At 48.1% G+C, this 576716-nt stretch overlaps 1 protein-coding gene across 1 annotated transcript; it reads left to right on the plus strand.

Annotated features, from left to right (window-relative positions):
• The first annotated feature begins 72937 nt into the window (after positions 1-72937).
• On the plus strand, positions 72938-464928 carry NXF1 (nuclear RNA export factor 1). The gene is made up of 21 exons (XM_085625971.1): positions 72938-73147; positions 98469-98667; positions 212393-212552; positions 213040-213123; positions 213213-213317; positions 224758-224847; positions 224995-225064; positions 275054-275142; positions 301225-301332; positions 301438-301547; positions 304927-304963; positions 305131-305199; positions 308431-308486; positions 309199-309303; positions 363267-363331; positions 402997-403112; positions 403571-403613; positions 403700-403772; positions 438569-438751; positions 439201-439261; positions 460657-464928. The coding sequence occupies exons 1-21, from the start codon at positions 73069-73071 to the stop codon at positions 460693-460695; spliced, it is 1941 nt and encodes a 646-aa protein (XP_085482097.1). The 5' UTR covers positions 72938-73068; the 3' UTR covers positions 460696-464928.
• The last annotated feature ends 111788 nt before the right edge of the window (positions 464929-576716 follow it).

Genomic DNA, 576716 nt, shown 5'->3' on the forward strand with positions numbered 1-576716 from the left:
CAAGTGACACAGGAACGACAAAACTCCTTGGTGTCCTCAGACATGTGTGGCCAATGGAAATGAGGGACAAGCCTTTCCCAGGTCTTGTATTGGCCCAAGTGTCCTGCCAATGGGATGTCATGTACTAGGGTCAAGAGGAACCCCCTAAACTTCTGAGGTATTACCAACCTCCTGGTGGCTCCAGGGGTAGGATCTCTAGCCTCAGAATATAGGAGTCCCTCATCCCAATAAACTTTATGGGACCCACTAGCACTCCCAGCAGCGTCAGCAGCAGCTTGCTGTCTGAGGGGTTCAAGAGAGGGGCAGCACTGTTGCTCCTTACTCAGAACTTCCCTGGAAGGTCCCCCTGCCCCCAAGAACTCAACCTGATCAGGCTCAAGTCCCTCTAGGGCAGTTCCTTCTTCAGGATCTGCTTCTCCTCCCTCAGGAGGGGAATCTGAGATCTGAGACAGAGGGGAAGGCACAGCCTTAACCCTACTGCTCCTCCTCTTGGGTAGCATCTGGTCCATAGTTTCAGGATCCAGAGCTGGTTCACCCTTATGCATTTTGGCTTGGGACCTGGTCACAGCAAATACCTCTGCAGGTATGCCCAACATCTCAGCATGAGTCCATAATTCTACTTCAGACCAGGCGGAAGTCTGCAGATCATTGCCCAACAAACATTCGACAGGGAGGTCTGCACTGACTACTACCTTTTTGAGGCCAGTTACCCCTCCCCAGGAGAAATTCACAACTGCCACACTATGGTTGGTCCAGACATTGCTTGCATTGGTCACCTGGTACATTTCACCCAGGATGATCTGTGCAGGGTCCACTAGATCCTCTGCCACCATGGTGACACTAGCACCTGTGTCCCTGAATGCCAAATCCTGTTTGCCATTAATGATAGGCTGCTGTTTGTACTTGCCCAGATTACTGGGGCTCACTAGGAAGGACATATCAAGGTCTCCCTCACAAACTAGCAATGTCTGTGTTGGTACTCTGACTAGGCCAAAGTCCACAGCAAAACCCAGGGTCAACCCTACTACACCCTTATTCTGGTTACCACCTCCACCAATGACTGCACTAGGGGGAACAGCTGCCTTAGGGGCTGGAGTGGTGGTGGTTTGGTCTTTGGACTTGGTACAATCAGAAGTCCAGTGCCCTTTCTGTTTACAGAACTTGCACTAGGGCTTCTTTTGGCCTTTTCCCTTTGTAGACTGTGAATCCCCACCAGATGCAGATTTTTGGGGCCCTTGTGAAGACTTCTGGTCTTTTGCCTTATCCCCACCTTTATCTGAGCCTTTAGGATCCTGCTTCTTAGTGTCACCCCCTTGGTTCTGGGTTTTCTGCCTCACCCTGGTTCTCACCCATTTGTCTGCCTTCTTTCCCAATTCTTGGGGAGAGGTCAGATCAGAGTCCACCAAGTATTGATGCAACAACTGGTTTTGGCAATTATTAAGGATCTGTTCTCTCATTATAAGATTATACAATCCCTTAAAATCAGTAACTCTACTACCAACCAGCCAACCGTCTAGAGCCTTGGTTGCACAATCAACAAAGTCCGTCCAATCCTGAGTCTGTGCTTTCTGGGTATCTCTGAACTTCAACCTGTACTGTTCAGAGGTTAAGCCAAACCCATCTATTAATGCACTCTTCAGGGCTTCATAGTCATCAGCATCCTCTTCTCTAACAGTGAGGAGCTTATCTCTACCTTTATCTGAAAAGGAAAGCCACAAGATTGCTGCCCACTGTTTCTGGGGGACCTGTTGAACTTTACAGGCCCTCTCCAAAGCAGTTATCCATTTGTGGATATCATCCCCACTCTGGGAGGGAGGAACAACCTTGGACAGGTTCCTATGGTCTGGAATATATTCTCTACCTCTAGGGACACTGTTGCTGCCACCAGGGGTATCTAACCCCTCTTTTCTAGAATCTCTCTGGAGCTCAAAGGCTTCTCTATCTAAGGCCAATTGCTTGGTTCTGAGGGCAAGCCTAGCTTCCTCATACTGGAGCATCTTGTACCTTCTTTCAGAGGAGGTCTCTGTATGTAAGTATGAGTTCCTCTGATTGACAGATTCTCTGTTAGAGTGATATGAATGGTCAGATTCCCTTGAAGGGGACCTAGGCCTCTCTTCCACTCTATCAGCCCTCTTAGGGAGGATTCCTCTGTCCTGTTCAGACCTTTCTGGGTCTGGTCCTTCAATCACAGACTCCAGGTCATCTTGATTTTCATCATCAGACCCAGAGACTATGGCTGACCCACCCCCTGATCCAGATCCACCAGCTTCAAGAGCCAGTCTAAGATCATCTGCTACTAGTAGATTTATCAGGTGTTGTGTGGAGGGACTCTGTCCTTGCTTCAGGTGTCTTTCAACACACATGGCCTTCAAGTCAAAGTAGGTCATGTCCTTGTACTGAGGCTGGGTGGACCCACTGGCTCCATCCCTTGAGGACATTCTAGTGTTATGCAGTGTTGCACTACCTACACTAGTTTGTGGCCTACTGAACCTAGCTTGAGCTGTAGAAAGGGTGTGCTATCCCTTCACAAACAGCTCTAAGTTCAGTAGAACTTATTGATACTAAGCTTGACTTTATATGTACCTTGAGTACCTTTAGTGGTTTTCAGTTAGTAATTCAAATAGAGATTTTCTGGTAAAACAATGGTAAGCTGGAATCCCACACGCTGCCCACCAATGTGAGAAGTTGGCCTGGCATATGCTGGTCACTAGTTATAGTGGCCACCTTGCACCAGTCCATTTCGACTCTTATGGTAAATAGGTTTAAGACAACCTTTTGAAGAAAGCTATCCTAGTGGTAGCTGTGGAGAGCAGCCTTCAGGCTAAGTCTCAGAGGAATGTAAAGCAGCTTGTTTTACCTTATAATCTCTTGATTTACCAAATGAAAGGACACCATACAGGTATAGATATCAAATATATATGTAATTATTACTAGACACACTCTACTAATCTCTTTATGAGATTAGAAGCCAGATACACATTCAAATGTCAATGTTTCACAATAAATTAAGTACAAATATGGCTGGAACCCTAGGGGCGTACCAGACCATATACTAAAAAAATGGTATAAGGATGTCGACTTGCAAAATGACAAGGCCTAGGGCCTGGGGAATCGCTGGGGCTTCACTACTGCAGTGTTAGCAGGTAAGTAACAGGCCCACGGGAGACAGGTGCAGTGTGTGAACAAGCAAGCCACTTACAAGGTAAGTACTTCGAGGGCCAACACACACTAGGGCACCGGAGTGCACGAGTTACCTCACCCAGGGAAGCCGGGTGCATAGGTGTCTTTTGGTGTCGGGTCGCGTCGTTGTTTTCTATGGAGACCAAAGAAGACTTGCTGCTTGCGTCGACTGAAGAAGTGTCCGGTGGAATCCAAAGGTGGATTCAAGATGGAGTCGACCTGAAAATTGAAGGGACAGTGTTCAAAGTCACTTGCCATTGACCGGTGGCCAGGAAGATGGCTGACCACGGATGTCGGGTGATTTCTGGTCGTCGATGTTGTTTTGACTCTTCGCTCACGAGGTCCAGGAGAGTTTGACGATAACCAGCAGCTGGATTCAAAGTGTCCTACAACGTCTGCGGCTGATGGCGGTGTTGGCAACCGGATTGGAGCCAACAAGCCTTGGCAACTGCAAGTCTTGTGTAGACTGAAGAAAGTCGATGGTGCAGACCAGCAAGGTCTGAAGGACTCACCCAGCAAGGGTGAGTGAGGGCAGGCCTGGAGCAACCAGGGGAGCCATTTTAGTTGATAAGAAAGTCTTCGGGGGACCCACTAGTCAATGGGTAAGTGATCGCGAAGATGCCTCTTCAGCAAATGCTTCACAGGAGCCCACGGTCACTCGGGACGGGGTAGGCCTCTGATTTTCACTGCAAAACCTGCTGGAGGCTTGGGCCACAAATGGTCCAATGCACAAGTCTGTAGAACGTCGTGAAGGCTTTGCACTTGACAATAGTGCATGGTCCCCAGGTATTGCTGTTCCTCGTCACTCGTGGAATCCACTCGCCACAGCTTTGCTGGGGACTCACAATGGCCATTGAGAAGTCAGGAAATCCACTTCTGGGGCAGCAGGGACTTCGAACTCCGGCGGGAGCAGGAAAGTTTGCAACCATTGATTAAGGTTTTTGGTGCCTGCCAAGCATGTGAGTCACTCCTTGACTCCAAGGGAGATTCTTCTGTCTTCTAAAGGTAGTGGAACATCGAAGGACCAGGATTCTTCTTTGAAGAGCATCGTCCAGGGTTATCTGTTATCTGGCAAGGTTTGCTATCTTATAGTGAAGATAGGGGAGGGACTAGCTCTATGACCACTCCTCTAGAAGGGTCAGGGGAGGGGGTGGTTACACCCACTTCCCTTTGTCCAGTTTCGCGCCAGAGCAGGGGCAGGTAGCCCCTGAACCGGTTTGAGCTGGCATATGCACAGAGGAGCCTACTGCTCCACCAGTGCAGGACTTCAAAGCACTCTAGGAGTGCACCCACCCAGCCCCAATACACTAAATCCTGTCTGGGAAGTGGTGACACCTCCCAGTGACAGGATGCCTTTTGTTGGGCTTCCTCCACTGCGAGTTTCAGTCAGCAGCAGGCGGGCAGCCCAGTGTTTGTGCTGGTGGCATCCATTTTGTGATGCCAGGGCTCTATAGGATTTCTATCGTTTTACATGTCGTCCCCTCTAGAAGGGTGGGATCATGCTCCCACATCATGGACTGATGTGGGGGTATGATTCCAAGTTGTTTGACACCAAACACGACATATTTTGATGTAGTCATTCCAAAGTTCGCATTTTAATGCACTTAAGAGTATATGGTTTAACCGCATCCACAAACAGCCATAGAGAATAGACTCTGGTAGCTGCAGAGGGGCCCTGCTCACGCAGAGGCACCCCCTCACATTGTAAACCACGCACCCTGCCCTCAGGATTGATAGGGCCTGCCATAGGGGTGGCTGATAGGTTTATATGTGTGTCTATGGTGAGATATAGAAACCTATATCTCAGTGAGGAGTGCTAACACTACCTCACACAGGCTGCAGTAGCAGGCCTGTGGTGTCAGATTGAGAATGCTTCCCGGGGTGGCATAAAACATGCTTCAGCCCCTGGTAGGCCTGTGAAGTACCTATGCGCTAGGTAACTAAGGTACCATATACTAGGGGCTCATAAGGTACCACAGTATCCAATCACTAGTGCGTCTAATATGCACACCAAGTCGTTTAGAGAGAACAGAGAGACTGGGGCCCTGATTAGCAGGGACCCAGCCTGACTATAGCCAGAAACCAGTGTATACATCAGAAACAAAGTGGGCGCAACATAAGTGCAGATCCTACTCTCCTACACACTGCTACCGGCGGAACAGAATTATACCACTGGGGAAAGAGAGCTCTTAGCGATAAAATTCGCCTTTCAAGAATGGAGGCATTACCTTTTGGGATCCCCTCATACCGTTACTATCTATACAGATCATCGGAACCTACAGTTCTTTAAAACAGCTAAAGCCTTAACCCCACGACAGATGAGAGGGGTCCTGTTTTTTAGTGAGTTTGATTTTATCATTACCTATCGACCAGGAACTCAGCAAGGAAAAGCAGATGCGCTGTCCAGACTAGGATCAGAAAGAAGAAACAACTGAATGAGCACCTCCCTGTTATACCTTGTCATAAGATCATAGGAGCAGGAGAAGTGGATCCTGAACCACTTCCCTTTTTAGAAGACTTGATGAAGGTTTGTTCTACCATTCAACCCCTTGAATGGACTAAAGAACCCCTGAATACTATAGTTAACAGGTTATATTATCACAACAACAGATTATACGTGCCGTCAGTAGAACTGCAGCAGCAGATTATTAGATGGTGTCACAATTCCGCTTTGGCTAGACATGCCGGTGGAGAAAAAACAGTACAAACATGTGCTCGGTGGTTCTGGTGGGAAGGCATGAACAAAGATGTTCTGAACTATGTTTCTTCCTGTCCAGTTTGTGCTAGACAAAAGTCCTTACACATCGCTCCGGCTGGCTTGTTACAACCTACCGCTGTCCCCTCGATTCCTTGGCATTCCATCAGCATGGACTTTATCACAGATCTCCCTCGATCTCAAGGTTGCACAATCATATTGGTAATCGTAGACATGTTTACTAAAATGTCCCACTTTGTCCCATTAAAGAAGCTACCTTCTGCTAGTTCGGAGATTTCATGCTCTGTACCCTACAAAACCCCGTCCTGTGGCTAGACCTTTGGGGGAAGAACTGTTAGATCTCATGCTTCCTGCACCCTTAGCTGGAGTACTTAAGCCTTTATATGCCTGTTCTGTAGAAGGCAAGACACTTTTTAGAGGATCCCTTACTTGCTGGGAAAGGCGGAGTTTGCTCACGCTCCCTGGGTTTAAATTCAGATCAACCCAGGGAACCGGTGCTTGGCTTTCGGTATATGAACCTGACACCACGCCCCTTCGCTTTCCTAGTCCCTGAAATCTCTCCTTCCTCGCCTGCTTCCTGTTTCCCAGACTCTAGCTGTGTTGTGTGCTTTGGATGAGACTCCTGACACTCTCGGTGGGAGTGTATTTTCATAGAAGTCTCTGCCGCATCCTGTCTTTTGCTCGAGTAGGCGGTGGTAAGACTCCTCTTTGTTCCTGGAGTCCTTGTCTTTTGTATTCGCGCATTGCGCGTCTAACTGGCCATTGATTTACACGCGCGAGGCGCTTTTCTCTTAAGTTTATTTGCTATACGTGAGACACGCGTTTGACTAATTTTCAGTTGCTTGATACTTTGTGTCCTTGTACGCGCGGAGTGCATTTAGTTGTAATGACTTGCTGGATACTCTATTGACTTACGCGTGGTGCGCGTTGATGGACTGTTCGTTTTTTACTTCTGAATACATGGTATCCTTTGCGCGCTGAGCGCACTTCCTGACCTATCTAGTACAATACAAGCTAGAGACGCTTTTTTCCTTTCTCCTAATCAGACTGGGACATACAGTGAAACAAAGAGACTCTCAGGCAAGCCTTTATTTTGTTGGGGATTCTTTTATTCACTTTCCACTGACTCCTAACTGAATTCCCCCTGTCGTGACTCCTGACTGATTTCCCCCGTTTTGACATATATTCATGTACTGTGTTCATGGCCAGTTGAAGGGCAGTCGTTTTCTTGACCAATCAGCAGAGTTACGAATTTACAAAGCCCCTGGAGATGTCCAGCTGGTAAGGGATTGTCTTACTTTTATAGAACAGGCATTGTATTAGGTGAGGTGAGAGGGGACTTATTTCATAGCTGTTTTCCTTTCTCTTTCCACAGGTTACCGCCACTCCCGCTTTCTGTCCTATCCTGAGTACTGAGATAACCAGCTGGGGGATTGAGAGTAGTCACACCTGAGTCTCTCTCCCCACATCTCCTGGAGTCAGCTTCTTGGTATAAAGGGGATTAGTGCTTTGTCCAAGTGCTGGCTTGGGGGGTGTGGGGAGCTTCTCATCGCTTCCGTGGTCTGGGCCTTGCATCGTGTTCAGGTTAGTGGCATCGGCAACATCGCCGATAAAGTAGCACTTCCCTCTACCTTATCCTTCTAACAAGCAAAAAGGCTAACCGTTTCTCTGGGGATAAAACACATGTGGAGACTACACTGCTCCTGAGAATTAAGGCCAGAGTTTCACGAGATAACCTGTTGCTATTGCACTCACGCACATTCACACAGAATATGTCCCTGACGATAACACACAACAATGTTACCAATTCGAACCCAGACAATGCGTTGTGCGACTCCATTCGCCACACGTTTTCCCCATGTACCTACAGGGCAACAAGACAATACACCGTGCGACTTCACTTGCCACACATTTTCCCCGTGTACTTACAGGGCATCCAACTTCCTACATCCCGGAAGTCTTCAAAAACAACATAGAACGCAACGCGGCTCAACATAGACTGTTAGTACATACATCACTAATCATCCAAACATCCGCTATCAATAATCAATAATCAGAAATCAAAAAAATCAATAAGGAATAATCACCAAACCAATGCAATAAAACCATCCTCTGCTACCAGGAAAACTGCTCCAGCGCGAAGGGTAAATTTACATATCCTCCCTGCGTCACAGACCCGTCATCACACTAATTAATTCATGCACGCATTCATCAGTGGGGCCCATAACACCAATACTCATACGTCTCACTCGAATCTGCACACAGGAGGAAGAGGAGCGCGGGACATGTGGGGGGGTACCTTATTACCTATAGGAGAAAATATTTATATTACATACATTATGTACATCAGTATCTGCAGAATCCTAACTTTAACATCAAGGCACTCCACCACTTGGTCGATGGACCAATTAGTTGGACTGGTTGATGGTGATTTAGAACCAGCTAAACACATTTAAAGTCTCAAAATCTTTTAAAGAACCACAAACTTGCTCTTTGTTAATAATTGTTTAGTTTATCTAATTAAATTCACCTTCATTGGCATAATCATCATCAATTCAGAACTTTGATCACATTAGCATAATTCGGCATGACATTTATGTTGACCTAATCTTTATTTTCGCGACCATTAACACTGCATAAATCAAAAGCTCTTCCGATATAACCCTCCAATCGAATGCAGGCTACGACCCAATCAGTCCGGAGAAAAGTTCTTTGACCCGCACGACACGGTCCCAAAGATCTCCGGGGACCTGACCCTCGTGCAAGCAAATCAATCAACAAGACTCGGATCACAATCCTGGAACGCAGCACTCCAACACCCATCTATTAAACCCCCTTTTATAATGAATTTGGATAATCCTACTACATTTGCTACTTTGTATATGGCTCCGATTGGTCGAGACATCAAATTTGCGAATTCCGATGACTCTTCGAAAAGTTCCTTGGTTCCCATACTCTACTGAAGATGTCATCCTATGGCTGGGACAGTTCTGATGCGAAAGATTCCGAAGTATCCATATCACGGTTATTTGGAATAGGTGTCCTTTGGTTTTCCTTTCAGTTATACTGGTTGAACTTTGGCAGTCCTCCACGTTCCTATCCTTGACAAGAAAAAAACGTGACTTGGTCAAAAGGACGCCTGGAGATCTTCGGTGCATCGACTCTGCGCAGTAGACATCGCGCTCACACGACGGTGGCCTCTTCCGAACTCCATTTTGGATATTGCGGCCTAGTAGGCCCAAATGCCAACTTAAGCGAAACAAACATAAAGAATAATTAATATACGGAATAGATTTCTTATGTTTAAACCCACACTAATCCCTTTATATATTAATATTTTCCTAGCTTATACCAACAGTTAGAGCAATATTACTCACCATTTCGTCCAAACAGGAATGCAAAACATCACAAAAAGCAATATAACCATGCAATTTTCTATATCAACACAATCTACCGTTAATATGCGTACCACAGTTATTCATTAGGGTTATTTGCCATGCAATTTGCATTTAGTCCCACGTGTAATTTGTGTTTAATAATGTATAAGGTTGGTTAATTTAACCACGGCACACAATTAATTCACTTTAGTAATTAGAAAGTTATATACTTAGTATTTTCATGCAAAATAGAGAAGGTATACAAAAAGTTTGTTTTACCTGCTCCACCACCGTCATCAGGATCGGTAGCCGCTGGGCCGTGACCGGGTCCAGCAGAGTATCGATATCCGTAGGCATGACTGATGGGAATGTTAGAAAGATGTCTAGCAAGCGTTCTTCACCGCAGAGCAGGCAGCGTAGAACAGGTAAGATGCAATCTTGCCAGATTGGTCTGAATGACAGAAACAATGTGGTATTTAATTCTCGTAGACGAGGTAAACCCAAAATTTGAACGATGCGCTCACAACACTTCATCTCCAATAAAGCTATCTCAATGGTGCCTGGATTGATGCTGGTGATGTGGCTTGCCATATTGTAGCAGTAGGAGCAAAAATAGGATCCCTGCAACGAGTGCTAAAAGGAGTGGCAGTCCGTCAAACACAGAGTGCACAAAGGTTGGAAATATGCTGAGGACTGCTTGAAAAGGTGCTAACAGTCCTGCACATACGGTCTTAAACACATGTATAACACCGCTCGTATCAGACATGTTTAAGATACAACCTAACATATCTGAGAAATGTACAGGGCAGTTTGTATACAAAAGGGTATGTATCTCGGCAGAAGTCCTTGCAACTTGGAGATCATAGGTTTCTCTGGCCGAGGTCAGTGGCACTGTTTTTTGTAAAAGAATGGCTTTCATTCTGCTTAGAGTATCAATTTGTATAGAAGAGATGTTCAGTGAAGGCCATAAAGGCGACTCCCTGACTGTGTCTATTTGGGGAAACAAAACTTGCATACAGCAAGTGACCCTGGATGTAACCGTAACTAGATATGGAATACCTGACAACATGTCACAGCAGCTGTGATCATTCAACATAATGTAACTCCCATTAGAAAGTTGGCCAAAAATTGGATTAATCACTGCAGCCAGTAAACCTTGCAGGTGACAGGATAAGTTTGTAGTGGAACCATCACAGGCCCCGTGTAAGTTAATACCCTGACAAAGGAGAGAACCGCTTAGTGAGTTTTCACAGTTTTCACCGCTAAGAAACACTTCACGTTCCCCACTCCAACATCTATGTGTGCAAGGTAAATCCCATGATGTCTTGATGTATTCTTTACCCAACCTTTCATATTTGCCTACTGGTATATGTTTTAGGCAATACTAAAAGTGGAAAGTTGTAACAGGCAGAGTAATTTTACCATGTATGATCCACTCAGTAGCTGTTTTTTCTGTCACTGTGAATGGTAATTTTCCAGTTTTCAATGCTCAACATAGTGTAGTCTGCTCCCCTTTGTGCCAGTCTGATCTGTTTATCAGTGAGATTGAATTCTGAAAACAGTTACGTAGTGTTGATTAAACGCCAAGGCACATAGCCTGCACGCAAGTTTTGTCGCATCTAGCCCAATAGCATGATAGAACGTAGCTGAGACTGACCATGTTGCAACATGACCAAGTCTTGTTTCATGATGTCTATGACAGAAGACACAATGCTGTCCAATGAATATATTCTGGACGACAGAGTCGTTAATCCATTGTCTACTACAGAGAGAGTTTTCTCTAAATTTCAATTTCTTGTATTCGTTCTGCTGTCTCTGCTTGGGTAACCTTCCATGCTTCATTATAACCAGCGTAGATACCGGCATATATGAAACGTTTTTGACGCGGTTTTCTTGGTCCTAGCAAGAATTCCCTAAGGTCTGCGCCTTCTTGAAGTAAAGTTAAGTATTGTTTTACATCCTTCAGTGTAGCTTTCTGTAGCCAATCAAGGCAAGGTTTCCCTACACTGTATGTTGTTACTACCACCGGATGCTGTCTTTGAACATAGCGTGGGTCTGGCCTATTGGTAGTGAAACCCTGTGTTTTGTTCAGGAATCGATCTTGACAGTTGTTTATGTCTGTGGGCCAGAGCAACCATTTTTTCCATTCTGGATCTAATCTGTTGTGATGCAAAATATTATGTACGTCGACCTCCACCCGTGTAGTGCTCTTACTTGCAGGGATAGGTATGGTCGGTGTGTTCATGTCTTTGATCTTGGCTATTCCAAAGCAAAACGTTTGTTGGACAGTGTCATTCAAAAACATAATTTGCTCAGGGATGATACAGGCTCTAAACAAAGCTTCTACCCCCTGCACTTGCCAATCTTTTGTACCCCAGACAGATTTTGACTAAATGTTGTCTTTCTAAAAGTCGAAACCCTGTCTAGACAGTTGGGCAATAAAGGCTGCAGAATAAATCTGTTTCGTATTGGTTAACATATTTTTCATTCCATCTTGTTCACATTTTTGAAGTAAAACATTTCTGGATTGGACAAATTGTAGCCCGAAAAATATGGAAACTTAATTGCAAAAGTTTTCAAACTACCCTTTGGAGGTGTAGGACAATGTTCCCATTGGTTATACATAAATACATTTCTAGGTGTTGCAGATTTATGCAAGAAATGATGACCATAGTGGTTATAACAATACATTTGTTCATAGTCTGATGAACCCTCAAAGTCCCAATCATCAGAAAAGGTACTAGAGGTAATAAAGTCACTTAATAACATTTTAAATAATCTGTTCTGTCCCAAACTATACCCTCTGGTATAGGAACGGCTGTGATGTTCACTGCTGACAAGTCTCTCGCTTCACGATGGGATGATTTGTGTGGCTGGAGAAGTAAGTTCACTCTTTTACTTGCTGTGTCCATTTGAATATATCTGCCATTTATCAGCATACCCAGAGTTATTACCAGAGCTAACCATAGTAGAAAGAAGAATATTTCCAAAACAATCCATAGTTCAATCCATGTTGAAACCAGATAAGTCTTTTTCAGGAGATGGAAAAAGTCTGTTGCTTGTTCTTTGAAAGTTCTTTGTGCTGGCGTCGTTTCCGGTTCGCTGGGATCCTCAGAAAACGTATTAAAGTTCATGAGATAGCCAGAGGCAGTTCTGTCAATGGTTTGAATAGCATCAGGATTTGTTGAATTCACTGGAACCAGTTGATCACTTGTTACTTCGTTGTAGACATGTGTATCAGGACGAACTGTTATTTGGGTTTCAAGAGGGACAAGTTCCATAGCTTTGTTGCTTAGTCCTTTATTTCTCACTGCAGAATCTTCAAATGTGATTAGTCTCTCAGTTTGAACCTCTTGGATTGTAGCTAGAGGTGTGCGTCTGCTAAATTGGGGGAGTCCACTTAGCCTACTACTTAGTATTGGCCACATAGTGTGGTTTGATCAGGTCGATAGACACAAATCTTTTCTCCTTTTTATCAGCAATGGACGGCAAAAGTACTGTTCTTGATTCGTGGATTGCTAGGACAGGTACTGGTTGTCTGTAAGAAGGCCCAAATTCCTTATCATCTGTGGTCTTTCCTCCGACTAGTCCACCAAGCTTTGGGATCCAGACAGGCCTTGCTGGGACGGCCGGTTTTTCCCCAGTGATGGCTGGCTTCAGGAGCACGTTTCTTTGTTTCATTCTTAGTTCATTTAAGTTCTGTAAAACAGCCAAACGATCTTTGATATCAAACTTTTTATTTTCCATCACTGTGCCTTGCATATCAAGGTCCGGTACCAACATTCTAGTTCCAAATAGAACTTCATATAGAGTGACACCCCCTAGAGAACTTCTTGGCAAGTTGTTAAGTGCACGCTGGACCCCATAAAGGTGTTTGACCCACCCATCACCTGAACCTAATACCCTAGCTGTTATAGACTGCTTTATGTCCCAGTTTTTTCTTTCCACAACAGAATTTCCCTCAGGATGGAATGGCGAAGAATACTGTAATGCTACGTCCAAACTGGCCATGGCTTCTTTGTAAGCTCGAGAGCTAAATGCAGGACCCTGGTCAGAATGTAGTGTGCCAATTGCGCATGTGCCGATAAAGACTCGCAAATCTTTTATAATAGTTCGAGTATCAGCCGGGAGCTGAGGCCACATCCATAGGAACCTAGATTTAGTGTTTGTGGGACTGCATTTTTTCAAGAGGACGCCTGCACGTAGATAGTCTAATGCTGTCTAATAATGGTGTCTGAACTGGGCTGGCTATGTTGTAGTCAGGTATCTGGTGGCGTTCTGTACTGCGAGCTCTATTGCAGTCTATGCAGTTATTGATGAAGATATGAATCAGTGTATTCATTCCTGGCCACCAGTACATCTCTTTTAGTTCTAGAATTATTTTAGAGATCCCCTGATGTGTCAGACCCGCTCCCAGATGTGCTTCGTAAATCAAAGCTGCTCTTCGTTCCATGTTTGGTATTACCCTATCCCCCACTCCAGGGATTCGAGCAAACGGAACGCTGTTTGCATCAATTATATATGAGTGGAAACTTTTTAGGTAACGCTGCACCGCGGCCTTTGCTTGAAGCATTGACAGCCAGCATTCTTTCACTGTCTATTTTCGTTTTTGAACGAGTGATTGCAGCTACGGACGCTGTTTGCACAGCCCATTTCGCGACTTCATCAGCCAATGAATTCCCTTCAACGTGAACGCCATTACGTTGATTTCTCAGCGTGTGTATCACATGAGTGTTTTGTAGTCCGTTTCGCAACTGAACTACTTCTTCCCAAAGAGTTTTATGCTTGATTGTGCCACCTTTTGCATCTTTGAAACCGTTTTGTAGCCAATTCTGTAAATATTCATTGTAAGACTGAACACAATAAAAAGAATCGCACACTATGAGTGTGGGGAATTTGCGATCCGTGTTTTCAAGTGCCATCTTGAATGCTTGTAGTTCAGCTCGCTGAGCTGTACAATCTCCAAGGTGACCATTGGTCTGAATTTGCCATTGCGCATACGACCTATAACGATCGTGCATGCTGCACTGTAAGCTTGTTTACTCTCCATAGCGGGTTGTGCAAATCCGTCAGTATAAATTATAAATTCATACTGATCAAGGGGGAGAATTTCAGTAGGCAGAGGACATTCGTGTTCGTATTGCAGGAATGCTTGTGTTTTCAAATAAGGATCAAAAACATATTCAACATCAGTTGCAGCAAGAGAATTAACCCATTGTATCCATCTCGGATGTAAAGCTTTTGCATTCGGAATGCTAGCTTTAGTAACTGCCTCTAAGGCTGGTACAGGGGTTACGACCATAATGCGTTTCCCCTGTGATAGGGCTCTTTCTTTTGCTACAGCGGTTTGAACTGATGTCACAATCTTCTCTGTAGAAGTGAATTTTATTTCTGCTGGTGTATACAAGTGTGACTTTTATGCAACTGGTACTTTTTCACATTTGTTAAAAGTTAGGTAGGTAAATCCGCATTGACCCGGAATGATTCGGATCACTAAGTTGCGTATATTTACGCGTGTTTGCAAGTGTTTTGTTGCTAACATGTCTGTTTGAAGTGCACACAGAATTTCTGTGTGTTCCTGTGTCCAAGTTGTGGCTTTGAAATCAGGTTTGATGAATTCGTAGAGAGGTTTAACCCTCTCTGCGTAGTTTAGAATGTATGTGTTGGAAGGTGGGTTATTGGTAGGGGCAAATGTAGGTCTGACACTGGCAATAAGGCCACTAACACATGATAGGACCCAGCATAGGTCTTAGAAAATTATTCCTATTAACTTCAAAGTCAGGTATGTAAAGCATTTAAAAACACCATTTCAGTAAATAACACAACACAAAATAAAAATCCAGCACCAATTTATAAAAATATGTAATATTTTTATCTTTTAAATGACACCAAAACGAAAAAAAATCCACTGTAGGGAACCAGAGATATGAATTTTTAAAGATTAGTCACTTTCTAGGGCTTAGAAACCAACAGTGTCCCTTTTAGTCATTTTTTTTCTCTGTCAGGGACACACCTTTAGAAACGGTTCTGGAGAATATCTCACCACTGTGTAGCCTTCTCCAGCAGGCTAGGTCCAGTTAGCACTCCTTCCTGAAGTTCTGCTTGCGGGTCCCAAAGTATCCAACACGCAGTCCAAGGTTCTGGAATCTCCAAGAGGGTCCTTGAAAGTGTGAAACTTCAATTCCTTAATCCACTTGAACAAAACCCTTTCAAATCCACCGGTTCTCCAGGCTGGGGATTCTTTGTGGGGATGTCCAGGTGAGCTTTGTTAACCTGTAGCTTGCAGGGAGTCTACTTCTTAGTCCTTTTGTAGCACGGTAATCCACAGGGCTGCAGTGTTCAGATGGTGCAGTTTTCAGAGGTCAGGCCTTAGAAGTCTTTGCACAGCAGAACTTCGCAGCCGGGCACGTCTTGCTTCAGTAAGTTTCAAGCAGCATATCTGGAGGGCTCTGCCCCTCTCAGATACCTATTCAAAATTCTCTGGGTCAAGCCACAGGTCACTTCTGAACAATGAAAGCAGGGTAACTCCTCATAGTTATGACCACATTCCGGTAGAGTGTGGCATTATGTTGTCCCAGAGTACATCATTCTTCCAAATCCATAATGGCTGATTTTCCAGCAAGGAGGTAAGAGCTGGCTAAATACACCCCCTGGGATGGCTTATTTCCATGGACTCTCCCCCTACAATCTGCACATAACTTCCTTAAGCCTAGCCCTGACTCTGGGTCAAGAGTGTCAAAGTGAAACTGAAACCCAGGCCTCCCCTCTGCCTTTGAAGAGCATAGTTTACGACTCCACCTCCTGGCCTGGCATACCTATAGACCAGCACACTGCCCTCCCAGCAGAGTGGTTATTAATCACCTCTTCAAAGCAGCCTGGCTAACCCACTTAACTCTGACCAATCAGGGCAGACCACTGGAAGGCTGAATTTGGACTACAAACAAGAAAGTCTTATAACTTCTTGTATGTATACGTTAGGAGAAATTCAACAATATAATATTGTTGGATTTACTACTACCATTCTGGGAAGTCTTTGAATGGTCCGGCTAGTCCTCTCTTGTCAATATTTATTAATCATTAACTTCCTACCATGTTAACCTATGGGCCATGGGGTTTGCAATGGGGAAAATGACTTGGGCCAGTCTTCTAGCACCAGGGGGCTTATACAAACATATTTTATAAGTATTTCCCTAATTTCTACAGGACCCCCCACCCCCTGTGCAACTAGGGGAGACTTTAGGGGTTCTGAATCTGTAGAAATATTGCAGATTCTCCTTTTACTGTGTTTCTAGTATCAAAGTCGAATTTGACCAGCAATTTACTGTTTCAAAGCAGTCCTGGCACCCAGTGCTGCTTTTAAACTGACCTCAGGCTTCAGCACTGCACACATGCTAGTGCAGAAAAAGCTGCTGGACTCTAAACTGCCATCCGGGGTACTGGGGACTTCTAGGTAGTTTAAATCCCCTGCCCTATTATATACTAGGAGCTTATGGGGTAGGTCATGCCATTTACAGGGGTACCCCACCATACCATAGTGTACTCTAGTGTATGTTGGGTGTTTTAACTGTATTCTAATGTGTTCCTTTCAGCTTGTCACTGGCCCTGGGCCTGGTTAGGCAGAGCCCTGGTCAGTCAGAGTCAGTTACCACCAGTTCCAGTCAGCAAAAAGTTGGGGGGTGCCCAGGGCACAGGATGACTTTGCAACATAGCCCCCCCCCCCCAAACGAAAGGTGATGGGTTACTAACCTACACCCTGGCAGTCCTCATTAGCTAAGTGGAAAAACCTGGAAAGTCCATCTGCATTTACATGGGCAACCCCAGGTCTGTATTCCACTGTAAAGTCCATTCCCTGTAAGGAAATGGACCATCTTAACAGCTTGGGATTCTCCCCTCTCATCTGCATGAGCCACCTGAGAGGTCTGTGGTCAGTTTGAACACGAAAGTGAGTCCCAAACAAATAGGGTCTGAACTTTTTCAGTGACCACACCACGGCAAAAGCCTCTCTCTCAATGGCACTCCACCTCTGCTCTCTGGGAAGAAGCCTCCTACTAATAAAGGCAACTGGCTGATCAAGGCCCCCTTCATTTAGCTGTGACAACACTGCCCCAATGCCTTGCTCTGAAGCATCTGTCTGAACTACAAATTCTTTTGTATAGTCAGGGGCCAGTAACACTGGTGCTGAACACATAGCAGCTTTCAGAGTGTCAAAAGCCTTCTGACACTCTGGGGTCCAAATCACCTTTTTGGGCCTCTTTTTAGAAGTCATTTCTGTTAGGGGCCCCGCAATGATCCCATAATTTTGAACAAACATTCTATAGTACCCTGTCAGTCCAAGGAATGCCCTGATCTAAGTCTGGGTAACAGGAGCTGTCCAATCCAAAATAGTTTGGATTTTAGCTTGGAGAGGCTGTACATGGCCCCCACCTACCAGTTGGCCCAGGTACACCACAGAACTCTGCCCTATTTGGCACTTGCTTGCCTTAATAGTCCGGCCTGCTTGCTGCATGGCCTGAAGCACTTCCCTTAGGTGGTTTAAGTGATCCCCCAGGTAGAACTCTATACAGCTATATCATCCAGGTAAGCTGCACTGAACTGTTCCAACCCAGACAAGACCCTGTTCACCAACCTTTGGAAGGTGGCAGGTGCATTCTTTAATCCAAAAGGCATTACCTTGAACTGATAATGTCCCTCTGGTGTGGAGAATGCCGACCTCTCCTTTGCTCCATCGGTGAGGGCAATCTGCCAGTAACCAGAAGTAAAATCAAACGTACTCAGGTACTTAGCAGCCCCTAACCTATCAATGAGCTCATCAGCTCTAGGTATAGGGTGAGCGTCAGTCTTTGTGACTGCATTCAGACCTCTGTAGTCCACACAGAACCTTAACTCCTTGGGTCCCCCCTGAGGATTAGGTTTAGGTACCAGCACCACTGGACTGGCCCATGGACTCTCAGACGGTTCAATTATCCCCAGTTCCAGCATCTTAGCAACCTCAGCTTTAATACTGGCTCTGACATGGTCAGACAACCTGTACAGTTTATTTTTGACAGGTAGGCTGTTACCAGTGTCAATGTGGTGAACACACCATTCAGTGATGCCTGGGGTCAAAGAGAACAGGCCAGCAAACTGCTCCAGCACCTGCTTACAGTCTCTGTGCTGCTGGTCTGTCAATTTGGGAGAGAGTACAACTCCCTCCACTGACCCATCTTGCACATTAGTGGAGAGGAGGTTGGGCACAGGCTCAGTTTCCTCCTCCACACCCTCATCAGTGACCAGTAACATGGTAATGTCTGCCCTGTCATGGTGGGTTTTCAATCTATTCACATGCAGGACCCTGTGAGGGTTCCTGGGGGTGCCAAGGTCAACCAAATAAGTAACCTCACCCTTCTTTTCTAAGATTGGATAGGGCCCACTCCACTTGTCATGGAGGGCCCTGGGAGCCACAGGCTCCAACACCCACACCAACTGTCCTGGAGTATACTCAGGCATAGTAGCCTTTTGATCATACCAGTGCTTCGTGAGCTCCTGGCTGGCCTCCAGTTTCCTGTTTGCCTTGTACATGTACTCTGCCATTCTAGATCTCAGGCCTAGCACATAATCAAGCACATTGTCCTTTGCTTCCTTAAGAGGCTTCTCTAAAGACTCTCTTAGCAGGCTCAATGGCCCCCTCACAGGGTGTCCAAACACCAACTCAAAGGGACTGAAACCAACCCCTTTCTGTGGCACCTCCCTGTAGGCAAACAGTAAGCATGGGAGGAGAACATCCCATCTCCTCCTGAGTTTCTCTGACAACCCATTTATCATGCCCTTCAGGGTTTTGTTGAATCTCTCAACAAGACCATTTCCTTGTGGGTGATAGGGGGTGGTAAACTTGTAGTTGACACCACACTCATCCCACATAGCAGTCAGATAGCTGGAAAGGAAGTTTGTGTCCCTATCTGACACCACCTCTTTTGGAAAACCCATTCTGGTGAACACACCAAGCAGTGCTCTAGCCACAGCAGGAGCATCAATGATTCTAAGAGGTATGGCTTCAGGGTATCTAGTGGCGTGGTCAACTACCACTAAGATATACCTATTCCCTTATGCAGTAGGTGGGTCCAGGGGACCAACAATGTCCATCCCCACCCTTTCAAAAGGAACCCCAACCACTGGCAGTGGTATTAGGGGAGCCTTTGTCTTGCCCCCTGCCTTGCCACTGGCCTGACAGGTGACACAGGAGCTGCAAAACTCCTTTACCTTTTCAGGCATATTAGGCCAGTAGAAATGGTTTACCAACCGGTTTCATGTCTTTGTCTGTCCCAAATGTCCTGCCAAGGGGATATCATGACTCAAAGTCAGGATGAACTCTCTGTACTTCTGGGGCACCACCAACCTCCTGGTGGCCCCCTCCTTGAGGTTTCTGGCCTCGGTATAAAGCAGTCCATCTTCCCAGTAGAGTTTGTGAAACCCAGTGTCATCCCCCTCCTCTTGCTTAGAAGCAATCCGCCTCAAGCTCTCAAGGGTGGGACAGTCACGCTGTCCCTGACTAAACTCCTCTCTGGAGGGTCCACCTGCTCCAGTCAGTTCTGCCAAATCTGACAGCTCTGGCAGGGATGGAGTCCCTCCCTCAGAGGCTAGATCCACCCCATCAGGGTTAGATTCTTCCTGCACCTCTGGAGTTCCCTGGGCTGGCTCACCAGGCCCAGTGCCCTTGTCCTTGGATGCTTGGCCCTTTGTTCCAGGGTCCAAGTGTCCAGCCCCTCCCCTCTGGCTAGTCTGTGACTTAGTCACAGCACAAACCCACTCAGGGAGCTCCAATATTTTCATATGGAGTCCTCTCTCCACCTCTGACCACACAGAGGCTTCAAGATCATTGCCCAGTAAACACTGGACTGGGAGCACCTTTGACACAGCTACCTTCATAGGGCCTGTCACACCTCCCCATTCCAAATCCACCACAGCCATAGGATGGAGTTTGGTAGTGCTGTCTGCATATGTCACCTGGTGAAACTCACCAGGTAGCAACCTCTCTGGAGGCACCAGTTCATCCAGGACCATAGTTACACTAGCCCCAGTGTCTCGGATAGCCTCAACCTCAGTCCCATTCACTTTAGGCCTCTGCCTGTACCTGTCCATGTTTGGAGGTAAGGCAGGAAGGGTTGCAATATTCACCCCACCCAGGGACACTAAGGTTGCTTCCAGCACCTGACTACCCCTCTCTGGGGCACCACTCTCCACCCCTACACTGACACTGGCAATCCCTGTGGATGGCCCCTTAGGGGAGAGCTTCTTGGCGCAGACAGCATCTCCCTGTTTGTGCCCTGGCTGGTTACAGTCAAAGCACTTACCCACCTTTGAGGGATCAAAGAACCTACCATTCTTTCCCTGATACCCCCTCCCTTTGAATTTGGGTTGGCTCGGCCCCCCCCTCCTTGTGCAGGTTTTTGTGGGTCTTTGGAGGACTCTTGGTTTTGACCTTCCTTACCCTGGGCTTTCCCCTGGGGAGGGACCTGTCCTCCTTTCTTCCGGTCACCCCCCTGGTGCTGAATGGAAACCCGGGTTCTCACACACTCATCAGCTGCTTCTCCCAGCTCTCTGGGGTCTGTCAGCTTAGAGTCCACTATATACTGGCGTAACTTCTTTTCTGCGCAATGAGTCAAAATATGTTCTTTCAAAAACAAATTATACAATCCCTCATATGAGCCAACTGTGTTACCAACAATCCAGCCTTCCAGTGCTTTCACTGAAATGTCCACAAAGTCTACCCAAGACTTTGAACTCAATTTCTGGGTGCCTCTAAACTTCACCCTGTACTGCTCTGGAGTCAGACCAAATCTCTTGACTAAGCATGCCTTCATCTGCTGGTATGATTCTGCATCCTCTCCCTTCAGGGTCAGGAGCCTATCCCTCCCAGCTACTGGAATCAACTCCCACAGGAGTGCACCCCAATACCTAGAGTGGACCCTACTCATTTTAAGGGCCCTCTCAAAAGCTGCTAGCCACTTGTCAATGTCATCCCCCTCAGTGTACTTGGGTACAATGCCCTTGGGAAGTTTAGGTTCAAATCTAACACCCCTGGACTTCTCAACATCCTCTTCATTTTCGCTGCCACCATTCCTCTTCTCCTCCTCCCTCTCCCATCATCTCTTAGCCAGTTCGAATTTCTCCTTCTCCAAAGCAATCAACTCAAATTGAGCCTGAAGCTGTCTCTCTGCAAGGGACAGTAGTGGTACCTGAGTAAGGGACCCTTCCCCACTCCCACCACCACCTTGATTCACCTGGCTAACACTAGTCACAATGGGAGAGGTCTCATCCTCACCCCTCTCTTGGGTGAGGTTGGGGGGAACATCCTCCCACCCCTCTTGCGTCTCCTCAGCTACCCCAGCCCAGGCCATTAGGGACTTAAGCAACGCTGTCTTCTTAATCTTGTTGGAAGCAGGCAGCCCCCTAAGCCTACACTGTACCCTAAGATCACCCACTGCGAACTGGGACAGTTTAGTCAGGTCCAGCTCCATGATTCCCTAGTTTTGGGTCACAAAAAAATAGGCACAACAGACTTAAAACAATTTGGAAAAATCAAAACAATGGATTAAAAATAGTTTAGTCCAAATTCCAAAAATCAAACTCAAAAGTTTTGTTCTAAGGCAATTTAGAAGATTTTTAAATCCAAGTCCACATCCACACCGCTGAGCACCAAATGTTGGAAGGTGGGTTATTGGTAGGGGCAAATATAGGTCTGCCACTGGCAATAAGGCCACTAACACATGATAGGACCCAGCATAGGTCTTAGAAAATTATTCCTATGCTCAACCCTTGGTAACGTGGCTGCGAGCAGACAGGATTAACTTCAAAGACAGGTATGTAAAGCATTTAAAAACACCATTTCAGTAAATAATTAAGAAACAGCACGAAATTAAAATCCAACACCAATTTATAAAAATATGTAATATTTTTATCTTTTAAATGACACCAAAACGAAAAAAATCCACTGTAGGGAACCAGAGATATGAATTTTTAAAGATTAGTCACTTTCTAGGGCTTAGAAACCAACAGTGTCCCTTTTAGTCATTTTGTTTCCTCTGACAGGGACACACCTTTAGAAACGGTTCCGGACAATATCTCACCACTGTGTAGCCTTCTCCAGCAGGCTAGGTCCAGTTAGCACTCCTTCCTGAAGTTCTGCTTGCGGGTCCCAAAGTATCCAACACGCAGTCCAAGGTTCTGGAATCTCCAAGAGGGTCCTTGAAAGTGTGAAACTTCAATTCCGCAATCCACTTGAACAAAACCCTTTCAAATCCACCGGTTCTCCAGGCTGGGGATTCTTTGTGGGGATGTCCAGGTGAGCTCTGTTAACCTGTAGCTTGCAGGGAGTCTACTTCTTAGTCCTTTTGTAGCAAGGTAATCCACAGGGCTGCAGTGTTCAGATGGTGCAGTTTTCAGAGGTCAGGCCTTAGAAGTCTTTGCACAGCAGAACTTCGCAGCCGGGCACGTCTTGCTTCAGTAAGTTTCAAGCAGCAGATCTGGAGGGCTCTGCCCCTCTCAGATGCTTATTCAAAATTCTCTGGGTCAAGCCACCGGTCACTTCTGAACAATGAAAGCAGGGTAACTCCTCATAGTCATGACCACATCCGGTAGAGTGTGGCATTATGTTGTCCCAGAGTACATCATTCTTCCAAATCCATAATGGCTGATTTTCCAGCAAGGAGGTAAGAGCTGGCTAAACACACCCCCTGGGATGGCTTATTTCCATGGACTCTCTCCCTACCATCTGCACATACCTTCCTTAAGCCTAGCCCTGACTCTGGGTCAAGAGTGTCAAAGTGAAACTGAAACCCAGGCCTCCCCTCGTCGTTTGAAGAGCATAGTTTACGACTCCACCTCCTGGCCTGGCATACCTATAGACCAGCACACTGCCCTCCCAGCAGAGTGGTTCTTTATCACCTCTTCAAAGCAGTCTGGCCAACCCACTTAACTCTGACCAATCAGGGCAGACCACTGGAAGGCTGAATTTGGACAACAAACAAGAAAGTCTCATAACTTCTTGTATTTACACGTTAGGGAGAAATTCAACAATATAATATTGTTGGATTTACTATTACCATTCTGGGAAGTCTTTGAATGGTCCGGCTAGTCCTCTCCTATCAATATTTATTCATCATTAACTTCCTACCATGTTAACCTATGGGCCATGGGGTTTGCAATGGGGAAAATGACTTGGGCCAGTCTTCTAGCACCAGGGCTTATAAAAACATATTTTATGAGTATTTCCCTAATTTCTACAGGACCCCCACCCCCTGTGCAACTAGGGGAGACTTTAGGGGTTCTGAGTCTGTAGAAATATTACAGAATCTCCTTTTACTGTGTTTCTAGTATCAAAGTCGAATTTGACCAGCAATTTACTGTTTCAAAGCAGTCCTGGCACCCAGTGCTGCTTTTAAACTGACCTCAGGCTTCTGCACTGCACACATGCTAGTGCAGAAAAAGCTGCTGGCCTCTAAACTGCCATACCCCAGGGTACTGGGGACTTCTAGGTAGTTTCAATCCCCTGCCCTATTATATACTAGGGGCTTATGGGGTAGGTCATGCCAATTACAGGTGTACCCACCATACCATAGTGTACCCTAGTGTATGTTGGGTGTTTTAACTGTATTCTAATGTGTTCCTTTCAGCTTGGCACTGGCCCTGGGCCTGGTTAGGCAGAGCCCAGGGTCAGTCAGAGTCAGTTACCACCAGTTCCAGTCAGCAAAAAGTTGGGGGGTGCCCAGGGCACAGGATGACTTTGCAACAGTATGTTCTTCCAAAATTCAGGAAACCTAGAATTGACTGTAAGTTCTTCAGCGTTTTTGGAGGTTGGAGCAGCGCACACTTTTCTAAAAAGTTGGCTGCCAGGCTTTTGCTTTCACTTGAAAGTTCATATCCAAGGAAAAGGACGTTGAGATGCGCAATTCTGGACTTTTTAAAGTTGAATTTGTAACCCTCAGAGGCGAAGCCCAATATAATGGTGTTCACCCTGTTCAAGTGTTTGTCCAGGTCATCGTCTGTCAGATATATATCATCGACATATGACAATTCCGCGTCATCATAAATTTGTAGTAACTCTGTTTCTCTTGCTGAGAATAACCCCGGGCTGTTCTTAAACCCCTGTAGGAGTCGACAAAATTGACTCTGTGTCCCCATTATTGAGAAAGCTGTCAAATATATACTTTCAGGTGCAATATTTTGACAAAAGAAACCATTCGAAATATCTAATGTGGTTTTGTATTTTTTACGCACAATGTTATTCATTAATGCTGTACTGTGTGCATTTTGCACTGCAAATGTTTTACAACATGAGTTTAGGTGTCTGTAATCCAAAACTAGACCATATGCATTATCTGGTTTGGAAAAAGGAAACAAAAGATTGTTCATTCATGAGGTGCAGGTTTCAATCACCCCCTGGTATTCAAGTTGATCTAAGATCTCCCTGACTTGTTTTTTAGCTTCTTGCTTAACTGGGTACTGCCTTTGTGCAGTTGGTTTATTTTTTAACTGAATTTTGTGGTGAGGTGAGCCCTCATCCCATCCTACATGATTTTTGTATAATGCTGGGGCCTGGGCCACTGCCCATTTCCTGGCATAAGTATATTTTAAATGTACTGGAACGTGGTTAGAGAAGGCTGGCATAATGATGTCTTCGCCATGTGGGCACTCCCTGACAAATTCTGGTGGCCAGTCTTGTTCTGCTAGAAGTATATCATAACCCTTTGAAAGTCGCTCCCAAAAGAGTGCTTTCACTTTTCTTGGTATGTCTCCCTCCATCCGGAGTGTTATTTCATATAACCTATGCGGAGAACTAACCCTGGTGTCTGCAATTTCAACTCGAATGTCCTCATTCAAATCCACTGTCTCCAGAAGCCCCTTCAGGTTCTGGCGAGCTATTGAAACTTCTGCTGCGCTGTCCAACATTGTCTGAGCCCATTCTCCGTTCTTTAGTTGTGTTCTCAGAATCCTCGGCATGTCTGACCTTCAGACCTTCTACCTTGTTTTTGGAGAATTGAGGTTTTGGTTTGTTTTCTGAACGTGTCTTTGGACTTCATGCATTCTTCTTTGTTCTCTGACCATCCTCTTCTTTCGGATGTCTGTGATGATATCTGAAAGGTACGAGAGGAAAGTGTATCAGTATCTTGATATCTGTCAGGTTTTCTCAAATTATCCCTATTACTGAGGTTATACCTCCTTTCAAAGGGCTCCTTTTGAAGAGACCTACCTCGGGATTGAGAATATTTTTCTTTTGAATGTTGTTCATTATTTTCCCACTTCTTTTTAGAAGAGGTATGATTGTTTTAGGTAAAGGCCTTTTCAGGACTTTCAGACAGCTGTGGTTTAACTTGTTTCCCTCCCAAACTGTCTCTGCCTAATTCTTCATACGATTTTTCAATTATTCTGGCTAGTTCTTGTGGTTGTTCTGTTACATCAAATTCCCTTAATTTCTGGTGGATTGCCACTGATGCTGCTTCCCTTTTAATATTAGATAATATTATTGTTGAGACCTGGTCAAAATGTTTAAGTAACTTCATACCTAAATTCAGAGCAGGCTCTGCCACATATTTGTTTTGAATTTGTTTCAGGACATCAGGTATTACCGCCATGGACGGACCACCATGTGTTTTAGTGTAGATAGTAGCAAAGACTATGCCCCAAGTGGTGCAGACTTCCAGATGTGGTGTGATCCCCATTGGTAAACAGATTGTTAGAATTCTGTGTTTCTCATAAGGGTGAGTATTAGGAAATACTGCTTCGATTTAAGTAATTTTTTTAGCTATCCAGAATGGAATTTGTTCACGTTTTGTGGGCATTTTACCCATGACTGCGTGTAGAGTCTGTGGAGTAATTTTTAGTGTATTCCCCTAATGAGGGGCTGGATTTTGAATGGTTAATGGCGGTTGGACTGTGAAAGTCCGCAGTAATCCTACGTCTGACATTTTTTCAATGTCAGGATGAGGTGTGTAGCCAGCTAAAATTGGCCATGTTGCTCCTGGTCTACCTAGTGGACCGAGCCTGGTAATGTGATTGTAATGTTTTAGGGCGCCTTTAAACCAGAGATCATGCTCCTGGTATGTGAGTGGAATTTCAATATCCTCGAATACTATCCATGAATAGAATACCTCTGTCTGGTGAGATTCATGTGCCTCTATCACAAAAACTGCTCTACCACCTCTTGGTGTTAGGCCATGTTTTATAAGTTTTAGAGTGATGGCTCTCCATAAATTTGGAGGGCTGATTATAGCATCCTCGTTGGTTTCTTGAAAACCTGTACGATTAAAAGCTGCTGCGACTTGGTCGGCCACAGCCCCACCGGTCACGGTGTTTGTGTCGTTTTCGGACATGTTGAAATTAAAAATGCAGAGCATGTTTCAAGGGAACAAAGATAAGGTGCACAATATTTTGGAACACTGTATCCTTCAATTTTGAACAAACCAAACAGCTAATACATAGGATTTTTGTCCTACTCAGCTATGGCAGATATTATCCCTACCCACTCCAGACGTCTTATGGAGTATTATGAGCAGGCGTCTCTGAGAAAAGCACGACTGAGTTACTTCAGTATCTAGCGTCAAATTAGTGCATTACCAAACAGTTGGGTGCCATGTAGTGTAGTTCCTATATCCCTGATAGGCTCTGCGCATTGGAATAATATACACTATAGTTTTGAAATAGGATTGAGGTCAGTATGTCTCTATCGAGTACATTAAACTTAATTACTTGTGTGTGCCAGCTAACTCAGAGGTCACTACAAACTTCTCGAATAGACAAGAAGGGATTAGTTTCTGACAACCGCATAAACATGACAACTTTGTTTCCCTTAGATTCGGAACAATCTCAGAACCGTGGAAACAATAGATAACAGTTTCACTCAGTCAATCGTGCATGCTTCGTTTCTACAGAAATAGAGAGACGGGCGTTTCAATAAAAAGGGGTATATTGAACAGTCTTATTTCTCATGCAAGAGATATGAACTGCTACAATCCTAAAACAAGATGCGAACTACAATACGTACAGAATTAGCAGTAGGATAAAATAATACTGCAATAGCATGGTTTGTAGCTATGAAAAATATTCATAAAATACATACATAAATAACACAGGCTAAAATGTGGATACTCATCTGATGCTTCTAAATAGATCTACCCCAGTGTACCTAACCTAAGTGTAGTACGAGGTAAGAAGTGGGTTCTGTTTTCTAAAGTATAGCTAGCTATAGTTTTAGTTTTGCCAAGAGTTGCCAAAAGTTTCTCTAAGTTCTAGTCGGCTCCATACCTTAGAATGTGTGAGGTTGGAATCTCTTTCCGGGACTCGATATCTAACACCCCGCAAGGGGAGTCAGAAACACTGGAGATGGAATCTCTGCGAGGAGGATGACAGCGTCTGGTCAGTGCATCAGGCGGGAACTCGATCTCCTTCCGAACTTGCTGTGGCGAACCGCAAGTAGGCAGTCGAACTGGACCGTACTGGAACCGTGGTTTGCCAAGGCAAGTGCAGGCATATTTATACCTTGAAGGTGTTTTGGAATGCCTGTATTGAAGTAAAAGTCGGGCATCGGAACGTCATGAATGAACCCCTAATAGCTGTTCATGTATACTAAATGAGTTCTTGGAGAAATCAATATCCAAGCAAGGGAAATTCCTAAAGGCTTAAGAGTCTGGTTTTCCAAGAACTGAAGTGATGTGGATTGATGGATGTAGGAGACCATGCCTGTATTTGGATAGCATGGACAATGCCTAAATAAGGGCTGTATTTTCTTTGCCTAAATAAGGGCAATATGAATTGTACCTATATAAGGGCATAAATCGGGAAACCTATATACGAAATCTAAATCTAAACACAATAAGAGGGAAGCCAAATTCTTACAGCCCCAAACAGCTGAGGTAGGGCGTAGGTTAGGAGCAATGAGCTGAACTTCGATACCTTAGCTTCTTTCCTCCGGTCTTAGAAGGGGTGTTGAGACCCTAAGCCTGGGAAGCAGCTAAAAGTTTCCCAAAATTATTTTAAAAAACATCAGGTTGTGATTAGAACAGGAATGTAGAGAAAGTTGTCTGATTCATGAAAATATATAATTGGCCTGGTACCGCATTCAAATTAACTGAGGAACACCCTGTTATCCAAGCCCGGGTAAGACATCACCAGCTCGATGAAGGGGAGGCTGACGCATGCACTTTTGCGTGTGGGTTCCCGAGGCACGTGTAGGCAGCCAGATAGGGCTGCATACACGACCTCGCTCTAGGGTGGGGCCACTCCTGAAGGAACAGCGCAGTACGCGTCTGCCCCAGCCCGGCTGCTCGGATTACGGTCGGGGGCAGCAGAAAACTGAAAAGCTAATGGGGAAGTGGCGCAACAAGCGCCGATGTCAGGGCAAGAACGCAACCGCGGGAAAGCGGATTCTAGCAAGGGAAGGCAGAGCACTGCAAAGGCTGAAAGAATGAACTACTCGTGGAACAGCCTTACTGGGAGCACTCATAGATATAAACAGTATGTAACTTTCAGTGACAACCAAATATATGCAAATACATATATAAACATGCAAAATACAAGGGAATATCAGCAATACTGCCTAACCAATGTATACAAAATAACGAAGCACTTATCTTAACTGCGGAGCAGCAAAGAAAGAGGGAGTGAGATGGTGCCTCGTTATTTTGTAGACATTGAACTAATCTGATTGGTGTTTGAAGGAAGCGTGGTTCAAAGCCACATGGGATTTGTAGTGTTTTTTTACATTACTGTTTTTTCATTGTCTGCTGGTTAATGGTGCAGTAAAAATTGAGAAGCATAATCTGAGCCACAGGTCCTGCCATAGAATGAAAAACTTCCTAGCTAACGAGAAGGAAAGTTTCAATTCTATTAAGGACTAGGAGGTGAGGCTTATGCATGTCTTTCTTCACTTTATTTGCATAGCAGTTTTAAAGATCATTAAACAAAAAAACAGTAAAAACATTAGAGACTACACATCCCATGAACCATAGGGGAGCAGTCTACATGGTAACCATAGTCCAATCTTATAACAATCCATAACATATAATCGTGTGACAGCACTTCCGCTTCCTCTTCTTCACTGGAGGATGTTAAGCTGGGATTGCTGCTTTATTCAAACATTTGGTAATTCCCTGCAATACAGAGGGAGTCCCGTTATCAAATTCCTCAATATACTGGGATCTTCACAATATTCATGAAAAGGAATAACCATTCAGAATGCAAACTTTCAACTGTATAAAATTTCAATGACATTAAAATGTTATCAAAGACATCATCATGGAAGCAAATTACTTACGGATAATAAATCATCCTGGGTAGGTTGAGATCGAAAATCATCTCAGGGTGGGATAATCCTTGCCTCCTAGTCCTTTATAGAATTGAAACTTTCTGTCTCATTAGCTAGGAAATTTTTCATTCTATGTCAGGACGGAGGCGAGGATTATGCATGTTCAAAGCTTACTTACGACCAGAGATGCCGCTTCCGAAATGGGCTTGAAGTAAAACCTCATCAAGGTAGAATCAGATGACTAAACAGCCGCATTCATAATATCTTCCAGCCTACTGGCTTTTGATGCCATAGCTCCTCTTGTGGAATGTGCACCAAATTTACTCAAATCCACACCTGCCTCTGACATGATCCATTGTACCCACCGGGCAATGGAAGGGGAGGAAACCGCCTTGAAAGGTTTCTGTATGGCGATAAGTAATTGCCTTTCCTGGGGGTAGCGAAGCTCCGAGGTCATCTCCTCATATGCCTTAATGCACCTCACCACACACAACTTAGGATGCTCTGGAAAGGAAGGATAAGATATCGACCTGGTATTGGTCTTTGTCCTTCTTGACATGGGAAAGGTGACCCCTTCCGGGGTAAAAACTCTTGCTGTGATGTCCCGAGCTCTGACATCCGAAACTCACTTACATGAGATGAGACATAGCAGGATAGCTTGTTTAGCCGACAGCTCCTTACGAGACAGATATTGATTATCCTGACAGCCAAGAAGAAGTCTCAGCACTAGATTAATGTTCCACAGGTCCGAATATCTAGGCTCTGGAGACCTAGCCAGCCGGATGCCTCGCATTAGCTTACAAACCCAGGGGTGTTCCCCTGCCGGTTTGCCATCAATCTCACAGTGCCCTGCTGAGATGGCCGAACGAAAGGAATTAATTGTTCGATAAGCCAGGCCAGCTTGGGACAATTCCGATAGAAAATTTAGAATGTGACTAACCCTTGCCTCCATGGGATCCACGTGTCTCTCCAGACACCGACGGTGCCATCGTCTCCAAGCCAAGCGATACCTCTTGACTGTACCTGATGCCCATGCCTGCTGGATGAGGTTTGCAGCGTCTGATGAAAGTTGTTTGTCTTTCCAACGTCCCCTGAAATCCTCCAAGCCATGAGTTGCAAAAGACCCTGAAGCACCAACGGATGAAGGCCCCCCTGGGGGTCCTTGAGAATTGAAGGGAATGAGGGCGGCTGTATCGGGCAATCCCACGACAGCTCCATCAACGTTGGGAACCGGGCTTGTGATCTCCAAATTGGCATGAGCAATACTATGGACGCTGCCTGCCACCGAACTTGAGCCGCTACTCTGGGTATCATCATGAAAGGGGGAAACACATGAGGGTACGTCATCACCCAGTCTTGGAGAAAGGCGTCCACTGCAGTGGCTTCCGGGTCCGGTCTTCAGCTCACAAATCGTGGGAGTTAGTGGTTCAATCATGAGGCAAAAAGGTCTAGATTGCAGGGTCCCCATCTAGCCATCAAAGCCAGGAAGACCGCACGATCTAGTTACCAATCAAAGTAGTCGGAGAAGATCCTGAAGTTCCAATTCGCTACCGTATTTTGCAGGCCGGGAAGGTATTCCGCTGTCACTGAGATCTGTTTCTGGAGTCAATAGTGGCAAAAGTCCTTTGCCAGGTTGGATAAGACCTGCGATCGCGGGCGCCGCCCAGGCAGTTGATGTATTGGACCGCAGAGATGTTGTCCATCCTCAACAGGATGCAACAAGAGACTCTGTCCTTGGTGAGGGATTTCACCACAAAGGATCCCACCAGCAAATCTAGACAGCTGATGTGCAACTGTAACTTCTCCTCCTAGACCATCTGCCTCCCATCGAGACTCCTCCACATCGGGCTCCCCAGCACTTCTGCTGGCTTCCCGCTCTATCACCATATCTGGGGTCGATCCAAAGATCGCCCGCCCATTCAAGGCTACCATGTGGTCGATCCACCACTGGAGTTCCGTCCTGGCTTCCTCCATCAGGGAGATGATTTCCTAATAGGTAAGACCCCTCCGTAGATGCTGAGGTTTCAGTCTCTGAAGGGCCCTGTAGTGTAATGGGCCCGGGAATATTGCCTGGATCGAAGGGGAGAGAAGGCCCACTATCCTGGCCAGCTGGCGTAGTGAGATTCTGTCCCTCCGGAGGACTTGCGAGAGTGACTTCCATATCTTGTTCACCTTTGACGCTGGCAAGCTCAGGCACGTTGAGACGGAATGTATGAGAAATCCCAGGAAGACCACCTGTTGCGCCGGGCGCAGTCCCGACTTTTGTTGGTTGATGACAAAAACCCAGGTCCTGGAGTAATGCAATAGTCATGTTCATGTTGCGGGTAAGATGCACGAAAGACTGATCCATAATAAGGATATCGTCCAGGTAGATGACCATTCTCACCCGCCTCTCACGGAGCATTTCCCCACTGGGCGCAACAGCTTTGTGAAGCACCACAGGGCAGAAGAGAGGCCGAAAATCATAAATGTGGTCCTTCCAAGTGTACTGGGTAAATCTCCTGTGAGGAGGGAAAATGGGGACTGTTAGGTAAGCGTCCTTCAGGTCTAATCTGACTATCCAATCCCCTGACAGGAGGATGTCCTGTAGTAAGTGTATCCCCTCCACCTTGAAGTGGCGATAGACCAGCCACTCATGGAACTCTTTTAAATTGATAACAGTTCTGAAGCCCCTGTCCTTCTTCTGTACTAGGAAGAGGTTGCTGAGAAACCAGTTTGGGTGGAGTACTGACCTGCAAATAGCTCTTTTCTTTAGGAGCTCCAAAATTTCAGATTCAATCAGACACTCTTCTTCTGCTGAAAAAGTTAAGGGTCTGGGGCATACCACCTGAGTGGGGGCACCATAGAACTCTATGTGGAAGCCCCTTACAATCTGAAATACCCACAGGTCTGTTGTGATCCTTCCCCAATTGTGTGAGAAGTATAGGAGCCTCTTCCCTAGATCTTGAGGGGAAGAAAGGCTAATTCTTACCAGGGGGTCCCCCTGGAGTGTTGGCGCCTCCTCTGTTGTTCCGTCCTTTCCCTCTTCCGAAACCTCTGCTGGGATAGAAGGTTCCCTGGCGGCCATCGTTCCAGCCATTATTTCTTAGTTGCTGACCTCTGTTGGAGGGACCTTGCTGATGGATGCGGTCGGAGGAGCGACCCCTCCCTCTTCCGGCCCCGGCAAAAACTTGCCGCGGAAAAATATTTTTTATGGAGGCCTGAGCCTTATCCAGGGCGGAAAAGGTGGTAACGAACTTGTTAAGTTCCTTAAAAAAGGCTCGCCAAAGAACTTACCCTGACCTATGAGGCCCGCATCAGAGGTAGCTAGGTCCCCTAATTTGGGGGCAATCTTTATAAGGAGAGACTTTCTTCGTTCAGCTGCCAGGGCACAATTTGCGTTGCCGAGGAGGCATATCACTTTTTGCGCCCAACCAGTAACTATGTCTGTAATCAAAGGGGATCCAGACGCTTTCGAACATTCCGCCAGTTGTATAATTTGGGTCAAGGGGCCTACCTCATCCAGGAGCTTGTCTTGGCAATTTCTCCAGGATCTATCTATTCCTTTTTTGGGATCCCTCATGTATTTTGAAAAAAATGTGCATAGTTTATCATCTATCTCTGGTGTGATTGCCACTTTTCCTTTATGCGAGGGCCTGGGGCATTCTCCCCTCATTTTAGTTCTGACTACCTTCTCTAAAGGCTGATGGAGTTTCCCCACCAAATAATCCCCACTTTGGCGTCAGGGACCCACTCTGCCAACCTAGGGTGGTAAATCTGAGTAGGGTCGAACATAACTGGACGCCAGGGGCAACCCGAATCCTTATCCTCCAATACACCCTCCCCCTCAAAGGCAAGACCACTATCGGGGTCAGAATTTCGGACGACCGTGTTGCAATTTTCTCCAGGTCCATCTTCCTCCCGGCAGGGTGCGTGTTTTAGCGTTTGCACACTTTTAAGGAAGGTTTCCCCGAGTTTGTCAAACCCTTCCAAGTGCCCCGCATTACGCTTTATGGCCCTTCTATTCCCCACCTGGGAGTCACTGGAACCCGCCTCCACGAGATCGGGATCGCTGCATACCCCTGGGATGCTTTTTGCCAGCCTATCTTCCTGATCCCTAAGGGGTGCCAGGGCCCTAGAAATAGCCTGCTAGAGGGCCTGATCTACTGCAGGTTGAAGGCGTTGGGGGAGGAATTCCTCCTCAACCTCCTGGAATGAGGAATAAAAATGGTCATCAGATGAAGACATTTCAGTTTGAGGGTGTGAGCACAAGAAACGCCCTTTAGATGTATTGGGCAGCCCCCTCGTCGGTGCTCCAACGGCTGGGCTGAAAACTGCTGCCAGAGCTGCCAAATTGCACACAAATCAATAAAACAGTCACCACCAGGTGGCGTTGCAGTCACCAACTCGTGACTGTGTAGGGGAGAATACAAAATTTTCCAGCTATCGCGACAAGAATTTTAGATTCTATTAAGGACACGGAGGCGAGGATTATGCTTTCTCAATTTCTTTACTGAACTCAGCAGCCAATGAAATATAAACTACTTAAGTAAAAAACATCACATCCCATGAGGCTTTGAACCACGCCAATGACCAATGGCGATCAGTCAAAGTATACAAAACAGAGAGACACTTCCTTGTCTTCCTCTTTCTTTGCGAAAACCAGTCTATAAGTCCGAACGAAACATCACAGCAACTTCAACTCTCAACGGAGAGAAAAACAGATTCTTTAGAATTCTCAACTGAGAATATAGTCACCCAGTCCAAAGAACAACATCTTCTCACAAGGGAGATCCACCTCCAACTGGAGTAGTACTTCAATTCTTGTTATAGTCCTTTCTCAGTCCTGAGATCAACAGCTTCTCACACGGGACAAGTCATCTCCAGCCGGAGCATTACTTCAGTTCTTGTTAGAGTCATTTCCTGAAAATAGAAACAAGGTTGAAACAAGCATTGGCATAGCCAATAGGTCTGGCTTTTGGGACTGTAACTCCCTGAACGTCTCAGGATCGTTTAACAGACACGATAATGAGGACGCAACCACTTGTGAAGGGTTAGTTATTTTAATGAAGGCAAAAATAATACAAAGAATAAACAAAAGTTATAGTCACTGGAATCCTCCAGGCTAAGTACGTTACCAGCCCACAGCACGGATGGTCCTAACCGTCCTCTGCATATACGCCGATCCCGGCGTATGCCAACAGAGGGCAGAAATGAAATGGCCGACAATGCCAATCGGTAGGCTGTGAGGGGCACGAAGAGTGTTGGGGAGAATCGAGGAGTCAGGGAAACACCCAGCCGGGGTCTCTACCTGAAGGGAGCAGCCGCTCAACCTCTTCCTCAGACTGCACCGGGACGCGGAGTCACCTCCTGGTGATGCGTCACCGATACCCCAATCAAAAGCAAGAAGACTGAACCGAGAGCAGCCGCTCGATCGATCCTGTGGACTTCCGAGTCTGTAACGCGGCAAACACCTCCTGGTGTGCGTTACAGCTGGCAGTCCCTGTATCTCTGGTCGGGCTGGGAGTTACGACTCCAACCAGCAAAAGCGCCACTGCGCTTTGACTCAGCCGAGTCAAAAAGCGAAGCTCAATGGTTGACCGGTAGAGCTTCCGGGTCCTTCACAGGTGACGATGGGGCAAGACACGGCCCAGGGAGTAACGACTCGACCTACCTCCGTTCTTGCCTTACTGGAGCACCACTCCGGAACACTGCTCTTCACGAAGCAGGTACGTCGGTGTAAACACAATATCCGACAGCGTTGTACCTCCCGGTTCCTCCCTTTATAGGGCGTGTTTTTCCTTGAGTTATGTAACAGCTCTCCTGTTTACATAACCTCTCAACCGCTAAGCATCCTGGGAGATGTAGTCCGTTTTCGCTGGTTACCGTTTTCCTCCCCTCGCATGACAGGAATTCTTGACAGTACATCCTCCCTCTCAGCGGCTCCCCACGGGTCCAGCGCTGGCAGGAAAACGCCGATGGAACAAGGAGACCAAGCGCGGAGCATGAACCCCTTCAGCCGGTTCCCATGATTGCTCCTCCGGGCCATAGCCTTTCCACGCAACCAGGTACCACAGCTTCCCCCTGCGCCATTTGGACGCCCGTATGCCCGACACTTCATACTCCACCTCCGACTCCACGCATACCGGCCTAGGTGTCCCAGACGGCTTGGAGGGTGCTGGTTTGAGCAATGATACATGAAAGACAGGGTGTATCCGCAATGACTGGGGCAAGCACACCTTCACGTTCACGGGACCCATACACTTGGTAATTCGATAGGGGCCCATGTACTTGGGATGGAACACACTGTTCTTTCGAAACCTCATGTGTCTTGTGGATATCCAGACGTAGTCTCCAGTGCGGTACAGTGGCCCGGGCCTTCTCTTCCTGTCTGCCGCAGCCTTGTATCTTCTCTTGGCCTCTATTAGGACAGCCCTTGAGCGCATCAACGTGTCTTTTATGTGTGCCACCCTGTCCGCTGTGGCGGGAATCCTGTCCTCTCTGAACGGATGTAGAAATGGCAAGAACCTGGGATGTTGGCCATAGTTGCTATAGAACGGAGATGACTGTGTGGAGCTGTGAGTGGCGTTGTTATAGGCTATCTCTGCAACCCATAGCAAGTCGACCCATTCTTCCCTGCCCTGGTCCACAAAACATCGCAGATACTGTTTGAGCGTTTGGTTCAGGCGCTCGGTTTGGCCGTCCGTTTGAGGGTGGTAGCTGGTGGACAGGGCGGTCTTAACATACAGCGCAGTGCACCAAGTCTTCCAGAATTGCGCAGTAAACTGCGACCCCCGGTCCGACACGATCACCCCAGGTAATCCATGCAGTCGTACCACATGCTTTAGGAGTAGTGACGCCAATTCCCCGGCCGTAGGGACTCTCTTGCAGGGGATGAAGTGCCCCATTTTCGTCAAGTAATCCACCACCACCAGTATTGCCGTCATCCCCTGGTCTACCGGTAGGCCCACCACGAAGTCCAGTGATATGCTATCCCATGGTCTATCCGGGGTCGGAAGTGGATGTAAGAGCCCTTGGGTTCGGCCATGGTCGGCCTTCATGGTAGCACACGTAGGACACTCCTGTCCCCACCTCCTGACATCCACTCTCATGGTTGGCCACCAGAAATGCCGTCCCATGCTAGCCACCGTTTTTTCAAAGCCCAAATGACCTGCGCATGGAGAGTCATGGCACCAGATGAATGCTTGTTTCCTTAGCCTAGGCGTGGGTATCAATAGGCACCTGCCCTTCAGGGGTATCCCGTCCTTCAGCTGCCATTCTCTGTGACTGAGGAGCCACCTCCGCCATGCGAATGACCTGATCCCTCTCTTTATTCCCCTCAGGAAAGTATCCGGTTGGATAACCCCCAATACCATCCTCGGGGAAATGATGGAACGCTCGGTCGCAGGCAATGGTTCCTTAACTGCAGATTGACGGGACAGGGCGTCCGCCTTCCGGTTTTCCGGCCCCGGCCGATATGTGATGCGGAAGTTGAACCCCGCAAAGAAGATCATCCACCGCAGCTGCCTGGGAGAAAGGTGTCTTGTGGCCGTCATGAACTGTAGGTTCCGATGGTCCGTGTACACCGATACCACATGTCTTGCCCCCATCAACCAATGTCTCCATTCGGTGAAGGCGTCCTTGATTGCGAGAAGCTCCTTCTCCGCAATATGGTAGTTGCGTTCGGCGTCGTTGAGTTTGCGGGACATGTACGCAACGGGATGAAGCACCCCTGTGTCGTGGTTGCGTTGGGACAAGATAGCCCCCAGCGCCACATCCGATGCGTCCGCTTCCACCACGTAGGGGAGATCCGGATCGGGGTGAGCCAACACCGGCGCCTTACCAAAGGCGCTTTTCAGGGCCTCAAAGGCTTTGTTCGCTTCAGGGGACCAGACAAACTCCTTGGACTTCCTCAGTAGCTGTGTGATTGGGGCCACCAATCCTGAAAATCCATCTATAAACCGCCTGTAAAAGTTGGCGAAGCCAATGAAACTTTGGACGTCCTTCACGCTTTGGGGCACCGGCCATTCTTTCACCGCCTTGATCTTTCGTTCTGCCATCTCCTGTCCCTCTGGACTCAGCATCACTCCGAGGAATTCCACGGATGTGACGTGGAAGTCACACTTGCTGAGTTTACAAAACAGCATGTTTTCCCTCAGCTTTTGGAGCACAGCTTTGACGTGGTGTACGTGCTCCTCCACACTGGACGAATAGATGAGGATGTCGTCGATATATACGACCACGTAGATATCCAACTCCTCTCTGAATACCTCATTCAGAAAGTACTGAAAGGCTGCCGGGGCGTTGCACAGACCGAACGGCATGACGAGGTACTCAAAAAGGCCGAACCTGGTCTTAAAGGCGGTCTTCCACTCGTCTCCGTCCCTCATGCGCACCAGATGGTATGCCCCTTTCAAATCCAACTTGGTGTAGATACGAGCTTTCTTGACCTGTTCCAGAAGTACACTGATGAGAGGCAAGGGGTACCGATTTTTTATGGTTATCGCATTCAATGCCCTAAAGTCCACACAGGCTCTCAGCTCCCCATTAGCCTTCGGGATGAAGAAGAGTGGCGAGGCGGCCGGAGACTTGGACGGGCGGATGAATCCTAGCTTGAGGAGTTTATCCAGGTACCCCCGGAGATGCACGTTTTCAGGCTCCGTCAGGGCATACAGCCTGCCGCTGGGAACGCTGGCCCCTGGCACCAGGTCGATCTGGCAGTCAAACTGTCTATGTGGTGGTAGCACTTCCGCCTTCACCTCATCAAATACATCCTCAAAACTGTGATAAGCCTGGGGGAGAGCCACATCTTTTTCTGCCGCTGTAGCCACCGTCTGACTCCCGCTCTCATCTGCGTCAAGGGATTCCGTTCTTATTCCACAATGCAGGATGCAATACGGTGACGTCATTTCGATGCGATGTGTTGGCCAATCCACAGAGGGGTTGTGTTTCTGTAGCCACGGCAATCCCAATATGACGCCATATTGGGGCGCTCGGATGATGTTAAAATCGATTTGTTCCAAATGGTTCCTCCCATATCTCATCGGAAGGACCCCCGTGTGCTGCCCGATGGGCCCCGTCACCAATCGCCTTCCGTCTACAGCATAGACGTCTTCGGGTACAGCTTTGGGAAGAAGCACTAGCCCTAGCCTGCATGCCTCGTTGTGGTCCATAAACATGCCAGTGGCCCCTGAATCCACCATGGCCACAACGGGTATCCACTGGTCATGCACTCCCACGTGCACCGTGAGAAACAGGTGTCGTTGTCCCTTAGTGACCGAGTTGGAAAGTGAAGGGATGGATGAGTGACTCCGAGATGCCCCTTCTTTGGTCTGGGAGTCCTCTAGTTTTCCACCGGTATGTCCACCACGGCTGTTACCGACCGGTTTGCCCGATAACGTGACGTCTTCGGTTTGGCAGGGCATTCACGTACGTAGTGGCCTTTTTTGCCACAATTTAGGCACAATCCTTGTTTACGGCGTGACTCTTTCTCCGTGGCTGTGAGGCTCGCTCGTATTGCGCCGATGTCCATGGGTTCTCCCTTGGATGCGGTGGAAGTTTCAGGACTTCCCACCGTCACATAGGATGGAAGGGATTTTCCTTTTCTCCCATGATCCCCCTTTCTTTCACTTAGCCTATGTACCAGCCGTAATACCAGGTTGATAAGGCCCTCACATGTCTTGGGTTGAGGGTCAATATGAGCCACGGCGTCCTTGAGCTCATCGCACAGCCCTTGATGGAAGAGCGCCGTCTGTTTAGCAACAGGCCACTTGGTTTCCGCAACCAGCCTTCGGAACGCGTTGAGATACTGCACCAGGTCGTTGGATCCCTGTCTCAACTCAAGCATTTCACGGTCCGCCGTGTACGAGTCAGCCCTTCTGTCGAATACCTTCAGGAATTCCTCGCGAAAAGCACCCCAATCACATAAGATGGGGTCGTCCCTGCTCACCAGAGGTACGGCCCATTGTGCCGCGTTTCCAGACAAATAGGAAATAAGGAAAGCCACACGAGCCTGACTCGTGGGGAACGCCTTTGGTTTGCACGATAAATGTAGCGCCACTTGTTTGAGGAATACCTGCACTGTGTTAGGATCCCCACTGTACCTCTCTGGTGTTGCCAAGGGGATGGCTACCGGCATTTCCACTACTACCGCAGGGGTCTGGTTCGTGAGGGAGGTGCTGGGCGTGAGCGGGTCCAATTGGATAGCATCCAGTCTGGCTTTTACATCGGCTGTTTCTTGCCTAGAGGCAGCCACTTCAACTTGCACGGTCGCTAAAGCAGCCAGCACATCATCAAGTGTTGCCATGTCTGTTATCGACCGGGAGACAGTTAGTGTTATTAAGGTCGGATATTTTGTAACGCCCTGAACGTCTCAGGATCGTTTAACAGACACGATAATGAGGACGCAACCACTTGTGAAGGGTTAGTTATTTTAATGAAGGCAAAAATAATACAAAGAATAAACAAAAGTTATAGTCACTGAAATCCTCCAGGCTAAGTACGTTACCAGCCCACAGCACGGATGGTCCTAACCGTCCTCTGCATATACGCCGATCCCGGCGTATGCCAACAGAGGGCAGAAATGAAATGGCCGACAATGCCAATCGGTAGGCTGTGAGGGGCACGAAGAGTGTTGGGGAGAATCGAGGAGTCAGGGAAACACCCAGCCGGGGTCTCTACCTGAAGGGAGCAGCCGCTCAACCTCTTCCTCAGACTGCACCGGGACGCGGAGTCACCTCCTGGTGATGCGTCACCGATACCCCAATCAAAAGCAAGAAGACTGAACCGAGAGCAGCCGCTCGATCGATCCTGTGGACTTCCGAGTCTGTAACGCGGCAAACACCTCCTGGTGTGCGTTACAGCTGGCAGTCTCTGTATCTCTGGTCGGGCTGGGAGTTACGACTCCAACCAGCAAAAGCGCCACTGCGCTTTGACTCAGCCGAATCAAAAAGCGAAGCTCAATGGTTGACCGGTAGAGCTTCCGGGTCCTTCACAGGTGACGATGGGGCAAGACACGGCCCAGGGAGTAACCTCCCGGTTCCTCCCTTTATAGGGCGTGTTTTTCCTTGAGTTATGTAACAGCTCTCCTGTTTACATAACCTCTCAACCGCTAAGCATCCTGGGAGATGTAGTCTGTTTTCGCTGGTTACCGTTTTCCTCCCCTCGCATGACAGGAATTCTTGACAGGGACCTTATAAATATTTAGTTATGCAACTGTTGCATGGCTAAACACTTATAAGGTCCCAAAAGCGAGACCTATTGGCTATGCCAATGCTTGTTTTTAGCTGTTTCACAAAACAAAAAGTGTCATCACTTTTGGGAATGGTATCCTCCTTTTTGAGAATGAGTTTTAACATATTAAACTTTTTGGACAGGGTGGTTGGAATATAGAAGAAGAATGACAGGGACGCTAATTGAACAACGCGGCCGTGCGTACGGTGCTATGCAAAGTGCCCCAATACCTTCGGGTCGAGTTCACGCTATATAAATATGCAACAACAAAGCAGAGTAACAGCCATGGGGAGTGAAAAGAATATGCCTGAATGTGTAATGTAAATACAGTGCTAGTGCTCCAATACCTTTGGGTCGAGTTTGCGCTATATAAATATGCAACAACAAAGCAGAGTAACAGCCATGGGGAGTGAAAAGCATATGCCTGAATGTGTAATGTAAATACGGTGCTATGTAAAGCGCTCCAATACCTTTGGGTCGATTTCGCGCTATATAAATATGAAACAACAAAGCAGAGTAACAGCCATGGGGAGTGAAAAGCATGAGGAAAAGTGGTAGGAGAGAGTGCAGGACACAGTGACAGGGGCGCTAATTGAAACACGCGGCCATACGGATGCGAAAGTGATCGCGATCAAACATCAAAGCGGCCGTGTGGCCGTCAAAGTGAAAGTAATCGCGTCAAGCGCGCGCGCCCGCGCACATGCACTGTATCGCTAGGCTGGCCTGGTAGCACTTTTTGGAGCCCTCTCAATAAGTCTCGCAGAGCATCGCTTACGCGATAGCTCTGCGAGACCTAAAAAGGGGAACCCACAAACCTGATTCCTTAAGGGTGGCAATAATCTGTTATGAATATAACAATAATACAACTTAACAGTTGATACTACTGTCCTAACGGGTTGGATAATCCTCGCCTCCGTGTCCTTAATAGAATCTAAAATTCTTGTCGCGATAGCTGTAAAATTTTGTATTCTATGTCAGTACCGAAGGCTTCTGATTATGCTGGTTCAATGCTCCTCAATAACAACAGAAGAAACATGCGATATAGGCTTATAAGAAAACATTTTGAACATAGAATCCGTAGATCAGTCAGCCGCTTTCAGTATATCCTCTAAACGAGATCCCAACATATACGCTTTAGAGGCCATAGCTCCTCTAGTGGAATGAGCACCATAGATGGAGACATCAATGCCAGCCTCTGACATCACCCACCGGACCCACCTGGCCAAGGTGGCAGCTGATACTGGTCTGTAAGGTTTTTGAACTGCAATCAACAATTGCCCCAAAGGATCAGTCCTATAGACAAGTGTGTGTTCCTCATAACTTTTCAAGCAATGTAAAACACATAATTTATTATTGTGAGGAAAAGCAGGATACTCTACCGAACGTGACATAGTTTTTGTCCGCCTCGTGATGATAAAAGAGACACCCTGTGGAGAAAACATTCTACTTGCCAAATCCAGAGCTCGCACATCCGAGACTCTACGACAGGAGATCAGACATAACAGCATAGTGAGTTTGGCCGACAATTGTTTTAAGGAAAGCTCCGGATTATCCGGCCGCCACTCTCGGGATCAAGGCAAATGGAGGGAAGGCATAATTCCTCTGTGGGCCCCAATGCTGAAGGAAAGCGTCCGTTCCCATCGCCATCGGGTCTGGTCTCCAACTGAAGAACAAAGGGATCTGAGCGTTGAGGCGAGAGGCAAAAAGGTCTATCCTGCAGGGGCCTCGCATATTCATGATCTCCGTGAACAGTGTGGGGTGAAGCTTCCAATCACTGTAATCTCTCAGGAACCTGGAGTTCCAATCCGCTACTTGATTGAGCTTGCCCGGGAGATGTTCCGCTATGACTGTGATTTTGTGATTTAGACAGAAATGCCAGAACTCCTTCACAATGTTGACTAACATTTGGGACCTCGTCCCTCCAAACCGATTGATATATCTCACCGCCGACACATTGTCCATCCTGAGAAGGATGCAACAATTGCTCTTCAGGGGAGATATTGATCGTATCGCTAATGAGCCTGCTAACAACTCGAGGCAGTTGATGTGCAACCTTAACTCGTCGGCAGACCATCGTCCGCCTGTGGCAAAGTCTCCACATCGAGCGCCCCAGCCCCAGCGACTGGCGTCGGATTCGATAATTAAATCCGGAGAGGCGCCGAAAATCGCCCGTCCGTTCCAGGCCGACATGTGTTACAGCCACCACAGAAGCTGCTTTTGAGCGTCTGGAGATAAAGGAATGAGGTGGTCGTAATGAAACTTCTTCTGGATGTAGTGTATTTTGAGCCGCTGAAGGACTCGATTATGTAAGGGACCCGGGAAGATGGCCTGAATGGAGGAGGCCAGTAGGCCAACGATCCTCGCCAATACTCTCAAGGAAATCATCTGCTTGGACAATGTGGATTTGATTTCTCGCTTGATAGACCTGATCTGGGGCAGAGGGAGGAGAAGTTGGGCAGAGACTGAATTTATTTGGAAACCCAAGAATTCTATCTGTTGGTTCGGAATCATCATTGACTTTTTGAGATTGATGACGAACCCCAGATCCTGTAATAGGGACATCGTCCACTCCAAGTGAGTGAGCAACAGATTCCGATCCTTGGCCAGGAACAACAAGTCTTCGAGATAGACAATCATGAGCACCCCCATTTCTCTCAGGTAAGACCTGAAACCGGGAGACCACCGGTTTCAGGAGTTTTGTGAAAACCCATGGGGCTGACGATAGACCTAAGGGAAGGGTACGATACCGGTACCATTGTCCTTTCCATTGAAATTGAAGGAATTTCTGATGAGAGGGACAAATTGGGACCGTAAGGTAGGCATCTTTCAAGTCCAACCGGACCATCCAGTCCTTATCCAGCAGTAGATCTCTTAGAAGATGGATGCCCTCCATCTTGAAGTGCCTGTAGACGACAAAGGGGTTGAAATCTCTGTGGTTCAACACTAGTCTCTTACCTCCTCCTTTCTTTTGCACCAAAAAGACATTGCTGCAAAACCCTCCGGGAATGAAAGGTCCTACGGCAATAGCCTGTTTGTCCAAAAGCTCTTGAAGTTCGGAGTCTATAAAATTCTGTTCGAGAAGGGAAAAAAGGAGAGGTCGAGGAGGAGTCAGCTGACCTGGGGGGTCCAGAAGTTCTATCTGGTAGCCCTGAACTGTCTGCAAGATCCAAACATCTGTGGTGAGGCGAGCCCAGTTTACAACAAAATGCATCACTCTGCCCCCCAGGGGAATCATAGGGTACACAGGACCAATGTTCCCCCTATTTTTTTTTCTCTGTGTGCGGCAGTGTAAGGTCTCTGTATACCGCAGCCCAGGCTATGTGCGCCGGGAATCAGACCGCGTGTGTGGGTGCAGCGCCAATTATCACTCCAAATTTTTGCTTTAAAAAGTGAAAGGACAGTGCATTTCCAAACCAGTAGCACCACATGAAGGGTCTAAAGGCAGGTGTTCAATTTAGATACACACGCAATGACATGAATTGGTTACACAGGCAAGTACACTTCGGGTTTAGAAAAGCATAGGACTCCAACAGTGGTACCATGATAAGATTTTACTAAAGATCCTCAACTTGAGCACTGTTCATAGGGTAGGAAAATGTTGGGAGCCTATACCACATCACATATATACAATGCACATGGATATGGCACTGGATGAATCTGGCTGTGGGCGGCTTGGAGAAGCCTTTAAATACACAAAGTGCAAGCACTGGGTCTAGCCTCACAATGACCCCGGAGCCTTATCTTATTTTCCGGCTCCTGAAACTACTGAGCTTAAACACGGAGTTGCATAAAACCGTGTTCCAATACTGCCCCACGCATTGGCTTGCAATGCCAAAGGAGTGTGTAATAATTACAAGGAGACTGATCCAGCATCACCCAGCTTGTCATTGAGGTGCCTTACACAGTGTTTGGTTAATAGTTAGAACACTCTTTCAAGCAATAATACAGTAAATTACCTTTGACACAATTCTGTCCCGAGTCACTATCTGGAAAGTGTATTTGTTGCGCTTGATCCCATTAAAATGGAAAAGGTTGAAAGAGTGGCGGACTTCAGAAAGGAAAGAGTCTTTTGTGCTTTAATGTCGTTCTCTGCTCATATTAGTTTGTTTTGCTTAATTTTGATTCTTCTTGAATCTATACATTTGTGAGCGATAAAAGGTTCCCACCTTTAAATTGCTGCTAGTACCAGTGATCACTCATGTTCAAGTGTTAGTAGTTGAACAGTGGATATTGAAGGTAGATGTAAAGATGTCTTTTTCAAAGAAAATCCAGCAACACCTTGTATTGCAAAGGAATTGGTCACTATTCGGTATGTTTGAAGTGTTATGTAGATTTTTTTTTTATTTCAGAACAATTTTATATGTAAAGAGGAAACATCATGAAATCCAATACAAGCTTTGTAAAGTATACAAAGGGAACACACACTAAAATCAGATGTGAAATCACAAGTTCTACAGTTTCAGGTGCAGTGCGAATCGGGATTGAAGACAAACAGGCACATGCATCAACGTAGGCTTTTGCGATTCCTTAATTGCGATTATTAAGGAATCGCAATTAAGGAATTGCAAAAGCCTATGCATGTAGGAATCGCTAAAGAAATAGCGATTCCTACACATTCCTTAATTGCGACTCGCAAATTGCGATTTGCAATTAAGGAATGCCGTCCCATTCATTCCTATGGGCCTCTAGGCCCATAGGAATGAATTGGAGATTGCATGAGCAATTTGCGAGTACCAGTAGGTACTCGCAAATTGCTCATGCAATTTCAAGGGTGCAAGGGTGTCAAAATGACACCCTATTGCACCCCTGAAATTGATCTGTGCACATATGTTGCACACACACATGCCCTAAGGGCATCTGTGTGCGCACCATGAAACTTTGAAAAATGCACAAAAGTGCATTTTTCAAAGTTTTTGCAAACTACCATGAAGTCCAACTTCATGGTAATTTGCTCCCCTTATTAGCGAAATCACAATTTTTTTTACTTTAATGCATTGCATTTAAGGAATCTCAATTTGGGATTCCTTAAATGCAATCGCAATTAAGTAATCGCAATTTAGAGATTCCTTAAATTGCGATTTTTGCATTTGGGTTGATGCATCCCAAATGCAAAAATACCGGTCGCAGAGGGGCAGATTCTGAGAATCTGCCCGTTTGCGACCGGTTTTTCCTTTGATGCATGTGCCTGGAAGTTAAGTAATTCACTGTTATATTGGTTATGGATCAAAATTTTGTTGGGAAGCAAAATATTGAGACGCATCAGACATAAGAATAGAAATGTCACACAAACACAAGGAAAATATGGAAATGTCACATAAGGAAAATGAAACTTGCCAGCTATCTGTTGCTGGAAAGAAAGCGTCACTCATAGCTGTAAAAATTTCACTAAAAATTACACTGAAATCATGAAAAGGTCACACAGAGCAATGTGAAACATTGACAGCTATGCATGTAATTTCTATATACGTTTCACTCCTCTTTATGGCTTTAGTTTTCTGGCGAGAAAGTGTTACTCACAGCCCTGCCAGGGACCACGCATCAGGTGTTACACTAAAGCATTTCAGTGTGGTGGTCCGCACTGAAATGCAAATTCACGCACAATAGGCATAGCACCTGCCTTGGCTGTCAAGCCATAACTCCGCTATGCTGAAACTGGAGTGGCAGCAGGCCTGTGCGAGAGCGCTGCTCCCTGTAGGCTTTGCGGGCTGCTGGCTACAATGTACTAGTTAAAATAGGAAGTAATCTTCATGGCTGCGTGCAGCATTACGCAGGACGTGGCAATGCCAGGGCAGTGCTTACACCGTAGCACGGTAATATAAGCATAATCATGAATGATCCCTGCCACCGCCAAGACCCAATCCCACGGACCCGTGGCGGCTTCTGGAGTCTAGAGCACGCACTGTGCAACTGCTGAGTCTGAATGCGGTCCGGGTGGCACGTTTGCCGATGGAGTCATTCGTTGTGGCCAGGAGGACTCTGGTTTCTATGATTCGAGAGAGGGCAAAGCTCTGGTAAAATAGGCGCGTCGGTGCTTGTTAGTAAGTGTGCTCGCTTTTAAAATGCATGCTTTTAATGAATATGCATACTTAAGCTCATGGTATTTAGAGAAAAAAACATGCCTTGGAGTTGAAAACATTCCCGACTTCAGTCTAATCTATATCTAATCACCAGTGTATGATTTTTATTGATCCAGCTAGCTGTTTAGTGGGGCAATCAGTGCCCCAGTTGTACGCCGACGGAGTCAGAGGACAGGACCGCCAGTCACTGACTCTGTGCCTCCTCCCGTGGAGAGCGAACAAAGACTTTAACATGTGAGGGGTGCTCCCTGTGACCTTTTGCAGTAACATTCCTATACCTGAAGCGGAGACAACATTTAACAGTGTTTAACATTATTCCTGCACCGGTGTATATTGTATTGTCTTTCTATATCTCAAATCTTGCTCCCCACAGCCCACTTTTTCCACGAGTGGCGCCAGCCCAACCCCACAGGCACCCTCTCCTCTTATGCTGCAGTCTGGCTGTTTTCGGCTGCCTCCAATGCCGCCTCATTGCAAACACGTCCCCCGGCTGGCAATTACCAGAACCCTTCGGGGGGATCTAGGCAGGCACTTGTCTTATGACCGATCGCCTGTTTTGACCGCTGTGTAGCCGGTTCTCGCTCGATTTGTCGCATATATGTGTAGGCAGGCCTGCTTCAGGGCCCTCCTTTATCTCTTCTTAGTCTTACAAGGCCCAGTAAAACGCACTCTTTTACAAATCTCTTTCTAAATATTATCACTCTCAAAAAGTGTTTTTTTCTATGTAATGTTCCTTTGATGGGAAGAGGAGGTTTCTGAGGTGGGAGTGTCAGGCAAATGACACTACTCAGGCTCCCTCTGGGAGAATCCCCCTTCATTACTTCCTCCACCTGACCCCGGACTTTACAACGCACTCCCTAACAGGCTCCCTCTGTGCAAGCCTTCAGGGAGAATCCCTCTTCATACCTACCTCCACCTGACCCCAGACTCTGCAACGCACTCCCTTATAGGCTTGATTATCCACTACTCCTGTCCAGTGCACCTTATCTCACAGCTGACCTTGGGCCCCAGCCACACATCAGGCACCATCGGGCTCCACTTTCATTTTTCCCGGTAAAAACATTAGTAAAATCACCTTCAAACTTAAAACATTGAATATAGCGGTAAGTATAATTAGCACGCAACTTTAAAGTATGTTGCACAGTAGCCCTTATGACCCGACTGCTAATTAAATAAACAAAAACAGAAAGGCCATGACAGGGCCTGCTTCAGCGCTGATGCGAAAGTCTTTTTTGGCACCGCACCAATAACCTCTTTCTCCGTAAATAACCTTTACTACCACCTTCCAACAGTGCCCATCATCCTTCCATGACCCCCCTATTGACCTCCTCCTTGGATTCCATCACTGCCACCCTCCACTAGTGCCCATCATCTCCCCATAGCCCCTCCCCCTCATGACCTCCTCCTCGGATTCCCTCACTGCCACCCTCCACCAGTGCCCCTCATCTCTCTGTAGCCCATCCCCTCATGACCTCCTCCTCAGACTCCCTCACTGCCACCCTCCAGCAGTGCCCTCATCTCTCCCTAGCTCCCCACTCCACCCCATGACCTCTTCCTCGGATTCCCTCACTGCCACCCTCCAACAGTGCCCGTCATCTTTACGTAGCCCCTCTCTCATATGCATTTCATTTGTTGTACAGCGCTACTCATATCAGTGTAGTGTGTGTCAGTACTTTACACCAAGCACACATTATAGAGACAATGACTCATACAAGTGTGTAAATCAGTCTACAGGGAATGTCACATAAGCCAATGAGGATTACAAGGTGTAGGAATCACATGTCATACATACTGGTGTGCCGCATATTTTAAGAGGGTTTGGTCTGGCGAAACACAACCTCAGGATTTAAAGAGTATTCCATGGGGGTCAGCTTTACTGATAAAAATGTATATCTGCCCAAACATACTAATTTTAGCAACATTAGAATAATGAAAGACTGGGGAAGTTCTAACTACAGCACAAAAAAAGAAAGCAAGTTGTAACTATACCATTTATGTTTGTATGCATCTCTTTGATGACAGTTCATTGGTCACTGTCCTATGTTAGGATTGTAACTTCTGAACTACAAGTAGCACAAGGAACTCTGTGACAAAGGCAGTAACCCACTGAGCTTCCCCATACAAAATACAGTTCATCTGCATTTAAAAACTGCTAACAGACAAATGATTGCTCTCCAGCAGGATCATTTATCACCAGCGTTATCTGGGCATTTTGTATTGTCTTATTGTTGTCCTGCAGTGGCCATGATAATGATAAAAACTGTTTAAATGAAGTGCACACGAAGTATGTGTCCTGCTGGGCCTGTGCATATTTTAAAAAGAAAAACAAATAGTAACACATTCTCTTACCTTCTCCATGAGTCAAACTTAGTGTCACAGCCTGATTTGATAAGCAGCTGCAGGGGTCAGGAAAGGTGAATAGGAATAAACAAACGTATTTTCTCCGGGCGCTGCATAGAAAAAGAAATATCCACAAAGAAATATCCACGCAGCAGAACATTGTGACCTTTGCCATGTGGAGCAGAACATTGTCCCCTTTGCCATGTGGAGGTGAAAGGGTGAAAAAATAAACAAAGCCTCGTTAACAAGTAAATGGTCTTTTAAAGACCTGTGAAGTACTCGGGTTCAGCTGTGATAATCTCTAAAACTGTCTCTGTGTTCGCCCGGGAAGCTGCCTCAGCCCGGGCGCACACACAGGACAGGATTGGGCAATGAAGCACTTTGAGCCCCATGGCGTTGCACGCCTGCCTTCAAGCCCTCACTGCGAGGGCCAAGGCTCCTGTTTGGGTGGGCCAGGCTCATGTTTGGGTGGGCCTGGCCCACCCGCTAGAACCGGTGCCTGCTTTGAGATAGTATTCTTGTTAATTGTACCGCCCGTGTGCACTGCAATTAGCATGGAAACTATTTCAAAGGCCCACATTCAGCCCCGCAGATGCCAACTATTAGGTAAAGAACTGCAGGGTCAAATACGACGTGCGTTTTCAGACGATTCTGAAAGCACGCGTTGTGTTTGACTCTGCATTCCTTTTGATGATAGTGCGGGGCTGAATGTCGGCCTTTGAGATAGCATTCTTGTTAATTGTAGCGCCCGTGTGCACTGCAATTAGCATGGAAACTATTTCAAAGGCCCACATTCAGCCCCGCAGATGCCAACTATTAGCAAAGGAATGTGGTAATCTAAAGCGCGATGTGTTCTTCCAGAATCAAGAACACGTCGCGCTTTAGATGACCACATTCCTTTTCCTAATAGTGCACGCCAGCGGGGCAGTTTGTGGGCCTTTGTGAAAGTTTTCATGTTAATTGCAGCGCATGACGGCGCTGCAATTAACAAGAATACTTTCACAAAGGCCCACAAACTGCCCAGCTGGCGTGCACTATTAGGAAAAAAATGCAGCAAGTGTAGGCGCTTTAAAATTGGCGGCGCGAACGGGCTGTGTTGTGTGTGTGTGTGCGCCACAATTGGAACACTGCGCGCTCGGGGATACTTTAGTGCGCGCACACCTGCGCACGTTCTAGGGAACAGTGCACAGGACTTACCAGAAGACTGGGACTCAAAGATTTTGTAGCCTCGGTTGACACCTCGGTTGAAACGGCCCCTGTATCCACGCGATCGGGAGGGATAGAAACTAGCCTGTTCTGGTTCTTGGAAATAACCCCGGCGTCTGGGCGCAAAACCTCTTTGGCGACTGGGGTTGGAGTAGCGGCCGGTCGAGCGTCCTCTGCCACGCCCGGCCCTACCAGAGACCTGATGAAACACTCTCTTCAAGGAGGATTGAGACTTGTCGAGTGAGGCAAACGTGTTCACAAATTTAGCAATGTCCTTTACGAATTTGTCACCAAAGAGCTGACCTTCCGCAAGTGGGCCCGGTTCTGCCGTGGCCAATTCAACCAGTTGTGGATCAATCCTAAGAAGGACAGACTTGCGCCGCTCCGACGCCAAGGCGCAGTTGGCATTACCCAGCATACATATTGCTCGTTGAGCCCATCCCGCCAACACCTCAGGGTGAATGGCCGCCCCGGTTTCTTGCGCCTGTAGGGCTAACTCGAGAATTTTTGCTAGGGGGCCCGCAAGGTCAGGAACCTTATCTTGACACGCCCCAAGGGCGCGGTCGATCCCTTTCTTGGGATCCTTTTTGTATTTTTTAAGAAAAGTGATCATGGAGGAATCTATGTCAGGAGTAATGGCTACTTTATGGGGTAGATCGGGACGCGGGCATTCAGGTTTTAGGCGGGCTCTTACCTCCTTATCAAAGCTCTTTCGTAGGTGTGTCTGCATGTACTCAGCCACTGCTGACGGTGGGACCTAGTCTGCAGAGCGAGGATGGACAATATCCGAAGGGTCAAACAGGAAGGGGGAGGGTTGGACGGGGGACGAAGAGTGTTTGCGCTTCTTCACACGTTTACAGGGTTTTGACTCCAGAGAAGAGTCTGTGTCAGTATCAGGACCTGAAGTGGTGTCCACTACCGGAATAGGAGAGAAAGGCTTGGGCAGGGGAGCTGGGGTGTCCGCGTGGGCATGTTTGTTAGATTTATAAAGTTTAGAGTAAGAGTGTGCATGTGGCCAAGGGGTACCGAGGGACTCAGAAGGAGGAAGGGGAGTCGGGGCAGGACCAGAGCCAGAGGGAGAAGGGTTCGGGGTAACCAGACGATCTAATTTTTGAGCAATAGGTAATAAGGCGGAGGAGAGGGCCTTATCTAGCTTAGCATCCAATTTTCTATCGATTAAATCCTCCATGGAATCGTCATAATAATAATCATCATCACCTTGGTCCTCACACGCAGTCACCTCCTCTTGGTAGAACTCGCAGTCTGCCATAACTCAGGTGAATAACTAGTGTTCAATCAATAAATCCCCAGAGGGAAGCTCAAATAACCAACCCCAACTTCAACAAGCTAGGGTGTCAGCTGGGAGCAATGCCGGGACAAAAAGAGAGTACATAAAATCCCCACAGGGATTGCGATAGAAACCTGCACAACCCAGGACTAAAGGGGGAGAAATTACACCCAACAGCTTGGGTGAGCAAGAGTTCCCAAATATTAATATAAGGCCACCAGGACCTTTAATGAAGGGGTTACTGCTCAACCAACAGCAAAAACCCCAAGCGCTGCTCTAATTAGGATCACAGGCCCGTACTCAGCTCAAGTTTGTCGCTGCGTTAATCCCCAATTCAGCCCGGGGCAGGGCGTCTATTCTGGCAATCATAGGGAGTCGCGCGTGCCTGCGTGCCTGCGCGCGTGCGTGCTCCCGAGGTGCACGCCGGAAGCCGCTCTAGCCTCAGCGTGCGACTCGCTCCCTGGAGGGGGGTCAAACCCCTCCAATTGCAGACCGCGATCAAAGACGGCCGGCGGCGCCGGCAGCAGCGCAGGAACAATGGGGGCAAGACACGGGACAAAACTTCAATCAGCCCACACGTGCTCGAAAACGAAAGACACCGGTAACACTAACGCGCCTAGGACGCAGCGCGCGACTGAGGCGGCAGACAGGCACCGCGCTGAGCAAGCGAGCAACCACAAAGCGTAGTGGTACGGCGTAGGTGAAAACACAGGCAAGAAATCCTTAACCATAAGCAAAATGACTCGTTATTATTCCGTTTCAGATTCAAGGCATACAAAAGAGAGAGACACTTATCTTGACTGCGGAGCAGCAAAGAAAGAGGAAGACAAGGGAGTGTCTCTCTGTTTTTTATACTTGGACTGATCGCCATTGGTCATTGTGAGGAGGCGTGGTTCAAAGCCTCATGGGATGTGATGTTTTTTACTTATGTAGTTTATATTTCATTGGCTGCTGAGTTCAGTAAAGAAATTGAGAAAGCATAATCAGAAGCCTCTGGTCCTGACATAGAATGAAAAATTTCCTAGCTTACGAGAAGGAAAGTTTCAATTCTATTAAGGACTAGGAGGCGAGGATTATGCATATCTCCCTCCACTTTATTATGCACAGCAGGTTTAACCTCTTCAGTGCCCATGACGAGATAGTCTCGTCATGGAGCACGGTTGCGCTGTGCCCATGACGAGACTATCTCGTCATGGACCCCACCCACTAATGCAACGCCCGGCACAGGAGGGGGAAAGGGCGTGGCACTGAAGGGGTTAAAGAAAACATTAAAATAACACAATAAACATTAAAGACTACACATCCCATGAACCAGAGGAGTAGTCTCTATGGTAACAACAGTCCACTTCCATGACAGTCCACTACATATAATGCCATGACGTCCCTTCCACTTCCTCTTCTTCACTGGAGGATGTTAAGCTGGAATCACCACCTCATTCGAATTTTTGATCATTCCCTGAAACAAAGAAACAATCTTGTTATCCGGTTCCGGAAAAAGGGAACGATCGTCACGGTCTCATAAGAAAACCAAGTGAAAACAGAGAACAGCATAGAAAAACAATGCATTCAAGGACATAAGGCCAAATCAACAGTAATGCATGTCAATTCCTGATCAGCAATAATAAGAAAGAACTTACTTACTCCCAACGAATAAACTCCAGGGTGGGGAGATAATGAAATAATCACAGGGAGGGATAATCCTCGCCTCCTATTCCTTAATAGAATTGAAACTTTCCTTCTCGTAAGCTAGGAAAATGTTCATTCTATGGCAGGACGGAGGCGAGGATTATGCAAGTTCAAAGCTTACTTACGACCAGGGACGCCGCCTCTGAGATAGGCTTAAAGTAGAACCTCTTAAAGGTAGACTCAGATGACCAATCGGCCGCATTCATAATATTCTCCAATCTACCACCTACCTGAACGGCCTTCGACGCCATGGCCCCTCTTGTGGAGTGAGCACCAAACCTACTCACATCCATTCCTGCCTCAGACATAATCCAGCGTACCCACCTGGCTATGGAGGGAGAAGAAACCGCCTTGAACGGTTTCTGCAAAGCGATAAGCAATTGCCGCTCACCAGGGGGCCTAAGCTTCAAGGTCACTTCCTCATATACCTTAATGCATCTCACCACACACAACTTAGGATGATCCGGAAATGAAGGATAAGATACTGACCTGGTATTGGTTTTCGTTCTCCGAAAAATGGTAAAGGTAACTCCATCCGGAGTAAAAACCCTAGCAGTGATGTCTAGAGCCCTGACGTCTGACACCCTTTTACATGAGACTAAACATAGGAGAATAGCCAGCTTGGCGGACAGTTCTTTGCGGGACAAAAATTGATTATCCTGCCAACCCGACAGGAAATTCAGCACCTGGTTGACATCCCAAAGGCCTGCATATCTAGGTTCCGGCGGCTTAGACAACCGGATGCCCCGCATCAATTTACAAACTCAAGGGTGTTGCCCCGCCGGTCTGCCCTCAATCTCACAATGTCCAGCAGAAATGGCAGAACGAAAGGAATTAACCGTCCGGTATGCCAAGCCGCTTCGGGACAACTCTGCCAAAAAATTCAAGATATGAGTAACTGATGCCCCCACGGAATCCAAGTGTCTCTCCAGACACCAACCGTGCCACAGTCGCCAAGCCGAGCGATAACGCTTGACCGTTCCTGATGCCCAGGCTTGCTGGATGAGGTGCTCAGTGTCCGAAGAAAGTTGGTCGTCTTTCCAACGTCCCCTGAAATCCTCCACGCCATGAGAGGTAAATGGCCCTGAAGCACCAGAGGGTGAAGATTCCCCTGAGGATCCTGAAAGATTGAAGGGAATGAGGGCAGAAGAATCGGACAGTCCCACGACAATTCCATTAGCGTCGGAAACCAGGCCTGCGCCCTCCAAACCGGTGTAATCAGCATCATGGACGCCACCTGACGACGAACCTGGGCTGCCACCCTGGGTATCATCATGAAAGGGGGAAAGGCGTAAGGGAACTCCCTCGACCAGTCCTGCAGAAAGGTATCCGCCGCTATGGCTTCCGGATCTGGTCTCCAGCTGACGAAGCGCGGAAGCTGGTGATTCAGTCGAGAGGCAAAAAGATCCAGGGTACAAGGACCCCATCTGGCCATCAAAGCCAGGAAGACTGCCCGATCGGGCTGCCAGTCGCTGGAATCCAAGAAATTTCTGGATTGCCAATCCGCTTCCGAGTTCTGCAAGTTGGGAAGGTACTCCGCCGTCACTGAAATCTGCTTCTGAAAGCAATAGTGCCAAAAGTCCCTCGCCAGGTTGGACAAGGCCCGCCCAGTCGATTGATGTACTGCACCGCTGAGATGTTGTCGATCCTCAGAAGGATGCAACAAGAGATCCTGTCCTTGGTCATGGACTTCACTGCAAAGGATCCCGCCAGCAGTTCCAGACAATTGATATGTAACCGGAGTTCCTCTTCCGACCATCTGCACCCCATCGGTGTTGCCACACCGGGCTCCCCAGCCGAGTCAACTGGCATCCGATTCGATCACCAAGTCCGGGGCCGACACAAAGATCGCCCGACCATTCCAGGCCGACATGTGGTCTACCCACCACCGAAGTTCGATCCGGGCTTCTTCCGATAGGGAGATTAGCTCCGAGTAGGTCAGACCTCGCCTTAGATGCTGAGCCTTCAACCTCTGAAGAGCCCTGTAATGAAACGGGCCCGGAAATATGGCCTGAATCGAAGAGGAAAGCAGACCCACGATCCTGGCCAGTTTGCGCAGTGAAATAGGGTCTTTCCGTAGCACCTGAGACAGTTCTTTCCGTATCTTGTTCACCCTAGATTCCGGGAGGCTCAAGGAAGCCGAGACAGAGTCTATGAGAAACCCAAGGAAGACCATCTGCTGAGCTGGCCGCAGTTCCGATTTCTGAGCGTTGATGACAAAGCCGAGATCTTGCAGTAAAGCAAGTCATGGTCACGTTCTGGGAAAGATGAAGCAGAGACTGATCCAAAATCAGGATGTCGTCCAGGTAGATAATCATTCGTACCCCCCTGCGGCGGAGAGTCTCCACCACGGGGCGCAACAGCTTCGTGAAGCACCACGGAGCGGAAGAAAGACCGAAGGGCAACGCTCGAAACTCGAAGACTTGACCTTTCCAGGCAAACTGGAGAAAACGCCTGTGAGGGGGACAAATGGGAACCGTCAGATACGCATCCTTCAAGTCGATGCGGACCATCCAATTGCCTTGAAGGAGGAGATCCCGAAGTAGATGTATCCCCTCCATCTTGAAGTGGCGGTAAACCAGCCACTCGTTGAACTCTCGTAAGTTGATTACCGGTCTGAACCCCTTGTCTTTTTTCTCTACCAGGAAAAGGTTGCTGAGAAAACCTTTCGGATGAAGTACCGACCTGCAGACAGCCCCTTTCTTTAGAAGCTCCGAGATCTCGGTCTCTATCAACTCTACCTCCTCTGCCGAGAAATGCAAGGGTCTGAGACGTACCGTCTGAACAGGGGAACCTCTATATGATAACCCCTTACCGTCTGCAAAACCCACGGGTCTGAAGTGATCTTTCCCCAATTGTGAGCGAAGAGAAGGAGCCTCCCCCCCAGGTCTTGAGGGGAAGAAGGGGTAATCCTTACCAGAGGGGCCTCCGGGGGCATTCGCACCACCCCTGTTGTTCCAACCTTTCCCTCTTCCGGAACCTCTACTGGGGTAGAAGGTTCCCTGACGACTGTCAGTCCAGCCGTTGTTCCGACGCTGCTGACCTCGACCTGAGGGTCCTTGTGGTTGTGAACGGCCGGAGGAGCGACCCCTGCCTCTTCCGGCCCCGGCAAAAACACGTCCTGGAAAGATCTTCTTTATAGAGGCCTGAGCCTTGTCCAGGGCGGAAAAGGTGGTGACAAACTTGTTTAGCTCCTTCACAAACGGGTCCCCGAACAGCTTTCCCTGAGCCACGGGCCAAGTCAAGTCACCAAGCTTCGGGTCCACCTTTATCAGGAGCGATCTTCTCCTCTCCGCTGCCAGGGCACAGTTCGCATTGCCCAGAAGGCAAATCGCCCGCTGCGCCCACCGCGCGACTATGTCAGTCGGCAAAGGGTCTCCAGATTCCCTCGACCGCTCTGCCAACTGGATAATCTGGGTCAAGGGACCTACCACGTCAAGGAGTTTATCCTGACAATTTCTCCAGGACCTATCGATACCCTTCTTGGGATCACGCATATACTTAGAGAAAAAGGTACAAAGCTTATCATCAATCTCCGGAGTAAGTGCAACCTTTCCTTTAAGCGAAGGCCGAGGACATTCGCCCATCATACGCGTGCGCACCTCCCTCTCCAGAGGCTGGCGAATTTTTGCCGCCACGTAGTCCGCCACCTTGGCGTCAGGGAACCATTCGGACGACCTGGGATGATAAATGTGCGTGGGCTCAAACATGTCCGAATGCCCCCGTCCCCGTCTTGGCACCCAGAGGAACGGGAACCCGGGCGCCAAGGCAGACCCGAATCCGTATCCTCGGAGGAGACATCCCCGTCCGACACACCCGCCCCTTCAAGGGAAGGACCGCCATCGGGGTCCAACTTTGGGGCGACAGAGTCGCAGTTTTCTCCGGGTTCCTCTTCCTCCCGGCAGGGTGCATGTTTAAGCGTTCGTGCTCTTTTAAGGAAGGTGTCCCTCAATCTGTCAAACCTCTCCAAGTGCCCCGCGTGACACTTAATGGCCTTCCTCCCCTCCCCTTGCGCACTACTGGGACCTGCGTTTGACGAATTAGAGCCCCCAAACATCCCTGGGATACACCTAGCCAACTGATCTACCCTATTTTGCAGGGGAGCCAGCGCCCTCGAAATGGCATGTGAGAGGGCTAGGTCTACCGCAGGAGGGAGGCATTGGGGAGGCCATTTCTCTTCCGCCTCCTGAATGGAGGAATAGAAGTGGTCTTCAGAAGAAGACATAGTTATGAGGGTGAGAGCACACCACAACGCCTGAAAGATAAAGCAGGCAGCCAGTGTTGCCAGATTTTTAGACCCGTCCCAAGCCCAAAGCCGCTCAAATATAAGCCCAAAATAAGACCAATCAGACCAGTTCCAGCCCAAAAACCAGCCCAAATTAGCAAGTCTCCAATTATGCACAAATTGTCATCAGAAACAATTTTAAAGACAAATATACATTCTATTCAATATACAGATGGTGGGAGGGTGTTAACTGGGCACCTGCCTTAATGCTATTAATTTTTAAGACCAGTTCTCACTGCGACTTCTAAGAGCCCCTGCAGCTCCACTCTGCCTATTGCTTAAAGATTCAGCCCCCCCCCCCAAATCAGCTCCAGTTCGAGCGGCAAACAGTGTGCGCCTTGGCATCAGCAACGTGGTGAAGCACGGAGTGTCAGATCCATGCCAGGACAGTGGTAAACAGACGCACGCGGTGCTGCCAGCAGGTGCGTGCGAGGTTGGGTGGCCCCTGCACGACCGTTTTCGAAGCTGGGCTGGCCTACGAACAACCGATGTGGTCAGTTTTGGTTTGGGTGTTAAAACACTCTCTTTACCTACGTCAACTTCCTGGCATCTATCAATATTCATCACTTCCTACAAATAGGGTGACCAACTGGCATGGGTGCAAATTCAGGATGGTGAGTGTAAAAAGTCAAGACAAAGGGTCAAAATTCAGGACAAAAATTCAGGACGGGAGGTCAAAATTTAGGACAAAACTTCGGGACAAAAGGTACATTTTACAGACACATCAAAGGTGGTCGCGTAATAGTGTATAAGTAATTCCATCTATATCCAAACATTCATCCACTTGAAAACGTACGTATCTTTCCATCCATCATTTCACTCATCCATCCCTCCATCCACACTTTCACTCATCCATTCATCCACCCTTTCACCCTATCCATCTGTACACTCATCCATCCACTCTTCCACCCAACCATCTACTCATCCATCCAGCCATTTATCCACTCACCCATCCAGCCATCTTTCACTTACTCATCCATCCACCCAGTTACTCATCCTACCACCCAGTCCCCTTTTCAGTCATCCATTCATCCTCCCTTTCTCTCTTCTTTGACCCTTTCACTTAGCCATCCTTCCTTTCTTAGATCCACCCATACTTCAACTCATCCACTCATGAATCCATCCATTGACCCTATCACTCATCCATCCACCCATTCACTCACCGATCAGCCACCCTTTCACTTATCCATCCATCCTTTCGCTCATTATCCATCTATTCACCCTTTCATTCATCCATTCACCCTTTCACTAATCCATCCAGCCATCCCTTCACCTACTCACTCGCCCACCTTTTCCTCTTAATTATGAGCTGAGCCTTTGTCTGCAGAGTTGCAGACAGAAGAGGCCCATCAAGAATTTCGCCCTTGCTGTCTTCCTAAAGCAAGGGGTGGGGTGGGGGAGGGTTCACTATGCACCTGCACATAGGCAATCTGAAAAAGTGGAAGTCATGAGTAATGCTTGATGCACAGTGCCAGGCCATGAGGTGATTGTGACATGGTGTTTCCAGGGCTTTAAGCGGGATGAAAAAACTGGGGGTCTCTCCAAGGGGCGTGTCTGATGTAATTAATGGTGTTGCTTAAAACAACTAAGCTAAAAATCTGTGCTTAGCATTGTGTGTCACCGGACTGGTATTTTGCCTCTTCTGTCATTGCATCCAGATATATATCACAACAAGTAACGTTACACCTACAACAAGCCAGAACCATTTGCTTTGTTAATGGTTGTTAGTTTCATAAAATAAAAATGCAGCAACCATGGCTTAATTGAATATAATATTGAAACTGCACTTTTCTAAAATGATGAGACGGAAAGAATTCCCTGCCCCAATCTCCACTCTGTCTATTGCTTAAAGACTCAGCACCCCCCCAAAAAATTTTCTTACACCCCCCCGCCCGAAATTTGGCTCTAGTTGCGCCTCTGACTCACTCACCTGAGGTCGGGGCGGGCGTCGAAGTCCGGACTCAGCAACTGGCCTGGGTGACCACCAGTGGACCACAGTGGGCGGCAGCAGCAGGGACGCCACGTGCGTCCGACTCCAGTCCGACTCCTCATGATGATGATCGATGAGATGATGCGTCCTGGCGTCCACCGTTGAGCCGAGCTGAAAGTAAGAGCTCCGTCAGGCTGAGGTCACGCACCGTGACGCACGCACGCAGGGGCTGGCCAAAAAATTATTCCCAGGGCCGTCATTGGTAGCGTTTTCGCGCGCTACTGGATTGATGGCCCTGGGGGACCCCCACATTGGCCTGCGCACTCACACGATGGACTCCTCGTGGTCGGCGCCCGCCCAGGCCACAAAATTGCGCACAACATTCCAAAACTAGCCCAAAAAGTAGCCCCCCGCCAGGCATGGTTTTTTCCCGCACAACTGGGAAAAAAGTCGCCCAATTGTGCGGGAAATAGCCCAATCTGGCAACATTGCAGGCAGCCCCCTCTTCAGTGCTCAAATCAGCCAGGAAAAAATTCCAGCCGTTGGAGTCTCTCAGAACGAGAGATGAAAACCGCCCAGCAGGTGGCGCTGCGAGCACGCTATGGGGAAAAGCACTGCAAGCGGTGTCTAAGGAGAGGGTTGGACGAGCAACGGGCGGGCCACCAGCTCAGCGCCCGCGCACTCGATCGCGCCTCACCGCCGCAGAAGCGCTCGTCAGAGCTGCCCCCCCCCCGGCAATGACCCCTCTGGTTCATGGGATGTGTAGTCTTTAATGTTTATTGTGTTATTTTAATGTTTTCTTTAACTCCTTCGCCGCGGCACGAATTCCGCCGCGGCGCTGGGGGGGTTTGGGTGCAGTGCGGCGCCGCCATGCTCGTGACGGAACCACTCCGTCATGAGTCACGGGCGAGCTGTGCTCATGACGGAGTGGTTCTGTCACGACTCCGCCCACTGCGCTATTCGCCCGCACAGGCGGGGAATTAGCGCTGCGTGGGCGGAGCGGCCGCCAACGGCCGTAGCATGACGGAACCACTCCGTCATGAGCACACGGCACCCGTGGCTCATGACGGAGTGGTTCCGTCATGAGCAGGGAACGGGTTAAACCTGCTGTGCATAATAAAGTGGAGGAAGAAATGCATAATCCTCGCCTCCGTCCTGCCATAGAATCACCGCATTGTGGTGTCAGGGCAGCCAGAGTTGGTTAGGGATAGGACCGGCCAGAGGCTCAGCGTCCTAATTCCTAAACTTGTGCAAAGTGCTGGGAGCGCTTGACTAAGCTGCTTCGCTCAGACTATGAACGTCTAACAGATTCTATTACAAGACCGGAGGCTTCAAATTATGCTTCTCTTTCATTTACTGCAAACAAACAGCAGCCAATGAGAATCATCATAACATGTAACATAACATTCCCAGAATGTTTAATGTAACAAAAACAATAACCATAGAGACTAGCCCTATATAACAGTCCACAACCAGAACACTTCCTCTTTCTTTGCTGCTCCTACACAGAGATAAGTGCTCGATTTGCATATCTTGCTCTGTCTCGTGTGTTGTGTATCAGTAATGTTTGCAGCCTTGAATATTGTGTATTTAATGTCTTTCGCATCTCTCTGCTTGTGCATTGTTTGAATTTTGCGCGCTTGGTCGTGTCTGGACAGCGCATCGCGCTCACGCATCTTAGCGGCCGATCGGAAGGTGGCGGTTCTGCTTTTTGAAGCGCTCCTCACCTTCCGATCGCCGTTTTTCCCCTGTGCCTGGTATCTTTCGCCTCGTTAGCATGGCGGGCGGTGCTCCCCCTCGTTTGAGCCCGCAATCCTGGAGCCTCGCGTTGTGTAGCCCAATTGGGCTCCTTTTGGGCTCCTTTTGGGCTCCTTTTGGGCTACACAACGTTTTTCTTCGTATTTCCTCCTCCTCCACGCGTTTTCTTCGCGCTTTGGAGAAAAAGGTTGTCCGGAGCGTGAGCCCTTGAGCTGACGCCTTCCCAGGCTGGAAAGATAGTGGCTGGCCCCCAGCTGTGTGCAGGCTGGTAGGATCATTCAGGCTCCCCATACCCTCTGGGTGTCTTGAGTACAGCTTTGCTGAGGAGCATTTATATATACAGACTTTTGTTCCAGTGTGTTTGCACCAGGGTGGCTCCCCCTTGACTGATCCCTTTGGGATTCATAGATATATATATATATATATATATATATATTTTGAAGTCTTGACGTGCCGCCTTCTCCCTGGTGGACATGGAAGACTGGGCCTACTTTGAGGAGGACGAGTATGGGTACTATGAGGAGGAGCATGCCCCCCTCGAGGACAACCTTGTGCAGGCTTTAGACGCCTCGGTTCAAGACTCCGTCACTAAGGCGGTGGAGGTGGCAGTCCCTAAGACCGTAAATAAAGCATTGGCAGCGGCATTAAAGCCCATTACAGCGCAACTGGAAACTTTCGCCTAGCGATATGGACTGTTGCAGCAAGATACCATACAGGCGTCTACTTCGTCAGGGGGTAAATCAAAATCTAAGTCTAAGTCCTCCAATTGGCCTCATGCCCAAACAATCACTACTCCCCCACCCCCTGCGTTCAGGGACCACCCATATTCTGGGGCCCCTAATCCTTTGCCTGCAGCGTCCAGGGTGGTCACGGATACCGATACCGACACAGACATGGATTCTACCAGCCACACTCTGTCACCTAAGAAGAAAAAATCTAAAAAGTCAGGGGTGCGTTCTCAATCGCCCCCAGTCTACCAACCTTCTACATTCTTTGACTTTAATCCCAAAGATATAGTGCACCCTAGGTCTTCGGATTGGGCGCCTCCTCCAGAGGTGGCGGACTATATTCACCAGAATTTACGGCGTAGTTTCGATAGGGATGTTCGGAATCGCTTGAGATCAGAATGCCCCCGTCCAGATGTCCCGGACAAAGTCGCGGACACTCCGGACATAGACCCCAACATGCTAGCGTTCTTAAAAAAGTTTCAGACGGATCCTAAGAAGAGCATCGACCGTGCTTGGCGCGGATGCCAAGATAAGTTACTGGATACTATTGGCCCATTATCAAAATTTTTTGGAGATGGCTCTGAAAGCCAAAGAGTCTGGGGATCCGATTGACCCTGACATTTTGGCGGGTTGGACCCAGCGTGCTATATGCTTCCTGGGCAATGCAAATTGCGCCATTTCAGCCGAGCGCAGGAAATCCCTCTTAATGCGTATGGATACCAACTTGACGGAATTGGCTGGGGCTGAACCAGGCCCCCTGGCGGACGGCCTACTCTTCGGAGACCGTTTCGTGAAGGACGTCTCCAAGTATGTCACGAGTCTAGATAAAGCCCAATCAAATATCAAACGGATGTTCACCACTGGCCTTTTTGGAAGGGCCGGACGAGGCAGGGGCCGCTCGTCAGGCCGTCAGTATCATCAGGGTCCCGCGAGAGGTGGTTATGGCCGAGGCTGCGGAGACTTCCAAGATTCAACCAGAGGTGGCACCTACTACCCAACCAGACGTCGCGGGTTCCACCGCGGTGGCAACAGAGGAAACCCCCGTCCTAAAATTACAGCAGGTAAGCCCAGTGTCTTTGTCTGTTTATCCCCTGGGGGTCGGATTTGCCATTTTCTTCGCAGTTGGTAGGCCCTTACTCAGGACGCTTGGGTTCTTCAGACAGTGCAAGGGTTTCACATAGATTTTTATCAAACTCCTTTTCAGGAGTCGACTCCCAACCCCCTATTTTTTTCCCAACAAGACGTGCATTTTATAGATCTAGAATTAGACGAGCTGCTGCGCAAGCACGCGGTGACCTATTGCGAGGACGACGGTCCTGTAGGCTTCTGCAGCACCGTATTCCTCATACAGAAGAGGGGTGGGGGGTTCCGACTGGTTCTCAACCTGAAAGGGTTCAATTCCTTTGTCCTGTATCGACATTTCAAGATGGAGGGTATCCATCTTCTGGCGGACCTCTTGAGAAGTGGGGACTGGCTAGTCCGTCTCGATCTCAAAGACGCTTACCTTACAGTGCCCATTTTTCCCCCCATCGCAGATTTCTACAGTTTCAGTGGCGCGGCAGGCGCCTGGAATATTAGGTCCTTCCTTTTGGTTTTTCCTCGGCTCCGTGGTGTTTTACCAAACTTCTGAAGCCGGTGGTAGCACATCTCAGGGAGCAGGGCATACGTCTTATAATCTATCTGGACGATATCCTGATTATGGCTCCTTCAGCGCACATGGCATCTCTTCACCTACAGCTGGCGATGTCGCTGTTGGAGAGTCTGGGCTTTGTAGTGAACAGGGAGAAGTCAGTCCTCACTCCGATGCAATCCCTTGAGTTCCTGGGATTTGTGGTCAACACGCAGTGGGCGCAGTTGCTCCTGCCCAACCACAAAATCAGGGACCTGAAGAATGAATTGAGAAAGGTTCTGGACCGGCAGGTGATGTCTCTGAGGGAGATCGCTCGTCTGGTGGGCCTGCTGGCATCATCCATACAGGCGAACTTCCCGGGCCCTCTACACTATCGCGCTTTACAGCGGTTGAAGATCAGACACCTTCAGAAGGGCCTCTCCTATTCAGACCTTGTCCCACTCTCGGAGGAAGCCCGAGTAGAAATCCAATGGTGGTTGACCCATGTGGAGGCATGGAACGGTCGGGCGATCTTCGGATCTCAACCCGAGGTGATCATAGAGTCGGAAGCCAGCAGGTCGGGTTGGGGAGCCCTCTGCGGGGAGATCACGACGGGGGGCAGATGGTCTCGCCAGGAACTGGAGCTTCATATCAATTATCTCGAGCTCCTGGCAGGCTCATTTGCGATTCGCACCCTCTCCCCCAGTAAGGTCTCTTGCTGTATTCTGTTGAGAATGGACAACATTTCAGCTGTACGCTATATCAACAAGCTGGGGGGTACCAGGTCCCCGATGCTGGCGGAGATAGCCAAAGATTTTTGGCATTATTGCCTAGCGCATCAGATATCGGTCATTGCGGAGTACCTTCCGGGGCGAGACAATGCGGTGGCGGATTGGCAATCACGCCACTTGAAGGATTACAGCGATTGGAAACTCCATCCATCCCTGTTCCATCAGATCCAGGCGCTGTGGGGCCCCTTCCACACGGATCTTTTTGCCTCCAGACTGAACTGTCAGCCCGAAGCGTTCTTCAGCTGGAGGCCGGATCCCTTGGCGAAAGCAACAGATGCATTCACTCAGGAATGGTCTCTGAACCTTCAATACGTGTTTCAACCCCTTTCTCCTGATTCCCAGGGTGGCGAATCAAGTTTCGTGGCAGGGAGCGGAGATTGTGCTGATTACTCCACTGTGGAGGTCGCAGCCGTGGTTCCCAGTTCTCCTAGAGATGGCGTGCGACTGCCCGCACCGCCTCCCGTGCTTCCCTCAGATTCACCAGGACCCTCAGGGAGAGCTCCATCCGCTAGTGCTAGCGGGGCAGCTAACTCTGATGGCCTGGAGGCTTTCCGGCAACAGTGGTCGTTGCCAGGAATTTCGGAACAAACTTCCACCTTTATTCAACAAGCTTGGGCCCCTTCTACCAGAAAGAGATACGACTCGGCCTGGAAGGCCTGGTTGGGTTGGTGCTTGGAGGGACATCTGGATCTCGTGGAAGCAGACCTCCCTCACATATTGAATTTTCTATCTCAAAAGGCCGCCGAAGGTCTATCATACAGATCAGTGAATAATTTCCGTTCCGCCATTTCAGCAGGGCATTCACGCCTCGATGGCTGGCCGGTTGGCATGCACCCGGTGGTATGTAAGCTTCTGAAAGGAATTTGCGTCTCCAACCCACCTAAGGCTAAGTATACTTCTTTGTGGGATGTTTCAAAAGTTTTGACTTTGTTTGATGCATGGCCTAATAATGAATTATTGTCTTGTAAACAATTGTCGGCTAAGCTTGCCATGTTGCTATATTTATTGTCATGTTGCAGGGTGTCCGATGTTAAAGTGCTTGATTTGGAGGGTAGGATTTTTTCTCCTAAAGGAGTATCATTTGTTATCACTGCTCGCACTAAAACTTTTCCAGGTCTATAGATTACAATGCTTTTCCTTTGAATGAAAAACTTTGTGTGGTCAAATGTCTGAAGGTATATGAAGATTGTACACGATCAATTCGCCCTTCTGGATGTTCCAGGTTGCTTATTGCTTTACAAAAACTGTTTAAACCAGTGACTTCCGCTACTATTGCCAGATAGCTGAGATTTGTTATGTCAGAAGCAGGCATTGATGTTACTGTGTTTGGGGCACATTCGGTCAGAGGTGCTATGGCCTCCAAGTCATTCATGCTGGGTACCAGTATACACGATATTATGAAAGCGGCCGATTGGTCTTCCAGTTCTACTTTCAAACAGTTTTATTATAAACCTGTAGGCGATGTGGCCTCTGTGGTATTACATAAGCGTTAAACTAGCATAATCTGAAGCCTCCGGTCCTGTAATAGAATAAAAAATTAGCTAGCATTCGCGCCAAGAATTTTCAATTCTATTAAGGACACGGAGGCGAGGATTATCCCGCCCAGGGACAACAGAATAATGATTATCATTCAATGTCATGTTACCCACCCTGATTTACTCGGTTGACGACAATTGTTACGAATATGATGTTTCTGTTTCAGGCGCTGATCAGAAAGGAGATTAGACCATGGCGTGGTCCCGGGAGGAGTGGGCTCCATATTCTTCGCCTTCCAGCTCTGAGTTTCCGGTGGATCCAGCACCCTGGAGTGGTTTGGAAGTTTTGCCGTTGTTTCTGGAATTTATGCTAATGGACTTGGACTCTGCTCGTTGGGCAAAGAAAGAGGAAGTGTTCCGGTTGTGGACTGTTTTATAGGGCTAGTCTCTATGTTTATCGTTTTTGTTACATTAAGCATTCTGGGAATGTTATGTTACATGTTATGATGATTCTCATTGGCTGCTGTTTGTTTGCAGTAAATGAAAGAGAAGCATAATCCTCGCCTCCGTGTCCTTAATAGAATTGAAAATTCTTGGCACGAATGCTAGCTAATTTTTTATACCTCACAGTGCACGAAGTGCACACTAGGGGGTCCGCGTCTGCGGGGAAAAACAGCGCTTGAGCGAAAACCTGCTGCGCAATGACCCAACAACACAATGAGCAAGTGCAGAGCAAAACCACTACACAAAGCACAGTAAAGAACATCAGATAAGCGAAGATTGTTAGGAATGTCAATTAACTGACCAGCAGTGAAGAAAGAGGAAGCGAAAGGGAGGTCACACGATTATATGTTTTGGACTGTTATATGATTGGACTATGGTTACCATGGAGACTGCTCCCCCACAGTTCATGGGATATATGTACTGTTTTTACTGGTTTTTTTTGTTTAATGATCTTTAAAACGGCTATGCAATTAAAGTGAAGAAAGACATGCATAATCCTCAACTCCGATCTGACATAGAATGAGAAATTTCCTAGTTAGCACGAAGGAAAGTTTCAATTCTAATAAGGAGACGGAGGCGAGGATTATGCATTACTTTCCTCACTTTATTCAAACAGCAAGTTAAAAGACACAGTGTAAAAAACAAACACAAGACCACAACTCCCATGAAGCTCGGGAGTAACCGTGGCAACCAGTAGTCCAATCATAACCACGAAGGGTCCCATAAACAGTAGCAGTCTCCGTAGTCCTTCCTCTTTCTCTGCTGCAGGAAGTTAAGCCCTGTGGGTTCTATTCCGCCTTGGAGTCAGAACCTAGGATGACAAATACAAAATAGTGAAGTCTGCTACCAAACCCTGACATTCATCAAGGTCCATATGCTACATAAGTTATCAATGCACTTGCGAACTTTGCAAAAACAATCATAAACAGATATATAATACGAGAGTGCCACAGTGTGATATAATATCCAAACAGATGCAAAACAAATTATTGAACATCAGCAATAAACATTGACAATAAAAGTCTCAAAAGATACTTCCTTGATACGAAACTCTGCATCACTCCACTCATAAATCGCTGATCGGAATTCACAAAGGGTGGGAAGGCATAAGAGAAACATGCCCGGGTGGGATAATCCTCGCCTCCGTCTCCTTATTAGAATTGAAACTTTCCTTCGTGCTAACTAGGAAATTTCTCATTCTACAGCAGGAGCGGAGGCGGGGATTATGCATGTTCAAAGCCTCCTTACCACCAAAGTGGCCGCTTTATGGATTGGTTTAAAGTAGAACTTTTTAAAAGTTGAATCTGAAGACCAATCCGCCGCATTCATAATGTCCTCCAATCTACCCCCTACCTGAATGGCCTTAGAAGCCATTGCTCCCCTGGTAGAGTGTGCGCCCAACTCAGCAGTGTCAATACTGGCCTCAGTCATAATCCACCTGACCCATCTGGCAATGGTCGGGGAAGATACCGCCTTAAACGGTTTCCTAATGGCAATCAGAAGTTGCCGTTCTCCCGGAGGCCGTACCTCCAATGTCATATCCTCATAGGCCTTGAGACATCTCACTACACACAATTTCGGGGAGTCTGGAAAAGCAGGATAGGATACTGACCTTGTACTCGTCTTGGTTCTCCTGGATACGGTAAAAGTGACCCCTTCCGGGGTAAAGATCCGTGCAGCGAGATCCAAAGCTCTAACATCTGACGCCCTCTTGCATGAAATAAGGCATAACAACATAGCTAATTTCGCTGATATCTCCTTTCTAGACAGGTACTGATTGTCTTGCCAGGACATCAGTAAACGTAAAACCAGGTTGACATCCCAGAGGCCTGAATAACGGGGCTCAGGGGGTCGAGAAATTCTAATGCCCTTCAATAGTTTACACACCCAGGGATGTTCTCCCACCGGGATGTTGTCAATGGGCACATGGCCCGCCGAAATAGCCGATCTAAAAGAGTTGATGGTACAATAAGCCAGCCCCTCCTGAAAGAGCTCTGTTAAGAAATTGATGACCTCCGAAACTCTGGAGCCCACGGGATCCAGGTGTTTCGCCATACACCAACGTACCCATCGCCTCCAAGCTGATCTGTACCTTTTGATGGTCGCCGGGGCCCATGCCTGCTGGATGAGGAATTCAGCCTCGTGCGAAAGAGTTTCGTCCGACCAACGTCGCCTGAAATCCTCCACGCCATAAGCTGAAGATGGCCCTGAAGAACCAGGGGATGAGGGTTGCCCAGGGGGTCCACCAAGACCTCGTTGAATACAGGCAGACGAATAGGAAGGTCCCAGCTCAGCTCTAGCAGAGAAGGGAACCACGCTTGAGAGCGCCAAATCGGAGTCACCAGGATCAGAGAGGCTGTCTGTCGCCGAACCTGGGCCGCCACTCTCTGGATGAACAAGAAAGGCGGAAAGGCATAAGCTGGTATCGAAGACCAGTTCTGGAGAAAGGCATCCACCGCTGCTGCTCCGGGATCCGGTTTCCAGCTGAAGTACCTGGGAAGCTGGGCGTTCCACCTGGAAGCGAAGAGATCCACTTGGCAAGGACCCCAGGAGTGCATCAGTGAGCTGAAGACTGTCGCATCTAGTCTCCAGTCGCTGGCGTCCCGGAAATGCCTGGAGTTCCAGTCCGCTACCAAATTTTGAGCTCCCGGGAGGTATTCGGCCGTCACCGAAATCTGACGCTGAAGGCAATAATGCCAGAAGTCCTTGGCTAGGTCCACCAGGACCCTCGACCGCATACCGCCAAGGCGGTAGATGTATTGCACCGCCGTCGTGTTGTCCATCCGGAGGAGCACACAACAAGACACTCTGTCCGTCGTGAAGGATCGAATAGCAAAGGACCCCGTCAGAAGTTCCAAACAGTTGATATGCAGGGAAAGCTCCTCCTCCGTCCACCTGCCCCCCACTGAGGTTGAGCCGCAACGGGCTCCCCAACCGAGGCGACTGGCGTCCGATTCTATCACCAGATCCGGCTGCGACCCGAAGATCGCTCGGCCATTCCACGCCTCCATGTGGTCGATCCACCACTGGAGTTCCCCTCTGGATTCCTGATTCAGAGAAATCAGCTGGGAGTAGGTAAGTCCCCTCCTTAGATGGGACGCCTTCAGTCTCTGGAGGGCACGGTAGTGCAGGGGGCCCGGGAAAATGGCCTGGATCGATGAAGATAACAGGCCGACAATCCTGGCCAACTGCCGCAAGGAGATCCTGTCCCTCCGCAGGACCTTCCTCAATTCCTTCTTGATCTTCCCGATCTTCTGCTCCGGGAGATGTAGGGTCGCCGTTCTGGAGTCTATCCTGAACCCCAAAAAGGTCATGCATTGCTGCGGGATTAGGTCCGACTTCACCTGATTGATGGTAAACCCCAAGCTCTGGAGGAGGGAGACTACAGTCTGTAGGTGGGAGAGAAGATGTGTTCTGGACTGATCCATTATCAGGATATCGTCCAAATAAATGATCAAGCGAATGCCCAGAGTCCGGAGGTGCTCCATCACTGGCTTGAGGAGCTTCGTAAAGCACCACGGAGCTGAAGACAGGCCGAAGGGAAGGGTCAGAAACTCGAAAACCTGTGTCCGCCACCGAAACTGGAGGAACCTGCGGTGCGGTGGAAAAATGGGGACCGAGAGGTAGGCGTCCTTGAGGTCCAGACGCACCAGCCAATTGTCCTGCAACAAGAGGTCTCTGAGAAGATGGATCCCCTCCATCTTGAAGTGGCGATAGACTAGCCACTCGTTGAAGTCCCTGAGATTGATAACGGGACGGTAACCCTTGTCCTTCTTTTCCACCAGGAAAATGTTGCTCAGAAACCCCGTGGGGTGAAGATCTGAAGGACCGATGGCCCCTTTGGCTAAAAGCTCCTGAACCTCTCGGTCTATGAGAGACTCGTCCTGCGAAGAAAAAACCAAGGGCCTGGGCCTGGCCCCTTGAACCGGGGTTCCGTAGAACTCTATGTGAAACCCTCTGACAGTCTCCAGCACCCAGGGATCGTGAGTAATCTCCGCCCACCTGTGATAGAACAGGGCGATTCTCCCTCCCAACCGAACCGGGGTTAACAAAGGTACGCTTACCGCTGTATCCTCCGGTGTTGTTGTGGGCGCCTCCCCGGCCTTGGTTGTTCTTTCCTCTGCCGCCCCGGGGAGGGGTAGAAGGTCCCTTGGCGACCGTCCTGCCATCCATTATTACGCTTGGCCTGGGCTCTATTAGGGCCTTGATGCGATTGCCGGCCGGAGGAGCGACCCCTGCCTCGTCCGGCCCCACCGAAAACCTTCCCCGGGAAAATTTTCTTCATCGAGGCTTGCGCCTTGTCAAGGGCTGAAAAGGTGGCCACAAACCTACCTAACTCTTTGACAAAAGGATCACCAAACAGGGAACCCTGAGCTATCGGGCCTGCCTCCGAGGAAGAGAGCTCCCCAAGTTTGGGGTCTATCTTTAGCAGTAAGCAACGGCGGCGTTCGGCCGAGAGGGCGCAATTCGCATTGCCTAGCAGGCACATCGCCCTCTGCGCCCAGCCCGTAACCTCGTCTGCCGACAGGGGTTCCCCAGAAATACGGGACCTCTCCGCTAATTCTATCACCTTAGTCAAAGGGCCCACTACATCTAAGAGCTTGTCCTGGCAAGCCCACCATGATCTATCTATCCCTTTCTTGGGATCCTTCATATACTTAGCAAAGAAGGTGCACAATCTGGGATCAATATCGGGGGTCAAAGTGACGCCATTGGGCAGGGAAGGTCTGGGACATTCCGACCGCAGACGGGCCCTAACCTCTTTATTGAGCGGACGCCTAATTTTGTCGGCCACATAGTCAGCCACCTTTTTGTCGGGAACCCATTCCGTGGACCGGGGTCTATAAATGCACATGGGATTAAACATATCACTTGAGGGACCTTCCCCCTCTCCTACTGAAGATGCAGAAGACTGAGGACGCCAAGATCTGTCCTGCTCCTGGTCCCCATCCGAGGACTCCCCATCATCCTCCAATTCCACCTCCCCCAATTCGGGAAACCCCTCTTCAGGGTCGTAATCTGTGGCGCCTTCGTCGCCGTTTTCTCCGGGTACAACTTTCTCCCGGTAGGGTGCATCACGAAGCGTGCGCGCACTTTTCTGAAAGGCTTCCGCCAGACGGCTGAAGCCCTCAAGGTGCCCCGCGTCACGCTTGTGGGCCTTGCGTGGGATAGCAACAGGCGCCCCGCTAGGCCCGGCCTCCCCGTCCCACAAGATGCCTGTGCCTCTAAACACATGGGCGGACAGACGGTTAACGCTCTCCTGCAGAGGGGCAAGCGCCTGGGCGATGGCCGAAGAGAGGAGCCTGTCCACCTCTGCAGGTCTGCGCACCTGGGGTAGCCGGTCCTCTTGAGAGGATAATGATGGGGTATAGTCGTGCTCCCTCTGAGCCTGCATGATAAAAGGAGGTGAGGGCACCAATTTTAGAAACGCCCCAACTAAATTAAGGGGGGCTCTCCCCTCGCCAGTGCCACGTAGCTGATACTCCTCTGATAACTTTCACTACCCGTGGAGGAGTCAGCCCGTTAAATTATACAGTAGGGCTATGCCCGTCAATCCTACTGCGAAGCGGTGTCAGGCGAGGGGTAAAATACCAAGAGCGAGCGCTCTAAACACCGAGGCAGAAGCCTCACACACGGCGCTTCACTGGCGCCTGAAACGGAGCGTTGCGCTAGAAGCGCGAAACAGCGCCACCTAGCGGACCCGCTCCGTATTAAAAATGCACGCGCTCGGGCCGAAGCCTACCGCGCTACTCTCAGTCAGAGAACAGTCCGCTACGATATCGTAGGGAATCGAACAGAATCAGGCAATCAATTACATTGAAATATTACACACAAAGCCCATGCAGCCAAGACCCAAACCCACAGTAAGGAGAGAAGGGACTTAACTGACGGGCCAGCAGTGAAGAAAGAGGAAGGACTACGGAGACTGCTAATATCGTAGCGGAAACGAACAGAATCAGGCAATCAATTACATCGAAATATTACACACAAAGCCCATGCAGCCAAGACCCAAACCCACAGTAAGGAGAGAAGGGACTTAACTGACGGGCCAGCAGTGAAGAAAGAGGAAGGACTACGGAGACTGCTACTCTTTATGGGACCCTTCGTGGTTATGATTGGACTACTGGTTGCCACGGTTACTCCCGAGCTTCATGGGAGTTGTGGTCTTGTGTTTGTTTTTTACACTGTGTCTTTTAACTTGCTGTTTGAATAAAGTGAGGAAAGTAATGCATAATCCTCGCCTCCGCTCCTGCTGTAGAATCAAGATGTCTACCAGATAGTTTTTTGTAGTGCCCTTTCTAGTTACATCAGTTTAGAAAGTTTCCCATACTGCCTCTCGGTATGAAGTACGTCATAGAGTGCGTCACTGACGTACTCCCGTGTGTTTCCGCCTCTGTTTCCCGGGAGATGAGGCGCAGACGCAGTGCTTGGAACGTGATTCATAGCATAATGCCCATGCGTGGAACGCACTGCGCATGTTTGGGTTGTTGTTGCTGTACGTTTCGCGCCGCCCTCTGAAGATGATTCTTGGTGTCGCGCATGCGCCTCGCTTCTCCTATTCTTAGTTTCCGGCGCTCGCCGAGGGCCGAATCTTTTTACTTCGCACCACTGCTGAACCGTGCGTTCCGGGTATGGCGCAACCCCTGTACCGCGCTATGGGGAGGAAAGCCGGATACTCTGCCTCGCACTCGGCGGGGCGCTCCTACAATGGTGAGTGCTGACCCACTGACGTTAGAATCCACTTTGGTGTCGCCAGGTCAACTGGTACTCAACAGTATCGTCAAGTCGTGTTTCTACTTCTGCTCTGACGTTTACTAACGAGCAAGGATAGTAGGATTTAGTAATCAGGCCAAGCCTCTCTGGCATAATCCTTCAAAATCCCAAAATTGCAAGGCACTGTGTTAGATATCGGGAACCGCTCCTCCCTACGTTCCCTCTTGAGCACACACACCCAAGCGCCCCAGTCTAACCCCTAACCATCACTTGCCTGGATGGTGGTCATTGACTCTCTCATCGGCAGATCCTGTTCCCGAAAACTGATCCCCGTGCCGTAATCTCCCCGATTTATTTTCTATTGCAGTCACGGATGCGCATGATATTCCACTGTTGTTTAAACCCTAACGATCTGTGTTAAATAAAGTGATTGGTTTATAAGTGATAGTGATCTGATGAGAAAGTATTGAATGTGCGACAGGTGGTTTTGAAACCTTTAACAGTTGGGTGACAGTGGCACGAACTGCCACACTAACTTGCCGTACCTAGTCCTTACCTTAACGGTAAGCGTTATTGGTATATAATGTGATCAAAGGAGTGCTAATCTTTGAGAAATTCCTTGAGACCCTCCTCCACCTGCAGGCTCCTGCCTGCGCCCCATCCCTGGTCGTCCAGTGGAAGAGCCCTGCTCTTCTGCTGTTCCACTTTTGTCTGTCTATGTGTTGTGCCCTTTTTGTCTCTGTTTGTCTTTTGTAGTGTACCTTTTATTTTCGTTTTTCTGTTGACCCTGCTATTTGTGCCCCGTTTAGGTCGAGCGCGAGCCAGCGCGCATGCAGCGGTCTGTGTCTTGTTTTCGTCTTGTCAGATGCCTTCTGACAGTGGTGAGTTTTTGGATACCGAGGCGGTAACCTCATTACTCCACATTCATTTTGAGTTTTTTAGTCGCTGTTTAGGTTGTATTATTGATGTGTGACGCTTTGTCACAGTTGAGGTTGGATCACAAGGTCAGCGCTGTGATAGGCCGCGGGTTGCGGTCGATTTGGTTTGCGGAAGTGTCAGCAAGTTTTATCTCAGAGTCTTGTATTCGTCTGCCAAATGTCTTCTGGCGGTGATGAGCTTTTGATGGCTGCCGCCGCAGTTGCCTTCTGACCGTGATGAGTTTTCGGTGCCTGCCGGGGCGGTTTGCCCTCAGGCAGTGATGAGTTTTTGGATGCTGTGTTGCTGTTTCAGTTTCACATGGTTAGCGTTTCGATGGGCTGCGGGTAGCGGTCAAATGGGTTTGTAGAAATGTCTGTAAGTTTCCTGATCAGTGGGTTTTCGTTTTGACCCAGTCCTTTGTAGAATGTCCTGTTAAGTTTGCGGAGATGTTCGTCCAACATCTCCACGCCTAGGTCTCTGTGGAGGTCTGCTGTTCTTGTGAAGATAGGAGCACCTGCTGCCATCCATCCGTAGGGCCCTGCTCTGAAGTCTCTGTAGGTCTTTTCGATGCTGCGGGCGGTGAAGCGTACGTCATAGTTGGTCGAATTATTGCAGTGATTGCTTGCACCTTGCTCTGCATGGGCTTCGACTTGGTCTTCAGGAGTGGGTATAATGCAGCCAGTTTTTTTGCTGCTTTCTGGCAGGTCTTCTCTATGTGGTTTCTCCAGCTGAGTTTAGAGTCCAGAGTCACCCCCTGGTAGGAGCTGCTGTTTTCCCATTTGATATCTTCCCCATTGAGGAGGATCTGTGGGTGTTCCCTGTTCAGCTTCCTGGTGAATAATGTTGCTGTGGTTTTGCTTGTGTTTAGGGTGATCTGCCAGTCGCTCTACTATTCGGAAAGTCTGCTGAGTAATGTCTCAAGGTTCTTAACCACTTCCTTTTCGCTGAAGGATTGAGAGAGGACTGAAACATCATCTTCGTAAAAAGCATGATCAGTCTTCTTTAGGTCCGTGGGGATGTCGTTTGTGAATATGTTAAAGAGGAATGGTCCTAGGATTGATCCCTGAGGCACTCCAGCAAGAATTGGGCATGACGTTGAGCATTCTTCTCGTATCGCCACGTGAAAGGTCCGTTTTGACAAGTAGCTAGACAGCAGTTTAACCAGGTAGCTTGGAAACTTGAGCTTGATAAGTTTGTACAGCAGTCCCTCATGCCATACTCGGTCGAATGCTTTGGCTACATCCAGAAAGACTACTCCAGTAGACTTGTTGATGTTGAATCCATGGTTGATGATGTCCACAACTCTGAGGAGTTGGTGATTGGTTGAGTGTTCTTTCTGGAACCCAAACTGTTCTTTGGCGAGGAGGTCTTCGCTTGTCGCAAAGTCCACGAGACGGGCAAGGATAACTTTTTCGAAGAGCTTTGATAGGCCAGATAGCAGGCTTATAGGGCGGTAATTTGCAGGATCTCGTAGTGGTTTCCCAGCCTTGGGGAATACGACGACTCTTGCTTCTTTCCAGGCGTTAGGGAAATACTGGTGCTGCATACACGCGTTGAGTATCTCAGCAAGGTGATCCACTGCGGCCTCTGGGAGCATCTTGATGGCTTGGTTGGCTATTCTGTCCTTTACTGGTGCCTTGCCGTTTTTTAGTGATTTTACCAAGGCCAGGAACGCGCCTGTTGAGCATTCCTCATGTTTGCAGCTTCTGTTTCTGGTGGGTGCTCCCGGTGGTGCTTAGCGACCTCTTGCTCGACTTCTGCTGCCAGTTTGCTTGCCTGGTTAGGCCTGAAGGATACCTCCAATGTGTCCGTGAAGACCTCAGCCTTGTCCCTGTTGCTGCATGCCAAGTGAGTCTTCCCTTGTATCGGTGGGTTTGGTTCCTTCTTCCCAGTCAAACATCGGGTCATCCTCCAGAGAGTTGTCCTAGTCCTTCAAGTTAGCTGTAGCTGCTTCCCATTTTCCACCTCTGTGCTGGCTTATTTGCATCTTCAGCTGTCTTGTCAGCTCATTGTATTTCTTCAGCAGGTCGGGGGTGCGATTTCTTTGCCACTCTCTGCGGGCTCTGTTCTTATCAGCTATCAACTGCTTGATGCCCTTCGGGAGGTCATAGATAGAGCAGTGTTGGAGTTTCTGCTCGGGAACGCTGCGCTCGATGGCAGTGTGGCCTGCAGCTGTGTGGTGGTGAACTGCCTGGTCAATGTCTTCAATGCAGCGTAGGCGCCAGGGACCAGTGTCTCCTTCCGGCTTCTCTTGTATAGGCTCCAGTCTGCCTTCTTGTAGTTGTGCCTGGTGCCCTGTTGCTGATCTTCAAGCACGTCTCCAACTGTGATCAACACTGGGTTGTGGTCGGACGTCAGCGCTGTTGAGCTTTCCAGCTCCATAGACTGGGAGAAATTCTTCATGATGACGATGTCCAGAACATTTGGTTTATGTAGTGCAGAGCCTGGATAGTGTGTTGGTTGAGTTGGGCCAGCCACTACAAAGTCTTCCTTCCTTGAGTGGGCAAGTAGAGCGTGTCCTTTGCTGTTTGCCGTGCGAGAGTTCCAGCACTGGTGCTTGGCATTAAGGTCGCCGCCAATTAATGTTGAGATGCGAGGGTCCATTAAACCATCCAAGTCCTTTGGGCTTAGCTTGCCTGGGGGTGAGTAGGCGGCAATCAGCCGTAGTGGGCCATACAGATGTCTGTATCTGTATGCCAGTTGCTTCAATACTCCCCCACTAGTGGTAGTGAGATCTCGTAGTGCTTCACTTTTGTGCTGACAATCACAGCTTTCCCTCCGCCCTTGGCTCCGGTGGTGCGATCTGTGCGGTACACCCTGTGGTTTGAGCTTCTGGCTTCCTTGGAGATGGGCAGGGGTGTAGAATTTATTAAAATATCTACTTGTCCATGGGGCAGGTTGCTTCATAAATCTACTTGTCATGTAACAAAATCCACTTGTCCCTTTGGTGCCATGTTGTGTGGCGACAAATTTTGGCAGCAATCTCATTATATAAGAGCTCTTATATAGCCTCTCTGATTATGCCAGGGCTCATACCAAAGTAGTGTTTGAATACTAGCAATCCCTTTATGTTGCTACGTTTCTGCAGATCTACATACTGGGACTGAAGGTAGTGGTAAACAATAGTTCCAAGGTTGGAATGTCCTTTTGAGTCTGTGCAAAACTACTAACTTGCATGTTTTAAGAGTTTTTCAACAACTCGTCTCTAATCTTTTCCAATACTGAGAAATGTTGGAAATTTACTCCTGACAATGGCAGACGTAAACCGTCTTCCAGAGTTGGGGAAAAAGTGGTTGGAGGGAAAATAAACTTGCAAACACTCAGGTTTTCGCATGAGCAAATCTACGCATGCATATTTGCTCATGCTAAAATGCAGTTCACAAATATTTTTCTTGCCCTACTGCTGTACATTCTTGTGAATTGTGGAAAGCCATATAGCTGCCCTTAATGCAAGGACATATACCAAGGGTCCACTTTTGAGACCTTCTTTAAATAATTGGGCCCCGAATTTGGTCTGGCGTTAATCATGACCTTTTGTGTTTATTAAAATTTTCTCTCTCTCGCTCTGTATCGGCTGGCTTCACGGTGAGTGACAGTATTCTGCTCTTTCACTAGGAGCATATCGGCACACAAAGTAGTTTTGTTAAGTGCCAGTAACTAATGTGGCAGTGTGTGCTTTTTTGAGACCAAAAACAATTTTTGATCTTGCCAATGTTTGTTATAATGGGGAGGGTCCGGCAGCTCTCACATCAATCAGGTTTTACAAAAACCATGCCAAAACAAGTCACGCATTGCCAAAACTAAAAAGCTGACCACCATTTCAGACCTACTGGCTTTGCCAATGCTTGTTTATTTTTATGTTTCCCAAAATCTTATTGAAACTGGTTACGCTGATTTTCTAATATGAATATTTTGGGGAAATACTAGCATGCATCAACACATTTTACTAAATGATGCTGCAAAGAAATGGTACATGAAATTTGACAGTAGTTTAGCAAAAAAAATGTTTTCCTACGTTCATTTTTTAGGTACATTTTATATTGAAATAAAAGAATCATTAATCTTGCTTTCAAGCTTCTGCAAATATTTGCATCTAATCCGAGAGCATTCTGGGAGCATTATACATAGCCTCATATTGCTAAACTTTGAAACCGTGTGTACACATTTTTATACTGGAACCACTGTCAGTAGTGCAGTCAGAACTTACATTTACTGAGAGCGCTCACCCAATAATAAAGGCTTTCAATTAATGAACCATAAATACAAGTTTGAACAGCATTAACATATGCACACAAATATTTTTTTTTTTTTTTTTTTTTTTTTTAAAAACCTTTATTTCGATAGATGCACAATACACAGCGTCTGCCTACAACCCCCTCGGGGCCGGCCGCTATGACATTGGAGAACATAGAACAATAATGTCAGGATAAGAAAAGGTTTAATTTTATGGTTTTGTCGAGTACAACGTAGTGTACTTCGAACAGAGTCGAAGCTAATCACTGACCAGGAGAGACATCACCGTTCACGGAGCACCCAGAAGGAAGCGTTATATAGGAAGGCATTGGTAAGGAGACAGGTGGCCACCATCCAGGGACGAAGAGCATACACTATACCACAGAATGATAAAACACAATAAGCTCCTTACTAACACTGAACCCCGACCCCGAAGAAACAAAGAAACATAAAAGAAAAGGAAACCAAAGAGGAAGGGAGAAAGAAAGAGAGAGAGGGCCATAGAGACGAAGAAGACATAGAACACATCCCATCCCCCCACCCTGCATACCAGCGGAAGGCCATGGCCCACCCCCCCCCAATAGGCATGCCTGTCGCCCCAAATGAACCCCAAGTAGGAAAGAGAGTCCGGAGAGTGGGAAATAACCTCCCAGTCTCCGACTCCCAGAGAAGGCAGGAGGAGGAAATGTTACATACTCCCGGTCACCACAGCCCATTAAGCATCCCCCACCCTGAAAATCATCAGCACAACTGAAGAAGCAAGCAAAGCGGCAGGTGGGGAGACTCCATTTCAAATGTGCGAGCAAAGCAGATAATTAGCAGCCTCATCCTAGTCCCCGCCCGCCAATACGTACAGCAAACTAAAGAAAATCGCCCAGCCCCGGCCCGATCCTGAGCGGCCCCACAGATCCACCCCCGCGGTAAACAGTAGCAATTTACACACATGCGGCACAACCGATACATAAGCAAATATTCTAGTCCGGGTCATGCCAGGCGGTCAAGCAGGATCATCAAGGGAGGCAACATCAACCCTGGCCTGAACGCGGAGACCCCACCAAACATGGCCGCCGCTGGGAGTGTACCTCAGGCAGAACAAAGGAGCAAGATGGCCGCTCACGGCAAAGAAGACGCAGAGGGAGAAGAAGCGAGAGTTCCCAGTCATAGACCATCACCACATCGATAGTGACAAACACAGTTTTCCCCACCGAACGGCACACACTCCGGCGATGTTGAGGCAGACACGGCAACACCCGCAGAGGCAGAGTCTCAGCTTGTAAAGTGGAAGGGAGCTTTGTATCTGCAACTTGATCATTAGACAAACCCTCGACACTGTAACCAGGGAGAGGACGATCCATAGTACCCCCCTGTCGCCAATTTGTATCCGCCTCGAAGGGAATGAGAGGCATTGGGGGGTCAGACAACCGCAGTAGTTCCCTGGATGGCATAGCAGCATCGATCTTCCACTCCAGTTCTCGAGTGCGTTGGCACCATGTCGCCCGCAAGTCCCCCAGGGCTAGAAGGATATCACCATAGGTCAGGTCTGCTCCCTGCTGCAGCATGCCGACTGTATGTAAAGGCGCCACCGGGACACCCTCCAGCTCGACAGCAGGCAGTGAAGCCTGCGTCAGGGACATGGCGGCCTCCGCCTCTCCGGCGAAGCAGACCGGCACCGACACCATTTCCGCCGCCAGCCCACCTCGGAGGGGTGAGGGCGACTCCATAGGACGGAGGAACAATAGTGAGGGCAAGAGGAGTTGCTGCTCGCTATACGGGGCTCACACGATGGGAGAGCCCTCGGCTGTGTTGCAATGCGGGTGGTGGGCGCTCTCAAACGGTCACCGCTCTGACCGCTGGTAGGAGGACAAAGGGAGATTCGCCAGCCCGGACCCAATCGTACAGGAATTCTCTCCGTCGCGAAGAAGGCTCCGCCAGGCCGCCCACTCCACGTCCGGTCACATTTCCCCCGGCGCCGGTCCAGCCCCAGGTCGTCTCACCGTACGTGATAAGCGGTGTCCGGCGGTGGTGGTCGGGCCAGAATGCGTGGGCAAAGTCCAAAGTCGGCAAACTCTATGAATCCTCGACCAAAAAAGCCGGCGGGAACATCGGAGGAATGCGGGAAGTATCAGCGCATTCGTGGTTACATTTGCTCGCGCCGTAGGCAGGATTAAAGATCAGGATGTCATGTAAACAGCAGACGGGCTGCGGAGCCGGGAGCTCAGACGTCCTGTCCGTCCGCCATCTTGGCTCCTCCCCCCTATGCACACAAATATTAACTTAACTGCAGGCAGTGCCCTTCCCTGATCCTTAATGTGGTACTGCAAACTGGCAGCCAAAGGGTGTGTGCTGCAGGGGGTTGGGCCTGCTTGTCCCAAGGACAAAATGCAAATTAAAACTTGTTGCCCTTGACCCCAAACAATATGTCCTGGGCGTCGGGCTATAGGAATTCCACATCCCTGGATGGGTCTCGGAGATAAGCGCTATACACACATCCATGGTTTCCATCAGGTGCAGGAGTTCTGCAGTTTTCTTCTGAATGCTGTTAGCATTCCACATCAAGAAGAGGGAGTTTCCTTTTATATTTTACTGCCATTGCGGGTGTTTTCTTCACTGTGGAAAAGTCCGGCGATGAGATTTGTCACCACAGGGTGGATGTTCATGTCTGCAACTGTTTTCGCAATCTTCGTGATGAGTTCCTGCCAGTTGATGGCTGAGCCTATGTCACAGGATGGTGCTGGGGCAGTTGTTGGTGGTGGGCTGTCCTGTTTGGGTCACCGCGCATAGATACTCCGGGAAGACGCGAGGAGCGACGTCAAGAACTACACTTGCAACATAACGGATACACAGAATTCTTTCTCCAGGGACATATTTGGACCCCTGGTCTTCTCTTCTTACAATAGTGTGACGTCGCGGGGAACAGAACCCCTTATTGTGGGTTGGAATTAACTCCACAATACAAATCGCTGTCAAGCAAGACAGAGCCTTGATAAAGTCGTGGGAGATTGCCCATTAGCGACGAAACACGTGTTGGCTGTCAGGCTGTCAGAAGAACTTGACAATAAAAGTAACAAGCATTTACAATGCAATGGTCTCGGCAATATTATAGGTAGAGCTATTGGTATTGCTCATTATTTGTTTATTATTTTTGTATCCCTAAATAAATGGCATTGTCATTTCTATTGGCATTAGCTTTTTTTTTTGCATATGTGATACCTATTGCATTAGCAGATAGAGAGTGAGGTAGTGAGATAGAGAGTGAGGTATTGAAATAGAGAGTGAGGTATTGAAATAGAGAGTGAGGTATTGAAATAGAGAGTGAGGTATTGAAATAGAGAGTGAGGTATTGAAATAGAGAGTGAGGTATTGAAATAGAGAGTGAGGTATTGAAATAGAGAGTGAGGTATTGAAATAGAGAGTGAGGTATTGAAATAGAGAGTGAGGTATTGAAATAGAGAGTGAGGTATTGAAATAGAGAGTGAGGTATTGAAATAGAGAGTGAGGTATTGAACTAGAGAGTGAGGTAGATAGAGTGTGAGGTAGATAGAGTGTGAGGTAGATAGAGGTAGTGAGGTAGATAGAGGTAGTGAGGTAGATAGAGGTAGTGAGGTAGATAGAGGTAGTGAGGTAGATGGAGGTAGTGAAAGAGTGAAAGAGTGAGGGATGTTGTGAGGTAGTGAGATAGAGAGAGGTAGTGAAAGAGAGGTAGTGAGGGAGAGGGATGTTGTGAGGTAGTGATATATAAGCATAGAGTGATGTTGTGATGTAGTGAGAGAGAGAGAGAGAGAGAGGGGTAGTGAAAGAGAGAGTGAAAGTGAGTTAGTGAGATAGAAAGAGTGAGGTAGTGAGATAGAGTGATTGAGGTAGTGAGTGAGAGAGAGTGAGGTAGTGATGTTTTGAGAGAGAGAAGTTGTGAGATAGTGAGATAGAGTGGAGTAGTGAGGTAGAGAGAGTTATGTAGTGAGAAAGAGTGGGGTAGTGAAACAGTGATGTAGTGAGGGAGAGGGATCTTGTGAGGTAGTGAGATGTAAGCAGAGTGGTGTTGTGATGTAGTGAGATAGAGAGAGGTAGTGAAAGAGACAGTGAAAGTGAGTTAGTGAGATGTTGCAGAGTTCTGCTCCCGTGATGAGGAGCACACACGCTGCTGAACTTGGCTCCGGTGGGAGTATAACTTTCGCTTGTTTTCGTGTGCAGTGTTTGTGCAAGGTAAGTTTGCCCATTCGGGCTGGATGCGTGAGAAGCCACGGCTTCCTATCTCTGCAGTCTGGATGATGGTGTGTAGGAAACTGATCCAAACGATAAGAAATCCGTCCATGGCCAAACTGATGGCCGCATTACAACACTACGCTATATAATCAATTACATGAGGGTCGATATACAATCTCAAACGTGACTTCCGTTCCAAGGTCATCTCCAGCACCTTAACAAGGGAAGTCACACATGATTTCAACCATAACTTGTAAACATACCTATCACTGCCCAAGCACCCGCAACTCTTCCTTAGATTCTCCAATGCACATTCTGGATGCACTACCATACTCCCGATCTCACCTCCTCGCCCCCTTCCTCCAGGCTCTGGAAGCTCCATCCCAGAAGCGCTTGTAGCAAAAGGATCAGCAACGCGGTGAACAGTAGTAGCCGGTACCTTCGGAGGAGAGACTGTACCCGATCCCGGCCCACCATCTCCAAACGTTCCTGCTTTAGGGTGCGCGCACGTACTGGCGGGTACGGTTGTCACGGACATAAATGACGGACTAGATGGCACATCGGATTACTGCAGGGCTGTCGATCACTGTTAAGACAACTAGTGTGCGTGTGTGACATCAACAGGACGATGGAGTTCAGCAGTAGGGGGGTCTTTCAATACAATGGCGCCCCCCTAATACTTTAATTGAATTCGGGTGTATTATTGCGCGCTAACTAGCCATGCAATGCGCAGAGGCCGAACATTTGAATCTGAGTAAGCCCTTCTCAAGGTGGCCGCCATCGCGGCTCCGAGGGTACAGCGCCGACGGCAATCTTCGAGGCGTTAGGAGTAATTTCTTGTATTGCTGCGGAGATACTTTTCTGAAATTTTCAAATGAGATAACTACATTATATATTCTAAAACAATTTTTTTATATCTAAACTGTAAAAGCTTCCTATAATATCGCTAGTAAATTTCAGAATAGTTAAACTATGGTTGGCAACTTTGGAAATACAAAATGCATGTTATTCAGTTTCTCTCGGATTCCTTTCCATATTTTCTCTTTAACACTCAAAAATGCACTAATTGTGCAAGTTGACTTCCACATCGAAATCCTCGGTTACTACGGCGGTACATAATGGAAAGCATGGCAGGACAAGCACACCACTGCCTTTCTCCGAGGCGAAGCAGAAATGCCTCGGAGAAACGCAGCGGCGGTTTCAGATTCGGGGGCGTGTTTTTCTTTTCTCTCCTCTTGCCATTGGCTGGAGGAGAGAAACAAAAACACGCCCCCGAATCCGAAAAGGACGTATGGAAGCTTCAAAACTTTTTCGGCTTCGAGGGCGTGTTCCTGCTGTTCTAAAAGGGCGTGGCTAAAAAGTGGAAAGAACCGCAAGGAACACGCCCCCGAATCTGAAAAAGACGGAGCCTATTTGGAGGGATGGCTCTCTCCTCCAATGGCTGGCCTCCGTTTAGGAAGCCAGCCAATGGAGGAGAGGAAAAAAGAGAGGCGGGCTAAGGAGCCACTCTCAGAAACATTAAATCTCCGACTTCCGGTTCTGCCTTCGGCAGACCGGACGGTCCTCGACCTAAAAAAGACATCAATCTGTATTCAACTATTTTTAAACATTGCTCACAAAATGCTATGATATTAACTCAAAAAATTGTTTACGTGTGCTGGGGATAATCATTCCAGTTGATGGCTGAGCCTATGTCACAGGATGGTGCTCGGGCAGTTGGTGGTGGTGGGCTGTCCTGTTTGGGTCCTGTTGCTTCTGCGTATGTTCTTCCATCCACGCGCGGGTGGCTATGGTTGTTGGTTGGATTGCCAGTTGGGATCGTGTGTGCCACTGCAGGTTTGTAAGTCTTCCTTTGTCCCTGGTCTGTTGCAGTTGAGTGTAGGGAGTCTTTTGTGGTGGGGTGGGTTTGCGCGGTCCATCCTTCTTTGCCTTCTGCAGGTAGGGACAGCCGCAATAGCTTGCTGGGTGGGGTCCTGTGCAGTTGGCACATATTGCTGGTTAGAGGTGTGCTCTCCTCCACAGCGTACGCACTTAAGCTTCTGATGGCAGAAAGCAGAGGTGTGCCCCAAGCGCTGACAGTTGTAGCACATTACCGGTCCTCGTTTCCCTCTAGGTGCTTCTGTCAGACCCCCAGGATATAGCGGCATGGATTCGCAAATTTAGCGGCACAAATATGGAAATTTAGCGGCATTTTTGAGGCACTTTATTTTACTCATAATCATTCATTTTCAGCCTTAAATCAATGGAAACTCTTTTAGCAGAGTATTCCACTTTGAATAGGCAACCTGGAATATGGAACAGAGGAAGCAGCTCACAGGTGAAGGCTGTTATCCTTTGGAAATGCAATTCTCCATTCCTGGTCCCATCAGCCCCTCGGACAGACTCCCATCTAATCCCTGCGCTGCACTCATGTTATGAGAGCAGCGCGGAGATTAGCCTGAGCGGGCTGGAAAGACGCTTCGCTCAGACCAGGGAGTCTGTGGGATTTCTCCAGCCTGGCTGTTCAAGGCAACTGGGCTGGAGATACCTAAGAACGCATGTGTGATTGGCCGGCCTGAGACTGCCAGCCAAACACATATGCTCACTTAGGGAGTGCACATAGCGCTCCTCCTCCCCCTCCCATGCCTCGGCCCTGCCCCTCCCTACAGCTCTGGCTCAGAGCCTGCAAATGAAAAATAAAACTATGCTAGAACATAGTTTTATTTTTCATTTGCAGGCTCTGAGCCAGACAGTGGGGCGACGCTCTTCTGCCATTGCGGAGGAGCCGCCGCTGAAGTGCAATTATTGTGATAGGCTGCACTGTCCGTTCTGCACCTGGAGCACCCAGTTAAAAGTGTGCCAAACACAGATGAGGTCAGGGCGCCCGTTCTGTGATATGGGCGCTGATTTACTGTACAAAGGGCAGAATGGGCTGCTCACTCTTCTGTTCATTTGCATTTTTTATGAATAAGTGTTTTGGTAAGAAGCGCTAATCGCAGGATGTGCACATGCTCTTGAGTGATATGCTGGAAGTAGTCACATAGACCATGCTGGAAGTAGTCACATAGACCATACATTAAAACTGAACGAGGTGACTAGTGACTATTCCATCAATATGGCAATGAAACTCAGGTCTATCTTAAGCTGGATTTGCTTGAATCTATTGTCAAGCTGAAAACCACACTTCAGCACTTCCACAAATGGAGCAAAAGGATCTCATATGTAATGTGCTGAGAATTGAATTTCTCCTCCATCACGCCACAGTGCTGATTTGAATCTCTAAAATTAGCAGATATTCCTCACACAGCTGGCCACCTCTGCTAAGTGTTTGACTTTGTTTCTAGATTCCAACCTCAAACTTAAAAAAATCACATGCAGCCCATGGGTTGTACAATTCCGATTTCGCACGCACTTTTGTAAAAAATTGCGGCATTTTTACAAAATTGCCGATTTCGCGGCAAACCGCGAAATCCTGGAGGGTCTGTTCTGTGGGGATGGTGCAACTGCAGAGCCGTGTGACTGCTGAGAGGTCTGCTGACTTCCCATCCTGGCTTGCAGACAGGGTTACAACAAAGAGGGGAAACTTCTTGTTCTTGTCCGCTGGGGAGACGATCTGCGTTATATTTTTGACTGGAAGTCCAAGTTCCGATAAGTCCTGAGTGATGTGCCCAAGGGATGCGTTTGCTGGAAGTCCCCGTATTACAAAGTGTTGGGCTTTTGCAGCGGTCAATGAAAAGGTGTGGTACTCCATTTTCTGTTCTGTAAGCATGCTGGCCACACTCCTGTAGTCGTCTGATGTGGTGAGCATGATCTTTGCGTGGTCCTGCCGGGGCTTGATTGTGAAGGTGGAGGTGCAGTGTTCCTCCAGTAGCTCTACGAGGACCTTGTGGGTGGCTAAGTTCTTCAGGATGATTGGAGGGATCCGTAGTCTCTTTGTGGGACCTGAAGAGGTCCCGGGTTCAGATGCCTTGTGGTCCTGAGGGTGGGCGTCATTGTCCTGGTTACTTTGGAGAACCAGATAGCGGTTTGTAGTTGGAATTGCGTTGCTTGTGGGGTGTGGGCGGGCAAGCTTTGCTGCTTTTTCTGGTGAGTTCTGGCACAAGACGCGTCCTCTCTTTGCCTTAGTGTGCCATTCCATGTCGTCTTCGGTGTTGCCGGATTGAGCCGTGACGTCTGCCTCCATGGTTGATGCTGCTTGGTGGGGGTGCGGTGGAGCGCCTTGGGTAGCCGGGCAAGCCAGAGGGCGGAGGCCCAGCTTTGGGGTTCAGCCGCACAGGGTATGGACTCTCAGTCCCTCTCCACTGCGGTGCGCAGCCTGGCCCCGGTCAAGCCAGGGAGACGCAGGCCCAGCACCTTAGAGGAGTGGGAGAGGGCAGAGTGGGTCAGAATGCAGAAAGGATCAAGCAGAGCGCATAAATGATGAATCGCAGTACTAAGTTAATCAAGCAGAGCGCATAAATGATGAATCGCAGTACTAAATTAATCCAGCAGAGCGCATCAATAATACATTGTAATCAGGATAAAAAAATCAATTAAGCTGCGGAAATGAAACAGGCAATCAAGCAAAAATCGTAATACAAAATTAGAAAAGCATAGAAGCAGGGCCTATCTATCACAAAGGATAGAAAATGGCGCTTGGCAGGGATCATGGGGGTCAGTCATCACGCATGTCCTTCTCTTGGTCCTGGGAAGAACCACACACGTCGCTAATCCTGGAGTCACTACCGATGCAGGAAAGTCCGATCACCGTCTTGGCACTGAAGTAAGATGCACTGCTCTGCAGGACTTTTTGTAGAAGAGTAGCGAATAGAAGCCCCGCCCACTCTCTGCCCATGTTTACCATTGGCTTGTCATTGTCCTAAATGCTGACTTCTGATTCGTCAATCCGCTTGTTAGCCCCTCCTTTTTGTTTGTCACCTCCCATGGCGACTGCCCCCTTACTTCATTTGTTACACGGTACGTGATAGTTTAGACTGCCAGCACTATTTTCTTCAAGGAGGTTCTCCTCCTCAGGCACAATGTGCTTTGGTGCCTTCTTTAACCCCCCCCCCCTGCCCGTTGCCTGTGCCTTCTCCCCACCCGCCATCCTGCACGTTGTCCATGCCAGCTCCCTCTCCCTGCCTCCCGTTGTCCGTGCCTTCGCCCTCCCTCCCGTTGTCCTTAATGCCAACCATTTACAATGCAATAGGTCTCGCATAAATGTGAGACCTATTGCATTGTAAATGCTTGTTTTCATTGGTTTGCCTGTGCACTGTTTTGTCTTCCATGCCTGTTTTCGCTGCCCTTTTTCCCCCGCGGCCTCTCCCCCATGCTGATTCCCGCTCCCGCCTCCCAACGGCACTTTCCTCCCCGTCCCTATTTAATGGCGGCAATGCCCCTGGTGTGTCAAAGGCAAGCCCGTCCGCGACCAGCGCCAGGGACCCTGGTTCTCTGACCAGCCACTGCTACAACTCAGCTTCCCTCCTCGTACTCAACCCCGGAAGGGACAACAACTGCCAGATGTCCACGCCAAACACCTCCCACTGCCAGTTCTCCAGTCGTCACTGCTGCCAAACCTTCACCGCACCCCCACAGCCGCCTTCCCTCGCTCAGGCCACCAGCACCCCTAAAGCTTTGAGGTGCATCCTTCTCAGCGTGCACTCCCTGCACAGACGTGCTGTAGAGATCTGGGACCTCCTCGACACCCTCTCACCAGACGTTGCCTTCTTCACAGGAACTTGGACCAACTCCACCTCTGCCCCAACATCGCAACCGACTTTCCCGAGGAATAGAAGATCCAGAAGAAGTACTGCCCCAACTGCCCAGGTGGAGAACTTGCCATCGCACACAAGAGATCCCTCTGACTCACCAGCTTGAGCGTCAGCCCGCCCACGACCAAACACCTCCACTTCTAGATCCAGACCTCGAACCGCGTTCACCACTTCCATCGCCGACCTAATCGCACCCCACGCCATTGCCTCCTTTGACTACATACTAATCGGAGACCTCAACTTCCACCTCTTCAACCTCAGTGACCCCCAACTCCACCACCCTCCTGGACAACTTCGCCAACCTCAGACTGAAACAACCCCACCCACAACGCAGGACACACCCTCAACCCCATCGTCGCAGGAGATAACATCCACTTCAGCCACACCACGCAACCCCCTGGACAGACCACAACTGCTTACACTTCCACGTCGACAAACCCACCGCCCCGAAATCGGCATCCCGCTCTGAAGGAACTGGAGCAAGGTCACCGAGGGGCAGCTCAACTCAACCACGATGCCCCCTCTACCGACGCCAACCTCGCAACCAAAGAACTTTACAGATGGATCACCAACTGCGCAGACGAGCTTGCACCCCTACGTAACCCCTACAGGCAGTGCCCCAGAAAGGCCGCCTTGTTCACAGCCGATCTGCAAGAATCAGACGAACCTGCAGACGTCTCGAAGAACGGGAGAAACCGCAAATCCCCAGGAGACCACACCACCTACAAGAACCCCATGATAGAATACCACCAACGCATCAGATCCACCAAAAGGACCTTCATCCAGATCAAAATCCGCGCCAACTCCAGCAACTGGAAGGAACTCTTCAGTATCATCCAGGAATTCACCAAACCCCCCAGCGAAAGGACGGACATCACTTCCTCCCAGGACCTCTGCAATAAGCTTGGATCCTACTTCCATCTGAAAACCTAGGGCCTCTATGACAACTTCAATGGCCAGACACTTGGCTCCGAAACCACTCCCTCGTCCAGCAACTCCAGCCAGCCAATACACCCTCAGCAGATCCTACGGACCCCAAGAACTACCGACCCATTGCTCTCCTCCCATTCGCATCCAAAGTCACGAGAAGCGTAACGCCCAACTAACAAAACTTCATCGAAGAAAACTCCATCCTCGACCCCCCCCCCCCCCCCCCCCCCCCCCCCTTCCATCTGGATTCTGCAGCAACCACAGCACTGAGACCGCTCTACTCGCCACCACAGACAACATCCGCACCCTTCTCGATGAAAGACACACCACAGCCCTAATCCTTCTCGACCTCTCTGCAGCCTTCAACAACTTCTCCCAGCGCACACCTGCCGCCAGACTCCACGGCTCCGGCAGACAGGGTACCGCCCTTGACTGGCTCCGCTCATTCCTCACTGGAGGAACCCAAAGAATCAGACTTCCACCCTTTCTCTCGAAACCCAAAGAGATCAACTGCGGAGTACCCCAAGGATCATAGTTCAGCCATATGCTATTCAACATCTACATGCCCCCCCCCCCCCCCCCCCCCCCCCCCTCCCCTCGCCGCCATTGTCGGACAGCACAGACTCAGCATAGTATCCTACGCTGGTGACACCCGTCTCATCCTTTCCCTCACCAAGGACTCCATCACCACCAGACTCTTGCTTCCAGGAAGGAATGAAGGACGTTGCATCCTGGATGAGCAGCAACTGCCTGAAGCTCTTTTCAGAGAAGACCGTGGTCCTCGTCCTTGGACCCTCCCCCTCTTCATGGGACAACACCTGGTGCCTACCGCCCTTGGCAGCCCCCCCACCCCGATGGACCACACCCGGAACCTGTGCATCATACTAGACTCCTCCCTCTCCATGACCTGACAGGTCAACGCAGTTGCCTCTACCTGCTTCAACACCCTCCGCATCCTCTGGAAGATCTTTGAATGGACCCCCCCCCCCCCCCAATCAAGGAAGACAGTCACCCACGCACTCATAACCAGCAGACTGAACTACAGAAATGCCCTCTACGTCAGGATCAACAAGTCTCTGCTCCGCAAACAGACCATACAGAACACTGCAGCCAGAGTCGTCCTTGGCATCCCTTGATACGAACACATCACCCAGCACCTCAGAAACCTCCACTGGCTTTCCTTCGAGAAGAGAGTAACTTGCAAGATACCCACGCCTACAGTGCCTCCACAACACAGGACCCCAATAGCTCAACAATAGAATCTCCTTCCACGTAGCCAAGAGAATCCTCAGAGTTGCCGACCTCGCCGAACCCCCGCGCATCCGCAGAGCAAGAACGGGTGGAAGAACCTTCTCCTACATCGCAGTCAAGACCTGGAACGAGCTCGCGATCGACATCAGATGCGCCCCCACCCTGCACATCTTCAGGAAGACCCTCAATACCTGGCTCTTCGACTGACCGGCAAAGCTCCCCCGTGCCCACAGGTGATAGCAAGATCCTAGAATTGGTGGACTAGTGAGGGCACGCAGTGGCACAGCTCCTCAGCTGCAGCGGCCCGCGATAGCGATGATTTTCGTAGGACGGCCAATGCGGGCACTCAGCGGCACAGCTCCTCAGCTGCAGCGGCCCACAATAGCGATATCGATGATTCTCATAGGACGGCACATGCAGGCACTTAGCGGCACAACTCCTCCGCTGCAGCGGCCCACAGTAGCAATCACGATGACTGGTAACACAGGCAAATACGGGCTCTCAGCTGCGGCGGCCCACAATAGCGTTCACGATGACTTTGTTAACACAGGCAAGTGCGGGCTCTCAGCGGCAACAGCTCCTCAGCAGGCCTAACAGTATATACTTTCTTACCTCCACCCCCCCCCCCCCCCCCCCCCCCCCCTTCCATTTTCAGGATTTGGTGCCCTATTTATGGTTTGTCAGGATGCTTGCTATGGTCGCTCTGTACAAATTGAATGTTTTTGACCTGATGAGCAACCTTTTTTAGTTTACTAGTCCAATAGTCTAGTTATTTTATAACTTTTATAATTACTGTATTAGAAGATACCTGATGCCTTGGAGTGCAGCAGTGATAATTATTGGTGTAAGAAGATCTATATTAAACACAAGGTATCTTTTCAGGAGCAATTGCAAAGTTTCGTAACCATGAGATTTGTTATGGTCCAGTAAAATGAGTGTCTTGCACGTTGTTCTGAAATCTTGAGGTTCCTAGTGCACAATTACAACTGATCTCAAGAATAATACTTTGGCGCTGGACTCCTGTTTTCCTCAGTATTTCTTTTGACTTCTTTTTGTTGCCGCTATAGACCTAAGGGCCACAACCATGTGCAACGGAGTCAAAATTCTGTCTGATGATTGAAGCAGAATGGAACTCAGAAGGTGGAAGCCATGTTGTGTTCATGGCCGAGCATGGCCTAGATTCTACCTATTTTTTAGAATATTTATTTAAGATGGTCTGAATTAACGTTTTAAAATGATTGAAATTCCTGATAACTGGAGAAAAATTGATGTTTGGGTTGTATACATATGGGTATAGTTTAATGTTTTGTGCTGTACCACTGTATCATGATCAATTCTCTTCCGTCTTTTTTTTTTCTTTCTTTTTTTATTGTGTGCTCTTTTGTTGTAAACATCTGCTTTGTCAGTCAGGAATGATGACAAAGGTATGTAAAATAAAGGGTGTCGTCATTCTGTTGGAGGACCCAGCTGCAAGGAGTAAGTGCCAAACCCTGTTATTGAGTGAAGGGGTTTGGAATGCAATTTGGACAAATATAGGTGGGTGATGCACCAAAATATTTGCTTCTTTGTATTCTTGGGTGACTAGAAGCACTCTTATGTCAACTGAGGATGGCGGAGAATGAACTGCATATGCACACTTTCAACTGACACAGGGACTTTCCCTGAAATGCTGAGTGGATTAGTTACATTTGTTAATTTATGGTTTAGTAAAGTTCAAAGTTCAAAAAGTACTTTATTCGGTTAAAAAACAGTAACCATAAAAGCATCAATAATACATATACAATTAAGAAGAAGAAATAATTCAATACATAGTTATTATTACAAGTGAAAATGTCAGGATTTCTATATCAAATTTTTAAAAATTATCTGTCCATTGATTTACGTAGTTTAAAAACATTTTTAAAAAATTCTATCAAGGAAATAACAATAAATACAGTGTCCATTCTTTGCAATACTAAAAATGCTGGGCGACATCTGTTTACCTTCAACTCTTTAAGAAGTGGGACTATAAATTTCCTACGGGGCAGGGTATAGAATCTACAAAAGAACAGTACATGAATATCAGATTGCGTGGATAATTCGTCACATGGGCATAAACACAATTCATTAGACCAAGAGTTCATTACTGGGAATGTTAGTAATCTAAAAACAATATTAAACCTAAAACGTGTAAGGCAGAATCTGTCATAGGATGGCATGGAAAGGCATAAGTATGGTTGTAGACTAGCGCCACTTAATATCAACTGGTGGGAACACACTGTCTTTTTGTTTTTTTCCACACACAGTCTTTTTTCCCTAAGATGTTCCATACAGGCTTTTTTCAATGACTTTCTTGTGATGTGTACCATGGATAGTGGATCCTCAAAATATTGTTGAAAGCACATTTCTATTAAGGAGGTCTTCACATAATTTAACCATTTAAATGTATTTACATTTTCAAGTGATAACACATCCCGAAGTGTGGCACGATTTATAACACACTCATTAGCAGTCCAGACCCTATGCCATAGTAATATGGGCTGAATTCTTATAATGTCTGAAATGTACGGCTGCCCCAATTCCTCATGGCAATTAACGGTTGAAGTGCTATCGGGCACAGACAGCATGTACCGCATAAATTTATTTTCAATTATTTGGATAGCATCAATATTTGCATACCCCCAAAGTCCTGCTCCATAGACAGCCACCGATATACATGTTGCGTTATAAACAGTTAAAATTTCCCTAAAAGGCTTTTTTCCCAGTTTCTGTATAAAACTCTTTAAGGCCATTATTGTCTTTGAGAACAAAAGAGTTCTTGCCTTGATCGCGTTTGTCCATGAACCAGTCTCATGAAATAGGATGCCTAAATAAGAGAAGGCAGGCGTGTTTTCTAAACTAACATTATTTATTAAAATAGTTTTCATCTTGTTTTTAGATCGTGTTCCACAGTTCATGGTGAAAGTTTTACTACAGTTGATTTTTAAATCCAGAGTGTACATGAACTTATTGAAGGATGTTAATAGATTTTGGAGGGCATTCGGTGTTCGCGCCATTAAAACAGCGTCGTCCGCATAAAGGAGCGCAGGGATACGCCTATTACCAACAACCGGGACATCCCTGCCCTCCTGCAGTAGACGATCTTCCAGCCCATTTATGTAAATCAGGAATAGGAAGGGGGCCAGGACACATCCCTGGCGTACTCCACGCCCTATCCCAAAAGGTCTACTGCATTCCCCCCCTTTTCCATAACGAACAGTTGCTGTAGCCCCTGAATACAACTCCTTCAAAAAACAAAGAATCGAATCGTCCACGCCCAACCTTTGCATCAATTTCCATAATTTGCTATGAGACACGCAATCAAAAGCAGAAGTTAGATCGACAAATACAAAGTATAAGCGCTCTTTTTTTTATCGTTATATACTTCTGCTGAATTAAAAATAGGTTTAGGCATTGCTCTATAGTTCCTAAACCCCTTTGAAAACCAAACTGAAGGTCACTTATTACCCCGTTGTCCTCCGCCCAGTTTTGCAGTTTAACTAAAATAACTCTACCCAGGATTTTTATAGTTGAATCAAGTAGGGATATTGGTCTGTAACATGCGCAATTTTGTCTGTCTCCCTTTTTATAGATGGGAACAATAATGGATGTAAACCAGGACGGGCTTAGGCCCTTGGCCAATGCTGCGTTAAAAAGCTGAACCAGAATGGGGCCCCAGAGGTCGATGTTAGCTTTATACAGGTCGGCTGGGATCCCATCCGGTCCTGGTGCTTTTCCACCCTTTGTGGCTTTTAAGCTCAATAAAACTTCAGGCAGCGTAACCACTATTTTTTCACGGACCCCCCCTTTCTCACTAGAATCCTCCGATGGTATAACCGATACATTTTGTATATTTATCTCGTTCTCGCATAAAGACTGGGAAACCTTTTGTGGAGACTGTTCTAGGCACATATATAAGGTGGAAAAATGTGTAACCCAGTCATCCTCATTTATAGCAATTTCTATGCGAGCCTTAGTATTATCAAAAAGGAGGGGGGCATTAACCACCCTCCAAAATGACGATAAATCTTTAGCCTGTGAGGCATCGCATAGTTCTTCCCAGGCCAAATTCTTTATGTTTTTCTTTCTTTCTTTGAGTGCAAGATTATAACGGTTCCTTAAATCTCTTATTTGGGTGGGGTTCCGTGGTTCCCGGTGTATAGCGTGTTTAAGCTCAGTCAGGGCTTTAGTACATGCATTATCGAACCATCTTCTACCATTTTTGAGTCTTTTTCTAGAAGCCACCCTCAAGTTTTCTTTAATGGTGGCTGCTATGATATAAAAATGTTCAATTATATTATCACTCTTTGAGTTTTCATCTAAACAGACTCTAAAACTATCTGTGCATATATCAACTAGTTTAGCTAAGAATTCATTCGGGACCACCTTGCTCCACTTGAGGGAATACCCATTTTGTCTCCCCATCAGCACATCCGGGGCTACCTGTCTCTGCAAGCTATTTTGTTGGCATGCTGAGAATGGGATATCGATTTCAAGGACTTGTGGGTAATGATCGCTCAGTGGTAATTCAAGAATCTTATAGTTAGAGTCCCTAAAACCAGAGGTATTTGAACAGATAATAAAATCAATGGTGGTCGATGCACCCCTCCCAATAAAGGTTGGGACAAAAGGTGTTGGGCGCGTGGCCAGTTCATTAGCATATCCCAAATCGCAGTTGAACAGTATTTCGTTCAGCGAATCACCTGTTAGAGTATGGTCAAAATGCGTAAGGTTAATGTCTTGCTCTAACATCAAACCACAGAAACCTTTTTGACCCTTTTTGCAAAGATGACAATTAAAATCCCCCCCCCATAAAACCATTACTTCTCTTGTCTTACTGACTATCTCCCCTTGTAGATCCTCATTTAGGCTTTTCATAATCTTCTGAACAGCAGTGCATGGGATATTATTATAAAAATTAATAATGACCAAGCTGATCCCCGATTTAGTATCTATAACTACTTTATGATAGAAACTACAGTTTTGATAAAAACGGACCCTCTCATATGTTAAGGTGTTTGAAAGGTAGGTGATTATACCACCTTTAGGTCTCCCATATGTCCCTCCTACTGCAGGAGTACAGTAAGTTTTATAGCCAGTTAGATGTATTGGGTCTATGGTCCAAGTTTCTTGCACGGCCATAATATCCATGCTATCCGTGGCCGTTTTCCATGATGGGTTAGAAATTCTATTCTTTAAACCTGCCACATTCCAGAACATCACAGAACAATTTTTGTTTTGGCTAAATATTATTGCGTCGTCTATGGGTGCATAACCTCTATCCGTCTTAGCTATTTCAACTATGGGTTCGCCCATAAGTTCTTTTCTATCATTAGTTAAGTTTTGATTACTATGATAGGGTAATCCCTTTTTACCTTTTACGTCCCCGTGCACCATAGGTTTAATCAGACTATTCGATTCTTGGTTTAGTGGTATAATCTTATCAGGCTCATTACCATTAATCAGCTCAAAATTTTCCTTGGAAATACTGAATGCTAATAGGTTTGAAGTAGTATTTACAGATGACGACAAGTCGGGAAATTCTTCAATCCCTAGGCGTCAGTCAACCATATCCAGTGGACTGAATCTATTATAGCATGGGAGGGAGGAAGGAGCAAACTGTGTCATTTGCCAATTTCCCCAGTGTTGCAAGCCTCCCTTTTGATTTCTCCCAGCTCTTCGCTGTACTAATGTCCAGTGGTCTTCTTCCCTCCATCCTTGCCTTTTGTAGGTTGGATCTCCGTAATATGTCCTCCCTTCCCTAGCACAGTTTTCATTCCTAATCCAACTCCATCTATCCTCTAATTGTTCAGTTGGAGTATAAAAATAAGATAAGGATCTTGCTGTGATCGACAAATCCTGATTCCTGGGGGACCCCTGGCAGATATAGTCTACTGTTTGCGGGTCTTCAAAAGTTATAACCACACAATCACCCTTTAGTTTCTTTCTATTATAACCTACCCATGGAACCCTCTGGACCATTAAGATTCTACTGGCCAGACTTGAAGATATAGGGTAATTAAAGTTTAACCAGTGAATCACCTTATTTCTAAGTGCTTCAAAGGGTTCCATGATATGGGGAGCCAATTCAGGGACCCCAGTTAATACTATCACGTAGGGACTTGCATCTGGGGGCAAATTTAAAATTCTCCGCTTTCCAATTTTCTCCTGTTGTATTTTAACTGAATTAGGAGTGAGTACAGGAGGCGGAATTGTAATAGGTGTGGTTACTTCAGGAACAGGGATTAGTGTGGGAGTATTTATGCACACTGCGGTGCCATTTGTATTTAATATAGGTTGAGATGAGGGATTCATAGGAGTGCCTTTCTTCCCTTCCAGCCGGGTATCTTTTAAAATCGGCAATTTATCCACCAATATGGTCTCATTATTGGCCTTTTTTTCCAGGGTAGGAGGATAAGTCTTTATATCCTTCTGCAATGTTTGAAGTAGCCTTTCTATACCAAATAGCCTATCTTGTATAGGGGCGAGTAAAGATTTTATTAATGTTGTCAAGGTATATATCATGGAATCCTCCCTATCTGCATGACCATCTATACCATTAACTATCATGCTCTCATGAAGGATATCAACTAATGATTCATCTGATATAGTAACATCCATCATGGGCAGGGAGACTTTCTTTTGGTTAACTGCTTCATTTTCAAGACTATTCCCAATTTCTCTTATCATAGGATCTTTCCTACCACCCTTCTCAGACACTTTTACTTTCCTCTTGGCTTTTTTGCAGGTTGAGTTTTTATTTTTAGTACACTTTTTTGGGATTGCTCCCTGCTTTTTTCCCGTATGAGTTGGGTTTGCGATCTCAATCGCAGTATCCGAGTGAGCCGCTGGTATAGATTCTCCCGGGGGATTAGATGGTTCAAGACCCATAATGGTAGAGTTCTGAGAAGCAGAATCAGTATCAACACTGTCATGTAATTGCGGGTGTACTTGTAGTACAGAAGAAACAGGCAGAGTATTTTCAGGGCTACGTGCCATAGCTATGTTACCCATCGATGATCTCCTGGCAAGGGCTAGATCTTGGGATACCCTTCTCTCCATTAGTACTATCCCTTGATCTATTAGGGTATTAGTACGTACAATGAAATCATCTAATGTTCCCGTCAGCTTGTTCCCCCCCGTCACGATTTTACTTCTGGTCTCCCTCATACTCATGCTGTACAGGCTATATGTAAGACAGGATTATCCTGGCTAATACGAAATACAATACCCAAAATGTCTAGTACGCATATATCAGGATCAAAATCAATTATGTAAAACTTATGTATTGAATATAACAGTTAAAAACAAAATAAGAAATCCTATGGGGAATACATCAGCAAAATTCCACCACACTAACCAAGGTGCACAATATATATTGTGTGCCAAACTGTCAATTGCCGGTCCTTACTCTATGGCCCGTCCCGTCCTCTTCCGTCCACTGAGGGCCACAGAGGGCCCGCCCTTTGCCCGGGCTTAGCCCGGCGTGTCCCGCGCGCGTCCCGCGACGCGGGGGAAGACCTCTCAACTTTAAACGCCTCCTGGCGCGAAAAGGGATCCCCCGATGACGGCTTCCTGCCGCAAAGGTTTGTGGGTAGTGTAGTTTAGATCTCCCTCCCTCCCTCACTGCGGCCGCGCTGCTGGAAATGGACGCGGCAGCGGGGAGAGACCTTCGGCGGGACCAGAGCGGGACCCGAGCTATCAGCAGTCAGGTATGATTCCTCAGAACAATGTCAAACAAGCGGTTTAGTAATTGTTTACTTGTAACCAGTAGAAAAGGGTGGCATCGAGCGGGCACTCCGTGAGCCCTCTGGGTGATTGTGGTGATATTTATTCAAATTATTGAGATGGTAGTTGTCTGTCTAGGGTGCTGATAGGCATCCTGCACCACTAAAATAAATTTGGAACATTAATACCTGCATAAATCAAGTAATGCAAGCAGTTCAGATATACTGGTTGAGAGAAATTATTTAATTGATGTACACCTCTCTAGTCTTTCAAGCTCTGACTGTTTTGTTTGTGTTCCCTTTTCTGCACAGAACACGACGATCGTGTCACTGGAGGCTTTCCCACGAGGAAGAGAAAAGGGCGTGGGCCCTTCAGGGCAGCGCTGTTCATGGACCAAGGCAACCGAGCTCGAAACCGAGGGGGTGGTGGGCCTCCTCGTCCCCTCCTAGAGGACCGAGATGGTGATGTCGCCATGAATGATACCACCACTGACAATAACAGAAGTCGATAGTAAGTAGAGTTTGTTTGATTCACAAGTAGATAGTAAGTAAAGATTGTTTGATTCATTCATTTAAACTTGTAGGTTTACTGATGGACTGTGGGGAAATCGGTGTTGGAAAGTTGAGACTACTTCCTCTTAAGACATGATGTTAATATAGTATTTGCATTTGAGAACGGAGTTGCTCTCTTGAAGTGCTCAGAGATTAAGGGGTGACAATATGTTCGGCATAGGGAAATCAAACATGTTAACCCTCTGAAATGGGATTGGTAGGTTCAAGGTTTAACACTATTATTGAACACGCCGCCTTCAGGGCCAGATTCTCTCAAGGTTTCTTCAACATTGTTTACAGCTGAAAGCTTTTCTTCAGTATTGCATCCAGTGTTGAGTATCAATCTTGTTTGATGTTTTGGGGGGGGGGGGGTGGAAGGATTAGAGCATGGCTTTATCTTACTCCACATGATGCTAAGTATACTGAAGACCTAGTAAGCTGCTGCTTGGCTTGTTTTCTCCCATAGGAGTATTTGTGAACATTTGAAATGTCTTATCCTATGCTCTTTAGCATCAGTATTGAAGATTTCTCAAAAAGTTAAGTCGTCAGTGCCTTGATCTGGTCTCTTTTTTTTAAATTTATTTATTTTTTAATTTATGTTAAGTTTCCCATTATGAGTACGGAAGATTAGAGTGCACAGACCAAATAATTGTCACAAGCCAAGCTCCACCCAAAGTGACTTATCAGCATCACTTGAGGGTGTCTCATTAATTTAACTGCTTTTCAAATGGCATACCCAAACTGCAACATCAAATGAGCATTTTTGTTTCAGCCGTAAACGCAGAACTGAAAAGGCTATATACATTACATCCCCAGAGGACATTAATTTTACTTTAGCAGGAAAGATTCAGTGTTGTTCCAGCCTGGGCATCCACTATTCTGAGTCTTCAGGCTAAAATTCCTCCTTCAAGTGGTCCCGCCTTACAACCCTCTCCCCATCATCCACTTTCTCTGGAATGCATCGAAAGATGATTTATTCAGCCGTAGATCACCATTACTTTGAAGGGAATTCTTCAAAATAGAAGCCACGTTGCAGATTTGTGGGGTCTTCAAAATGGGCCTCATTGTGACTGTCTGCTTCCACTTTCCAGTTCATTGTCATCACAGGATAGTTCCATGACATTGAATTGATACAAAAGATTAAAACTGTTTGGCATTTTGATTCTGACTCCAACCACTTCTCGATTGACTTTTCAGATGGCTGTTGTGGTGTAACATTTGACCCTTAGGGTGATTTTTGACTTGTGGTCTTATCAGCTTGTATTAATCAAATCCGTTGTAAAATTTGAGGATATCCTATTGGAATTAAATGCGGTAGCTGACATATAAAATCCTGCCAAGCAACAAGAATGTTGGTCCCCCAAGCACCTACAGTTGTGAAATTGCTGTTTAACTCTCATAGGCTTTGAAAGAGATCTCTTCCCATGTGGAATATTTTGTTCGGTATAGTGGAACAGTGGATTATTATTCTTGGCAACCTATGGATCCAGATACCATAGCCCGATTGATATTATTAATGTATTTTCATTTTAAGGCATTTGTATAGCACTGTATGTACCCCATAGTGTTTCTTGGTGTTATCTGCTTATACAGTCTAGTAAACTGAAGTGTCAACTAAGGATTGTAGCATAAGTTGGGGTGCTGGGCATTCCATTTATTGGGGGCTATAGTACTGTCAACCTTGACTTCTTTCTTTCCGAGGAATAGAGAAAATGTTATTCTAAGATTTCAGGAAAGAAAGTTTCTGCACATTTGTTCCTTGGGAATTGACCACTCATAGTACAGTATACAATGCACAAGGACATGAAATAGCCCTGCAGTAGATTGAAAACCACTTTAAGATTTTGAGGAATGTAGCTACATGTTCAAATCTGCAATCCTCTGACAGAAGCCTAGCTGTTAAGATGCGAAAAGGTTGTGACCTGGAAAGGACTCTGTTAATGAAATCAAAGTAAATAGCCTTTCAGTTTGTTAGCAAGACCCAAACAGAGCATTAACGGCTGCGGTGAGGTCTACTTGTTTTGCAAGATTCTCCTAATAAAAGCCAGTTGTTTTGAGGGCAGAAATTTAAGAGGCGAGAGAAAGCTGCCTTTCTGTCTTAATGATGGTATCTCCAGTGGTTTATGTCTAGCTCCTAATTCAGCTGAGTTGACAGTTTATTGGTAGATCTTCTACATCATAAGGGCACACACTAATAATCAGTTTCCAAGCTGATTTTTAGAAAATATGTATTGGTTCTTTATATTCTCGAACGTAAATATTTTTTTTAGGGCTCCCGGTTTTATGGTATTTGTCATATTTATTTTTTACCCCTGGTTTTTGTCTATATCCATATTTATTATGTGTTTTGAGAGTAAATGGAATTGTAAAATTGCATATTTCCTCATTTATTTACCTGATAAACTTGCGCTCATACTTTGATGTTTGTCACTTTTTAGCAAATTAGGAAGCCAAAAATAACAATGCTGTACCCACAGGTAAATATCAGCATTCTATACAAATATATGTTAAGCTATGCCTGTATTTAAGGATAGCTCATCCCATTTTGTACCTCCCCATGCTGTCCATGTGCTCAGTTGTTGGCCTGGAGTTCATGGAGGACAGCTTGGAGAGTCGTCCACAAGAAGCACAATTTTCAGTATTTTTCTGCATTTAAAAATAAATACAGATGGGAAACATGATGTTTTCTGACTGTATTTATCTGAAAAAATGAGTAAAAACTGAAAACTGGGAGCCTTTACGTCTTTAGTATGGCACCTTTAGAGTGATACATATGCCACAAATCTGTGTGTGTTTCAGGATGACTTTTGTCCTTTCTTCAGGGTAACTGTGTTTATCAGCATTGCCAAACTCCATTCACGTGTATACTTATCTCTGCACTAACTCGTCACTCATGCCAGCAAAAAACTGTGACCGTGACTACGAAGGCTATAGGGAGGTGTTGGCTCCATTGAGATCAACCACTCCCTACACTGCAAAGATGTCAGCACAGCTGTAACACTAGACCTCAGTGCAGTCTACCAGTGTTATAGCCACTAATCTCTTTGCTCCTTCCACTGTTTGTCTAACTGCAGCTTTCATACACTTTGCATGACCAACAGGTTCAGCGAAGGTTCTAGCAAAGTCGGATGCCAGTCTGTCATATGATTCCTACTTTCTCTGTAAGAAAGTGCCCCATTTTAGGTCTCGCCTGAGCCAGCGCATGCGCTGCTCTGGCGAGACATTCAGTAGGCGTCTTCTCGAAGTGCTACCAAAGCGGCCACCAGCTTGGGGTCACGCGCACAAGCGCGTCACGCTCCGCCTCTCCAATAACTGCTGCGTGCACATCATTCGCGTGCTTTGCACAGAGCGCGTTATTGCAATCACTTTCATCGCGATGACTTTTGCTTTCACGCCAGCGCGGGGTTGCTTTTACGGCACCATGTAGCTCTGTCGTTGTCCTTTCCTTGCATGTTTCTCCTGGACTCGCTTCCTCTCTGCTTTTACCATTTTCTCCTGCTTCGCTTGCTCTTTGACCTTTGCCCTCAGCCCTCACCGGTCCACCCATAATATGCCCCTGCAGATATCTGGTTGACAATCAAATCTCTGACTCCCCGTATCTCCTCTCCTATTGCCATTCACTCTGTCTTTCCAACTCAGATAGCAACCATCCCGAATCAAGCGGAAGGTTACCACACAAGGATTTTATCTCTCACCTCCAGACAACAGACCATAAAAAAATCCGATTACCTTTGCTGAGCCTTCATCCATGGTTGCCAGGTCTGAAATTTACATTAAGCCCAATCTCCCTTGAAAGGCAGCCCAAAACCAACCTGGCCTTCCAAAAGAAGCCCAAAAAACCCAACCCTTCTCCACTCCCCTAGAAACTCTTACAAAGGAGTATAAACATTATAAAACCTAATCAACCATTATTTTGCATACATTAAAACACATGAGCGCCTAGTGTTTACACATTTACCTTTTAGTGAATGACACTCAGGCAGCCAAATGGCCCCTGAGACACATCAGAAAAAGCGTGCATTCCATAGAATAAGGCTTCCGACGCAGCTATGTTGTTAGGTGTGTATTTGTGTGGGTGTGAGAGAGTGTGTATTTCACACACACTGTCCAGTGGAGGATCCGTTAATCTTTAGAAGGAACGCTCCATTGCAAAATGGCCCCTGCTTTATCCATTCCACGAGTCCTATTCTTGCGCTTTTGTGACGCTTTTGTGTCGAAAGACCTGAATAACTTACAAGCTTTAAAAGGGGACCGTAAGGATCGCCCTTTCGAGTTAAAAGTAGCCCAAAACGCGCAACTAGCAAATATAAGCAACAAGAAGGCTTATTAGACCATCATGTCACTTAGAATGAGTGCTATCAGGAACACTGCCTTCAACTAGATGAAATGCACGGTTTCAACAAAAAGAAGCACTTTAGAACAGTACTTTATAATTCCTATTTATTGTGAGATAATTTGATATGTATAATAAACCACACTCATTACAAAAGGCAATAAAAAATTATAAACATACAGCACATTTTAATTCTATAATAAACTCTGATCACCATATTTTATCCTATCAAAAAATGAGTGTGTTGTAGAACTAAAAGCAAGTGCACCAATAAAATTAACTCGACCCAGTTATTACTTCTAATATGATGTGTGCTCGCAATAAAGCTGGAGAACACAGCACCACTTGGTCTCCAGCATCACACACATTGTAGTTGTATTTACACTCCTGACGAGGTGTTGGAGTGCAGCTTTGCATTAGCATTGACATAGTCAATAGGTCTCGCCTTTGTGACCTTATAAGTGTTTAGCCATGCAACAGTTGATGTTCTTGCTCCAAGGATATTGTGCTGCATAACTAAATACCTATAAGGTCCCAAAAGCGAGACCTATTGGCTATGCCAGTGCTTGTTGATATGGTCACCCTCACATTTTGCCTGATATTTGATTCAATTTAGACTGAAGTGCACTAGGTTCCTGCTAAACAGGTCGCCTGTGTTTTTTCCATAAAACAAGGTAACTGCTCAATTATTCCCCAGTTGGCAAGACCTTTAGCACCTCTGTAACTGCCTAGTAAATGGTATCTCTGGTACCCAATACTTTGGTACTAAAGAGGGTTTCTAAGGGCTGCATCATGTATTGTGCCACTCACCATAAGGGACCCACCACTAAACTCATGCAGACTGCAGATGCAGGCAAATGTGAAAACACAACATGGCACACACCCTGTGTGCCATGCCTACAGATGCTGTATGCAATATGTTAGTCACCCCTACAGTAGGCCTTATACCCCTAAGGCAGGGTGCATTATATTACATGTGCGGACATATCTGCATGAGCAGATATGCCTCTGTGCTGTCCAGTTCAATTGCTAGATAGTACAAGTGGACAGGGAAGCCATCTTAAGTACATGTACTGGGCAGTGGTAATTATGAATTCCCCAGCTACATGATGGCTTCACTGAAGCCTATGATGCTTGGTCTCAAACACCTTGTCTTAACAAATCCATACTGATGCCAGTAGAGGATTCATTAATATATGCACCTAGAGGGCACATTAGTGGTGCCCCCTGAAAACCTACGATCCTCTTAGTGTGCTGACCGACTGGTATCTTCCAGCCTGCCACCACAGACTAGTTTCTGACCCCCTGGAGATGAGAGCCCCTGCTCTTGGAGGTCAGAAACAATGCCTGCTCTGGCAGGAGGTGTTTACACCTCCAGCAGGATGGCTAATGACTCTGCATACCAAGGCCAGCGGCTTCAAAGTCTCTGCTGCCTTTTGTTATGCGATCCCTGCTTCCCCCAGATCTGGGAGATGTCATCTCCTGGCCTGATGCCCACCTGGCACCAGGCCAGGGTGGGAAATAAGATATGCAAGTAGGCGTTTTGCACCACCAGGGTAGTTAGACCTCTAAGGTAAGCTGCCTGATCTGCTCTACGAAGGAAGGATTCCACCGTCTTGATTTTGGTGGCATTAGGAACTCTGGGACAGGGTTATGTCCTCTCCCCACAGGAAGTGGTCATATAGGGAGTGTAGTTACTCCAATGGTAAGTAGCCCCTTGGCTACTACCCTTCATTCCCCTTAACGTCCCAAAATTCAGTATTTAGGTGGTCCGCTGACACCAGGAACTCATATTTGCTTGACTAAAGAAGAAGGACCATGAAGAGTTGAATGAAAAGAACTGTGGACATTTTGTGCCAAACCTTGCTTGCTCCTGTCCCAACAATGACGGCACCGTGACTTGCCATGCTTCGGGCGGCTGCCAGCACTTCCCAAACAAGACACCAATTACCTGCAAACTGCAGGCATTGACAGCAACCCCAAGTTCACCGAACAGCTGGCCACCCCGCCCATCGAAGTAGCAACCGCCCAGGAGGGGTCACGTGCTCCCAGAGGTCAGATCAGTCTCCCCACCAAGTTTGGAGACACCAGCACCCCCAGGAGCCGCCGCCCAATACCCGGGGTACCGGATCCCTTGCAGCAACCAAGGCATGTTTTTTTTAAGAAAACCTATTTTATTGTCAGTTTGCACAGAGGTCGCAGGGCTCTGTACCCCAGAGGCCCCTGCAGAATCAATTTATACATTTGCACAACAGCAACTGACTTTCTTTTTCATCAAACAAGGCAACCAAAATACTTGACATACCATATCTGTTAGGATGTGAAGCCCACCCTCCCCAACTTACCCCCCTGCACCCCCCCCCCCCAAGTTGTGCAAAGTCCACTGAGACCTGTCCATAGGCAGATAATATCAGGCCAGAAGAAACAAGGAAAGAAAAATAGGAATGGCAAAAGAAAAAAAACAGCCTTGGCACACACACACAGACTACCCCTCTACCCCCCCCCCCCCCCCCCGTATCCAATCCGACCGACCCGCCCCTGCCCTCATTCCACTGGAGGATCGTCCGTCGCAATCGGAGGTTCCAGCCAAAATCCCCTATATTCCGCCCACCTCTTCCATATTTTGTAGTGCTTACGTGGACATCCTCGGGCCACAAAGATTGGCTGTTCCAGCCCCATACAGAAGTCAAGGCCATTTTTCCAGGTGGCCACTGAGGGGGGCCTGTTCATCCTTCCGCATCCTAGCTATTTCTCGTTTCGCCAATGTGAGGCCCAGCTGCATAAGATACCGTTTATACACATTGCCCCCAATCCCTTCCATCACATGCAACAGGGTGAACTGAGGCGTGTGCGTGGAAGTATCCATCCCAGTACCTCCGATAGACGGGAGAATATCCCCGTCCAGAATCGATCAAGTGATGGGCATAGCCAAACGGTGTGCAATAATGTGCCCTCCTCCCCACCACACCGGAGGCACTCCGGGGAGGCAATCATTCCCGCCTGCCACAGTCGCACCCGAGTAAAGTAGACCCGGTGGAGGTATTTAAATTGAATGAGGCGGAGCCGCATCGCTATGGCTGCTCCCCGGGGGGGCGGCTAGGGCCTCCCTCCTCTAACGTACCCACATACTATTTCCCATACTTCCAGTAGCTTTCCAAGCGTAGGAGCGCATTGGGTGACTAGGGACTGATATATCCGTGAGATCTTCTTGGTCTCCAAATCCCCCATAAAGACCTTCACCTCCAACGGACTAAAATCGGGGAGAGAGTCCTGGTCCTCCAGACTGGGGGAAAGCGCATGGCGGAACTGAAGGTACCGATAAAACTGGGACCGGGGCATGCAAAATTCAACCTGTAGATCCCGGAAGGACTTAAGTGTCCCTTCCCGCACGACATCCCCCAGGGTTAAAATGCCGATGGCATCCCATCCCTGAAAGCCCTGCAAGGCCGCTAGCTCAGGCAGGCACCCATTGTGCCATAGGGGAGTCTCTCCAGTTAGGGTATCCCACCACCCCATCTGTCTTAGTGACTGCCGCCAAATTTGAAAAACTACCATTGTCACCTGTGGTAGCGTACCGTGCAGCGTCGCTGTATAGAGAATCGTGTGAAGGTTGTGAGGCCCTATAAGGTGTCGCTCCAGCGCATAAGCCGGATCCCTCCTGTCTCCATACTACCCCCCCCCGAGGAATTGCCCCAGCACGGAATTCACCACCCGGAACCATCTTGGCAAGATTGGATACGGGTGGTTTTGTAGTTGGTACAACAAGAGAGGGAGCGCAACCATCTTAAAGATCGCTGATCTGCCATATATTGTTAAGGGCATACGCGACCAGATCTTTATATCCACACGAACACGCTCCCAGACCGGTGCCAAGTTCTGCTCCCAAGATATGGCTGGCCACATCCGACAGGAATACACCCAGGTATTTGAGACCTCCCACCGCCACCCGCAGCGCTGACGCCCAGGTGCCCACTCTCACCCGAGCTCCTAAGGCCCACAGCGTGGACTTACTGGGGTTCATGTATAGCCCGGTCGTTTCCCCGAAAATTTCCATGATCTCAAGGATTCGTGGCCCCGATCTATCCAATACAGTTAGAAAAAAAGAGAACATCATCCGCATATAATGCGATTGTCTGATAGACCCGGAGCCCACTCAAAACCCCTAAGCTGCGCGTCGATACGCACCCAGGCCGCAAATGGTTCCATAGCTAGGGCGAATAAATATGGCGACAGGGGGCACCCCTGTATGGTGCCTCGTCTAATAGGAAAGCTGGACGAGACCACTCCCGCCACACGTAAAGTGGGCTTCAGCACCTCCCAAACTGTCACGGCACTGGAGATCGACCCCACATTGGTGGTAAGGTAGTTTGCGACCGCCTCCCTCATGTGCCTCTCGTATTCGTCATTCTGCAAGTTCCATACGGAGGGGCGCCAACTAAAGGGCTGCCGTCCCCTGCCCATCTGCAGCTCTACGGGCACCGGAGAGTGATCAGACAACCCCCGGGGGAGAATCGCAGCTGAGACCACATTTGTAACCAGCACCCGGGGAACAAATACATAGTCGATCCTAGAGAATGACTTGTGAACCGCTGAAAGGTACGTAAACTCCCTCTTGCCGCCAGGTGTCTACCCAATCAAGGCTCGTAATCAGAGAGTGCAGTTTCGTGGGCTGATTGCCACCCTCGCCCCCACCAGCCCTGCTCCTGTCTCTACCCACGTCCAGCACATCATTCCAATCTCCACCCACCACAGAGGCCACGTGTGGCACGCCTGCCCACAAGGTAAGTAACCGCTCCACCAAGGACCACTGTAGTGGGGGAGGAGCATAAACACAGCCCAACACTATAGGGTCCTTACAAATCGTGCCCCGGAGAAATAGGTACCGCCCCTGCGGGTCCAGCCATTGTTGCTCATGTATGAATGGGACCCTGCGGTGTATTAAAATCGCCACCCCCCTGGAACCCTGCGTGAATCCAGTGTGAAAGACCTGCTGGAAGCCAAAGCGCTGCAGGCACAGGACCTTGGAGCCCATCAGATGGGTTTCCTGTAAGAAGAGGATGTCCGCTCTGGCCCTCTTAGCCTGGCGCAGGACAGCCCCTCGTTTAATTTTGTCCAAGATCCTGCGCACATTCCAACTGACAATGCGGAGGGTGCCCGGGGACACCTGACCAACTATAGTCCCACTAGCCATCGGGCAACATACATTGACGTAGTGCGGATAAGGGACCCGACGGTGTGCGTGTGTGTCTTGATGAACCCAGTGCGACGACGCAACTCATACCCCCAACCAAACCCCCCCCATAACAAACCCCCACGGGCCGCCCCCACCAATGGATCCCCCACTTGCAGCCCATGTCGTCCAGGCCCCCCCCCCCCCACAAGCACTAGAAATGTGGGGATTCAGCCCTCGTAAGGGCTCCCTCCATACAGCTGAAATCAAACCTGCACACCGTCCAATTAGAGGAGCATTTCGGCTCTATCTTTCCGACAGAGATTAAGGATCCAGTGTCCGATGCTGGGAAGACTGGTCTCCCTGGGAGGAGACTCCACAGGACAAATAGCGCCTCTGGGACCGAGATCTTCTGTGCCCCCTCTGGAATTTTTCGACGGCACCTCACTCAGTGATGAATCAGAATGCAGTCCAGGCGGCGTGTGCGCCCGCACCCGCACGGTTTCATCCGTCCACTTGAACACCTCCTCTGGGGTGTCAAAGAAGTGGGTGCGGGATTGAAACACCACACGCAGGCGAGCCGGGAAAAATAAGGCATACTGGAGCTTGAGGTCTCTCAGTCTGGCTTTCGCTTCCATAAACGATTGGCGTTGCTGCAGCACAAGTCGCGTGTAATCCGGGAACACCAGGATACGATGGTTATCATAGAGTAAGGGTTCTTTGGCTCGAGCCTGCTTCAGGACGGCATCGCGGTCAAGATAATTCAAGAATTGCGCAAACGCTGGTCGTGGACGAGCCCCCACCGGCGGTTTCTGGGTGAGTGCTCCATGGGCCCGCTCCACGACAAAGCAGTGGGACATGACGACCGGGGGGAGCCAGCCTTCCAGCCATTGTGTGAGGAAACGCTCCAAATTACCACTCTCACAACTCTCCGGGAAGCCGACGAAGCGCAGGTTGTTCCGCCAGGCCCGCCCTTCAGCATACTCTTCCCGGAGCACCCATGTTTCGTGGCTCCACCGCCACCCTTATCCATGATGATCCTCAACAGGTTCCTCGTGGACCCAGGCCAATCTGGACTAGGTACTGACGCAAGAACCCCTTCAGCGTAGGCAAGCACACAGCAGGCCGATCTGGCTCACGGTCTGACCTCAAAGGAAGGAAGGCACCCCCGAACCGGGGCCCGCAATCCCACCAATGAAGGCCTCAACCTGCTAGTGGCGCCCCAGCCAACTACATAGACACGCTACTTGCCCCCTGATGCACCACGACACCCAAGCCGCGTGGCCCAGCCGGTGGCTCTGTCCTTGGGGCCTCTCGCGGCCTGCTCGACCACCGGTGCCAGCCCCCCTGGAATGGAGGGGTGGGCGCGGGACTGACCCTTCGCAACCCCCCCCCCGCTCCACCAGCTCAGGCCCACCAGAAGAGACCACCGCACTCGGGGTCCACCCAGCGGACGAGGTTTACGGTGACTTGCAGGGGCCCTTGATTGGTTCACCCGGCAGCAGCGATGCCGCACCGCGCCCAGGGCCTGCCAAACTCCACGCCCTGCTCCGTTGTCTGCCTCTAGGCTGCGCATCGTGAACACGCCGGCTCCGGCCCCCAGCTGCTCCAGTCGCCGCGTCTGCCAAAAACCAAATTGGCAAACCCTGGCCACATGTCAGCCCCTGGGCCTTGTGACCAGGGAAGGCCTCTAAGGGCTGCAGCACTCATTGTGCCACCCTTAGAGGCCCTGTACCCTAACACCCACACACTGCCCTGGCAGGATGAGTGTCTGGGTACAAGACCAAACAGAGTCGACATGGCACACATCCCTGTGTGCCATGCACACAAACTACACTGCCCTGGCATATATCAGCCACCCCTCTAGCTGGGTGCCCTCTGCCAGTGGTGTGGGCACAGAGGCAGGAGACCTGTGCCCCTACAGTAAAGTGGTCCATTCCTGGGCCCTGTAAGTGCAGTACTGCCATTTAAGAGTACATGGTGCTGGGAGCTTGTCAAACACGAACTCCACAGCACCATAATAGCAGCACTGAAGCCTGAGAAGTTTGGTATCAAACTGCTCAGCACATTAAAGCCACACTGATGCCAGTGTGGGATTTAATGTACCAAGCACCACGGAGGGCATCTTAGAGAGGCCCCCTGAAACCTAACCTACAATCCACGTCTGCTCTGAGGCTGCCTAGGCTGCCACACAGCAGACATGTTGCTGGACCCCTGGGTGGGAGAGCCCCGGCTCTCCTGGGCCTGCAACAATGCACATCCTGGGCAAGGTGATAAATCTCCTCCCCTAAGATGAGCAGGGGGAAGCTTCAAAGGCATGCCGCCTCTGTGAGCTTCCCCAGGCCACTGCAACCCCCCACTCTGGCGGGAAGCTTGGCCGGAAACCCCAAATAAGGACCGGGGATGTGCCAGCCTGCCCACCCCACCCCTCAGGTGGGGGAGGCGAGGTGAAGCACATCTCCGGGCTCTCGCCATCTTGAAGATGGGAAGCCCTACCCTATCAAGACGCGGCTACTGCCCCCCTTCCACAGGAGAGAGGCAGGATAGGGGGTGTACCCACCCCAGGACAGGGACCCATTGGTCCCTGGCCTTCACCTACCTGTAACGCCCCTAAATCTAGTATTTAGGGGCACCCTGAACCTTCCTTCCCCAGATTCCGAAATTACAAGAAGAGCAAGAAGACAGAAGACCTGCCCTGCAGCTGCTGAGAAGAGGGAGACACCAACTGCTTTGGCCCCAGCCCTACCGGCCTGTCGACCTCGAACCTGCTCCTGCTCCAAACCCGGTATCTCTTGTGGCCAGCAACCTCAGAAACCCTGGAGGACCTGGCTACCTTTGAACTCTAAGCCCCTGGGACTCCCATGAGTAGAGGCTCTACTCGAAATCTACCTTTCATCCCTGGCAGCAGCCCGGAACCGCGAACCCAGCCCACTCTGCACCAGCCAAGCCTGGCCGGTGCCGGAGTAAACCAAACCCACGAGGACGACCCCACGGCGACTGTGACCCCGAGCCCGGCACCCAAGGACCTCCCTCGACGCTCCTGAAGAAGCCTGCAGTCTCAGAACAAGGTGCCACCCCAACCGCGATCAACAGAGGGTAAGATTTCCCGACACCAAAACGCACCCCGGCGCCCCATGGCCCCCTGTGTCCAGTCCCGGGGTACCTAGCTACTCTCCAACTACCCAACTTACCTCTCGAAGTGGTGGTGGCACCTGAAGAATCCTCGTCCCCGAGCTTGCAGTCTTTTTCTAAACCGGAGGTTTCCCATTGAGATCCATTGAGCGCCCGACGGCTCAAAAGCACCCTGCACCCAGCAGCCGGAGTGGCCCTGGCAGTGCAACCTCTACACTGTTCTACATCCCCACTTGCCCTGAGTAAGTGACCAGGAGCCCAGCTCTCACAGCCGCGTGGCCTGCTAGTCAGCAGCCACCAACCCAGGCCCCCCTATCCCTCATAGGATAACATTGGGCCTAACTCTCTGCACCCGGCCGCCCTAGAGCCGCTGAGGGTGAACCAACTGTACCTATCTGACCTTGGGGGACCCCTGAGTCTATGCCCAGCACCTCAACTCTGCCAGTCGAGTACTTGCCTGAAAACCGCTAACTCTATTTTCTTCATTGGGTAACATTGACTGGCTTTTTCCTGAAATTTCTTCCAAGTGTGGACTTTTCAAAACTCAAAATATTCACTAAAAATCAGCCAAGCAACAAAAACGCAAATACTCACCTGTTCTCAGGTGGGCTCACAGTGCCGGATCTTGGTACCCAGCACTGGCTCGGAAAAATACTCACAACTGTACTTACCAGTAACCCAATTTTCTTCCATAGGAAATCATTGACTGTTTTTCTGCGAACTTTAAATATTCTTCAAAAATCGTATAATATCTGCAAACATAATTACTTACCTGTTTTGGATAAAGATCCCAGTACTGAGTCTAGGCACCCAGTACTGGATTACAAAAGTAACGAGAAAGTACTATACCTGCAATTTGAATTTCTTACCATAGAGAATCATTGGATGTTTTCTAGGAAATATTTTCTAAGTGTCAACTTTTGAAACAGCTAAATATTACTTAAAAATCATCACTGCAATTAATTCGGCTTGTATCACTTGATTCCAAGTACTGACCCAGGACTGAATCTAGGGTCCAGTCTTTTAATTCCAAAAGTAATCCTAAAAGTAATCCGCGTCAAATAATATGAAAATTCCATTGAACTCAATGCGATGTTGTGTTTGAAATAGTGTTGCCTATTGCAACCACTTGTAACTGTTTACAAAAGCCAATTGCATATTGCAAATTATGTATATTCAGCATCTCATTCTGAGAAAGTATATTTTAATTCCAATGGTTGGTTCTAAAATAAAACAAGCATATATTTTTTATATATAAACTATTGGCCTAGAGTTCAGTTCTTGAGTGTGTGAGACCATTTGCTGACTGAGTGTGTACAACAAATGCTTTACACTGTCCTCTGATACTGCCTTACTGCTCGACCAAGCTACCACTTTAGAGAGTAAGGTTATATCTAACTTTAACCTCTGTCAGCCTCTGGGTGACTGTGGACTCTGTACACCCTGTACCTATTAGGGAACAGTATATACAGAGCCACTTTCTCTCACACTACCTCAAAAGAACATTTGAGATTATTAACGTAAGTCCTGTAAGCCAATAAGGGCTGTCTGGACTTTCTATATAGTGTCGCTCGTTTTGGTACACTACATAAAAAGACAGCTTCCCACACCCATGAAACCTAAAAGGTCTCTACATTATTACTCGATTGAACAATTAAAAGCAGAAGGAAAGCCAATCTCCATGTAAATCGGTTTAAAAGTTGCATAATTAAAATCTGTATGTAAAAAGCAACTTTGCTTGTAAAACATAAAAAATCTGAATTAAAAAATGTTTCCTTTTCGAAACTGCACGTGTGTTTAAATGTTCAGAGTAGCAGACAAAACAATGTTGTTTCCAGCTACCGCAGATGTTTTCGTGGGCACCCTATTCATAAGCTCTACGGAATAAACATGGTTGTTTCCAATTCAATCTGCAGCCGCTAAAGGTATTACACCTAGTAGTTCCTTCCCAGAAGCTGAGCCAGGATCCAAAAATCCCAAGCAAAGGCTTCCAGCGAATAGTTTGCAGTCCGCAACAAAGACAATCGCACAAGACAACTTTGCAGGTGGATTTTTAACAGACCCATTCGCAGTTCCCTATCCGTAGATTGGAAAATTTGCATACCAAGACATGTATCCAAAGCCCTCTCAAAAGTGCATTGCAGGCAGAGGAACGCAGCCTGTACGTAATGTAGACATAGGTGGACAGGCCAAAGACTATTTGTAGTTTCGTTCCTGAAGCAAGGGTGCGCCAAAATACTGCATCATGCGTTCACAACACAGTAGCACATATGGCAATGCTATTCCCATTTGGTCATGTGAAGGAACATCCATTGCTGAGGATTAAAAATAGGGGCAAGATCCGGACCATCAGAAACCAGACAAGTGGTATGCCTCAAAAAATGCTAGAGACCTCGCTGTGAATGAAGGATGGAATCGTTTTGAAGACAGTCTAGAAAGTGCTAAAAAATCCCGACTAATAGCTTTAAAAAAAATGTACTGCTCCTGCAGTGTTTGATGCATAAAGTGCCTATGCACAAGTTCTCTGAAGTACTGTGGGAGGTTAGTGCATAGTAGTGCAGGATTTCAGAAGAAGACCTTGGAACTTGAAGATCAAACGTCTCCCCTGCAGAGGTTAAAGAAACTTCCTTCTGAAACAATAAGTCTTTCAGTCTGCTCAGACTATAAAAATTAATGATTAAGATAGAAATGAAATTGAAGGCCAAATAGTCACTTCTCTAAATGTATGGGCAGGTGGAAAATGCACATTTGTACAACCTTCACGACCCTGGAAACTGTCACCACATAGGGCACTCCTAGTTTTATCCCACAGCAAACTTGGCCATTCAACATCAAATAACTTCTATTCGAAAATAATCTAAATGGTGGACGAATTATAGCAGCTTGAGAACCCTTCAGATAACAGGCTAAGTTCGCCTTGGACGCATTACAGGCTGTTTTTTCTTCCCATCATGGCATTTTGTCGAGGGAACAGTATGCTTTTTGCGATGTCTTCAGAGTTCAAGCCCTGTGGATCTTGTGACAGACAGATTTCTATCACAGATCCTCATACCATCTGTTTGTGGTGCCTTGGAGAACTCCGGATAGTTGGGTTCCTGTCAACGTCTTCGGCTGAAGGCGTTGAGAGAGCTGTGTTTGAAACTTCTGGCGTAGCGATTATCTGAGGCACTGTGGCGTCATCTCCTTGTGTTTACTTTGTTCGCCTTAAGTTTGCAGGGTATGCCCAGACATGGGGCCCTTGCTCACTTTGCAACTGGATTCAAGCTAGCCTGGCTACTCTGACCCCGGTCCCAGGATGTTTGTTGGTCCAGGGAAGACCTAACTTGGCAGTTTGGGCTGGACTGTTCCCATGAGGAATAGGGTCAAGACTGATTTGCATATGGCTGGGCCTGAACTGGGATAGCTAAGTGAGCTAAAGAATGATGATGGATTCAATCCAGATCTGTGACTGGGGGTTAGTGTCGGAAAAGTTTCAGCACTCCGTCCATCATCTCCTTGTGTTTGCTTTGCTTAATTGTATAGTCTAAGACCAAGCGATCTGAATGATGTGGTTTCATTACTGGAAACAAAGTATTGCTCATTGATGAGGTGAAGGTTTCAGTTACACCTTGATATTAAAGTTGTGCTAGATTTTCTCTATAACCTGTTGTTTAGCCTCATGTTTGATGGGTTATTGTGGTTACACTTGTGGGCTAGACCATATGGTTTAATACGGTAAGGGGATTCTTTATCCCAGCCCATATAATTGGGGTATAATGCTGGGTCTTGTGCAAGGGCCCACTTCTTGGTGTTTGTATGTTTAATTGATTCTGGAACGAGGTCGGAGAAAGATGGTAATAATACACCTTCCCCTTGTGAGACTTGTCAAACACACTCAGGTGGCCAATTCTTTCCAGCCAAGAGAATGTCATAACCAAATAAGTTCTTCAAAAAGAGAACGTTAACAGTACGAGGTATATCGCCCTCCATTTAGAGTTGTAATTTATACAACTGACTTCGAACACCTAATCTCTGGTCCAGTGTTTCTAACTCGACGTAGTCACTAGTTGCTACTGCCGCAAGAAATTCTGAAGATTCTGGCAAACTATCTTGACTTCTGCCGGGATGTCTAGTAGAGTCAGAGCACACACTCCGTTCAGAAGCAGTGTCCTCCATATGTGTGGCATGTTCGGCTTTTATTCCAGCCACTTTCTTCTTTTTAAGTTGAGTCTTTTGCTGTGGAAGTTTTTCTTCCTTTTTAGGACCAGCCTGTAGCAGTGCGCATGCGCTGCTGGCGAGACTTCTTGTAAGGGGCTTCAGAAAGCTCTCCACACGCTCGTGTGTGTGTTTTAGTTTTTCAATAGGCCGTTGGGTTTTGCGTGCGTCTTTCTAAGAAAGGCAGCACGCAATTGGGCAAAGGCAGGTGCATGTCCCGCCTTTGCTCCGCCCAAGGCCTATTGCTTGCGCGGTTACCCGCACAGGGACATCCTGTATCGAATTATTGTGCCCAGACGGGGGTGCGATAATTGAAAACAGATCGCTCACTGTGGCGTGCACGTGCACCACTTGCGGGCTTGTTTACCCCCTTGTTTTAAGTAAAACTCTCAGGCGTGAGGAGGTGAGTCTCATACTTTTCAAACCAATGTTACGTTGTAATAAAAGCCTGTGTAGATCACACCTTATGAAATTGTTATAAGTGTACGGCCAACTAGAAATTCCAGTTGACTAGTATCAAATAGTTTATTTCGGATGTGGTTGTGCAAACGGATTTTTGACATTAGGTAATAGACTTGCTGCCCAAAAAACACACGTTTATCTAAAAACAAAACTGAGACCAACAAACACCTTTAATAGCAACATCCGGTTGGTAGAAATAACTGGTATCACCAGAGTTTTTCTCTCAGCTCTGCGGTAGATGCCCAGGTCTCACATACAATCTGTTTGCTGTGGGAACCATTTGAAACTAACCATGTGGAGTTCAGCAAGCTATTTTGCTTCGGTGGTGTTTAAAAAATCAGGCTCTGATTTTGAATTCTACAAACCAGACTGTTCCATTTAAAGCAACAAGAGATTTTAGTCTTTGTACTATACGTTAACATAAAGACATCTGCACGCTTTAGTCTGCACATTGTTGCTTTGAAACGTACACACATATGCGCCGCAATGTCCCTCGGCGTCATTCAGCATGAGACAGTCTAATTTTGTATGTAGTTGCCGCATTTCACACTACAAACTGACAATGTGTAATTTCCATAATAGTTGCTTGCCCTACAAGAGTGTAAAGGCCCCGTTCAAGTGGCTGAATAGCGCTGCCATCTAGCGGTGAGAACACACCACTGCGGGCATCTGAACACGACTGCTCTGCCCTCTTGAGAGCTCAATGTTTTATTGCTGCCTTCATGTGACTGTCGCTCAAATCCGATCCCGAATTCGACAGGTGAAAGTAAAAGATTATATGTTAGAGTGCTGCGAATCTCTTCATCTGTTCAAAGTGCAGATCGGCACAGAAGACAAAGACGTGCACATTCTGCTGTAAAATCCAGGAACACAGTTAAAGGTCAAAGCTCGCGGGAGAATGTGTAAAAAGGGACAGTTTGCGCTGGAGGTAGAGGGGTGACCTTATAGAGTACTGAGGGGCCCTCTATTCAACCCACAGCCAATGAATATTTGCGAGATATGATAAACTCACTCAGGGGCCCCTCGTCCCATTCTAAGAGGGAGGGAGGGTCAGCATTTTGCGTAACTCCACTGCATTTGCGTCAACAACCATGTACACACTACAAGACAGGTAAACAAAGTGAAGCATAACGGCACGTTCAACATTGGTGTACACAAAATGCGTCTTGTAGGAACACTATTGTACACGAAACAGTGGTGAGCAAAAAGCACACAACACGTAACAGCTTTTTGAACTCGTGCTTGGAAGATGTACAACTTCCTGACAAGCAGTGGACTGTGCTCACAATTACTCAACGCTCTATTGTGACTGCAGCTGTTTTGTGCCGTTATTTTTCAACAACTATTTTGCAAAAGGTGTTTCTCAAACTTCTGGTACAACTGTACTTTGGAGACAGTATTTCGAATAGACCCAGAACCCACCTCAGGTGAAGACGGCACTCACCTTATAAATGCACACTTAATTTCTAAACCTAAATGAGAGAACACACATCACAGTTAGAAACGCCCCATAGTGCAAAAGTTGCGATTTGTTCTGAGTTATAAAGTGTCCCAGCGTATTGTTTATATACACTTTTTTTGCAGTGTATGCATTGACTGATTGAAATAAATCCGCTTCCACAGCTGCAGGAACTGTCTCTGGGCGTTTAAACAAAGGGTGGGAAGTTTATTTTAGAAGAGTGAGCTGTCTCACCGCCCCTGCACTGTACACTGTCAGTAGAGAGGCCTCACCCGGGATAAAATGGGCAAAAACAGACGCGAATCACCGATATCTGCGCTTTCTGTCCACTGACAGGTCAAAAAGCCAGAGGAAACTGAGGTGTGCACACCATGATTCAACTGTCAGTCACACTACTGACAGCAAGAACATTACCGTCTTTACCACCATTCTTATTATTACTACTACGATAACTGCAGTTGTTACTGCTGGTAATATTAACATCAAGACTGCTTCTATGGGACGCTCTACAAGCGGAAGAATCTGTAGGCGCTAGACAACCTCGCCTGGTTGAAATGCTGAACCAGCCCTGCCACCTCTGACCTTCCGTGTTCATATCAGCAGTGAGCCCGCTAGCTATCACAAAGGCCTATGCTAAGCCTGCCTGGCTAGCTCCTCTTTAGTGGGGTGCAGTGCTCGAAGAACGACCTTTACTCTAATTTCCACACTGCAGAGAAAAGAGAGCGCTGGATTTGCTCTGGAACCATCTACACTGGAGTTTAAAATGTCCCAGGAACATACCTGGGCGCGCTCCCCAATAATCTGGTAAGCTGACCTGAAAGGTATTTGTCTCCATTGGAAGGAGAATCTGTGTGAGAAAACATTAGTTTGTTCAAATCCCAGGTACACCCATAATGGCTGGTTTTCAAATGCCCTGCGGGCGCTGTTCGAGAATGATCCTGGAACACTTCCTGGGCACGGATACAAGAACTGGTGGAGCCCCATCATGTTTTCTGAGCCTTCAGGTTGTCTCATAGAAAGTAGTGTGGACTTATGAACATTGCCTCACAACAATTCCTCTCATTAGGGCCGCAGGTGCAGTTGCTCTAGGCCCAGTGCAGCCCATAATTTATATTCAAAAATAAAACGAGCAAGTGCCTAAAGGTTTTCTTAGGGACCCACCTCCAGAGCTGAATGCTGGTGCTGCTTAATTCCAAGGCTGCCTATTCCTGATTAATTCTTTCATCCAGCACCCCAGACGCGGTTTAAGGCATGGACAAAGTAGGCAATTGCCCAGGGCCCCCACTTTCCAAGGGGCCCTCTGGGAAAGTGAACTTTCTCTATTTGATTATCAGTATAGTCTATTATCTATATAAAGCTCTGTAACTCTCGTGTCTAGCTCTACCTCTGACTTTGTCTCTATACCCGCTGCCATCTTAAGGAGTTTTGGGTTCTAAGGCAACTTTCAGCTGTTTTGTGTGACCTATTAAAGGTTAAAACAACATTGTGTATTGATCGGCTTCATGGGGCATGAGTTAACGAGAAGCAGGAAATAAAATAAACAAGTATTGGCGTTAACGGGAGTTTAAGCTATTGGCACTGTAAATGACAATGCCTTTTATTTATGTTTTAAAAACGGAAACAAAAATTAAAGTCATGTCATTTGCAATGTCAATAGCTCAAACTTGCGTAAATGCGAGACCTATTGCATTGCAAATGCTTGTTTATTATGAAGTCAGAAGAGTGTTGGTAGGAGAAGGATGTGTATCCGTATACTGATACTTATCAGGTTTTTTAATTGTATCAATTGCACAAATTATAGCACTTTTCATGGGACTCTTGTGGAGGAGATCCACCCCGTGGCTTTTGAGAATTACCCCTAAGTTGTGTTTTTTTTGTTGGTCTGGCTCCCATTCTATCTCAGCCTATCGATGTGTAGATGTCTGCAATCATTTTTGGAAGTTCTCATTCGTGATTCACTGATGGAACTTGTGGGAAACATTGGGGTACTGCCAATTCTGCTGCTACCCCTTTAATCTTACTTAATATAATTGAAAAGACTGTGGCATAATTGCCAATAGGTTTCATCCCCAAGTCCAGGGCCGCCCATATTCATTTTGAATCTGTTTTAGCAATTCAGGAAAAACAGCAGTGGGTGGTGTACCATGGTTTATGGTACAGAACGCAGCAAATACCGTGCCCCAGGTGGCACAGTCGTCTACCAGGGAAACCATTCCTAATGGTAGGCACATTGTGAGAATTCAATTTATTTTGAGGCTCCATATGGGGAAATACTGCTTAAAGCATATTTGTTTTTTGTGCAATTTAGAATGGAATTTCCTCCTGTCTGGTGGCAACCTTTCCCATTATTCAATTAGTAGTTACTGGACTAATTGCCAGCATTGCTGAATGCTGCAGTGCAGCTAGCGCCTTCCCCTCTGGGTTTATTGCCATAATTCGCATAACGTATTGTCATACATCTGTATAGACTAACTGTATTTGTGTATAGTGTTCATAGCTCTGGTGGTGAAAGGTTTTGCTATGTCTGGGCTAGATATGTAACCGGCTAAGACTGGCCATGTTACCCCATCATTGCTGAGGAGACCCAATCTAACGTTGGCCACTGTGTGTGGGAGGACGCCTTAGAACCAATTTGGGTGTTCCCGATATGTTAATGGTGTTTCTAGCTCTTCAAAAGCTGTGTAGTTGTTGGGAAGTGCAGCTATGGCATAATTGTGAAAGTGTCATGATTGAGCGTTTGCTACTGGAAATGTTACCCATGAATAGAATACCTTGCTTCGTGTGCCTCTACCACGAAGGTAATTTCCCCAGCCGGCAGGTCGAGCCCATGTTATAGCCTTTGTTTTACATGTCTGCAGTTTAATGGTATGTTAACAAGTGCTGCATTAGCCATTTTAATTTATGGATTTCAGAGAAGGTAACTATAATGGGGTGATCTTTTGAAAGGTTCAAGCTTGAACAACCTACAGGCAAAAATAGGGATTCCCTATTTAGCTGAGGAGGATGCATCCCTAATACCACAGACATCTTTGGTTAATTGGTGAGTAGGGTCTACGGGCACACGTAAGAAAATTACTTGGGAGCCCCATTAATTAAGTACCCAAACTAGAACGTTGGTGGCACCATGTCATATTGTTCCTACTTTCTCAGTAAGACTGCTTGTAGTCAACATAAGCTTCAAAGCTATGTAGGAATGAGTCCAATCAGAAAATATTGACTTAATTCCTGGCTAGCTCACAGTGTGCCACCCGGACCCCTAATCTGAGATGGCACCGGATAGTGTCTGCAAACTCAGAACATGACCACCCCAATTCCCCCAAGGAAATAATTGAAACCGATTCTACCCTTTCCTGAGAAACTCAAGCATGCCCCAAGGGAGACCCAAGAAGTTGGCAAATTGGCGTTTCAAAAATTAATTGAAGCAATTGTACTCTTGTGTAAAATACGTGCACTGCAATGATTAATAGAATGGAGCAAAACAATGTTACCAGTGTTACAAGAATGGTGAACAGAATGAATAATTCATCCATCATGCCTTTGTATTAGATTATATGCATACATGTTTACAGGGCTTGAAAAATCCCCAAACTTTTACTAGACTTGCAGGTCTAGTGACTTAAATCTACTCGACCTAATTATAATGCTCTTGACCCATAAACTGGTTTCAAATTATGAGATCCTGGACAAGTATTTTAATTCATTGAGACGCCATTTTCTTATTTATCACATATAAGAGCACCTTCACTTACCCACGTTCATGATGTCTGCTGTACAGATAACTCTTTTGTTTGATTTAATAGACTAAACATTAGCACCATATAGAATGTAAATCTAGCCACATATAAGATACACTTGACTGCAGACTTGCCTCTTAATTCATTAAATGCATTGTCATCCCGGTTTGGCCAGGAATGTCTCACATTATGTTTAAAAACGATCACTTTTAATAAACACATAACGAAAGCATAAAGTAGCAGCCCGCTGTTATTTGCAATCAGCAGATTTTATATTGAAACGGCCACAGAATTTTTCACTGCCATGTGGTTTAATACTTTATAGTGTATAGTGTTTGGAAATAAAGTTTCTGCAAATATTTGTCCTTTTCACATCACCTAGTGTTCTGATTTGTTTTCCTCCAATTTAAATCTTTGTTTGCATCACACTTCTGAATTACAAAAAAAAGTTCTTTCATAATTTCAGATCTTCTTGTACTATTCATTTGCAAGCTGTTCAAATGTTTTAGAGTAAAAAATTTACATTTTACTGCATTTTGTTTCACAATCATTGTCCAATAGCTAGTAATAGCTCACATGACAAAAAGCGTTCACTGTAAAAAGAGAGAGAAAAGTGAACACCATTTTCCAGGAACACATGAGCAACAATGAAAAATTTCCTAGCTAATGTAACGGAAAGTTTCAATCCTATTAAGGACTCGGAGGCAAGGATTATGCCTTCTTTCTTCACTTTATTCTCAATAGCAGCACATTGAAAGATTAACAGACTACGTTTCCCATGAACCTCTAGGGAAAGGTAGTAAAGAAGAACACATGGCAACAGCCAATCAAGTCCCAGTAACGGTGTCCAATCGGAGGCCTCCAAGCACAACATAGTCCTCTGTCAGTGTCCCTTCGCCCTCTTTCGTAACGCAAAGTCAGCCACCGGATCACCATCAAGCATCCGGTTTGTTAGCATCAGATCCTGCAAAGACAGAGGAATATTACTACTTGCGCTTCGACCAACACAGTCTGCAAGATAAACAGCAACGCAGAAATGGCACATCAAGTCAAGGTAACCCATGCAACCCATGTAAGTAAACAAAATTACTTACTGCAGTATGGGGAGGGTTGACTCTTCTTGGACCCCAGGGTGGGATACTCCTCGCCTCGGAGTCCTTAATATAATTCAAACTTTGTTACGTTAGCTAGGAAATTTTTCATTCTATGTCGGGACTGGAGGCGTAGATTATGCTAGTACAAAGCTTGCTCACAACGAGGTGAGCCATGTTCAGCACCGGATTGAAATAGAACCTCTTAAAGATGGAGTCCGAAGACCAGTTTACAGTGTTGAGGATATCTTCTAAGCGAGCACCCAAGCTAAATGCCTTAGAGGCCATCGCCCCTCGAGCTGAATGAGCTCTGAAATGTCGAAGGTTGATGCTAGTCTCCTGCATCACCCATCTGACCCATCTAGCAATAGTCGGTGAAGATACCTCCTTAAGGGGCTTCCTGAGTGCAATGAGCAGTTGCTGTTCTCCCGTAGGGCGGAACTGATCCGTCATTCGCTTCGTATGCCTTCAGGCATCTGACAACACACAACTTGGGAGAGTCCGGAAACTCCGGATACAAAATCACTCTGGAATGACATTTCGTACGTCTGAGAAGAGTGAAAGTCACCCCATCAGGCATAAAACATCCTGCTAGTTATGTCCAAAGCCCTGACGTCTGAAACAAGTCTGCAGGGGAGCATGGCCAATTTTGCGGAAAGTTCCTTTCTGGAGAGATAACAACTCGGTTGCCAAGACAGAAAAAGATAGAGGACTTGGTTCATGTCCCAAAGTGCGGAGTAACGTGGCTCAGGGGGTAAAGAGAGTCGAATACTATGAAGCAATCTGCAAACCATCGGATGTTCATCCATAGGCGTGTCTAGTTGGCACATGCCCAGACGAGATAGCAGAACGAAAGGTGTTCACAGACATGTATGCCATGCCATTGGCGGCCAATTGTGCCAGAAAATGTATGAAGTGTACAACGTCTGCGACCAAGGGATCCAGACCCTGTCGCAACACCAATGGGACCATCTGCCCCACGCGGATCTGTACCTCTTGACAGTGCTATCTGCCCATGCCTTGGAGATGAAGGAGACCGCTTCCTGCGAAAGGTCCGGGACTTCCCATTGTCCCGTGAAAATCGCCACGAGCCACAGTATGTTTGTCAACACCAGAGGATGTAGAACTTTGTCTGGACAAAAAGAAGGGTCGGAAAGTGGGGGGAGTAGGATTGGAGAATCCCACAAAAGATCCAGAAGAACTGGAAACCGTGCTTTCGATATCCAAAGGGGAGTTATCAGAAAGAGATTCGCTAACTGGGGATCTGGGCCGTTCTCGTGATCATCGCGAAGGGGGAAAAGGCGTACCCTTTCTTTGTGCTCCAGTCCTGAAGGAAGGCATCCGTGGCCACTGCCGAGGGATCCGGCCTCCAGCTGAAAAACAGGGGCAGCTGGTGGTCCAATCTCGAGGTGAACGTCCCACCGAGAAGGGCCCCCTGCGATCGTTCAACATTGCAGAGACACCCTGGTCGAGCATCCAGAGACTGGAATCTCTGAAAAATCGTGAGTGGAAATCTGCCAGCTGATTGTCGCGCCCTGGTAGGTACTCCGCGGTGACTGAAACCTGGCTGTCCAGGCAGTACTGCCAGAAGCTTGTGGGAAGGTCCGAGAGGGCTTTGGATCTTGTCCCTCCTAGGTGGTTTATATACCAGACTGACGAAATGTTGTCCATCTTGAGAAGGACACATGACTGCACTGAGTCACTCGTCCAACAGCGGACGGCGAAGGATCCCGCCAGAAGTTCCAAACAATTGATATGCAATTTCTGTTCGTCTGGAGACCACAATCTTCCCGTAGAGAGGTTTCCGCACCTGGCACCCCAGCCTAGCCTGCTGGCGTATGATTCTATAATCCGATCTGGTGCACAGCCGAAAATTGCGCGGTCGTTCCAGCCCTCCATGTGGTCCAGCCACCACTGGATCTCCTCCCGGGCGTCGCTGGATAGGTAGACCATGTAAGAGTAAGAGTAACCCTTGCGTAAGAAGTTTGCCTTCAAGCGTTGAAGAGCCCGGTAATGGAGGCTTGGATTGACTCTGAAAGGAGACCCACCACCCGGGCCAGTTGCCTGAGGTACCTGTTGTCTGAAAATTAAAAGCCTCAGTTTGTGCTGAATCTTGGTCTCTTTCCTGGAGGGAAGGCTCCGGGTGGAAGAGCGGAATTTATTACGAATCTTAGGAAGGTAATGGACTAAGTGGGCACTAACAGATTTCTTCTCGTTCGCTACAAATCCCAAACTCTGAAGTTAGTCCACCTCCATCTGAAGATGGGCCGATAGCTGACGAGGACGAGAATCCATCAGAAGGAGGTCGTCCAGGTACACGATCATCTGAACGCCCCGAGCTCTCAGGAACTCCACTACGGGCTTGAGGACCTTGGTCAAACACCAGGGAGCCGAGTAAAGGCAGAACGGAAGAGCCAAGAACTCGTAAGTCTGATGGCACCAGGTAAACTGGAGGAAGCGTCTGTGTGGAGTCACCCTTGAGGTCTAACCGAACCATCCAATCTTGAGGCCGCAAGACATCCATCTTGAAGTGGCCGTAAACCAACCACTCGTTGAATTCGCTCAGATTTATGACCGGCCTCCAGCCACCGTCTCTTGTCTACCAAAAATGTATTGCTTAAAAATCCCTGTGAGTGAGAAGAGGATAGGGAGATGGCGCCCTTGTAGAGGAGGAACGTGACTTCCTCGTCCACAAGGGCGGCCTGCTGAAGCGAAAATTGCCTGGGCCTGGAAAGCTGAACTGGTTCCCCTATGTACTCTATGTGGAACCCATGCACTGTCTGCAGTACCCACGCATCTTGCGTGATGGAAATCCATGCCTGGATAAAATTCGCCAGCCGGCCCCTATTTTTAGATGGGGAGAAGGGAGAATGCTTACCAGGACTTGAGGTGGTCGCTCCTCCTCTGAAGCCTCTACCCTTGCCACGGCGGCCTCTCGGGTAGAAATCCCCGAAACTGGACTGATCCTGGTACTGCCTGGAGCCTTGTCCCCTTTGTGCACCTTGGTGGGGATTTCGACCGGCCAAGCGGCCCCTGCCTCGGCCAGCCCCGTGAAAAACACAAGGGAACACTCTTTTTATTGTGGTCTGAGCTTTATCTAATGAAGTGAAAGTAAACTTTCCGAGCTCTTTCACAAAAGGCTCGCCAAAGAATCCTCCCTGGGCAAACGCGCCCGAGTCTGCTAGATCCCACAATTTCAGGTCAACTTTAATCAGCAGGGAACGGCGGCGTTCGGTGGAAAGGGCGCAATTCGCATTGCCCAAAAATATGATGGCCCTCTGGGCCCACCCTGAGAGGGTTTCTGGGGAAATCATAGAGCCGGATTCTTTGGCCTCTTTGGCCATGTCCAGGAGCTTCGTCATGGGCCCCAGGGCATCCAGGAGCTTGTCCTGGCATGCCCTCCATGACCTGTTGATCTTTCTTAGGGTCTCTAACATTTATGTAAAAAGGTGGACATGCAGGGGTCAATCCCTGGGGAAGGGCCACTTTCTCCTTAGGGATGGATGGGGGCACTCCGCCCAGCGGCAATAGTGCGGGCCTCCTTCTCAAGCGGTCTACGTATGCGTGGGTGGACAAAATCATCGGGTTCAAGCATGTCCAACATGCTTCGAGGGGCCTGAGAAGGGCGGGATGGAAGCCAGGGTCTGCGTCTCCTGTCGCCTTAGGGTTAGTGTGAGGGTCAACTGGCGGAGGGGGAGTACCTGCTGGGAGGGTAGGTTGACTATCTAGAAAGGCTTGTTTCAATCTGGCAAAAGCATCCAGATCCACTCCCGAGTCACGGGATCTTTTAGTAGGCGGGGAGCCCTAGGTACATGGGCCCTCAGGGGGCGCTTGCGCAGCAGGGGTTTTAGGAGTAAGCCTTTCAATGGCCTGAGTGATCTGGCATGAGAGCCTCTCCTCTAAAGGAGTCATGGCTTCCTCCACCGCTCGATATATATCGAGGTGTCGACAGCCACATAGAAATAGTTACCCCATGGGAGGTCAGCCAGGGGGTCCTCCTCTTCACACTCGTGGTATTCCATACTCTGTTTAATGGAGGTCAGAGACCTAACTCTAGGCGTCTGTGAGTCAGCACACCTAGCCTCACTACAAGGCCCACACGATTTGGGGGGCTGGGTGTCAGCTGAAAATATTTAAGCGGATTCTTTGCAAATTCAGTTGGGTTTTAGCCCCCAGGACACAATAAGGCTGGTGGAATGAGTTTTAAAATTGGGCAAATCTTCCCTATAACAAGGGGGCCAGTCTGGGCAGTGTTCCACAGCTGGCCTTCTGGCCAGATACAGACCTCTCAGGGCGTTCAGAAAAGAGTACAATACCGACTCTGCTCCCCACGTTAAGAGAACTCACAAGGGACAGAACGTAAGACTTCAAAACTAGAGGTCGGCTGCCTCAGCTATTAATAGCAGCCCGGACCCAGACGGGCGTTGCTCTTAAGACCAGATCGCTGATCGGAATGTGCGCACGCTGCTTGACTTCTCAAGAATGCAAGCAGCGTGCTGCACTCCGCGCCTCCTCCCACGCCCTCTAGCGGTGGGAGGTCTCCGGCATCAGCGAGAACACCAGCACCCACCGCGTAGGAGGACGCTCCCGTGGTGTCACTGCACAAAAACGATACAACATAGAACAAAAGCAACAAATGGTTAAAATAAAGAGCAACGAGTGCGGGAAGCCGCTTGATCGCACAATTACTTATACAGCACTGAACAGAACACAAAGCAAACGTCAATTATGTGACGAAGTGAAATCCTAAGAACAATAAATTTCAGCTTAAACGAGTAACCAAACAGTAAAATAACCGAAGGGTACTTATCTGGCTGCGTAGCAGTGAAGAAAGAGAGCGAAGGGACACTGACAAAGGACTATGTTGGGCTTGGAGGCCCCTGATTGGACACTGATATTGGGACTAGATTGGGTGTTGCCATGTGTTTTTCTTTACTACCTTTCCCTAGAGGATCATGGGAAACGTCTGTTAATCTTTTAATGTGCTGCTATTGAGAATAAAATGAAGAAAGAAGGCATAATCCTTGCCTCCAGTCCTGACATAGAATTAGTAAAAAGGCAAACTGACATTTGACCTCTGTTCTTGAGCAATTGGCAAATGTGTCAAGATGAAACAAGATTTAAAGGTGTTTTAATTGCTCATTCACTTTCTGAACAAAAAGAACACCTGTTTCTTCCAGCTGAAGTTCACTCGCCAGCAGGGTCGAGTGAGTGCTAAAAATTGCTAGACCTGCTAAAATTTTACTCGCAATTGCGAGGGGGCGAGTGGATTTTTCGAGTCCTGCATGTAATTGCACTCCTACCTAGCTCTGCTTATCCTATAAAGTATAGGTTGTGCGGGTCTTTCAGAATACCTTTTAGAGTGGTCTAACTCTCCATTTACCTGTGGTTGTGTATCATCTGGCAGCCAGCCTTGGTATAGAACAGGCCGCCGTCGCAGGATAGTGTTGGAATTCAGCTGGGCTGCAATTCCGGCATGGGTCGTCCTTCGACTATCCATTGAGATGCTTAGCTGCCTGCCACAGTTTATACAATAAACTGGACCTTTTCATTCTGTGCCTGAGTTCCCTGTCCTGTTATTGTTTACTCTATCCATCCAGGGCTTTAGCCGAACAGACAACAGCAAACAACTGCATTCTGGTCAGTGTACTAAGTCCTTGTACAGAATGTTATAAGACCTGGTAATGTACGTACAAAACAGTTTAAGCAAAAGCATTGTGAGTTATTTATCTCATGAGGCTGCGAAACCAAATGTGCGTTAAGTCATGGTCTAAAAAGGTGTCGACTTTAAACATGAGCATGTGAAATGGAAGTGTGTGTACCAGGGGCCTATGTAACCACACAACAGGTCTTCCCCTCACTGGTCTACACAGGTGAGCGTTAAGATTTCCATCTGACCAAACACTTCTTGCTGCTAGCAAATGCCTCCCATTGAAACAAAGGAATCACTTCGGAAACAGGGCACCGTTATCGATGGTCTCCTCCCTTCTCTAAAACATTTGCTAGTCATTGAAACTAATATCCTAAAATGGGCTTGGGAGTACTTTAAGCCACAAACTGAAGAGTCTGTAGCCAAATGGAAGGTGACCAAGGACGTTCGATTATTTATTATTTTCAGAGCTTTTTATTAAGGTTGTTACACAATTAAGCACAATATATGCAGTGTTGAATAGAAACCAAAGAGATGCTAAAAAATGCTTAAGAGTGGCAGAATCGGAAAGGTGCATTTTGTTCTCGCAGTGCCACACCTGTAAGTCATGTCTCAAATAGAGGAGCATTCCCAATAGCAGTTAAAAAGTACTTTCCAATACTGCCTCAATTCCCCCTCTCCCCCTACTTTATTTAGTTTAACATAGCGAAAGAATAGTGAGGATAAAAAGTCAAAAGAAGTACAGTACCCGAAGGGTGAACAGGTATGTAGGGATGTATTTATGAGGGGTAAATACTGATGTACGTTTGCATAGTAGGCGAGTTAACAAGGGCATCTTGCCTTCTGCTAGATCTACAACTCCTGGGTATGGGTCCAGATCTGTATGTGTGTTATATTACTATTATATCTGATGAGGGGGTCAGTGCCTCAAGATTGGTTTCCGCAGGGTTTAGTCTGAGTGGGATTGCTCCTACCCTAATATTTGCAAAACAAAAATAAATTCCAGCCTTGACGTGTAATCAGTAAGGGTTTGCTAACACACTGTAAATTTCTTTTCGGTGAGCAAGAGCCTATGAGAGATTTGTTCCACTGCTGAGAACCAGAGCCAATGTAACCACATTGAGGAGGCCAGGGCCTCTTTCTTCCTTCAGCAAAGTGCTGTAAGCTATTTAGCAGCTCCAGGCAGGTGGCACACTAGTTTCCAGTCTGCTTGTGTCATACTGTTATACGTGTGCTAGTCTCAGCCCCAGATTTATAATTCCTAGGTATACAGGGCGATGATACCCTAGGGTCCCTTTATTGTGTCCCAGTATCTCTTTCCAGAATGTTTTAATGACTATGCATATATGGTTGTCATGCACAAAGTCATCGGTGTCAACACCAGCATAGATAGATTTTGAAGGGTATATTCGTCTCATCATGCAGGAGTAAAGAACAATTGGTACATGACCTTGTAGGCGGTTTACCTCTGGGGGATGGTCCTATGCAATTTTGGGATGCCCGCTATATATTGTCGCATTGATTTCCTGATAAGGGCCGCCTGTCTGCTTCCCTGTGTGCTTGGTATGGGTATTGAAGGAGGGGTTGTGAGTCTTGTAAAGTACTAGAAGTCTTGGAAATTGGTCCTTTCGTGCCTTCAAATGAGCAAATTAGTTTCCCAAAATTGAGTATAGAATCGTGTAGCTACAATGGCGTCCAGTAGGTGGACTGCCAGTCTGTTGATAACCTTGTACTCCAGTATCGGGTATTATGAGGTCGTTTTTTGCTTTGCTCAAATGTTTTGATCTAACATTTTTCTGACCAGATCCCTGAGTGTTCACCTATCCCAGGAAAGATGCATGTGGGGCTGCAGGGGTAAGTCAGGATTCTTTGCCATGGGCATTTTCGGGGATGGTAAGTTAGTAAGACCTCCTTCATTACAACCTTGTCCCATAATTCAACATTCAGTTCTTTTTCTCTGGTAATGTCTGTAGTGATTACGGTCTCTAACAGATGTCTTACTTATAGCAAGAAAATCATTCTTCAGACTGAACAGTGCCACGATTGCAAGCTTGCACCTGTGGCATGAGTTATACCCAAATACCTCAATTAGAAGCGCAGCCAGGGTATGAGTTCATGCTAATGCCGGCCAAGAGGTGGCTGAGCAGAAACTGTGAATATCCCAGGATTTTATTTATACTACTGCGAAGCGTTTCCTTGAGTTTTCAATTCAGTTGAAGTCTATGAACTTGTAACAGAAGGACTAGGAAAAGGTCATGACTCAATCAAAAAAAGACAAGAGCCTCTTCAATCACTCCACCACTGAGGTAATATGATACCACAAAATGGATACACACATAGGCAAATCATCTAGTACCATCAAAGCGATACAAACCTGAACTAAATCCTCCATGCCCTCCCTCCCAAGCCTCCCCATATATATTGGCAGTCTTTCTGTACTTGAATGCCCACACAACTTTTTTTCGCAATAAACCTCCTCTGCCTTGAAAGCCAAGAGTAGCCATTTCAGGGTCCTAGTCCCTCTCAACAGATGCCCAGTATGCCTAATGACATCACAGATTGTCTGTCGTTTCACTTGGTGCCATCTATGGAGGTTCATTTTTTTCTGATCTGTAAAAGAATTTCCATCTATTTTAGACTCAAATTGCCAATGACTTGTGCCCACTCAATTATATGGGTTGGCAAATCCCTCAACTCCTATGCAGGACCTTTGACTCATTTCGCGTCTCCAGAACTTCTGTGAAATTACCTATCGTTTTAGATCTGCTCAAATGTCAGGATTTATAGTGTAGCTATTTGAAATGTTTCTTTGTATAGCAGATCCTATGGGCAGCAAGAGAAATGTATTCATAAACAGTAAGGGGGCTATTCTCTGGGTATCAGTCTTTCTCAGTTTTGTAGCTCCAAGCATGAAGTGGCCTCACTAGCTTCCTGTGATGAAATGGTTATCTTTTTTTCCAAAATAAAATCAAGGACATGTTCTGTTATGTTTCATACAGGTTCCTAATATAGGCTCAGGTAGCAACCTGACCTTTAACCTATATTTCCCCTGCCATTACACCACATAATGGTTTGTGGTACAGACCTTTTACTAAGTTACAGTAATGCCTACAGTAAATGGGGTTTTTCCTCTGAAAACTAGCCTCATTCATTATGCATGAGGATTCTTGGAATCATAGCCGGAAACCATCTCCTGCATAATAACTTTGTATAAGGGTCATTCCTTCCATCATCCTAGTCTGACATGACACAGCAAGGTACAGTCTCTGGGGTTACCACATATAAACACCAATCTTTGCTGAGGCAAGAGAGGAGAAAAGGAATTCCATACCGACACACTCACGCGAGACGCTGAGATTCCTGCACGCAGACACTCCAGCTTGCAGTGGTCTGACATACCTTGCGGGGTGTCCATCTCGAGACCAACATGGGGTCCCACAGTCTCTCACTTCAGGTACGGGGTTGACTTTATCCTAGAGGGATTCTTGGTTTTACACCCACATACATGCTAGGTACACTTGGGTACATCTAGTTAGGGTTGCATCGTAGGAGTACGCATTTACTGCTGTCCTGTATTTTATATACTTGCTTGTGTTCATTGTTTTAGCACGATGGTAAAAATCTACTATCCTTTTACTCTGTTAGTGCTTCTAATCATTAATATCTGTTTCTGTCTAATGGTTGTTTCAGCACACTTATTTTACACTAGAATGACTCCGGTTCAATAAATGCTTATTGAAAAACGTCCCCACCGTTTATTCTGTGTATCGCTGTGAGACAAAGTGAGCACAAGTGACTGAGCGAAAAGTATTGCACTGTTTCCACAATCCTGAGGGATCAGAGTTGTCATGTTCGATAGTTGCCAAGAAGTATTCTCTCCTTGGTAAGAGGGGTTTCTAGTGGCACTGTGAGCTACCTTGTATACAGGCTAACATACCCGGTGGGGGGTGTCTAGAATCAGTCTGGACACAAACACTACATTGTAAGTTGTCTAAACGTGCAGATCCTATATAGGTTAATAGGAACTGCACTACAACAACCTTGTCCCATATTTCAACATTCAGTTCTTTTTCTCTGGTAATGCCTGTGCTCTGTCTGTAGTGATTACGGTCTCTAACAGATGTCTTGCTTATAGCAAGAAAAATCATTCTTCAGACTGAACAGTGCCAAGATTGCAAGCTTGCACCGGTGGCATGAGGTATACCCAAATACCTCAATTATAAGTGCAGCAGGAGTATGAGTTCATTCTAATGCTGGCCAAGAGGTGGCTGAGCAGAAACTGTGAATATCCCAGGATTTTATTTATACTACTGCTAGGCATTTCCTTGAGCTTTCAATGCAGTCTAAGTCTCTGGACTTGAAGCGGAAGGACTAGGAAAAGGGCATGAATCAACCAAGCGAAGGCAAGAGCCTCTTCGATCACTCCACCACTGAGGTAATATGGTACCACAAAATGGATACACACATAGGCAAATTATGTAGTACCGTCAAAGCGATACAAACCGTAACTAAATCCTCCCTCCCAAGCCTACCCATATATATTGGAAGGTTTTCTGTACTTGAATGCCCACACAACGTTTTTCACAATAAACCTCCTCTGCCTTTAAAGCCAAGAGTAGCCACTTCAGGGTGTAAACCTAGTCCTTCTCAACAGAAGCCTCGTATGCCTAATGACATCAGATTGTCTGTCGTTTCACTTGGTACCATCAATGGAGGTTCATTATTTTCTGGTCGGTAGAAGAATTTCCTTCCATTTTAGACTCAAACGGCCAAATCCCTCCACTTTTATGCAGGACCTTTAACTAATTTAGCGTCTCCAGAACCTCTGTGAAATGTCATATCGTTTTAGATCTGCTCAAATGTCAGGATTTATAGTGTAGCTATTTGAAATGTTTTTGTATAGCAGATCCTATGGGAAGCAAGAGAAAGGTATCTCTAAACAGTAAGGGAACTTTTCTCTATGGTTATCAGTCTTTCTCAATCTAGTAGCTCTAAGCATAAGGTGGCCTCACTAGCTTCCTGTGATGAAATAGTTTATATTCTTTTCCAAAATAAAATCCAGGATAGCTACAAGAATCTTCAGTGTACAAATAGCATGGACTATGACCCTCCAATTGATGAAAGGCCTGAGTCAGTGGTTTTGCAGAAATGTTTGGAGTTGACTTCACTGGTAGTCTCTAAACATATTATTCAGAGAACGTCTCTATCTGAGTGATCTCTGTATCCCCCACACCCCCATTCTCCAGCTCATTTCGAAGTACTTTGCAAGGCCGCTTACTGACGTATGCAATGCCGTAATTGGAACGGGTATCTTCCCCACAAAATGGGAGGAAGCTACTCTGATTCTGCTCTTGAAAAAAGCAACCACTAATCCAGAGGACTTAAAATATGGATAGGCCTATTTCTTTGTTACACCTGCTAGCAAGGTTTTTTGAGAAAGCTATAAACCAAGAGCTACCGGCGGTGGCAGAAATGTATAACTAAATTGGCAGTTGACGGTCATATTTCGGGAGTGGACCCAGTTCTGAAACGGCCCTAGTAACCGTAATGGAGGACATCAGGGGCATTGTTGACTGAGGAGTATCAATGGTTCTCATTCTGCGGCACCTCTCTGTATTTTGATTGTGCCCCACCTCCTACTACTAGAACACCTTAAACATCTAGGGATCAGTAATAAGATGTTACAACTTTGTTTGTGTTTAGTTAATTGAACCCAAGTATTAGCGTGCAATCGATTTTGGGCAATGTCTTTATCTAAGCCCTACACATTTCAATCTGTATATGTCCCCTCTTGCCAGCCTGATTTGATCATTCAGGTGGATGTTATCATATGCAGATGCAAAAATTGTTTCAATATTGGACGATATAACATCTGTAGTACGTAATTTTCATAGCTGCATGGAAAGTGAGTGAATGGATGAAATCAAACTGCGTCAATCCCTGTGTTGGTCCCGTCTGTTGAGTTTACTTAAGATATACAGTAAATTTGGCCGGGAATCTTAGCGTGATTATGGATAACCAGCTTACTTTCTCGAAGCACATTAACCAGATAACGTACTCAAGTTTTTGTATTCTGAGAATTCTTGTAAAGATTCTCCCCATGATTCTGGTCCCTTTTCAGGTAAAAAATTGTTACATCGTTGATCTCTTAATGCCTGGAAAACTGCAACGACTTCAAGTTACTCAAACCGCGGCTGCCCATGTTATTTCAGACTGGCCAAAATATGAGTTTGTATCCAAGAAAGCTGGTGAAGCTCCATTGGTTGCCGGATGGAACATGTTCAATGCTTTCTGACTGGCCCATAAAACTCGCTATAAAAAGCCACCTTTTCCCTAGCATCGAGGTTCTGTCGATGCAGTTCTGGGCGTCCTCTTGGATCTGTTGGTAAGAAAAATCTACTGACACCGAAAATTAAGCTGAGTTGTTGGGAAATTAAATCTTTCTTGCATCTAACATCTAAACTCAGGAATTCAATCCCTACAGACATTAAAATAAGATGCCATCTCAAATTCAGGAAAGCTATCAAAACGTGGCTCTTTACCTTTGGAGGGTAGGATTCTTTGACCATATGTTCCTCTACAAGGCCCTTCTCTAGCACCAAGACGCTGACTGGTATTTGAGCGCTTTCGTAGCCTTTTTTCATTTCATTTTAATGTCTTTTGAAGTCTTTAAAATGCTAACTCTGCCTCTTGTCATAGCATCTGCCAAGAACAAACACAGGCTTCTTTACTTTTGCATCTGGTTGATGGTGAGAAACAGATTGGGATTAAGAGATGTTCTTTAGTCCTCAAGTCGGCACCTTAACTCTTTACCAAGATCCTGGATATGGTTGCTGCTTTCTTGGAGCTGCAAATGTCCAGGTGCCTGTTGATGGCCTGTTAAGGGAGCTGTCCGTCATGTCTGCTTAGTTTGTTTGGACTCTTTAATTTTGTGTTCTGTACTAGCTGCCCCAAAGTCCACTTTTGTTCGGTAAAAGAGAATTTGACTAATAGGGCAATTCTTCCTGTTCAGTGGGTTTTAGCATCAGTCCGCCTGATGCTAAAACCCACTGAACAGGAAGAATTGGTTTTAGCATCAGGCGGACAGTTGGTCTATTCTTGGACATGTCATCCATGATAACAGTTTTGTTATGATGAGATTTCCTGATTTTCCTATATTAGATCTTTCATGGATTCACTTGCTTGAATCATCCCTGTTGTGGAGCTTGAAGACCCACGGAATAAGTAGAGCAGCACAGGGGTGTGTAATTTAATGAAATATCTACTTGTCCATGGGACAGGTAGCTTCATAAATCTACTTGTCCTATAACAAAATCCACTTGTCCCTTTTGTGTTGTTATGCAGCGACAGATTATGGCAGCAATCTCATCACATAAGAACTCTGAAATAACCTCTGTGATTATGCCAGGACTCCTTCCATAGTAGGGTTTGAATACTAGCAATTCCCTTATGTTCCGACATTTCCGCAGATCTACAGTCTTGGGCTGAAGGTAATGGTAAGCAACAGTTCTAGGGTTGGAATGCCCGTTTGTGTCTGTGCAAACCTACTAACTTGCATGATTTAAGGGTTTTCACCAACTGTTCTCTAATTTTTTTCCCCCATACTGAGAAAGTCTGGAAATATATTCCTGACCATGGCAGACATACAATTTTTTCCAGGGTTGGGAAAAAAGTGGTTCGAGGGAAAGTGAACTTGCAAAGACTCAGGATTTTGCATGAGCAAATCTACAACTGCATATTGTCTCATGCTAAAATGCAGTTCACAAATATTTTCTAAAAGTAAGATTTCTTGGCCTACTTCTGTAAAGTCTTGTGAATTCCCAAAAGCTGTATATCTATACTTAATGCAAGGACATGGGTGCACTTTTGAGACTTTATTTAATAATTGTTCCCCTAATTATGTCTGGTGTTACCCATGACCTGTTATGTTAATTAAAATTCTGTCTATTGGCTAACTTCACTGTGAGTGACAGCATTCTGTTCTTTCACAAGGAGCATATTGACAGTCATTTATTCAGTGCCAGGAACTACTGTGGCAATGTGTGCTTTTTGAGACCAAAACTAGTTTTGCTTTTGCCAATGTTTGTTATAATGGTGAGGGCACGGCAGCTCCCACACTAACAAGTCACACATTGGCAAAACCAAAAGGCTGACCAACAATTTCAGGCCTACTGGCTTTACCAATGCTTGTTTATTTTTTATGTTTCCCATAATCTTATTAAAACTGCTTACACTGATTTTCTATTAGGAGTATTTTTAGGAAATACTATTATACATCAACACATTTTACTAAATTTTGCTGCAAAGAGATGGTACCTAAAATTTGACTTTGGTTTAGCAAAATGTTATTGGCTTTTTTTTTAAACATTTTATTTTGAAAGCAAAGAATCCTCAATCTTGCTTTCAAGCTTCCACAAATATTTGCATCTAATCAGAGAGCATTCTGGGAGCATTATACTTAGCCTCATATAGCTAAACATTGAAAACGTGTGTACACATTTCTGTACTGGAACCACTGTCAGTAGTCTAGTCTGAGATTACATTTACTGAGAGCGCTCACCCTCGTAATTAATGAACCATAAATACAAGTTTGAACAGCATTAACACTTGGGCACAAATATCACCTTAACTGCAGGCAGTGCCTTTCTCCGATCCATATTGTGGTACTGTAAATAGGTAGCCAAAGGGTTTGTGCTGTAGGGGGTTCGGCCTACTTGCCCTGAGGACAAAGTACACATGAAAACTCGTTGCCCGTGACCTAAAACAATATGTCCCGGGCGTCGGGCTATAGGAATTCCACATCCTTGGCAGCACACTGTTAAGTATAGGCATATTACGTTGACACAGTCACAGAAGTGGCCTGTGTGCACCATTTTAAAATGACCAGAAGCTCAGCCAGTTGACAAACATCACACACTTCACCCAGGTCCCCAGGCTCAGATGTCTACCACACCATGTGTGAGGGGGGTCCCTTTGAGCTCTGGTTAGTCAGCCAGATAAGTTGCAATTCTTTCTGGTTTTTCTTTCGACTTTGAGAGGAAATTAATTCCTTTACTCTACAATGCCTGGATCTTCTAGAATCTTCTTTTTAGACCACGTGCATTTGTGGCAGGTAAAGACCTCATTAGGTGACCACCCCCCCACAGCACTGCATATATTGCTTATACACTGACCATAAGGCAAAAGACTGTAAAATATGCAAACCTTACCACCAAAATCTTTAAAAACTGTGAGGCGGCCTCTACTATGGCTCTAGAACAGGGGTCTTCAAAGTGTGGGGCGCGACCCCCAGGGGGGCCGTGAAGTGATGGAAAGGGGGTCGCGCATCCCTGGTCACACTTCTGCCCAGGCACAACAAGGGATTCAGCCCCCCTCCTCCCCCGTAGTGTCTCAGCTCGAGTCTTATCTCCTGAGTTTTTCACAGGTCGTTAAGGGCCATTTGCAGATTTACATACCTTTTGTAAAGTGGTTACTGAGGCTTAGTTTTTTTAGGTCTCGGCTAGCGAAGGCTGCGCTTGCGCAGTCTCGCTCGCGATATTTAATGACTTGGAGAAGAGGGGCTTGAACCCGCCCCTCTTCTCCCCTCTTCTCCATTGGCTGGCCTCTTCTCTTGAATGCTGGCCAGCCATTGGAGTAGAGGTTTGTCTCTCCGATCAGGCCCCGTCCTTTTCGGATTCGGGGGTGTGTTTTTTGCTACTTTTATCATTTTCTCCTCCAGCCAATGGCAAGACGAGAACACGCCCCCGAATCAGATATCGCCGCTGCCTTTCTCCGAGGCATTTCTGCTTCGCCTCGGAGAAAGGCAGTGGTGTGCTTGTTTTCTGCCAGGGACAGGAAGCCGAGCACAGACGCCCATTCCTTGCCTTTCATCCTCAAAAGCACAGTGAGGGAGATTAATTGAATATCTCTCCACCCAGGTGTGTCGTGGCCTAAAAAATATATATTTTGTCATTACGCACAAGGGCTTTCATGGCGCTATCTCGGTGACGCAGCGTACATTAACCATTGTCAGACCGTCTGGCCATCATTTATCACCAGGATACAGATCTCGGAGCACACCTCGCCCCCCCCTTCTCTGAATCTGGTTTTGTGAGCCCCCTCGCCACCCTTCCCCTGGACCCTGAACCAGAACATAAACACAGGAGGCGGCTCTCCAGGCGACGCCACAGGAACTCTCCAGAACCGGGCTCCTCTTCGCCCTGTTTTCTACAATAGAGCCTCGCCCTTCTCTTGTGAGACGCTTAAATAATTCAGCATTGGGAGTCCAAGCCACCTTGGCTGTACGCTCAGTCCTTTTACAGCCCTCCAGGCAGGCGTAGTCCTTGACTGCTTGTTTGTACCGGTAGTGTTTTTGTGTGTGTATGTAACTTAAGAGTGAACCGCATCTAACCCCTTGAATACAGTGCTGACCATATTTGGGGTAAGTACAGGGTGAGCCCAAGGGTTTTGGAGCAGGTTCCTACCGTCTTACCCACTCATTCAGATGGGTTCTCTCAGTTTAGTCCGGTTGGTTACTTTCTGGTCCTGTGGGTTTCTGTGGCGAATGTCCACGTCCACAACTTCCCTGAAGGAGCGTATTGGGCCCAACAACCCCGTGGTGTGGGAGGGAGAGGCATGCCCCCGCAGAGCCTCGAAGTGCAGCTTCCCGTTGGAGAACCGGGCAGGCGCCAACCCTGTAAAATATTCATGCCCGGCGTCCGTAATGACAGCTTCTTTAGTGATAGTACGAGCCGAGGCTCCGTGAACCCGCGGTGCGCAGCCGATTATTTTATGGAAAGTTGTAGCCTCGAACACACCGCCTGTTCGCTTTAACTCGCGATTATACTGTAACATTATTTTATCGTTCCCTTTCAGGCTATTGGTGTATTATAAGGCACTTGTAACACCATAAATGCCTTAGAGCATGTCGTTGTAACTACTACAACGCTTTATTTCCTGTCCTTCTGAGAGCCGGTAATTGAGCTGACAGTCAGTCCCGTCTCCCCACCCACCCCGCTGCGTCACTAGGTCGAGGTTTTAAACTAAACTAAAAACAAGCACTTACAATGCAACGGTCTCGGCATTGTTAAAGTTAGAGCTATTGGCATTGCTCATGACATTATTTTTGTTTGTTTTTTTAAAGCATGTAAAGAAACGGCATTGTTATTTACAATGTCAATATCTTAATCAGTGTGTGTGTAGGTGGCTCTGTGTGTGGGTGCAAATGCAATAGGTCTCGCATTTGAGAGTGATTAAGCTATTGACATTGTAAATAACAATGCCGTTTCTTTAAATGTTTTAATAACAAAAACAAACAAAAATAATGTCATGAGCAATGCCAATAGCTCTAACTTTACCAATGCCGAGACCATTGCATTGTAAATGCTTGTTTTTCTAGTTCCAGTACTCCCTGGGCCCCAACTCTGCCTTTTCCTTACATTTGTATTTTACAGTTACTGCAGTAGTGTGAGAATGCATTTCATGAAAATAAATATAAAGTAGGGTTGCAAGAAGAAAAATACCAGCCATTTGATGTTTTAAAGAGCCTGCAAAGGCCTCCTCTTGACACTAAATGGGATTGTAAATAAAATCATATGCATTCATTTGTAATGTGACTTTTCTGTCTTTGTTCCCTTTAATTATCAGTCATGGATCATTGAGGCAGCCCTAGAACACAATTAAAAGTGCTTTCTATTTATATTTGCTGTTCCAAGTACGCACAGATGAGTGCTGAAATATACAGCTTTAGGTGACTGCTTATTTTTGTACCATCTGGGACATCAAAATAATGAGCAGGCAACCCTAACCATAGGATTGGAAGTGTGTTGCAGGATCAGCATATTATTTATTTCCTCCACCCTCGATCCCTAATTAATGTAATAATAGCAATAGTTTAACTTGTATCTTAAACCCTATGCTGCCGTCAATAATATGCTGAGTTACTGCAAGTGTCTGGGAATGCACCCTGCATTCAGAGAACTCACTTCTCATTCTCGCACTTCACTTTCACGCTCACCCTGCACTCACAGCGATCACAATGCACTCACACTGATCACCATGCACTCACACTGATCACCATGCACTCACATCATTCACCCTCTCACACTGCACTCAGTGATCACTCGGCAATCACAATGCACTTGCGTTGTTCACCCTGTACATCAGCCTGCAGTCACACCACTCATCTGCAGTCATGTGACACCTCATTCACCTGTCCCCTCATTGCTCAATTTTCAACTTTCTCAAACAAGCCCATCATTAACCATGCATTCATTCGTCCCACTCTGCACTTACATCCGCACCCAAATTCATGGTCACCTCACTCACCCTGCAGTCACTCCTCTTTCCCTACTCTCACACTGTTGCATCACTCACCGTGCACTCACATGGGCACACTTCTCATCCACAGAGTGCAGAGGGTTAATGTGCCTGCTACAAAGAACATGTACTATGCAGATCACAGAACTGTGAGTAAACTGAGTAGCACTATTAAAAAAAAATGTTCGTCAGAAAGGTGCTACAGAGAGATGAGGTGCTTTATTGGTGAGTGGTAGTGAGGGAATTTATGGAGAAGGAGGAAACTGGGATGGGGCACCAAAAAAGACTGTTGCGCCGTGTGTGGCCAGTGCTATGGCCTGCCCTGCCTGGGAGTGTAGGCCCCCTCGCGAAGTTTGGGTCTAGTGGCTCCCATGCTTCTGCCTATTACCATTATTATTTACATTTGTAGTGTGCTGCTATTACCAAAAGATGTCCTGGGGCTAATAGCCATCTGCTGCCTGAAGGCAAAGGAGAAACACACGGAAGGGGAAGGAGAACCAGCCAAATGGGGTGACCTACAGAGCATAGAGCCAGGTTTTTATATCTTCCTAAAGGATAAATGATTCTTGGTGGAGCGAAGCAAAGGAGGGTGGACGTTCCATAACTGTGTGGCCTGCACCAAAGCAGCAAGACAGACAATTCGTGCCTTCCTGAATTAGTGAACAATAAGCAGAGTGGCACAGGCCAAGAGGAGCATACGGGTCCAAGACGTGTGCTCGGTGAGGAGAGATGAGGGGATGAGAGAGGACAGCAAGGGAGTGAGAGAATTTGATTGAAGAGGTCAGGGATGAGTAGAAATGTGAAGTGCCTGAGGGAAGTGCGGACACGCAAGAAGTGAGTGTGAGGGAAAGTTGAGGGCACAGAGGAGGGCTACTGTCAAACTGTGAGAGAAGATAGCTGAGTGATCTGTGACCTAAAAAGTAATTTGATGCGACATTGGTGAGGGACAGCAGCGATAGGGGAAGAGAGGGAGTACTGGGGTGGGTGCTGAGCAGTGATTAATTTGTAATTAAACATGTGCCAGGAACCTCACCAGTAGGCCACTGCAACTTTAATCACCCACCCATTGCCTTGCATGTGCGGCCAATGACAATACCTATGCAACTACCAACCATAACACTGTACAAGTGTGACTATTTCAAGCCCCCAAAGCTATAAGAATGGCATGGATGTCAGGAGTTTATCGTTTTTAATGTATATTGAATTAATAATTGAATTAATAAACAGCTGTTCTGCTCATCTCTAAATTACACAGAGAGAGCCATCAAGTGGCATGTGGCAGACAGTCATATTGCCAGTGTGCACAATTAGGTGCCAGTGCGGAGCAACGGAAACCACCTGCTCAAATTAAGCACTGGTGCTGAGGTAACCGGGGAGAGGGACATTGGTTCAAGAAGGTGTGAAAAAACAAAGGATAGATATGAAAGATGAATGGGGGACTGGAGAGGTGTAAGATACCAATAGACAACAATTTGAACGGAGACTTGAGAAGAATGAGAAGTGCAGATGGGCACGGGAGGTGACCGGGCCAGAGAGGCCATGAGATAAATGCGAGAAACTGTTAGAGATGAGGGCAGTGAAAAGGCAGAATGGCAAGAGGTGATTAAGGGTGAAGTGAGAAGTTGAATGGGGAGTGTTTAGAAGTTGTAAGAAGGGGGTGAAAGAAAATGGCCTGCAAAGTGAGAGAGGGATCCAGGATTGGGAGAGGAGAGAGGGATGGAAGGGAGGGGTGAGAGGAAAGTGGCATGGGTAAATTGCTCAACTCTGCACAAGACCGCCAGGGTTTTAAGGGACCCCTGCTGCTCCCAGCCAGGGCCAGGTGAGCTTCTAATGTGGCAGCACGTATTCCTGCGGAGTTGAAGGCCCATCACAAAGGTTGACTAGACATCTTTCTGATGTTAATTGCTGTATTTTGGTTAAAAACTGGTACTGATGGGGTGAAATCTTTCCTCAGTGTTACTGTGTGCAAAAAAATTCAAAATAATGAAGCAATTCTATCCCAAAATAACGCTGCATCACATAACATTATTTAAATTTTCTTCCCACACAATTTAGTCAAGCCTGTCGTGTAATTTGGTCCTCACCTGCTCGTAATTCCAGAAGCCCTGCCTACAGGTTTAGAAATGTTGATCAGGAGGAGGTCCTTACGACTGAAAATGTTGACAGGGGGGTCTCGGCACCCAAAAGTTTGAAGACCTCTGCTCTAGAAGAACAACTCAGAAGAAAACCATACCATTGAGGAGGGGTACGATTCTACGTCAAAATCATGTAAAAGACATAAAAACATGCTTAATATGAGTACTGCTCAAAACATTCATTTGAAGCTAAATCCTCAACTTAAGAACATTGCTTAAAATGTTTGAGAAACGCAGTGTAGTGTCTCCTGAAGTTGTAATACTGACAGAAAAAATAAATTCTAAATCTGTCAGCAAACCGTCATCTGAGCGATCTACTTAAAACAGATCGTTTGATCTGTCAACCTCCAAATCAAAACCAATTCTTTGATAATTGATATTACCAGCGTTTTAATCACCATTGATAAAGAAACCCTCGTCGTCGTCAACGATACCACCGTTGCTGAAGTAACCCTCCTCGTTGACATCACTGGCTCAGTTACCATCAACACTGTCTGCAAAGACGAGATCGTTGACGAAAAACTTGTTGGCCATAATAACATCCTCTATGTCAATGCCATTGACGATACAGTTGACTGCCATTTCAACTACATATACAACACCACTGATTGACAATACTGCAGACAACAGTGCCAACTCCAAACAAGCATTGGCATAGCCAATAGGTCTCACCTTTGGGACCTTATAAGTGTTTAGCCATGCAACAGTTGCATAACTAAACACTTATAAGGTCCCAAAAGCGAGACCTATTGGCTATGCCAAGCGGCCGTGCGGCCGCCAAAGGGAAAGTGTTCGCGATAGCGATCAAATATCAAAGCGGCCGTGCGGCCGTTAAAGTGAAAGTAATCGCGGTAATGCGCGGTGCGCCCGCGCACATGCACTGTAGCTCTAGGCTGGCCTGGTAGCACTTTTTGGAGCCCTCTCAATAAGTCTCGCCAGACCAGCGCATGCGCTGGGTCAGGCGAGACCTAAAAAGCACTGCGCAACCACCTCAATGGGGTGCGGAATTCATATCTCTCAACGCACGAGCCAGTGCTGATTTCTGTTGGGGGGGGCCACAAGATTCTATGTCGGTTTTGCCCAATGGACAATTCGACATTAAATCAAAGTAAACGGGGGCAAAGCTGCAACAGTGCAGTGCTCACAGCCAATTGAGAAGGCTGAAAAAAATTACATTAACATGGAAAAATGTGTGCAAGTCCCTGATGGGATAAAATCCCATAATTGGATTCTTGGCTGGGCGAGTCTGAGCCTATCCCAATATAAAACATGATACCATATCTTGATATTGGGGAAAACAGCCAAAGGTGGGCTCAGAGCCTAGCTCTGTGCTGTGATTTGGCAATTGGAGAGTGGATTGCTGAAAGCAGTCCATGTTTCTCCAACATCGACCCAAACGCATCAATCACTAAAGGAGCTCTGAGAAGCTACATGAGGAAGGCCAACGTAGCTTCTATGTCACACCTCCAGTACACTCTGGTAAGAGTTTGAAGGCGAGAAATAAATAAAAGGACTTCTAAAATGTAGACCTATTGATTTCCTGATCCAAGTTCTGTGGTCTCCCCCACACCTCTCGTCACTGCCCCAATGTACCTTTCCACTTGCTCTCTTTTATCCAGCACACCCCTGTCTTGAAGTGTTTGCTTCGAGGCACTCCATACGTCTGTCCCTCGTAACCCCAGCCTGCTGCTCTTTGCTCACCCTGCTTTTGACTTAATACCTGTCTCGCTAACTCCTCTGTCAGGAAGAATATGCGCACACACCGGTCTTTAACACCCGTTCACTGAGTCCAAGTTGCAGGTTATTTCACCCGTACTCTGATGCCCTTTACCTCACTTTTTCTCCCTCTGTGTGACTTTGAATGCTTTGGGCCTTAGTAGGCAAGGATCATTTATTTACGATGCAACACCGCTCCCAATCTCAACCCTCTAGGAGCTATGTGCCTGTAGAACCCCTTTCCCCTCCCGCCTCACCCAGTGTCACAACATACTTGAGAATGGGAATACACGCTTAACTAGCTGTGGCTTTCTAGATGGACATGTGTAAGTCCATAGATACTGACAGTTGGTGTTGCGTTGGACTCCAGTTGTTAATTTGACTCCACTAAAACTGTATTGATACAGAGCTGGTGCTGTTATGACAGTGACCGATCGGCACCTGCTTATCCTTTGATTCCAGTTGTGCTTAGAAGTATTCCAAGTCTGACCGTGCTGTGCAGCACCTCGAAACTTGTTCATTGTGCCAGCTCATCACAATAGCCCTGAAGGTGGCACAGAGAAGATTGAGGCTCTGTCTGCACGAGCCAGCTCCTTTCCGTCAAGAGAGCGGAGTTAGCTGAATATCTTCCAACTGAAAGGAAATAAGTTATGAGAGTTAAAAATGTTGTATTTTTTTTCAAAATTTAAAGCAAGCAAATTCAGAAGCTTAAATTATGTTGATGTTGGCCATCTATTCTGTGGTTGGTGGGAATGAGAATTTTAGAACATCACGAGTAAAAGAGCTAAGATCCTTAAACAGACCAGAGGCCAGGGGTGTCCAATTTGTGCCCAGGAGTGCCAAACTCCATCCTAGATTTTCAGAATTCTCACCTAAAATAAATTATTTGATCTCATTGGAACTCATTTGCATAGTCAGTGGTAATTCTGGCATGGATTCTTGCTTGCCCTCATAAACTAATGCTGAGCATCTCTACCACATAAGCCAAAACGTCCTTTGAATCCTTCTCCTTCTGCAAGCTCCTTTGACAGAGCTTACTTGTACATTTGTACAATGCTTCTCCTTCGAATGGAAAATGAGTGGCTTCTTGCAGCTTTTTGGGAAATAAGTGAATTTTGTTCTGCAGGCCACTGTCTCTTCTTCAGTCCGGCAGACGTGTTATGAAAACCTTTATTGTTAGGCACTTCTTGATGCATAAATGACTTTGTCCATGTTGCGATTTAACGGCACCAGACTATCAATAAGCTTTGTGGCTTTTCTATAAGCACAGTCAACAGTGGATGTGTTGTCTGTGTACAGCAGGGCTATAGATGTGCATGGCGTATATGTTTCTTCCTGCAGTGTGTGTGTGCACGCGCGCATGGCATATGTCTGCAGGGGGGTTGTCTGCACATGGGGTAGGAGTCTAAAGTAGCATTTCTGTCTGTCTTTGGGATGTGTTTGCCTATAGGGAGTGCATGGGTCTGTCTAGAGTGGGTGAGTGTACATCTGTAGGGGGGGGATTATGTCTGTAGAGGTGTGTCTGTGCAGTAAGTGATGTTGGTCTATGCAGGGGTGGTTGATTCTATAGTATAATTATGTGTCTGGCATCTGGTGATAGAGAGAACTTCTCCAACTGCCACAGAATATTTGACCCTTTTTTTTAAAAACTTTTTACTCCAACATTGAGAGACCACCTTAACATCGACTCCAGAATACTGTTTGTGAGATATGAAGGCCAAAAATGAGTAGGTATTAGGTAAGTAAAGATTCGCTGTTATTCTCTAGAACCAATGTTTTGGTCCTGATGCATTTTGACATACAACCAAACCAACATGGATGGATGTGCAAATGGACTGCAGCCGGCCTTTTGAATCTGGATGTCCAAACTGCTGTTCCTGAAGTCAGTTATTCAAAACTCCTACCAGAAAAGAACTCGCCTAGAAAGGTCTTGCCATATCCACCACACAAACTTTTTGATAATAAATGTTCTGTTGTGTAGTTACTAGGAGTCCCCCAGGGCCTGCCCGTTTTGTATGACCTAAATTGTGGGCTTGGTGTCCCAACCACTTCCGCACACCCCCACAGGATATCAGCCATTAGACCAGCTAGCTCTACAGTGCCACTGCCAACCCCTGTATCTTACAGTGGTGTAGGTAGTTACTAGCAAACACTGAACATTACAAACCTGATTACTCTAGGATCGTGGAAAATTACAATACTTTTCACTCAGACACTCATGCTTGCTTTCTCTCGGAAAATACACAGAATGGCATTTAAGACATTTCCATAAGTATTTATTGGTCCAGCATACAAAAGAGATTGCTAGTACCAATATAGTAAATAGTAGATGCATATCTACAATAGTGCTAATAGGATGAACATAGGCAGTTCATTAGCACTTGCTTATTCCTAATTTGCTTAAGTGTACTTCGCCTAACCTGGATGTTTCGGTGCATATGCGTATAGCTATGTGTATCTGTAGCCAAGAAACCCCTAGGGAAGAACAAGCCCCCCTCACCTGATGGTTTAGAACGAAGGACCCCTTCTCTGCGTTGAGGATGAAAACCCGCAAGGGATGTCAGACCACTGTGTCTAAGATTTGGCATGCAGGACCCCCGTCTAAGCCTGGAAGGAATTCTCCTCTAATTTGTAGGGGGGAGGAGGGGGTGAGGGTCTTTTGTAACAAAGTGGTCACTCCTGGTTTTTTTTCTAGAATCGATTTGTTTTTTTTTTTAAACAACCATGGATGTTTTGAAAACAATCACCGATGCATTTCTAATAAAGTGTGATCATGCACAGCTGGCTGTTGGTCAAGGATGAAAAAAAAGTGGTGACCCTTATACAGTATAAATCTGCCGTGCCTGGGGACATGTTTATGTATGTCAGGTACAGGTATTATGGTAGACTAATTCAAGCCTGGTGTCGAGGAGACAGGAGCACGCTACTAGGTAAAAGGGTCACCTGTTAATGTCATGTGGATGGGACAATGTATGTAAAGATGGGGTATACATTCATGAGACTATCCTAAAAGACATGACAACCACTCATCAAAAGGTCAACAAGGTCAGCTAGGTAATGTTAAAGCTAACATTATTTTAAGGCATGACAAATTTCACTTACATTAAAACATACTAAAGCATTTTAAAAGCCTTAAAAAAAGTCTCTAAAAGAAAGTAATGTTTCCATAAAGAAGCATTCCAAAGGTCCTCTTTAACCGTATGTATTATTATTGCACTGAGCACCGTGAAAGCCATGAGGCTCAACTTTAGAGCCGATAAGAGAAAAAAAATAAAACTAAGTCCCTCTTGACCTTTAATTTGGTAAATGTTTAAAAAGTTGCCAAACGGTTCCCAGCACAAGAGGATTGTTTTAAGAATCCTGCGCTAAAGACTCCACATCGCTGACCATCGTATCCACAGGTGGCAGACCCTCAATTTCCAGTATCGTATCCAATGAGCAAAGATGGTAATCTCTGGTTCCCACGGCAGCCGCCGGGGAAGAATTAGATGCCTGCACTCCTGATGCTGATGCCTGTACTTCTAGAGCCGAGCCCATATCCCGTCCAATCGAAGCAGAAGCATCCCTAGGAGGCTCTAGAAATGCCGTCATCAACATGGGAATACACTGTGGACAACTGCATGTGTGGGCCTGCAAAGGCACTAGTAGCGCTTCTATGTCCGGCGGCGCAACTGATGGAGGTGTCAGACACAGGCCCAACATGCAGCCAAATCCGCAGAAGATACAACGGAACACAGGCAGGACACAGTCTAGCCAGACGGGTCTGAAAGACAGGAACCAATACTCACTCAGCTCTCACAGCCAAGTTGTAGTCCGGTAGGACACCATGCTCTCACAACAATGTTGTTCCAGCAGTGTTCTCTCTATTTTTTGAGGGATTGCGACGTCCATTGCAAAGTAAGCGTATTGAAATCAAGATGCCTGCTACTGAAAGCAGGACCAATGGAGGGCCTCCAAAAACACTTTCAAGTACGGAGCGTATGAAGGCTGGAATTACTCCGAAGATGGTCTGAAAGGTGGTTAAGAGACCTGATCCAAGACGCTTAAATAAGTGTATGATCCCACTCGTATCAGACATGTTAAAGATACGATGAACCATTTCTCCTAAATGGATCTGGAAGTTTGTATGGACCAGAGCCTGAATCTTTGCTGAAGACCTTGCAACCTGGAGATCAAAAGTCTCTCAGGCTGAAGTTAAGGTCACATTTTGTTGAAACAACATGGTTTTCAGTCTGCTCAGCGAATCAAACTGTATACCGTAAACATTCACTGAAGGCCACAGTGGTGCCTCCCTAACTGTGCCAGCCGGGGGAAACCATACTTGCTTACAATAAGCTACTCTGAAGTTTACTATGACTAGATATGCGATGCCTGGCGCCATTCCACAACAGCCTTGATCATACAGCACTAAATAACTTCCATTCAAAAGTAATTCAAAAACCAGATAAAGCTGGGGAGCCTTTGAAGAAGCGAGATAAGTTTTGACGCATTACATGTTCCATGAAACAACACTTCTTTGCACACTAAAGACCCACTTAAATCCTTTCCACAGTCAGTGCCACTTAAAAATAATTCAGTGTCCTTATTTCTGCACCTATATCAATACGGTAACTCCCAGGTTTCCTGTATGAACCCTTCACCCAACGCTTCATACCTACCTTCTTGGATGTATCTAAGGCAGTAGTGGAACTGAAATGTCGTGATTGGCAGTGTGATATAGCCATGAATTAACCATTCTGTAGATGGTGACTCTGCTACAGTGAAAGGTAACTTCTCCAATGTTTCAATGAGCAGCATGTTGTATATTACATCTCTGCGTGCAATAGTCAACTGTCGGTCAGATTGTAAGCCGAGAACAGGTTTGTGCTGTTAATGTATCACCATGGCACGTGGCCTGAACGCAGTGATTGGAGCGTCCAGCTTAAAAGCATAATGGAGCACAATTGAGATTTCCCATGCTGTAAAATAGACAAATCTTATTCCATTATGTCAATTGTCGAGGATCCAATGTTGCTTCGTGAATAAATAAGTGAAGATAGTGTGGTCATACCATTCTCTACCACAGCCAGGGCCTTTTCTAGGTTAATTCTATCAATTTCATGTAATCTCTCAGCAGTATCCTGTTGGGAGACTTTCCATAGTTCGTTGTAGAGGGCATACAAGAAGCGTTTATGTGGTTTCTTAGGACCTAACAAGAAATGCCTAAGATCCATGTCAGCTAGAAGGGACAAGTGCTGTTTCACCAGTTGTAGCATTGAGGTTTTTAGCCATTCTATGCACAACTTCTCTTGAATCTTGCTTGACACCTATTTGTGCTGATAGGCCAAACCAACCATCCCTTCCAATTAGGAGCTGAAGAATTGTATGTACCATTCTGTATCATTGTACCCAGTGCCTCCTCACTAATCAGTGTGTCATTCGATATACCTTAAATAGGGAAGGGCGAGGGGATGCGTGGTGTTTTCAGGTCTTTAATTTTTGCAAACACGTAGCAGGTAGTTTGTTGCACTGTTTTGTTCAGGAATATTACCTGTAACTGTATGAGGCAAGCTCTAAATAAAGCCTCTGTTCCTTGAACCTGCCAATTATTCATCGCCCAGATGGATTTTGTGTCTATTGTGTCCCTCCACTAGTCAAAACCTCATACAGATAGATGGGAGGTAAAAGGAGCTGAATATATGAGCATTGTGTTAGCATCATTTCCTTCGCAGTTGCATTCAACTGTACTAACTTATAGTTGTATGACATTGAGTCTGATATATTGAACCCTGAAAAGTATACAGATTTCTTTGCGAATGTGGCAGAGCTACCTTTTGGCGGTAAGTGTTTACAGTGTGTGGAACTTTTGCTCTATGCAAAAAGTGATGACTATAATGCTGGGAACAAAACATACTATCGTCGTCAGGTGTATCTCTAGCTGTAAGAAAATGCAGCAGTTAGTTCTAGATTTGAAAGCATAGTATTTAAAGTCTCAATCATCAGAGAGCGTACTCGGGGGGGGGGGGGGGGGTAATGAAGTCATTCATTGAAATTTTAAATACATATGGAATTTTCCATTTTTCAGTAGGACCAAATACATCATATGAAACTCTATCCTAAACTATACCATCTGGTACTGGAACTGCTGAAATGTTCACTAGGGACAAGTCTCTTTGCTCACGGTGTGATGACTGATGTGGTTTCAAGAACAAGTTCACAGGTTGGACTGCACAGCGTTGTGGGAGATAATGTCCATTCAGTGGTAGGAAAAAGACCGTTACTATACCAATCCAAATTAACCGGAACAGGATCCCTCATGCAAACCAAAGATGCAACGAAGGGGACACTAGCTAAGTCTTTTTCATTCAGAGATAGAATTGTCAAAATTGTTATTTTTTTAGAGATGGTTGGCATTTGCTCAGGTCCACTTTGATCTGAAGAAAAGTAATTGAAGTTGATTAAGTTGCCAGACGCAGTCTGATCTGTCTTTGGGAGCTCAGCAGTGTTTGTAGAACTGACAGGTGCTTCTTGTGAAGGCACGTTAATGTAAAGTTCAGAGGGGAGCGGAGTTGGCCTAACGGCTAGGGCGACCTTGAATCTGGGGAACTGGGTTCGAGTCTCGGCAATGACGCTGAACATCCTGTGATTCTGGGCAAATCACTTAATCTCCCCGTGCCTAACAAAAATTAATGTGTGTCCTCATGTAACGTAACTGGTGCTATGTAAAGCGCTCTGATACACGATTGGGGTCAGGTTTGCGCTATTTAAAACATTGCAAAAAAAAAAAAAATTGGGGCCGAATTGCAATTTGCGTTTGTTTCATTTCAATGTTGTTCAATTTCAGCAAGTGTAATTCGTTCTCCGTTATTGGCTACTCCGGCATAGGAGGAGTCTTGGAACGTTATTAGTCTTTCCATCTGAATTTCCTGTATAGTAGCGAGAGGAGATTTGCGGCTACTTAGGATTCCACACAGCCTGCTGTTGAATCGTTGAGAATCGTCCACATAGTGTGGTTTGATCAGATCAATGGAGACCAATCGTTTTTCTTTTCGGCCTGTAAGAGGCAGAAGAAGTACTGTTCTTGTTCCTTGAACCGCCAGGACAGGTACAGGTGTTATGTAGGATGGCCCAAATTCATTTTTTAACCACGATCTTTTCTCTGACTAGATCCCCAACTTTTGGGACCCAGGCCGGTCTTGCCGGGCCCGGTTTCACTTCCCCAGTGGCGGTGCCTTTTACTTGGACGTTGCTTTGTAACACCCAGAATTCATTGACTTCCTGTAAAACAGCCAAACGATCATTCAATTCAAATGGTTTTACATCTGCCACTGTGCTGGCACAATCAAGGTCAGGTACCCACACTCTTGTCCCAAACAGGATCTCATAGGGGGTACGTCCTCACATGGATTTTCTTGGTGTATTATTCAGTGCCCTCTGGACCCCATATAGGTGATTGACCCAACTACCACCCGCACCTAATACCCTTGCTGTTAAATATTGCTTCAGGTCTGTTTTTTCCTCTCCACAGAATTTCCCTCGGGATGGTAAGGGGAGGCGTAACGTAAGGCCTCGCCCATACTTTCCATGGCTTCCTTGTAAGCCCGAGAGCTAAACGCAGGGCCACGGTCTGAATGTAACGTGCCAATTGCGTATGTCCTGATAAACTTACAAATCCTTTATAACAGTTTGAGCGTCAGCCGAGCGCTGAGGCAAAACCCATAGAAATGTAGAGTATGAAATCACTGCCATCAAGTTGTACTTGTAAGCCCCGTCTGAATTTAATGGGCCACAGTGATCCAAGTAGATGCATGCGAGAGGTCCGTGTGAAATGAGTAATGGGGTTTATGGTGGCCGTGCTGCGGTGGAACCTTTCATCTGCTGACAGAGGGGAATTCCCGATCTGTGTACTGAAGTGCCAATATCGGGGCTTTCAGGTCTGCCAACTGCGCTGTACAATCTCCTAGAGATTGCTTAGTCGTATTGCGGGGATGGAAGTTACTATTCAGCATCCAACCCTTCTCTATAGCTCATGCAGTGCTATACTGTTTGATTCCTATGGCAGGGTGTGCAGATCCATCAGTATAAATGATTTATTTATATTTCTCTAGAGGCAAGATTTAATTTAGGAGAGGGTATTCTTGTTCGTACTGCAGGAACGCTTCTGTTTTTAGTGTCGAATCGTATTTGTAATCTACATCTGTTGCAGTGAGCGAATGAGACCATTGTATCCATCGTGGATGCAGTGCTTTTGAATTTGAAATGCTTGCTTTGGTAACCGCTGCTAAAGTTTGTACCCAGGTTACGACAATTGTGCATTTCCCCTGTGCTAGTGCTCTTTCTCTCACTACAGCAGTCTGTACTGCAGTCAATAATTTTTCAGTTGCCGCAAATGGCATTTCAGCATTTGTGATTTGTATGCAGTTGGAACTGCGTTACCGTCATTGAAAGTGAGGTAAGTATATTTTGATAATCGGGGACGACCTGGCTCACCAAGTTAGTGGTATTCACACGTGTGTGCAAAAGTTTAGATGCTATCCTGTCTGCCTGAACTGATCGTAGAGTATCTGTGTGTTGCTGTGTCCACTGATGTAGTGTGCAATCAGGTCTGATTACACAGAAAGAGTTAAACCTTTCTACAACTTAATCTAGAATTAGAATGTATGTTCTTCCAAAATGTAGAAATCCTAAGATGGATTGCAAACCTTTGAGAGTCTTGGGAGGTTGGAGCAGCGCGCACTGTTCTAAAAAGATGTCTAGCAGGCTCTTGCCTTAACTTGACAGTTCATATCCCAAAAATAGGACATTGAGATGGGCATTTTTTTTTTTATAAATTACATTTGTAGTCCAAATTGGCGAATCCTACAATTATGTTGTTCTCAAGTGTTCAAGTAATTAATTGTCCGTCAGATAGATGTCATCTACGTAGGACGCAGCCTCCTCGTCATATGTTTGTAATAATTCTAACAGAATTGCCGAGAATAGCCCCTGGCTGTTCTTATACCATTGAGGCAAACAACAAACATTTCTTTGAGTGCCGAGCGCAGAAAATGCTGTCAAATATTTGCTTACTGGAGCTATATTTTGGCAGAAGAATCCATTCGAGATATCTAATGTCTATTTGTATTTCTGCCGCACAATGTTATTAATTAGTGCGGCACTGTGTGTGTTTTGAACTGCAAATGTTCGTGTGCATGTGTTCAAATGTCGGTAATCTAAAACTAGTCGATATGTGTTGTCAGGTTTATTACTGGAAACACAGGATTATTCATCGAGGAGGTGCAAGTCTCGGTCACACCTTGATAATCGAGTTGGCCTAAGATTTCTCTGACCTGTGTTTTTGCATCATTAGGTCTCGCCTTGCTATCGCGTAAGCGATCGCAAAGCGAGACTATTGTAAGGGGCTCCCAAAAGTGCTCCCAAAAGCGGTTTGCATGGCACGATGCACGTGCACAATCACGCGCATCGTGCCGCCATGCAATCCGTTTGGCATTGCACTTCAAAGGGTCCGCTCCCCTGCCTGGAATGCGCTCCCCCGCCAAGCGCGCGCGCCACGCTCCGCCGGGCTTGTCTTGTTTTTTTTCCTCCTCCCTAAGAAACATCTCTTCCCCTGGGTTGTGACTACTTTAAGCAAAAGCTTCCGGCTTCTACTTGACACCATTCCATCACCAGCACTATTTCCACACGCGATCGCATGCATTTGTAAATGAACTGCACCACATTCACTTTAGGCGCTCCTTTAATTGTTCATGTATGGCGCCGCTTTTATTTTCATTTCTTTCCCGAACACGCACAGCAGCCTGTTCTTTCCCCATCCCCCAATCAGCCCCTCCCGCTGTTCACTGTTGAGATCTCGTTGTCCTGTCTGACCCTCATCTACCCACCCCTCCTCCACTCTTAACCATTTCCCTTGCTGCTGTCTCCTGAGCGCCCCTCTCTTGTCACAGCAGACATGCAACCTTTGAAAACCAGCATCTACAATGCAATAGAGCTCCCATTACTTAAAGTTTGAGCTATTGGTGTGGCAGTATTATTTGCAACGCCAGTAGCTTAAACTTTCAATGATGTGAGCCCTATTGCATTGCAAATACTTCTGATTTAATGTGGAGTGGGAAGCAAGATAACCTGCGCCGCCTTGCGACCCGTCCGCGGGCTCCTTGTTTACCTTTCCCTCAGTAAAGTGTTCACCTGTTCTTAACTCCTAGCTATCGCCTCGCTATACTTGCGAGATCCCGCATGACTGCGCAATCGGCCCACATCTGGAAACTGCTAACAAGCTCCATATGCTTTCGCTTGCTTAGTTTGCTGGAAACCTTCATGCTGGGTTTTGAATATAAATCTAGAGATTCGGTATTTACAAGCGTTAGGCCGCATACACATCTAGACATTAACAGCGTCTAGAAAGCAGCTCCAACCCTTCTCAATCAGAGACTCTGGCGGGCATTGAACTTTTATATTTGTTATTGATATGGTTAAAACAAAAAAGGTGGGGAGAACTCTTAAAGCCCTGGGGTTCATGTAGCTCGTCATGGAGCCCAAACGTGTTCTTTTAGCAGCATTACAGTCGTGCCAGCTTTATGAAAACCAATGAAAGATGTTTTATGAGGGCAAACATGTAAAATAGACAAATGAGCATCTGCAATGCAATAGGTCTCCCATTACTGAAAGTTTGAGCTATTGGTGTAGCAGTATTATTTGCAACGCCAGTAGCTTAAACATTCAGTAATGCGAAACCTATTGCATTGCAAATGCTTTTTTTTTTTTACTGCAAATGGGTAATGTCCGCTCAATATAGCAAGCTTTTGCAAGGCAATAGGTCTCGCATGTACGCGAGTTTGAGGTATTGGCATTGTAAATGACAATGCCTTTTATTTAGGTTTTGTTTTTTAAAACATAAATATAAGGCATTGTCATTGACAATGCCAATAGCTTAAACTTGCATGAATGCTAAATACTTATAAGGTCCCAAAAGCGAGACCTATTGGCTATGCCAATGCTTGTATTTATAGGGTACCGTCTTTGTGGATTTGGAGTAGATTTTAATGTGATTTTATGGTGGGTCGACTTCATGACCCACCCTAAGTGGTCACAGTATATGCCGGAGCTAGCGCCCACTCCTGCGCGTATTAATGTTTTAAGGATACTGGAACGAGGTCAGAGAAAGCAGGCAAAATGACGCTTTCTCCTTTTGGGCAATCCATTACAAACTCAGGCGGCCAATCCCTTTCTGCTAGCAGTATGTCCTATCCAAATGTTAAGTTCCCCCCAAAAGAGATTTTCAACCTTTCTTGAGATGTCTCCCTCTATTTGAAGTGTAATTTCGTACATTCTGTCTGGGACACTAAATCTGGTATCGGGTGTTTCCACTGTGATGTGTTCATTCAGTACTGCTGTCACCAGAAAATCCTCCAGGTTCTGGCGAGCTATTGTTACTTCTGCCGCGCTGTCTAGCATCCGAGCCCATTCTCCGTTCAGAAGCTGAACCTGGCATTTCTTATTTTTAAGCCAGCTACTTTCTTCTTTTTGAATTGAGGTTTTGCTTTATGTTGCTCTTCCTGTTGAATAATGTAATCTGAAGTGCGATGTGTTTCCCTTTTAAGGTCAAGCCTAACGCAGAGCGCATGCACTGCTCTAGGAGTGGGCCTCTTGGAATAACTCCAGGCTTTCCCTAAACTTCTGCATGTGGCTTTTTATTTCCACACATTCTATTGGCCTTTGTGTGTGGCTTTCAAAAAATGAAAGCACGCAATTGGCCAAAGGCGGGTGCATGTCCCACCTTTTCTGTAACTGTTTACTACCAAGGCCTCCAGCTGTCGAGAGCGTGCAGCGGCGCGCAGGGTACCCTCTGTTGTGGATCATGTTACTTTTGCTCGGACATGTCGCTTTCACTTTCGCGGCCATTTATATTATGCCCACTCTATCTGTCCCTTCGTTGCTGCCTCTTTATTTTTGTTATCCCCACGTGTTAGGATCCCCTCGCCCCTCACCCTCCTAACACAGAACAAGCTGTGGGGTTCTTCATATACGGTGTAGAGCAGACGCCAGCACCTCGCACTGTGAGCCCCCCTCCAGGTCCCTCCCACCACCAACAGCTCTCACCCGTTGCCTGCCTGTTTATTCGGCGTAGGTCCGTTAACCCTTTCCCCCTCTGTGGAACAGTATGCAGTCATATGCGGCGTCCTGTCCCTTTAAATGTGCCCTGCACCTAGCTTACTGCAGCGATATCCATGGCTCTGGGGCAACTCGTGCACATTTCTCCAAAAATGTGTCTGCTAGGTGTGATGCGGCTGGTGCATATGAGAGTGTTTGGTTGCCTCATTTATCTTTAATGACCCAATTTTTAGGTCTCGCCTGACCCAGCACATGCGCTGGTCTGGCGAGACTTATTGAGAGGGCTCCAAAAAGTGCTGCCAGGCCAACCATACAGTGCATGTGTGCGGGCGTGCGCGCCGCCCTTTACTGCGATTACTTTCACTTTCGCGGCCGCAGGGCTGCTTTGCATAGCCAATAGGTCTCGCTTTTGGGACCTTATAAGTATTTAGTTATGCAACTGTTGCATTGCTAAACACTTATAAGGTCCCAAAGGCGAGACCTATTGGCTATGCCAATGCTTGTTAAAATATGGAACACTTTTCGAGGGATAATGTTTAACTGTAAAACACGTGACAGAGGGCACGGCAGCTAGGACAGTGCGGGGCTGTCCTCGAATTCAGATCAGCAGCAGCCTTGCTGTTTACCTTGGAGCCACGGCTGCCAAAGAAAAGCTGAAGGTCTTCAATTACTTTAGGACTAAAAATGATAAATCAGCTTGCGACAATTAAATGAAGTTGGTAATTCATGCTAATTGATCCTAGGAGGTGTGGCCATCTGTGGGATGGCGAAGCAACCCTATGCCTTCTAGAGAAAAAAACAAAAGCTCGTGCAGCTCTGCCTCTGTGTATTGCCTCTCTCCTCTCTCGTTCTCCTTTTCATTTCTTCCCAGGGCCACCACTGACTTACCTAGTCTCTCCTCGCCCCCTTTGAGTTCCGTCTGTTTCCTAAAATACTGACTTGAGCTGCCTCATTTTCCTTTCATATCATAAAGATAATAGCGTGTGATGGTTGAAGAGCTTAAACCGCGCCTAGGAACGCAGTCGCATCATTTTAACCCATTTTAGTGATGCTCATGTTGTCGACCTTGGAAGGATGGAATAAGGAAAGGTGTGTTGGGAAATGTGCTTCGGCTTGCTGGTACCCTCATACCTAGATATCGGGTGCAGTAGCCTCACCATGCTGTCTTTCAATCTATCTAGAAGTTGCTGCACTTGCTTGTGCCCAATTCCCACCTCATTGGGCTAAGCGTCTGCACTGGGCGACAGCTTTGCATCAGAATGGGGCTGACCTACTGTGAGAAAGTGGCTCTGTATATACTGTTCCTTAATTGGTACAGGGTGTACAGAGTCCACAGTCCCACAGGGCTTGACAGAGGCTAAAGTTAGATATAACCTTACTCTCTAAAGTGGTAGCTTGGTCGAGCAGTAAGGCAGTATCAGAGGACAGTGTAAAGCATTTGTTGTACACACTCAGTCAGCAAATGGTCTCACACACTCAAGAACTGAACTCTAGGCCAATAGTTTATATAAAAAAATATATGCTTGTTTTATTTTAGAACCAACAATTGGAATTAAAATATACTTCCTCAGAATGAGATGTTGAATATAAATACTTTTGCAATAAGCAATTGATTTTTGTAAACCGTTACAAGTGGTTGCAATAGGCAACACTATTTCAAACACAACAGTGCATTGAGTTCCATGGAATTTTCATATTATTTGACACAGATTACTTTTCGGATTACTTTTGGAATTCCAGGACTGGATCCTAGATTCAGTCCTGGGTCAGTACTTGAAATCAAGTGATACAAGTCAAATTAATTGCAGTGATGATTTTTAAGTAATATTTAGCTATTTCAAAAGTTGACACTTTGAAAATATTTCCTAGAAAACATTCAATGATTCTCTATGGCAAGAAATTCAAATTGCAGGTATAGTACTTTCTCATTACTTTTGTGATCCAGTACTGGGTGCCTGGACTCGGTACTGGGATCTTTATCCAAAACAGGTAAGTAATTACGTTTGCAGATATTATACGATTTTTGAAGAATATTTAAAGATTGCAGAAATCGACACTTAGAAGAAATTTCACAGAAAAACAGTCTATGATTTCCTATGGAAGAAAATTGGGTTACTGGTAAGTGCAGTTGTAAGTATTTTTCAGAGTCAGTGCTGGGCACCAAGATCCAGCACTGGGAGCTCACCTAAGAGCAGGTGAGTAATTTCGTTTTCGTTACTCTGCTGATTTTTAGTGAATATTTTAAGATTTGAAAAGTCCACACTTAGAAGAAATTTCAGGAAAAAGCCAGTCAATGTTACCCTATGAGGAAAATAGAGTTATCGGTTTAAGGGTAAGTACTCGACTGGCAGAGTTGAGGTTCTGGGCATAGACTCAGGGGTCTCCCAGGCTCAGGTAGGTACAGTTGGTTCACCCTCAGCGACTCTAGGGCGGCTGGGTGCAGAGAGAGTTTGGCCCAATGTTATCCTATGAGGGATGGGGGGGCCTTGGTTGGTGGCTGCTGACTGGCAAGCCACGCAGCTGTGTGAGCTGGGCTCCTGGTCACTTACTCAGGGCAAGTGGGGAAGGAGGTAGGTGTAGAGTTTTCCCTGCCAGGGCCACTCGGGCGGCCGGGTGCAGGGTGCTTTTGAGCCTTCTGGCGCTCAATTGATTTCAATGGGAAATCTCCGGTTTAGAAAAAGACTGCAAGCTCGGGGACGAGGACTCTTCAGGTGCCACCACCACTTCGAGAGGTAAGTTGGGTAGTTGGAGGATAGGTAGGTACCCCAGGATTGGGCACAGGGGGCCGTGGGGTGGCGCGTGCAGGGGTGCCTTTTGGTGTCGGTAAATCTTACCCTCTGTTGATCGCGGTAGGGGGGGCACCTTGTTCTGAGGCTGCAGGCTTCTTCAGGAGTGTCGAGGGAGGTCCTTGGGTGCCGGACTCGGGGTCACAGTCTCCGTGGGGTCGTCCTCGTGGTTTTTGTTCACTCCGGCACTGGCCAGGCTTGGCTGGTGCAGAGTGTGCTGGGTTCGCGGTTCCGGGCTGCTGCCAGGGATTAGAGGTAGTTTTTGAGTAGAGCCTCTACTCATGGGAGTCCCAGGGGCTTAGATCCAAAAGGTAGCCAGGTCCTCCGGGGTTGGTGAGGTTGCTGGCCACAAGAGATGCCGGGTTGGAGCAGGAGCAGGTTCGAGGGTCAACAGGCCGGTAGGACTGGGGCCAAAGCAGTTGGTGTCTTCCTCTTTTTAGCAGCTGCAGGGTAGGTCTTCTTTCTTCTTGCTCTTCTTTGTAGTTTTTGAATCTGGGGAAGGAAGGTTCAGGTTGCCCCTAAATACTACATTTAGGGGCGTTACAGGTGGGTGAAGGGCAGGGACCAATGGGTCCTTGTCCTGGGGTGGGTACACCCCCTATCCTGCCTCTCTCCTGTGGGAGGGGGGCAGTAGCCTAGTCCTGATGGGGTAGGGTTCCCCATCTTAAAGATGGCGAGAGCCCGGAGATGTGCTTCACCTCGCCTCCCCCACCTGAGAGGTGGGGTTGGCAGGCTGGCACATCCCCTGTCCTTATTTGGGGTTTCCGGCCAAGCTTCCCGCCGGAGTGGGGGGTTGCAGTGGCCTGGGGAAGCTCACAGAGGCGGCATGCCTTTGAAGCTTCCCCCTGCCCATCCTGGGGGAGGAGATTTAGCACCTCGCCCAGGATGTGCATTATTGCAGGCCCAGGAGAGCAGGGGCTCTCCTACCCAGGGGTCCAGCACCATGTCTGCTGGGTGGCAGCCTAGGCAGCCTCAGAGCAGACGTGGATTGTAGGTTAGGTTTAAGGGGGCACCTCTAGGATGCCCTCTGGGGTGCTGGGTACATTAAACAGACACTGATGCCAGTGTGGGATTTAATGTGCTGAGAAGTTTGATACCAAACTTCTCAGTCTTTAGTGTTGCCATTATGGTGCTGTGGAGCTCGTGTTTGACGAGCTCTCAGCACCATGTACTCTTAAATAGCAGCACTGCACTTACACTGGACCTGGACCTGGGCACTGTAGGGGCACAGGGCTCCTGTGCCCACACCATTGGCATAACGCACCCAGCTAGAGGGGTAGCTGATGTATGCCATGGCAGTGTAGGTGATGGGCATGGCACACAGGGATGTGTGTCATGTCGACTTTTTTTTTGTCTTGCACCCAAACACTCAGCCTGCAAAGGCAGTGTGTGTGTGTGTAAGGGTACAGGGCCTCTAAGGGTGGCACAAGGAGAGCTGCAGCCCATAGAGGCCTTCCCTGGTCACAAGGCCCTGGGTACCTAGGGTACCATTTACCAGGGGCTGACATGTGGCCAAGGTTTGCCAATTTGGGTTTGGTTTGTTTTAGGGAAGGAACATAGGCCATGGGCACCTGATTGGCAGGAGTCCAGGGCACACTCAATCAAAGTACATTCAGCAATTCAGCAAAAAGTGGGCCATACCATGCAAGAAAGATGGCACTTTCTCACACCCACTCTTTCATCTTTCCAATGTCGATAAAACGAAGGCCATTGAGTTGATGATAATAGAACATAATATCCAAGCTCCTCCGACTCTTTAGTTTGTAACCTGGGTCAAATAAACATGAGAGAGTCTGTCAGCTAGTCCTGTTTTTCAGCCACTAGGGCTAAGCAGGTTGGGGGTCATCCTGTTTTTTCAGGGTATTTTGTCATTGTATTATTTGCTTTCAGCTGCGCTCTCAGCAGCTCAAAGAGTTCTGAAATGTGTAGGTCCACACATAACACGGGGCAAGTGAAAATACTACAAGTCCCAGAGTGCTCCGAGCTAACTGGTGTAGGAAAGTGGGTTTCTATTGCAGTACCCCCCCCCCCCCCCTTTTTGCCAGACTGATGCACTTTTTCTTGGTGTGCTCTGGGTCCCTGCCAATCAGGTTCCCAGGGCCTGTGTTCTTTCCCCAAAACTAACCCATTTATCATCTCTGGCCACAGGTCAGCCCCTGGTAAATGGTACCACAGTTACCCAGGACGCTGTGACCAGGGAAGACCTCTAAGGGCTGCATCACTTATTGTGCTACCCTTAGAGGCCCTGGACCTTTCATACACATACACACACACACACTTTTTTTGTTTTTTTGCAGGCTCCGTGTTTTGGTGCAGAACAAAGTAAAAAGTCGACATGGCACACATCCCTGTGTGCCATGCCTACAACCCACTGCCCTGGCACAGATCAGTCTCCACTCTAGCTGGTTGCCCTATGCCAATGGTAAGGGTACAGGTGCATGGCCCTGTACCCCTACAGTGTCTAAGTCCATTCTTAGGCATTGTAAGTGCAGTGCTGCCATTAAGAGTATATGTTGCTGGGAGCTTGTCGTTACAAACTCCACTGCACCATAATAGCTACACTGAAAACTGAGAAGTTTGGGCAAACTTCTCAGCACATTACACCCACACTCAGCCAGTGTGGGATTTAATGAAAAATGCACACAGAGGGCATCTTTGAGATGCCCCCTGATAAACGACCAGCCTCTTGTGGGTTCCCTGACTGGTACACACCAACCTGCCACCACAAGATGTGTTTCTGGTCCCCTAGGGTGGGGGCCTATGCTCCCTGAGCCCAGAAACAAAGCCTTTCCTGGGCGGAGGTTCACACCTCCCCCAGGCCAGGAAGAGCCATCTGCGGCAGGGGAGCTTCAAAGGCCTGGCAGCCTTTGTAATGCGACCCCCAGCCTCTCCTGCTATCAGGAGCAGCCCCCCTTCCTGTCTCCCCTCCCTTTCGGCGGGAAGACGGGCGGGAAACACTAGCCAGCCTAGGAGGTGTGCTCACCTCTGCCAACTCCACCCCTCAGGTGGGGGAGGCGAGGTGAAGCTCACTCTCCAGTGCTCGCCGTCTTGCAGATGGCAGGTACTCCCCCATCAGGACTAGGGATTGTGCTCACTCCAGCACGTGGCGTGAGCTCACCAAGTGTGTAGTCACCCTAAGGTCAGTAGCTCATTGACTACTGACCTCAAGACCCCTAAAATGCCCCCTAAATACAGTATTTAGGGGGCAGCTCTGAACCAAGAAGGCAGATCCAGCCTACCTACAAGAAGAAAAGAAGGATGAATAGCCGTACAGAGCTAACAAGAGGACGACACCCACTGATTTGGCCTCAGCCCTACAGGCCTATCTCCCCTGGAACCTGCTCCTGCGAAAACCTGGCGTGTCCAGCAGCCAGCGAACTCCCAAACCCTGGAGGACCGGCCTGCCTTCACTTCCCAGACTGTTTCTTCCGTGAACACAGTGTTTAAACTGCAGCTTCTGGTGCCAGCCGGAGACCGCAAATTCAGGCCACTTTGCACCCGCCGAACCCGGCCCGAGCTCGAGTGGAAAAACGCCACAAGGAGGTCCCCCCCCCTGCCGATCCTGACCTGAGATCCGGCGACCCCTGACTTGCCTCATGCCTCCAGACGACGCCTGCAGCCTCAATCCAGAGGAACCCCCCCTACTGCAACCATAGCGGGTAAGAAAATCCGATGTCACAAGGCACCCCTCCACCCGACGCCCCACGGCCTTGTGTGCCCAAACCACCAGTGCCTAACCAGCCCACAACATGTCAACTTACCCTTCGAAGTGGTGGTCGCACCCAGAACATCCTCGTCCCCGAGCCTGCTGTGTTTCTTTGTCCTGGAGGTTCTCCATTAAAAACAGGGCCCCAACCTCAAAACAGAAACCTGCACCCTGCTGCCCTAGTGCCGCTGAGGGTTTACCTTTGGTGCTGTTTTGGTCCCCAACTTGCCCTGAGCTTATCCCTAGGAGCTTTGCTCCCACAACCCAGTGGCCTGCTTGCCAGCAGCCACCAACCGGAGGCCCCCAATCCCCCATTGGATAACATTGGGCCTCAACACTCTGCACCCGGCCGCCCTAGTGCGGCTGAGGGTGCACCAACCGTGCATCACTGACCCTGGGAGACCCCGGAGTCTAACCTCAGAACCTTAACTCCCACAGTTGATTTCTTACCTGTGAACCGTTAACCTGTTTTCCTTCCATAGGATAACATGGACACTTTTTCTCAAAAGGTTTTTAAGTGTGGAGTTTTGAAAACTGAAAATATTCTTTAAAAATCTTGCGAATAACCAAAACGTGTTTACTCACCTGTTTGCAGGAAATGTCCCAGTGCTGAATCTAGGTATCCAGCACTGAGTTAGAAAAGTAAGGTAAAAGTAACTTGCCTGTAATTTACAGAAAAAGCCTATTCATTCCAATGTACTGTATTTGCTAAGTGTTGCATACTACTGCTCCCCTGTAAATCAAAGTACAATTTCTATTGTATTTTCAAACTGTTCTATAGCCAGTAACTTATTACTGAAAAGTACTTAATGCTTTACCTGTACCAGGCCTGCTTGGTTCTAAAAATAAACACCAGTATATTTTTATACAAACAGAAATGGCCTAGAGTTCAGTTCTTGAGTGTGTGAATATATTTGCTGACTGTGTACATCAAATGCTTAACACTGTCCTCTGATACTGCTTTACTGCTTGACCAAGCTACCACTATTAGAGAGCAAGGTACTATCTAACTTTAACCTCTGCTTATCGTTTGGGCACTCTTGGACTCTATACACACTGTTCCTCACTTTGGTGCAGTATATATAGAGCCAGTTTCTTACAACTGGTGAAAGCCCACCAATGGCTGAATGTCGGACTTGTGATTCGCAGCCAGTTGGCAGCTATGTACAATACTCATCGTTTGTTTCCTGGTGCTGGGGGTGGCTGTCGTTCTGAGTGACATTTCCGACAGATGTAAGGAAGGGTGGAACACGAACCTGGCTGTGGTAAGTGCCTGGAAGAGGCAGACCACGGTAGTATTAAGTTTCCGTGATTCTCACACCACAACGCTGGAGCTGTGGAAAAGGTCCCAGCAATGGTGCTCTGGTCCCACGGATTAGGTTTTCTCGCTTTTGCTTTGAAGACGTGCAATTGACGGACCCGTATTAGTGCTCAGGATTTATCAGCCAGCATCTGTAAGAATATCGACTTAATTTTTTATAATCCCAGCATAAGACACTTGCATTTTCTGTAACAAGCGTTCCCTAATTTGTTTTAAAAACAAAATCCACAAAAAGCCTCTTACATTTTTTCACTAGTGAATGCTAGATTCCTCCCTTGTTTCTGCATATGTGGCAACCTGAGCCCTCCCCTCCCTCTCAAGCATTTACAGCCTACAGACGGGTCAAACCAAAATATCGCTAAGAGAGTAGAGAATCCCGGACCCAACTAGTTTCAATTTACAGAGCAAACCACGTTTTCTTCAGTAATTCCTTTGCCAGAGGCTGTTCCCCCATTATTTAATAAATTCATTCGATTTTTCCATCATTCTTTGCAATGTCTATGTGAACTTGCTCGTTATCGCTTCAGCAATTTGTTCATAAAAACTCTAAAACGACTTGTAAATAAATATACATCAGCGCATGCTTTTTGGGACAAATATATACTTGAAAATGTTATCGTGTCCACAGCAGCATCTGTCTTCAGCACAGACGTTTGTGAGCTTAGTACACGTTCGGAGTACCACCTGAGAATAAACCTCACTCCCTGTAATGGACAACATCAAATTGCACTAAGAATGCAGATGGATTGTTCGGATGGAAAGTGGGCGTGCTTTCACTTTATATGAACCTGTGCGGTTTAAAGCTGGACTAAGTATTAATAAACCATCACCGTGTCCCATCTATGCTCAAGACCACTGGAATTAGGCGATTTTACGGCTGTGACGGTTTCCGCATAACCAAGGATTTGCTGTATTTACCACATAATCGATCAGCTGCTACCTAATCTACAGATTTCATCAAAAATGTGCTTGTAAATCAAAAGTTGCAAATAAAACGTTGCAACACATACATGTTGCTGGGTAGTGGAAGGTCCTTTGCATAGGTTGACTGGTCAAGTTTCTGTAGCTTATTTCTGTAAATAAGTGTCAAATTGGTACTATTGAGACAAAAGCTTTGCTCACAAAGTATTGTGTGTAAAAATGCCAAAATAATGAGGTAATAACACTGTGTGCCGCATAATTTGCCCTTTTTTGCTGCAATATTTAGTCAAACCAGTCATATCAACTGGTTTTTCCCTGCCACATGATTTCAGTGGCATGATTATATCAAGGCCAGTGGAATTATGTGATTGTGCGGTGTTAGACTTGGGGGTCTGTTGTTGGCACAGGTAGGTAGTTGTGACAAATAGGGACCCTCGCTTCAGGGTAAGGGGGTACACTCCTAAAATAACCCCTGCTCATCCACTTGGTAGCTTGGCATGAGCATAGAGGCTTATCTCAGAGGCAGTGTGTCAAGCATTTGTGAACACCTACAGTAATCAAGTGACAACACTACAGATGGACACCGCACAGGTTTTATATAAAAAATAAGTATTCTTTATATAGATTTACCACAAGACCATATACGCCAAAAATCCACAATACTGTTACTTTAAGATGGTAGAATTTAGCTTAGTTCTCTTTAGTTCTTAAATGCAACACTTTAAGTCAATGTACCTGTAGATGCGACACGCAGGGCAATGAAAGTGTTGCGACGATGTCGATATGATGTAAGTTTGGTGCAAAGAAATGAAGACGTGAAGATCTTCCAGATGCGGCACGCTTCTCCGATGTTGCGAGAAGTCTCGATTCGATGCGTCGGCTGCAGCGGCGACACCCCTTTACGCGATGCGACGACAGCGACTTTGGCGGCGACACTCTTCTCCGACGTTGCGAGGCGCTTCCGCTCGATGCGACAACTGCAGCGGCGACACCCTTTACGCGATGCAACGACAACCGCTTCTATGGCGGCACACCTCTTCGTGGATGCGAGGTGCTTTCCTTGATGCGGTGTAATGCGTCCGCTACAGCGGCGTCATCCCAGATGCAATGGCAGTGACTGCGACACGCTTCTTCCTCGATGCAAGACTCTTCTCTTGATGCGGTGCAATGCATCAGCTACGATGGCTGCGATGGCGATACACTTCTTCGGCATAGCGAGACACTTCTTCGAAGATGCGAGACGCTTCTGCTCGATGCGACAACTGCAGCGGCGACACCCTTTACGCGATGTGACAACAGCTCCGGCGGCACGCTTCTCCTTGAGTCGCGCTTCCAACTCCTTGCAACACGCAGTCCCTCAGAAGGCCCCAAAACAGCAGCAGGCACTTCCAAAGAACTCTGGGGAGGTGGTGGTTGAAGTCTGTTGTGCCTGAGACTTCAGCAGGAGGCAAACTCTTTTCCAGGCCCTTGGAGATCCTTCACAAGTTGAGCAAAAGTACACACACCGTTCCTTTTTCCTCTCTTTGGCAGTAAGGCAACCACTGCAGGCCAATCCTCCAGTTTCAGGGATAGCCTCTCCTCAGTTTCTTCTTGGTTACTCTCCTCAGCAAAGGTTTCTTCTTGTTTCCCAAATTGATCTAAATTCTTGGGATCAGGGTCCCAATACTTATACCCCAAAATCCTTTGTCCTCTGAGGGCAGAGGGGCCTTTGCCTTGTTCAAAACGGTTCTGGTCAGTCCTGGAGCACTTTGTTTACCTGACTCCTTTCCTTTCCTTTGCAGAGTGCAGGGCAGAGACATCAGATGCACCACAGGAGGTGGAGCCAGCATTGTGAAGGGAAGGTACAGCCCTATTCAGGTCCCAGGTGTAGCTCCTCCCTCCCATCTAGATGCAGATCTCTCTATTCACCACTGGGCCACCTCAAACTGTCTCCTGGAATTCCCCAGCCCTGTCACTCAAACTCCAGACAAGGAATACACAGCCTAGCAGGGGCAGATTTGAATGGTTAGACAAGAAAATACCTACTTTCTGAAAGTGGTATTTTCAAACACAGAATGTTCAAACCAACTTCACTAAAAGGTGTATTTTATCATTCTGAGTTCAGGCATACTAAATTCGTATTTCTACCATGTTCCGTGAGTCAGTTAAGATTATAAGATGTAATAACCAAACTGCCCATTCTGGCCTATGGAGAACAGGTAGCCTTGCAATAGTGAAAAACGAAAATGGCTTTAATTCACTATTAGAACATGCCACACACACCAGGGCAGGTCCTACCTTATCCTTACAATGCACCATGCCCTTGGGCTTACCATAGGGGTGTTTGATATGAAGAAAAGGGAAGGTTTAGGGACTAGCAAGTGGGTGCACTTGCCCAGTCAGCATGACAGTACAAGACCTCACGCAGGCTCTGCAATGGCAGTCCTTAGACACACTTTTACAGGCTGCTTCTGTGGGTGCGACAACCAGTTCTGCAAGCCACCAGCAGCATTTGGATTTACAAGCCCTGGGCACTCCTGGTGCACTGTACTAGGGTCTGACAGGTAAACCAAACCAACCAATCATGGAACATCAATTTACAATAGGGAGTACTTGCACTGGACAGCAGTGGCACAGTGCCCTGAGCATCTAACACCAGCAAAAACACATGAGGCAACAGCAAAAATGGAAGGGAGACCCACGCCAAGGTGCCAGCTCTAACATGCGGCCACAATTATTTTTGAATAGTTATAGATTTTCTGCTTTTGCCACTGCATAATCTGTAGATTTAACTGCAAAAATGTTTGTTTCTAGCTTATACAGATCAAAAGTTACTAAAAACACAAAAAAGTGTTGCAGTGCACTGGAAGGCCCTTTGCAAAGCTTGACGTTTTGGAGTTAGTGTCCGTATGAAGTGATGGCTTTATGGGCTGGGGAATGGTTAAAGGTTGTAGTGTAATTACCTAAAGGTCAGTGTGAGCTCTTTATCAGTAGCGAGGCAAAGGCCATCTGGTTCTCGACTGCTGCATACACGTGGTGTGCGATGCCACTGCACTTGCCTACACTGTACATCTGTAATCAAGAGCCTCACTGGATCGCTGTACAATGTCCCTAGCCCCCTAGAATAGACCAGGGCTCTGATATCAGGCTTAGATGGTGTGCCATGCACCACTCCCACAGGCAACTGAGCCAGAGAGCACTGCGACTAGCATCAAATTGCAGCTCTCCGACGTGCCATCATGTCTAGAAGACAAAGCCCAGCTGAATTGCCCCATCACACAAAAAGCAGCATTGAACACTTGCTGCATCACAGGGCAATGCTCATGAAGTAAGTAGATACTGCAGCATCCAGTATAATGTGCTGCATGGCTAAACACTTAAAAGGTCCCAAAAGCAAGACCTGTTGGCTATGCCAATGCTTTTTGTCTTTGGTCGATCTTCTTGCTTTTGTTGTGATCCACCGTCCCTCTCTGAGTTTTTTGATCAACCCTAGAAGGAACAAAAGGAACGTGTATCGGTGTCCTGATACCTATCAGGTTTTTTAATGTTATCACAATTCCTAAGGTTGTACCTCTTTTCAGAGGACTCCATTTGGGGAGCTCAAACCCCTAGATTGTGATTTTTCTTATTAGAATTTCTGTTTTCCAATTTCTTTTTAGAAGAAGTGGGTGCTTGCATTAAGTTGTCTTTGTCAGGACTACCCGCCATTTGTGACATCCCTGCTTTTCTACCCAAATTATCTCTACCTAATTCATCAGAGGCGTCTTTGATAATTTTTGGGAAATCTTGGCCCCTATTTCTTGGTGCTATTTCCCATAGGCGACTGTGTATGGCCACTGCTTCCCCTTTTATATTTCTCAGCATGATCGCAGAGACTTGGTCAAAATTACCCATCTCTTTTATTCCCACATCCAGGGCAGGTCCTGCCCTGTACTCATTCTGTATTTGTTTCAATACATCTGGAACAACTGCTAAGGAAGGAGTACAGTGTATTCTGGCGTAAACGACAGCAAAGATTGATCCCCAAGTGGTACACTCCTCAATCGAGGGAACCATCCCCATTGGCAATCAATCAATCAGGGCATTAATAAAGCGCACTACTCACCCGGAGGGTCTCAAGGCGCTGGGGGGAGGGGGGGTCCGTATACTGCTCGAACAGCCAAGTCTTGAGCTGCTTCCTGAAGGCGAGGTGGTCTTTGGTCAGGTGGAGGCGGGTCGGGAGGGAGTTCCAGGTCTTGGCGGCCAGGTAGGAGAAGGACCGTCCTCCAGTGGTGGCTCTTCGGATGCGGGGGACGGCTGCGAGGGCGTGGCTGGCCGATCGGAGCTGACGAGTGGGATTGTAGAAGTTGAGGCGGCTGTTGAGGTATCTTGGGCCTTGGTTGTGTAGGGCTTTGTGTGCGTGGGTAAGGAGGCGGAAGGAGATTCTCTTGTTGACCGGAAGCCAGTGCAGGTCTCTCAGGTGGCCGGAGATGTGGCTGTGTCGGGGGATGTCGAGGATGAGTCTTGCTGAGGCGTTCTGGATCCGCTGGAGTCTCTTCTGGAGCTTGGCGGTGGTTCCGGCGTAGAGGGCGTTGCCGTAGTCCAGTCGGCTGGTGACGAGGGCCTGGGTGACCGTCTTCCTGGTCTCGGTGGGGATCCACCGGAAGATCTTACGTAGCATGCGCAGGATGTTGAAGCATGACGAGGAGACGGCGTTGACATGTCTGGTCATGGAGAGGGAGGAGTCCAAGATGAAGCCCAGGTTGCGTGCGTGGTCTGTTGGTTTGGGTGCGCTGCCCAGGGCGGGGGGCCACCAGGAGTCGTCCCATGCGGAGGGTGAGGAGCCCAGGATGAGAACTTCCGTCTTGTCTGCGTTCAGTTTCAGGCGGCTGTTCATCATCCACTCGGCTACCTCTTTCATCCCTTCGTGTAGGTTGGCTCTGGCGGTGGCGGGGTCGTTAGTGAGGGAGAGGATCAGCTGGGTGTCGTCGGCGTAGGAGATGATGTTGAGGTTGTGTTGGCGTGCGATGGCCGCAAGGGGGCTCATGTAGGCATTGAAGAGGGTGGGGCTGAGCGAGGAGCCTTGAGGAACGCCGCAGATGACTTCGGTGGCTTCTGATTTGAACGGGGGTAGGCGGACTCTCTGTGTCCTTCCGGCGAGGAAGGAGATGATCCATTCTAGTGCCTTCTCCCGGATTCTGATGTTGCTGAGGCGCTGCACTAGGGTGCAGTGGCAGACAGTGTCGAACGCTGCGGAGAGGTCCAGGAGGATGAGGGCCGCTGTTTCTCCGTTGTCAAGCAGGGCTCGGATGTCGTCAGTAGCTGCGATGAGGGCGGTCTCGGTGCTGTGGTTGGCTCGGAAGCCAGACTGCGAGCGGTCGAGGGATCCGTTAGTTTCGAGGAAGGTGGCCAGCTGTTTGTTGACGGTCTTCTCGATGACTTTGGCTGGAAACGGGAGGAGCGAGATGGGACGGTAGTTTTTGAGTTCGGTGGGGTCCGCTGATGGTTTCTTCAGTAGAGCGCTGAGTTCGGCGTGCTTCCAGCTCTCCGGAAAGGTGGCGGTGTCAAAGGAGGTGTTGATGATGTCCCGCAGCTGGGGTGCGATTACGGCGTCGGCTTTGTTGAAGACGTGGTGCGGGCAGGGGTCCGTTGGAGATCCGGAGTGGATGGAGTTCATCGTACGGATGGTGTCTTCGGTGGTGATTGGGGTCCAGGCGCGGACGATGGCGGTGGGGGGCGTTGGTGCGGTCGTGGGGTGCGTTGGTTGTGTGCTGAAGCTGTTGTGTATGTCTGCGATCTTGTTGTAGAAGTAGGAGGCGAGGGAGTTGCAGAGGTCTTGGGATGATGTCGTTGTTTCCGGCGTTGGGGTTGGAGAGCTCTTTGACGATGTTGAAGAGTTCCTTGCTGTTGTGTGCGTTGTTGTCCAGTCGTGCCTTGAATGCGGTTTTCTTGGTGGCGTGGATCAGTTGGTGGTGTTTTCGGGTGGCGAGCTTGAGGGTGGTCATGTTGTCTGTTGTTGGGTCTATGCGCCAGGCTCTCTCGAGGGCTCGGCAGTTCTTCTTGGAGCTCTTGAGTTCGTCGGTGAACCAGGATGCTCTTCTGCTGCCGGGTCTGCTGGGCGGGGTCCTCAGAGGGGCGAGGTAGTCTGCGCAGTTGCTGATCCACTTCGTGAGGTTGATGGCGGCCTGGCTGGGGTTTGCTGAGCTGGGGGGTGGGTCCTGGCTCAGGGATGCGGCGAGCTGTTCTGCTGTGATCTTGTTCCAGCTTCTGCGTGCAGCCTGTTGCTGGTGGTGGTGGTGGGTCGTGGTTCTTCTGAAGCTGAAGTGGACGCAGCTGTGGTCCGTCCAGTGGAGTCCGGTGGCGTGGCTGATGACGATGTCCTTGCTGGATGAGAAGACGGCGTCGAGTGTGTCCCGCGTAGTGGGTGGGGGTGGTCACCAGCTGCTTGAGACCGAGGTTGTCCAGCAGGGTGGTGGTGTTGTGGTCGTCGTTGTTGTTCTCCAGGTGGAAGTTGAGGTCCCCGAGGAGGATGTAGTCAGCGGAGGGGAGGGCGTGCGGGCTGATGAAGTCGGCGATGTCTTCGCTGAATTGTGTGCGAGGTCTCGGTGGTCTGTAGATGAGGGTGCCTCTGAGGGTGGTTTTGTGGTCGGTGTGGATCTGGAAATGCAGGTGTTCGGCGGTTGTGAGGGTGTCTTCGGTGTTGGTCGAGATGCGGATGGTTTTCTTGTGGACGATGGCGATGCCTCCTCCCGTCTGGTTGGCGCGGTCCCTCCGGGTGACCTTGTATCTGTCCGGGATGGCGATGGCGATGTCGGGCGCTGAGGAGGCGTTCATCCAGGTTTCCGTGAGGAAGGCAACGTCTGGGGAGGTGGTGTCGAGGAGGTTCCAGAGATCGATGGCGTGTCTGTGGACGGAGCGGGTGTTGAGCAGGATGTACTTCAGGTGGTTGCTGCTGGGGGTCGGCTTGGCGGGTGCCGCGCAGGTCCGGAGGCAGGTGAACTGGCAGGTGAAGGGTCCATGGGTGCGTCTCGGTGTGGCTTGGTAACATCCCGGCGTTCGGCCGGTGTTGAGCGCGTTGAGGTCGGTGGAGTCATAGGTCCGGCGGGTGGGCTGGTGTCTGCGGGGGCCAGGGGCCCGGGCGCTGGGCGCGGGCCAGGCGCAGACGGGCTTGCCTTAGGCGCGCCTTCGGCGTGCCAGCGGCGCGCCCGCTGCGCGGCCTCCATATGAGTGGGAGCGGGAGGGAGGAGCAGCTGGGAGGCGGGAGCGGGGCGGCCAATGGGGATCAAGGGGGCGGGGCCGCAGGGACGCAGCGGCGGGAAAGGAGCGGCGGGGGCAACGGAACAGAAGGAAGGGTGCGAGGGAGAAAACCGGGCAGGGGTACAGAAGGCAAAATCAGGGCGGTGGACACAGAAGAAAAACGGTGGACACAGAAGAAAAACGGGGGGAAAAATGCAGGCTGAGGGGTACAAAAGTCAAGGGTTATCTGGGGTACAGAAGAAAAACGGTTAGCTGGGGTATAGAAGGCACAGCGAAACACAGGCAGTCAGGAACCAGTGCAAGCGGCAGCAGCGAGCGGCAGACGGCGGCCTGCAGGGCACACAGGGGGCTGCGTGGCGGTGAGGGGAGCGACCTACCTGAAGCAGGGTCAAAGGTCGAGCAAATGGTTTGCATTCTGTTTTTCCTGCAGACCTGTGTGGGGAAATACTGCTGACAGCTGTGCAATTTTTAGTGCTATCCAGAATGGAATTTGCTCCAGTTTGGAAATATTTGTCCTTATTACTGATTTCAGTGTATTTAGGTTAATCTAGGGGGTTGCCTGGTGTGGACCAGCTGGACCATTTCTCGCAGGTTGGGCTGTTAATGTTCACACAACAAACTGGACAATGTGTCTGTGTAGCCTGACTATTTGTATATTTTACGTACTTCATCCACTGATAGTGTATCTATTTGTGGATGTGGAATATGTCGCTAAGACCAGCCATGTCTCTCCTTCTATGCTGAGCGGACCGAGTCTCACGACCGATGTGTGTGAAAGGGCGCCTTTAAACAAGCTTTTATGCTGCTGGTAAGGGACTTCAAAGTCTTCTTATGGAATGTATTCTTCCGGTTGTTCAGCTACAATGTATCTGTGGAACAATTTAGTCACCGGATCTGCGGGTGGGAACTGAACCCAAGAATAGAATACCTCTGATCCGAACACCTCGTGTGCCTCAATTACGAAGGTAACACAGCCACAAGTTGCTGGTTCGCTGTGTTCTAACAATTTCATAGTAACTGCAAGTCTGCAGTGTTCTGTAATCTTAAGAGCGTTAGCCAACTCTTCCTCCCCGTTCCCCGAACCACTGCTCGTTGACTCAGTCATTCTCAAATAGGGAAGAAGAAATGTTTTTTACAGTTTTTTTATTTAGGATTTTGCACGATGTGTGGAACCTTTTATCCTTTCAAGCTTGCTAAACCTTCAGCCAATACACAGAGTATATCTGCTCAGCTGAGGCGGAATTCCCTTCCCACTTCGGACGTCTCTGAATGGTGTGAGTAGGGCTTTTCTGAGGAAGCACGACTGAACCACTCAGATTTTCACTGTTAATATAAGAACCAAACCAATGTTGGCGGCGCCATTTCGTGTAGTTCCTAGGAGTCTCCCAGGACATGTGCTTTTTGGATGACCTAAACTGAGGGATTGGTGTCCCAACCGCTTCCGTACACCCCCACAGGATATGTCAGCCGTAAGATCAGCTTGCTCTACAGTGCCACTACCACCCCCCTGCATATTAGTCGGGTAGGTAGTTTCTGGCAACCACTGAACATGGCAACCCTGATTACTCCGGGATCATGGAAAAACAGTACAGTACTTTTCGTTCAGACGCTCGCGCTTGCTTTCTCTCAGAAAATACACAGGATGGGTATTAGGACGTTTCAGTAAGTATTTATTGGTCCAGTGACAGCCTTGTGCAGAACATATTTGCTGCAACAATCGGACGACAGAAGCATACGATTGAGATTTCTAGTACCAGTATAGTAAATAGTCGATACATTTCTACCATAATGCTAATAAGATGAGCATAAGCAGTTCAGCTAAAAACAGGAGCACTGGCATATGCCTAAAATGATCGCCCTAAGTAATTTGTCTAAATGTACCTAGCCTAACCTGGATGTGTAGATGCATATAGCTATGTGTATCTGTAGCCAGGAAACCCCTAGGGAAGAACCAGCTCCCTCATTTGATGGTTTAGAACGAAGGACCCCGCCTCTTCGTCGAGGATGAAAACCCCCTAGTGATTTCAGACCGCTGTCGAAGATTCGGTATGCAGGACCCCCCTCTGAACCTGGAAAGAATTCTCCTCTAATTTGTAGGGGGGGGGGTTGAGTGTCTTCTATACTAAAGTGGTCACACCAGGGTTTTTTCTATATTCAATATTTTTTTTAAACAACCATGGATATTTTGAAAACAATCACCAATACTTTTCTAAACAAGTGTGATCATCCACAGCTGGCTCTTGGCCAATTACATTATACCGACTAAATCTGCTGTGCCTGGGGAAATGTTTATTTACGTCCGGTACAGGGATTAAGATAGAATACTTAGAGCCTGGTGTTGAGGAAACATGAGCAAGCTACTAGGTAAAAGGTCACCTGTTTAGAATCGTTATTGTCATGTGGATGGGACTATGTATGTATGTAAAGATGAAGTATACATTGATGGAACTATCCTAAAAGAGTAAAAGGCACAACAGTTCTGAAGGAGAATATACCCATTTGGCCCTGCATCTAGCCCAACACAGCTAAAGGTCAAATATCGAGATCTAGATGAGGGCGAATATGAACAAGCTGAAGAACCCGGTTCTGCAAACAGCACCCATTTACTAGGTCAACTTACTAGAAGATCTTACAAGTCTTTCCAAGATGACAAAGACAACATGATCATGAACCATATAATCAGGTTTGTTTTGGTAGACACGTTGAAGAATCATTGCAGTCAGTTGAAACCGGTACGGACACTGCAAGTTCTGTGGGACTCTAATAAAGACAACTGCAACCCTTTCATTGAACTGAAGGAAGAGGCCAGTATTCCTTTGGATGTTACCCACCTTCCAGTTATCAACCAATTCAACAGCTGTACCGTCAAGGTTAAGCGCAACAATATAGACCGCCGCCACCAGGGTTTTACATTAAGCCTCCCTCGAGGATGATCTACAAACCATACTCGCGGAAACTAACTTCCGATAAATCCGATATTATGTAAGCAAAGGTATTGATAATTGCTGAATTGCTTGTAGGAGAAAGAATCAACTTTTATTTACATTTTATTTTTTGAGTTTTATATAGCGCAAACTAGACCGGAGGATATCTGGTATCTGAGCGCTTTACAGGAGCACCAGTTACGTTACAGACGGACACATTCATTTTTGTTAGGACATTGAGATTAAGTGATTTGCCCAGAATCACAGGATGTTGAGCATTGTTGCCGTGACTCGAACCCGGTTTCCCAGCTTCGAGGTCGACCGCTCTAGCTATAAGCCTACATCCTCTCCCCAACTTTTTACAGACTATGGTAGATATAACTTCTGACTGCTGGGTATTCGGTCTGGTACACTTTGGCTGCACACTAGAATCTACTCAAGCCACCACTACCGTCCAGAGGACCCCACAAACAGCTTTGTCGGTTAGAAGCTGAGTTTTAAATGTTGCAAAAAGGGGCAATAGAGCAAGTCCCTATTTACCAGAGAAATTTAGGATTGTAGTCTTGCTTTTTCCTGATTTAAAAAGGAAAAAATCTGGAGAATGATTTTTGGCTTTACGAAATTAAAACCAATCTCTCAAGAAGCAGCCCTTTCTTATGGTCGCTTTACAAGAAGCCCTCCAACTAGTTCAACAAGGAGTTTACATGACATCATTAGACTTAAAGGGTGTATATTCACACCATTCTTCCAAATCATTTGGAACAGTGGTTCCCAAACTTTTGACTCCTGAGGACCCCCACTGAGTCCCCACTGGAAGTCAGGGACCCCCAAGCATTTTGTACGATTTACATTTCAAACATAAAAACAATAATTTGCAAAAAATGCACAAACAAGTACACACCAAACAAATACTCAAATTTCTATAGATTTTATTATTTTATATTGAAAAAATATGCAAAAATCAAAACATTTTGATGGGAAGTTTGGAGCTGCATCTCGGCGACAAACTTTTCGAAGTTTGGTTTTATTTTGCGGTATGAGGCTCATGCCTTTGCCAGGGCCGGACTGAGAACCCAAAGCAGCCCCTACAAATGTTGTCAGACCAGTCCCCATACGGTGCATAGCGAGTGCAGCACATTTGTCATTATATATTCAATGGTATTAGCTTTTAAAGCGTGGTAAATGATGACCTTACTGTTCACCAGGATATGGCAATCTTGGTTGAGGCTTTTGAATGATTCCCTCACTATCACCCTCCAACATTGCCTCTCATCTCTCCGTAGCCCCGCTGTCACATGTATTTAAATTGTATTATAGCACCTCTCCTACTAGTGTAGGGTGTTGGAGCACTTTACATCACACACATACAGAGGCAAATCCATGTATAGAAAATGTTACATAAGGCAATGGAGACTACAAGGTGTAGGATTCACATCTCATCCATACTGGTAGGCATTATTTAAGAGTGCTTTTTCGGAAGAAGCACAAACTCAGGATTCACAGCATACCATTGACATTCACATCAGCTTTGACTTTAGTAATGAGAATGTATTCCGCATCAGGATAATGAAAGACTGGGAAAAAACATAACTTTCTAACTTGTACAATGCAGTTTGCATGCAGCTCTTTGGCGCTTCATAGCTCACTGTGCTAGATTACAATTGGAACTTATGAACTGCACAGTAACTAAAGAATCTCTGTGACAAAAACAGTAACCCACTGAGCTATGCACATAAAATACTGTTTTTTTTTATATGCATGGTACACGTTCTATGCAGCAGGTGTGTTAACCATCTGCGCTACCAAAACTGCCAATTAACAAAACTCCCATCTCTCTCCAGCAGGTACATTAATCACCAGAGTTATCTTTACACTTCTACTGTTGCCAGAAAACTGCTGGATATACAAGTAACATTGCAGTGCTTTTAAAACTGTTGCCTGCGGCCCCATTGGGACTGTCACGGACCCCTGGGGGTCCACGGACCACAGGTTGGGAACCGCCGATTTGGAATATTGACAAAGTGTATGGATGCGGTAGCAGTTCATCTAAGAAAACAAGTACATCAAATATTTTCATACCTAGACTACTGGCTAGTCAAAGGAAACTCTCACAAAGCTCCAAAGAGATAAACAAGAGACTACTTGCCGATCTTCCCAAATTGGGGCTTAGTTTGAATGAAGAGAAATGCTGCTTAATACCCTCAAGAGAAATACAATTTGTAGGAGAAATTTTAGACACCGTGCAACAGGACCTTTCTGTCAAACGGACTATAACATCTAACCTCAATGGCTAAGACTTTGCAAAAGAAAAAACAAGTAAGAGTCTTCAAGTGCTCTTTAGACATGCTCTCCTGTGCATCCCCATGTTCCCCCATTGCCGTCTTCTTCTGAGATCCTTTCAAGTGGACATGGAATGGCTTCAGGTTCAGGCATCATTCAAGGAGTCATACAGGTGACAAAACAAATGGAAAAAATGCTTTACCATGGTGGCCTCAGTCTAAAAACCTCAATGTAGGGTTGTCCTGTTTTCAAGGAAAAGTTCACTTCAATAAGACCATAGATCCTTAGGGGTTGGGAAGCGCAGTTGCAGAAGCTATCAACCTGCTTAAATGGTCCCCCAAACAGACCCTCCAGCATTTTGCGAGTTCGCGATTCACTAAAGAATCGCGAAATCAGGGGACTTGGGTGATTGCCGCGATATTTCCAATTGTGGCCGCGATGTTTACAAAAATGTTTTGACTGGGAGACAGCAAACCAAACAATGCCCTTTAATTGGCTGCACACGTCATTACGTGCCGCCGTCCAATATCTGTTTTCTCCTGGCCAAGCTGTGAGAGGCGATCAAGAAGAAAAATATGTGCACAGCTTTGATCGGTCGCATTTTTTTCTCAGAACAAGTCTGCGGAAAATCGGAGCCTTTCTTCAGGCGTCCACAGCCACTTGGATGTTTTTGAAGTTGCAGCAGTTTGAATTCTAAGCTGACCTACAAAAGCATCTGGCTACACAGGATTTAGACTCATTTGGTGGTTTTACCTGCCAGTGTTGTAACTGCACGTGCTGTTTTGCCAACATGTCTTCACTCACAAGGACATTTCGAGGAATGAGTTGCTGGGCGGCTGTTGTGTTTAGAGAGGTATTTTATTTTGAAAGCTTCAATGCTGGCTACTAAATTAGAACTAAACTTACTAAAGATTCAATGATGAACAGTAATATCAAGCAATTGCACAAAGGGGTGAATCTGTGAATATGCTAATGGTTTTCATTAAAATCTGATTTCATTTAATAAATTTTGTTAGCAAGTACACTACTTGAAAACCTTAAACTTTCGCAGTTCACGAATTGTGTGCTTATAAATGTTGGCATTTGTATCCTGGAAATATATGCAGTAGACACAGGCATGTATACACATATAGATTAATTCACAAAAAATGCCCTTGAAATGTCATGCAAGCCAACAAACAGTCACTTTTAAATATGCAAACACATACAGACAAAAATAGATAGATTTGAAAAAGAAAGAAAAATTGCGGCTGTCACGTTCCCAAGCTTATCCAGGCACTGATTGTATGTAATGAAACATGCAGTGGCGACAGCATCCCTTATACCGTAAAGTATGGAACCGGGATGAACCCCCCCCCCCCCATGACTAAGCAATAAATAGAGCTCATCCAAGAAGAGTACTGTAGGAGCCCCCACACACTTCAGTGCCCCCATCACAATTATAAGATGCCAGAAAAACCCTGGTGTGCAGCTGGTTGACTCCAGGGCATGGTAGACGGAGCCACCCAGCCTTGAAAACCGACCTGGTGGGGTAGTGCACGCTTTTATTATAGATACATACTTGTAAAACCTTTGGTCTTTAGCTACAATATTTGGAAAATTGTGCTGTAAAACGAATTGTCTGGCTACATTTAACAATGGTTGAGGGCACCCATTCCTCTACTGCATCCCAGAATGGGGTTGAGCTGTCTAGCGGCACTCACCTGTGCTGTGGGACCTGGTATCTAAACATTTTCAAGAGTTGCTCGTAGCACTGATCTCAGCCCTGTGAAAAGGAGACTGAGTTCGCCTGAGTTGTGGCTGCCTCAGAGCCAGAGTTAGTGATGAACACTCCTCTTGGCCCACAGGTGTAGCACGTTCTGGACGGGTGCAGGAGGCAGCAGTGCCCCAGCTGGAGCGCATACATGGGTGCTAGAACACCCCAGGGAGAAATAGGGCCCCCTCTCATGAGGTGCAGATTGGACATTTTAAACATGCCTATTTCACAGTGGAGTACTCTGGTAAATCAGTTGACAATGATTTAAGGCTGAAAAGGAATGATTGCAAGTAAAATAAAGTGCCGCAATAATGCCGCTAAATTTCCGTTTTTGTGCCGCTAAATTAGCAAATCTATGCCGCGATATCCTGGGGGGTCTGCCCAAAGAGAATCCACTATGTATCAACATACTAGGTTGAAGGCCATAGCACTGAACTTACAAGTCTTTCTTCCAAGGATAACCAATTTTTCAGTATTAATATGGACACATTACTATAAGCAAACCAGGAGGAACACTTGCTCAACAGCTCTCCATTGAAGCACAGAAAATATGGAACTGGGCTATTTAAAATCATATCTAACTAATCTCTCAGGAACACCTAACTTTTGGGCCGACAGCCTCAGCCAAACCTCCTAAGAATGTTGCGGGAGAATGAGTTACAGCAGCAGCATTAACTGAACAATATTTTACTGAGCTGGGGCAAAACAAATCTAGATCAGTTTACGACCAACCTAAACCGCAAATGCTGATGCAGCAGGCAGTGCCCTCATGAAGGGAATGCCTTTTCAGTCACCTGATCAGGGCTTATGAATATACCTTCCCATCCCTTTCACTAATTCTAGGGGTCCTAGCAAAAATAAAATGAGAATGGTGTTGTCTTGTCCTAATAGTTATTTGATGACCCAGACAGTTAAGATTCACAAAGCTACTTCTCCTCTCTGAACAAAACAGAATTCAATTGAAACCATCACAGAATGTATTGGCATAATGAAAGGGCCAGGTAATTAATCCAGACCCAAACTATCTGAGGTGACAGCTTATCTCCGGAGTTCAGTGAATTCTGCCTTCTAAATAGTCCAGAAAATTACAGGAGGATATTGTCTAATAGTAGAGCTCCTTCGAGGAAGAAAAGTAATGGAGCCACATGAAAATTATTTTACTCATGGTGTGCTGATCACAGTTTAAACTAAAAAATAATCTCTACAAAACCAAATATTATCATGTCTGTTGCATCGGTCTCAGGGCTGAGCCACGCATTGCTCAGAGTCCGCATATGGACTATTTCTTGCTAAAGAAGAACACTTAGTCGACCACTGCTATAGTCTTAAAGAATAATTAAAGAATTTCTTATAGGCCTTTTTAGACTTTATCCACTAATAAGAACCTCGCTGATCTAGTGGCACTTGAATGTAGTTTTAGCCTTAGTAATGAAGACTCCTTTTTAACCTATCAACAAAGCAGAATTGTAATGTTCAAGGCATATGAGCTGTAGATTATATGCTATGCATAGATCGCCATCTAGTGTTGGGTCTGGATGTTTGCACTTTGTTTTACTTAGAAGAAATCTTTCCAGTCATGAGGATGGTGACTCCTCCTCTTGGTGATAGTGCGCATGGGCATCGACTCCATTGTTAGATTATTTTTTTCTGCCATCGGCTTCGGATGTTAGTCGATGCGCTCCGGTTCCACACCATTCCTTCGGTTTCCCTCGGGGCGCAAGAGATAATACCTCGACTGTATTGTTTCCGATCGTGTATTCCATTCTTCGCGTGTTGTGTTTACTGATAAAAACCCTCTTTCGATCTGAGAGCTCGTGGTAGGCCGTCAGGCCGACCCGCAGTCGATGGAACGATCTCCATTTAAATTATGCCCTCTGTGCCCTGCGAAGTACCCGCGCACCGACTCACACGAAGTGTGCAACCTGTGCTTGTCTCCTGAGCACAGTGAACAGGATGGCGATGGGTGCAAAGCTTTCTGCTCCAAGAAGATGGTTTGCGACCGTCTGGCTCAACGTCGCGACATGCAGAGCTAGCACACAAGCTCCATTCCGGACGACTTTGGCACTGAATCAGAGGAAGAAGCCAGCAATGCTATCTGGGCTGAGGAAGAACAGGAACCGATCTCAGTTTCTGAGTACGGCTCCGACCAGGATGAAGACATCCCACAGCGACAGCGTACTGTAAGTACAGACCCTCCCTCGCCCCACAATTCACCTCAACCGAAAAAGAAGGCTCCAGACCAACCCGCGCCCTCTGGCTCCGGTCGGCATAGAGACCATGCTTCCAACACCCCGCCTTCTGGCCCAGCACCGACGCTTACAAAAAAGCCACCCGGCTCCAAAAAAGCCCACGCCAAATCGGCCACCTTCGGGATCGAAATCGAAGTCCAGCACCGACCCTCAACACTCGGCACCGAAACACACCGGTTGCGAAAACACCGGCCTCCAAACCTTCAGGACTGAAATCTTCGGTGCCGAAACAGCAGGCACCGAAATTACCAAGAAAGCATAGTTTCGACGATCCGCTTGATAAACCGGACCCGAAACAAAAAGTGCTGTATATTCATCCAAAAACTGAGCATATCACCACCACAGTGGTACTGATGCTGAACAGGGATATCCCATTCCTTTGCAGAGGAGGACTGTCGGAACTAACCCTCCTATCCAATCTCTTCCTTCTCCGCAGTCTATAACAGTGCCTACTTCCTCAGCGCTCACCACATACACCTTTCAACCAGGATGATGGGGATGATAACTGGGATGACGATAGTCATCCAATACCTGCAGACCCATGGGACATCTATAGCATTAACTCGCCCACAGACAATGATCCTGACTTGTAGCCTACCAAACCCTCTCCTCCAGACGACTGTGTAGGGTACATTGAATTGCTGGGTAGGGGTGCCAATTACCATGGGGTGCAGCTCCACAAAGAATCCCTTGAAGATTTCCTTTTGGAGACCCTTTGCACTCCTCAAAAGTCATCACACACTTTACCAATGCTCAAGGGTATGATCAGACATGTGGATGATATCTTTAGTGATCATGTCAGGGCACGTATCATTACCCCTAAGGTAGACAAAAATATAAGTCTGCACCATCTGACCCAGCGTACATTAGGGGACAAATATCGTTGGACTTGTATTAGTGTCTAATGCACGCAAAAGGGCTATCTCCCAAACAACAGGAGATGCTCCATCCCCAGAATCTAAGCGTCTTGATGCTTAGGGAAAAAGAGTCTCATCTCAGGCGGCAAACTTCTGGGGCAGATCCAACACTGAAGCATTGCTAGCTAGATACGACTGTGCATTGGGACAAGATGGAACAATTGATCAATATCTATCCCAAGAACATACCACTAAAGGTGAAGACCTGATAAGGGAGGCACAACTTATTTCCAACAGTCAAATCAGGTGCTCCCTCGATGCTTCAGACAGAGTTGTCAGAGCAGTAAATACCAGTGTCCTTTTAAGAAGAAATGCCTAGATGCGTATCTCTGGATTCAAACCTGAGGTTCAAACCTCTATCTTAAACGCACCTTTTGATAAGGAACACCTTTTTGGCCCAGTGGTGTAGACTTCACTGGAAAAGATGAAGAAAGACACCGAAGTGGCCAAATCCATGGGGGTGCTTAAGACACCACAAGGCTGTGGTTCCTTTTGACACTCTTTCTTTAGAGCGGGGTGCAAGAATTCTTTCTCAGAAAATACTTCCACCTACAAGGGTAATAACCAACCCTCTGGCTATAAAAACTACTTCAGAGGGGGCTACAGAGGAATTGACGGTAATGGAAGAGGTAGAGGTTCAAATACATGCACCTCCCCCTCTAATACTAAACAGTGACTCACCTCTCCTTTTCCCCCGACCACCTAATTCCCGTCGGGGTAAGACTGTCCAATTTCTCACCAGCTTGGCAATCCATAACAGACAAGTGGGTTCTCTAAATTATCTGTTCTGGTTACTACCTGGAGTTCATCAATACTCCTACAAACATTCCCCCAAAGTGACACACACACTCACCTGATCATCTACACCTCCTGAAACAAGAGGTACAGTCTCTACTTTCAAAAGGAGCCATAGTTCCTTTACCACTACAACACCAAGGGTCTGGTGTGTACTCCTTTTACTTCCTAATACCAAAAAAGGACGGGTCTCTCAGACCAATCTTAGATCTAAGAGAACTCAATTTTTATATAGTCATACCATTTTCACATGGTAACACTTCAACAGGTACTACCTCTTTTGCAAAAAGTCGACTTTTTGTCCACCCTAGACTTAACGGACGCCTACTTTCACATCACATCACCAGTTCAAAGTACTCCCATTCAGAGTCACCACTGCCCCCCAGACTCTTCACAAAATGTCTGGCAGTAGTAGCTGCTCATCTCAGGAGACAAGGCATCCTTGTCTTCCCTTACTTAGACAACTGGCTCATCAAAGCCAGCACGTACCAACAGTGTCTCAAATACACTTCCATAACTATCAAGTTACTACATCCACTAAGGTTCACAGTCAATGTGCCAAAGTCACATCTTCAGCCAGCCAATGTTCAGAACTACCTAGTAGCCACTTTAGATACTCAAAAGGCTCTGGCGTTTCCAAACACAGCCAGAATTCGCAACATTCAGGCTTTGGTTCTTCAGTTTTAACCCAATCCATCTCTTCCAGCTCGGGCTTACATGCAACTGCTGGTTATGATGGCATCTTATGTCATGATCGTCCCGAATGCCAGGCTCCGCATGCGTCCGCTCCAGGAATGCTTAGCCAGTCAGTGGAATCAGTCCCACAGTCTATTAACCGACCTAGTGTTGGTAAGCGGCCGTACTCGTCACTTTCTGCAGTGGTGGAACACAAAATCTGTGAAAGGGACGGCCCTTCATAGACCCGGTTCCACAGACAGTACTGACAGTGGATACGTCTCTAACTGGCTGGGGTGCTCATCGCCCTCGCCACCGTCCCCCGCATCCGTGGAGTGACCGCCGGCGGCAGGTCGTTCTCCCACCTCGCCACAAAAACCTGGAACACTCTCCCCATCTGCCTACGACAGACCCAGGACCTGCTGGCCTTCAGGAGACTCCTCAAGACCTGGTTGTTCAAGCAGTAGCAGCACCCCGCCCCCCCCCCCCTCCCCAAGTGCCTTGAGACCCTCAGGGGTGAGTTGTGCGCTCTACAAATGATTGATTGATTTACAGCAGCACACAGTACAAGGACTGTGGAGTCGCCAAAAAAAGTTGATCCACATCGACCATTTAGAGCTCATGACCATATTTCTGGCCCTCAAAGCTTTTCTAACCCAGCTGGCGGGAAAAACTGTCCTGTTCGTACCGACAACATGACAGCGATGTATTGCATACAAAAACAGGGTGGGGACACACTCCCTACAACTGTCCCACCTAGCCCAGGACATCTGGAGGTGGGCCATTCATCACAAAATCTATCTCCTAGCAGAACATCTCCCAGGAGTAGACAATCAGATGGCAGAGCTGCTAAGTCGCCAGACACAGCAAGTACACGAATGGGAACTACACCCTCAAGTTCTCCTCCCATTCTTTCAAATGTGGGGCTTTCCAGATATAGACCTCTTCGCCATGCACCTAAACGCAAAATGCCCAAACTTCGCGTCCAGGTATACACTCATATTGTCCAGAGGCAATGCACTATGGATGAACTGGTCAGGGATATTTGCTTATGCTTTTCCGACTCTCCCACTCATTCTTTTAGTGGTTCGGAAACTCAAACAAGGGTCCCTGGCACTAATCCTAGTTGCTCCCACATGGGCACGTCAACCATAGTTCACAACCCTATTGGAACTCTGCAGTTCCTCATCAAAAACTACGTCTTGCACCCAATCTCCTCCCACAGAGCCATGGAGACATAAGACGCTCAGACCCCAATCAACTCAATCTGGCGATCTGACACCTGAAGTCTTAGAGTTTGGCTATCTTAATTTACCGCCAGACTAGATTAATATCATCAAAGAAGCTAGACGTCCTACCACAAGAGCCTGCTATGCAGCAAAGTGGAAGCGGTTTGTGATTTACTGTAATAACCACATCAACCCGCTTGATGCTTCTGTCCAAAACATTGTGCTATTTGTTACATCTAAAACGTTCCAATTTAGCATACACGTCCATACGTTTACATATAGCTGCATACCTACAAAATAGACAACATCTATCTCTTTTTAGAGTACCTGTCATTAAAGCGTTTATGGAAGGACTCAAAAGTTATTCCCCCAAGACGTCCACCTCTCCAGTATGGAATCTCAACCTTGTCCTCACCAGACTAATGGGTCCACCCTTTGAGCCATTGCGCAAGTGTGAACTGCAATTTCTCACATGGAAAACTGCTTTCCTGGTGGCGATCACATCACTCAGAAAGAGTAAGTGAGCTTCAGTCATTAACTATAGAAGAATCTTTTTTGCAAATGCACCAAAATAAAGTAGTTCTTCGGACTAATCCTAAATTCATTCCTAAAGTCATTTCTGCTTTTCACATCAATCAATCTGTTGAGTTCCCAGTGTTTTTTCCTCAACCAGATTCAGTAGCAGAACGTGTTCTACACACAAGATGTAAAAAGAGCATTGCTGTATTACATAGAAAGGACAAAACCTTTCCGTAACACAAACTTTTTGTCGCTTTTGCTCCACCACATAAAGGCAATCCCATATCAAAATCAGGAATTGCAAGGTTGATAGTCAAGTGCATTCAAATCTGCTACGCAAAAGCGAAACAAACATTAACAGTTCCCCCTAGAGCACACTACATGCAAATCTGGGGGCTTCTCTGGCATTCTTCGGAAATGTACCTATAGATGACACATGCAAAGCTGCAACATGGTCTACACCTCACACATTCACAAAACACTATTGTGTAGATGTGTTAGCAAGACAACAAGCTAGAGTGGGCCAGGCAGTTTTACGTACACTATTTCAGACCACTGCAACAGAAACAGCTTAACCACCTCTTTGGGAGATAACTGCTATATAGTCTATGCATAGCATATGATCCACATCTCGTATGCCTTGAACGGAAAATGCTACTTACCCAGTATGCATCGGTTCTTGGCATATAGAGCTGTAGTCGTATGTGCCCACCTACCTCCCCGCTTACTTGGATACATGTATTCATGGACATCTCCTTTTACTACTCCTACTATCTCCATCATCACCCTCTGCGGGAAAACAATCTAACAATGGAGTCGAAGCTCATGCGCACTGTCACCGAAAGAGGAGTCACCTACCTCATTACTGGAAAGACTTCTTCGAAGTAAAACAAAGTGCAGGCATCCGGACCCAACTCTACACTAGATGGCGATCTATGCATAGCATATGACTCTACAGCTCTATATGCCAAGAACAAATGCATACTGGGTAAGTAGCATTTTCCTCCTTTCTTAAAAGGTATTTTATTTTTTAATAACTTTATCGGCATATAGGTATATCACATAGTGCATATCATAAGGAGTCCATTTATAGGCTTCCCGCAGCCATCCCCCCCCCCCCCCGGAATAAATTGACCAAATCCCATTGCTTATTCAAAACTGCAGGTTTCTCCTAGATGGGGCTAAAGCCCACCACAGTAGTCAAATTAGATTCATGTCAAATCCCCAAACGCAATTTAGCTATACAGGAGAAAAAAGCACTATGCATCATATATTTAGCACCCATGCCGACATATAACAATTCCCCACCCCTCTCTCCTTAAGATGCTTTTGGGTTAGGACAGTATAAAACAGATAGAAGCAAAACATTGAGCGATTACTGGTTACCTTCCGAGGTTATAGTGTTGTGTGCCTGGGTTAGGCCCATGTAGCAAATCTGCACATTATCCTCTTTCTGCACAATAACCTTTTACTATGACCGTTTGCAGATATTTGCATGTGTGACTATATTGGATGAGTTTGTCTGAAACTGCTTTGCTTACACGTCTGGCCTCGCGCAACATCTTGATGCCTTGAACATGGAGTCCAAGGCCTTTGGGCACGTTGTGCAAACATCATTCTATCGTCATCCACGGGGCATCGGGGCGAGCTGCATAACACTAATCTGCATATACATCGCAAGGATGTTTTTTTATTGTAAATAAAGAAATCTTTCCAGGGGTTATAGAGGAGACACTTCAGCTGACGTTTGGATTCCCTGCATGCTAAGGCTTCGGCAAGCAACTGCCTAACTTCTCCGTAACAGGTGTCTAGTTTGTGACCAAGACATTGTCTTATATTCTTTCCTGCCAGATAATGCAGTTGGATCATCCAGTGGGGGGGGGATTCTTGGCTATGCACCTACATACACTCTGTTCAGGAACGAAGGTCCCTACAGTCAATGAATAGATAACAATGCTACAGAATAAGGTCCAGGAGTAATCAAAAATGGATATGTAGTACACTTTTAATCAGACATTTGTATTTGTGAAAGATTAACCCCACTGGAGTAATCCCCCAACGGGTGTTAAAAACATGAAAACCAGCAGACCTGAGACATTAAATGTCCATCAGTTGTATCCACCATGGGGGTTACTTATTTACATCAAGGAGACCACTACTGCACCCAGAAGTCATATACATATATTTAAAGGGTCAGAGTGTTTAAGGTCGACGTTTCGATCCGTGGATTAATGCAGGATCATCAACATGCCTGGTTACATTTATTGGTGTGCAAAGAATACATGTCATCTTATGTATAATTAACAACACCTGTGGTACCAGAGTACCATTTACTAGGGACTTACAGGGGCAGAAGTGCCAATTAGACCTTTTTGGCAGGGACCCTGTGCATTACATTTGAAACCACCTCAAAACCATTCAAAAAGTGGGAGCTAACCATGCAAAAAGAGGCACTTTCTCACACCTGTCTAATCTCCATTTTGGACATCCCACCCCAAAGCCACTTTGACGTGTAAGTATTTCCTGCTAATAGGAAGTCAAGGATGGGCGACCGAATAGACAAAATCTGCCCTTTGGGTTTTGTAACGTGGGTACTCCTCCAAGCGGGCAGGATAAATGACATGTAGCGTCTGCTGGGTAAGGTAGGTCTGATTGATAAAGTTATATTGGAGGAGTTTGAGGCGTACATTAGAGTTAACCCTGCGGGCCCCCTCGTGGACCTTCACCCAGTCCTCCGACAGGGGTTCCTTCAAGGAGATGTCCCATTTAGCTTGTAAAAGAAGCCCCGCCCCTGACAGATCATCTCGCAAATCCTGATAAAGACCGGTGTTCCTGTGCCACATACAACATGACCGTCAACACATTGGACTTGGTAGGCTCTACAGGAAACTACTGCACACCCCAGGGTGGTGCTGGAAATTTTCATATACTCGAGATATTGCCCAATACCTAAATCAAACGAAGCCATCGCCTCAGCCTGCGTAATAAAGCGTTGGTCAACGAAATGGTCTCCCATTAGATTACAACGTCCATCTCTCCAATGCTGCTCTGACATGGACTCTGCCTATGTAGATCCTCTCACCATGAGTGCCCGATAAGAGACGTTTTTCCCAGTTATCTTGATCATACAACCAACGAACCACATGTTGCAGCTGAGCTGCCATATAGTAAAATGGGGAATCAATCTCAAGTCCCCCCTGACTCCACATTCCCTTTAGAGTGGCGAGTCCAACCCTTTTGCGCATAGAGCCCCAAAGGAGGTCTACCATCAAACTGTATATTGCACGAAAGTACTACCTGGGAAATCACAAAGTATTTTGCATGGCATGGAGACATCGCTTTAGCGCTATCATTAGTGCTATCATTTTTATTATCGTGATCTTGCCCTTAAGAGACAATGGCAATTCCCTCCAGAACTTAATTGAGGATTATATTTCCTCCACCGCCCTTCCAATGTTTAGATCTAATATCTATGTCATGTATTAGAGGTCACCCAAGGGATCCCAAACACGTGCAGCTCCTCCTCTGGTACTCCGGTCAGCCCACCCAGGGGGAACAGCCTAGATTTATCCGGGTTAATCTGAAGGCCCGAGACCTCTCCAAATGCCTCCATAACCTGGAGTAGGATGGGTGGTGAATAAGCCAGTTGTTGAAGATAAACTACAGCATCATCGGCATAAAGGGAGACCACATGGTCCGTTTCCCCCAAAGATATACCCCACAGTTCCATCTTGGTGCAGAGGGTCTGTTCCAATGGCTCCTTGGCAGCGGCAAACAAAAGTAGAAACAGTGGTCAGCCCAGTCGTGCTTCTGTATATTCAAAATGGATTGGAGATCACGCCCCCAGATCGTACCCTAGCACAAGGAGCAGAATATAGTAAGCAAAACCATCGAATAAATCCAGGGTCCAACCTGAGTCTTTGGAGCACCTGCCACAGGTAGGACCAATTTACGGAGTCCAATGCTTGCTTGACATCTAGGAGCGCCAGAGCAAAGTCATCGGACTGGAGATGTGAAGTGTGGCACAAATGAGCCAGTCACCATAGATTATGGGCGTTGCTGTGCCTCAGTATAAACCCCAATTGGTCCGAGTGTATTAGAGTTACATGGGGAGGAGATGCACCGCCAAGACCCAGCTCAGAATTTTGACATCTATATTTAGGAGTAAAATTGGCCTTTATGAGGAAGCTTTCGAAGGGTCTCTGCCGGACTTCGTTATAAAGACCTCAATGGCCTCTCGCATGGAAGCTGGTTAAGTAGCGATCTCCAGGGCCTCGTTCTTCACCTCTAACAGTTTGTCTGTTATTGATACTGCATCCTATTGCTGAATGGATTTCTTCCTTCGTAATCGGGCTATCTAGGACCTCCACAACGTCCGTCGAGGCACAAGAGCAGAATATCTGCACGGAAATCTTGTATGGCCTCCCGTGACGGATATAGTGACACCAAAAGGTTATAGTCTGCCGATTGTGGCGCACCACCAAGAGTCAAAAAGATTAGCGACGGTTCTTAGAGGTATCGTGTGACATCCGCAACATCAAGAACCATGCTCACTGGTTCGACGGAAATAAAGCAGTAATCTAGGTGGCTGAATGTACCTGTTGCTGGATTGTGACAAAACATGTCTCCCGGGATGTCACTTGTGCCAGGCATTGAACAACTGCAGGCCATCAAGCAGATCCCGGAGTGTCCCTGTAAGCCGGGGTTTCGTATGCGGTGGGGGCGGCTCCCTGTCAAGCAACCCATCCAGAACACCGTTAAAATCCCCTGCCAAGACCATCCGTACCCAGATAGGGAGTCGCTGCTGCAATCAGTGTTGCAAAGAAATCCGTAAGTCAACATTGAGGCCATAGACATTAATTAAACAGATCTCCCGTCCCTCAAGTGTCCCATGCAGAAAGACATTCCTACCCTCTGAATCCATAACATGATTCAAGTGTTTAAAGGGGACCCCTTGAGCTTACCAAATAAGAGCTCCCCTCGCGAACACCAAATAGGTATCATACATTTGCCTTCTCCATTGCCTCCTCGGGCATGGGATGCAATCACCCCAGATGTGGGTTTCTTGCAGGAGCACTATGGGCCACTCTGTAGCGCTTCATGTAGTCATACACTTATCTATGTTTCTGATGGATACATCTGCCAGTGAATTTCTCACCTTGTGAATATCCCCTGCGCCAGCATTCAGCTGAATTTTTTCCCCAGCTCTCCACACCGACATGGACGTCATAAATCCACGGCTCCGCTCGCGACTCCATATGACGTCACCGAAGCCATAAGAGAACCACGTTGGGTGATGACGTCAGTTCCCTTTTTTCCACGCCGTCGACGCGTAATGGTTTTCCAGCACTCTCCTGTCATTTTGTAGTCTCCTTGTGAGTTACTGTTTCTGGAGTACTCCTGTCTTCGTCGCGGAAGTCGGGTTTCAAGCAGTGTAGGGAATGTGGGGGCCACATGTCCATCACTGACCCCCATGAAGACTGCTTATGGTGTCTTTCGTCGGATCACGACGTGGAAGACTGTTCCTGCTGCAGGAAAATGAATCCTAAAGCACTAAAAGAAAGAGAAGCGAAGCTGTTCATGGCTAAGGCGAAGAAGGAGGGTAGAGGTCGAAAAAAAGACAAGTCGAAGCCGGAGTCGTCGACTTCACACTCATCGAAGTCGAGAAGACACAAGAAGAAGAGGAAGTATGACTCTCGGCACCTATCGACGAAGAGTAGGGCTTCGAGGTTGCCTCGACGTCTAAGTAAGGTCTTGGTCTCTCCTTCGCCTTCCCCTTCTCCTCGTGTTTCCCAGGAGAAGTCTCCTTTGCCAAAGTTAACTCCGGCGCAGTCTCCGCCGCCGGGGGATTCTCCAGCTTACGACACCAGCAACCTGATGAGGCTCGATCTTTCTCCTGTGCCTGAAGGTGAACGTGTGGTTCCAGTAGAGGATTTGTCGGCTCCGGCTCCAGCTACTCCTAGGCCGGATTCGGGTTTGAATCCATACCTGCATTTCCCGACTCCGGGTGCAGATCTGACGCATTTTTTTAATGCTATGTATGGTGTTTTCCAGAGAGCAGCCTTCCCATCCGGTGCACCTTCAGGTCCCGTGGGTCCAATGGCGTTCAGTTTGGGCTTGCCACAACACTAGGCTCGGGCACCTTTTATGCCCTTCTTGCCGTCTGGAGAGCCTTCCTCCCGGCCTCGACTGGATCGCGTGCCTTCGTCCGCCTCCCTCGCCGCCGACTCCAGCGGCGTCGCGTGTGATGCCGCCGACTCCGGCACAACAGCCTCCGGGTCCGGCGCCTCCGACGCAGTGTCCTCGGATCCGCTCTCGAAGAGAGGCTCAGAGGCTTATAGAGGAAGAAGAATATCGAGCAGATGAAGTGGAGGAAGGTGAAGTGGTTGACTCCACTGATGAATTTGAAGGTATTCAGGAGGCAAGTGGATTGGACACCACTCCTGAGTGGGAGCTTTCTTCTTCCAGATCTTCTCCTCCTCAAGAGTTGGCTCCTTATTTGGTAATCAAGAAGGCTGCGGAGCTGTTGGACTTACAGTTGCCTTCTGCAGAAAATAATCCAAACGTTCGAGGCATATGAGCTGCTGCAGTCACATTATTGCATTAGATCGCCGCCTAGTATTGGGTCCGGATGTTGCACGTTGTTGTCTTGGAAGAGTCTTTGAAGTATCACGAGATAGGTGACTCCTCCCCTGGACTACAGTGCGCATGGACAGCACCTCCATCGTCAGATTGTTTTTTTCCGCCATCGGGTTCGGATGTACTTCTGCGACGCACACTTCGACTCCGAAGAATTCAACTTTATTCATCAAAAATCACAGCAACTCATGTGGGGAGGATAGGGGAGGTGCGCCATTTGGCACGGGGTATTTCGGACCACTCCCCGCTCTTGTTGCACTTTGATATTCTTCCGAAGGGAGAGGGTAGGGTGGTCCCGATTAATCCCTGGTACCTGCGTGACCCCACCATTCGCGCAGAGCTGGTTCAATCCCTTAGGCGCTACTTTGACGAGAATGTGGGGTCTGTGTCATCGGCGGTCTCACTGTGGGAGGCGTTCAAGACGGTACTCCGGGGAGAGGCCTTGTCCCTTATTTCCCATTCCCGGAGGCGCGAGCGGGAGGAGGTGACCCGTGTTGAAGCTGAGATAACCGAGCTGGAGGGTGATCTAGAAAGTGGGGTGACGGATGACAAATTACATGTTCTCCGACTCAAGCAAGTGGCCTATAAGGCCCTCGTCACGGAGGCGGCCAGGGGCCTCAGTAGAGAACAACAGGGGAGACTGTATGATGTGGGTGATAAGGCTGGTAAATTGATTGCGTGGCTGGACAGAAAGGAGAGAGCGAGTCGAGTTGTCCCGTTGATTGAGAAACAGAATGGTGTGTGTGTCACTGAACCAGAAGAAATTGTCTCCTGCTTTGCAGACTATTTCCGTGGGGTGTATTCCCCGGTGTCCTCCCGCTCTGAAGAGGATTCCCAGGCCCTGCTCAGGGATATCGCGCTGCCTTCCCTTTCGGAGGAGGACAGAGTGTCGTTGGACGCCGCTCCAACTTCCGAAGAAATTGCCCTCGCCATACGTTCGGTCGCTTCCGGCAAGGCCATGGGTCCTAATGGTCTTCCCATCGAGTTGTATAAACTGCGACCGGATACGCTGGCGCCGCATCTCCGTGCTATGTTCCTCGCGGCCCACTCGGCGGGTTCCCTCCCGCTAGACCAGCGTCTAGCTACTATCGTGGTTATCCAGAAGGAGGGGAGGCCACGGGACCGGGTCACATCCTATCGGCCTATTTCGCTATTGAATGCGGAGCCCAAAATTCTCGCCAAGGTGTTGGCCAATCGGCTGGTCGGCGTAGTGTGTGACTTGATTCACCAGGATCAGTCCGGCTTTATCCCTAATCGCAACACAGCGCTTAACCTGCGGCGTTTGCATGGGGTGCTCGCACGTGTCCCGTTCATGCGGGAGCCGGCCATTTTGGCGTCCTTGGACGCCACTATGGCGTTTGACACACTTGAATGGCCATATATTTGGGCGACGCTCGCGAAGTTTGGGTTTGGCCCAGGATTCATCGGTTGGGTAAAATTGTTGTACTCTGGCCCGCTGGCGCAGGTGGTTGTGAACGGTAGAGTGTCGGCTCCGTTCGAGCTGGGCAGGGGCACGCGGCAGGGCTGCCCGTTATCGCCGCTCCTTTTCGCGCTCGCCTTGGAGCCCCTGGCGGAGTGGCTGCGGTGGGAACCTTCTATTCGTGGTCTCCGCTGGACCCCCGAGTATGAGGACCGCGTATCTCTATACGCTGACGATATTCTCCTGTACCTGGCTTCCCCACGTAAATCACTGATAGTACTGGTTGATGTATTGCATTCATTTGGTCTTAACTCCGGCCTTGTCATCAACTGGGCTAAATCGTGCGTCTATGTTCTCTCTGGGGAGGATCCTATCCTTCCGCGGGGCTGTCCTATCCAGATCGCCCCGCGGGGATTTCGGTACCTGGGTGTCTTCATTACCCTGGACGCGGAGGCCCGATATAGTCAGAACTTGCTTCCCCCCTCCAGCGCCTGAAGGAGGATGTCGCGCGTTGGAGGCGCTTGCCGCTCTCGCCGGGCGGCATTGTTTAAAATGATGTCGCTGCCGCGTTTCCTCTACGCTCTGCAGAACACAATGGACGTCGTCCCGGCGCGCTACTTTCGCGAGGTGGAGAGTTTGCAGCGCCGACTGTTCTGGGAAGGTAGACCGCGTATCGCCCTGGCGAAGCTGACGCTCCCGTGGTATGACGGGGGGATTGCCCTCCCGGATATCAAACGGTATTATTGGGCCTCCCAGCTGGCTGCGATTAATCACGACCTGTACGGGCCCGCTCTAAACCCGGCCTTTGAAATGGATAAGATGTTACTGCCGGGTGGTGATTATAACCGAGCGCTTTACTCCAGCTCGCTTTACGCACGTCTGACGGGCCCCACGCGTGTAATGGTACGAGTGTGGCACGCGGCTAATGTGGCGATGGGGTGGAAAGATCGTTTGACCCGGGCGTTGCCACTATACGCATCTGAGCAGTTGGGCTCCCTGTGGACCTCGAAGGGCTTTGAGAAGTGGGACATGATAGGCATCAGCAGGGTGGGTGATCTCTGGACGAGGGGGGGATTCAAAATGTTCGAGATGCTGCAGACAGAATTCCGGTTGCAGGACAGGGAGTACTTTCGGTATATGCAGATCCGTCATGCGCTATGCTCCGTATTCCCGGATGTTGCCTCCATCCCGGAGTATTCCCCTCTGGAGGATAGAGTGCTAGATGGACATGTACCGGACAGCACGATTTCATTAATCTATAAAAAACTTATCTATGACCGCTCGGGACTGCTGACTAACCTTCGTGAGGCATGGGTGGCCGATGGATTGGAGCTGGATGACGAGGACTGGGTATCTGCGGTGGCCTCCCCGAAAGAGGTGGCCATACCGGCCCGCCTTCGCTTCGTCCAGCTCAAGATACTCCATAGGGTCTATGTTACGGGGCCAAGGCTACTGCGTATGGGCTATGCTGTGGACGGGTTGTGTAAGCGTGGGTGTGGTTCTTTGGGGACCTTTCTCCATATTTTGTGGGAATGCCCGGAGGTGGAGCGATTCTGGCGCGGTGTGCATGAGGTCCTGCAGGTGGTTACGCGTGTGTCGCTGCTGCCCGAAGCGAGGAGATGCCTTCTGAATGTGTGGGAGCCAACCGACTACTCGGTGCCGCAGACGCGGTGGGTGACTCTGGGATATATGGTGGCCAAACGCGACATTGCTCAACTGTGGGGTTCCCAGAGGTCGCCGACTGTCTCGGCATGGAAGGATAACATGGATTGGTGCATGTTTCGGGAAAAGGTGGTGTATGTTGCGAGAGGTAAGCCTGGGACATGGGTGAAAGTATGGGGCCCCTGGAACGCCTACCGAGGGGGAATCTGTACCCCGCCGTTATTGCCCGATCCGTCACCGGCCCCGTCCCCTTAGCCAGTTTATCTCCCCGGTTCCGGGCATTGAGTCCACCTAATCCCCGTCTTGACCTTTTCCCCCCCTTGATACTCCTATGTATTGGTAGGGTCCCCCCTCTAGGGGAGCACATGCTGCTGTTTCCGATTGTGGGTTGCCTTGTGGATTTGTTTTTTGTTGTTATTTAGATTAAAATGAAACCGTTATGTGGGGTCCGGATGGTGTGGCTACCACCGCTTCTAACTCCTGTGCATTTCCCTTTGCCGCGGCATGTGCGCTATTGTTTGTATCATATGCTCCTCTTGCTTGCTAGCGGCCGGCTTGAAGGTTGTAGGCCCATCTTTGTATATTTTTTGAATTTTGTAATAAACGGTTTAAAAAAAAAAAAAAAATCACAGCAACTCGACGGTATTGTTTTCCGTTCGGTGCCATACAACTTAAAAACACTTGACTTTCCAAATTTTTCCTCGACACAGGCCTCCGAGCCTATCGACGCCACGTGGGCCTCGGGCCCATGGAAAGGACCCCTTTCAAGTAATGCCCCCAGTGCGGTGCTAAATACCCACACACAGATCACCCCCCTGTGTGCAACAGATGCCTATCTCCAGAGCATAAAGAAGAAAACTGTTCTGCTTGCGCACTCTTCCGTTCCAAAAAGACAATCCGGAACCGGAGAGCCCAGCGACAACCAATGCATCGACAAACAGCAGCACCGGCACCGGAGGATATCTTCGACCCCTCAGATGCCGAGGATTCCGACGATCTGCAACTCGTCACAGTCGAGGAATCGGACTCGGATGACCCAATTCCAGCGGGGCAGCGCGTGAGTACCGAAACCCCTGTCCCAATCATCCCACATAAGGCTCTGGTCAAGACATCGCCACAAGGCCTTCGTCAAGATCGAAAAACCCCTTCCAAAGCTCCGCCCTCGGGCCCGGCTCCAAAGATAATACAAAAGCCTTCCGGCAGCTCGGGACCGAGCAAGCCACATTCCCCTACACCGAAAATACCTTCGGTGCCGAGAAAAACAGCTACGGCACCGACCTCTACACCGGCACCGAGACCGGCACCGAGAGGGCCAACGGTTCCCAAAAATGCCGAGCCGGAGAAAACTCTTGAGCCGAAAACTCTCGACACCGGCAAAAAGGTCGACCCCAAAAGGTTACTCGACCCGAAAAGGACTAACGACTCCAAAAAGGTCACCGAACCTAAAAAACAGATCGAACCCAAGAAAACGGTCGATCCGAAAAAACACGGCGAGGTCCATAAGGCTCCCGAACCGACCAAAAACAAGGTTCCCGAGCTTACTCCTTCGAAACCGAAGCCTACAAAACCTTCGACTCCCACAAAGAAACAGCACAAATCCTCGGTGCCGAAACCATCAAATGCAGAGGAGGAGCTGTTTTATCCGGATCCTGTCGATCCAAAACAGGGGAAAATCACCATTGACCCTAAAACAGGTCATGTGGTGCTTCACAAGAGGAAAATTCCACCTCCTTTACCCTCTCCTATTCCTCTTAAAAGAAAAGACATTGCCACTTCTCCTATCAAACCTATTACTCCTCCTCCTCTCTCTCCTGCTATGCCTTATATACCATACACACCTCCCATGCCTCCACAACCTCATGTGGACACAGATGATGATATGCCTAATGATCCACAGGACCCTTTTACAGATCCTGATGACCTAAATCCAAACCCAGACACATGGGGAGACCCATATTCTCCAGATAACAATCAACCTTTATTAGACCCCACTCCATATCCTTCCAAACCATCCCCTCCTGATGACACCATTGCGTTCCATCAGCTGGTAGATAGAGCTGCTACTTTCCATGGAGTACATATGCATACTGACCCTATGGAAGAAGATTTCCTACTAGATACCTTCCCAACCACAGAGAAAAGTGTACGCACTTTACCAATGCTTAAGGGCGTTATAAAGCACGCACCAGACATATTCAAAGATCCAATTAGGACTAGAATACTCAACCCAAGAATAGAGAAAAAGTATAGAGCAGCACCTTCTGACCCTACATACATCAAATGGCAACTACCACTGGACTCTCTAGTAGTAGCTAATGCTCGAAAACGAGCTAACTCACAAACCACTGGTGAGGCTGCACCACCAGAAAAAGAGTCAAAACTTCTAGAGGCTGCGGGGAAAAGAGTAGCTGCACAAGCAGCCAACACATGGCGAATAGCTAACACGCAGGCACTGTTAGCAAGGTATGATAGGGCACACTATGACAAATTAGAGGAGCTACAACAACATCTCCCTGACTCATACAAACAACAAGCAGATGATCTTGTACAAGAAGGAAAGCTAATCACTAATGCTTCCATCAAGTGTGCTCTAGATGCCGCAGATACAGCTTCTAGATCTATCAATACAAGTGTAATGTTACGAAGACACACATGGCTTCGGGTATCAGGTTTCAAACCAGAGGTGCAGAACACTATCCTTAATCAGCCCCTCAACCAAGATTTTTTTATTCGGCCCAGAAACAGATGTCCTACTAGACAAAATGAAAAAGGACACAGACACCGCTAAATCTATGGGTGCACTGCAATTTTATCAGTCCAGACGGTCCTTTCGTAGACCCTCCTTTAGAGGAACAGGGAGAGGAAATAATGCACAAACCTCTCCACCTTTTCAATCTACCTCCCAAAACACTTTTCCAAGAGGCAGAGGTGGATATAGAGGAAACAACGCTAAAGGCAGAGGTAGAGGTAACAACAACAACCGTACCTCTACCACTCCCAAACAGTGACTTTTTACACCTGCCTCCAGACCACTTAACACCAGTCGGAGGCAGAATATCACAGTTCCTACCTGTCTGGGAATCCATCACAACAGACAGGTGGGTGAGGCAAATTATCCGTTCTGGTTATTGTCTAGAACTTACATCTACCCCACCCATCATACCACCCAAAAACAGGCCAATATCACAGGAACATACCTTACTATTACAACAAGAGGTCTTAGCAATGCTACAAAAGCACGCTATAGAACCAGTTCCTCTGCAACAACAAGGAAAAGGAGTCTACTCCCTCTATTTTCTAATTCCCAAGAAAGACGGCTCCCTCAGGCCCATTCTCGACCTTCGTCCTCTCAATCAATACATAAACTCCGATCATTTCCACATGATCACACTCCAACAAGTACTGCCACTCCTACAACAAGGCGACTTGCTCACCACCCTAGAGCTAAAGGATGCATATTTCCACATACCTATTCATCCTGCACACAGGAAATACCTCAGATTTGTAGTGCAAGGACAACACTACCAGTTCAAGGTCCTACCCTTTGGGGTAACTACAGCACCAAGGGTGTTCACAAAATGCTTGGCAGTAGTGGCAGCACTTCTAAGGAGACAACATATCCATGTGTTTCCATACCTGGACGATTGGCTCATAAAAGCCAAATCGCATCAACAGTGTCTTCAACACACAAAAACCACAATACAGGTTTTACACAACCTAGGATTCTCACTCAATTATCCAAAATCCCACCTGCAGCTCTCCCACACACAGCAATACCTAGGGGCAACTTTGGACACATCAGTGGCAAAAGCTTATCCAGCTCCAGCCAGAATACACAACATTCAAACATTAATTCAAAAATTCCAACCTCAGACTCTGCTGCCAGCAAGAGTCTTTATGCAACTAATCGGCATGATGGCGTCTTGAATATTCATAGTCCCATATGCTCGGCTACAAATGCGTCCCATACAAGAATGCCTAGCAACACAATGGAACCAGGCTCACGGGAAACTAAAAGACCTAGTGTTGGTAAACAGTCGTACACATCGCTCTCTGCAGTGGTGGAACACACAAAACCTTTCAAAAGGACGACTGTTCCAAGAGCCAGTTCCACAAATAGTGTTGACAACAGACGCTTCACTCACAGGATGGGGAGCCCATCTACTTCTACATACAGTGCAGGGTCTATGGACACCGCAACAAAAGATACACCACATAAACTATCTAGAATTGCTGGCAATTTTTCAAGCGATGAAAGCTTTCCAAAAACATATAACCAAGAAGACTGTCTTAGTCCGGACGGACAATATGACAGCAATGTTCTATATTCAAAAACAGGGGGGACACACTCTCTGCAGCTATCACAACTAGCGCAAACAATATGGAGATGGGCCATTCCACAAAACATCTATCTCCTAGCAGAACACCTCCCAGGAGTCAACAACCAAATTGCAGACCTATTGAGCAGACCCAGCCAACAGATCCACGAATGGGAAATTCACCCACAAGTCTTACTCCCATTCTTTCAAGAATGGGGACACCCAGACATAGATCTGTTCGCCACAAAGGAAAACGCAAAATGCCCATCCTTCGCCGCCAGGTTCCCGCACCCTCAGTCACAGGGCAATGCGATATGGATGAACTGGTCAGGCAGATTTGCATACGCTTTTCCACCAACACCACTCATTCCACTAGTGGTACACAAACTAAAGCAACAAACACTAACAATGATCCTAGTTGCTCCCCTCATGGGCACGCCAACCGTGGTACACAACACTCCTAGACCTCTCACTAGTACCTCATCAAAAACTACACCTTTCTCCAACACAACTAACACAGAACCATGGAGAAATACAACACCCAGACCCCAATCAAATGAACCTTGCGATTTGGCTCCTGAGGTCTTAGAGTTCGGATATCTTAACCTGCCTCCTGATTGTATGAATATAATCAAAGAGGCAAGACGTCCCACTACCAGGGACGCAAATAAATGGAGAAGATTTGTTATTTACTGCCACAATAATCAAATCAATCCACTAGACGCTTCGGTGCAAAACATAATTTGTTATCTTTTACACTTACAAAGATGTAATCTAGCATATTCATTTATCAAATTGGACCCAGCTGCTATTGCAGCATACCTTCAAAACAGGCAACACGTCTCTCTTTTCAAAATACCTCCTATTAAAGCTTTTATGGAAGGGCTCAAACGAGTAATCCCTCCAAAACTACCACCTTCCCCAGTCTGGAATCTTAATATTGTACTAACTAGACTTATGGGTCCACCCTTTGAACCTCTCCATTCTTGCGAACTACAGTTCTTGACATGGAAAGTGGCATTCCTCATAGCAATCACCTCACTTAGAAGAGTAAGTGAATTACAAGCATTAACAATTCAAGAACCTTTCATGCAAATACATCAAAACAAGGTAGTTCTCAGGACCAATCCTAAGTTCCTGCCAAAGGTCATCACCAGTTTCCACATCAATCAATCCATAGAATTGCCTGTCTTCTTTCAAAAACCACAGTCGGTAGCTGAAAGAGCACTCCATACACTGGATGTCAAAAGGGCTCTGCTCTACTATATAGACAGAACTAAACCGTTTAGAAAAACAAAACAGTTGTTTGTATCTTTCTGTCCACCTCACAAGGGTAACCCTATTTCAAAGGCAGGAATAGCCAGATAGATAGTTAAGTGTATACAAATCTGTTATCAAAAGGCTAAACGCACCTTAACTATTCCCCCAAGAGCTCATTCCACGCGCAAAATGGGGGCATCTATGGCTTTCCTAGGGAATATCCCTTTAGAAGACATTTGTAAAGCAGCTACATGGTCTACCATACACACCTTCACTAAACACTATTTTGTTGATGTACAAGCCAAACAGGCTTCTGTAGGTCAGGCTGTCCTTAAAACACTTTTCCAAACTGCTGCAACTGGCTCCGGTAACCACAACTAGAGGAGAAACTGCTATACAGTCTATGCAATAATGTGACTGCAGCAGCTCATATGCCTCGAACGGTAAATGCTACTTACCAGTATGCATCTGTTCTTGGCATGTAGAGCTGCTGCAGTCACATGCCCACCCTCCTCCCTGGTGCCGAGGACAGTTGCAGTACTTTCTTACTTAGAAACATTTACATGGACACCTTTCTTTCTATTTCTATCCTCCATCTTTGCCACAATGGCGAAAAAACAATCTGACGATGGAGGCGCTGTCCATGCGCACTGTAGTCCAGGGGGGAGTCACCTATCTCGTGATACTTCAAAGACTCTTCCAAGACAACAACGTGCAACATCCGGACCCAACACTAGGCGGCGATCTAATGCAATAATGTGACTGCAGCAGCTCTACATGCCAAGAACAGATGCATACTGGTAAGTAGCATTTACCTTATTGACTGAAGTCCTTCATTCTCCTTCTATTGTCGAGCCTCTGTTGCCTTTTAATGAGGCTATCTTGGAGCCTATTATGGACGTTTGGCGCAAGCCACTTGCTTCACCTCCTGTTTCCAGGACTGTGGCGAGGAGATAGTGGCTCCGGGGGATCAGAGCTTCCCTTCCTCGCACCCTTCTCCAGAGAGCCTTGTAGTGCAGGCATCCTGCTCAAAACAATCTTCAGGTGCTTTTCCACAAGCGCCAGCTGACAAGGACTCAAAGAAGATTGAGCAGTCAGCTAAAAAGGTCTTCTCATCTGCTAGTATGGCGCTTAAGTCAACAAATGCCACTTGCTTGTTGGGCCGCTACGTTCATGCTTTGATGGACTCTGTGAAGCAGTTAGCTCCCAAATTGCCTGATGAGGAGAAGGGTTCTTTTATGGAGGTTGTTTCAGACACTAAAGCTGCAACTAGGAAAGTTATTCAGTCGGGCCTAGATACGGCTGATTCTGTAGCCAGAATTATGGGATCTTCTATAGCCACTAGAAAGCAGGCTTGGCTCCGCTCTTCCGGTTTTTCTACAGGTGTTCAGGCTACTCTGGTCGACTTACCCTTTGATGGGGAAAAGCTTTTTGGAGAGAGAGCGGATTCCGCCCTGCAAAGATTCAAAGATAGCAGAGCTACTGCGAAGTCTTTAGGTTTGCAAACGCAGTCAAAAGGGTTTGGCTTCAGAAAGTATAGGGGATTTGGAAGGTCATCCTTTTGTTCCTTCCGTCAACCTCAGCAGCAGCAGCAACAAAACCCTTTCTACAGATCCTATAGAGGAAGACAAAGGGGTCGGCGTGGTTCTGGCCGCAATCCCTCCTCCTCCTCAGCCTCCTCTACTCCCAATGATGCTACAGGGAAGCAGCCCTAGATCCTCCATTCTGGATCATGTGAAGCCTGTTGGGGGTCAGGTGTCCCACTTTCCGCGAGGTTGGAAATCGGTCACGATGGACCTTTGGGTTTTAAACCTTGTGGATAATGGGTACGCCCTTCCCTTTTGGGAATTTCCTCCCCCTTACCCTCCTTGCCAAGGTTTTTGATCAGAGGACCATCTGCTTCTTCTGCAGAAGGAGGTTCTTGCATTGCTACAAAAAGGTGCGATAGAGGTGTTTCCGGAGCAGGAGAGGGGTCAGGGATGCTACTCCCGGTATTTCCTGATTTCCAAAAAGGATGGCAGATTGCGTCCTATCCTGGACCTCAGAATCTAGAACTTTTACCTGAAACGGGAGAAATTCAAGATGCTGACCCTTGCGCATGTTCAGGCGTTGCAGCAAGAAGACTGGATGGGGTCGATCGACTTGCAGGATGCGTATTTCCACATCCTAATCCTGAAGTCGCACAGGAAGTATCTCCGTTTTACGGTTGGGCCGCAACACTACCAGTTTGCTGTTCTTCTGTTTGGTCTTACTACTGCACCTCGAGTCTTCACCAAGGTGATGGCGGTGGTGGCTGCCCATCTCAGGAGGTCGGGGATTCCGGTTTACCCCTACCTGGACGACTTGCTACTGAAAGCAGAGTTGCCAGAGATGGTGCATCATCATCTGCAGGTAACATCTAATCTGTTATTCAACTTGGGTTTTTCAATCAACATGCCCAAATCTCACCTGGTGCCCTCTCAGCGCTACCTGTTCATAGGGGCAGTACTGGACACTACTGTGTGTCGAGCATTTCCTCCTCCATAAAGAATTCTCAACATTTAGGAGATGATACCTTTATTCCACAATTCAGCGATTGTTCCAGTTCTGAAGGTCCTTCGCCTGCTCGGTCTGTTGGCCTCCTGCGTTCTGTTGGTCAACCATGCACGCTGGCACATGAGGGCGCTCCACTGGTGTCTCTGCAGGCAGTGGTATCAGCACAACGGAGATCTCAGGGAGTCAGTCAGGATCTCCAGGGAAGCTGCAGCGGATCTGTCTTGGTGGAGCGTGGAGGGCAATCTGTCTCAAGGAAAGCCCTTTAATCTTCCTCCTACGGTGGCCACAGTGATAACGGACGCTTCCACCCTGGGGTGGGGTGCTCATCTGGGGGATCTGGAGATCAAGGGTCTTAGGTCTCCAGAAGAAAGATTCTCATATCAATCGTCTTGAATTGCGGGCGATTAGTTTGGCACTCTAGGCCTTACTCCCTTTCCTTCGCGGTCAGTCGGTTTAAGTCCTGACGGACAACACTACCGCGATGTGGTATGTCAACAAGCAGGGAGGAGTAGGGTCGTACCGTCTCTGCAAAGAGGCTTTGCGACTCTGGTCCTGGGCTCAGGACCATCGGATTTGCTTGATGGTGAATCTGGCCGGGGTGCTGAACGTGCGTGCGGACAGTCTCAGTCGACAGTTTTCCGCCGACCACGAGTGGAGGCTTCATCCAGAGGTAGTTCAGCACACCTTCCGGACGTGGGGGACACCTCGGGTGGACCTGTTTGCCACTCAAGGGAACGCGCATTGCCCGTCATTCTGCAGTCTCCAGTTTCCGATGCAGGGGGCGTTGAGGGACACGTTTCAGTTGAGTTGGAGCTCACAACTCTTGTGTTTCCTCTCATACCCTTGATTCCTCGGGTCCTGAGGAAGATTCGCCAAGACCGGGCCTAAGTTATATTGATCGCCCCGGTTTGGCCAAGAAGGGTGTGGTTCACAGATCTACTTCACCTTTCGTCGCACCCTCCGCTCCTCTCGCAGTCAGAGGGGCGGGTTCTACACCCCCACCTCCAGAGCCTGCACCTTCATGCCTGGAGATTGAACGGGGCAACCGGAGTTCCTTCTCTCTGCCGCCGGATGTAGTGGATGTTATATTATCATCCAGGCGACTCTCCGCTAAGTCGCTTTATTCCTATAGATGGTCTAAGTTTGTAAAATGGTGTGGCGAGGGATCCATTGACCCTTTAAAGGCCCACTTGTCATATTTGCTTCAGTTTGCTCTTTCCTTGGCTCAGCAGGGTTGTGCTGTGGCCACGTTTAAGGGCTATTTATCAGCCGTATTGGCTTTTCTGTGTCTTCCTGATTAGCCGTCTTTATTTAAATCTCCTATTGTATTAAGATTTATCAAAGGTCTTACTAACAGGTTTCCACCTACTCCCTTTGTAATGGCACAGTGGCATTACACTTGTTTTAACTTTTTTGATGGGGGTCCCCTTTTGAGCCCCTTCATAGCTGTCCTTTGAGGCTGTTGTCCTTTAAAACGGTCTTTCTTGTAGCCAAAACCTCGGCAAGGAGGGTGAGTGAGCTTCAAGCTTAGTTCAAAACCCCCGTTTTTATCCTTACATGCTGAAAGGATGGTTCTCAGGACCAGGGCTGCCTTCCTTCCTAAGGTAGTTACTCCTTTTCATCTGGGGCAGTCCATTACTCTCCCTGTGTTTTATCCTCCCCCTCACCCTTCCAAGGAGGAGGAGAGACTTCACCGCTTGGATCCTAAAAGAGCAGTGAGCTTTTATTTGGACAGAATAGAGGATTTTCGTTTGGAAGATCAGCTCTTCGTGGGCTATATTGGACACTCAAAAGGCAAAGCTGTGCACAAGCGCACTCTGTCCAGGTGGATTATCCTAACCGTCAAAATCTGCTATGCCCTTGCTGGTAGTGTTCCTCCTGAGGGTTTTAGGGCTCATTCAACCAGAGCGAAGTCTTCCACCTCTGTTTTGGCCAGGGGTGTTCCGGTTGCAGACATTTGTAAGGCCGCGACTTGGGCCTCCCTCCGTACTTTTGCAAAGCATTATTGCTTAGACTCTGAGATGAGGAGGGAGGGCCATTTTGCGCGCTCTGTTTTGCAGGAGTTTTTGGTATAGGAAGGTGGACACCCTCCTCCAGGAGTGGGACTGCTGTGGGAATCTATTCACAAGGTGAGGAATTCACTGGCAGATGTATCCATCAGAAGAACAAGTTACTTGCCTTCGGTAACGCTTTTTCTGGTGGATACAGTATCTGCCTGTGGATTCCTCACTGACCCACCCGCCTCCCCGTTGTCCACCTTTGTATACCTTAAAGCATGTCTTATTTGACATTGTTTTACATTGTATTTTCTTTCTATCTGGTACATTTATAGGAAATGCCTATGTTCTTTAGCTTTCCTTTTGATTATGTACTGTGTATATTTGTTCGAATGTTGTGTACTGTGCATACTTTGAATCTGTTGTCGGTCCACCTGTCGCCTCGGAGGCACGGAAAAAGTGGATGGAACTGAAGTCATCATGCCGACGTGGCTCTCTTATGGCTCCGGTGATGTCATACGGAGTCGCGAGCGGAGCCGTGGAATTATGACGTCCACGACGGCGTGGAGAGCTGGGGAAAAAATTCTGTGGAATGCTGGCGCAGGGGATATTCACAAAGTGAGGAATACCACCGGCAGATAACTGTATCCACCAGAAAAAGCATTACCAAAGGTAAGTAACTTGTTCTTCTCAAAGGATGCTTTGCCACGGACATTCCAAGAGATTAATTTGTTCACGGAGGTTGCCATTCTTCACACAGCATCCACGCGCCTTTCCTTGCTCACACAGACAATGCTCCAGGCATGGCCATTCGACACAAACGCAGGACTAACATCCCAATCAAAACCACAACGTTTAAAGTATATCCAACCCTCAACTCCCCCCTCCCCATCGGCAGTACCACCACCCCGTCCGTACTCAGACAAGTTGGGAGTCTGCAAAAACTGCCCCATACCTCAGTATTGGTAAGAAAACCGAGAAGTAATCAGAAACACTAAAACAACCCCCCCCCCCACACTTTGCAAACTTGTGCTTTACAAGAGGTTAGATGGCAGGGAAGGGCGCAAGGCTAGCGTACTCCAGCTCCATCCTCTCTGCTATCCACCTGTAGGGGTAGAACCCTACCGCCAACACTCATCACACATCTGTGGGTGGTGGGGTTGACAAAATACCCCTTCCCCCTTATTTCCTCTCCCATACCAACATACACAACAGCATTTTGTCAAACTCACAACCAGGAAATTCAAGCCTATAATATGTCATGCATACAGGTTTTCATTCCCTGCCCTCAAGCCATCGTAGAGTCTGCAGCCACCCCCTCCATTGCCCCCCAGGTCTGGGTCCGGTGGAGCAGGCCCAGTCGCTACAAAGTTCGTAGAACAGTCTCAGGATGACACATTCTCATGTTGGTCTTGGTCAACCAGCAGTTCCTGGGAGACGGCATCTGTGCCACATCAGTGGCCTGCAAGGTACCATCCGAACAAGCCCAGTTGCTCTGTGAACCCTCATTAGTCTCGCGCGTCTTCCACCGGCTCTATTATCTTTGGTCATGTCCAGTGCAATCCAATGCTGATTGCTGAGTGGACCCAGTCTGGGATACCAGCTGATGACAAATGTTTCTCCCGGAGTCTAACCAGTCCCTGGCCTCTTCAGCCGAAAAGAACCATGCTTTCCCTTGATGCTCAACCAGTAGGTTGGTCAGGAAGAGGAGGCTATATTTTGAATTGCGGTCCCTTAGGCACTATTTCACTGACATGAAAGTTTTCCTTTGATTCTGCAACTTTGGGGTGTAGTCTAGATCGGTGGATTAGGATGTCTCTCAAGCAACAAAGCCCCCTTGTTCGAGTGGCATGAACGATTGCATCTCTATCCTGGTTGTTGAACATCCGTGCTATGATTGAGCAAGGTTGTGTGCCAGGTCTGGGTAGGTGCACAAGGTCCTTGTGCACTCTCTCGATAGTAAAGAATTTAGAGGGGCGTTTGGGCGCTAGAGTGCTGGTGATTCAATCTTCCAAGAAGACTTCTACAGAGTGCTCCTCTGCCTTCGGGAATCCCACAAAGAGCACATTATTCCTGCGGGACCTCCACACGTAGTCCTCCATGTAGCCATCTAGGTGACCCGCTTGTTTCTGACGGCGATTAACATTCCCACAAACTGTTTGCACCTCTTCCTGTAGGGTGCCCACATTTGGCTCTGTAATGGTCACACAGGCTGACACCTTGCGTAGCTTGCCTCAGAGAAGGGTAACTTTTATTGCGACAGTCAATCTTATTGACCATTTCGCCCCGTGAGTTTTGTATCGCAGCTAGCAAGTCTGGGAGGGAGGGGGCCACCTCCGCAGTCTTCGGTATTATGTCTTCACCACCATCTGGGGTCCCCACCTGGGTCTCCGACCTCTAAGGGGAACAATAGTGCATAATTAAGAATTTTGTTAGTCTGGGCCACACGATTTCCTTTCTCTTTTACCATCATCAGTTCTGTATATCAGTAATTACTGCGCACCAGGAGCAACCAGATTAGGGATGGCGGCAGGCGTCGTGTCCCGCTCATCACCTCCACAATGTCTCACTAGGCTCCGCCACTGTTGGTGTAGGCAGATGATCTTCACAGCAGCCCCGCACTCTGCGCACACCTCCCGGCCACAACGTCTGTCTCACAGGGTGCCGGGCTCGGACCACAGCTCAGGATGCTCGAAAGAAACAACCATCCATGTGTCACAGAATGGTGTAGTGACAGGTGTCTCTATTTGATGTTCCAAACACAGGCTTGCCTCTTGCAAAAGAACCCCCCCTGTGGTGAAGCAGTAGCTCTTCTTTACTGGCATCGCTGTACTGGTCCACTCTAGAAGCCCAAAGCTGGAGACCTCTTCACTCAGAATTACCACCTGTCCCAGTCTCCTCCCCAGCTCCCATAGGGGTCTCCACTGCTAGGTTCCAGAATCTTTGCACTAATAGTGGCACAGGTTGAGTGGCGGGTGCCCATTCCTATCTGCCGTCTCCCGCCACTTGCAGCAGTCTCCTCACCTCAGGTAGGCCGGCGGCGAATGGTCCCTGCGACCCAACGTCTTGCCATCAGGACCCAGTAGTCAGAGAGCCCTCTCCCGCAGGATCCACTCAGGCCCTCACTTCGACTGCCAGATCAGCGTCTAGTGGGCTCCAGCACTGCACAGTTTGGCCCGGTCTCTGCACAGCGAGGCCTTCAAGACCCAGAATCGTCACTGGCAGCCAAGGTCTTTCTGTTGCGTACAAAGGAGCACTCCTTTGTTGCTGCGGGCAGGCCCTCACGTCTCCGACCCGCTGTACAGTTTGGGGTGGGGGTGGGAGTCTGTTCATCTCCCGCCTTCCACAGAATACCTCTCGGGTGGAGGACTCGGCCAGGCCCCGAGCTGCGCCACCGCTCACCACAGCTGCAATTGTTGTTCTTCAGACCAGACCACAGACCTCTCGGATATCCACTGAGAAAATGGCCTGCTTCACTTTGGCCACCCCGGCATCACCGCTGTAAAACTACTCCGCCATCTTGCCAGGCCACACACCCCTTGTAAGGTTTTATTAAGCTCTATCAGTGCTTACTTCTGCCAGAAGGGTTCGCAAAATCAATACCTTTACAATCAAAGAGCCTTTTTTCCAGATTAAAGATGATCATATAATTCCAAGAACAAATCCTTGTTTTATACCTAGGATGCCCACTAATTTACATTTAAACGAACTGATTGTACGAAAGTACCCTTTTTTTTTTTCTTTCTTTTTTTTTTAGTTACCCCCACTTCTTGCCTGGTAACTGATGTGATTTTGAGTGCACTGGGTTCCTGCCAACCAGGTCCCCAGTGCCAGAGCTCTTTCCCAAAACTGTACAAGTGTTCCCCCAATTAGCAAAACCTTTAGCCCTCTCTGTTAGTCCCTAGTAAAGGGTACCTAGGGCCTGAGGTACTGAAAAATGTCCCTAAGGGCAGAATCACATTGTGCCACCCTAAGGGACCCCTCACCAAGCACATGTATGGCTGCCATTGCAGGCTGGGTCTCTTGGTGCCAACAAAAGTGAAAACACTTTTTTTGCATCCGTGTGTGCCATGTCCTCTAACACTGCATGTGATATTTGTAAGTCACCCCTACAGCAGGCCTGACAGTCATACGGCAGGCTGCTGAATAGTACATGTGAGGGCACACCTGAATGAGCAGATATTTCCCTGTGCTGCTCAGTCCTGTTACTGCCAGCACAAGTGGGCAGGGAAGCTATTTTAAAACGTGTGCTGGACACTGGTAAAAAACGAATTCCCCGGCTACATGATGGCTTCTCTGAAAATAGGCAAGTTTGGTATCAAACATCTCATATTGATAAACCTTCACTAATTCCAGTGATCAATTTACCAATACCTGCACCCAGCGGGCACCCTTAAGGTGCCCCCTGAAAACCTACCAACCTGTGGTGTTCTCCCTGAGTGGTTTCTGCCTGACTGACAACCAAGACGGTGGTCTGACCGCCTAGGGTGAGAGCCTCTGCTCTCCGAAGGCCAAGAACAAAAGCTCGTCCGGGAAGAAGGTGTAACATCACCTCCCACAGGATGGCCTGCTGATTAGCCACTCCCCACCCCCACAAAAAGGCTGGCAAGCTTCAAAGAGCTACCACCTTTGGAATGAGTCTGGCTCCCCTCACAAGAGGGAAAGCCCCCCGCCCCCCCCCCCCCCCCCCCAATATCCAGGACCCCCTTGGCACCTGGACAGGTGGGAAAATTAACTAGTCCTGTAGGCATGCCATCTCCAGGCTAGTACCACCCAGAAGGTCGACTACACTAAGGTGGACACGATTGTTTTAGAGAGAGCCATCTTTCTGATGACATATTTGGGAATTCTAGGACCGTTATGCCCATTCCCCATAGGACGTGGTCATATAGGGGGCGTAGTGACCCTAAAGGTCAGTAGCCCATTGGCTACTACCCTAACACCCCTCAAGTCCGTATTTGTTGGAATTCCCGGTACCCAAAAAACAGATCCTGACGACCTAAGAAGAGAGAGGACACCGAAGCAGAGAAGTGAGAAAAAGCAACTGACCTAGTACCAACCCTGCCGGCCTATCTGCATCCCTCATCGAAAACTGCATCAAATTTAACCTGTCCTGCACCTGCTGACTGCAGAATCTTGGAAGGACTGCCTTCCTTCGATAAAGACCCAAGACCTCCAGTGAACAGCGGACCTGTACCCCTGCATCCTGCAGAAACTCTGATGCAAAGACTCTGAGGCTCCCGGAACTGCCAAAACCTGACACCTGAAGCCACCTCTGCACCAGTCACCCCCAGCCCGAGTTAAAGTGGGCCAATCATGTCAACAAGGTCCCCCAGCCTTCCAGAGCTAGAGTCAATCGCGGTTTCACCCCTCGTGGACTCCCCAACGTCGTCTGCAGGCCCTCTTGACCACGACTGTTCCCAGTAAGAAAACCTTATGCCCAAAGTCACCTCTGCATCTGACGCCCCCAGACCCTGGAGAAGAGGCTCACAGGTGTCCCGACGTTTCCGAGCATCACAGTACTTGAGCCCCCATGTTTCAACCTAACTGGCCTTCCAGATCGAGCCTACAGCCTCTTTTTGCTGTGACTGATCTCCATAGACACCCATTTGGCTTCTGACGCTGTTTTGTACCCTGCACCGGCCGCCCTCATGCTGCTGGTGGTATACTGCTGGTGCTGCCGTGGACCTTGCCGACTACTCCCCTTAACTCCTGGAGATTGGTCTTGTAAGTCACTGTATTTGTTTGCAGAACTTGTCACACACGCTAAAGAGCAGTGAGCCACCCAGGATACTGTACCTCCCCCTTGTCCCAATCTGTCAAATGAAGTTATTTTACTGCATGCACTAAACCAAAGCACCTGTCGATGAAGCCAGAGGGTCAAACAGATTCCAAAACACACAGATGGTAGGTAGTATACAGCAAAGTTAAAGTTCTTTCATATAAAAGTCACATTCCAACATGTATGTAATCCAGAACATCTTTATTTTCCATTGATTATGGCAAACCCTACTAGCAGGACGTGCGGCTGAGTGGCATGGGAGCTGAGCAGTTTAGGGACTCTTCTTAAGGAGTCAACAATGAATGCATAATAGCGTACCCTGGCTGAATTATTCATATCAGCGGGAGATATGAGGATCTGATGTAATAGTCACTGGGTTCGCAACGGGTGAAAATTAGAAACTGAATGCCATATTTGATTGATGCACATTTTTATTTACCCTGGTGAAGTTGACGTGTAGTGAACGAAACGCGTTGGCTGTCTTTTGCTATCATCAATGAAAAATAAAGACTTTCTAGATTACATATATTTTGGAATTGGACTTGTATATGAATAGACTCAAATTTTGCTGTGCACTACCATCTGTGAGCATTGGATTCTGTTTGCAGAACATGTTCTTCCTTCCATAGGATAACATTGCAGAACTCAAAAATTGCAGTGTGTCTGCTTTTTGAACTCAAAGGAATTTATATTTAAAAACACACTAACTTGAACAATTTTTCTCTGATGCCCAAGTGTATGTAAAGGTATTTTTTTTTCATTTTTCTAAATTGGTTCCGCTCTCCATCTTGTCGTGTCATTTATTGGTCATTGTGTGTATTTGCTGATGTCTTGCGCTCCTGTGTGTTATCGCTAAGGCTGCTCGATCACACTACCCCTTAACAGAGCATTTTGGGATTGCCATAGCAAGCCCTGTCCACTCAGAAGGGAACCCCTGGACTCTATCGGATTTCTGATATACCACATAAAGAGCCTGCGTCTTACACCAATAATCTTAAACTTATTTTGAGAACCCAACCAATGCAGTGGAAAGAGCACTTCATACATAAAACATTTAAAGGTGTATAACATTTTATATTGATAGAACATTTTTCTGCCTATACTTAACATTTTATGCCATGGGACTCCTAGCTCGAAGACCTGGATGAATCGAGCAACACTGGAAAACCACAGGTACAGTTACAGGTAAGTTGCTTTTTCTTTATTAACTAACAGTGCTTTGCCCCCTGATTTCAGGGACTGATTGATGAAAAGCAGGGTAGTCCTTGATCTACTGACCTCAGTTCAGAAATAATTTAGAATTCCTCTTTTACACAGCAACCCCTATGGGCAGAGACCACACAGACATGGTGACAACTTTTCTGCTCATGACCAAGGTGGTCCATCTAATATCCACATCACAGTGAGACGAGTCACTCCTCCCTGTGACCTAGGAGAAGGCAACAGAAGTGTCCGAAACCCTTGGTCCAGGGTCACGGTAAGGTTTGGAGCCAGTAGCCATGAGCTTCTGATGCTGGAGAGTGGGCAAATTGAGTACGTTGGGAGAAACAAATGACCCATTGATAGATTGTAGTCTGCTGGTGGTTCCAACTGCAAGAGGACAGTAGAAAACTTTTGAACTGGGCTAGTTTATATTATACCTGTTGATTAGGGATCTCTGCTGCGTGTGTGGGTGTAGAGTAATACAAACCTGAGAGTGAATGCAAGGGTTTATGGTAAGGAGTCAAGAGGCTGTTTTTGTACTTGGAGCAAAGGAAGCTAGCTTTTATGAGATGCTATGCTTGGGTGGGGGGGGGGGGGGGGGGTTGGTAGAGGTAATCGGGGAAACGCATTGTCTTGTACATAGTTCCTGAGAAGGACATATGCTTAAGGTTTGGTAGTGTGAAAGATGAACATGTAATGACTGTGGTTTTCACATCTGTAAACCTTTAGCCGCTTTCACCGGTCTTCTCCTTTGACTCTAGATTCTCCAGGGCAAGAAGTTTGATAAGAATTGGATCCTGTCTTCTATTCAGAGTGCTTGCGGTGTTCCGTTTATCCCTATAGAGGTAAGGTGCCCTGCAATCTACAGCTCTCACAATAGGCACAAGACCACTATCAGTAGGGCAGTTCGCTCACCTTCTTTCTTTCACTTTAGTTTCATCACAGCCGTATGCGAGCAGTGTTCTTTGTGGAGGGGGAACAGGTGGCAAGTGCTCTAAAACAGGTTACCGGGAGGATTAGAGACCCGGATGGCAACAAGGTATGATAAAACCCACACAACTGTTGCTTTTTCCTGACAAGAACTGTTTCTCAAATACGGTTTCCCTCACACCCCTGAAGGGAACTCCAAATCGGCTGAACTAACTGGAGTTGCTTAATTTGTTTTGGTGTTTTTATGTGCTTGTGAAAAATGTTTTTAAAAAGAAGGCTAAAGTATGATGGGATCCCTGTTGGAGCGTCCTGTTAAAAAGTAGCCATTGCTTTACATGATTATTACATCTATCACAGTCCTTTGGTTTAGGGATGCTTGGCAAGCTGCTTTCAGTATATCTGGTTTCGCAGTGTGAATATTTTCTGGATTATTATGCTGTACTTTATTCTGCAATCTAGTGATTACATCTGGAATACTTTGTGTCTTTTTTTTTTGTGTGCACTTGGCTGTTACTGACCACTATCTGGTGCCATGTCCATCCTCCAGTGACATTAGATGTACGTCCGGAAGTTCCTGTGTGTGACTGCCATATTACAATAATTTTTTTCCTCTGTCACTAAAGAACTCAAAGGTTTTAATGAAAGAAAGAGGAAAAACATGGAAGATGTGAGGAAAACTAGAGTATTGCTGATGCCCAGCAAAAAAAATTTAAGAGCGCAGAATACTGAGTTTTAGAGGTGTTTCCCATGAGAAGGCAAACCTGTGAGTACGAGCATGAGAGAAGGGTATGGCATATGCTCCTTTCCGATTTTTGCCCAAAGTGCCACCATAAGTTAGCATACAAAGATAGCCAAGAGGTGTGCATTTTTGGCTACCGTAGGACCACTGCATGGGGGGCTGTGACACATATGCCTAATTTCAGTTGAATATAGAGGTCAAACTGGAAAAGACTTTGAAAAAGACATCGAAAGACAGCGAGCCATGAAAACACCAGTTAATACTTCAGGGGTTGCAATAAGGTCGAGTCAAAACCTTAGTACTCTAGGTCCTGGAAGAGTCCCATGGCACCAAAGCCAAAAGCTAGGGTGTGGGGATGGGGGAGGTGCACTAACATAAGGAACCCTACGGGTCAAAGTCAAAAGAGACTTTTGGCAGTAAATCTTTGGATCTAGCCTCCACTTCGAAAGAAGATAGAGACTGGTGGGGGAACAGGGGCTGATGAGAGAAGGGCTTGAAGTTGAAAATGGTGTCAATCCCAAGCAAAAATCTTTTGGAAAAAAAAGGGGAAAAAACGCTGACTTGAGGCTAAAATTAAGTCTATAATACAGAGGAAGAAATGAATTTGATTCCTTGCAGGAATACCATATTCCTAAGAATACTCTGGAGCAGGGGATGTTCCTCAAGAAGAGGAACACACCGAGCTGATTTCTCCCTTCCCCCCCACACCCAAATTTGACACCAGAGCCCCAAAAGGAAGAATAGGTGGTTGTCTTTGACTATAAAGTGAGCAGTAAGAGAAGCAGTATGGAGCATGTCCATATCTTTAGGTTGAAACAGAAGAGCTGTTGCAGGATCTAGACACCCATTTTTCCCCGAGGAAAGGGTCTAGTCATATCTCTTGGCTCTCATTTCCTGATGACCTACCAATGTAATCTAACGCTCTAATCAAAAGAGCAGCTGACACCTATGAAGTACACCTGGAGGAATAGCATGTAGTTATGCTTTCTACTCAAGACACTTGTACCCTCACAAAGCAAGAATTTGTTTCTACAATGATGCTCAGCATTCTAGACCAGGGCCATTAAGTTTTGAAAGATCCAGCAGCCGCTAAGGCAGTGACACCAAGCGTAGACCAAAAACATTCACTCTTCTAAGTACCTAATTTCCATTAAGGAGAATCCCTCATCTGGCTCCATCGTTGGTACTACCTGGAAGAGATCTAACACACCCACATCATTGGTCCCTCCTCTAGATAAGGAGAGGGACCAATGAAAATGAAATATGAAAATGGTAAGAAGGAAAATGGAGATGGTGGCTGCCACGGAGTGCCACATTGCAAATCAAATGCACTGATTAATAGATACAACCACCAAAAATGGGAGGAGATAGAGGATCTCATGCAGCACCTCCCGGACAGTACAAGAAAAGATCAGACTGTTACTCAGGAGGAAAGGTACATGCCTGAAGTCCACATTGGGTCCCACGGACATAGCAATTAGAGAGCTTTGCTCAGGAACTAGCTTAAAGAGATACACCTGGCTGAGAGTGTCAGGGTTCACGTCAGAAGACAGTGGTCAATATGCCTTTCATTGGCTAAAGCCTTTTGGGAACTGCAATGGATGAATCCCTGCAAAGAATGAAAAAAATGATAACTGCAAATGCAATGGACCCTCTGCATTCCTGGGATCCATTTAGAGGAGGACTTGGTCCTAGAAGAGGAATGCGGAAAAGAGGGGCATCACAGCCAGTTACTGCACATATGACCATACCACCACGAACCAGCTCTCAAAGTGCACCAGTACAATGGCAATACATAGCAACAGCACAGCTGCCCTTTCAATGGATACCCAGAGGAAGAGTAACACCCCATAAATGGTGGCCCTATTAAATGAGTGACTTGACAAAAATAATGCTGCTACACACGGCATGAGGAGGAGGCAGAATGGGAGAATTCCTTCAGGATTGAAAGACTATTTCCTACAACAAATGAAAGATAAGCATAATAAAGCCTTCCATTGCATAGAGCTATTAGAAGGGCCTCTCACATCAGGCCGAATACAAGAACTTGCAGCAAGGAAGAACAGCTGCACCTAAAAAAGAAATCAACAAACTGCTAATCAAGCAGGCAATAGAGAGGGTTCCAAGAAAATAAATGCGTCCTGAAGTGTATGTAGTCTTTTTCCTGTTGTCAAAACTGTCTAACTCGGGCTGATCCTGTATCTACGGATCTCAAACAAGTTCATAGCTCAGTCTTGCCTTATTATAACTGTATCAGGATTTGATTTCCATTTTCTACTACTCCCAGGTTCGACGTCGGGTGTAGTTGGGCACCTCTGACAGTCAGGGCCTCCTTCATCGTGTCATCATAGATCCTGTAAGGGTCGCTCCTCTCCCACTCTCCTTGTGCCTTTCAGCAGTCTTAACTGTCGTCGGTCATCATACCAGCCTGACTCCAATTTAGTGCAACCCTGTGAGGTATTAACTTAAGCCTCCATTTTGCAGGCGACCGCGAATCCAGAGGACATTTCACTCATTAACTTAGCAGTGACACTTTACATTTCCACCTTCCTCCAGCCATCTGCCATGGATCCTAAATCATCAAGAGTTATACTTAATCATTTGGAGCCTTCAGACTATAATGCCTATAAAATCATATACCCTCCCAACAAAGAACACATCTAAAAACTTTGAACACAGACTCCTCAAATCCCACTCAGAAACCCTTATTTCGGACCCTTTCTTCTGCATAAAAAGAGGAATTGTTGTAGGAAGCTGGCTCTGTATATACTATACCAAAGTGAGGTATAGTGTGCACAGAGTCCAGTGGAACCCCAAAGGGAGGCAGAGGTAAAGTTAGATAGCACCTCACTCTCTATTAGTGGTAGTGTGGTCGAACAGTAAGGCAGTATCAGAGGACAGTGTTAAAGCATTTGTTGTACACACTCAGTCAGCAAATGAATTCACACACTCAGACTGAACTTCAGACCAATTGCTTTTGTATAAAAATGTTCTTTTAGTTATTTTATTTTCTAGAACCAAGCAAGCCTGGCACAGGTAAGTGATAAGTACTTTGCAGTAAATATACAGTTGTAATACAGTTTGGATTGGTAATAGTATAAGCACTTTGTTTTGACTTGATGTATGGTATGAGAGATGCAATACTTTGTAAATACAGTACATAGACTTGAATGGGCTTTTCATTAAAATTACAGGTAAGTTACTTTTGAGATTACTTTTCTTATTCAGAGCAGTATACCTGTATACTACTCTGGGACATTTCCTGCAAACAGGTAAGTAAAATCGTTTTTGTTAGTGCAATTTTAAAGAATTTCTTTAGGTTTTCAAACTCCACACTTAAAAACGTTTCCAAGAAAAACGGTCAATGTTATCCTATAGAGGAAAATAGTGTTTTGCAGCGTGAATCCTTTTCTGCATTCACATGCTGTGCATCATTCTGCAATCTAGTGGTTGGGTCCGGACTGGTCTTTGTTTTTTTTCTTTCTTGTTTTGGTCGCTGTCGACCACCATTTGGTGCCAGGTACATCCCCTGTGTGACATCAGCTGGTATTCTGGAGGTCGACGCGCGTGGTGGCCAGATTCAGATTTTTTTGGGGCGCCGTTGGGTCTGGAAGCAAGACTGGAAGCTCCAAAGAAAGTTTGCTTTTTTCCGAAAAAACTTCAAGAAAAGAAGATCGTCATCGAAATGATCAACGAGTAGAGATCGATCAACGACGCAGAGTCGTAGACAGTAGGAGAGTAGCCCTTTTTTTCAACACCAGAGGACCACTCTGGGCTACAAATGGCGAGGTAGGGGCCATGGAGAAGACCCCTTTTAAATTCTGCCCAAAGTTCTATCACAAATACGCAAATCGTGATCCACACACCGTGTGCAACCTCTGCCTACCCAAGGACCACCAGGACGAAGACTGTGAGGCCTGTGCAGTGTTCCTGCCGAAGACTCTCAGGACGCGCCGCAATCTGAGACAAGCCCACTACACCATGATGTTGCAGCCTACGAAGAAACCTTCCATGAGGGAGATGGGGTTCTCGAGCGACGAAGAGGAGCATGCAGCTCCTGCAGATTCAACACATGAAGGATCGGACGTCGAAATTCTAGAGAAGGATGCCGAAAAAAGCCGCACCGAAAAGAAGGCGAAGGAGTTGAAGAAGACGGAGAAGGTAAGACCTAAAGATCCGTCGGAACCAAAGGGCCACGAAACGAAAACAGCCAAGGCTTCTCAGACGCCGAACAAAAAGGGGATCGAAGGGCACCCTCGATCAAAAGAAACCCACTAAAGGGTTGCCGAAGAGGGGAGATCGCTGAAGACTCCAAAGCCAAGGGTCGAAGACAACAAACCCGCAAAAAAGGCATAGACGCCTAAAACTAACGACACCGAAAATAAAAGGAAGACCCCGGCATCCGACGCCGAAAGGGCCCTCGAAGTCGAAAAGAAGACTCAAAGAAATGGCTGCGCTTTTACAAAGGAAAAAGGAATTCGACGATTCATTAATGGAGTATCGAATCCTTAAAGCACCAGAAGTCGAACCGGAAACAGTCGACGCCGAAGAGGCTGAAGACGCTGAAGAAGAGGTAGATGCTAACCTTCATTACCCACCAACACAGGAACCTTGAGGTGAAGATCCAAAGGAATACGTAAACGTACGGGAGGAGGAGGAGGAACACTAAGTAAACTTTGAGGACGAGTAGAACAATCTCGACAGAGTGTCCAGAGGAGGATATCTGCAACTATCCCTCGAAAGCATCTCCCCCAGATGACATTGCTTCCTACAATGAAATAGTTAAAAGGGCTGCAAACCAGTTTGGGGTGCACCTTGAGGAAGAAAAGGGGAATACATGTTTCCTGCTGGAAACCCTGGCACCTGCAACAAAGGAAACACAATCTCTACCTATGTTGCCAAGTATTCCGGACCAAGGAAAGAAAGCCTTCAAAGAGCAAGCTTCTAACAGAGGGGTAACTCCTAGAGTGGAGAAAAAATATAAATCTTCTTCAAAAGACCCTAAACATATACAGGGAAATGTTACACCAGATTCTATCATCATGACAACAGCCAGGAGGAGAGCCAACGCAGTCTCCAACACAGGGCCTCCACCAGAAAAGGAGAGCAAAAGGATGGACTTTATGAGCGAAAGGATGGAGAAAGAAGCAGCAAAGCAGTGGCGTATTGCCAACTCAAATGCCCTGCTGAACAGATATGGCCACCAACAGTGGGATGAAATGGAGGAGTTTATAAACAAACTTCCAGAAGAGGACAAGAAAAGAGCATGAGCGGTTGCCAAGAGGGAAAAAATGTGGCTAATACCTGCCTAAAATCTGCTCTAGATGCAGCAGATACCACAAGCAGGCAAATGTGCACGGGAACCGCACTCCGAAGACCTGCCTGGCTCAGGATTTCTGGATTCAAACAAGAAGTTCAGACATCAATTATCAACAGGCCCCTTAAAGGACAAGATCTGTTTGGCAAATAAATGAATGAATCCCTTCAACAGATTAACAAGGACAATGAAGCAGCAAGGGCAATAGGGCCCTGCAACAAAGAGGATCTTTCAAAAAAGGAGGTTTCTCTAACGGGAAGACGCAGCTTCGACCAAAACAAACAGATGCCACAACCGTCTCCGGGCCAAAATACAAATCAACGGAAGGATCAACAATCCAGTTACCAGGGCTGGCAGCTACAGAAGCAGCCCTTTTGAGGAGATTTTCTAGCAACAATAAACCTCAAGGAGGCCTATTTACATATTCCAATGAACAAAAAACACAAAGTACCCAAGATTCCTACACAACGGAACACATTACCAATTCAAGGTACTCCCTTTCGGAATTAAATCGCCTCCACGGGTGTTCACAAAGTGTTTGGCCGCAGTGGCTGCATACCTAAGAAGAGAAAAGATCTACGTATGCCCCTACCTGGACGATTGGCAAATAAGGGGATGCACAAAACAAATATGCCACTATCCTGTTACAAAAACAATTCAAACACTACAAGCTTGTGAGAAAGTGGCTCTGTATATACTGTTCCCAAATAGGTACAGTGTGTACAAAGTCCACAGTCCCCAGAGGTTTGGCAGAGGTTAAAGTTAGATATAACCTTACTCTCTAAAGTGGTAGCTTGGTCGAGCAGTAAGCCAGTATCAGAGGACAGTGTAAAGCATTTGTTGTACACACTCAGTCAGCAAATGGCCTCACACACACAAGAACTGAACTCTAGGCCAATGGGTTATATAAAAAAAAAACGGTTGTTTTATTTTAGAACCAACAATTGGTATTAAAATATACTTTCTCAGAATGAGATGCTTTGTTTAAATACTTGTGCAATAAGCAGTTGACTTTGGTAAATAATAGTTACACGTTGTTGCAATAGGCAACACAATTTCAAACACAATATTACATTGAGCTCAATGGAAGTTTGAAGTTATTTGCAATAAATTACTTTCAGGATTACTTTTCTAACTCCAGGACTGGATCCTAGATTCAGTCCTGGAACAGTTCTTAGAAACAAGTGACTAAAGTCGACTTAGTTACTTTTGTGATGTTTAAGCAATATTTTGCTATTTTAAAAGTGGACAGAAGAAATTTCATAGAAAAAAAGTCAATGATTCCCTATGGGAGAAAATTCAAGTTGCAGGTATAGTATGTTCTCGTTACTTTTGTAATCCAGCACTGGGATCCTAGGCTCAGTACTGTCACCTCTAGCTAAAACAGGTAAGTAATTACGTTTTCACAGTTGGTACAATTTTTAACGAATATTTGTAGTTTGCAAAAATCGACTTAGAAGAAATTTCACAGAAAAACAGTCAATGATTTCCTATGGAAGAAAATTGGGTTAATGGTAAGTATGGTTGTGATTACTTTTCAGGGTCACTGCTGGGCACCAAGATCCAGCACTGGGATCTCTCCTATTAGCAGGTGAGTATTTTTGTTTTCGTTACTCGCTTGATTTTAGGTGAATATTTTAAGTTTTAGAAACTCCACACTTAAAAGAAATTTCAAGAGAAACCAGTCAATTTTACCCTATGGAAGAAAAGTGAGTTATCGGCTTTTGAGTAAGTACTCGACTGGCAGAGTTAAGGTTCTGGGCACAGACTCTGGGGTCTCCCAGGGTCAGGTTGGTACAGTTGTTGCACCCTCAGCGACACTGAGGTGTCTGGGTGGAGTGTGAGTTAGGCCCAATGTTATCCTATGGGAGGCAGGGGGGCCTTCGTTGGTGGCTGCTGACCAGCAGGCCACGCGGCTGTGGGAGCTGAGCTCAGGGCAAATGGGGAAGTAGGTAGGAGTAGAAGTTGCACTGCCAGGGCTGGGTGCAAGGTGCTTTTGAGCCTCTGGGCGCTCAATGGGTTTCAATGGGAAATCTCCAGGACGAACAAAGGCTGCAAGCTCGGGGACGAAGATTCTTCAGGTGCCACCACTACTTCGAGAGCTAAGTTGGGTAGTTGGAGGATAGGTAGGTACCCCACAGTCGGGCACAGGGGGCCGCAGGGCGCCGGGTGGAGTGGTGGGTGCCTTTTGGTGTCTGGAAATGTTACCCTCTGTTGATTGCGGTTGGGGGGGGGGTCCCTGGTTCTGAGGCTGCAGGTGTCGTCCAGGAGCGTCGAGGTGAGTCCTTGGATGCTGGATTTGGGATCACAGTCGCCGGGGGGAGGTCCTCGGGGTCTTTGTTCACTCCGGCACAGGCCAGGCTTGGGGGGTGCAGTGTGTGCAGGGTTCGCGGTTCCGGGCTGATGCCAGGGGTTGAAACTTTGCTTTGAGCAGAGCCACTGCTCATGGGATCCCAGATGCTCAGTCACAAGGTAGCCAGGTCCTCCTGGGTTTGTGAGGTTGCTGGCCAGAAGAGGCGCCGGGACTTAGCAGGAGCAGGTTCGAGGGTCGACAGGTCGGTAGGGCTGGGGCCAAAGCAGTTGGTGTCTTCCTCTTCTTAGCAGCTGCACGACAGGTCTTCTTTCTTCTTGCTCTTCTTTGCTTTTTCGGATTCTGGAATCTACGGAAGGTTGGTTCAGGGTCCCCCTAAATACTAGATTTAGGGGCGTTCCAGGTAGGTAAAGGGCAAGGACCAATGGGTCCCTGCCCTGGTGTGGGTACACCCCCTATCCTGCCACTCTACTGTGGGAGGGGGGCAGTAGCCTAGTCCTGATTGGGCAGGGCTTCCCATCTTCAAGATGGCGAGAGCCCAGAGAGGTCCTTCACCTCTCCTCCCCCACCTGAGGGGTGGGGTTGGCAGAGGTTGGCACATCCCCTGTCCTTACTTGGGGGTTTCCGGCCAGTCATCCCGCCAGAGTGGGGGTCAGAACCGGTGTGGGCCAGTTGCTGAGTACAGCAAGTGGCCTGGAGAAGCTCACAAAGGCTGCATGCCTTTTGAAGCTTCCCCCTGCCCATCCTGAGGGAGGAGACCTAGCACCTAGCCCAGGATGTGCATTGTTGCAGGCCCAGGAGAGCAGGGGCTCTCCACCCAGGGGGTCCAGCAGAGTGTCTGCTGTGTGGCAGCCTCTCAGACCAGAAGTGGATTGTAGGTTAGGTTTTAGGGGGCATCTCTAAGATGTCCTCTGTGGTGCTTTGTACATTAAATCCCACACTGGCATTAGTGCGGGCTTAAACTTCTCGGTCTTTTGTGTGTGTGTTGTGTGTGTTGTGTGTGTGTGTGTGTGTGTGTCTCTGTGTGTGTGTGTCTCTGTGTGTGTGTGTCTCTGTGTGTGTGTGTGTGTGTGTGTGTGTGTGTCTCTCTCTACAGGGCCTCTAAGGGTGGCACAAGAAGTGCTGCAGCCCTTAGGGGCCTTCCCTGGTCACAAGGCCCTGGGTACCAAGTGTACCATTTACCAGGGGCTGACACGTGGACAGAGATGCCAATTGGGTTTAGGCTTCATGCAGTTTTAGGGAAGGAACACAGGCCCTGGGTACCTGATTGGCAGGAGCCCTGGGCACCCTCAGTGAAAGTACATCAGCGATGGCACTTTCTCACAATTGGGCCTCAACACTCTGCACCCGGCTGCCCTAGTGCTGCTGAGTGTGAAACAAAAGTGCATCACTGACCCTGGGGGACCCCTGAGTCTAACCCCAAAACCTTAACTCCCACAGACGATAACTTACTTTTGAATCAATAACCTACTTTTCCTCCATAGGATAACATTGACTGTTTTTCCTGAAAAACTTTCTAAGTGTGGAGTTTTGAAATCTAAAGATATCCTTTAAAAATTGTGCGAATAACCAAAACCTATTTACTTACCTGTTTGCAGGAAATGCACCAGTGCTGAATCCAGGTATCTAGCACTGAGTAAGAAAAGTAACGTACAAAGTAACTTACCTGTAATTTACTGAAAAAGCCTATTCATTTCAATGCACTGTTTTTCTTCCAAAAAACGACTAAGTGTGGAGTTTAGAAATCTAAAGCTATTCTTTCAAAGTCGTACAAATAACCAAAACGCTTTTACTCACCTGTTTGCAGGAATTGTCCCAGTGCTGAATCTAGGAATCCAGCACCGAGTTAGAAAAATAACATAAAAGTTACTCACCTGTAATATACAGAAAAAACCTTTTCATTTGAATGTACTGTTTGCCAAGTGTTGCAACCTACTGCATTCCCTGTAACTCAAAGTAAAATTCCTATTGCATTTTCAAGCTGTTCTACAATCATCAACTTATTATTGGAAAGTATTTTATGCCTACCTGTGCGAGGCTCGCTTGGTTCTAAAATAAAGTAATAGTATGTTTATTTATATACAAAAACAATTGGCCTAAAGTTCAGTTCTTGAGTGTGTGAATTCATTTGCTGACTGAGTGTGTACATCAAATGCTTAACACTGTCCTCTGATACTGCGTTTCTGCTTGACCACACTAACACAGATATAGAGTATGGTTCTATCTAACTTTAACCTCTGCTTACCTCTGGGGTCACCTGGACTCTATACGCACTATACCTCATTTTGGTGTAGTATATATAGAGCCAGTTTCTTACACATGGTGATCAAAAAATGATGTATTTGGGATGCGGCTCTAGCGATTGCCATGCATCACCTTGTTGTTTTTCAATTTTATAATTCCACATCGTCATACGAAATTTCTAGTAGGACATTACCTGCGACTCGTACCATGTACAAATCACTTAATATTTAATAAACTTTTACAAAAAACTCTTGCAATCTTGTCCTTCATTTAGTCCACCAGGATTCACCGTTACAAATCTATCCAAAACTACTTGCATTGTTATACCCGTTTCATATCACCGCCTCTAAAGTGTGGATCCTGCTTGGCTTAAGTATCTGAAAATGTAACTGAGCAGCATTAGAGTATGCTTCAAAAAAGTGTCTAGCTGTATTTAATTTGAGATATATTATCGGACTTGTTTCATTTGAATTTTCATGCTTTTGTTGATATGTCCTAGATTAGCTTTATGCCAGTGTATTTCAAACAATTAATAACATTCTTTAAATGTCTTAACAATGTTACCTTACCAGTCCATGAATGTACATAAGTTCGATATCCTACATCAAGTGCTCAAACAGTCTGCCATATTGTGGTTTATAACTTACCATTACTACAGCTCTTCAGCCAATGATTTTCTTATTTGTCCTTGTAATCAGGGCAGTGTAAAGAGCATGACACCATACTACTCTAAAATGTTCGTCCTTTTTACTGCACTTTCCAAATCCTTACCAGTAAACTCCTTTGCTCATCCTCACGCTGTCCTGGCTAGCACCCTTTTCACTCCTTAGCGACTGCTGTTTTGCTTTAGCACTGCAATTTTTGTTCTATTCATGTTTTTACATACCCTGACGTATTATGACTTTAGTTACTTGAAATACTATGTTCCCTTCTTGTAGATGGCGATGTTAGTGGAGCCTTGTAAACCACCACAAAGTATACTGAAAAAATTGAGCGAGTTGGACGACGAAAGTATTGTGCACCTAAAGGTGAGCCAATTCAGCCTGTGTGTGTGTTGAAAAGGAGTGTCTTCTTGAAGTATGATCACATGAAGTGCTTACTAAGGTACTTTTCCACACCTATTGGTGCTACTAGTAGTAAGGATCTTTATTTCAGTTGATTCTCTTGTCTTCCAGCTCTGCATGAGTAGACGGTATGATGGAGCATTGCAAGCATTGGATCTGAAGGACCTCTGCAATGATACAGGTACTACGAAATGATTGTTTGAGTGACCTTTCAATAGCAAGTTTGGAAGAGGCACATGTTTGAAACAGTGTTGGATCTGTACATCTTGGTGTATTGCTTGATCTCATAACTGATCTGTGAATTGTGGGTGTGGGGTTTGTCAAAAAAGTGTTAATTCGCTAATAAATTTGATATTGTATGATTTTGAATTTGCACAAGATTTGGCAGCGCCTATGAAGGATTTGTTTTCTATAGGTATGTCAAGTTTAGTGCCAATCAATACACTGAGGGGGGACGTAGTTAAATTATGATTTCAATACAATTTTCACTTGCTTATCCTTTTGGTAGGTCTGTCGCTAGTGTAACAAATAGTTAGCAAGTGATATTCAGTGCAAGTTTGAGTTTCATCAAGATCCTATGGCTGGGGGTGAGGAAGATGTCAATATTTTTGATTTACTCCAAAACAGAGCGACGGACTAGTTGGTTAGCACCTCACTTTATTACTGTAATTTAGTCCTTGATAATTGTGCACCAATCATCCAGCACTTGCCGCCATTTAGTGCCACTGAATACAGATTTGTTTTTTGATGAAGGCAAGGAGGTGCACCAAGAAAGTAGTTTCAGTCCATAATAATTTTTTCAAGAAAGTTCTATATTCAAAAGTTCATGCTCATTCAAAGAAAAATCAGCCAACGCGTTTCTTCCCAAAATAAAATCATGGAACTTTGTCAGGGCTGTAGCAAATAACATAAAATACATGAAATGAATGAAGGACATATCTGATGACATAAAAAAACTTTGTTGTCACTACCATCAAATATTGACATGTGAATTAAATCACTTCCCTAAATAACATTTAAAAAAGCACATAGGACACAATACAATAACATGACTAATAAAACAAAAGATTTTTTTGTTTTGTATGAAACGAGGATAAATACACGTGAGTAACAAACACAAGTACATGAAGACTGACATGATAGAGACATATTAACAAAAACACCTACATGAAAACAGGATGAACAAAGACCTATTTGGAAGACTCTTTAGCAAAAAAACAATTTGCAAGTGTTATCCTTTGGTTTGACTAATAGATGGTTAATTTAAGTGAGTATGTTGTATCAAAAACTGATGGGTTTACCTCCTCCATTAGAGACACTGAATAAAATCCAAATTTCACCCTAAACCGTGGTGAAAGTGATAGCATAAAAGTTCTATAGGGGTTTATTTACTGATTTGATGAATATGAACCCCAATTTAGAATAGCGTAAAGAGAAAGACAATTGCAAAAAAAGACAGATGCTACAGGGAAGCTAATCAATAGAGTTTAGTCCTGAGAGGCTAAAAACAGCTAAGTCAGATGATAATCTGAATTCTCATCTCTATAATGTAAAGTTCTAGTGCGTCATAAGGATGCACCTTAAATCTGATTGTCGCCTTATGATGGAGGGGTAAGCCTCAGGTTTTTACACCTTGACATCTGGTATGAAAAATAATTTTAAAACTTGTGATTAGAGTAAGGATAAGGTTTATATTCAAACAACTGTATAGTTCCTATACCCATAGACGTAAAACTCATACTTCTTTAGGCCACATCTGTGTCATGTGTAGCTAACTGTTATTACTACCCTATAACTATCAAAGATCCGAGTTCTCCCGGTACCCATAAACAACCGTTATCGAAGGACATTCATCCTTCCTGATTAGATTCCCCATGGTATGTAAAGCAACCTGTCCTCTCCATTTACCGAATAATGGTTACTTTGATAAAAACCTAAGAGTTGCGTTGCTTTGCTTTTTGTGGTCCCCAGCTACACTGCACAATGACACACTGAATCTGCCGAGTTTGGATCTCCAACGTAGTTTGGCGGCATTGCGAGGTCTTTAGTTCGTTGCTATACCGACTAATTTCTAGCATGTCTTTCAGTGATTCATCTACAGTTAATGCATGCCACGATACCCTTCGTCTTCACACCCCTAAGCGAGGGAGTTTTAATGATATCTGAAAACATAGAATATCCTACCACAATAAGCGTTTCAAGCAGGCCATTTAAAGAGCGTCTTCAGGTGATGCTGGCCCCAGTAGCCCCGCTCTAGATAAATCAAGTATTACTCTCAAATGCGACAGTTAAAAAACCTAGCAAAATAATCAGATTGCCAGTATCTACACAAACCCAAAATTTAAATCTCAAGCCACCCAAACGAAGGTAGCAAATTCGGTTTTACTTCCCGCATACCTTGCTAAGTGTCTCAATTCTCCTTCCATGGTTCCGTGTAATTTTAAATAACGCGCCTTACTGACACGTTTAAATACTCCCAACTAACAGGTGAGAATATGTAATGTCCTATAATACCTGACGCACCATTGGTTTCACCTTCTACTGTATTGCCAGCTATCGATAATAAGTTCGGCCATCTGTGAATGGCGCCAGTGGCACTTTAAACCAAGAAACACCGGCTCATAATTGTTAAATCAGTGGAATGCGGCATGATCCTGCTTACAAAAACGAACAGTTTGCAACAATCTACCTACAACCCAAACGTACGGTGTGAGAAGCTGGGTTTCTGTTACAGTAAGCCCCCCCCCAATTTTTGCCAGACAACTGATGCACTTCGAGTTGATGTGCCCTGGGTCCCTGCCAGTCAGGTTCCAAGGCCTGTGTTCTTTCCCCAAAACTGTACCCTGTACACTCAATTGGCACTCTCTGGCCACAAGTCAACCCCTGGTAAATGATACCACAGGAACGCAGGGTACTGTGACCAGGGAAGACCTCGAAGGGCTGCAGCACTTATTGTGCCACCCTTAGCGGTCGTGTACCTTTAAACTCAGACACTGCCTTTGCATGCTGCGTGTTTCGGTGCAGAACAAAGTGAAGAGTCGACATGGCACACATCCCTGTGTGCAATGCCTACAACCCAATGCCCTGGCATGGTTCAGTCACCCCTCTAGCTGGGTGCACTATACCAGTGGTGAGGGTACAGGTGCATGAGCCCTGTGTCCACTCTTCAGTCCCTGCCATCTTGCAAATGGCAGGCACTACCCAATCAGGATTGGTTTCACACTCCCACGTGGAATGAGCACACCAAGGGTGTAGTCACCCTAAGGTCAGTAGCCCATTGGCTACTGACCTCGAGACCCCTAAAACGCCCCCTAAAAACAGTATTTAGGGGCAGCCCTGAACCAACAAGTCAGCCAACTAAAGGAAAAGGACGGAGCAGCTGTGACGAAGCTAACAAGAAGACGACGCCCACTGACTTGGCCCCAACCCTACCGGTCTGTCTCCAGCTCAAACCTGCTCCTGCGAAATCCCTGTGTCCTGCAGCCAGCAACTGTGAGAAAGTGCCATCTTGCTGAATTGCTGAATGTACTTTGACCGAGTGTGCCCTGGACTCCTGCCAATCAGGTGCCCAGGGCCTAAGTTCCTTCCCTAAACACACAAAAGCCAAATTGGCAACCCCTGGCCACATGTCAGCCCCTGGTAATTGGTACCCTAGGTACCCAGGGCCTTGTGACCAGGGAAGTCCTCTAAGGGCTACAGCACTCATTGTGCCACCCTTAGAGGCCCTGTACCCTTACACACACACACACACACACACACACACACACACACACTGCCTTTGCAGGCTGAGTGTTTGGGTGCAAGACAAAACAAAGAGTCGACATGGCACACATCCCTGTGTGCCATGCCCATCACCTACACTGCCATAGCATATATCAGCCACCCCTCTGGCTGGGTGCCTTATGCCTATGGTGTGGGCACAGGAGCAGGAGCCCTGTGCCCCTACAGTACCCAGGTCAATTTCTGGGCACTGTAAGTGCAGTGCTGCCATTTAAGAGTACATGGTGCTGAGAGCTCGTCAAACACGAACTCCACAGCACCATAATGGCAACACTAAAAACTGAGAAGTTTGGTATCAAACTTCTCAGCACATTAAACCCACACTAATACCAGTGTGGGATTTAATGTACCAAGCACCCCAGAGGGCATCTTAGAGATCCCCTAAAACCTAACCTACAATCCACGTATGTTCTGAGGCTGCCTAAGCTGCCACAGAGCAGACATGTTGCTGGACCCCTGGGTAGGAGAGCCCGTGCTCTCCTGGGCCTGCAACAATGCATATCCTGGGCGAGGTGCTAATCTCCTCCCACAGAATGGGCAGGGGGAAGCTTCAAAGGCATGCCGCCTCTGTGAACTTCCCCAGGGCACTGCAACCCCCCACTCTGGCGGGAAGCTTGGCCGGAAACCCCAAATAAGGACAGGGGATGTGCCAGCCTGCCAACCCCACCCCTCAGGTGGGGGAGGCGAGATGAAGCACATCTCCGGGCTCTCGCCATCTTGAAGATGGGAAGCCCTACCCTATCAGGACTAGGCTACTGCCCCCTTCCCACAGGAGAGAGGCAGGATAGGGGGTGTACCCACCCCAGGACAGGGACCCATTGGTCCCTGCCCTTCACCTACCTGTAACGCCCCTAAATCTAGTATTTAGGGGCACCCTGAACCTTCCTTCCCCAGATTCCAAAATCTGAAGAAGAGCTAGAAGAAAGAAGACCTGCCCTGCAGCTGCTAAGAAGAGGAAGACACCAACTGCTTTGGCCCCAGCCCTACCGGCCTGTCGACCCTCGAACCTGCTCCTGCTCCAACCCGGCATCTCTTGTGGCCAGCAACCTCACAAACCCCGGAGGACCTGGCTACCTTTTGACTCGAAGTCCCTGGGACTCCCATGAGTAGAGACTCTACTCAAAATCTACTTCCAATCCCTGGCAGCAGCCCGGAACCGCGAACCCAGCACACTCTGCACCAGCCAAGCCTGGCCTGTGCCGGAGTGAACAAAGACCACGAGGACGACCCCACGGCGACTGTGACCCCGAGTCCGGCACCCAAGGACCTCCCTCGACACTCCTGAAGAAGCCTGCAGCCTCAGAACAAGGTGCCCCCCCAACCGCGATCAACAGAGGGTAAGATTTCCCGACACCAAAAGGCACCCGGCGCCCCGCGAACCCCTGTGCGCAATCCCGGGGTACCTACCTACTCTCAAACTACCCAACTTACCTCTCGAAGTGGTGGTGGCACCTGAAGAATCCTCGTCCCCGGACTTGCAGCCTTTTTTCTAACCGGAGCATTCCCATTGATTTCCATTGAGCGCCCGAAGGCTCAAAAGCACCCTGGACCCAGCCGCCCGAGTGGCCCTGGCAGTGCAATCTCTACACTAGTCTACTTCCCCACTTGCCCTGAGTAAGTGACCAGGAGCCCAGCTCCCACAGCCGCGTGGCTTGCCAGTCAGCAGCCACTAACCAAGGCCCCCCTATCCCTCATAGGATAACATTGGGCCTAACTCTCTCTGCACCCGGCTGCCCTAGTGCCGCTGGGAGTGAACCAACTGTACCTACCTGACCCTGGGGGACCCCTGAGTCTATGCCCAGAACCTCAACTCTGCCAGTCGAGTACTTACCTTTAAACCAATAACTCAATTTTCTTCATAGGGTAACATTGACTGGCTTTTTCCTGAAATTTCTTCTAAGTGTGGACTTTTCAAAACTAAAAATATTCACCAAAAATCAGCCGAGTAACGAAAACGAAAATACTCACCTGCTCTTAGGTGAGCTCCCAGTGTTGGATCTTGGTACCCAGCACTGACTCTTACTACTTACAACTGTACTTACCAGTAACCCAATTTTCTTCCATAGGAAATCATGGACTGTTTTTCTGTGAAATTTCTTCTGTCAATTTCTGCAATCTTTAAATATTTTTTTTAAATCGTATAATATCTGAAAACGTAATTACTTACATGTTTTGGATATAGGTTCCAGTACTGAGTCTAGGCACCCAGTACTGGATTACAAAAGTAACAAGAACATACTATGCCTGTAAGTTGAATTTTCTGCCATAGGGAATCATTGACTGTTTTCTATGAAATATTTTCTGTCAACTTTTAAAATAGCAAAATATTATCTAAAAATCATCACAGTAATTAACCCCTTCAGCGCGGCGTGGATTTCCGCACCGCGCTGAAGGTTCTGTGCGCGGGCGGGGCCATGACGGAGCGGTTCCGTCATGCACACAGCGCATCCGACGTGCATGACGGAACCGCTCCGTCATGCGCGTCGAAGCGGTTAAGTCTACTTTTATCACTTGATCCCAAGTACTGACCCAGGACTGAATCTAGGATCCAGTCCTGGAATTCCAAAAGTTATCCTAAAAGTAATCTGTGGCATATAACATGAAACTTCCATTGAACTCCATGCATTATTGTGTTTAAAATAGTGTTGCCTATTGCAACCACTTGTAACTGTTTACAAAAGTCAATTGCATATTGCAAAAGTATTTATATAAAGCCTCTCATTCTTAGAAAGTATATTTTAAATCCAATTGTTATTTCTAAAATAATACAAGCCTATATTTTTTATATATAAACCATTGACCTAGAGTTCAGTTATTGAGTGTGTGAGACCATTTGCTGACTGAGTGTGTACAACAAATGCTTTACACTGTCCTCTGATACTGCCTTACTTCTCGACAAAGCTACCACTTTAGAGAGTAAGGTTATATCTAAGTTTAGCCTCAGCCAAACCTCTGGGGACTCTGGACTGTATACACACTCTACCTATTTGGGAACAGTATATATAGAGACACTTTCCTACAGATACATCTTCTAAATCTTCCTCAAGAACACCTCAAACGACCTTTGGGTGACCCTGCAGGCTCATCGTCACAGCCACCTAAAATAGCGTCAGTCTGTTGAGTCCACTCCTGGATACTGCACATGGGTATCGACTCCATTGTTAGATTGTATTTTCCGCCTTCGGATTTGGACATGAATTGCTTCGGTTAGACTGTTTCTCGGGTTCCCCTCGATGCGCAATACACTCAACCTCGACTGTATTGTTTTTGATCGCGTATTTCCATTCTCCGCGTATCGTATTTCTGATGTGTACCAGTCTGGGAACCCACCAGAGGCTGGTCTTTTTTCCGGGTGCATATCTGAGATGCCCTCAATGTGCATTTTTCATTAAATCCCTCACTGGCAGCAGTGTGGGTTTAATGTGCTGAGAAGTTTGATACCAGACTTCTCAGTTTTCAGTGTAGCCATTAGGGTGCTGTGGAGTTCGTAATGACAAGCTCCCAGCACCATATACTGTTAATGGCAGCACTGCACTTACAATGCCTAAGAATGGACTTAGACACTGTAGGGGTATAGGGCTCATGCACCTGTACACTCACCACTGGCATAGGGTACCCAGCTAGAGGGGTGGCTGATCTATGCCAGGGCAGTGAGTTGTAGGCATGGCACACAGGGATGTGATATGTTGATTCTTCACTTTGTTCTGCCCCAAAACGCGCAGCCTGCAAAGGCTGTGTGTGTGTGTGAAAAGGTATGGGCCTCTAAGGGTGGCACAATAAGTGCTGCAGCCCTTAGAGGTCTTCCCTGGTCACAGTGCCCTGGGTACCTGTGGTACCATTTACCAGGGGCTAACCTGTGGCTAGAGATGCCAATTGGGTTCGTTTTTGGGCAAAGAACGCAGGCCCTGGGAACCTGATTTGGCAGGGACCCAGGGCACATCAAGTCAAAGTGCATCAGTAGTCTGGCAAAAAGTGGGGGGGTTTACTGCAACAGCAACCCACTTTCCTACATACCAATCCTGATCAAAACAGTAAACATGTACTCCCACCTCACAGAATCAAATGCATTTGCTGGGTCAAGCAGCACAGCCACTTCCTCGAAGTCCGGCTCTAAATAATGCAGCGTGGCAAAAATGGCTCACAAGTTAAGCGTTGTTGATCTCCTTGACACAAACCCTGACTCAATCAATCAGGAGTTTGTTAAAGAGCGACTACTCACCCGTAAGGGTCTCAAGGCGCTAGGGGGGGGTGTGCAGGTTCCATTCCATCATGGAGGGGGTCTGTCAAAGAGCCAGGTTTTGAGGTTTCTAACGAAGTCAGGAAGCGATATTGTCTGAGGTGGAGCGGAAGGGCTTTCCATGCTTTGGCCGCGAGGAAGGTGAAGGAGCGGCCTCCCTATCTGGTCTTTCTGGTGCGGGGGACCACAGCGTAGGAGAGCTGGGCTGACCATAGGCTGCTTTGGGGTGCGTGGAATTTGAGTTGGCTGTTCAGGTATACTGGTCCGGTGCTGTAGAGGGCCTTGTGTGCGTGGGTAAGTATCTTGAAGGTGATTCTCGCCTCGACGGGGAGCCAGTGGAGTGTGCGCAGGTGCTGGGAGATTTAGCAGTGTTTTGGCTGGTTGAGGACCAGTCTTGCGGTGGCATTCTGGATGTTCTGTAGCTTTCGGGTGAGGTTTTTGTTTAGTCCGGCGTAGAGTGCGTTGCCGTAGTTGAGTTTGCTGGTGACCAGGGCGTGAATGACTGTCTTTGTGTTCGAGGGGGATCCATTTGAAGGTCTTACGAAGGAAGCAGAGGGTGTGGAAGCAGGAAGATGAGACAGTTGATCTGACGGTCCATTTTGAGCTCCGAGTCCAGGATGATTCCCAGGTTGCGTGCGTGATCCGTGGGTGTTGGTGAGTTTCCGAGGGGGGGGGGGGCACCAGGTGTCGCTCCAGGTGTCGGGGTTTGGACCCATGATGAGCTCTTCTGATTTGTTGGTGTTTAGTTATAGGCAGCTGCTTTTCATCCATTTGACGACGGCTTCCATGCCTTCTCGAAAGCTGTGTCTGGCGGTGTTCGGTTCGTTGGATAGGGAGAGGATGAGTTTGGTGTCGTCTGCGTATGACACAATGTTGAGTCGGTAGGTTCTGACGATGGAGGCGAGTGGAGCCATGTAGATGTTGAAGAGCGTCGGGCTGAGGGAGGAGCCCTGGGGCACTCTGCAGGTGTAGGGTCCGAGGGGAAAGGGGGGGGGGGGGGGGGGGGGGAGTCTAACCCGCTGCGCTCTGCCGGAGAGGAAGGAGCGGGTCCAGTCGAGGGTGGAGCGGATCCAGTCAAGGGCCTTGTCCTGGATTCCTGTGTCATAGAGTCTGCGTATTAGGGTGCGGTGAGAGACTGTGTCGGGGAGGATCAGCTTGGGCACAAGAGGGTGTAGCCTCGTGGCAATCATTGTTGCTAAAATCTAAAAGTGGCCTATATGATTCACACTTGTTGGCCACCTTATCTGGTTTCAGCAACCTGACTAAAAGTGCTTCCCTAAGAGTGGGGGGCAGTTTACCTGCCTTATATGCCTCAGCAAAAACAAGAGTCTAGGTGCCAGCTCCTTCACGTACGCCTTGTAAAACTCGCTTGGGAGCCCGTCTATCCCCGCTGACTTACAAGTGGTAAGGGACATTATGGCAAGTTTGACATCCTCCTCATCAAATGGTTGCGTCAGATATTCTCCGTAAAGCGTCTCATAAAAGTCCTGCACCATGTTGCTTATCCCCGCAGTCATATGTTGCACCACACCATCCCTATCTAGCATTTCAGTTATGTTTTCCTGGCCCCGTGGCATGGCTATCTTCTGGGGGCAAGCGACCTACTGGGCCTTCCCCATAATATCTTGCTGTACTTCTCCTGGACCTCTGTGCCTGCTCCTGACCTGCTGTCTGGTTGTGCTTAGTCACGAGTTCTCGTACTTTAGCTAGTAACGCAGGTTCTGATGGATACATCTGCCAGTGGATTCCTCACCTTGTGAATATCCCCTGCGCCAGCATTCCACGGAATTTTTCTTCCCCAGCACTCCACGTCGACGACGTCATAATACATCGGCTCCGCTCGCGACTCCGTATGATGTCACCGGAGCCATAAGAGGCCCACATCAGCGTGATGACGTCAGTTCCCTTTTTTCCGCGCCGTCGACGCGCAGCGGTTTTTTCCAGTACTCCTGCTACTTTGTAGTTGTAAGGTGTTTCTGTTGCAAAAGTCTGTAATGTCTGCCACGAGGAAGTCGGGCTTTAAGCCCTGTAGGGAATGTGGCGGACATATGTCCATGACGGACCCACATGAGGACTGTTTGTGGTGCCTTTCGTTGGACCATGATGTAGAAGACTGTGCATGCTGTAGGAGGATGAATCCTAAAGCATTAAAGGAAAGAAAAGCCAAGCTGTTTATGGCGAAAGTCGGAAAGGAGAAGAGAGGGAGACAGAAAGAGAAATCGAGGGCGGAGTCGTCGACTTCGAGGTCGTCGAAGTCAAAGAGACATCATAAAAAAAAAACACTCTTCACGCCGGTCCACGAAGAGCAGGAAGTCGACTTCACCTCGACGTCATCGGAGTAAGGACATTTCACCTTCTCCTTCTCCCTCTAAGACTCCGGGAGGTTCACCATCTCCGAAGCGGGCTCCAGAGCGTTCGCCGGCGCAGTCCCCGGCGCTGTCTCGGGCGTCGTCTCCAGATCGGGTGGAGTCGCATGTTTCGGATCAGGAACGGGAGGAAGAACCGACTCCGGCGCTTGAAGAATCTATGGCTCCGGTGGAGGACACTACGGCGCCGCAGCCAAATACTCCGCAGAGGGATGCAGGTTCAGTGCCTTATCCTCCGTTTCCTGCTCCAGGTACTGATTCTACTCAGTTCTTAAATGCCATGTATGGTATTTTTAATAGGGCGGCCTTCCCATCCGGAGCACCAACTGGTCCCGTGGGTCCCATGGCTTATGCGTTGGGGGTGCCGCAGCATTATGCTCAGGCCCCCTTCATGCCCTTTCTGCCGATGGCGCCTTCGTGGCAGTTTCCGGCGCCGTCTGGGGATCCGTCACGACTTCGGATGGATCGACCTTCTTCAGAGCCTTCCTCGACGCCGCTGCCGACTCCATCAGTGCCGCATCTGGCGCCGCCGACTCAGTCTATGGTGCCGCCGACTCCAACACCTCTGGCTCCACCGACGCTGCGTACGACGTCGTCGACGCCGGCTCCCCGGATTCGATCGAGGAGGGAGGCCCAAAGGGTATTGGAAGAAGGAAGGTACAGAGAGATAGAGGAAGGTGAGGTGGACACATCCTCTGATTTTGAGGGCATACAAGTGGCTAGTGGCCTAGACACTACCCCAGAATGGGAGCACACGTCTGGAAGATCCTCTCCGCCACAGGAACTGGCTCCCTACCATACTGTTATCAAAAAGGCTGCAGAGCTGTTGGATTTACAGTTGCCCTCAGCAGAGTATGAATCGAACTTGTTGACGGAGGTTCTGCACTCTCCTACTTCCACTTCAGAGCCTTTACTGCCCTATAATGAGGCCATCTTGGAGCCTGTTTTGGAGGTATGGCGGAAACCACTTTCTTCTCCGGCTGTTTCCAGACAGGTGGCAAGAAGGTATAGGGTGACGCCTGGGGATCCGGATTTTCTATCTATACACCCGTCTCCAGAGAGCCTGGTTGTGCAGGCATCCTGCTCGAAGCATGCTTCAGGGGCTTTCCCTCAGTCTCCCGCAGATGGGGAGTCTAAGAAGGTGGACCAGGCTGCTAAAAAGACTTTCTCTTCGGGGAGTATGGCATTAAAGTCTTCCAATGCCACGTGCTTGCTGGGGCGTTATGTGCAAGCATTGATGGACTCAATGAAGACTTTGGCCCCTAAGCTGCCGGAGGGCGATAAGGCGTCCTTCTTGGAGGTGGTTTCAGACACTCAGGCCGCTGCCAGACAGGTGATCCAGTCGGGATTGGATACGGCGGGTTCGGTGGCAAGGATTATGGGCTCGTCCATAGCTGCAAGAAGGCAGGCATGGCTCCGTTCGTCGGGATTCTCTGCGGATGTTCAAGCCACATTAGTGGATTTGCCATTTGATGGGCAGAAGTTGTTTGGTGAAAAGGCAGATTCTGCTCTACAAAGATTTAAAGACAGCAGATTAACAGCAAAGTCTTTGTGTCTGCAAGCTCCTGCAAAGGGTTCTGTTTTTGGGAAATTTAGGGGTTTTGGAAGGTCATCTTTTCGCTCCTACCGAAAGCCTCAGCAGCAACAGCAGCAGCAGCAACAACAGCAGAATCCCCTCTATAAATCCTATAGAGGGAGACAAAGGGGTCGTAGAGGTTCTGGACGCAACCCCTCTTCTTCTTCTTCCTCCTCCTCTGCTCCCAATGAGGCATCAGGGAAGCAGCCCTAGACCCCCCATCCCGGATCATGTAAGACCTGTGGGGGGTCGGGTGTCCTACTTTCTACGGGGTTGGAAATCTGTTACGACAGACCTTTGGGTTTTGAACCTCGTAGAGACTGGGTACGCCCTTCCCTTTCGGGAGTTTCCTCCCCCTTACCCTCCTTGCCAAGGTTACTGCTCAGAGGACCATCTGCTTCTCCTTCAGAAAGAGGTTCTAGCCTTGCTTCAAAAGGGTGCTATAGAGGTGGTTCCGGAGCAGGAGAAGGGTCAGGGATGCTACTCCCGGTATTTCCTGATTCCCAAAAAAGACGGCAGATTGCGTCCAATCCTGGACCTCAGAATCTTGAACTTTTACCTGAAACAGGAGAAATTAAAGATGCTGACCCTTGCGCAGGTTCTTCAGGCGTTGCAGCAAGGAGACTGGATGGTGTCGCTCGAATTGCAGGACGCGTACTTCCATGTCCCAATCCTGAAGTCGCACAGGAAGTTTCTCCGTTTTACGGTTGGGTCGCAACGTTACCAGTTTGCGGTCCTCCCGTTTGGTCTTACTACCGCACCTCGAGTCTTCACAAAGGTGATGGCAGTGGTGGCTGCTCATCTCAGGAGGTTGGGGATTCCAGTTTTCCCCTACCTGGACGACTGGCTTCTGAAGGCAGAGTCCCCAGAGATGGTGCAGCGTCATCTGCAGGTAACTTCTCAGCTGTTATTCGACTTGGGTTTTTCGATCAATGTGCCCAAATCTCACCTGGTGCCCTCTCAACGCAACCTGTTTATAGGGGCGGTACTGGACACTACTGTGTGTCGAGCATTTCCTCCTCCACAAAGAATTCTCGACATTCAGGAGATGGTCCCTTTGTTCCACAATGGAGCGGTTGTTCCAGTTCTGAAGGTCCTTTGCCTGCTCAGTCTGTTTGCTTCCTGCTATCTGTTGGTCAACCATGCACGCTGGCACATGAGGGCGCTCCAGTGGTGCCTCCGCAAGCAGTGGTATCAGCACAACGGGGATCTCAGGGAGTCAGTCAGGATCTCCAGAGAAGCTGCAGCGGATCTATCTTGGTGGAGCGTGGAGGGCAATCTGTTGCAAGGAAAGCCCTTCGATCTGCCTCCATCGGTGGCCACAGTGATAACGGATGCCTCCATCCTAGGGTGGGGTGCTCATCTGGGGGATCTGGAGATCAAGGGTCTTTGGTCTCCAGAGGAAAGGTTGCTTCACATCAACCTTCTGGAATTGCGGGCGATTCGTTTGGCACTCAAGGCCTTCCTCCCTTCCCTTCGCGGTCCGTCGGTTCAAGTCCTGACGGACAACACTACCGCGATGTGGTATGTCAACAAGCAGGGAGGTGTGGGGTCGCATTGTCTCTGCAGAGAGGCTCTGCGTCTTTGGTCCTGGGCTCAGGACCATCGGATTTGTCTGATGGCAAATCATCTGGCCGGGGTGCTGAACGTGCGTGCGGACAGTCTCAGTCGGCAGTTCTCCGCCGACCACGAGTGGAGGCTCCATCCGGAGGTGGTTTGTTGCGTCTTTCGGCGAACCCGTGGGGAACCCCTTTGGTGGACCTGTTTGCCACCCGCGAGAACGCGCACTGCCCGTCATTCTGCAGTCTCCAGTTTCCGATGCAGGGGGCGTTGGGGGACGCGTTTCAGTTGAGTTGGGGCTCACGACTCCTTTACGCGTTTCCTCCCATACCCTTGATTCCTCGGGTTCTGAGGAAGATTCGCCAAGATCGGGCCCAGGTTATATTGATCGCCCCGGATTGGCCAAGAAAGGTGTGGTACACAGATCTTCTCCACCTCTCCTCGTGCCCTCCGCTCTGTCTCCCTCTGAGGGCAGACCTCCTCTCGCAGTCGGAGGGCAGGTTCTACACCCCCACCTCCAGAGCTTACACCTTCATGCCTGGAGATTGAACGGGGCAACCTGAGTTCTTTCTCTCTCCCGCCTGATGTGGTGGATGTTATTTTATCGGCCAGGCGACACTCCACCAAGTCCATTTACTCCTACAGGTGGTCTAAGTTTGTTAAATGGTGTGGAGAGAGATCCATTGACCCTTTAAAAGCCCATCTTTCTGATGTGCTCCAGTTTGCTCTTTCCTTGGCTCAGCAGGGCTGTGCTGTGGCCACGGTCAAGGGCTATCTTTTGGCTTTATCAGCTTTTCTATGCCTTCCGGATCAGCCGTCACTGTTTAAATCACCGGTTGTACTGAGGTTTATCAAAGGCCTTACAAACATGTTTCCTCCCACTCCTTTTGTAATGCCTCAGTGGGACCTTAATCTTGTTTTAACCTTTCTGATGGGGTCCCCTTTTTAGCCTCTACATAGCTGTCCTTTGAGGCTGTTGTCCTTTAAGGTGGTTTTTCTTGTAGCCATAACCTCGGCAAGGAGGGTGAGTGAGCTCCAAGCTCTTAGTTCTAGACCCCCTTTTTTAACATTACATGCTGAAAGGATGGTTCTTAGGACCAGGGCTGCTTTCCTGCCAAAAGTTGTTACTCCTTTCCATTTGGGGCAGTCTATTACTCTCCCTGTTTTTTATCCACCTCCTCATCCTTCCAAAGAGGAGGAAAGACTCCATTGCCTGGACCCGAAGAGGGCTGTGAGTTTTTATCTGGACAGGACTAAAGACTTTCGTCTAGATGATCAACTTTTCATTGGCTACGTTGGTCATTCGAAGGGTAGAGCGGTGCACAAGCGCACACTATCGAGATGGATCATCCTTGCCATCAATATCTGCTACGCCCTGGCTGGTAAGACTCCTCCTGAGGGCATTAGAGCTCATTCGACTAGAGCAAAATCATCTACATCTGCTTTGGCCCGGGGTGTTCCTGTGGCAGATATTTGTAATGCCGCGACTTGGGCCTCCCTCCATACTTTCGCAAAGCATTATTGCTTGGACTCCGAGATGAGGAGGGAGGGCCACTTCGCGCGCTCTCTTACAAGACTTTCTGGTATAGGAAGGTGGACACCATCCTCCGGGAGTGGGGACTGCTGTGGGAATCTATTCACAAGGTGAGGAATCCACTGGCAGATGTATCCATCAGAAGAACAAGTTACTTACCTTCGGTAACGCTTTTTCTGGTGGATACAGTATCTGCCTGTGGATTCCTCACTGGCCCACCCGCCTCCCCGTTGTCCACCTTTGTATGCCATGAAATAAGTCTTGCTTGAAATGCTTGTACATTTGTTGGAAATGCTTGTTTATTTAGCATCCTTCTCCTTTGTATACTGTGTATATGTGTTGGTATACTGTATACTGTGTATACTTTGAGTTTGTCGTTGGTTCACCTGTTCGCCTCGAAGGCTCGTAAAAAATGGGTGGAACTGACGTCATCACGCCGACGTGGGCCTCTTATGGCTCCGGTGACGTCATACGGAGTCGCGAGCGGAGCTGATGTATTATGACGTCGTCGACGTGGAGTGCTGGGGAAGAAAAATTCCGTGGAATGCTGGCGCAGGGGATATTCACAAGGTGAGGAATCCACAGGCAGATACTGTATCCACCAGAAAAAGCGTTACCGAAGGCAAGTAACTTGTTCTTCTGGCCACTGCTCATACTCTCTCCAAAGCTGAGATCTCTGAAGCCAGCTTACTAATTCTACGCCTCAAATCCCTAAGCACACCAGCCTGCACACTTATGAATTCTCCCCGTATTGTTACTTTAAATGCCGCCCCTAACATCCCTGCACTTTCATCTGATCCCTCATTTGCACGGATGTAATTGCCAATCGCCGTTCCAACAGTGACCTTAAAAAACCGGGTCTGCCAGGGAAGCCTGCTGCAGCCTTCACTGAAAAGGTGGCCTAGCGCAATCGGGAACTTGCAGCTCTAATATAACTGGGGAGTGATCAGACAACGTCCTAGCAAGATGACGAACTTGCACTGTCAACGTGCACGCCTGCTCTGTCATTAGCCATTAGTCCAATCTGGATCACGACCCATGCACTGAGGAAATGAACTTGCTTTCATGTGTCTCAGGATGATGCAGTCTCTAGACATCAAGGATTTCCCCAGCCTCCATCAACCTCAGCAACTTATCCGAGGCGGTCTTGCACTCATCAACCTATCCATTGATGCATCCAAACGGAGGTTAACTCCCCCCCCCCCCCCCCCAAATAGCTCCACCTGAGGGTACACAGAAATGCAACGCTAGCAGTCTGTAAAGAATGTCGGGTCGTCTATATTAGGGCCGTAAATGTTTACCAGCAACACCTGCGTCTGTCACAGCTTGCCAAGGATGATCACTACCATGCCTTGCTTATCCGTTTTTGATTTTAGCAGAGTGAAGGGCACACCCTTCTTAACAAGTGTCAATACACCCCTAGAATAAGACGAGTATGACGCAGTAACTCCCACCCCAGCCCAGCGTGCGCCTACATTTTTCTCAGACTGTAGTGAGGTGGGTTTTTTGCAGGAAGGCAACTTGAACCTAGTACCTATCTAGATATGCCAGAACTGAGCGAGTTTTCTTTGGGGTGTTTAAACCCCAGACATTCCAGGTTCAAAATGTCATATTACTACCCATAGCTGCGGTGTATCAGGTCATCAATTATGTGATAAGGCCCCATTAAAAGAGTGTGCTGCAGTATTACTTTTGCTCTTACTCACCATCCAACTCCCCATCCCCCTCCCACCCCACTAACCCCCTCCCACTTCAGCGCCACCAACTTGCTAAAGCCATCTCGCATCAATGCAAACATCCCACCCACCAAGCAGTGAAAAACAATTGAATCTGGTGGGGTACTCCCATAAGGGGAACGCCAGAGTGCTACTAGCCTCTCACATACATGAGAGGTGGCTGATCAAATCAACTTTACTACATTGGCAACATAGACATGTTTGCATATATGTATGCATCTAACTCATGTTGGAATCGCATTGCTATCTAGCATCACAGAGCTGTAGTAAAATAAGTCCACATTACGAGCATACTTCCAAACTTATGTCCGCATTGTAGTGCCAGTCACATCTCGTAGCTGGACAATTCCAATTGCACTACTCAGTCGTCATCATCAGGTTCATTAGAGGTGTCTCGCCGTTGCCATTTGAGTTTTTTCACGTGATCCAGCGCAGTCTTTGAGCTAGTGAAATTTTTACAGTCACCATCCTTGCCAATACGAAGGCGAGCTGGGTACAGCATGGCATACGGGATCTGTTCAGATTGCAGAATTTTCTTTACTGTGCCAAATTCCCTTTGCGCAGCCTGTACCACGACAGTAAAGTCTGGGAAAAATGCAAGCACGCTCCCCTGGTACTTGATCTTGCCTTTTTCTCTGGCCATGCGCAAAATGGGATCTCTGTCCCTGTAATTTTAAAAGTCTGCCAATAATGGGGGCAGGGCGCTGCCCCTGGAACATGTCTCGGGGCCAGGGAGCGATGGGCGCGCTCCACTATCAGCATCTGGGACAGGTTTTCCGGACCAAAGATGTCTCGGATCATCGCCTCCACGTATGTCTCCATTTTGCCTGTATTGGTTGTTTCAGGCAAGCCAGTAATTCTAAGATTGTTCCTTCTTGACCTAGCCTCCAAATCTTCATTTTTAGCCTGAATAAGCGCCAGTACTTTCTCCATGTTTAAAGCTTTTCCAGCTACCTCACTCAGACTGTCCTCCGTTGTGGAGACTCGCTGCTCAACCACCCCAATTCTCGTGCTGTGCTTCTCTAGCTTTGCAGACATGTTATCCATTCTTTGGTTTAATGCTTCTATTTTAACATCAATGGATTGTAGGCTGCGCTGTATTGCCAGCAGCTTTGCCTCAAGTAGGGGAGTGGTTTCTACCTGTGAGTCTGCCTCCGAGTCGGAAGCCGCCTTCATTTGGGACCTGCTGGGCTAAGCGCACATTAAAGGCGAGTCACGATTGCGATTTGTCTGTTTTCCCCATTTTGCTCAGCTAATCTTGCTGCACCTCTTCACTTATGAATATTAACTTGTGAGCCTCCTCAAGGCCTTGACTGACAGTTAGCCTCCAGGCGCGCTCTGTGTATACATTTCTTTTTTTGCACAGGAATTAGTTTTCTATTTTATGGCCACCGCCCTTCTGACCAGTGACCTATTAACCACCGTTGTGCTATATATGACAAGTGCCCACAGTTTTAATTGTGCAATAGCTGGTTATCTAGAAGCACCACACATGCAGCACTCGGGGCCAGACTGTCAGTACCTGCCACCCAGACAAACCTTTTTTTTTTTTTTTTTTTTTAATTTTTCAAAAACCTTTATTCAGTCGGAAATAAGCAGTACACAGCCCCTGTGCCTACAACCAGCAACTGGCCGGCAGCGTAATACACGAACTGGATGATGGTTAAGTACACAGCTGTCCGCCTACAACCCCTTCCGGGGCCGGCAGCGTTGCAGTAAACATTAATGCCACAGTATGATGTTCAATAGGGCTGCAACATACTTTACGTCATGTGATTTGTATTTGTTATTAAACCTGATAAACCATTACAATATGTGCATAGGTTGAGTCCATATAGTGTAGTAACCTCTTATGCCACACCTGAGGAGTATAGTAGAGATGGTCACAGTGGCACCTGTTTCGTGGTCTATGGAGACATTCGAGATGGCTACAACCCCGTCTCCTTTCCGTACCCACGAAGAGGGGCATACCAGCTCTCGGAGAGACCATCAGTTAGCAGCGGGAGCTCCGGCCTGCCGATCAAGAGTGAGAACTAGGACCTCCCCTTCCTAACAGTCTCTACCTCCCATCTCCCAGGTGGTGTAACCAAGGTGGAGTCAGGAGCGTAGAATGCAGGCAATCGGGTAAGTGGAGGTGCGCTATGTCAGCGGGTGTGATAATAGATATGTCGTAAGGGGACTCCAAATATCTACCGGTCTGGATGCTGTAGGCAGCAGCTCAGCATAGCAGAGCAGCGTATCTTGGCAGTGCACCATGTTTTCGATCCAGTCTTTGTATTTAGGAGCCCTGCCCCTTCCCCACCTGCAGGCGATTAGCCTCTTCGCAATGAGGAAAGCAATGGTGGCAAACCGACGAACCGGTTTCCTTATTGTTTTCGTGTAACCCAGAAGTGCCTGCACAGGAGACGGCGTAAGTGAGACTCCTATCATTTCCGAGATACCGGAATATATTTGTTGCCAATAGTCGGCTATTTCCCCGCAGCCCCACGCCATGTGCAAAAAATCTGCCGCTGGTGTGCGGCAGCGCCAACAGAGATCGTCCCCTCGGAGGCCCACCCTACACATGTGAGATGGAGTACAATAAAGACGATGCAGGAACTTATAGTGGATAACCCTGAATCGACTACTGGAGGAGATCTGTGCGGTCTGGAGACAACAATAACTCCAAAGTTCGTCTTCTATGGGTATGCCTAAGTCAGCCTCCCACTTGGTACGGGCCCTGCAGATTCCCGGGTCGGACACCGCGCGTATAGAATGATATAGATTGGAGACCGCGTGTGCTTGAGTGGCAGCTTTAAGTAGCTGATGTAGAGGTTCTAAAGTGGGTGGTTCTTCCGGAAATCCCTCGGTCAGCGATCGCTTCCCCCCACGCAGGCGAATGTAAAGAAATGTATCCATGGGAGTGGGTGTGAGGTCTGCTAGCATGTGCGCCTGAGACCGAAATAGTCCGTTATGGTATAAGTCTCCCCACGTCTTAATGTTGAGTTTGGCCATAAATTTCTTAAATAGTTGCTCCTGCAGAATGGGGAGCCGGGGATGATATGCCAAAGGCAACAGAGGAGAATACAGAAGTGTCATTCTGGCTTCTTTTGCTATCTTTCGCCACGCGAGGGCCGAGCTGGAGACTGTGGTGTGCAGCTCTAGCCTCCGGCGCACTAAAGATGGCCCCCTCCAGCGGGATAGGATCCACTAACCAGTGCTCCACTGCTATGTGTTGCATAAAGGGAGTGGGGTGGATCCAGTGGTGAACGTAGCGGGCTTGAGCGCTGTAGTAGTAAAGTTCGAGCTCCGGTAAATCGAAGCCCCCCTGGGCGAATGGCCGAGTCAAGATGTCCCAGCTCAGGCGCGGACGCTTCCCCCCCCCCCCCCCACACCAGTCGGATGAGCTCGGAGCGCAGAAGGCGGAAGAAGGACCTGCCCGGGTAATATGGGATATTTAAGAAGAGGTAAAGTAGCTTGGGAAGGATCACCATCTTAATGAGAGACGCCCGCCCTGCAAAAGAGAGGGGCAGTGTGATCCATCTGGTCACGCAAGTTTGGATATGGTCAAACGTGCGACCATAATTCATCCGCATCAGTTCCGTCCTATCACGAGAGAGTAGAATGCCCAGGTAACGGACCTCGTCCTCACACCATCTCAGTGGGTAATCTAGATGAAACGGCTGGGCGGCCGCGGTGAGCGGGAATATAGTGGATTTGCCCCAATTAATGTGTATACCTGACAGGCCAGCGAACCGAATGAATTCCCTCAAGATAGGGTTAAGATTGGCAGCAGGGTCGCGGACGTACAGCGTGATGTCGTCCGCATACAATGATATAAGCACTTCCCTCTGAAGACATCTCAGAGCCCTTTCCCGGTGATGCTGTCGAAGGCGAGCAGCAAGCGGTTCCATCGCTATGGCGAACAATAATGGAGAGAGGGGGCACCCCTGACGAGTCCCCCTGGATACCGCAAAGGCCTCAGAGATCCGACCGTTCACCCCCACCCGAGCCACAGGTCTGCGGTAAAGGATACCGATCCATTGCGTGAATCCTATCGGCATCCCCATGTTCCGCAGGATACATTGGAGATAGTCCCACTCTAGGGAGTCGAACGCCTTGGTGGCGTCCAGTAGGACAGCCGCCAGAGGCAAGTTCGGGTCCACATTATCCACTATAGAAAAAAGGGTCCGGAGGTTGTGGGAAGTGGCTCTGCCGGGGACAAATCCCGCTTGGTCTGCCAGTACCAAGCCCCCCAGTATTAACTGCAAGCGATTGGCCAGTACTTTGGCCAAAATTTTTGCATCACAATTGATTAGTGAAAGGGGGCGGTAGGAGTCGCAGTATTGAGGCGGTTTCCCGGGTTTTAGAAGCGAGGTGATTAGAGCTTCCTGCATAGAGGGGGGGGAAGTGTGCCGGATTCATGAGCCTCCATATAAACCTCCCGAAGCACCGGCGCAAGTAGATCCACATATGCCTTGTAGAAGTCCATAGGCAAGCCGTCCAGGCCAGGGGCCTTTCCGGGTGTCATCTGTCTGATAGCGTCCCTAATTTCGTCCAGGCCAATGGGTTCAGCCAAGAACTCCCGGTGACGATCTGAAAGCCAGCCCAGCGTCAGCTCCCTCAAGTAGTCGTCCATATCCAGTGCACCCACCCTAGTAGTTGAGTAAAGGGCCGAATAATGGGCAGTGAAGGCAGCCAGGAGCGAGTCCGAGTCTTGCAGAGGCACTCCGTCGTCTCCCTCCAGCTCCACAACGAAATTTGAGCCTCGTGGGGGCCGAACTATTCCCGCCAGAAATTTCCCGGGCCGCTCTCCCTCCCCATAGGCCCTCGCCCGGAAATATTTGCCCCGGAATTTGACCTCTCTCTCGGCGGTGGAGGTGTAGTCCGATAGGGCCTTCCTGTATTGTACCTGTGTATCCGAGTCGGTGGCATAGTCCGGACGGGTTTCTAGCGTGTGTAGTGTAGTTTCCAATGTGCGCAATGAGGCACGCAAAGTTCTCAGTACTCCTGAGCTCTTTGAGATGCAGATGCCCCGCACTGTAACCTTCAGCGCTTCCCAGAGAGTAGAAACACGCTCCACCGAACCCTTGTTGTGAGTAAGGAAGTCGGCAATCTCCTGACCTAGTTCAGAGCGGAATAGTTCATCGAGTAAAATGTTGGGTTGGAGTCGCCAGGAAGTTGGCCTTCCCATTATATCCGGTAAGCGGAGCTTCACCAACACCGGGGAGTGGTCCGAATATGTGCGAGCCACGTGTTGGACCGTGACCAGTGAGGGTGCCAAACCTCTGGACACTAAAATGTAATCCAGTCTGGCCCACGTGGCATGAGCGGTATTCCAGTGTGTGCCCTCCTTCTGAGTCGGATGTAAGTGGCGCCAGGTATCTACGATGTCCTGAGCGTCGCAAATGTCACGCAGGTATTTGTGTGTGGTGGTGTAGTGTTGGGCAGAGGGGTTGGACCTATCCAGAGCGGGATTAAGCACAGCATTAAAATCTCCCCCCCCCCAAATGAGATGCGTTGAGCCCACCTCCCTGATCTTGTTCCAGAGAGCAATGAAGCTGCTCGAGTCATCACAGTTAGGGCCATATGAGCAGGCAAAGGTGACAGTTTCAACTCCCATCCTACCCCAAGCCATGCAATACCGTCCCTCCCGGTCCACAGCGTCACCCATGGGAACGTAAGGGACATTTCTTTTTATCAGGATTGCAGTGCCTCTCGCATAGGACGAATAGGAGGCAAAGGCAGAGTGCGCCGCCCACCTGGAGGCAAAGGAACCTCCGCGTCGGGGATCCATATGAGTCTCCTGTAAGAAGGCGACCTGGGCCCCCAGCCTGTCAAGGGCTCCCAGAATTTGTCTCCTCTTTCTAGGGTCTCCCAGCCCTCTTACATTCCAGGTGATAACGGAGAGCAGTCCCCCCCCCATTGATGTCAAGGTTCACGACGTGACTCATAGTTTCCGATAGGGGAAGAACAAGTCATGGGACGCACTGTGCCGTACCCTCTTTGGTGCCACTGTGCCGTTGAGGTGTCGGATGTTGCATCAACTCTATGCCAAGTAACCATATCAGTATTTACTGCAAACCAAACAAGAACAACCCCTTGAAATCCTCCCCGCCCTCCCACACCGACAACCCCAACCCGTCGGGCATCTCCCCCACCCCACTTAATCCCACAACTTCGAATCATATCCTATTGGGGAATACCCAATTGGGGGACACAAGGGCTCCGGACCTGCCTCCAACTCCCCCGATATTGCACCCGCTGTCCGCTAGCGATAATAGCCTGCGGAAAAACGCGGGAGGGGGAGGTAGGTGCCAGGGCAAGAAACAGATGTAGTGCACATCCAGGAAATCATGAGATAATTAAGGCTCAACTGTTTGTAGCCTACCAAGTCCAGGCTAGAGCAGAGAGCAGCCAAAATAGCGAGCGCCCGGGCCTAAACCCCAGGCGGGAGCAAAGCACAATGTCAGCAATACCAGGAACCAATGCAGGAGATGCGAAGACATGATCAATCCAGAGCAGAAGTGGGCGAGTGGGAGCCAGCCCCCCCCCGATGAGGACCCAGTAGCTCCGCGGGCCCGCCTGTGTTCTTTCAGGAAGAGTTCCACCTGAGAAGGGTCCTGAAAAATATGGGGCTTGCCCTGATGAAACACTCTAAGCCGGGCCGGGTACAGCATGGAGTATTGGATTTCGCTTTGCATAAGTCGTTTTTTGACCGGTCCAAATTTACGGCGCGCCTCCTGCACCGATTGCGTGAAATCTGGAAAGAAGGAGAGGGTGGCGTTTTCGAACTGGACAGGCTGCTTCTCCCGGGCGAGGCGAAGTAGGGTATCGCGGTCTCTATAGTTCAGGAATCTGATAAGTACAGGCCGTGGGGGGGCTCCCGGCACCGGGCGAGGGCCCAAGGTGCGATGCGCCCGCTCCACCACCAACTGTGGCGAGAAGGCATCTGCGGCAAACAAGTCAGCAAGCAGTTTTTCGATGAAGAGTTCCATTTTGCCTACCGCGGTGGACTCCGCTAGCCCAAGAAGGCGCACGTTATTGCGGCGCGATCTCGCTTCTAAGTCCTCATTCTTGTCGGCGATCACTTTAAGTAGTCTCTCCATCTGCGATACTTTGACTTCAGTGGCCGTTGCCCCATCCTCTAGGCCTGAGATCTGCTGTTCAGACTCCTTGACTCGCTCCTCTTGTTGATCAAGTCTATGCACCACTGAGTCGAGGCGGCGAGACATACCGTCAATTTTGGAGTCTATGGAGGATAGGCTGGTTTGCATGTTGAGTAAAAGCGCCTTCCAGTCCACTTCGTCAGTATCCCTACCATCGGAATCGCCGTCTCCCGGCGGCGGGGCACGGGATTTTTTCTTTGGGGTGTCAAAGGGGAGCCGAGTCTGCTTGGTGTCTGTCTTCCCCATTGTAGGAAGCGAGCAGGTCTGAAGTGCCCTGTAGGCGCGTCGGTATGGGAGACCTTCTTCAGAGTTGCCACTACCACGCCGTGAAGGTTGAGAAGGTGCAGCGGTCGCACCCGGCGCCACTCTGTGTCAGCGGATGTAAGGGCAATAGAGTGGCAAGAGGTGGAAGGGTCACCCCATCCAAGGCGTCGACTGTAGTGCTCTGTCTCGAGGCGGGGGCCCAGCGTCCCGCCGCGGGTCCGCTAGCCCCACTCCACAGAGGCCCCACGAGTTCAAGGGGGACGGCACAATCCGGTATAGAAAGTGGGAGCAGCCCGGGTCAGGCTCACAGTCCACCGGGCATGTCGGTCACTCAGTGCGGCAATGAATCGGGCCAGTAGCGGCGCCTTCCGTGGGCCCCACCGATCTCCAGGGGTTCAGCCGGTGTCGGAGGGACTGCACCCTCAGTAGGGTCCCCACCGGGTCAGGTGCGGCTCCACCCAGGCAGCGATCAATTCTCCGTCGGGAATCGGGAGGAGGAGGGGGGGGAAGAAGGGGGGGGGGGGTCCCCCAGCAGCCAGGAGCCCCGATCTTCTCGGAACTTCAGGGCGATATTCGGGCCTGAGATGCAGCACCCCCCCGTCCCCAAAGGTCAAGTTCTGGTACGCCGGGGCCGCAGGCAGCTCCACCCCGACGACTCCTCAGCTCCCCCTCACCTTACCGGCACTCTGGGGTGGCAGCCGACCCGATCCACGATCGCCTCCCGTCCCCTCCTGCAGACACAGCGTCCCGCGGCCTTCCGCACACGTGGGAGCCGCGGCCTCGCGTGCACACCTTCGCCGGCCTCCTCGCGTCGCAGGTTCCACAGCCGCTCCCGCTGGAAGTTGCGGCGGCTATTGCTCCGGGTGCACCTGGCAGAACAGCCCAGGACTCGCTACAGGTGCGTCGCAGCCCCAGCCCAACACTCGGTGCTGGTCAAACTTCGATTTCCAGGGTGCAGGATGGGCTGATGAAGTGAAATCTCGCCCGGCTGGCGGGAGCCTCACGTATGTGCGGCAATTACAGTCCGGCGCCCTCTAGCGCCCCCCACCCAGACAAACCTTCTGAGAATCCAGCATGGCAACTTGTTCCATCCCCTTTGTAGTTCTGAGACAGTCGCTGGCCCAAGAGAGCAGTCCGCTGCTTCAGGGCCTGCCAGGAATTAGATTGGGCCAAGGCACACTCACGTTTATTGCAGTTTATGCGTTCAAACACGCATGTCTTAGAAGGCCTTCCGCTGTACTGTGCGTTCTGAAACCTCCCCGCACAGCCTTCAGCTAGCTCAATCTTCTCTCTCGTCCCAGCATGGATGATTAGCCCAGTGACCTCATGTGTCTATCCTCAGGCCTGCGCGTCCCGTCCAGCAGGGCGCCCCTGAAAGCTTGCAGGCTGCAGCCAGCCACCCGGACTCGTACGACCTCCGCAGCAACGGGCACAGGCCTGTCCACACCCCCACTCACCGCACTGTCGCCTCAGCAGCAGGTGAACACCGCGGCCCGTGGGGACTTCGGCGATGCAACGCATCGCCTGGTGGCCGTTGTGAGAGTCCGCCGAGCCGCCAGGATCTTCAGTGTTCTCTCAAGTTCAGCTCCTCGCAGCGCAGTCTCAGGGTACCGCCTGGTGAGTTCTCCGATCTCCTGAGTTGCCAACTGGAGGTCTGCCTTCACCTGTTCCTTGCTCACAGTGCCAGCAAGCCTCACGACGCTCAGTTGGCCAGGCTGTTCCTCCTGACAGCCGAAGCAGCTGCCATTTTGCTTAAGCGCGGTCAGGCCAATCTTGTCAAATGCAGTGATTCCCTGCAGCCCAGTCGATCAGCGGCACCGCTGCCAGCTCCACACTGTCCTGCAGCTCTGTTCTGCTAGTTTTTGCACTTAGATGCCACGATAATGAGCGGATTATAGATCAGCTGGGTAGAGCTGCACTAACCCGCAGCCATCCCGCCGTGCGCTCTCTAGCGCCCCCCACCCCACAAAGAGTTGGTCATCTTCCCGGAACTCTTTTGTGCTGTCAAGGTAGAACGACAACACTCTTTTTGGATCCAGTCGGTGGAGACGCTCCTCTTCCTTAGAGGGTAAAAATGATGCCCTGGTGCGAAGCACCATGTGGTCCAGAAAGGACATAAGATAAGGAGGTGAGCTGGATAACGCCTGCAATTCCCTCACCCTCTGGGCAGATGTAATCGCCACTAAGACGGCTGTTTTGATGGTCAACAGCCGGAGGGGATAATTGTGCAAAGGCTCAAACGGAGCGTACATCAGGTAAGTGAGGACCAAATTAAGGTCCCATTGTGGCATAACATAGGGCGTGGGTTGAAATAAGTGGCCTAGCCCTTTCAGAAATCTATGTACAATAGGAGATTAGAAGAGAGAAACCCGGTCTGGCAGCCGTAAAAATGCAGACCGAGAGGTAACCCTTGAGAGTTCCAAAGGCAGAGCCCTGCTTGGCAAGAGTTAAAATGAATAAAAGGACAGTAGAAAGGGAAGCAGAAAGAGGGTCTATAGACCTTTCTGCGCAGTATAATACAAATTTCTGCCAATGGCAGGCGTATACCGTCTTAGTGGAGGGCCGCCTGGCCGCCAGATTAACATCACAGACTTTGGGAGGAAGGTAAAAAGCTATCCACTATCGCTGCTCAATCTTCACACATGGAGGCGCAGAGTTGACAGGTTGGGGTGGAGAAATCTCCCCTTCTGCTGCGACAAAAGATCCTCCCGAAGGGGCAGCCTGATCGGAGGATCGATACTCGTGCTCAGAAGCTCTGGATACCAGACTCTCCTTGCCCAGTCCGGAGCCACAAGAATGACTTGGGCACGGTCGCTCCTCATCTTCAGAACCCTGGGCAGAAGTAGTATGGGCGGAGAGGTGTACAAGAGGCCTGAGTTCCACTCGCGACGAAACGCATCGCCGAGTGATAGCCGCCTTGGATACTACAGTGCGCAGTACTGCCGGCATTGTGTGTTCTCTTCGGAGGCGAGAAAATCTAACCAAGGTTTTTCCCACTGCTGAAAGAGACCTTGCGCCACCTCTGACTGGAGACGCCATTCGTGACCCACTAGGCATTGATGCCTGAGATCATCTGCCCTGGCGTTCAGAGAACCTGCCAGGTGTTGAACCACCAGGGTAATGCCCTACTGTTCCAGCCATGTGCAGAAATGCAGGGTCTCACGACAAAGGGTCCACGACCCCACCCTGCCCTGTTTGTTGCAGCACCACATGGCGGTAGGGCGGTCGTGAACACCTGCACCCAACTTCCCCTTGACAGAGGTATGAAATGCTTTCAATGCCGAGCAAATCGCACAGAGCTCCAACAAGTTCAAGTGGATCCCCGTCTCAGCTGGAGACCAGTGTCCCCTGATCTCCAACTCTCCCATGTGGCCACCCCATCCCAGAAGTGACGCGCCTGTCACGACTGTGAAATCTGGTTGGGGAAAGGAGAAAGGTCTGCCACAGACCTAATCGTGGTTCGTTACCCACCACTGCAGATCCTTCGCAGTTCCTTCCGAGATCTGAACCACGTCGGTGAGATTTCCTTAATGCTGTGCCCATTGGAACTTCAAGTCCCACTGCAGTACCAGCATACGCCATCTTGCATGTCTTACCAGCAGGATGCAGGAGGCCATGAGACCTAACCGCCTCAGAGTCAGTCTCACCAAAATCCAGGAAAGAGGCTGAAATATCCAACTCATAGCCTGAATATCCTGGACTCGCTGCTCGGGAGGATAAGCCCGAAACCGCACTGTGCCCAGAACAGCTCCGATGAAAGGGAGCATCTTAGAAGCAGTCAGGTGTGACTTCGGCACGTTTATAGAGAACCCCAGCGAATGCAGGAGGTTCGTTGTAGTCTGAAGGTGGAAGATGACCGCCTGGGGCGAGGACGCCCCCAACAGCCAGTCGTCTAGGTAGGGGGAAGACTGAAACCCCTAACCTGTGCAGTTGAGCTGCAACTACCGCCATCACCTTGGTGAACACCCGAGGGGCATTGGTAAGGCCAAAGGGGAGCATGCTAAACTGAAAGTGCTCGTGGCCTACCTCGAACCGCAGGTAACGTCTGTGGCCCGGCAGGATGGGTATGTGAAAATACGCATCCTGCATGTCCAACGCTACCATCCAGTCCTTTTGGTCTAGGGCAGACGACCTGAGCCAAAGTGAGCATTTTGAATTTCTCCTTTTTGAGGAAGAGATTTACAGTCCGATGATCCAAAACGGGCCGTAGCCCCTTGTTGTTTTTCGGAAACTCAAAGTAGCTGGAATAACAGCCACTTCTGAAACTGGGACCCTTTCTATAGCTCCTTTGGCCAAAAGAGCTGAAACTACCTCTTGGAGCAACTTCAAATGATCCTCTGTCAGCCATTCCTGACTTGGCAGAATTGTAGGAGGTAAAGAAAAGAAAGAAAGGAAGAGAATAGCCCTCCTGGACGATCTGCAAGACACACTTGTCTGATGTTATAGATCTCCAGCAGAGGAGATTATGACAAATTCTCCCACCCACCGGAGTAGTGGGGTAATGCAGAATCAGCCTAGAAGTGCTTGGAGGTTGGGGCTGATGGGGGCAGTGTGGTAGACAACATCTGGCCTCCATTCCAAGGTCGGAATGTTCCGCGTCCACGAACGGCTTGGGCAGTCTGTGGGACGGTGGCTAGGAGAGAGCTGACGTGGCTGCAAACCCCTTCCGTTGCCACGAAAGGGGCGAAAGGAAGACTGGCCTCGAATAGTGGAGGAGAGGCCCAAGGATCTGGCTGTAGCTAGAGAGTCCTTGAACCTGACCAGGGCGAACCAGCCTTTTCCCCAAAATGGCGGGTTCCATCGAATGGCATGTCCATCAAATTGGCCTGGACATCCTCAGAGAAGCCAGTTGTTCGAAGCCAGGCATGGCGTCTCAAGGCCACTGTCTTGGAAATTGATCTGCCCAGCGGATCAGTTGTGCCTGATCCACACTGTATGGTGAATTTTGCTGCATCTCTCCCGTCTGACAGCTTGGGAGAGCAGAGCCCGGGCCTCCTCCGCGTCTTCTGGCAGCACACTTGCAACTGTCTCCCAAAGGGAGTGGAGCTAACAGCCCAATAAGCATGCGGTATTCACCGACCGCAATGCCAGACTGCAGGAAGAAAACATCTTCTCAAATGAGTCCAGTCTCTTTGATTCCCTATCCGAAGGTGCAGAAGGGAATGCGCCCTGGGATGTAGAAGCCTGCACAACCAAACTTTCCAGGGGTGGGGTGTTGGCTGAGGAACTTTGGGTCGCCTGGAGCTGGGCGATGGTGCCGTGCAATCGTCCTATTCACAAGAGCCCCTGTGCTAGGTTTGGGCCATGTTCCTAGAAGGATGTCCGTAAGTGCCTCATTAAAGGGCAATAGGGAAGATTTGATTTGATTTTAAGTTGTATATAGCGCTCGAATGCCCAGTGACGTCTTGGCGCTGGAGCAGATGGGAGGGAGGGGGGGGGGGGGTGTAAGTGAGGCCTGAACGTACTGATTTTTAGTTTCCAGTGAGGAAACAGCCAGGTTTTGACTTGTTTCCGAAAAGTCAGGAATTCAGAGCAGCATTTGATGGCTAAAGGTAGAGAATTCCAAAGAGTAGTTACCTTCAGAAGGTAACTCCTGTCGCCCCCCAGGCCGAGAGTTTTGATCTAGGGATGGATAGTAGCCTTGCTTCTGAGGATCTGCGTTTTCTGCTTGCCGCATACCAGGCTAAGTTACTACGAAAGTAGCTGGGTCCACAATTATGCAGTGCCTTGAAGGTTATGCATGATGTTTTAAACTAAAGGCATTTTGCTATTTGTAGCCAGTGTAAATTGCTCAAGATTTGGGTTGCTGACTCATGTTTATGAATTCCAGTGATAAGCCTCACTGCCGCGTTTTGTAATACTTGTAGTTTCTGTAAGGGCTTTTTGCGGATACCAATAAATAGTGAATTTCCATAATCCAGTTTGGTCTGAACAAGAGAGGTGACGACCAGTCTTTGAAGTTCATTTGGGATGAACGGTCTGTTTTTCCTTCTCCGTTTTAGCGTGCAAAAAACTGAAGAAGATAAGGCTATAACTTGGTGATCAAAGAGGAGCTTATCAAAAATGACCCAGATTTCTACCCTTTTGAGCTGGAATGTTGAAGAAGCCTATATTCTGGGGCCACCAGCTAGGAGACCAGACAGATCTATTGTTACCGAAAACGAACACCTCAGTTTTGCCGGAGTTTAGCTTTAGGCAGTTAGTTTTCAACCTGCGTCATGCATGAGCTGAACCTGAGGTCTGCCTCTGTAGAGTCTTTCGGTAGAGGCACCACAATTTGTGTGTCGTCGGTGTACGACACCACCAAGAACCCAAGGGACTTTTTCAGTTTCACCAGAGGAGCAACATACAAATTAAAAAGGGTGGGGCTCAGTGAGGAGCCCTGCAGCACCCCACATGGTAGACAAAATTGTTCAGAAGTGCAATTGCAACATGGTTTCTTCTGTTTGTTAAAAAATCTTGTAGTAAAGTCAAGGCAGCTCCTCTATTTCCCATGGCCCTTAAACGGTTGATCAATATCGTATGGTTGACCGGGTGAAATGCCCCCGAGAGATCGAGTAATATCAGACGGCTTGGTCACCTTGGTCCAATATCCATCTGATCTCTTCGGAGGCCGCAAGCAGAGCCATTTCTGTGCTATGCTCCTTTCTGAAGCCATACTGTGAGGAATCCAGGAGATTATTATGATCAATACAGGTAATTAATTACGCATTTAGTTGTTTCAATACTTTATTCGATAGATATTTATCATAAAAGTACTAACATGCAAAATACATAACAATCCATCCATAGTACTACAATTACATCCAGAACAGCAAATAGCGAATTAAAAAGGGACAAAAGATAAAAACAGAGTTTAAAACAATGCATTCTTCAGTCATGAGAATTTATATATTACCCAGCAGCCTAGAGCGGATTAACCAGGCACCCGCGAGGTATTTAGCAACCCCACAGATGGTATACATAGAAACAGTATTGGTTAAAATAATACGCATGGCTGATCTGTGATCCCTTACTCCCAGCTCCCTGCATACAGGTTTCAACCATTTAGCCCTAACGAACTTGTAGGCTGAACAAGCAAATAAAAAATGGCCAAGGGTTTCCTCTGGACATTGGCAACCTGGGCAATTTAGATCAAGCCCCTCCTTGGCCTTCCACCTTTCCCAAAAAATTTTAAGGGGAAGAGTGCCATATCTTAGTTTCAAGAACAAAGTTATATCTCTAGGTAGTTGGATTAAATCTAAAAAGGGTTCCAACTTCATAGATGGTTTATGGTCAAGAAAGTTCATCGTTAAAGTTCCCAGGTTTGAGTTATTGTTAACCTTGGCCTCAACCCAGTCCCAGTATAATTTCTTTACATTTTGTTTTACAGGGGGGACTTGTGTGGCCCAGGACTCCCCCAGGCCTATTGATACTACCAGTTTCTTAAGGTTGTTGAGCCACTTTATTTGGTGAGAAACATTTAAGGATATTAACTCGTCCAACACTCGAGCATATCCGGCTAATTTCTGGGTTCTTCTAAGGCGCACCCAAAATAACAGCGGCCTTAGTTGAACTTTGTCCGAGATTGATTTTTTACCCATATCAAAAAATAATGGTAACAGAGGGGTTGAAACTGGAAGTGAGACTAGATCTCTGATAAACTTATTTTCTGCAGTTGCCAGGACCTTAGTGTTTTCAGCACCCCATAATTCGGAGCCATAGACTGCCGAGGCTAAAGCCTTCCCTTCATAGACTACCAAGGCAGGGGCAACCGGTCTACTAATAGAGAGGCGCTGATTCTTTAGTATGGCACCGGAAACCCTTTTGAGGTTTAGTACCATTTTTGATACATGGGAATCCCAGCTCATGTTGTTGGACAACCTAACCCCTAGATAATCAAATTCATTCACCACCTCTAAAGGGGACCCATACAAAGTAAGACGAACCTTCCTAACCTTTCTATTTGGAGATAAAACCATTAACTTTGTCTTCGAAGTGTTGACCGTTAACCCACGGTCGTTACAGAAGAGGGAGAAGCGGTCAAGCAATTTTTGGAGACCCTTGAGGGTCTTGGACATCAGGAGGTTATCGTCCGCAAAAAGAAGTGTGGGGGTTTTCTCCCCGGCAAGGACGGGGGCAACCGCAGGGTCCTCCCTCAAATGGTCCACCACCCCATTTATAAAGAGGGAGAACAGTGTCGGAGCCATCACACATCCCTGCCGCACCCCCCTGTTGACTGATACCCTCCCTGTCAATTGGCCCTGGCGCCCCCATCGTATCCTTGCATAGTTATCCTCATGGAGTTTGATAACAAATTGCAGCAGGGAACTAGGAAACCCCATGGCTAATAAAACCTCCCATAGCTTGGCGCGTGGGATAACATCAAACGCGGTTTTCAGGTCTATGAAAGCCAAGTAAAGACAACCCTTAATTGTTTTGCAGCGTGAATCTTTCTGGATTCACTATGCTGTGCATTATTCCGCGATCTTGTGGTTGGGTCCGGATTCGTAGTCTTTTCTTTGTTTTTTTTTTTTTTTTTTTTCGTAGCCCAGGTGGGCGTCGACGTCCACCATTTGGTGCACCTCCCGTGACGTCGTCGTGCTTCCTGCGGAAGTCCCACCTTTGGGGCGCCATCTTCAGATTCTTTTTTCCGCCGTTGGGTCTGGATCGTCATCGGGAAGCTCCAGAATTGCACTCGGAGGAAGAAGGAAGAAAAGCGAGTTTCGTCGATAGAATCAAGAGAAGAAATATAAGCACTCCTCCCTGGACCCCCCTTACATCAAGGGTAGCGTGACCGCAGACTCCATCATAGCCTCCACGGCCAGGAGAAGGGCCAATGTACCAGCAACTTCGGGCCCACCTCCGGATAAGGAGAGCAGGAGGATTGACCTCACAGGAAGAAAGGTCGAGAGGAACGCCGCAATGCACTGGCGCATGGCGAATTCGAATGCACTCCTCAATAGACACCAATACCAGCACTGGGATGAGATGGGGGAGCTAGTAAAGCACCTCCCCGAAGAATACCGCCAGAGAGCCTCTCACCTGATAGACGAAGGGAAGAACATCGCCAACTCCTGTATAAAGACGGCGTTGGATGGGGCAGAGACTTCAGCAAGACTCATGGCCATAGGGGTCACAGAGAGGAGGCATGCATGGCTAAGAATCTCGGGATTCAAACCAGAAGTGCAGAACAACATCCTTGGCACCCCCTTCAACGGAGAGACACTGTTCGGAGCAACAGTGGACGAGAAGCTCACCCAGCTGAAAAAAGAAAACGAGACGGCGAGGTCCATGGGGGCCCTACAGCTGAGGGGAATGAGGCGAGGAAATCCCTCAAGGAGACCCTACGGTAGGGGAGGAAGCCAGCAGGGGACGTCGCACCAGGCGTTCCAACAAGGTCAGCAGGGTGAAGGTCACGGACAAGGTCAGCAGAAGCAAAACTGGCAATATCAACCTCGGGGCCAGTCCTTTCGCGGGAGAGGGAACGGACGTGGCCAAAGGAGGAGAGGGGGCGAACAGCCCTCGTCGAAGTGACTCAGCACGCAAGAGGACGCCTACCCTCGTCAGGACCCCAAGGGTGAGGCGCAAAAAAGTGTCATCAGGGGGAAGAGAAGATTCAAGAGCCTACGAGCATACGACACCAGTAGGCGGAAGACTGAGGTTCTACCTTCAGGAGTGGCGGCGTATAACCACAGACAAGTGGATACGGAACATCGTGCAGTACGGGTGCTGCGTAGATTTGGAGAAAAGACCTCCAAACAGGAAACCAAGGGGAAGACTGAGATCGGCCCAAGAACTGGCAATACTCAGAGAAGAAACGCGGAAACTCCTACAAAAGGGAGCCATAGAGACAGTGCCGTTCAGAGAACGCAACAAAGGGGTCTACTCAAACTACTTCGTGGTTCCGAAGGTAGACGGAGACCTCAGACCCATACTGGACCTCCGTTACCTAAACAAGTTCATCAGAACGCAAAGGTTCAAAATGACTTCACTGCAGGAGGTTCTGCCACAGATAAGAGAAGGGGACTTCATGGTCACCGTGGACCTCAAGGATGCCTACCTTCACATCCCAATAAACAGAAGGCACAAGGGCCTTCTAAGATTCAACATCGAACAGGAACACTACCAGTTCACAACCCTGGCCTTCGGATTAAAATCAGCACCAAGGGTCTTTACAAAATGCCTGTCGGCGGTAGCGGCACACCTACGAAGGCAGGGAATACATGTCTACCCCTACTTGGACGACTGGCTGGTCAAGGCAAACTCACGCGAAAAGTGCGAGAGGCACGCAAAACGCGTAACAGACACCCTCACGAATCTGGGATTCTCGATCCACTGGGGAAAATCATCGCTGGAACAGGTGAAGATTTTCCTGGGGGCAAAGATCAACTCCCGCATCAGTACAGTAGTGCCCAGCGACAGGAGGACAGATGCTCTACTGAAGGAGACGAAGCTCTACCAGAAGGGGCGAGCTCTGACAGTGAGGGCTGTGAGCAAGATGATGGGGATGATGGCGTCCTGTATCCAGCTGGTGCCGAATGTACGCCTGCACATGAGTTGGGAAAAAGGGGGTGGTGATGGACAGAGTTTCTGAATGATGTAGAATACTCTTACCAAGTCAAGAGATCATGGTTTTAATCCATCACCGTTTTTTAGCTCACTGCACCATCCCAGCTCAGAACCTGGCTACATGCAAATTAGTCTGTACCTGTCCCAGTGCATGATGGGAACAGGGCAAACCAAACTACCAAGCCAATTCTTATACTGGGAAGGAAACAAGCTTCCGGGGACCGGTTTCTGGCATCACAGCCTTCGTCGGCCCGGCTTGCCTGAATCCTGATGGTGCAATGAGCAAGGGACTCACGTCTGAGCATACCCTCCCACACTAAGTGTGGATAAAAACGATTTGGGAAAAAGGGGGTGGTGATGGACAGAGTTTCTGAATGATGTAGAATACTCTTACCAAGTCAAGAGATCATGGTTTTAATCCATCACCGTTTTTTAGCTCACTGCACCATCCCAGCTCAGAACCTGGCTACATGCAAATTAGTCTGTACCTGTCCCAGTGCATGATGGGAACAGGGCAAACCAAACTACCAAGCCAATTCTTATACTGGGAAGGAAACAAGCTTCCGGGGACCGGTTTCTGGCATCACAGCCTTCGTCGGCCCGGCTTGCCTGAATCCTGATGGTGCAATGAGCAAGGGACTCACGTCTGAGCATACCCTCCCACACTAAGTGTGGATAAAAACGATTTGGGAAAAAGGGGGTGGTGATGGACAGAGTTTCTGAATGATGTAGAATACTCTTACCAAGTCAAGAGATCATGGTTTTAATCCATCACCGTTTTTTAGCTCACTGCACCATCCCAGCTCAGAACCTGGCTACATGCAAATTAGTCTGTACCTGTCCCAGTGCATGATGGGAACAGGGCAAACCAAACTACCAAGCCAATTCTTATACTGGGAAGGAAACAAGCTTCCGGGGACCGGTTTCTGGCATCACAGCCTTCGTCGGCCCGGCTTGCCTGAATCCTGATGGTGCAATGAGCAAGGGACTCACGTCTGAGCATACCCTCCCACACTAAGTGTGGATAAAAACGATTTGGGAAAAAGGGGGTGGTGATGGACAGAGTTTCTGAATGATGTAGAATACTCTTACCAAGTCAAGAGATCATGGTTTTAATCCATCACCGTTTTTTAGCTCACTGCACCATCCCAGCTCAGAACCTGGCTACATGCAAATTAGTCTGTACCTGTCCCAGTGCATGATGGGAACAGGGCAAACCAAACTACCAAGCCAATTCTTATACTGGGAAGGAAACAAGCTTCCGGGGACCGGTTTCTGGCATCACAGCCTTCGTCGGCCCGGCTTGCCTGAATCCTGATGGTGCAATGAGCAAGGGACTCACGTCTGAGCATACCCTCCCACACTAAGTGGGTACAGACTTATTTGCATGTAGCCAGGTTCTGAGCTGGGATGGTGCAGTGAGCTAAAAAACGGTGATGGATTAAAACCATGATCTCTTGACTTGGTAAGAGTACTCTGCATCATTCAGAAACTCTGTCCATCACCACCCCCTTTTTCCCAAATCGATTTTATCCACACTCAGTGTGGGAGGGTATGCTCAGACGTGAGTCCCTTGCTCATTGCACCATCAGGATTCAGGCAAGCCGGGCCGACGAAGGCTGTGATGCCAGAAACCGGTCCCCGGAAGCTTGTTTCCTTCCCAGTATAAGAATTGGCTTGGTAGTTTGGTTTGCCCTGTTCCCATCAGGCACTGGGACAGGTACAGACTAATTTGCATGTAGCCAGGTTCTGAGCTGGGATGGTGCAGTGAGCTAAAAAACGGTGATGGATTAAAACCATGATCTCTTGACTTGGTAAGAGTACTCTGCATCATTCAGAAACTCTGTCCATCACCACCCCCTTTTTCCCAAATCGCCTGCACATGAGACCATTCCAGGAATGGCTACAACAGCAATGGTCACAAGCAAACGGAAGTTGGGAGGATCTAGTGGTTGTTACGCACGCAGTGCAGGAGGAGATAACTTGGTGGAACAGAGACAACATAACAACAGGGAGAAGCCTGACACCACCAATCCCAACAGTGACCATTACCACGGACGCATCGCAGAAGGGATGGGGAGCGCACATGGACAACCTCAGAGTGAGGGGTCTATGGGCTCCAGCAGATGCGGTCCGCCATATCAACTACCTCGAGTTGAAAACAATCCTGCTAGCCCTGAAGGCATTCCAGAGACACCTGTTCAACCAGAGGGTGTTGGTCCAAACAGACAACACCACGGCGATGTTCTACATCAACAAACAAGGGGGGACACAGTCGTTCCCACTCTCATCCCTAGCTCAGGAGATTTGGAGATGGGCCATACCTCTCAGGATAGATCTACTGGCAATTCACCTACCGGGGAAGGACAATGTGGAGGCAGACTGGCTAAGCAGGCAGACCTCAGCATCACACGAGTGGGAGCTCAATGGCCAGGAAACGGAGAAACTCTTCCGGAGATGGGGGACTCCCACAATAGACCTATTTGCAACACGCCACAATGCAAAATGCCAAAGCTTCGCGTCCAGGCAACCAGATCAGCAATCCAAGGGAAATGCCCTATGGATAAGCTGGTCGAGGACATTTGCCTACGCCTTTCCACCGATACCCCTGTTGCACAGGGTGCTCGACAAGTGCAGAACCAGCAACATGACTCTGATCCTGGTGGCTCCGCAGTGGGCGAGGCAGACATGGTTCTCACAAATTCAAGAAATGGCACAAGGCAACCCATACAGGTTCGAGAGGAGGAAGGACCTGCTCTCAATGCAAAACGGAGAGGTCCTGCACCCAGAGCCAGAGACCCTCAACCTGGCGGCATGGCTCCTGAAGACCTAGAGTTCGCACACCTAAGATTGCCTCCGAGCACGATGCGAGTGCTACGGGAGGCGAGGAAACCAACTACACGAAAATGCTACAGCGCAAAATGGAAGAGGTTCACTGTGTGGTGCCGGAAAAAGGGCCTGCAAAACAGAATGACAAGAGACTCAACAGTACTGAGGTACCTCACACACCTTCTAAAGAGTAACCTCTGCTCGAGCTCACTAAGGGTACACCTAGCGGCAATCGTGGCCTACACCAGAGGTGAAAAAGGTGGAAGTTTCTTCAGCTCGCAGGTGGTGAGGAGATTCATGGAAGGAGCCAAAAGGATGGCCCCCCCGAAAAGGTTGCCGCCGCCGGCATGGAATCTGAATGTGGTCCTGACGGAGCTCATGAAGGCACCGTTTGAACCCATTCACAAGGCCACACTGCAGATGTTGACTATGAAAACGGCCTTTCTGGTGGCCATAACCTCACTACGCAGGGTGAGCGAGCTTCAAGCACTAACGCTGCAGGAACCCTACATTCAGATTCACAAGGATAGAATAGTCCTGAGAACGGACCCACACTTCATGCCCAAGGTGGTGTCGGCGTTCCACATGAATCAGAGTATTCAGATACCAAGTTTCTTCCAAAACCCGACTTCAAACGCAGAAAAGGCCCTGCACACCCTCGACGCAAGAAGAGCGGTGATGCACTACATTGAGAGAACCAAGGAACTCAGGAAGTCGAAACAGCTGTTTGTGTCCTTTGCTACTAGCTTCATGGGTATGCCAGTGACTAAGGGCACCATCGCAAGGTGGATTGCCCTCACTATTCAATTCTGCCACAAACAGGCTGGACAGGAGCTAGCGGAGGGGCCGCAGGCTCACTCCACAAGGAAGAAAGGGGCCACCGTGGCCTTCCTGGCGAACACGCCCATCCAGGACATATGCCTCGCGGCAACTTGGGCATCTGTGCACACGTTCACGAAACACTACTGCGTGGACATTCAGATGAACAAGGAAGCACAGGTTGGACAGAAGGTGCTTCAGCACATTTTCAACGACCAACGCTCATCTACCACCCAGCCGCCACAGAATTAGGAAAACCGCTACAAAGTCTATGCACAGCATAGTGAATCCAGAAAGATTCACGCTGCAAAACGAATAGTTTCTTACCTGTCGGTGTAGTTTTGCAGCTTGAAGATCTTTCTGGATTCACTAGCGAACCCACCCACCTCCGCCAGGAAGATGAGGCTGGAGGAAGAGGGGGTAAAATGGAAAAGATCAAAAGAAATGAAAACATACAGAAAAATGGACAAGAAGGATTAATCAATCGCCTAGGGTTAAAAAAAAAAAAAAAAAAAAAAAAAAGGAAAGGAAAAAAGAACCCGAAGATGGCGCCCCAAAGGTGGGACTTCCGCAGGAAGCACGACGACGTCACGGGAGGTGCACCAAATGGTGGACGTCGACGCCCACCTGGGCTACGAAAAAAAAAAAAAAAAAACAAAGAAAAGACTACGAATCCGGACCCAACCACAAGATCGCGGAATAATGCACAGCATAGTGAATCCAGAAAGATTTTCAAGCTGCAAAACTACACCGACAGGTAAGAAACTATTCGATACTGACTTCCAATAGACCGCGCAAAACCGGAAGACTTGATCCATTGCACCAACATTCCGCCTAAACCCAGCCTGGAAATGGGTTAGAATATCATTATCCATTAGCCATGTCTCAACTCGATTTATACTGACCCTGCCAACTACCTTTTGAATGGTGTCAATTAAACTAATTGGTCTGTAGTTGGCAGGGTCCTCTCTATCACCTTTCTTATAAATCGTGATCACCTCCGCCCCTTTCCATGATTCCGGGACGAGATGGCCTCGCTGGATGAGATTCATTAGATTTGCTATATAGTCTGCCCAAATTTGGGGGTCATGGAGTAGAAGATCCCCGGGCAGGCCATCTGGACCAGCCGCTTTGCCTGGAAGGATATTTAAAATAGCGACCTTGACTTCTCGCGGGGAGAATAAGTTTTCATTACTGGGCAACTCCAAACTAAGGTTGCGCTTATTGCACACTGCTAATGGCAATGGAGGGACTTGATCGCCTTCCTCACAATACAATTTTAAAAAATGGGCGTGCCATTGCTGTTCATTTAATATGATTTAAAATGGGGTCAACTCCCCTACGGTCTAAAGCATTGATCAGTTTCCAGAAAATAATAGAATTCTTCCCGCTGGCAGCGATCTTAAGCTGCTGCCAATGCTCCTCCTCCCAATTTTTCTTGGCTGAGGCTATTGAACTACGGTACTCCTTTCTAGCCAGTTTCACTGCTGTTGGGTCCTTCAATTTTATCGCCAAACCAATGGCTTTCCTCTTTTTCCTACATTCCACTGTATACCACGCGTTTGCCTCCAGGGGTCTAAGATCCACTGGGGTGTTCCCTTGGGTGTTTTTGAGGAAATACTTTCCTATTTTATCTATGAAATTTTGGTACTGGCCCAATAATTTGGGCCCCAGAGAGTGAACCTCTCCCAGATCCACCGCTGCGAGGCTGGAGGTTTCTGCTTTAACTAAGTCCCCAATACTATTAATTTTCACCTCTTCACATTTTACCACGTCCCATCTAAGTTTCCGGTTACAATTAGAGGGGAGGACGTCCTTGGTAATCAGCTCCAGCCCCCCGTTATTACTAATCCCATTAGCCCAGTTGATTTCCATGCATAATGGGGTATGATCGCTATCTGAAGACTGCCTGACCTCCATATCAACTAAACTAGCCCATGAATGAACATCTAAAAAGATGTAATCGATACGTGATGGGCAGCCTATCCTATTATAGGTCATTGCCCCGTTGCGATCAGAAGTGGTCCGGCCATTTAATGCCCGTAGATTATGTTCCAAAGCCAGTGCGTTCAACTGTATAGCTATGGCTGACCACTTCTTAATAGGGGCCAGTACTAAAGGGGGTATAGTCTGTCTCCAGTCCTCTGAGTTCAAACCCAATACATCCTCGTCATCCAGGGGTACGCATTTAGTGCTTTTTAAAGTATTTTGGTGGGAAATGGAAGCCTAGAGATGGGTCTGTAGCTACTGGATTCCAGGGGATCCAAGTTACTTTTTTTCAACATGGGGAGGATAGACTCCATCTTCCAATCAATGGGAATGTGTCCTGTGTTGAGCACTTTGTTTGAAATTAGTGTGAGTTGTTCCTCGAACTCCTTAGGGGCTAGATGAATAATTTTAGGGGGACAGGGGTCTAATGGGGACCCTGATCTGCAAGCCCTGATGAGTTTCATAACTTATCTGTCAAGGGGGTAAAACCTATCCAGGATTATGGGAGAGTTGTTCATTGAGACGGTGGATACTTCCTTATGGTTTTGATTGGACGATTCAAAAATCTAGCGAGGTTGTCGCAGAGAGTTTGATTCAACGTGCTGAGTTCCCTAGTTACCATTATTGATAAAGTGGTTATTGTTTTAAACAGTTCCTTCAACATGATCTGTTCAGTAAGGTATTTCGTTTTCTCCCTGTGTATCAGTGATTTGTATTCCATAATGGCTTTTTTGTAGGTCGCTTTGTCACTCTGGTTATAATTAATTCTCCACTTACGCTCTAGTCTCCTGATTGAGGCATTTCGGTCAGGAGATTAGTCCTGACCTGCACCGAGGGCAGCTCCAGTCCAAGGACCTCAGCTGTCCTCTTAACCACCATTGCATAGGATGCCACCTCCTCCGTAGCCACTGTAGGTGGCGAGAGCATGCCAGTATCTGGAAAATTATCCAGACCACTGGCTTCCCCAAGTTCCCCATACCAGTCCATTGTCGCCTCAGAGACATCCTAGTTCTCTAGAGGGTCTCCAGACTCCTCGCAGTTTTTTCGTGAGCCTAGCACCTCCCAGTGCTCAGGCGACAACATAGAACCCCTATGGGGTTGCTCAACGCCATTCCGGCTCCTTGTCGTCGGGAATGAGGATGGGGCACACGCCACCTGACGGGCATAGACTACGCTGTAGGCACCGAATTCGGATTCAACGCCGGGGAAGGTCGCATTGGCACGACCTGCATCATTCCGGATCCCCGAGGCCCCATCGGCACCGTGGCAGGAGCCGACTGCGTCCAACCCGATGGGGCCCCCTCTGAGCCCGCGGGCCTAGAGGCTCACCAGTGGGGTTGTTCTGCACAAATACACGGCACATGGCCTCGTTAAAATCTTTATTTTGAGCGGGAGTCGCTCTGGCTCCCGGAAAGGGTGGTAAGCACGAAGTCTGCTCCGGCTCCGCAGAACCGTGCCTAGAGCGTCTGTGCTCCTTACCTCTCTCTTGATGACTGACGTCAGTTAAGGTGAAGTCGAAGTCTGCTTGGTCTTCTTATTCTTCTTGTGACTCTTTCCCCGAGTGTCCAGAGGACCTCGAATGGGAGGAAAGGGCCTTAGGGTTCCGTGAGCGGTCCCGCGTCGACCTCTTCTTTGACCGGGACTGTGACCAGTCTCGCTTACTGGTGTCCACTGCTGGGCCATATGCAAATTCCTCGCTCGCTCCCTCAAGGTCTTTGGGGCCATCGTCCGACAGTACGAACACAATTTCGAATCATGGCCACGCTCAAGACACCACAGAGAAATGCGGTGGGGATCGGTAACCGACATCATGCGGGGACAAGTACCGCATAGCTTAAAACCTGTCTTCCTCGAAGACCTCCTTCGCACACAGTCAGATCAAAAACATCGACAAAAAATTGAGAGAGCCTGCCAAAAAGCAGCAGATGGGTAGCTCTTCCCGGATCGGCGCTTAACTGGCGCTGAAACAAAAGAACTGACATTCGCGTGCCTGGGTGGCGCCTATATAGGTACTGCGAAGTCCTAGCCACTGCCGCCGTCAAATGGAGGCGAATGGAGCCACCCGATGTCACGAGCAAGGGGTATTGCTCAGCAAAAGTTTCCGGATCCAGCCTGACGCCTGGGAAATTCAATGATAAGGAATCTGCAGCTAGAAGTCTCTAGCAGATGAAGAGAATTTTAACAATACCCCCTAGAGCACATTCCACTCGCAAAATAGGGGCTACTATGGCTTTCTTAGGAAACATCCCCATAGTTGACAATTGTAAAGCTGCAACATGGTCTACACCGCACACATTCACCAAACACTATTGTGTAGATGTGTTAGCGAGACAACAAGCTAATGTGGGCCAGGCAGTACTTGGAACACTCTTTCAGACAACTCCAACAGCTACAGGTTAGCCACCGCTTTGGGAGAATACTGCTGTATAATCTGTGCAAAGCATGTGATCTACAGCTCACGTGCCTCAAACGGATAATGTTAGTTACCCAGTAAGCATCTGTTCTTGGCATGTTGCGCTGTAGATTCACATGCGCTCAACCGCCTCCCCGGGTACCAGTACCTGTTGCACATGGGCATCTCTATTCTTTACTTACTAACTCCATTCTCACCCTCTGCGTGAAAACAATCTTAACAATGGATTTGATGCCCATGCGCACTATCACCGAAAAGAGGAGTCCCCTACCTTGTGACTGGAAAGACTTCTTGCAAAGAAAAACTACTTGCAAACATCCGGACCTAACACTAGATGGCAGGAGTATGCAAAGCATGTAAACTTACAGCTCTAAATGCCAAGAACAGATGCTTACTGGGTAAGTAACATTATCCTTTTCTAGGATTTGTATCTCTCAAATTGATATTAAAGCCACACTACCTCTTAAAAAAAGAGCCCAGCTAAGATTTTGTATAGTTGACGCCCAAAATATATTTTTTTTAAATTAGGTTCTCTTTTTAAACATTGTTGCTAGGCAAAAATATTTTTTTTGTATTGCGTTAAACAACCACATTGAAGTAGTAGGTGGCGTATTTTTTGTTGGAAACATCTAATCAATGGTATATTTAACATACTCAGACAATACAAGTATGTGAGGGAATTGGATAGTGTTTCTTCTCCCTCAGCCTCCACTTCCAATGAATTCCGATTTCCATGAGTACCTGGGGTCCAGGCGCTGTCACAAATCCCATAGAAGTCTCTACACCACCCCCATCGCCTGTCATCTACAGTAATTTGTACTTACTCCAGTATTGGACCTTTAATAGATTCACATGCCTGAATCATTCCCCGTCGTCGAGACGGGAGTCTCCGGTACATAAAAAAGCATTGCTTAGTATTATAGCAAACTGAAAAAAGGCCTAGGCCCATTTTCCTTTGCAACCCATAACCTTCGTTATGTAAAAAAGGACTAAACTTGGCCCTGAACCAATCAGAGCCTCTCAGCCTCTAGAACACTCCCGAGAGAACCTTCTGCCCCTCAGATTTTCTACCGCACGCTGTGCTAGGGAGTCTCCTTTGAGCTCTGCTCAAATTCTACAGTTGGTTCTAGATTGAGGAGTTTTTTCAACTGAATTTTCTACATCATCTTTTGGAGAATGGCTGATAAGGAGAAAAAGGGCTTGTTTAGGGCCTGTGCCACCTGTTCAAAGAAGAGATTATATACGGACGATCCTCCTAAAGACTGTATATACTGCCTTTACCCACACCACCAGGTGAAGGAGTGTAAGGTATGTCGTACCTTTTCTAATAAGACTCTGGGGGATCGTGAAGGCAGACTGTTAATTTGGCTCCAAAAACTTAAAGCTAGGAAGGACGTTGTGTCTAGTGACAGTGATGAGGCGTCGACTGTTTCAAGGAGGTCTCAGAAGAGAGGTAGATCTCCTCAGGCTCATACCTCAGGGGAGAAACCTGAGAAGGCTCTTAAAAAGACCACTTCTGGGTCTTCAGAGCGCAGTCCCTCAAAATCTCCTCAAATTAAGGAAAAGGAGAGCAAGGGTCATGCTTCAGAGGTGAAACATTCAAAGAAACCAAGTTCTGAGCCTTCAAAATCGCCCCTTAAAATTAAACATACGCTTAAAAAGCCAGCGTCTACTTCACCTGAGGAGAAATTAGAAAAATCTACATCGTCGACGGGATCGTTGACCAAGAAAGTAGCGTCGTCGACGAAGAAAAGTGAGGTAAAGGTCCTTATTAAACCTATACCCTCGACGACTGCATCGTCGACTGCAGTGTCGACGACGAGAGCGACGACGACAATGACGACTACCACAACTACGTCGTCGACGGCACCGTCGACGACGGTGACAACTGCATCGTCGACAATGATGACTGTCTACAGCGTCTACGGCGGCATCGGCGACGACTGTGTCGTCGGCGGTTACTATGGACGAGGGAAAAAAACCCAGAAAAGCGGGATTTTGCCAGGAAAAGGATTACCCCGGACATTAAGTCTCCTAGTAAGGTACGCCTCTGGTTCCATCCCATTTATTGGAGGAGGAGGATTCGCAGGAGGATGATAATGAGGGTCCGTTTGGTTATGCGAGTAGCCCTTCTCAGTTGCATGTTAAATGTCAGGAGGATGACTGGGAGGATGAGTATGGGGGTTATCAGGACCGCCCCCGACAACATGATCAGGAAGAGATGGTGAGTGTTCCAGCTTCTCTACTGATGGATTTGCAGTTCATGTTGGTTGATTACAAGAGGAGGCATTCTTTGCCTCATTCTACCCAAAGGATTCCAGTGGCTCCGTCGCTCTCTGTTCCATGTACACCAGTGCGAAGACAGGAGGTACCGGTTCCTGGGCCAATATCACCTTTGCCACAACCGGTTCTAGACACATCTGACGATGAAGAGCAGGAGGAAGGGGAGATAACAGATCCTAGTAAGGAATGGGATGATTATATGATTCTGTCCCCTTCATCTCCGTCACCGAGACCTGTGGATTCCCCTCCGGAGGACATTGGAGGGTTCCATAATCTGATGGAGAGAGCCGCGCAGAGAATTGCGCTCAATATGTCATCGGATAAAGCAGAATGATTTCAAAGAACCGTTTCGCAAGACGGTTAGATCTCTACCAATTGTGAGTCATCTATGGGAGGAAGGTCTCAAAGTTGTGGAGACGCCGGCAACGGTTACTCCAGTGCTTGCTAGGCTGGACAAAAAATACAAAGCGCCTTCGGATGCTCCGGCTTGTTTATTAGGTCACCCCAAACCAGACTCTGTTATAACTCAAGCGGCGCAACAAAAATCGAGGAATCCGTCTGCTCCAATTTCAGCGCCACCGGACAGAGAGGGTAGGCGCTTGGATAATGCAGGGAAGAGGTTTTCGTCCATGTCTGCTCTTCTGGTCAAGGCGGCAAATGCGCTAGCCATCCTGGGCAGGTATGATAGGCAAATGTGGTGCGACCCATCACCATACATAGACAGCATACCTGAAGCGGACAGACAAGAGGCCAGGAAAATCCTCCAGGAAGGTGAAAGGACTTCGGCTGAAGTCATAGATTGCGCAATGGACATTGCGACCACGACCTTCAGATCTCTGGGAGGAGCGGCTGTTTTATGCAGACAAGGATGGTTAAGAGCAACATCTTTTAGGCCTGAAGTCCAGAATAAGATCTTGGATCTTCCGTTCAATGGGGAAGATCTGTTTGGAAAGCATGTTGATGAGGCCTTACAGAGTATCAAGAAGGATACGGAAACAGCGAAATCTCTGGGAACATTACAGTATAGAAAAGTTCCTTTTCGTGGCTCAAGAGATAGGGGCCAAACCTCTTATAGAGGGGGTTATCAACAAGGCCGCTATTCTTCCTACTCCACATCATCCCAGCCATATCGTCAACAATATTCACAGAGACAGACAGGAGGTTTCACAAGATCTACTCCTAGAGGTCGAGGAGGTCGCCAAGGGAAAGACACCACCCGAAGCCAATGAGTCTGGTGACACTAATTCCTCATATGTCGCATATTCCCCTGGGTGGAAGAATTTCCTATCATCTTCAAAATTGGCAGCAGATAACGACGGACCAATGGGTCCTCCACATAATACAATTCGGTCATACTCTATAGAGTTTCTGGAAATCCCCCCTTGTACACCACCAAGATTTCAAGGGGTCAAGTATTTACATCAGATGCGTCAAGAAATTCGCACAATGCTCCGAAAGGGAGCAATAGAACCGGTACTGAATTCCCAGAAAGGAAGGGGATTTTATCCCCGTTTTTTTCTGATCAAGACAAACATTCTTCAATGGCGCCCCATTTTGGATCTCAGATCCCTAAATACTTACCTCAAGGATCAAACCTTCAGAATGATCTCCCTCCAGGATATTCTGCTGCTATTAAACCCAGGGGATTATATGACCAAACTGGACTTACGGGATGCGTATTTCCATATCCCAATCTATCCTTCACACAGGCCAGTACCTTCGGTTCGTGGTGGCAGAGGATCATTACCAATTCAAGGTGCTTCCTTTTGGTCTGAAATCAGCCCTGAGGATTTTTACAAAATGCCTGGCTCCAGTGACAGCGGTTCTAAGGAGACAGAAACACTAAGTGTTTCCTTACCTCGAAGACTGGCTAGTCAAGGCTCCTTCGGCAGCGTCAGCCTGGTTGTCAACAGGGGCTTGCATAGAACTATTTGCCAGATTAGGCCTCACTCTAAACGAGGAGAAGTCAACTCTGCAACCGTCCAGAAATATCACTTTCTTGGGAGCAATTCTGGATACGGAGGTAAACGGACCGTTCCCCTCCGAGGAAAGACAGCGGGGAATAATATCTCTATCCCAGGCGTTAATTAAAAGAAGGTCTCTTTCAGTACGCAAGTACAAGTCATTGCTGGGAGCGATGTCATCTTGCATTCCCCTCGTACCTTGCTGCAGACTACGGATGCGGCTGTTACAAGAGCAGTTGGATCTTCAGTGGCATCAAGCGACAGGATCCTTCGAGGATATAATCAAAGTGACGCCGACCATGATCCATGCGGCAACATGGTGGACCCGAAAACGAAACATCTTGCAGGGTCTTTCTTTCCTGACTCAACCAGCTCCATTGGTGGTTACGACAGATGCGTCCTTGGAAGGATGGGGAGCATTTCTTCAGGATCTGCAGGTCAGCGGTCGTTGGAAAGCGAACGAACAGCAATTGCATATCAACCTTTTGGAGCTCAGAGGCGTCCGCTTAGCATTGTTGGCGTTCCTGCCAAGGATTCAAGGTGCAGCCGTGTTGATAAGAACAGACAACACAACAGCAATGCACTATTTGAACAAACAGGGAGGAACAAGATCACTCTCCCTGTCTCGGGAAGCCCAGTGGATATGGGAATGGGCTCTACGACCCGAAGTATCCATTACAGCGGAACATCTTCCAGGGGACCAGAACACCAAGGCGGATACACTAAGCAGACTAAAGTCTGTCTGTCACGAATGGGAGATCGACAACGAGATTTTGAACAACATCTTCCAGAAATGGGGAACTCCGACAGTAGATCTTTTTGCGACAAGGGAGAACAGAAAATGCTGGTTCTTCGTAAGCTGGCTTCCCCAACGGGGATCTTGGGGGGGAATGTGTTTTTGATGGCATGGTCAGGCATCTTTGCCTACGCCTTTATTTCAATTCCCCTCCTGCCGCAGGTTCTTATGAAGATCAAGAAAGAACCATGCAGGTTAATCCTGATAGCTCTGTGGTGGCCCAGACAACATAGGTTTGCGGAGCTTCTTCTACTGTCAGAGGAGCGCCCGATTTGCCTGCAGCCGATACCGTCTCTGCTGATAATGTTTCAGGGGGAAGTTCTTCATCCGGATCCGAAATCTCTGCATTTAGCAGCCTGTCTCATGAATACTGCGAATTTCAGCATCTGAACATCCCTACGGAGTGCAGGGAGATTCTATCTAGAGCCAGAGCGGATAGTACAAACAAAACTTATCGGATGAAGTGGAAAAGGTTCTGTTTATGGTGCAAAAGGTCTAACATTCATCCGCTGCATTCAGAAGCTCACGAGATTATTCCATACATCTTGCTTTTGGCTAAGTCTGGTTTGGCTCATGCATCTATAAAAGTACACCTAGCTGCAATGTCACGCTTTAGAAGAACTGCCTCTGGTCCATCTCTGTGGTCTGCTAGAGTCATCAAACAATTTATGAAAGGTCTGTTCCGAATTTTCCCTCCAATAAAACCTCCACCACCTCTCTGGCAATTGAACGTCGTTCTTTCCCAGTTGATGAAACAACCCTTTGAGCCAATTCACAGGGCGGAGCTGAAATTTCTTTCGTGGAAAGTTGCGCTTCTCATTGCGCTCACTTCAGCTAGGAGAGTGGGGGAGATTCAGGCTCTCACGGTCCAAGAGCCTTTCTTGCAGTTCAAAGAGGACAGGATAATACTCAGGACTAATCCAAGATTCATCCCTAAAGTTCCAACTGACGTTCATTTGAACGAACCATTAATTCTCAAAAGATTTTTTCCACAACCATCAACAGCGGCGGAAAGAGCTCTCCACTCGCTGGATGTCCAGCGTTGTTTGAAGTTCTATTTGCAGAAAACTAAGCCTTTCCGCAAGTCTTCACAGCTTTTTGTTGCCTTCAGCGCACCCAGGAAGGGTTTCCCTTTGTCAAAAAGGGAAATTGCCAGATGGATTTCCAGTGCCATAGAGTATTGTCATCAGGCAGCTGGACGACCTCTGAATGCACGAGTCCGTGCTCATTCTACAAGAGCAGTCTCCACCTCTACAGCTCTATTCGCAGGAGTACCGATCCAGGATATCTGCAGGGCGGCGACCTGGACGAGTACACACACCTTCACCAGGCATTACTGCTTGAATGCAGCCACAGGGAGAGATGTGGCGGTGGGAAAAGCGGTGCTGAGGAACCTTATCCAGTAACGGTGAGCCTTCTTTACCATCCCTCCTTCCTTTATTAGGTACTTTGGCACATTTTATTGTTGTTTATTGTATTACCATTTGTAAAGTGTTTTTGATATGTGGAATTTGGTTTACAGATACCATCTTTATCACACTATATATGTTTTCTGGATTCAGATTCTGGGTAACAAAAAATGTGCATTTATTTACTGCTCGCTATTCTGATTCAGGCATGTGAATCTATGAAAGGCTCCAATACTGGAGTAAGAAAACAAGTTACTTACCTGTAACTGTAGTTCTCCAGTATTGGACCTTTCATAGATTCACATGCAACCCACCCTCCTCCCCTGAGAGGCTCACCTCGGATTTAGCACAAAGGGTGTTATTGCACAAGTGCACGAAAATCTGAGGGGCAGAAGGTTCTCTCGGGAGTGTTCTAGAGGCTCTGATTGGTTCAGGGACAAGTTTAGTCCTTTTTTACATAACGAAGGTTATGGGTTGCAAAGGAAAATGGGCCTAGGCCTTTTTTCAGTTTGCTATAATACTAAGCAATGCATTTTTATGTACCAGTGACTCCCGTCTCGACGACTGGGAATGATTCAGGCATGTGAATCTATGAAAGGTCCAATACTGGAGAACTACAGTTACAGGTAAGTAACTTGTTTTCTTGTAGCATTTAGCCCCCATCATTCAAATCCACCTACATGCCCTCTTGCTGCATTCCTTTAGAATTTGTAGAAAAATAGCCTGAGGTATGCATGAGCTGGAGGCACATAGTCTGCTGGAGCCCAGATAACACATGTACTCCATACTCCTATTTTTAATGCGATTTTGCTGCGAAAATCTCTTTAGTTGGTTGCAAGTGGGGATAGTGCATACAAATACAAGAATCGCTATTCGGTGTAAGGTTTAACAATGTAATTTGTTTCCTGTCTTTCAGAACTCCAAACACAAGGTGTAGCGGTGGATTTTTGTAGGAAGGGTCACGTGCAGGCTGTGCTCCGGATTATCAAGGAAAACATCCCTGAGGTGAGTCAGTCAAATCTGAGGTCCGGACATCAAAGTCAGATATGTGTTAATATAGCATGCATTCTAATACAGGTGGTTGTCGCCAAATATTTCAATGTACAAAAAGGAAATTAGTCGCAGCTACTGCTAAAGCAACAAGCATTGGCATAGCCAATATGTCTCGCCTTTGGGACCTTATAAGTGTTTAGCCATGCAACAGTTAATGTTGTTGCACCAAGGATTTTGTGCTGCATAACTAAATACTTATAAGGTCCCAAAAGCAAGACCTATTGGCTATGCCAATGCTTGTTTATTTTTATTCTTAACACGCAAAAAGAATACATTGTTTTTAAAAGGGACTAAAGGGCACCTCTAAAATCAAAACAAAGGTTTTTCAGCACAACTATAAGGACAATAGTGCATGAGCACTACATTTCTTTCAAGAGCACCAAGTCTCACAAGAGGTGAAATAGTCTGTGAAGAATGTACAACTTCATAAAGCATATGCACATTTTTAGCCTTGGAAAAAGCCCCTGTCTGGCAGGCCTTATGTGGGGAGTAACAGGTGTTGGCCATCAATTAAAAAGGTTTCATTACCCATACAATGGAAAGGATGCCTTGCAGATATATTTGTGAAGAACTGTGTAATAAAAAGCTTCAAAATAATGAAAAAAATCGTCGAATGTATTTACATCAAGGAATTGGACACCTAGAAAAAACGAATCAGAACTATACAATGACTGTCTTGAGAAGGATAATAGGAAAATTGAAACCCAGCACTGTAACATGTTTTTACATATTCGTAACACACACATTGATCATCATCACCACGTGCAGAGGCAGTGTTTGGCCATGCATGTGTGTGCAATTAACATGCAAATTAGGCGTACTTAGTCTGCAACCAAACCTGTGAAAAATATCTTTTGTCCAAGTGGATCTGCTACTGGTATACAAGATGCTCAGTGAGGTGGTACAATACTGGGCAAGAAAGGGAACATGAGCCAAGGATTCAGGGGGACATGGACAATGAGGCAGGGTAGGTAGGCCGAGACATGGACACCGGACAGGTCACTTGCTGTACCCAGCAAACTGGCCTCCACTGGTTCTGACCCCCACTCTGGTGGGAAGACTGGTCAGAAACCCCAAGTAAAGACAGGGGATGTGCCAGCCTGCCATCCCCACCCCTCAGGTGGGGGAGGCGAGGTGAAGCACATCTCCGGGCGCTCGACATCTTGAAGATGGGAGGACCTGCCCAATCAGGACTAGGCTACTGCCCCCTCCCACAGGAGAGTGGCAGGATAGGGTGTGTACCCACCCCAGGGCAGGGACCCATTGGTCCCTGCCCTTTACCTACCTGTAACGCCCCTCAATCTAGTATTTAGAGGCACCCTGAAACTTCCTTTTCCAGATTCCGAAAAAGCAAACCAGAGCAAGAAGAAAGAAAACCTGCCGTGCAGCTGCTAAGAGGAAGACACCAACTGCTTTGACCCCAGCCCTACCGGCCTGTCGACCCTCGAACCTGCTCCTGCTAAATCCCGGCACCTCTTGTGGCCAGCAACCTCACAAACCCCGGAGGACCTGGCTACCTTGTGACTCTGAGCATCTGGGACTCCCATGATCAGTGGCTCTGCTCAAAGCAAGTTTCCAATCCCTGGCATCAGCCCGGAACTGTGAACCCTGCACACTCTGCACCTGCCAAGCCTGGCCTGTGCCGGAGTGGAAAAAGACCCCGATGACGTCCCCCCGGCGACTGTGACCCCGCATCCGGCACCCAAGGACTCACCTCGACGCTCTTGACGACGCCTGCAGCCTCAGAACCAGGGACCCCCCAAACCGCGATCAACAGAGGGTAAGATTTCCCGACTCCAAAAGGCACTGCGGCCCCCTGTGCCCGACTCCTGGGTACCTACCTATCCTCCAACTACCAAACTTACCTCTCGAAGTGGTGGTGCACCTGAAGAATCTTCGTCCCCGAGCTTGCAGCCTTTGTTCGTCCTGGAGCTTTCCCATTGAAATCCATTGAGCGCCTGAAGGCTCAAAAGCACCCTGCACCCAGCCGCCAGAGTGGCCTGGCAGTGTAACTTCTACTCATACCTACTTCCCCATTTGCCCTGAGCAAGTGACCAGGAGCCCAGCTCCCACAGCCGCGTGGCCTGCTAGTCAGCAGCCACCAGCCAAGGCCCCCCTGCCTCCTATAGGATAACATTGGGCCTAACTCACTCTGCACCCGGCCGCCCCAGTGCCGCTGAGGGTGTAACAGCTGTGCCAACCTGACCCTGGGAGACCCCTGAGTCTGTGCCCAGAACCTTAACTCTGCCAGTCGAGTACTTACCCAAAAGCCGAAAACCCAATTTTCTTCCATAGGGTAACATTGACTGGTTTCTTTTGAAATTTCTTCTAAGTGTGGAGTTTCTAAAACTTAAAATATTCTTTAAAAATCGTACCAACTGTGAAAACGTAATTACTTACCTGTTTTAGATAGAGGTCCCGGTACTCAGCCTAGGAGCCCAGCCCTTGATTACAAAAGTAACGAAAACATACTTTACCTGTAACTTGAATTTTCTCCCATAGGGAATCATTGACTGTTTTTCTAGGAAAGTGTCAACTTTTAAAATAGCAAAATATTGCCCAAAAATCACAACAGTAACCACAACAAATTTACTCACTTGTTTCCAAGACCTGTCCCAGGACTGAATCTAGGATCAGGTCCTGGAATTAGAAAAGTAATCCTGAAAGTAATCTATTGCAAATAACTTAAAATTCACATTGAGCTCAATGTATTATTGTGTTTGAAATTGTGTTGCCTGTTGTAACAACCTGTGACTACTTACAAAAGTCAATTGCATATTGCAAAAGTATTTAACTAAAACCTCTCATTCTGAGAAAGTATATTTTGATACCTATTGTTTTTTTTTTTTTTTTTTTTTTTTTTTGAAACCGTTTATTGCAATCTCAAGAATATACAAGTATGGGCCTACAACCTTCCGGCCGGCCGCTAGAATGACAGGAGCATATGACATACGTTCAAAAACACTCGGCCTTGCAGAGAAGCAGAATCAGGAGGTATCAACGTCGTGGGCCACATCACTCTGACCCCACAATACGGTTTCATTTTATACAAACAACACGAAAAATCACACCCGCAAGGCAACCCGCAATCAAAAGTAACAGCACGTGCTCCCCGAATGGGGGACCCCAGCCATCCACAGGAGTCTAAAGAGGGGAAGGGGAACAGATCGAGGACTGGGGGAACTCTGTGCTCGGGGCTGGGGAAAGGAGTCAACTAAGGGGACGGGGTTGGTGAGGCAGCAGGCAGCAGTGGTGGCGCGCAGATACCCCCGCGGTAGGCGTTCCAGGGGCCCCCATACTTTCACCCATGCCCCAGGCTTACCCCTCGCCACATACACCACCTTTTCTCGGAACATGCACCAATCCATGTGTTCTTTCCAGGCCGACACCGCCGGGGGCCTCTGGGATCCCCACAGTTGAGCAATGTCACGCTTAGCAATCATATATCCCAGAGTCACCCATCGCGTCTGCGGAACCGAGTAGTCAGTTGGTTCCCACACATTCAGCAGGCATCTCCTCGCTTCAGGCAGCAGCGCGACATGCGTAACCACTCGCAGGACCTCATGCACACCACGCCAGAATCGCTCCACCTTCGGGCATTCCCACAAAATATGCAAAAAAGTAGCCAAAGCACCACACCCACGCTTACACAACCCATCCTCAGCATAGCCCATACGCAGAAGCCTTGGCCCCGTCATGTAAACCCGGTGGAGTATCTTAAGCTGGACGAAGCGAAGGCGAGCCGGTATGGCCACCTCCTTCGGAGAGGCCACCGCGGAAATCCAGTCCTCGTCGTCCAACTCCAGCCCATCGGCAACCCAAGCCTCGCAGAGGCCAGTCAGCAAGCCCGATCGGTCATTAATCAATTTTTTGTAAATAAGGGAGATCGTGCTGTCCGGAACATGGCCGTCCAGCACCCCATCCTCCAGGGGGGAAGACTCCGGGATGGAGGCGACGTCTGGGAAGACGGAGCCCAGTGCGTGACGGACCTGCAAGTACCGAAAGTATTCACTGCCCTGCAGCTGAAACTCCGTCTGCAGCGTCTCGAATGTTTTAAATCCCCCCCTCGTCCAGAGATCCCCCACTTTACTGATGCCTATTGTGTCCCACCTCTCGAAGCCCTTCGAGGTCCACAGGGAGCCCAATCTCTCAGACGCGTACAACGGTGACGCCCGGGTCAAACGGTCCTTCCACCCCATAGCTGCGTTAGCCGCGTGCCATACTCGCACCATGACACGCGTAGGTCCCGTTAGGCGGGGGCCGGGCGCGCCAGAGTAGAGCGCTCGATTATAGTCGCCACCAGGCAGGAGCATCTTGTCCATTTCAAATGCCGGGTTTAAGGCGGTCCCGTAAAGGCCATGGTTAATTGCAGCTAGCTGGGAGGCCCAGTAATACCGTTTAATATCCGGGAGGGCAATCCCCCCGTCGTACCATGGGAGCGTCAACTTCGCCAGGGCAATACGCGGCCTCCCGTCCCAGAACAGGCGGCGCTGTAGACTCTCCACCTCACGGAAGTAGCGCGCTGGGACTAAATCCATAGTGTTCTGGAGAGCGTACAGGAAGCGTGGCAACGACATCATCTTAAACAATGCCGCCCGGCCGAGCGGCGAAAGCGGCAGGCGCCGCCAACGCGCGACGTCCTCCTTCAAGCGCTGGAGGGGGGAAGCAAATTCCGCTCGTAGCGGGCCTCCGGGTCCAGAGTAATATAAACACCCAGGTACCGAAACCCCTGAGAGGCAATCTGGATCGGACAGCCCCGCGGGAGGACGGGAGCCTCCCCGGAAAGCACATACACACATGATTTAGCCCAGTTGATGACAAGGCCTGAGTTGCGGCCGAATGAGCGCAAAACATCAACCAGGGCAATCAGTGATTTACGCGGGGAGGCTAGGTACAAAAGGATATCGTCAGCGTATAGGGACACGCGGTCCTCATACTTGGGGGTCCAACGGAGACCACGGATGGAAGGGTGCCACCGCAGCCACTCCGCCAGGGGTTCCAAGGCCAGCGCGAACAGGAGCGGCGACAAGGGGCAGCCCTGTCGCGTGCCCCGTCCCAGCTCAAATGGGACCGATACTCTTCCATTCACCACCACCTGCGCCAAAGGGCCCGAATACAACAATTTGACCCAGCTGATGAACCCCGGGCCAAATCCAAACTTCGCCAGCATCGCCCAAATGTATGGCCACTCGAGCGTGTCAAACGCCATGGTGGCGTCTAAGGACGCCAATACGGCCGGCTCCCGCACAAACGGGACACGCGCGAGCACCCCGTGCAAGCGCCGCAGATTGAGGGCCGTGTTGCGATGGGGAATAAAGCCGGACTGGTCTTGGTGGACCAGATCGCCCACCACGCCGACCAGCCGGTTGGCTAGCACCTTGGCGAGGATTTTGGGCTCCGCATTCAAGAGCGAGATGGGCCGATAGGATGTAACCCGGTCCCGGGGTCTCCCTTCCTTGTGGATCACCACGATTGTAGCCAGACGCTGGTCCGGCGGGAGGGAGCCCAGCGAGTGGGCCGCCAGGAACATCGTGCGGAGATGGGGTGCCAGTACATCCGGTCGCAGCTTATACAACTCGATAGGGATGCCGTTCGGGCCCATGGCCTTGCCGGATGCGACCGAGCGTATGGCGAGGGCAATTTCGTCGGAGGTGGGAGCGGCATCTAACGACACCCTGTCCTCCACCGAAAGGGAAAGCAGCGCGATATCCCTAAGCAGGGCATGGGAATCCTCCTCCGAGCAGGGAGAAACCGGGGAATACACATCGCGGAAATAATCCGCGAAACCAGAGACAATGTCTTCTGGCTCGGTGACACGCACACCATCCATCCTCTCAATCAGCGGGACCACACGACTCGCTCTCTCCTTCTTATCCAACCACGCAAGCAGTTTACCAGCCTTATCACCCACATCATACAGTCGCCCCTGTTGCTCTCTACTGAGGCCCCTGGCCGCCTCCGTGACGAGGGCCCTGTAGGCCGCCTGCTTAAGTTGTAGGACATGTAGTGCAGCATCCGTCACCCCACCCTCTAGATCACCCTCCAATTCAGCAATTTCGGCCTCCACCCGGGTCACCTCCTCCTGCTCGCGCCTCCGGGCATGGGAGATAAAGGAGAGGGCCTCCCCTCTAAGAACTGTCTTGAAGGCTTCCCACAGGGAGATAGCCGAAGGGACGGACCCCACATTCTCATCAAAATACCGCTGCAAGGATTTAATCAAATCAGCGCGAATGGTGGGGTCGCGCAGGTACCAGGCGTTGATTGGAGCTACCCTGCCCTCCCCCCTCGGGAAGACATCAAAGTGCAACAGGAGCGGGGAGTGATCTGAAATACCCTGCGCCAAATGGCGTACCTCTCCTACCCTCCCCACATAGGCCGCAGGGACAAGGACATAATCAAGCCGAGAGAGGCTACCATGGGCACCCGAGTGGAAAGTGTACTGCAGCTGCGTGGGATGTTTTAAGCGCCAGCAGTCCACCAATCCCAGTGTATCTAGAAAGCCGGACAGCCACGCCTGCGCCCGGGGGAGGTCCCTAGGGGGGTGGCGATCCACGGTCCCAGAAACCACCGCATTGAAGTCCCCCCCCCCCAACCACCAGAAGCCCCCCGGAAGGTCAAGAAGGAGGCGCCCCAGGTCTGCAAAAGTGGTAGACTGTAACCCCGGTGGGACGTACACTGATACAAAGACAACTACTTTGCCCTCCATTCTCCCCACTAAGACAGTGTAGCGTCCCCTCTCATCATGGCGCACCTCGTCTATTTCCAACGGGAGCGAGTTCTTCACCATGATGCCCACCCCCTGTGAGCCCGACGTGAAGCCCGAGTGGGCCACCAAACGATAGCCACGCCGATTCATGGCACAAAAGGAATTACCAATAAGGTGTGTCTCCTGCAGAAAGACCACATCTGGCGAAGTTCGTTTCAGATACTGCAGGACCACACCTCGCTTGATCCTATCCCCCAGTCCATTAACGTTCCAAGACAATAAAGTCAGGTCCCTACCCCCCATCACGTACAAAAGCCATCATTCGTCCCCCTGAGAGCACCTTAAAAACACCAATACAATAAAGGGTTTGCCTTGCGGTAAAAACAAACAACACCCCACCCCAACCCACCCATCCCAACAAAACTCCCCCCTCCCCCCTCCCTGCACCCCTGCATGAGCCCAAACAGCCCCCCCAAAGTGCAGTGTGCCTGTCGCCCCATAAATGATTAAACTAACTAGTCCCCCAGAGGAGGAGGGTGAGCCCCCAGGAGACCCCGTACTACCTCCACAGGAGGGGAACTTACACGAACAGTCAAAAGTGACGATAATGTTGTCCAGAGCGAGGCCTACTATTAGTCCCTCAGTCCTGATCCGGCGAGCCCTCCCCTCCAACCGCGCCCACCCCCCCGGCCCCGATCCCCGGGCAAAGAGTCCAACCAGTCCCCGGCCGCTTCGGGACGATCAAAAAAGTGCGTGCGGCCATCCACCTCCACCCGCAACTTAGCTGGAAAAAGCATCGCATACTTGAGGTTCAGGTCCCGTAGACGACGTTTAACTCCGAGAAAGCTCAGTCTCTGCTTCTGGACCGCTGGGGTGAAATCAGGATAGAAGTTTACGTCCATATTGTCGAGTCTGACCGGTCCTTGTAGCCGAGAAGTCTGCAGGATAGCGTCTCTGTCCCGAAAGTTGAAAATCCGGGCAATGAGAGGCCTCGGAGGGGCTCCGGCCTTAGGTCTTCCTCCGGGAACCCTGTGGGTACGTTCCACCGCAAAGAATTTACTCAGCCCCCGGGGCTGGAGATGGGTGAGAATCAGGTCCTCCACAAACCGGTCCGCCGCCGCCTCCTCACGTCCCTCCGGCACCCCGACAATGCGGACATTGTTCCTCCGGGCCCGACCCTCGGAATCTTCCAGTCGACGATCCATCAGGGCGCTCGCCTGGCCAAGCCGGCGCACCTCCTTTTGGAGGGCCGCTACGTCCGTTGTGAGGCCCGAGGTGGTGTGGGCCAAAGAATCGACCCTGTCATTGGTCTTGGATAGATCGGTCCTCACCAGGCCAACATCCACGTGGACCGAGTCAATCTTCTGCGCCAGTGTGTCAAAGCGCTGGTCCACCGAGGCCTTCATCTCGGCGATAGCGCCCATGACATCTCGCAGGGTCAGATCCGTGGGCAGAGCAGGAGCATCAGTCGGGCCCTCAGGGGACCTACGCGGCACCTCAGGAGATCCCTTCTGGAGGGTGTAGCGGTCCATGTTGTTGGACTGATGGGCTGCGCCACGGCGGGTCGATTTCACCTTTGCCCGGTCGCCATCTTGCTTTGTGGACATGGTTTCAGTCCCCAAATCGTGCCAATCACCTCGAAAAAGGCCGACAAACCAGTTCACGGGCTCGGGGGGGGGCAACCACAGGTCCGCAGGACGGATCACAGCCGGCGGGCCGGCAGGGCACCCCAACGAGGCCACACCACCGCACACCGCCCCGCAACCCAACCTCGCCTACGCAGCAAGGAGGGTGCAAAAGTGAAAGTGCGGGGTACGCGAGTCGCCCGGCCCTGCCCGCCGCTGTTGATCACTTTGTCTCCGGATCGCCCCACAACTCCAATCCGGGGGGCCGGCGTGGAGAAGGCCGCAAACCTCACTCGGTGCTCCCGCCGGTGTCCGAGGTCCAATTTGGAAGCGGAAAACGGGTGACACCTCAGCTCGGGCTCACCAACACAGTCCCCTCATCTAGGACAGGATATTGTCAGGATTTATGTAGGAGGTCACGGAGGTCCTCGGGAGCCTCGCACCTACGCGGCCATCTTGGTTGCGCGCTAGGCTCCTCCCCTTGATACCTATTGTTGGTTCTAAAATAAAACAACCATATATTTTTTTATACAAACCATTGGCCTAGAGTTCAGTTCTTGAGTGTGTGAGACCATTTGCTGACTGAGTGTGTACAACAAATGCTTTACATTTTCCTCTGTTACTGCCTTACTGCTAGACCAAGCTACCACTTTAGAGAGTAAGGTTATATCTTACTTTAACCGCTGCCAAACCTCTGGGGACTGTGGTCTCTGTACACACTGTACCTATTTGAGAACAGTATATACAGAGCCACTTTTTCACAACGCTTGCGTGAACGCAAGCGCTAGGCCAGCCAAAGCGTGGGGTAGCACTTTGAAAACCCCTTTACTAAAAGTCGGGCAACAAGCAGCGCATGCGCTGCTCTAGGCTCGACTTAAAAATGACCATTATCTATATAAGGGCCATCTTTTTTTCCTTTCTCACTTCCAGTCTCAGCTGGAGGAATGGGGAATAGCCAAGTTCCCACCACGCAGAGGGACTTCTATAGCGCTAATTTCCTAACCTCAGAGTGCAGTTATTTGTAAAATCCATCTCTATTCGCGCACCCATAAATGTACATCCTCTCTTCCCTATCCTTGCTCCAGAATGATAACTGAGCAAAATGCTCTCACTCAAACGGATAGCTGCCTCAGATAAGAAGAGTTACCACTAACCCTCCCCTGCCGGCATCCCAGGGCTGGTGGGCTTGGTTGGATGCTTTTCGTAAATTGCTCTTTAAATTAATCAGTAGCTCTGCATGTGGAATCCTGTGCACTGTATTCATTTTAATATCTCTGATATGAGATCCTGTGGCGTCTGAGCAGTTTGCTGTCGATTCAGTTCTTTACACCTAGCGTGCCATCAATGATGGTCCACCCCAATTCCCTAAGCAGTCTTTATTTAGATAGGTGTTGGTTGAAATGAAAACTCACCCATCATGGCAAAGTATCAAGCACACAGTAAACCAAGTGTCCAGCCTGTGCTATAGCTTTTAACTTTACAGGTAAGTACAAATGTGTCAATGAAAAATATAATGTTCATAAAACACAAGGTGCTAGCTGTGAGAAAGTGCCCTCTTTCTGCATGGTTGCCCCCACTTTTGATGGCAGGTACTTTAAATAATGACAGATGTCGTCTGTTTTGTAAGCAAGCGGCTATGGTAGCGGTAGCAAGATGTAATCGTATAGATGTGTATGCCAGATTACATTTTTGTAGATACAAGAGGTAACAATGTTTTGGATTGAAGCATCCAGTGGATTGATTGTGTTATTATAGTAGTTAACAAATCTTTTTCATTTAGCCGCATAGCATGCTCTAGTGGTAGGACGTCTAACCTCTTTTATGATATCCATGCGGGGTGGGTGGAATTTTGTGGATCCACACAGATTCCAGAACTTTCCACCACAGAAATGTGAGAAAAATGTGTTTTTTGGACACATTTTGAGGTTTGCAAGGGATTCTGGGTAACAGAACCTGGTGAGAGCCAGACAAGTCACCCCATCCTGGATTCCCCTGGGTGTCTAGATTTCCAAAATGTATAGGTTTAAGTTTCCTAGGTGCCGGCAGAGCTAGGGTTCAAAATCTACAGCTAGGTGTGAGAAAGTGGCTCTGTATATACTGTTCCTTAATAGGTACAGGCTGTACAGAGTCCACAGTCCCCCAGGGTTTGACAGAGGTTAAAGTTAGATATAACCTTACTCTCTAAAGTGGTAGCTTGGTCGAGCAGTAAGGCAGTATCAGAGGACAGTGTAAAGCATTAGTTGTACACACTCAGCAAATGGTCTCACACACACAATAACTGAACTCTAGGTCAATGGTTTATATATAAAAAATATATGCTTGTTTTATTTTAGAACCAACACTTAGATTTAAAATATACTTTCTCAGAATGAGATGTTTCATATAAATACTTTTGCAATATGCAATTGACTTTTGTAAACAGTTACAAGTGGTTGCAATAGGCAACTCTATTTTAAACACAACATTGCATTGAGTTCAATGGAAAATTTAAGTTATTTGCAGCAGATAACTTTTTAGATTACTTTTGGAATTCCATGACTGGATCCTAGATTCAGACCTGGGTCAGTACTCTGAATCAAGTGATGAAAGTCGACTTAATTACTGTAATGATTTTTAAACAATATTTAGCTATTTTAAAAGTTGACACTTAAAAAATATTTCAAAGGAAACAGTCAATGATTCCCTATGGAAGAATATTCAAGTTGTAGGTACAGTATGTTCTCGTTACTTTTGTAATCCAGTACTGGGTGCCTAGACTCAGTACTGGGACCTTTATCTAAAACAGGTAAGTAATTACGTTTTTTGAAGAATATTTCAAGATTGCAGAAATCGACACTTAAAAGAAATTTCACAGAAAAACAATGATTTCCTATGGAAGAAAATTGGGTTACGGGTAAGTACAGTTGTAAGTATTTTTCAGAGTCGGTGCTGGGCATCAAGATCCAGCACTGGGAGCTCACCTAAGAGCAGGTGAGTAATTTCGTTTTCGTTACTCGGCTGATTTTTGGTGAATATTTTAAGATTTGAAAAGTCCACACTTAACAGAAATTTCAGGAAAAAGCCAGTCAATGTTACCCTATGAGGAAAATAGAGTTATCGGTGTGAGAAAGTGGCTCTGTATATACTGTTCCCTAATAGGTACAGGGTGTACAGAGTCCACAGTCCCCCAGGGGCTGATAGAGGCTAAAGTTAGGTATGACCTTACTCTCTAAAGTGGTAGCTTGGTCGAGCAGTAAGGCAGTACCAGAGGACAGTGTAAAGCATTTGTTGTACACACTCAGCCAGCAAATGGTCTCACATACTCAATAACTGAACTCTAGGCCAATGGTTTATATATATAAAATATATGCTTGTTTTATTTTTAGAACCACAAAGGGAATAAAAATATACTTTCTCAGAATGAGAGGTTGAATATAAATACTTTTGCAATAAGCAATGGATTTTTGTAAACAGTCACAGTTGGTTGCAATAAACAATCCTATTTCCTAAACTTAACAATGCATTGAGCTCAATGATAAATTCAGGTTATTTGATATAAATTACTTTTCAGATTACTTTTGGAATTCCAGGTCTGGTTCCTAGATCCAGCCCTGGGACAATATTCAGAATCAAGTGGTGAAAGTCGACTTAATTACTGTAATGATTTTTAAATATTTAGCTATTTCAAAAGTTAGCACTTAGAAAATATTTCAAAGAAAACATTCAATGGATCTCTATGGCAAGAAATTCAAATTGCAGGTAGAGTACTTTATCGTTACTTTAGTAATCCAGGACTGGGTGCCTAGACTCAGGACTGGGGTCTTTATCAAAAACAGGTAAGCAATTACGTTTGCAGAAATTGTACGATTTTAAAAGAATATTTCAAGATTGCAGAAATCGACACTTAGAAGAAATTTCACAGAAAAGCAGTCAATGGTTTCCTATGGAAGAAAAATGAGTTAGAGGTAAGTATAGTTGTGGACACTTTTCAGAGTCCGGGCTGGGCACCAAGATCCAGCACTGGGAGCTCACCTAAGAGCAGGTGAGTAAATTCGTTTTTGTCACTCGGCTGATTTTTGGTGAATATTTGCAGTTTTGAAAAGTTCACACTTAAAAGAATTTTCAAGAAAAAGCCAGTCAATGTTACCCTATGAGGAAAATGAAGTTAGCGGTTTAAGGGTAGGTACTCGACTGGCAGAGTTGAAGTTCTGGGCATAGACTCAGGGGTCCCCCAGTGTCAGGTAGGTACAGTTAGTTCACCCTCAGCGGTTCCAGGACGGCCGGGTGCAGAGAGAGTTAGGCCCAATGTTATCCTATGAGGGATAGGGGGGGCCTTGGTTAGTGGCTGCTGACTGGCAAGCCACGCGGCTGTGGGAGCTGGGCTCCTGGTCACTTACTCAGGGCAAGTGGGGAAGTAGACTAGTGTAGAGATTGCACTGCCAGGGCCACTCGGGCGGCTGGGTCCAGGGTGCTTTTGAGCATTCGGGCGCTCAATGGAAATCAATGGGAATGCTCCGGTTAGAAAAAAGGCTGCAAGCTCGGAGACGAGGATGCTTCAGGTGCCACCACCACTTCGAGAGGTAAGTTGGATAGTTGTAGGTTAGGTGGGTACCCCGGGATTGGGCACAGGGGGCCACAGGGCGCCGCGTGCAGGGGTGCCTTTTGGTGTCGGGAAATCTTACCCTCTGTTGATCGCGGTTGGGGGGGCACCTGTTTCCGAGGCTGCAGGCTTCTTCAGGAGTGTCGAGGGGGGTCCTTGGGTGCCGTACTCGGGGTCACAGTCGTCGTGGGGTCGTCCTCAGGGTCTTTGTTCACTCCGGCACTGGCCAGGCTTGGCTGGTGCAGAGTGTGCTGGGTTCACGGTTCCGGGCTGCTGCCAGGGATTTAGAAGTAGGTTTCGGAGTAGAGCCTCTACTCATGGGAGTCCCAGGGGCTTAGAGCCAAAAGGTAGCCAGGTCCTCCGGGGTTGGTGAGGTTGCTGGCCACGAGAGATGCCACCCTGGTGCAGGTTCGAGAGTCGACAGGCCGGTAGGGCTGGGGCCAAAGCAGTTGGTGTCTTCTCCTCTTTTTAGCAGCTGCAGGGCAGGTCTTTGTTCTTCTTGCTCTTCTTTGTAGTTTTTGAATCTGGAATCTGGGGAAGGAAGGTTCAGGGTGCCCCTAAATGCTAGATTTTATGGCGTTACAGGTCGGTGAAGGGCAGGGACCAATGGGTCCCTGTCCTGGGGTGGGTACACCCCCTATCCTGCCTCTCTCCTGTGGGAGGGGGCAGTGTCCTAGTCCTGATAGGGTAGGGCTCCCCATCTTCAAGATGGCGAGAGCCCGGAGATGTGCTTCACCTCGCCTCCCCCACCTGAGGGGTGGGGTTGGCAGGCTGGCACATCCCCTGTCCTTATTTGGGGTTTTCGGCCAAAGCTTCCCGCCAGAGTGGGGGGTTGCAGTGGCCTGGGGAAGCTCACAGAGGCGGCATGCCTTTGAAGCTTCCCCCTGCCCATCCTGGGGGAGGAGATTTAGCACCTCGCCCAGGATGTGCATTGTTGCAGGCCCAGGAGAGCAGGGGCTCTCCTACCCAGGGGTCCAGCAACATGTCTGCTGGGTGGCAGCCTAGGCCGCCGCAGAGCAGACGTGTATTGTAGGTTAGGTTTAAGGGGGCACCTCTAACATGCCCTCTCGGGTGCTGGGTATATTAAATCCCACACTGGCATCAGTGTGGGTTTAATGTGCTGAAAAGTTTGATACCAAACTTACCAGTCTTCAGTGTTGCCATTATGGTGCTGTGGAGCTCGTGTTTGACTAGCTCGCAGCACCATGTACTCTTAAATGGCAGCACTGCACTTACAGTGCTCAAGAATGGACCTGCGCACTGTAGGGGCACAGGGCTCATGCTCCTGTGCCCACACCATTGGCATAAGGCACCCAGCTAGAGGGGTGGCTGATGTATGCCATGGCAGTGTAGGTGATGGGCATGGCACACAGGGATGTGTGTCATGTCGACTTTGTTTTTGTCTTGCATCCAAACATTCAGCCTGCAGAGGCAGTGTGTGTGTAAGGGTACAGGGCCTCTAAGGGTGGCACAAGGAGTGTTGCAGCCCTTAGAGGCCTTCCCTGGTCACAAGGCCCTGGGTACCTAGGGTACCATTTACCAGGGGCTGACATGTGTCCAGGGTTTGCCAATTTGGGTTTGGTTTGTTTTAGGGAAGGAACATAGGCCCTGGGCACCTGATTGGCAGGAGTCCAGGGCACACTCAGTCAAAGTACATTCAGCAATTCAGCAAAAAGTGGGGGCATACCATGCAAGAAAGATGTCACTTTCTCACACTAGGCACTTTGCAAAAAAAGGGTCCGTCTTCACTGTGAAAATAAAGTGTGTCCAAGTTGCGTTTTGAGCAGTTTCCTGTTGCGGGCACTAGGCCTACCCACACAAGTGAGGTACCATTTTAATCGGGAGACTTAGAGTAACACACAATTGTAGAGCAACTGTTATTACCTATTGAATTTCAATGCATTCCTGCCTTCTAAATGAAAGACAATGTGTAAAAAAGAAGTCATTTTGAAGAATGACCTATAATTCTCATGCTAGTATGCGTACTCACAATTTCGGAAATGTGCAAATATCTACTGTTTCTAAACTCTATATTTTGTTCCAACTTCCGAAATACATAGGTGTCTTTCATACCGATTTTTCCACGTATATATTTCCCCAAATTAATTGCTATATACTCGGTACAAAATAAAAAACCATAGCAAGACACTGCTCAGTTATTGGCTCTGGATTCGTCAGGTTTTTGGTGAACCTACAAGTCCTACATATCCCCACAACCAGAAAGGTCCAGCGGATGTAACGGTATATGTAGGAAACTGGCTCTATATATACTACACCAAAATGAGATATAGTGTGTATGGAGTCCAGGTGACCCCAGAGGTAGGCAGAGGTTAACGTTGGATAGAACCTTACTCACTATTTGTGGTAGTGTGGTCGAGCAGTAAGGCAGTATCGGAGGACAGTGTTAAGCATTTGATGTACACAGTCAGTCAGCAAACGAATTCACACACTCAAGAAGTGAACTTTAGGCCAATTGTTTTTGTATAAAAAAAATTGTACTTGTTAGACGGCGACCTCAGAGGAGCCCGGAAAGGGGGTCCTGACTACCCTGAGACCCACCCTCAAAGTATCGTAGCCGGGCACTGGCGGGAGACTCCTCAGGAGGAGGAATCTCGTGTCGAGGATCGTACTTCTGGCACCACACGACACAAACACCACACCGTGTGTCCTTAGGAATCAATCTTTATCAAACAGGTTAGCACTGCAAATATGTACAAGGAGAGCACGGGCTCAATGAGTCTCGGAAGGGATAGGGGATAGCGGGACAGTCTCTGGTAAAAGGTTCAAGGCAAGGACGTACCCGGCGCACAGCTCACAATCCTCGAGCTGGGGGGTAGGCTGGTTGTCGTGGGGTCCGGCGGGACCGGTGGAGTCTGTGGAAGCCGCGAGTCACTCAGCGGGCTCAGGTACTAGTTCGGAGGTCTTACGATCTTCAGGGAGCCGCGAGTCACTCAGCAGGGCTCAAGTACAAGTTCGGAGGTCTTACGATCTTCGGGGAGCCGCGAGTCACTCAGCAGGGCTCAGGTACGAGTTCGGAGGTCTTACGATCTTCAGGGAGCCGCGAGTCACTCAGCAGGGCTCAAGTACAAGTTCGGAGGTCTTACGATCTTCGGGGAGCCGCGAGTCACTCAGCAGGGCTCAGGTACAGTTCGGAGGTCTTACGATCTTCAGGGAGCCGCGAGTCACTCAGCAGGGCTCAGGTACAGTTCGGAGGTCTTACGATCTTCAGGGAGCCGCGAGTCACTCAGCAGGGCTCAGGTGGTTCTAAGTTCTAGGAGCCGCGACCGCGTCAGCAGGCTCTCGTTGTTCCAGCGTCGAATCTGCCGGACAGTCCCAGAGCACCCCTTGTTATAGGTCGACCCCTCTTTGATGTCCGGAGTCTGTGCAGGCAGGGGTCTTGTCACCTGGGGGTCGCTTGTCGGGGTTTCCTGCCATTGTCTTGTGATCTTTTCAGGGCCGGGTCGGGAGGAGTCCCAGACACCCAGCAGGCGTGGAGCCAGCTCTCAGGGAGGCCGGAGGGCCGATCGAAACCCATCGTCCCAGGGGAGTTCAGAGGTGCGATAGAAACTGCTCCTCCCTCTCTCATCCCCTGGAAGCGTGATGTACTCCAGCCGGAGTGGCGCCTCTAGGCCCGGGTTGCGCTGGGGCCGGGCGGCCATCTTGGTGCATGAAGTGGGCACGCGGGCCCGGGGTGGCCGAAGGGGGAGAGGCCATGGACGAGGATGTCCGGGTCGGGTGCGTGTGTTCTGGTGGAAAGGATCGGTTAGGCCGTGAGCTCGGGGCTGCAGGTACCAGGTGAGGTGGTGCGGGGACCAGTAGAGCCATGCTACGAGGCCGGGTCCAACACGCGTCCCCCCCAGCTGAAAGCCGGAGAGAACTGCCCATCATCTTGGGGGGTTCTCTTCGCTGAGGCGGAAGAACCGGGAGAGGCCGTCAGCGTTGGCGTGGTCTGTACCAGGGCGATGTTCTACGGTGAAATCCATCCCCTGGAGGGAGATTGACCACCGCAGTAGCTTGGGGTTTTCTCCCCGCATCTGCATGAGCCATCGCAAGGGCCGATGGTCGGTTTGGACTTTGAAATGGGTGCCGAACAGGTAGGGGCGTAGTTTCTTGAGTGCCCAGACCACGGCAAAGGCTTTGCGCTCAATGGTGCTCCATCGCTGTTCTCTGGGCAACAGCCGCCGGCTGAGGAAGGCGACGGGCTGGCCTAGGCCTTGGTCACTCACTTGGGACAGGACGGCCCCAATGCCATGCTCGGAGGCATCGGTTTGGACTACAAACTCCTTGGAGTAGTCGGGGGCCGTGCACATGGCCTTCTTTAGGGCATCGAACGCCTCCTGGCAGGCGGTCGTCCACTGCACCTTCTTTGGCTGTTTTTTGGATGTGAGTTCTGTTAGGGGGCCGACAAGGCTGCCATACCCCTTGATGAATCTTCGGTAGTAGCCAGTGAGGCCCAGAAAGGCTCGGACCTCCATTTGGGTGGTGGGGGGTTCCCAGGCCACGATGGCGTCGATCTTCGACTGTAGAGGGGCGACCTGGCCACTCACGACCCGGTGCCCCAGGTAGACTACTGATCCTTGCCCAATTTGGCACTTGCTGGCTTTTACGGTGAGGCCTGCCTGGCGCAGGGCGGTTAGCACCCTCCGCAGGTGCTGGAGGTGCTCACTCCATTCGGAACTGAAAACGGCGATGTCGTCTAGATAGGCCGCGCTGAACTGTTCCAGCCCGGCCAGGACTCTATTCACCAGTCGCTGGAAGGCGGCCGGGGCATTTTTCATTCCGAAGGGCATGACGCGGAAGCGGTAATGCCCATCTGGGGTGGAGAAGGCGGACCGCTCCTTGGCCCCCTCGGTGAGCGCAATCTGCCAGTATCCGCAGGTGAGGTCGAAGGTGCTGAGGAACCGGGCTGCCCCGAGTCGGTCAATGAGCTCGTCGGCTCGTGGAATGGGGTGGGCATCGGCTCGGGTGACGTCATTGAGCCCCCGGTAGTCCACACAGAACCGGAGCTCGGGGGCGGCACCGGGGGCCGCTGCCTTCGGGACCAGGACCACTGGGCTGGCCCAGGGACTGTCAGATGGCTCGATCACCCCCATGGTCAACATCTTTGAGACTTCAGCTTGGATGCAGGACCGGACCCGGTCTGGGACCCGGTATGCTCGGTGTCTCACCGGCGGGCTGTCCCCGGTGTCCACGTCATGGACACACCAGTCGGTGACTCGGGGGATCAGGGAGAAGAGGTCGGCAAATTGTCCTAGTAGCTGGCGGCAGTCCTCTTGTTGCTGGGCAGTGAGAGCTGGGGAGAGGTTCACTCCCTCCACGGAGCCATCCTGCTCCTTGACACACAGGAGGTCCGGAAGGGGATCGGACTCATCTTCGGCCCCGTCATCGGTGGCCAGCAGGAGGCTCAGTTCTGTCCGCACGAAGTGAGGCTTGAGGCGGTTCACGTGAAGGACCCGAAGGGGATCCCGAGGCGACTGGACGTCCACCAAGTATGTGACTTGACTCTTCCGCTCAATCACTTTGTAGGGCCCGGTCCACCTGTCCTGGAGGGCGCCTGGCTTCACCGGGGCCATGACCCATACTTGTTGGCCTGGCTGGAACTCGACCAGAGTGGCATTCTGGTCGTACCAGCGCTTCATCTCTTCTTGACTTGTCTCTAGGTTGGCCTCGGCCAGTGCTCGGAACTTCCTGGTCTGGTTCCGGAGGGTCAGAACATAGTGGAACACATCTCGTGGGGTGGTCTGGGGTGCCGCCTCCCACCCTTCCTTAACCAAGCTGAGGGGACCTCGGACGGGGTGTCCATAGAGCAACTCAAACGGGCTGAACCCTAGGGACTTCTGGGGGACCTCTCGGTAAGCGAACAAGAGGCAGGGGAGCAGGACGTCCCACTTACGCCGGAGGGGCTCTTCTAGGCCGGTGATCATCCCTTTCAGAGTCCTGTTAAACCTCTCTACTAGGCCGTTCCCTTGGGGATGGTACGGGGTGGTGAACTTGTAGGACACTCCACATTGTTGCCACAGGGACGTCATGTACTTCGAGATAAAATTAGTGCCGCGATCGCTCACGACCTCGCGGGGAAAACCTACCCGGGAAAAGATCCCCATCAGGACCCGGCCCACTACGGGGGCCGTGACGGTGCGTAGGGGGATCGCCTCAGGGTATCGGGTGGCGTGATCCACCAGGACCAGGATGAAACGGTGACCTTGGGAGGTGGGGGGGTCCAGTGGCCCCACGATGTCGATCCCGACTCGTTCGAAGGGGGTACTGACGACCGGGAAGGGTTAGAGGGGAGCCTTGCGCTTCCCCCCACTCTTCCCACTAGCTTGGCACGTGGGACAGGACTTGCAGTGGGCCTCTACAGCTGCTCTCATTCTAGGCCAGTAAAAATGGGTCACAAGACGGCTGTAGGTCTTGTCTTGACCCAGGTGGCCGGCGAGGGGGACGTCGTGGGCTAAGCCCAGGAGGAAGTCTCGGAAGCGGAGGGGTACCACCAGCACCCGTCCGGATCCCAGCTCCACCGACTTCTGCTCACTGTATAAAATGTTATTCTCCCAATAAATTCGGTGCGTTCCAGTTTGGTCGCCTGCGGCTTGGCCCTCGGCCTGGCGCCGTAGTCCGACCAGGGAAGGACAAGTGGCTTGCTCCCGGCAAAACTCCTCCCGGGTGGGCCCGCCCTCGTGGCGCCATTGGGCTAACTCGGGTAGATCGCCTAACTCGGGGACCGGGGCGGTGTCGGACAGTGAGGGTTCGTCGCTGGCGACGGGCCCTTCCGATGGGGGGACGGGAGGACCCTCGGTGGTTACTGCTCTGACTTCTTCGGTCGGGGCGTCTTCGACTTCTCCCAGGGGGGGAAGTCGAGCTGACATAGATCGGGTGGTGGCGCACACCCACTCGGGGAGCCCCATCATCTCTAGGTGGGCCTTGCGCTCGACGTGCTTCCAGGGAGAACTCTCCAGGTCGTTCCCTAAGAGGCAGTCGACCGTCTGGGAGTTTCTTACGGCCACCCTCAGTTTACCTATCACTCCACCCCACTCAAACGGCACCAGAGCTACCTGACACATACTCTCTCTATTATCTGCGGAAATTACCGGGCAAAAGACGTTTGGGAGGATCTGCTCCTCGGGGACTAAGTGCTTGAGGACACCGGTGATGCTGGCCCCGATGTCCCGCAGGGCCTCTATTTGGTGGCCATTGATCTTGACGAGCTGCCCGTATTTCTTCGTGTTGGAGGGCAGGAGGCTACCAGGGACCATCTCCCTATCTCCCAGGGATACTAGGGCCATGGCTGCGGGTTCCCACTCCCCGGTTTCCTCAACCTCCTCCCCCAGAGCTATGTTGGCTATCTGTCTTGCAGGGGTGTTTTGGGTGGCCATGGGGCATTCTGGGTCATTGGCGTAGTGCCCGGGCTTCTGGCAACGGAAACAAGTGACGGTTACCCTGTGTCCCCGTCTCCCGGGGGGTCCGGTTACTGGTGGGGGGGGGGCGCTGGGAAAGGTGGAGGTTGGGTCTTTGGGGGGCTAGGCTGGGACTCTCTCTGGCCTCCCTGGTTCCCCCCTCCTCTCTGGCGGGGTGGTCCCTGACTGGCTCGGGGGTATTCTCCTACCATGCCCCGGGTGACCCGGGTGTCGGTCCAGCGGTCTGCTTCCACCGCCAGCTTCCTGGGATCGGTGAGTTTGCTGTCAAGCAGATGCTGGCGTAGTTCCACAAAGCAGTTCGCAGCCAGGTGGTCCCACAACAGGAGGTCGGTGAGTTCCTCAAGGGTGGTGACTTTGCTGCCCTTGACCCACCCATCGAAGGCCCGACTAAAAAAGTTTACATATTCCACCCAGGTGGTGCCCGGGATTTTCCTGCAGTCCCGGAATCGCTGACGGTACATCTCGGGGGTGAGACCGTACCTTGTGAGTAGAGCCTCTTTCATGTGGCTGTAGGAGGTCTGCAGAGAGAGGGGTAGGTCGAGCAGGGTGTCTCTTCCTTCGCTCAGAAACCGTCCCCACAACCCTGCCCCCCAGTCCTTCTGCGGGACCCGATGGGAGGTCATGGCGACCTCGTAGGCCCTGAACCATTGTTGAATGTCATCGTTTTTATAATATTCCTTGACCACGTCTTTGGGGATGTGGACCTTCTGCTCCGCTGGGGAGGTCGCCTCTCGGTTTCCCGGGGGCCTCCCTTCCTCGCTTCTGGCCTTGAGCTCGATTTCTTTCAAGCTGCGTTCGTGCTCTAGTTGGAGCTTCCTTCCTTCGTGTTCCCGTTGGAGCTTCTTCTCTTCTAGCTCGCCTTGCACGCGCATTTGCTCTACTGCTAGCTTTTTCTCTGCTAACTTCAATTCGCCTTCGATTTTGAGTTTAGCTAACTCGAGTTCGTGATTGCGGCTTCTCTCTCTGTCCGCGAGTTCTTCCGGGGATAGGCCCCCGTCTGGTACGATGCCTCGCACCTGATTGCTGCTGCTTTCGCCTTGGGGGGGTTCGGCCTCGTCGGGGCGCTCCCCCATGTCTTCCGGGCGGGAGGCCCCGGCATCCACCCAGGCTTTCAGTGCTTTCTGCAAATCTTCCTTGGTGTTGAGACCGGTGGTAGCGATTCTAAGTTTTTTGCAGAATTGCCTTAGTTCTTTGTGTGTGTATTCTTCTAGTTGTTCCACCTGGAACACCCTGTTGGCGTTGGTTTCTGCGGGGATCATGGCGTTTCCTTCTGCCATCTTTGTCGGTAGTGCGTCCGTCGTTCACGGTACGATCTCTCGGTGATGGGCCCGAATCCCGTCGCTTGCCACCAATGTTAGACGGCGACCTCAGAGGAGCCCGGAAAGGGGGTCCTGACTACCCTGAGACCCACCCTCAAAGTATCGTAGCCGGGCACTGGCGGGAGACTCCTCAGGAGGAGGAATCTCGTGTCGAGGATCGTACTTCTGGCACCACACGACACAGAAACACCACACTGTGTGTCCTTAGGAATCAATCTTTATCAAACAGGTTAGCACTGCAAATATGTACAAGGAGAGCACGGGCTCAATGAGTCTCGGAAGGGATAGGGGGTAGCGGGACAGTCTCTGGTAAAAGGTTCAAGGCAAGGACGTACCCGGCGCACAGCTCACAATCCTCGAGCTGGGGGGTAGGCTGGTTGTCGTGGGGTCCGGCGGGACCGGTGGAGTCTGTGGAAGCCGCGAGTCACTCAGCGGGCTCAGGTACTAGTTCGGAGGTCTTGCGATCTTCAGGGAGCCGCGAGTCACTCAGCAGGGCTCAAGTACAAGCTCGGAGGTCTTACGATCTTCGGGGAGCCGCGAGTCACTCAGCAGGGCTCAAGTACAAGTTCGGAGGTCTTACGATCTTCAGGGAGCCGCGAGTCACTCAGCAGGGCTCAGGTACAGTTCGGAGGTCTTACGATCTTCAGGGAGCCGCGAGTCACTCAGCAGGGCTCAGGTGGTTCTAAGTTCTAGGAGCCGCGACCGCGTCAGCAGGCTCTCGTTGTTCCAGCGTCGAATCTGCCGGACAGTCCCAGAGCACCCCTTGTTATAGGTCGACCCCTCTTTGATGTCCGGAGTCTGTGCAGGCAGGGGTCTTGTCACCTGGGGGTCGCTTGTCGGGGTTTCCTGCCATTGTCTTGTGATCTTTTCAGGGCCGGGTCGGGAGGAGTCCCAGACACCCAGCAGGCGTGGAGCCAGCTCTCAGGGAGGCCGGAGGGCCGATCGAAACCCATTGTCCCAGGGGAGTTCAGAGGTGCGATAGAAACTGCTCCTCCCTCTCTCATCCCCTGGAAGCGTGATGTACTCCAGCCGGAGTGGCGCCTCTAGGCCCGGGTCGCGCTGGGGCCGGGCGGCCATCTTGGTGCATGAAGTGGGCACGCGGGGCCGGGGTGGCCGAAGGGGGAGAGGCCATGGACGAGGATGTCTGGGTCGGGTGCGTGTGTTCTGGTGGAAAGGATCGATTAGGCCGTGAGCTCGGGGCTGCAGGTACCAGGTGAGGTGGTGCGGGGACCAGTAGAGCCATGCTACGAGGCCGGGTCCAACAGTACTGTTTTATTTTAGAACCAAGCAGGCCTGGCACAGGTAAGCATAAAAGACTTTATAGTTTATAAGTTGCTGATTGTAGAACAGTTTGGAAATACACTAGAAATTGTACTGTGTTTGATTTACAGGGAATGCAGTAGGTTGCAACACTTAGCAAATACAGTACATTGAAATGAATAGGCTTTTCCAGTAAATTACAAGTAAGTTACTTTTTAAGTTACATTTCTAACTCTCTGCTGGATACCTGGATTCAGCACTGGGACGTTTCCTGCAATCAGGTAAGTAAATACGTTTTGGTTATTTGTGCGATTTTTAACAATATTTTTAGATTTCAAAACTCCACACTTAGAAAGTTTTTGGAAGAAAATTGTCCTTGTTATCCTACGGGTGCAGAGTGGGCTGGATTCGCAGTATCTGGCCGGAGCCAGAAACTGCAGGTTTAACAAATCTGGTGTTCACGGGAGAAGCAGTCTTTGGAAGTGAAGGCAGGCAGGTCCTCCGGGGGTTTCGAGGTTGCTGGCTGCAGGACACACCGAGAATTTGCAGGAGCAGGTTTGAGGGGTGACAGGCCTGTAGGGCTGGGGCCAAGTCAGTGGGCGTCGTCATCTTTTAGCTCTGCATGGCTCTTAGGTCCTTCTTATCTTCTTCTTGTTTCTTGTCTGTATCCAAGGAAACAAGGTTCAGGGTGCCCCCCTAAATACAAGATCTAGGGGCGGTACAGGTAGGTATAGGGCAGGGACCAATGGGTCCCTTCCCTGGGGTGGGTACACCGCCTATTCTGTCACTCCAATGGGAGGGGAGCAGGAGCCTGTCCCTGGTTGGTTGTGCTTCACCTCGCCCCCCCCCCCCCCCACCCACCCTGAGGGGTGGAGTTGGCAGAGGTGGGCACACCTCTTTCCCTCGCTTGTTTTTCCCGCTGGTTCTCCCGCCCAAAGTGGGAGGGGTAGAACTAGTAGGGACCAGCTGCTGAAAGCAGCAAATGGTCTGGGGAGGCTCACAAATGTGGCATGCCTTTGAAGCTTCCCCTTCGTGAACACTGCCCATCCTGGGGGAGGAGGCTTGGCACCTCGTCCCAGGATGTGCATTGTTTCGGACCCCTGAGAGCAGTAGGCTCTCGACCCAGGGGTCCAGAAACATGTCGGTTGGTGGCAGCCTCAGCAACCACTCAGTCGGGACACTAGAAGTTGGTCGACTTTCAGGGGGCATCTGTAAGATGCACTCTGTCGTGCATTTTACATTAAATCCCACACTGGCATCAGTGTGGGTTTAATGTGCTGAGAGGTTTGATAGCAATCTTCTCAGTCTTTATTGTAGCCATTATGGTGTTGTCGAGTTCGTAATGACAAACTCCCAGCACCGTATTCTCTTAATGGCAGCACTGCACTTACAATGCCCAAGAATGGACTTGGGCACTGTAGGTGTACAGTGCTCATGCACCTGTAACCTCACCACTTACATAGTGCACCCAGCTGGAGGGGTGGCTGACCTAGGCTAGGGCAGTGGGTTATGGGCATGGCACATGTGTGTCATGTCGACTCTTCACTTTGGTCTGCACCATAACACGCAGCCTGCAAAGGCAGTGGGTGTATTTTAAGGATACAGAGCCTCTAAGGGTGGCACAATAGGTGCTGCAGCCCTCGGAGGTCTTCCCTGGTCACAGTGCCCTGGGTATCTGTGGTACCATTTACCTGGGGCTGACCTGTGGCTAGAGATGCCAATTGGGTTAGTTCGGGGTAACAAACACAGGCCCTGGGAACCTGATTGGCAGGGACCCAGGGCACACTAAGAAAAATGCATCAGTAGTCTGGCAAAAAGTGTGGGGCATTACTGCAACAGAAACCCAATTTTCTACAGTATATTGCTTTCAAACAGCTGTCATAATTAGAATAAGTTACAGGTGAAAACTTTGACACACATGGCTGTTTTTTTCAACTAATTTTCTATTTTTCCTATACTCAATTGTTAGCTTTTATATAGAGACCTTGAAGAATCTACACAAATGACCCCTTGCTGAATTCAGATTTGTGTCTACTTCTATCACATGTATATCTCTCCAGGGCCCATTTCCATCCTTTAACTGGAAGGAGGTTGAAAGCACAGAAAAATAGCAAAAATAGGCTATGTCCCAGAAAAAGGCCAAAACTGTGTAAAAAAAATGTTGGTTTTCTGACAAAAGTCTGCTTGTCTCTGAAAGCTGTGAAAATGGTGATTTCAGCAACACAACCCCTTTGTTGATACCATTTGCAGGAAACAAAACAGACTCTTTCATCTGTATCCCTTTTTTCCCATTTAAAAAAAAAATGTATCTATATTTTGGTTAATTTCTGGGTCCCTCCTGGGGAATCCACAAACCCGGAGTACCTTTAGAAACCCCCATGATGTTAGAAGAAAAGGACGCAAATTTGGCGTGGATACCTTATGTGGCCAAAAAGTTACAGGGGCTTAAGCGTGGACTACACCAAATAGCAAAAAGAAAAGGGCTTAGCACAGGGGGGTAACTCTTCTGTTCAGCTTGCAGATAGAGTCCACTTACGGAATAAATATTAGTCATGACCCACCCCCCACACCACCAAAACCACCACCTCCACAAAAAAAAACGAACCATGCAGTGTGGCAAAGGTTTATATAGATTGATGTGCCCAAGAAGCAGTAGTATGTAGTTTTATGCAAGCAGTTTACCTGTCAATATGCCGTCGTGTGTTTTTTTCTGTAACTTGGACCACTGTAACCTTTCTTCTTTTTTAGAAATGCACATATCCACCAGAGGCACTGGCCCCTTAGTCCACCTGTCTCTATTTTCCTAGACACATTTTCGATTTCTACTTCTCATGCATATGTGGTCACCCCTAAGTTGAACACAATGTGATCGTTTGTGGGATTGTTGTAGTTCATATTGTGTGAAGGTGTTGGTTTTAGTTTTTTTTTTTTTTTTAACTACCTCCGTTCCTGATGTGCATATGTGTTTGATTCTTGGTCTGTGGCACCATGTGCAAAGGTCTCATGAGCAACAAGTTTACTGTATGTTTCTAAATGGCTCGGAAGCGGCCAATTCATGTGATATTGCTGTCCATGTGGGCTTCAGTAGAAGGACCTGAAGTTAATCTTTCTCTATCATTTGGTCTCACAGCTGCTTGCGCTTGATATGAGCAATAACAAGTTATTTCGTTTGAACCACATGGAAGATCTTCATCGGAAGGCTCCTCTCCTGAAACACCTTAACCTGTCTGGCAACAAGGTAAGTGCTACATGCATCCTTTAGCCCATGGTTCCATTCTTCTGGTTCACTAGTGTTGACTTTTCCTGGATCTTCTAATCCACCTCCTTTGCTTGTGCTCTTTAGTTGAAGTCCGAGCGAGAGCTGGATCATTTGAAAGGCACGAAACTGCAAGAGTTGTGGTTGGATCGGAACCCCCTGTGCGACACATTCCTAGACCGGTCCACATACATCAGGTCAGTCTGCGACACCGTGAACCACAGCAGTATCGGCAGAGAGTCAGACAAGCTCCAGGCTGGAAAACTACTAGTGTTCGAAAGGTCTCCACAAAAGGTCATGTGGGAGTTGTGCATCACCTGACGTCATCTGTTTTGTTGTTTTGTGGTTATAGGGTGATCGAATGTCTCTCCGGAAGGAGCAGTGTTTCCAGCCCAGGAGATCTGTGCGGGTTGACTTCTAAGGGGAGGTGAACGGTGGGCGTTTTCCTGCCCTGATTGATTGATACTTGTAAATGGGAATGCTTAAAATGAGTTTAGTCCTTAAATTGTATTGGTTTAAAAAAAAAAAAGAGGAATCTAAGATGTAGTCTCCGTTTGCTTTGTATCATCGGCTAATAGAGGAGTGTGCTGTTCAGAATTATATGTTTAGTATTCATGGCATCTGTCTGGGAGTCTCCAGTAAAGTCTGAATCGTGAGATTTGTATCCATGGCCCATAACTAGGTAGCCTTTATTAGTACGTTTTCCTAGTATTGAGTGTGTTGTCCTAGAAATGCCTGGGATTGTTTGAATTTCTTGTCCTTCGGTCTGCCGCTCAAGGCTCTTATTGCCTGAGGTGGTCTAAAATACATTGTTTTGTATCCAGGACCTGCAAAAGTTCACAATGGTCTATTTATCTGCTTTGTGTTTGTGGTCCCTATCTTTGGATACTCTAGATGATGTGAACTCTTGGCTTTGTTTCGTGGCCACATGCTTGAGAATACCCAGGGTGATATGAACTCCCTATTAACTTTAAAAGCCAAGCATAGAATTGTCTGATTTTAGTCTTGTATCCCCTGGCCATGTTTGTGATGGCCTTAACTTCGTTTTTTATTTCCACTATTCACATCCCATGTATGGGTTTGTCTTAGTATCTACTCTTATGTTCATGGTCCTTGCCTAGGGTGGTCTGTATTTCCAGTTAGGTTTTTGGGACCCATATCTGGGAATTCCATTGCAGGTATGAATTCCTGGGCATATATGTCCGGAATACTTGGGGTGGTCTGAACTCCTGGTATTTTTTTTCTTATTTTTTAAATATTTCTCCAATCTTTGTGCGGAATGCCTTGGTTATTATGAATTCTTCTATTTTTGTCTGTTGGGATGACTTGAAGACTCCTCCACATAAATGGAAGTAATTGCCTGTACACTTCACGTGCACAGTACTAAGAATGGAGGGCATCTTAAAGGCAGAGGAGGTCAATTTTGTTCATACGCTCCTGTGCTGTGAAAGAGAGAATGCTCCTTCTGAATTCAACTTTCTCCTAGGCTCCAAGAATTCAGTTTGTGGGCAATTGAACTTTGCTTCTCTTTCCTGCAATCAGTCAACATGCCGTCTGTCACTCCACATCTTTTTCCTGGGTTTTCCATTGTCTGATTCCTCCATTATCTCACCCCCTCAGCCTTACTCTCTAGATGATTGATTATTCCCTGAAAGTCCAGCTGGGTTTGCCAGTGGTTGAATACTGTAATTTGGTACTTTCACTGAAAGTGTAGGCTGTCTGCTTCATGCCTTTGAAGTAGCACGTTGATTACCCAAATAACTGATTGCTAATGGCACTAGCCCGTTTCAACACAAGACTTTCAGGTTGTTGTATTGGTTCTCATCAAATTGTACAAGATTAATCTATTAGCAGCCTCCGTTCCTTGCATTATGAAGTGGTATATATTCCAAGTGTCTACTTATAAGAATGAAAATGGAGCTGTTCCTCTTAGGCTTGCTTGTGTCTCTTGTTCCCTTCTCCCTTTTTACTGTTTCTCATTTTCATTGTACCTAAATACTTCTGGCTAAATGAAATACATTGATCTTCCTACTCCGGCTGTGCAGACTACAGATTTTTTTGGGGTTGGAGAGTTGTGGTTGCAGCACTGATTTGTCAAAGCTTGAGTGAATATTGAAGTCTGATGTTACCCTGCACAACCAGCCCTGACAAGTTCTTCTGCTGTGGCTGAGCTCTCTCCCCACTAGTTGGGTATTTTTCTATACATTTCTTTTTTCCCCCCTGTTTGAATGAGACAGATCTTGTGCCCAGATTATCTCGTTGAGCGCCGTGGGTGAGTATGCTACAGGTAAGTATGAAAGGTGGAGGACAGCCTTATTCCAGTGCCCTGTTGTACTGCTCATCTTTTCTTAATGGGCGCCTCAAACCAGAGGATCCCGTGCCAGCACTTGTAGAATTCCTGTGCAATTTTATCTAGGCCCATCCCTTCTCCATGATTCATCCCTTCACCACTATTTAATTTGTCAGATTTGTGCCTATCCAAATGCTCCTGTGGGGCACAGACAAACTGATGGCTTGCACTTGGTGGAATCACCCCTTAATTCTTCTCTCATATCATTACAGCTTTCCTTTTATGGAAATAATTCTTCATCTTCTATATACCACAAGCTAAAACCAATAGCACTTTTCTCCCATTTGAAAAATTTCTTGCTCTCTTTATGGTTTTCCTATAGTAGGGTGAAAATGTGTTTCCACCACCATTTTTGCTCCCTCTCTTGTACTTGAGCATTCAGAGGGCTCCTAATCTACCCATTTCCTTCCTCCTCATACTGTGGAGTCTCTATAGGGTGCCATTAGTGCATCAGTTTTCAAAGAGGCAGCGTGCAGTGGTCGGTACTGGGAAGATAGTTAAATACAATAGAGCGTAAGTTAACCACTGCTGCCCAGCTGATTGGTCAGGGTAGCCTCTTCGTGCTCCTAACCCAGTGCTGTAAATTAACTTGTTGGTACTTCTCACCACAGTACTTCTATTTTCTTTTCTGGTTTGGAGAGCCTGCCTTCAACCGATGTTCATACCACTAAACATAGGAGGTTCTAGAAGATTGCTGTGGCCTCTTGAGTGAAAGTCATGGAATTCCCAGATAGATCTATACTACACTTTTTCTACTAAAATGTTTGCTATTAAATACAGTACGAGTTATGATCGTTTCCCTTACTGTTGAGCTTTGTATGATTCTTAATCATAAGAGGTCCCTTCATGACGTAAAAAATGTTCTATGAATTCATAGCCTCTTTGCTCCCAGTAACCCCTCACTATGTTCCCTTTTTCAATTTCGTGCTAACTGGTTGATTTTCCTACCCACAAAAATACATGTGTATCCTGTGCAATTAGATGTGAGTAGGGCATAGGCTATGTTGCTCCTTTCAGGACATTTCACAGCAGCATATTCTTAACAAGTATTCACCCCACCCATTGATTCTCTTTGCCCTATAACATGTTGCTGAGGGAAGAGGGGCGAGGTAGACTCTTTAGGCTGTGCTTGCGGTAATCTCTTCCTAACCCGATTTGAAAACTCACTTTTATCTCTCGTCTTTTTTTATTTTATTATTTATTTATTTTGATGCGGTGTACTGCAGTGCAATCCGGGAACGCTTTCCGAAGCTGTTGCGTCTGGTAAGAGATTTTTCCTTCTACACTATGAGTTTTGTAGTCACATCTGACAGGTGTGCTTTCAGTGGGATTGTTTGATTTCTAACCATATATTTTTAACCACTCTCATATTCTTTCTTCACATGCACTCTATACCTTGCTCTTTATTTCCTACTTTAATTTTTCCTCAGGATGGCCATGATCTACCCCCTCCTATTTCCTTTGATGTAGAAGCTCCCACGACGCTCCCACCTTCTAAGGTGAGTAAGATATAATGGCACTGGTGAGCAAGGGTACATGGCTGCACTATGCCGCATGAAATAAATTTAAATTATTGAATGGTATCTTTTAATGCATAATTTTCTGCTGCATAATCATAGTTGGCTTTGTTTTAGCTGTCCGAGGGCAGATCTCAACATTTTTAACCTGTTACGTTTTAGTACATTATGATGAGATGTAATTATTTGAAGGCTTGATGAAACAGGTGGACTCTGAAAGGACTTGTGCATAATTTTAGGTTTTTAAGTCCTGTTGCAAAGTAATGTAGAAATTACTGTAGGCCTCTTAAGGTCTATTTAGCTTTTTAGGTCTCGGCTCGAAGGCTGCGCTTGCGCAGTCTCAGTCCGAGATTTAATGACTTGGAGAAGAGGGGCTTGAACCCGCCCCTCTTCTCCCCTCTTCTCCATTGGCTGGCCTCTTGAATGCTGGCCAGCCATTGGAGAAGAGGTTTGTCTCTCGGAACAGGCCCCGTCCTTTTCGGATTCGGGGGCGTGTTTTTTGCTACTTTTCTGATTATCTCCTCCAGCCAATGGCAAGAGGAGAACACGCCCCCGAATCCGAAAGCGCCGCTGCCTTTCTCCGAGGCATTTCTGCTTCGCCTCGGAGAAAGGCAGTGGTGTGCTTGGAATCTGTGTGAAGTTACCTAGGTACACTAATGCGTAAAGTTGTTTGGGTGCGTGCCCAAGCGTGCGCCTAAAGGTAGAGGCTACCTTTTAGTGCAGGTGCCTTGTTGAGATGCGTTCTGGCCCTCCAGTCGGTCTGACTCTACCTCCAGACTCCTGAGACTGTTTGTGGAGCGACTTTGCAGCTGCCGTTTTACGGGAATTTGAGTTTTATGGGGGGGAAAAAAGCGGCGGCAGCGGTGCCTGCCCGCCTGCTGCTGAATAAATACTTTTATTTACCTCCCGCGCCAGTCCTCTACGCTCGCACTTTTAAGAACCAAACCTGCTTCTGTTTAACACATTACCGGGGTCGTGCTGCTTTCACGGTAGCCCCTGGCGGCGGCCCTCGTGAGGGCAGGGACTGCGCCATGCGCGTTCTTCCCGCGCCAGGAGGAAGCTGCATAGTTTAGCGCCATTAGAAAGACACAAGGCCGCCGGAGCTCGACTGTCTTCTGAGTGCCTCAGTCTGGACAGCTGGTAGCACCGCAGCTAAAGCAATTAGCTTTGGGGCCAAGAAGGTAGTCGGGCGAGCAAGCACATTCGCATAGCTCCTGGCAAACCGGGTGAACTGTGTCTACCCGCGGCGTTGTGGGACCCACCCCACCACAGGCACTCACTCAGGCCAAGCCCCTCAGCGAAATGGCACAACGAAACAGACACAAGCTTAAAGTCCGCTTTATCAGGACAGGTATGCAGCAGAAATTCACAATTACCTGCAATATACAGCAAACTCGCCTCACCAGTACATTTGAACAACCAATTCCCACACCCATAAACCTTCCCCAACATGAATAGCCCCCATCCAAACAATGCAAACATTCAGCTCCACCCCCTTCAAGGTATGCACCATCCTTCTACACCTGATCCAAGAACTGCACCCCTGTACTCCACCTGCCAAGGCCCTCTAGCAAGGCCCCAACCCTTCGTGCCTTGTGCCTGAGCCCCATGTTTGTCTGCCACCTGTCATAACATCAGTGACCAGAGAAACGCAGCCATCCACACCAAGAAAGGGGAGGAGGTGTGGTCCGTCGGCTAGACTGCCGACTTTGGTGCTGCCAACCAGGGTTCGAGCCTCGAGGTCGCGTCCACATCCTGTGATTCTGGACAAATCACTTAATCTCCCCGTGCCTGAATATGTAATGTAAATACGGTGCTCATGTACAGCGCTCCAATACCTTCGGGTCGAGTTCACGCTATATAAAAGATGCAAATAAATAAGTAAATAAATAAAGTGGAGCAAAATACTTCTCAAATCTTGCACTACAGCTAACCACGAGAAAGGGAGGGACCGGGAAAGGACACTGCCTATCATAACCACAGCACAGCTGGAATTGTACCCACTGCCCTTCACACTGTCTTGTGTGCTTTTTGGACCCAGCTCACCGTATTCGTCTCTCGCTGATATGCTTCTCTGCCACCTACTCAGTGTGTTTTTTTTCTCTTGCCTGTGTGTTTCTCTTCCCACTCCTGTGCTAGTGTTGCTCTCTTGTCTGTGTGCTTCTCTTGACCATGTGCTTTTCAAACACCACCTGCGCTCGTGATTCTCTGCCACAGCTCTCCGTGTTTCTCTTTCTTGCCCATGTACATTTCTGCCCCTCTCTCGATATTCCTTTCTTGTCTGTGTGCATCTCTCACCTATGTGCTTCTCCCTTTGCCTTGTGTTCTATTCTGTTGCATCCCCCATCCTCTAAATGACCGGCTTCTCTTTTGAAAGATTTTGAAGTAAAAAAGGTTTGATCTTACGCTCCTGTGATTTTTTTTTTTCATCAATCCATCTCATATTGGTAAATAAAAAAGGCACCTGTATGCATGTACATGACTGTCACTGCATTTTTTCCCTTTTGCCATGCTGCACAGCATCGGCTATGCTGCATACTATTGGTAAAAAAACATAGGCGTGGCATAATCCAATCCCATGTGGAATATCTGTGCTGTCTTGGGTGGCAGTTCAGAGTGCTGGTTAAGTGTTGTGTTGAAGATTTGTGGTGGGGGTTATGAGCAATGCCAATAGCTCTAACTTTAACAATGCCGAGACCATTGCATTGTAAATGCTTGTTCTATAATTGATTACTTTTTCTTCTCTTGCCACCATGTTTTTCTTTCCGCTTATTTTTTACTGCTGTAGCTTTTCTTTACCTCAACTTTATTGTAATGTTGTTTTTGATATCCTTTCTCCACTGTTCTTTTTCTATTTTACCTTTTATTTTCTAAAGTCATGGCATTGGGTGATCTGACACCTGGGTCAGCATCTGATTCCACGACATGCAACTCATTTTCTGAATCTAATAATTGTACAATAGTGTCACAGGAAATCAGGATTAAACCTTCCCCATTTTTTTTCAATTTGCAGGCTTAGACTATCCCCCCCCCTCTCTTTCCCCCTTCCTCAATCCCACCCCTTTGCCTCTTCATTGAGTCTTTTTAGCAAAATGCCTTCTCGAGCCTCCTCCATCAGGAATATTCTAAGGATGCAAATGTACAAAACCTGTCCATTTTGAAACTCTTGTTAGAGGCAAATAACTTTTTGTTTCTTCTGTATCTTATTTGCAGGGAAGTTACTTCGGATCCGATGACATTAAAGTTCTAGTGCTGCGGTTCCTGCATCAGTAAGTGCATCCCTGATTGTGACATAATGTGATTAGAGCTTGTGGTGAGGGTAGAGTGATAGTTGTGAGATGGCATTCCACAAGTCCTGTAGCACCCTTATGAGTTCTTAAAATCGGTCCTAAATCCATCGAAGTCAATGTGTCCATGTAGGAGATTACTTGTGTTGAGTGTAGCACTGTTGTTTGTTTACTCATTTATGAATTCTTACAAGCATCCTCAACCCAATTTACATACAGCTAAGTAAAAAAAGAAATGTATAAAACCTAATCAATAAATGTTATAATCCAAGAGATTGAGTATCATCAGGCGTTGGTTGAAAGAGAAATCAGGAGAGGAGGAAGGGGCTTAAGTGATAAATAGTTGGAAGGAGAATGGATCAAGAGGGTAAGGTGTAACAAGATCATAAGCAGGAACTGAGAAGTGCTGTTGAGAGCCACGAAAGGCCAGGATAAGTAAAGAGAAAAGAGATTGTGTCTGTAGAGGTTTGTGGAGAAATAGGAGGGTAAAACAGCTTGTGGTGAAAGAGTCCAGTGGGACGGAATAGTTGAGGATAAAAGGGTGGGGAAAATGTGTTAATGATGGGAAGAGGTAAAGGGCATTATATGAGATATAGGTCAGACAGTATTTGTTAATTCTGCAAGATATCCATGTGTTGAGAGAAGCTTTTATGCATCTTGGAGATTAATTTTGTCTGTGCTGTATTCCTTGCAGATATTACTCAGTCTATGATTCGGGTGATCGTCAAGCTCTGTTGGACGCCTACCATGACGGTGCTTGTTGTTCAATCAGTACCCCATTCTTTAACCAAAGCACAAGGTGAACAACTTTGCAAACTGCATGTCTGGTTTGTTGTCTCTGATTCATCATTACTGTCTCCAAAGCAGAATAGTTGTTTGCACGGATGGTTGTTTTGGGCAGTGAGTGTTAATGATAAATTTGTCATTATTCTTAAGGGTTTTCCATAATGTAGGAAGATATTGCGCTTTTTTCTCAGGACGCATTGTAAATTCAGGACATTTTTCACTGATGTAACAACATAAAATGTGAATTTAATAATGTCCTGAAAGAAAGGAGACTGGATTGAACGTACCAGATGTCGACTAGTAGGTTTCAGTTTTGTTGCTGCTCATATGAATGATTTTGAATTTAGGAGGTTTGATTGTTTACAAGTGACGAGGGTTCTTACTGCTGAGGTCAGAGAGTCCACCAGAGTTGTTAGGCTGGCTAGTTCTGCATCTTAGGATACTCGCTGATAGTCCTGAACATAGAATATTCTTGTGCATTTGTGGGGATCCCCGAACACACTTCAATTATTTAAAGTCTGTGTTTAGATCGAGGTAGCCAATTTAATGTTCATAAAATTGGTGTGACTGCCATAAAAAAAAACAATGACAGGCCTGCTTTTTACTGAACCTTTCGGTGCCTTAAAATGACATCTAATTGAAGAATGTGACTACATTGCAGCATCTGACAAGTGGTCATTTGAGTTTCATTCTAAAAAGCCTGTTCGAGGCATATGAGCTGCAGCTCACACACTTAGGATAAGATCGCCATCTGGTGTTGGGCTCGGATGATTGCAGGTTGTTGTTGTCTTCGGAAGAAGCCTTTTGGTCACGAGATAGGTGACTCCTTTTGAGAAAGTGGCTCTGTATATACTGTTCCCTAATAGGTACAGACCGGGTGTACAGAGTCAACAGTCCCCCAAGGGTTGATAGAGGTTAAAGTTAGGTATAACCTTGCTCTCAAAAGTGGTAGCTTGGTCGAGCAGTAAGGCAGTACCAGAGGACAGTGTAAAGCATTTGTTGTACACACTCAGTCAGCAAATGGTCTCACACACTCAATAACTGAACTCTAGGCCAATAGTTTATATAAAAAATATATGCTAGTTTTATTTTTAGAACCACAAGTGGAATAAAAATATACCTTCTCAGAATGAGAGGTTGAATATAAATTCTTTTGCAATAAGCAATTGATTTTTGTAAACAGTCACAGTTGGTTGCAATAAACAATTCTATTTCCTAAACACAACAATGCATTGAGCTCAATGGTAAATTCAGGTTATTTGTAATAGATTACTTTTTAGATTACTTTTGTAATTCCAGGACTGGATCCTAGATTTAGTCCTGGGTCAGTATTCAGAATGAAGTGGTGAAAGTCGACTTAATTACTGTAATGATTTTTAAACAATATTTAGCTATTTCAAAAGTTGACACTTCGAAAATATTTCAAAGAAAACATTCAATGATTCTCTATGGCAAGAAATTCAAATTGCAGGTAGAGTACTTTATCGTTACTTTTGTAATCCAGTACTGGGTACGTGGACTCAGTACTGGGGTCTTTATCAAAAACAGGTAACTAATTACGTTTGCAGAAATTGTACGATTTTAGAAGAATATTTAAAGATTGCAGAAATCGACACTTAGAAGAAATTTCACAGAAAAGCAGTCAATGGTTTCCTATGGGAGAAAATTGGGTTACTGGTAAGTACAGATGTGAGTATTCTTCCGAGCCAGTACTGGGCACCAAGATCCAGCACTGTGAGCTCACCCAAGAATAGGTGAGTTTTTGCGTTTTTGTCGCTCGGCTAATTTTTAGTGAATATTTTAAGATTTGAAAAGTCCACACTTAGACGAAATTTCAAGAGAAAGTCTGTCAATGTTACCCTATGTAGAAAATAGAGTTAGCGGTTTTCAGGTAAGTTCTCGACTGGCAAAGTTGAGGTTCTGGGCATAGACTCAGGGGTCTCCCAAGGTCAGATAGGCACAGTTAGTTCACCCTCAGCGGCTCTAGGGCAGCCGGGTGCAGAGAGAGTTAGGCCCAATGTTAGCCTATGAGGAATAGGGAGGCCTGGTTTGGTGGCTGCTGACTAGCAGGCCACGCGGCTGTGGGAGCTGGGCTCCTGGTCACTCACTCAGGGCAAGTGGGGAAGTAGGCTAATGTAGAAGTTGCACTGCCAGGGCCACTCGGGCGGCTGGGTGCAGGGTGCTTTTGAGCCGTCGGGCGCTCAATGGGAATGCTCCAGTTGGGAAAAAGGCTGCAAGCTCGGGGACGAGGATGCTTCAGGTGCCACCACCAGTTCGAGAGGTAAGTTGGGTAGTTGGAGGTTAGGTGGATACCCCGGGATTGGGCACAGGGGGCCACAGGGCGCCGCGTGCAGGGGTGCCTTTTGGTGTCGGGAAATCTTACCCTCCGTCGATCGCGGTTAGGGGGGGGGCACCTTGTTCTGAGGCTGCAGGTTTCTTCAGGAGTGTCGAGGGGGGTCCTCGGGTGCCGGACTCGGGGTCAGTCGCCGTGGGGTTGTCCTCGGGGTCTTAGTCCACTCCGGCACTGGCCAGGCTTGGCTGGTGCAGAGTGTGCTGGGTTCGCGGTTCCGGGCTGCTGCCAGGGATTAGAAATTGGTTCTGAGTAGAGCCTCTACTCATGGGAGTCCCAGGGGCTTAGAGCCAAAAGGTAGCCAGGTCCTCCAGGTTTGGTGAGGTTGCTGGCCACAAGAGATGCCGCGCTGGAGCAGGAGCAGGTTCGAGGGTCGACAGGCCGGTAGGGCTGGGGCCAAAGCAGTTGGTGTCTTCCTCTCTTTTTAGCAGCTGCAGGGCAGGTCTTTGTTCTTCTTGCTCTTTCTTGTAGTTTTTTTTAAAAACAAATTTTATTATGTCAATATAGCCATCGCCATGCAGAGCCCTGTAACCCAGAGACATCCGCCAAATCCTTCATGCATGTACATACATGCAATAGACAATTGTATATTCAATAACTCCCCAACTCCCCCCCCCGCCCCCAACCCCCAAAGATCGCACTTCCTACTGCTAGCCTTACTCTCCCCCTTCCGTCCATCCCGCTCTCCCCTCGCAGTGTGCTCACCCCCGCACTGCCCCCAGGACCACCATCGTCCGTGTGTAGCTGCCACTATGGTTTGATCTCCCTCTCTACGGGGGGTTCCAGCCCAATTCCACGGTAATCTGCCCATCGTTTCCAGATCTTAAAGTGTTTGCGTGGGCACCCCCTGGCCTCGAAGACGGGCCGCTCCAGCCCCTTACAAAAGTCCAGGCCGTTCCATCTCATCATGGAAGGGGCTCGTGCCGCCTTCCACTCCCTTTCAATATCCCGCTTGGCCAGAGTGAGTCCCAGCAATAAGAGCTGACGTTTGTATATATTGCCCCTTATATCCTCCATGACATGGAGAAAAGCCAGTCGCGGCGAGCGGGGGAGCTCCCACCCCAGTACTTCCGAGAGGCACGCCAACACTCCCCTCCAGAATCAATCAAGGGAAGCGCACTGCCAGATAGTGTGAAAGAATGTGCCCTCTTCCCTGCCACACCTCAGGCACTCCGGGGATGCAATCAGCCCCGCCCGCCACAGCCGCACTCTCGTGAGGTACACCCGGTGTAGGTATTTAAATTGAACCAACCGGAGCCTCATGGCTATAGCAGCACCTTGCGGGGCGGCCAGCGCCTCCCTCCAATCCTCTTCCTCCAGCGCGCCCACATCTGCCTCCCAGTTCCCCCGAAGTTTGCTCAGTGTGGGGGAGCTGTGTATAACAAGGGATTGATAGATCCTGGAATTTTTTTTATCTGGTAGATCCCCCATGAAGACTTTCGCCTCCAATGGGCTGAAGTCAGGAAGCGATTCCAGTCCCATCAATGCGGGCGACAGGGCGTGCCTGAGCTGGAGATACCTAAAAAATTGCTCACGTGGCATATGGAATTCCTTCTGTAGCTCAGGGAAAGATTTAAGTGTCGTCCCTCTCATTACATCTCCCAGCGTGGAGATGCCAATGTCATCCCATCCCTTAAAACCTTGTAGGGCCGCCAAGTGGGGTAAACGCCCATTGTGCCATAGGGGAGTCTCCCGAGTCAAGGTCTGCCACCATCCCATACGGCGCAAGGCCTGCCTCCAGATTTGAAACACTATCTGTGTGACCGGGGGCTGCGCACCCCTCAGGGACGCCGAGTAGAGGAGTGTATGCAGCGTGTGGCGTCCCATAAGCTGCCGTTCCAGCGCATATGCCGGGTCTCCCCTGTCCCCGTACCACCATTCGTTAAGGACTAGAAGATGTGATGCTTGATAATATGACAGGATATCCGAGGTGGCCAGCCCTCCACAGTAGGTGGACAGGAAGCACGTCCGTATAGCCACGCGCACCCTACCCCCCTCCCACAGGAATTGCGAGTCGAGGGAGCGCCACTATTTTAAATATTGCCGATCGCCCATACAGAGTCAAGGGCATACAGGACCAGATTTTAATATCAGAGCAGACGCGCTCCCATACTGGGGCCACATTCCGCTACCAGGAGACCGCTGGCACATCCGTCAAGAACACCCCCAAATATTTCAGTCCCCCCACCGCCAACTGAACTGAAGAGGCCCACACCCCCATTTACGTGCGCTCACCCGGCGCCCACAAGGTGGACTTACGAGGGTTCATGTACAAGCCTGACGTTTCCCCGAAAACCTGCATAATGCGCAGGAGCCATGGCCCAGTCCTGTCCACATCCGTAAGAAAAAGGAGAACATCGTCTGCATATAGCGCAATCCGATCGGACAGGCCCGTGGCCCATTCAAACCCCCGAACCTGCATGTCTATGCGTATCCACCTAGCCAGCGGCTCCATAGCAAGAGCGAAAAGATATGGGGACAAAGGGCATCCCTGCCTAGTTTCGCGTCCCAAGGAGAAAGTAGGAGAGGTCGCCCCCGCTACTCGCACCGCCGCCGTGAGGTCCGTGTACAGGAGCGTTATGTAAGACAGAAACCGGGGCCCCAGATTAAGTCTGCGGAGCAATGCGAAGAGATAAACCCAGCTGAGGGAGTCAAACGCTCTATCCATGTCCGCCAGCAGCAAGGCCGCCGGCTGTCCCATCTTTTGTACGGCCGCTACTGCCACCTGCGCCCTCCGTATGTTATGTCTGGTTGCCCGCTGAGGCATGAATCCCGCCTGGTCCGGATGCACTAAGGTGGTGATATGTGGCACGAGACGGTTCACCAATGCTTTCGCCAATATTTTGGCCTCCACATTTAAAAGGGATATGGGGCAATAGGAGGCGTGTTGCTCCGGGGGTCGGCCCGGCTTATGGAAAACCACAATTTCCGCGTGTCTCTAGTCTGCCGGGAGCGCCCCCCTATCTCTGGCCTCCTCGACCACTGCCCGACAATACGGGACCACTTGCGCGCGATACCGGCGGAAGAATTCGCAGGGAAACCCGTTGGGTCCCGGGGCCTTGCCCGGGTTGAGCTCCCCCAGCGCCACCCCCAGCTCCTCATCGGTCAAGGGGGCCTCCAACTGGTCCCTCACCTCGTCGGACACCCCAATTGAAGGTAGGTCCGCGAGAAACTTATCTATAGTGGCACCTGGTAAGCATTCCCGCGGGGCGTATAGGCCTGCAAAGTAGGCAGCAAAGTTCGCGACCATATCCGGGGGATCTGTAATCGGCCGTCCTGCCGAGTCCCGAATGCCTGGCAATTCCTGGGCCCGGAAGGTGCCCTGACAGAGACGGTGCAACATTTTACTAGACTTGTCCCCCCCATTGATACACTCGGCTGCGCGTCGCCAGCCAGATTTGCCTCGCCTCGTCGAGCAACAGGGCAGCCGATGTCTGTTGCGCATATCTTGTAGTTTTTGAATCTTGGAATCTGCGGAAGGAAGGTTCAGGGTGCCCCTAAATACTAGATTTAGGGGCGTTACAGGTAGGTGAAAACCAGGGACCAATGGGTCCTTGTCCTGGGGTGGGTACACCCCCTATCCGGCCTCTCTCCTGTGGGAGGGAGGCAGTAGCCTAATCCTGATAGGGTAGGGCCTCCCATCTTCAAGATGGCGAGAGCCCGGAGATGTGCTTCACCTCGCCTCCCCCACCTGAGGGGTGGGGTGGGCAGGCTGGCACATCCCCTGTCCTTGTATGGGGTTTCCGGCCAAGCTTCCTGTCAGAGTGGGGGGTTGCAGTGGCCTGGGGAAACTCCCATAGGCGGCATGCCTTTCAAGCTTCCCGTTGCTCACCCTGGGGGAGGAGATTTATCACCTCACCCAGGATGTGCATTGTTGCAGGCCCAGGAGAGCAGGGGCTCTCCCACCCAGGGGTCCAGCAACGTGTCTGCTGTGTGGCAGCCTGGGCAGCCTCAGAGCAGACGTGGATTGTAGGTTAGTTGTAAGGGGGCATCTCTAAGATGCCCTCTAGGGTGCTTGGTACATTAAATCCCACACTGGCATCAGTGTGGGTTTAATGTGCTGAGAAGTTTGATACCAAACTTACCAGTCTTCAGTGTTGCCATTATGGTGCTGTGGAGCTCGTGTTTGACGAGCTCTCAGCACCATGTACTCTTAAATGGCAGCACTGCAATTACAGTGCCCAGGAATGGACCTGGGTACTGTAGGGGCACAGGGCTCCTGCTCCTGTGCCCACACCATGGGCATAAGGCACCCAGCCAGAGGGGTGGCTGATATATGCCTTGGCAGTGTAGGCGATGGGCATGGCACACAGAGATGTGTGCCATGTCGACTCTTAGTTTGTTTTGTCCTGCACCCAGACACTCAGCCTGCAAAGGCAGTGTGTGTGTGTGTGGGTGTGTGGGTGTGTGTGGGTGTGTGTGGGTGTGTGTGGGTGTGTGTGGGTGTGTGTGGGTGTGTGTGTGTGTGTGTAAGGGTACAGGGCCTCTAAGGGTGGCACAATGAGTGCTGCAGCCCTTAGAGGCCTTCTCTGGTCACAAGGCCCTGGGTACCTAGGGTACCATTTACCAGGGGCTGACATGTGGCCAGGGTTTGCCAATTTGGAGTTTGTGTGTTTTAAGGAAGGAACATAGGCCCTGGGCACCTGATTGGCAGGAGTCCAGGGTACACTCAGTCAAAGTACATTCAGCAATTTAGCAAAAAGTGGGGGCATACCAGGCAAGAAAGATGGCACTTTCTCACACTCCTCCTTTGGACAACAGTGCGCATGGGCATCCACTCCATCCTCAGATTGTTTTTTTCCGCCATTGGGTTCGGATGAACTTTTCCGCTCCGGCTGAAAACTTTCAAAAACCAAGCTTTTTGAAGCGAAATTCAAACTTCACACGACATCGAACATTCATCGGACCGGTTCCGGATACGGCTCATGGAAAGGACGCCTTTTAAAAAATGCCCCCAAGATGGAGCAAAGTTCCCGCACAGTGACCATCACGAGGTTTGCAACCTGTGCCTCTCGTCGGAACGCGACGAGTCCAGCTGTCCAGCCTGTGCCGCATTCCGATCCAAGAAGACTATCCGGGATCGAAGAGCTCGACGCCATATCATGGCCAGACCAGCTCTGGAACCAGAGGACATCTTTGATCAGGGCCCCGATGTCCCGGAAGAAGATTCCGAGGAACTCCAGATTATATCTGAAGCAGACGACTCAGACGACCCCATTACTCCTGGGCAGCGCGTGAGTACCTTGGCCCCTACCCTCACCCCTCCAAAAAAGGCACTGGTCAAGACTTCGCCAGCTGGCCCCAGTCGCGACCGAAAACAATCTTCAGAAGCCCCGCCTTCGAACCCGGCTCCGAAGAAATACAAGCCTTCAAGTGGTTCGGGCCCGAGTAAACCACATATTACTGTACCCCCAGCACCTTCGGCACCGAAGACGCAAGACCTCTCTGCACCGAAGCAGGCACCGATACCAAAGTCATCGAGGCCCATTGACAAACCAGCATCGAAAGCTCCCAAGCTTAAAGATCCCGTTTCGGCACCGAAACCATCGTCGGCACCGAAACCATCGTCTGCACCGAAACCATCGTCGGCACCGAAACCATCGTCGGCACCGAAACCATCGTCGGCACCGAAACCATCGTCGGCACCGAAACCATCGTCGGCACCGAAACCTTTACCGGCACCGACACAACCATCTAAGGGCCATTCTGCAAAAGACTCTACCGATCATCCAAAGCATAGATCGGAACCCAAAAAATCGACACCAAAGCCAATTACGGAGGATCATGAACTTTTCCACCCTGATCCAACGCAAAGGAAAATTTATATCAATCCTAAAACTGGACATGTCACTGCTGTGCCATATAAAAAGAGGACGCTGGACACAACACCTTCTTCAGCTCCTATAAAGAGAAAGGACTCAGCCACTTCACCCATTCGTCCTTCCTCTCTTGCACAACCTCTTACTCCACCCCCCCCCCCCCCCCCCGTCTCCACCTCCTTTACCTCTACCATCCCCTTCACATACACCAACTCCACAGGATGATGATGATCTCTTAGGGGAGGAGGTAATCCGGATGATCTTTATGAGCCTAATGATCCTTTCGCAAATCCGGACACGGTACCCTTAGACTGGGTGTACACACTACCTGATGTTCCCGATCCTACTGCATACCCTTCGAAACCCTCACCTCCAGATGACCACCTAGGGTTTGGGCAACTCATCAACAGGGCAGTACTTTATCATGGCGCCACCATGCACTCAGATGCGCCAGAAGAAGATTTTTTGCTAGACACATTTGAACAGTCTCAAAAAACAGTTCAAATCTTACCCATGATCAAAGGGGTCATAAAACACGCCCCAGAAATCTTTAAAGACCCCGTACGGGCCAGGGTACTTAACCCCCGAATTGAAAAAAAATATAGACCTGCCCCAGAGGACCCTGCTTACATTAAAGGACAGCTCCCTCTAGACTCTTTCGTAGTTTCCAACGCCAGAAAGCGGGCTAACTCCCAAACAACTGGAGACACACCGCCACCAGACAAAGAGTATAAGCTATTAGAGGCCTCAGGTAAAAGGGTTGCAGCACAAGCAGCTAACCATTGGCGTATTGCCAACACACAAGCCCTATTGGCACGCTATGACAGGGCTCATTATGATCAATTGGAAGACCTTTTACAACACTTACCAGATCAATATAAGACCCAGGCCAATGACCTCATCCAAGAGGGAAAGCTCATATCTAATGCATCAATTAAATGTGCACTAGATGCTGCGGACACTGCCTCTAGGTCAATCAACACCAGTGTACTTCTGAGACGCCATGCATGGCTACGTATTTCAGGCTTTAAGCCAGAAGTACAAACTACAATATTAAATCAACCAAGAACAGTTGTTTGGGCCAGCAGTAGATACTGCATTGGAAAAAATGAAAAAAGATACCGAGACTGCTAAATCAATGGGAGCATTACAGTCTCCACAACCACGTGGCTCCTATCGACGCTCCTTCTATAGAGGAGCCTCCAAAAATACGGGAGCAGACACCTCATCCACTTTCAAAACCTCTACGCAAACACCCCCCAATAGAGGATATTTTCGAGGAGGATATAGGGGAAATGATGCCAAAGGAAGAGGTCGAGGTAAAACCAACACTCGTACCTCCCCCGCCACTAAACAATGACTTTCCTCCACTCCCCCCAGACCATTCCACTCCAGTCGGGGGAAGACTCAAACAGTTCCTACCTATCTGGAATTCCATTACTACAGACAAGTGGGTAAGACAAATTATCCAATCTGGTTACTGCCTACAACTCACAAATACCCACCCCCAACATACCCCCCAGACATCGTCCAATGTCACAAGAACATCTTGCGCTCCTCAAGCAAGAAGTTCTTTCCTTACTTTAAAAACAGGCAATAGAGCCAGTTCCACTCTAACATCAGGGCACAGGAGTATACTCTCTATACTTCCTAATCCCCAAAAAGGACGAGACGTTAAGACCCATACTCTACCTCAGACTACTCAATCAGTATATACACTCAGATCATTTCCATATGATCACTCTTCAGCATGTGCTCCCACTACTACAACAAGGCGATTTCCTTGCCACACTAGACCTCAAGGACGCCTATTTTCACATTCCCATGCACCCTGCTCGCAGGAAGTACCTAAGATTTGTGGTGGACGGACAGCACTATCAGTTTACTGTCCTCCCATTCGGAGTGACTACTGCGTCCAGAGTCTTTACAAAATGCCTAGCAGTAGTAGCAGCACATCTCAGGAGACAACAAATTCACGTCTTCCCATATCTCGACGATTGGCTCATAAAAGCCTATTCATTCAGCAAATGCGTTCTACATACTCATCAAACTATCCAAATCTTACACAACTTGGGATTCACCATCAATTATCCCAAATCTCAACTACATCCCTCCCACATACATCAATATCTGGGAGCTACCATAAATACCTCCAAAGCTATAGCTTATCCCAGCCCAACCAGGATAGCCAACATACAAGCTCTCATCTTAAAATTCCAACCCCAACACTCTCTTCCAGCAAGAGTGTTCATGCAACTCTTAGGCATGATGGAGTCATGCGTCTTCATTGTGCCTTACGCACGACTTCAAATGCGTCCCTTACAAGAGTGTCTCGCACGTCAGTGGAATCAGGCTCACGGACAACTTTCCGATCTGGTGTTGGTGGACAGCCGCTCGCATCGCTCACTAAAATGGTGGAACACCATAAACCTGTCCAAAGGGCGACCGTTCCTAGAGCCTCTTCCACAGATAGTGCTGACAACCGACGCATCTCTTACAGGATGGGGAGCCCATCTCCTAGGACACACCACTCAGGGCAAATGGACCACACAACAAAAACTGCTCCGTATCAATTACCTAGAACTTCTAGCAGTGTTCCTGGCGTTTAAGTAATTCCAACCACATCTAAAGAACAAGGCTGTCCTAATCCGGACGGACAACATCACAGCCATGTATTACATACAAAAACAGGGGGGGACACATTCTCTCCAGCTGTCTCAGCTAGCACAGAACATTTGGAGATGGGCAATTCCCCAAAACATCTACCTACTAGCAGAACACCTTCTAGGGGTTCACAACCAAATTGCCGATTTGTTGAGTCGACAGACACAACAAATCCACGAATGGGAATTACACCCACAAGTCCTACTCCCATTCTTCCACAAATGGGGCCAACCCGACATAGACCTGTTCGCCACACACGAAAACGCAAAATGCCCAACCTTCGCCGCCAGGTATCCCCACCCACAGTCGAAGGGCAATGCGATATGGATGAACTGGTCGGGCAGATTTGCGTACGCTTTTCCGCCTCTCCCACTCATTCCATTCGTAGTACGCAAGCTCAGGCAACAGTCCCTCAAACTGATACTAGTGGCGCCTACTTGGGTACGCCAGCCCTGGTTCACAATACTACTGGAACTCTCTGTAGTTCCACATCAAAAGCTGAACCTCTCCCCGTCCTTGCTAACCCAGAACCATGGAGAAATCAGACACCCAGATCCACAACAACTCAACTTAGCGATCTGGCTCCTGAAGTCCTAGAGTTCGGTTACCTCAACCTACCACCGGACTGCATGAATATTATTAAAGAGGCCAGACGGCCTACTACCAGAGCGTGCTATGCAGCTAAATGGAAAAGATTTGCCATTTACTGCACTAACAATCATATACGCCCACTAGACGCATCCATCCAAGACATCATTTGCTACCTACTACACTTGCAAAGATGTAATCTAGCGTATTCTTCCATACGTCTCCACCTAGCAGCATTAGCAGCCTACTTGCAAAATCGACAGCACTTGTCACTATTTAAAGTGCCCGCGATCAAAGCCTTCATGGAAGGTCTTAAAAGAATCCTTCCTCCAAGATTACCACCCTCTCCAGTGTGGAATCTAAATATTGTGCTCACTAGGCTAATGGGTCCCCCATTTGAACCTTTACATAAATGCGAGCTACAATTTCTCACATGGAAAGTGGCTTTCCTTATTGCTATCACATCCCTTAGACGGGTAAGTGAAATACAAGACTTAACCATACAAGAACCATTCCTACAATTACATCGTAACAAAGTGGTTCTTAGAACAAATCCAAAGTTCCTGCCAAAAGTCATTTCTCCATTCCATCTTAACCAATCAGTCGAGCTACCAGTGTTCTTCCCAAATCCCGACTCTGTAGCTGAACGAGCTCTTCATACCTTAGACTTTAAAAGAGCCCTCCTTTATTACATTGACAGAACCAAATCTTTCCGCAAAACCAAACTATTGTTTGTTGACTTCTCCCCACCACATAAAGGCAACCCTATTTCCAAATCAGGGATAGCCAGATGGATAGTTAAATGTATCCAAATCTGTTACCAAAAGGCTAAACGCACTCTTACAGTTCCCCCTAGAGCGCACTCCACACGCAAAATAGGGGCTTCCATGGCATTCTTAGGAATCATTCCCTTAGAAGATATTTGTAAGGCAGCCACATGGTCTACAACACACACCTTCACTAAACACTACTGTGTTGACGTGCAAGCAAAGCAACAAGCTTCTGTGGGTCAGGCTGTCCTTAAAACCTTATTCTAAACTGCTGCAACGGATACAGGCGACCACCGCTAGGGGAGATACTGCTGTATAGTCTATCCTAAGTGTGTGATCTGCAGCTCATATGCCTCGAACGGAATATGCTACTTACCAGTATGCATCTGTTCTTGGCATGTAGAGCTGCAGAGCCACACACGCCCACCCACCTCCCCGGGACCTGTATCCGTTCCAGCATTGTCTTACTTAGACATTACACATGGACATCCTTTTATTTATTCTTACACACTCCATCGTTTCCCATCACGGCGAAAAACAATCTGAGGATGGAGTGGATGCCCATGCGCACTGTTGTCCAAAGGAGGAGTCACCTATCTCGTGACCAAAAGTCTTCTTCCGAAGACAACAACAACCTGCAATCATCTGAACCCAACACCAGATGGCGATCTTATCCTAAGTGTGTGGCTCTGCAGCTCTACATGCCAAGAACTGATGCATACTGGTAAGTTGCATATTCCTTTAGGCTCATCAAAGAGAAAGAAAAAAGGCACCTGCCGGGTCAGGATTTCAAGGACTGCAAGGAAGCAATGCACTGTTACTTTAAGGAGCCAGCAGCTCCCCTTCCTAGCATATACTTACTGTTCTGGCATTTTGACTCACAGCTTCAACCCTTTTTTTCGGCTCATGCTGAGAAGATCTCTGAAAACACTCTAGGTTTCTTTACCTATTTTTTTTTTTTCACTTTTTGTCACTAAAGTTTTGTTTTTATTTTATTCATTCGACATCTTTGAAGATGAACACTCTTCACCCACTTTTACATTAAAAGTGGTGTTCATTTTCTCAAAAAGCCTTAATTTTTTGTGAGATGCTCATGTGAGCGAAAAAAGGCTTCATCAGATCGTGTGTGTGGGGGTTTCTATTGCAGTAAACCCCCCACTTTTTGCCAGAATACTGATGCACTTTTTTAGGTCTCGCTGAGCCAAAGGCTCGAAGAGACATTTTATATGTGGGATTTTCGAAGTGCTACCCACAGACTTTTGACTGGCCTAAACCTTGAGTGCACGATCACATGCACGTGCACAGCTGCTCCCACTCCCCCCTCCCTTCTCTATAGCTTTGGCTCCTTTGTTTTTTATTACACCCTCCCTTCTCTCCCCGCTGTTTTCACACTACCCCCTCCCTTGTAATCAGTTTCCTTTCTGCTCCCTTGATCGCGTCTCCGATCACTTTAACTACTTCAAATGCAGCGCGCGCACCCCTGTCTTTATTTGCTCCTCTCTGGAATTCCATGCACCTTTCCCCTGACTTGGCTTTTTAGGTCTCGTTTGATCTTGTAACAGAATACTCTTACAGCCAAACCACATACGCATTTTCTAAAACGCCTTCAAACTTTCAGTTGTGTTTACTTTTCTTTCTCTTACTTCAAATTGAGAGGCACACAATGTGGCGCACGAAACAAACATCAGTGGCTACCGATGGCACAACATATAACATGCAGGTCACAGATGTATACTTCATTGAGCCAGCCAGCCCAGTGGGTTACTGCTTTTGCTACAGATATTTTTCAGTTATCTGCAGGTCGCAAGTAATAATCATTGTAATACAGCTCAGTGAGTACTGAACTGGCATCCAGGAGCTACATGCAAACTGAAATGCAAGAGTGTAGAATTTTACAGTATGTTTCGCTCGGTCTTTCATAATGCTAACAATAATATACACACAGCTAGCCTGCCGAAGTGAAACTATCCTGTTAATGGCAGTGAATCCCCAGTTGGAAAACAATTACCTGCTCTTTGATATACCCCTGCAAGCACTAGATAGTGAGCTATCAGCTCAGCTGTGGTGCATGATTTTTCACAAGGGCAATGTTTAAAAACAATGCACACATGTACCTGTTTTTGAGGCCAACATTGAAGCTTTCAAACTATTAATGGAGAAGATGTGAACATGGTCACCTCCTTCGCCCCACATGGAAGCAGTCAAGGCCAGATGAAAGGGAAGCAGATACAAAGTAATCAATCCAGGCCCAGGATGAGATGACTGGTATCTATGCCAACCAGTCACCTCTACTCGACCCTCAGCCTGGCTCACACTGCCAGGGGCACACAACAGAGAAGCCTCTCTGGCTGAGTGCAAGCTAAAGTGCCTCGAGCAATTCACTCAGAGAGGAGCTTCATAATACGTGACCGTATAATGTAGTGCTGTAATGCAATAACCGGCTATGCTTCATGGCTATTGGCAGGGATGCCAAACTGTGACACTATTTACCAGCTAACCTGACTTTTGGTAATGCAGTGTCATAAATCACTTTTATTAAAGTTTATCAGCGAACAAACATGAATGTTGCATGCAGCCTCCCCAACCCTCTATGCTGTGTTGTGCACACTCCCAATCCCTCCATGCTGTTTAGAGCAGGTCCCTGTGTGCCCTACCCACCACTCTGTGCTGTTTAGTGCACGTCGCTCCCAGCCCTCCCCGTCCCTCGTGCTATTTACTGCACCCTCCCTGCTGTTTAGTGCAACGTCTGTCTAAGTTGCTGCATACTCCCTGACTCCCTCCCCACTCATCCATGTTATGCAAATACTTGTAACTTACCATATGGCATTCCATACCAAGCATTGGCAAAGAAAATAAGGTTTGCCTATATGAGATCTATTGTTTTTTTCAATGTTTTTTAGCCGTATTATACAGCAGCTCTGGCTTCAGTGCAGCATAGCTTTAAAGTTAAACAAGCATTGGCATAGCCAATAGGTCTCGCTTTTGGGACCTTATAAGTATTTAGTTATGCAGCACAATATCCTTGGTGCAACAACATCAACTGTTGCATGGCTAAACACTTATAAGGTCCCAAAGGCGAGACCTATTGGCTATGCCAATGCTTGTCTTGGTGTGCCCTGGGTCCCTGCCAATCTGGTTGCCAGGGCCTGTGTTCTTTCCCCAAAACTAACCCAATTGGCATATCTGGCCACAGGTCAGCCCCTGGTAAATGGTACCACAGTTACCCAGGGCTCTGTGACCAGGATGGACCTCTAAGGGCTGCAGCACTTATGGTGCCACCCTTAGAGGCACTTTACCTTTACATACATACACACATACATACACACTTACACACACCCTCGCCCCCCCCTCTCTTTGCAGGCTTCGTGTTTTGGTGCAGAACAAAGTGAAGAGTCGACATGGCAAACACCCCTCTGTCCCACTGCCCTGGCCTAGATCAGCATCCCCTCCAGCTGGGTGCACTATGCCAGTGGGGAGGGTACAGGTGCATGAGCCCTGTACCCCTTCAGTGCCCAAGTCCATTCTTGGGCATTGTAAGTGCAGTGCTGCCATTACCAATATTTGGTGCTAGGAGTTTCATTGCAATCTCCACATCACCATAATGGCTACACTAAAAACTGGGAAGTTTGGTATCAAACTTCTCAGCACATTAAACACACACTGATTCCAGTGTAGGATTTAATGAAAAATGCACACTGAGGGCATCTCAGAGATTCCCCCTGAAAACGAACCCACTTCTAGTGTCCCGACTGAGTGGCTGCTTAGGCTGCCATCAACAGACATGTTTCTGGACCCCTGGGTAGAGAGCTTGCTGCTCTCTGGGGCCTGAAACAGTGCACATCCTGGGACGAGGTGCCAAGCCTCCTCCCCCAGGATGGGCATGGTTCACGAAGGAGAAGCTTCAAAGGCATGCCGCCTTTGTGAGCCTCTCCAGACCATTTGCTGCTTTCAGCAACTGGTCCCTGCTGGTTCTACCCCCCACTTTTGGGCGGGAGAACCGGCGGGAAAAACAAGAGAGGAAGAGAGATGTGCCCACCTCTGCCAACTCCACCCCTAAGGTGGGGGAGGCGAGGTGAAGCACAACCTCGAGTGCCCGCCATCTTGAGGATGGGGGACCTAGCCAACCAGGGACATGCTCCTGCGCCCCTCCCACTGGAGAGTGGGAGAATAGGAGGTGTACCCACCCTAGGGAAGGGACCCATTGGTCCCTGCCCTTTACCTACCTGTTACGCCCCTAAATTTAGCCTCAATCCAGAGGACCCCCCCTACTGCGACCAGAGCGGGTTAGAAAATCTGACGTCAAAAGGCACCTCTGCACCAGACGCCCTACGGCCTTGTGTGCACAAACCAACGGTGCCTAACCAACCCACGACATCCCAACTTACCCTCGAAGTGGTGGTCGCATCCAGAAGATCCTCGTCCCCGAGCCTGCAGTGTTTCTTTGTCCCGGAGATTCTCCGTTGAAAACAAAAGGGCACCAACCTCAAAACAGCACCCTGCACCTGGCCCCCCTAGTGCCGCTGAGGGTGCACCTTTTGGTCCTACTTTGGTCCCCAACTTGCCCTGAGCTAAACCCTAGGAGCTTTGCTCCCACAACCCCGTGGCCTGCTTGCCAGCAGCCACCAACCGGAGCCCCCCTATCCTCCATAGGATACAATTGGGCCTCAACACTCTGCACCCGGCCGCCTTTTGTCCTGCTGAGGGTACAACAGTGTATCCTGGGAGACCCCTGAGTCTAACCCCAGAACCCCAACTCCAAAGACCGTTTACTTACCTCGAAACCGATAACCTGCTTTTCCTCATAGGATAACATTGACACTTTTTCTCCCAAAAAGTTTGCAAGTGTCGACTTTTGAAAACTAAGAATATTCTTGAAAAATCGCACAAATAACCTAAACGTATTTTCTCAGGAAATGTCCCAGTGCTGAATCTAGGTATCCAGCACTGAGTAGGAAAAGGAACGTACTGTGAATTGAATTTCCTTCCATAGGATAACATTGGTGGTTCTCTGTGGAAAAAGTTTCTAAGTGTCATCTTTTGAAATACAAGAACATTCTTTAAAAAACGTACATCTAACTAAAACGCATTTTCTCAACTGTTTTTAGGAAATGTCCCAGTGCTGAATCTAGGAGCCAGCACTGTGTTAGAAAAAGTAATCCGAAAAGTAACTTACCTGCAATTTATTGGAAAAGCCTATTCATTCCAATGTACTGTATTTACTAAATTTTGCATACTACTGCTCCCCTGTAAATCAGAGTACCATTCCTATTACATTTTCAAACAGTTCTATATCCAGTAACTTATTACAGAAAAGTATTTAATGCTTACCTATTCCAGGCTTGCTTGGTTCTAAAAATAAACAGTATATTTTTCATACAAAAACAATTGGCCCAGAGTTCAGTTCTTGAATGTGTGAATTAATTTGCTGACTGAGTGTGTACATCAAATGCTTAACACTGTCCTCTGATACTGCCTTACTGCTTGACCAAGCTACCACTTTAGAGAGTAAGGTTCCATCTAACTTTCTCTGCCTACCTCTGGGGACTCTTGGACTCTATACACACTGTACCTTACTTTGGTGCAGTATATATAAAGCCAGTTACTTACATCTGTGGATCAGCGGTGGGATACACAACTTGCATTTGTTGGACCACTTGGTTACCACCTGATCACACGACAGAACTCTTAAATTGCCTTTAGAATTCAGATTTTTCAACTTGGAATTTTTTTTCCAAACTACTAAAAGTCTTGTTAGGGCCTTGCTGAAGTCCCTTTAGAATTTTAGAAAATAAAAAGTCACTATAGTCCAGGGTAGAGGAGTTAGAACGTCTCAAAAACAGAACCCAGCTATCTGATAGAGACTACTAGCTGCAGATTCCTTCACGTAGAATTATCCCTAGGCGTGAGACTGGATCCGGAAACTTTTTGCCACAGCAACCCTGCGCGCCGGGCGACATCACGCGACTCCGCCCAGGCGTCGTCCACGTACGTGACGTCAGTGAGGTCACATAAGACCCACGCCGGGGCGCCCACGTCAGTTTTTTCCTTTTCTGCGTGCAACGCGGATCCGATCCTTGCTACGGGCCTGTTGGGCCTCTTTTTTTTTTTTCTTCCATTTTTTTAGTGGAACAGTGTGCGAAGGCCTTCAGGCTTTAAGACTTGCACGTCTTGTGGGCATCTTAGGTCAGCAACGGACCCTCACCTCATTTGTATGTGGTGTTTGGGGGAGGATCACAGCACCACAGACTGTGTACAGTGCCAACAGTTGAAGCCGAAGTAGCGGCGGGAGCGCCGGATGAAACTTCTCTCGTTGCGTCTCTCCGGGTCGACGTCCTTCCCTCTGTCTGCTTCAACGGATGGCTTCAGACTCTGCCGTGGTCGTCGTCCTCGCCTTTCTCTGATGTCCTGTGAGCGTTGCTCCCTGGTGGGTAAGTGATGCAGTTTGTCTCCGGGGGCTGGTTTCCGGCCTCCCGTGGGCGTGGACTCTCCACGGGTGATGCGGCCCGCGTGTCGTCCTATCCACAGTTTCCTCGTGTTGGGGCGTCGAGAGTCCAAATGCTGACATATGTGGCGGCTTTGCAGGCCTCCCTGGTGTCGTCTCCTCCTTCCCCTTCTGGGGCATCGGCGGATCCCTCGCTCTGCGCAGGGCCCTCTGCGGCACCGCCGGTGGCTCCGGCGCCGACTGGTTCGGAACTAGGCTTGGAGGATGTGGTACTGTTGGGGTGCTGCTCCTCTGGGGCACCTCCTTCAGGCCATGGCGCGTCTGCCTCGCCGAAACTCCCGCGGGGGTCCCTGTGGTGTCGCGGGAGGGCGCCGGGGCTAGGGTCGCATCCCCGAGCACCTCTCGGTCCTTTGAAAGGGTGGTCCTGTCTAAGGCCGAGGTTACGCCGGTACGGCGCCTGCAGCTGGACCGTGCGGAGCTACGGAGGTCGGTGGACCCTCCTTGTCCCGCTCCGGGACGAGGCAGAGAGGAGACCCCTCGTCCCTCTCTGGGCCCCTCTCGTCCCTCCACACAGGTGGCTGCCTCGTGGGAGGGCTAGTCGGAGGTTGAATCGTCCCTGGCACCGCCGCATGGGTTGCCGAGCGATCTTCACCTCATTCTGGGCCGCGGCTGTTGGAGGGCTTCGTGCCACTCCCCAGGCCCGTCTCAATCCCCCGCGAAGGTGGCTTCCTTGGCGGGGGTCAGGACGGCGCCACTCCGGCACTGCCCCGGAGCCGGTGCGGCTCCAGCTCTACTCCGGTCTCCACTCCGGTCCCCGGTGTGGGGTGACTTAGAGGTCCCTAGTCCGGCGGGGCAGTGCCATCATTTTGAAAAGCGCTGCCCGTCCAAGGAGAGACAGGGGTAGTGTTTTCCACGTGTTGTTGTCCCGTCTGAGCCGATGCAGGGGCGGGAGGAGGTTCTGCTCATATCATGTCCTGGCATCTGTGGTGATGAATACGCCAAGGTATTTGAATCCCTCTGCAGCTATCTGGATTGGGCAGTTCCCGGGCAAGGATGGGGCCTTCCCATGGAGGACATATAGCAACGACTTGCTCCAGTTAATTTTAAAGCCCGAGTTTCTTCCAAAGCTGGCAAAGATGTCTAACACCACCCTCAGTGATCGCAAAGGGGAAGCAAGATAAAGAAGGATGTCGTTGGCATATAAGGAAATCCGGTCCTCCCTCTAAGTCTCCGGACCGAAGCATCCCTTCGTATCCAGGCTGCGAGTGGTTCTAGGGAGAGTGCGAATAAAAGTGGCAAGAGTGGACACCCCTGCCTGGTCCCCCTTCCAAGTGTGAACACGTTTGAGATTTTGTTGTTGACTGCTACTTGGGCCAAGGGTTCCGCATATAGGAGCTGCAGCCACCCTATAAAATGAGGGCCGAAGCCCATCTTTTTAAGAACCGCAATGAGGTACGCCCATTCCAAAGTATCAAACACCATAGTTGCGTCCAATGAGACCACTATCGCGTCCTCCTGGATACTGAAGCAGTGCCCCAGGACTCCGTGGAGATGCTGCAGATTAAGGGCCGTATTTCGGTGCGGCATAAAGCCCGATTGGTCTGGATGTACCAGCTTAGATATTACCAGCCGAAGTCTGTTGGCCAGAAGCTTGGCGAGTATCTTGGGTTCTGCGTTCAGGGAAATCGGTCTGTATGAAGCGCAGTAGTCTTTTGGCATTCCTTCCTTGGGAATGGTCAACAGCGTGGCTATACGTTGGTCTCTTGGCAGTTTCCCCATTTTTCTGCTGTCCTCGTACATACTTTTAAGGTAAGGCGCCACTTTATCTGGCTTGAGCTTGTATAATTCAATGGGGAGGCCATTGGGGTCCAGCGCCTTGCCCGTGTGGAGGTCTCTTATCGCTTTGGCTAACTCGTCATTTGTGAGCGCACTCTAAGTCTTCCCGATCGTGTTCAGAGAGGACAGGTAGACGAATATCTGCTAAGAAGTTAGAAGAGTCTTCTTCAGTGAGTTCCGAGCCCCTCTGGTACACTTTCTCGAAGTGCGTCGCAAACTCTCTGGCTATGTCGTGTGGCTCAGTGAGAACCCCCCCGTACTGCTTTTTAGTTCCGATACCGCTCTGTGTGCCCTCTTTTTTATCTAACCAGGCTAACATTTTACCCGCTTTGTCACCCTGGTCATATAGCCGCCCGTCTGTCTCTCGCGAGGGCTTTCGCAGCGTCATTCGCAATTGCTTTGTTTTCGGCCGCTTTTATTTGCATTTGGTGAGATATGGCTGGGTCCGCACCGTGTCCCGCCCTCTCCTCAAGACGGAGGAGGTCACGCTCAATCTCAATCAGTTGCTTTTCTTTGTCTTTGCGCACTCCCGCTATGGCTGAAAGGGCGTGCCCCCGGAGAACCGTCTTAAACGCCTCCCACAGAGTGGTGGGGGAGTCCACTGTACCTTCGTTGTCAAAAAAGTATTGGTCAATTGCACGCACCAGCGTGGATTTGGTATCTTGATCATTTAGGTACCAGGGATTTATCGGCGCGACACAGCCGACTCTCTTCTCTCCTATAGTAAGGTGGACCCATATGGGGGAGTGGTCCGAGACACCCCGCGCTAAGTGCTTGATTTCCCGTGTGGTTATGTCATCTTGAAGGGGTGCGAGGACGTAGTCCATCCTCTAGAGGGTATGGTGCGATCCCGAAACAAACGTGTATTCCTGCAGATTAGGGTGGCGCCGCCTCCAAAGGTCAGCGAGGCCAAACGCCTCAAGAAAGTTGGGGAGCCATTGTTGCCCCGCGCTGATGTGTCGCGGTGGGTGTCTGTCCATCACCCCGGATGCAACAGAGTTAAAATCTCCCCCAATCACGAGGTGCCCCTCAGGCAGGGAAAGCAGAAGTGTACCAAAATCCTTATAGGATTGCGCTTGGAGGGATGTAAACCGCCACTAGTGTGTGTGCGCCCCTCCCACCTCCCCGAGACCGCTACAAAGTGTCCCAACAGGTCGGCCCACGTGTGCTGTATACTGAAGGGAAGGGTGCTCCTGAGAAGGATACCCACCCCTCGGGACCCTGATGTGAAGCCGGTGTGTGCCGCCATTACGTAACCCCATCTATAAAGTGCTTTACAGGAGTTATCAATTAGATGTGTCTCCTGGAGCAGTGCGGCATCCGGCAAGTGTCTTGTAGCACTATACTCCTTTTTATTTTGTCACCCACCCCATTGACGATCCAACTCATGAGATCCAGACTTTTATCCCAGTGCATACCAATTACGACAGTGGAATTCTCTGAACAACCCACAACGCCTGTGACACGACCCCCTTGCTAAAGACTGTAAATTGCATGACCACCATGGAACTCCCCACCCCCCCCCCACAACCAACAATAAAACATTTTAAAACCTGCAACCTTTCAATCTCTCCTTTTCCACCCCCCCTCCCTGCTACCCTACCACGTAGGTTTGAAACTGCCCACATCCCCAACTAGCAGAGTGCCTATCGCCCTAGTAACTAGTCAACTGTGACGTGGGGAAATGGGCTAGAGCCAACTCCGGCTGCCTGAGGTTCCCCCCCTTTATTGCACAAAAATGTACCAAGTTTGAGATCCCAGGATAGTGGCTAATCATACGAAGCAATCATGGTATGCCTCCCTGGAGTGTCATTTTGCATATTGCATTTAACAATTTAGGGTCAGGCTATTGTTCAGGTGCATTCCCAGCGTCGCAAAGAGTTACTTCAACTTCGAAGGAGCCGTCTTTCAGTTCAATCGGGCCCCAATGGCTGCCACCCCACATTTTAGCAATAAGGCAATTTATACATTAGTTTGACGGCATTGTCCCCCGGCTTCAGTACTGGAACCCATGTTCCATCAGTCTCTCTGCACCGCTGGCAGACCCGTACTGCTTGACCTCCAGGAGCGCATGCTGCGCCTTTCTGTGTTGGACCTTTCCCCCGGCGATCCCGGTCCGCGGATATTGTGCTCCTTCCGGTCTTTCCCAGCCCCAGATGTCGTCTTCTGCTCCGCTTTCCCATCCAGCGAGTCCTGTACTTCAAGTGGAGTGGTGAAGAAGAGTGACTTTCCGTCTGAGATTATTTTGAGCTTCGCTGGGAAGAACATCATATATTTAAGTCCTCGTTGCCGGAGAACCGCCTTCACACCTTCGAAGGATCATTGTTCCTGCTGGACCTTAAGTGTGAAGTCTGGGAAGAACCGGATATTGGCGTTGTCGTAGTGTAGGTCCCCCTGGACCCGTGCTGCCTGCAGTATAGCGTTGCGGTCTCTATAGTTTAGGATCTTTGCAATAATTGTCCTGGGGGCCGCACCCGGCTTGGGCTTGGTGATCGGTGCTCGGTGTGCCCTCTTCACCGTGAAGAGCGAGGAGAGCCGTTTTGGTTTGAGGTGGTTTAGGATTAGGTCTTCAAGAAAGAGGTCAACGCTCGGTCCCTCCTGTCCCTCCGGGACCCCTACCACTCTAATATTACTTCGGCGGTACAGCCCTTCCTGATCCTCAAGCTTCAGGACCATTTGACGGTGTTGGTGAGTCAGGGCATTGATACGCTCTTCGAGTTTTTTGGTAGTTGTCTGGAGTTCCAATACGCAGGTTTCGTTCGCTTTGACTTTGTCTGCTGTTTTACTCATGTCGGCTCTCATCAAATTCATTTCGATGGACATTTTGTCCATTTTTGTTTCGAGGGTGGTTCCCAGTCCCTTGATGGCTGCCATTCTAGTTTGGAGAGATGGTTCTGTTTCACCCGGCTGGTCCCCCTGCGCCCCTTCATCCTGCGGCGCCGATTTTGGGACTGCATGTTTGTCCAATTGTGAGTGCCATCTTTCTTGCCTGGTATGCCCCCATTTTTTGCTGAATTGCTGAATGTACTTTGACTGAGTGTGCCCTGGACTCCTGCCAATCAGGTGCCCAGGGCCTATGTTCCTACCCTAAAACAAAACAAACCCAAATTGGCAAACTCTGGCCACATGTCAGCTCCTGGTAAATGGTACCCTAGGTACCCAGGGCCTTGTGACCAGGGAAGGCCTCTAAGGGTTGCAGCACTCCTTGTGCCACCCTTAGAGGCCCTGTACCCTTACACACACACACACACACACACACACACACACACACACACACACACACACACACACTGCCTTTGCAGGCTGAGTGTTTGGGTGCAAGATCAAAACAAAGTCGACATGGCACACATCCCTGTGTGCCATGCCCATCACCTACACTGCCATGGCATACATCAGCCACCCCTCTAGCTGGGTGCCTTAGGCCAATGGTGTGGGCACAGGAGCAGGAGCCCTGTGCCCCTACAGTGCCCAGGTCCATTCCTGAGCACTGTAAGTGCAGTGCTGCCATTTAAGAGTACATGGTGCTGAGAGCTCGTCAAACACCAGCTCCACAGCACCATAATGGCAACACTAAAAACTGAGAATTTTAGTATCAAACTTCTCGGCACATTAAACCCACACTGATGCCAGTGTGGGATTGAATGTACCAAGCACCCCAGAGGACATCTTAGAGGTGTCCCCTTAAACCTAACCTACAATCCACGTCTGCTCTGAGGCTGCCTAGGCTGCCACCCAGCAGAAATGTTGCTGGACCCCTGGGTAGGAGAGCCCCTGCTCTCCTGGGCCTGCAACAATGCACATCCTGGGCGAGGTGCTAAATCTCCTCCCCCATGATGGGCAGGGGGAAGCTTCAAAGGCATGCCGCCTCTGTGAGCTTCCCCAGGCCACTGCAACCCCCCACTCTGGCGGGAAGCTTTGGCCGGAAACCCCAAATAAGGACAGGGGATGTGCCAGCCTGCCAAACCCACCCCTCAGGTGGGGGAGGCGAGTTGAAGCACATCACCGGGCTCTCGCCATCTTGAAGATGGGGAGCCCTACCCTATCAGGACTAGGCTACTGCCCCCCTCCCACAGGAGAGAGGCAGGATAGGGGGTGTACCCACCCCAGGACAGGGACCCATTGGTCCCTGTCCTTCACCTACCTGTAACGCCCCTAAATCTAGTATTTAGGGGCACCCTGAACCTTCCTTCCCCAGTTCCAGATTCAAAACTACAAAGAAGAGCAAGAAGAAAGAAGACCTGCCCTGCAGCTGCTAAAAAGAGGAAGACACCAACTGCTTTGGCCCCAGCCCTACCGGCCTGTCGACCCACGAACCTGCTCCTGCTCCAACCCGGCATCTCTTGTGGCCAGCAACCTCACAAACCCCGGAGGACCTGGCTACCTTTTGTCTCTAAGCCCCTGGTACTCCCATGAGTAGAGGCTCTACTCAAAACCTACCTCTAATCCCTGGCAGCAGCCCGGAACCGCGAGCCCAGCACACTCTGCACCAGCCAAGCCTGGCCAGTGCCGGAGTGAACAAAGACCACGAGGACAACCCCACGGCGACTGTGACCCCAAGTCCGGCACCCAAGGACCTCCCTCGACACTCCTGAAGAAGCCTGCAGCCTCAGAACAAGGTGCCCCCCCTACCGCGATCAACAGAGGGTAATATTTCCCAATATCAAAATGCACCCCTGCACGTGGCGCCCCGCGGCCCCCTGTGCCCAATCCCGGGGTACCTACCTATCCTCCAACTACCCAACTTACCTCTCGAAGTGGTGGTGGCACCTGAAGAGTCCTCGTCCCCGAGCTTGCAGTCTTTTTCTAAACCGGAGATTTCCCATTGAATCAATTGAGCGCCCGAAGGCTCAAAAGCACCCTGCACCCAGCCACCCGAGTGGCCCTGGCAGTGAAAACTCTACACCTACCTACTTCCCCACTTGCCCTGAGTAAGTGTCCAGGAGCCCAGCTCCCACAGCCGCCTGGCTTGCCAGTCAGCAGCCACCAACCAAGGCCCCCCTATCCCTCATAGGATAACATCGGGCATAACTCTCTCTGCACCCGGCCGCCTTAGAGTCGCTGAGGGTGAACCAACTGTACCTACCTGACCCTGGGGGACCCCTGAGTCTATGCCCAGAACCTCAACTCTGCCAGTCGAGTACTTACCCATAAACCGATAACTCTATTTTCCTCATAGGGTAACATTGACTGACTTTTTCCTGAAATTTCTAAGTGTGGACTTTTCAAATCTTAAAATATTCACCAAAAATCAGCCGAGTAACGAAAACGAAATTACTCACCTGCTCTTAGGTGAGCTCCCAGTGCTGGATCTTGGTGCCCAGCACTGACTCTGAAAAATACTTACAACTGTACTTACCCGTAACCCAATTTTCTTCCATAGGAAATCATTGACTGTTTTTGTGTGAAATTTCTTCTAAGTGTCAATTTCTGCAATCTTTAAATATTCTTCAAAAATCGTATAATATCTGAAAACGTAATTACTTACCTGTTTTGGATAAAGGTCCCAGTACTGAGTCTAGGCACCCAGTACTGAATTACAAAAGTAACAAGAACATACTGTACCTGCAACTTGACTGTTTTCTTTGAAATATTTTCAAAGTGTCAACTTCTAAAATAGCTAAATATTGTTTAAAAATCATTACAGTAATTAAGTAGACTTTCATCACTTGATTCTGAGTACTGACCCAGGACTGAATCTAGGATCCAGTCCTGGAATTCCAAAAATAATCTAAAAAGTAATCTGTTGCAAATAACTTGAAATTTCCATTGAGCTCAATGCATTGTTGTGTTTAAAATAGAGTTGCCTATTGCAACCACTTGTAACTGTTTACAAAAGTCAATTGCATATTGCAAAAGTATTTATATGAAACATCTCATTCTGACAAAGTATATTTTAAATCCAAGTGTTGGTTCTAAAATAAAACAAGCATATATTTTTTATATAAACTATTGGCCTAGAGTTCAGTTATTGAGTGTGTGAGACCATTTGCTGACTGAGTGTGTACAACAAATGCTTTATACTGTCCTCTGGTACTGCCTTACTGCTCGACCAAGCTACCACTTTAGAGAGTAAGGTTATATCTAACTTTAGCCTCTGTCAAACCCTGGGGGACTGTGGACTTTGTACACCCTGTACCTATTAAGGAACAGTATATACAGAGCCACTTTCTCACATTGGTGGATCAGCGGTGGGATACAAACTTGCATTTGTTGGACTACTTGGTTACCATCTGATCACATGACAGAACTCTTAAAATTGCCTTTAAAATTCTGATTGGTCTTCTGCAAAATTACTAAAAGTCTTGCTAGGCCCTTGCTTTAGTCCCATTAGAATTATAGAAAAATAAGTCACTATAGTCAGGGTAGAGGATTAGAACTGTCAGGTTAGGATGACTCAAACAAACCCAGCTGTTAGTGACAATAATAACATGGATCTGGTGGAGGAGCTCGACCTCACACCTTACTTACACTTGTCTTTCAAGGAATTGAGGTCCCTATGCAAATTTAAAAATTTACCAATGGGCCTGCATCCAACCAAACTAGGGCTCCAGGAGCTCTTGGCTGAGTATGCCAAGGACCACCCATCTGAACATGGTGATGGCTAGTCAGCTGAGGAAGGGGAAGCAGAGGAGGTTGACAATAACCCCCCCAATACTATCCCCTAGGGAAGAGAGGGCACCCATACCCTCCAACCCAAGAATTAGCATCTGGGCACCTAGGGATTACACAGGTAACCCTGGTACCAGAGACAACACTGGGGGACCCACCAGTGAAGAGGACAGCCTTGTGATACTGGCCAGAATACTAGAACTAGAGTCCAGGCTCCTGGCTCTGGAAAAAGAAAGGAGAGAGATGGGTTTAGAACCCATCAATGGTGGCAGCAATACTAAAAATAAGGATAGGGAGGAAACTTCTGACCTTAAAATCCCCAAAGGGATTGTTCCTAAATTTGAGGAAGGTGATGATATCACCAAATGGTTCACAGCCTTTGAGAGGGCTTGTGATATCAGAAAAGTAAAGAAACCTCTCTGGGGGGCACTCCTATGGGAACTGTTCTCTGGTAACTGCAAACACAGGCTTTTGACCCTTTCTGGGCCTGAAGCAGGATCCTATGACCTCATGAAGAAAGCTCTGATTGAGGGATTTGGATTCACCACTGAGGAGTATAGGATTAGATTCAGGGGGGCTCACAAAACCCAGACCCATTCCTGGATTGATTTTGTAGACTTCTCAGTGAAGACACTGGATGGTTGGTTAGCTGGACATGGTGTGCAGGATTTTACTGGATTGTACAATTTATTCATGAAGGAACATATATTAAGTAACTGCACAAATGAAAAGTTGCATCAGCATTTGGTAGACCTAGGTCTAATTTCTCCCCAAGAATTGGGAAAGAAGGCAGACCACTGGGTCAAGACTAGGGTGACCAAGACAACCATTGGGGTTGACCAAAAGAAAGTGGTCACAAAACCTCCCCAGGGGAAAGGTGGTGAGAATCCCCAAGATAAAAAGTCTGAGTCTTCCAAAGGGCCCCAAAAACCTGTTCAGGTGGGTGGGACCCAAACTACTCCCTATGTGCCCCAACCATATAGGGGGAATAACTTTGATCCCTTAAAGGCCTGGTGTAATACCTGTAAAAAGCAAGGACACCTAACTGTAGCTTGCCCCTAAGGCACCCAGTACAGCTACTCCTGGGGCAGCAAGCATACAAATGGGATCAGAGGTGTACCCTGAGCAAATCTGGGAACACACTGAAGCAAGTTTAGTCTCCTTGGGAGAAGTGGAGTTTGCCACTGTAGCTGTGTGGCCCCCCAACTTAAAGAAATACTTACAGTACCACTGGGTGAATGGAACTAGGGTAGAAGCTCTGAGGGATACAGGTGCCAGTGTCACTATGGTGAAAGACACACTGGTTTCCCCTGAGCAATACTTGATTGGGAAGTCTTACCCAGTCACCAACGCCGACAGTGTCACCACTAGTCAGCCCATGGCCATGGTATCATTAGGCTGGGGGGGGGGGGGGGGGGGGGGGGGTTACTGGCCTGAAACAGGTAGTGGTCTCTCCAAAGTTGCCAGCTGCATGTCTGCTTGGAAATGATCTGGAAACCTCAGCCTGGGCTGAGGTCGAGTTAAAGGCCCATGCAGCCATGCTGGGCATCCCTGAATTGGTGTGTGTGCAAACCAGAGCACAGAGCAAAAGGAAGGGTGACAAAGTAGGTCTGGAGCCTGAAATAATGGCCCAGCCAACCAAGAGAAAAGGCAAGAAGACTGGGGAACCAGCTTCTGTACAGCCAAACACTCAGAACCCCTCTCCCCCAGGAGAGGATTTGGATACCCCTGAGGGAACTGAGTCCATGGAGCTTGACCCTTACCAGGTTGAACTCTTGGGCCCAGGGGGACCCTCCAGGGAAGAGCTGTGCCAGGGTCAGCAAGACTGTCCCACTCTTGAGAGCCTGAGACAACAAGCTGCTTCACAAGCCAGGGGAGAGGTCAGTGGTACCCACAGAGCTTATTGGGAAGAGGGATTACTGTATGCTGAGGCAAGAGACCCCACTCCTGGAGCCACCAGGAGGGTGGTAGTGCCACAGAAGTACAGCGAGTTGCTCCTAACTTTGGCTCATGACATCCCTCTAGCTGGACATCTGGGGCAATCCAAAACTTGGGAAAGGTTAGTGAGTCACTTTTACTGGCCCCAGATGCACCAAAAGGCGAAGGAGTTTGTCAGCTTCTGTGTTACCTGTCAGGCCAGTGGCAAGACAGGTGGCCACCCAAAGGCCCCCCTTATCCCACTACCAGTGGTGGGGGTCCCCTTTGAAAGGGTAGGTGTGGACATTGTGGGTCCACTTGAACCTCCCACAGCCTCAGGGAACACATTTATTCTAGTAGTAGTGGATCATGCTACTAGGTACCCAGAAGCAATTCCACTTAGGACTAATACAGCTCCTGCAGTAGCCAAGGCCCTCCTGGGTGTCTTCACCAGGGTGGGTTTTCCTAAGGAGGTGGTTTCAGACAGAGGTTCCAACTTCATGTCTGCTTACCTAACACACATGTGGAAAGAGTGTGGAGTGCAGTACAAGTTTACTACACCCTACCACCCACAAACCAATGGCCTTGTTGAGAGATTCAACAAGACATTCAAAGGTATGATCATGGGACTCCCTGAGAAACTCAAAAGGAGATGGGATGTCCTGTTGCCATGCCTGCTTTTCGCTTACAGGGAAGTACCACAGAAGGGAGTAGGTTTCTCACCCTTTGAACTTCTGTTTGGTCATCCTGTAAGGGGACCACTGTGTATTGTAAAAGAGGGCTGGGAGAGGCCTCTTCAAGAACCCAAACAGGACATAGTGGACTATGTGCTTGGCCTAAGGTCCAGAATGGCTGAGTACATGGAAAAAGCATCCAAGAACCTTGAGGCCAGCCAGGAGCTCCAGAAGCACTGGTATGACCAAAAAGCTGCACTGGTTGAATTTCAACCAGGGCAACAGGTGTGGGTTTTGGAGCCAGTGGCACCAAGGGCTCTCCAAATTAAATGGAGTGGCCCTTACCCTATCCTAGAGAGAAAGAGTGAGGTCACCTATTTAGTTGACCTGGGCACTAGCAGGACACCCAAAAGGGTCATCCATGTGAACCGCCTCAAGCTCTACAATGACCGGGCTGACATCACCATGCTTATGGTGACTGATGAAGAACAGGAAGCTGAGAGTGAACCACTCCCTGATCTCCTATCCTACAGCCCAAAAGATGGGTCAGTAGATGGTGTGATTTTCTCAGACACCCTCTCTGCCCAACAGCAGACTGACTGCAAGCAAGTCTTGCAACAATATGCTAACCTCTTTTCCCTGACTCCTGGTCTGACAAACTGGTGTACCCATGATGTGGACACTGGTGACAGTGCACCTGTCAAAAACAAAATCTATAGACAGTCAGATCAAGTCAAGGAAAGCATCAAAGCTGAGGTCAGCAAGATGCTGGAATTAGGGGTCATTGAGCCTTCTGACAGCCCCTGGGCTAGCCCAGTGGTTCTGGTCCCCAAGCCTCATCAACAGGGTGAAGAGAGAGATGAGGTTCTGTGTTGATTATAGAGGGCTCAACCCTGTCACCAAGACAGATGCTCACCCTATCCCAAGAGCAGATGAACTGATAGATAAATTGGGAGCTGCCACATTCCTCAGTACCTTTGACTTAACTGCAGGGTACTGGCAGATTGGCATGGCCCCAGGAGCAAAAGAAAAGACAGCATTCTCCACCCCTGATGGGCATTATCAGTTTACTGTGATGCCCTTTGGGTTAAAGAATGCCCCTGCCACCTTCCAGAGGTTGGTGAACCATGTCCTGGCTGGGTTGGAGTCCTTTAGTGCAGCTTATCTTGATGATATTGCTGTCTTTAGCTCCACCTGGCAGGATCACCTGATCCACCTTGGGAAGGTTTTAGAGGCTCTGCAAAATGCAGGTCTCACTATCAAGGCATCCAAATGCCAGATAGGGCAGGGCACTGTGGTGTACTTGGGCCACCTTGTAGGTGGAGGCCAGGTACAGCCCTTACAACCCAAGATCCAGGCCATCATGGACTGGATAGCTCCAACAACCCAGACCCAAGTCAGGGCATTCCTTGGCTTGACTGGGTACTACAGGAGGTTTGTGAAGGGATATGGGTCCATTGTGACCCCCCTCACAGAACTCACCTCCAAGAAAATGCCCAAGAAAGTTAACTGGACAGTTAGTTGTCAAAAGGCTTTTGACACCCTGAAAGAAGCAATGTGCTCAGCACCAATTCTAAAAGCTCCAGATTATGCCAAGCAGTTCATAGTGCAGACTGATGCCTCTGAGCTAGGGATAGGAGCGGTCCTATCCCAGACCAATGATGAAGGCCAAGACCAACCTGTTGCTTTTATAAGCAGGAGGCTACTCCCCAGAGAGCAGCGTTGGAGTGCCATTGAGAGGGAGGCCTTTGCTGTGGTTTGGTCCCTGAAGAAGTTGAGGCCATACTTGTTTGGCACCCACTTCCTAGTTCAAACTGACCACAGACCTCTTAGATGGCTAATGCAGATGAAAGGGGAAAATCCAAAACTACTAAGGTGGTCCATCTCCCTACAGGGAATGGACTTTGAAGTAGAACACAGACCAGGGACTGCCCATGCCAATGCAGATGGACTTTCCAGGTTCTTCCACTTAGACAATGAAGACTCCATAGGACAAGGTTAGTCTCATCACCTTTCGTTTGGGGGGGGGGGGGGGGGGTTGTGTGAGAGAGTGCCATCTTTCTTGCATGGTATGCCCCCACTTTTTGCTAAATTGCTGAATGTACTTTGACTGAGTGTACCCTGGATTCCTGCCAATCAGGTGCCCAGGGCCTATGTTCCTTCCTTAAAACACACAAACTCCAAATTGGCAAACCCTGGCCACATGTCAGCCCCTGGTAAATGGTACCCTAGGTACCCAGGGCCTTGTGACCAGGGAAGGCCTCTAAGGGCTGCAGCACTCATTGTGCCACCCTTAGAGGCCCTGTATCCTTACACACACACACTGCCTTTGCAGGCTGAGTGTCTGGGTACAGGACAAAACAAAGAGTCGACATGGCACACATCTCTGTGTGCCATGCCAATCACCTACACTGCCAAGGCATATATCAGCCACCCCTCTGGCTGGGTGCCTTATGCCTATGGTGTGGGCACAGGAGTAGGAGCCCTGTGCCCCTACAGTACCCAGGCCCATTCCTGGGCACTGTAAGTGCAGTGCTGCCATTTAAGAGTACATGGTGCTGAGAGCTCGTCAAACACGAGCTCCACAGCACCATAATGGCAACACTGAAGACTGGGAAGTTTGGTATCAAACTTCTCAGCACATTAAACCCACACTGATGCCAGTGTGGGATTTAATGTACCAAGCACCCCAGAGGGCATCTTAGAGATGCCCCCTTACAACTAACCTACAATCCACGTCTGTTCTCAGGCTGCCACACAGCAGACACGTTGCTGGACCCCTGGGTGGGAGAGCCCCTGCTCTCCCGGGCCTGCAACAATGCACATCCTGGGTGAGGTGATAAATCTCCTCCCCCCAGGATGAGCAAAGGGAAGCTTCAAAGGCATGCCGCCTTTTGGAGTTTCCCCAGGCCACTGCAACCCCCCACTCTGGCGGGAAGCTTGGCCGGAAACCCCATACAAGGACAGGGGATGTGCCAGCCTGCCCACCCCACCCCTCAGCGAGGTGAAGCTCATCTCCGGGCTCTCGCTATCTTGAAGATGGGAGGCTCTACCCTATCGGGATTAGGCTACTGCCCCCCTCCCACAGGAGAGAGGCAGGATAGGGGGTGTACTCTCCTCAGGACAAGGACCCATTGGTCCCTGGCCTTCACCTACCGGTAACGCCCCTAAATCTAGTATTTAGGGGCACCCTGAACCTTCCTTCCCCAGATTCCAGATTCAAAAACTACAAGAAGAGCAAGAAGAACAAAGACCTGCCCTGCAGCTGCTAAAAAGAGAGGAAGACACCAACTGCTTTGGCCCCAGCCCTACCGGCCTGTCGACTCTCGAACCTGCTCCAGCGCGGCATCTCTCGTGGCCAGCAACCTCACCAGCCCCGGAGGACCTGGCTACCCTTTGGCTCTAAGCCCCTGGGACTCCCATGAGTAGAGGCTCTACTCAATAAACCTATTTCTAATCCCTGGCAGCAGCCCGAAACCGCGAACCCAGCACACTCTGCACCCGCCAAGCCTGGCCAGTGCCGGAGTGGACAAAGACCCCGAGGACGACCCCACGGCGGCTGAGACCCCTAGTCCGGCACCCAAGGACCCCCCTCGACACTCCTGAAGAAGCCTGCAGCCTCAGAAGAAGGTGCCCCCCCCCAACCGCGATCAAGAGAGGGTAAGATTTCCCGACACCAAAAGACACCCCTGCACGCGGCTCCCTGCGGCCCCCTGTGCCCAATCCCGGGGTACCCACCTAACCTTCAACTACCCAACTTACCTCTCGAGGTGGTGGTGGCACCTGAAGCATCCTCGTCCCCGAGCTTGCAGACTTTTTCCTAACCGGAGCATTCCCATTGATTTCCATTGAGCGCCCGACTGCTCAAAAGCACCCTGCACCCAGCCGCCCGAGTGGCCCTGGCAGTGCCAACTCTACACTAGCCTACTTCCCCACTTGCCCTGAGTGAGTGACCAGGAGCCCAGCTCCCACAGCCACGTGGCCTGCTAGTCAGCAGCCACCAAACCAGGCCCCCCTATTCCTCATAGGCTAACATTGGGCCTAACTCTCTCTGCACCCTGCTGCCCTAGAGCCGCTGAGGGTGAACTAACTGTGCCTATCTGACCTTGGGGGACCCCTGAGTCTATGCCCAGAACCTCACCTTTGCCAGTCGAGAACTTACCTGAAAACCGCGAACTCTATTTTCTACATAGGGTAACATTGACTGGCTTTTTCTTGAAATTTCGTCTAAGTGTGGACTTTTCAAATCTACAAATATTCACTAAAAATCAGCCGAGCGACAAAAACGCAAAAACTCACCTGTTCTCAGGTGGGCTCACAGTGCTGGATCTTGGTGCCCAGCACTGGCTCGGAAGAATACTCGCATCTATACTTACCAGTACCCCAATTTTCTCCCATAGGAAACCATTGACTGCTTTTCTGTGAAATTTCTTCTAAGTGTCGATTTCTGCAATCTTGAAATATTCTTTTAAAATCGGACAATTTCTGCAAACGTAATTACTTACCTGTTTTTGATAAAGACCCCGGTACTGAGTCTAGGTACCCAGTCCTGGATTACAAAAGTAACGTTAAAGTACTTTACCTGCAATTTGAATTTCTTGCCATAGAGATCCATTGAATGTTTTCTTTGAAATATTTTCTAAGTGTCAACTTTTGAAATAGCTCAATATTATTTAAAAATCATTACATTAATTAAGTCGACTTTCACCACTTGATTCTGAATACTGTCCCAGAACTGAAATCTAGAAAGTAATCTGTTACACATAACCTGAGTTTACCATTGAGCTCAATGCATTGTGTTTAGGAAATAGGATTGTTTATTGCAACCAACTGTGACTGTTTACAAAAACCAATTGCCTATTGCAAAAGTATTTATATTCAACCTCTCATTCTGAGAAAGTATATTTTAATTCCTCTTGTTGGTTCTAAAATAAAACAAGCATATATTTTTTATATAAACCATTTGCCTAGAGTTCAGTTATTGAGTGTGTGAAACCTTTTGCTGACGGAGTGTGTACAATAAATGCTTTACACTGTCCTCTGGTACTGCCTTACTGCTCGACCAAGCTACCACTTTAGAGAGCAAGGTTATACCTAACTTTAACCTCTATCAGCCCCTGGGGGACTGTGGACTCTGTACACCCTGTACCTGTTAGGGAACAGTATATACAGAGCCACTTTCTCACAATAGTCTCTTAAGTTGTCCTCTTTTGCAGTCCTGCATAGACACTTAAGAGAAAATCAAAGATAAATATCTGAAAGAAACACGTTAGTTAGATTCCTCACCTTAGAATATCCCCAGGCGTCAGACTGGATCTGGAAGATTTTTCGTCAGCAATACCCCTTGCGCGTCGCTAGGCATCGTCTGCGGCTCCGCGTCCGTCGTCGGCGTCTTGCGCCGAAATGACGTCGTCGGAGTACTTAGACGCCGCCCTCGCGCGCTGACGTCAGTTCTTCTTTTTTCCGCGCCAGTAAGCGCAGATCCGGGAGAGCTACCCCTTTTAGTCTTTTTTGACTAAGTTTTTTGATCCTTTTTGATCTTGTCTCGACTCCGGTGCCGGTAGGATGCCTGGTTTCAAAGCCTGTGCTGACTGTAACCGCTTGATGTCGGTTACGGATCACCGCCGCCGGTGCCTTTACTGTTTGGGCCTCGACCACGACGCGGAGTCGTGTTCGGACTGCAAGGCCCTGACCTCGAAGGCTAGACGGGAGCGGTCCCGTAAGCTCCTCGAGATTCGCCACTCGGCTCCGCGCCCCTCTCGATCCCGATCCAGGAGGAGGTCCAAGGATCGGTCGCGGAGCCGCAGCCGACGTCATCATCGCTCGTCTGGCTCCATGTCTTCGGGTAAGTCGAAGCACTCCAAGAAGTCCAAGAGGCGACACCGCTCTTCGGACTCCCCTCGCCGGTCGCGCGACTCGGCCGAGGGTCAGGGTGGTTACACCACCGCGGCTCCAGCGGAGCCGCAGGCGCCGCGCACGTCCCCATACCCGCCGGTCCCTGGGACTGACGCGACGCCGGCGGAAGTCAGTGCTTTCCTCTCGGCCATGAGGAAACTGGCTCCGCCGTCGACGCCCGCTGGCGCGCCTTCGTGCCCCGCGGACCCGACTGGGCGACCTTGCACTCCGGCGGCTCCGGCTCCGGCCACGACGCCGCAGGTCCCCGAGGGACTCGTCCCCGTCGACGCCGGTCGACCTCGTCACGCCTCCTCCGCCGGCGTCGACACCGGTACCACCTCCGACACCGGCTCCGCTCGGCGTCGATCCCCAGTTCAGCCCCGCTCCGGATCCGGCGCCAGTGCGGCGTCGATGGACGCCGCGTTCGGCGCCGTTAGAGACACATTATGTCTACCATCCGGCTCCGATCCTTCGTCCTGTTTACCAGGAATCGGATGACGGGGGCAACTGGGAGGGGTCCGAGGACCCTATGGCCTGGGGGAGGCCAGTGGTCTGGATACCTCACCAGACACTGGATTCATCTCTCCTCCGACTGTGGCTTCGGAGGAGGGTGCTGCTTTCTCTGTGGTGCTGCGCACGGCGGCCGCAGCCCTTTGGCTCGAGCTGCCTGCCGTGGCTGTGAGAACTAACGTCCTCACTGAGGTGCTTCAGTCTGCAGCAAGCTCCACTGAGCCTCTGCTGCAATTCAATGAGGCCCTCATTGACGTTCTGCAGGACACCTGGTCCAAGCCCTCCACAGTTCCTCCTGTGGACAGGAACGTCGCCAGGCGCCACCGCCCTGCTCCGGGCGACCCCAGTTTTCTGTCCCAACACCCCACCCCGAGAGCCTGGTTATCCAGGCTTCTACCTCCCAATCCTCCTTCCCGACCGCTGGGCCGGACCGGGATTCCAAGAGACTGCAACAGTTTGGCAAAAAGCTGTTCTCCTCCCTTAGTTTGGGTCTGCGGTCCTTAAACACCACCTGTCTTGTGGATCGTTATTCCCACTCTCTGTGGGATACGGTGGAGGACGTGCTGCTCCTGTGCCCGGAGGAGGCCCAGACACGACTTACCCAGGCTCTGGCCGATGGGAGGGATGCAGCACGACATGCAATCCGATGTGGGCTTGACACTACGGACTCGCTGGGTAGGGCGATTTCTACCACAGTGGCGCTTCGACGTCACGCCTGGCTGCGGTCCACGTCCTTTTCGGGGGATGTCCAGAGCACTCTCATGGACATGCCCTTTGATGGCACTCGCCTTTTTGGTGAGAAAGCGGACAGTTCGCTGAATCGCTTTAAGGACTCCCGGGCTACGGCCAAGTCCTTGGGCCTCTCGGCCCCGCGGTCGCAAACTTCCGCCTTTTGCCACTTTCGTGGCCAAGGAAGGGGTGCCTCCTCACGTCCGCCTAGCCACCAGCCGCAGAACCAACCTGTGCGCGGTCGCGGACGTGGTTTCCGCCGAGGCGGTTCTGGAGGACGACTCGGTCAGCCCACATCCACCCCGGCAGCATCCGCATCCAAGCCTTCCTAGTCCGAGCTTTCCGGCCCATTCCTCGCCAGTGGGCGGCAGAGTTCGCCATCACCTGCTCCACTGGCGTACCATCACTTCGGACAGGTGGGTGCTGCAAATCGTCCGAAGGGGCTACTCCCTCCCCTTCGAGACGACCCCTCCAGCCATGCCACCGCAGCACCACCGTATCTCTGAGGATCATTTGAATCTTCTGCGCGAGGAAGTTTCGGCCCTCTTGGCCAAAGAGGCCGTCGAGCGCGTTCCGAGCCCAGAAGTAGGTCGTGGTTGTTATTCCCACTACTTTCTGGTTCCCAAGAAGGGCAAGGGGGGCCTACGCCCTATCTTGTACCTCCGGAACGTCAATGCCTTCCTCCGGAAGGAACGGTTCAAAATGTTAACTTTGGCTCAGGTTCTAGCTGCCCTAGACCCTGGAGACTGGATGGTAGCGTTGGACTTGCAGGACGCTTATTTCCACATCCCCGTCCTGCCGGCCCACTGGCGTTACCTGCGGTTCACGGTGGGCCAGGAGCACTTTCAGTTCACCGTGCTCCCCTTCGGCCTCACCAGTGCCCCTCGGGTGTTCACGAAAGTGATGGCGGTGGTCGCAGCTCATCTGCGCAGATCAGGGGTTCCAGTCTTCCCCTATCTCGACGACTGGTTGTTGAAGGCGGGCTCGCCCCAGGCAGTCGTCTCCCACCTCCAGACTACGGCGGATCTCCTGCATTTGCTGGGGTTTTCCATCAACGTGCCGAAGTCACACCTGAGTCCCTCTCAGAAGCTCCTCTTCATCGGAGCAGTTCTCGATTCGGCGCAGTTCCGGGTCTATCCACCGGAACAGCGGGTCCGGGATATTCAGGCCCTGATTCCCATCTTTCGGCCTCTATCCTGGGTTTCGGTCAGGCTAGTGTTGCGGCTTCTGGGGCTGATGGCCTCCTGCATCCTACTAGTGCATCACGCCAGGCGGCGCATGCGGGCTCTGCAGTGGGACCTGAAGTTTCAGTGGGCCCAGCATCACAGCAACCTGTCCGACCATGTCTTGATCTCGGAGGGCACTGCGAAGCAGTTGCAGTGGTGGCTCATGGACCGCGATTGGGTCACGGGCAAGAGCCTCTCCCTTCCCCAACCGGAGCATGTCGTAGTGACGGATGCGTCCCTCCTGGGATGGGGTGGCCATATGGGAGAGGCGGAGATCAGAGGCCTCTGGTCTCCGGCGGAGTCTCGCCTCCACATCAACCTGTTGGAGTTGAGAGCGATCCGACTTGCACTGAAAGCCTTCCTTCCCTCTGTCAGGGGAAGTGTCGTGCAGGTGTTCACGGACAACACCACCGCCATGTGGTATTGCAACAAACAGGGCGGGGTGGGGTCGTTGACCCTTTGTCAGGAGGCTCTGCGCCTCTGGACATGGCTGGAACACCAGGGCGTCACCCTAGTGGTTCAACATCTGGTGGGCTCTCTGAACGCCCGAGCAGACGAACTCCGCCGCCGGTGCATGATGGATCACGAATGGCGTCTGAACTCCGAAGTGGCGCAAGGTCTCTTTCAGCAGTGGGGAGAGCCTTGGTTAGATCTATTCGCCACCGAAGAGAACACGCAATGTCAGCAGTTCTGCGCGTTGGAATTTCCAAGGCGGCACTCGCTCGGCGACGCTTTTCGTCGCGAGTGGAGTTGCGGTCTGTTGTACGCCTTTCCGCCTATACCACTTCTGCCCAGAGTGCTGAAGAAGATCAGGCGCGACCGGGCCCAAGTCATCTTGGTGGCTCCGGGCTGGGCACGAAGGTACTGGTATCCCGAGCTACTCAGTATGTTGACCGATCCTCCGATACGTCTGCCCCTTCGGGAGGATCTTCTGTCGCAGGGGACGTTCCTCCACCCGAACCTGTCCAGCCTCCACCTCCATGCGTGGAGATTGAGCGGCGGCAGTTGATGCCATTTGACTTGCCTCCTGAAGTCTGTGATATCATTCTGGCAGCCAGGCGTCCCTCCACAAAGACGGTATACGCCTGCCGGTGGAACAAATTTGTGGCATGGTGCACAGCAAAGGCTGTGGCTCCCCTTTCCGCCCCTCTTTCTGAGGTTCTCCTCTTTCTTCTTTCCTTGGCCCAGCAGCGCTCTGCCTTGGGCACCTTGAAAGGTTATCTTGCTGCCATCTCTGCCTTCTTACGGCTTCCTGATCAGCCTTCTCTTTTCAAGTCCCCTGTAGTTACACGCTTTCTAAAAGGCATTACTCACACGTTCCCTCCTGTCCCTTTTGTAATGCCTCAGTGGGACTTGAATCTTGTTCTCACATTTCTAATGTGCGCTCCCTTTGAGCCTCTTCATAATTGTCCTCTTCGTCTGCTGACGCTTAAGACTGCTTTTCTGGTAGCCATCACCTCGGCTAGACGGGCGAGCGAGCTCCAGGCTTTATCTTCAAAGCCTCTTTTTCTATCTGTTCATCCGGACAAGGTTGTCCTTCGGCCTCGTCCCTCCTTACTTCCGAAAGTGGTGACCCCCTTTCATCTTGGGCAGTCTGTCACCTTGCCCACCTTCTTTCCGCATCCTTCCAAAGAGGAAGAGAGGCTCCACCGTCTGGACCCAAAACGTGCGCTCTTCTTTTACCTGGACCGCACAAAGCAGTTCCGGGTGGACGACCAACTTTTCGTTGGATACGTGGGTGCTAAGAAGGGGGAAAGCTGTGCACAAACGGACCATCTCTCGGTTGGTCGTTTTGTGCATCAAAATTTGTTATTCCTTGGCAAAAAAGGACCCTCCTGTTGGGCTGCACGCCCATTCTCCTCGGGCCACAGCGGCTACTACTGCTTTGGGACGGGGTGTCCCTTTGCAGGACATCTGTCAGGCGGCAACGTGGGCTTCGCTACACACGTTTGCCAGGCATTATTGCCTTGACAGCCAAGTCCGGAGGGATGGCTTCTTTGGCCGTTCTGTCCTCCAGGACTTTCTGGTGTGATCTTGGTTCGCAGACCCACCACCGGGGATGGTATTGCTTGGGTATCTATTCTAAGGTGAGGAATCTAGCTAACGTGTTTCTTTCAGATGAACAAGTTACTTGCCTTCGGTAACGATGTATCTGTAAGAAACATTAGTTAGTTAGATTCCTCACCGACTCACCCATCCTCCCCGTTCTGCGAACTGACATCTAGGGTTAAGGTTATCCTTTTCAGGCCCCTAGATTTTATTTTTGGCACCAGTGTCGGTCTTTGCATGGCTCTGCGTTCCTGGCGCGGAAGGCTATGTACAAGAACTGACGTCCGCGCGCGAGGGCGGCGTCTAAGTACTCTGACTACTTCATTCCGGCGCACGATGCCGACGACGGACGCGGAGCCGCAGACGACGCCTAGCGACGCGCAAGGGGTATTGCTGACGAAAAATCTTCCGGATCCAGTCTGACGCCTGGGGATATTCTAAGGTGAGGAATCTAACTAACTAATGTTTCTTACAGATACATCGTTACCGAAGGTAAGTAACTTGTTCAACGCAGCCTGACATTAACAAGGCTACACTGGCCAGCACTTCATCCTGAAGTGACAAAAAAGATAGCCAAATAATTAAATGTTCGAGGCATGTGGGCTGCTGAATTCATATCTGTGCATAGATCGCCGCCTAGTGTTGGGTCTGGATGTTTGCACGTTGTTGTCCTGGAAGAGTCTTCGAAGTATCACGAGATAGGTGACTCCTCCCCTGGACCACAGTGCGCATGGGCATCCTCTCCATCCTTAGATTGTTTTTTTCCGCCATTGGGTTCGGATGTGCTTATCTTAGCTCAAGTTAGGAAAATTCAGTTAAGGCCAAAAGGCCTTTAGTTTTCGTCGGTACTGTTCCCGTTCAGTATCGACTAGCTTCTTAACTACTTTCAAGCCTTCTTCTAGCTTTTCGGATCCTTTCGGTCCGAACATCGAACTTCCATCGATGATGGAATCGAGGACCCCATTCAAACGGTGTCCTTTATGCCACGCTAAATATCCTCACATCGACGTCCACCCGGTATGCAACAAATGTCTCTCACCGGATCACGATGAGTCCAAATGTATGGCCTGTGCCCGATTCCGATCCAAGAAGACTCTCCGGAATCGACGGGCAGCGAGATTAGAAGCGCAGCAATCGGCGTCTGCCCCGGCCAACATCTTCAGCACCGAAGACGAGGAAGCTGAGAGCGTGGAAGAAGTAGACTCCAGCCCCGCTTCCGAACACAATTCCCGATCAGAAGATGACGATGATGTGCTCTTTCAACGAGCAGAAGTCATCGACGAGGTAGGAGACTACGATGAGGCCTTTGGGGCCGAAGAAGATAGCTCTAGCGAGGAGCCCAGCACGCCCGTCGATACGGGGGCCGACAAAGTGCATCATTATAAGGCTCAGGTCGAGGGATCGCCTTCGGGCCTTACCCGAGATCAATCTCAAAGTTCTTCGGTCCCGCCTTCAGGCCCGGCCTCGAACATTATACACGAGCCATTATTGCCGAAAACGACTGGATTCCCATCACAGAAACCGAAACCAATCGTCGCACCAGTTCCACCGAAACCAAAAGTGAAACTGGGTGTAATCGGCTCGAAGCCCTCCACTCCTTCGACACCAGCAAAAGCCATCGGCACCGAACGCAGTAAAAGGGACTTCGGCGCCGAACTTACTGCTGCGGATATCGGTACCGAGCCGAAGAAAAAGGTCCTCGGTCCCCACAAAGCGACTCGGCCTCTGGCACCAAAACCGTCGGCACCGGCCACTAAAGTCAAAATGGCCGCACCATCGGCATCAGCGTCAAACATCGGCGCAAGCCAAGTCGTCCACTTCATCGACCGTCGATACCTCTCTTCGGATCGATGACCCTGTGGCTCCAAAACAGTCGACGCCTACCTCTAATGTGCCGACCAGTTCCAAAGTGCCTTCGGCGTTCTCCGTGCAACCAATCGCGGCATCGTTGCAACGCATCGGGGAACGGGCGGCCCTACCATCCACATCGGGCCCCGACACGCACAAGGCTCCAACACCGCCCTTGGCGCCGACCAACATCACTTTTGGCTTGCCGCCGTCCAAGGCGCCGAAAATGTTCGAGATCCGAACATGTGTCAGATAGACACAGTCCCTGTCTACTGGTCACACAGAGTCTGAACCTTCGCAGCCACACTTCATCCACGCCAACACTGGTAAAATGATCATCCGCAAGCGGAAAATCACGCCAGAGAGGGAATTGGACTCCTATAGAATACCTCTCAAACACAAATTGCCGACAGGGTCGGAACCAGTCCTTACTGAACGCTTCCAACCCTCCCATCAGCATCCCCAGTCCTTTTCTCCTACGCCTTCAGAGACAGGCGCAGTAGAGGACTATATGGGAGATGATACCATCTACCCTGGAGATGTCGATCCCTATGAGCATCACCAAGACTCGGATCAGGCATGGGATGACCCTACAGACCAGGGTACCACTCCGGATACCCAGGACACACAGCTGTACAGCACAAAAACATCTCCCACAGAGGACACTGCTGCCTTCAATGCTCTCATAGAACGGGCTGCTGCCAACCATGGAGTTGAACTCCATTTTGACACTGTGGAAGAAGACTTCTTGGTAGACACTTTCGCCTCTTCCGAAAGAACAGTAAAAACTCTGCCAATGTTGAAAGGAGTTCTCAAACCTGCCAAAGATATTTTCAAGGAAGCAACCAGGGCACGGGTGCTCAACCCCAGGATTGAAAAAAAATACAAGCCTGCACCCGGGGACCCAATGTACATTAGGGGTCAGTTACCTTTAGACTCCATGGTAGTTGCCAACGCTCGCAAACGAGCTCATTCGCAGACAACAGGGGATGCTCCTCCCCCGGACAAGGAGTCCAAAGTACTGGAAACATCTGGCAAAAAGATTGCAGCGCAGGCAGCAAACATCTGGCGCATTGCAAACACACAGGCACTACTAGCCCGTTATGATCGTTCCCACTACGACACACTAGAGTCACTACTACAACATTTGCCAGACGAATACAAAGAGGCGGCGGAGCTCCTCATTAGAGAGGGACAACTCCTTACCAACGCATCTATCAAGTGCGCCCTCGATGCTGCCGACACAGCGGCAAGGGCAATCAACACAAGCGTCATGTTGAGACGACACGCATGGTTGAGAATCTCAGGCTTTAAGCCGGAGATTCAAAACAACATCTTAAATCAACCAGTCAACCCCGACTACTTATTCGGCCCGGAAGTTGACACTACCCTAGAAAAAATTAAAAAAGACACTGATACTTCCAAATCAATGGGGGCTCTGCAGACGCAACAATTTCGCAGTGGCTCCTTTCGTCGCCCCGGAAATAGAGGAGCATCTAGAGGCCAGGGGTCACAGCAGCAATACACTAAAGGGAGCACACAGAGTACCTACGATAAGACCAACAGAGGTGGATATCGTGGCTCCAGCACCAAGGGCAGAGGACGTGGTTACGGCAACACCAGGTCCTCCCCCAAAAACAAACAGTGACGCCCTCTCCCTTCCCCCCGACCACATAACACCTGTCGGGGGGAGACTCCAGCGGTTCCTGTCCACGTGGAAAACCATCACCACAGACAGGTGGGTCAGAGACATTATCCAACACGGTTACTGCCTCGAATTAACCTCCACCCCACCCAACATACCGCCAAAGCACCGTCCTATGTCCGCAGAGCACTTAACATTATTGCAGCAGGAAGTGCTAAGTATGCTGCAAAAAGGTGCAATAGAGGTCGTGCCAACAGACCAGCAGGGCACAGGGGTGTACTCTCTGTACTTCTTAATCCCAAAGAAGGACGGGTCGCTCAGACCTATACTAGACCTAAGACCCCACAACCTATACATTCTTTCAGAGCATTTCCATATGCTCACCCTACAGCAGGTTCTCCCGCTGCTCAGCCAGGGAGACCTCCTAGCCACACTGGACCTCAAAGATGCATATTTCCACATACCCATACACCCATCACACAGGAAATATCTCAGGTTCACCATTCAAGGGCATCACTATCAATTCAAAGTCCTTCCCTTCGGAGTGACAACAGCACCCAGGGTTTTCACCAAGTGCCTAGCTACGGTGGCTGCCCATCTCCGGAGACAACACATTCACGTCTACCCTTACCTGGACGACTGGCTTGTTCAAGCAAAGTCAGCCCAGCAATGTGCCAGCCACATGTCCCACACCATTCACCTTCTTCACAGTCTGGGATTCTCACTAAATTACCCAAAATCACATCTCCAACCCGCGCACGTACAACAGTACCTGGGCGCAACCATAAACACTCTGGCAGCCACAGCTCAGCCAAATTTAGTGAGAATCAACAGCATGCAATTGCTGATCTCAAAGTTCAAACCTCAACACTCCCTTCCTGCGCGAGTGTTCATGCAGTTGATAGGCATGATGGCCTCCTGCATTTTCATAGTCCCGCACGCGAGACTACATATGCGCCCGCTTCAGGAGTGCTTAGCACGTCAATGGAATCAGGCTCACGGGCAATTAAAAGACCTAGTGTTGGTGAGCGGTCGGGCATACAACTCTCTGCATTGGTGGAATCCACAAAACCTTTGCATGGGCCGACCGTTCCAGGAGCCTGTTCCACAAATAATACTGACAGCAGACGCATCTCTCCAGGGATGGGGAGCTCATGTACTCAATTACACAGTGCAGGGACTATGGACTACACAGCAAAAGAAGATGCACATCAACCTCCTGGAACTGATGGCAATCTTCCTAGCCATGAAGGCGTTCAAAGTACACTTATGCAACAAAGTCGTGTTGATCCGGACGGACAACATGACTGCCATGTACTACATACAGAAGCAGGGAGGAACACACTCTCCACAGTTGTCTCATCTGGCTCAGAGCATGTGGAAGTGGGCCATTCAGAGGAACATGTTCCTCATGGCGGAACACCTCCCAGGCAAGGACAACCGGATGGCGGATCTGCTCCGCAGACACAGCCACCAGATGCACGAGTGGGAGCTACATCCATCAGTACTCCAACCGTACTTCCAACAGTGGAGTCATCCAGAGATAGACCTGTTCGCCACAAACGAAAACGCAAAATGCCAAAGCTTTGCCGCCAGGTTCCCACATCCCCAATCACAAGGCAATGCGATATGGATAAACTGGTCCGGCAGATTTGCGTACGCTTTTCCCCCAGCGCCACTAATACCGCTAGTGGCACGCAAACTGCGACAACACTCTCTAACACTCATCCTAGTTGCTCCCACATGGGCGCGCCAACCATGGTACACCACCTTTCTAGAACTTTCTGTGGTGCCGCATCAGAGGCTGCGGATCAAACCCGCATTTTTAACGCAGAACCATGGCGAAATTCAGCACCCAGATCCACAACAGCTGAACCTGGCCATCTGGCTCCTGAAGTCTTAGAGTTTGGCTACCTAAACCTGCCACCTGACTGTATGGACATCATCAAGGAGGCCAGAAGACCCACTACCAGAGCTTGCTATGCGGCTAAATGGAAGAGGTTTGTCATTTATTGTAACAATAATGACATTAACCCGCTGGACGCATCTATTCAAAACATCATCTGTTACCTCTTACACCTATACCGATGCAATCTGGCATACACCTCAATACGCATCCATTTAACCGCGATAGCAGCCTACCTCCAAAACAGGCAGCACCTCTCTTTATTCATAGTGCCTGCCATCAAAGCCTTCTTGGAGGGACTCAAACGAGTTATTCCCCCAAGACACCCACCAGCTCCAGTGTGGAACCTCAATTTGGTCCTCACCAGACTAATAGGTCCACCCTTCGAACCTCTCCATTCATGTGAGATTCAATTCCTCACCTGGAAAGTAGCTTTCCTAGTGGCAATCACTTCGTTAAGAAGAGTTAGTGAACTCCAGGCACTAACCACTCAAGAGCCATTTATACAAATTCACGCAAACAGGGTTGTACTACGTACCAACCCCAAATTCATGCCCAAAGTGGTATCGCAGTTCCACATGAATCAAACTATTGAACTGCCTGTTTTCTTTCAAAATCCACAGACTGTCGCAGAGAGAGCGCTCCATACACTAGATGTGAAGAGAGCCCTCATGTACTATATAGATAGAACTTAGGTCTTTAGGAAAACAAAACAACTTTTCGTTGCCTTTTCTCCACAACACAAGGGCAACGCCATTTCCAAAGCAGGTATAGCCAGATGGATCGTTAAATGTATTCAAATTTGCTACCAAAAAGCTAAACGCACATTAACGATTCCCCCACAAGCCCACTCAACACGAAAGTTAGGGGCGTCCATGGCTTTCCTGGGAAACATTCCTTTACATGACATATGTAGAGCAGCCACATGGTCCACTATACATACATTTACCAAACACTACTGTGTAGATGTACACTCAAAACAGCAGGCAGCTGTAGGACAGGCTGTTCTCAAAACTCTTTTTCAGACTGCTGCAGCTGGCACGGGTAGCCGCCGCTAATAGGAGGTACTGCTATGTATTCTATGCACAGATATGAATTCAGCAACCCACATGCCTCGAACTGAATATGCTACTTACCAGTATGCATCTGTTCTTGGCATGTATGGCTGCTGACATTCATATCGCCCACCCTCCTCCCCGGCGCCTGTAGCAGCTGCAACTCTCACAATTACTATATAGCATGGACATCACTTACTGCATCTACTTCATCACTGCCACAATATCGAAAAACAATCTAAGAATGGAGAGGATGCCCATGCGCACTGTGGTCCAGGGGAGGAGTCACCTATCTCGTGATACTTCGAAGACTCTTCCAGGACAACAACGTGCAAACATCCGGACCCAACACTAGGCGGCGATCTATGCACAGATATGAATGTCAGCAGCCCTACATGCCAAGAACAGATGCATACTGGTAAGTAGCATATTCATTACACATTTTGCGAAGTTTCACACCAAGAGAAGCTCCCCTTCACAAAACTCCTTTGTCATGATAGAGAGTAAGGGTTGGACAGACAAGCCCCATAGGCAGCCATTATGTGTCTGGAAAAGGGATACCGTGCCTTTAAGGAACCCTCTAGAGACCCCATGTATCCCATGATGCACAGCCAAAGGCAAGTTACTTCTAGTTCTTTTTTCCGGCTTCTGCTAGCATGACCCTGGAGCATTGAGCTCTACCTTTATTGGTATTTCTTCAATTTTTGGAGTCCTTTTTGGCCAGCTAAGCCACTTCATTTTTGTCAAAATGCCAGCTCTATTTGACAAGTGCCCTGAGTGTGGCAGGAAGAAGGCCAAGTCAGACTCTCACAAGGTTTGCATACTCTGTCTTCCATCTACTCCTGTTCCTGACTCCTGTGTCATCTGCAAGTCATTCTCCAGGAGGACCCTGCGTGACAGGGAGAAGATTCGTATTCAAGGCCCGGAGCAGAGAAGACATCAGGATACAGGTGGGGCCTCAGGCATGAAGGAAACCTTTCATCTTCCACTTCCCGTGCTTCGGCCTCTGAGGGGGGGGGGCTCCCCAGTCACGAGAAGGCCCAGAAACGGTCCCGGTTGACGTCGATGGCTACGACGTTGAAAGGTATGACGACTATATGCTCCCCGTCGACCCAGGGCTCTGGGTCTAAACGCTGTCGAGGGGAAGGACGTCGAGACCTCGGACGACGTCGAGGACATCACAGACAACGTCGACACTTCATCATCGTTGTCGATCTGAGTCCCGAAGGCATCGGCACTCGCCGTCGAGGCGACGCCGCCGCTCGCAGTCGAGGCGCAGGTCGACGTCAAGAAGGAGATCTTTGCCGTCGAGTAGAAAGTCGACGTCGAGTAGAAAGTCGAGATCGAGAAGGAGGTAGTCTTCGAGAAGCCTGCCGCACTCTGTGGTCAGTATTTCCACATCTGACAGTCCTAAGTCAAGGCGGCACCGGCGTTCTCCATCAGGAGATACTGCCTCCAGAGCACCCTCTTCAAGGCCTGCCTGCAAGAGGAGGAGAGTGATTTATACCTCGAACTCTGAATACTCCAGGACCTATTCACCATCTAGGTTTCCGGAATCTGCTCAGCCTGTGGTCCCTCGTCTGTTGCCTCCACGGCCTCGGACGGCGACGACGCCTCCTCCTCCTCCGCCTCAGCAGCCTGTGCCGGTGATTCCGGCTGTGCCCAGAAGGCTGAGATGTCGCTCCCGGTCGGGGCATCGCTCTCGTAGCCGGCACAGCTCTTCTACCAGGTCTCGACATTGTCACTGCTGTGAAAGGTCATGCTCCAAGTACACTAGGGACACGGATTCCTCTAGTATTGGAGGATACTAGCCGACCTTGTCAGACTCTCCTCCTACGAGGCTTTCACCGGTCGATGACATCGCCACGTTTCAAGACTTGCTGTTGAGAGGAGCGGCTAAACTGGGGATCGCACTGGCTGTGCCTGCCCCATCCACCTCATCTTCGAGACGCTACAACGGAAGCAACTCTCTCGTCCTCTGCTTCCTCTAGTGCCAGGTTTGGAGGAACCGGCTATGGAACTGTTCCTGACGCCTGCCTCTGTGAAGTCTGCTCTATCACGGCTTCTAAAGAAGTACAGGCCCCCGGACTCTGACCCCACATTCCTGCGAACGGATCCTCCTCCGGATTCGGTTATAGTGGTGGCAGCTAAGAAACAGCACTCTACGGCTCCATCGTCCACTGTACCACTGGACAAAGAAAGCCGCAGACTTGATTCGGCGGGGATGAAGGTCTGCAGTACAGCAGCCACTTCCATGAAGGCAGCAAGCTCGACTGCCCTCTTGGGCTGCTATGACCGCTCCTTATGGGAGTCTCTCCAGCAATTTCTTGAACTCCTCCCTAGGGACAAGCGTGAGAATTTTCAGGAGATTCTTAATGAGGGCATGATGGTGTCAAATCAGATCATCAGTGCGAAAGCATACGCCTGTCTCCTGGCAGCCCATGGATACTGTCGTGGTGTGACTCTGAGGCGGCATTCCTTGTTGTAGCTTACCTCCCTGAAACCGAAGGCACAGCAGCGGATTGCTAATCTGCCATTTTCGGGTTCCACACTCTTCGGTGCCCATGCAGATGAGGAAATGGCTTGCATGAAGGTGGAAGTTGAGATACTCAAGGCTGTTGGCTTGGAGATGCCCAAAAAACAGCGCAAAACTTTCCGCCCCTATCAACGACGCTATTCTCATCGGTTTCAACGCGGGCAGGGTCGTCAGGCTGGACAGCAGCAGCAGCAGTTTCAGCGGCAGCCTTTTCAGAGACGTCAAAGGGGCAGAGGCCACCAACAGTCCACATCAGGGAACAATGGCCAGGCTGGGTCTAAGCCCTGAGAGATTACTTCCTCATCTTCTGTTACCCACACCTGACAGAGTGGATAAAAATAACTCTGGACAAGTGGGTGCTGAATATTGTTTGCAATGGATACAGTCTATGCTTTATCAGCCATCCTCCAGCTATTCCACCAGTTCGCTCACAATACATGCTACGCGAACTCCAAGCGGAGGCCAATACCCTGTTAAGCAAAAGGGCAATAGGGCTTGTTCCTCCATCTCTGAGAGGAAAGGGTCTATACTCCAGGTTCTTTCTTGTGCGTTTAAAGGACAAAAACGAGTTCAGGCCCATTCTGGATTTGCGGCAAGCAAACAAATGGATTCGCAGAGAAAAGCTCTGTATGCTGGCCCTGCACCAGATTTATCCTCGGCTGCATCGAGGAGACTGGCTCTGCGCCAAAGATCTGCAGGACGCATACTTCCATGTCCCTGTTGCCCAGAAGCATTGGAAGTTCCTGCGTGTCCTGGTCGGCACCAACCACTATCAGTATACAGTACTTCCGTTCGGCCTGAAGTCTGCTCCCAGGACTTTTTCAAAGTGCATGGTGGTGGTGGTAGCGCACCTGAGAAAGAACAAGGTGTTTGTTTACCCGTACCTGGACGACTGGCTGATCAAAGCATCCCCGTTTCAGGAGGCGCAGCTACATTGCAACAGGACGGCTGCTCTGTTGAACCAATTGGGTCTGCACATCAACATATCCAAATGTGTCCCGACTCCTGTTCAGTGTCTGCAGTACTTGGGAGCCTCCATCGATACTCTTGAGGCAAGCGTGTGTCCTTCGGAGGAGCGACGCTTATCGATCCTTCGGAAAGCTCAGACTCTCATGTCCGTTCCATCACCAACGGTGAGGATGGTGTCCTCTCTCCTGGGGTCCATGGCCTCTTGTATCGTTCTCACTCCACATTCACACCTCCACATGACGCCGTTGCAGGAATGTCTGGAGGATCGGTGGGACCAGAGACGAGGGAGCTGGGAGGACAGGATCCAACTGTCTCAACACGCTCTTCAATCCCTGAAGTGGTGGTGTTCACCGGAGAATCTCCTAAAAGGGATTCCATTCCACAAGGAGATACCGACCATTGTGATAGATGCGTCTCTCCAGGTCTGGGGAGCGCATTCGGACCACCTTCAGATCCAAGGCGCACGTGGTCTCAGACAGAATCCACGTATGACATCAATTTTCTGGATCTCAGAGCTGCTCATCTGGCGCTGAAAGCCTTCCACCCGTCCTTTCGGACCAATTTCCTGCTTGTACAGACGGACAACACAACAACGATGTATTACCTCAACAAGCAGGGGGGCTCAAGATCGCGCGCACTGTCTCTGGAAGCGCAAGCGATCTGGAAATGGCTGTTGGCCAGGGGACTGACGATAACGGCGACCCATCTGCCAGGTGTGCAGAATGCTCAGGCAGACGCTCTCAGCAGGCTCGTTCAAGAAAACCACGAGTGGGTCTTAAACGACGAGGTGTTAAGAGACATCTTCGCAAGATGGGGCACTCCAGACATCGATCTGTCCGCCACCGCAGAAAACAGCAAATGCCGAGACTTCGCCTCCAGGTTTTACCAACGGGGGACGCTGGGGAATGCACTGTGGATCAACTGGTCGATCAGCTTTACGCTTTTCCACCCATTCCCCTGATCCCAACAGTGTTGATCAAACTTACCCAGTCACGGGCCAGGATGATCCTCATTGCTCCGGAATGGCCTCGGCAGTGGTGGTTCACCGACCTGCTACACCGGTCTCTCCTGCTGCATCTTCGGTTTCCATGTTCAGAGGGCAGATGGTGCATCCCAACCTCTTGTCGTTGAGTTTGGCAGCATGTCTCCTGAACTAGTGCAGTATGGACATTTAAATCTTCCAGAGAGCTGCATGGTGATACTAAGAGGCAAAGAGACAGTCTACGAGGACTTCCTACGCATACAAATGGAAGAGATTCTGCATTTGGTGCACCTCTAAAGATGCTGATCCTACATCCTGCAAGGAGGATGTAATCCTTCCGTACTTGCTGCATTTGGCTCAATCTGGCCTTAATTTTCATTCTATTAAGGTTCACCTCGCAGCTTTAACTGCGTATAGGAAATGCCCTTCACAAACTTCCTTTTTCCAAATCCCTTTCATCAAAGATTTTCTGGAAGGTCGAGGAAGGTGTTTCTTCCCATTAGGCATCCTTCGCCTCCGTGCGAGCTTAATGTGGTGCTGTCTAGATTGATGAAGGAGCCTTTTGAGCCTATTCATAAGGCTTCTTTACAGCATTTATCCTGGAAGGCAGCTTTCCTTGTAGCTATAACATCGTCTCGCAGGGTGCGTGAGATCCAGGCCCTGTGTTGCCAAGAGCCCTATACTGTATTTCATGCATCTAAGGTTGTCATGAGGACTCACCCGAAGTTTCTCCCTAAGGTTATATCTGATTTCCACATCAATCAAACGATCACCGTACCAACGTTTTTTCCACATCCTTCCTCTCCGGCGGAGAGGTCCCTTCATTCACTTGATGTGAGACGAGTATTAAAATTCTACTTAGATAAGACCAAGGAGATTCGTAGATTGGATCAGTTATTTGTTAATTATGGATCGGTCAGGACTGGTCTTGCCACCTCTAAACAGCCCATTTCTAGGTGGATTGTGTCCTGTATCTAATTGTGTTACCAGAAAGCTAACAAGACTCTAGGGAGTAAGCCTAAGGCTCACTCTACCAGGGGCAAAGCGGCTACTACGGCTTTGCTGCGTAATGTTCCCATTGCAGACATCTGTAGGGCTGCCACTTGGAAGTCCGTCCATACCTTTGCTAAGCATTACTGCTTGGACTCTGATGCCAGGCTAGATGCGCAGGTTGGGCAGGCTTCACTGAGGAATTTATTTGCTCAGTAGTGATTCTATAAGTTTCTTCCACCGCTGGGTTTGGATTGTTTGGGATGGGCTTGCCATTCTATTCACAGATTATGACTATACACAGAGATCCCCTACTACAGAAGGAGTAGTTTCTTACCTGTAACTCCAGTTCTGTAGTAGGGGTATCTCTGTTATAGTCATAAGCGACCCATCCTCCTCCCCGGTGGATGAAACGACATCATGAATGCTACAGGCCTGGCTTTATACACCTTCAAAAAGAACTGAAAGTAACTTGCCTTTGGCTGTGCATCATGGGATACCGAGGGTCTCTAGAGGATTCCTTAAAGGCACGGTATCCCTTTTCCAGACACATAATGGCAGCCTATGGGGCTTGTCTGTCCAACCCTTCCTCTCTATCATGACAAAGGAGTTTTGTGAAGGGGAGTTTCTCCTGGTGTGAAACTTAGCAAAATGTTTAAATTTAATTATTATTTGGCTATCTTTTTTGTCACTTCCGGATGAAGTGCTGGCCAGTGTAGCCTTGTTAATGTCAGGCTGCATTATTTGTCTTTGATTTTCTCTTAAGTGTCTATGCAGGACTGCAGAAGAGGACAATTTAAGAGACTATTTCGATTGCTCTTGGGTCCACGCATGGGCGGGACTATTCACAGATTATGACTATAACAGAGATACCCCTACTACAGAACTGAAGTTACAGGTAAGAAACTACTCCTTCAAGTCTATGCCACTGTATTTACAAAGCATTGCATTTCTCTGAAAAAATCCAATAAGTCAGAACAAAGTGCATACACCATTACAATCCAAACAGTATTACGACTGTATATTTACTGCAAAGTATTTATCACTTACCTGTGCCAGGTTTGCTTGGTTCTAGGAAATGAAATAACTAAAATAATATTTTATACAAAAATAATTGGTCTGAAGTTCAATCTGAGTGTGTAAATTCATTTGCTGACTGAGTTTGTACAACAAATGCTTAACACTGTCCTCTGATAAAGCCTTGCTGCTCGACCACACTACCACAAATAGAGAGTAAGGTGCTATCTAACTTGACCTCTGCCTACCTTTGGGGTTCCACTGGACTCTGTGCACATTATACCTCACTTTGATAAAGTATATAGAGAGCGAGCTTCCTACAATCGGTAAAAGACAGTCCTTTACAACGCCGATATCTCTAACTCTAAAAAAAAAATAAAAAAATAAAAAAGCTAGGGCTATTGCATTGGAAATGATTGTTTCAATTTTCTCTTTGTATGTGCCTAATAGTTTTTATAATTAAACACAAATTGCCTCTTGTCAGATACTGCAATGTGGTCACATAAAAATGCCATTTTATGGTTCAGAAAAATTCAGTAAAAAGCAGGCCTGTCAGGTTTTTTAATGGAGGTAACGCTAATTTTATGGATTTTGAGGTGACTTCCTCCATCTAAAGATTGACTTTAAATAATTGATGAAAAGGTGTTCTGGGATCCCCGCAAATGCATGGAAATATTCTATGTTTATGACTTCAGTGGAGGGATATGTGTGATGCAGAAAAAGGAATACAAGTAAGTAACTTTTCCTTGTGTGGCTTTGTTCACATGACTACTTTTTGGTACAATGATTATGAATATAGAGCTTTTATAGCTCCTTTGTCTTTCCAGGGAGAGCACAGAATTGTCCTTCATGGGAGGGCCTGGTTTCTGGAATGGATGGGGGGGGGGGGGGTTGGGTTGATGAAAGGAAGATAGGGCGTGCCTTTTTGACCTTTGAGTTTTTTTTTCCAGTGTAAGGAGTACCCTGTATGCCTACTTGAAACACAGCCGAAATGTGAGGAATGAGAAGGATCACAGTAAGTGACCATGTCCTTGTGTCTTAAACTCCTTCATACAGATGTGTGTGTGTGTAACCAAATAATCCTATAAGCGATTCCGTTCTTTCACAGGCACTGCTGTGTGCTAAAGAGTGGGTTTGGAGTGAGGTGGGTAGGAGTCTGACAACAGAAAATTAGAGCGTGGCCCCAAGCTCAGTGAATTGATCTGTGTTTAAACTGATTTCAACCCCTGTTTGGTGCTTCTCACTCTCTTCTGTCATCTAGTCTGTTAATCTAGAATGCCACAGGAACCGTTGACCTTGTATCATTTTATGCTCCTAGAGGAGGTTATTGGATCAGTGATCTCTCCTTTGAATCCATTTCTCATTCTGTTGCACTGCTTAGACTAGTCTCCTGCCTCCAGTTTCCACTTCTTACTTTCTCCTACATCCCTTGAGCTTGTTGGAATAAGCACTTAGTAGTCCTTCCATATCACCAAGAACTTAACATAGACTATCTCTCAAAGCTTGGGCAAAGTAATAAAGCTCCAGTCCCTCTATGGACTGTCTAGATCGTCCCCACCGCCCCCATAAAGAACTTAAAGCAATGCAACCTTTACCGTAGTTTGTTACTCTGATCTACACTATTCTCATACTCTATCAGAACTCTCTTTTTTTTTTTGATAAGCTTTAAATATAATTTATTTTCATTCGGATGGGCGAAGTTGAAAGTAGTCCTCGGTTGGTGTTTTTTTTCCTAGTAGTCCTTTTCTAGTGTGGTTTTTCCCAGGAGAACGTCAGCATAGCAGGACTTGCGCATGTGCTCTCAGCACACCCCAATCCTGCCCTGGGTGAGGCCTGTGGGTTTACAGCCAAATATCCAGAAAACCCTTGCGATGTCCACAATGATCTGAAATTATTCTTTCCTTGTGTGGCTCTTCCTTGGTCACATTGTTTAGCTGATGCCACATTTGGAATTTTTCAAGCCGAGGGATGTATTTTCTTTAATGCTTTTTGGTATAGTCTCTCTTCTGTCACCTCGTGGTACCTTTGCAGCAGTCTGATTGCTCCTACTGTTATAGCACCCCACTTGGAAGTGCTGCAGGTAGTTTTTACATTTGAGATCAGAGCTGTGCTGATTATAGAGGATCTCCAAAATGGTCATCCAGCCCTTTTCTGAGTAAGTGTGTCGTCTACCCCCTCAATCCCTATAATTGTGTGACTGGCAGTATGATTCTAATGCACCGACGGGCACATTTATGTTTTACCTGTACGCTTATAAAGAGGCTGCCTACTGAGCAATGTTCATAGAAATCAAGTGCTTAGCGGTAATAAACAATTATAATGTATATGGTTAAATGCTATTTAGATTTCTATCCCACTGTAAAGTACTTTGCTTTTTCAAAGTAAAGCACTGCCTGAGTATTGAAATGATTAAGTTTTATTTACCATTTTATATTGAATCTTAGGTTCTAAACCCTCTGCCTCCTTGAATAAGGCTTGCCTTTTATCCTTGCTACCCTGGGCTGGTCAAGTGCCTAAGGTAGTGGCATGAAAGTTTGATTGGAGGGCAGAAGTATTGTAAGCTTGACTAAACAATTGTAACTGCAGAGCATGCTGTGCAGTAGTCCTTGAATGCCAGTGGGCCCCAAGAAAAGGCCTCACACTTGTGAACATGCCACCCTCAAGCAGATAGTGCAGTGTGAAACTCAACCTCATATGCTTTTCTGCTGCTGGTTCTAGAAAATGGGGAATTATGACAAACATATTGGCGCTACTGTCAGCCTCCATGTAGACTGCATTGTGCACTCAATAGGTACGCGTTGGTTATCCTGCGACTTCAGAGGGGTTAACAAAAAGGTATGACCGAGTACCTCCAACAGCCATGTAGGATTGTTGAACTCACTGTGGCAAAAAACACAGGATTTCCATAAAATGTACAAAGGCAGAGTAGCATAGCTTCACGCAGTCTTCATGAGATTTTTGTCTCAACAGTAGTTGACACGGGACTCCGCCTCAAAACTTTGCCCTTAAATAAGACTGTGTATACCTGAATTCTGATGGATACATCTGCCTGTGGATTCCTCACCTTATGAATATCCCCTGCGCCAGCATTTTGCGGAAATGTTTCTTAGCTCTCCACGCCGATGAGGTTGTCACAATGCTGTGGCTCCGCACGCTGTTCCGTTTGACGTTACTGGAGCCATAAGAGGACCACATCGGCGTGATGACGTCAGTCCCCTTTTTTCCGCGCTGTCGACGCGAACGTTTTTTTCTGGGACTCTCCATACTTTATTTCGATTGTATCTTTCTCCCTTTTGACATGTCTGCCCTGAAGAAGTCTGGCTTTAAGCCCTGTAAGGAATGCGGAGGACATATGTCTACTACTGACCCCCATGAAGACTGTCTTTGGTGTTTTTCGTCTGACCACGACGTCGAGGGTTGTTCTTCCTGCAGGAAGATGAACCCGAAGGCTCTGAAGGAGCGGGTGGCCAAGCTGTATATGGCCAAGGCAAGGAAAGAAAAAAGGGGTCAAAAAAGGTCGAAGTTCAAGTCATCTACTTTGCATGACTCCAAGAGAAGGCATAAGAAGAAGAGGAGAAATGCTTCTCGGCGCCGGTCGTCGAAGGTTGTGGAGTCGAGGTCGCCTTCTCAACGATCGACGCAAAATCCTCGCTTATCGGTATTCTTCAGATCCAGATCTCCTCAATAATCGACACTTCTTCGTTTCCAGTCGTCGACTGCGGCCTTCGGGCCTATCCCGGCTCCGGTCTCGGCTGATGGAAAGAACTCCATTTAAGAAGTGCCCTCGATGTGGGTCCAAATTCCCCCACACCGATCTTCATGAGGTGTGCAACCTCTGCCTCTCACCTGAACACGAGGCTCGAGACTGTCCCGCCTGCAAGTCTTTTAGATCGAAAAAGACTATTCGAGATCGAAGAGCCAGACGCAACATGGCGCACTCCTCGACCTCCGCTCCAGTCGACCTCTTCGGGGACGATGTCAAAGCTCCAGGACAGCAGCACACCGAAGAAGACGACCTCGTCAGTGCTTCAGAAGCCGATGACTCGGATGTGGAGGACATCACCCCGGCGCAGAGGGTCGTGAGTACTATACCACCTCCCACACCCGCGCCGACATCCAAAAAGGCTCCGGTCACACCTTCGCGCCTAGGCAAGACCAAAGACACTGCTTCAAACACCCCACCTTCGGGCCCGGTGAAGAAGCCAAACAAGCCTTCCGGCGGCTCGGGCTCATTCCAGCGGTACCGAAAAACACACTTCGGCATCGAAAAACAAATCGGCCTCTACCTCAACACCGAGCTCCGCATCGAGGCCCTCTGGGTCCAAACCAGGCCTTTCGGTGCCGACCAAACCACATAAAGCCATCGGCACCTACACTCCTGCGCCGAAGTCCACCTCGGCGCCAACTAAAAAATCGGAGGTTCCCAAAAAGCACAGCACGGACAAGCATAAAAAGCCATCTGCCCCGAAATCCTCGGCGCCGACGGAACAACCAGTTTCACAAGAACTGTTTACGCCGGATCCCTTACAAAAGACACTTACCAAGGATCCAAAAACTGGACATTTGGTTCTATCTTCTAAAAAGATACACTTGGACAAACCAACTCCGCCTCCATCTCCAAAGAGGAAGGACACTGCTACCTCTCCTTTCAGAATTCCTTCCCCACCCTCTCCCCCTCCGCCCCCTCCACCTTCTCCACCCCCACCTCATCGCTCCCCAACCCCGTCTCCGGACGATAATGAAGGGGACCTATATTATCCAGGGGATGTGCCACAAGACCCCACCCCTACAGGATCCCCAGACCCATGGGATGACTATAATAATCCTGACGTTCCAGATGTCCCACAAGATGACCTTTACCCATCCAGGCCATCTCCACCGGAAGACTCATTAGGTTTCCATCACCTACTTCAGAGGGCGGCACATTACCATGGGGTAGAACTACACACTGACCCAGTAGAGGAGGATTTCCTCCTCGACACCTTTGATACCGCTCATAGGTCTACAGCTATACTACCTATGCTTAAGGGGGTGATAAAACATGCACCAGAGGTTTTTAAAGACCCAGTTAGGGCTAGGGTCATTAACCCACGTGTAGGAAAAAAAGTATAAAGCTGCCCCCACAGACCCTGCTTATATCAAAGGGCCGGCGCCACTGGATTCCCTAGTGGTTTCCACTGCACGGAAGAGGTCAAACTCCCAGGCGTCAGGCGAAGCACCACCTCCTGACAAGGAGTCAAAGCTACTAGACTCGTCGGGAAAGCGCACTGCGTCACAGGCAGCCAATATATGGCGTATCGCCAGCACTCAGGCGCTATTGGCCAGATACGACAGAGCCCATTACGATGAGTTGGAAACCATCATACACCATCTCCCAGAAAAATACAGAAATAGGGTCAATGAATTGATCCAAGAGGGTAAGACCATAACTAATACCTCTATACAATGCGCCTTAGACGCAGCAGACGCAGCAGACACAGCCTCCAGGGCCGTTAACACTAGCGTCCTCCTCCGTTGCCATGCTTGGCTCAGAGTTTCAGGCTTTAAGCCTGAGGTACAGGCCTCCATTCTAAACCATCCCTTTGACCAACAACATCTATTTGGTCTAAAGGTAGATGAGGCCCTAGAGAAAATGAAGAAGGACACAGATACGGCAATCTATGGGAGCCCTGCAGTCACACCCTCCTAGATGCTCCTTTCGCCGCTCTTCCTTTCGGGGTACCGCCAGAGTCTATTCCTCAGATAGCGCCTCCACTTCCTACAAATCCCCTACTCAATCCACGTTCACAAGGGGTTATCAAACGAGGCGGATATAGAGGCAATAACAATCAAGGCAGAGGCAAAACAAATACCGCCTGCTCTGCCACACCACCTACCCAATGACAACCCCCCCCCCCCCCCCCCCCGCTCCCCCCAGACCATTCCACTCCAGTCGGGGGCAGGCTACAAAATTTCCTTCGCTTCTGGGAGTCCATCACCTCAGACAGATGGATAACCCAAATTATTCGTTCAGGGTACTGCCTAGAATTAACATCTACCCCCCCAAACATCCCACCCAGGCAACGCGCAATGTCACAAGATCATTCCACGTTACTAAAACAGGAGGTAATCTCCCTCCTACAAAAACATGCCATAGAACAAGTCCCCGTCAATCAGCAAAATTTAGGGGTCTACTCCCTGTACTTTCTGATACCAAAAAGAGACGAGACTCTACGACCTATTTTAGATCTCAGGCCTCTAAACACTTACATACATTCGGACCATTTTCACATGGTAACCATTCAACAAGTATTCCCGCTCCTCTACCAGAACGACTTTCTCACCACACTGGACTTGAAAGACGCATACTTTCACATTCCGGTACACCATGCTCACAGAAAGTACCTCAGGTTTGTAGTGGACGGGCAACACTACCAGTTCAAGGTGCTCCCATTCGGGGTCACAACAGCACCAAGGGTATTCACCAAGTGCCTAGCAGTAGTGGCGGCACACCTCAGAAGACAGCACATTCACGTCTTCCCATATTTGGACGACTGGCTAATAAAAGCCACGGCCTACAACCAGTGTGTACATCACACCGCCGCTACAATCCAACTACTTCACCAGCTAGGTTTCACGGTGAACCACCAAAAGTCCCAGCTAATACCATCCCACACAAAACAATACCTCGATGCCACCATAGACACCTCAAAAGCCATAGCCTATCCCAATCCTGCCAGGATTACAAGCATCCAGGCTTTACGTCAAAAATTCATACCACAACACTCTCTCCCAGCAAGAGTGTTTATGCAACTAATAGGGATGATGGCATCTTGCATTTTCATAGTGCCTCATGCAAGACTCCAGATGCGTCCACTCCAGGAGTGCCTAGCACGCCAGTGGAACCAGGCCCGGGGCAACTGACAGATCTGGTGTTGGTAGACGGTCGCACCCATCGCTCTCTGCAGTGGTGGAACACCACGAATCTTTCCAAGGTCGACCGTTCCTGGACCCGTTTCCACAAATAATCCTCACAACAGACGCATCGCTCTCCGGCTGGGGAGCTCATTTGTTACACCTCACAGTGCAGGGCACATGGACGCCGCAACAAAAGTTACTCCACATCAACCATCTGGAGTTACTAGCAATCTTTCTAGACCTAAAATCTTTTCAGACGCACATTTTAGGCAAGGCAGCCCTGATTCGCACAGACAACATGACGGCCATGTACTACATTCAAAAACAGGGCAGCACACACTCTCCACAGCTCTCTCAACTAGCACAGAGCATATGGAGATGGGCAATTCCACACAAAATCTTTCTCCTAGCCCAACATGTCCCAGGAGTCCAGAACACCATGGCAGATCTGCTCAGCAGACAGACGCAGCAGATCCACGAGTGGGAACTTCACCCACAGGTTCTTCACCCGTTCTTTCAGACGTGGGGGCATCCACAGATGGACCTCTTCGCCACCCACGAAAACAAATAATGCCCAAGCTTCGCCGCCAGATACCCACACCCATTGTCCAAAGGCAATGCGATATGGATGAACTGGTCAGGCAAATTTGCGTACGCCTTTCCACCTCTCCCACTAATTCCATTAGTGGTGCGAAAGCTACAACAGCATTCCCTCACGCTCATCCTAGTAGCTCCAACATTGGTCAGCCAACCGTGGTACACCAAGCTGCTGGAACTCTCGGTAGTACCACACCAAAAGCTACACCTCTCACCATGCCTCCTAACCCAGAACCATGGAGAGCTCAGACACCCGGACCCAGCTCAGCTCAACCTTGCGATCTGGCTCCTGAGGTCCTAGAATTCGGATACCTTAACCTTTCCCCTGACTGTATGAACGTCATCAGAGAAGCTAGACGTCCTACCACTAGAGCCTGCTACGCTGCTAAGTGGAAAAGATTTGTTGTTTATTGCCATAATAACACAATCAATCCTCTAAACGCATCTATACAGCACGTCATATGCTGCTTGCTCCATCTACAAAGGTGTAACCTAGCATATACATCCATCCGGCTACACCTCGCAGCAATTGCCGCTTACCTACAGAACAGACAGCACCTATCACTTTTCAGAGTGCCTGCCCTTCAAACCTTTGCATAAATGCGAACTGCAATTTCTCACATGGAAAACAGCTTTTCTTGTAGCCATCACTTCCCTTAGAAGGGTCAGTGAGATACAAGCACTTACTATACAAGAACCTTTTCTCCAAATGCACCAGAACAAGGTTGTTCTCCGTACCAACCCAAAATTCCTACCCAAAGTCATTTCCCCCTTTCATCTAAACCAGTTGGTAGAATTACCGGTATTTTTCTCACAGCCCCAAACTGTTGCAGAATGGGCTCTGCACACGTTGGATGTTAAACTGGCATTACTTTACTATATCCAAAGAACACAACCTTTCAGAAAGACCAAACAACTATTTGTCTCTTTCTCTCCACCACACAAAGGCAACCCCATCTCAAAATCAGGGATAGCTAGGTGGATTGTAAAATGCATACAAATTTGCTATCACAAAGCAAAACGAACGCTATCTCTTCCCCCTAAAGCCCACTCTACACGTAAGATAGGGGCTTCTATGGCTTTTCTAGGAAACATTCCATTAGATGATATCTGCAAAGCAGCTACATGGTCAACACCGCACACTTTCACTAAACATTATTGTGTAGATGTGCAAACCAAGCAACAAGCTAGTGTGGTCCAGGCTGTACTAAAAACACTTTCTGATGGATACATCTGCCAGTGGATTCCTCACCTTGTGAATATCCCCTGCGCCAGCATTCCACGGAACTTTTCTTTCCCAGCACTCCACGTCGACGTGGGCGACGTCACAATGCACTGGCTCCGCACGCGACTCCGATCGACGTCACCGGAGCCATAAGAAGCCCACGTCGGCCTGATGACGTCAGTTCCCTTTTTTCCGCGCCTTCGACGCGCAACGGTTTTTTTCCAGTGCTCTTTAGCTACTTTGTAGTTTTGCTGTGTTACTCTGTTAATTCGAGTATGTCTTCGACTAGAAAGTCGGGCTTTAAGATCTGTTAGCGAACCTTGAGCCTGGGTCCATTGGCGTGTTAAGCACTCTTGGAGAGGACCCATCTGGAGTCTTGCATGAGGCACTATGAATATGCAAGAGGCCATCATTCCTATGAGTTGCATGAACACTCGAGCTGGAAGAGTGTTGCGGTTGAAATCTGGTGAGAAGAGCTTGGATGCTCGCTATCCTGGCGGGACTGGGATAGGCGAGTGCTCTTGCGGTGTTTATGGTGGCACCGAGGTATTGTTGCGTGTGGGACGGTTGGAGCTGGGACTTGGCGTGATTTATGGTGAATCCCAGGTTGTGAAGTTGTTGAATAGTGGCACGAGTGCGTTGTACACATTGATTGTACGATTTGGCTTTTATGAGCCAGTTGTCTAGGTATGGGAAGACATGTATGTTTTGTCTTCTTAGATGTGCTGCCACTACTACTAGGCACTTGGTGAACACTCTTGGTGCTGTGGTGACTCTGAATGGGAGCACCTTGAATTGATAGTGCTGACCGTCCACCACGAATCTTAGATATTTTCTGTGAGCGTTGTGAATGGGAATGTGGAAATAGGCGTCCTTGAGGTCTAGAGTAGCAAGGAAGTCGCCCTGGGAAAGCAGAGGGAGGACTTGCTGAAGTGTGATCATGTGGAAATGGTCTGAATGTATGTATATGTTTAGACGTCTGAGGTCTAAAATAGGCCTTAGAGATCAGTCCTTTTTTGGTATGAGAAAATAGAGGGAGTAGACTCCCTTGTTTTGTTGGTGCAGGTGAACTGGTTCTATTGCACTCTTTTGTAGTAGGGAGATTACCTCCTGCTTTAAAAGTGACAGATGTTCTTGTGACATTGGACGGTGTTTGGTTGGGATGTTTGGGGGGGGTAGATGTTAGTTCGAGACAGTAGCCTGATTGAATTATTTGGTGGACACACCTGTCTGAAGTGATGTTTATCCAGGCAGGGAGAAATTGGTGGAGTCTTCCAACGACTGGAGTGGAATAGTCGGGGGGAAGTGGAGGGAAGTCATGGGGTAGGTGTGGAGGCAGAGCGGGAGTGGTTATTTTTGCCTCTGCCTTTGCTGTTATTCCCCCTGTAACCACCCCTTTGGTAACCTCTAGCAAAGATAGATTGTGCAGGAGCTTTGTAAGAGGTGGAGGGGCTATCAGAGTAGCCTCGATGGGTGCTTCTAAAGGATCGTCTGGGAGCTTGCGATTGCAAGGCTCCCATAGATTTGGCGAGGTCTGTATCCTTCTTCATTTTTTCGAGGGATACGTCTACGCTGGGCCCAAATAAGTGTTGCTCATCAAAAGGTTGATTTAGTATAGAACTCTGTACTTCTGGTTTAAAACCGGATATATGTAACCAGGCATGCCTGCGCAAAAGGACACTGGTATTGATTGCCCTTGAGGCGGTGTCTGCTGCATCTAGGGCACAACGAATGGAGGTATTAGTGATGGTTTTATCCTCATGGATTAGCTCACTGGCCCTGTTTTTAGGTCTCGCTAGCGTAGGCTGCGCACATGTGCAGTCTCGCTGGCGAGATTTAATGATATAGGGTATTTACTGTAAGGGGCATTAAGCCCCGCCCCTCTTTTCCATTGGCCGGCGTCACCGTTTATGCTAAACGGTGGCCAGCCATTGGAAAAGAGCTCGTTGTGACTTATTCTGGTTTCTAACCAGTGCTGGAATTGAGAAAAAGCGCTCGCCATGACGTATTTGCTTGGCTTTTTCGGCCGTCCCATTTGGACAGCCTCGCCTGCTTTGCGTTCGTCGCAAAAGGTTTCTTATCTTTATGGGGCCAAACACATGGCCCCATAAAGACAAGAAACCTTTTAGCAGGCGAGGCCGTCCAAGTGGGACGGCAGAAAAAGCCTAGTAAATACGTCATGGCGAGCGCTTGTTCCCAATTCCAGCACTGGTTAAAAGCCAGGCTCAGTGTAAATACACGTGCATCGAGTCCCTTGGAGCTGATCTGTACCTCACAGGAGGGGGGGTGATGGGCTGCCTGCCTCAAAAACTCTTACTCCATAGACACGGAAGAAAGACTGGCAGATAACAGTACCTGGGGCCGTCAGCATGGAAGACAGACTAGCAGGGCCTGCTCGCCCCTCACAGACGTGGCGGTGTTGCGTGTCGTCACTTCCGTGCCCCAGCAGCCCCTCCGCCCTCAGCTCCCGGCGCTGAGGGAGAGAGCGGCGGCCGAGCTCAGCGGAGAACTGGGCTCAATGCATGGAGTGGCGACCCCGCCCCTGGAGGGCAGGGGGGTGTCTGAATAAGGTGAGTAAATGATGCACACCCAGGAGGTGTACGTGCCCCTTTCAGGAGTTGTATTGCACAAGTCATACTGTTCCTCGAAGCCACCACATTCACAGCGCCATTGGCAGCGATTCTGCCCTTTAAACACACGTCCTCATGCCCACCCCCTGATAATCTGGTTCTCTCAATTCATAACTTGCTCCTGCAACGCACCTTTGGGTGACTCCCTCACAATACCTCTATTGCCTTTTGGTGGGTATCCCACTCACTCCACCCCGATATCGCCCAAGAATCAATAGCGGCACACTTGGTATCCCTGTGACATTCACAACAATCCAGAGCCCTTATTAACCACAAAGCAGTCCCCAGAGTGTAAACTGCCATTTCAGGATATCTGAAGCCCCAGTCTTAAAGGAGAGCGCGTCATGTGTACCACCCTCAGGAGTTGTATCTCTCTCCGGCTTTATGATACCTCAGCACTTTAAGTACACTTCCTTTTGAGTACCTAGACTAAAATATAGGAAATACACCACCCATCCATGACCATTATTGATGCTCCAGAATCCACGCCATGTCCTCTTCTGCACCAATATGTATTTAGTGGTAATGTCTATTTTCTCAAGCACCTATTCAATCTAACCAGCACCCTTAAGCCCCTTTTCGGATTTCCAATGCAGGTTTTGTGTTTTTTTTATGCAGTTCCTGCCCCTGTGTTTCTAGCCAACACTTCCAGTGCCCATCTGGAAATACATAAATATTTAGACCAACCCAGCTAAAAGCAGCAATTCTTTGGATTAATCTGCTCCTCCTTAGGGGTTTCCCCCTCGCATCGCCCCTGGTTGCCACGTGTCACCTATATTCAGAAGGAATTATGCGATTCTGACACCGTATTATTTTCCACATTATTATAGATTTCACACCGACACTTAAACCACAAGTTGCTGGATGATTGGTTATTGCTAAAACCGATCAGAGATTTTTAAAAGGAAGTGCGAATGACGTTCAGCCCAGTGCCTGGAAACTTAATAGAGATAACTAAACATTTTAGCTGTAGACCGCTATATCTAGGGAAACACGCTACATATGTGTATTTGTAATTTAACAGTGTGGAAAGAGCGATTCGATCCTCATCATGAAAATGGCGTCTTTAAATATAAATGCCCGTTCATGTTTGTGTCACATGCTGATGTCAAGGCGGCAGTTATTTCAAAACAGAAAGGGATCTGAAACACATTGCATCATTTTTTAATGTCCCTTGTTTTCAATCTTGAAGTTACTCCTAGCATTTCTCTCCATTTTGGGTTAACTGATAAAGGGCCCTGTATTGCTTCCACTCACTAAGTCACTCATCCCCTTGGTTTACATGTTAAAACAATCTATTGTTTTTTTTGCGGGGAGCATTATATTTATGCCAATAAAAAGTTAAGTAGCAGCATTCTAAATACATTTACATCCCATATACATTATTTGATAATCTTCAGTATAAAAACTTGTATATATATATATTTTTTTAAAAGATTTGCTTTCCATCAGTCTTATAAAAACTTTCCAGTCTTTTTGTTACATTTCTAGTCATATACACCTTAAGAGTTGCTCACGGACCTTGATGAGTCCTTTATCTGTGTACAGGCTGTACCACGTGCACAACAGAAACTCCTATTAAACTACACCCATCTTTGGACTCCACTCATCTTTGGACTCTTGTCATATCGTACATTAGCTGCTCTTAAAATGTGTGCGACTATTAATGTAACAAGAGGATTGGAAAATGTTTAAGAATACATGGAAAGCAAATCTCCTAAAATGAAATAGTTTTTGTATCAAAGAATTTATCTGTGGATGGAAGTTTGAGAATTCTGCTACTTCTCCTTTTGTTGACATGAATATGTAGCGCCCCAGAAAAATACAATATAACACCTTCTAGCATGCTGTACAAATAATAAATATGTAGCATATAAGAGAAGGCAGATCTGTTGCTTAGTGGAAACCAGTGCTCTTATAGGTTCTGTAAGTAAACTAACCCCAGAAGCACAGAGAAATGCAAATTATAACTAGGTGTGCAGCATAAAAGGCAGACTTTATGTAAAAGTGTTGCAGTTGCAATGGAGCCCTTAGCTTCTCATGTGCAGTAACATCATGCCCATTGTGGGCTTGCATTCACACCCAGCCGGATATTGGTTTCAAGGTACGCTGATGACGTCACTTTGTCCGTAACCCTCAAACTAATCAAATTTTTCATGCAGGAGATAATGCAAGCAAAGCTTCCAAAGCACGTGTCCAAAAACTTGTCGAAGTCTATTATATTCCGGCTTGCAGACGCCACTCAGGTCTTTGGTTCAGAGCTTCCCCTAGTGTGGGCAGTAGATCTAGGTAAATATTTGGGAATATAGCTCGGTCGTGATCTACATGCTCTCTGGCATTAAAATGACTGCCCGTTGATGAACTGGTTGGAGGATAAGGTGGACACATGATGAGGCTTCCGCTGTCCCTAATTGGCCAAATCCCCTTAGCTAAAATAGTGATCCTCCCTAAATTTCTATACCTTTTCATTAACATTCCCATGCCACTGACGGCTCACTTTCGCAGGCGCCTTTGCTGCCTCTTTGTATCATTGGTCTGGGCAGGGAGACAGCCTAGGGTGGCATATGAGGTTTTGAATCTTCCTTTTGAGCAGTGTGGGTTCTGTGCCCCTGGCATGTATTTATACTGCTTTTGCGCGCAGGCCCAGTTCGCACATTTCTGCCTGCATTCTGCACAATTATCACGTTGCCCCCTGCCCGTTACAGGCTGCCTTGTATCGCCCTCTTAAACGTCCACATACTCGGGTACAACTGTGGCTTACACAGTCTGGCCCTGCGACAGGTTGCACCAGCAGGCAGTAGTTAATATCATTTGTATGCTCCATCAGCGTCCCTTATTTACCATCTCCTGCTTCCAGTAGCGGAGGACGTGGGCACCTACAGTCTCCTTCAATGGCTGCAGCTGATGACCTTTGGGGATGTTTATCCGGAGGATATGTTCATTCCCCTGCGTACGGCATATGATGATCCTATGTCCACACCCCTAGATATCCACACCCCTAGATATCCTCACCATCAGCTGCAGGCATCTCTGCGCATCACACATGACACCTTCTCAGCGGCCCCTCCGACTTTCTGCGTGCTGGAAGGCAGGGTTGGATTGGGATTAAAAATAGGCACAGGCATGCTTTAAAAAAAATAAAATAAAAAAAAGTGGCCCAAATTTGCATATTGCCTTTCTGCAAAACACTGCTTTGGCGACAGCTTATTTAAAAAAAAAAAAAAAAAAGGAGTGGGGGGAGTTTAAGAAGATGGTGAAACACACCTGAAAACAAGTGAGGCCACTTCCGCTCAGGCCCCTGCCCCCGCTCAGTATGCACACCTTAATTGACCGGCCCAGCGAGAGAAAGGGAGTGACTCCTCTGCCTGTTGATAAAATGGTAATGGATGCCCATCTACCTCCAGAAAGGCCACTCAGGCACCCACTGGGCCGCTGGCGGTATCCAAGCAATGCAAAAACCACGCAAATCCCCCCCCCCCCCCCCCCCCCTCCCCCCGGCTGCGCAAAAAAGTAGCCCACAGCTGGAATTCAGATACTAGCCCCTCGGTGCATTGCCAGAGTGCCCGCCTGACCAATCCAATGCTACTGGAAGGGATACCAATCCATTGTCCCATCAGCTCTTTACATGCTTATACACTACAATGCAGGAAACTGCACGGATTCGTAAACCTCTTGCACAGGATGCTCGAGTGTCGGACTTGGTAGCCCCTATCAGTGAAGAATAGCTGTACTGCTGATTTCAGTCCCAGGCCCTATCCCCAAATTATGGGCTTCATCTTATTCATTTTAAATACCAGCACAGCTTGTACCGTACCCTGATGCAATTACATGGAATGGGATTACTTGAGGACCCGAATTGTTGGCAGTGCACTGTTCCTACCGAAATGGGAGTGCTCTAGAAATGCTTGCTTATGGAATGATGTTTTTAATACCATTAGGCAGATTACATTTTGTGAGCTCCAGCGGTCCCTGCTGGTTGCACTGCTTGGCTATGTTAAGGGTGCACCCTCGGCTATGCACAAATCTTATTGTTATGCTGTTGCTATTGGCTAAGCGTAGGGTGGCTATTCATTCGTGCCAACGGCCGGCGCCTCATTTGCCCTCCCTCCCACGCCCTCCGGAATGAGCTGATCAACTTCTTCTGGCTTATACGGTGAGGAAGGGGAAGTGTCATGTTATTGGAACACTAGTGGTTCACATACTGCTGTATAGCCACTTGGCAGGCTTGAGGCTAAGCTCTTCTTACATATTGATTTAAACTGTGCACATATGTGTGTTTTTCTCTGGTTAAAGGCTGAGTGAAACTGTTATGTTTCATTGAGTTGTAATCATCTTGGAGGTTTACCTTGGCTGCTCTATTGTTGGTTTGTATTTTCTGTTAATGTAATAAAATGCACAAAAAAAGTATTCTATGCCCCAGGGGAGGGGGAAAAGACATGTTGGAAAGCCTTAACCAAAAAGCCAGAATACAAGCAAGAAAATACGTTACCTATAGAACTGTAGTTATCCCGTATTGGTATCTTTCATAGATTCATATTTTTGAATCATTCCCCGTCATCGAAGTAGGAGTCCCACTGTATCATAGTAAAACAGTATGTAGAACTATCATAGGGTATAATGGCAATAGGCCATCAGTGTAATATCCTATGTCCTTTTAAAAACAAGCATTTGCAATGCAATAGGTCTCGCTTTTACGCGGCTTTCAGCATTACAATAAAAATGCCTTTTATTTATGTTTTAAAAACAAAAACAAAAATAAAAGGCATTATTATTTGCTATGTCAATAGCTCAAACTCACGTAAATGCGAGACCTATTGCATTGCAAATGCAATAGGTCTCGCCTTTGATTAAGTTAAAGCCATTTGCTTTGCTAATGGTTTTGTATAGCAAAGCAAATGGCTTTAACTTAATGAAAAGCGAGACCTATTGCATTTTTAATGCTTGTTGAATTTGTCAGGGAGGTGCTGCATTATGGACTCAAGTTCGTCATAATGTGCCCTGTCATATCTGGCTAGGAGCGCTTGGGTGTTAGCAATGCGCCAAATATTTGCGGCCTGTGATGCTGTGCGTTTGCCAGAGGTGTCTAGGAGTTTGGATTCCTTGTCTGGTGGTGGTGTGTCACCTGACGTTTGGGAATTTGCCTTCTTTCTGGCGTTAGAGACTACCAGTGAGTCTAGTGGTGCGGGCCCTTAATGTATATTGGGTCAGTAGGGGTAGCTTTGTATTTCTTCTCTACTCTTGGGTTGATGACCCGAGCCCTGACTAGGTCTTTAAAGCTCTGTTGCCTGCTTAATGACCCTTTTAAGCATGCGCAGTGTTGAGGTGGGCCTTTGTGTGGTGTCAAAGGTATCCATAAGAAAATCCTCCTCTACTGGTTCTGTGTGCAGGGCCACCCCGTGGTATTGGGCAGCTCTTTGAAGGAGTTGGTTGAATCCGATATTGTCCTCTGGGGGGGGGGTAGGATCTGGTCGAAACAGTTCATCTGTGGGAGACAGATCCGTCGGTGACGAGGGCTTCGGTGGCCTAAATATTTTGGGCGTCGCCTTGGTAGCGGTTTTAGTCTTGGAACCGTGCATTTTACAAGTGTCTTTTGGAGTTGGAGCAGGGTGCTGTTTTTTCGGGTTCGAGGCATGTGGGCTGCTGAATTCATATCTGTGCATAGATCGCCGCCTAGTGTTGGGTCCGGATGTTTGCACGTTGTTGTCCTGGAAGAGTCTTCGAAGTATCCTTGGATAGGTGACTCCTCCCATGGACTACAGTGCGCATGGGCATCCTCTCCATCCTCAGATTGTTTTTTTCCGCCATTGGGTTCGGATGTGCTATCTTAGCTCAAGTTAGGAAAAACTTTTGTCGAGGCCACAAGGCCTTTAGTTCGCGTCGGTACTGTTTATCGATCGGGTTTCGATACTTTTTGTTAGTTTACTAACTTTCAGCACCGACTTTGTTCGCATTTGCCTGTCCATCGACTCTACTTCGACGATGGAATCCAGGACGCCATTCAAAAGGTGTCCGGTATGCAATGCGAAGTACCCACACATCGACGTCCATCCGGTGTGCAACAAATGCCTTTCGCCGGACCACGACGAATCGACATGTATGGCCTGTGCCCGGTTCCGTTCAAAGAAGACTCTGCGGAATCGTCGAGCGGCGAGGCTCGAAGCGCAGCACGCGGCACCGGCCCCAGCTGACATCTTCGACGAGGCTGACGACGTCGAAGAAGTAGAAGTCTTACCCTCCAGTCCCGTTTCCGAACACGAACACGAACCCGGATCGGACGAGGCCGACGAGTCACTCTTCCACAGAGGTGAAGACGACACCGAGGTAGGAGACGACGAGGAGGCCTTAGGAGCCGAAGAGAGTAGCTCCGATGATGAACAAGGCCTACCTGTTCAGACCGAAATTTCACCAGCGCCACAGACTATGGCTCCGGTCGAGGGATCGCCTTCGGGCCTTACCCGAGACCTATCACGCAGTCCTTCGGCCCCGCCCTCGGGCCCGGCCTCGGACGTTCAGCGGCAGCCATTACCGCTTAAGCCAGCTGGTTTCCCTTCCACGAAACCGAAACCGAAAGCTGCTCAGGTTCCTACGAAACCGAAACTGAAAGTGGCGCTAGTCGGATCGAGGCCTTCAACACCTTCGACGCCAGCGCACCGGGTCGGCACCGACCGCACCAAGAGAGACTTCGGTGCCGAACTCGAGACGGGCGACATGGGAGTCGACAAACGGAAGAAGGTCATCGGCGCCGACAAACCTGCCCGGTTACCGGCGTCGACGCCACCGACACCGAGGGCCGTCCCGCCTGCTACGCCTCGCAGCACTCCCTCGACGACACCAAAACCTCACGTGTCGAAGACGTCGACGGTGATCTCCGCACCTCGACTCGATGCGCCACGGGCGCAGAAGATATCTGCAGCCGCCTCGACGACTCTGGCGGGGGCCACGACCTCTAAGGCGCCCCGAGTACGGCCTGGCGCGATGCCAGGCTGCAGATCCAAGGACGCCCTCCAGGACCCGTCGGGTTCCGGTTCGGCTCCGGCGGTTTCGTCGGTGCCGACCAGCATTACCTTCGGCTTGCCTCCACCCACAATCCCGAAGGCGTTTCAACTCAGGACACAGGTCACCAAAACTGCGGTTACACCTGTCGAGCCGTCTCCGTCACACGTCATCGACGCCGACACTGGCAGGATGATTCTCCACGGCCGAAGGATAACTTCGGAACCGCCATTGGAGCCTTTCAGGATCCCGCTAAAGAGGAAGCTGCCTGTGGACTCAGAACCTCTCCTGTATGAACCCTTCTATTCACCCTACCAGGATCCACACCGGGCCTCCCCCACACGCTCCGACACGGATGCATTGGGGGACTACTTGGATGAACAAGTCCCCTACCATGTGGACACGGACCCTGATGACCAGCAGGACCCTGACCAAACTTGGGGCGACCCTGCAGACCCCAGTGCACCTCTTGATGCACAGGACACACAACTATATGGGCCAAAAACATCACCCACAGAGGATACTGCGGCGTTCAACGCTCTGATTGAACGTGCGGCAAACAACCATGATGTACAGCTTCACTCTGATATCATCGAAGATGACTTTCTAATGGACACCTTTGCATCCTCAGAAAGACATGTAAAGACTCTGCCAATGTTGAAGGGGGTCCTCAAGCCAGCCACTGACATTTTCAAGGAACCCACCAGGGCACGAGTGATAAACCCCAGGATCGATAAAAAATACAGATCAGCACCTGGGGATCCTACTTACATCAGAGGCCAATTACCACTCGACTCCATCGTTGTGGCGAATGCCCGCAAGAGGGCACACTCGCAGACAACGGGTGACGCTCCTCCCCCGGACAAAGAGTCCAAGGTGCTAGAGACCTCCGGCAAGCGAGTTGCCGCACAAGCTGCAAACATATGGCGCATAGCTAACACTCAAGCGCTCCTCGCTCGCTACGATAGAGCGCACTATGACACACTGGAGCAACTTCTTCAGCACCTCCCTGACCCCTACAAAGAAGGTGCAGAAATCCTTATCAGAGAGGGACAGCTACTCACAAATGCTGCCATTAAATGTGCACTAGACGCTGCAGACACGGCTGCCAGGGCCATCAACACTAGCGTCATCCTACGACGTCACGCCTGGCTACGTATCTCAGGATTCAAGCCTGAGGTACAAAACAATATACTTAATCAGCCCGTCAACCCCGACTTTTTGTTCGGACCTGAGGTTGACACCACCCTCGAGAAGATAAAAAAGGACACGGACACTGCAAAGTCCATGGGCGCCCTACAAACTCAGTCCTTTCGGAGCGGCTCCTTTCGTCGCCCCGGAAACAAGGGGGCAGGTAGAGGACAGGGGTCACAACAAACATATAACAAGGGTAATACGCAGACCACCTACGATAAGAACACCCGAGGTGGCTATCGTGGCTCCAGTACCAAGGGCAGAGGACGTGGCTACGGCAACACCAGGTCCTCCCCCAAGAACAAGCAGTGACGCCCTCTCCCTTCCTCCCGACCACATAACACCTGTCGGGGGAAGGCTACAACGGTTCCTGTCCACGTGGAACTCCATCACCACGGACAGGTGGGTCAAAGATATTATAAAACACGGTTACTGTCTGGAGTTAACTTCCACTCCACCCACAATACCACCAAGAAACCGTCCTATGTCCTCAGAGCACTTAACGCTCTTACAGCAAGAGGTAGAAAGTATGCTTCTAAAAGGCGCTATCGAGCTCGTACCCATCCACGAGCAGGGCACGGGGGTTTACTCCCTCTACTTCTTAATTCCAAAAAAGGACGGGTCGCTCAGGCCTATATTAGACCTGAGACCCCTGAACCAGTACATTCTTTCAGAGCACTTTCACATGCTCACTCTACAGCAAGTCCTTCCGCTTCTCAAGCAGGGAGACTTCCTAGCATCACTGGACCTCAAGGATGCGTACTTCCACATACCCATCCACCCCTCACACAAAAAATACCTCAGGTTTACTGTTCAGGGGCAGCACTATCAGTTCAAAGTCCTTCCCTTCGGCGTGACAACAGCGCCCAGGGTTTTCACGAAGTGCCTAGCTACGGTGGCAGCACACTTACGGAGGCAGCATATACACGTCTACCCCTACCTAGACGACTGGCTCGTTCAAGCGAAGTCGGCCCAGCAATGTGCAAGCCATATGTCCCGCACCATTCACCTTCTTCACAGTCTGGGATTCTCACTAAATTACCCAAAGTCCCATCTCCAGCCCGCACACGTACAACAGTACCTGGGCGCGACTATAGACACTCTGGCGGCCTCAGCTCAGCCAAGTTTAGTGAGGATCAACAGCATACAACTGCTGATCTCCAAGTTCAAACACAATCACTCGCTTCCAGCGCGAGTGTTTATGCAGTTGATAGGCATGATGGCCTCCTGCATCTTCATAGTCCCGCACGCGAGATTACATATGCGCCCACTTCAGGAGTGCCTAGCACGTCAGTGGAATCAGGCTCAAGGACAGTTGAAAGACCTAGTGTTGGTGAGCGGTCGGGCATACAACTCTCTGCATTGGTGGAATCCACAAAACCTTTGCAAGGGGCGACCGTTCCAAGAGCCTGTTCCACAAATAGTACTGACAGCGGACGCGTCTCTCCAGGGATGGGGAGCTCATGTACTACACTACACAGTGCAGGGACTATGGACGACACAACAGAAGAAGATGCACATCAACCTTCTGGAACTGATGGCAATCTTCCTGGCCATGAAGGCTTTCAAAGTACATCTGTGCAACAAGGTCGTGTTGATCCGGACGGACAACATGACCGCAATGTACTACATACAGAAACAGGGAGGGACACACTCTCCACAGTTGTCTCATCTGGCTCAGAGCATGTGGAAGTGGGCCATTCAGAGGAACATGTTCCTCATGGCAGAACACCTCCCCGGCAAGGACAACCAGATGGCGGATCTGCTCAGCAGACACAGCCACCAGATGCACGAGTGGGAGTTACACCCATCAGTACTCCAACCGTACTTCCAGCAGTGGGGTCACCCAGAGATAGACCTATTCGCGACAAGCGAAAACGCAAAATGCCAAAGCTTCGCCGCCAGATTCCCACATCCGCAGTCGCAGGGCAATGCGATATGGATGAACTGGTCCGGCAGATTTGCGTACGCTTTTCCCCCAGCACCGTTGATACCGCTGGTGGCTCGCAAACTCCGACAACACTCCCTGACACTCGTCCTAGTTGCTCCCACGTGGGCACGCCAGCCGTGGTACACCACCTTCCTCGAACTTTCCGTGGTACCGCATCAAAGGCTGCGGATCAAACCCGCGCATTTGACGCAGAACCATGGAGAGGTTCAGCACCCAGATCCGCAACAGCTGAACCTGGCGATCTGGCTCCTGAAGTCCTAGAGTTTGGCTATCTCAATCTGCCACCTGACTGCATGGACATCATCAAGGAGGCCAGGAGACCCACTACAAGAGCTTGCTATGCAGCCAAATGGAAAAGGTTCGTCATTTATTGCGGTAATAATGACATTAACCCGCTGGACGCATCCATCCACGACATCATATGTTACCTCTTACACCTATACCGATGCAATCTGGCGTACACCTCTATACGTGTCCATTTGACCGCAATATCAGCCTATCTGCAAACCAGGCAGCACCTCTCTCTATTCAGAGTGCCTGCCATCAAAGCATTCTTGGAAGGACTCAAACGAGTCATTCCACCTAGTCACCCACCGGCTCCAATGTGGAACCTCAACTTGGTCCTCACACGCCTGATGGGTCCACCCTTTGAACCTCTACACTCATGCGAGATTCAATTCCTTACCTGGAAAGTAGCCTTCCTGGTAGCGATCACTTCCCTAAGAAGAGTTAGTGAACTCCAGGCACTAACCGTTCAAGAGCCATTTATTCAGGTTCACGCCAACAGGGTCGTACTACGTACCAACCCCAAATTCATGCCCAAAGTAATATCGCAGTTCCACATGAACCAGACTATTGAACTGCCCGTTTTCTTCCAAAACCCACAAACTGTTGCAGAGCGGGCATTACATACACTAGATGTACGGAGGGCCCTCATGTACTACATCGACAGGACTAAACCCTTCAGGAAGACAAAACAACTATTCGTTGCCTTTGCCCCACACCACAAAGGTAACGCCATCTCCAAAGCAGGGATAGCCAGATGGATAGTTAAGTGTATTCAAATCTGTTATCAAAAGGCAAAACGCACATTAACTATTCCACCACGAGCCCACTCAACACGCAAGTTGGGGGCTTCCATGGCCTTCCTAGGAAATATTCCCCTGCATGATATATGCAGAGCAGCCACATGGTCCACTACACACACATTTACAAAACACTATTGCGTAGATGTGCAGTCAAAACAGCAGGCAGCTGTAGGACAGGCTGTTCTCAAAACACTTTTTCAGACCGCTGCAGCTGGCACGGGTAGCCGCCGCCAATAGAGGGCACTGCTATGTATTCTATGCACAGATATGAATTCAGCAGCCCACATGCCTCGAACTGAATATGCTACTTACCAGTATGCATCTGTTCTTGGCATGTAGGGCTGCTGACATTCATATCGCCCTCCCTCCTCCCCGGCGCCTGTCGCAGCTGCAGCTCTCAGAATTATTGCAAGCATGGTCATCACTTTCTGTATCTACTCCATCACTGCCACAATGGCGAAAAACAATCTGAGGATGGAGAGGATGCCCATGCGCACTGTAGTCCATGGGAGGAGTCACCTATCCAAGGATACTTCGAAGACTCTTCCAGGACAACAACGTGCAAACATCCGGACCCAACACTAGGCGGCGATCTATGCACAGATATGAATGTCAGCAGCCCTACATGCCAAGAACAGATGCATACTGGTAAGTAGCATATTCATTCCGAGGTCTTAGGTTTGGAAGTATCGGGGCCTTTCGGCGGGCGGGTTTTAGTCGGCTCCGAGGGTGTTGTCGGTGCCGAAGAACTGGCCCTAGCCTTCGACGCAGAGTGCTTTGATGTGGGAGCAGCAGTCGGCGTGGATGAGGTGGAAGACGCCTTTTTCTTCGGTGCCGGAGTAGGCTTGTCGGTACCGAGAGTAGGCTGACTTGTGTCGCCTAAAGGCTTAGCAGGCTTCTTTACCGGGCCCGAAGGCGGGGCATGGGAAGCAGTATCTTGGCGTGCACCTGGGCCCGGAGGTGGCACCGAAGCCTTTTTCGACAGTGTCGAGGGGATGGGTGGGTCGGTGTCGACATCTGTACTCGCAGCCCTTTGAGCTGGAGTGATGTCTTCGACGTCGGAATCATCTGCTTCGGAGGCGCTGATGATGGCTTCCTTGACTCGACCCTGCTCCGGAACATCGACGCCTTCTTGAAAGAATTCGTCTGGGATCGAAGAGGACGAGCGCGCCATTGTTCTTCGAGCTCGTCGGTCCCGGATGGTCTTTTTGGAGCGGAAGTAGGCACAAGCTGGACAGTCTCTGGCCTCGTACTCCAGTGAGAGGCAGAGGTTGCACACCTCATGTAGGTCGGTGTGGGGAAACTTCGACCCACATCGAGGACACTTTTTAAATGGCGTCCTTTCCATGAGCCGGAGATGAGGCCCTGGTTGGCCCGAAGGCCTTCGACGACCGGAATTGAAGACTTCGAGTTGGAGGGTGCGTGTGGTTGGAAACTCGATCGAAAACAATACCGTCACGATGGGAAGGATTTCGTGTCGAAGAGAAACCGTTAACGGTTTCGAGCTGTAACGCGAGAACACATCCGAGCCCGATGGCGGAAAAAAACAATCCGAGGATGGAGCCGATGCCCATGCGCACTATGATCCAAAGAAGGAGTCACATACCTCGTGACTTCCAAAGACTTTCCAAGACAAAAACAAGTGCAAACATCCGGGCCCAACACCAGATGGCGATCTATGCACAGTGTGTAATCTGCAGCTCATATGCCTCGAACACTACTTTAGGGAGGAATTTTGGGTTGGTGCAAAGAACTACCCTATCTTTATGAAGCTGGAATAAGGGTTCTTCTAAGGTTAATGCCTGTTGCTCACAAACTCTCCCTAATGAAGTGATTGCGATGAGGAAGGCGACCTTCCATGAAAGGAACTGTAAAGGACAACTGTGTAATGGTTCAAAATGTGGACCCATAAGTCTTGTAAGTACAATGTTAAGATTCCACACTGGTGCCAGAGTGATTCTTGGTGGTATTGCTAATTTTAAGTCCTCCATAAAAGGTTTAATGACAGGAACCGTGAACAAAATTAAATGCTGTCTGTTCTGCAAATACGCAGCTACTGCTGCAACATGCAATCGTGCAATCCGGATTGCAGTAGGTGCAAAAGTTTACAAATAACGTTTTAAACAGAAGCATCTAGAGGAATAATTTTGTTGTTGTTACAATAAACAACAAATTGTTTCCACTTTGCTGCATAACAAGCTCTGGTAGTAGGCTTTATTGCTTCTTTCAGAATAGTCATACAGTCTGGTTGCAAATTTAAATATCCAAACTCTGACTTCAGGAGCCAAATTGCTAAGTTGAGCTCCTTAGGATTTGAATGCTCGATTTCCCCATTTTTTTTTGCCTGAGTTTGCAAACCAGAAACGGAAGGAGATGGGAGAGGTGGAAAAGCGTAGGCAAATATCCCTGGCCAATTCATCCATAGGGCATTGCCTTACGAGAGAGGGTGTGGGAACCTGGAGGTGAAGTTTGGGCATTGTGCGTTGTCTACTGTGGCGAACAGAGCTATTTGTGGGTATCCCCATTGTTGAAAGTATAGAAGGAGAACCTGGGGATGAAGGTCCCACTCGTGTATTCGCTGCCTCTTTCTGCTGAGGAGTCGGCAATTTAATTGTTCACTAATGGAAGGTGTTCTGCTAGAAGGTGAATCCTGTGATGGATTGCCCAGTTCCCAATGATCTGAGAGAGGCGTGACAGTTGGAGCGTGTGTGTCCTCTCTGTTTTTGTACATAGCTGTCAGGTTGTCTGTGCGGACTGGGACAATTGTGTCTGAGATGAGACTGAAAAGCTTTCAGGACTAGAACTACTGCTAGAAGCTCTAGATAGTTTATGTGGAGACGTTTGTGCTTGTTGTCCCAAAGACCCTGGATTGTATAATGGTGGAGATGTGCATCCCAACCTGTGAGAGATGAGTCTGCTATTAGCTCAATTTGTGGAACAGGGTCGATAAAGGGCCACCTATTTGATACATTTTGTGGGTTCCACTACTGCAGAGAGCGATGGGTGCAGCTGTCTACCAACACTAGATCTGTTAATTGACCGTGTGATTGAAATCCTGACGTGCTAAACATTCTTGTAGAGGACACGTGTAGTTTTGCATGAGGTACTATTGCGATGCATGATGCCATCATTCCTAGTAGTTGCATGAACCTTCTGGCTGGTAAGGTTTTGTCGGTCTAGAAATGCAGCAACAAAGTTTGGATATTGCAAATTCTGGCTGCATTGGGAGATGCCAGAGCCGTGTGAGTATTGAGAGTGGCTCCTAGATAAGATTGTATCTGCGAAGACTATAAGTGAGACTTTTATATGTTGACAATGAAACCCAATTGGTGAAGTAGGTGTAGTGTTGGCATGAGTGTGTTCTAGACACTTTTGAGGTGTGCTGGCTTTGACGAGCCAGTCGTCTAGGTACGGGAAGACATGAATTTGTTGTCTTCTGAAAGGAGCTTCCACTACTGCTAGTCATTTGGTAAACACTCTGGGAGCAGTAATTACTCCGAATGGGAGTACTTTGAACTGATAGTGTTTGCCTGCTATTACAAATCTGAGATATTTGCGATGAGCTGAATGAACTGGAATGTGAAAATATGCATCTTTTAAGTCTAGTGTGGACATAAAATAGTCTTGCTGTAGAAGCGGAAGGACCGGTTGAAGCATGACCATATGGAAAAGTTCTGACAGTATGTACTGTTTTAACAGTCTGAGATCCAAAATTGGTCTTAAGGAGCTGTCCTTTTTGGGGATTAGAAAATATTGAGAGTAAACCCCTGATCATTGGTACTGTAATGGAACTGGTTCTATGGCTCCCTTTTCTAAGAGAGATTGCACCTCTTGTTTGAGTAACTGTAAGTGGTCTGACAACAGTTTTTGAATGCGAGGTGGAATGTTTGGAGGATTGGTGGTAAGCTCCAGGCAATAGCCGTGTCGGATAAGGTCGATCACCCATTTGTCGGTTGGTATGGATTGCCAAATGATGAGAATCAGCTGAAGTCTTCCCCCGTCAGGTGTTAAGTAATCGGGGGCAAGTCACTGTTTCTTAAGGGAAGGGGTGTTACACGGTGTGGCGCCTTTACCCCTACCTTTGGAATGGTTTCCTCTATTGTGAGAAAGTGCCATCTTTCTTGCATGGTATGCCCCACGTTTTGCTGAATTGCTGAATGTACTTTGACTGAGTGTGCCCTGGACTCCTGCCAATCAGGTGCCCAGGGCCTATGTTCCTTCCCTAAACACACAAAACCCAAATTGGCAAAACCTGGCCACATGTTTGCCCCTGGTAAATGGTACCCTAGGTACCCAGGGCCTTGTGACCAGGGAAGGCCTCTAAGGGCTGCAGCACTCATTGTGCCACCCTTAGAGGCCCTGTACCTAACACACATACACTGCCCTTGCAGGCTGGGTGTCTGGGTGCAAGACAAAACAAAGAGTCGACATGGCACACATCCCTGTGTGCCATGTCCATCACCTACACTGCCATGGCATATATCAGCCACCCCTCTAGCTGGGTGCCCTATGCCAAAGGTGTGGGCAAAGGAGCAGGAGCCCTGTGCCCCTACAGTACCCAGGTCCATTCCTGGGCACTGTAAGTGCAGTGCTGCCATTTAAGAGTACATGGTGCTGAGAGCTCGTCAAACACAAACTCCACAGTACCATAATGGCAACACTGAAGACTGAGAAGTTTGGTATCAAACTTCTCAGCACATTAAACCCACACTGATGCCAGTATGTGATTTAATGTACCAAACACCCCAGAGGGCATCTTAGAGATGCCCCCTAAAACCTAACCTACAATACACATCTGTTCTGAGGCTGCCTAAGCTGCCACACAGCAGACATGTTGCTGGACCCCTGGGTAGGAGAGCCCCTGCTCTCCTGGGCCAGCAACAATGCACATCCTGGGCGAGGTGCTAAATCTCCTCCCCCAGGATGGGCAGGGGGAAGCTTCAAATGCATGCCGCCTCTGTGAGCTTCCCCAGGCCACTGCAACCCCCCCCCCCCCCCCCCCCCCCCACTCTGGCGGGAAGCTTGGCCGGAAACCCAAAATAAGGACAGGGGATGTGCCAGCCTGCCAACCCCACCCCTCAGGTGGGGGAGGCGAGGTGAAGCACATCTCCGGGCTCTCGCCATCTTGAAGATGGGAAGCCCTACCCTATCAGGACTAGGCTACTGCCCCCCTCCCACAGAAGAGAGGCAGGATAGGGGGTGTACCCACCCCAGGACAGGGACCCATTGGTCCCTGCCCTTCACCTACCTGTAACGCCCCTAAATCTAGTATTTAGGGGCACCCTGAACCTTCCTTCCCCAGATTCCAGAATCCGAGCAGCAGCCCGGAACCGCGAACCCAGCACACTCTGCACCAGCCAAGCCTGGCCTGTGCTGAAGTGAACAAAGACCACGAGGACGACCCCACGGCAACTGTGACCCCGAGTCCGGCACCCAAGTACATCCCTCGACACTCCTGAAGAAGCCTACAACCTCAGAACAAGGTGCCCCCCAACCGCGATCAACAGAGGGTAAGATTTCCCGACACCAAAAGGCACCCCTGCACCCGGCGCCCCGCGGCCCCCTGTGCCCAATCCCGGGGTACCTACCTATCCTCCAACTACCCAACTTACCTCTCGAAGTGGTGGTGGCACCTGAAGAATCCTTGTCCCCGAGCTTGCAGTCTTTTTCTAAATCGGAGATTTCCCATTGAAATCGATTGAGCGCCCAAAGGCTCAAAAGCACCCTGCACCCAGCCGCCCGAGTGGACCTGGCAGTGCAACCTCTACACCTATCTACTTCCCCATTTGCCCTGAGTAAGTGACCAGGAGCCCAGCTCCCACAGCCGCGTGGCCTGCTAGTCAGCAGCCACCAACCAAGGCCCCCCTACCTCTCATAGGATAACATTGGGCCTAACTCTCTCTGCACCCGGTCGCCCTTGTGCCGCTGGGGGTGAACTAACTGTACCTACCTGACCCTGGGAGACCCCCCGAGTCTATGCCCAGAACCTTAACTCTGCCAGTAGAGTACTTACCTTTAAACCGATAACTCAATTTTCTCCATAGGGTAACATTGACTGGCTTTTTCTGAAATTTTTTCTAAGTGTGGACTTCTCAAAAGTTAAAATATTCACCAAAAATCAGCCGAGTAATGAAAACGAAATTACTCACCTGCTCTTAGGTGAGCTCCCGTGCTGGATCTTGGTGCCCAGCACTGACTCTGAAAACTACTTACAATTGTACTTACCAGTAACCCAATTTTGTTCCATAGGAAATCATTGACTGTTTTTCTGTGAAATTTCTTCTGTCGATTTCTGCAATCTTTAAATATTCTTTAAAAATCGTATAATACCTGAAAACGTAATTACTTACCTGTTTTGGATAAAGGTCCCAGTAGTGAGTCTAGGCACCCAGTACTGGATTACAAAAGCAACGAGAACATACTATACCTAGAACTTGAATTTTCTGCCATAGGAAATCATTGACTGTTTTCTATGAAATATTTTCTAAGTGTCAACTTTTAATATAGCAAAATATTGTCTAAAAATCATCACAGTAATTAAGTTGACTTTTATCACTTGATTCCAAGTACTGACCCAGGACTGAATCTAGGATTCAGTCCTGGAATTCCAAAAGTAATCCTAAAAGTAATCTGTGGCAAATAACATGAAACTTCCATTGAACTCAATGCATTATTGTGTTTAAAATAGTGTTGCCTATTGCAACCCCTTGTAACGGTTTACAAAAGTCAATTGCATATTGCAAAAGTATTTATATAAAGCATCTCATTCTGAGAAAGTATATTTTAATTCCAATTGTTGGTTCTAAAATAAAACAAGCATATATTTTTTATATATAAACCATTGGCCTAGGGTTCAGTTATTGAGTGTGTGACCATTTGCTGACTGAGTGTGTACAACAAATGCTTTACACTGTCCTCTGATACTGCCTTACTGCTCGACCAAGCTACCACTTTAGAGAGTAAGGTTATATCTAACTTTAGCCTCTGCCAAGCCTCTGGGGACTGTGGACTCTGTACACCCTGTACCTATTTGGTAACAGTATATACAGAGCCACTTTCTCACAGTCAGTCACTTATATTTACTTTGAAATATGAAGGCACGTGCAGTTGCGTCCTTGATGGGAGTTCAAGTTGGCAGTGTAGACTCGGCCCTGACAAATAAGGGCTGGTGCTAAGCAACGGAAAGCTACTGCACAAGCGCTGGCTATTCAGATGCTTTATTTTTCTGAATCCATCCAAGAAGTCTCACCTCATTATCACTGAGGGTTTTGACAGAGATTGTTCTGCAGATCTTGCAGTCTTTGGCTTTGTGATCGGGGTAGAGACAGTCGATGAATCTCTTGGGAGGATCAGAGAAAGCCTTCGTATTCCCACAGGAATCACAAGCTTTAAAAAAAGCTTCTCTTAGATTTTTCTGTTGCTGCCATTTTTCAGACACAGAGTTTAATAGTTAATCTAATACCAAGGAAAAAGGTCTGAACAGTCCCTCACCTGTACCTTAAGCAAGAGCAAAGTTCTGGCACGTCCTTCCATATGACTTGTGGTAGACATCTGAGTATAAAGACATCTGAGAGCACTTTCACCTCACTGGCGAGCGGATTTCCTCCTCGAGACCCTGCTCCCAATCCAGACGAGGAGCCAATTCCTCCCCATGCTACAAAGTGTGATGAATCAGGGGAGAGAAGCCTTCAAGGAACCAGCGATCTGCCGTTCGATCACGCCCAGGACGGAGAAGAAGTATAAGCACTCTTCTCTGGACCCCCCTTACATCAAGGGTACCATCACCGCCGACTCCATCATAGCTTCCACGGCCAAGAGAAGGGCCAACGTACCAGCAACTTCGGGGCCACCACCTGATAAAGAAAGCAGGAGGATAGACCTCACAGGAAGAAAGGTCGAGCGGAACGCCGCAATGCACTGGCGCATGGCGAATTCAAATGCACTTCTCAGTAGGCACCAGTACCAGCACTGGGACGAGATGGGGGAGCTAGTAAAGCACCTCCCCGAAGAATACCGCCAGAGAGCCTCGCACCTGGTAGACGAGGGTAAAAACATCGCCAACTCTTGTATAAAGACGGCGTTGGACGGGGCAGAGACTTCAGCAAGACTAATGGCCATAGGGGTCACCGAGAGAAGGCATGCATGCATGGCTAAGAATCTCGGGATTCAAACCGGAGGTGCAGAACAACATCCTTGGCACTCCCTTCAACGGAGAGACACTGTTCGGAGCAACAGTAGACGAGAAACTCACCCAGCTGAAAAAAGAAAACGAAACGGCGAGGTCCATGGGGGCCCTACAGCTAAGGGGGATGAGGCGAGGCAAACCCTCAAGGAGACCCTACGGTAGGGGAGGAAGCCAGCAGGGGGCGTCGCACCAGACGTTCCAGCAGGGTCAGCAGGGTGAAAACCACGGACAACAAGGTCAACAGAAGCAAAACTGGCAGTACCAACCTCGGGGCCAGTCCTTTCGCGGGAGAGGGAACGGACGTGGCCAGAGGAGGAGAGGGAGTGACCAACCCTCATCAAAGTGACTCAGCACGCAAGAGGACGCCTACCCTCAACATGCCCCCAAGGGTGAGGCGCAGTGCAGTAACAGGGGGGAGAGAAGAGTCAAAAGCCTACGAGCATACAACACCAGTAGGCGGAAGACTGAGGTTCCACCTTCAGGAGTGGCGGCGTATAACCACAGACAAGTGGATACTGAACGTCATGCAGTACGGATACTGCGTAGATTTGGAGAAAAAACCTCCAAACAGAAGACCGAAGGGAAGGCAGAGATCGGCTCAAGAACTGGCCCTACTCAGAGAAGAAACACGGAAACTTCTAGAGAAGAGAGCCATAGAGGCAGTGCCGTTCAGAGAACGCAACAAGGGGGTCTACTCAAACTACTTCGTGGTCCCAAAAGTAGACGGAAACCTCAGACCCATCCTAGACCTGCGGTACCTAAACAAGTTCATCAGAACACAAAGGTTCAAAATGACTTCGCTGCAGGAAGTACTGCCCGAAATAAGAGAGGGGGACTTCATGGTCACCGTGGACCTGAAGGATGCCTACCTGCACATCCCAATGAACAGAAGACACAAGGGCCTTCTAAGGTTCAACATCGACCAGGAACACTACCAGTTCACAACCCTGGCCTTCGGATTAAAACCGGCGCCAAGGGTTTTTACAAAATGCCTGTCGGCAGTCGCGGCCCACCTTCGAAGGCAGGGGATCCATGTCTACCCCTACTTAGACGACTGGCTGGTCAAGGCAAACTCACGCGAGAAGTGCGAGAGGCACGCAAAACGCGTAACAGACACTCTGACGAATCTGGGGTTCTCGATTCACTGGGGGAAGTCATCGCTGGAACCAGAGCAGGTGAAGATTTTCCTGGGGGCAAAAATCAACTCACTGGACAGCATAGTGGTGCCCAGCGACAGGAGGACAGATGCCCTACTGAAGGAGACGCGGCTCTACCAGAAGGGGCGAGCTCTGACAGTGAGGTCAGTGAGCAAGATGATGGGGATGATGGCGTTGTGTATCCAGCTGGTGCCGAATGTACGCCTGCACATGAGACCATTCCAGGAATGGCTACAACGGCAATGGTCACAAGCAAACGGAAGTTGGGAGGATCTAGTGGTTGTTACGCACGCAGTGCAGGAGGAGATAACTTGGTGGAACAGAGACAACATGACAGCTGGGAGAAGCCTGACACCACCAAACCTGACAATGACCATTACCACGGACGCATCGCAAAAGGGATGGGGAGCGCACATGGACAACCTCAGAGTGAGGGGTCTGTGGGCTCCAGCAGATGCGGTTCGCCATATCAATTACCTCGAGTTGAAAACAATCCTGCTAGCCCTGAAGGCATTCCAGAGGCACCTGTACAACCAGAGGGTGTTGGTTCACACAGACAACACCACGGCAATGTTCTACATCAACAAGCAGGGGGGGACACAGTCGTTCCCTCTCTCCTCTCTGGCACAGGAGATTTGGAGATGGGCCATACCTCTCAGGATAGATCTACTGGCAATTCACCTACCGGGGAAGGACAATGTGGAGGCAGACTGGCTGAGCAGGCAGACCTCGGCGTCGCACGAGTGGGAGCTCAATGGCCAGGAAACGGAGAAGCTTTTCCGGAGATGGGGAACTCCCACAATAGACCTATTTGCAACACGCCAAAATGCAAAATGTCAAAGCTTCGCGTCCAGGCAACCAGATCAGCAATCCCAGGGAAATGCCCTATGGATAAGCTGGTCGAGGACATTTGCCTACGCCTTTCCACCGATACCCCTGTTGCACAGAGTGCTCGACAAGTGCAGAACCAGCAACATGACTCTGATCCTAGTGGCTCCGCAGTGGGCAAGACAGACATGGTTCTCACAAATTCAAGAAATGGCACAAGGCAATCCATACAGGTTCGAGAGGAGAAGGGACCTGCTCTCCATGCAAAACGGAGAGGTCCTGCATCCAGAGCCAGAGACCCTCAACCTGGCGGCGTGGCTCCTGAAGACCTAGAGTTCGCGCACCTTAGATTGCCTCCTAGCACTATGAGAGTGCTACGAGAGGCAAGGAAACCAACTACACGAAAATGCTACAGCGCAAAATGGCAGAAATTTACTGTGTGGTGCAGGAAGAAGGGCCTGCAAAACAGAATGACAAGAGACTCAACAGTACTGAGGTACCTCACACACCTTCTAAAGAGTAACCTCTGCTCGAGCTCCCTAAGGGTACACCTAGCGGCGATCGTTGCCTACACCAGAGGTGAAAAGAGTGGAAGTTTCTTCACTTCGCAGGTGGTGAAGAGATTCATGGAAGGAGCCAAAAGATTGGCCCCTCCGAAAAGGTTGCCGCCGCCGGCATGGAATCTAAACGTAGTTCTGACGGAGCTCATGAAGGCACCGTTTGAACCCATTCACAAGGCCACACTGCAAATGTTGACGATGAAGACAGCCTTTCTAGTGGCCATAACCTCACTCCGCAGGGTGAGCGAGCTTCAAGCACTAACACTACAGGAACCCTACATTCAGATCCACAAGGACAGGGTAGTCCTGAGGACAGACCCACACTTCATGCCCAAGGTGGTGTCGGCGTTCCACATGAATCAGAGTATTCAGATACCAAGTTTCTTCCAAAGCCCGACTTCAAACGCAGAAAAGGCTCTGCACACCCTCGACGCTAGAAGAGCGGTGATGCACTACATTGAAAGAACCAAGGAAATCAGGAAGTCGAAACAGCTGTTTGTGTCCTTTGCTACTAGCTTCATGGGTAGGCCAGTGACTAAGGGCACCATCGCTAGATGGATTGCCCTCACTATTCAATTCTGCCACAAACAGGCTGGACAGGAGCTAGCGGAGGGGCCTCAGGCTCACTCCACAAGGAAGAAGGGGGCCACCGTTGCCTTCCTGGCGAACACGACCATCCAGGACATATGTCTGGCGGCAACTTGGGCATCTGTGCACACGTTCACGAAACACTACTGCATGGACATTCAGATGAACAAGGAAGCACAGGTTGGACAGAGGGTGCTTCAACACATTTTCAACGACCAACGCTCATCTACCACCCAGCCGCCACAAAATTAGGAAAACCGCTACAAAGTCTATGCACAGCATAGTGAATCCAGTAAGATTCACGCTGCAAAACGAATAGTTTCTTACCTGTCGGTGGAGTTTTGTAGCTTGAAGATCTTTCTGGATTCACTAGCGAACCCACCCACCTCCGCCAGGAAGATGAGGCTGGAGGAAGAGGGGGTAAAATGGAAAAGATCAGAAGGAATGAAAACTTAGAGAAAAATGGACAAGAAGGATTAATCAATCGCCTAGGGTTAAAAGAAAAAAAAAAAGGGGGGGGGAAAAGAACCAGAAGATGGCGCCCCAAAGGTGGGACTTCCGCAGGAAGCACGACGACGTCACGGGAGGTGCACCAAATGGTGCGTCGTCGCCGCCCACATGGGCTACAAAAAAAAAACAAAGAAAAGACTACGAATCCGGACCCAACCACAAGATCGCGGAATAATGCACAGCATAGTGAATCCAGAAAGATCTTCAAGCTGCAAAACTACACCGACAGGTAAGAAATTATTCGTTTTCTTTCAAAATCCACAGAATGTAGCAGAGATAATGCTCCATACACTAGATGTAAAGAGAGCCCTCATGTACTATTAAGACAGAATTAAGGTCTTTAGGAAGACAAAACAACTTTTCGTTGCCTTTTCTCCACAACACAAGGGCAACGCCATTTCCAAAGCAGGTATAGCCAGATGGATCGTTAAACGTATTCAAATTTGCTATCAAAAAGCTAAACGCACATTAACGATTCCCCCACGAGCCCACTCAACACGAAAGTTAGGGGCGTCCATGGCTTTCCTGGGAAACATTCCTTTACAGGAAATATGTAGAGCAGCCACATGGTCCACTATACATACATTTACAAAACACTACTGTGTAGATGTACACTCAAAACAGCAGGCAGCTGTAGGACAGGCTGTTCTCAAAACTCTTTTTCAGACTGCTGCAGCTGGCACGGGTAGCCGCCGCTAATAGGAGGTACTGCTATGTATTCTATGCACAGATATGAATTCAGCAGCCCACATGCCTCGAACTGAATATGCTACTTACCAGTATGCATCTGTTCTTGGCATGTAGGGCTGCTGACATTCATATCGCCCACCCTCCTCCCCGGCGCCTGTAGCAGCTGCAGCTCTCAGAATTACTGTATAGCATGGTCATCACTTACTGTATCTACTCCATCACTGCCACAATGGCGAAAAACAATCTAAGGATGGAGAGGATGCCCATGCGCACTGTGGTCCAGGGGAGGAGTCACCTATCTCGTGATACTTCGAAGACTCTTCCAGGACAACAACGTGCAAACATCCGGACCCAACACTAGGCGGCGATCTATGCACAGATATGAATGTCGGCAGCCCTACATGCCAAGAACAGATGCATACTGGTAAGTAACATATTCAAACTCAATTGCAGGAGGGCAGCCTATACCCGAATCTTGGAAGGGAGCGGAGATTGTCCCTATATATAAAAAGGGCAGTAGGGACGATCCCGCTAACTATAGACCCATTAGCTTGCTAGACATATTGCAAAAGGTCTATGCTAAATAGATTCTGGATAGGTTGAACGAATGGATCGTAGCAAATGATATAATCTCCCGATGCCAAGCAGGTTTTAGAAGACTGACAAGCACAATAGACCAGGTGTTTAGATTGATAACGATAGCCTGGAAATATACAAGGCTAAGATTTGGCCATTTATATGTGGCCTTTATTGATTTAAAGGCTGCATTTGATTCAATCCCCAGAGACCTCCTATGGCTAAATTTATTACAACAGGGGGTACCTAAAAACATTTTAGTGCAGTTAGTCAGGTTGCATGAAAACAATTTTGCAAGAGTGCTTTGGGGCCAAGGGACAGAGCTCACTGAAGAGATACCAATTAAAAGAGGTGTGCGTCAGGGCTGTGTCCTGGCGCCAACACTATTCCTTTTATATGTTAATGACATGGTTGAGTTCCTACAAAAATCTAATCATGATTCCCCAAAATTGGGGGGGGGAATCATGTCTGTGCACTAACTTTTGCTGATGACACAATACTGTTGTCACAAACACCAAAGGGTTTGCAATGTCTCTTAAATTCACTTGATGAATATTGCAAATTAAAAAGCCTGGAAATAAACCCTATAAAAACTAAATACATGTCGATAAGGCCCCAAAAGTGTTTTAAGAATGACATTAAGCTAAATGGAGTGAGCCTAGAGCGCGTCTCTAATTTTATTTATTTAGGAGTGAATATCGATTCCAAACTCTCCTGGAACCCACAGATAACGAAAGCAAGATCAGTTTTAATACAAAACTCAGCACCAGTTTTAAAGAAACTTTTTACAACCACGTCAAAGGCCGTCACTCCAGCCTTAGAAGTTTATAAGTCTAGGGCTCAATCCGCTGCCCTATATGGCTCAGAGTTGTGTGTGGGGGGGGGGGGGGGTTCTTTATCGAACCTAACTGCGAGTGAAAATAAGATATTGAGAAAATTAGTTGCTCTCCCCCCAAAATACACCTGTGACCCCTTTAATGTTTGACATGGGCATAAAACGTATTGGCCAAAAGGCAGTTTGGATGACCCTGTCTTATTGGATAAGAATATGGACGACAGAAGAACTTCTTACCTATAGACAAGCACTGAGTGAACTATTGGCCCTTGATATACATGTTAGTTTTCAGTGGTTGATCCATATTCGTAAATGGTTATTGGATCTGGGCTTGAGCAGGTTCTGGGAAAACCCGAACCTGCTGACCCCCGACTCGAAACAGGAAATTAAGACCATTTACTGGAATTTTATTCGGCACAAAGTCATTTTAAATTGTGGAGCAGGTACACTTACCACACAATTCTTGATGTTTAAAATAACCCCCTACGTTGAACAATTTTTAGATGGGATTGAACCCCTTCTTGCTAAGGTACTGTACCTAAAATTTAGGTATGGTACTCTTCAGATTAAGTCTTTTACTGCCAAGTGGGGGCCAGTCCAGAAGGGGGAAATCGATTGTAGGTGTACCCAGTGCCATTCAGGAGGCAAAGAGGATGTTGCGCGTGTTTTATTTTTCTGCCCTGCATATAGACATCACAGAAATAAATGGATAAAACCTTTGGGCAGGAAATTATGTATCAGGAAATATAGTGAAATGTTACGCATTTTGAAAACTGACACCTCAAGACTTACTGTTTTTGGCATTAGCAGGTTTTTATTGGCTGTTAACTTTTTCAGGATGAAGAAAGGGCTCAAATTTTAATTGTATGAATTTTATAATATGTTATAATTAATTGACTTATTTGGAAAATCCTAACACTGAACCTTATAGCTGACGACTATTTATAAATATATCCTCGAAGAGCTATGATTATATGAGGTCATGTAAAAGATATAATTTCTTTATTTTGCACTTTGCACTTTATGGAAAATCACCCCTCGGCTTTTGCTAAAATCCGGCCTAGAAATACTATGGAGCAACCCATATGTTAAAAGTCCAATGATTGACAAAGTATTTACGCACTATGCACTTTGATTTTTGGTAATTATTATGCCGCTGCTAATGAAAGAACAAGTTATTTATTGAAATGTAAAAATTATTAATGGATGGATTGGAAAAATTCCCCTTGCACATGTAAATAGACTGTTTGTTTTTATGTCATTGTTGTATTTACTCTTTTATGATTCTTTGAATCAAATAAAGATACTATATATATAAAAAGCTGTCCTCTTCACTGGTGGGTCCCCCAGTGAACTCTCTGGTACCTGGTTCACCCGTGTGATCTCTAGGTGCCCAGATGCTAATTCTTGGCCCTTTCCTCCCTAGGGAATAGTGTAGGGGGGTTATTATCCTCCTCCTCTTCCCTTTCCTCATCTGACTGGCCATCACCATGTTCAGATGGGTGGTCCTTAGCATACTCAGCCAAGAGCTCCTGGAGCCCTAGTTTGGGTGGATGCAGGCCCATTGGTACATTTTTAAGTTTGCATAGGAACCTCAATTCCTTGAAAGACCAGTGTAAGTAGGGTGTGAGGTCGAGCTCCTCCACTAGGTCCTGCATGGTATTATCTTCACTAATAGCTGGGTTTGTTTGAGTAATTCTAGCCTGACTGTTGTAATCCTCTACCCTGACTATAGTGACTTTTATTTTTCTAAAATTCTAATGGGACTTAAAGGCCCTGACAAGACTTTAAGTATTTTGGATAAGACCAATCAGAATAATGAAGGCAATTTTAAGAGTTCTGTCGTGTGATCAGATGGTAACCAAGTAGTCCAACAAATGCAAGTTTGTATCCCACCGCTGATCCACCAATGTGAGAAAGTGGCTCTGTATATACTGTTCCCAAATAGGTACAGTGTGTACAGAGTCCATAGTCCCCAGAGGTTTGGCAGAGGTTAAAGTTGGATATAACCTTACTCTCTAAAGTGGTAGCTTGGTCGAGCAGTAAGGCAGTATCTGAGGACAGTGCAAAGCATTTGTTGTACACACTCAGTCAGCAAATGGTCTCACACACTCAAGAACTGAACTCTAGGTCAATGGTTTATATAAAAAAAGATATGGTTGTTTTTATTTTAGAACCAACAATAGGTATCAAAATATACTTTCTCAGAATGAGATGCTTTTGTTAAATACTTTGCAATAGGCAATTGACTTTTGCAGATAATAGTTAGTTTGTTGCAATCGGCAACACAATTTCAAACACAATAATACATTGAGCTCAATATGAATTTTAAGTTATGTGCAATTGATTACTTTCAGGATTACTTTACTAACTGCAGGACTGGATCCTAGATTCAGTCCTGGGACAGTTCTTGGAAACAAGTGAGTAAATTTGTTTTAGTTATCGTTGTGATTTATAGGAAATATTTTGCTATTTTAAAAGTTGACACTTGGAAACTTTTTCCAATCAAATTACCAATGTTATCCGATGGAAGGAAATTCACTTAGCAGGTAAGTGGGGTTATGGTTACTTTTTCTAGGTCTGTGTTGGATCCTAGATCCAGCACTAGTGTACTACCTGTAAGCAGTTGAGAAACTGTGTTTAAGTAACACGGGCGATTTTTAAGGAATATTTATAAATTTGCAAAATCAACACTTAGAAGAAATTTCATAGAAAAGCATTCAATGGTTTCTTATGGGAGAAAATTCAAGTTACGGGTAAAGTATGTTCTCGTTACTTTTGTAATCCAGTGCTGGACTCCTAGGTTGCCATTATGGTGCTGTGGAGTTCGTGTTTGATGAGCTCCCAGCACCATATACTCTTAAATGGCTGCACTGCACTTGCAGTGCCCAGGAATGGACCTGGGTACTGTAGGGGCACAGGGCTCATGCACCTGTACCCACACCACTGACATATGGCACCCAGCTGGAGGGGTGGCTGATGTATGCCAGGGCAGTGTGTTGTGGGCATGGCACACAGGGGTGTGTGCCATGTCGACTCTCTGTTTTGTAATATACCCAGACACTCAGCCTGCAAGGGCAGTGTGTGTGTGTGTGTGTCAGGGTACAGGGCCTCTAAGGGTGGCACAATAAGTGCTGCAGCCCTTAGGGGCCTTCCCTGATCACAAGGCCCTGGGTACCTAGTGTACCATTTACTAGGGGCTGAAATGTGGCCAGGGTTTGCCAATTTGGGTTTAGGTTTCAGCACAGTTTTTAGGGAAGGAACATAGGCTCTGGGAACCTGATTGACAGGAGCCCAGGGCACACTCCAAGTACATTCAGCAATTCAGCAAAAAGTGGGGGCATACCATGCAAGAAAGATGGCACTTTCTCACACACTCCATGTCAATTGGTGTTTTGATGTTTTATGCTCCATTTTACCTTTCTTCATTGCAATGACATGGACAGTAAACTACTACATCTGTATTGCTATGATGTACTAAATGGTAAATAAAGTTTCAAAAAAAGTGCTCATCACTTACCTGTGTCAGGCGTGCTTGGTTCTAGAAAATAAAATAACTACAAATATTTTTATTCAAAAACAATTGGTGTGAAGTTCAGTCTGAGTGTGTGAATTCATTTGCTGACTAAGTGTGTACAACAAATGCTTAACACTGTCCTCTGATACTGCCTCACTGCTCGACCACACTACCACAAATAGAGTGAGGTGCTATCTAACTTTGCCTCTGCCTACCTTTGGGGTCCACTGTACTCTGTGCACACTATAATTCACTGTGTTATAGTATATACAGAGCCAGCTTCCTACAATGTGTCTTAAGGTAAGTAACTTGTTCATTTTTAGTTGGTGTGTTTCTGTAGCGTCTTTGTCTATCTATCTTTGATGTACTGGTCGCATCTCTCCTCCCTGTTGTCTGGTTATATTCTTTCTTTACTACCTTTCTCATGCTCTAAATGAGAATCATAGATTGCCCACTGGGACTTGTGTTCTGTAGCCTCTGATATCCAAATAGATGGCTAGAAGTTCAATCACTCATGATCTACCAAGGCTTCCTAAAGCATTTGCTACTCGGTGTGTTCCAGGAATCTTCCTCTGAAGTCAGGAAATACTTTAATCAAGTGATGCTTACTTTGAAACATACCAGTGTCTATTGAATATTTACCTTCTCATCTCTTGCAGTTGTGAGATTCAAACTACTGAAGCATACTAGGCTCAATGTTGTGGCCTTCCTGAATGCGCTGCCGAAAACTCAGCATGACATCAATTCCTTTGTGATCGACATCACCGCTCAGACAGTGAGTCTCTTTGAAAAACCCTGTTAACCACAATCTTTGTGTTTTTTTTTTTTTTTTTTTTTAGAGGTGAGCTTCAATCATTACATGCCCTCACTTCTTGCTTTTCCTTGACTTCGCCCCTTAAGCTGTCCATTATCTAGCACCTTTGGTCTCCAGCGCCGTTCATGCCCCTTCTTCTTTGTTTCCTTCTGCCTTGTTTCCTTCTGCCTTGTTTCCTTCTGCCTTTTTTCTTCCCTCTCTATAGGTCTATTTTTCCTCTCCTCTGTTAGCTCTTCTCTCTCTCCATGTGCCCTCTGTGAGCTTTTCTTCTACTTTGTCCCCTCCTGCTGTTTCCTTGTCACCCCCGTTCTGTTTCCATTGTTCTTATTATGCTTTCTTCCTTATTCTCCCCCTCTGTCTCCATGTTTTTCACCTCTCTTCTGTTTCTAGTGTATCCAATATTGTGTTTTTTTCCTCAGAACACTCTCTTGTGCTTCGCTGTTCATGGGATCTTCCAGGAGGGTAAGCATTTCAAGTCCTCTGCAATTATGTGAACCAAACTCTGTTGTTTCTCTTCTTAATTTTGTTTTTTTGTTTTGTTTGTATAGTTGATGGGAAATTTCAATATTCCAAGAGGGCTTTTAACAGGGTGTTTATCGCAGTACCTGCTCCAAACGCTGGGTAAGGTTACATCTATACTCTGTAAAAGCAGTAGTCAAACACTTGTCTTTTGTAGATGTCAACAGGGCTATGGAACTGAAGCCTGCAGACTGCTCGTACTGTCAGTTACTTTTAGATATTATTACTTGTAGATATAGACCTAGGTCCACCAGCACAGCAAGCAGACAAGACACTTGTGTGCACGCCTAACTGTATCCCTCACTACCCCCGCACACTAATTCAGGCTTACACAGCAGTTGATTGGGGGCCAGAGAACTCTTACTTGAAAAAGATATGACCCGAATCATGATGTAATAGAACATGGAGTCCAGTTGTCAGTGTTATCCACCGAGGAGGCATTCTTCTGATTTCTTGACCCTTTGGGTCTCGTAGAGCTTTGTAGTTATTTGTTTACTTTAGCTAGTCAATAGAGGAATGGTGTGAGACAGAATATAGTATATTTAGAGTGATGTGCTCAGTCTTTACCTTTAATAGTATAAGTTGGGCAGGTCCTTGGGTTGAAGACCCTGCAGTGTAGTTCCAGATCAATCCCAATAATCCAGTATGCTCAAACCTTCACCGCCCAAGTAGGAATATGGTATCACCCAAATGAGATGGCTCCGAATACAAATATCCAGTTGACAAAGTCTTGAGGTCCTCTTGACGGGGCTGCTTAAAACGTACTAGTCAGGTTTTCCTTTGCATTCACTGCTGTGAAGAGACTAAGGTGATTCGTAAATATCAAGCCTCTGCAAGGTGCCACTTTGCTTGTTATTGAACATTCATATCCATTAATGTATTTTGGTATGGTTTTCATATGTCTCAAACACATTGCCATGGCTACTTTATCTAGCTAAGATGGCAACTTGTTGAGTAGAACTATCCAGTTATTATGGCGTTAGGGGGAGACTTCTAGATTAGACTGTTTGATCATGATGAAGGTTTTGGGGGCAGAGCCTGTCAAGATTGGGAGGCAAGGGTATGGTAGTGGGCCAATGGTTTATATATAAAAAATATGTTTGTTTTATTTTAGAACCAACAATAGGTATCAAAATATACTTTCTCAAAATGAGATGCTTTAGGTAAATACTGTTGCAATATGCAATTTGCTTTTGTAGAAAGTTACAGGCTGTTGCAATAGGCAACACAATTTTAAACACAATAATGCATTGAGTTGAATGAAAGTTTTAAGTTATTTGCAATAGATTACTTTCAGGATTACTTTTGTGATTCCAGGACTGGATCCTAGATTCAGTCCTGGGACAGGTCTTAGAAACAATTGATAAATGTCGACTTAGTTACTGTTATGATTTTTAAGCAATATTTTGCGATTTTAAAAGTTGACACTTAAAAGAAATTTCATCGAAAACAGTCAATGATTCCCTATGGAAGAAAATTCAAGTTGCAGGTATAGTATGTTCTTGTTACTTTTGTAATCCAGTACTGGGTACCTAGACTCAGTACTGGGACCTCTATCTAAAACAGGTAAGTAATTACGTTTCCATAGTTTGTACAATTTTTAAAGAATATTTGAAGTTTGCAAAAATCGACACTTAGAAAAAATTTCACAGAAAAACAGTCAATGATTTCCTATGGAGGAAAATAGGGTTACTGGTAAGTATGGTTGTGAATATTTTTCAGGGTCAGTGCTGGGCACCAATATCCAGCACTGGGATCTCACCTGAATATTTTAAGTTTTGAAAACTCCACACTTAGAAGAAATTTTAGAAGAAACCAGTCAATGTTACCCTATGGAGAAAATTGGGTTATCGACTTTAAGGTAAGTACTCGACTGGCAAAGTTAAGGTTCTGGGCATAGACTCGGGGGGGTCTCCCAGGGTCAGGTAGGTACAGTTGCTACACCCTCAGCGGCACAGGGGCAGCCGGGTGCAGAGTGAGTTAGGCCCAATGTTATCCTATGGGAGGCAGGGGGGCCTTGGTTGGTGGCTGCTGACTAGCATGCCACGTGGCTGTGGGAGCTGGGCTCCTGGTCACTTGCTCAGGGCAAATGGGGAAGTAGATAGGTGCAAAGGTTACACTGCCAGGGCCACTCGGGCGGCTGGGTGCAGGGTGCTTTTGAGCCTTCGGGCGCTCAATGGATTTCAATGGGAGAGCTCCGGTTTAGAAAAAGACTGCAAGCTCAGGGACGAAGATTCTTCAGGTGCCACCACCACTTCGAGAGGTAAGTTGGAGGATAGGTAGGTACCCAGGAGTTGGGCACAGGGGGCCCCGGGTGCAGGGGTGCCTTTTGGTGTCGGGAAATCTTACCCTCTGTTGATCGCGGTTGGGGGCTACCTGGTTCTGAGGCTGCAGGCGTCGTCGGGAGCGTCGAGGGAAGTCCTTGGGTGCAGGACTCGGGGTCACAGTCTCCGGGGGGGGGTCGTCCTTGTGGTCTTTGTTCACTCCAGCACAGGCCAGGCTTGGTGGGTGCGGAGTGTGCAGGGTTCGTGGTTCCGGGCTGATGCCAGGGATTAGATGCTGAGTTTGAGCAGAGCCTCTGCTCATGGGAGTCCCAGGTGCTTAGAGCCAAAAGGTAGCCAGGTCCTCCGGAGTTTGTGAGGTTGCTAGCCAAAAGAGGTGCCGGGTGGTAGCAGAAGCAGGTTCGAGGGTCGACAGGCCGGTAGGGCTGGGGCCAAAGCAGTTGGTGTCTTCCTCTTCTTAGCAGCTGCACGGCAGGTCTATTTTTTTCTTGCTCTTCTTTGTAGATTGGAATCTGGGGAAGGAAGGTTCAGGGTGCCCCTAAATACTAGATTTAGGGGCGTTACAGGTAGGTGAAGGGCAGGGACCAATGGGTCCCTGTCCTGGGGTGGGTACACCCCCTATCCAGCCTCTCTCCTGTGGGCGGGGGACAGTAGCCTAGTCCTGATTGGGTAGGGCCTCCCATCTTCAAGATGGCGAGAGCCCGGAGATGTGCTTCACCTCGCCTCCCCCACCTGAGGGGTGGCGTTGGCAGGCTGGCACATCCCCTGTCCTTATTTGGAGTTTCCGGCCAGGCTTCCCGCCAGAGTGGGGGTTGCAAGTGGCCTGGGGAAGCTCACAGAGGCGGCATGCTTTTGAAGCTTCCCCCTGTCCATCCTGGGGGAGGAGACATAGCACCTCGCCCAGGATGTGCATTGTTGTAGGCCCAGGAGAGCAGGGGCTCTCCTACCCAGGGGTCCAGCAACATGTCTGCTGTGTGGCAGCCTAGGCAGCCTCTCAGACCAGACGTGGATTGTAGGTTAGGTTTCAGGGGGCATCTCTAACATGCCCTTGTGGTGCTTGGTACATTAACTCCCACACTGACATCAGTGTATGTTTAATGTGCTGAGAAGTTTGATACCAAACTTCTCAGTCTTCAGTGTTGCCATTATGGTGCTGTGGAGTCCGTGTTTGACGAGCTCTCAGCACCATGTACTCTTAAATGGCAGCACTGCACTTACAGTGCCCAGGAATAGACCTGGGTACTGTAGGGGCACAGGGCTCATGCGCCCACACCACTGGCATAGGGCACCCAGCTAGAGGGGTGGCTGATGTATGCCAGGGCAGTGTAGGTGGTGGGCATGGCACACAGGGATGTGTGCCATGTTGACTCTGTTTTGTCTTGTACCCAGACACTCAGCCTGCAAGGGCAGTGTGTGTGTGTTAGGTACAGGGCCTCTAAGGCTGGCACAATGAGTGCTGCAGCCCTTAGAGGCCTTCCCTTGTCACAAGGCCCTGGGTACCTAGGGTACCATTTACCAGGGGCTGACATGTGGCCAGGGTTTGCCAATTTGGAGGTTTTTGTTTAGGGAAGGAACACAGGCCCTGGGATGGGTAGCTGATTGGCAGGAGCCCAGGGCACACTCAGTCAAAGTACATCAGCAATTCAGCAAAAAGTGGGGGCATACCGTGTAAGAAATGGCACTTTCTCACACCAACGACCTCATACAGGAGGGTAAGCTCATCACCAACACCTCCATTTGGTGTGCTCTAGATGTTGCAGACACTGCCTCAAGAGCCATCAACACAAGTGTACTCTTACGTAGGCATGCATAGCTACGCATTTCAGGGTTTAAGCCAGAGGTGCAAACTTCCAGCCATTTGACCAAAAACACCTCTTTGGTCCTGCTGTGGATTAATCTCTGGAAAAGATGAAGAAAGACACTGGCACAGCCAAATCAATGGGAGCTTTGCAATTGCAAGCTCCCAGACGTTTTTTGTCACTCCTCTTACAGAGGCACCTCCAGAGGCTGTTCCGTTGACCACCCCTCCACGTCTTGTAAGACACCTGCCCAAACCACATTCACCAAAGGTTACCAAAGAGGAGGCTATAGAGGCAACAATAACAAAGGATGAGGCAAAACCAACAACAGTTGATTAGCCTCCACCCCTACCCAATGGCTTCCCTCCACTCCCCCCGGACCATCCCACTCCGGTCAGGGGAGGATTACTACAGTTCCTACCTGTCTGGAACAACATCACTACCGACAGGTGGGTGAGACAAATAGTTCAGTCAGGTTATTGTCTGGAACTCACCTCTACCCCCGCCCCCCCCCCCCCCCCATACCACCCAGACAACGTCCAATGTCAACAGAACATTTAGCACTATTAAAGCAGGAGGGAATCTCCCTCCTACAAAAACATACAATAGAACCAGTTCCCCTGTATCAGCAAAACACAGGGGTTTACTCCCTGTATTTCCTCATTCCAAAGATGGACGGCTGTCTGTGACCCATCCAGGACCTCAGACCCCTAAACCTGTACATACAATCAGACCACTTTTACATGGTCACCCTTCAACAAGTCCTTCCTCTTCTCACACACGCCGATTTCCTTGCCACTTTAGATCTCAAGGACGCCTACTTTCATATTCCCATTCACACCTCCCACAAGAAATATCTCTGGTTTGTAGTGGATGGTCAGCACTACAAATTCATGGTACTCCCATTCGGGGTCACCACAGCACCCAGGGTTTTCACGAAGTGTCTAGCAGTAGTTGCAGCTCACCTGTGAAGACAACAGATTCTTGTCTTCCCTTACCTAGACGACTGGCTAATAAAAGCCAAGTCATACCATCAGTGTGTACACCACACTCATGCCACAATCCAACTGCTTTACAACTTAGGGTTTACCATAAACCACGCAAAGTCTCATCTACAACCATCCCACTCACAAAAATACCTCGGTGCGACGATAAACACCTCAAAAGCACTTGCATATCCCAGTCCAACCAGGATAGCAAGCATACAAAGCCTCATTACAAAGTTTCTGCCGCAACACACTCTCCCAGCTAGAGTATTCATGCAGCTAATAGGGATGATGGCCTCTTGCATATTCATAGTACCTCACGCAAGACTCCAGATGCATCCTCTACAGGAATGTTTACCATGTCAGTGGAACCAGGCTCAAGGTTTGCTAACCGATCTGGTGTTCGTGGACGGTCGCACACATTGGTCTCTGCAGTGGTGGAACACCAAAAACCTTTCTAAAGGGCAACCGTTCATCGAGCCTGTTCCACAGATTCTGCTAACAGCGGACGCATCGCTCTCCGGTTGGGGAGCTCATCTATTACATCACACCATGCAGGGCAGGTGGACACCTCAACAAAGGTTACTCCACATCAATTACCTGAAGTTACTAGCCATATTTCTAGCATTAAAGTCCTTCCAGAAACACGTTCTGGGCAAAGCTGTCCTAGTTCGCACCGACAATATGACAGCAATGTATTACATATAGAAACAAGGCGGGGACACACTCCCTGCAACTCTCCCAACTAGCAAAAAGCATTTGGATATGGGCTATTCCACAGAACATTTTTCTCCTAGCCCAACACGTTCCAGGAGTTCAAAACGGCATAGCAGATGTGTTAAGTCGTCAGACGCAACAGATTCACGAGTGGTTCTTCAACCATTTTTCCAAACTTGGGGGCAACCAGAGATAGATCTGTTCGCCACATACGAAAATGCCAAATCCCCAAGCTTTGCCGCCAGATATCCACACCCATTGTCCAGAGGCAATGCGATATGGATGAATTGGTCAGGCAAATTTGCGTACGCCTTTCCACCTCTCCCACTCATTCCTCTAGTGGTGCGAAAACTGCAGCAACACTCACTGACTCTCATCCTAGTTGCTCCAACATGGGCCATACAACCGTGGTACACCACGTTACTGGAACTATCTGTAGTCCCGCACCAAAAACTACATCTCTCCCCACATCTCTTAACCCAGAGCCATGGAGAGATCAGACACCCTGACCCAGCACATCTCAACCTAGCAGTCTGGCTCCTGAGGTCATAGAGTTTGGTTACCTTAACCTACCCCCTGACTGTATCAATGTTATAAAAGAAGCTAGACTTCCCACCACTAGAGCCTGCTACGCTGCCAAGTGGAAAAGATTTGTGATAAATTGTAACAACAACACTATCAACGCATTAGATGTTTCTATTCAACACATCATATGTTACTTACTACATCTTCAACGGTGTAATCTGGCATACACATCTATTAGGTTACACCTCGCTGCAATAGCAGCATACTTACAAAATAGACAACATCTATCACTGTTCAGAATACCTACCATCAAAGCATTTATGGAAGGCTTCAAAAGAATAATTCCTCCAAGGGTACCACCCTCACCAGTGTGCAACTTAAATATTGTTCTCACAAGATTAATGGGCCCTCCATTTGAACCTCTGCATAAATGCTAGTTGCAATTTCTTACATGGAAAGTCACTTTCCTTGTAGCCATTACTTCACTTAGAAGAGTCAGTGAATTACAGGCACTAACTATTCAAGAACCATTTTTTCAACTCCATCACAACAAAGTGGTCCTCAGGACAAATCCCAGATTCCTCCCTAAAGTCATTTCTCCGTTTCATCTCAATCAGTCTGTAGAGTTGCCAGTATTCTTCTTGCAACCACAGTCAGTCGCAGAAAGAGCTCTTCATACTCTAGATATAAAGAGAGCACTCATTTATTATACTGAAAGGACAAGGCCTTTTCGCAAAACAAAGCCGCTTTTCGTGTCCTTCTCACCACCACATAAAGGTAATCCCATATCAAAATCTGGTATTGCAAGATGGATCGTCAAATGCATACAAATTTGCTATCACAAAGCAAAACACACATTATCCATTCCTCCTAAAGCCCACTCTACTAGAAAGATAGGGGCTTGCATGGCATTTTTAGGGAACATTCCCTTAGATGACATCTGCAAAGCAGCTACATGGTCTACACCGCATACATTCACAAAACATTATTGTGTAGATATGCAAACGCAACAACAAGCTAGTGTGGGCAGGCTGTACTCAAAACACTATTTCAAACTACTGCAACAGATACTGGTGGTCGCCGCTAAGGAGGAGTACTGCTATATAATCTATGCTAAAGTATGTGATCTGCAGCTCATATGCCTCAAACGGAAAATGCTACTTACCAGTATGCATCTGTTCTTGGCATGTAGAGCTGCAGATCCACATACGACCACCCACCTACCCGGCTACCTTTATCTGTTCCAGTATTATCTTATTTAGATACAGCACACATGGGCATCTTTTTCCTGTTTCTCACAAAACTCCATAATTTCCCTGCTGGCGAAAAAACAATCTGAAGATGGAGTTGATGCCCATGCGCACTATCATCCAGAGGAGGAGTCACCTATCTCGTGGCTTCCAAAGACTTTTCTAAGACAAAAACAAGTGCAAACATCCGGACCCAACACCAGATGACGATCTATGCTAATGTATGTGGATCTGCAGTGCTACATGCCAAGAACAGATGCATACTGGTAAGTAGCATTTTCCTTATTGATTTTATGAGGTAGTGAACAAAGTAACAGCACCAGTTATGGTTACAGTTTACAAGACAAGGCAGAGACGAAAACTCATCGCGGTCTGTATATAAAACTGACAAGCATGAAGAAGATATTGACATTCCAACCCCAGTCCTTGGTTTCGCAATTAAAAACCATTAGTCCTCCACCACTCCAACCCATTTGCCCCACATTCGCCAAACGTTTTTCGGGCATCCTCTGGCCGCATACAGTGGCTGTTCCTGCGCGGCACACCAGTCCACTCCCCTGTGCCAGTGCGCCATTGTAGGAGAAGCTGGGTTCAGCCAGTGGGCAGTTATGTCTCTTTGGGCCACCATCAGTGCTCTGTTTAGGAGCACTGATGGTGGCCCTGGTACCGTCCAACCCCTCGGTGACACCCAGGAGCACGTTCATTGGGTTAAGGGGAACCTCCCAGCCCAGGACCTCAGTGAGCTCCCCTGCCACTGACTCCCAATACCTCACGATCGCGGGGCAAAGCCATACCATGCGATAAAAGTCTGCTTGTGGGTGTGAGCATCTGGGACAGGAAGCATCGGGCCGAAGCCCCGCGCTGTGGAGACGCAGCAGCATGAGGTAAGCCGTGTGAAGGTAGTATATTTGGACTAGCCGAAGCCTTGCTGAGACTGCGATCGTTTTGGGAGCCGTCAATACGTCTACCCAGTCAGCTTCCTCTAGGGACCCAAACCAACCCTCCAACCTGTTGCGGAGTTGAGATAGTGAGTTGGGGGTGTTGTTTGTGAGGGAGCGATAGATACGGGAGATCCCTCCCTTCCCCAAATTGCCGGTCATAACCTGAGCTTCAGGTGGGCTGTACTTGGGCAAGGAGGTGCCCTCTGAGATGTGGGAGTGAAGGGAGTGACGTAGCTGCAGGTATCGGAAAACTAGGAAAAGTTATGAGTGTATCGGGCCTGCAAATCTTGAAAGGAACGCCTGTGGGTTCCACTCCAAACATCCCCCAATAAGGAAATTCCAATGAGATCCCATGATCTGAATCCTGAGAGGTTAGCAACTTCCCGGAGCCTGGCACCGCACCACAAGGGTTATACTGGGTCAGTTTATCCGACCAATGTATGTGCCGCAAGGCGGCCTGCCAGGCTAGGAGTACACAGTGTGTGTCCTCAGGGAGATTTTGAGAAACGGTGTTGCCATACAACCTACCTTGAATGTTGGACAGGCGCAGGGCGTGTAGCTCCCGACGATACGCCGGGTCGGACCAGCTACCATTAAACCAGTCATGCACGGTGAGGAGCCGGGTCGCTAAGTAATAGATACTGGCTCGTCATCCCAAGACCGCCATCAAAGGGTGGGATCCGGCATTGGGCGAGGGCCAGCTTGTGTGCCCGCCCCATAAAAACCTAGTGGCCAAGCTGTCTATTTCCCAAAACCACGATCTGGAGAAGGAAAGGTGCGTATTCTGGAGCATGTACAGGAATCTGGGCAGAATCATCATTTTAAATAAGGCTATTCTGCCCAGGGGGTTCAGTGGCAGGTTTTGCCATTTGAGGCGGTCGGTGTGGACGCGTTTCACCAACGGGGTGACATTGAGTGACTAGGGGAGGTCGGGGAGAAGGGTTACCCAAAGCCCCAGGTACTTGATGGACTGCAGCCGGAGAGGAATCGACGACTGCCAATCAAAACACTCCCGTGAGAGGTGGAGGGGAACCAGGACGAATTTGGCTGAGTTTAACCGAAAGCCAGAGGTGTGCTCAAAAAGATCCAAGGCCCGGAGGCATCGGGGCACCGACCAAGCAGGGTCCGCTAAGAATAGCGGTAAGTCATCGGCGTAGAGCGCAATTGTATCCTCTTCAAGGCCGGGCCATCTCCATCCCGAGAGAAACTGGTCCGAGCGGACAAGACGAGCGAAGGGCTCCATCGCCAACGGAAAAAAGGAGTGGCGAGAGAGGGCACCCTTGCCTCGTGCCCCTCCTGATAGGAAAGGGGTGGGACAGAGCTCCTTTGACTAGAACCTGAGCCCGTGGCTGATAGTAGAACGTCGTGACCAGGTTGCAGAAGGGGATGCCAAAACCCATTTCCTCCAGGACCGCCTCAAGGTATTTCCAATCCACCGAATCAAAAGCCTTCTCAAAGTCCACGAGAAGAAGAGATAAGTTGGGGGTCAGCTGGTGTCGATTCGCTAGAGCGAGGTGGAGGCGCCTGAGGCAGTGTCTGGTTCTCCTGAGGGGCATAAAACCGCACTGGTCAGGGTGGACCAGCGTAGCCAGGTATGGACGTATGCGGTTGGCCAAGACAGAGGCGAATATTTTAAGCTCCGCATTAATAAGGGAGATGGGCTCGGAAGTCAGAGCAACAGTGCGAGGGAGGCTGAGATTTAGGGATCACCACAATTGTGGCCAAGTCTGTCTCTGGACGGAATGAGCCACGGTTGATCGCTTCTTGGTACATCTCCAGGAGATGAGGGACCAGAGTGTCTCAGTAGGACGCATAAAACTCCTGGGGGAGCCTGTCCGGTCCTGGTGTCCTACCTATAGCCATGTGTGATATGGCGTCATGGTTCTCCTCAGGGGTGGCCGTAAGATCAAGCGCCTCTGCCTCAGACTCGCTGAGGCGCGGGGGGGGGGATGGGCGTTAATTCCGGAGGAGCTCTGGGAGTGAGAGACTAGGGGTCTGACCCGAATAGAGAGCAGCATAGTAGGCGGCGAAGCATTGGGCCACTGCCGCAGGGGCACGATGAACCTCTCCATTCGAGTCGATCACCTCAGGGATGATACGATTGGCCATAGGATAGATGGCCAGACGATGGAGGAGCTTCCCGTTTTTATCTCCACATCTTTATACTGGGGCCACGGAAGACCTCATAGCAGCTTGGCAGCCTCCAGGGAGGTCTGTCTAATCTCATCCCTCAGGAACGCAAGTCTTCTGTCCTGAGCTTCGATTCTTTCCTCCAGGGGCACAATCTCGAGCTGGGTGGCCTGGGCCTCCAGGAGTGTGAGCCGGGAGTCGGGTGCCGCGCGGTTAAGTTTGAGTTTGCCTTTGGCAAAGCTCCGAATGGTGGTCTTTCCGGCCTCCCATAGGGTACAAAAAGAGGACACCGATCCTTGATTGCTGTTGAAGTAGAGGCGAAGGTCGGCTCCCACCTGCTCTCTAAATTCCGTGTTCTGGAGGTACCAGTCATTGAGCCGCCAGATCGGGAGCAGGGATTCGGGAAGATTGCCTATCTGCAGCGCCACCGGGGAGTGATCCGATAGGCCTCTGGGGAGGATGGAGTTATCTTGAATCGCTTGGCAGTCCTGGGACGGTAGGAAGACAGTCAAGTCGCGCATGGGTGTGGTGAGAGGCTGAGGTATGGGTGTAGTGTCGAGACGCCGGGTGCCAGAGTCTCCAGGATTTCCCGAGACCTAAATTAGTTGCCCAGGTCGACAGGAGGCCCGACTGGGCAATCCTGGAGGTGGAAGGGGATGTAGCAGTGTCGAGGCTGGGATCCATAACAGCGTTGAAGTACCCCCCAATGACGGTCGTCCCCAAGGGCAAGGAAGCAACCAGTGAGGTGAGTCGCGTAAGTTTAGAGGCCAGCAAAGGGGGAGGGGGGAGAGAGAGTAGACCGCAAGCAGATTGAGAGGTCGATCCCCAAGGGTCCCTTCCAGGAGGACAAAACAGCCCTGAGAGTCATGGGTCACCCTGCGCGCCACTAGTGGGAGGGCACGGCACACCAGGATAGCCACCCCTCTTGATCCTTGATTAAAGCCAGAGCGCCAGACCCCACCTTGGCCATATCGCGCCAGGAAGGGCAGTGATTGCCTATTAGGTGGGTCTCCTGGAGCAGGAGTGTGTCTATATCATGACGTTGGGCATATCGTAAGACCGCTGCTCGCTTGACTTTATCCAGCAGGCCATTAACATGCCAGGACACTATATGGAGCGGCATCGTCCCGGTATGATGATCAGGCATGGGGAACGTGGCTGAGGGGCCGGACAGCCGATACGGGTGGCAGATGTGGTCGGAATGCGGCCATGACATGAGGCAGTGGATGCAGTACCTTAGTGTTGGGCGATGCGCGCTTGCCTTGCTGCTGAGAAGGAATACTGGTGCAGAAAACAGTGAACACAAACAATACAAACCGGGGCATCCGCCCCTCCCCCCCCCGAATCCCCCCTCCCTATACTTCAGGAACGGAAGCATCTATCACCCAAACAGTAGAAAACTAAGAGAGAACCAAAATAAAATGCTTGGGAACAGGGAATCGTGGAGGACCCCTCGTAGTAGGATGTTCATATCTGTGTCCATCGGGAGATAAAGTTAATAACCAGTCAGGGCGCAGCCCCAGGGAATCAACCAGTAATAATCAGAAGAGACAGGTGGACTAAAGCAGAGCCTGTAAGAAGTGTCTGGTTGCGGGAGAGGTCCGTGTCTGGTAGATCCAGCAGCGATGGGCGAGGCAGTCCCAGGATCGGAGCGGCCCAAAGAGCCAGACCGCCGCCCGGCAGGGGGGGCTCCGGCTAGCAGCTCGGGAGTCAGCTGCCAAGAGGGGCCCAACGGAGAGTCGGAACGAGCGCGCCTCTGACCCCTGCGTCTAATGGAGCGGTTGCGTTTCGGTCGGGGGCAGGCATGTCTCGCAGGGCACCCCCTGCACTGTTTTCAGGAGGCGGATTCGGGGCACTGAGCCTGAGGGGGGCGTTCCTCTGTCGCCCATGTCCATGCCTCTCCAGGGGTGTCGAAGAAAAGGGTTTTGCCCTGAAACTCCACTCACAGACTGGCTGGGAAGAGGAATCTGTATTGGATGTTGAGGGAGCACAGCTTCTGCTTGACTTTCCCGAACGAGTGGCGCTGGCCCTGGACCTCAAGGGTGTAGTCATGAAAGATCATGATCGTCTGACCCTCGTGTTTAAGGTGTTGCTGTTTACGGACCTCTGCCACTGTAGAGTCTGTCTTTGAAGTTGAGGATCCGCATTATGATCGGTCTGGGGGGCGCTCCCGGTGTTGGTTTAGGAACAAGCAAGCAGTGCGCCCGTTCAATCGCAGGGAGGCGCCAGGAGATGGGTCCCCTCTGCCGCCCGATCGACGGTCGAATCCCCCACCACCCAGACGCAAGGGCAGGCGCAGCAGCAGGCCGGCTGCAGCAGACACCCCCACACCTCACCTCTGCAGCAGTCATCTGCTTGGTCTCCAGGCGCCCAGGCCTTGCCGCCACTCTCCGCGGGTAAGCCGCTCGCGGGATAGGGGCCTAGGACCAGTGTGGGCGTCCGTGACTCTTCCATGGGCTCCCTCAAGGTGGGCCAGGGGAAGCCGAGGGAACACACGCCTCTTACCGCTGCTGTCCAGAAAGGTCTCCAGGACACCACCAGTGTTGCAGCACCCAGCGAAAGCAGCCTCTCCGGGCCACAAGCACAGAGCCGGCGGTCGGTCGTGTGTCCGGGTACACCCACGTCTCAGACGTAACTCCGTAGCATGTGGCAGGCCGGCTTTCCCAGAGCGCCCCAGGCCAGGTAGAAGTAGGCCGTCACTAGGGAGAGCCGGCTCGTAGGGCCGAGCCGGTGCAGCGCCAGCCGCATCAGGATCTGCAGGCCACTGTAGGAGGCAGAGGCGGGAGTCGTGGAGGGGACCCACACGCTGCTCGATGCCTGCGGCTGGTTCCACTCCCCCTCTCAGGTAGTCTCATGCGCCAGAGGCGCTCCCGGGGGCCCCAAGGTCCAAGATAGAAATGCAAGCTGCGGGATGCGGCAGGGACCAATGCAGCACTGCCGGCCAGGACAGAGTGAGCGGGAATGGTGGAGGGGGCCTAGCAACCGAATTCACCCTCCCAACGACAGGCAGTCCAGAGCGCACGGGGGGCACATCTTAGCACCGTCCCGGTCCCACCTCGTCGTCGAAGCACTCGCCCGTGTCTGGGCCTCTAAACAGTTGGTCCGGGGCAACCCCTCTCAGAAGGTGGAAGAGCCTCCTCGCCTGAAATGGCAGCCAGCGCCGCAGCCCACGATGCGGGCCCACAAGCACAGCAAGCACCCAGCATCAGGCACCAGGGAGACCGGGTCCCACTCCAGGAGTAAGGCCGTGAGGAGCCGGCAGCAGTCTGCCGCGGCGGGAGCAGGCATTATCTGCTACCTCTTGCATCTACAACAATGTAACCTAGCATATTCATCTATCAGGCTACATCTCTCTGCCATAGCAGCCTATCTCCAAAACAGACAACACTTGTCTTTGTTTCGAGTGCCTGCTATCAAAGCTTTTATGGAAGGACTTAAGAGAATAATTCCACCCACAGCTCTACGCTCTCCAGTGTGGAACCTTAACTTGGTCCTTACCAGACTCATGGGTCCCCCTTTTGAACCTCTCCACAAATGCAAACTACAGTTCCTCACTTGGAAAGTGGCTTTTCTAGTCGCTATCACATCTCTCAGAAGAGTGAGTGAACTCCAGCCATTAACCATACAAGAACCATTTTTACAAATGCATCATAATAAAGTGGCTCTTCGGACTAATCAAAAAAGTTTACCGAAAGTAGTGTCTGCCTTCCACCTCAACCAGTCTGTTGAACTTCCAGTATTTTTCCCTCAACCAGACTCAGTGGCAGAAAGAGCTCTCCACACGCTAGAAGTTAAAAGAGCATTACTCTACTACATCGATGTGCGAAAGTGCTCTGTATATACTGTTCCCAAATAGGTACAGGGTGTACAGAGTCCACAGTCCCCAGAGGTTTGGCAGAGGCTAAAGTTAGATATAACCTTACTCTCTAAAGTGGTAGCTTGGTCGAGCAGTAAGGCAGTATCAGAGGACAGTGTAAAGCATTTGTTGTACACACTCAGTCAGCAAATGATCTCACACACTCAATAACTGAACTCTAGGCCAATGGTTTATATATAAAAAATATATGCTTGTTTTATTTTAGAACCAACAATTGGAATTAAAATATACTTTCTCAGAATGAGATGCTTTATATAAATACTTTTGCAATATGCAATTGACTTTTGTAAACAGTTACAAGTGGTTGCAATAGGCAACTCTATTTTAAACACAACAATGCATTGAGCTCAATGGAAATTTCAAGTTATTTGCAACAGATTACTTTTAGGATTACTTTTGGATTTCCAGGACTGGATCCTAGATTCAGTCCTGGGACAGTACTTAGAAACAAGTGATACATGTCGACTTAGTTACTACTAGGATTTTTAAGTAATATTTTGCTATTTTAAAAGTTGACACTTAGAAAACATTTCATCGAAAACAGTCAATGATTCCCTATGGCAGAAAATTCAAGTTGCAGGTATAGTATGTTCTCGTTACGTTTGTAATCCAGTACTGGGTGCCTAGACTCAGTACTGGGACCTTTATCCAAAACAGGTAAGTAATTACGTTTTCATATATTATACGATTTTTAAAGAATATTTAAAGATTGCAGAAATTGACAATTAGAAGAAATTTCACAGAAAAACAGTCAATGATTTCCTATGGGAGAAAATTGGGTTACTGGTAAGTACAGTTGTAAGTAGTAAGAGTCAGTGCTGGGTACCAAGATCCAGCACTGGGAGCTCACCTAAGAGCAGGTGAGTATTTTCGTTTTCGTTACTCGGCTGATTTTTGGTGAATATTTTAAGTTTTGAAAAGTCCACACTTAGAAGAAATTTCAGGAAAAGCCAGTCAATGTTACCCTATGGAGAAAATTGAGTTATCAGTTTAAAGGTAAGTACTCGACTGGCAGAGTTAAGGTTCTGGGCATAGACTCAGGGGTCTCCCAGGGTCAGGTAGGTACAGTTGGTTCACCCTCAGCGGCACAAGGGCGGCCGGGTGCAGAGAGAGTTAGGCCCAATGTTATCCTATGGGAGGTAGGGGGCATTGGTTGGTGGCTGCTGACTAGCAGGCCACGCGGCTGTGGGAGCTGGGCTCCTGGTCACTTACTCAGGGCAAGTGGGGAAGTAGATAGGTGTAGAGATTGCACTGCCAGGGCTTCTCGGGCGGCTGGGTGCAGGGTGCTTTTGAGCCTTCGGGTGCTCAATTGATTTCACTGGGAAATCTCCGGTTTAGAAAAAGACTGCAAGCTCGGGGACAAAGATTCTTCAGGTGTCACCACCACTTTGAGAGGTAAGTTGGGTAGTTGGAGGATAGGTAGGTAACCCGGGATTGGGCACAGGGGGCCGCGGGGCGCCGGGTGCAGGGGTGCCTTTTGGTGTCGGGAAATCTTACCCTCTGTTGATCGCGGTTGGGGGGGGGGGGGGCACCTGGTTCTGAAGCTGCAGGCTTCTTCAGGAGTGTCGAGGGAGGTCCTTAGGTGCTGGACTCTGGGTCAGTCGCCGTGGGGCCGTCCTTGTGGTCTTTGTTCACTCCGGCACCGGCCAGGCTTGGCGAGTGCAGAGTGTGAAGGGTTCGCGGTTCCGGCCTGCTGCCAGGGATTGGAAATAGATTTTGAGTAGAGCCTCTACTCATGGTAGTCCCAGGGGTTGAGAGTCAAAAGGTAGCCAGGTTCTCCGGGGATTGTGAGGTTGCTGGCCACAAGAGATGCCGGGTTGGAGCAGGTTCGAGGGTCGACGGGCCGGTAGGGCTGGGGCCAAAGCAGTTGGTGTCTTCCTCTTCTTAGCAGCTGCAGGGCAGGTCTTCTTTCTTCTAGCTCTTCTTCGGATTTCGGAATTCTGGGGATGGAAGGTTCAGGGTGCCCCTAAATACTAGATTTAGGGGTGTTACAAGTAGGTGAAGGGCAGGGACCAATGGGTCCCTGTCCTGGGGTGGGTACACCCCCTATCCTGCCTCTCTCCTGTGGGAGGGGGGCAGTAGCCTAGTCCTGATAGGGCAGGGCTTCCCATCTTCAAGATGGCGAGAGCCCGGTGTGAGAAAGTGGCTCTGTATATACGGTTCCCTAATAGGTACAGGGTGTACAGAGTCCACAGTCCCCAAGGGTTTAACAGAGGCTAAAGTTAGATATAACCTTACTCTCTAAAGTGGTAGCTTGGTCGAGCAGTAAGGCAGTATCAGAGGACAGTGTAAAGCATTTGTTGTACTCCCTCAGTCAGCAAATGGTCTCACACACTCAATAACTGAACTCTAGGCCAATGGTTTATATATAAAAAAAGATATGCTTGTTTTATTTTAGAACCAACACTTGGTAATAAAATATACTTTCTCAGAATGAGATGCTTTATATAAATACTTTTGCAATATGCAATTGACTTTTGTAGACAGTTACAAGTGGTTGCAATAGGCAACTCTATTTTAAACACAACAATGCATTGAGCTCAATGGAAATTTCAAGTTATTTGCAACAGAATACTTTCTGATGGATACATCTGCCAGTGGATTCCTCACCTTGTGAATACCCCCTGCGCCAGCATTCCACGGAACTTTTCTTCCCCAGCATTCCACGTCGACGTGGGCGACGTCATAATACACCGGCTCCGCTCGCGACTCCGATCGACGTCACCGGAGCCATAAGAAGCCCACGTCGGCGTGATGACGTCAGTTCCCTTTTTTCCGCGCCTTCGACGCGCATCGGTTTTTCTCCAGTGCTACTTTGTAGTTTGGTCGTGTATCTCTCTTTTATTCGACTATGTCTTCGACTAGGAAGTCGGGCTTTAAGCCCTGTAGGGAGTGTGGAGGTCTGATGTCGATTACGGATCCTCACCAGAATTGTTTATGGTGCCTTTCCTCGGAGCATGATATGGAGGAGTGCGGATGCTGTAAAAGCATGAACCCGAAGGCACTCAAGGAAAGGAAGACCAAGCTCTTCATGAAGAAGATTGGTGAGGAAAAGAGAGGGAGGAAGAAGGAGATATCGAAGAGAGAGTCGTCGACTTCGAGGTCGAAGAAACACCATAAAAAAAGTAAACATTCTAGACGCCGATCCTCGAAGTCCAAGAAATCGAAGTTGAGGTCGGCTTCGTCTCATCGACGTCGGAGCAAAGGTTTGTCTCCTTCTCCTTCAAGGTCTCCGGAAGGTTCTCCTTCGAGGAAGCAGACTCCGAATCAGTCTCCATCGAGGTCTTCGGCTCCGTCTAAGACGTCGACTTCTATGCATGAGGAGCAGGAAGAGTCGGTTCCAGTACCTGAAGATTCTGAGGCTCCAGTGGAGGAAACTGCGGAGCCGGTGCCGGAGGCCCCACAAGAGGTTCCTTTGCCTCAGTTCCCGGCCCCAGGTACGGATTCGGCTAATTTCTTAAATGCTATGTATGGCATTTTTTAATAGGGCGGCCTACCCATCCGGAGCACCAGCTTGTCCCGTGGGCCCGATGGCCTTTCCAATGGGGGTGCCACAGCAGTATGCTCAGGCCCCCTTTATGCCCTTTATGCCGATGGCGCCTTCTTGGCAGTTTCCGGCGCCGTCTGGGGATCCGATTCGACCTCGGAAGGTTCGGCAGGCTTCGGAGCCTCCTTCGACACCGAGACTGGCTCCATCGACTCCGAAGCCGACTCCATCGACGTCGAGGCTGACTCCATCGACGTCGAGGCTGACTCCATCTGCGCCGTGTCTGGCGCCGTCGACGCCGGTTCCTCTGGTTCCTCCGACGCCGCGTACGACGTCGCCGACGTCGGTTCCCCGAATCCGGTCGAGGAGGGAAGCCCAGAGGGTGTTGGAGGAAAGAAGATATCGAGAGGTGGAAGAAGGTGAGGTTGATTCTTCTTCGGACGATTTCGAGGGCATTGAGGAAGCCAGTGGGCTGGATACGACCCCAGAGTGGGAACATACATCTGCCAGGTCTTCTCTTCCTCATGAGTTGACTCCCTATCACGTAGTGATAAAGAAAGCAGCGGAGCTTCTGGATTTACAGCTGCCTTCTGTAGAGTACAAATCCAACCTGCTCACGGAAGTGTTACATTCTCCGACTTCGACATCGGAGCCCTTGTTGCCTTTCAATGAGGCCATATTGGAGCCGGTATTGGAGGTATGGAAGAAGCCCCTTTCTTCTCCTGCGGTGTGTAGACAGGTGGCAAGGAGGTACAAGGTTGCACCAGGGGATCCTGACTTTTTATCCACTCATCCGTCCCCGGACAGTTTGGTTGTGCAGGCTTCATGCTCCAAGCATGCTTCCGGTGCCTTTCCTCAGTCTCCAGCTGACAGGGAGTCTAAAAAGGCTGATCAGGCAGCCAAAAAGACCTTTTCGACAGGAAGCATGGCATTAAAATCGACTAATGCTACATGCCTGCTGGGGCGTTACGTGCACGCTCTAATGGATTCCATTAAGTCCTTGGCTCCTAAGTTGCCTGAAGGGGAGAAGTCATCCTTCATGGAGGTTGTAGCGGACACTCAGGCGGCTGCCAAGCAAGTTATCCAGTCAGGGTTGGATACTGCGGACTCCGTGGCAAGGATCATGGGGTCTTCTGTTGCTGTGAGAAGGCAGGCTTGGCTCCGTAACTCTGGTTTCTCAGCGGATGTTCAAGCTACGCTGGTCGATCTTCCATTTGATGGTCAGAAGCTGTTTGGGGAGAAAGCGGACTCTGCCCTTCAGCGTTTTAAGGACAGCCGGTTGACTGCAAAATCCTTGGGCCTGCAAGTACCGGCGAAGGGTTCGACCTTTCGAAAATTTAGGGGCTTTGGGCGATCGTCTTTTCGCTCTTACCGGCAGCCCCAGCAGCAGCAGCAGCAGAATCCCCTCTATAAGTCCTATAGAGGGAGGCAAAGGGGTCGGAGAGGTTCTGGACGCAACCCCTCTTCTTCTTCCTCCTCTGCTCCCAGTGAAGCCTCAGGGAAGCAGCCCTAGATCCCCCATCCTGGATCATGTAAGGCCTGTGGGGGGTCGGGTGTCCCACTTTCTACGGGGTTGGAAATCGGTTACTACGGACCTTTGGGTTTTGAACCTCGTGGAGACTGGGTACACCCTTCCCTTTCGGGAGTTTCCTCCCCCTTACCCTCCTTGCCAAGGTTATTGCTCGGAAGACCATCTGCTTCTCCTGCAGAAAGAAGTTCTAGCCTTGCTTCAAAAGGGTGCGATAGAGGTGGTTCCAGAGCAGGAAAGAGGTCAGGGGTGCTACTCACGTTATTTCTTGATTCCCAAAAAGGACGGCAGATTGCGTCCTATACTGGACCTCAGAATCTTGAACTTTTACCTGAGACAGGAGAAATTCAAGATGCTGACCCTTGCGCAGGTTCTTCAAGCGTTGCAGCAAGGAGACTGGATGGTGTCGCTCGACTTGCAGGACGCGTACTTCCATGTCCCAATCCTGAAGTCGCACAGGAAGTATCTCCGTTTTACGGTTGGGTCGCAGCATTACCAGTTTGCGGTTCTCCTGTTTGGCCTTACTACCGCACCTCGAGTCTTCACAAAGGTGATGGCAGTGGTGGCTGCTCATCTCAGGAGGTCGGGGATTCCGGTTTTTCCCTACCTGGACGACTGGCTTCTGAAGGCAGAGTCCCCAGAGATGGTGCAGCGTCATCTGCGGGTGACAACTCAGCTGTTGTTCGACTTGGGTTTTTCAATCAATGTGCCCAAATCTCACCTGGTGCCCTCTCAACGCAACCTGTTCATAGGGGCGGTACTGGACACTACTGTGTGTCGAGCATTCCCTCCTCCTCAAAGGATTCTCGACATTCAGGAGATGGTCCCTTTATTCCACAATGGAGCGGTTGTTCCAGTTCTGAAGGTCCTTCGCCTGCTCGGTCTGTTCGCTTCCTGCATTCTGTTGGACAACCATGCACGCTGGCACATGAGGGCGCTCCAGTGGTGCCTCCGCAAGCAGTGGTATCAGCACAACGGGGATCTCGGGGAGTCGATCAAGATCTCCGGAGAAGCTGCAGCGGATCTGTCTTGGTGGAGCGTGGAGGGCAATCTGTCTCAAGGAAAGCCCTTTCATCTTCCTCCATCGGTGGCCACAGTGATAACGGATGCATCCACCCTAGGGTGGGGTGCTCATCTGGGGGATCTGGAGATCAAGGGTCCTTGGTCTCCAGAGGAAAGGTTGCTTCACATCAACCTTCTAGAATTGCGGGCGATTCGTTTGGCGCTCAAGGCCTTCCTCCCTTCCCTTCGCGGTCAGTCTGTTCAAGTCCTGACGGACAACACGACCGCGATGTGGTATGTCAACAAACAGGGAGGGGTAGGGTCTCTTTGTCTTTGCAGAGAGGCCTTACGTCTATGGTCCTGGGTTCAGGACCATCAGATTTGTCTGATGGCAAATCATCTGGCCGGGGTGCTGAACGTGCGTGCGGACAGTCTCAGTCGGCAGTTCTCCGCCGACCACGAGTGGAGGCTCCATCCGGAGGTAGTTCGTTACGTCTTTCGGACGTGGGGGACTCCTCGGGTGGATCTGTTTGCTACTTTCGAGAACGCGCACTGCCCGTCATTCTGCAGTCTCCAGTATCCGATGCAGGGGGCGCTGGGGGACGCGTTTCAGTTGAGTTGGGGCTCACGACTCCTTTACGCGTTTCCTCCCATACCCCGGATTCCTCGGGTTCTGAGGAAGATTTGCCAAGACCTGGCCCAAGTTATTTTGGTCGCCCCGGATTGGCCAAGAAGGGTGTGGTACACAGATCTTCTCCACCTCTCCTCGTGCCCTCCGCTCCGTCTCCCTCTGAGGGCAGACCTCCTCTCGCAGTCGGAGGGGCAGGTTCTACACCCCCACCTCCAGAGCTTACACCTTCATGCCTGGAGATTGAACGGGGCAACCTGAGTTCCTTCTCTCTCCCACCTGATGTGGTGGATGTTATTTTATCGGCTAGGCGGCACTCCACCATGTCCGTTTACTCCTACAGGTGGTCTAAATTTGTGAAATGGTGTGGAGAGAGGTCCGTTGACCCTTTAAAGGCCCATCTTTCTGATGTTCTCCAGTTTGCTCTTTCCTTGGCTCAGCAGGGCTGTGCTGTGGCCTCGGTCAAGGGCTATCTTTCAGCCTTATCGGCTTTTCTGTGCCTTCCAGATCAACCTTCACTTTTCAAGTCCCCGGTTGTTCTGAGGTTCAAGGGCCTTACAAACATGTTTCCTCCCACTCCATTTGTAATGCCTCAGTGGGACCTTAATCTTGTTTTAACCTTTCTAATGGGGGCCCCTTTTGAGCCTCTTCATACTTGTCCTTTGAGGCTGTTATCATTTAAGGTTGTTTTTCTTGTGGCCATAACCTCGGCAAGGAGGGTGAGTGAGCTCCAAGCTCTTAGTTCCAAACCCCCTTTCCTTACTTTGCATGCTGAAAGGATGGTTCTCAGGACCAGGGCTGCTTTCCTGCCAAAGGTAGTCACTCCGTTTCATTTGGGGCAGTCCGTTACTCTCCCTGTTTTCTACCCTCCTCCTCACCCTTCCAAAGAGGAGGAAAGACTCCATCGTTTGGACCCGAAGAGGGCTGTTAGTTTTTATCTGTATAGAACCAAGGACTTTCGCCTTGATGACCAGCTCTTTATTGGCTTCATTGGTCGTTCTAAGGGGAAGGCGGTGCACAAGCGCACGCTGTCAAGATGGATAGTTCTGACCATCAAGATCTGCTACGCCCTGGCTGGTAAGACTCCTCCTGATGGTATTAGAGCGCATTCAACTAGAGCTAAAGCCTCTACATCTGCTTTGGCCCGGGGTGTTCCTGTGGCAGATATTTGTAAAGCCGCGACTTGGGCCTCCCTCCATACTTTCGCAAAGCATTATTGCTTGGACTCAGAGATGAGAAGGGAGGGCCAATTCGCGCGCTCTGTCTTGCAAGACTTTCTGGTATAGGAAGGTGGACACCCTCCTCCGGGAGTGGGGACTGCTGTGGGAATCTATTCACAAGGTGAGGAATCCACTGGCAGATGTATCCATCAGAAGAACAAGTTACTTACCTTCGGTAACGCTTTTTCTGGTGGATACAGTATCTGCCTGTGGATTCCTCACTGACCCACCCGCCTCCCCGTTGTCCACCTTTGTATTCCATGAAATAGGTCTTGTGGTAATGGTTTTATGCTTTGTTGTGCAATTGTAGGAAATGCTTGTTTATTTAGCATTCTTTTCCTTTGTATGCTATGCATATGTGTTGGTGTATTGTATACTGTGTATACTTTGAGTCTGTCGTTAGTCCACCTGTTCGCCTCGAAGGCGCGGGGAAAAAATGGGTGGAACTGACGTCATCACGCCGACGTGGGCTTCTTATGGCTCCGGTGACGTCGATCGGAGTCGCGAGCGGAGCCGGTGTATTATGACGTCGCCCACGTCGACGTGGAATGCTGGGGAAGAAAAGTTCCGTGGAATGCTGGCGCAGGGGGTATTCACAAGGTGAGGAATCCACAGGCAGACACTGTATCCACCAGAAAAAGCGTTACCGAAGGTAAGTAACTTGTTCTTTAGGATTACTTTTGGAATTCTAGGACGGGATCCTAGATTCAGTCCTGGGTCAGTACTTGGAATCAAGTGATGAAAGTCGACTTAATTACTGTGATGATTTTTAAACAATATTTAGTTATTTTAAAAGTTGACACTTAGAAGAAATTTCACAGAAAAACAGTCAATGATTTCCTATGGGAGAAAACTGCGTTACTGGTAAGTACAGTTGTAAGTATTTTTCAGAGTCAGTGCTGGGCACCGAGATCCCGCACTGGGAGCTCACCTAAGAGCAGGTGAGTATTTTCGTTTTCGTTACTCGGCTGATTTTTGGTGAATATTTTAAGATTTGAAAAGTCCACACTTGGAAGAAATTTCCGGAAAAAGCCAGTCAATGTTACCCTATGAAGAAAATAGAGTTATGGGTTTAAAGGTAAGTACTCGACTGGCAGAGTTGAGGTTCTGGGCATAGACTCAGGAGTCCCCCAGGGTCAGGTAGGTACAGTTGGTTCACCCTCAGCGACTCTAGGGCGGCCGGGTGCAGAGAGAGTTAGGCCCAATGTTATCCTATGAGGGATAGGGGGGCCTTGGTTGGTGGCTGCTGACTAGCAAGCCACGTGGCTGTGGGAGCTGGGCTCCTGGTCACTTACTCAGGGCAAGTGGGGAAGTAGGTAGGTGTAGAGATTGCCCTGCCAGGGCCACTCGGGCGGCTGGGTGCAGGGTGCTTTTGAGCCTTCGGGCACTCAATTGATTTCAATGGGAAATCTCCGGTTTAGAAAAAGACTGCAAGCTCGGGGACGAGGATTCTTCAGGTGCCACCACCACTTCGAGAGTTAAGTTGGGTAGTTGGAGGATAGGTAGGTACCCCGAGATTGGGCACAGGGGGCCGCGGGGCACCGTGTGCAAGGGTGCCTTTTGGTGTCGGAAAGTTCGAGGCATGTGGGCTGCTGAATTCATATCTGTGCATAGATCGCCGCCTAGTGTTGGGTCCGGATGATTGCACATTGTTGTCCTGGAAGAGTCTTCGAAGTATCACGAGATAGGTGACTCCTCCCCTGGACCACAGTGTGCATGGGCATCCTCTCCATCCTTAGATTGTTTTTTTCCGCCATTGGGTTCGGATGTGCTTATCTTAGCTCAAGTTAGGAAAATTCAGTTTAAGGCCAAAAGGCCTTTAGTTATCGTCGGTACTGTTCCCGTTCGGTATCGAATAGTTTCTTTAGTGCTTTAGCACCTTCTTCCAGATTTTCGGATCCGCTTGGTCCGAACATCGGACTTCAATCGACGATGGAATCGAGGACTCCATTCAAACGGTGTCCTCTATGCCACGCGAAATACCCACACTTCGACGTCCACCCGGTATGCAACAAATGTCTCTCACCGGATCACGATGAGTCGAAATGTATGGCCTGTGCACGATTCCGCTCGAAGAAGACTCTCCGGAATCGACGGGCGGCGAGATTGGAGGCGCAGCAATCGGTGCCTGCCCCGGCCAACATCTTTAGCACCGAAGACGCCGAGAGCGTGGAAGACGTAGACTCCAGCCCCGCTTCCGATCACGACTCCCAATTAGAAGACGATGATGAGGTGATCTTTTAGAGAGAAGAAGTCGTCGAAGAGGTAGGAGACTACAATGAGGCCTTTGCGGCCGAGGAAGATAGCTCCAGCGAGGAGCTAGGCCAACCCGTCGATACGGAGGCCGAAAACATATGTCGTCATGAGGCTCAGGTCGAGGGATCGCCTTCGGGCCTTACCCAAGATCAATCTCGCGGTTCTTCGGCCCCGCCTTCAGGCCCGGCCTCGAACATTTCGCAAGAGCCATTTTTATCGAAGACGACTGGATTCCCTTTGGCGAAACCGAAACCATCCATCGCATCAGTTCCATCGAAAACGAAAGTGAAACTGGTTGTGATCAGCTCAAAGGCCTCGAAGCCCTCCACTCCTTCGACGCCAGCAAAGGTTATCGGCTCCGACCACGCAAAAAGGGATATTCCGGTGCCGAGCTCACCGCAGCGGATACCGGTGCCGTCCCAAAGAAGAAGGACCTCGGTCCCCACAAGGCGCCTCGGCCTCTGGCACCGAAAACATCAGCCCCAACCACCAAAGTCAAGGTGGCCACCCCGTCTGCGTCTACGTCTGGTCCTGATACGCACATATCTTCGAAAGCACCATCGGCGCCGACCAACATCACGTTTGGGTTGCCGCCGCCCACGGCGCCTAAACTGTTCGAGATTAGGACACGTGTCCACCAGACACAGTCCCCATCCGCTGGACAAACAGGTTTCGAGCCTTCACAGCCACAATTTATCGACGCCAACACTGGTAGGTTGATGCTCCGCAAGCGGAAAATCACGCCAGAGAGGGGATTGGACTCCTACAAAATTCCTCTCAAACACAAATTGCCGGCAGGGGCAGAGCCAGTGCTTCATGAACACTTTCAACCCTTCCTTCAGGATCCACCGTCCTTTTCTCCTACGCCTTCAGAGGCAGACGCAGTAGAGGACTATGTAGGGGATGATACCACCTACCCTGGGGATGTCGATCCTGATGATCACCTGCAAGACCCAGATCAGGCATGGGATGACCCCACAGACCAGGGTACACCAGATACCCATGACACGCAGCTTTATACCATAAAGACATCTCCCACAGAGGACACTGCTGCCTTTAATGCCCTCATAGAACGGGCTGCTGCCAATCATGGAGTAGAACTCCATTCTGACACTGTCGAAGAAGACTTATTGGTGGACACTTTCGCCTCTTCCGAAAGAACTGTCAAAACTCTGCCCATGTTAAAAGGAGTTCTCAAACCTGCAAAGGACATTTTTAAAGAAACAACCAGGGCGCGGGTGCAGGATTGCAAAAAAAATACAAGCCTGCACCCGGAGACCCTATGTACATTAGGGGTCAGTTACCTTTGGACTCCATGGTGGTTGCTAATGCTCGCAAAAGAGCCCACTCACAAACAACAGGTGATGCTCCTCCCCCAGACAAGGAGTCCAAAGTGCTGGAGACATCAGGCAAACTAATTGCAGCGCAAGCAGCAAACATCTGGCGCATTGCCAACACACAGGCACTCCTGGCCCGTTATGATAGGTCCCACTACGACACACTAGAATCACTACTCCAACATTTGCCAGATGAATATAAAGAAGCTGCGGAGCTCCTCATCAGAGAGGGACAACTCCTTACCAATGCATCCATCAAGTGCGCACTGGATGCAGCCGACACAGCGGCGAGGGCAATCAACACAAGCGTCATGTTGAGAAGGCATGCATGGTTAAGAATCTCAGGCTTCAATCCGGAGATTCAGAACAATATCCTAAATCAACCGGTCAACCCAGACTATTTATTTGGCCCTGAAGTTGACACTACCCTAGAGAAAATTAAAAAAGACACTGACACTGCGAAATCAATGGGGCTCTGCAGACGCAGCAGTTTCGTAGTGGCTCCTTTCGTCGCCCCGGGAATAGAGGAGCACCTAGAGGTCAGGGGTCACAGCAGCAGTACACTAAAGGGGGCACACAAAGTACCTATGATAAAACCAACAGAGGTGGATATCGGGGCTCCAGCACCAAGGGCAGAGGACGTGGTTAGGGCAACACCAGGTCCTCCCCCAAAAACAAACAGTGACGCCCTCTCCCTTCCCCCCCGACCACATAACACCTGTCGGGGGGAGGCTCCAACGGTTCCTGTCAGCGTGGAAAACCATCACCACGGACAGGTGGGTCAGGAACATTATCCAGCACGGTTATTGTCTCGAATTAACGTCCACTCCACCCAACATACCGCCAAAGCACCGTCCTATGTCCATAGAGCACTTGGCGTTATTGCAGCAGGAAGTGCTAAGTATGCTGCAAAAAGGTGCAATAGAGGTCGTGCCGGTCAACCAGCAGGGGACAGGGGTGTACTCTCTGTACTTCTTAATCCCAAAAAAGGACGGATCGCTCAGACCTATACTAGACCTGAGACCCCTCAACCAATACATTCTCTCAGAGCATTTCCATATGCTCACCCTACAGCAGATTCTCCCGCTACTCAGCCAGGGAGACTTCCTAGCCACACTGGACCTAAAAGATGCGTATTTCCACATACCCATACACCCATCACACAGGAAATATCTCAGGTTCACTATTCAGGGACATCACTATCAATTCAAAGTTCTCCCCTTCGGAGTAACAACAGCACCCAGGGTCTTTACCAAGTGCCTAGCAACAGTGGCTGCACATCTACGGAGACAACATATTCACGTCTTCCCTTACCTGGACGACTGGCTTGTTCAGGCAAAGTCAGCCCAGCAATGTGCCAGCCACATGTCCCTCACCATTCACCTTCTTCACAGTCTAGGATTCTCACTAAATTACCCAAAATCACATCTCCAACCTGCACACATACGACAGTACCTGGGCGCGACCATAAACACTCTGGCAGCCACAGCTCAGCCAAATTTAGTGAGGATCAACAGCATGCAACTGCTGATCTCAAAGTTCAAACCTCAACACTCCCTTCCTGCGCAAGTGTTCATGCAGTTGATAGGCATAATGGCCTCCTGCATTTTCATAGTCCCGCACGCAAGACTACATATGCGCCCGCTTCAGGAGTGCTTGGCACGTCAATGGAATCAGGCTCACGGGCAATTAAAAGACCTAGTGTTGGTGAGCGGTCGGGCATACAACTCTCTGCATTGGTGGAATCCACAAAACCTTTGCAAGGGCCGACCGTTCCAAGAGTCTGTTCCACAAATAATACTGACAGCGGACGCCTCTCTCCAGGGTTGGGGAGCTCATGTACTCACTTACACAGTGCAGGGACTATGGACAACACAACAAAAGAAGATGCACATCAACGTTCTGGAACTGATGGCAATCTTCCTAGCCATGAAGGCATTCAAAGTACACTTGTGCAACAAGGTCGTGTTGATCCGGACGGACAACATGACTGCCATGTACTACATACAGAAGCAGGGAGGAACACACACTCCACAGTTGTCCCATCTGGCTCAGAGCATGTGGAAGTGGGCCATTCAGAGGAACATATTCCTCATGGCGGAACACCTCCCCGGCAAGGACAACCAGATGGCGGATCTGCTCAGCAGACACAGCCACCAGATGCACGAGTGGGAGCTACATCCGTCAGTTCTCCAACCGTACTTCCAACAGTGGGGTCATCCAGAGATAGACCTATTCGCCACAAACGAAAACGCAAAATGCCAAAGCTTTGCCGCCAGGTTGCCACATCCACAGGGCAATGCAATATGGATGAACTGGTCCGGCAGATTTGCGTACGCTTTTCCCCCAGCGCCATTAATATCGCTGGTGGCACGCAAACTGCGACAACACTCACTGACACTCATCCTAGTTGCTCCCACATGGGCGCGCCAACCATGGTACACCACCTTTCTAGAACTTTCCGTGGTGCCGCATTAAAGGCTGCTGATCAAACCCGCACTTTTAACGCAGAACCATGGCGAAATTCAGCACCCAGATCCGCAACAGCTGAACCTGGCAATCTGGCTCCTGAAGTCTTAGAGTTTGGCTACCTAAACCTGCCACCTGACTGTATGGAGATCATCAAGGAGGCCAGGAGACCCACTACCAGAGCTTGCTATGCGGCTAAATGGAAGAGGTTTGTCATTTACTGCAACAACAATGACATTAACCCGCTGGACGCATCCATTCAAAACATCATCTGTTACCTCCTACACCTATACCGATGCAATCTGGCATACAACTCAATACGTATCCATTTAACCGCGATAGCAGCCTATCTCCAAAACAGGCAGCACCTCTCTTTATTCAGAGTGCCTGCCGTCAAAGCCTTCTTGGAGGGACTCAAACGAGTAATCCCCCCAAGACACCCACCAGCACCGGTGTGGAACCTCAATTTGGTCCTCACCAGATTAATGGGTCCACCCTTTGAACCTTTCCATTCATGTGAGATTCAATTCCTCACCTGGAAAGTAGCCTTCCTAGTGGCAATCACTTCGTTAAGAAGAGTTGGTGAACTCCAGGCACTAACCATTCAAGAGCCATTCATACAGGTTCACGCAAACAGGGTTGTACTACGTACCAACCCCAAATTCATGCCCAAAGTGATATCGCAGTTCCACATGAATCAAACTATTGAACTGCCTGTTTTCTTTCAAAATCCACAGAATGTCGCAGAGAGAATGCTCCATACACTAGATGTAAAAAGGGCCCTCATGTACTATATAGACCGAACTAAGGACTTTCGGAAAACAAAACAACTTTTCGTTGCCTTTTCCCCACAACACAAGGGCAACTCCATTTCCAAAGCAGGTATAGCCAGATGGATCGTTAAATGTATTCAAATTTGCTATCAAAAAGCTAAACGCACATTAACGATTCCCCCACGAGCCCACTCAACACGAAAGTTAGGGGCGTCCATGGCTTTCCTAGGAAACATTCCTTTACAGGAAATATGTAGAGCAGCCACATGGTCCACTATACATACATTTACCAAACACTACTGTGTAGATGTACACTCAAAACAGCAGGCAGCTGTAGGACAGGCTGTTCTCAAAACTCTTTTTCAGACTGCTGCAGCTGGCTGGTGGAGAATCGTTCCAGAGAAGGCTTTGGACTCCTACAAGATTCCACTAAAAAGGAAATTGGCATCAGGTTCGACGCCAGTGCTTGTAGAAACATTCCACACCTATCATCAGGAACCACCATCTTTTTCTCCTACACACTCGGAACAGGATGCAGGAGAGGGCCCCATTGGGGATGAGACCACTTATCCTGTGGATAATGACCCTGATGACCAACAGCCAGACCAAGATCAAGCATGGGGAGACCCTACTGACCAAGGTGACCCACAAGATGCTCCTGACACCCATCTTTACAATATCAAACCATCTCCAACTGAAGATACTGCTGCTTTTAACGCCCTCGTTGAAAGGGCAGCTGCCAATCACGGAGTGGAACTCCATTCGGACTCTGTGGAGGAGGATTTCTTGGTGGACACGTTCTCCACATCGGAAAGAACGGTCAAGACTCTACCAATGCTGAAAGGGGTTCTTAAACATGCTAAGGACATCTTTAAGGAAACCACCAGGGCACGGGTATTGAACCCCAGAATAGAAAAGAAATACAAACCTGCACCCGGAGGCCCCTTGTACATTAAGGGTCAATTGCCGTTGGACTCCATGGTAGTCTCTAATGCTTGCAAGAGAGCTAACTCGCAGAATACAGGTGATGCTCCTCCTCCAGACAAGGACTCCAAAGTGCTAGAAACATCAGGCAAAAGGGTAGCAGCACAAGCAGCAAACATCTGGCGCATTGCCAACACTCAGGCACTCCTGGCCCGATACGACAGGTCACACTACGATACACTAGAAACACTGCTAGAACACCTACCAGATGAATACAAAGATGGAGCAGAGCTCCTCATCAGAGAGGGACAACTCATTACGAATGCGTCCATCAAATGCGCACTGGATGCAGCTGACACTGCAGCAAGGGCAATCAACACTAGTGTGATGTTGAGGAGGCATGCATGGCTGAGAATATCAGGCTTCAAACCTGAGATTCAAAATAATATCTTGAATCAACCAGTCAACCCAGACTTTTTATTTGGCCCCGAGGTTGACACTACACAGGAAAAGATTAAAAAGGACACAAACTGCGAAATCTATGGGGGCTCTACAGTCGCAGCAGTGTCGGAGTGGCTCCTTTCGTCGCCCCGGGAATAGAGGAGCAGCTAGAGGTCAGGGGTCCCAGCAGCAGTACAGTAAAGGAGGTACCCAGAGTACCTATAATAAACACAATAGGGGTGGATATCGTGGATCCAGCACCAAAGGCAGAGGACGAGGACACAACAACACCAGGTCCTCCGCTAATAACAAACAGTGACGTCTTGTCGCTGCCCCCCGCCCACATAACACCGGTCGGGGGGAGACTCCAACAGTTCCTGTCAGTCTGAAGATCCATCACCACAGACAGGTGGGTCAGAGAAATTGTCCAGTACAGTTATTGTCTGGAGTTAACATCCAATCCACCCAACATACCACCAAGACACCGTCCTATGTCCGCAGAGCACTTGACATTATTGCAGCAAGAAGTACTAAGTATGCTGCAAAAAGGAGCCATAGAGCTCGTGCCTATGGCACAGCGGGTGTCAGGGGTGTACTCTCTGTACTTCTTAATCCCAAAAAAGGACGGGTCTTTACGACCTATACTAGACCTCCGCCCCCTCAACAAATACATTCTGTCGGAGCATTTTCATATGCTCACCCTCCAGCAGGTTCTGCCGTTACTCGGTCAGGGAGACTTCCTAGCAACACTAGATTTAAAGGATGCGTATTTCCACATACCCATACACCCATCACACAAAAAGTATCTCAGGTTCACTCTTCAGGATCAGCATTATCAGTTCAAAGTACTCCCTTTCGGCGTGACGACAGCGCCCAGAGTCTTTACCAAGTGCCTAGCGAAAGTGGCCGCACACTTAAGGAGACAACACATTCACGTCTTCCCTTACCTGGACGACTGGCTTGTTCAGGCAAAGTCAGCCCAGCAGTGTGCCAGCCACATATCCCACACCATTCACCTCCTTCACAGTCTGGGATTCTCACTGAATTATCCAAAGTCACATCTCCAACCCGCCCACGTACGGCATACCTGGGCGCGACTATAGACACTCTGGCTGCCAAAGCTCAGCCAAATTTAGCGAGAATCAACAGCATTCAACTGCTGATAAAGTTCAGACCAAAACACTCCCTTCCAGCGCGAGTGTTCATGCAGTTGATAGGCATGATGGCCTCCTGCATCTTCATAGTCCCACACGCAAGACTACATATGCGCCCGCTTCAGGAGTGCTTGGCACGTCAATGGAATCAGACTCAAGGACAGTTGAAAGACATAGTGTTGGTGAGCGGTCGGGCATACAACTCTCTGCATTGGTGGAATCCACAAAACCTTTGCAAGGGCCGACCGTTCCAAGAGCCTGTTCCACAAATAATACTGACGGCGGACGCGTCTCTCCAGGGATGGGGAGCGCATGTGCTCAATTACACAGTGCAGGGACTATGGACGACACAGCTACAGAAGATGCACATCAACCTTCTGGAACTGATGGCTATCTTCCTGGCAATGAAGGCATTCAAACTACACTTATGCAACAAAGTCGTGTTGATCCGAACGGACAACATGACTGCCATGTACTACATACAGAAGCAGGGAGGAACACACTCTCCACAGTTGTCTCATCTGGCTCAGAGCATGTGGAAGTGGGCCATTCAGAGGAACATGTTCCTCATGGCGGAACACCTCCCGGGCAAAGACAACCAGATAGCGGATCTGCTCAGCAGACACAGCCACCAAATGCACGAGTGGGAGCTACATCCATCAGTACTCCAACCGTACTTCCAGCAGTGGGTTCATCCAGAGATAGACCTATTCGCCACAAGGGAAAACGCAAAATGCCAAAGCTTTGCCGCCAGGTTTCCGCATCCACAGTCGCAGGGCAATGCGATATGGATGAACTGGTCAGGCAGATTTGCGTACGCTTTTCCCCCAGCGCCATTAATACCGCTAGTGGCACGCAAACTACGGCAACACTCAATGACACTCATCCTGGTTGCTCCAATGTGGGCACGCCAGCCATGGTACACCACGTTACTAGAACTGTCCGTGGTGCCGCCTCAAAGACTGCGGCTAACACCCAAACTTTTAACACAGAACCATGGCGAAATTCAGCACCCAGATCCGCAACAGCTGAACCTGGCGATCTGGCTCCTGAAGTCTTAGAGTTTGGCTACCTGAACCTGCCTCCAGAATGTATGAATATCATCAAGGAGGCCAGGAGACCCACGACCAGAGCTTACTATGCGGCTAAATGGAAAAGGTTTGTCATTTACTGTAAAAACAATGACATTAATCCGCTGGATGCATCCATTCAGAACATCATCTGTTACCTCTTACACCTATACCGATGCAATCTGGCATACAACTCCATCCGTATACATCTAACCGCAATAGCGGCCTATCTTCAGAACAGGCAGCACCTCTCTTTATTCAAGGTGCCTGCCATCAAAGCCTTCCTAGAGGGACTCAAACGAGTGATTCCTCCCACTCACCCACCGGCTCCGGTGTGCAACCTAAATGTGGTCCTCACCAGATTAATGGGTCCACCTTTTGAACCTCTACATTCATGTGAGATTCAATTCCTCACCTGGAAAGTAGCCTTCTTAGTGGCAATCACTTCATTGAGAAGAGTTAGTGAACTCCAGGCACTACCCATTCAAGAGCCATTCATACAGGTTCACGCAGAGTTGTACTACGTACTAACCCCACTTTCATGCCTACAGTGATATTGCAGTTCCACATGAATCAAACTATTGAACTGCCTGTTTTCTTTCCAAATCCAAAAAATGTCGCGGAGAGAATGCTCCATACACTAGATGTAAAGAGGGCCCTCATGTACTATATAGATAGAACAAAGGATTTTAGGAAAACAAAACAACTGTTTGTTGCCTTTTCTCCACAACACAAGGGCAACGCCATTTCCAAATCAGGGATAGCCAGATGGATCGTTAAATGTATTCAAATTTGCTATGAAAAAGCTAAACGCACATTAACAATTCCTCCCAGAGCCCACTCAACACGAAAGTTAGGGGCGTCCATGGCTTTCCTAGGGAATATTCCTTTAGAGGAAATATGTAGAGCAGCCACATGGTCCACTATACATACATTTACAAAACACTACTGTGTAGATGTACATTCAAAACAGCAGGCAGCTGTAGGACAGGCTGTTCTCAAGACCCTTTTTCAGACTGCTGCAGCTGGCACGGGCAGCCGCTGCTAATAGAGGGACTGCTATATAATCTATGCACAGATATGAATTCAGCAGCCGACATGCCTCGAACTGAATATGCTACTTACCAGTATGCATCTGTTCTTGGCATGTAGGGCTGCTGACATTCATATCGCCCACCCTCCTCCCCGGAGCCTGTAGCGGCTGCAGCACTCAGAATTACTGTATAGCATGGTCATCACTTACGGTATCTACTCCATCACTGCCACAATGGCGAAAAACAATCTGAGGATGGAGAGGATGCCCATGCGCACTGTAGTCCAGGGGAGGAGCCACCTATCTCGTGATACTTCGAAGACTCTTCCAGGACAACAATGTGCAATCATCCGGACCCAACACTAGGCGGCGATCTATGCACAGATATGAATGTCAGCAGCCCTACATGCCAAGAACAGATGCATACTGGTAAGTAGCATATTCAACTTAGATACATTACACATGGACATCTCTTTCTACTTCTTACTACTCCATGGTAATCCTTCGTGGCAAAAACAATCTAAGGATGGAGTCGATGCCCACGCGCAGTATTATCCTAGGGTGGAGTCACCTACCTCGTGACTACAAAGACTTCTTCCAAGACAAAAACAAACTGCAAACATCCACGCTCAACACCAGATGGCGATCTATGCAAAAGTATAGAACTCTGCAGCTCTACATGCCAAGAACACATGCATACTGGTAAGTAGCATTTTTCTTTTGGGAGTGGTGCAGGGGGGTGACAGTTAATTCTTTCAGGGTTTTTATATCTTTAGTGATAAGGGAACTGCTTTCATGTCATCCAAAGCGATTGAACGCCTCTGGAATAGGACCAAAGGCTGTGTACCAGAGTTACTAGAAAGAGTAACTTGTTCCAACTTCTTGTTGGTGGGCTCAGTACCTAAACACTGGATGACCACCTGTTTAACCCAAGGGACTTTGTACTGTTTGTTAAAAGACTCCAGGTTACCTCTGTGTTATCCCCCTAACTCAGTAAGCTGTTACCTTGGTGGTATGTTGAGTAACCATTGGTAACCAGTCAGTACTTTGTGCTCTCATTCTCTGGCAGACTCTGTATAGTGAATGACCAGCTCCATGTTCGCGAAGCCACTCCAGAGGAGATCCGCGAAGCATTTGTCACGTCCGCTCCTACGCCGTCCAGCAGCCCAGTGCCCACCCTTCCCTCGACGCACCAAGAAATGATCCAAGCCTTCTCACTGCAATCCGGCATGAATTTGGAGTGGTCACAGAAGTGAGTTCTCTAACCTTCTCTGTCCCACCCTCCGTCTTTCTTCCCATTCACCCTGCCATTTGCATATGTTTAGCTCCACCTTCACCATCCTTATCATATTTTATCAAGTCTTTAATGTCAGTTTGTCAACTTTTTGTTCCATTTGGATATCTTCAGCAATTTTTTGTAATGTATTGGTCTGGCCTATGTCTATTGCTGACTTGCCTCCTTTTCTACTCTTTTGCTTAATCTTCATGCTACTTAACTCTTCACCTCTTCATTTACTTTTTTCATGACACCTCTTAATTTTTTCATTTTACTCTGCCTCTATCACAGCCTGTCTTGACCTCAGTAGGATTTCACACTAACTCTACCTTTTGGCCCTCCCACTTCAACCCCTCCACACTTTCACAGTCCCCCACCCTCTCTAGTTTTTCTCCACATCTGATGTTCTCTTGATTTCCCAATAGGTGCCTTATTGACAATGACTGGGACTTTGCCCGGGCAGCACAGATCTTCACACATCTTAAGGTGAGTGGACTGTAACAGAAATAATGGTACTACCCATTTTTAATTTCTAGATCATTTTGGGCAGGACATGTGGCTTCGGTAGAAATAGTCTTTCATTAACTTCAGTCTCATTTCTTGGTCTGCCACCACATATCCTTCCCATCTTTTACATTCATAACCTTTAGAAGTCTTCCTGAAAGTCTGAGTACATTATTAGAATATTTTTGCGAGACATATACCTTACAGGTAAATACTATAACTGCCCAAACTAGGCGCTTTGAACCATAAGCCTTGTCGAATCACATGCTGTGGCGCTTTCCTACCATCTTGTGGTTTCATCTGGAACCGAGTGGATGATTTGTGAAAACTAAACATAAACTTCCAAATCCTTCCATACCTTCCCATGCACACACATCTTTTATGGTCTTCTCTTGATGTGGAGGAAATTTGGTGAACTTTTACTCCGCATGGGTCTGGTTCTTTTAGCAGATTTAAGACTGGGTTCAGGTGCCACTGAATTTACACTCTGGTTTGCCCACAACTTGCCTACCCTCGAGCTCTAGTTCTTACTGTGTCTCAGGTGACTTGATGTCTTCATTGAATCCACATTGTTATTCTGATTCCAGGATGACAACCATGCTATGGGGAAAGGGTTTTAAAATGATGTAGATCTTGTAATCTGAAGCTGACCCACCTAAAATGATTCTGGCAATTCTTAGCTCCCCTTAAGTCAGACTGGGAACCCTCCTTAGTTCTTGTTAACAGAGCTGTATTCCAGTGCAGCAACTGACATTGAAAACTACACTACAATTAGCCCATCAACCTTCACTAACCATAAGATGTCGATCGGAGCAGCCAGGTACACGACCTCAGGCCCTTTCTTCCCTCCTCCTCCTAATTTGCCCCTCTAGGCCCTCCAGATGCGTCAATCACTATGCCTCCCCACACTGGTGCTAGTCTTCACTCCACTCTGGGCGTTTTAGAGTGGATCTGTGTAGTTTGCAGCGGCCATCTTAGAACTGCTGGCTGAGGGTGAGTGGGCTTAGACAGGCATGAAGAGTTGCTATCATGATTGCCTCCTCCAAGTGCTATAATTGAACTACCTTAGCCTCCAGGGCTCACCGTTACTGTGGGGGACACGCATCCGACTTAGTCTATTTCCCTGAGGATTCAGCTGTGAAGATCCTCATGGCGGTCCTCATTGCATCCGAGTGGTATATGCGAGTTTCGAAGCGGGGAAAACGCCGGTGCAAGGGGAGAAGCCGGGCAGTGCAGGCGATGAACCGGAAATTGATCTTACCTAACTTGACACTGGACTTGATGTCTATGAGACCCCAACTAAGCTTTGGACCCGTTTTCTTTACATTCTTGGGCTCCCACAAGGTTTTCCACTCCCACTGCTGATCTGCCTGATTTGATCCGCTTCTCAGCCCCCTGTCCCTCGCTCCCCTCCCACTTTTTCCCTCTTTCCTCTCCTGGGGACTTGTTTCTGCTGTATTGGATTTTGGAACTCTAACTATTGTAATCCATGTGCACTTTACCAAAGCGCTCCTTCTCCTCTTGTTGGGGAGAGATCCAGCATTTATTCCCTGGAGTCTCATAGTCCCCTCTGAGAGAGTCCACAGCGTCAAGGGAGTCGCACACAGCGGAGGTGTGGGAACGACACCATTTCCACTGGGATTACAGCACACCGGACGTTGGACACTGGTCTTCCATGTCTCCCGGTTAAGGTTTCTTTCACCCTCCCCCACCTCTTTGCCTCTTCCATTCTTTGTCTTCCTCCCCTGCTCCTATCCTCCCTCCCCTGAATCTCCCCCTTGCCTCGTTTTTAACGCATGCAACAGCGCCCCAGCAACTGGTAACTATGCTCTGAAACTGTGTATCTTGTAACTATTGTTATCCATGTGCCCTTTACCAAAGCGCTCCTTCTCCCCTTGTTGAGGAGGGGTCCAGCATGTATTCCCTGATGTCTCAGAGACCCCTTTGAGAGAGTCCACAGCGTCAAGAGAGTCACTCACAGCAGAGTTGTGGGAATGGCGCCCCTTGCCAAAGCTCTCCCTATCCCCTTGTTGGGGAGGGATCCAATATTTATGTCCTGGAGTCTGTGACCCCTCAGAGTCCACAGCGTATTGGGAGCCACACACAGCGGAGGTGTGTAACGACACTTTTTCCACTGGGATCACAGCACACCGGACGGTGGACACTGTTTTTTCGTGTCTTCTGGTTAAGTTTCCTTCTCCCTCCGCCACCTCTTCCCCTCTTTCACTCTTGGTCTTCCTCTCCTGCTCCTATCCTCTCTCCCCTGAATCTCTCCCCTTGCCTGCTTTTTCCCTTAAGTATTTGTTTTTAACGCATAATACTGCGCTCCAGCAACTGGTAACTATGCTCAAACTGTGTGTATTGTAACAATGTAACTTGTAACTATGCTATGAAACAATGCTCGTCCTCGTGTAAAGCACGCTGATACCTCCGGGTCTAGCCAGCGCTATATAAAACTTTTTAAAAAAATAAAAAAGTATGGCTAATCTTGTGAAGGGGGCCCTGAATTTCAACCTTCCTCAAAGGCACCATCTGCCAGTTCTCCAGCCTCGATTCTTTCATAGATTTGCATGATTGAATCATTCTCGGTCATCAAAGTGGGAGTCTTTTTGTAACTTAAAAATAGCACTAAAAGGCACTGACAGCTCAGAAGAACATAGATAGTTTCCACCTTAGCAAAGCTACCTCATTCTAAAAGGTCCAAACATTCGCCAGTGAGGTGAAAGTGCTCTCAGATGTCTTTATACTCAGATGTCTACCACAAGTCATATGGAAGGACGTGCCAGAACTTTGCTCTTGCTTAAGGTACAGGTGAGGGACTGTTCAGACCTTTTTCCTTGGTATTAGATTAACTATTAAACTCTGTGTCTGAAAAATGGCAGCAACAGAAAAATCTAAGAGAAGCTTTTTTTAAAGCTTGTGATTCCTGTGGGAATACGAAGGCTTTCTCTGATCCTCCCAAGAGATTCATCGACTGTCTCTACCCCGATCACAAAGCCAAAGACTGCAAGATCTGCAGAACAATCTCTGTCAAAACCCTCAGTGATAATGAGGTGAGACTTCTTGGATGGATTCAGAAAAATAAAGCATCTGAATAGCCAGCGCTTGTGCAGTAGCTTTCCGTTGCTTAGCACCAGCCCTTATTTGTCAGGGCCGAGTCTACACTGCCAACTTGAACTCCCATCAAGGACGCAACTGCACGTGCCTTCATATTTCAAAGTAAATATAAGTGACTGACTGTGAGAAAGTGGCTCTGTATATACTGTTACCAAATAGGTACAGGGTGTACAGAGTCCACAGTCCCCAGAGGCTTGGCAGAGGCTAAAGTTAGATATAACCTTACTCTCTAAAGTGGAAGCTTGGTCGAGCAGTAAGGCAGTATCAGAGGACAGTGTAAAGCATTTGTTGTACACACTCAGTCAGCAAATGGTCACACACTCAATAACTGAACCCTAGGCCAATGGTTTATATATAAAAAATATATGCTTGTTTTATTTTAGAACCAACAATTGGAATTAAAATATACTTTCTCAGAATGAGATGCTTTATATAAATACTTTTGCAATATGCAATTGACTTTTGTAAACAGTTACAAGGGGTTGCAATAGGCAACACTATTTTAAACACAATAATGCATTGAGTTCAATGGAAGTTTCATGTTATTTGCCACAGATTACTTTTAGGATTACTTTTGGAATTCCAGGACTGAATCCTAGATTCAGTCCTGGGTCAGTACTTGGAATCAAGTGATAAAAGTCAACTTAATTACTGTGATGATTTTTAGACAATATTTTGCTATATTAAAAGTTGACACTTAGAAAATATTTCATAGAAAACAGTCAATGATTTCCTATGGCAGAAAATTCAAGTTCTAGGTATAGTATGTTCTTGTTGCTTTTGTAATCCAGTACTGGGTGCCTAGACTCACTACTGGGACCTTTATCCAAAACAGGTAAGTAATTACGTTTTCAGGTATTATACGATTTTTAAAGAATATTTAAAGATTGCAGAAATCGACAGAAGAAATTTCACAGAAAAACAGTCAATGATTTCCTATGGAACAAAATTGGGTTACTGGTAAGTACAATTGTAAGTAGTTTTCAGAGTCAGTGCTGGGCACCAAGATCCAGCACGGGAGCCCCACCTAAGAGCAGGTGAGTCATTTCGTTTTCATTACTCGGCTGATTTTTGGTGAATATTTTAACTTTTGAGAAGTCCACACTTAGAAAAAATTTCAGAAAAAGCCAGTCAATGTTACCCTATGGAGAAAATTGAGTTATCGGTTTAAAGGTAAGTACTCTACTGGCAGAGTTAAGGTTCTGGGCATAGACTCGGGGGGTCTCCCAGGGTCAGGTAGGTACAGTTAGTTCACCCCCAGCGGCACAAGGGCGACCGGGTGCAGAGAGAGTTAGGCCCAATGTTATCCTATGAGAGGTAGGGGGGCCTTGGTTGGTGGCTGCTGACTAGCAGGCCACGCGGCTGTGGGAGCTGGGCTCCTGGTCACTTACTCAGGGCAAATGGGGAAGTAGATAGGTGTAGAGGTTGCACTGCCAGGTCCACTCGGGCGGCTGGGTGCAGGGTGCTTTTGAGCCTTTGGGCGCTCAATCGATTTCAATGGGAAATCTCCGATTTAGAAAAAGACTGCAAGCTCGGGGACGAGGATTCTTCAGGTGCCACCACCACTTCGAGAGGTAAGTTGGGTAGTTGGAGGATAGGTAGGTACCCCGGGATTGGGCACAGGGGGCCGCGGGGCGCCGGGTGCAGGGGTGCCTTTTGGTGTCGGGAAATCTTACCCTCTGTTGATCGCGGTTGGGGGGCACCTTGTTCTGAGGTTGTAGGCTTCTTCAGGAGTGTCGAGGGATGTCCTTGGGTGCCGGACTCGGGGTCACAGTTGCCGTGGGGTCGTCCTCGTGGTCTTTGTTCACTTCAGCACAGGCCAGGCTTGGCTGGTGCAGAGTGTGCTGGGTTCGCGGTTCCGGGCTGCTGCTCGGATTCTGGAATCTGGGGAAGGAAGGTTCAGGGTGCCCCTAAATACTAGATTTAGGGGCGTTACAGGTAGGTGAAGGGCAGGGACCAATGGGTCCCTGTCCTGGGGTGGGTACACCCCCTATCCTGCCTCTCTTCTGTGGGAGGGGGGCAGTAGCCTAGTCCTGATAGGGTAGGGCTTCCCATCTTCAAGATGGCGAGAGCCCGGAGATGTGCTTCACCTCGCCTCCCCCACCTGAGGGGTGGGGTTGGCAGGCTGGCACATCCCCTGTCCTTATTTTGGGTTTCCGGCCAAGCTTCCCGCCAGAGTGGGGGGGGGGTTGCAGTGGCCTGGGGAAGCTCACAGAGGCGGCATGCATTTGAAGCTTCCCCCTGCCCATCCTGGGGGAGGAGATTTAGCACCTCGCCCAGGATGTGCATTGTTGCTGGCCCAGGAGAGCAGGGGCTCTCCTACCCAGGGGTCCAGCAACATGTCTGCTGTGTGGCAGCTTAGGCAGCCTCAGAACAGATGTGTATTGTAGGTTAGGTTTTAGGGGGCATCTCTAAGATGCCCTCTGGGGTGTTTGGTACATTAAATCACATACTGGCATCAGTGTGGGTTTAATGTGCTGAGAAGTTTGATACCAAACTTCTCAGTCTTCAGTGTTGCCATTATGGTACTGTGGAGTTTGTGTTTGACGAGCTCTCAGCACCATGTACTCTTAAATGGCAGCACTGCACTTGCAGTGCCCAGGAATGGACCTGGGTACTGTAGGGGCACAGGGCTCCTGCTCCTTTGCCCACACCTTTGGCATAGGGCACCCAGCTAGAGGGGTGGCTGATATATGCCATGGCAGTGTAGGTGATGGACATGGCACACAGGGATGTGTGCCATGTCGACTCTTTGTTTTGTCTTGCACCCAGACACCCAGCCTGCAAGGGCAGTGTATGTGTGTTAGGTACAGGGCCTCTAAGGGTGGCACAATGAGTGCTGCAGCCCTTAGAGGCCTTCCCTGGTCACAAGGCCCTGGGTACCTAGGGTACCATTTACCAGGGGCAAACATGTGGCCAGGTTTTGCCAATTTGGGTTTTGTGTGTTTAGGGAAGGAACATAGGCCCTGGGCACCTGATTGGCAGGAGTCCAGGGCACACTCAGTCAAAGTACATTCAGCAATTCAGCAAAACGTGGGGCATACCATGCAAGAAAGATGGCACTTTCTCACAATAGAGGAAACCATTCCAAAGGTAGGGGTAAAGGCGCCACACCGTGTAACACCCCTTCCCTTAAGAAACAGTGACTTGCCCCCGATTACTTAACACCTGACGGGGGAAGACTTCAGCTGATTCTCATCATTTGGCAATCCATACCAACCGACAAATGGGTGATCGACCTTATCCGACACGGCTATTGCCTGGAGCTTACCACCAATCCTCCAAACATTCCACCTCGCATTCAAAAACTGTTGTCAGACCACTTACAGTTACTCAAACAAGAGGTGCAATCTCTCTTAGAAAAGGGAGCCATAGAACCAGTTCCATTACAGTACCAATGTTCAGGGGTTTACTCTCAATATTTTCTAATCCCCAAAAAGGACAGCTCCTTAAGACCAATTTTGGATCTCAGACTGTTAAAACAGTACATACTGTCAGAACTTTTCCATATGGTCATGCTTCAACCGGTCCTTCCGCTTCTACAGCAAGACTATTTTATGTCCACACTAGACTTAAAAGATGCATATTTTCACATTCCAGTTCATTCAGCTCATCGCAAATATCTCAGATTTGTAATAGCAGGCAAACACTATCAGTTCAAAGTACTCCCATTCGGAGTAATTACTGCTCCCAGAGTGTTTACCAAATGACTAGCAGTAGTGGAAGCTCCTTTCAGAAGACAACAAATTCATGTCTTCCCGTACCTAGACGACTGGCTCGTCAAAGCCAGCACACCTCAAAAGTGTCTAGAACACACTCATGCCAACACTACACCTACTTCACCAATTGGGTTTCATTGTCAACATATAAAAGTCTCACTTATAGTCTTCGCAGATACAATCTTATCTAGGAGCCACTCTCAATACTCACACGGCTCTGGCATCTCCCAATGCAGCCAGAATTTGCAATATCCAAACTTTGTTGCTGCATTTCTAGACCGACAAAACCTTACCAGCCAGAAGGTTCATGCAACTACTAGGAATGATGGCATCATGCATCGCAATAGTACCTCATGCAAAACTACACGTGTCCTCTACAAGAATGTTTAGCACGTCAGGATTTCAATCACACGGTCAATTCACAGATCTAGTGTTGGTAGACAGCTGCACCCATCGCTCTCTGCAGTAGTGGAACCCACAAAATGTATCAAATGGGTGGCCCTTTATCGACCCTGTTCCACAAATTGTGCTAATAGCAGACTCATCTCTCACAGGTTGGGATGCACATCTCCACCATTATACAATCCAGGATCTTTGGGACAACAAGCACAAACGTCTCCACATAAACTATCTAGAGCTTCTAGCAGTAGTTCTAGTCCTGAAAGCTTTTCAGTCTCATCTCAGACACAATTGTCCCAGTCCGCACAGACAACCTGACAGCTATGTACAAAAACAGAGAGGACACACACGCTCCAACTGTCACGCCTCTCTCAGATCATTTGGAACTGGGCAATCCATCACAGGATTCACCTTCTAGCAGAACACCTTCCATTAGTGAACAATTAAATTGCCGACTCCTCAGCAGAAAGAGGCAGCGAATACACGAGTGGGACCTTCATCCCCAGGTTCTCCTTCTATACTTTCAACAATGGGGATACCCACAAATAGCTCTGTTCGCCACAGTAGACAACGCACAATGCCCAAACTTCACCTCCAGGTTCCCACACCCTCTCTCGTAAGGCAATGCCCTATGGATGAATTGGCCAGGGATATTTGCCTACGCTTTTCCACCTCTCCCATCTCCTTCCGTTTCTGGTTTGCAAACTCAGGCAAAAAAAAAATGGGGAAATCGAGCATTCAAATCCTAAGGAGCTCAACTTAGCAATTTGGCTCCTGAAGTCAGAGTTTGGGTATTTAAATTTGCAACCAGACTGTATGACTATTCTGAAAGAAGCAAGAAAGCCTACTACCAGAGCTTGTTATGCAGCAAAGTGGAAACAATTTGTTGTTTATTGTAACAACAACAAAATTATTCCTCTAGATGCTTCTGTTTAAAACGTTATTTGTAAACTTTTGCACCTACTGCAATCCGGATTGCACGATTGCATGTTGCAGCAGTAGCTGCGTATTTGCAGAACAGACAGCATTTAATTTTGTTCACGGTTCCTGTCATTAAACCTTTTATGGAGGACTTAAAATTAGCAATACCACCAAGAATCACTCTGGCACCAGTGTGGAATCTTAACATTGTACTTACAAGACTTATGGGTCCACATTTTGAACCATTACACAGTTGTCCTTTACAGTTCCTTTCATGGAAGGTCGCCTTCCTCATCGCAATCACTTCATTAGGGAGAGTTTGTGAGCAACAGGCATTAACCTTAGAAGAACCCTTATTCCAGCTTCATAAAGATAGGGTAGTTCTTTGCACCAACCCAAAATTCCTCCCTAAAGTAGTGTTCGAGGCATATGAGCTGCAGATTACACACTGTGCATAGATCGCCATCTGGTGTTGGGCCCGGATGTTTGCACTTGTTTTTGTCTTGGAAAGTCTTTGGAAGTCACGAGGTATGTGACTCCTTCTTTGGATCATAGTGCGCATGGGCATCGGCTCCATCCTCGGATTGTTTTTTTCCGCCATCGGGCTCGGATGTGTTCTCGCGTTACAGCTCGAAACCGTTAACGGTTTCTCTTCGACACGAAATCCTTCCCATCGTGACGGTATTGTTTTCGATCGAGTTTCCAACCACACGCACCCTTCAACTCGAAGTCTTCAATTCCGGTCGTCGAAGGCCTTCGGGCCAACCAGGGCCTCATCTCCGGCTCATGGAAAGGACGCCATTTAAAAAGTGTCCTCGATGTGGGTCGAAGTTTCCCCACACCGACCTACATGAGGTGTGCAACCTCTGCCTCTCACTGGAGTACGAGGCCAGAGACTGTCCAGCTTGTGCCTACTTCCGCTCCAAAAAGACCATCCGGGACCGACGAGCTCGAAGAACAATGGCGCGCTCGTCCTCTTCGATCCCAGACGAATTCTTTCAAGAAGGCGTCGATGTTCCGGAGCAGGGTCGAGTCAAGGAAGCCATCATCAGCGCCTCCGAAGCAGATGATTCCGACGTCGAAGACATCACTCCAGCTCAAAGGGCTGCGAGTACAGATGTCGACACCGACCCACCCATCCCCTCGACACTGTCGAAAAAGGCTTCGGTGCCACCTCCGGGCCCAGGTGCACGCCAAGATACTGCTTCCCATGCCCCGCCTTCGGGCCCGGTAAAGAAGCCTGCTAAGCCTTTAGGCGACTCAAGTCAGCCTACTCTCGGTACCGACAAGCCTACTCCGGCACCGAAGAAAAAGGCGTCTTCCACCTCATCCACGCCGACTGCTGCTCCCACATCAAAGCACTCTGCGTCGAAGGCTAGCGCCAGTTCTTCGGCACCGACAACACCCTCGGAGCCGACTAAAACCCGCCCGCCGAAAGGCCCCGATACTTCCAAACCTAAGACCTCGGAACCGAAAAAACAGCACCCTGCTCCAACTCCAAAAGACACTTGTAAAATGCACGGTTCCAAGACTAAAACCGCTACCAAGGCGACGCCCAAAATATTTAGGCCACCGAAGCCCTCGTCACCGACGGATCTGTCTCCCACAGATGAACTGTTTCGACCAGATCCTACCCCCCCCCCCCCCCCCCCAGAGGACAATATCGGATTCAACCAACTCCTTCAAAGAGCTGCCCAATACCACGGGGTGGCCCTGCACACAGAACCAGTAGAGGAGGATTTTCTTATGGATACCTTTGACACCACACAAAGGCCCACCTCAACACTGCGCATGCTTAAAAGGGTCATTAAGCAGGCAACAGAGCTTTAAAGACCCAGTCAGGGCTCGGGTCATCAACCCAAGAGTAGAGAAGAAATACAAAGCTACCCCTACTGACCCAATATACATTAAGGGCCCGCACCACTAGACTCACTGGTAGTCTCTAACGCCAGAAAGAAGGCAAATTCCCAAACGTCAGGTGACACACCACCACCAGACAAGGAATCCAAACTCCTAGACACCCCTGGCAAACGCACAGCATCACAGGCCGCAAATATTTGGCGCATTGCTAACACCCAAGCGCTCCTAGCCAGATATGACAGGGCACATTATGACGAACTTGAGTCCATAATGCAGCACCTCCCTGACAAATTCAACAAGCATTAAAAATGCAATAGGTCTCGCTTTTCATTAAGTTAAAGCCATTTGCTTTGCTATACAAAACCATTAGCAAAGCAAATGGCTTTAACTTAATCAAAGGCGAGACCTATTGCATTTGCAATGCAATAGGTCTCGCATTTACGTGAGTTTGAGCTATTGACATAGCAAATAATAATGCCTTTTATTTTTGTTTTTGTTTTTAAAACATAAATAAAAGGCATTTTTATTGTAATGCTGAAAGCCGCGTAAAAGCGAGACCTATTGCATTGCAAATGCTTGTTTTTAAAAGGACATAGGATATTACACTGATGGCCTATTGCCATTATACCCTATGATAGTTCTACATACTGTTTTACTATGATACAGTGGGACTCCTACTTCGATGACGGGGAATGATTCAAAAATATGAATCTATGAAAGATACCAATACGGGATAACTACAGTTCTATAGGTAACGTATTTTCTTGCTTGTATTCTGGCTTTTTGGTTAAGGCTGTCCAACATGTCTTTTCCCCCTCCCCTGGGGCATAGAATAATTTTTTTGTGCATTTTATTACATTAACAGAAAATACAAACCAACAATAGAGCAGCCAAGGTAAACCTCCAAGATGATTACAACTCAATGAAACATAACAGTTTCACTCAGCCTTTAACCAGAGAAAAACACACATATGTGCACAGTTTAAATCAATATGTAAGAAGAGCTTAGCCTCAAGCCTGCCAAGTGGCTATACAGCAGTATGTGAACCACTAGTGTTCCAATAACATGACACTTCCCCTTCCTCACCGTATAAGCCAGAAGAAGTTGATCAGCTCATTCCGGAGGGCGTGGGAGGGAGGGCAAATGAGGCGCCGGCCGTTGGCACGAATGAATAGCCACCCTACGCTTAGCCAATAGCAACAGCATAACAATAAGATTTGTGCATAGCCGAGGGTGCACCCTTAACATAGCCAAGCAGTGCAACCAGCAGGGACCGCTGGAGCTCACAAAATGTAATCTGCCTAATGGTATTAAAAACATAATTCCATAAGCAAGCATTTCTAGAGCACTCCCATTTCGGTAGGAACAGTGCACTGCCAACAATTCGGGTCCTCAAGTAATCCCATTCCATGTAATTGCATCAGGGTACGGTACAAGCTGTGCTGGTATTTAAAATGAATAAGATGAAGCCCATAATTTGGGGATAGGGCCTGGGACTGAAATCAGCAGTACAGCTATTCTTCACTGATAGGGGCTACCAAGTCCGACACTCGAGCATCCTGTGCAAGAGGTTTACGAATCCGTGCAGTTTCCTGCATTGTAGTGTATAAGCATGTAAAGAGCTGATGGGACAATGGATTGGTATCCCTTCCAGTAGCATTGGATTGGTCAGGCGGGCACTCTGGCAATGCACCGAGGGGCTGGTATCTGAATTCCAGCTGTGGGCTACTTTTTTGCGCAGCCGGGGGGAGGGGGGGGGGGGGGGGATGATTTGCGTGGTTTTTGCATTGCTTGGATACCGCCAGCGGCCCAGTGGGTGCCTGAGTGGCCTTTCTGGAGGTAGATGGGCATCCATTACCATTTTATCAACAGGCAGAGGAGTCACTCCCTTTCTCTCGCTGGGCCGGTCAATTAAGGTGTGCATACTGAGCGGGGGCAGGGGCCTGAGCGGAAGTGGCCTCACTTGTTTTCAGGTGTGTTTCACCATCTTCTTAAACTCCCCCCACTCCTTTTTTTTTTTTTTTTTTTTTTTTTTTTTTAATAAGCTTTCGCCAAAGCAGTGTTTTGCAGAAAGGCAATATGCAAATTTGGGCCACTTTTTTTTATTTTATTTTTTTAAAGCATGCCTGTGCCTATTTTTAATCCCAATCCAACCCTGCCTTCCAGCACGCAGAAAGTCGGAGGGGCCGCTGAGAAGGTGTCATGTGTGATGCGCAGAGATGCCTGCAGCTGATGGTGAGGATATCTAGGGGTGTGGATATCTAGGGGTGTGGACATAGGATCATCATATGCCGTACGCAGGGGAATGAACATATCCTCCGGATAAACATCCCCAAAGGTCATCAGCTGCAGCCATTGAAGGAGACTGTAGGTGCCCACGTCCTCCGCTACTGGAAGCAGGAGATGGTAAATAAGGGACGCTGATGGAGCATACAAATGATATTAACTACTGCCTGCTGGTGCAACCTGTCGCAGGGCCAGACTGTGTAAGCCACAGTTGTACCCGAGTATGTGGACGTTTAAGAGGGCGATACAAGGCAGCCTGTAACGGGCAGGGGGCAACGTGATAATTGTGCAGAATGCAGGCAGAAATGTGCGAACTGGGCCTGCGCGCAAAAGCAGTATAAATACATGCCAGGGGCACAGAACCCACACTGCTCAAAAGGAAGATTCAAAACCTCATATGCCACCCTAGGCTGTCTCCCTGCCCAGACCAATGATACAAAGAGGCAGCAAAGGCGCCTGCGAAAGTGAGCCGTCAGTGGCATGGGAATGTTAATGAAAAGGTATAGAAATTTAGGGAGGATCACTATTTTAGCTAAGGGGATTTGGCCAATTAGGGACAGCGGAAGCCTCATCATGTGTCCACCTTATCCTCCAACCAGTTCATCAACGGGCAGTCATTTTAATGCCAGAGAGCATGTAGATCACGACCGAGCTATATTCCCAAATATTTACCTAGATCTACTGCCCACACTAGGGGAAGCTCTGAACCAAAGACCTGAGTGGCGTCTGCAAGCCGGAATATAATAGACTTCGACAAGTTTTTGGACACGTGCTTTGGAAGCTTTGCTTGCATTATCTCCTGCATGAAAAATTTGATTAGTTTGAGGGTTACGGACAAAGTGACGTCATCAGCGTACCTTGAAACCAATATCCGGCTGGGTGTGAATGCAAGCCCACAATGGGCATGATGTTACTGCACATGAGAAGCTAAGGGCTCCATTGCAACTGCAACACTTTTTTACATAAAGTCTGCCTTTTATGCTGCACACCTAGTTATAATTTGCATTTCTCTGTGCTTCTGGGGTTAGTTTACTTACAGAACCTATAAGAGCACTGGTTTCCACTAAGCAACAGATCTGCCTTCTCTTATATGCTACATATTTATTATTTGTACAGCATGCTAGAAGGTGTTATATTGTATTTTTCTGGGGCGCTACATATTAATGTCAACAAAAGGAGAAGTAGCAGAATTCTCAAACTTCCATCCACAGATAAATTCTTTGATACAAAAACTATTTCATTTTAGGAGATTTGCTTTCCATGTATTCTTAAACATTTTCCAATCCTCTTGTTACATTAATAGTCGCACACATTTTAAGAGCAGCTAATGTACGATATGACAAGAGTCCAAAGATGAGTGGAGTCCAAAGATGGGTGTAGTTTAATAGGAGTTTCTGTTGTGCACGTGGTACAGCCTGTACACAGATAAAGGACTCATCAAGGTCCGTGAGCAACTCTTAAGGTGTATATGACTAGAAATGTAACAAAAAGACTGGAAAGTTTTTATAAGTCTGATGGAAAGCAAATCTTTTAAAAAAATATATATATATACAAGTTTTTATACTGAAGATTATCAAATAATGTATATGGGATGTAAATGTATTTAGAATGCTGCTACTTAACTTTTTATTGGCATAAATATAATGCTCCCCACAAAAAAAACAATAGATTGTTTTAACATGTAAACCAAGGGGATGAGTGACTTAGTGAGTGGAAGCAATACAGGGCCCTTTATCAGTTAACCCAAAATGGAGAGAAATGCTAGGAGTAACTTCAAGATTGAAAACAAGGGACATTAAAAAATGATGCAATGTGTTTCAGATCCCTTTCTGTTTTGAAATAACTGCCGCCTTGACATCAGCATGTGACACAAACATGAACGGGCATTTATATTTAAAGACGCCATTTTCATGATGAGGATCGAATCGCTCTTTCCACACTGTTAAATTACAAATACACATATGTAGCGTGTTTTCCTGTGTAACTGATGCAACTCCATTGATTCGGTAGGGTAACAGCTGGACAAACAAACTTTTTAGTCCCTAGATATAGCGGTCTACAGCTAAAATGTTTAGTTATCTCTATTAAGTTTCCAGGCACTGGGCTGAACGTCATTCGCACTTCCTTTTAAAAATCTCTGATCGGTTTTAGCAATAACCAATCATCCAGCAACTTGTGGTTTAAGTGTCAGTGTGAAATCTATAATAATGTGGAAAATAATACGGTGTCAGAATCGCATAATTCCTTCTGAATATAGGTGACACGTGGCAACCAGGGGCGATGCGAGGGGGAAACCCCTAAGGAGGAGCAGATTAATCCAAAGAATTGCTGCTTTTAGCTGGGTTGGTCTAAATATTTATGTATTTCCAGATGGGCACTGGAAGTGTTGGCTAGAAACACAGGGGCAGGAACTGCATAAAAAAAACACAAAACCTGCATTGGAAATCCGAAAAGGGGCTTAAGGGTGCTGGTTAGATTGAATAGGTGCTTGAGAAAATAGACATTACCACTAAATACATATTGGTGCAGAAGAGGACATGGCGTGGATTCTGGAGCATCAATAATGGTCATGGATGGGTGGTGTATTTCCTATATTTTAGTCTAGGTACTCAAAAGGAAGTGTACTTAAAGTGCTGAGGTATCATAAAGCCGGAGAGAGATACAACTCCTGAGGGTGGTACACATGACGCGCTCTCCTTTAAGACTGGGGCTTCAGATATCCTGAAATGGCAGTTTACACTCTGGGGACTGCTTTGTGGTTAATAAGGGCTCTGGATTGTTGTGAATGTCACAGGGATACCAAGTGTGCCGCTATTGATTCTTGGGCGATATCGGGGTGGAGTGAGTGGGATACCCACCAAAAGGCAATAGAGGTATTGTGAGGGAGTCACCCAAAGGTGCGTTGCAGGAGCAAGTTATGAATTGAGAGAACCAGATTATCAGGGGGTGGGCATGAGGACGTGTGTTTAAAGGGCAGAATCGCTGCCAATGGCGCTGTGAATGTGGTGGCTTCGAGGAACAGTATGACTTGTGCAATACAACTCCTGAAAGCGGCACGTACACCTCCTGGGTGTGCATCATTTACTCACCTTATTCAGACACCCCCCTGCCCTCCAGGGGCGGGGTCGCCACTCCATGCATTGAGCCCAGTTCTCCGCTGAGCTCGGCCGCCGCTCTCTCCCTCAGCGCCGGGAGCTGAGGGCGGAGGGGCTGCTGGGGCACGGAAGTGACGACACGCAACACCGCCACGTCTGTGAGGGGCGAGCAGGCCCTGCTAGTCTGTCTTCCATGCTGACGGCCCCAGGTACTGTTATCTGCCAGTCTTTCTTCCGTGTCTATGGAGTAAGAGTTTTTGAGGCAGGCAGCCCATCACCCCCCCTCCTGTGAGGTACAGATCAGCTCCAAGGGACTCGATGCACGTGTATTTACACTGAGCCTGGCTTTTAACCAGTGCTGGAATTGGGAACAAGCGCTCGCCATGACGTATTTACTAGGCTTTTTCTGCCGTCCCACTTGGACGGCCTCGCCTGCTAAAAGGTTTCTTGTCTTTATGGGGCCATGTGTTTGGCCCCATAAAGATAAGAAACCTTTTGCGACGAACGCAAAGCAGGCGAGGCCGTCCAAATGGGACGGCCGAAAAAGCCAAGCAAATACGTCATGGCGAGCGCTTTTTCTCAATTCCAGCACTGGTTAGAAACCAGAATAAGTCACAACGAGCTCTTTTCCAATGGCTGGCCACCGTTTAGCATAAACGGTGACGCCGGCCAATGGAAAAGAGGGGCGGGGCTTAATGCCCCTTACAGTAAATACCCCATATCATTAAATCTCGCCAGCGAGACTGCACATGTGCGCAGCCTACGCTAGCGAGACCTAAAAACAGGGCCAGTGAGCTAATCCATGAGGATAAAACCATCACTAATACCTCCATTCGTTGTGCCCTAGATGCAGCAGACACCGCCTCAAGGGCAATCAATACCAGTGTCCTTTTGCGCAGGCATGCCTGGTTACATATATCCGGTTTTAAACCAGAAGTACAGAGTTCTATACTAAATCAACCTTTTGATGAGCAACACTTATTTGGGCCCAGCGTAGACGTATCCCTCGAAAAAATGAAGAAGGATACAGACCTCGCCAAATCTATGGGAGCCTTGCAATCGCAAGCTCCCAGACGATCCTTTAGAAGCACCCATCGAGGCTACTCTGATAGCCCCTCCACCTCTTACAAAGCTCCTGCACAATCTACCTTTGCTAGAGGTTACCAAAGGGGTGGTTACAGGGGGAATAACAGCAAAGGCAGAGGCAAAAATAACCACTCCCGCTCTGCCTCCACACCTACCCCATGACTTCCCTCCACTTCCCCCCGACTATTCCACTCCAGTCGTTGGAAGACTCCACCAATTTCTCCCTGCCTGGATAAACATCACTTCAGACAGGTGTGTCCACCAAATAATTCAATCAGGCTACTGTCTCGAACTAACATCTACCCCCCCCAAACATCCCAACCAAACACCGTCCAATGTCACAAGAACATCTGTCACTTTTAAAGCAGGAGGTAATCTCCCTACTACAAAAGAGTGCAATAGAACCAGTTCACCTGCACCAACAAAACAAGGGAGTCTACTCCCTCTATTTTCTCATACCAAAAAAGGACTGATCTCTAAGGCCTATTTTAGACCTCAGACGTCTAAACATATACATACATTCAGACCATTTCCACATGATCACACTTCAGCAAGTCCTCCCTCTGCTTTCCCAGGGCGACTTCCTTGCTACTCTAGACCTCAAGGACGCCTATTTCCACATTCCCATTCACAACGCTCACAGAAAATATCTAAGATTCGTGGTGGACGGTCAGCACTATCAATTCAAGGTGCTCCCATTCAGAGTCACCACAGCACCAAGAGTGTTCACCAAGTGCCTAGTAGTAGTGGCAGCACATCTAAGAAGACAAAACATACATGTCTTCCCATACCTAGACAACTGGCTCATAAAAGCCAAATCGTACAATCAATGGGTACAACGCACTCGTGCCACTATTCAACAACTTCACAACCTGGGATTCACCATAAATCACGCCAAGTCCCAGCTCCAACCGTCCCACACGCAACAATACCTCGGTGCCACCATAAACACCGCAAGAGCACTCGCCTATCCCAGTCCCGCCAGGATAGCGAGCATCCAAGCTCTTCTCACCAGATTACAACCGCAACACTCTCTTCCAGCTCGAGTGTTCATGCAACTCATAGGAATGATGGCCTCTTGCATATTCATAGTGCCTCATGCAAGACTCCAGATGGGTCCTCTCCAAGAGTGCTTAACACGCCAATGGACCCAGGCTCAAGGTTCGCTAACAGATCTGGTGTTGGTAGACGGTCGTACCCATCGCTCTCTGCAGTGGTGGAACACCAAGAACCTTTCCAAAGGGCGACCGTTCCTCGAGCCAGTTCCTCAAATAGTCATGACAGCGGACGCATCGCTCTCCGACTGGAGAGCTCACCTACTACATCACACCATGCAGGGCAGGTGGACACCTCAACAAAAGTTACTCCACATCAACCATTTGGAGTTACTAGCCGTATTCCTAGCCTTAAAAGCTTTTCAAAAACATATATCAGGCAATACTGTCTTAGTCCGCACCGACAACATGACAGCCATGTATTACATCCAGAAACAAGGCTGGACACACTCTGCAGCTCTCTCAACTTGCACAGAGCATATGGAGGTGGGCTATACCTCAGAACATTTTTCTCCTAGCCCAACATGTCCCAGGAGTCCAAAACACCATAGCCGACCTCTTGAGTCGTCAAACAGAACAAATCCACGAGTGGGAACTTCATCCACAAGTTCTTCAACCATTTTTTCAGACTTGGGGGCAACCACAGATGGACCTCTTCGCCACCCAAGAAAACGCCAAATGCCCAAGCTTCGCCGCCAGGTATCCTCACCTATTGTCCAAAGGCAATGCGATATGGATGACTGGTCAGGCAGATTTGTGTATGCTTTTCCGCCTCTCCCACTCATTTCACTATTGGTGCGCAAACTACAGCAACACTCATTAATGCTCATTCTAGTTGCTCCAACTTGGGCCAGACAGCCATGGTACACCACACTGCTGGAACTCTCAGTAGTTCCGCACCAAAAACTACACCTCTCTCCAAGTCTCTTAACCCAGAACCATGGAGAGATCCAACACCCAGACCCAGCTCAGCTCAACCTAGTGATCTGGCTCCTGAAATCCTAGAATTTGGTTACCTTAACCTTCCTCCTGACTGTATGAACGTCATCAAAGAAGCTAGATGGCCTACCACTAGAGCATGCTATGCAGCCAAGTGGAAAAGATTCGTAGTATACTGCCATAACAACACTAATCCCCTAGATGTGTCTATCCAACGCATCATAGGATACTTACTACACCTCCAAAGATGCAACCTAGCCTATACCTCTATCAGATTGAATTTTGCTGCCATAGCAGCATATCTACAAACTAGACAACACCTCTCACTTTTCAGGGTACCTGCCATAAAAGCCTTTATGGAAGGACTCAAAAGAATAATTCCCCCCAGAGCACCACCTTCCCCTGTGTGGAATTTGAACATCGTTCTCACAAGACTAATGGGGCCTCCATTCGAACCCCTACATAAATGTGAGCTACAATTCTTAACATGGAAAACTGCTTTCCTTGTAGCCATAACTTCTCTACGAAGAGTTAGTGAACTACAAGCACTAACCATTCAAGAACCCTTTCTACAGATGCACCTTAATAAAGTTGTTCTCCGAACTAATCCTAAAGTCATTTCTCCCTTCCACCTCAATCAATCTGTAGAGCTGCCTGTATTCTTCTCGCAGCCACAAACAGTCGCAGAAAGAGCTCTTCACACCTTAGATGTCAAAAGAGCACTACTATACTACATAGAACAAAACCCTTTCGTAAGACCAAACAACTATTCGTATCTTTCTCACCACCACATAAAGGCAACCCCATATCAAAATCTTGGTAGCTAGGTGGATTGTCAAATGCATACAGATTTGTTACCATAGAGCAAAACGTACATTATCTGTTCCTCCTAAAGCCCACTCTACACGAAAGATAGGGGCTTCAATGGCATTTCTAGGCAACATTCCCTTCGATGATATCTGCAGAGCAGCTACATGGTCTACATCGCACACATTCACAAAACACTACTGTGTTGATGTGCAAACTAAAAAGGCTAGTGTGGGCCAGGCTGTACTCAAAACACTATTTCAAACTTCTGTAACAGATACTGGTGGTCGCCGCTAAGGGTGGATAATGCTTTACAATCTATGCACAGTGTGTAATCTGCAGCTCATATGCCTCGAACGGAATATGCTACTTACCAGTATGCATCTGTTCTTGGCATGTAGAGCTGCAGATCTACACCCGCCTCCCCAGCTACCTTTACCTGTTCCAGTATTATCTTACTTAGATACTACACACATGGGCATCTTTCCTGTTTCTTACTAAGCTCCATCATTTCCCTGCTGGCGAAAAACAATCTGAGGATGGAGCCGATGCCCATGCGCACTATGATCCAAAGGAGGAGTCACATACCTCATGACTTCCAAAGACTTTCCAAGACAAAAACAAGTGCAAACATCCGGGCCCAACACCAGATGGCGATCTGTGCACAGTGTGTAGATCTGCAGTTGTACAAGCCAAGAACAGATGCATACTGGTAAGTAACATATTCCTTCTGCTTTTCACCTTAACCAATCAGTTGTTACCTGCGTTCTTCCCTCAACCTGATTCTGTCGGTGAACGAGCTCTTGACACACTTGATGTCAGAAGAGCTTTATTGTAATATATAGAAAGGACAAAAGATTTCGTAAAACAAAGCAACTGTTTGTTGAATTTGCTCTACCACAAAAACACAATCCTATCTCTAAATCTGGCATTTCAAGATGTATTGTTAAATGCATTCAAACTTGCTATGCAAAAGCTAAAGTAACTTTATCCATACCCCCTAGAGCACATTCCACTCGCAAAATAGAGGCCTCTATGGCCTTTTTAGGTAACATTCCTATAGTTGACATCTGTAAGGCAGCAGCATGGTCTACACCACACACATTTACCAAACTCTATTGTGTGGATGTGTTACAACACCAGCAACCCACTGTAGGGCAAGCAGTGCTAAAGACACTTGTTTAAACACCTACAACATCTACTGGTTAGTCACCGCTTTGGGAGAATACATAGTCTATGCAAATCATGTGTATCTACAGCACACATGCCTCAAATGGATTGTTACTTACCCAGTAAGCATCTGTTCTTGACATGTAGAGCTGTAGATTCACTGTGCCCTCCTACCTACCCGGACACCTGTAGTTGTTGCAGTTCTCATTATTCACATGACATACGCATGGACGTCTCTGTACTACACTCACTTATTCCATTCTCATCTTCTTGTGGAAAACAAACTAACAAGGGAGTCTATGCCCATTAACACTATCATGGAAAGGAGGAGTCACCTTACCTCCGGACTGGAAAGTCTTCTTTGATGAAAAACAGCTTGCAAAAATCCGGACCCAACACAAGATGGCAGGAGTATGCAAAGCATGTGAATCTACAGCTCTACGTGCCAAGAACAGATGCTTACTGGGTAAATAACATCCTTCATTTATAATTGCAAAGCATATAATTTAATTCTAAATGTGCCTTTGTCATAAATGTGGTGGGAGACCTATGTTTAGCATGTTTTTTAATAAGCACCTAATAGCTATAAAAGCTTAGTAATGCAGGGTTCCCTGGAGGTCAGTTTTGAGGCAGTCCAAGGATACAGTTGTCAAATTATCAGAAAAACTGATGCTAAAGCATATATAAGCTTCAAGCTATATTACTTGCAAGGGTTGTGAACTCCTCTTTGTATGGCAGGGCTCTGTTTTGTCTCAGATAGAAACAGAGTGGTGTACGCAAATGTTGGTTGTGGGATTTTAAAAGTTTTTTTCCCCTCATTTAAACTTCAGTTCCGTTTTTTTGGAGAATGTATGTAAAGTAATCCTGATTATTATCCTTTTGTTTTCTAGTTTAAAACCTCTAACCTCTTTTCTTATTTCAGTTGGAAGGAAAAATACCTGATGTCGCCTTTCTGAAGTGATGTTGTATTTGACAGTTTCCAGCAAGCAACATGAGGCTGTGACTCAACCCTTGCTTTTTTTTATATTTCAATCCAACACCTGCCAGTGCGGGGGGATGTACTGAACTCTGGGACATGTGGCATCCACCTGTGAATGATCCAGGTGGGCTGCGAAGTGCACCCTCTGTCAAGTGTGGAAGATACATAGAGGACAGATTATTTTTGTAAAATTTGTTGTGTTTTGAGATAGTGTCATGTCATCTTCATTTATTAGATCTCTCCCCTGCATCGCGCCATTTTTTTGTATTTTAATATATTTTATTTTATGAGGTTAGCAGGGTGGGGGGTCTGTTTTAAACAGCACTTCGCCTTTCAGAACGTACTGTGAAGGACCCCAAGGGTCGACAAGGGTGGGTGGGGATGAATTATGGAGTTGTTTAATTTCCATATAAGCAGGTCTGGATTCTACCATGGGCAGATCTTATCTCTCCCCCTCCCATCTCCTTTAATCCGTAATTTTCTTTCTCCTTTTGTCCCCATTCATTTTTGTCTGTTTTTTCCCCAATTGCATCTTTTTTTCTGAGGAAAATGTTTGTGCTATCACATTTTCTCAAATTTTCCCCCTTTGGTACCATCATGTTTTTATGATCGTGTAATTTCTTTCCTTTCATCTGAACACGCAGTTGATGTGTATCTGGTTATTTGCTAGAATGTTGCTCTGTTTTTAATAGTTGTGAGCCGTGGTAATCTTTTGCATTTTAAATCGCTCGGCAACAGCTTCCTACTTCTGAACCCTTGCCCAAAAAGATCTGCCTATTGTCTCTGTCCTGCTATATTATGGATAGAAATAGCTGCATCTCAGAAAGTTAATAGATTCCTAGTCTCCAGGATTGCTCACACCATACTTTTCCAAAATACAAAGGAAACTCCAATGTCATGAAAGTTCCCTAAAACTCCAGACTTCCAAAATTATAAGACCTAAAATACCATTTTACATCAAATGCTTTGAGGAAATTCATCACAAAGTACTAGGCCCCAGCCAGCATGTGTTTTGGGCTTTGGCTTAGCCCTCAAGGGTCTCAAGGAGTAGAGCAAATGTTTAGCTACATTTTAAAGTTCTAAGCAAAAGTAGAGTTTCCTTTGTATTTTGCACCAGTGTGGTGTGAGCAACCTAGAGTCAAGAGATCTATTGCCCTGTTAGCAGTTTTCCATGCCCACAGTTTGATGCTAGCACCACTGGCCCAACAAAAAATCCTGTCTGTATCTTTGAAAGGCGCAAAGTAGTGGAGTGATAATGGAATGGATAGAAAAAACATTTGTTCTGGAGCTGGGTAGGGAGGTCTCGGATTGGGTATTGGTTTATGCAAATGTCCTGCAGTAGGATAAAGTTTGAGAGGGAGTTCTTGGGTTAGCAGTCGTGTGGGAGGTGGGTTGGGAGGATGTGCTTTGGGATGGTGGTTTTTAGAGATGGTAGGTTTGGATATGGTGGGAGGGAGAGAATTGCAATGGGTTTGGTGGAGCTTGGGTAGCTTGGGTACTGGGTGGGGTTTGGGGAGGAGAGGGAAAGGGAACAAGGTGGTTTGTGGGAGGGAGTTGACTGGGGAGGTGGATTGCTTATAAATGTATGCCTGCTTAATCATGTGCAGCCTCGTCTTATTCTTAATCATATAAGCTATGTACCTTATTGAAAGGCGAGTTAAGTAGGACTTCAACACCACAACTGCATACTCCGGTGGATCAGAATTTGGATCTTCCATGGACTGCCCACCATCTTCCCCTTTCAGATGTTTCAGTATTGTGGCCTCCACACCCCGCCCCCTCCCCCACCACCACCTCCCCAAAAAAAAAAAAGGAAATCCTACTGGCTCAAAATACCTAAAAAAAAAAAAAAATACTGGCTCAACATACTGTGCACTTCCACCTTCCCAGCATTGCTCTCAATCATACCCACAACCGCCTACTAGTATACAACTCCCGATTACAGGTTTTGAGCTCTTCATTGCTGTTTTTCGGACACTTGAAGGGTATGCTATTTGATGGTCACATGAGTGAAAGTGTTCAGTCACAGGTGATTTCTGAGCATCCTCCACCCCTTTTATTACTTTTCATTCTGCCAAAGCTCTAACATAAGGTTTTGGATGTTAGCTCCTCAGTGCTTCTACTCCAATGTGAATGTACACGTATACATTTTCCCCTAAACCCTGCATGTTATTTCCGTTTGGAGACTTGAGGCTGCAAGGTTGTATACTAGGTTTGCTGGCCTACCTCACTACTTTATTCTTCCAATTTAGCTGTTAGGCTGCCTGGTTGTGGACTTCAGCTGTAGCAGCACATGCTCTGTGTTGTGTTACAGTGCTTCAGCTGGTGTTGTGTACATGTGAGTTGGTTCTAGCAAATGTACTTGCTCTGCTCCTGTCATAGGGGTGCTCGGATAAGTAGGTTCCACAAGCACGCGACATAGAATGTCTGCTTGCACAGCAGCATTTGATGAACAGCTTTCCTAGTCTTGTGTCCCCCCCCCCCCCCCCCCCCCCCGTTCATTTTACTCTTACTACCTTTTTGGGAAACCGTTCCCATACACCACAAATTTCCTACTAGTTGAGGATGTTCATTTTCAGTCAGAGTGCTCCATTCAGGTCACTTTAGTGGTGCGGCCTTCAGATGCTTAGTGGTGGCCTTCTGTGATCTGGGAGACTCCGATTTGAAATCTGAGATGTGCTGTCACCAAAAATGTGGCTGGTTTGCAGAATCCTTCCTCCAAGAACCTCAATTCCCACTCCTTTCAATTCCCTGTTCCCCTCTCTCTCTCCCCTTGCTTGCCAGTAAGCGGATTCCCTTTTTCATCTGGCAGGCAAGTCTTCATTTCAAGGCCCCAGTAGGTTGCTGTTTGTGAAGTGTCTTGCATGCCATTTACCCCCTACCTGAACTCTCCCAGCGTTTCACTACCCCACCCCTCTTGCAGAGATCCTTCAAGTGAACTCTTGGTAGAAAAGGGTAGGACTGACTTGGAAACCGTAGTATGCATACTCATCCAAACAATAAGCATGCAGGATAGAAGCAAACAAAGCTGCAGCGATGTCCTCACCATGGGGGAGGGAGGGTGGAAGGGTTGGAAGGGCAAGAAGGTTACATCTTTGAAAGAGACTACCACCCGCTACTCATTGCACCACAGAGTTTTGAGGTGCCATTCTGCAGCTGAGAATTATGCTGCTCACAGTCAACGAGGATCAGACAATTGCACGAAGGATACATTTCTCACTAACCTGTGGACACTTGGAGAACATCTACGGAGAAGACAGGGCACTGTGCCTGCCTGCAGTAAAAACAGCACTACTGCAAGGCACTTTGTCTGGTGCCTGTTCATTTTAATGCCACTTCAACATCCAGTAGAGTGGTGTCATCAGCGGGGTCTCGATTCTCTCTTCAGTCAGGAGACTGGATTTCTGTTCCCGCAGCCCCCAGCCATTGGCACTGGACAGCTTCAAGAAGACTAATCAGAATGATTCATCGCTTCAAGGGTGGGCAAGAAAAAGCACTTTATTTGAATGTCTCTTTAAATGGAAATCCACTGTGAATAGCCACTTCCATGGAGGATAAATTAAACCTTCAGTTGCCATGTTAGCGGTGATCCTTCCATGGTGGATTTCTAAGCCACAAAATTTACTTTGAAGCAGGATAGCCTTGTTTTTATGGGAGGTCAGTTGAACAGCCAGTATTTTCTCGTCTGACCAAAAGGACATCCCTTTCTTCGGGCGTTGCTTCTATTTGCTTCGTTGCTGTGTCTTTGTTGGATGTGTATGCAGACTATGAAACTCCGAGCCTTTCTAACCCTACTCCTTTCCCTACAACCCCAAATGTCCAATCTGATCCACCAGAGCTGTGCTTCTGCCATTAATGTCATTTTTTTACTTGTCAGTTAGATCACCTATTGGGTTAAGGGTTCTGATGTGGAATGAATGATGTTTTTATGCATCTTTACTCAACTGTCCGGTCCAGCTTTCTCTTGGCAGTCACTTCAAAACATGTATTCGATAAAGATTCAGGGGCTGATGCCTGAACCCTGGCAGGAATTAAGGAATCCGGCATTGCATACCTTCCTGTCAAAATATCTGCACTTCGTGTTAAGAAAAAGCTTCACAGAGCTTGTGACATTTCTAGGTTGCTTTGATGCTCTTTAACTGGTCTCACTGCTTATGTTAGGATTATCCACCATGTTAAGAAACATTGTATTGTCAAATAAATTTTCTTTGTTAAGATGGTTGTGTTCGGAATGTTTCTAGAATCTTTCAAAAATGTCTCTATAAAGTAGTACTCTGCAACTGTAGATTTGCAGCATGGCATAGCTGTCACAGAAAGCATAAATCTCCTGGTCTTTGCAAGTTAAAAATGTTAGGTGGCTGGGTCACTAAAAGCTTACTTGAAGACCTGGGATGTGGGCATTATTCCCATGCCCTCTTGTATATGGGAAGATGCTTATAATTTTAGGGACAATGGAACTTTTTTAGGTGGACATGCCCGAACTCTTTCCCTTTGTCAGGCTTTGAGTACCTATATGCTTTATAAACTAGCATGCTTTAGAGTACAGCAGTATCCAGTCAGAAGCACTTTTTCTTGTAAATGTTCTAACATTAGCCAATAAACTTAATATCCTTTAAACATTGTCCCTATAGGTTGCCATGAATCCGACTTCTACTGCACATTGTGACTCATCTGTTTTTTTTTTATCATTGACAACCAAGTCACCATGTATTGAAAACCCTCATTGATTACTAAATCTTTGTCAGTGACTTCCGTCAATCTACAGCTAGATCCTAGTTGGTGGCTCCCACTCCATTGGTGGCAATATCTTTGTCAGTGGCACTCTTTTCTTCAGCTACAAAACCCTTGTCAATTACCTTGTCAACCGATTTAAAAAAACAAAAACATGATGACTCTTGCTTGACTAGTGCGCTTTTGTCAGTTAGTTGTACAGTTGCAGCATGTGATGCTGTAGATTACATGCTTTCCACACTCCAGCCATTTATTGTTGGTCTTTGAACGTTTTGGAACATTGTCCGGTTCTGATGGACTTATAGCCACATATTCATCATCTTGTGAATTTCCCCAGGCATCGGACTGGGTCAAGGGAATTTTGATAGCAATTCCTTAGCGCTTTGATAGGTGGCATCTTGCAGCTCTGAATCAGATTTGTCCCTCCCCATTTGTGACGTTGAGGCCACTATAGCTCTGCCATTTCCATGTGCTGAAATCAGTTTTTCTTTCCATGCCTTCCGACCCTTTTCTGTAGCTCTTTTGAAACCGGTCAGCTTGACAGAATTTATTCCCTCAGCTTTTTGAGTGTGCAAAGGACATATCCCCTCCTAAGACCACAGGGTTTAAATCTTGCAAGGACCACAGCAGTCTGATGTCAGACATCATGGGTGTTACTGTTTCCTGTGCCTCTGCTCCATGCATGACGCTACGTTGTGTGAATGCTATGAAATGATGAATATGAAGGACCTCTGTGACCCCAAAGCCAAACTTGCTGTTGCAAACTTTAGTGGAAAACGACAAAGTCTCAGTCAAACGTGCAGTGTGTTCTCGTTCCTAGGGCAGATCTCATGATTGTTTATCTTCAAATTCCAGGAGTTCTGTTAAGTCCAACAAATTAAAAAATGCATCATAAGTCGAGGCATGGATCTCAGTTGTTCTGCCACGTATACTGTTCATAGTTGTGAAATTCCCTTAATAAGTCCAGGGCCACAGTCGTTCCACCTTAATTCCGCAATTGATCCTAATGCACCCTGATTTTCCCAGGTCTCACCAGCTCCATAAGCATAAACTGGCTGTGGGCAAAATCTTTAGTACCCCGCTGTAGGAAACTGGCTCTATATATACTACACCAAAATGAGGTATAGTGTGTATGGAGTCCAGGTGACCCCAGAGGTAGGCAGAGGTTAAAGTTAGACAGAACCTTACTCTCTATGTGTGGTAGAGTGGTCGAGTAGCAAGGCAGTATCAGAGAACAGTGTTAAGCATTTGATGTACACACTCAGTCAGCAAATGAATTCACACACTCAAGAACTGAACTCTAGGCCAATTGTTTTTGTATAAAAAATATACTGCTGTTTATTTTTAGGACCAAGCAAGCCTGGCACAGGCAAGCATTAAATACTTTTCAGTAATAAGTTGCTGAACATAGAACAGTTTGAAAATGCAATAGAAATTGTACTTTGATTTACAGGGGATGCAGTAGGTTGCAACACTTAGCAAATACAGTACATTGAAATGAATAGGCTTTTTCAGTAAATTACAGGTACGTTACTTTTCTAACTCCGTGCTGGATACCTAGATTCAGCACTGGGACATTTCCTGCAAACATCTAAGTAAATACGTTTTGGTTATTTATGCAATTTTTAAAGAATATCTTTAATATATTTAAGAAAATTGTCAATGTTATCCTATGGAGGAAAAAAAGGTTAACGGTTCACAGGTAAGTAATCGACTGTGGGAGTTGAGGTTCTGGGCTTTGATTCAGGGGTCCCCCAGGGTCATTGTTGCACTGTTGTTGCACCCTCAGCGGCACTAGGGTGGCCGGGTGCAGAGTGTTGAGGTCCATGTTATCCAATGGGGGATAGGGGGCCTCCGATTGGTGGCTGCTGACAAGCAGGCCACTGGGTTGTGGGACCAAAGCTCCTAAGTTTAAGGTCAGGACAAATGGGGAAACAAAGTAGCCCAAAAGATGCACCCTCAGTGGCACTGGGGCGGCTGGTTGCAGAGTGCTGTTAAGATGTCAGGCGCCCTGTTTTCTATGGAGAACCTCCAGTTTGCAAAATCACTGCAGGCAGGGAGACGAAGGACTTCTGGGTGCGACCACTACTTGGAGAGGTAAGTTGGGAAGTTAAGGGTTGGTTAGACACCGTCTGTTTGGGCATACAAGGCCGTGGGGAGTCGGATGCAGGGGTGCCTTTTGGGGTCGGATCTTCTTACCAGCTCCGGGTCGCGGTTAGGGGGGCCTTCTGCATTTAGACTGCAGGCGTCGGCCGGAGGCTTGAGGCAGGCCAGGGGATGCTGGATCTCGGGTCAGGATCGCTGGGGTGACCTCCTCGTGGTGTTTTTCCACTTGAGCTCAGGCCGGGTTCGGGGGGTGCAGAGTGGGCTAGTTTTGCGGTCTCTGGATGCTGCCAGAGATTGCAGTTGAACAAATCAGGTGATCTGAAAGAAACACGTTAGTTATATTCCTCACCTTAGAATATCCCCAGGCGTCAGACTGGATCCGGAAGATTTTTCGTCAGCAATACCCCTTGCGCGTCGCTAGGCGTCTGCGGCTCCGCGTTCGGCGTCGTGCGCTGGGATGACGTCGTCGGAGTACTTAGACGCCGCCCTCGCGCGCTGACGTCAGTTCTTCTTTTTTCCGCGCCAGTAAGTGCCGATCCGGGAGAGCTACCCCTTTTAGTCTTTTTTGACTAAATCTTTTTGATCCTGTCAATCGACATCTGGTGCCGGTAGGATGCCTGGGTTCAAGGCTTGCGATGATTGCCATCGACTGATGTCGGTGACCGATCACCACCCCCGGTGCCTTTACTGTTTAGGCACCGACCACGACGCGGAGTCGTGCTCCGATTGCCAGGCCCTGACTTAGAAGGCTAGGCGGGAGCGGTCCCGCAAGCTTCTCGAGCTTCGCCACTCGGCTCCGTGTCGTGCGCGATCCCGGTCCAGGAGGAGGACCAAGGATCGATCGAGGAGCCGCAGCCGACGCCACCATCGATCGTCGGGCTCCAAGTCGTCGGGTAAGTCCAAACAGTCCAAGAGACGACATCGCTCTTCGGACTCCCCTCGCCGGTCGCGCGACTCGGCCGAGGGTCCGGGTGGTTCCACCCCCGCGGCTCCGTCGGAGCCGCAGGCGCCGCGCAAGTCCCCATACCCTCCGGTCCCTGGGACTGACGCGACGCCGGCGGAGGTCAGTGCCTTCCTCTCGGCCATGAGGAGGCTGGCCCCGCCGTCGATGCCAGCTGGCGCGCCTTCGGGCCCCGCGGACTCGACTGGGCGACCTTGCGGGCCGGCGGCTCCGGCCCCGTCGGAGACTCCGGTCCCGACGCCGCAGGTCCCCGCGGGGCCCATGCCTGGGCCCCCGTCGACGCCGGTTGACCTAGTCACGCCTCCTCCGCTGGCACCGACGCCTGAACCGCCGACGCCACCGGTGCCGCCGACACCGGTGCCGACGCCGGATGGCGTCGAACCCCAGTTTAGCCCTGTTCCGGACCCGACGCCGTTGCGGCGTCGACCGACGCCGCGTCCGGCGCCGCTTGAGCCTCATCAGCTCTACCGTCCGGCTCCGATCCTTCCTCCTGCGTATCAGGAATCGGATGACGGGGGTGACTGGGAGGGGTATGAAGACCCTATGGCTGTTCCGTCGCAGCTTTCACAGTACTGGGCAGAGGAACTGGGGGAGGCCAGTGGGCTGGACACCTCGCCGGACACTGGATTCACTTCTCCTCCGACTGTGGCTTCGGAGGAGGGTGCAGCATTTTCTGTGGTGCTGCGCAAGGCGGCCGCGGCCCTTGGGCTTAAGCAGCCTTCCGTGGCTGTGAGGACTAACATCCTCACTGAGGTGCTTCAAACGGCCGCAAGCTCCACTGAGCCTCTGTTGCCGTTCAATGAGGCCCTCACTGACGTTCTCCAGGGCACCTGGTCCAAGCCCTCCACAGTTCCTCCTGTGGATAGGAACGTTGCCAGGCGCCACCGCCCTGCTCCGGGCGACCCCAGTTTCCTGTCCCAACACCCCACCCCGAGAGTCTGGTTATCCAGGCCTCTACCTCCCAATCCTCCTTCCCGACCGCCCCGCCGGACCGGGATTCCAAGAGACTCGAGCAGTTTGGCAAGAAACTGTTCTCGTCCCTTAGTTTGGGCCTTCAGTCTTTGAATACCGCATGTCTCTTGGACCGTTATTCCCACTCCCTGTGGGATGCGGTGGAGGACGTGCTGCCCCTGTGTCCGGAGGAGGTCCAGACACGTCTTACCCAGGCTTTGGCCGATGGGAGGGATGCAGCACGGCACGCCATACGATGTGGGCTTGACACGACGGACTCGCTAGGTAGGGCGATTTCCACCACAGTGGCGCTTCGACGTCACGCCTGGATGCGGTCCACCTCATTTTCCGGGGATGTCCAGAACACCCTCATGGACATGCCCTTTGATGGCACTCGCCTGTTTGGTGAGAAGGCGGACAGTGCGCTGAACCGCTTTAAGGACTCCCGGGCTACGGCCAAGTCCTTGGGCCTCTCGGCTCCGCGGGCGCACTCCTCCGCTTTTCGCCCCTTTCGTGGCCAAGGGAGGGGTGCCTCCTCACGTCCGCCTAGCCACCAGCCGCAGAACCAACCTGCGCCCGGTCGCGGTCGTGGTTTCCGCCGAGGCGGTTCCGGAGGACGACGCAGTCAGCCCACATCCACCCCGGCAGCATCCGCCTCAAAGCCTTCCTAGTCCGAGCTTTCAGGCCCATTCCACGCCAGTGGGCGGCAGAGTTCGCCATCACCTGCACCACTGGCGGTCCATCACATCGGACAGGTGGGTGCTGCAAATCGTCCGAAGGGGCTACTCCCTCCCCTTCGAGACGACCCCTCCAGCCATGCCACCGCAGCACCACCGTATCTCGGGGGATCATTTGGCTCTTCTCCACGAGGAAGTTTCGGCCCTCTTGGCCAAGGGGGCCGTTGAGCGCGTTCCGAGCCCAGAAGTAGGTCGTGGTTGTTATTCCCACTACTTTCTGGTTCCCAAGAAGGGCAAAGGGGGCCTACGCCCTATCTTGGACCTCCGGAACGTCAATGCCTTCCTCCGGAAGGAGAGGTTCAAGATGTTAACTTTGGCTCAGGTTCTGGCTGCCCTAGACCCTGGAGACTGGATGGTAGCGTTGGACTTGCAGGACGCATATTTCCACATCCCCGTCCTGCCGGCCCACCGGCGTTACCTGCGGTTCACGGTGGGCCAAGAGCACTTTCAGTTTACCGTGCTCCCCTTCGGCCTTACCAGTGCCCCTCGGGTGTTCACGAAAGTGATGGCGGTGGTCGCAGCTCATCTGCGCAGATCAGGGGTTCCAGTCTTCCCCTATCTCGACGACTGGTTGTTGAAGGCGGGCTCGCCCCGGGCAGTCGTCTCCCACCTCCAGACTACGGCGGATCTCCTGCATTTGCTTGGGTTTTCCATGAATGTGCCGAAGTCACACCTGAGCCCCTCTCAGAAGCTCCTCTTCATCGGAGCGGTTCTCGATTCGGCGCAGTTACGGGTTTATCCACCGGAACAGCGGGTCCGGGATATACAGGCCCTGATTCCCATCTTTCGGCCTCTATCCTGGGTTTCGGTCAGGCTAGTGTTGCGGCTTCTGGGGCTGATGGCCTCCTGCATCCTACTAGTGCATCACGCCAGGCGGCGCATGCGGGCTCTGCAGTGGGACCTGAAGTTTCAGTGGGCCCAGCATCACAGCAACCTGTCCGACCATGTCTTGATCTCGGAGGGCACTGCACAGCAGTTGCAGTGGTGGCTCACGGACCGCGATTGGGTCAAGGGCAAGAGCCTCTCCCTTCCCCAACCGGAGCATGTCGTAGTGACGGATGCGTCCCTCCTGGGATGGGGTGGCCATATGGGAGAGGCGGAGATCAGAGCCCTCTGGTCTCCGGCGGAGTCTCGTCTCCACATCAACCTGTTGGAGTTGCGAACGATCCGGCTTGCACTGAAAGCCTTCCTTCCCTCTGTCCGGGAAGTGTTGTGCAGGTGTTCACGGACAACACCACCGCCATGTGGTATTGCAACAAACCGGGCGGGGTGGGGTCGTGGACCCTTTGTCAGGAGGCTCTGCGCCTCTGGACATGGCTGGAACACCAGGGCGTCACCCTAGTGGTTCAACATCTGGCGGGCTCTCTGAACGCCAGAGCAGACGAACTCAGCCGCCGGTGCATGATGGATCACGAATGGCGTCTGAACTCCGAAGTGGCGCAAGGTCTCTTTCAGCAGTGTGGAGAGCCTTGGTTAGATCAATTCGCCACCGAAGAGAACGCGCAATGTCAGCAGTTCTGCGCGTTGGAATTTCCAAGGCGGCCCTCGCTCGGCGACGCTTTTCGTCACGAGTGGGATTGCGGTCTGTTGTATGCCTTTCCGCCTATACCACTTCTGCCCAGAGTGCTGAAGAAGATCCGGCACGACCGGGCCCAAGTCATCTTGGTGGCTCCGGATTGGGCACGAAGGTACTGGTATCCCGAGCTACTCAGTATGTTGACCGATCCTCCGATACGTCTGCCCCTTCGGGAGGATCTTCTGTCGCAGCAGCAGGGGACGGTCCTCCACCCGAACCTGTCCAGCCTCCACCTCCATGCGTGGAGATTGAGCGGCGGCAGTTGATGTCATTTGACTTGCCTCCTGAAGTCTGTGATATCATTCTGGCAGCCAGGCGTCCCTCCACAAAGACGGTATACGCCTGCTGGTGGAACAAATTTGTGGCATGGTGCACAGCAAAGGCTGTGGATCCCCTTTCCGCCCCTCTTTCTGAGGTTCTCCTCTTTCTTCTTTCTTTGGCCCGGCAGGGCTCTGCCCTGGGCACCTTGAAAGGTTATCTTGCTGCCATCTCTGCCTTCTTGCGGCTTCCTGATCAGCCTTCTCTTTTCAAGTCCCCTGTAGTTACACGCTTTCTAAAAGGCATTACTCACACATTCCCTCCTGTCCCTTTTGTAATGCCTCAGTGGGACTTGAATCTTGTTCTCACATTTCTAATGTGCGCTCCCTTTGAGCCTCTTCATAATTGTCCTTCGTCTGCTGACGCTTTAGACTGCTTTTCTGGTAGCCATCACCTCGGTTAGACGGGTGAGCGAGCTCCAGGCTTTATCTTCAAAGCCTCCTTTTCTCTCTGTTCATCCGGACAAGGTTGTCCTTCGGCCTCGTCCCTCCTTTCTTCCGAAAGTGGTGACTCCATTTCATCTTGGGCAGTCTGTCACCTTGCCCACCTTCTTTCCGCCTCCGCATCCTTCCAAAGAGGAAGAGAGGCTCCACCGTCTGTACCCCAAACGTGCGCTCTCCTTTTATCTGGACCGCACAAAGCAGTTCCGGGTGGACGACCAGCTTTTTGTTGGATACGTGGGTGCCAAGAAGGGGAAAGCTGTGCACAAACGGACCATCTCTCGGTGGGTCGTTTTGTGCATCAAAATTTGCTATTCATTGGCGAAAAAGGACCCTCCTGTTGGGCTGCGCGTCCATTCTACTCGGGCCACAGCGGCTACTACTGCTTTGGGACGAGGAGTCCCTTTGCAGGACATCTGTCAGGCGGCAACGTGGGCTTCGCTACACACGTTTGCTAGACATTATTGCCTTGACAGCCAAGTCCGGAGGGATGGCTTCTTCGGCCGTTCTGTCCTCCAGGACTTTCTGGTGTGATCTTGGTTCGCAGACCCACCACCGGGGATGGTATTGCTTGGGTATCTATTCTAAGGTGAGGAATCTAACTAACGTGTTTCTTTCAGATGAACAAGTTACTTACCTTCGGTAACGATGTATCTGTAAGAAACATTAGTTAGTTAGATTCCTCACCGACCCACCCATCCTCCCCGTTCTGCGAACTGACATCTAGGGTTAAGGTTATCCTTTTCAGGCCCCTAGAACTTTTTGGCACCAGTGTCGGTCTCTTGCATGGCTCTGCGTTCCTGGCGCGGAAAGCTATGTACAAGAACTGACGTCAGCGCGCGAGGGCGGCGTCTAAGTACTCCGACGTCATCCCGGCGCACGACGCCGACGACGGACGCGGAGCCGCAGACGACGCCTAGCGACGCGCAAGGGGTATTGCTGACGAAAAATCTTCCGGATCCAGTCTGACGCCTGGGGATATTTTTTGACTAAATATTTTGACTCTTTTTGGTGCCGGTAGGATGCCTGGTTTCAAGGCCTGCGAAGACTGTCACCGACTGATGTCGGTGACCGATCATCACCGCCGGTGCCTGTACTGTTTGGGACCCGACCACGACGCGGAGTCGTGTTCCGATTGTATGGCCCTGACCTCGAAAGCTCGGCGCGAGCGGTCCCGTAATCTTCTCGAGCTTCGCCACTCGGTCCCGGTCCAGGAGGAGGTCCAGGGATCGGTCGCGGAGCCGCAGTCTACATAATCGCTCGTCTGGCTCGAAGTCTTCGGGTAAGTCGAAGCGCTCCAAGAAGTCCAAGAGGCGGCACAGCTCTTCGGACTCCCCTCGACGGTCGCGCGGCTCGGTCGAGGGTCAGGGTGGTCCCATCCCCGCAGGCGCCGTGCACGACCCCATATCCGCTGGTCCCTGGGTCTGACGCGACGCCGGCGGAGGTCAGTGCCTTCCTCTCGGCTATGAGGAGCCTGGCCCTGCCATTGACGCCCGCTGGCGCGCCTTCGGGCCCCGCGGACTCGACTGGGCGACCTTGCGCGCCGGCGGCTCCAGCCCCGGTGCCGTCGGAGGCTCCGGCCCCGACGCCGTAGGTCCCCGAGGGGCCCAGGCCTGGGCCCCCGTCGACGCCGGTCGACCTCGTCACTCCTCCGCCGGCGTCAACACCGGTGCCACCTCCGACGCCGACTCCGGTCGACGTCGATCCCCGGTTCAGCCCCTGTCCGGACCCGACGCCGGTGCAACGCCGCATCCGACGCCGCTAGAGACACATTTTGTCTATCGTCCGGCTCCGATCATTCCTCCTGTTTACCAGGAATCGGATGACGGGGGCGACTGGGAGGGGTCCGTGGACCCTCTGGCCATTCAGGGCCAACTTTTGCAGGACTGGGCAGATGAACTGGGGGAGGCCAGTGGTTTGGATACCTCACCGGACACTGGATTCATCTCTCCTCCGACTGTGGCTTCGGAGGAGGGTGCAGCTTTTTCTGTGGTGCTGCGCAAGGCGGCCGCGGCCCTTGGGCTTGAGCTGCCTGCCGTGGCTGTGAGGACTAACATCCTGTGAGAAAGTGGCTCTGTATATACTGTTCCTTAATAGGTACAGGGTGTACAGAGTCCACAGACCCCAAGGGTTTAACAGAGGTTAAAGTTAGATATAACCTTACTCTCCAAAGTGGTAGCCTGGTCGAGCAGTAAGGCAGTATCAGAGGACAGTGTAAAGCATTTGTTGTACACACTCAGTCAGCGAATGGTTCCACACACTCAATAACTGAACTCTAGGCCAATGGTTTGTATATAAAACAATATATGCTTGTTTTATTTTAGAACCAACACTTGGAATTAAAATATACTTTCTCGACAGGAGATGTTTCATAAAAATACTTTTGTATATGCAATAGACTTTTTAGTAAACAGTTACAAGTAGTTGCAGTAAGCAACTCTATTTCTAAACACAGTACATTGAGCTCAATGATAAATTCACATTATATGCAACAGATTACTTTTTAGATTTCTTTTGTAATTCCAGGCCTGGATCCTAGATCCAGTCCTGGGTCAGTTCTCAGAATCAGCTGTTGAAAGTCGACTTTGCTACTGTAATGATTTTTAACTATTTTAAAAGTTAGCACTTAGAAAATATTTCAGAGCAAACAATGATTCCCTATGGAAGAAAATGTAGGTTACAGGTACAGTAGGTGATTGTTACTTTTGTAATCCAGTACTGGGTGCCTAGACTCAGTACTGGGACCTTTATCCAAAACAGGTAAGTAATTACGTTTTCAGATGTTATGCGATTTTTGAAGAATATTTAGAAATTGCAGAAATCAACACTTAGAAGAAATTTCACAGAAAAACAGTCAATGGTTTCCTATGGAAGAAAAAGGAGTTAAAGGTAAGTATAGTTGTGGGTGCTTTTCAGAGTCAGTGCTGGGCACCAAGATCCAGCACTTGGAGCTCACCTAAGAGCAGGTGAGTAAATTCGTTTTTGTCACTCGGCTGATTTTTGGTGAATATTTGAAGATTTGAAAAGTCCACACTTAGAAGAAATTTCAGGAAAAAGCCAGTCAATGTTACCCTATGAGGAAAATAGAGTTTGTGGTTTAAGGGTAAGTACTCGACTGGCAGAGTTGAGGTTCTGGGCACAGACTCGGGGGTCTCCCAGGGTCAGGTAGGTACAGTTGGTTCACCCTCAGTGACTCTAGGGCGGCCGGGTGCAGAGAGAGTTAGGCCCAATGTTATCCTATGAGGGATAGGGGGGGCCTTGTTTGGTGGCTGCTGTCTGGCAAGCCACGTGGCTGTGGGAGCTGGGCTCCTGGTCACTTACTCAGGGCAAGTGGGGAAGTAGGAAAGTGTAGAGTTTTCACTGCCAGGGCCACTCGGGCGGCTGGGTGCAGAGGGCTTTTGAGCCTTCGGGCGCTCAATGGATTTCAATGGGAAATCTCCGGTTTGGAAAAAGACTGCAGGCTCGGGGACGAGGACTCTTCAGGTTTGTCGAGGGGGGTCCTTGGGTCCCGGACTCGGGGTCACAGTCGCCGTGGGGTCGTCCTCGTGGGTTTAGTTCACTCCAGCACGGGCCAGGCTTGGCTGGTGCAGAGTGGGCTGGGATCGTGGTTCCGGGCTGCTGCCAGGGGTGAAAGGTAGGTTCTGAGTAGAGCGTCTACTCATGGGAGTCCCAGGGAATCAGAGTTCAAAGGTAGCCAGGTCCTCCGGGGTTTCTGAGGTTGCTGGCCACAAGAGATGCCGCGCTGGAGCAGGAGCAGGTTCGAGGGTCGACAGGCCGGTAGGGCTGGGGCCAAAGCAGTTGGTGTCTTCCTCTTTTTAGCAGCTGCAGGGCAGGTCTTTGTTCTTCTTGCTCTTCTTGTAGTTTCGAATCTGGGATCAGGGGAAGGAAGGTTCAGGGTGCCCCTAAATACTAGATTTAGGGGCGTTACAGGTAGGTGAAGGGCAGGGACCAATGGGTCCCTGTCCTGGGGTGGGTACACCCCTATCCTGCCTCTCTCCTGTGGGAGGGGGGCAGTAGCCTAATCCTGATTGGGTAGGGCTTCCCACATTCAAGATGGCGAGAGCCCGGGGATGTGCTTCACCTCGCCTCCCCCACCTGAGGGGTGGGGTTGGCAGGCTGGCACATTCCTTGTCCTTATTTGGGGTTTCCGGCCAAGCTTCCCGCCAGAGTGGGGGGTTGCAGTGGCCTGGGGAAACTCAGAGGTGGCGTGCCTTTGAAGCTTCCCCCTGCCCATCCTGGGGGAGGAGATTTAGCACCTCGCCCAGGATGTGCATTGTTGCAGGCCCAGGAGAGCAGGGGCTCTCCTACCCAGGGATCCAGCAATATGTCTGGTGTGTGGCAGCCTAGGCAGCCCCAGCACAGACGTGGATTGTAGGTTAGGTTTTAGGGTATCTCTAAGATGCCCTCTGGGGTGCTTGGCACATTAAATCCCACACTGGCATCAGTGTGGGTTTAATGTGCTGAGAAGTTTGATACCAAACTTCAGTCTTCAGTGCTGCCTTTATGGTGCTGTGGAGTTCGTGTTTGACGAGCTCCCAGCACCATGTACTCTTAAAGGGCAGCACTGCACTTACAGAGCCCAGGAATGGACCTGGGTACTGTAGGGGCACAGGGCTCCTGCTCCTGTGCCCACACCATTGGCATAGGGCACCTAGCTAGAGGGGTGGCTGATGTATGCCATGGCAGTGTAGGTGTGGGCATGGCACACAGGGATGTGTGCCATGTCGACTTTCTGTTTTGTCTTTTCCCCCCGAGTCTCAGCCTGCAAAAGCAGTGTGTGTGTGTGTGTGTGTGTGTGTGTGTGTGTGTGTGTTAGGGTACAGGGCCTGTAAGGGTGGCACAATATGTGCTGCAGCCCTTAGAGGCCTTCCCTGGTCACAAGGCCCTGGGTACCTAGGGTACCATTTACCAGGGGCTGACATGTGGCCAGGGTTTGCCAATTTGGGTTTTGTCTGTTACGCAGTTTTTTAGGGAAGGAACACAGGCCCTGGGCACCTGATTGGCAGGAACCCAGGGCACAACAAGGAAAAGTGCATCAGCTATTAGGCAAAAAAAGGGGGGGTTACTGCAACAAAGACCCACTTTCCTACACAAGCCCCCCCCCCCCGCCCAAAGGCCAGGAGATAGTTCTGGGTGGTGGTATTTTTAATAGGTGATAGGCGCTTATGGTTGATTCACCTGTTATCTAGTGAGAATTTGTATTGGTAACTGTGCTAAAGGGTCGGGGAGAACCACCAGCCTCCCTAAATTATTGTAGCAGAGCAACAAAACAGTCATCAAAAGGGGTATACCCAAGCACACGTAAAGTATCAGTTAGCATAAATGCAAGATTATTTAATACATGAGACAAAATAAGTTAGACTTTTGCTTCTTTCTTTGTGATTCCTTTCTTTAATATTCCTCTTTTGACAGTAGTTCACCAAGCCAACACGTGTTTCGTCGCCTCCGTATAATAGTACATGCGACTTGTTCACGGCTAGGTAGGGAATCATATGAAATTCTACATTAATGTTGTCATTCTTGTCAACAATTACAATTGTCAAAAGACATTAGTGCTCCCAGGGTGAATATGGTGGCATTGATTCATTCAGAGTGAAGCTGTCACATACATGTGACCAACCATCATGCCGGGTGTACAGACAGTGACGAGCGATCCGGTTCTTATACTTAAACGTGCTCACAGAGTGCTCATTAGTGATGAACACAAGAAGTGCACACGAAAAACAAATGGTAATGTGAACGACAGTGATATTTCCTGTGACGTATTGCTATAGTCTATAAGGTATGTATAGTCTCCAATAAATCATTATCCCTGTGTGAGAAATTATAACGATGGATGGGGGAGGCCGGCGGGGGAGTGTGGGGTGGGGGGAAACTGCATTTGAAGTGGATGTTTTTATGAAAGATTCAGAATAAGAATCAAACCATTGGAAGGACACTGACCTGAATACTGTTCTCAATAGCGGTCTGAAAATATAAAAGCGAAAACCCACAAACGGGTAAATATGTGCGCAGGAGAAAGCTATTTATAGTGTTGTTAGCATCACACAAGAGCAATTGTGAGAAGAACCAATCTATACATAAAGTGTGACGATAATTCCAGGTCGCACTATCCTGTGACTCAAGGAGGTGCCCTGTCAAGGGTTTTTGCTCGTTGTTCAATTAAACTTCAGAATGAAAGTTTAATCCGTTATAATCTATAAGTAAAAAAGGGGACAGAACACATGTATATGCTCTTATGTCCATTCTTATCATTAGCGAGAAAAACTAATATCCTTGTTTTCAGAGTTCTTACACACCTAGCGTCGTATAAGAACATCTATTAGTTGATTCCCCTTACCTTCTTTATTCGTTGTGGTACTTGACTGGGGGGTCTGTGTATCGCTACCTCCTCGCGCCGGACTCCATATACGAGTGCCGGTTACCGCGTTGCAAACAAACTTATCTTGTGCTTCCGTACCACGTGACCACCTCTCTACGTGATTGGATAATCCCAAGCCAGTAGGAGAGTTTGTTTAGGCAAAGCTGCCATGGAAACTCATGATTGTGTAGCCGGGGGTCTCAAACTCGCTTGGAAATAGATGCGTATTGTTGTTCAAAACTAAAACCGTGCCTTTCCAAACAATCCTATACTATATTGAAAAGTAATTTCTTCATCGCGCTATAATCGCGTAACTGCTGTCGTCTGGTACAATTCTAAAAAGTTTATTTTTTAAGCAACCATTAATTCTGGAAGTTCATGATCCTGTATTGTCAAGCGATTCTCGCTTATGTATAATCTTCCAGATTATATAGCAGACATATTCTGTATATGTATGTGTGAAAAAACGTCCGTGATGGCCATATTGGGTGGTGAGACAAATCTGATTCCCACAATGCGGGTTTGAAAGCGGCCATTTTGAATTGGGAATAGGTTTCAATGGTCAAAACTTTGAAACTTTATTGACCCTGCGTCCGAATACTAGTACAAAATAAGAATGAAACAATCGATTCAGAAAGGGGTTGTGTATTCGGTGGCAACAATGCTCTGTTATTAAAACCTGTATCTATTATGACAGGCTATTTCGGGCCCCAAGCTACTACCATATAATTCCGTTACTGAGTGTTAAAGAAATTTAAAAATGTAAGGAGTATAAGGAAGTGTTCAGATTTTTATAGTCTAAAACAGAATTTGGTTTGGAAACTCATAAGATCAGTGGAGACTACACATACCGGTCTAAGCGTGGTCTGACATTGAGATATTCAAATATTAGTGTTCCGTGACTTTATAAACATTTGACAGACCTTTGCGTAAAGCATTTGCAGTATTGGGAATGGAAAAAATATCTTGTAAAGCGCGATCTCACCTTCAAGATACTATTTATATATAATACAGGTGCAAGCAGACAAAGTTACGGTAAATATCAAAACATAGCGAAATTACAATTCCAAGATACAAAAAGGGAGATGTTGTATTCATTTGCCTAGGAAATAATGTAGCTCATCATCAACATTCCTCCAAGTATCAGTCGTTCGAAGTTTCAGAATCCAAGATGCTTCGTTTCTGCGAAGCGTGAGTTCCCTGTTACCGCCCCTAGGGTTCCTGATAGTCTGTTCTATTCCATAGAATGTGAAATCTTTATGTAGACCCTGTGATTGGCATTCCGAGATATGTGTTGAAATTGGGTATCTAAGATCGTTTTGTTTGACTGCCCTCATGTGTTCTCCTATTCTCACACGTAAAGGGTGAATAGTGCTCCCCACATATCTCTTAGTACACCTACACTCAATGATGTACACTACATAGTTAGTGTTGCAGTTGATGTTCGTAGTGATCCTGTATCGTTTGTTGTACGGACCCATGAAATTCAGTTTTTTTGTGTCTGCCCATTTGCAGGCTGAACATTGTCCACATTTGTGGAAGCCCACCGAACGAGCAGCTAGCCAAATATCGTTCATTGTGGGTGTAGGGTAACTAGGGCTGAGTATATTCTTGAGACAAGTACCTTTCCTGTATGTTATCTCGGGTTTGTTGTCAATAACCCCCATCATAGTCTCATCTTTAGTTAAAATGTGCCAGTGTTTCCTAAGGCTCTTCGCCAGTACTGTAGAAAAATTGTTGAAATTCGTAATAAATCTGATCTTGTTTCCACTATCTTTCTTGTTAGTGGTGGTCTTAAGGGTAGTTTCCCTTTTGACTCTACCAATCCTTGCTTCAGCTTTCCCTAGGGTGTGTGTGTTGTAACCTCTAGACTTAAATCGTTTTGTCATTTCTTCTGTGCATTTTTTTAAATCCGATTCTTGACTACAATTGCGTCTAGCTCGGACAAATTCCCCTTTTGATCAAAGGCCAGGAGACTTCTGCCCACGCTGGGAGAGTCTACCTAGTCTTTCAGGCGAGGAAGAGTTGGAAGTGGTTTGAAAGTTGCAGGGCCTACTCTTTCTATCCTTCTGTCCAGGTCAGTCCCTTTGGGAAGCTGGCCTGTCTTATTAGTTTCAGGACCTAACTCCCAAGTCTCCTCGTCTTTTAGTGTCCTTGTCCCATTTTTCTATTTTGGGTTTCGAGGTGCATACCTCTGCAAATTCTAACTTAGCCAGGGCTAGGCCCAGCTTACCCACAGAGGTTACCCACAACTTGAGCAACCCCACCATGACCAATAAGGTCAGGGGGCCTGACTTGCTATTTGTCAGGGGGTTAGGCCACCATGCCAAGGATAGGGCTGCCATGAAGGCTAACACCCAGCAGAGGCTGCTGACAGCTGTCAGTGCCCAGAACCACATCTTTAGCTCCTGACTGGCAAGTGAGGGGGCTATCTTATAGGTCTCTTTGGGTCCTGGCTGTTGGTCTGTTTGAGGGTGGGGGTCACTACTCTTTGCAGGGAGCGCCCTTTCTCCACCCTTTGTTCTGCCATCTGAGGAGCCACTAACTCAGGCTGGACAGTTGCCTGACTAGTCAGGTCTTGTTGTTGGTTAGGGGGGGCTGTACCAGTGCCATTGTTTGGGTCTTCCCTCACTGGGATAGAATCTCCCTGGCCCTCTGGAACTGTGGCTAACAGTTGCCTACCTTTCCTAATCTGTTTCTTCTCACTCTTTTGGGGCTCAGCTGCACTGACTGCAGGTTGAGCACCCACCGGTTCTTTGGGTGAGGCCTGGCAGTGGACCAGCACCTCTCTTTGGATCAGTTCCACCTCTAAGTGATCATTCCCCAAGAGACAATCAAGGGAGAGGTTTTTACTGACTATCACTTTTCTCCATCTAAGGGATCCAGCTGTGGCTAGGGGCACTATAGCCACAGGCCTAACAGTGACTCCCCCTGGAACAGTTCTCACCCTTCTTGTTTCCCCTGGGACATATTGGTGTGGGAATACCAACATGTCATGCACCACAGTGTGACTGGCATAGGTATCTCTCAGGGCAGTGGCTGGGATTCCATTCACCAGTAGGTGGTGGAAGTGCCTACTCCCCTCTGGGATCTCCAGTTTGCTTCTTGGGCCCATTCCCCAGTTGAAAGCTAGGAGGACTTCCTCATCCGAGGACCCTCCCTCCCAAGCTACACTGGCAACCCCTGGGGCTACACTAGTCACCCCTGGAGCTGTACTAGGGATTTTGTTTTCAGGACAGCTAGAGTCCTTGGTGTGGTGTCCAGACTTCTGACAGTTGTAACACCATATTCTGTTGGGATCCCAATTCCTACCTTGGTACCCTGGTTTAGTTTGTGAGGTGTCTTGGGGCCCACCCTCCTGGACAGGTTTTTGGGGGGCTCCCTGGGACTCCTTACTTTTATGCCCAATGGGTTCACTCTCTTTCTTTTGGGGAGGCTTTGGGATCCCTTTGTTTTGGTCACCCCCAGTGGACGTCATAGTTACCCTAGTCTTGACCCAGTGGTCTGCCTTCTTTCCCAATTCTTGGGGAGAAATTAGACCTAGGTCTACCAAATGCTGATGCAACTTTTCATTTGTGCAGTTACTTAAAATATGTTCCTTCATGAATACATTGTACAATCCAATAAAATCCTGCACACCATGTCCGGCTAACCAACTATCCAGTGTCTTCACTGAGAAATCTACAAAATCAATCCAGGACTGGGTCTGGGTTTTGTGAGCCCCCCTGAATCTAATTCTATACTCCTCAGTGGTGAATCCAAATCCCTCAATCAGAGCTTTCTTCATGAGGTCATAGGATCCTGCCTCTGGCCCAGAAAGGGTCAGAAGCCTGTCTCTGCAGTTACCAGAGAACAGTTCCCACAGGAGTGCCCCCCAGAGAGGTCTCTTTACTTTTCTGATATCACAAGCCCTCTCAAAGGCTGTGAACCATTTGGTGATATCATCACCTTCCTCAAATTTAGGGACAATCCCTTTGGGGATTTTAAGATCAGAAGTTTCCTCCCTATCCTAGTTTTTATTATTGCTGCCACCATTGATGGGTGCTAACTCCATCTCTCTCCTTTCTTTTTCTAGAGCCAGGAACCTGGACTCTAGCTCTACTCTTTTGGCCAGCCTTGCTAAAAGGCTGTCCTCTTCACTGGTGGGTCCCCCGGTGTTCTCTCTGGGACCAGAGCCACCTGTGTGGTCTCTAGGTGCCCAGTTGCTAATCCTTGGGTTGGAGGGTATGGGTGCCCTCTCCTCCCTAGGGAACAGCATGGGGGGGTTATTATCCACCTCCTCTCCTTCCCTTTCCTCATCTGACTGGCCATCACCATGTTCAGATGGGTGGTCCTTAGCATACTCAACCAAGAGCTCCTGGAGCCCTAGTTTGGTTGGATGCAGGCCCACTTTTAAATTTTTAAGTTTGCATAAGGACCTCAATTCCTTGAAAGACAAGTGGAAGTAAGGTGTGAGGTCGAGCTCCTCCACCAGGTCCATGTTATTATTATCACTAATAGCTGGGTTTGTTTGAGACATTCTAACCTGACAGTTCTAACCCTCTACCCTGACTATAGTGACTTTTATTTTTCTAAAATTCTAATGGGACCTAAGCAAGGCCCTAGCAAGACTTTTAGTAATTTTGGAAAGACCAATCAGAATTCTAAAGGCAATTTTTAAGAGTTCTGTCGTGTGGTCAGATGGTAACCAAGTAGTCCAACAAATGCAAGTTTGTATCCCACCGCTGATCCACCAATGTGAGAAAGTGGCTCTGTATATACTGTTCCTTAATAGGTACAGGGTGTACAAAGTCCACAGACCCCAAGGGTTTAACAGAGGTTAAAGTTAGATATAACCTTACTCTCCAAAGTGGTAGCCTGGTCGAGCAGTAAGGCAGTATCAGAGGACAGTGTAAAGCATTTGTTGTACACACTCAGTCAGCGAATGGTTCCACACACTCAATAACTGGACTCTAGGCCAATGGTTTGTATATAAAAAAATATATGCTTGTTTTATTTTAGAACCAACACTTGGAATTAAAATATACTTTCTCGACAGGAGATGTTTCATAAAAATACTTTTGTATATGCAATAGACTTTTTAGTAAACAGTTACAAGTAGTTGCAGTAAGCAACTCTATTTCTAAACACAATACATTGAGCTCAATGATAAATTCACATTATATGCAACAGATTACTTTTTAGATTTCTTTTGTAATTCCAGGCCTGGATCCTAGATCCAGTCCTGGGTCGGTTCTCAGAATCAGCTGTTGAAAGTCGACTTTGGTACTGTAATGATTTTTAACTAATATTTGGCTATTTTAAAAGTTAGCACTTAGAAAATATTTCAGAGCAAACAATCAATGATTCCCTATGGAAGAAAATGTAGGTTACAGGTACAGTAGGTTATCGTTACTTTTGTAATCCAGTACTGGGTGCCTAGACTCAGTTCTGGGACCTTTATCCAAAACAGGTAAGTAATTACGTTTTCAGATGTTATGCGATTTTTGAAGAATATTTTGAAATTGCAGAAATCAACACTTAGAAGAAATTTCACAGAAAAACAGTCAATGGTTTCCTATGGAAGAAAAATGAGTTAAAGGTAAGTATAGTTGTGGGTGCTTTTCAGAGTCAGTGCTGGGCACCAAGATCCAACACTGGGAGCTCACCTAAGAGCAGGTGAGTAAATTTGTTTTTGTCACTCGGCTGATTTTTGGTGAATATTTGAAGATTTGAAAAGTCTACACTTAGAAGAAATTTCAGGAAAAAGCCAGTCAATGTTACCCTATGAGGAAAATAGAGTTTGCGGTTTAAGGGGAAGTACTCGACTGGCAGAGTTGAGGTTCTGGGCACAGACTCGGGGGTCTCCCAGGGTCAGGTAGGTACAGTTGGTTCACCCTCAGCGACTCTAGGGCGGCCGGGTGCAGAGAGAGTTAGGCCCAATGTTATCCTATGAGGGATTAGGGCGGCCTTGTTTGGTGGCTGCTGTCTGGCAAGCCATGCTGCTGTGGGAGCTGGGCTCCTGGTCACTTACTCAGGGCAAGTGGGGAAGTAGGAAAGTGTAGAGTTTTCACTGCCAGGGCCACTTGGGCGGCTGGGTGCAGAGGGCTTTTGAGCCTTCGGGCGCTCAATGGATTTCAATGAGAAATCTCCGGTTTGGAAAAAGACTGCAGGCTCGGGGACGAGGACTCTTCAGGTTTGTCGAGGGGGGTCCTTGGGTGCCGGACTCGGGGTCACAGTCGCTGTGGGGTCGTCCTCGTGGGTTTAGTTCACTCCAGCACCGGCCAGGCTTGGCGGGTGCAGAGTGGGCTGGGATCGCGGTTCCGGGCTGCTGCCAGGGGTGAAAGGTAGGTTCTGAGTAGAGCCTCTACTCATGGGAGTCCCAGGGAATCAGAGTTCAAAGGTAGCCAGGTCCTCCGGGGTTTCTGAGGTTGCTGGCCACAAGAGATGCCGCGCTGGATTGGGCACAGGGGGCCGCGGGCATGGGTGCCTTTTGGTGTCGGGAAATCTTACCCTCTGTTGATCGCGGTAGGGGGGCACCTTGTTCTGAGGCTGCAGGCTTCTTCAGGAGTGTCGAGGGAGGTCCTTGGGTGCCGGACTCTGGGTCACAGTCGCCGTGGGGTCGTCCTCAGGGTCTTTGTTCACTCCGGCACTGGCCAGGCTTGGCTGGTGCAGAGTGTGCTGGGTTCGCGGTTCCGGGCTGCTGCCAGGGATTAGAGGTAGGTTTTGAGTGGAGCCTCTACTCATGGGAGTCCCAGGGGCTTAGAGCCAAAAGGTAGCCAGGTCCTCCGGGGTTGGTGAGGTTGCTGGCCACAAGAGATGCCGGGTTGGAGCAGGAGCAGGTTCGAGGGTCGACAGGAATGGACCTGGGTACTGTAGGGGCACAGGGCTCCTGCTCCTGTGCCCACACCATTGGCATAGGGCACCTAGCTAGAGGGGTGGCTGATGTATGCCATGGCAGTGTAGGTGTGGGCATGGCACACAGGGATGTGTGCCATGTCGACTTTCTGTTTTGTCTTGTACCCAGACACTCAGCCTGCAAGAGCAGTGTGTGTGTGTTAGGGTACAGGGACTGTAAGGGTGGCACAATAAGTGCTGCAGCCCTTAGAGGCCTTCCCTGGTCTCAATGCCCTGGGTACCTAGGGTACCATTTACCAGGGGCTGACATGTGGCCAGGGTTTGCCAATTTGGGTTTTGTCTGTTAGGCAGTTTTTTAGGGAAGGAACACAGGCCCTGGGCACCTGATTGGCAGGAACCCAGGGCACAACAAGGAAAAGTGCATCAGCTGCAAAAAAAGGGGGGGTTACTGCAACAAAGACCCACTTTCCCACACATCCTCACTGAGGTGCTTCAGTCTGCAGCAAGCTCCACTGAGCCTCTGCTGCAATTCAATGAGGCCCTCATTGACGTTCTGCAGGGCACCTGGTCCAAGCCCTCCACAGTCCCTCCTGTGGATAGGAACGTTGCCAGGCGCCACCGCCCTGCTCCGGGCAACCCCAGTTTTCTGTCCCAACACCCCACCCCCGAGAGTCTGGTTATCCAGGCCTCTACCTCCCAATCCTCCTTCCCGTTTGCTCCTCCGGACTGGGATTCCAAGAGACTGGAACAGTTCAGTAAGAAGCTGTTCTCCTCGCTCAGTTTGGGCCTGCGGTCTTTGAACACCGCCTGTCTCTTGGACCGTTATTCCCACTCTCTCTGGGATACGGTGGAGGACGTGCTGCCCCTGTGCCCGGAGGAGGCCCAGGCACGACTTTCCTCAGCTTTGGCCGATGGGAGAGATGCAGCGCGCCATGCAATCCGATGTGGACTCGACACTACGGACTCGCTGGGTAGGGCGATTTCTACCACGGTGGCGCTTCGACGTCCCGCCTGGCTGCGGTCCACGTCCTTTTCAGGGGATGTCCAGAGCACTCTCATGGACATGCCTTTTGATGGCACTCGCCTTTTTGGTGAGAAAGCGGACAGTGCGCTGGCTCGCTTCAAGGACTCCCGGGCTACGGCTAAGTCCTTGGGCCTCTCGCCCCGCGGCCACAAACTTCCGCTTTTCGCTCCTTTCGTGGCCAAGGAAGGGGCACCTCCTCACGTCGTCCGCCTAGCCACCGGCCGCAGAACCAGCCTGCACGCGGACGTGGTTTCCGCCGAGGCGGTACTGGAGGACAACGCGGTCAGTCCACATCCACCCCGGCAGCATCCGCCTCAAAGCCTTCCTAGTCCGAGCTTTCAGGCCCATTCCTCTCCAGTGGGAGGCAGGGTTTGCCATCACCTGCTCCACTGGCGTACCATCACTTAGGACAGGTGGGTGCTGCAAATCGTCCGAAAGGGCTACTCCCTCCCCTTCGAGACGACCCCTCCAGCCATGCTACCGCAGCACCACCGTATCTCCAAGGATCATTTGAATCTTCTGCAAGAGGAAGTTTCGGCCCTCTTGGCCAAAGAGGCCGTCGAGCGCGTTCCGAGCCCAGAAGTAGGTCGTGGTTGTTATTCCCACTACTTTCTGGTTCCCAAGAAGGGCAAAGGGGGCCTACGCCCTATCTTGGACCTCAGGAACGTCAATGCCTTCCTCCGGAAGGAACGGTTCAAAATGTTGACTTTGGCTCAGGTTCTAGCTGCCCTAGACCCTGGAGACTGGATGGTAGCGTTGGACTTGCAGGACGCATATTTCCACATCCCCGTCCTGCCGGCCCACCGGCGTTACCTGCGGTTCACGGTGGGTCAGGAGCACTTTCAGTTTACCGTGCTCCCCTTCGGCCTAACCAGTGCCCCTCGGGTGTTCACGAAAGTGATGGCGGTGATCAGGGGTTCCAGTCTTCCCCTATCTCGACGACTGGTTGTTGAAGGTGGGCTCGCCCCAGGCGGTCGTCTCCCACCTGCAGACTACGGCGGATCTCCTGCATTTGCTGGGGTTTTCCATCAACGTGCGGAAGTCTCACCTGAGCCCCTCTCTGAAGCTCCTCTTCATCGGAGCAGTTCTCGATTCGGCGCAGTTCCGGGTTTATCCACCGGAACAGCGGGTCCGGGATATTCAGGCCCTGATTCCCATCTTTCGGCCTCTATCCTGGGTTTCGGTCAGGCTAGTGTTGCGGCTTCTGGGGCTGATGGCCTCCTGCATCCTACTAGTGCATCACGCCAGGCGGCGCATGCGGGCTCTGCAGTGGGACCTGAAGTTTCAGTGGGCCCAGCATCACGGCAACCTGTCCAACCATGTCTTGATCTCGGAGGGCACTGCACGGCAGTTGCAGTGGTGGCTCACGGACCGCGATTGGGTCACGGGCAAGAGCCTCTCCCTACCCCTACCGGAGCATGTCGTAGTGACGGATGCGTCCCTCCTGGGATGGGGTGGCCATATGGGAGAGGCGGAGATCAGAGGCCTCTGGTCTCCGGCGGAGTCTCGCCTCCACATCAACCTGTTGGAGTTGAGAGCGATCCGACTTGCACTGAAAGCCTTCCTTCCCTCTGTCCGGGGAAGTGTTGTGCAGGTGTTCACGGACAACACCACCGCCATGTGGTATTGCAACAAACAGGGCGGGGTGGGGTCGTGGACCCTTTGTCAGGAGGCTCTGCGCGTTTGGACATGGCTGGAACACCAGGGCGTCACCCTAGTGGTTCAACATCTGGCGAGCTCTCTGAACGCCAGAGCAGACTAACTCAGCCGCCGGTGCTTGATGGATCACGAATGGCGTCTGAACTCCGAGGTGGCGCAAGGTCTCTTTCAGCAGTGGGGAGAGCCTTGGTTAGATCTATTCGCCACCGAAGAGAACGCGCAATGTCAGCGTTGGAATTTCCAAGGCGGCACTCGCTCAGCGACGCTTTTCGTCGCGAGTGGAGTTGCGGTCTGTTGTACGCCTTTCCGCCTATACCACTTCTGCCCAGAGTGCTGAAGAAGATCAGGCACGACCGGGCCCAAGTAATCTTGGTGGCTCCGGATTGGGCACGAAAGTACTGGTATCCCGAGCTACTCAGTATGTAGACCGATCCTCCGAAACGTCTGCCCCTTCGGGAGGATCTTCTGTCGCAGCAGCAGGGGACGGTCCTCCACCCGAACCTGTCCAGCCTCCACCTCCATGCGTGGAGATTGAGCGGCGGCAGTTGATGCCATTTGACTTGCCTCCTGAAGTCTGTGATACCATTCTGGCAGCCAGGCGTCCCTCCACAAAGACGGTATATGCCTGCCGGTGGAACAAATTTGTGGCATGTTGCACAGCAAAGGCTGTGGATCACCTTTCCGCCCCTCTTTCTGAGGTTCTCCTCTTTCTTCTTTCTTTGGCCCAGCAGGGCTCTGCCTTGGGCACCTTCAAAGGTTATCTTGCTGCCATCTCTGCCTTATGGCTTCCTGATCAGCCTTCTCTTTTCAAGTCCCCTGTCGTTTCACGCTTTCTTAAAGGCATTACTCACACGTTCACTCCTGTACCTTTCGTAATGCCTCAGTGGGACTTGAATCTTGTCTTAACATTTCTGATGTGCGCTCCCTTTGAGCCTCTTCACAATTGTCCTCTTCGTCTTCTGACTCTTAAGACTGCTTTCCTGGTAGCCATCACCTCGGCTAGACGGGTGAGTGAGCTCCAGGCTCTATCGTCCAAGCCTCCTTTTCTATCTGTTCATCCGGACAAGGTTGTCCTTCGGCCTCGTCCTTCCTTTCTACCGAAAGTGGTGACCCCCTTTCATCTTGGGCAATCTGTCACCTTGCCCACCTTCTTTCCGCCTCCGCATCCTTCCAAAGAGGAAGAGCGGCTCCACCATCTGGACCCAAAACGTGCGCTCTCCTTTTATTTGGACCGCACGAAACAGTTCCGGGTGGACGACCAGCTTTTCGTTGGCTACGTGGGTGCTAAGAAGGGGAAAGCTGTGAACAAACGGACCATCTCCCGGTGGGTCGTTTTGTGTATGAAAATCTGTTATTCCTTGGCAAAAAAGGACCCTCCTGTTGGGCTGCGAGCCCATTCTACTCGGGCCACAGCGGCTACTACTGCTTTGGGACGGGGAGTCCCTTTGCAGGACATCTGTCAGGCGGCGACGTGGGCTTCGCTGCACACATTTGCCAGGCATTATTGCCTAGACAGCCAAGTCCGGAGGGATGGCTTCTTTGGCCGCTCTGTCCTCCAGGACTTTCTGGTGTGATCTTGGTTCGCAGACCCACCACCGGGGTTGGTATTGCTTGGGTATCTATTCTAAGGTGAGGAATCTAACTAACGTGTTTCTTTCAGATCAACAAGTTTCTTACCTTCGGTAACGATGTATCTGTAAGAAACATTAGTTAGATAGATACCTCACCGACCCACCCATCCTCCCCGTTCTGCGAACCGATATCTAGGGTTGAGGTTATCTCTTTCAGGGCCCTAGACTTTTTTGGCACCAGTGTCTGTCTCTTGCATGGCTCTGCGTTCCTGGCACGGAAAGCTATGTACAAGAACTGACGTCAGCGCGCGAGGGCGGCGTCTAAGTACTCCGACGTCATCCCGGCGCACGACGCCAACGACGGACGCGGAGCCGCAGACGACGCCTAGCGACGCGCAAGGGGTATTGCTACAAAAATCTTCCGGATCCAGTCTGACGCTTGGGGATATTCTAAGGTGAGGAATCTAACTAACTAATGATTCTTACAGATACATCGTTACCGAAGGGAAGTAACTTGTTCTTTAGGGGCGTTACAGGTAGGTAAGGGCAGGGACCAATGGGTCCCTTCCCTGGGGTGGGTATGCTGTGAGAAAGTGCCATCTTTCTTGCATGGTATGCCCCCACTTTTTGCTGAATTGCTGAATGTACTTTGACTGAGTGTGCCCTGGGCTCCTGCCAATCAGGTGCCCAGGGCCTATGTTCCTTCCCTAAAACAAACCAAACCCAAATTGGCAAACCCTGGCCACATGTCAGCCCCTGGTAAATGGTACCCTAGGTACCCAGGGCCTTGTGACCAGGGAAGGCCTCTAAGGGCTTCAGCACTCCTTGTGCCACCCTTAGAGGCCCTGTACCCTTACACACACACACACTGCCTTGGCAGGCTGAGTGTTTGGGTGCAAGACAAAAACAGTCGACATGACACACATCCCTGTGTGCCATGCCCATCACCTACACTGCCATGGCATACATCAGCCACCCCTCTAGCTGGGTGCCTTATGCCAATGGTGTGGGCACAGGAGCAGGAGCCCTGTGCCCCTACAGTGCCCAGGTCCATTCCTGAGCACTGTAAGTGCAGTGCTGCCATTTAAGAGTACCTGGTGCTGAGAGCTCGTCAAACACGAGCTCCACAGCACCATAATGGCAACACTAAAGACTGAGAAGTTTGGTATCAAACTTCTCAGCACATTAAACCCACACTGATGCCAGTGTGGGATTTAATGTACCAAGCACCCCAGAGGGCATCTTAGAGGTGCCCCCTTAAACCTAACCTACAATCCACGTCTGCTCTGAGGCTGCCACCCAGCAGACATGTTGCTGGACCCCTGGGTAGGAGAGCCCCTGCTCTCCTGGGCCAGCAACAATGCACATCCTGGGCGAGGTGCTAAATCTCCTCCCCCAGGATGGGCAGGGGGAAGCTTCAAAGGCACGCCGCCTCTGTGAGTTTCCCCAGGCCACTGCAACCCCCCACTCTGGCGGGAAGCTTTGGCCGGAAACCCCAAATAAGGACAGGGGATGTGCCAGCCTGCCAACCCCACCCCCTCAGGTGGGGGAGGCGAGGTGAAGCACATCTCCGGGCTCTCGCCATCTTGAAGATGGGGAGCCCTACCCTATCAGGACTAGGCTACTGCCCCCCTCCCACAGGAGAGAGGCAGGATAGGGGGTGTACCCACCCCAGGACAAGGACCCCTTGGTCCCTGCCCTTCAACTACCTGTAACGCCCCTAAAACTAGTATTTAGGGGCACCCTGAACCTTCCTTCCCCAGATTCCAGATTCAAAACTACAAAGAAGAGCAAGAAGGAAGAAGACCTGCCCTGCAGCTGCTAAAAAGACACCAACTGCTTTGGCCCCAGCCCTACCGGCCTGTCGACCCTCGAACCTGCTCCTTCTCCAACCCGGCATCTCTTGTGACCAGCAACCTCACCAACCCCAGAGGACCTGGCTACCTTTTGGCTCTAAGCCCCTGGGACTCCCATGAGTAGAGGCTCTACTCAAAACCTACCTCTAATCCCTGGCAGCAGCCCGGAACCGCGAACCCAGCACACTCTGCACCAGCCAAGCCTGGCCAGTGCCGGAGTGAACAAAAACCCCGAGGACGACCCCACGGCGACTGTGACCCCGAGTCCGGCACCCAAGGACCTCCCTCGACACTCCTGAAGAAGCCTGCAGCCTCAGAACAAGGTGCCCCCCCTACCGCGATCAACAGAAGGTAAGATTTCCTGACACCAAAAGGCACCCCTGCACGCGGCGCCCCGCGGACCCCTGTGCCCAATCCCGGGGTACCTACCTATCCTCCAACTACCCAACTTACCTCTCGAAGTGGTGGTGGCACCTGAAGAGTCCTCGTCCCCGAGCTTGCAGTCTTTTTCTAAACCGGAGATTTCCCATTGAAATCAATTGAGCGCCCGAAGGCTCAAAAGCACCCTGCACCCAGCCGCCCGAGTGGCCCTGGCAGTGAAAACTCTACACCTACCTACTTCCCCACTTGCCCTGAGTAAGTGACCAGGAGCCCAGCGCCCACAGCCGCGTGGCTTGCCAGTCAGCAGCCACCAACCAAGGCCCCCCTATCCCTCATAGGATAACATTGGGCCTAACTCTCTTTGCACCCGGCCGCCCTAGAGTCGCTGAGGGTGAACCAACTGTACCTACCTGACCCTGGGGGACCCCTGAGTTCATGCCCAGAACCTCATCTCTGCCAGTCGAGTACTTACCCTTAAACCGATAACTCTATTTTCCTCATAGGGTAACATTGACTGGCTTTTTCCTGAAATTTCTTCTAAGTGTGGACTTTTAAAATCTTAAAATATTCACCAAAAATCAGCCGAGTAACGAAAACGAAATTACTCACCTGCTCTTAGGTGAGCTCCCAGTGCTGGATCTTGGTGCCCAGCACTGACTCTGAAAAATACTTACGACTGTACTTACCCGTAACCCAATTTTCTTCCGTAGGAAATCATTGACTGTTTTTCTGTGAAATTTCTTCTAAGTGTCAATTTCTGCAATCTTTAAATATTCTTCAAAAATCGTATAATATCTAAAAACGTAATTACTTACCTGTTTTGGATAAAGGTCCCAGCACTGAGTCTAGGCACCCAGTACTGGATTACAAAAGTAACGAGAACATACTGTACCTGCAACTTGAATTTTCTTCCATAGGGAATCATTGACTGTTTTCTTTGAAATATTTTCTAAGTGTCAACTTCTAAAATAGCTAAATATTGTTTAAAAATCATTACCGTAATTAATTCGACTTTCATCACTTGATTCTGAGTACTGACCCAGGACTGAAACTAGGATCCAGTTTTGGAATTCCAAAAGTAATCTAAAAAGTAATCTGTTGCAAATAACTTGAATTTTCCATTGAGCTCAATGCATTGTTGTGTTTAAAATAGAGTTGCCTATTGCAACCACTTGTAACTGTTTACAAAAGTCAATTGCATATTGCAAAAGTATTTATATGAAACATCTCATTCTGAGAAAGTATATTTTAAATCCAAGTGTTGGTTCTAAAATAAAACAAGCATATATTTTTTATATATAAACCATTGGCCTAGAGTTCAGTTATTGAGTGTGTGAGACCATTTGCTGACTGAGTGTGTACAACAAATGCTTAACACTGTCCTCTGATACTGCCTTACTGCTCGACCAAGCTACCACTTTAGAGAGTAAGGTTATATCTAACTTTAGCCTCTGTCAAACCCTGGGGGACTGTGGACTCTGTACACCCTGTACCTATTAAGGGACAGTATATACAGAGCCACTTTCTCACATTGGTGGATCAGCGGTGGGATACAAACTTGCATTTGTTGGACTACTTGGTTACCATCTGATCACACGACAGAACTCTTAAAATTGCCTTTAGAATTCTGATTGGTCTTTCCAAAATTACTAAAAGTCTTGCTAGGGCCTTGCTCAAGTCCCATTAGAATTGTAGAAAAATAAGTCACTATATTCAGGGTAGAGGATTAGAACTGTCAGGTTAGAATCTCTCAAACAAACCCAGCTGTTAGTGACAATAATAACATGGACCTGGTGGAGGAGCTCGACCTCACACCTTACTTACACTTGTCTTTCGAAGAATTGAGGTCCCTATGCAAACTTAATTTACCAATGGGCCTGCATCCAACCAAACTAGGGCTCCAGGAGCTCTTGGCTGAGTATGCTAAGGACCACCCATCTGAACATGGTGATGGCCAGTCAGATGACGAAGGAGAAGCAGAGGAGGTTGACAATAACCCCCCATACTATCCCCTAGGGAGGAGAGGGCACCCATACCCTTCAATCCAAGGATTAGCATCTGGGCACCTAGAGATTACACAGGTGACTCTGGTACCAGAGAGAACACTGGGGGACCCACCAGTGAAGAGGACAGCCTTATGAGGCTGGCCAGAAGACTAGAACTAGAGTCCACACAAATAAGGATAGGGAGGAAACTTCTGACCTTAAAATTCCCAAAGGGATTGTCCCTAAATTTGAGGAAGGTGATGATATCACCAAATGGTTCACAGCCTTTGAGAGGGCTTGTGATATCTGGAAAGTAATGAAACCTCTCTGGAGGGCACTCCTGTGGGAATTGTTCTCTGGTAACTGCAGAGACAGGCTTCTGACCCTTTCTGGGCCAGAAGCAGGATCCTATGACCTCATGAAGAAAGCTCTGATTGAGGGATTTGGATTCACCACTGAGGAGTATAGAATTGGATTCAGGGGGGCTCATAAAATCCAGACCCAGTCCTGGATTGATTTTGTAGACTTCTCAGTGAAGACACTGGATGGTTGGTTAGCTGGACATGGTGTGCAGGATTTTACTGGATTGTATAATTTATTCATGCAGAAACATATATTGAGTAACTGCAAAAATGAAAAGTTGCATCAGCATTTGGTAGACCTAGGTCTAATTTCTCCCTAAGAATTGGGAAAGAAGGCAGACCACTGGGTCAAGACTAGGGTGACCAGGACAGCCACTGGGGGTGACCAAAAGAAAGTGGTCACAAAACCTCCCCAGAGGAAAGGTGGTGAGAATCCCTAAGATAAAGTCTGAGTCTTCTAAAGGGCCCCAAAAACCTGTTCAGGTGGGTGGGACCCAAACTACTCCCTATGTGCCTCAACCCTATAGGGGGAAGAACTATGATCCCTTAAAGGCCTGGTGTAATAACTGTAAGAGGTCAGGACACCTAACTGTAGATAAATCTTGCCCCCACAACAAAGCCCCTAAGGCACCCAGTACAGCTACTCCTGGGGCAGCAAGTATACAAATGGGATCAGAGGTGTACCCTGAGCAAATCTGGGAACACACTGAAGCAAGTCTAGTCTCCCTGGGAGAAGTGGAGTTTGCCACTGTAGCTGTGTGGCCCCCCAACTTAAAGAAATACTTACAGTACCCCTGGGTGAATGGAACTAGGGTAGAAGCTCTGAGGGATACAGGTGCCAGTGTCATTATGGTGAAAGACACACTGGTTTCCCCTGAGCAATACTTGATTGGGAAGTCTTACCCAGTCACCAATGCTGACAGTGTCACCACTAGTCATCCCATGGCCATGGTAACATTAGGCTGTGCGGGGGAGGGGGGGGGGGGGGTTACTGGCCTGAAACAGGTAGTGGTCTCTCCAAAGTTGCCAGCTGCCTGTCTGCTTGGAAATGATCTGGAAACCTCAGCCTAGGCTGAGGTTGAGCTAAAGGCCCATGCAGCCATGCTGTGCATCCCTGAATTGGTGTGTGTGCAAACCAGAGCAAGAGGAAGGGTGAAAAAGTAGGTCTGGAGCATGAAATAATGGCCCAGCCAACCAAGAGAAAAGGAAAGAAGACTGGGGAACCAGCTTCTACACAGCCAAACATTCAGGACCCCTCTCCCCAGGGTGAGGATTTGGATACCCCTGAGGGAACTGAGACCATGGAGCTTGACCCTTACCAGGTTGAACTCTTGGGCCCAGGGGGACCCTCTAGGGAAGAGCTGTGCCAGGGTCAGCGAGACTGTCCCACTCTTGAAAGACTGAGGCAGCAAGCTGTTTCAGAAGCCAGGGGAGATGTCAGTGGTACCCACAGAGCTTATTGGGAAGAGGGATTACTGTATGCTGAGGCAAGAAACCCCACTCCTGGAGCCACCAGGAGGGTGGTAGTGCCACAGAAGTACAGGGAGTTCCTCCTAACTTTGGCTCATGACATTCCCCTAGCTGGACATCTGGGGCAATCCAAAACTTGGGAAAGGCTAGTGAGTCACTTTTACTGGCCCCAGATGCACCAAAAGGTGAAGAAGTTTGTCAGCTCCTGTGTTACCTGTCAAGCCAGTGGCAAGACAGGTGACCACCCAAAGGCCCCCCTCATCCCACTACCAGTGGTGGGGGTCCCCTTTGAAAGGGTAGGAGTGGACATTGTGGGTCCACTTGAACCTCCCACAGCCTCAGGGAACACATTTTTTCTAGTGGTAGTGGATCATGCCACTAGGTACCCTGAAGCAATTCCACTTAGGACTACTACAGCTCCTGCAGTAGCCAAGGCCCTCCTGGGTGTCTTCACCAGAGTGGGGTTTCCTAAGGAGGTAGTTTCAGACAGAGGTTCCAACTTCATGTCTGTTTACCTAACACACATGTGGAAGGAGTGTGGAGTGCAGTATAAGTTTACTACTCCCTACCACCCACATACCAATGGCCTAGTTGAGAGATTCAACAAGACATTGAAAGCTATGATCATGGGTCTCCCTGAAAAACTCAAAAGGAGATGGGATGTCCTGTTACCATGCCTGCTTTTCGCTTACAGGGAGGTACCACTGAAGGGAGTAGGTTTCTCACCCTTTGAACTTCTGTTTGGTCATCCTGTGAGGGGACCACTTTGTCTTTTAAAAGAGGGCTGGGAGAGGCCTCTTCAAGAGCCCAAACAAGACATAGTGGACTATGTGCTTGGCCTAAGGTCCAGAATGGCTGAGTACATGGAAAAAGCATCCAAGAACCGTGAGGCCAGCCGGGAGCTCCAGAAGCATTGGTATGACCAAAAAGCTGCACTGGTTGAGTTTCAACCTGGGCAACAGGTGTGGGTTTTGGAGCCAGTGGCACCAAGGGCTCTCCAAGATAGATGGAGTGGCCCTTGCCCTATCCTAGAAAGAAAGAGTGAGGTCACCTATCTAGTTGACCTGGGCACTAGCAGGACACCCAAGAGGGTCATCCATGTGAACCACCTTAAGCTCTACAATAACAGGGCTGACATCACCATGCTGATGGTGACTGATGAGCAGCAGGAAGCAGAGAGTGAACCTCTCCCTGACCTCCTCTCCTACAGCCCAAAAGATGGATCAGTAGATGGCGTGATCTTCTCAGACACCCTCTTTGCCCAACAGAAGACTGACTGCAAGCAAGTCTTGCAGCAGTATGCTAGCCTCTTTTCCCTGACCCCTGGTCTGACAAACTGGTGTACCCATGATGTGGACACTGGTGACAGTGCACCTGTCAAAAACAAAATCTATAGACAGTCAGATCAAGTCAAGGAAAGCATCAAAGCTGAGGTCGGCAAGATGCTGGAGTTAGGGGTCATTGAACCCTCTGAGAGCCCCTGGGCCAGCCCAGTGGTTCTGGTCCCCAAACCTCATCAACAAGGTGAAAAGAGAGAGATGAGGTTCTGTGTGGACTACAGAGGGCTCAACTCTGTCACCAAGACAGATGCTCACCCTATCCCAAGAGCAGATGAGCTGATAGATAAATTAGGGGCTGTCCAATTCCTCAGTACCTTTGACTTAACTGCAGGGTACTGGCAGATTGGCATGGCCCCAGGAGCAAAAGAAAAGACAGCATTCTCCACCCCTGATGGGCATTATCAGTTTACTGTGATGCCCTTTGGGTTAAAGAATGCCCCTGCCACTTTCCAGAGGCTGGTAAACCATGTCCTGGCTGGGCTGGAGTCCTTTAGTGCAGCTTATCTTGATGATATTGCTGTCTTTAGCTCCACCTGGCAGGATCACCTGATCCGACAATATATAGGGTCAATGGGACCCATCCTCTGCGCACTGTAGCTACAGGTAAAACATACCTAAACGTTTCAACATTATTAACATCACTATATTAGGCTGTTGATGAATTCTATCAAAAACATCAAATCCACAGCAGACTCAAGGTTGATCAAATGTATTTACATTGATGTATTCAAACATAAATTCAAAAAATGTCCATAAATCCGTCATAACATGACAAGTATCTTTGCGAATGAATAAACTCTCATTTGTTCAAGAATTTTCTTATTGCCCAATGCATTTCGAGCCAATACTGGCTCTTCTTCAGGGGCTTGAATTCTAAGAAAATAAACAGAAAAATAATGCAAAACAGGTATGACACTAGCATTTTCAAGGTCAACGCAGCGACATATAATCACAATTCAATACAATGAAGCATTATAAATAATGAATGTACTCATGAAATAAAACCAAGTAAAAAGACCCTCCACCAGAGTGAAACACTTACACCAAAGAAAGCTTACTGAAAACTCAAAGAACCTTAGCCACATCTGTAATAATGAAAATACACATCTCAAAACTCATAAGCCACCCAAAAGAAGAAGACCAACGTGATGTGAAACAAAACGAAGGAATAAGTACCTTTTAATCACAATGAGGGGTATGCTGATAGCCAAGCAGCTGGTAAAACGCCTAAAAACAACAAATCGACAGAAATCAACCGATCACTCTAATCCCACAACGAAAAGGAACAAAGTCGTAACATCGTAACTTTTAAACACTATGTCATGGGCACAATACCGTGTAAGAAGGCTGGAAGTATTCAGAAAACCAAAACCCTCCCGGTGGCGGCGATGCAGACTCGGGAATACTCTACCGCGTCCCCGCCGAGATTAAATACAAACTCGCCGATACGCGGAAGTACGCGGTCGGCTCAGAAAAACAGAAAACGGACTCAAACTCCAACATAGGAGACCCACAATAGAAACAAAAAACTGAAACAACAGTTCGTATCCATGGAAGCTAAAAAGAATACAAACCGCCATGTTAACACAGATCCACAAATGTCCACACTGTTAAAACGATAGAAAAAGCAAGACTCATTTAACCAACAGAGAAAACGTATACAACGAATGTGACGTGTGTGAATAAAACAAATAAAAGGAAAGAAAGAGAATAAAACGAAACCAGAAAAGAAAAAATATTATAAACATGAGCACATCAAGATTCTACATTGAAATACCAGCAGTCAACAAGCAAAACATGCCAGTCACAGTAATCGTATCGAAATTATAAATAACATGAATAATCAATTCTGTCAATTCCCTTATCTATCAAAGTATCAAGACGTCTGATCCAAAATGTTTCTCTTTGAAGAAGAGCTCTGGTTAGATCCATATCGGACTGATGTGTTACTCTTTCTAACACTGAGAATTGGAGTTGGGCTATGCTATCTCTCTTCACAAGCTCAATGAAGTTAAAAAGCATCATCATCAAAAGGTGGGAAATGTTACAGAATGAACCTGACTTTAATAACATTTTTAAGGACCCTCCTTTGTTCGCATATACGCGTTCGAAAAACCTGAAAGAGCTTAGCAACTCTCCTAAAAAACTACCTGGCACCGATTTCAAATGGATGAAAAAATGTCACAACTGTGTCCAATGCAATAACGTCATCGTGGGGAATGTGTTACACCATCCCACTTCAGGAGAAACTATTAAACTTATCCACAACTCCGATTGCAATTCCAATAAACTGATTTACTATATCAAGTGCCCATGTGGAAAGCTTTATGTGGGCAAGACTGAACGCAAGATAAAAGTTCGAATATCAGAACACAAGAGTACTATAAGGACACAAAACAAAAATAGCAGCCTAGCCACTCATTGGCTGGAGGAGAGATAGCATAGCCCAACTCCAATTCTCAGTGTTAGAAAGAGTAACACATCAGTCCGATATGGATCTAACCAGAGCTCTTCTTCAAAGAGAAACATTTTGGATCAGACGTCTTGATACTTTGATAGATAAGGGAATTAACGACAGAATTGATTATTCATGTTATTTATATTTTCGATACGATTACTGTGACTGGCATGTTTTGCTTGTTGACTGCTGGTATTTCAATGTAGAATCTTGATGTGCTCATGTTTATAATATTTTTTCTTTTCTGGTTTCGTTTTATTCTCTTTCTTTTATTTGTTTTATTCACACACGTCACATTTGTTGTATATGTTTTCTCTGTTGGTTAAATGAGTCTTGCTTTTTCTATCGTTTTAACAGTGTGGACATTTGTGGATCTGTGTTAACATGGCGGTTTGTATTCTTTTTAGCTTCCATGGATACGAACTGTTTCCGTTTTTTGTTTCTATTGTGAGTCTCCTATGTTGGAGTTTGAGTCCATTTTCTGTTTTTCTGAGCCGACCGCGTACTTCCGTGTATCGGCGAGTTTGTATTTAATCTCGGCGGGGACGCGGTAGAGTATTCCCGAGTCTGCATCGCCGCCACCAGGAGGGTTTTGGTTTTCTGAATACTTCCAGCCTTCTTACACGGTATTGTGCCCATGACATAGTGTTTAAAAGTTACGATGTTACGACTTTGTTCCTTTTCGTTGTGGGATTAGAGTGATCGGTTGATTTCTGTCGATTTGTTGTTTTTAGGCGTTTTACCAGCTGCTTGGCTATCCGCATACCCCTCATTGTGATTAAAAGGTACTTATTCCTTCGTTTTGTTTCACATCACGTTGGTCTTCTTCTTTTGGGTGGCTTATGAGTTTTGAGATGTGTATTTTCATTATTACAGATGTGGCTAAGGTTCTTTGAGTTTTCAGTAAGCTTTCTTTGGTGCAAGTGTTTAACTCTGGTGGAGGGTCTTTTTACTTGGTTTTATTTCATGAGTAGATTCATTATTTATAATGCTTCATTGTATTGAATTGTGATTACATGTCGCTGCTTTGACCTTGAAGATGCTAGTGTCATACCTGTTTTGCATTATTTTTCTGTTTATTTTTTTAGAATTCAAGCCCCTGAAGAAGAGCCAGTATTGGCTCGAAATGCATTGGGCAATAAGAAAATTCTTGAACAAATGAGTTTATTCATTCGCAAAGATACTTGTCATGTTATGACGGATTTATGGACATTTTTTAAATTTGTTTGAATACATCAATGTAAATACATTTGATCAACCTTGAGTCTGCTGTGGATTTGATGTTTTTGATAGAATTCATCAACAGCCTAATATAGTGATGTTAATAATGTTGAAACGTTTAGGTATGTTTTACCTGTAGCTACAGTGCGCAGAGGATGGGTCCCATTGACCCTATATATTGTCGTGTTTTGTTGGCATTCTTTTGACTGTTTATGCCTTCCCCTGCAGCACGCCTATGTTAAAAGTATTTAGATTCTAGTGTACTGAATCTGCAAAATTGTTTGATTAGGATTATCTAGTGTGTGCAACAACATTGTTAGGATCACCTGATCCACCTTGGAAAAGTTTTAGAGGCTCTGCACAATGCAGGTCTCATTATCAAGGCATCCAAATGCCAGATAGGGCAGGGCACTATGGTGTACTTGGGCCACCTTGTAGGTGGAGGCCAGGTACAACCCTTACAGCCCAAGATCCAGGCCATCATGGACTGGATAGCTCCAACAACCCAGACCCAAGTCAGGGCATTCCTTGGCTTGACTGGATACTACAGGAGGTTTGTGAAGGGGTATGGGTCCATTGTGACCCCCTTCACAGAACTCACCTCCAAGAAGATGCCCAAGAAGGTTAACTGGACAGTTAGTTGCCAAAAGGCTTTTGACACCCTAAAAGAAGCAATGTGCTCAGCACCAATTCTAAAAGCTCCAGATTATGCCAAGCAGTTCATAGTGCAGACTGATGCCTCTGAGCTAGGGATAGGAGCGGTCCTATCCCAGACCAATGATGAAGGCCAAGACCAACCTGTTGCTTTTATAAGCAGGAGGCTACTCCCCAGAGAGCAGCATTGGAGTGCCATTGAGAGGGAGACCTTTGCTGTGGTTTGGTCCCTGAAGAAGTTGAGGCCATACCTGTTTGGTACTCACTTCCTGGTTCAAACTGACCACAGACCTCTCAGATGGCTAATGCAGATGAAAGGGGAAAATCCAAAACTACTAAGGTGGTCCATCTCCCTACAGGGAATGGACTTTGAAGTGTGACATAGACCAGGGACTGCCCATGCCAATGCAGATGGACTTTCCAGGTTCTTACACTTAGACAATGAAGACTCCATAGGGCAAGGTTAGTCTCATCACCTTTCGTTGGGGGGGGGGGGGGGGTTGTGTGAGAAAGTGCCATCTTTCTTGCATGGTATGCCCCCACTTTTTGCTGAATTGCTGAATGTACTTTGACTGAGTGTGCCCTGGGCTCCTGACAATCAGGTGCCCAGGGCCTATGTTCCTTCCCTAAAACAAACCAAACCCAAATTGCCAAACCCTGGCCACATGTCAGCCCCTGGTAAATGGTACCCAGGGCCTTGTGACCAGAGAAGGCCTCTAAGGGCTGCAGCACTCCTTGTGCCACCCTTAGAGGCCCTGTACCCTTACACACACACACTGCCTTGGCAGGCTGAATGTTTGGGTGCAAGAAAAAAACAAATTCGACATGACACACATCCCTGTGTGCCATGCCCATCACCTACACTACCATGGCATACATCAGCCACCCCTCTAGCTGGGTGCCTTATGCCAATGGCGTGGGCGCAGGAGCCCTGTGCCCCTACACTGCCCAGGTCCATTCCTGAGCACTGTAAGTGCAGTGCTGCCATTTAAGAGTACATGGTGCTGAGAGCTCGTCAAACACGAGCTCCACAGCACCCTAATGGCAACACTAAAGACTGAGAAGTTTGGTATCAAACTTCTCAGCACATTAAACCCACACTGATGCCAGTGTGAGAGTTAATGTACCAAGCACCCCAGAGGGCTTCTTAGAGGTGCCCCCTTAAACCTAACCTACAATTCACGTCTGTTCTGAGGCTGCCACCCAGCAGACATGTTGCTGGACCCCTGGGTAGGAGAGCCCCTGCTCTCCTGGGCCTGCAACAATGCACATCCTGGGCGAGGTGCTAAATCTCCTCCCCCAGGATGGGCAGGGGGAAGCTTCAAAGGCATGCCGCCTCTGCGAGCTTCCCCAGGCCACTGCAACCCCCCACTCTGGCGGAAAGCTTTGGCCGGAAACCCCAAATAAGGACAGGGGATGTGCCAGCCTGCCAACCCCACCCCTCAGGTGGGGGAGGCGAGGTGAAGCACATCTCCGGGCTCTCGCCATCTTGAAGATGGGGAGCCCTACCCTATCAGGACTAGGCTACTGCCCCCCTCCCACAGGAGAGAGTCAGGATAGGGGGTGTACCCACCCCAGGACTGGGACCCATTGGTCCCTGCCCTTCACCTACCTGTAACACCCCTAAATCTAGTATTTAGGGGCACCCTGAACCTTCCTTCCCCAGATCCCAGATTCAAAACTACAAAGAAGAGCAAGAAGAAAGAAGATTTGCCCTCCAGCTGCTAAGAAGAGGAAGACACAAACTGCTTTGGCCCCAGCCCTATCGGCCTGTCGACCCTCGAACCTGCTCCTGCTCCAACCCGGCATCTCTTGTGGCCAGCAACCTCACCAACCCCGGAGGCCCTGGCTACCTTTTGGCTCTAAGCCCCTGGGACTCCCATGAGTAGAGGCTCCACTCAAAACCTCCCTCTAATCCCTGGCAGCAGCCCGGAACTGCGAACCCAGCACACTCTGCACCAGCCAAGCCTGGCCAGTGCCGGAGTGAACAAAGACCCTGAGGACGACCCCACGGCGACTGTGACCCCGAGTCCGGCACCCAAGGACCTCCCTCGACACTCCTGAAGAAGCCTGCAGCCTCAGAACAAGGTGCCCCCCCCTACCGCGATCAACAGAGGGTAAGATTTCCCGACACCAAAAGGCACCCCTGCACGCGGCGCCCCGCGGCCCCCTGTGCCCAATCCCGGGGTACCTGCCTATCCTCCAACTTACCTCTCGAAGTGGTGGTGGCACCTGAAGAGTCCTCGTCCCCGAGCTTGCAGTCTTTTTCTAAACCGGAGATTTCCCATTGAAATCAATTGAGCGCCCGAAGGCTCAAAAGCACCCTGCACCCAGCCGCCCGAGTGGCCCTGGTAGTGAAAACTCGACACCTACCTACTTCCCCACTTGCCCTGAGTAAGTGACCAGGAGTCCAGCTCCCACAGTCGCGTGGCTTGCCAGTCAGCAGCCACCAACCAAGCCCCCCTATCCCTCATAGGATAACATTGGGCCTAACTCTCTCTGCACCCGGCCGCCCTAGAGTCGCTGAGGGTGAACCAACTGTACCTACCTGACCCTGGGGGACCCCTGAGTCCATGCCCAGAACCTCAACTCTGCCAGTCGAGTACTTACCCTTAAACCGATAACTCTATTTTCCTCATAGGGTAACATTGACTGGCTTTTTCCTGAAATTTCTTCTAAGTGTGGACTTTTCAAATCTTAAAATATTCACCAAAAATCAGCCGAGTAACGAAAACGAAATTACTCACCTGCTCTTAGGTGAGCTCCCAGTGCTGGATCTTGGTGCCCAGCACTGACTCTGAAAAATACTTACAACTGTACTTATCCGTAACCCAATTTTCTTCCATAGGAAATCATTGACTGTTTTTCTGTGAAATTTCTTCTAAGCGTCAATTTCTGCGAACTTTAAATATTCTTCAAAAATCGTATAATATCTGAAAACGTAATTACTTACCTGTTTTGGATAAAGGTCCCAGTACTGAGTCTAGGCACCCAGTACTGGATTACAAAAGTAACGAGAACATACTGTACCTGCAACTTGAATTTTCTTCCATAGGGAATCATTGACTGTTTTCTTTGAAATATTTTCAAAGTGTCAACTTTTAAAATAGCTAAATATTGTTTAAAAATCATTACAGTAATGAAGTCGACTTTCATCACTTGATTCTGAGTACTGACCCAGGACTGAATCTAGGATCCAGTCCTGGAATTCCAAAAGTAATCTAAAAAGTAATCTGTTGCAAATAACTTGAAATTTCCATTGAGCTCAATGCATTGTTGTGTTTAAAATAGAGTTGCCTATTGCAACCACTTGTAACCGTTTACAAAAGTCAATTGCATATTGCAAAAGTATTTATATGAAACATCTCATTCTGAGAAAGTATATTTTAAATCCAAGTGTTGGTTCTAAAATAAAACAAGCATATATTTTTTTTATATATAAACTATTGGCCTAGAGTTCAGTTATTGAGTGTGTGGAACCATTTGCTGACTGAGTGTGTACAACAAATGCTTTACACTGTCCTCTGATACTGCCTTACTGCTCGACCAAGCTACCAGTTTAGAGAGTAAGGTTCTATCTAACTTTAGCCTCTGTCAAACCCTGGGGGACTGTGGACTCTGTACACCCTGTACCTATTAAGGGACAGTATATACAGACCCACTTTCTCACATACGCTCCCTATAGTGCCACCCTCCAGTGGCAGGGGGGAAGGAGCCTGTCCCTGGTTGGTTCGATCCCCCCATCCTCAAGATGGCAGGGACTCAGTTGTGCTTCACCTCGCCTCCCCCACCTGAGGGTGGAGTTGGCAGAGGTGGGCACCCCTCTTTCCCTCACTTGTTTTTCCCACCGTCTCTCCCGCCCAAAGTGGGGGGTAGAACCAGTGGGGACCAGTTGCTAAAAGCAGCAAATAGTCTGAGGAGGCTCACAAAGGCGGCACGCCTTTGAAGCTTCCCCTTCGTGAACCCTGCCCATCCGGGGGGAGGAGACTTGGCACCTCGTCCCAGGATGTGCATTGTTTCAGGCCCCAGTGAGCAGCAGGCACTCGACCCAGGGGCTCCAGAAACATGTCTGGTAGTGGCAGCTGAAAGCAACCACTCAGCCTGGACACTAGTGGTGTGTTAGTTTTCAGGGGGCATCTCTGCCCTCTGTGTGCATTTTTCATTAAATCCCACACTGGCATCTGTGTGGGTTTAATGTGCTAAGAAGTTTGATACCAAACTTCTCAGTGTTCAGTGTAGCCATTATGGTGGTGTGGAGTTTGTAATGACAAGCTCCCAGCACCATATACTCTTAATGGCAGCACTGCACTTACAATGTCTAAGAATGGATTTAGACACTGTAGGGGTACAGGGCTCATGCACATGTACCATCACCACTGGGATAGGGCACCCAGCTAGAGGGCTGACTGATCTATGCCAGGGCAGTGGGTTGTAGGCATGGCACACAAGGATGTGTGCCTTTTTTTAAAAATATATTGTTCGAGGCATATGAGCTGCAGATGTACACTTTGCGTTAGATCGCCATCTGGTGTTGGGCTCGGATGCTTGCACCTCGTCGTTGTCTTGGAAGAAGTCTTTTGTAGTCAAGAGATAGGTGACTCCTCCCTTGGACGATAGTGCGCATGGGCATCGACTCCATCCTCAGATTGTTTTCTTTCCGCCATTGGGTTTGGATGTAACTTTTGCGCTCTGGTTCGAGAACTTTGTTTATCAAACCTTTTCGACGCACAAACTCTCTAGAACTCTCCGTTATTGTTTTCGATAGCGTGATCTTCGACGTGTATCTCGACAACTCTATTGCAGTCGTCGACGCGGGCCGCTGGGCCTATCGACGCCGTTCGGGCCTACTGCTCATGGAAAGTACTCCATTCAAAAAATGCCCCCAGTGTGGAGCGAAATTCCCACACAGTGACCAGCACAAGGTCTGTAACCTGTCTCTCTCGCCCGAACACGACGAGAACAATTGCCAGGCCCGCGCCTCTCTTCGATCGAAAAAGACAATCCGTGATCGCTGGGCTCGATGACACATCATGGCGCAGAAAGCCGCTCCGGCACCAGCAGACATCTTTGACGAAGGCCCAGATGTCCCAGAGGCAGATTCCGAAGACCTGGAAATGTGTCCGAAGCAGACGACCACATCACTCCTGGTCAAAGAGTGAGTACAACTGCCCCCACCCCCACTCCACCTGAGAAAAAGAAGGCCCTAGTCAAGACTTCGCCTGCTGGCCCCAGTCGCGACCGAATACATACTTCAGAAGCCCCGCCCTCGGCTCCGAAGATAAAGGACAAGCCTTCCGGTAGCTCGGGACCGAGCAAACCGCATATTCCCGTCCCCAAAGCGCCTTCGGCACTGAAGCCGGGAGAGCAACCTACTCCCTAAAAGAATCAGCTCCGACCACTCCGACGCCGAAAGAAAAACCTTCGGATCCGAAACCAAACCTTTCGCAACCGAGAAAGATTGCAGTCTCCATAGCAAAGCCAAAGGACTCTAAAACACCTCCTAAGGCCTCGGAACGCAAATCTCAACCCTGTTTGGACCCGACTAAGTCGGCGCTGAAACCGATTATCGAGGAGGAAGAACTTTGTCGACCGGATCCTGTCGATCCCAAACAGAAACAAGCATTGGCATAGCCAATATTTCTCACCTTTGGGACCTTAGAAGTGTTTAGCCATGCAACAGTTGATGCTGTTGTACCAATGATATTGTGCTGCATAACTAAATACTTATAATGTCCCAAAGGCGAGACCTATTGGCTATGCCAATGCTTGTTGTTTTAGACCTGGCTGTTAAGGCGCATCATTAATATTTTAAGTTCCTGTTTTTCAGTTATTTCTCAATGGATTATCTGATTTGAGTATCTTTACTATTGAAACTCTCCATGTGGACTTTGAACACCACTTTAATCCTTGGGCATTAACAGGCATAGCATACCCATCGATTTTAAGAGTTTTTAGGTCTCGCCTGACCCAGCGCATGCGCTGGTCTAGCAAGACTTATTGAGAGGGCTCCAAAAAGTGCTACCAGGTCAGCCTAGAGCTACAGTGCATGTGCGCGGGCGCGCTCGCCGCGCTTTACCGCGATTACTTTCACTTTCGCGGCCGCTTTGATGTGTGATCGCGATCACTTTCACGGCCGCTTTGCATAGCCAATAGGTCTCGCTTTTGGGACCTTATAAGTATTTAGTTATGCAACTGTTGCATGGCTAAACACTTATAAGGTCCCAAAGGCGAGACCTATTGGCTATGCAAATGCTTGTTTTTTTAAGGGACTGAGAAAGGAAGTGCAGATTCAAGCCCAGTTTCAGAACGATGACTGTAGGTGAAAATGTCTCTTTTTCGTCCCAAAAAAACGGCCTTTCCCAAACTGTAATTTCTGTGCATTTGTGAACGAAAAGTACCAAAATGCAAAGTCCACTGCTTTGGCATTAAGGAATAGGCAACTTGGGAGGGAAACACATGCTTCTCGTTTGCTTTCTTTGTGATTAGGTTGCGTTTTTCTGTGTTTGTTATCATGGCATGAGGAACCTTTTGAAACACAAAACAATAATGCTATGGTGACCGCTCTTGCCAGCATGATCGGTGTATCAAAAATCGGTTTCAGGATTGTGCTGGGTGTGTTTTTTAACGTTTAAGGGACAGACAACCTTGTTGCTCTGTAACAGTCTATAAACACATTTTGAAAATCCATTTTTTAAAATGTTTTTAAAGCCAGCGTTGACATGTTATCCCGATGTGCTTTGGATCTTTAGTAAGTTTCTAATTGGTAAACTTGCATCTCCGTGTCATTTTCTAAAGATGTCTCCTTTTTTGCAGCAGATCATGTATATGTGTACCTCTAAAGCATGAGGATTGCCATTCATTTAAGATGTATTTAGTTTCTTTATTCAGGAGGTGAGGTTCCTACCTCCTGAACATCATTGACCCAAACTTGGACATTGTTTACCATCTGCCTTCTAGTGATAAGCATGCTGCTTTGCAGATCATTCTTAATAGATTTCAGATGTTTTGTAGCACGCTGCAAAGTCACCATTGTGGACACTTCGAGACCTAGATTGCAAAACAGATAAAAACCAGTTAGGAGTTCTGGTGGAGCTGCTGAGCGCACTCTCATTCGACGAAGCTGGTACATCACCGCATGGTGGGGAAGAGGGTGGCTCGGGGAGTGGCCTAAGTCCACTATAAAAACATGTGAACTGTGGCAGGAAATGCAAAGCTGTGGCGTGGGGGTGGAAGACAACTGCTGTGAGATCAGCAAGGGTGATGTGAATAGGAGTCCTGAGCCTCCGTATTTACTGATAGCTGTAGCATAAAAAAATATATACAAATTCCAGAGTGTGAATTTCTACTAGCGAAAGATCTAAGCCAGGGTTACATGTCATTGGTGACATGAGTCCTTCTGTCAGCTTATCTTGGTTTTGTATTGGAATGGGAGGAAGAAGTGAGGTTGCCAGAATGGTGCTCGCTGAGAATCACACTCGCCCATTTGTTCTAATTGGAATGTAGTATGAGAAAGGCTGGTACAAAGCTAAACACTTTCTACTTTGCAGCGGTATCACGCCTGCTGGTAGCCGGTGCACACAATTCGGACTCTCCCGGGCGGCCCCGCCCACTGCAACACCGCTGTCGGGCATGATGTAAGCTAGTACGGCTGCTGGTGTGCTCTGGACAGGCTGAGGCTGCAGCTGAGGAACCACTCCAGCGGCTTGTTTTTAGGGCAGTCTGAAAGGAGGACAACGGCGGCCGCGAGCACCGAGAACCCACGCTAACGACTGAGGAGCGCCATCACGTAATTGGTAACACGAGTGTGGCGCGTGCATGGGCAGAGGGAAGTGCTTCAAACAGGCGCCCTCATTAGCAGCAACATTGATGTGGCACAGTAAATAGAGCTGCTGACTGTAGTCCTGGAGACCCGCGTTTGAGCCTCGACGTAGGCTCTATAAAAAGTAGATAGAAAAGCATGGTGGCGCTCGTGAAAGAGCAACGCACTAAACTAAATATTGTTATTACAAACAATCCTGGGAGTTGTGTTCGCGCGTGGGCTAGAAAGGAAATAAAAAAACGGTTTGTTCTTATCCATCGCGAAAGTCAAAGTGATCGCGATCAAAGACAGATGGTGGCTGCGCGCGTGCGTGCACCCAAGCGCTAGGCCACCAAAAGCCTGTGGCAGCCCTTTGAAAACCCACACACTAAAAGTCTCGCCAGACCAGCGCATGCGCTGGGTCAGGCGAGCCCTAAAAACTCCATATTGACCACAAAACGGGACGTGTTGCCGCAGTGCCATAACAGAGGAGGAAGCTGCACACAACAGACACTTGCAGTGCCTCTGAAGATTAAAGACTGTGCCACTTCACCCATAAGACCCTCTTCTTGTGTTCTTCCTCCTCTACCTCTCTCACCTCCACAACCTATAATACTTCCACCACCACAGGAGAATGATGATGATGTAGTGGGAGGGGCAGGCAACACTGACCCTGACAATGATACAGACACACCACAGGATGAATGGGACGATTATGATAACCCCATAGATTCCACAGACCTCCCAGATCCCCAGCCATATCCAACAAAACCATCTCCCCCAGATGACAATATTGGATTTGGGCAGCTTGTTAATAGAGCTGCTATTTACCATGGCGTTCATATGTATTCAGACCCTGCAGATGAGGATTTCCTCCTGGACACTTTTGAACAGTCGCAGACATCCGTCCAAATACTGCCAATGCTCAAAGGGGTCATTAAACATGCCCCAGACATATTCAAAGACCCAGTGAGAGCTAGGATTCTCAATCCTAGGATTGATAAATACAAACCTGCCCCCGATGATCCCGCCTACATCAAAGGGCAGCTACCCCTAGACTCACTAGTAGTGTCTAACGCTAGAAAACGCGTCAATTCCCAAACCTCCGGTGACGCACCACCTCCGGATAAGGAATCTAAGTTGCTAGATGCCTCTGGCAAGAGGGTTGCTGCTCAGGCAGCCAATCACTGGCGCATAGCGAACTCCCAAGCATTACTTAATATGTATGATAGGGCTCACTATAACCGACTTTAAACCCTATTGCAACATTTACCTGATCAGTACAAGACTCAGGCAAATGCCCTAATTCAAGAAGGCAAATTGAATAACCAACTCCTCAATCAAGTGTGCCCTTGATGCAGCCGACACAGCCTCTAGGTCCATTAACACTAGTGTGCTACTCAGACGACATGCCTGGCTACGCATTTCAGGCTCTAAACAGGAGGTACAAACCACCATCCTCAACCAGCCGTTCAATCAGGTACAGCTTTTTGGACCGGCTGTAGACACCGCTCTGCAAAAAATGAACAAGCATTTGCAATGCAATAGGTCTCGCATTTACACGAGTTAGAGCTATTGGCATTGTAAATGACAATGCCTTTTATTTATGTTTTGGTTTTTAAAACAAATAAGGCATTGTCATTTACAATGCTAATAGCTTAAACTCTCACAAATCTGAGACCTATTGCATTGTAAATTTTTTGTGTTATGAAAGCTGTCTTTCTTTTTCAAACCAAACCCTTAATTTATTCTGCCGCTGTAAAGGCAAAAATCTGGAGCCTTTTAGTAAAATAAAAAAATTCCAATTTACTGCGTCACACATACTGGAAGGGCTGGGACAGTGTCAGTGGCACGGGAAGTTCTGCTTAACGTGCAGCTCACTGCCACTGTAAAATACGAACAAATATGGTGGCTTTTAAAACAAACTTTCATCGCCCACAGAATAAGTACACTAAGGGTGTAGTAGGCTGCAGACTCAGCTCTAGAGTGGGTGCCTAATCAGTGAGATGAATGTGCAGATGGTTGAGTTAGTGAATGTGTGAGTTAAGACCACATTCTTGGTTTGCTGATATTTCACGTCGGCGTCTGAGGAATCCTGCTGCTGTCACTTGGAAAGCTTCCGTTTCTGGTGAATCTTTGGTGTTCCGTATACTAAGAATTAGCCATCACCTAGCCGGTCATTGTAATTTGAACAGCCTCGCCATAGTGTAACTATGCCCTAGACGTACCGAGGGTACAATCGTCTTAGAAAGGTTTTTGCATGCATACCAAGCATTGTGCAATCCCAGGCTTGTGCTGCACCTGTTCAAAATGTATAGGGCCACCAATATGTATACATTAGGCGAGGTGGGGACAACTAAAGAACTGCACATAAAAGACATGTGAAAGTCATACCTATCCTGATAGGGAGAATGTAGATTAGTTTACAGTGTGAGCTGGCCAAGAGAAGGTACACTGTGAAGGGTGCACCAGGGGTGGAGGATTGTGGGAGCTCACTGGTGACATCAATGATGCAGGCACTCTAGCTTGAGGAAAACCTGCACACACCTTTCCGGGCTGAAGCTTGAATGAAACCTCAAAGCCAAGCATGTTTATTTTTACAAAAAGGAATGATGAAAGGCACACGGTGCGAGCATTTAGGTACGTTTCAAAAGCTTGCTATCTGATCAGGAAAATGCTTAAATGCGTTTAATTATTCAAACCGCGTGCTCGGCTGGCTACTGCATGCAAATGAGATGTGTCACTGTTTCCCTTACCAGATCTTGCAAATCAGTGGGGCTCTCAAAGTCCAGCGCACGCGACACTGAAGCACAGCTAAAGGGTAAAGGAGGGAACTGCCTGGGATCGGGTGGGGTTGCACGAGAGAATGCGAGGCTCGGTGCTACATACTTCCTCTGAAAGGAAACTGCATGCTGTTGCAAGCCCTAGTGGACGGCTCTGGGCTGCAGATTAGCAGAAAGTGATATGGGCGTGCAAACCGCGGAAAACAACAGAAAACAAGACTGGGGCGCAAAAGTGAAAGCAGGCTGGCTGGCGAGTGGTGTGCGATGTGCGCGCACCATGACGAGAGAGGAAAGCCATATGGCTCCTCTGCTCGTCATTGTGCGCATAACCGCACGCCCGTCACCAGTGCACGCGCCAGTGGCCTGAAGCGCTTCCCCAAAAGTGGATTGCATGGCGGCGATGCATGTGATTGTGCGCGTGCTCAGACCTCTCAATCTTTACATACAGTCAGATAATTTCCACATGATCACTCTTCAACACGTCCTTCCACTACTTCAACAAGGCGACTTCCTTGCCACACTAGATCTCAAGGACGCCTACTTTCATATTCCCATTCACCCCGCTCACAGAAAATACCTAAGATTCATAGTGGACGGACAACACTACCAGTCCTTCCAGTCAGGGTGACCACCGCGTCCAGGGTGTTCACAAAGTGTCTGGCGGTAGTAGAAGCCCACTTGAGAAGAAAACAAATCCATGTCTTTCCATACCTCGACGACTAGCTGATAAAAGCCAAGTCTCACAAACAGTGTGTTCATCACACTCATCAAACTATCCAGCTGCTACACAACTTGGGATTCACAGTAAACCACACCAAGTCACACCTTCAGCCCTCCAACATACATCAGTATCTAGGGGCCACAATAGACGCCACCAGAGCTCTGGCATATCCCACTCCAACCAGGATAGCCAGTATGCAAGCCCTAAACACCAAATTTCAGCAACAACACTCCCTCCTAACAAGGGTATTCATGCAGCTCATAGGAATGATGGCCTCGTGCATCTTTATCGTACCTCATGCAAGACTTCAAATGCGTCCCTTACAAGAATGCCTAGCATGTCAGTGGAATCAGGCCCAAGGATAACTTGCGGATCTGATGTTGGTGGACAGCCGCACACATCGCTCTCTGCAGTGGTGGAACACACAAAACCTGTCCAGAGGGCGGCTGCTCCTAGAGCCGGTTCCACAGATATGGCTAACAGCCGACGCATCACTCACCGGTTGGGGAGCCCATCTCCTAGAGCATACAATTCAAGGCAAGTGGACCACTTAACAAAAAGTGCTCCACATCAATCACCTGGAATTACTAACAGTGTTCCTAGCACAAAAATCATTCCAAGAACATCTACAGCACAAGACTGTCCTAGTCCGGACGGACAACACGACAGCCATGAATGACACATACATAAACAGGGGGGCACGCATTCTTTGCAACTGTCCCAGCTCACACAAAGCATTTGGAGATGGGCCATTCCACAAAACATATACCTGCTTGCAGAACACCTTCCAGGAGTTCACAATCAGATTGCGGATCTGCTAAGTCGGCAGACACATCAGATAAACGAATGGAAACTCCATCCCAGAGTTCTTCAACCATTTTTTCAAATGTTGGGCCAACCGGAAATAGATCTGTTCGCCACACACGCAAACGCAAAATGCCCAACCTTCGCCGCCAGGTTTCCACACCCATTGTCCAAAGGCAATGCGATATGGATGAATTGGTCAGGCAGATTTGCGTAAGCTTTTCCGCCACTCCCACTAATTCCCCTAGTGGTACGCAAGCTCAAACAGTCTCTCAAGATGATCCTGGTGGCTCCCACATGGGCATGCCAACCGTGGTTCACAACAATACTGGAACTCTCAGTAGTTCCACACCAAAAACTACGCCTCTCCCCAACATTGCTAACGCAGAACCGTGGAGAAATAAGACACCCCAACCCAGGTCAACTGAATCTAGCAATCTGGCTCCTGAAGTCCTAGAGTTCGGTTATCTTAACCTTGCGCCGGACTGTAGGAATATCATTAAAGAAGCGATCCAGGACATCATTTGCTACTTTTTACACTTGCAAAAATGTAATTTGGCATATTCATCCATAAGATTACATCTAGCAGCAGTTGTTGCTTATTTACAAAATAGGCAACACTTGTCACTATTTAGAGTGCCTGCAATTAAATCCTTTATGGAGGTCCTTAAAAGAATAATTCCTCCCAGATTACCACCCTCTCTGGTGTGTAATTTAAATATTGTTCTTACCAGGCTCATGGGTCCCCCATTTGAACCTCTACATATGTGAACTTCAATTCCTCACATGGAAAGTAGCTTTCCTTGTCGCAATTGCATCTCTCAGAAGAGTAAGTGAGATCCAGGCTTTAACCATATGGGAACCATTCTGACAAATACATCGTAACAAAGTGGTTCTTAGAACAAATCCAAAATTCCTTCCCAAGTCATCTCAGCTTTTCATCTTAACCAAGCAGTTGAGTTACCCGTGTCTTCCCAAAATCATGACTCAGTAGCAGAGAGAGCCCTTTGTTGTGTGTAGATTTAGATTCCGTATATTGGTTTCCTGATTTATGCTCTTATATAGGTACAATTCATATTGCTCTTATTTAGGCATAGACAATCCAGCCCTTATTTTGGCATTGTCCATGCTAACCAAATATAGGCATGGTCTCCTACATCCGTCCATCCACGTTACGAGTTCATGGAAAACCAGACTCTTAAGCCTTTAGGAATTGCCCTTGCTTGGATATTGATTTCTCCAAGAACTCATTTAGTATGCATGAACATCTATTCCTTAGGGGTTAATTCATGATGTTCCGATGCCCGACTTTTACGTCAATACAGTCATTCACAAACCCCTTCAAGGTATAAATATACCTGCACTTGCCCTGGCAAACCACGGTTCCGGTACGGTCCAGCTCGACTGCCTACTTACGGTTCACCACGGCAAGTTTGGAAGGAGATCGAGTTCCAGCCTGACGCACTGACCAGACGCTGTCATCCTTTTCGCAGAGATTCCAGCTCCAGTGTTTGACTCCCCTTGCGGGGTGTTAGATATCGAGTTCCGGAAAGAGATTCCAACCTCACACATTCTAAGGTATGGAGCAGACTAGAACTTAGAGAAACTTTTGGCAACTCTTGGCAAAACTAAAACTATAGCTAGCTATACTTTAGAAAACAGCACCTACTTACCTCGTACTACACTTAGGTTAGGTACACTGGGGTAGAACTATTCAGAAGCATCAAATGAGTATCCACATTTTAGCCTGTTATTTATGTATGTATTTTAATTAATGTCATAGCTACAAACCATACTATTGCAGTATTATTTTATCTTACTGCTAACTCTGTACATATTGTACTTCGCAGCGTGTCTTACGATTGTAGCAGTTCATATCTCTTGCGTGAGAAATAAGACTGTTCAATAAACCCTTTTTATTGAAACGCCGGTCTCTCTATTTCTGTGCAAATCTGTAGAAACGAAGCATGCACGATTGACTGAGTGAAACTGTTATCTATTGTTTCCACGGTTCTGAGATTGTTCCGACTCTAAGGGAAACAAAGTGGTCATGTTTATGCGGTTGTCAGAAGCTAATCCCTTCTTGTATATTCGAGAAGTTTCTAGTGACCTCTGAGTTAGCTGGCACACAAAAGTAATTAAATTTAATGTACTCGATAGAGGCATACTGACCTCAGTCCTATGTCAAATCTATAGTGTATATTATTCCAATGCGCAGAGCCTATCAGGGATATAGGAACTACACTACATGGCGCCCAACGTTTGGTAAGGCACTAATTTAACGCTAGATACTGAAGTAACTTAGTCGTGCTTTTCTTAGAGACCCCTACTCATAATACTCCATAAGACGTCTGCAGTGGGTAGGGATAAATATCTGCCATAGCGGAGTAGGACAAAAATCCTATGTATTAGCTGTTTGGTTTGTTCAACGTTGAAGGATACAGTGTTCCAAAAATATTGAGCACCTTATCTTTGTTCCCTTGAAACTTGCTCTGAAACATTCATTAAACAATGACCGAAAACGACACACACCGATATTGGTGGAGCTGCGGCTGACCAAGTCACAGCAGCTTTTAATCGTACAGGTTTTCAAGAAACCGACGAGGATGCTATAATCATCCATCCAAATTTAAGGAGAGCCATCACTCTAAAACTTATAAAACATGGCCTAACACCAAGAGGTGGTAGAGCAGTTTTTGAGATAGAGGCACATGAATCTCACCAGACAGAGGTATTATATTCATGGATAGTATTCCCAGAATCAAATCCAGCAACACATTTGTTTCACTTCTACAAAGATGATGATCCACCTGAGGAATATATTCCTTTCAAGGATATTGAAATTCCACTCACATACCAGGAGCATGAGCTCTGGTTTAAAGGCGCCCTAAAACATTACAATCACATTACCAGGCTCGGTCCACTAGGTAGACCAGTGGCAACATGGCCGATTTTAGCCGGCTACACACCTCATCCTGACATTGAAGAAATGTCAGATGTGGAACTACTAGCTCAACTCAAGGAGCTAATCAAAATTTATAGAAAAATGGTTCAATATGTCATGCAGACTTTCACAGTCCAACCACCATTAACAATTCAAAATCCAGCCCCTTATCAGGGGAATACACTAAAAATCACTCCTTAGACTTTACACGCAGTCATGGGTAAAATGCCCACAAAATGTGAACAAATTCCATTCTGGATAGCTCAAAAAGTTACTCGAATCGAAGCAGTATTTCCTAATACTAGCCCCTATGAGAAACAGAGAATTCTAACAATCTGTTTACCAATGGGGATCACACCACATCTGTAAGACTGCACCACTTGGGGCACAGTCTTTGCTGCAATCTACACAAAAACACATGGTGTTCTGTCCATGGCGGTAATATCTGATGTCCTGAAACAAATTCAAAACTAATATGGGGCAGAGCCTGCTCTGAATTTAGGTATGAAGTTCCTTAAAAATTTCGACCAGGTCTCAACAATAATATTATCTAATATTAAAGGAGAAGCAGCATCAGTGGCAATCCACCAGAAATTAAGGGAAATTGATGTAACCGAACAACCACAAGAACAAGCCAGAATAATTGAAAAATCGTATGAAGAATTAGGCCGAGACAGTTTGGGAGGGAAACCAGTTAAACTACAACTGTCTGAAAGTCCTTATAAGGTCTTTCCTAAAAACACTCCTACCTCTTCTAAAAAGAAGTGGGAAAATAGCAAACCGTATTCTAAAGAGAAGTGTTCTCAATCCTGAGGGAGGTCTCCTCAAAAGGAGCCCTCTGAAAGGAGGTACAACCTCAGGAATAGGGATAATTTGAAAAAACCTGACATTTATCAAGATACTGATGCACGTTCCTCTCGTACCTTTCAGATATGATCACAGACATCCGAAAGAAGAGGACGGTCCGAGAACAAAGAAGAATGCGTGAAGTCCAAAGACGATCACTAAACACACAATGTATATGAGGGTCCTGGGGGAAGTAGTTTAAGGACCAAAGACGATCAACACGTTCAGAAAAACAAACCAAAACGTCAATTCTCCAAGAAGGTAGCCGGTCTGAGGATCAGACATGCCGAGGATTCTGAGAATACAACTCAAGAACAGAGAATGGGCTCAGACAATGTTGGACAGTGCAGCAGAAGTTAAGTAGCTCGCTAGAACCTGAAGGGGCTTCTGGACAGTGGACATGAATGAGGACATTCAAGTTGAAACTGCAGACACCAGGGTTAGTTCTCCGCATAGGTTATACGAAATAATACTCCGGATGGAGGGAGACATACCTGAAAAGTGAAAGCACTCTTTTGGGAGCATCTTTCAAGGGGTTATGATATACTTCTAGCAGAACGAGACTGGCCACCAGAATTTGTCGGGGAGTGCCCACATGTCGAAGAAATCATTATGCCAGCCTTCTCTAACCATGTTCCAGTACATTTAAAATATACTTCTGCCAGGAAATGGGCAGTGGCGCAAGCCCCAGCATTATACAAAAATCATGTAGGATGGGATGAGGACTCACCTCGCCACAAAATCCAGTTAAATAATCAACCAACTGCACAAAGGCAGTACCCAGTTAAGCAAGAAGCTAAAAAACAAGTCGTGGAGATCTTGGATCAACTTGAATTTCAGGGGGTGATTGAAACATGCACCTCATCAATGAACAATCCTTTGTTTGCTCTTTCCAAACCAGACAATACATATTGTCTAGTTTTGGATTGCAGACACCTAAACTCAGGTTGTAAAACATTTGCAGTGCAAAATGCACACAGTACAGCATTAATGAAGAATATTGGGCGTAAAAGTACAAAACCACATTAGACATTTCAAATGGTTTCTTTTATCAAAATATTGCACCTGAAAGTAGATATTTGACCGCTTTTTCAATAATTGTGACCCACCGTCAATTTTGTCGACTCCTACAAGGGTTCAAGAACAGCCCGGGGTTATTCTCAGCAAGAGTAACAGAGTTACTACAAATTTATGATGACGAGGCATTGTCATATGTCGACTATATATATCTGACAGACGATGACCTGGACAGACACTTGAACAGGGTGAACACCATTATATTGGGCTTTGCCTCTGAGGGTTACAAATTCAACTTTAAAAAGTCCAGAAATGCACATCTCAACGTCCTTTTCCTAGGATATGAACTTTCAAGTGAAGGCAACTTTTTAGTAAAATTTGCGCTGCTCCAACCTCCAAAAACGCTGAAGAACTTGCAGTAGATTCTGGGTTTCCTGAATTTTGGAAGAACATACATTTTAAACTACGTAGAGAGGGTTAAACCGCTCTATGAATTCATCAAACCTGATTTCAAAGCCACAACTTGAACACAAGGACACACAAATTCTGCGTTCACTTCAAACAGACATGTTAGCAACTAAACACTTGCAAACACGCGTAAACATACGCAAGTTAGTGATCCGAATCATTCCGGGTCAATGCGGATTCACCTACTTAACTTTTAAGCAAGGTGAAAAAGTACCAATTGCATACAAATCACACTTGTATACACGATCAGAAATGAAATTCACTTCTACAGAAAAAATTCTGACAGCAGTTCAAACCGCTGTAGCAAAAGAAAGAGTCCTAGCACAGGGGAAACGCATAATGGTCATGACTCCTGTGCCAGCCTTAGAGGCAGTTAGTAAAGCTAGCATTCCGAATGCAAAAGCTTTACATCAGAGATGGATACAATGGGTTAATTCTCTTGCTGCAACTGATGTTGAATATGTCTTTGATCCTTATTTGAAAACACAAGCATTCCTGCAATACGAACACGAATGTCCTCTACCTACTGAAATTCTTCTGCTTAATCAGTACTAATTTATACTGATGGATCTGCACAACCCGCTACGGGGAATAAACAAGCTCACAGTGCAGCTTGCGCAATGGTTAAAGGTTGTATACGCGATGTCAAATTCAGACCAATGGTCACAAAAACACAATCTCTAGGAGATTGTATAGCCAAGCGAGCTGAACTACAAGCATTCAAGATGGCACTTGAAAATACGGATCGCGAATTTCCCTGACTCCTAGTGTGCAATTCTTTTTACTGTGTTCAATCTTACAATGAATATTTACAGAATTGGCTTCAAAATGGTTTCAAGGATGCAAAAGGTGGCACAATCAAGCATAAAACGCTTTGGGAACAAGTAGTTCAGTTGCGAAACGGACTACAAAACACTCATGTGATACACACGCTGAGTCATCAACGTGATGGCGTTCACGTTGAAGGGAATTCATTGCCTGATGAAGCTGCAAAAGTGGCTGTGCAAACGGCTTCCGTAGCTGCAATCACTCGTTCAAAAACGAAAATAGGCAGTGAAATAATAATGGCTGTCAATGCTTCAAGCAAAGGCAGCGGTGCGGTGTTAGCTAAAATATTTCCACTCATATATAATTGATGCGAACAATGTTCCGTTTGCTCGAATCCCTGGAGTGGGGGATAGGGAAATACCAAACATGGAACCAGGATTAGGACTGATCCTAGCAGCACATGAAGGGATCACCTCTGCCCATGCAGGTGTTTCCGCCATAGTATCGTTATTAAAACAGATACTGATGGCCAGGCATTAGGAAACGGACCAGGAATTATGTTTTGGAATGTGAAATATGCCAGAAGGTGAATGTCTCTACTGTGAACAGCCCTGCGCAGACGCCCCTGTCAATTTCAGATAAACCATTAGCTTGTGTTTGCCTGGACCACTACGGTCCCTTACAAAGGGATGGTAACTATAAATATATCATTGTCGCAGTGGATTCGTATTCTAGGTTCCTATGGATGTGGCCTAAGCGCTCGGCTGACGCTCCAACTGTTCTAAAAGATTTGCTAGTATTTATCGGCACATACGCAATTGGCACACTACATTCTGACCAGGGTCCTGCGTTTAGCTCTTGAGCTTACAAAGAAGCCATGGCCAGTTTGGGCGTAGCATTGCGGTATTCTTCTCCATACCATCCTGAGGGAAATTCTGTTGTGGAAAGAAAAAAACGGGACATAAAGCAGTCTATAACAGCTAGGGTATTCGGTTTGGGTGAGGGGTGGGTCAAACACCTTTATGGGGTCCAGCGCGCACTTAATAACTTACCAAGAAGTTGTCTAGGGGGTGTCACTCCATATGAAGTTCTATTGGAACTAGAATGTTGGTACGGGACCTTGATATGCAAGGCACACTGATGGAAAATAAGAAATTTGATATCGAAGATCGTTTGGCTATTTTACAGGACTTAAATGAACTAAGAACGAAACAAAGCAATGTGCTCCTGAAGCCAACCATCACTGAGAAAAAACCGTCCGTCCCAGCAAGGCCTGTCTGGATCCCAAAGCTTGGTGGACTAGTCGGAGAAAAGACCACAGATAAGAAGGAATTTGGGCCTTCTTACAGACAACCAGTACCTGTCCTAGCAATACGCAGATCAAGAACAGTACTTTTGCCGCCCCTTGCTGGTAAAAAGGAGAAAAGATTTGTGTCCATCGACTTGATCAAACCACACTATGTGGCCGATACTAAACAGTAGGCCAAGTGGACTCCGCCAATGTAGCAGACGCACTCCTCTAGCTACAATCCAAGAGGTTCAAACTGAGAGACTCATCACCTTTGAAGATTCTGCAGTGAGAAGTAAAGGACTAAGCAACAAAGCTATGGAACTTGTCCCTCTCTTGAAACCCAAATAACAGTTCGTCCTGATGCACATATCTACAACGAAGTAACAAGTGATCAACTGGTTCCAGCGAATTCAACAAATCCTGATGCAATTCCAACCATTGACAGAACTGCCTCTGGCTATTTCATGAACTTTGATACGTTTTCTGAGGATCCCAGCGATCCTGAAATGATGCCAGCACAAAGAACTTTCAAAGAACAGGCAACAGATTGTTTTCATTACCTGAAGAAGACTTGTGGTTTCACCATGGATTGAACTGTGGATTGTTTTGGGAATATTCTTCTTCCTACTTTGGTTAGCTCTGGTATTAACTCTGGGTATGCTGATAAATGGAAGATATATTCAAATGGACACAGCAAGTAAAAGAGTGAACTTACTTCTCCAGCCACACAAATCATCCCATCGTGAAGCAGGAGACTTGTCAGCAGTGAATATCACAGCCGTTCCTATACATGATGGTATAGTTTGGGACCAAACTCAATATGACATTTTTGGCCAGTCGGAGCTTTTGAAGATTCCACATTTATTTAAGATTTCATTAAGTGACTTTATTACCTCTAGTACCTTTCCTGATGATTGGGACTTCGAGACTGTTAATAACATGATGTCTGATCTAGAGATGTCTACTGTATTCACAAATCATGAATATTTAGAGGGTTCATCAGACTATGAACAAATGTATTGTTATAACCACTATGGTCATCATTTCTTGAATAAATCTGCAACACCTAGAAATGTATTTATGTATAACCAATGGGAACATTGTCCTACACCTCCAAAGGGTAGCTCAAAAACTTTTGCAATGAAGTTTCCATATTTTTCAGGCTACAATTTGTCCAATCCAGAAACGTTTTACTTTATAAATGTGAACAAGACAGTAACGAAAAATATGTTAACTAATACAAAACAGATTTATTCTGCAGCCTTTATTGCCCAACTGTCTAGACAGGGTTTCGACTTTTGGAAAGACAACATCGAGACAAAATCTGTCTGGAGTAGAAAAGATTGGCAAGTACAGGGGATTGAAGCTTTTTTTAGAGCCTGTATCATCCCTGAGCAAATTATGCTTTTGAATGACACTGTCCAGCAAACGTCTTGCCTTGGATTAGCCAAGATCAAAGACATGAACACACCGACCATACCTATACCTGCAAGTAAGAGCTTTACACGGGGGGAGGTCGACGTACATAATATTTTCCATCACAACAGATCAGATCCAGAATGGTAAAAATGGTTGCTCTGGCCCACAGACACAAACAACTGTCAAAATCGATTCCTGGACAAAACACAGGGTTTCACTATCAATAGGCCAGACCCACGCTATGTTCAAAGACAGCATCCAGGGGTAGTAACAACATACAGTGTAGGGAAACTATGCCTTGATTGGCTACAGAAAGCTACACTGAAGGATGTTAAACAACACTTAACTTTACTCCAAGAAGGCGCAGACCTTAGGGAATTCTTGCTAGGACCAAGAAAACCACGTCACAAATGTTTCATATATGCCGGTATCTACGCTGCTTCTAATGAAGCATGGAAGGTTACCCAAGCAGAGACTGCAGAACAGATACGAGAAATTGATCGTATTAATTTAGAGAAAACTCTCTCTGTAGTAGACAATGGGTTAACGACTCTGTTGTCTAGAATTTATTCATTGGATAGCATTGTGTTGTCTGTCATAGTCTCAGCTACGTTCTATCATGGTATTAGGTTGGACGCTACAAAACTTGCGTGCAGGCTATGTGCCTTGGCGTTTAATCAATACTAAGTCACTGTTTTCAGAATTCAATCTCACTGATAAACAGATCAGACTGGCACAAAGGGGAGCAGACTACACTATGCTGAGCACTGAAAATCTGGAAAAATTACTATTCACGGTGGTCGAAAAACCAGCTACTGAGTGGATCATACATGGCAAAATTACTCTGCCTGTTACAACTTTCCATTTTCAATATTGCCTAAAACATATACCAGTTGGCAAATATAAAAGGTTGGGTAAAGGATACATCAAGACTTCCTGGGATTTACCTTACACACATAGATGTTGGCGTGGGGAACGTGAAGTGTTTCTTAGTGGTGAAAACTGTGAACACACACTAAGCGGTTCTCTCCTTTTTCAGGGTATTAACTTACACGGGCCCTATGTTGGTTCTACTACAAACTTATCCTGTCACCTGCAAGGTTCACCGGCTGCTGTGATTAATCCAATTGTTGGCCAACTTTCTAATGGGAGTTACATTATGTTGAATGATCACAGCTGTGGCATGTTGCCGGGTATTCCATATCTAGTTACGGTTACATCCAGGGTCACTTGCTGTATGCAAGTCTTGTTTCCACAAATAGATACAGTCAGGTAGTCGCCTTTGTGGCCTTCACTGAACATCTCTCCTATACGAATTGATACTCTAAGCAGAATGAAAGCCATTCTTTTACAGAAAACAGTGCCACTGACCTCGGCCAGAGAAACCTGTGATCTCCAAGTTTCAAGGACTTCTGCGGAGATGCATACCCTTTTGTATACAAACTGCCCAGTACATTTCTCGGAAATGTTAGGTCGTATCTTAACCATGTCTGATACGAGCGGTATTATACATGCATTTAAGAACGTGTGTGCAGGACTGTTAGCACCTTTTCAAGCAGTCCTCGGAATTTTTCCCAAACTTCGTGAACTCTGTGTTTGGCAGACTGCCGCTCCTTTTAGCACTTGTTACAGGGATCCTATTTTTGCTCCTTTTGCTACGATATGGCAAGCCTCATCACCAGCGTCACTCCAGGCACCATAGAGAGAGCTCTATTGGAGATGAAGTGTCATGAGCGCATCGTCCACATTTTGGGTTTACCTAGTCTACGAGAATTGAACACCACATGGTTTCTGTCATTCAGACCAATCTGGCAAGATTGCATCTTACCTGTTCTGCGCTGCCTGCTCTGAAGAATGCGTGCTAGACATCTGTCTAACACTCCCATCAGTCATGCCTACGGATATCGATAGTCGATAGTCTGCTGGACCCAGAAAAGGCCCATGCTCTGTTGTCCCCAGCGGCTACCAATCCTGATGAATGCATTCTTTGAGATCTCACAGATGCAAATTGCTACTGTTGAGGTACGAGAGGAAACCGGCTCGCAGGTAACATCCGATTCGAACATTTCTGATGCAATCAATGCTGAAGGCCATAGTTCACATCTATGTGCAGTTAATCTTCTAAACGAGGTATTCCAACTTACACCTACAACGGTAGACGACTTTTTGTCTACAGGATTAGAAGATTTCATGTTTTCTCCAGATCCACACACTGACTTTTGATTCAGGCACACAGTGTTCTAAATTTGGCCTTTGTTCTTTTCAGACAGGGGACTAACTTTGGAACTTTTTCCTATGATTTAATTTTTTTTCTCCAAATTTGTATTTTTTCATTTTTTGGCACAGTACCCTGCTTATAATAGTACTATTCATAGAGAACAGGATTCTTTGAAAAACTTCCAGGGACATGATGCCACCTTGTCACATCAACAATTGATTTGTGTTAACTTGATATGAAATGGTTTGGGCCCTCTTTTCTTCTGTATTAACGAGCCATTTCATCATATGTATATATTTGATTCATTCTTGTTGGTATTTTCAATGCACGCATATACTTCGAATGAAACATTGCTTTTAATATGTACAGCACCTTATGCATAGCAATGGGTCTGTTATACATTTTTAGGACATGTTTTTAGATATGTTTTCGATTATCATGCAATAGTCTCTTTTAGACATGTTTAGGATTTAGTAATGTCGTTCATACGAAACCGGAGTGGGTGTTGTGTGTAGATTTAGATTCCGTATATAGGTTTCCTGATTTATACCCTTATATAGGTACAATTCATATTGCCCTTATTTAGGCATAGAAAATCCAGCCCTTATTTAGAATTGTTCATGCATGCTAACCAAATGAAGGCATGGTCTCCTACATCCGTCCATCCACGTCACAACGAGTTCTTGGATAACCAGACTCTTAAGCGTTTAGGAATTTACCTTGCTTGGATATTGATTTCTCTAAGAACTCATTTAGTATGCATGAACATCTATTCCTTAGGGGTTCATACATGACGTTCCGATGCCTGACTTTTACGTCAATACAGGCATTCCTAAATACCTTCGAAGTATAAATATACCTGCACTTGCCCTGGCAAACCACGGTTCCAGTACGGTCCAGCTCGATTGCCTACTTGCGGTTCACCAAGGCAAGCTCTGAAGGAGATCGAGTTCCAGCCTGACACACTGACCAGACGCTGTCATCCTCTTCACAGAGAATCCAGCTCCAGTGTTTCTGACTCCCCTTGCGGGGTGTTAGATATCGAGTCCCGGAAAGAGATTCCAACCTCACACATTCTAAGGTATGGAGCAGACTAGAACTTAGAGAAACTTTTGGCAACTCTTGGGAAAACTAAAACTATAGCTAGCTATAGTTTAGAAAACAGCATCTACTTCTTATCTCATACTACACTTAGGTTAGGTACACTGGGGTAGAACTATTTAGAAGCATCAGATGAGCATCCACATTTTAGCCTGTGTTATTTATGTATGCGTTTTAATTAATATATTTCATAGCTACAAACCATGCTATTGCAGTGTTATTTTATCTCACTGCTAACTCTGTACATATTGTACTTCGCAGCCTGGCCTACGATTGTAGCAGTTCATATCTCTTGCATGAGAAATAAGACTGTTCAATAAACCCTTTTTATTGAAACGCTCGTCTCTATTTCTGTGCAACTCTGTAGAAACAAAGCATGCACGATTGACTGAGTGAAACTGTTATCTATTGTTTCCACGGTTCTGAGATTGTTCCGACTCTAAGGGAAACAAAGTTGTCATGTTTATGCGGTTGTCAGAAACTAATCCCTTCTTGTATATTCAAGAAGTTTCTAGTGACCTCTGAGTTAGCTGGCACACACAAGTAATTAAGTTTAATGTACTCGATAGAGACATACTGACCTCAGTCCTATGTCAAATCTATAGTGTATATTATTCCAGTGCGCAGAACCTATCCAGGATATAGGATCTACACTACACCTTCACACACTAGACGTTAAAAGGGCACTACTTTACTATATCAACAGGACTAAACCTTTTCGAAAAACAAAACAACTGTTTGTGGCTTTCTCCCCATCTCATAAGGGTAACCCCATCTCCCAAGCTGGGTGGATAGTAAAATGCATTAAAATATGCTACCAGAAGGCTAAACGCACATTAGCAATTCCCCCTAGAGCTCATTCAACACGCAAACTAGTGGCTTCCATGGCATTCTTAGGGAACATCCCCTTAGATGACATATGTAAAGCAGCAACATGGTCTACACCACACACCTTCATCAAACAGTATTGTGTTGACGTGCAGGCTAAGCCACAAGCTTCTGTAGGCCAAGCTGTTCTTAAAACACTTTTTCAAACTATTGCAACGGATACAGATGACCACTGCTAGGGGAGACACTGCTGTATAGTCTATGCAAAGTCTATGATCTGCAGCTCATATGCCTCGAACGGAAAATGCTACTTACCAGTATGCATCTGTTCTTGGCCTGTAGAGCTGCAGATCCGTACACGCCCGCCCGCCTCCCCGGAACCTGTATCCGTTCCAGTATTATCTTAATTAGATACATTCACATGGACATCTCTTCTACTTCTTACTGACTCCATCATTTTCCATCATGGTGAAAAACAATCTGAGGATGGAGTCGATGCCCATGCGCACTTTCGTCCAAGGGAGGAGTCACCTATCTCGTGACTACAAAAGACTTCCAAGACAACAACAAGGTGCAAGCATCCGAGCCCAACACCAGATGGCGATCTAATGCAGAGTGTACGGATTTGCAGCTCTACATGCCAAGAACATGTAAGAAAGTGGCTCTGTATATGCTGTTCCCAAATAGGTACAGTGTGCACAGAGTCCACAGTCCCCAGAGGTTTAGCAGAGGCTAAAGTTAGATATAACCTTACTCTCTAAAGTGGTAGCTTGGTCGAGCAGTAAGGCAGAATCAGAGGACAGTGTAAAGCATTTGTTGTACACACTCAGTCAGCAAATGGTCACACACTCAATAACTGAACTCTAGGCCAATGGTTTTTATATAAAAAATATATGCTTGTTTTATTTTAGAACCAACACTTGGATTTAAAATATGCTTTCTCAGAATGAGATGTTTTATATAAGTACTTTTGCAATATGCAATTGACTTTTGTAAACAGTTACAAGTGGTTGCAATAGGCAACTCTATTTTAAACACAACAATGCATTGATCTCAATGGAAATTTCAAGTTATTTGCAACAGATTACTTTTTAGATTATTTTTGGAATTCCAGGACTGGATCCTAGATTCAGTCCTGGGTCAGTACTCAGAATCAAGTGATGAAAGTCTACTTAATTACTGTAATGATTTTTAAACAATATTTAGCTATTTTAGAAGTTGACACTTAGAAAATATTTCAAAGAAAACAGTCAATGATTCCCTATGGAAGAAAATTCAAGTTGCAGGTACAGTATGTTCTCGTTACTTTTGTAATCCAGTACTGGGTGCCTAGACTCAGTACTGGGACCTTTATCCAAAACAGGTAAGTAATTACGTTTTCAGATATTATACGATTTTTAAAGAATATTTAAAGATTGGAGAAATTGACGCTTAGAAGAAATTTCACAGAAAAACAGTCAATGATTTCCTATGGAAGAAAATTGGGTTACGGATAAGTACAGTTGTAAGTATTTTTCAGAGTCAGTGCTGGGCACCAAGATCCAGCACTGGGAGCTCACCTAAGAGCAGGCGAGTATTTTCGTTTTCGTTACTCGGCTGATTTTTGGTGAATATTTTTAGTTTTGAAAAGTCCACACTTAGAAGAAATTTCAGGAAAAAGCCAGTCAATGTTACCCTATGAGGAAAATAGAGTTATCGGTTTAAGGGTAAGTACTCGACTGGCAGAGTTGAGGTTCTGGGCATAGACTCAGGGGTCCCCCAGGGTCAGGTAGGTACAGTTGGTTCACCCTCAGCGACTCTAGGGCGGCCGGGTGCAGAGGGAGTTAGTCCCAATGTTATCCTATGAGGGATAGGGCCTTGGTTAGTGGCTGCTGACTGGCAAGCCACGCGGCTGTGGGAGCTGGGCTCCTGGTCACTTACTCAGGGCAAGTGGGGAAGTAGGTAGGTGTAGAGGTTTCACTGCCAGGGCCACTCGGGTGGCTGGGTGCAGGGTGCTTTTGAGCCTTCGGGCGCTCAATTGATTTCAATGAGAAATCTCCGGTTTAGAAAAAGACTGCAAGCTCGGGGACGAGGATTCTTCAGGTGCCACCACCACTTCGAGAGGTAAGTTGGGTAGTTGGAGGATAGGTAGGTACCCCGGGATTGGGCACAGGAGGCCGCGGGGCGCCGCGTGCAGGGGTGCCTTTTGGTGTCGGGAAATCTTACCCTCTGTTGATCGCGGTAGGGGGGGCACCTTGTTCTGAGGCTGCAGGCTTCTTCCGGAGTGTTGAGGGAGGTCCTTGGGTGCCGGACTCGGGGTCACCATCGCCGAGGGGTCGTCCTCGTGGTCTTTGTTCACTCCGGCACTGGCCAGGCTTGGCTGGTGCAGAGTGTGCTGGCTTCGCGGTTCCGGGCTGCTGCCAGGGATTAGAGGTAGTTTTTGAGTAGAGCCTCTACTCATGGGAGTCCCAGGGGCTTAGAGCCAAAAGGTAGCCAGGTCCTCCGGGGTTTGTGAGGTTGCTGACCACAAGAGATGCCGGGTTGGAGCAGGAGCAGGTTCGAGGGTCTGCAGGCCGGTAGGGCTGGGGCCAAAGCATTTGGTGTCTTCCTCTTCTTAGCAGCTGCAGGGCAGGTCTTCTTTCTTCTTGCTCTTCTTTGTAGTTTTGGAATCTGGAATCTGGGGAAGGAAGGTTCAGGGTGCCACTAAATACTAGATTTAGGGGCGTTACAGGTAGGTGAAGGGCAGGGACCAATGGGTCCCTGTCCTGGGGTGGGTACACCCCCTATCCTGCCTCTCTCCTGTGGGAGGGGGCAGTAGCCTAGTCCTGATAGGGTAGGGCTCCCCATCTTCAAGATGGCGAGAGCCCGGAGATGTGCTTCACCTCGCCTCCCCCACCTGAGGGGTGGGGTTGGCAGGCTGGCACATCCCCTGTCCTTATTTGGGGTTTCCGGCCAAAGCTTCCCACCAGTGTGGGGGGTTGCAGTTGCCTGGGGAAGCTCACAGAGGGGGCATGCCTTTGAAGCTTCCCCCTGCCCATCCTGGGGGAGGAGATTTAGCACCTCGCCCAAGATGTGCATTGTTGCAGGCCCAGGAGAGCAGGGGCTCTCCCACCCAGGGGTCCAGCAACATGTCTGCTGTGTGGCAGCCTAGGCAGCTTCAGAGCAGACGTGGATTGTAGGTTAGGTTTAAGGGGGCATCTCTAAGATGCCCTCTGGGGTGCTTGGTACATTAAATCCCACACTGGCATCAGTGTGGGTTTAATGTGCTGAGAAGTTTGATACCAAACTTCTCAGTCTTCAGTGTTGCCATTATGGTGCTGTGGAGTTCGTGTTTGACAAGCTCTCAGCACCATGTACTCTTAAATGGCAGCACTGCACTTAGTGCTCTGGAATGGACCTGGGTACTGTAGGGGCACAGGGCTCCTGCTCCTGTGCCCACACCATTGGCATAAGGCACCCAGCTAGAGGGGTGGCTGATGTATGCCATGGCAGTGTAGGTGATGGGCATGGCACACAGGAATGTGTGTCATGTCGACTTTGTTTTTGTCTTGCACCCAAACACTCAGCCGGCAAAAGGCAGTGTGTGTGTGTGTGTAAGGGTACAGGGCCTCTAAGGGTGGCACAATAAGTGCTGCAGCCCTTAGAGGCCTTCCCTGGGTACCTAGGGTACCATTTACCAGGGGCTGACATGTGGCCAGGGTTTGCCAATTCGGGTTTTGTGTTTTTAGGGAAGGAACATAGGCCCTGGGCACCTGATTGGCAGGAGTCCAGGGTACACTCAAAGTACATTCAGCAATTCAGCAAAAAGTGGGGGCATACCATTCAAGAAAGATGGCACTTTCTCACAGTGTTGTTAGTCACTATTTTCTTGCAATTTTTATGCGCTTCGCACACTGTTTCTGTGCTCCCACAGTTTTTTATCTGGTGGTTCCGCGTTGTGGTGCGGAAAAGTTCTGCGAAGAAAACTGACGTGGGCGCGCCGGGGCGGGTCTTAGGTGACCTCGCTGACGTCATTTACGCGGACGACGCCTGGGCGGAGTCGCCTGATGTCGCCCCGCCCCAGCACGCTGGGATGCTGTTGCAAAACGTTTCCAGATCCAGTCTCACGCCTGTGGATAAATCTACGTGAAGAAATCTGCGGCTAGAATAGTCTCTACCAAATACTTTGTTACCGAAGGTAAGTAACTCGTACTTTCGCAATTCGGCGGATTTTAGATTAATATTTTAAAGTTTCAAAACTCGACACTTAGAAGATTTTCCAAGTGAAACCAGTCAATGTTAATGTTACCCTATGGAAGAAAAGTGAGTTATCGGCTTTTGGGTAAGTACTTGACTGGCAGAGTTAAGGTTCTGGGCATAGACTCAGGGGTCTCCCAGGGTCAGGTAGGTACAGTTGTTACACCCTCAGCGGCACAGGGGCAGCCGGGTGCAGAGTGAGTTAGGCCCAATGTTATCCTATGGGAGGCAGGGGGCCTTTGGATGGTGGCTGCTGGCTAGCAGGCCACGCGGCTGTGGGAGCTGGGCTCCTTGTCACTTGCTCAGGGCAAATGGGGAAGTAGATTAGAGTAGAGGTTGCACTGCCAGGTTCACACGGGCGGCTGGGTGCAGGGTGCTTTTGAGCCGTCGGGTGCTCAATGGATTTCAATGGAGAAGCTCAAGAACGAACAAAGGCTGCAAGCTTGGGGACGGAGATTCTTCAGGTGCAACCACCACTTCGAGAGGTAAGTTGGGTAGTTGGAGGATAGGTAGGCACCCAGGAGTTGGACACGGGGCCGCTGGGCGCCGGGTGCATGGGTGCCTTTTGGTGTCTGGAAATCTTACCCTTTGCTGGTCGCGGTTGGAGGGGTCCCTGATTCTGAGGCTGCAGGCGTAGTCAGGAGTGTCGAGGTGGGTTCTTGGGTGCTGGATTCGGGGTCACAGTCGCCGGGAGGACATCCTCGTGGTCTTTGTTCACTCCAGCACAGGCCAGGCTTGGCGGGTGCAGAGTGTGCAGGGTTCACGGTTCCTGGTTGATGCCAGGGGTCAGTTACTTGCTTTGAGCAGTATCACTGCTCGTGGGAGTCCCAGGTAGTCAGAGTCACAAGGCAGTCAGGTCCTCCGGAGTTTTGGAGGTTGCTGACCACTGGAGATGCAGAGGTTTAGCAGGAGCAGGTTCGAGGGTCGACAGACCGGTAGGGCTGGGGCCAAATCAGTTGGTGTCTTCCTCTTGTTAGCAGCTGCACGGCAGGTCTTCTTGTACCTTGTTCTTCTTTCTTGTTTCGGAATCTGGATCTGAGGAAGGAAGGTTCAGGGTGCCCCTAAATACTAAAATCTGAAAGAAACACATTAGATTCCTTACCTTAGAATATCCCCAGGCGTCAGGCTGGATCCGGAAAGATTTTTCGTCAGCAGTACCCTTGCGTGTCGGTAGGCGTAGTCTGCGACTCCGCGTCCGTCGTTGGCGTCGTGATCCCCGGGATGGTACTTATACGCCACCCTTGCGCGCTGATGTCAGTTCTTCTTTTTTCCGCGCCAGTAAGCGCAGATCCGGGAAGAGCGTACCTTTAGTCAATTTTTGACTAACTTTTTGGACATTTTTGTCTCCCTTTTCGAGTTGACTTCGACTCCTGGTGCCGGTAGGGATTCCCGGGTTCAAGCCGTGTGACGCCTGTCACCGATTGATGTCGGTTACTGACCCCCACCATCGGTGTCTCTACTGCCTTGGGGCCGACCACGATGTCAAGTCGAGCCCTGACTGCTGGGCCTTGACCTCGAAGGCTAGGCGGGAGCGGTCCCGCAAGCTCCTCGAGACCCGGCAGTCTGCTCCGTGCCGCTCGAGGTCCCGGTCGAGGGACCGGTCACGGAGCCGAAGTCATCACCGCTCGTCGGGCTTGAAGTCCTCGCATTCAGGTAAGTCGAGGCACAGTAAAAAAGTCGAAGAAGCGACATCGCTCTTCTGACTCCCCTCGCCGGTCGCACGACTCGGCCGAGGGTTCGGGTGGCACCATCCGCGCGTCTCCGCAGGATTCGCGTCCGGCCCCATACCCTCCGGTCCCTGGGCCTCACGCGACTCCGGGCGAGATTCAGTACTTCCTCGTGGCCATGCGGAGTCTCACTCCGCCGTCAAGGCCTGTCGGCGCGCCTCCGGGCCCCGCAGGAACGACTGGGGGGGCCTAGCGAGCCGGTGGCTTCGGCGCCGTCGTCGAATTCGGTCCCGACGTGTCAGGTCCCCGTGGGATCCAGGCCTGGATCACGGTCGACGCCGGTTGACCTTATGACCCCTCCGCTGGCCCCTATGGTGCCGCCCCCGGTGCCCTCTTCGGACGACGCCATCCCTAGTTTCAGCCCTGGTCCGGTCCGGCGTCGGAACGGCACCGCTCGGTGCCGTCTCCGGCGCCGATGGGTGAGCATTTCATCTATAACCCGGCTCTGTCCTTTCTGCCTGTTTACCAGGAGACAGATGAAGGGGAGGACTGGGAGGGTCTGAGGACCCTCTGGCACAGCAGTGCCAGTTAAGTCAGGACTGGGCAGACGAGCTGGGGGATGCCAGTGGTCTCGACACTTCACCTGACACTGGCTTCATCTCTCCTCCTTCCGTGGCTACGAAGGAGGGTGCAACTTATTCTGTGTTGCTGTGCAGGGCTGCTGAGGCCCTACACCTGGAACTCCCTGCAGCGGCCGTGAGGACTAACCTCCTCACTGAGGTGCTTCAACCGCCAGTAAGCTCTTTGGAGCCTCTACTGCAGTTTAATGAGGCCCTCACCGACGCTCACCAAACCCTCCACAGTCTCTCCTGTGGATCAGAACGTGGCCCGGCGCCACCGCCCTGCTCCGTGCGACCCCAGCTTTCTGTCGGTACACCCCACCCCTGAGAGTCTGGTTATCCTGGCCTCTATGTCCCAGACCGCCTTCCCGTCCACTCCTCTGGATCGGGAATCCAAAAGGTTGGAGCAGTTTGGAAAGAAACTGTTTTCCTCCCTCAGTTTGGGGTTGCGGTCCATTAATACTGCGTGCCTTTTGGACAGTTACATCCACTCCTTGTGGGATACGGTGGCGGACGTGCTGCCCCAGTGTCCGGAGGAGGCCAGGACACGGCTCACCCAGGCTCTTGCTGAGGGGCGGGATGCAGCACGGTTCTCCATTCGATGTGGACTTGACACCACGGACTCGCTGGATAGAGAAATTGCTACGACTGTGGCGATTCGTCGTCACGCCTGGCTGAGGTCCACAAACTTTTCAGGGGATGTCCAGAGCACCCTCGTGGACATGCCCTTTGATGGCCATTGCCTTTTTGGTGACAAAGCGGATAGTGCACTGGAGCGCTTTAAGGACTCCAGGGCTACGGCCAAGTCCTTGGGCCTCTCGGCCTGCGCCCGCAATCTTCCACTTTTCGTCCCTTTCGTGGCCAAGGAAGGGGTGCCCCCACACATTCGTCCAGCCACAGGCCGCAGAACCAGCCTCAACATGGTCGCGGACGTGGATTCCGCCGTGGCGGAGCAGGGGGACAAAGAGCCGGTGAGTCCACATCTGCTCCCGCAGCACCTGCCTCAAAGCCTTCCTAGTCCGAGTTTTCAGGCTCATTCCATGCCAGTGGGAGGCAGAGTTCGCCATCACCTGCTCCACTGGCGTACCATCACTTCGGACAGGTGGGTGCTGCAAATCGTCCGAAGGGGCTACTCCCTCCCCTTCGAGGCGACCCCTCCAGCCATGCCACCGCAGTACCACCGCATGTCGGGGGATCACTTGCGACTTCTGCAGGAGGAAGTTACGGCCCTCTTGGCCAAGGGGGCCATCGAGCTCGTTCCTGGCCCAGAAGTAGGACGGAGATGATACTCCCACTACTTTCTGGTTCCCAAGAAGGGCAAAGGGGGCCTACGCCCTATCTTGGACCTCAGGAGCGTCAACGCTTTCCTCCGGAAGGAGAAGTTCAAGATGCTGACTTTAGCTCAGGTTCTGGCTGCCCTAGACCTTGGAGACTGGATGGTAGCGTTGGACTTGCAGGACGCTTATTTCCACATCCCCGTCCTGCCGTCCCACCGGCGTTACCTGCGGTTCATGGTAGGCCACGAGCACTTTCAGTTTACCGTGCTCCCCTTCGGCCTCACCAGTGCCCCTCGGGTGTTCACGAAGGTGTTGGTGGTGGTCGCAGCTCATCTGCGCAGATTAGGGGTCCCAGTCTTCCCCTATCTCGACAACTGGTTGTTGAAGGCGGGCTCGCCCCGAACAGTCATTTCCCACCTCCAGACTACGGCCGACCTCCTGCATTCGCTGGGGTTCTCCGTTAACGTGCCAAAGTCACATCTGAGTCCCTCCCAGAAGCTCCTCTTCATCAGAGCGGTTCTGGACTCGGCGCAGTTTCGGGTCTATCCTCCCTAACAGCGGGTTCGGGATATTCAGGCTCTGATTCCGATCTTTCAGCCTTTACCCCGAGTTTCGGTCAGGTTGGTCCTACGGCTGCTGGGTCTGATGGCCTCCTGCATCCTGCTGGTACATCACGCCAGGTGGCGGATGCGGGCTCTGCAGTGGGACCTGAAGTTCCAGTGGGCTCAACATCAGGGCAACCTGTCCGACCACGTCCTGATCTCGGAGGGCACTGCAAGACAGTTGCAGTGTTGGCTCATGGACCCCGATTGGGTCAGTGGCAGATCCCTCTCCCTACCCCAACCGGAGCACGTAGTAGTGACGGATGCGTCCCTCTTGGGATGGGGGGCCACATGGGAGTGGTGGAGATCAGAGGCCTCTGGTCTCCGGCGGAGTCCCGGCTCCATATCAACCTATTGTAGCTGTGGGCGATCCGGCTTGCACTGAAGGCATTCCTTCCCTCTGTCCGGGGAAGTGTAGTGCAGGTGTTCACGGACAACACCACCGCTATGTGGTATTGCAACAAACAGGGCGGGGTGGGGTCGTGGACCCTTTGTCAGGAGGCTCTGCGCATCTGGACATGGCTGGAACATCAGGGCATCACCCTGGTGGTTCAACACCTGGCGGGCTCTCAACGCCAGGGCGGACAAACTCAGCCGCTGGTGCATGATGGATCACGAATGGCGTCTGAACACGGACGTGGCGCAAGGCCTCTTTCGGCAATGGGGAGAGCCTTGGTTAGATCTATTCGCCACCGAGGAGAACGCGGATGTCAGCAGTTTTGCGCGTTGGAATTTCCAAGGCGGCACTCGCGCAGAGACGCTTTTCGTCGCGAGTGGAGTTGCGGTCTGTTATACGCCTTTCCGCCTATACCACTTCTGCCCTGAGTGCTGAAGAAGATCAGGCGCGACCGGGCTCAAGTCATCCTTGTGGCTCCGGATTGGGCACGAGGATACTCGTATCCCGAGCTACTCAGTCTGTCAATCGATCCCCGGATTCGACTGCCTCTTCAGGAGGACCTTCTGTCGCAGCACCAGGGGACGGTCCTCCACCCAAACCTGTCCAGCCTCCACCCGAACCTGTCCAGCCTCCACCTCCATGCGTGACGATTGAGCGGCGGCAGTTGATGCCATTTGACTTTCCTCCTGAAATCTGTGATGTCATTCTGGCAGCCAGGCGTCCCTCCACTTAAACGGTATACGCCTGCGGGTGGAACAAATTTGTGGCATGGTGCACAGCAAAGGCTGTGGATCCTCTTTCTGCCCCTCTTACTGAGGTTCTCCTCTTTCTTCTTTCCCTGGCCCAGCAGGGCTCTGCTCTGGGCACCATCAAGGGATATCTTTCAGCTGTTTCTGCCTTCTTGCGGCTTCCTGATCAGCCTTCTCTTTTCAAGTCTCCTGTTGTAAATAGGTTCTTAAAAGGCATTACTCACATGTTTCCTCCTGTCCCCTTTGTAATGCCTCAGTGGGACTTGAATCTGGTGCTAACCTATCGGATGTGCGCTTCGTTTGAGCCACTTCATATCTGTCCTCTTCGTCTTCTGACTCTCAAGACTGCTTTCCTGGTTGCCATCACTTCTGCCAGAAGAGTGTGTGAGCTCCAGGCTCTTTCTTCTAAACCTCCTTTCCTCTCTGTCCATCCCGACAAGGTTGTTCTGAGGACTCGCCCTTCTTTTCTTCCTAAGGTGGTTACTGCCTTTCACATCGGCAGTCGGTTACCTTACCCACCTTCTTTCCGCCTCCGCATCCCTCGAAAGAGGAAGAAAGGCTCCACCGTCTGGACCCAAAACGTGCGATCTCCTATCTGGACCGCACCAAACAGTTCCGGGTGGATGACCAACTCTTCGTTGGCTACGTGGGCGCTAAGAAGGGGCGGGCAGTGCACAAGCGGACCATCTCTCGATGGGTCGTTTTGTGCATTAAGACCTGTTATTCCTTGGCTAAGAAGGATCCTCCTGTGGGGCTGAGGGCCTATTCCACTCGGGCCACAGCGGCTAGTACTGCCTTGGGACGGGGAGTCCCTCTGCAGGACATTTGTCAGACAGCAACGTGGGCCTCGCTGCACACGTTTGCTAAGCATTACTGCCTGGACAGCCAAGTGCGGAGAGACGGCTTCTTTGGCCGTTCCGTTCTCCAGGACTTCCTGGTGTGATCTTGGTTCGCAGACCCACCACCGGGTTTGGTATTGCTGAGGTATCTATTCTAAGGTAAGGAATCTATCGAACGTGTTTCTTTCAGATGAACAAGTTACTTACCTTCGGTAACCATATATTAGTTAGTTAGATTCCTTACCGTCCCACACATCCTCCCCACATCCTCCCCGCTCTGCGAACTGATATCTAGGGTTAAGGTCATTCCTTTCAGGGCCCTAGTTTCAGGGCACCAGTGTCGGTTTCTTGCATGGCTCTGCGTTCCTGGTGCGGAAAGCTATGTACAAGAACTGACGTCCGCGCGCGAGGGCGGCGTCTAAGTACTCCGACGTCATCCCGGCGATCACGACGACAGAAGCGGAGTCGCAGACGACGCCTACCGACGCGCAAGGGTACTGCTGACGAAAAATCTTTCCGGATCCAGCCTGACGCCTGGGGATATTCTAAGGTAAGGAATCTAACTAACTAACTAATGTTTCTTACATATATATCGTTACCGAAGGTAAGTAACTTGTTCTTTAGGGGCGTTACAGGTATGTAAAGGGCAGGGACCAATGGGTCCCTTCCCTGGGGTGGGTACACCCCCTATCCTGTCACTCTCCTGTGGAAGGGGGCAGTAGCCTAGTCCTGACTGGGCAGGGCTCCCCATCTTCAAGATGGCGAGAGCCCGGAAATGTGCTTCACCTCGCCTCCCCCACCTGAGGGGGGAGGGTTGGCAGAGGCTGGCACACCCCCTCTCCTTCCTTGGGGTTTCCGGCCAGTCTTCCCGTCAGAGTGGGGGTCAGAACCGGTAGGGGCCAGTTGCTGAGTACAGCAAGTGGCCTGGAGAAGCTCACAAAGGCGGCATGCCTTTGAAGCTTCCCCTGCCCATCTTGGGGGAGGAGACCTAGCAGCTCGCCCAGGATGTGCATTGTTGCAGGCCCAGGAGAGCAGATGGCTCTCTACCCAGGGGTCCATCAACATGTCTGCTGTGTGGCAGCCTAGGCAGCCCCTCAGACAAGACGTGGATTGTAGGTTAGGTTCGGTTCAGGGGGCATCTCTAAGATGCCCTCTGTCGTGCATTGTACATTAAATCCCACACTGGCATCAGTGCGGGTTTAATGTGCTGAGAAGTTTGATACCAAACTTCTCAGTCTTCAGTGTAGCCAACATGGTGCTGTGGCGTTCGTGTTGAAGATCTCCCAGCACCATATACTCTCAAATGGCAGCACTGCACTTGCAGTGCCCAGGAATGGACCTGGGTACTGTAGGGGCACAGGGCTCCTGCTCCTGTGCCCACACCACTGGCATAGGGCACCCAGCTAGAAGGGTGGCTGATGTATTCCAGGGCAGTGTGTGTTGTGGGCATGGTACACAGGGATGTGTGCCATGTCGACTCTCCGTTTTGTTCTACACCCAGACACTCAGCCTGCAAGAGGGGGGGTGGTGGGTGGGGTGGGTGGTGGGGGTGGGGGTGGTTGGTGGGGGTGGGGGTGGGGGTGGATTGGTGGTGGTGGTGGTGGTGGTGGTGGTGGTGGTGGTGGTGGTGGTGGTGGTGGGTGTGGGGGGGGTGGTGGTGGTGGGTGGGTGGGTGGGTGGGTGGATGGTTGGTTTCCTTCCTGGGACTTGAGTATGATAACACACTCACGCTGTGGGACTTGATTGCACTGTGGTGACCTGAACCCAAGTCCCCACAAGGTAAAGTCTCCTAAATGATTGGAAATGACTTGAAATACATATGCACACATTTTTACAACTTTTTTTAAAATTGCCTTGTGGGGACCTGTGTTTCACCAAGTGTGTTTATTTTCTTGCTCAGCTCTGCCCCTGTAGACAGGAGGCGGTACTGTAGCCTTAAGCACACTTAGCATATTAAACACACTGCAGGATTTTGAGCTCATCTAGCAACAGAGAGAATAGTGATTTTAAAGAAGTAAACCCATCAGAAAACATAAAACTTTAATACAATGACCTTTTTAATTGTACGTAACTGTTTTTCCAAAGTTTATAAACCACACAAATAGAAGCATGTGGGTCATATTGCATTATTTCCTAATTATAACAATTGTAAGTATGAGAAGATTCGGATAGTTACATTAACCATGTATTTGCTGCGCACATATTTTCCTCAATCTAAGCTGCCGTTAATTTCATTCTGTGTCTGAATGCTCCGCCCATGATAAATGGAAAGCAGTTTTAAATGTGGTGAAAGCATATTTTCATTTGCAGCTGGAAAAGAATGACAAAGGTGAAAGCATTTTTCTTTTTATCTTGTCATACTGTAGCTTATACAGCGTGCAAAAGTGCAATTTCAGGAACACACAGGAAGACGGTCTTTCTAATCTCATTAAAGTATCCAAGAATTAATTCCAATTCCAGTTAAAATCGTCAAACCCTCCTGGTGCATTCTCAGGAATGAAGTGAAACCAGTCAGGGAAGTTGAAAACACCCGAGGCCAAGGTCAATTTGCATGTGAAAGCTTAGGAGCAGCTCGCTCACAGTGTCTTAACTGCTCTGTTTACAATGAATAGCCTGCCATCCCCTCCTCCCACGGCCTCAGGTTAAAGGGAACACCATCACCTTTGACTGTATGGAGGCGGCCAACTCCTTAACTCTCTTAAGCTCTTCAGCTGTGTTCTGCTTATGAACCGAATAAATAGAGAATCAACCCATTGGTTATTTCACTCTTTTCACAAGTTTGCATTAAGCTATTGGGAAGGTATCTGCACACATGTTTCTTAGGGGAGTCAGTAAGATAAATGTAGTTCCATACTAATTTAGCGCATTCATTTTTATTTGTCAGTTTTATGGAGCACAAATTTGACCCGAAGGTACTAGAGTGCTTAACATGAGCACCAGTTACATTCCACAAGGACACATTTGTTTCATAGGCACGGGGAGATTTGGGGGCACACGCATCAAGCCTTTTTCTGTTTGCAGATGGAAAAAGACCTTTTCAGATGCATGTAGCTTTTGTCATTCGCAATTTAAGGAATCACAATTTTTTGCGATTACCTAAATTGCGAATGTATTTAGGTAATCACAATTTGTGAATCTCTTTTTGCTGATGCATTTAGCCTTTCCTAAATGCTAACTGTGCATTTAGGAAACGCTAATTACCATCAACTTCAAGTTGATGGTCATTTCTGAATGCTTTGAAAAATGCACAAAAATGCATTTTTCAAAGTGCCATCTAGTGCACACATGCTTCACATGTGCACACTTACCTTTCATTGGAGGTGCATCAGGGGGGCCTTAGGCCCCCGGGCACCATTGGATTTCCATTCACAATTTTCGATTACCAATTTGGTAATAGCAATTTGCGAATGCATTATAATTCATTCCAATGGGCTTGTAAGCCCATAGGAATGAATGGAGTCACATTAGCTAATAGCGATTTGCAATTTCTGAATCCCTATTAGCTAATGAAAAGGAATTGCACATTTTATTGCGATTCCTACATGCATAGGCATTTGTGATTTCCAAATAGCATTTCCTTAAAAATCACTATTTGGTAATCGCAAATGAAGAGTTTGATGCATGTGCCCATAAGTGATTTGCCCAGAATCAAAGGATGATGAGCTGCTGCCGAGACTCCTACGGGATTCACCAGTTTCAAAGTCAGCAGTTTTGGCTCTAACACTAATTCATCTCACCATTAGATTATTCATTTTGTTGTATTAGCAGAATAAGATCAATAGGCGATATGTTAAATGATTGATGCAGACGAGGAATATTTTTGAAACTTGTGCTGATTGTATATTGCATATAACAAGGCAAATAAAAGTTTGAAAACATCTACCCTTCACTGATTTACCAGAGTGAACACTCCACACGCCAGTGACATAAGCCCTTAGGGCATCCACTCACTTGAAGGTACTCTGTGAGTGCCCCCAGTCACATACTAATCTCATCCTAAACCACTGCCCCACATATGCACCTTTCAAAAGCCTTACAAAGCCATAGTAATCCACAGGTTACAAAAATCAACTGACTCTTGTCTAAACCCGATCTCAGGAGACAAATGATCATACAGGCTCAGGTATTAGAGTACAAATTACTGGCTCAGACATAACACAGAGCGATTCCCCTCTTCTCATATACAGTAAGTGTTGTCTTTCATGGAAAGCAGCAATATTTCAGATTTACAAACTTCAAAAATCGAATTCTCGCACAGGCCGGCTATCTTTCAAATGGGATTTCAGCCATGGCATATGCACTGCAATGGGTGAATGCCATGGCATATGTACTGCAATGGGTGAATGCCATGGCATATGTACTGCAATGGGCGAATGCCATGGCATATGTACTGCAATGGGCGAATGCCATGGCATATGCACTACAATGGGCGGATGCCATGGCATATGCACTGCAGTGGGTGAATGCCATGGCATATGCACTACAATGGGTGAATGCCATGACATATGCACTGCAGTGGGTGAATGCCATGGCATATGCACTGCAATGGGTGAATGCAATGACATATGCACTGCAATGGGTGAATGCCATGACACATGTACTGCAATGGGTGGATGCCATGGCATATATACTGCAATGGGTGAATGCCATGGCATATGCACTACAATGGGTGAATGCCATGGCATATGCACTACAATGGGTGAATGCCATGGCATATGCACTACAATGGGTGAATGCCATGACATATGTACTACAATGTGTGAATGCCATGACATATGTACTGCAATGGGTGGATGCCATGGCATATGTACTGCAATGGGTGGATGCCATGGCATATGCACTACAATGGGTGAATGCCATGGCATATGCACTACAATGGGTGAATGCCATGACATATGCACTACAATGTGTGAATGCCATGACATATGCACTGCAATGGGTGGATGCCATGGCATATGTACTGCAATGGGTGGATGCCATGGCATATGTACTGCAATGGGTGAATGCCATGGCATATGCACTACAATGGGCGAATGCCATGGCATATGCACTACAATGGGTGAATGCCATGACATATGTACTACAATGTGTGAATGCCATGACGTATGTACTGCAATGGGTGGATGCCATGGCATATGCACTGCAATGGGTGAATGCCATCACCTGCTTTGGATGCCTCTTAAAGTATATGCTCCCTTCTTTCAGATAAACAATGAAATGAGAAAGCTTTCTATGTTACAAACACTCATCCATGTAAACTTGAAAATGTGTTGTATCTGTTTCTAGAGAAATAGATATATTCTGAATACGTTCTGTTCATTGAATTCCTTCTTGATACAAGGTGTACAGTTTTGTAAAATAAGGAAATAACATTTAGTGACATTCATTTCAGAATGAAAATATGAGACACGGATTTCTCTCTCAGCATGCATCTCTAATCTGCTGCTGTGCTCTTGGGCAATGACCTGTAGTGGGTTTCAACTGAGTAGCAAGTTGGAAACTTGCAACGCACCTGATAATGGTCTGCTTAATCTTGTGCCCGGAGCAGTCGTGTCTTGGGTTGCTTTCACTATTTATGAGCCTCTATCCATCTATACTAGGCTTTCCTGCCCTTCACTTTCAGTAGTAAGCATATACATAAATGTAATGACACTAGCAAAAATGACAAAATTCTGTATGTTGTACTGCACACATTTTTCACAGTACACAATTTCTCATAGTTTTGCCTACATAAGACTGGTTTATGCAGAAAATATCTTGCTGCAAGGCAGTCTAATATATGAGGCTTCATAAGGGGTGACGGAAAAGGGGAAAGAAAGGTTTTGTCTGCATAAATGTCTTAGCAAACACAAACAAGTAGATCACATCGCTAAGGGAGGTGGTGTAAAGCAAGAAAAGGAGATGACCCAAGTCAGAACCTTGGTGGACACCAGCTGGTTGTTGGGGGGGGGGATGAGATGATTTGATGGATTGCCAGTCCTCAGAGACAGACCAGCCAAAATAAGTGGGAGAACAAGTTCAATGTCGAGTCTATGATGCTTAGGGGCCTTAGAATGTCAAGTAAGGTATGTGGTTAATGGTGTCAAATGTGGCAGATAGTCCAGGACTATGATGGCTCAGAGGACGTTGCAGTAGGCTGGTTTTATGAAGTTAGCTATGTGAATGAAGAAAATGTCAGTGGAGTGGATGGTTCAGAATCCCATCTGGAACACATGGAGCAGGTTGTAAGAATTGAAGGTGGTTGAAGATAAGACATTAGATATTTTGGAAAAGGAGGGCAGTAGAGAAATTGGATGGGGAGGCAGGGTTTGCCGCTTTTTTGTAGGGTATCTTCTACATAGATTTAAAGTATGAGGGGTAGATGCCAAATAGGAGAGTGTGAGGCATATGGATGTCAGGATATCAGACAGTCTTACTCTAGAGGTTTGAGAAGGAAGTTTTATGTTTGATTTCAGGATTACAAGGGTAAAAAGCTCACAAAGTCTTACTAGATTTGAGTATTGAAGAAAGGTCCAGTGGTTTGTACAGGCAAAGTCACGATGTGCGGAAAGAGGAAAAGTTAGTAGTGAGGCTAGGGTTTATCTGATGGTGATTTTTAATGAGAAACTGGTCGCAAAGTCTGGTGCGTAGTTTAAATATGCAGATATAGCTGTTCTAGGAGGAGCAAGAAAATCGTTAAGTGTGTCTGCCTGTCTGATATTGGAAGGCGACAGACCTAGCATTGTTGAGCATTCTAAATAGCTTGTCCAGGGTTTCTTAGTATGTATGTAGGTTTCCATTAGTCATGTTCATCTGCCATCTACAGAGGAGTGTGCTTTGTGCTGCCTTGCCTTACTTTTCTTTTAACAAGGCCATGATTATCAGGATTTTCATGGCTTTTTAAATCTACAATGGATTTTGTATCTTGACTGCGCCAAATAAGTGTTGCAACCCTGACATATCTTAGTAAATCTGGGCCTTGCTATTGTATAAAAATTAATCTCTGAGAGGAAGGCATGGTGATGATGCAGTCATTTTTTAAGTAAAAAAATGATTTTTACCACTAAATGAGGGCCACCTGAGGGCAATGGATGAAGGGCTTCTTTTGTTAAATAAGCCAATTATTTATAGAATATAAGGTTTAGAAGACCTTCAAGCCCAGTTCTGCACTTCATATTTGGTTTGTGTACAAAAATCGCTGGTTCCAAAAGTAGGACGTGCTATTGCATATAGAAATAGACTTTCATAGCTAAAAATGTACCACTGTTCCTGTTCCCAATCATGTTTTTCATTAATCTTAAAAATGTAACCCAAAAATGTGGATGTTTAAACTTCTAATCCAGCCTTTTCTACGCAGAATAGTGTGTCTACACCCTTACAGTTTTCGTGAATTAGTGGACTGAGACCCATGTAATGGACTGATTTGTCCAGATCCTTCGGTCACAGATTGCACATATGAACTAATTAATTAATTTCACAATCAGTTTACAATTAAGAGCCAGAGCCGTGTAGGTAGTGAAGGAAAGTTGGAAACACAAAGAGATGGCAGACGGAGTGCTGAAACTTTTCAAACACTCACCCCCAGTCACAGATCTGGGTTGAATCCATCATCGTTCATTTGCTCACTTCGTCACCTCAGTTCAGACCCAGCTATATGCAAATCAGTCTTGACCCTGTGCCTCATGGATCCAATTTGCCAGATGCATTAAAGACAGATTGAGCACACTCCCTTCAGCGCAGTGTCCTCTCCCCGGGAGTACCCTCACCGTGGAGGCAATACAATGGGTCCTCAGTGTGGTGATTTTACACTGGCAGCTGCCTTTTTTTGTTTTGGCATCATGCCAGGCAGTGCCCTCACTTTACTCCTTCACATTGCAATGACGTCACCTTGAGAGATTCCATTACTGCAGTTATGTTATAAAGGGAGCTACCCTGCAGGATTGTGATTTTATCCTTGGAATTTCCGTACCTGCTGAGATGTCACCTTGAACCTGCCTAAGTTACCTACAATGATTTTGGGAGGTGCCCCTGCAGTAGTGACGTCACATCGAGACCTTCAATAATAGTAATGAAGTTGCACTGGAGGTACTCTTGTTGCAGCGGAGTCACATTGGCAGCTGCCGTAGATGTAGCAACTTTTCATTGGGGAGCTGCAGTGATTCTTGAAAGAAACAAATTAATCAAACATTGGCAAAGCCCATAGGTCCCCCCAACAAGAGAGCAATTTACATTGTCAATATTGTTTAGTCATGCTGTATAGCAGTATGGGTTCTGTTATGTGCCGCTGTATGTAAAATAAAAGTGCCCTGACATGTCCAGGTTTGCCCGCATAATAGCGGGGCTGGCAGGGGGGCAGTATGGAGGAAGGGCAAAATGGAAAAAGGCCCTCCCCTTCTAGTCACAAGCCACATTATAGCACTTTTTTGTATAATATCGGACGAGAATGAGTGTGGAGGCGACACAGGAGGGACGTCGGTCGAGCTGGGGGCAACTTGTACAAAAAAGGATGTGAGGGATGGGCTGGGAGCGAGCACACAGACAAAAGTGGAGGGGGTTGGGGCAATGAACAACATGGGCAACATGATGTCCATGGGTTAGTGATGTGAAAATTAGACACACTATAATCGAATACTAATCTGTGCCTGAGAAGGAATGATTTAGCAAATTTGGCATTGTATTGCCTTTACTGTGGTTGACCCCAGCACTGTAACTATGCAAACATGCTTTACATCCACTTTTTGAAAACAAAATAGAGTATTTTGTATTTTAGATGGACTTAAATAGTACGTTTGTTCCTGCTGATGATAAAGACCCTGCTCCACAGACATCTGAGGCTAAAACAGGACTGTTATCCCATGCTGGGAAAATGTCACCCCTTTTCTAATGCCAAAAATATCAATTGACAAATGCTAGATGGGCGAACAAGTTGTGAACTGTCCAAGTGCACTGTGCATGCATCCGTCACAGCTAGCTTAAAATTGTTGGAGCAGCTTTTGTTGCATTGTTGCTAAAACCAGTAAAATCTGCTGAGACAATTATCAACTGTATCAAACTAGAGCAACATCATGCAAGAGAGAGTGGTACTTACGAGAAACACATGGGAAAATAAAGTATTTACGAAAAGAAAATTCTGGTGTATTTATTTAGAAATGCTTTTGTGAGGCCCGCAGCCTGTGCCATCTCACAAATGCAAGCATTATTAAGAATCATTTAATCAGCTTTAGTACCATGTGCTTCTGGGGGGAGCTGCTTCGTCCACGCACTGAGTTTAAAATATAAGGGATTTAACAAAACACTGCTTTTCTAACTGTAAAGCTTGTATATGAGACAAAGATCGAAGGCCTCATACAAACAACCCGAGCAAACTGGTCTTTTAGAAGAGACAATGCGAGCGAAAGGGGGCTACTGGGATGAAGTCCGAACAGCATAAAATGAGAGCACTAGTTAGTTTATTGTATCAAAAACGGAATTATACAGCAAAGACGGCAGTTAAATGATTCAGAAAGATAGGGAAGGCTCTCCCCAGACACGGGGGCAAAGGTTCGAAAAGTCCTGACAGGTGCTGGGAAAGTCACACCTCTTCCTCGGCCACGGGCATGACAATAGAGGCTGCATTGCTCTGCAGGGTCCCCACCCTGCACACCCATTAGGGGGAAGGGCAGGGCCGTTTCTACCATTAGGCAAGACTAGGCGGCCGCCTAGGGTGGGGCAAGGGGGAGGGCGGCAAAAAACATGAGTTTGGGAATATCTAATGCATTAATTCTTCTATCCTGAATGACAGGGGGAGAGAGTGATGGTAGTAAAAGGGAGGGGGCGGCATTTTTCTATTCTCGCCTACGGCGGCAAAACACCTAGAAACGGCTCTGGGGAAGGGCTGCCAAGGAGTACCATCAATGAAAGGGCTCTTCTCCGAGGAAGGAGAAGAATAACATCTGCAAAGTACACGAACTGAATCTGCTGCCTTTGTCAAAGACAGATTCCATGCGTGTTATCCACTTAAGAAAAGGAGATCTGAGTACCTGTGTTCTCGGCTCTCTGAAAGCAGGAATTTCCGCGCCTTGATGTCCTGGCTGGAAATTCAATCTGAAAATGAACCAGCTACTAAACACCACTGTAGGTAAAGGGTACATGCCTCGAGGAACGAAAAAAAAGCCTCATTTAAAATCTGAAAATAGTTTTATGTGTTCCTGCTTTACAGAGGAAGTGTTTTTAATGGCACAGACTGTGAAATGTTTTTTATTTGCTCTGGGGCGTTCACTTATTTGATTTTATAGGTAAAATATCCGACTTTTGTTTACAACTTTTCCATTCTGTGCTTCATGACTTCTCGACAATAGGTTCTAGCAGGCCTCTGTCATTAATTCGGAATATTAGTACATAAACATTGAGCTCTCAAAGGGTAGTACATTTAATTCTACTTTTATCCTGTGCATTTGGCAATTTTATCATTTCAATCAGCATATATGAAAACGATAAGCCACAGAATGCAAAAAATAATAAAGACTAGTTGGAGAGTTCAATATTCATGGTAACCATTTTTAAAAAAAATCAAAAACCATATCATTCTTTGAACACATGCGTAGAGCTATACAGAATGACTTAAATGGCAATGCTCATCAAGGTAGCACAGACAATGTGGCACAAGAAATTCAATACAATGATGTGCAGCTAAATACAGTGGCGGTATAGAAGGTGGTGGGGGAGTTGTAGAAACAAATAGGCAAAAAATAATTTAAAACTTCATGCAGCCTCTCCTCGTTGCCTGGGAAGCACCGGGGCTTCCTAAGCCAATGACAATGCTGCAATGCAGAATTATGATTGGTTCCCCTAAGTTCCCTTAAGCCAATCACAAAGCTGCATTGCAGTGTCGTGATTGGTCTGAGCGCAGAGTTTCGGCGCTCAAACGGGGAGAGGGAGCCTGTGCATGCTCCCCACCAGGCTGTGCAATAAAGTCTCATGGGGATCATACTAAGTGTGCATGAATGTATGGCCGGGCCAAGATGGCTGGTCAAACATTCATGCACACTTTGAGTGGGCAAACCATTCCTCCCCTCGCCCCTGCTCTGTCTAGCCCCGCCCCTCCCTGCACCTAGGAATGGAAAAAGGAAATGATAATAAGAAGTTTTGTTACTATCATTGTCTTTTTCCTCTGCACTGCCTTAAAGCATTGAGGTGACTGTCCTCCGCATTAGCGGAGGAGCCGCCCCTGGCTAAGTACTTCTACACTAGAAGACAGAAGACATGAAAACTTGCTTTCTTCTGTGTTTATTTGAACTTCTCTGGAAATTGGAACAGGTCCTACATTTTCTGAAATTTTTTGGGATCAATGATAAAAAGTCCCTCAGATAGAAGATGCGTGCTTACCCTATAGACATTATATAAAATTGATCTGTGAAATTAACATGGTCACTCGGCTATTTTATTCACTCGCAGAGAAGGATGGCAAATGCAGACCTGCTTTTAAAGAAATTGGTCCTTTGTCACTTGAATGGGCTCATAATTTATCTGTGAATTTCTCCCTGGCGAGCTTGGTGTAACCAGTCTAGTATACTATACTCAGGGCCTCTAGAGTTACAGTATAGAGGAGGACCACATTATACAGCAGGTTTGACACAATTTTGTGGCAAGAAAAAACACTTTTTGCAGCATTATGGGGCACATTTTGTGATAGTATCACCTAATAGTTTTGTCATTTTTACATACTAACATTATCTGGGCAAAGGTTTCTTTCTCTACATTAGTACCAATTTGACACCAAAATACAGCAATATGCAAAAACAGTTACCAGTCACCTTTTGCACGGGGCCTTCTACTGCGTGCCAACCTTTGTCACCGTGGTTTTATTCATTTTTGATCTGTTTAAGCTTGAAACATTGTTTTGGTAAAATCTGCAGATTATCTAGCCGAAGATGGACTATGTGATAAATGGGACAAATCCATAAATATGTAGAAAACGCCATGAGCGTGTGTGTGTGTATATATATATATATATATATATATATATCACAACACTTCCTATACCTCCTTGCGGCGAACACGAAAGACAACGTCCCACACGGAAGTTCACAATCACAGGTGAGTTTATTTTCTCATTAAATCACTCCTCATGACGCGTTTCGGGCATCCAGTGCCCTTGATCACATAGCGAAACAGCGGTACAATTTAAACATATATACTCTCTTTTTTTTCTTGTTTTGCATTTACACCACGTGATAATGGAAAGTAACAAAATACTAACAGTGTAGGCTTTTTTTTCCTTTTCTTTCTTCTCTTACTATGTTGTAATACATAATAAACACATTGTGTAAACATCTCTAATGTAGGTGCATCATAAATATATACATTGACATTTAGTAACCTGATGTATGCATATCATATTTGCCATACGTATTATTTATACAGCACGTATCACACAACTGTGCATGACATGCGCGACACAAATGTGCAAATACGCATGTGCAAAGTACGCTGTGTAAATCTTCAGTATTAATACAACAAAAATCTGCAAATTGTCATATGGCGCCTAGATAAATGCATATCATATTTGCTATTTATATTATTATTTGGCGACATAGAGCATGTATGCAAAAAATACGCAACGTAAATGTGCAAATTACGCATGTGCAAAGTATGCTATATTAAGTGCAAATTATTTGAGATGTGCAAGTTTCCACATAAATGTGGATTTGCTGTGCAAAAAATGCGATCATATATGCTCAGTTTCGCATAAAAGTTAAATTACAACTGTTAAGTGCACCGACTTATTATTTGAGATATTCCTTTTGACATTCATAATAGCCTAAATGTTCTTGATGTTACTAGTGAATTAAAGTGTCTAGTGCAAATTCATCTCTAAAATCTATTCCCAAAGAAAAATTTCTATTTAAGAAAAAAAGTATTTAAGAAAATATATTGAAGCAGTTTAGACAGATATTTGGTGAAGAAAATTCGAGTACCCACAGCGATTTAGTGAACCTGCTGATACGATAACCATATCTCCACATAGATATGTGAAAATAAATATAATGTTGTGTATCAGTAATATCCTAATGAGGTCATATAATGTCATGCAAATTAAAACTGAGCCCAGTTAAAATTATAAAAAGGTGTGCATATCTTCTGTGTTGTTCAGACCATTAGGAAATTTACTGTCAAGTTCTAAAATATATTTCGTCTCTCGCTGTCTAAGTATTTTTTCTCGATTTCCTCCTCTGCGTAAAGCTAAAACTGAGTCAATTACAAAATAAGAAAGGCAATTAATATCTTTGTTGTGAACTTCTTTGAAATGACGAGCGACCGGATATGCCGGATCGCTGTTGATGATAGCGCGAAGATATTGCAGTATCCTCACATGCACCTGGAGCTTGGTACTTCCCACATACCTAAGCCCACAGGTGCATGTGAGTACATATATATCGCATAATCAGTACGACAGTTGTAATTGCCCTTGATGTCTACCCCATTTTCTCTAAATGGAGTGTTATATTTGGTAGTGTTGATATTGAATTTACATGCACGACAACTTGTGCATTTGAAGAAACCTTTTCTAGGTTTTAACCATGAAGTAGTTTGTGCAAGTTCAGGACAGTTTTTAGATAATTGTCCTCCCATGGATTGATTTTTTCTGAATGTAATGGTGGGTTTATCAGGCAGCTTATTGCTAAGGACATTATCGGTAAGGACAATGGGCCAATTTTTGTTCATTAAGGCTCTGATTTTCCTTTCCTGACGGCTGAAAGTTGTGATAAGTCTAGGTGATTCATCCGACATAATATTATGTCCTTCCTCTTTTGTTACATCTGGTAAGAGAGATGCCCTCGATTTCTTACTGGCTTTTGTCACTGCTTCTGTTAGTATTTTATTGGAATAACCCCTTTTCCTTAATCTAATCAAGGCTTCATTTTGACAATTTTCGAATTCTTCTGAACTGCTACATATACGCTTTAGTCTTAAAATTTTCCCATAAGGAATGCTGCTGATTAAATGTTTGGGATGTGCGCTGGTTGCGTGTAATGTTGTGTTTCCTGCTGTTGGTTTTCTAAAAGCAGTGGTAACTAATTCACAGTTCTTGATCTGAATGCAGATGTCTAAAAATTCAATTTTGATAGGACTAATACAGGATGTAAAATGTAGGTTAAAACTATTCATATTAATAGTTCTAATAAAATCCTCTGCACTTTTGGAATCTCCATTCCATACCATAAAAACATCGTCAATATACCGCAACCAGTGCATAATTCTTGTATCAAACATTTCCTTGTGTTGCGTCCTGAGGACCCGCTCCTCCCAATAGCCCACGTGTAAACACGCGTAGCTAGGGGAGAAGCAGGCCCCCATCGCAACACCTTGTATTTGCCTGTAAATATCTTTCCCAAACATGAAATAATTGTTATTTAGACACCAGGTGATTAAAGATAACAGCATTTTGTTGTGCATAAAATATTCACATTGTCTAAAAGTCAAGAAATATTCTATTGCATTGATTCCACATGAATGCTCAATACTAGTATAAAGCGATTCTATGTCAAGAGTTACTAGAATCAGATCATTATTCCACGAAATGTCCTTTAGCTTATTTATAAAGTCTCCCGTATCTTTAACAAAGGAAGGTAATGTCTTTACCATATCTTGTAAATAAAAATCAATATATCGCCCCACTTGTTCAGTCATACTTTTGATTGCTGAAATAATGGGGCGTCCGGGAACTGGGACCTTTCCTTTATGAATTTTTGGCAGTAAATAAAGGAAGGGAAGGACTGGATATTCATTAAACATGAATTGGTATTCTTCTGTGGATATAAGTCCCTCCTGTTTCCATTGTTTCAATTCTTTCTTTAATGATTCTTTCGCTTTATTGTAAGCTAAAGTTGTGGATTTCTCATAGCAATTTACATCGTTTAGTTGTCGCATGGCTTCCTGTGTATATTGTGTTCTAGGCCAAAGGACGATGTTGCCACCTTTATCTGATTTTTTCACAATTATTTCATTGTCATCACTGAGTTTTTTCATCAAATTCTGATAATGTTTTTGATTGAAATTTGATTTCCCTTTTTATAATTAACTTGACGATGAAATTTCTTTATTTCATCTATGACACGTTCATGGAAAATATCCACAGCGTCCTTGGGCATGATTGGCAAAAATGTAGACTTGGCTTTATAGGGGCTTTCCCCTGCACCCTTTTGGAGTAAATCGATTGTGCGTAATTTTTGTTGAATTGACTGTAAGGGTTCTTCATGCTCATTGTTTTTTAATTCATGCATAGTCAACAATGTTTGTACATCAGAAGCTTGTAGTTTATACTGGTTAGTCATATCTTCAAAGTTCTTTTTCTTTTCAAGTCCTGTTTTAATCATGAAGAATTTCTTTAATTTTAGTTTTCGTATAAAGCAAAAAATGTCTACTCTTGTTGTGGCGTAATCAAAGTTGCTTTCAGGGCAATAATTGAGTCCCAAGGCTAGAAGTTGTTCCTCGGCCTTAGTTAACGTTATGGACGATAAATTTATGATGGTTTTCTCATCAGGTTCTACATTTTGCGCCAATGTTTTCGCTGATTTCCTCTCCGCTTCGCGTTTCCGCCTACGGCGCCTCGTCCTTCTAATTGTATTTCGTCTTTTCCTGTGTTGTTCCTTTCGTTTCGCGGTCTCAGAGTCTGTCTCCGAGCATCCGCTAAAAAATCATCCTCTTCGCCCAGATATATATATACACAGACACAGACAGAAGAACCTCCCTCGAACAGAAAGGAAGAGGCCACTCAGGGAATCCGGTTTGGAGGCTTTATTGGAACAACAGGTAAGCATAATGTATTTCGGCCGGTGGGGCCTTCATCAGATGCCGCTGTTGAAAAGGAACACAGTTTCACCCTCGCTTAAAATGTTCTTGCAGTCCTCTCATTGGTGAGAACCGGCACCATCCCCCAATCATGTGGTCAACCACCGTAAGCAGCGCTGTGGACACTGTATCCTCATTCAGTCAAGTAAAAAAAGCCAATTTTTCTGACCACAATATTTTGATTCAATACAATAGGGTCAATTTTATCCCAGTGAAACTTTAATCTTTTACTTTTGGAATAGGCTATCCTATCCTTTTTTTAAACTATTGGGAGTAAAGTAATAATTCAGTGTGATAATAGGGGATTATGATCACTTACAGAATAACTAGCCACTGTAAAATCTAATAGTAGATGGGAAAGCGTTGCTGATACCATGATATAATCAGTATTACTCCCTAAGTGCTCACCCAAGAAGGTTTGGATGCAAGCCTTATTTTTGTGGAACATGTCACTAGCAAAACTAAAGTATACTTCAAAATAAAATTATTTAATGCTTCTTTATAAATTGTATACTTAAAATTAGTAACATAATTGTTATTTGAATCACAGTTATCTCAAGTTACTATAACTCATGCGCTAAAGTAACTGTATCTGGCACCCTTGTCCTGCACGGTTTTGTTATCAATGTTGTAATTTCGGATGTCATTAGGGATGCAGTGACTGAAAATGTAATCAGTGATGCAATATGCGAGAGGAGAAGAAATGCATAACAGTGTCATGAGTTATAGTTACTTTAGGGCACGAGTTACAGTTACTTGAGATAACTATAACTGGTAGATTACGGTATCCACTCTGTAGTTATAGTTAGAAAAAAGAATTCCTCTGATTCTTTAACATTAATAACTTTGCACCCACTTGATAATACTCCACGAAAATGTGCAGACCTATTCTTCTTTCTACATTAGCAGAGTATGCAAAGTTTTGCAGCGATTCATCAATTGGTTGGAAAGAAAAAATGAGGGCCCTGAAACATGCTTGGGCACCAATGCATTTTCCATAGACTTTGTACTCATGCGCATCGCGAAGACGGCTGGTCGAATTTGTATTAAATTGGGCCGAATTACACATTATTGTGCACAGATGATCATTTTGGGTACCACAGGTATGTAGGGTAAGTATATTTTAAATTATAAGCTATTTTAAAGTAGTGATATCTGTAGTTGTGGCATTTGTGGCTAATGATTGCCTTCACAAAAGTTAAAGGCAGCTTTGATGATTTTAGGTACACTTTGGTTGTGTTCTGTGTTATGCTTTCAGATATGGATAAGGATTAGGTTTGATATTTTACCCCTACCTATTACCACTTTATGAAAGTGTTAATAGGTAGAGAAAAATATTTCTAACATTCTATATATTAAAGAAAATGTACAGGGTACGGCAGTACTGCCCCAGGAGTGCCGCAGTACATAAAATAAATAAGAAAATATATCTCAAGAAACATAAAATACACCATATTTTACTAATATATTCCGTGTCTTCAAGCACTGAGTGTGCCCCACGGACCACAATTTGCTAAACCACATCTCACGATGGAAAGCGGCAGCGCCTGGCCTGTGCCCAGATGTATGGAGGAGGGCGGGGAGATACTAATCTCCTGTGGGGCACACTCACTGCTTGAAGACACGGAATCGGAGAATCCTAACTTCAATAACCACCTGGCGCAACCCCACCTTAAAGGACTGCCTCATCTAATGACTGTGGGTGAGGATGTGTCCTTCCTATTCACACTACCGATGCGGCCCAAGTTAGAAAGTGGAGAAAGGGCACGGAAGTAAACAGCAGGATGATAATATACTTTTTAACAAACATGCCGTTTTTACTGACAATCTATATCTGGGAGACTGCAAACAGAGCACTTACCAGTTTATTAATTGTATTACCATGAACTACTCCCATTGAACAGTATCGGGACTACAATTCCCAGCATGCCTGGCACTAGATTTAAGGCGTGGCATATTGATCACAGTTAAGATTCGCTACCACCTGACGAAGATGGAAATCGAAACGCGTTGTGGAATTCTAAGAATCTTACAAGAATAAAGAGCTGACTTACTACACTTCTGGGAGTGCGGCGTAATCTTTATTTTGCATCACATGTTTAGTGGTATGTGGTCTCTACCCCCAAGCCACACCAGCAGTTGAGCATGCCGTCCATGTGGAATTGTAAGAATCTTACAAGAATAAAGAGCTGACTTACTACACTTCTGGGAGTGCGGCGTAATCTTTATTTTGCATCACATGTTTAGGGGTATGTGGTCTCTACCCCCAAGCCGCACCAGCAGTTGAGCGCGCCGTCCATGGACCACAATTTGCTAAACCATATATATCTATATATATCTATATATATATATATATATGTCTATCTATATATATATATATATATATATATATATATCCAAACGAAGACCTGACAAGAGGAGTGCCTCAGCCTCTCGGGTCGGGACCCATCACAGATGTGTCAGACATCTCAAAATATTCCAAAAGCACACACGTACTCCTCAGCAACGTGAGACGGGCCACACCAACAATGCTCAATACATTCTTTATTCCGAGGCAGAAAAAGCATTACGCGTTTCAACTCTCACGAGTCTTAATCATATGCCAAATGTTCTGTAGGTGGGTTCGTTAGTTTTTAAATAACGTAGCTAAAAACATTGAAGACGGACCACTGCCCATAAGTTTGAATTAAAGCGACAGTAAACAGTAAACAGTTTTGAACAGTTTCACTTTTACAAGGATGGTGAGTACTATTTTCGAATTTCATTCAAGCTGATACTTGTAAAATATAGTATTTTCGTAATTCATGTTTCCCATCGTTGCAGTCATTATTTCAATATATTTCGTAGTCCCCTGGACCACAGTAACCATCATGCCACATTACTGTCGTATATTTTCCACTTAATCATTCAATGTTGATTTTGGCAAAATTCGAGCCTGCCTTATCTGTTTCCCAGATGCATCAATAATGCCTTTGAAAGGAAAGTTCCATTTTATGGCTGAGTCAAAAGGTCACAGTGTATTGCAAGCAAAATTCCGCTACCACCAAGTTCTTACTTCGTTCATTACTTGCCTATATATATATTACCCACTGGCGGTCGCCAGTAGGTAGATATAGTTAGGACCTATTTTCCATAGGAAATCCGCAACATTCTATTTTGAATAACGTTGGCACCGATTGACGAATCTTTGCGAAATTGCCAAATTTTTGGCCAGCTCCGGTCCGCTCCTATCCTGAAAATTTCACGATGATTCGTCAAGCGGGGGCTGAGAAAAAAGGGGGGTCCCAAAACACGGTTTCCCCATGCATTTTCCCAGATGACCTGTTGACGCAGCTGCAGCCCGAACTGCTGAATGGAATTACACCAAATTTGGCAAAGAGGTAGTCCTCAGTTCAGACTCGTGCCTTTTGCTGAAATGGTGTAAATCCGTTCAGTAGTTCCTGAGAAAATTAGAGTTAAAAAAATAGATATATCTATAGCCTCGGAGGATCCGCGCATCCTCCCCGCACCCTCCCGAGCACGAGCTGAATGCTAATTGGCTGCCAACACTCTTAATCAGAAAGTGTTGGCAGCCATCTTGTGCCTCGGTAGAACCGAGGCACAAGAAAACCCCCCAAAAAAGGCCCAAAACGCGACAAGGGGGCAGGGTAGAAACACCCTGACCCCCTAGGCCTGCTCAGGGGGTCCCACAAGGACCCCCAAGGCCCCCAAAAATGTATTAATTTTTTTAAATCGGGGGATGCGCTTAGGATCAGGCGCATTCCCCTGCCGAAAAAAAAACGAAGCGCGGCCTCCCGCTTTTTGTTTTATTTAGCCCCTGTGGGGGTCCAAGTCCCGGGGGCAATATGTATATATTATAATGGGGGGGCCCCCCAGCCCCGGGGATCGCCACCCCCCCAGGGCTTATCTGAATTATGGGGGGCTCTCAGCCCCCCCAGCCCCGGGGACCGCCACCCATTTATTATACATGGGTGGGGGGCTCAAAGGCCCCCCCAGCCCAGGGGACTGCCACCCCCGGGGGCTTTATGTCAATGTATGCGGGGGGCTCATGGCCCCCCCACAGCCCCGGGACCGCCACCCCACGGGGCTTGTTTTACAAAAAAAAAAAAAAAAAAAACCCGGTTTGGGGGAGGGGGCTCGAGTCCCCCCCACCCGCCCCGGGGGCCGCCACCTCCCCGGGCACTAATTATTTAACATAGGGGGTCCGTTACGAATCCCCCAAGCCCCGGGGACCACCACCCCCTGGGGCTTTAAATTAAGTAGGAGGGGGGCCACGTGGCCCCCCCTGGAGCCAATGATGGCCCTGGGGACCGCCACCCCCCAGGGCCAACTCCTGCAGTGTCCCGGGGTGCCCACGCCCGGGACACTGCTGTTTGCAATGGCAGGACGGGAGACTCGCGGCTTACACCCTGCCATTGCAAACTGCTTTGCTTCATTGAAGCTAGAACAGGGAAACCTGCTCTCGCTTCAATGAAGCAAAGCAGATTGCTTTTCCACATGGGGAGCAGCATGTTAGCTGCTCCCCATGTGGAAAAGCAATGCCGGGGCCAAAAGGGGCCACAGGAGGGGGGCAAGGCAGCCCCCCTCCAAAACACATATTTTTTTTTTTTAAAAGGGCCATGCCCCGGGGGATGGGGCCCCCTGGGAAAATTATGACCTCAGGAGGGGGGCCAAGTGGCCCCCTTACCGATTTGTTTTTTTTAATAAAAAAATAATTGGGGGCCGGCCCTGGGGGATGGGTCCCCAGGGCCAATAAATTAGAAAAAGAAGGGGGGCTACACAGCCCCCCTTCTAAAAAAAAAAGAAAGAAAAAAAAAGAAGGGTGCGGGCCGGAGGCCACGTCCCCTTCTAGCACCACTCTGCAAACGCGCCCCCTGGCGTGTTTGCAGAGGGGTATCTAATTCCCCTTGAATACTGGGGGTCCCTGGGGGCCAACTAGCCCACCAGGAACCTCCAGTATGCACCAGGGGGCTGCGTTGCAGAGAGGTGTAATGAGGCCACACCCCTTTTTACACCTCTCTGCAACGCAGCTCCGTGGCGCTTACTGGAGGTACCTGGTGGGCTAGTTGGCCGCCAGGGGATCTCAGGATTCAAGGGGACTTAATCTCCCAACTTAAAACGTGCCACGGGGTGCGTTTGCACAGTGGTGAAGGCAGGGGGCGGGGCCTGAGGTGATACTGTGCTTGTAAAAAGGGGCGTGGCCTCTGAACACCTCTCTGCTATGCAGCTCCCTGGCGCATACTGGAGGTACCTGGTGGGCTAGTTGGCCCCCAGGAGACCTCAGGATTGAAGAGGAATTAATTCTCCAACTTAAAACGCGCCACAGGGCGTGTTTGCACACGTCACCTCAGGCCCCGCCCCCTTCCTTCACCATTGTACAAATATTCCTCTAAAATCAGCCGAACTACGAATTCCGATTTATTCACCTGTTATTGGGACAGAACCCAGGGCTGCATCTTTTAGCCCAGCACTGACCCTGAAAAGTAAGTCTAAGCGTACTTACCGGTAACTTGCATTTCCTTGCATAGGAATCCATTGTGTGGTTTTCACCAGAAAAGTTTCTAAGTGTCCATTTTTGAAACGTACAAATATTCCTCTAAAATCAGCCCAACTACAAATTCCGATTTACTCACCTGTTATCAGGAGAGAACCCAGGGCTGCATCTTTTAGCCCAGCACTGACTCTGAAAAGTAATTCTAAGCGTACTTACCAGTAACTTGTATTTCCTTCCATAGGAATCCATTGTGTAGTTTTCACCAGAAAAGTTTGTGTCTATTTTCCCAAACTAAAAATATTCCTAAAAAATCGTCTGTATGACTTAAACACATTCTTTTAACTGTTTACAGGAGATTAGCCAGTGCTGGATCCAGGATCCACCACTGAGTAAGAAAAAGTAACAATAACACTACTTACCTGCTAAGTGAATTTTCTGCCGTAGGATAACATTGGTGATTCTATGTGAAAATTTTTCTAAGTGTCAACTTTTAAAATACAATAATATTCCTTAAAAATAACTACTGTGACCAAAACGCTTTTACTCAACTGTTTACAGGAGATGTCCAAGGACTGAATCTAGGATCCAGTCCTGTGGTTAGAAAAGTAATCCATAAAGAAACTAATTGCATTTGACTAGAAATTCACATTGAGCTCAATGTTGCATTGTGTTTGAAATTGTGTTGCCCATTGCAACAACTGTAACTACTGTACTTACAAGTCTATTGCCTATTTGCAAAGTATTTAAACTAAAGTAATTCATTCTGAGAAAGTATATTTTGTATTGTAATCTATAATGTAATTATAATGTAATTAAAAAAAAATATATATAAAAATAAATAGTTTAAAAAATGTAGTAAATAAGTATCAAAAAAATCAGTTTAACAATTAATACATTAAAAATTGTCATTTACAAAACCTTTTAAACTCACTGAAAAAACCGTAGGTTTCAGGCCTGATATAGTTAGGAATTAGCATTTAAAAAACCTTTGAAATTCACTGAAAAAACCATAGGTTTCAGGCCTGATATAGTTAGGAATTAGCATTTAAAAAACCTTAGAAATTCACAGAAAAAAACATAGGTTTCAGGGGTGTTATAGTTACCTGGACATTTAACTCGTACAAAACCCTAGAAATTCCCCCGTTATAGTTAGTTCAGCTAACTATAACTCGCGCGCCCGCAATGCACTGATGATGACATCACATATTACATCACTCACGACATGGTCAGTGACATCACTCATGACATCACTGATGACATCTCAAATGACATCACTGATGAAATCATCCTTGTGATGGAGTGGCAGACCTCCTCTCACCCTAATATAACCTTTGATACACACATTCAAAAATAGAAACTAAAATTTTCAAAAAAATGGACATACCAATTACAACAACCTATTCAGTAATTCCAAGATCTACATACACATCCACTCATTCACCAACAGTCCTATAAAGTCGCTCATACATGTACTCACTCTTCATATAAACTCATACACCTATACATCCTGTTATACACCGCCACTCATTCATAGAGTTACTTACACACATAGTCACTCATGCTAATAAAGAATCAAACATCCATTTACTTGCATATACAGTTATACAGACACCACTACACTTACTTCTACAGAAACGTACACATACTTACGCTCTTAAACAATCACTTATAGAAACACATAATTATTTATACAGGAACTCTTCCAATCTCTCACTCTCACATATACTCACTTAAATAACACCAATACTCACATATACTAGTTTAAAACATATGTCGTTACTCATAAAGACACTATTGAGACAGTCATTCACTCACTAACACACCCATACACACACTCGTCCACCCATACAGTCCTGCACACATGCTGTCTTCAACACATACAAACAGTGAGTCACTCATTCATGCATCTAAGTAATATCCCCCTCTGAACCATACAAAGACTCAGACACTCATACTGATACTCAAAAAACCAACTAATAACCCATATAGACACTCATGTAGCTACTCCCCAACCCCGCTGCAACGATCCCCGCCATTCCCGAGGGAGAGGCGAGACACGCCCCCTCGGCTGGACACGCCCCCCGCCATACCTACAAATAGAGCGCGCCGCTCTACAGCGTCGCATTAAAGATTGGCTCCTGAGGCGGAAAGCCGGGAGCAGGGCTATTCACTTTTTAAAACCTGTACCTGTAAAACTGTGTTTTTATCTCACTTACCTGCATCACTTGGCTTTCTCAAACAGCGCTACTCGCTGCAACGATCCCCGCCATTCCCGAGGGAGAGGCGAGACACGCCCCCTCGGCTGGACACGCCCCCCGCCATACCTACAAATAGAGCGCGCCGCTCTACAGCGTCGCATTAAAGATTGGCTCCTGAGGCGGAAAGCCGGGAGCAGGGCTATTCACTTTTTAAAACCTGTACCTGTAATACTGTGTTTTTATCTCACTTACCTGCATCACTTGGCTTTCTCAAACAGCGCTACTCGCTGCAACGATCCCCGCCATTCCCGAGGGAGAGGCGAGACACGCCCCCTCGGCTGGACACGCCCCTCCAACCTCCTGACCCGCCAACATAAAGCATGTGTCTTGCCAGGAAGCGCAGCGGACGTGCGCAGCGGGCGCGACTTTTGCGCGCCGAAGGCGCGCCTAAGGCAAGCCCGTCTGCGCCCGTCCGCGACCGACCGGGACCAGGGGCCATATCCCCTGTAGGTTCCAACGCACCTGAGGTAGCCACCATTCGCTACAACCGTAGCGATTTACTTGCCCTGCATAAACCTATCGAAACAACAAACTGCATCCAAACCGGCCCAGGCATATCCTACGGACCCATCTCATGCCGTTCATGTCAATGGTCCAGCTTGGGTCAACTCTCAACGGATCCTCACATAATCCCTACTAACCCCCAGCATGAATTAAAATGTCTATATTTTAATGCCAGATCACTACCCAAGCATGCATTAGATATATGGGACATTTTATCCTCAAAAACGCCAGATTTAGTTTTTGTCACAGAAACGTGGCTATCCGATGTCAGTGCTCCAGACCTAGCCAACGCCCTCCCCCCCAACTATAAAATAATAACACAAAACAGACAAAGTAAGAAGAAAGGAGGCGGAGTCGCCGTAATTTTCAGGGACCACCTAACTTGTCTAACGGATACAACTAATGCGGATCCTGAACATGAGCTATTACCATTTAAAATTCTCGCCGAGAATTATGTTATGTTAGCGGGCGCAGTTGTCTATAATCCACCAGGACAACAAATCAAACTCAGCGCTAAACTCCTGAATCAAGTACTCCCTTTGTGCTTAAAGCACAAAAACTACCTGATTATTGGAGACTTCAATGTCCACTACGAAAACCCTAATGCTCCTGGAGTCGCACAGCTCAAATATGACATGGAAATCCTCCAACTGAAACAATTAGTCGATGGCCCTACGCACATAGCTGGGCACACCCTGGATCTCTTTTTTACGAACATCGAATCGACCACCCTTAAGGAAACTCTCCCTCTGTCATGGACCGACCATTTCATGCTTTCATTTTCATTTGAACTTCCTGGCAAACCCGTTAAGACCAGATCCACCCCCCTCACTTCTAAGAGAGCTTGGAAATTAATCAATAACTCCAACTTCCATAATCATTTTCACGAGACAGACGTCTCCCTACCAGACAATGAACCTATCGGTAATAATGTCATCCGGATAGAAACCAGAATTCATCAAATATTGGACAAAATAGCACCCTTACGAGAAGTTAGAAAAAAAACAACCATTAACGAAAAATGGTACACCCCCGCCCTCAAGAGTCTTAAAAGGGAATGCCAAAAAACAGAACATCAATGGAGACAAGCGAAAGACCCTCTAACCAGAGCCAACTATACTGCCAAAAGGAAACAATATATCCTTGCTATCCGAGAGGCAAAAAAGGCATTTTTTGTGCAACGAATCAACGAAAACCATAACTCTGCAAAAGAGTTATTTAAAATCGTGAAAGAGCTCAGCAACCCATCCTGCACCTCGCAAACTCTCACCCCTTCCACAGAAGCATGCGAACGGATTAGCACCTTCTTCTCCGATAAAATTAATAAAATTTATTCAACCTTCACCCCTTCCCATCCCGTCCCCCCTTGTGATGACGTATGCCCATCTGCATCCGACTATGACAACGATCGCCTAGACTTGGGCAACTCCCCTCGTCTATCCAACTTCCAACCACTCTCTGAAGAAGAAGTGTTAACAGTCCTTAGAGCAATAAAATCTGGCTCTCCCGCAGATCCCTGCCCGCACTTTGTATTCTCTGAAATTGTACCGACTCTATGCCCACTCATCACCAAATTATTCAATCAGTCCCTCGCCTCCGCGTCCTTTCCAGACTGCTGGAAGCACGCATCTGTAACCCCCCTTTTGAAGAAAGCTGGTTCCGATATTCTCAACCCTGAGAACTATAGGCCTATTTCACAACTCCCCTACCTCTCCAAAGCATTGGAAAAAATGGTTAACTCACAGTTATCCAAATATCTGGAGGACAACTCGCTCTTGGACCCCACCCAAACCGGATTCAGATCCAACAACAGCACCGAGGCCACGCTGCTGGCAGTGTCGGACAGTGTCAGATGCATCACCGACCAAGGGGGCTCGGTGGCTCTGATACTGCTAGACCTGTCGGCAGCGTTCGACACGGTGTCGCACAAATGCCTACTGAACATTCTTCGGAGCAAAGGAATACAAGACACTGCGTTGCAATGGATTGAATCCTTCCTGAGCAACCGCACCCAAGCAGTGCACATGGGCCAATTCCATTCAGAACCCCGTCCCATTGGCTGTGGAGTCCCACAGGGGGCCTCCCTAAGCCCCACTCTCTTTAATGCCTACGTATCATCTCTGGCCGACATCGGAAGAAAGTGGGGCATCGGCATCTGCTCATATGCCGACGATACGCAGCTGATGGTGACCATGGATGAAAGATCGGAAGGATCAGAAACAACCAAAAATAAACTCCACAGTTGCCTCTCCGAAATGGCAGATTGGATGCGCAACCACTGCCTCAAGCTCAATGCCGGAAAATCTGAGATCCTGCTGTTCGGAGGAGCCAAACTATCGTGGAACGATTCATGGTGGCCACCGTCACTGGGAACAGCCCCGACCCCGAAACAATACGCCAGAAATCTAGGCATTATGATGGATGACACACTATCTATGAAAGATCATGTGCGCACACTGTGGGGTAAGGGATTTGCAATCCTGAAACTCCTCGCTAAGATTTTCACCTGGATCCCACTCGACTGTCGTCGTACGATTACCCAGGCCCTCCTAGTCAGCCGCCTGGACTATGGCAATGCTCTATTCGAAGGAATGAAAGAGCAGCTATTCTCCCGCCTACAGGTTCTGCAAAACCAGGCTGCTAAACTGGTATGCAACAAAGGCAAACGTGACTCGGCATCAGCATGCCTAAAACAACTCCATTGGCTTCCGATGCGCCAGCGTGCCACATTCAAACTACTTTGTCATGCGCACAAAGCCCTCCACAAAACAGGCCCTACAATCTTGCAAGGGAAAATTGAATTTTATACTCCAAACAGGAACTTGCGATCCATTAACTCAGCCCTAGCAAAACCTAAGCGCATCTATAGAACAAGGACAGGAGGACGGGCCTTCTCCCACCTGGCGGCCAAACGATGGAATGAACTACCGATTGACCTGAGACATACCGTAAACCTTCTTTCATTCCGAAAAAAACTCAAAACACACCTCTTTCCCAAATACTAACCCCTCCTGCATAAACCTCAGCAGCCTTTTCTTTTTTAGCGCCTTGATATCCCTTGGGATGAATGCTGCGCTCTACAAATACCAGAAATAAATAAATAAATGCAGCCACTTATACACAAAGTGAGAGACTGATACAGATATTTACATATTTAAACATTACTCGCTAACCCATGTATTCACTAAGATACATTTAATCAGTCAGTTATACAAAAATTTTACCAAAAAAAACATCCATTTAGACACTTATTTACCCATTTACCCTTCAGATATACATATATAAAATATATTTAATTTTCAGAAAGACACACATAAAAATTAATCAATTCTGATCCGTGCGTGCACCGTGCGCGCATGCGTGCGAGCACCGTGCGCCCACTGGCAATATTTTTATTAAACAAAATGGTTGTTTTTGATTTACGAGGTCCTTTAGGGACCCCCTGAGAAGGTCTAGGGGGTCAGGGAGTGTCTTCCCTGCCTCCTTTTCATGTTTTAGAAATCGGGTTAAAAGTAATTCATTTCTGATCCGTGTGTGCACCGTGCGTGCGAGCACCGTGCGCGCACCGCGCAATATTTATAAAACTTTTTTTTTTTTGGGACCTTAGGGATCTTTCATGGTCCCCCTGAGAAGGCCTAGAGGGTCAGGGACTCTCTACCCTGCCCCCTTTTCACGTTCTCCACTTGTGTTTTTAGCTCTCTTCTGCCTCTAAAACTCAAAACGGCGGCTGGGGGGTGCATGCACCCCGCGATTTTTTGAAAAAAATAAAATGTTTTTTTCACCCTTCGGGGTCCTTCAGGGACCCCCTGACAAAGGCTAGGGGGTCAGGAACTCTCTACCCTGCCCCCTTTTCACATTCTCCACCTTTCTTTTTCACTGTCACACACAAAATGGCGTCCGACACTTCCTGATTTCGACCGATTGGAATGTTGACTGACATCTAACCACCAATCAGAATTACGCTCGCGGGCATTTGGTGCGCGCACGGTGCGCGGATATAGATATTGATCTACTTTTAACTGCAATTTTCTCAGGAACTACTGAACAGATTGACACCATTTATGCAAAAGGCACATGCCTGACCTGAGGACTACCTCTTTGCCAAATTTCATGTAATTCTGTTCAGCCGTTCGAGCTGTACCTTCGACTAAAGGTCCTATGGGAAAATGCATGGGGAAAATGCGTTTTGGGACCCCCCTTTTTTCTCAGCCCCCGCTTGACGAATCACCCCGAGACTTTCAGGGTAGGAGCTGAGCGGAGCGCCCCATTAGTTTTGAAAATTTCACGAAGATAAGTCAACCGGCGCCAAAGTTATTCAAAATAGAATTTTCAGATTTCCTATGGGAACTCGGTCCTAACTATATATTATCTACTGGCGGTCGCCAGTAGATAGTTATAATCTATCAACCTGGGTTTTATGGATTCCGGAGTTTTTCCCAATCGCCAGTGGGCTGGCTTGAGTCGATGCCACCTCACGCCTCTAACAATCAAAAAATCCCACTTCTCACATGAAGAATATACTTTAAGAGAAAGAAGAGCATTGTGAGGAGAGGATCATTTCATTCTTGAATTATAGAGATAAAAATTATAAAGATGTGCCAGTTCCTAAATCGATTTCTCTATTGTAATAATCCTAAAGTGTCAGAACGAATCAGTATGGGGAGTTTATTGCAATTAGAAATACAGTTTTATCTTCTTAATGGAGACTAGAGTTGATAAGATGGGGGATATAAAACAAAATGAGAACACAGATACTTGGATTTTTTTAGGAAGTCTGAACCTTCCTGGATGAACACAGTTTAAATAAGTTAATGCTGCATTTGAAGTGGGATTCATAGATATGGATAATTCCAGTCTTTCATAGTGGTGGCTTGAGTACCACTATTGTCACATCATATCATCTCATGTGCATATATAAAGTGCACATTCACACCTGAGGGTATCTTGTTGCTGAATACCATATATTTTTTGTTATCCAAGTAAATAGTAATTATTCTATAGACCTTGGAGGGAATAAAGGCTGAGTGAAGGCACCAGGATTCAAACATGTGCAAGATTGGTCAACACATATCCCTCAAGTGGATTAATTAATTTAATAAGCCACCAGACTAATCCGATCTGTAGGGGTTCTTCAACATACCTTTCATTACACATATCACTGTGGAGACTTGAATATTACTGCAATTGCACATTATCACTGTGGGGACTTAAACATCACTGTAATCGCACAATATCTCTGTGAGGACTTGTACATGACTGTCATCATGCACTATCTCTGTGTGCTATCCCTGTGCATCCTATTAATCACAGACTATATCTGTGGGGACCTGGGCATGTCTCTAATCATATTCTATCTCTGTGGGACCTGGGCATGTCTGTAATCACACAATTCTCTTTGGCAACCATGGTAATACTATAGTCACACACTATCTCGGTGGGGACCTTGACATCTCTATAGTCACACACTACCTCTGTGGGGAGCTGGGCATGTCTATTATCACACACTATCTCTGTGGGGACTTGGGCATGTCTATAATCACACACTATTTCTGTGGGGACCTGGACATCTCTATAATCACACACTACCTCTGTGGGGACCTCAACATCTCTATAATCACACACTATCTCTGTGGGGACCTGGACATGTCTATAATCACACACTATCTCTGTGGGGACCTGGGTATGTCTATAATCACACACTATCTCTGTAGGGACCTGGGCATGTCTAACATCACACACATTCTCTTTGGCGACTGTGGTAATACTATAGTCACACACCATCTCTGTGGGGACTTGAACATTCTTGTAATTACACGCAAGCTCTGTTTTGGGTGGAACATCATCAGCTTCACATTCTCTGTATGGGGCTTTGTGAATACTGAAAAGTAGTAAAGTTAGACTTTTGGTTAAAGTTTACATTCTTAAAACTGAAAAGTTAGATTTTTTGTCTAAGTTTACCATTGTGAATCGGACCTTATTTTAATGAGGACTTAAACACAATCATCTTCATGCGCTATCTCTGTGGGGACATAAACATGGCTATAATAACACACTATCTTTGTGGGGGCTTGAAAAAAACTATAATAAAACACTATCTTTGTGGGGACTTGAACATCACTATAAAACATACCATCTCTGTGGGGACTTGAGCATTCCTGAAATTAAACGCAAGCTCTGTTTCCACTTGAAGCACCAGGGGTGCCGTTAGTCACAGGGTCAAGACTGATTTGCATATAGCTGGGTCTGAACTGGGGTGACCAAGTGAGCTAAATAACAATGATGGATTAAACCCAGATCTGTGACTGGGGGTGAGTGACTGAAAAGTTTCAGCACTCCGTCCATCATCTCCTTTCAAACGCTTTGTTCCCCCTAAGTTGGCAGGGTATGCCCAGACATTGGTCCCTTGTCTAAGTTTACCTTTGTGAATCGGGCCCTATTTTAATGAGGACTTAAACACAATCACCTTCATGCACTATCTCTGTGGGGACTTAAACACTGCTATATTAACACACTATCTTTGTGGGGACCTGAACAGCTCTATAATAACACACCATCTCTGTGGGGACTTGAACATCCCTATGATAACACACTATCTCTGTGGGGACTTGAACATCCCTATGATAACACACTATCTTTGTGGGGACTTAAACATCGCTATAATAACATACCATCTCTGTGGGGACTTGAGCATTCCTATAATTACACACAACCTCTGTGTGGACTTGAACATCATTAGCTTCACACTCTTTATAATGGGATTTAAGCTTTAAATGTACGCTCTATTTCTATGGAGACTTAAACACAATGATCTTCACCCACTATCTCTGAGGGGACTTGAACATCTATTTTGGCAAAAGTTTAAGCAACTAATCAAGCTCCGGGTTCCACTTGACCATATCCCTTGGTTCCATATGTTAATTTCTTTGTGTTAGTTCTCTTATCTCCTAAGATGATTTTAAGCACTAATAAATAGGTTAAATACAGCTTTAAGTGTCTTTCTTTAAGCATGATAAGACATTTTCTGGCTCATTAACATAATCTGTCTGTAATGTACACACCTAGTATATATGCAGCAATTCATATATGAATAGATTATAATGTTGTTTGTGTATATTGTTGATAAAATAAACATTTAGCCATGTGCCTTCGACTGTATTCAATCACAAATAGTGTTACGTACTAGGTCCCCACAAGGATGGTAGCACGTGTTCAAGTCCCCACAAGGATGGTGCTGTGCGCACGATTAAATAACAATATATTTGCAAATTTGAAGCTGGATTCTGTATCATGAATTTTTTCTTAACATTTTTCTGTTATTGGTGTGTTTTAAAAACATTGGGAAAGGTTAGTCCCCACAAGGCAGGTATTCACACATAGTCCACAATGAGTGTTGCAGCCCTTCGGGGCCTTCTCTGGTCACAAGGCCCTGAGTACCTAATGTACCATTTACCAGGGGCTGACATGTGGCCAGAGATGCTAATTGAGTTTAGGCTTCAACACCGTTTTAGAGAAGGAACATAGGCCCTGGGTACCTGATTGGCAGGAGCCCAGGGCACACACAAAAAAGGGAGGACATACCATGCAAGAAAGATGGTACTTTCTCACAGAACAGATGCATACTGGTAAGTAGCATTTTCCTTATTGAAGTTTCAAACAACACATGATCAATTACAGGAGTCGAAGGTCGGCAGAAGTTATCTGTATTTCAGCAAGTCTCAAGTACATTTCCACATTTAAAAGTCTCTTGTAAAGCAGTTTTATATATAAACCCGAAATGGAGCCTGTCCCATCAATCAGAGATTCCTTATTAGTCAGCATCCATCGAACCCTTCTGCGACTCTTAAGCAAGACATATCAAAAGAAAAACCAAAAACTACTCCCCACCTCCCTTTAATCTCATCCCTATCCCCGGTGTGTCCTCTAGCGCAAACCAGTTTGAGTGCAGTGACATAGGATTCAACATTATACAGTGTTATCATGTTAGATACAATGAGATATAATACTCTCCCATTCAGCATCACAGTTAATGCTACTTCAGCCGCGGGCAACCCAGCAATATATACATAATTCAAGGTGATACAGTCTGTACTCTCATGGCAGAGGTGTCATCTGATTCCGCTTCTGGTGTTTGCAATAGAACTACTAATGCTTCCCAGGCCTTCGCAGCCTCTAGGGCTTTATCTCCCTTTGCCCGTCTAGCAAGCTGGAATCGAACTGTGCTCTCGCTCGCTGCCCATCTAAGCAGTTCTGCTTTCCATCTCTGAATACTGGGGCCCCATACAGCCTTCCAGTGCGCCGTAAGATCTCTCTTGGCGAGCAGTAATCCTAAAACTATGAATTTGCTCGTGGGTTTTGTTTTTGATGTATGGGGGAACCAGTGTAACAAGCAAGTGCTCATGTCAGGTGTTATCTGTCTTTCCGTAATCTCACAAAACAATGCTACTACCTCCTCCCAGTATGTTCCTAACTGCGGGCAACCCCACATCATGTGGCTAAACTCCGCCCCCTCTAAGTTGCAGCGTGGGCCTTTCGCTGTGTCAGTATTAAACTATTTATCTTGGCAGGGGTAGGATACGCCCTATGTAGTATAAAGAAGTGGACCAGTTGGAAGCGGGCGTTCCTAGTGCTTTTCCACGCTCTCCTGATTACCTGAGCCCATGTTTTCTCGGGAATTTCCTTACCCAGGTCCGATTCCCACTTTCTCTGCAGTTCCCACAAGGGCTCCAACCCCTCACCAGTCATGCGTCTATATAAGCACGTAAATGCCTTAAAGGTTCCTGCCGCCAACACCACGTATTGACAGGCCATGGAGGTTTGTGGTTCCAATAGTCCCTCCCGCCAGCGTTTTTGTATGGCTGATACAAATGCCGAATGAAGCAAAAAATCCCTGCGGGGGAGGTCATATCTATCTTGTAAAGCCTGAAACGAGAGGGGGCCATCATCTTCATACAATTCTCCCAGCATCTGCAACCCACTGCTCTCCCATTCGGACAGTGTACCCCAATCCCCTCCATGTGGAAGTGTGAGGCACATAGTCAAGGGTATTTCGGGGGCGTAAGGTCGATTAATCATGGCCCTTCGCTGCCTTCGATTCCAGCATAGTCTCAGCGTCTGAACCTCACTAGTGAGCGTCCCGAGTGGCAGCGGTTGTTGGAGAATGATGTATGACAACACATGCCTCAGAATCCCGTTGTCACTATGATCATCAACCCCGAAATTCTAACGCCACTGCTTGGGTAAGCCATTGCAGCTGAGCTGCTAAATAGTACGTCTCAAAGTTGGGGACCGCGAGCCCTCCACCTGCTTTTGGGTGCATCAGAGTTTTAAGTGCTACCCGTAGCCCAAATAAAACCTGTAAGCAGAGTTTGGATCTGTTTAAACAGTGACGCCGGTATCCAGATTGGCAATGTACGAAAGTAGTACAATAACCGAGGAAGTGCCACCATTTTAGGTCTCGCAAGAGCCAGCGCATGCGCTGGTCTGGCGAGACATTTAGTAAGGGGTTTCAAAGTGCTACCCACCACAGGCTTTTGCAGGCCACCAGCGGTCTGTTACGCGCCCAGCTGGCATCTGGCTTTCTCGCGTTCGGCTTTCGTTAATCCCCTTCCCTACCCCCTCCCTTCTCCCACTTCCTCGTTAGTCTCATGCCTCTCTATACTGTAGCAGGCCGCGGCGGCAGCCCCCAGCTTTGTTTACTTTTGCTGAACCGTGCTCAATCGTGACACCTGCGCTTTACTTTAACCATGTTAAAAGTAAATCGCGTGTCCTGCGATTGTAGCAAAAGTAACGAAATAGGTTTTTTTTCTATTTCTGTACTTTTGTGCAATCTTAGCACCTGCGCTTTACTTTAACATGGTTAAATGTAAAGCACCGGTGCCGCGACTGCTGCAAAACTAAAGAAATAGAAAAAAACATCTATATCTTTTATTTTGCTACAATCGCGGCATCCGCGATTTACTTTAACCATGTTAAAAGTGAAGCGCGTGTGCCGCGATTGTAGCAAAAGTAAAGAAATAGATTTTTTTTCTATTTCTTTACTTTTGTGCAATCGCGGCACGGCGTTTACATTTAACCATGTTAAAGATGAAGCGCTGGTGCTGCGACATTTCATCCACCATTTTCTTTAACTTTTCTTTTTTCTTCTCCCTCAAACGAAGCCTCGTCACCAGCCACACTGCGCCCCTGCACGCACCCTGCAAATGCTTGTTCCATCTGTGCTTAGCTGCTTCGGGGGTTGGGGCCTGAGGTGTTACCGGTGTCACTTAATGCATGCTGGCAGCCCCCTACTGTGCTCTGCCGCAGGGCGGTTGCGGTCCTGAAACCCAACAAGCCTTGCGAGTCTCGAATACTGCACCAGTTTCTGAAGACCGGATCAGCCCACTGCACTGCACAACCAAAGTTCAAGGGCTGGCGAGCACTTTAGCCATTTTCTCTCAAATAAACATTTTACAGGTGTGCGCCCACTGCGGTCTAGGGACATAGGATGTTATTGTATTTCTTATTAAAGAATATCGTGCTACTGTCAACCAGATTGTAAAGCATCCTATTGGTTTAATTCACGTACAAAATTAACACAATCTGTGCGCTAATGTTTCATGTGTAGGAAATGATCCGAAACCGGGCCAGACCATGTATTCAAGATTTTCAGGAGACCATCACGAGTTAGCTGTAAACACATTAGGTCGGTATCTATGCAGTGTGTCTCCTACATGAACAATCACATTTCCTTAAAACACTAACATTGTGTGTCAGGATGTTAACTACAAAAATATCATAGGTGCACTATGAAGTGCCAGATATGCTGAAGCGAAGTACAGATTTACTATTCTCGTCTCCAAACCCATGGACCTTGTAGATATGTGTTGGTATGGTACCTATAATTGAAGTTACGTGTCACAAGGATACTCTGGTTATGATGTTTTTGTAGCATATATTTAGGAGGTGTTTTCCCCACAGTACACCATACAAAGTTAGGCACTATACCCAAATTCCCTCCAAGTTGCGGCTATAGCACTGGAAACTGTACTTCATCCTATTCTAAGCACTGTCATTTAAATGACAAACATAAGCCATTTTATAGTGGTTACAACCACAGAAGGGTGGAAGGCTGAGGATGATGTCAAGAAACTAACATTTGGCAGAGGCGAGCGCTCAGCTCACTGAGCTATCCTTTGGCCTAGCAGTCTGACATACCACATCTATTATTTTAATACCCATTCCCAGTTACACCGGCTTTGTGCAGGCGCCTGGCCCGAAGACATATGTAATATTTACACACTATGTGGAAAAATGACTTTACATGTGAAATTTACTAACTTGCAGAGTACAACATCTAGAAGTGTGCTATGATTATGGTAAAGAAAGCATGTTAAGCAGGGCCGGACTGGGAACCAAAACCGGGGCTTGGGGGTGCCGCCGAGCTCTTTGCCAGGGCCGGTTTTCGACCGATTTTGTTACTGGACCGATTTTGCAGCTATGCTGCAAAAACGGCCCTGTAACAAAAACAGCCCCAGGTGACCAAAATCGGCCCCCACCCGTGCGGCGCACCGGGGGATTGCCCGGTGCCCGCTACGGCCAGTCCAGCCCTGATGTTAAGAAACAGCGGTATCGGGTAGATCCGATGTTTAAGATCCATATATCCAAGTAATTGCAGGCGACCCCCTCCTTCGACACTCAAGTCGTAAAAACTTTGAACAATAACCTAAAAGCTTGGAAACATTTGTTACAAGCAGTACTCCATAAAATCGTGTTTAGCATACAAATATACTTAAAAACGCTGGCCACACTGAACCGCCGACGATCTTTATACAAAGTTGTGGGCAAGACTCAAGTAAGATGTTATAATTCTAAGCAAAATAATCGCAACTCAAGCCGTTGAACATGAATTTTAGTTAACACCTGGGCTTAACTACACCTCACACACCTGTTCCTTAAACATTAAAAATCTGTGTACATTCCCATGCACGGGAAAGAATAGTAATATGAAAATCTAGAAACGTAACCATTTAAAATCGTGTAAACAAAACTATAAATGTATTATTTAAAAAGCGCACAGCAGTAGAGCTATGCTCCGTCAAAGAGTGCTGCAAATCTTTACTATACAAGAGGAATGCCGCCGCCCGCGTCCCACGCAGGGGGACATCAGCAGGGCAGCCCTCTAGTGGCTACCCGTCGGAGCCTCCCCCCCCCCCCTGCTCCGCCTCTCTTGTGGAGGCGTGTCTCGGGGTGGGCGAGGCTGACCCCCCCCCGTTTATAAGCGTCTCTCCCCCTCTGATCGCCCTCTGCTTCCCGCGCTCCTCCTGGCCACGCGTATTCCCACCCTTTCCGCTTACCCTGCGCGGCGGAGGCAGCGCGCTATTGGAATGTTGTAATGTTTTTTCTTGCGTTGCAGGCGGAGTTACAGGGCGATCTGGAGGCAGAAGGGTACAGTAAGGGTACCTCTGCGACAGGCGGTACAGTAAGGGTACCCCTGTCTGGCACAGTAAGGGTGCCCGAGCCAAGGTCCGGGAGCCGAAGGAGGTTCTGGGAAGACCGCGAAGGCGCCCCGTTAGTCCTTCGGGCGGTTGGGGGGCCTGACCAACCGGGGGTGTGCCATAACACGCTCCGCCCCCGTTAAAAGGGGCGGGAGTATTAGACATATCACGTGATCCAAAGGAGGATCTGAAAAATGTGCCGCACTGCCGGGCATCGACCCACCGTGCGTGCTGGCTCGCAAGGCGGGCGGAGCAGCGAGGGGCTGCTTGCCCTGGATCGCCCGTAAGATAACCCACTTATCGTCATACGTATGTTGTATGAAATAAACCTGCAGCAGTTCTTCACCCATAATGAATGTGTCAGTGTAATCTTTGGGTGACGTCTGTGCATGTGTGTTGAGTGGAGTGGATGACGGTGTGGTCACTAGTCACAACCAATTAAAATCTGGGCGCAGAGCTCGTGGCACATGATCTGGTCTTTCTGCTGGATCAAAATTGGAGCAGGAGGCCGACCTTTTCTTTTCCTCCACAGGCCAGATCATCTTCATCAAAAACAGATCACGGCATCTCCATTAGAAGTTGCGCCAACAGCTGCCACTAAATTCTGTGTCAGGACTGGAAGCGAGGATTATGCATACTCTCTTCGCTTTATTCTATACAGCAGCCATCGAAGAGAAACAAAACTACTTTTCCCATGAACCATAGGGAAACAGGTAGCCAACAAAAACAACCAATCACAACAATGTAAGTGTCTCTATGTCCAATAAGGGCGCAGTAGTCCCAACATAGTCTGCTCTCAGTGTCCCCTTTTCCTCTTTCTTCGCTGCTGCGCAGCGGAGATAAGTGCTCCCTTATTTTCTTCTTGTCAAGTGTGGTTGTGTTTAGAATAGAGTGTGGCGTCGCCGCGCGCCTGCCTAATTTGCATATTGCTGCTTTGCCGCTATCGCTTGCTGCGCTGTTTCGCGCTTGTTAATAATATTGCCTCACTTCTTGTGTTTCATTTACTGGTTTCAAGGTTTTATTTGTGTTTCAAGGCGGTGCCCTTGCGGGTTTTTCTTTGTTGTCGCTGCTTCGGCGGCTCTGGATCCTGACTGGATGAGTGCGTCTGTCCGGGACCGCGGGAGCGTTCTCGCTCCTACGCGGTTGTCTGGTGGCTCGCGGCCCTCCCGCCGGCAGGGGACGTGGACGGCCTGTCGTACGGGGCACGCATTAATTCCCTGAAGGGTTTGTGCGGGCTCCCGTAGCGAGTGCTGGCCTGAGGCAGAACGCCTCATTGATGGTATTTGCGCGACCGTTGCCTAAGGCTCTGTTTGCGCTCTGCGTCTACACTCCGTGGCACTCAACGGAGTCCTGTAATTAAACTTGCTTGTGAGAGCCAACTTTAGCGCGTGATAGCGCTTGTGGGCACTGAGCTCAGGCCAGCTTGTGGGTGATTTTCCAGCACTATTTTGTTTTATCAGACTCTTGTGCTCAGTTAAGGGATCTTCCCCTCCGTGTCCAGAGCTTTGCTCTCCAATCTTGGGCTGCCACCCAGCCCCGTCTAGCTGTACGTGTACAGCCCAGTCTGACACCCAGGCTTGTGTTTTATATATATATATATATATATATATATATATATATACACTTATCTTGTTTTGTGCATTCCCTACCTAATCTGCGTGATTATGGAGTATGGATATGAGGATGACGACTACCAGGGAGGTGACAATGCCCTGTCCGACCTCCAGTGGGACGATGAGTTCTACGACGCGGTTGACCAGTCCATCTACAGGGCAGTGGGGGAGGCTATGTCCCCCCTAGAAGAGCGCCTTACCGTGCTTCCTCTGGCCCCTACGCCACAAGGGGCAGCCCTAGCGCCGCAAATGCTGGTGCCGGATACGGTTCCGCCCCCTGCCAAGCGCCCACAGGAGGCTGGGATGGATGCTGACGTGTTTGCTTGCCTCAAAAAGGCCTTTTTGGCTACTCAGCCGTTACCGACTCCTAGTGTGCCTGTGCCGACCGACCACGACTCGCCGGGCCCTGATGGTGCATCGCCGGGCCCCTCTCAGCCCGTGCCGGCTGCCCTGCCGCCTGCTTCAGACATGTTTGATCCAGACGAGATCGTCCATCCGCGTTCGTCTGACTGGGCCCCCGCGAATAATGTTGCGGAGTATGTGGTGTTGCATATTCGCAAGCCTCTGGACAAAGACGTGCGTAACTGCCTCCGGGTCGAGTGTCCCCAGCCCTCTCTAGATGACAAAGTCGCGCTCATCCCGGAAATAGACCCTCGCATGGTGACTTTCCTACAGAAATTCATCCGTGACCCTAAGAAAGAGATTAACCGGTCATGGAGGGCCTGTCAGGACAAGCTCCTGGATGTCCTGGGCCCGTTTAACAAAGATTCTGGATATGGCCGAGGAGGCTAAAACTTCAGGCTCACTCATCTCTCCTGATTGTCTTTCTGGTTGGGCTCAACGGGCCATTGTGTTCTTAGGAAATGCAAACTGCGTGTTATCCACCGAGCACCGTCGTTCGTTGTTAATCAAAGTGAATCCCAAATTGGGGGACTTAGCGGAATCGGACGCAGGTCCTGTTGCACAAGGTGGTCTCTTTGGTGACCTGTTCATAAAAGAATTGGGAAAATTCGTTAACACCTTTAAGTCTTTGGATAGGGCACAATCCACCATTAAAAAGGTTTTTCCCCGGGTTTTCAGAGGGGCCGGTCGAGGTAGGGGCCGCTCGACCGGCCGAGGTTCCAACCAGCAATCTAGAGGTCAAGGCTCCAGAGGTCAATACCAGGACCAAGGTCAATCTGGTAATTTCTACCTCACCAGGGGTCGTCGAGGGAAAGGACGAGGATTCCGTGCAGCTGCGGCCTCTTGCTCTGGTGAGTGTCATTCCTTCTTCCCTCTTAAAAATCGGGGGGTGGCTGGGGAATTCTTCCCAGGCTTGGACTTCTGTCACGGGGGATCAGTGGGTGCTCCAGACTGTACGCGGTTTCCACATAGAGTATCTGGGTGCCCCTTACCAACAAACCAGACCCCACCCCATAGATTTTTCTCACAGGATTCAGTTCTGGTAGACGAGGAGGTCTCCGCGCTTCTGGAGAAGGGT

The sequence above is a fragment of the Triturus cristatus genome, chromosome 9 (assembly GCF_964204655.1).
Source record: "Triturus cristatus chromosome 9, aTriCri1.1, whole genome shotgun sequence".
In the NCBI taxonomy this organism is placed as follows: domain Eukaryota; kingdom Metazoa; phylum Chordata; class Amphibia; order Caudata; family Salamandridae; genus Triturus; species Triturus cristatus.

Bases quoted from the DNA above. Each gene is read 5' to 3' on its own strand.
- NXF1 (XM_085625971.1), top strand. From the start codon at position 73,069: ATGGCGCAACCCCTGTACCGCGCTATGGGGAGGAAAGCCGGATACTCT. The intron at 98,668-212,392 runs GTAAGTAGAGTT...TCTTTTACACAG, and splicing joins GACAATAACAGAAGTCGATA to CAACCCCTATGGGCAGAGAC. The intron at 275,143-301,224 runs GTGAGTCAGTCA...TTGGTCTCACAG, and splicing joins TCAAGGAAAACATCCCTGAG to CTGCTTGCGCTTGATATGAG.